Consider the following 530,000-nt stretch of genomic DNA (forward strand, 5'->3'; position numbering starts at 1 on the left):
CTTCCTGTGCATTTGCGGATCGCTACACGCATTTGTCGATTTTAAAACAAATCTAGCATCAAGATGTGCACACAAATCTACAAATAGGTGGACTCCACCCATCGTCTACTCAAGCCAATCGGATAACGGCCACATTACTCGGACCAATCGAAGCACGTTCTATCTTCAACCAATCACGCTTAATTTTACTGTCATGGTGGGACCAGAGTCACAGTGCTCTCATGATCATGGAATCAAGCACATACAGATAAGCTCCAAGGCCACAAACTCTAAGAAACAGAGGAATACTGTGTTCGTATAGTTTTCTCTCAGTTATAAACATGTGTAGTGTCTTGTTAAATGTTGACAGCTGAAAATTTACCATTTGTAGAGTGTCCTGATCATCAGTTTTATAGCTAACCTTGCTGAATGTATGAGTCTGCTATTTTAATTTTAACCAAGTTTCTGACTGAAATGTGTCATCAAAACCTTTACTCTTAATGTTACATGGCAGATCCAAACAGGCACACTACTAGACGTTACAAAAGATCAGTAGTACATATAGTGTCTTTATAAAACATGAATCATATGAGATGATCTTAGGAGCACAAACCATAAATTAATACCCTATATTACACAATGTACAAGATCTGCTATGCCAATAATTTGGTTTCACATCATGTTAATGTATTTAATAAAAGCAATTGTAAGGTAATATTTATTAGAATTTTGCATTTTAGCACTTTTATGTGAATGTTTTTGGAGTTTCTATTACAGGGTCCCTTCATAAAATACAGCTTCATGTTCTGACAGTGATAATTGACTCATTAGTTATTGCCATCTTTTTCAGATGTTTCCCCTGTGCACTGCCGATCAACTTTGAGCACTTGACTCACCTGCTCCAAAACTCAGTGGTCCCAGCTCCAATACAGGACACCTTTTAAAATGTGTAATATGTCAGTCCCTATCATAATTCCTGACATCTCCTTTTGAGTTCCTCCCACAGAAGAAAGTCAGTCATTAGGGTTTGTAAAAATAGTTGTATTAGAGTATAAATGATGACTCATCACATTTGACAAAATATTTTTTGTCATTTAGTTGACAAATCGTTTATTGAGTTCTATCAAGGCATTTTGAGGTAATTAGGTTTTAATAGTGTCTTTTTTAACACTATAAAGCAAGTCTTTTTTTTTTTGTTTGTTTGTTTTTTTTTTTTTTGGGTTACAAATTACAGGTTGTCATGCATGTACATAACTACAAAAGACAATACATTTAAGTACATGTATTTACACACACAAACACTGGAATTGAACATGACAACTGGAGTGCTGGCATTTTGCTCGATTTTTATGTTCATGAACATCCTCATTGTCACATCATGATGTTGTATCAGTTATCTGAGATGGATACTCCTAGACAGGGTAAGAGCATTCTGCACAAATGATTGGAAAAAATAACAGTTACAAGTTAAAAACAAGTCCATTACTGTATAAAAAAAGAACATGTTACACAAGATTGGGCCATGGAGCTTTGTGATGTCTTACCACCAGTAGCACAAAAGTCCCACAACTGTTTCCATCTTTTTGTGATGTGGAGCAGAGAGCACCAGTTCTCCAGTGTCCTCGCAACTCTTTTATTATTAGGTTGGCTTGGGAAAGCCAACCTTCTGATATACTATTTAAACTTATTATTAGGGCCCAAGCACTGAAAGTGCTCTGTAGCGCCACCTAGAAGATGGGCATGTTCGGGGGGCTCTGTAGCACATATCTTTTGAGCTACAGTCACCAAACTTTGTACATATATAGATCTCATAAAGCCAAACAACTTTTGCCCTGACAGTCATAAGCTCCTGCCAACAGGAAGTCGGACATTTTGGATTGTTTGAAAAATGCATTCTCTGGAATTTGAAATACTCCTCCTAGGGGATTCTTGTTACAGGTACCAAATGTGGGCGATATCATGCCAAGACATTGAAGATGCTAAATTGCAAACAGATTTTTGATATATACGAACGGTGTTACCATGGCGACGCAATAAATTAACGTAAAAAAATGGGAAACAGGAAGTGTCTTATATCTTCTTTGGCACCATGTGATTTACATAAAAATTGAGTCGTATGTTTGGCCTTGCGGGCTGATCATATTGATGTGACTATTGTGGTTTATGGTCGTAGCGCCACCAATTGGCAGAAGTGTGGCACTTTTAACAGACTTTGAAATATCCCTCTTATGTTTACCTGAATTGCTTCAATTTGTTTAGAATAATGTCAAGACCGTGCAGATTTAAAATTCTGAAGGGATTCTTGATAACTTAAACAGTGTTGTCATGGCAATGCATTAAATCTCATTATTCCTTTTTATGTATATTTAAATGTTTTTGAGGTACTTGGCATGCTTGAATTTTCATGATATTTTGCACATACATCAGAGATGTCGGCCATTAGGGTTGGCAAAAGTTCATACATGGGTGTGTAGAGGGGGCTCTGTAGCACCACCTAAAAGATGGGCATTTTCAGGGGGCTCTATAGCACATCCCTTTTGAGCTACAGTCACCAAACTTTGTACATATATAGATCTCATAAAGCCAGACAACTGTCAAGCTGATAGTCTGTAAGCTCCGCCCAACAGGAAGTCGGTCATTTTGGATTGTATGAAAAATGCATGCTCTGGAATTTGAAATACTCCTCCTAGTGGTTTCATGTTACAGGTACAAAATGTAGGCACCATTATGCCAAGACATTCACGAAGTTAATTTGCAAATGGATTTTTGATACATCAAACGGTGTTGCCATGGCAATGCAATAATATATATATATATATATATATATATATATATATATATATATATATATATATATATATATATGTCTGCCTGTCTGTCTGTCTATATATAAACTTTCAGACTAGGCTTTTTCAAGCCAACCTAAAGTTTTTCCACAAACTTTTCAATCTAGTTATTATTATTATTATTATTGTCCTCCTGTATCTCACAGCCAAAATACTTTCTGAGTAAATAATTGAAACACGCATTGTTTTACAGGATTAAGATAATTATTTCTTGTGAGTAACATTGGACTGGTCTGCCATAACATTAAGTGCTAAAAATATAAATCCTTTGAAATATTACTTAAATTAATTTTTAAATACATTAACATAATGTGAAACCAAATTATTGGCATAGCAGATCTTGTACACGGAGTAATATAGGGTATTAATATATGGTTTGTGCTCCTAAGATTATCTAATATGATTCATGTTTTATAAAGACACTATATGTACTACTGATCTTTTGTAGTGTCTAGTAGTGTCTATTTGGATTTGCCATGTAACATTAAGAGTAAAGGTTTTGACGACACATTTCAGTCAAGAAACTTGGTCAAAATTAAAATAGCAGACTCATACAGTCAGCCAGGTTAGCTATAAAGCTGATGATCAGGACACTCTACAAATGGGCGATTTTCAGCTGTTCACATTTAACAAGACACTACACATGTTTATAACTGAGAGAAAATTATACAAACATTAAGTCACAGTATTCCTCTGATGATGTCCGTTTCTTAGAGTTTCTTCTTCTTCTTTTGAGGTTTACTGGCGGTTGGCAAACAACAAATTTGTGCATTACCACCACCAACTGGTATGGAGTGTGGATCAGATGTCTAGTATTTAAATATCCATAAAAAAAAGATTCCTCTTCTTCCTTCTTTTCCCTCTTCCATCTTTACTTCCTTTTTTCCTTCCTCCTTTCCTTTCCCTTTTCCTCCTTTTCTTTTCCTCAATTATATCCTCTCAATTAAATCATTTATTCTATGATATTGAAATAGGATTCGATAACACTCATTTTCCAGGCTCGTTTGTAGAATATTTATTATATCAAAGTGTATTTTTAACTTTCTAATGTTTTGAATCAGATTCCTTCTTTCTGCTTCATATTTCTGACAATGGATCATTTCTTCTCGCCCACAGTAGTTGCATCTGCCTGTATTATGTTTACTTATTTTAAATAGTGTACTGTTTAGTCCAGGGTGTCCAAATCTAAGTCTTGATATTAATATCTCCTCTCTCCTGTTCTTTCCTGCAGATCTCATCTCTCCCACTTTCCTTTGAATCCTATAGAACAATTGTCCTTTCCTTACTTCCACCCATTGCTTTTGCCACCTGTAGAGCCGAGGAGGGCGGGGCCGGGCTGGAATGAGACACACCCGGTCCCCAATCAGCCTGATGGGGCGCGCGAGGGATAAAGGCGGCCGGGGACGACAGTTCGAGAGAGAGAGAGAATTGCAGGCAGCTGTACTGTGTGTTTTTAGTTGTGTGTTTTTGGTTGTGGTTTTTGTTTAATAAATTGTTATTTAAGTTGTCAAGCCGGTTCTCACCTCCTCCTTTCCACTGAACCCTCTTACATCACCTTTCTTTCAATCTTTGCTTAATAATGCTCTTGATTTCTGTCCTGCTGAGGCTAAATATCAAATCAGTATGCTCATTTATGTGGCTTCCTTTGCCACCTTATCTGACATTTAATTTCCTTTTATACCAATATGTGCAATATGTGTTGAATTCTGTATAACGTTTGTTGTATTTTTATCAAAATGTCTGGTCTGCTGTCTGAATGACTGTACTGTAAACTGGCTAGTGATGAGCTTGAGTCTGAACAAATGATTGCTCTCAATGGTCTTGCATCCTCTATCCACTGTACTGCTAACAATATTGCAAGCATTTCTCCTGTATAAACTGATAAGCCTTCACTGATCCTTTTCCCTACTGAGATGTGAAACTCTGGAACAGTAAGTGCTACTCCTATTTTATTATCTGTACTCTTTGATGCATCTGTGTAGATCTGGATGTAACTGTGATAATTATCAATATGTGTATGTATGGTATGTGAATTAAACTCCCTATTCTTGTTCTTCTTTTCTAATATTGTAAAATCTATTGTGGGTCAGGAAGTATCCAAGGTTGTAATGTTGGTAATGGCACTGTTAGAATAATGTTAACTAATCAACTAATCTACTAAGCAAAGTTCTGTTGCTTTCTGTGTTACTGTCCATCCAAAGCTTTTTGCTTCCCTTCTCTCCTTTTCCCAACAAGGTTTTAAAATAATCTTGTGTTGGATGATCTTGACTGTGACCCTGTAAATTAACCCAGTAATTCAGTGATAGCTGTATCCTTCTCATTTCTAGTGGCATTTCTCCCATTTCTACCTGTAATGCTGCTGTTGGGGTTGTTTTAAATGCACCTGTACATAATCTCAAAGCCTGAAATTGTATATTATCTAACTTTTTGAGAGATGTGTCTGCTGCTGATCCACTCACCATACAGACATAATCTAATACTGATCTAATTAATCCACTGTATATGGCCCTCAAAGCAGTCCTGTCTGCCCCCCATTCACTTCCGACTAAACACCTCATTACATTTAGTACTTTTTTACATTTGTACAATATTTTCTGAATATGTGCTACCTATGTAATTCTTTCATCAAACTATAACCCTAGAAACTTAAAGTACTTCACTCTTTCCAATTCTTGATTATATAATTTTAGTTTTACCTCACTACCAATTATTTTCCTTGTGAAGAACATTGTCTTTGTCTTGTCAACTGAAAATTTAAGACCCCATTTATATGACCATTCTTCTATTTTCGTGATAGCCCCCTGCAGTTTTTTTTACAATGAATTCCATGTGATCCCCTCTTCCAAAGTGCCCCATCATCCGCAAAAAGTGAAAACCCCATCCCATTCTATATTTCCATAAATACATCATTTATCATTATGGACAATAATAAAGGGCTTACTATGCCTCCTTGAGGTGTTCCATTTTCAAAAACAAATTTTTCTGAATTGCTCTTTCCTATTCTGACTTGAATTTCTCTTCCTAGTTTAAAGTCCTTGATCCATCTATATATCTGACCTTTTTCTGATTAACATTTTTTATTGATTCATATAGATACATAGAAAACCAAAACATATACATACAGAATCATCATTTAACCCCACTATTACCCCTCCCAATCCCCAAGCCCACCCTGACCCTCAACAACATCCCTGTGGTCACAAATGATTATAGTCACACACAAAAAAATAATAATAATAAAATAAAAAAAAAACACAAAAAAAAATATAATCACACAGATTTAAAACTAAACTTCTCTTTCTACTGCCTCTCCCCGAAAGCCCTCCAAAAATACCAAATAACTGCCCCATTTCCCATCAAATTAATCCCAACATCCCAGCCTTCTACATGACGCTTCCTCGAAAGCTGCCACCCTCCCCATCTCTGTGCACCATTCTTGAAATGAGGGCACTCCAGCCAACTTCTATCCCCTTAAAACAATTTGTCTGCCAATCATGACACTGGTTAGAACCCAATTTTTTATGTGTTTATCTCCTATATTGATGACCGCCCCATCTCCTAAAATACAAAGTCTGGGGCAAAATTAAATCTGAGTGCCCAATACATCACACATAAAACTCTTAACCTTCAACCAAAATTCTTGGATCTTAACACACCACCAACAAACATGGGTTGTGTCTCCATCTTCTGATTGGCATCACCAGAAGGTGGGTGGGTGTGTCTTTAAGGCCAATCCTAAATAATCTAGAGGGGGTCCAATAGAATCAATGTAAAATCTTGAATTGCATAAGGCGCACCCTTGCATCTCTAGATGCAGACTTGACATTTTTTAGAATCCTAGCTCACACTCCTTCCTCTAATACCAAGTTTAAATCTTTCTCTCATATTCTCTTGACAGAAGTTAAAGCTCCATCCCCCAGACTCTGAATTAGCAGGGAGTAATACACTGATACCTCATGACTTTTTCTAAAAGCAGTAATCGCCACTCGCAGAGTATCTGCCGCTTTAGAGGGGTGTATGCTACTCCCAAAAATAGTACAGAGCAGGTGGGCATAGCTGTAAATACCTAAATAACTGAGATCAGGGAATCCCAAAATGTTGAACCAAATTTTCAAAGGATCTCAATACTCTCATATACTAGGTCATATAGGTCGAGTGTATTAACCTCCCTCACAATCCACTCTGACCAGCAGAAAGGGGACTTATTAATATATAATTTGGGGTTCAGACATATGCTCAAGGCAACATTTAAATAAATGTCAGAATTAAACACTCTGGACACTTTTGTCCATACCGAGTGCCAATGTGAGATACCAGGGTGTAACTTAACTTTTCCGATTAGTTTGATAGAAAGGCTTTGCAATGGTGAAATAGGGGCAAGTACTTCCTCTTCAATGCAAAACCAGGGATGGGCTTTCTTAGGTGGAAGTGACCAATGAGCCAAATGTCTGAGACCGAATGCATAATAATAAAACAAAATCTTGGGTAGGCCTAGCCCACCTTTTTTAATCTGCCTATGCAATTTACTGAAATGTAATCTGGGACGTTTACCATTCCAAATGAAGGACTTCGCTATGCTATCAAATTGCTTGAAATAAGAGAGGGGGACATCTACAGAGAGAGACTGTAGCAGGTAGTTGAATTTTGGAATACAAATAATTTTAATAACATTAACCTTCTCAATCATAGATAAATGTGATGTCACCCACCTTTCCACATTGCTCAAAAACCTTTTTATTAAAGGGTCAAAATTGACTAAATAAATCACACAAATTTGCTGGGAATAAAATGCCCAAATACTTAATGCCCTGTTTGGGCCACTGAAAGGTGCCCAGCTGAAAAGCCGTTACCGGGCAGTACGCTGTCAGAGCCGAAACTTCGGATTTAGACCTACTGACTCTGTATCCTGAGAATTTAGAAATAATTCTGTGGAGGCAAAGCACAGATCTAGTAGGGTCGGAGACAAACAATAAAATATAATTTGCATAAAGCAAAAGTTTATGCGGCACACCTCCCACCACCACCCCTGGAAAATCATCCTACTTTCTTATTGCGGCTGCTAATGATTCCAGGGCAACGCGGAACAATAATGGGGAAAGAGGGCAACCCTGCCTGGTGTCCCTATCCAAAGTGAAATAATCTGAAATGAATCCAATTGTTTGTACCGCCGCTACCATGTGTCTATAAAGTAACATAATCCATCCAATAAAAGTATTCCAAAACCTGTATATTTCTAAAATCTTAAAAAGATAATCCCATTCTACCATATCAAACGCCTTTTCGGTGTCAAGTGAGATGGCAGCAACCGGGGTCTGATCATTTGCAACTGACCACATGATATTGATGAAATGCATAATGTTATCAGAAGAGCCCCGAATAAACCCCACCTGATCAATATGTATAAGAGGTGTCATAATTTTACTTAATTGGTTAGCCAAAATTTTGGACAATATTTTTACGTCTAGCTGGATCAGGGAAATTGGACGGTAACTCTTACCCTCACTTGGATCTTTGTCCTTTTTAAGAATCAGACTAATACGGGCTTGTGTCATGGTTGGCGGAAGCTTTACATTCTTTAATGATTCCGTATAAACTTCTAGCAAATATGGAACCAGTTCTGTAGCATAAGATCTAAAAAATTCAGCGGCAAAGCCATCTGGCCCTGGAGCCTTGCCTGTAGGCAAGGCCTTAATTACCTCACCAAGCTCCTCCAAGATTATCTCAGAATCAAGAGAATTGTTTTACTCAGTCGTCAGTTTAGGAAGTTCTAATGGATCCACAAAGTTTCTAATATCTTCATCAGTAGGCGAAGACGTGGAACTATAGAGATCAAGATAGAATTCTTTAAAAGCATTATTAATATCAATGGCCAAGGTTAATATTTCACCACCAACAGAATTCACTGAGGGAATGGTAGAAAAAGACTCTCTCTGTTTTATATATCTAGCCTAAAGCTTCCCTGCTTTGTCCCCCAACTCAAAGTTTGACCGTCTTGCCCTGAATAGCCAAAACTCCATCTTCCGCGACAAAATAGTATAATATCTGTATTTCAATAAGGTCAATTCTCTGAGGCCATTAGATGACATTTGGTGCTTCAGCTCTGCTTCGGCACTTTTAATATTCCCTTCCAATTCCACAAGTTCTTGTGCTTGGGCTTTTTGGTGAATGAGGCATACTGTATGATCCCTAAGAACCACCTTAAGTGCCTCCCAAGCCATGCCCACAGAGGATACTGAGGACCAGTTGGTCTCCACATAAACATTTATTTCAGCCTTTAGCATTTGTTGGAATTCAGGATTTTGCAAAAGGGATATATTAAAGCATCAACTATATGGTTTATTTTTATATATCTGACCTTTGATACCTAATTTACAAAGTCTGATTAATAATCATCCTTTCTACATCATATCGTATGCCTTCTCTATATCAAAGAAGACAGCCACTACACTTTCTCTGTTTATTTGTGCATTTCTTATTTCATGTTCTAGACATAAAGCTGGATCCATGGCATTTCTTCTTCTCCTAAAGCCACTCTGGTATTTGGATATATATCCTTTATTTTCTGTATAACATGTTAACCTTTCATTTATCATTTTCTCCGTTATTTTGCAGATGTTGGATGTTAAAGCAATTGGTCTATAATTTCCTGCGTTTATGCAACCTTTTCCTGGTTTGCGTATTGGAATTACAATAGCCTCGTTCCAGCTTTGTGGTAATTTCCCTTCCTCCCAAACTTTATTATATATAGTACTGTGCAAAATTCTTAGGCACATAAGATGTTTCACAAAAACATTTGTCTTAAGATGGTTATTTATATCTTCAGCTTTAGTGTGTCAATAAGAAATATAAATGTTAGACTCCCAAATATTACTTCTGCAAATAGAAAAGATTAGAATAGAAGAACAGGGAGCCCTGCAACAGATGGCATGGCCCCCACAAAGCCCCCCACTGAACATCGAGTCAGTCTGAGATTACATAAAGAGACAGAAGCAATTGAGACAGCCTAAATAGATAGAAGAACTGTAGTGAATTCTCCAAGAAGCTTGGAACATCCTATCTGCCAACAACCAAGAAAAACTGTGTCCAGGTGACCTAGGAGTATTGGTGCTGTTTTAAAGGCAAAGGTTGTCACACCGAATATTGATTTAGCTTTTTTTATGTTTACTGGACTTTGTATGGCATTAAGTGATAAATGAAAACTATTTATGTCATTATTGTTGAAGACATCCTCACTATGCAACATTTTTCACAAGTGCCTAAAACTTTTGCACAGTACTGTAGTTCTAGTAAAATATTTTTGGATGATTCACTGAGATGGTTTATCATTATGTGACAAATCTGATCCTTGCCTGGTGCTGATATCTTAGTTTTCTTGAGAGCAGTTCAATTCTGTCTTTGTAAATGGCACATTTAGTAAGTCATTGGTATTTCTTCATGCTGTAATAACTCTTTGTTCTCCACTGTCGTAGTTTCACTTCCTCTTTTTCCCGCTTCACTAATATTGTCTGAACTGCGAATTTTGACAAAAGTTTTTGCCAGCATCTCTGCTTTTTCCTCATCTCTCACTGCTGTTGTTTCACCGTCGTTTAGGACTGGGTACCCATACTCTCCTTTAATCCCATTCATTCTTTTTATCACTCTCCAAATTTTATCAATTCCTGTCTCCCTTCCACTGAGTCACATAATTTCCTCCAGAATTCCTTCTTTGCATTTTTTTTATGATTCTCCTTCCATTTGCTTCCATCCTTTTATATTCAATAAGATTCTGTAAACTGATATTCCTTTTCAACATTTTAAAAGCTTTATTTTGAGACTTAATTGCTTTATCACATTCCTTTGTCCACTATGGTACAATCTTCTTTTTGTGCTTACCTCCATTTATCCGGACAGACAAAAACTCTTGGCCATTTGCTAATAAACTTCTTGCATTCCATTGTAGAATATTCAGATTGTCTTATCACTTGGGTCTCCTGGCTTCCCATCTGCTTCTAATCATTTATTGATATGTTCCCAGGATACATCTTTGTTAACCAAAAAGTCCTCAGCTCCCTTCACAATTATTTAAATTTTCTCTGTTTTGTGTTTGACTTGATCAGTACAATTGATTACGTAGGCAATTAACAACATCAGCTTATCCACTGTCAATGCAGTATTAGTTTTCTCTGTTTGATCTACCTCTGATTTCGAAATGTGATTAACTTTGTCTGTTTCATCTCTTCCCCTTTGTCCTTGTACCTTCTTCACTGCCTCTGCATAGCTTATGTTGTTAACTGCTTTCACTTGCTCAATTTCTACGGCCCTCTTCCTGACATCACATCATCTCGCCAGTTTTTTCCCTTTCCTCATCCTTTTCCACTAGACACTCGTGTCCATTTATCAAAATCCATATCATCATCTTCATCCCCTACCTCAGTCACCATTCTGATCCAGTCACAAACCAGTTTATGCCAACCACCAAGTACAAAGTCAAAAAGCCTTTAAAAGTTTGCAGTCTTGGGCCTTATCTGTATGTAATTGATTCCATGCTCATGAGAGCACTGTAACTCTGGTCCCGCCCTGATAGTAAAATGAAGCGTGATTGGAAGATAGAACATGCTATGATTGGCCGAGTAATGTGGCCGTTATCTGATTGGCTTGAGTAGACGATGGGTGGAATCCAACTATTTGTAGATTTGTAGATCTTGATGCTAGATTCGTTTCAAAATCGACAAATGTTTGCAGCGATCTGCAAATGCACAGGAAGCGATCCACAAATAAATGCACACGATTCACAAATGAATGCTGGACAGAGTTGTGTTTGAGTTAAAAAATATATTTGTAAATAATTTTTTATTTGCAAATCTCATTTTATTTATTTGTGAATTTGTTTAATTTTTGTGAAACTCCTTAAATTTATTTGTGGATCTGATTCAATTTATTTGTGAACCAACTTTTTATTTGTAAATCTCTTTCCATTTGTATGTTAATATGAAACAAAAATAACCCCCATATGACTGTGCCTCCCCTGATTGTCTGTCTGTCTCGTATGAGTGTCATGTCTGTGTGTCGGTGTTTTCCCTCATGTGTTTCAGGTGCTGCCGGTGGATGACTGGCGTGGGAATGCTGATTGCCTAGCTCATCAGTGGACCGATGGCACCTGTCCCTCGTTAATTACCTCTCCATATAAGCTCTCCTCTGTTGCGTTCTGTGTCATATTGTTTGTTATTGTACTGTCTTGTAGCCAGTTGGTCTTGTCCTGCAATTACCTTGGTTGGTTTTTGCTTTTTGAATTCTTCAAGTTTATTATTTGGTTTCTGTTTTTCCCCCTCGTGGGTGTTTTGGTTTGTATTTTTGTTCTTTGTTAATGAAGTCCACATTCTTTCCTCACTGTGTTTGGGTCCTGCCTCTCTCTCTATTAGCGTGGTACTATTCTTTGAACATATATGTCTGAGGCAGAAAATGTCCTCCAATTCTGTAATGTCCCACAAATCAGATGTCTTAAGATTTTACAGCAAAGTGGTTCTCATCTTATGCAGGTCTGTTAGGATAGGGTATGCTAAATGAAAATAAAAGGCAACTTACCGTATAACCATGCAGAGTTAAAGTGAACTGTTTTCAGCTGTACAGGCTTTAATACGGTGAAGAGGAAGTGTATTTTATAAACTGTACCCCTAAACCTAACCATCAGTGGAGTAAAAATGTGAAAATGCAACCTCCGATTCACACTCGTCACTGATTATGCAAACACAACTATTTTCTGGTTTCAATGCCTGATCCAAACTCTGGTCTCCCACGCTGCTGATGCAACATGCTTCTGGTCATGCCTCAAGGGAGGTAAACACACTTGAGCTGATGCAAAAATGTCTGATTGTATATGCCGCTTGTCAGTGAGTCGGCATAGTGTGGCCGATCCTAGGATAAAAGATACAGCGGCTTTCTTATTAATGGTACAGACTTCAGGAGGTCTGGTTTTGCCATTTTTCTTTCATTTGTTAAGTTCAAATGTTATGTTAAGAAGGTTCAATGAGTTAGTTTAGCAGAATGCAGTGACATTTGCAAGACTGGAGGTGCTATACAAATACATATTCATGCAGCACCTGAAAATAGCCACAAAAAGGATTTTGATAATATTGGGATAGTTCAGATAAAGATCACAATTAAAAAGGAAATTTAGCAAATGATGCTTTCACCCCAATCCTTTCCTCTGTCTCTCTCTGTCTTTCACTTATAAGCATAACTTTTGTTTCAGCTTTTCCCCATTAACAAGTAAAATAACAGTTTTAGAGACTGTTTATGTCTATTAATATTTAATTGAGCATATTTCACTCTTACACTTGCCAATCCATAACTCTGTTTAAATATTAAGATGAGTCAGACTTCATTTAAGGAAGACTGGTTATATTTTAGGATTACGCACACAACACTTCTTCTTTCACCAGAGTCCAAAACTAATTTCCTCACCCACAGAATGAGCGTCGCTGACTCTTTCCTCCAGACTGGTGTCATGACACTGTATTGATCATGTTCCACCCACTCTGTTTTCTTATTCCCACTTTTCATTAATATTTTTTTTGAAGAAACAATCTGTTTCTTTTCTTCTCACTTCTCCCTCTCTCTTTTGCTCACTCTCTTTACCTGTTCCATTGATATTTCTTACTGATACTGTTTTCTTTTTCTTCATTTTCTCTCTTTCTCTGAGCCTGAGAGCACTGGCAGTAATTAGCTGGAATTGTGTTGTTCTGGGTAAAAGCTGTCCTCACAGGCAGACAGACTTTCTGAAGATGCTACAAAATGAAAAAAGCCAAAGTGAAAAAACACAGTCACAGAAACACACTACAGTATGTGAACCCTTTCCAGCTTTATGCATCAACATTCTTGAGGAAGGCAATGGTTCTTGTGAACAGCCAACTCTAAATTTGTGAGTGTTTTTATAGGGCTGTCCAGTACCTCCAATCTCATCTCACTGATTAGACTCCAATTAGCTTTTAAGTCATTAGCCTATGGATTCACATACTTTTCCACCCTGTACTAGGAATGTTTGCACAGTGTGTTCAATAAAGACATGAAAACATATCAGGTTGTGTGTTACTTGATTAAGCAACAATTTGCCTATTGTTGTGACAGTTGAATATCAGACCATTTATGCATTAATCCAGGTAAATTCAAGGGTTTATATACATTTCTCTGCAACTGTACATAAATGCACTGTTTATAATGTTTTGCATGTGTATATGAGGCTGCAGTCATCTTAGTGCATGACTTGGGTGTGCATGATTCAACTCTGTGAAGTACAAAAAAGATAAACTGTGAAAAATGAGATTTCCCTTTGGTGCTGTACTGGCAGGAAACCAGTGTTGAATTCCAGTATCACATTAGCAAGCACAGTGTGAACAGCGGTCAGCAATATGAACAGTAGCACTCTGTGGATCATGTGCTGCTTGTTGAAAAAAAAAAAAAAAATCTTTATAAAGATGCAAAGATCAATCATTAGGAAAAATTTAATCATGTAAGCAACTCCTCAGTCTTATTCATGTTTTAATGTTTTATGATACTCTATCTTTAATTTGTAAGAAACCTACCCAGATACCATGCATACATCTCTGAGATGTCTGTTTTAGATCTTTGCATCTGGAAAGAATCACAATCCAATACACATCTCACATTCTGCTGAACGTCTTATTGACATTCGAGACATACTTATTTACATACATCTTTTAGACGTATTGCAGATGAACAAACAATGTAAAAAAAATACATCTTCCAAATGTAAACACATATAAAATAAATGTCTGGGTGATGTACAGTATGTGTGCTCTCAGGGTAGACAATTCAGTTTGGTTAAAATGTACAGGTGTAATACAAGTTAAGTAACAATTATTCAAAAAGCACATTTAAAAACCCATAAATGCTGACCAAACTGCTGTACAACAAGATCAAGCAGATAAATCATCTTTAGTAATACTTACCCAGATAGTACACATACGTCTCCAGGATGTCTGTTTTAGATATTTTTATCTGGAAAGCATCACATTTTAATTAACATCTGCTAAACATCTTAAAAATAGCAGGTTTACAAACATTCTAAATCAGAAACATCTCAGACATCTGTTGAATGTCTTATTGACATCCGAGAGTAAACGTTTTATAGATGTATTGCAGATGAGCAAACTACCTAAAAAAATAAGTCTTCTAGATGTAAACACACACATCAAATAGACATCTAGGTGATGTATGTGTGCTATCAGAGAAAAGATATGTTTTATGATGGGTTTTAAAAGCATTAGTTGTGGGAGAGGATATAAAACTGGGTGTAAAATAAAACCTTAAACTGAATTTTATACTGAACTAGAAGCCAGGGAAGAGAAGCCATTACGGGAGCAATATTGTCTTTCTTTCCTGGTCTTCTTGGTTCAAATCAGGAGCCTAACTCCTGCATTTTGAAATAAACTGTAAGTGGGTCTAAGATGGCTGAGAATCTCCCATATACAATTAATTGCATTTACCAAGTTGGGAAGAAATTAAGGCAAACAAAACAGTCTCCAAATCCAAGATAGGTTTTAGGAAAGGAATAGCCCAGAGCTATAAAAAGACATTTGTAACTTCACAGTTGTTTTTGTTTATCACATTGTACTGTAGTCTAACTGAATGTAGATTAGAAGTCAAAGACCCAGATTTTTTATTATATCTTAAATGAAGAACAAACGGAGGGCCAAAACTTCTGTTTTACATTCATTAAGCTGGAGAATGTTGGTAGCCATCCAACACTTATTGCCCCTAAGGCAGTCAAACAAACATTTCAGTCTGCCACTGGAATTTACTGGAAGATAAAGCTGATTGTTGTCTGAGTAACAGTGATGGAATATGTGTTTTTGAAAAATGGAACTTAAAGGGAGCATATGTAGAAGGGAAATTAAGGACTCAGAACAGAGCCTTGAGGTACCACGTAAGTATTAGACACAGAGGAAGGAGAAACATTCTCACCTTAAGGTAGAAAGTGAACCAGTTACGGTCAGTGTCCTGAAATATGTTTAACTATCAACATCTGAAAAATAGGCTAACAAGTTTAGAATATGCATTAGGGATGGGCGATTCCACTTATTTTCTTTTAGATCTGATATCAAGGCCAATTTTTTTTTTTTTTTTTTCTTTTGTGATAAGCATTTATTTTCACGGTAAACTAGAAAATCACAAGTTTTAAAAAAACCTTTAGAATCGACATTGTTATGTGAGGATCAGTCTCCTCGATACAACATTAGTAATGGAAATATCAGTACTTTAGGATTGATCCCATCCCTAATATGCATTAAATTATTTCCAAAAAAAATTTCTAGATTGTCAATATTGTATTTAAAAGTCTGTCAGAAACACCAAATGTTCCTTTGTAGCAAACATATTTAAGAGTAGGCTATTTTTTGTCCAGATAATTCAGTATATAGTCTATGCAGGCTGTCAAGAGACCTGGCTGAAACACTGATTTGGCCAGAGTGAAATATTTCTGCTGGCATATCACACTGTGAAATGAGTCATCAACATGCATTTAAAGACATCAAACAGAAAAGGTTTGATCAGTTCATTCTCTGAGTGATTGCAACATCACTGTCCCTCTGGAAACATTAACAGCATGATGTTTGCTTCCATGATGATAAATTGTTCTCTCTTCTTAACACACATCACAATTTTTTAGCAATTTATTCTTTTTTCAACAATTGTGTGTTATGCATTTTATGCTTATTAGAATATTGTGTCATTAGCTTAGCAACATATTGACTTTTATTCTATTGAAATCAATAGAAATGCAGTATATTGAAATCCTGTGCAGAGCGCTATTTGTGTGGTGCTGAGTTGCTGACTTAGAAGGTAGCTGGAGGCTCCATGATGGTTAGGATGCTGCTTTAGAAGGCAGCTGCCTATTTAGGAAATAGGCAGTGAGGCAGCTCACTAGGTTTTGGATTTGGACCAAGTTTCGATTTCAGTGGTGTGTTTAGATTTTGTGGAACTGTGTGCTCATGTGGCATGAAATAACATGGCATTTCAGCTCGACTTGACTGAATTTTATTAAGAGTCTTTATATCTGGGGCCTTAAGCTGCCCTGATCAGCATAATCCCTGTCCAAACAACAGATAATGAATCTGCCTCTGAAACAGCAGGCAGTTGCAGGAAAACCCACTGCTGATCTGCGGAAGATGAGTACAAATTATTGGATTTAGACCAGCAGGAGAATTTCTAATGGGTTTGTGGTAAGACTCCCAATGTTCATCAAAAGTGTCCTCTAGTCTGGGACAGTCAGAAAGAAGCTTTACATTTCAATGACACATAAAGATTAGATGCACTAAAGCAAGTCATTTGCATGAATAGGCCAAACACAAGCAAGGACTTTATTAGCGAAATAGCTTTATGGTTTTATGAGGGGCATAGAAAAGACTCTTCCACATTTATAAAACAATTGGCTGACACAACCAAATACAAATTTTAGCATCAAATGTGTTAGGTTACATCACTGATGATGTGTCTAAATGTATCACAAGATGTGTGTCTTGTCTAAGGAATAATTTTATTTCTTTTGCATGTGGATGATAGATGTCTAATAACACTGTTCGGGATGCAGACACACTCACTCAGTTAAAGTCTAGACTAAAGACTCATCTATTTAGCTAGGCATACACCTAATTTATCCTTCAACTCAAATTAGACTGCTTTAGTTAGGTCTGCCAGAACCAGGAACATCCATCATAATCTATAACTCTGCATAAAATTGAATGGCATCTACGCTAATATTATTCTATTTCCCGAGGTTACCAGAGCCTGCCAGATCCAGCTGCGTTTCTGCTTGGTGTCGGACTCCACTGCTACGTGTCGCTGAGAGATGACGACAAACTACAGCCAGTGCTAGCCAGACATCACTTCAGTTTTTTTACTTCAGAGGATGAACTGATGCCAACTCCAACTGTAAGACATCGGATACTTCATATGTCACTGCCTGTACCTTGGATTTAGAATGGACTCCACCGAACCTCACCGAAATGACCTGCAGGTTGAACTGCTATGCACCTCATCATTTATCTCTGCCTGCATCACCTTTGTCTATTGATGGAATACACTCTTGAAATGGAATACATAGACTATAATTTAATTGCCAACAAAAGCCTTCATCAGCCAACTAACAAAGGGCAATGTATCTATGTGAACTTCTGCAGCTAATCCAGGATGGACTTCAAAGACATTAGTCATTAATCTTAAAGTTAATAAAAAATATTCATTTTTTATTTTTAAAACACTGGACCTTAATGCTTACTTAATTTACAAATGTAAAACCATGGCTCGCACTGCACACAAATAACTAATATTAGCATTATATTCATGTTGTTTAGCCAGAGGGGAACTGGCCCCGATAGTGAGCCTGGTTTCTCCCAAGGTTATTTTTCTCCATTAACCAACATCTTATGGAGTTTTGTGTTCCTTGCCACAGTCGCCTTCAGCTTGCTCACAGGGGTTCTAAATACAATTATTAATTATTTAATTTCTATACACATTTTACAATCATATTTAATCAAACTACACAATGATCACTGTAAGACATTATAAATATTACAGTTAAAAAAAAAAAGTTTTTGTTAATGCATGATTTCCTGTAAAGCTGCTTTGAAACGATGTGTGTTGTGAAAAGCGCTATACAAATAAAAATGACTTGACTTGAACACAAAAGGAGATGTAAGGCAGAATGTTAGGGGACTAACCGCCTCAGTCACCTTTCACCTTTATTATCTGTAAAATGGTGACAGAATTTAACATTCTGCCTAATATTTCATTTTGTGTTCCACAAAAGAAAGTCATATGGGTTGAAGCAACATAAGGGGGAAGTAAATGATGACTTAATTAAAATTTTTGAGTGAACTATCCCTTCAAAATATTAGGGAGACTATTCCATAGTTTAGGAGCCAAGTATGAAAAGGATCTACATCCTTTATGGATTTTGATATTCTTGGAATTATTAACAAGCCAGAATTTTGTGATCATAATGAACGTGATGGAATATAGCAAGTCAGAAGGTCACTTAAGTACTGTGGAGCTAGACCATTCAAAGCTTTGTATGTAGTTAACAGAATTTTAAAATTAATACGAAATTTAAAAGGTAGCCAATGTAACGATGATAAAATCGGGCTAATATAATAATATTTCTTAGTTCTAGTCAGCACTCTGGTGGCTGCGTTTTGAACCAACTGAAGTTTATTTTTTGAATTTGCTGGATATCTTCCCAGTAATGCATTACAATAATCTAGTCTTGAAGTCATGAATGCATGAATAAATTTTTCAGCATCAGAAACAGAGAGCATGTGTCGTAATTTTGCAATATTTCTTAGGTGGAAGAATGCTGTTCTACAAACATTGGAAATTAGATTTTCAAAGGACAGATTGGTAACAAATATAACACCTAAGTTCTTTGCTGAAGAAGACAACATAACAGTACATCCATCGAGAGTCAAATTATATTTTAGTGGTTTATTTTTAGAGGTTTTTGGTCCAATCATTAGTACCTCTGTTTTGTTGGAATTGAGTTGAAGGAAATTTCTGGAAATCCAATCTTTGATTTCATTGATACACTCTGCTAATTTGGAGAATTGTGAATTTTCATTGGGTTTAGAAGAAATATAAAGTTGGGTATCGTTGGCATAACAGTGAGAACTTATTCAGTGATTCCTGATAATATCTCCCAGGGGAAGCATGTATAAGAAGAAAAGCAGAGGTCCTAAAACTGATCCCTGTGGCACTCCATACTTAACTTTTGTTTGATTTGACAATTCCTCGTTTACACATATAAAGTGGTAGCGGTCTGATAAATAGGACCTAAAATATGCTAATGCAAGTCCACTAATGCCAACATAATTCTCCAGCCTATTCAAGAGAATGTTGTGATCTATCGGGTCGAAGGCAGCACTAAGATCTAAGAGCACTAGAAGAGAAATGCAGCCACAATCAGATGATAAGAGCATGTCATTTGTAACTCTGATAAATGCAGTCTCTGTATTGTGATGGGGCCTAAATCCTGACTGAAATTGTTCATATATACTATCAAGAGTGCTTGAGAAGTCTGTATTTATAATTTCTGTTATTTCATCAAGTTCTTCTAGACTTTTTGGCTTACTGAGTGTGTTAGACAAGATTCTGGAAGATTATTAATTAATCTTATCTTTAGTGGTTGAAAGAACCTGAATGACAGTGTGGTGTAGGTTGAGTTACATTAGCTGATCACAACAAACAAGAGATGAGGTAATGACCTGAGATGTCATTGCTCTGCGGTAGAATTTCTATAGTATCAACATCAACTCCATATGACAGAATAAATCTAGCGTATGATTATGGTGATGAGTTGGTCCTGTCACATTTTGTCTGACTCCAAGAGAGTTGAGAATATCAATAAATGCTAATCCCAATGTGTAATTTTCATTATCTATGTGAATGTTGATGTCAACAACAATTAAAGCTCTATCTACATTAACTACTAGATCAGATAGAGAATTTGCAAATTCACCAAGGAAACCAGAGTAAGGCCCAGGTGATCTGTATACTGTAGTATGGGCAAAAGACGACAGAGTTTTTATTTATATCTGACGGTGTCATATTAAGCATTATTAGTTCAAAAGACTTAAACTTATATCCTGTCCTCTGAGTAACACCAAAAACGTCAATGTAAATTGTAGCAGCACCTCCTCCTCGACCCTTCAGATGAGGCTCATGTTTATAACAATAACCTGGGGGAGTAGATTAATTTAAACTAATATACTCATCCGGTTTATGCCAGGTTTCAGTCAAACAGAGCACATCCAAAATATGATCTGTAATAATTTAATTTACAATTAGTGCTTTGGTAGGAAGAGATCTAATGTTTAGTAGCCCTACCTTTATATGATATTTATCTTCAATTGTTTTTTTGTTTTGTTTTTTCAAGTTTGACTTTAATCATTTTTTTTTTTTCTAAATGATTTAGTGAGAGTTTTGTGTTTGGTAGTTTGGGAAAACAGTCTCTATATGATATCTAGGTGATACAGTCTCTGTGTGTTGTAGTTTATGTGACCTATGTGACGTCTCAAGGCAGCTAGCAGACGTTCGGATTAACCAGTTTGTCTGCTTCCTGACCTGGGCCCCAGTTAGTCAAATACTCTCATTATTAAGACTATGAGCCAAATTACTAGAGAGGAAAGCAGCACCTTACCTGAAGGGATGGAGTCCGTCTCTCTTTAGCAGGTCAGGTCTACCTCGAAAACTCTTCCAATTGTCTATAAATCCTATGCTATTCTCCAGACACCACTCAGACATCCAGCCATTCTGTGACACTAATCTACTATAAACCTCGTCACCACAACGAGTAGGGAGGGGCCCCGAGCATATTACAGTGTCTGACATCGTTTTTGTTTTACACACCTCTTTAACATTATCTGTAGTGATCTCCGACTGGCAAAGCCGGACATTATTAGTTCCAACATGAATAACAATTTTAGAAAATCTAAGTTTAGCATTAGCCAGCACTTGTAAATTTGATCTGATGTCAGATGCCTGAGCCCCCGAAATGCATTTAACAATGTTGGATGGAGTTTCTATTTCCACGTTCCTTGCAATAGAATCACCAGTCATTAGGGCTCTTTCAACATGATTCTCAGTGGTTGCATCACTGAGTGGAGAGAATCGAATGGAAACCCTAACAGGACACAAGGGTGTCGCTTTGCTGAGCGAGTATGCCACCGAGACGTCACACAATCTATCTCCTGCGGGGGCTCTAGAGCCAGAACCAAAGTGTGTGTGTTGCTCGCTGTTCTACCCACATCCAAAAAAGTATCTACCATTTTCTCTTTCTCACTGACATCCACTAGTGTTCAGATGCATGCCTCTAGCTCATTAACCTTCTACATCAGCCTGACCAATTCCTTACATTTATCACATGTGAATCCCTCACTGCTGATGGAAGAAGCTATAGTAAACATGTGGCATGTAATGCAGGAAGCAATAACATGAGCGGATGCCATGACTTACCACAATTGTTTGTTGTTGTTGTTGTTGTTGTTATGGTTGTTCTTGAGCGGCGGGAGTTTGAGATCGATGTGGTTCCTAATCAGCAGATGTTTGAGATTGATACAATAATCCATGTAAAACACAGTGGCAAAAGCGAATGCACGCAGTCGAGAAGCATTTCTCATGCTTCTGTGTCGACCATTCTGGCTACCGAGGGAATTCACAGCGGTCATTATCACAGCTGTGTACATCCTGCCACAAGCCGACACAGACCGGGCACTCAAGGAACTGTATGGGAGTATAAGCAAGCAGGAAACCGTTCATTGTGACTGGGGACTTTAACAAAGCCAACTTCAAGTCAATAGCACTGAAATAATACCAACACATCAGTTTCAACACACGAGGGGACCGGGTTTTGGACCATTGCTACTCTCCCTTCCGGGATGGCTAAAATCCCTCCCCCGCCCACCATTTGGAAAATTGGACCACTCTTCTGTTCTGCTTCTGCCCGCTTACATGCAGAAACTGAAACAGGAAGCACCCGCACTCAGAACGATCCAGTGCTGGTCAGACCAATCAGATTCTATGCTACAAGACTGTTTTGATCACGCAGACTGGGAGATGTTCCGGTCCGCCACTGATGACGACATCGAGGTCTACGCTGATACTGTGACATGTTTTATCAGGAAATGCATAGATGATGTAGTGCCGACCAAAACTATACGGATCTACCCTAACCAGAAACCATGGATTAATAGCGACGTTCATGCGGCACTTAATGTGCAGACCTCCGCTTTTAATTCCGGGAATGCGGAGGAGCATGAACAAGCCAGTTATGCCCTCTGCAAAACTATCAGAATGGCCAAACACCAGTACATGGACAAGATTGAAGGACAGTTCAACACCACCGACTCTAGAAGCATGTGGCAGGGAATTAATATCCTCACGGACTTCAAAGGGAATAAAAACTCTGCCGTGAACACAGCTGCCTCTCTCCCAGATGAGCTAAATAATTTTTATGCTCGTTTCGAGGGAAATAACACCGCCCTCGTGGAGAGATCTCTCACGACCGAAGCTACAGAGGTTAGTTCACTCTCCGTCTCTGTAGCGGATGTAACCCGATCCTTCCAAAGGGTGAATATCCGTAAAGCCATGGGTCCAGACGGCATTCCAGGCTGCGTCATCAGAGCGTGCGTGAAACAATTGGCTGTGTTTTTACGGACATTTTCAACCTTTCCCTCTCCTTGTCTGTAGTCCCCACATGCTTTAAAACATCCACCATTGTGCCTGTACCAAAGCAATCCAAAATCACTTGCTTAAATGACTGGCATCCTGTTGCTCTGACCCCCATCATCAGCAAATGCTTTGAGAGACTAATCAGTGATTACATCTACTCTGTGCTGCCTGCCGCACTGGACTCACTGCAGTTTGCTTACCACAACAACCGCTCCACTGATGATGCCATTGCATCTACACTACACACTGCTCTCTCCCACCTGGAAAAAAGGAACACATATGTGAGAATGCTGTTTGTAGACTACAGCTCAGCATTCAACACCATAGTGCCCTCCAAACTTGATGAGAAACTCCGGGCTCTGTGCTTAAACAGCTCGCTGTCAAGCAGATGCCAGGTGGTTAGAATAGGCAGCAACATCGACGGTGTTCGGTCTGATCAGTGACAATGATGAAACAGCCTACAGAGGAGGTGTATACTCTGACACACTGGTGTCAGTAGCAAAACCTCTCCCTCAATGTCAGCAAGACCAAGGAGCTTGTGGTGGACTTCAGGAGAAAAGACAGAGAACACAGCCCCATCACCATCAATGGAGCACCGGTGGAGAGAGTCAGCAGCTTCCAGTGTCCACATCACTGAGGAACTCACATGGTCCATCCACACTGAGGCCATTGCGAAGAAGGCTCACCAGCGCCTCTTCTTGCTGAGACGGCTGAGGAAGTTTGTAATGAACCACCACATCCTCACACGGTTCTACACCAGCACTGTAGAGAGCATCCTGACTGGCTGCATCACCGCCTTGTATGGAAACAGCACCACCCTCAAGCGCAAAGCTCTGCAAAGGGTGGTGCGAACTGCCAGACACATCATCGTTGGTAAGCTTCCCTCCCTCCAGGACATCTATACCAGGCGGTGTGTGAAAAAAGCTCGGAGGATCATCAGAGACTCCAGCCACCCAAGCCATGGGCTGCTCTCATGGCTACCATCAGGCAGGCGGTATTGCAGCATCAGGACCCTCACCAGCCGACTTCATGACAGCTTCTTCCCCCAATCAAGCAATCAGACATTTGAGCTCTTGATCGATCACGATACATATATCAGCACCACACTTTATTAGCCTCAGACTGGACTCACATTTTATTCTTCTCTTAATAACACACTGGCAACTGACTATCAACCGACAGCTGAATGTCAACACAACACTTGGGGGGCACAGTGTATTTTTATTGTATACAGTCTTCTTATTTTGTGTATACTGTATATTGTATATTATTACTATTGTTATTATTATTATTGTATACAGTCTTCTTATTTTGTGTATACTGTATATTGTATATTATTAGATGTATATTGTGTTGTGTAACAGATGTGTAAACTGTGATATGTGTAAATCAGATGTTTATTATAATTGTAACACTGCTATGTTGCTTGGAACCACACACAAGACTTTCACCCATTGTTGCACTTGTGTATATGGTTGAGTGACAACAAAGGGATTTTATTTGATTTGAGTTGTATACAAGTGGAAAAAAAAGAGAGAAACAATATAATACACACAGATGAAACAGTAGAAAAGCAGAAAATCCTGAAGCACACGGTAAAATGGCAAAGGATAAAACGATGAATGTATAATAAGAATAAGCAATGCTAAGCAGGCTAGCAAGCTACAAACACTCGTGCAGCGTGCCGTCAGCAACAGGAACACAAAAGAAAGTAAGTCATATGGTTTTAGAATGACATGAGTGTGAGTAAATGACACCAGAATATTCATTTTTGGGTGAACTATACCTTTAATTTCCCTTTAATTTCTCTTATGATATCTCTATATGAAATACAGTTTGTTTTTCTACTCCAATGTACATTTATATATTTTCTTATGCACTCAGGGAACTCTAGTTTCTTTCAGGCTGACACACACAGCTCAACTCAAATTCACTGCAGTCTGGTTTGGCCTAAACTGATCCAGTCAAACATGACACGGGCCATTGCAGCAAAAGAGTAGAATGGATGAGGACAGCAGTTCATCTCTCTTTCTGCTGACATGCTCTGGTGGATCCCTTTTGAGTGGGGAAATGAAAGCTTTGTTGATGTAAAGAGAGAGAGAGAGAGAGAGATCATGTCTTTTTATGTGTATACTCTGAAGTCTCGAAAGCATCTGCATGCCCTCAGTTAAAATAATGTACCAAAAGTATTTTTATAAAATGAATAGTTCCAACTCTGATTTGACAAGCAGCGCTCAGAGGCATTGTAAAATGCATATAAAAGCAGACCTGCTGTAACTATACATTCTATATTCATATAAAGTTGCCAAAACCTAGTTTTCATTTGTGCCAAATTAAATGTTCTGTCAACTCTAACTAAAGCCAAAATTATACTATGGATGATGCCAAACTTTTTTCTCCTGGACGAACTAAAGTTCCTGATATACTTCATACAATATCAAAGAACAAATGAGTGTGATGTCATTTAGAACAAAATCTGGCCAAAAAGGTGTTTTTGCGTCTGTTTCGGTGGTTCGTAACAGCTCACCAGGGCGAACTTTTAGCAAAACTTCTTACCGGCTGCTAAACACCTTTTTACTGCCATTGGTCCACCTACTTTGAGGCTGACTCCTAATTCCTTTTCACGACATTCAGTCAGTTAAACTCAGTAAACATGAACACACCAGCATGTAGAGTTATTAGTGAGCTGATGCAAATTAACCTACATCTGTATGATCATTCGCGTAGAGACATTTTCCAAGAACATGTCATGCATTTTTTTTTTTTCAGTCTACAAAAGGAATCAAATCTACTCAAATACTCTTTAAGTGCCCATTCACTCTTTTGTTTGATATGCTGCTTCACTCATGTGCCTTCTGCAGCAAAAGCCATTCACACATCTGCCCATAGTAAGGTATGCCTATCATCATTCTTTTGTATGTATTCTGCCCATAAACACTCTTTTATACATCAATCTTTGCAGTAGTATCAGTGTCATCATAAATTACAAAAACAGAGTGTAATAGGTACATATTATGGCCGTGATAGTGTGTTAGCACATTAGTGTCATGAATTCAAAAAGTAAACAAGACAGACTGCACATTTTCTACTGCATATACATATATATTACTTTAAATCATCATCAAGTGGTTAAAAAAAGCATCTTTTACTGATCTTATGTGAATTCTACTCATAGAATGAGGCATAAAGTCATTGATAATACATTTTAATGTCACATTAGTTAAGGTTTTGAATGTATTCTTGAGCATCCTCATACAGTGCATCCGGAAAGTATTCACAGCGCTTCACTTTTTCCACATTTTATGTTATGTTACAGCCTTATTCCAAAATCGATTAAATTTATAATTTTCCTCAATTCTACAAACAATACCCCATAAGGACAACGTGACAGAAGTTTGTTTGAAATCTTTGCAATTTATTAAAAAAAAAAACATAAAAATAAAAATAAAAAAAAACACGTACATAAGTATTCACAGCCTTTGCTCAGTACTTTCTTGAAGCACCTTTGGCAGCAATTACAGCCTCAAGTCTTTTTGAGTATGATGCTACAAGCTTGGCACACCTATTTTTGGGCAGTTTCTCCCATTCTTCTTTGCAGGACCTCTCAAGCTCCATCAGGTTGGATGGGGAGCGTCGGTGCACAGCCATTTTCAGATCTCTCCAGAGATGTTCAATCAGGTTCAAGTCTGGTTTCTGGGTGGGCCACTCAAGGACATTCACAGAGTTGTCCCGGAGCCACTCCTTTGTTATCTTGGCTGTGTGCTTAGGGTCGTTGTCCTGTTGGAAGATGAACCTTCACCCCAATCTGAGGTCCAGAGCGCTCTGGAGCAGGTTTTCATCAAGGATGTCTCTGTACATTGCTGCATTCATCTTTCCCTCGATCCTGACTAGTCTCCCAGTTCCTGCTGCTGAAAAACATGCCCACAGCATGATGCTGCCACCACCATGCGTCGCTGTAGGTATGGTATTGGCCAGGTGATGAGCGGTGCCTGGTTTCCTCCAGACATTCAGGCCAAAGAGTTCAATCTTTGTTTCTCATGGTCTGAGAGTCCTTCAGGTGCCTTTTGGCAAACTCCAGGTGGGCTGTCATGTGCCTTTTACTGAGGAGTGGCTTTCGTCTGGCCACTCTACCATACAGGCCTGATTGGTGGAGTGCTGCAGAGATGGTTGTTCTTCTGGAAGGTTCTCCTCTCTCCACAGAGAAATGCTGGAGCTCTGTCAGAGTGACCATCGGGTTCTTGGTCACCTCCCTGACTAAGGCCCTTCTCCCCTGATCGCTCAGTTTGGCCAGGTGGCCAGCTCTAGGAAGAGTCCTGGTGGTTCCAAACTTCTTCCATTTACGGATGATGGAGGCCACTGTGCTCATTGGGACCTTCAATGCTGCAGAAATTTTTCTGTACCCTTCCCCAGATCAATACAATCCTGTCTCGAAGGTCTACAGACAATTCCTTGGACTTCATGGCTTGGTTTGTGCTCTGACATGCACTGTTAACTGTGGGACCTTGTGGTAACAGGTGTGTGCCTTTCCAAATCATGTCCAATCAACTGAATTTACCACAGGTGGACTCCAATCAAGTTGTAGAAACATCTCAAGGATGATCAGTGGAAACAGGATGCACCTGAGCTCAATTTTGAGTGTCATGGCAAAGGCTGTGATTTTTTTTCATTTTTTATTTTTAATAAATTTGCAAAGATTTCAAACAAACTTCTTTCACGTTGTCATTATGGGGTATTGTTTGTAAAATTTTGAGGAAAATAATGAATTTAATCCATTTTGGAATAAGGCTGTAACATAACAAAATGTGGAAAAAGTGAAGCGCTGTGAATACTTTCCAGATGCACTGTATTTAAATGTACTTCTAAACACCTCCTACAGTGGTGTGGCAGGTGTCTGAATGTTTGCAAACAGTATACCATTGCTCAGCTTTTTCAAACTTCTTTTTATCCCTGAATGAAGAACGAAGAAGAACTTTTCCGGAAGTACATCAGGGCAAATGGAGACAGCGTTTATATTACATACTACGTCGTCTTAATATTAGTTTGTTGGAAATGACATCACGCTGTTTACCGTACTGTTCCAGCCACAGAAATAATGGCAATAATTCAGGTTTTTTCTTTGCCTTATTAAACTTGTCACGGAGACCCTTCCATTTTTGGTGACAAGTTATTAGACCTGACTTCATAAAAATCTCTCTCCATGCATTTGTTGTGGCCCTGCTGTCTTTCTGGAGTTTGTGTTGTGAATCATATAAAAAAAAGTGTAGTTCTTCACAATCTCTGAGAGATGGGCTTCAAAGCCTATTTTCTCCCCAATTTGGAATGCCCAATTCCCAATGCACTCTAAGTCCTCATGGTGGCATATTGACTCGCTTCAATCCGGATGGCGGAGGATGAATCTAAGTTGCCTCTGCGTCTGAGAACATCAACCCGCACATCTTATTACATGGCTTGTTGAGCGTGCTACCACAGAGACATAGCACATGTGGAGACTTCACGCCACCCACCACAGCATCCACACACAACTCACCATGTGCCCCACCGAGAGTGAACCACATTATAGCAACCACAAGGAGGTTACCCCATGTGACTCTAACCTCCCTAGCAACCAATCCAATTGGCTGGAGTCATTCAGCACACCCTGGGATTTGAACTCGTGAACTCCAGGGGTGGTAGTCAGCGTCTTTACTCACTGAGCTACTCAGGCCACCCAGTTATAAATGTTTTACGATAGTAACCTAGGTAACTACCTCTCAGCTGGCATGAGCGATTGTAAATAAAAAAAATTTAAAAAATGCCACACCAAAAGCAGACCCACAATTAGTTTAAACCAATCATCAACACTCTTTGACCAGCCGAGTTCTCCTAGGTCAAGAATTTAAGAGATTTGTGAGAACAGGAGAAATAAGACCAAACGAACACCTTGGCAGAACAAAAATTTCACTGCATTTCGTCATCATTGTTAGGTGAATTAAAAGGAGCCTGTTCGCCCAGTAAGTATAAATTAGCCTTAAAGGAATAGTTCACCCAAACATTTAAATTTGCTGATAACCCTCAGGCCATCCAAGATGTATCTGAGTTTCTTTCTTCATCAAAACAGAATTTAAGATTTTTGGGATTTCATTTCAGGCCTCCTCCTTTAAACAATGCAAGTGAATGTATGGTCCAAAATGCACATTTAGGGTGCATCAAAATAATCCACACGACTCCAGTCTACAAAGTTCTTCTGAACCCAAACGATTGATTATTTTTAGAAACAAAACAATACTTATATACTTTTTAACAACAAATATTCGCTTCTGTACATCTCTGTGACGCGCGCTCATGAGAGGGATAACGTAAGCTCGTTGGTAAGGTCACACGTGGAGGAGGAGGCAGGAAGCACGTCATTGTTTACAAGAGAAACTTGCACAGACCACAGACCAACTTCTGTTCACAAATCAAAACAGTCCAAAACAATTTCAAAACAATATAAAATAAAAATTAAAAATAATTTCCAAATAATAATAAAAACACTACTGCAGTAAATAACCATCCTTTATTTCAGAGCAATGCCGTTGCGTTATCTGCTTGTGCTTTTTCTTTAGCAGAAATATATAGGCTATATGACTGTCATGAATTCAAGCCACACAAGTTGTAGTTAGTAAACCAAGTGCAAGAGCATTTACTGAGATTCACAGGATTTACAGGGTTTACATAGTGAGATCAGTGGTATGGGTGAAATCACACAGAAGAGAAGCTTCACAAACTGAAGAGGGATTTACAAGGTTGATGTCCACAGAACTGAAGAAGAGGTAACAAACGAAACAGCAGGGTAAGCACTAAACAGATATCGACGAAGATCAAGAGCAAATACAAATAGGTAAATAAACACTGCGTGAGAGCAGGACAGTCAAACTAGAGTCCTTTGTGTGAGACTTGACAGTGAAGTGGCGTGAAGGTGAGTTATTTATGCAGGCAGTGATGAGTGAGTGAATTGAGTGCAGGTGCGGTGAATTGGAAATCAGGTGATGAGGAGCGGAGCGCTGAAGGAGGTGTGACAATGACAAAGTTTTCACACATACCTGATTTTGCTGGAAAAACAGCATGGGCACAGCCGATGAATTCAGTTATCAACACTTTGTTTCTTTCGATGGTCTGAAATCGTCAGGGGTAAAATGTTCACTGCACACCCTCCAATATTTGAGAGAATGTAGGGGTGTACTGATAGCCAGGTTCAGCACGATAAGCCAGAGCTTGAATCGCTAATGATCATGTATAGGCAATCGATGAAAAGTTAATATTTTTCCCGGTGTGCATTTTCTTTGGGGTTTCTGAAGGCTGAAGCATCCAGGATACACATGCCAAATGAACATTTTGAACAATACTTATACAAATACAAATCTACAGCATTTCAACTTTTGTACAGCGCTCCTTCTCTTGTAAACAATGACGTGCTTTATTTGTCAACTGGAGTCGTGTGGATTATTTTGATGCACCCTAAATATGCATTTTGGACTGTACATTCACTTGCATTGTTTAAAGGAGGAGGCCTGAAATGAAATCCTAAAAATCTTAAATTCTGTTTTGATGAAGAAAGAAACTCTACATCTTGGATGGCCTGAGGGTGAGTAAATCATCAGCAAATTTTCATTTTTGGGTGAACTATTCTTTTAAGGTCCACAAGCAATAAGTCTTTAAAGGGATAGTAGATAATTTATTTACACACATCATACCAAATCTGTATAGCGTTCATTCTTACGTTGAACACAGGAGAAGGAAAAAGGTGTTTAGTGCTAAAAACAATGCAAGTTTTCATGTGAACATGCATGTCACTGTGAACGAGCTTCTCTAATAGCTTATGACTGCATGATTTTCCCTGAAAAATTACAAACACTTTGGGTAGTTTCTTCCAAAACCTATCGTATGCCTTCAGAAGACTTCGAATTTGAAGACTTAAGGGGTCCTTTTAAAGCTTTCTACTAAATGTTCCACCTAAGAAAGAAAGTTATACAGGTTTGGAATGATATGAGGGTGAGTAAATTATGACAGAATTTTCATTTTTGGGTGAACTATTCCTTTAATGCAACCACTGACATAAAAAGACTTGTCTTCTAACTTGTTCATCAAATCCAGATATTCCTCCATTATTACTGCCATGCTGTGCTCCTGTCTTAACACCTCATTTGGCTGACTGATATTAGGGAGCAGGCGAGGACTATTCCAAGCACAGTAAAATGACTATGACCATTTAATCTCTGTGTTTTGGCATTTAAGTGGAGCAGTGAATGTGGAGGACCGCAGAGTGGCAGCTGAAACAGAAAGACAAACACAGTCAGTCTGAGACCTCAGGCTAAAATGACTCAATGTACCCGCTGCTTTTATACTGTTTCATACAGAGCCATTAAAACCTGCAGGTCTACTGAAGCAGGACTCAAAGAGAGAGGAAATATGGAAAGAGACAAAGACAGAAATAAAAGAAAAGCGGGGCGGCAGAAGAATAGGGGAAGAAAAAGAGAGAGAGAGATAGAGAGAGAAAGATGGAGAGTCTGACAAGAACCGACATATACAAGCCCCTCAGTGACTCAGTCCTCAACAGGAATAACCCATACCTTCAGCACACGGGCATGATAGCTCTCTCTCTCTCTCTCTCTCTCTCTCTCTCTCTCTGTCTCTCTCTCTCTTTTTCTCACACACACTCACACAAACTGTGCCTTGGGCCGGACTGAGTCAGAGTCGGACACATCGTCTCTCCTGTAAATTCTGACTCAGTTTGTTGGAGGTAGACAGAGATTTCTCTGTGTGTTTCAAAAGGTCAAGTGGAAAGGGAAAACAAAGGCACTAGTATTCATGGATGCTGCATTGATGTTATATAATAATGCAGTCAAATTGAGTCATACAACGGCAATTCCTGAACCCAGACAAAACGATGACATCACAGACTCTTTTATAAGCCATGGTTTCCCAACCTGGGGAACTGGTGGTTTGTGAGATTGTGATAGAAATGCCAATGTCAAATTAAATTAAATAGATTCTGTAACTTTTGAGACAGTGGTAATTATTATTATTTTTTGTTATCTTAAACCTGTTCCTGTTACTATAAAGCCTATTTTTTTCATTCATCTCATGCTTTGGCAAAATTGTAAAAATATGTATACTGTATGTTTGTGTACATCACCTAGGGGGTACTTTAAGTAAATAATAGGGTTTCAGCAGGCAGGAAACGTTAGGAACCCCTGTTATAAGCATCTGATGCCACAATTCCTTCCAAAGTAGAATGTCAAATGATTTCACAATGCCCTCTAAAATCAATTTTAAATTGTGATGTCACAAAGCCTTCCTGAAATCAAATCAAGTGGGGAAAATTCCTTTATCTGTGTAATTATTTTGCAATCATCCTCAATCACTGTCTCGGTTATTTCTATCATGAGGAGGATGTGAGGCATAAACCTCATGATTAGCTGGATGGCTTTCGTGCTGTTTGCTTTCTGCAGGTCACGGCTCACCTGTGGAGGGTAGCATGTAATCTGGACCGAAGTGCTACAGTAATTCTGGCTGGGAAATAGATGTGCCTGTCACATCAAATTAATTTTTTTAACGAGCTGCTCTGACCCTTGATGAAAAGAGAGGTTTTTCACCACATGAAAACAAAAAGAGAGAGTGGGAGAGTGGCATGAAGGACAAATGCCCAGATCATCAACAGGCTAAACAACAGGCTCACAAATGTGAACTAGTCTGTCTCATAAATGCTATTAGGACTCTTTATCTGACTCGACAGCACACTAACTGCAGGGAAAATCCCTCGGGAGTAATTTGGCGATTGAGTGTCTTGCTCAAGGACACAGTGGTGATAAGGGATCTCTTTTACTTTCCAGTTCATAGGTCAATGTCATCTTGGTTTGAAACCACAAGCTCTGGGTTGTCAATGTAGTTTCAAAACCACTATTTATAAAACGGAATGTTCTTTAATGGACACGTCATGATTTTGTTTAACATATTTTCATATTTTCTTTATATATGTGCCGCCACATGAGTTCTGAGAAAAAACGTTATGCGTCCTTGAAAATCTTGTACAAGTTTTTTACTGTGGTGAAACTCATAAGAAGACGTGAGACGCACAGATGTTCTTAGTTGATGGTAAGTGTGAAAGGCCCCTAATCCCCCAAGTTGCTACGTTGCTTGAAAACCACAAATAGCCAATCGTAAAGATAAATTAACTATATTACTTGGTGGAAGAATTGTTCATTCAGTTCTGACTATTAATAATACATTTTACTGTTTATTGAACATTAATGTCTTATACTGTGTTTACACAATTTTATAAAATCAGTAAGCCATTTGAGTCTGTGCATTACAGTGATTTTACCACAGGTAAGGGAGTTTTAGGTGCTAAATATTTGATATTGTGAAATATCAGTAACAATATAAACGTTACTATTATTTATGCTTGATCAAAATCGGCAAATTACAGCAAAAGGACATGTGCATCACAATACGAAGGTGGCCATTTTGGAAATTATATTATCATTTGTAATTTGTAATGGTTTTATCATACATGTCAACATGACTTAAAAACTAGCAAATGAAAACCCAGTGGAAGCATGTTTCTCATATAATGTTTATGGTAAAAATTTAATTCAACATCTTGCCTTACCCCACACACATACCACCCGCTGTGTTCCGTTAATCAATTTTGCCTCATTCAATAACAGTTATTCAGCCTTCCAAATGTTGATGGCCACATGTAATATCATCCGAGGATTAGAACATCTATAAGACCTTGTTTGCCCTCTGGGAACACTTTCTCTCCCTCGCTCTCTCAGTATCTTTGACAACAGAGATTAATCTAAAATAGAGGAGCATAGAGTTGAATGTTTACACCCACCAAACACAGATTAATTAGAGGAATAGAAGCAGCACACAGCCAGGAACAAAATGCTCATTTATCATGTAGCGAAAAGACAGAGAGTGAAAAAGAGAGGCACAGATGTTAATGCAGTGTCCGTCTGTCTGCAGAGAGGAAGTCGACGCAGTGTTAATTGTACAGCTTTCTCGCCCTCTGAAAATGTACACAGTTCTGACAGAAATATAACATCCAGCACATCAGAGGCGGCGTATCTCGGGTGTTCATAACTCACACCCTTCAAATTCTGATATCAGCTCACCCATCAGTTTGTTTCAAACTCATAGTTTTCCATGGAACACAAAACGTGACATTTATCTGAAAGTCCAAGATGCTTTTTTCAACAAAAGTTGAGGAATAGACTGAAATTGCAAATGTTGTCATCCAGTAATGGTTTCCTATGAGACACAAAGTTTTCTTCCTCAAGGGGACGCTTGGCAGCTCAGAAAGCCAAATCCTTCATTGATCCGCATTTAAATCTCATGAAGGTTTATTTCTCATTGAAGGCAAGCAATTTGACTGTTAGCACCTAGGATTTATATCAGTGGATGGAAATCTGCCTCTTTAAAACTAATTTGAATAATCCTTATTGAGTAATCATAAATAAAAGACTATGATTGGTCCATCCTGACCAATGCTGAGATAAGAGGTACCACGTGACCAGGTCATCAACATGTTTCAGCCGAATGAGACTGACCCAGCGTTCAAAACCACGTCCTGTCACAGTATGTACTGTATTTGATGAGAAACGCACTTCTTGGCCAGTAAAACAGTACGCTCTTTAGGTATGCGAGAGGCAGTATAAATTGAATTCGGACATACTAACATCCGGGAACATACGCATGGTCCCGTGACCAGAATATATAACGTGAAAACAACAACCGTGAAAATAATCCACTCAAGTTCGGTTAAACAAGCGCCATTTAAGCACAATGAGCAATGTTCTTTGTGTATACAGCACTTACATTTGAAAACAACCTTACGCCCTGCAGTTATCCACCATTTGTTTTAAATCCAGTGTTTGAACGTGACGTCTCCTCAGCTCCCGATGCGTTGTGGGATAGGAAAGTGTTCAACCGATCCACACTGCAGATTCCCGCCGGAAGTAGCAGGTCATCCGGGCATTTCTCGCTTACTGTCTTATGAATACTATGGATTCGGACATACTACTCCACTGGCATACTGTTTTTGGCATATTAGGGAAGTATGGATATTCGGACAGAAATTTTAAAGGTGCACTCAGTGATTTTTTTAATATTCATCTTGGACTTACACTGACACCTAGTGGCTTGGATGCTGCATTATTCAAACTCAAAAGTTTTAAGTTATCAATGCCATTGTAGAAATTCACAATTCACAGCCAGCCAGGATTAATTTATTCCTGGCCTAATAACAGGGTGGTTACTGAGATTGGGTGAATAATATTCGGCTGGTCATGTGATCCTAACATGAAAGACCCTGTGAGGGGACCCTCTCCATGTAGAATAAAACAGCTTTTATAAGGTTACTGATATGATTGCAGTCTTCATCTCATGTAAGTGGTCATGATTTAATACATAAATAAACTTCTTAAATGAGGAAAATATTTGTAAACCTTTAATAAACAATGAGTTGAAAATTCACTGCACTGCTCTGTATTGTGAACTTGTCAGATTTGAACAGATTAGGGCAATAATAATAATAAAAAGAAAAGAAAAGAAACTTGCCAATCTGGCCCTGCCTCCTATGCGCAAAATTTTGGCTCAATATTTTAAATGTTTTCACACAAGCCAGTTCTTTTGTCTATCATTTAGTCCTACTCTTTACTCAGAAATTATCCTTCAAACACTATAAGTGAAAACCCTTGATCTGTTATGTTATGTACAGGATTACATAATTCAAAAGATCAGAGGTCTTTTGTTAAATCTCACAGTGACCCAGACACTTTTTTTTTTAACAGCTTAGTAGGTAATTATATGTAAGACTAGTGGTAGAGTTTTCATTTTGTATGCAGTTGAGGGGACCTGGGTTCAAATCTTACTATATACATTTGAAATAAACCCACATTGCAACTGAACTTGACCAGTGTACATAATTAATTTTCTTAGTATGTAAAAGAGCAGCTTTGACATTTTTTATAACAACTTTTTGTGTTCCATGGGATTAAAGTCATACGAGTTTTGAGCAACATGATGGTTGGTAGAAAATGGGAAAATTTCAGTTTAAAGTGAAAGATCTGTAAAAGGTGGAACTCGATTGGACAGACCAAATGTGAATGGCGTTTTAGACAAACACGTTTTACCTACAATTATCATGCAACACAATCATCCAAGATTTGTTTTTTATATTTGTTTTTTATGTATATATGGCTCAGCTACAGCTAAATGTTAAGCATTTACATTATCTCAATGTGGATCTGCTTTCCTTTTCTGTAAATAAATGATGTCATTGTGCCACTTTGCTGACAATGTACATAACTGCATGTTAAACAGTTGATTGTAGAGTAGTCCATGCATGCCTGTAATTCATGATATTCAGCCAAACTCTTTATTTCAAGACTGCAAATGCCATTTTTCTGTGCTTATGATCCAATACTTAACAGATAATTGATGTTCTACTTACATACTTTGAGTTAAACAAGGTGAATTAGTAACTGAGTAAACACCCATTAATGATCTGACATATTTTAACAAAAACTTTGGATCTGTCCTTGTGTTTACTGCAATAATGAAAATACAATTAAAAACAGTAAAAGGATTCAGAAAAAATAATAGTATGTTCTACCTCTCAATAAACAGGATTGGGAATGGTGGAAAGTTCTTTCACACCTGCTGGTCATTCAGACCAGTAACACAAGTCTCCATTCATCAACGTCCATGAGATGCCAAAAACCACATACAAGAGAACATCTGTTTCCCTCACATAGAGAAAAACTCTCTCTGTCTCACACACACCACACACAGCTGTGTCCTGATGAATGGTTCTGATTTATTCTGCAGGAACTGGGATCATTTGTTACTTGTGACACCCCCCTCTCTCTTCCTCTCTCTTTCTTGCTTTGATAGAGCTTCCAGTTGCTCCAGTTACAAACACTCTTTTGATCTCTCAACTTCTGCTGGCCAAAACTCACTTCCGCCTTCATACAAAACACTAAAACCCAAAACTCTTAGCAAGAGCAAGTGTGTGAGAGAGAAACGGGGTGGCTGATCCAAGCCATGGAGCAAAAGATTGAGACATACTATACTCTGAGTAAGAGAGATGGTTTAAAATCCATAACGAACGTGTCTTCTTGATCTATGCACCTTTTTTAAAGCATTCATGTACTAACTGTTACAGCAGGACAGATTAGTGCTGCAACATGTTAGTTAAATTCTCAAGATAGAGATATGACAGCTCTCAAGTTAAAATGGTTTGACTAACAGTGTAATGTAGACAAAAACTTGAATAGCTGGTGATTGTTTTTTAATATTTATACAGTACATTACATGGCCAAAATTATGTAGACATTCCCATCTAATTACCATGTTTGGCTATTCCAGCTAAACCCATTACTGACAAGTGTAGAAAATTAAGCCTATGGTGCCTACATTTTCTGTTCCAGCATGGCAAGCATGGAGCCAAGTGTGGAAAAACTTGACTGGCACAAAGCCCCAACCTGACCCCTATTGAAAACCTTTGGGATAAAAAGGGAATGTGACTGCGAGCCATATTCCATCACCAACATCAGTGCCTAACCTCACTGATCTTTGTGTCTGAATGGAAGCAAACTGAAACCCTGCAGCCATGTTCCAAAAACTAGTTGAAAGCTTCCCAGAAGAGTGGAAGCTGTTGTAGCAGGAATGGGAGAACCAACTCCCTATTAATGTCCATGGTTTTGAGATTTGGTGTTCAAGCACACATACGTAGGATATACTGGTGTCCATATACACTCACTGACCACTTTATTAGGTTCACCTACTTAGTCATATGATTTTCTAATCAACCAATCATGTGGCAGCAGTGCAATGCATAAACTTATGCAGATATGGGTCAGAACCTTCAGGTAATGTTCACATCAGTGATCAGAATGGGGGAAAAATGTGATCTCAGTGATTTGACCGTGGCATGATTTTTGGTGCCAGATGGGCTGGTTGGAGTATTTCTGTAACTGCTGGTTTCCTGGGATTTTCACGCACAACAGTCTCGAGAGTTTTCTCAGAATGGTGCCAAAAACAAAAAACACCCAGTGAGCAGCAGTTCTGCAAATGGAAAATGCCTTGATGAGAGAGTTCAACGGAGAATGGCCAGACTTGTTCGAGCTGACACACTGTACAATTGTAGTGAGCAGAATAGCATCTCAGAATGCACAACACATCAAACCTTGAGGCGGATGGGCTATAACAGCAGAAGACCACGTCAGTTTCCACTTCTGTCAGCCAAGAACAGAAAGCTGAGGCTATAGTGAACGAACCATCTGTGTACCCCAGCAGAAATCGAGATTAATCAGACCAGGCTATATTTTTTCCAGTCTTTAACTGTATTGGGGAGCCTGTGCCCACTGCAGCCTCAGCTTTCTGTTCTTGGCTGACAGAAGTGGAACCCGACGTGGTCTTCTGCTGTTGTAGCCCATCTGCCTCAAGGTTCGACATGTTGTGAATTCTGAGATGTTTTTCTGCTCACTACAACTGTAAAGAGCGGTTATCTGAGTTACCGTAGCCTTTCTGTCAGCTCGAACCAGTCTGGCCATTCTCTGTTGACCTCTCTCATCAACAAGGCGTTTTTGTTTGGGCACCATTCTGTGTAAACTCTAAGACGGTTGTGCGTGAAAATCCCAGGAGATCAGCAGTTACAGAAATACTCAAATCAGCCTGTCTGGCACCAACAATCATGCCATGGTTAAAAACACTGAGATCACATTTTTTTCCCCCATTCTGATGGTTGATGTGAACATTAACTGAAGCTCCTGACACATATCTGCATAATTTTATGCATTGAACTGCTGCCACACGATTGGTTGATTAGATAATCGTATGAATAAATAAGTGTACAGGGGTACCTAATAAAGTGGTCAGTACTTGTGGCCTTTGTATATTGGCCACACTTTAAATACAGTAGCATTTTCAGGGCTTCATTTGTAACAAGGCAAGCATCACCAAGTAGGGTACAATGGGGCTAACGGCCCCCTTAAAGGAATGTTCTGGGTTCAATACAAGTTAAGCTCAATCAATTATGCATTTGTGGCATAATGCTGAGTACCACAAAAATTTATTTTGACTCATCCTTCCCTTTCTTTAAAAAAAAGGAAAAATCGAGGTTCCAGTGAGGCACTTACAATGGAAGTGAATGGGAGCCCATTTTTTAACATTAAAATACATACTTTTTCAAAAGTATAGCCACAAAACATAAACAATATGCATGTAAACATGATTTTAGTGTGATAAAATCACTTACTAACCTTTTCTGAGTGAAGTTAAAACCAATTTTAAAACTTTTGTTGTTGTTGTAAAGACAATTTAAACAAATTTACAGCTCAAATAATGCTCAAGTTGTAACATAAAAATGTATGTAAGTGCTTTAATAAAATTATAGGCTTCACACTTCTCTGTTTAAACCCTCAAAAAAAGAAAAATTGGCCCCATTCACTTCCATTGTAAGTGTCTCATTGTAACCTCAATTTTTGCTTTTTTATAGAGGAACGTGTCAAAATTAATTTTTGTGGTAATCATTATGCCACAAATGCTGTCTGAGCTTAACTTGTATTGAACCCGGAATATTCCTTAAAGGATTTTTTTTTTTTCTTGCAAGTAATTTATCTTAATTGAATATTGATGGAGCTACATAATGTATGTGAAAATAAATAAATACAGAAAGTTGTTTTGATTCAACTTTTTTTTTTTTTCGTGGCTGGGTGTTAAAGTGAAAGTGTCAATATAGGGTCAATAGTTATTGTGCAAAATGTATCAAATTTTGCAAATACTTTTGAGACTGCAACATGCTTTTTTGAGTAACAAATTAATACAATATTTATTAAAAATAACCACTTTAGAAAAGGTTGCACCATTTGTTCTTAATTTAAATCATATTTGGTATTTCATAATCTCAGTTTCATAATGGTACCTCAAGTATTTTTGTAAACAAATGAATCTACATATTTTACCCCAAATACTCTTTCTTCACTTATTGGACAGTTATTGAAATACCTTTAATTTAACAACCTTAAACCTGAAAATGACATAAGTATTTTATCTAAAAATACATGTTATAATTTCATGGATTCTCATTAGCTACCTAAATTTGCAACATTTTACATGTAATAAAATGTTAGATCAAATTACCAATCGTGACAATCAAGTGTGTGGTATTTTTTGTTGCTGCGTTCTGGGAGAAAATAAACTCAAAAGTGCCTTTTACATCTGGGGACTTTAGCCCAGCTGAACCCTAATGTAGCACAGTGAACATAAAATAAATTATCAACTTCTGCCCTCCAAAGGCTTCATAAAATCAGCTACATTGTACATCAGGACTTTCAGAATCACTTTTCTGTACAAGTCAAATTTGTGACCCCATTGTGACTTACTGTAATTTTCTTACCTGAAAATAACTTACCTCAGTGCAAGACCACATTTTCAAACTGCAGAGTTTGGTCCTCAGAGAAGGATGGACTGAGTAATATATAGAATCCCATCTTACTGCAATCAGATCTCACCAAATTGAAAATATTGCCCTTTATTTCACACATTACCACACTCCTTTTTTTATCTTTTATTTTTGCTATGAACAACAGGTTGACTTTACATACATTTTTCCTTGTCTTATATACACAACAGTGTTGTATTATTCAACAAACAAAATGAGTAAATTTAAAGAAAATTGATAAACAAAAAATCCAGTATATCTCTCCTGAAGATTTTGGTAGTATTTGATCTTCAACCCAGTGAATGCTACAAATGGCCATGATAAATCACCCTACTGTGACAAAGGAGGAATGTTCTCAGAAGGAATTGGTGTCACTAATGATTGGAGACTTATGGTAAAAACATATACAGTCCCAGGAATTGCTGAAAGGTACGTTAATGCAGTCCAAAAATGTACTGCTGAAGGCACACTGCGGTTCAAGTGTTTGCAAATTGGACTTCAATAAGGTAATAGGATACCTTTGTGGGACACTGAAGCAAAAGGCTTTTGATAACTTAAAAAAAAAAAGACCTCTTGCGATGAAGACATTTTACATTTTCAGGTTTAACTGGTAGATGTTAATATTCAATTGAGAGACATAACCTTAATTGTGCTACACAGAGAAACTTGTGCCAGTAACAAAGTAAATTCCAATTATTTCAATCAGTTTGGCTCATAGCACAGATATATATATATATATATATATGTATATATATATATATATATATATATATATATATATATATATGTATGTATATATATATATATATATATATATATATATATATATATATATATATATATATAAACTCCATAAATAGTTAAAATAATTTAATTAGATGCTGATAATTCTCTGAGGGCTTTTTATTTATTTATTTATTTATTTTTTGTAGCAGAAGAAAATACATACAAACCTTTCCTTTATTAATGCAATATTAAGGCTCTGTTAATTGCTGTTCAGAATGAAGATGGTGCACCACTTCAGTCAGCAACATTAGGAACGTTTTCCATTCTGAAGTTTCAATCAGTGGGTTAAAGATCGTGTAGAAACACTTTTTTAAAATTGTGCAGTTTAATCGGTTGCAATGCATTTCGAATTAGTAACTTTCGGATGAGAAAAAAAAGAAAAAGAAAGAAAAAAGAAAAAAAACATTAGTACACTTGGCTTGGATTTACAAAGCAACAACGAAACGCAGAATGCAACTCCTAATGTAAAATATTGTATAAATAAACTTTCACTCATCCAAAACATCTCATAGAGCCAGTACACACATTTAGTCTCCATGGCAACAAGACCCAAGCAGTTCCACCAAGAGCAGACTATTTTATTAGTACTTTCGTCCATAACTAAAGCTATAGGAAGGGTTTGCTGGACTTTATTTTTTAGGGGGAAAAAAAAGCAAAGCAAAAAAAAAAAAAAAAAAAAAAGTTCTGAGCCTATTCATGAAAAACCCCAACTCCTAAACAAATATTTCTCCCAGATATTGTTTGGCTTTCCATACAGAAGTTCTTAATGCATTTAGCCTGAACTCTAGTTTTAAATCCCAGTTACTTCCAGTTCTAAAGAAAGCAGCAGTTTTGCTCACAGCAAAATGAGAAAAAAAAAATAAAAATAAAGGGAAACACCAGTTGCACCAGTAGACTGTGTGCACAGTGAGGCAGACAAGGCATGGTAGCACGCGCTTGGGAAGATCTCTACAGCAACACAGGTGAGAGTGCAGGAGCGGAGTGAAGAACGAACAGACTGCCTCGTGCACATTGTCCTGTTAGACTGTGTGGAAGATTATTCAGCGAGTGTGCATGAACTAAATGTTTATGGGGGTGTGGAACTTGATTTAAAACTGAGCTAAAACCTCCATTGGTTAATAAAGCAAATACTGGTTTTTGTTCTAAAAATGCAGTTTTCTTGTAAAGGTAGGGTGTGGGTTAGGACTAGTAACTGTAGTCATTACAATTAGCTTTATATAAAAACAAAAGTTTATGGTTTGCCCCCATTTATAAGTATGTGTGTGTGTGTGTGCGCACAAGTATTATATTACAAGTATTATAAGGGTGAGAAATTGTGAGGGTGGTCACACACCAGATTTAATTGTGTTAGTCCGTGAACCAGACCAAGGTAGTAGATTCATTAAACTGGTTAAAAAAAGAACACAACACAAAATAAAATCAGCAAAGTTAGTAAAATTCTTACTAAGAATGTTTTATTAAAATAAATGCCAAGGAGGTTAATAAGAAAAAATAACAGCATACACCATAAAAACTAAATGCAAGCATGTAAAATACCTATGACAAGAGAATCTATTACGTTGCTAATGAGTTAAACAAGCTAAGAATCAGCAAGAAAACAAAACTGTAGGAAAAGGCAATGCTCCCAATGAGACAGATCTGAGTAAAGGGTGGGCCGTGAGGGAGGGAGAGAGGACATGGAAAAAATAAAAAATAAATGTATTGGGCTTAATCACAAAAGGAGATTTAAAAAAAAAAAAAAGAAATTGTACATATAAAATGAAGTTAGAAAAATACATTAGAAACCTGTAACAATGGCTGTAATTTACATTATTACACATGTAGAAGGCAGGCGGAAGAGAATTCGACAGATTTCTCCATTCACCTAAAAGACTAACCCAACTCCAAAACATTAACAGCATGTAGTAACATGGCAGAGGGGATTTATTTAATACTGTCCATTTCTCTACTCCTTTCTAATATTGCATTTCATTATTTCAATAAGCTTAAAACAGGTTTCTAATACTGAGAAAAGAAAAAAAAAAAAAAATTGACCTTTCTTGTGTAACAAAGTGATCTACAGACTACACCAGTGACTGCCAAGATTACAGTAAAGAAAACTTGAATGCTATCTTTTTTCCATCGTTTTTAAAGTGATGAACACCCCCAGTTGTTTCAATGATTGAAAACTGTTTGGTAACGATGGCGCGCCACTTGAGAGGCCTGATCTTCAGCGTGTGATTTTGATACTGTGGCTCTGTGACCGTATAAGATTTGGCACTGCTCTGACACTAATGCGCCAACAGATGAATATCCCTGCAACCCTCCTTTCAGTAATACTTTAAAAGACATGAGATATTTTTACTCACTGCATTTTTATTTCCCCTTCCCAGATCAGTACACTGTAAGGCTGCATCTATTTGTTCTGGAAAACCAGGGAGGCCTTTTTCAAAGTGAGAAAAATACTTGATATACTTTAACTTGATGTACTTTCTCAGGAAAAAAAGGCAATGACTGAAATTTTGCAGTTTGCAAATCTTGAAACAAGGAGAGGTTTCAGATGAAGTCCAATCCTCAAATTGAATTCAGTTAAGAAATCTCCCTTCCCAAACATAACACCAGGCAGACTTCCACATCATGATTGGCAGTTGTTCTTGACAAAAATCACAGTAATTTATTACATGGACAGCATTGCTGATCTTGTCCTCATAATATATAAGAATATAATGCAATCAAATAAAGAGAAAATAAAACACTTTGTTCAAATGGGAATTAAAGGAGAAAAAAAAAAAAATGTAATTTTGGGAAGACAAATCATGGCACATAGTTAGCTGGTCAAATGACTGCTCTTCCTTTGCATAGAATAGTTTCAGTGGCACACTGCAACAGCCTGTTGGTTTAACTCTTGGGGTGCTTTCTCATCACAAACACCCCCCCCCCCCCACCCTATACTAGTTGGTGCTGGATATTATTGAACAGAATGTAACACTTGGAAAAAGAAACGACCACCAGTAAGGCACTTAATTTCCTTAAATATACTCTGATTACTTCTCACCATTCAATTTTTCAAACATTCTCAATATTTGACTATTTTGGTCCGTTTGTTTTTCCTCTGACCAATAGTATCCATAGTCACAACATTTCTTGACCACCATTTGCTTTACTATTCTACTAACTAATATATAAATATATATATATATATATATATATATATATATATGAGTATTATGTTTCATATTTTGTAACTGCAAGTATAAAAAGCTATAATTGCCAAAAATATATATTTGTTTTCCAGCACCCTGTAAAAGTATCTAATTTTGATCTTTCTGTATTTTTATATGCAAAGACATATCTACATTTATACATTTTTAATATATATCATGTATGTATAAAGCAATTTGAACAGGCAGACATGGCTTTCACATCCTATGTTTTCTTGAGAGGGTGTATAGAAATGAGAGTGGGCTCAGTAACTGGGGGTGTGCAGGACACATTGTGGATGGGCTATTTGATTTAAGTGTTTTGAGGGCTAGAAAAACAAATCAGCTTGCATTATGAATTTGACAAAAGTTGATGAAGGTCTTTAAAGAACACCTGCATTGTTGTTAAGCTCAACTGTAAGGTGGGACGGGGGAGAGAACTTGGCTTCTGAAAATCAATCTTAAAAAAAAAAAAAGAAAAGAAAAAAAGGATATAATAAGAAGAATGCAGAACAACAGAAAACCAAAAAAGTGTGTACAAACACCAGTGAGAGGTTAAGCCCTCCCCCGTCCGGTCTACTTCATTTATCTTCCTTAGTGTTCATTGCTTTCGCACATCCAAGAAAATTAGCATCTTTTGGGAAAATTCATAATTTCATCCATATTTGATTCGCTATAATAAACAGATACAGGCATAACATAAAACCATTTCAAACTCTATCCTAAAATTATAGAACCCTTGGCGGTTAGATACATGTATGTAAATTCATTAAATGAAAACCCTTTGGCTAAATGCACACACATAATACTTTTTTTTTTTTTCTCACAGCTCATTCAGAAAGATTTCTAGAAAGTTCAGGCACTGTATGTGGAGATTGAGTTTTTGGGATGGCATAGTTGAGTAAACGGATTCCGGTTCATTTCCCAGCTTTCCAACCCTGAATTATGCTAGACTTAAATTTACCCCAAAAACCCTTCACCCTAATCTCTCCTGTTAAAAACACACCCCTATTGCCCTGCCTGACTCTGCTTACTGCCCCCTACTGAGCTGGCACAAATCCAGCAATGAGCAGCATGTATAAACCTGCAAGTATTGCCAAACACTATTAATAAGATACATGAAAACATAATAATAATAATAAAAAAAAATAAAAACAACAACAATCTAGGAGAAGTTACAGAACAAAGGAAAAATCAAAACAAGCTTTTTGCAGTCTGTCATTGTAGCCATGCTCTAAATCAGCTGGACAGGCACACCCAGAATGTGTCAGCACAGTAAAAATGTATCAACTGAAAAAACAGCATTACATCAGAGAAGGACAGAAAATTCACAAGTTGGTGTGAGTGTGGATTTCTTTCCTTCTTTTTCTTTTGTTGATTCATAGTGACTATCAACATTTGGGTGGGGTAAAACACTGTTTTTTAGTGGTAGCGGACAAACATGATCTGGATCATGATGCCCTGTTTAGCGTTATGATTTATAAATTAAGGGTCACCGAATGTGTGTGTGTGTGTGTGTGTGTGTGTGTGTGTGTGTATATATATATATATATATATATATATATATATATTTTACTTTTTTTTTTATTGGATTTAATTGTGAGTATAAATGTATTTAAGGGTTAAATTAGCAGAAGACACGTCTTTATTGCTTTTAAACGTCAGTGCAGATTATCGGGTAACGCAACATCGCTGTTAACATCCACCCAATCGTTTGTAATTTAAAAAAGAAAAAGAAAGAAACAAATTTAAAAAAGGTCATAACTCATTTATAAAATAATAGAGTATCATAGTCATTATCGCTACATGTGTTGGTATGGAGGGTTGTTGTGTTTAATGTAGGTTTGTGTTAGGATCACTGCTCGGACAGGTGCCTCTCTCTCTGCGTCCACCAGGCTAGCAAAAGGCAATTACCAGTTAATCTGATCAGCAGGCAGGCTTGGGCGCTCATCATTGGGTGAAGAGTTCAGAGGTCATTTGTTAGTTGCCGGTGGCGGCTAGGTGGTTAGGAACAAAAATGAAAACAATAAAAAGGAAAAAAAACAAACAAACAAAAAAAAAAGGTAGAAAAGATATTAGTCAGCAAGAAGAGACTGGAATGACATCATTTTAACAGCAAAATGAATGCAATCTCTTTGTTTAACCCCTAATTACATGGCCAAGAGACAAAAAACAGGCTAAACCTGGTTATGATCATGACACACAAGCATCATGATCAGAGTTCTAATCAGAATGTTACAACATGTAATTAAAGCGCTAAAATGCCCCATGTTCCCACAAACATAAGCAGAGAGGTGTCACATAGGCAAACAAGAAAAACACATACAAACAAAAGCTAGTAATATTTTAGTGTCTTGAGTCGAAATGCATGTTACGAACAGTGTAATTAGTTGTGAGAGGAATCGGAGAGCTAGTGCATCATTACGCAAATAAATACTGCTAAATATCGCTTTTGATTTTCTTTATTTTTTCAGTAAACGTGTACACAGGAATAAAAATTACATATGCTATAAAAATACTCATGTATGAAATAGTACCTTCATTAAAACTAAAATATAGAGTTCTTGTTATGAGGACCATAAAAACTTTCACATTTAGAGATGAACAAATAAACTTGATAAAGATCTGATAAACTTTTGATTTTGAAAAGCTTAAGCAGTTAGCCAATGGCTTTGCTGGCAACGGAAACTTATTCCAGTCCTTTCTTTGTAATTTAATATCAAAACAAATCAGTATAAAGTAAAAAAAAAAAAAAAAAAAAAAAAAAAAAAAAACACATCTTTTGGATCTTGACGCAGTTAAGGAATGCACTGATATAAAGCTATTGAACAGACGGCATTTACTTCAATTACAGTCAAAAGTGTTGTTTTTTTTTTTCCGTAAACCTGAGTGTTTCTAGAGGCATTTCATTTGTAAACATATTTCCACAGTAAAGATGTGCAGCTAATCTACACATTTGTATCTCACTGCCATCCCCCATTCAGAGAAACAAAGCAATACAGAAAGAATAAAAAAGGTAAAAATATCTTGTCTAACTAACCTCTGTCTGCGGTCACTATCCTTTGGTAAGGATGGACCCGTGAATCATGTCTCCGCACTTTAGTAGCCATTGCACCTAGATTACAATAGGTCCATAAGGTTAGACATGGTTCAGGCCAGGGAGACAACAGAAATGTAAAGCCTGGGGAACACAGCCAGACCAAAACAATCATAACTTGCCTCAACTATTAAACCAGAGAATTTACAACTCCAGAACTAGAGAATTCTTGGGCAAAACTGAAGAACATGATTTTTACCTTTTATTGAAGAGATCTATTTAAAATGAGGCTAGATTTGTGCAGGCTCGCTGTGAAACAGGCTTTACATTAATTCTCATCTATATTAAAATGTATGCATGTAATACTTCTACATTTAATACATATTCACAATACCAACATGATGGATAGCAAATGCAAATAAAAAAAGTCAAGAGTTTAAAAAAATTATATCTTAAATTACACAGTAATTGGTTTGACTCACAAGATTCTAAGATTGTTTGAGACGGGCGGGCAAGGACTCATGATTTGTTTTTAAAAAAATAAAAAATACAACACCAAAAAGGTTTATCAAGGGATGTCTTGGGGGGGGGGGGGGGGGGAATTATACTTTGCTACAGTGGAAAAAGCATCATTTGATAGTGAATTACAATCAAATTTTGACACCCTGTGAATACTGCAAGATAGTACCTTGCTCATATTAGTTATATTTCAGAAAACACTCATCTACAACCGTCTTTACTCTGCTCACAAGAATTCATTAGGAAAAAATGAAATGCTAAGCTTGCTGATGATTACATTACTGTCTTGTTTTCCATTGTTTTCCTCAGAAATAACAACTCAGTCTCAAAAAGAAACGGTAGGAACTGGAAAAGTACTTTTTTTTGCCATAGTGAAGGCCTGTTCACACATAGCTAAATGTCTACACAACTTTTGTTGTAAAAAATAAAAACAATGCATACCTATGGACCCAATTCACACCAGTGATGAAATTCATCCAACAAAAATACTTACCGACCAATAATACGTTTTTGGCTCATGTGTACAGAAAGAAATTCCATATTAGAATGTATTTTGATTTAAAGCGAAAAATCTGATGTTGTATTTTTGCATTAAATTGAATGACCACATTGCTTTTTCACGTGGCTCTTGGTGTGAAAAGACCTTCAGATGGATTTATTTTAGTCTTAAGAAATCCAAAGGCAGTTTCCTGCTGGTCTCACTCTATCGTTCTAACTATACAAAAATAGTCAAGAATCATGGCCTATTAACTGGCATACAAAAAAAATGTTCACAGAATTTTTTAAATACCCAACATCCTTATGATCAACAGCAAAAAGTTTTTTTTTTTTTAATTTTTTTTTTTATTACAGACAGCTGACTGCCAGCCGTCAAAAAAAAAAAAAAGAAGAAACCTGAATGACTGACAACTGTACAAATGGCAAAACTATTATGACATCATCGAAGAGCTGCTAAGGCCAAATGTTCTTACTCTCCTTGAAAGAATTCTGTAGAAGCACTGACGATTCCCTCTTACGGTGTGTGTGTGTGTGTGTGTGTGTACAACCACATGGCATGCTGCAACAGCAGATGTCAAACAAATCACTTCTGATTGCACAGAAGCCTAGAGAGCAATCAGGGGAGAGAGAGAGAGAGAGAGGGAGCATGGTCTGGTCTGGGGGTGGTTGGATGTTGAATCGATACAGTAAGTAAATAAAAGGCTGCTAAGCTTGTGAGTGTTGAAGTTTAAAAGTGAAAACCCAGTACTGTCAGAATAGCAGAAGACCCAAAGGTCCCAACTGTACAGATTCAGTGAACTGAACTTGGAAAGCCATCCACCTGATCAGCTCTGAATGACCGCAACTCAAGCTATTCAAGCGCAATATTCAGCTGCTTGCACATGTAGCTTCTTTGGTGGCTATCAATCAAAACATTTTTAAACAAGGGACAGTATGGAAGTATAATCGTTACTTAAGTCAGACACCCACACACAAATAAAAAATGTACTAATAATCAAATAAAAACACATCGAATTAACAGTGCCCTAATATTTTACGGCTGCACTTTAACATGGTTGTATATTTAAGCTGTGAATATTTCAGTTGAAACACTTCCAACATCATTTCATCTTTAAAAATTCAGTATTAAAAATTCACCTTCCAAAAGTTGGATCCAAAATATTCAGTTCCATGCTACCTTTATTATTTTACAGGTAATACACAGGCTATTATCTTTTGCTTTACAAATTCACCTCCACAATTTCAGTTGGAAATTTAATCTTGCACATCTGGGATATTGCAGACAAAATAGTAAAGTGCAAGGCCCCCACCAGTAGGTGAAAGAAATTTAAGCATAGTTAATGTAATGGATTTTGTTTTTATTAGTGCAATTCAACATGCTTTTTGGTATCAAAGACTTCATTCATGTTAAACTTAGGATGGAAACTGATGGGTCCAACTGAGCATGCTATTGATCGACGCGTCGGTTTAACATGCTCACTTTAAAAATCAGAATTCTAAACATTTATTGTCCTCCGCAAGTGTGAAGTTTCTAATGTTAAATCCTGTTTCATAACTGTGGTTATTATCTTCCTTCATTGTGAGTGATTGCAGAAGCCCCTCTCCAAGCAGATGAGTTTGGGTTATTCTCCCAGAATAGGGTGGAGTGCTCAAGCTCACAAGGGTAAAAATAAGACAACTGGATACAGTGAGAATAGTGGAAGAATTTAATGAACATCCCTGACGGGACTCAGGCCTCTTTCGCTCTCTCTGCCGCTCAGCACCGGCACCAAGGCCTGCTATAGCAAGGAAGAGAGAAATGATTTCAAAAGCCAAGAGTAATCCGAGGGGATCCACCAGTAGCCTGCCTGACAAAGCCTACGGCAACAGAGAGAAACAGATAGAGAAACAAAAGCTGTGTGCAAGCTTGTCGCTACTGCCTGCGAGAGTGAGTGTGTGCGAGTCCTTGGAGAACACTTCTTATGCAGCAGAAAAATAAACACACACACAAAGTTATACACCTCGTTTTAGACAGAGGTAAGTGGTCCCTGTCCCAGCCCGTCTCAATGGCAGCTGAATGTTACCTATGTAGCTATTTATTTTCTTTAATCACCTGGGTGAGCTAGTCCACTAGCATGAGCTAGTCATCACATATTTACCTTTCAGTGAGTCCTGAATGGGGTGGGGTGACGCCCCATCAAACGCGCCCCCGTAAAACCCCCTGGCAGTGCCCTCTTGCGGGGCAAAGAAGGGTGAAGTGCCAAGCCCCCACGCCAGCTTACCTAGGACTCCGCTGTGCTCGATGGGATATTCCAGCAGAGACGTGGGCGCCAAGGCATAAGGGTAGTCATAGGGTGTAGTGTAGATAATGCCCGCATCGGGCGATGGGGGCACCAGGGTTGGGGTGCCATTGGGTAGCATGGTGGCCATCTGAGTGGGTCTGATGATGTTCATGATAGGGGTCCCTGCTGGAGTTGGGGGCCTGAGGGCAGCCGGGGGGAGGACCTGACCCGCAGGGGCCGCGATAAGCCGCTGACCTTGAGCAGCTGCTGCCGCTGCTGCAAGAGAGAACGCAAGGGTGGCTGCCGTAAACGAAAGAGTGAAAGACAGAGAGAGAGAGAATGGAGAGAGGTTAAAGGACATGAAGAGAGAGGGATGGAGAACAAGGTAGGGTGAGGTAAGAAAGAATAGGAGGAAAATGGGAGAGTCAAGGTGACAAGGAGAGAAAGAAAACAAGGAAAGAGAGGTAGGGAGAAAGTAATGGGAGAGTTGTAGAGAAAGAGCAAGAGAGGGATAGAGGTTGGGTATGTGAATGTGTATAATTTTCAGAACCAGTGAAAGACAGACATAGAACAAATAACAGATGTGAGAAAAGCACACGCAGAAACAGGAAACAGGAGTACATGAAAAGGAAAAAAGAGGGTAGGGGAAAAAATAAAAAGGAAAATTAGTCCATGCGATGGTCAATGAATCACAAAAAAGGTACTCTAAAAGCAAACTAAAACCCCACACCCAAAATCATTACAAATAAAAACAAATACAAGGAGAAACTGATGACTGATCATTCCAGGGCAAAGCGATCACCAAAACAGAAGCACTAATGCACAACACACACAGTAACTGATCAAAGAAAAACACATCTGAACTCAACGCCCTGCAGCATGTAGAGGTGGCACCACTTATTCTGCTCGAGTTTAACCAAACTGTTGCATGTCTAACAGCCTAAATATAAATAATAGGGGTTCCAAATCCTTGGACATAAAGTCCAAAATTGGCAGTGCTAGATCTAACTCACTAGAAGCTTTCCTGCATGAATCTAAACCTCTACATGCCACCAGGACCTTTCATGCAGATATGGAGAGGCAACAACTACAACATGGTTAAATTAAAATGCATTTGTTTATATTTTGCATTGAAGCATAACTGAATCACAAAATAGGAGACATTTGAAACAGATGTGCTTCTTCCAAAGAGATGTCCACTTCATACATATCCATGCACACATTCATAAATCCATACAAACATCCATTTACACATATTGTTACATTCATTCAAATATTACTATACATAGCGTTAAAGACCCACACACTTAATGTCAATGTGGAAATGCATAACAGTAACAAATATGTATGGCATGGGAGGAGTCATATGTGAATATTTTCCAGCAATATGTTTATGACCTCAAGAAAACCTAAAAAACAATCATGCAGCAAAATGATTCTGTGTGCCACACCAAGATTACACAAGCTGTGACTGCATTTAGAACAGCTTTGAAAGTAGTGATCGACCGATATGGGCTTTAAGTGCAGATGCCGATATCCAGAGAGCAGGGTGGCTGATAGGCCGATACAATGCCGGTAAATCACACAATTTAATATAGTAAATAACAAACATAAAATTGCTAAAAAATGAATAAACTCTTATTTACCACTGTATTAACTAAATTTCACACTAAACTTTGTTTAAATAAATAAATAAATAAAATTATATTGTATTTTAAAACAGTAGATAGCAGTTTCTTCTGATTTTTGTTTAGTCACCAAATTTTAGTAATTTATTTGCACATGAAGAAACTTAATATATTAGGAAGAAGGAAATAACAGTACACCCAGTAGTCCAGCAACTATGGATGTTCTCAAAAAATACAGAATCAAACCAATTGTACATACAGTGCATAGTGAATAAGATATTTACTCATAGCGCACATGAAGAGCTTTTACTTTGAAGTTGCACTCACACGCTCGTGTGGATCCAGCGCGAGCAGCAATCTCCTGACAGATTAAACGGCCTGGATCGCCTGCTTGGATTGTCACCGAGTGATCGTCATGATTTGTGAATCAGAGGAAATTCTGATCCTGAAGTTTTTGATTCTGGATGATGGAATACACACTTCAGAGGAAGCTATTAGATGAGCACTTGATGGGAAGAAAAAGCTGGATTTTCGTAAAGTTCGTGAATTTCATCTTTTTAAATGAATTATCTGCATATTTGCAGATGGTATATAATAGAAGTTTTATTTATATTTTCCTTTTATCATTAGACAAGACTGGGGGACTGTTGAGGAGAGACTGTTAGAATACATGCTTCAGAGGAAGATTTATGAGCGTTCCACAGGATGTTTAATCTGCAGAAGTTGTGTGAGGTTGGTTTATATTACATCTGTTTAAACGAGATGTGTGCACATTAGCAGACGGTATATATGATATTAGTTTTATTGATATTTGCCTTTTTATCATTAGACAAGACAGTTAAATGTTACAGCGAACTGTTGAGGAGAGAGAGGGAGAATGAAACAGGAGAGTACTTTTACATAATGAGCTCAAACGCGACTGCCGTGGCTTTGATATGCGGACCGTTTAAATGAGACTGTGTCGCACACGTCTATTATTGTAGTAACACGATGGCACGTAACAATAAAATGAACCGTGACTGGTCGTTTACATGTCTCGTCGCTTCACATGCAAGCAGGCGATTCTCAGCGCCCTCAAGAAACAAATTGGCCAAAGGGGAAAATTTTAAGAATTCCGAATATCGGACGATTTATCAGCCTCGGCGGTATATCGGTCGACCACTATTTGAAAGGTGGTGGGAGAAGGAAAAAAGGGAGAGAGAGACAGAAATACTAGATTATGTAAGCAGATGATGAGATGTTTTTATGAAGAGTCTGCAAGTGAACAGGATTAATTTTATAATGAACATGTGCATTCTGAAGTCTAATGTACTAATGTACTCAAAACTTTGTTCATTTATGGTGAGAATGAGAAAACAGCATAAAAACCTTTTCTTTATGCCACTGCATGTGTATGTGAGTGCATTTACATGTGGATTAAGGGTGAATATAACAGACGGATTATAGTTGTTTTTAATTTGAAATTTTGTGAATGTGTAAGCTCTGCCCTTAAATGCGGGTGATTCTGAGTGTGTGAGCACTTAAGCAAATCTCTGTAGTCACTGTACAACACACAAATTACAGCTAAACTGTTTAATGTCTTGTTGGTGTGTTGCTGCTCAAGTATTTAGATTCTAGAGTGTGAGAGTATGCAAGTATGCATGTATGTATAAGTTAAGTTTCTGGCTGTTGGTGTTTAAATGTGTGTCCCCTTACGCGCTTTGATGTTGGTGTCTCTGTATGTTCCGTTTAAAATGGCCAGCTCCATCAGCTGCATCTTCTTCAGATTATCTTCTCCTTCTGCCTAAGACAAACAAATCAGAGGGGCACTGATTACTCATGCAACCAATCATCAACAGAAAATCAAGAAAATTTGGGTTCAACACCCAATAAACAGCAATGTTTTTGCTGTTTATTCAGCATGTAAAAATTAAACATTTGACAAAAATCAGATTAGTGGTAATCCAAGTTTAGAGTAAACAACCAATGTATAACCACAGCAACCATCATTACTTTAAAAATTAAGGTGCAAAAATTATTCATAGGGTAATAAAAATGTGGTTGACAAAAATGCAGACACACTACTGCTATGCAGCCATTTAACATTTATTTTTACACAATTTTAGAAAATATTTACTCAATTCATTAAAATATTTGAAAACAATTTAAACTGACAAGGCCATCTGTAAATTTTAGAAATTATAAAATGAGCAGCTCAATGTGCAATGCCAAAAATTTTGGTCAATAAATAATCCTGGTCTTAATTAAAACCACACTTATCTTCTGCTTTCCCTTTATTTTCAGAGTAAAGCACATACACTATACTAGGGATGGGCATTTTGGTCATCATTTTATCTACTCGAATACTCAAGACTAATTACTTGTCGAGTACTCGAGGGACAATATATATATATATATATATATATATATACACTGTGTATATAATAACATGCCTGACAAACGTCTATGGCTGCTGCATTGTCTTGTTGTTCCAGTGTATCGTCTATTCAATATTATAGGCTGTCATAAAATAATGTTACAAAATGTACAAAAGATTGCATAATCAAAATATAATGCATCATATTTTGTCATTATGTGAAGGTTCGCTGCTCAACTCGATGAAAGAATGTGCACAACGCGGGTCTGTCTGTTCTTCTTTCAGGTTACCGTAGCAATCTTAGTAAGCACGCACCATTTTTTTAGTGACTGTCTGAACATTTTCAAATCGTGGTTGGCTTAACAGGAGATGCCATAACCTTCACGTTTTTAATATTTTGAATGTTTCGAAGACGCTGCATTGTGTTCCATTTAACTGTGCTCTGTCTAGCTGTTTGAAACACTCGCCTGCTGTATATGGCACTGCTTCTGCGCATTGAGTCCAATGCCACACGTGCCTTGTGTGTGTGTCCACAAATGTTCACTCTTGTGAGGAAAGCCGCGATGTTCCATATTGTTGTTGCTGTAATGATTAATGAAGCATTCCATTCAACTCGGAGAGTCAGAATTTCCACCTCTCAACTGGGGAAAGTGCAAAAGAATAACACTTTCGGACTTCTATGTCGGACTTTTAACTTGGAAACTCAAGCAGAAATCTTCATTTCCACAAGATGCAGGTGTGCGTTATCTCACGCAGGGCAGGGAGGTTTACAGTCAGTAACAAATATTCACTTATTAAATAATATCCATTAATGAGTCAAAGTTCTTACATTAAATGAAAAAACATGTTTAGCATATGTTTTGAAGAGACAGGTATTCAAAACACGGTTAATTACACTCTCTTTGTTTTGATTATTGTAACGATAGCATTTCAGCATCGTATATCAGTGTGGTTGCTATGAGACGTCTCTGAAAATCAATGTACCCCTAAAAATCGTAACGTAATCAATCTCAAAATTAAAAATAAGCTCCCTTTGACACGTTTGTGTTTAGTTGTCAGGTAATTTTCACTGGATTTCAAATAAAGTGAAGTCACATCATGCTTGATCACCATCGATCATCGTTTTCATGGTCGATCATCGCTGCCACATCTGAGTACCCGAGTACTCGAACCCATCCCAACACTATACAATCATCACTATGCACACACAATATGGGTTCAGGGATCATAATAGAGTTGAGTGTAGCAACACAAATCACACCTCTCAACCGGAATAAAAAAAGGCTCATACTAGACTAGGGCAATGTTTTTATAGTTGACATTGGCGATAACGTCGACTAATCGTGTCGAAGTATCGAATAGTCGTTTGATCTCATTTAACGTAACATGAGATCACATTAAACTCAAATGATGGCGCGCGAGAGGAGCACTTTAGTTCGAGTACATGATTGAGGAGAGGAAGAAAACGCAGCTCACAGTCCAGACGCACTCCAAACTTTCCAAACAGCTTCAGGTGATGTACATCGCAAAGTATAAGGAAATTATACAAAAATACAAAATAAGCAAATACAGAAGCACTCTCATTGTGAAATAAAGTGGAGCCGGCGCTCAAGCAAAACTTGCATATCACAGCGCCTTTAAAGGAAACACCGCGGCGTTATATCTTTAACGCATCCTTTATTAAAGTTCATATAAGGAAGCAGGTCATGTAAATAAGTACAAACTCCGAAACTGGCATTTCTCTGTGCGGTCAGTGCCTCTTCAATGAGTCGCGCGAAGTGACCCGATCTAAGGGGGATAGATTGAGACCGCACCCGGCTGATGTACACTCTGGCACGGGGACGCATGTCCCTTGCGCATGCTTGCTGCAGCTAGATTATAAAGTGATGGCTCGCGACGTGTTGAATCATAATATATTTGTCACGGTGTGTATCTTATCGTGAAGAAATCAGCCATACGCAGGTCTTTTAAGAAGAGATTTTTTTGTGAGTTAAAGATGGATGAGTTGATTTCTTGTTTTGGCTTGTTTTCCAATATAAATATCTAAAACTCCTTTAAAACAACATACATTTACTTTCAGAGCTCTACTGCAGAAGAAAAATGTGTTACAGGAGAATGTTGAATATAATTTTAAATATTTTAAAATGTCTAAAAATCCTTATAACAAGACACATTTACCTGTGAAGCAACATATATTTAGACTTGCTTTCAGACAATATTGTATATCTAGAATACAAGTACATTTTGTCTTTACTGCACTGACAGAAGTATGAACAAGTGTACCTATATACAAAATATACTTATATTAAAGATGCATTCACTGAAAGCAAGTCTAAATATCTTATATGTTGCTTCTCAGGCACATGTATTTGTTTTAAGGATTTTTTTTTTTTTTTAGATATTTTAAATGGAAAACAAGACCAAAAACACTTGATAACAATAGGAATTTTTGCAGTGATTTTTTTACTGAATTAAACCTAATAAAAAGTATTTTTTCCTCTTTAATTAAGTGAATGTCATTTAGGGGTATTTTTAAAAGATGATTTTATCCTCTTTGTTGTTAGTAAGCATGTTTTTTTTCTCTCCCCTTTTCTCCCCAATTTGGAACATCCAATTCCCAATGTTCTAAGTCCTCATGGTGGTGTAGTGACGAATCTCAGTTGCCTCTGCGTCTGAGACCATCAATCCACGCATCTTATCAGGTGGCTTGAGCGCATTACCGCGGAGACATGGCGCTTGTGGAGGCTCACGCTATTCTCTGCGGCATTCACGCACAACTCACCATGTGCCCCACTGAGAGCGAGAACCACATTATAGTGACCTTGAGGAGGTTACCCCATGTGACTCTACCCTGCCTAGCAACTGGGCCAATTTGGTTGCTTAGGAGACCTGGCTGGTTGCTTATAAGAGCATTTTGCATTTTAGCTGCTCTGAGATCTCATGTTTGCATTTTTCTGTGCAAACATGATGCAAACATGAGATCTCAACTCAGAGCAGCTAAAATGCAAAATGCTCTTATTTCCAACTACAGAGAGAAAGAAAAGAGAAACAGGAAGGAGGAGAGAGATTCAGATTTACACATCAAGTAAGACACATTTGAGAGCTGGTATGCCTTTAACTTTTTATGGTGTTTTGGTGTTTCCTTAGGAAAACCCACATCAAAAGGCTAAACTGCTTTGACAGACACCATATTTGAGTGGTATCGTGAGAGTTTTCCTTAAGGGACTTTGACTGCAGAAACAGCATTCCTCTTGATTAGTTCAAATCTACACCACCACATGACTCAAAGCTGAGAAGGACCCCGAGTAATTTCCTCAATCAGGAAAAAACGTAAATGAATAAAAATGTGCTAAAACTATGGATGCCCCCGCATGAGTGACTCATCCATTCCTGAGCACTTTGGTAATACAATACAGACAAAAACATTCTCTTGTAGAAAGCAAAGCTTTTATTCGAACCCTTCACATTTGAAGAGCCTGTGGAGAGCCAATGAAGATCATCTCTCAGCTTGTTACAATAACACCACTCATGTGGAGACGGAACAAAAGACAATGGCTCGGTCTAATCGAATGCAGCACAGAAAAAGAAAAAAAAAAAATTCTTATTTTGTCCATTTCACTTGAGAGGTGAAACAGAGAGAGAACAGAGAAGAGTTTAACACTCTTTGAAAGTGCTATCCATTATGGGTTTCACCTTAATCATGTGAATTTTGTGTGACCAGCTCAGACCCTTAACCACTGGCTACCACACACACAAAGTGAAACTGAATCACACAAAGAGTGTTACAATGACTGAGCAGCATTTCTGTCACACATACTTTCTCCATGTTACAGAAGATCTGGGGCCCGTTCACTCTTATTCTAGCCAGTTCAACTCAGTTGACCCTCAAAGGTTAAATTGCCTCTGAAAATCAAATTCAGAGGGCAAATATTGCCCCTTAATTTAAAAGTACATTTCTGATTCTGGTGAGTTAATTTTCATTTTTGGGTTTACTATTGCTTAAGGCTGGGCAAAAATAGTGTTTTGCAGAAAATGTTTATTCTCCCTGAAAGATGTCATTGAAATAAATGTCCTGAGATATCTCACTGGTCTCCGTGACATCACTAGACTGTGAAAACAGCAAACAAAAATGTGACCTGGGGCCGCGGACACATTCTTTGATCAGCCAATCAGAAGAATTTGATGTGCTTTCTGCCTGTATTATTTTGCACATTCTCATAGTGTAGTATGTTTATCATTCAGGTTTAATGTCATATTCAGATTCATAATAATATTCATAATACTGAGGGCGTTATTTTGTAGGGCTGGGCTATATGTAAAAAAAATTTTTTTGCAATAATTGCCTTAAAAAAAATATCACGATATTCGATTACATTGTCAACCCACCTGCCAAGGGTCGGTGAATTTTGAAACTTGAAATTAAGACAAATTGCACTTTAAACTAAATGAAAAAAGCATTAAAATATCAAAGTGACCAAAAAATCTTAATCACCTCCCCAAATCCAAACATTTACCATCTCCAACGACCCCATTTGCCATTATGCAAGCATCCGTCAACGACACCATGGAAAATTACAAATAGCCTACAGATTAAGAACTAAATGTAAATGTAAAGACAATGATAATCAAAATAAATAAGCTTAAACAAATTCTCTTGTGTTCCCAAAATAATGCTGCCAAATATGTTCTTATTGAATTTCTGTTTGTACTGCGTTTTGGTAATATAGTTAATGCTGCCAAAAGAAAAGAAAATACTCAATTTTAGGTTCAAGGTGAACGTGTTTTGTATTACTTTATGATTTATTCACTTTTGTCTTTGTTTCTTTAATACAAAGATATATATTACTGAACCTGCAGAGTTGCGTTCACAATGCATGCTAACCACATGGGAATAAAGTGGACTAATGTCACAGCTCCTCCTGAGATGATCAGAGATAATTTGCAGCATTCTCATAGACAACAGTATTCAAAGTTTGCATACCCTTGAATGTTTAGCCTTGTTACAGACACACAAGGTGACACACACAGGTTTAAATGGCAATTAAAGATTAATTTTCCACACCTGTGGCTTTTAAAATTGCAATTAGTGTCTGTGTATAAATAGTCAATGAGTTTGTTAGCTCTCACGTGTATGCACTGAGCAGGCTAGATACTGAGTCATGGGGAGCAGAAAAGAACTGTCAAAAGACCTGCGTTAGAAGGTAATGGAACTTTATAAAGATGGAAAGGATATAAAAAGATATCCAAAGCCTTGAAAATGCCAGACAGTACTGTTCAATCACTTAAGAAATGGAAAATTTGGGGATCTCTTGATACCAAGCTAAGATCAGGTGGACCAAGAAAGATTTCAGCCACAACTGCCTGAAGAATTGTTCAGGATACAAAGAAACACCCACAGGTAACCTCAGGAGAAATACAGGCTGCTCTGGAAAAAGACAGTGTGGTTGTTTCAAGGAGCACAATACGACGATACTTGAACAAAAATGAGCTGCATGGTCGAGTTGCAAGAAAGAAGCCTTTACTGCGCCAATGCCACAAAAAAGCCTGGTTACAATATGCCCAACAACACCTTGACACGCCTCACAGCTTCTGGCACACTAATTTGGAGTGACGAGACCAAAATAGAGCTTTATGGTCACAACCATAAGCGCTATGTTTGGAGAGGGGTCAACAAGGCCTATAGTGAAAAGAATACCATCCCCACTGTGAAGCATGGTGGTGGCTCACTGATGTTTTGGGGGTATGTGAGCTCTAAAGGCACGGGGAATCTTGTGAAAATTGATGGCAAGATGAATGCAGCATGTTAACAGAAAATACTGGCAGACAATTTGCATTCTTCTGCACGAAAGCTGCGCATGGGACACTCTTGGACTTCCAAGCATGACAATGACCCTAAGCACAAGGCCAAGTTGACCCTCCAGTGGTTACAGCAGAAAAAGGTGAAGGTTCTGGAGTGGCCATCACAGTTTCCTGACCTTAATATCATCGAGCCACTCTGGGGAGATCTCAAACGTGTGGTTCATGCAAGACGACCAAAGACTTTGCATGACCTGAAGGCATTTTGCCAAGACGAATGGGCAGCTATACCACCTGCAAGAATTTGGAGCCTCATAGACAACTATTACAAAAGACTGCACACTGTCATTGATGCTAAAGGGAGCAATACACAGTATTAAGAACTAAGGGTATGCAGACTTTTGAACAGGGGTCATTTCATTTTTTTCTTTGTGCCATTCTGTTATAACCTACAGTTGAATATGAATCCCATAAGAAATAAAAGAAATGTGTTTTGCCTGCTCACTCATGTTTTCTTTAAAAATGGAACATATATTACCAATTCTCCAAGGGTATGCAAACTTTTGAGCACAACTGTATGTTTCCATCCAAGTTGTGAACAAAATCATCACTTCCGGGGAAATTGTAGTGACTGTGTGACCTTTTTTTAGTAATAAAATACTCACGGTTTAGGACGCGCAGACAAAACACTTTAATAACTCATTTCATAACTGGAAATGACAGCGCGTCACAAAGTTCTGGGAGCACTATGTGTGTGTGCATTCCTCCATCATGACTTTGTGGTGTGGATCTATAAGATATTCTTTAAAGGTATCAATAAACCTGCTCTTTGGGAAAAACTGCAAGTTTGTGTTTAACTTATTTGCACTGCAAACTCTATGCAGGCTTTGGATTTTTAGGACGCAAAAAAAAAACAAAAACAAAAAAACAAAAACAAAAAAACAAACAAAAAAAAAAAAAAAATCACAATGATTTCAGAATGACCAGGGCAACAATTCAGTTGTGATGATTGGTCCACTGGTTCATCCAGTTATGAATGAATCTTGTATTCCTGTTAAATTCAATAGGAGTTTATTCGATAAATGTTTCCATCATAGTTTATGCACATTTCTTTTTATCGAATAAAACATTTATCCACCTCAAGCGAGCATATACGTTTTCCATGAGCATTTTGGAGATTTTATTCGCATCTTGGTGTTTCCATCCAGCAGATTTTATGCGATATCCTAAAATGTGCATAAAAAAGCGTTGATGGAAACATAACTACTGACGGCTTTTCTTTTGTCTGTTCTTAAAAATAATAAAGTGTGCTCCTTCAAGCACAAGTCTTAGTGACTAACGGCATTTCTTGTCATGTGTCACTCTGAGCCCACCTGTTGTGGGTAGATGAGCAAATTTTCTCGCGCATGAAATACATTTAGACGAGGAGCTGGCGAACTGGATTCAGCCTAGTCGCATTTAGAAGGTGCTAGTTTCACACCCTGGCCACTGTTTAAAATATATAAAAAATTTATATATGCAAGGAAAATGGACATAATAACTGAATTATAAAGGAAAAGTAATCTAATCAAATCATATCGTAATCAAAGCAAATCAGAGCTTGTGAATCTTAACAGAATCAAATTGGAAAATCTTTCCCCTACCTTCAAAAGAGTTCAAGATATTTTAGAGTTGCTAGATCCTTTTTTGATATGGTTAAAATAAGAGAAAGACTGAAAGACTTTATATATGGCAAAAACCTTATCATAGCCCAAAATAAAAATAAAAATGCTAATAAAAAATAAAATAAAAATAGAAACACGTCAAACTCCCTGTATTATAAAACAGGAAGGGTCTCTTCGTAACCTCTCTGGCGAGTCTGTTGATGGAGCAGCCAAGAGATTTTTTTTCCCTTTAAGAGGGGTGCGACACAGGATAAACTTTCTCTGACACGAAAAGCCCCAAAACACCATAAACCATCACACACTCATTTCTGATGACGTGGCCCTTTCTGTTGTTGGCTAAGCATTAAATCCAATTAACAAAATTTCCAACACTCATCCAACAAACGAGAACTTTGTAAACTGATTGTTCCACAGGATATTTAATGAGGCCACAGTGCTACCGGTCACTAGAAGTTACTCCCCACAGGACTCAGGTGACACAGGGGTTAGTGAAACATAGAATTCCACTGAAACCTTGTTTCTCAGATTTACTGTAAGATAAGAGTGGACATTTCTGTTTGAGGTCATGTTGGATTGTTGTCCTTTTTCTTTATTATAACACCCTGTCTCTCTCTCTCTGGAGGCATTCTTGGGATGTTTGTAAAATATGTAGAGAGATTATTCCAGGCAAGCAAGGGAATTAGTCAAAGAGAGAGAGATAGAGGAAATAAAGGAGATGCAATGTTTCCAGAGAGCTGTGTGTCATCAGACATGGGAGAGGCTCAAGGGATACGTCCCTCTGATTTAACCAACAAAAGCTGACACTAGAGCACATTTCCACACACACTTGGGTGTGTGAGACATCAGGGAAGGCCGCTCAATAATGCTGCTCTATCCACAGGAATCAGATTCAATCAATGGGGTCTATTTGTAAGGGCAGCGGAGTGGAGCGGCTCTCATTGGCCATGGGAGAGGACAAGGGATGGTAGACTGTATGTGACAGCAGGGCTTGTGAGCTCATCAGTGGAGTAACTTGAAGAACTATAGCATTTCCTCACCATAATATAAAGTATTTAAATACAGCAATATTGCATCAAAGTCCATTTCCTTCTCCAGTGAAGATATGTAACTGCTGAAGTAGACTCATGTCCAGCAGTGAAACTCAATGCATGTATTTAATCTGAAGATATGGGAGAGAGACATTACTCTTCATACAAAGAACCAAGTCAGTTTTTTACAAGAGTTTGTTTCCAAGCATTTCAAAATCCTTTGAGATCATCTTTTTACAAAAACAAAGACCACCAGATTAAAAAAAAAAAAAAAAGCTAATAAACTACAGAGAGATTCAAGAGGGGAAAAAGAGGCACGAAACCACATTTTAAAATTGCTGAAAAAAGTATTTGAATTCACGCAAATGCTTCTTAACTTCTAAAGCTTTCTAAAGCTAAAGATTTTTTTTCACTTGCTCATTAATGTACTTCTAAAGTTGCCTTTACCCAACACAAAAATATATTTCAAGCCCACCCTCATTGCCAAATCTCCCACAATCTTTATGACTCTGTCTCCTGTCCCTCTGCCTCAAATAACATCAAAGACCCCCACTAGTGCTTTTGCGCTGCTAAAATGCCTTATGTAAACTTCAACAACCGTCCAGCTAGCAAAGAGAGATTACTGTACATGACGATCTGTTATACCACCTTGGATGGTAGGTGTTTTTTTTTTTTTAATTGAGGTGATTTAAATAAACATTTTAAAACAAGCATTCACACACTGTGCACCTGATTTTACTACATAATATAGTGGCAGCCTAGCGGTTACATCTCCAGGCTGAAAATGTAAAAGTTTGCAGGTCTGATCCATGAGAAAACTGCAGTCTTCCCTTGAGCAAGACAAACAATTTGTGCCCTGTGAGTCACTTTGAATAAAACGTGTCTGCTAAAAGTAACCATATAATATGTAGGCCAGATTGGAGTGGAGATATTGAAATGCACTGGACACAGCCATCCATACGGGATTACGTCAGATTTCAACAGAGCGGGCTGCAAGAACACAGATCTGAGTGAGTGAACAAATAAAATAAAGCAAACAAAAATAAAAACAGTGATCAAAAAACAAAGTGATCCTTGATGCCATGCTCTCTAATATTCCCTCTCCTCTTGCTCTCTCTCTGCCAGACGATGTTTTGTTCTGCTTCTATGATCCTTTAATGCCACCCAATCGAGCCGAGAATATCTTGAAAGGATTTAGAAAGGCTGATCTGGAGGTTTAAATACTGCCGGATTTGCATCAGATTCCGAGATTTGAGTGTCAAAGCTGATCCGCGTACTCCCTGTGCCGCTCCGGCTGTCATCTCTGGACTGTGATCCAACCTTGCCCACTATAAAACCCCTTAACCTTGCGTTCCGCTTTGGGGGCAAAAGGGAGCAATGAATCAGCTGACAGAGAGGAAAAAAAGACCCATAACAAATAAATCTGCAAATCCCAATAAGGGTTGTACTCATATGACTGCCTCTTGAAAGCACTGAACGTGCAGCGGGGACTGATGGACCATACTGAGGCAATGCAATTTCCATAAAACTCATTTGAAAACACTGCTTCCACTGAAACGCCTAACAGAGGTTCCCCCATAGTCAAGGTTAGCAGCTGCAAAGCAAATGCACAAAATGAAGAGTGTTGGCAAGCATAGTCAAGGTCTCTCTACTGATAGCTAAACTACTCAAGCATGAGACATTGTGCACTGCCAGTGAGAGATTATAAATGGAGTAAGAGTCAAACTGTGCCAAACGGCAAATAATAAAAAAAAAAAAAAAAAAAAAAAAAAAAATCCAGGAGAAGGTCAGAATAATCTAACAATTAAAGTGGCAAAATGAAAACTCTCAGATTAGACCAACTATTTGGGTATTTCTTGACCATGGACTCTGCTAACTGTGGTAATGAACCTAACACAATCCCTTTTTGCCCACAAAAACTGTGCGGGAAGATGAAAGGAATCCATTCTTGGCTCTCTCTGCGAGGCTGGTTTGAAAGGATTCTCTAGATGCCAGGGCTGATCCTAGTGGTCCCTGTACCCATCTGACCCTGAATAGGTGGATAATTAGCCCAGACACCATGTAACGGGTGGGAGTGCGGGAAGCCAAAGAGGGGGCAAACACATTCCAAGAACCAGGCTACCACGCAAACACATGCGTTTCAGTCTGCAGCTTTTCTCCCATAAGTAAAAGGATTAGTGGTCTGTTCAAAGGAAATGCAGTTGAACTGATGTCCGCAGGGGGTCTTTTTGGGAACCAGAAAAGATTACAGCCAACTGTTTTCAGAAGAGTAAGGGGCTGGACTAACCTCTAGAGGTGGCCGGCAAACTAAGAGGTTTATGTTATTTATCCAGATAACTTGTTACAAGAAGAGCTTGGGGATGGACTCTTAATTTTTCAAAGTCATGAGTTAACTTTGTGCCTCTTTCCAGGACAAATGGTGTGTGTTACCATAACCCCTTCAGGGTCTTTATCTAAAGGCCTATTAACACAAAGACCAAATTTTTGCGGAAGTGTACATTCTGAACGAGCTTTTGAATAGGAGCAATGGATTCCCAAGGCGCTAATCACACCAGGTCCAACAAATCATCCGCTGTCATTCTGCCAACAATAATTTCCTTTGGACTGCAATGAAAACTGACTGACCAATGCGTTGCTACTGCTGCACAATCCAGCATGTTGGTGGTGCTAATCAACTGGCAAACACAGGTGCTGTGCTCTTTTACTGGTCTCTCACACACACAAACTCTGAATTTAATGCAAATGTGTAGTAAATACATATAGAAGCTGTAAACGCATTCTTTTTTAGAATATTTATGTAATGTGCTGATATCTTATATTATATACCTGAGGTTCTGCCTTAATGTTATTATTTAATATTAATATTACTGTGCTGTTTTTAGGCCTGGATAATATAACAGACAGTGAGGCTCAGCAATTCCCTTGTCTACACTTGTAGTTTGGACTAAGCTCATAGTAAATTACTGCATAAAAAGACACTTTACATGCAATACTTCACTACCAGTGTAGACAAATTGCTAAACCTCACTGCTATTTTAATTGCAAGGATAAAATAATGTATTCCTGTAACAATTTACTCACCACGCCCAAGCAACCCTGAATTTAATACAATTATGCAATACTTAAAGGACCATGAGGCTGTGTCTTTTTTATTATTTTAAATGTAATGCATCATATTTCATCCTATACCTGTTTTACTTAATGTACATTATTTCACGGTACACCACTGTACCTTGTAACATATTTCAGGCATTAAAAAAGAGAAGCATGGTTCATTTTTGCAAAATACATGCATAAATATAAAGACAGAAGACATGGGACGCATGCAATAGCACCCTTTACTCATCTCACTCGCACAAGGAATCAAAATATGGAAAGAACATAATGAAACAATTATGCCAAATTAGATAAAAAAAAAAAATGAAAAAAAAAATGCCTTAACTGCATTAAATGCAGTTGAAGTCAGAAGTTTACATACACCTCAATTCCTGATATTCAATAGTAGAAAATATTCCCTGTCTTAGGTCAGTTAGGGTCACTATTTTAAGAATGTGAAATGTCAGAATAATAGTAGAGAGAATGATTTATTTCAGCTTTTATTTCTTTCATCACATTCCCAGTGGATCAGAAGTTTACATACACTTTGTTAGTATTTGGTAGCATTGCCTTTAAATTGTTTAACTTGGGTCAAACGTTTTGGGTAGCCTTCCACAAGCTTCTCACAATAAGTTGCTGGAATTTTGGCCCATTCCTCCAGACAGAACTGGTGTAACTGAGTCAGGTTTGTAGGCCTCCTTGTTCGCATAACCTTTTTCAGTTCTGCCCACAAATTTTCTATCGGACTGAGGTCAGGTCTTTGTGATGGCCACTCTAATACATTGACTTTGTTGACCTTAAGCCAGTATGCCACAATTTTGGAGGTATGCTTGGGGTCACTGTCCGTTTGGAAGACCCATTTGCGACCGAGCTTTAACTTGCTGGCTAATGTCTTGAGATGTTGCTTCAATATATCCACATAATTTTCCTTCCTCATGATGCCATCTATTTTGTCAAGTGCACCAGTCCCTTCTGCAGCAAAGCACCCCCACAACATGATGCTGCCACCCCCATGCTTCATGGTTGGGGTGGTGTTCTTTGGCTTGCAAGCCTCACCCTTTTTGCTCCAAACATAATGGTCATTATGGCCAAACAATTTGTTTAATCAGACCAGAGGACATTTCGCCAAAAAGATCTTTGTCCCCATGTTCACTTGCAAACAGTCTGGCTTTTTTATGGCGGTTTTGGGGCAGTGGCTTCTTCCTTGCCGAGCACCCCTTTAGGTTATGTCGATATAGAACTCGTTTTACTGTGGATATAGATACTTGTCTACCTGTTTCCTCCAGCATCTTCACAAGGTCCTTTGCTGTTGTTCTGGGATTGATTTGCACTTTTCGCACAAAACTACGTTCAATCTCTAGGAGATAGAATGCGTCTCCTTCCTGAGTGGTATGATGGCTGCATGACCCTTTGGTGTTTATACTACTGTTTGTTCAGATGAATGTGGTACTTTCAGGTGTTTGGAAATTGCTCCCAAGGATGAACCAGACTTGTGGAGGTCCACAATTTTTTTTCTGAGGTCTTGGCTGATTTCTTTTGATTTTCCCATGATGTCAAGCAAAGAGGCACTGAGTTTGAAGGTAGGCCTTAAAATACATCCACAGGTACACCTCCAATTGACTCCAATTAGCCTATCAGAAGCTAATTGTCTAAAGGCTTGACATCATTTTCTGGAATTTTCCAAGCTGCTTAAAGGCACAGTTACATACACTATGTTAAACTTCTGACCCACTGGAACTGTGATATATTCAATTAAAAGTGAAAATCTGTCTGTAAACAATTGTTGGAAAAATTACTTGTGTCATGCACAAAGTAGATGTCCTAAACGACTTGCCAAAACTATAGTTTGCTAATATGAAATCTGTGGAGTGGTTAAAAATAGAGTTTCAATTACTTCAAAGTGTATGTAAAATTCTGACTTCAACTGTGTATCTCATGTAATGACAACTCAATGCTTAAAGATCTATGCACCAGAATAAATGTTTGAAGAACAGTGCTGCCTACTGTACAGGGTTGAAATTGTTTTTCATATTATTCATTTGGTCTGTGTGAATAGACCTTTCGTCAGCAGTTTGTCTCACAAATTTGACGTGAATCAGCCTTTAAGTCAGCATCTTAGTAGCCAACTTGAAACGACTCAATATGGGTAAGCGATGTCCCACCCACGTGCTGAGAAGTTTTGCCTCCATTTTTTAACAAATTATGTAAATGAAGCTTACGACTGAAAAATCAGGTAGTGAGATGCCAGCTTTACGTCTGCTTACCCCATGATTATTTGTCTGCCCTAACCCCAATTTCAGCTCACCACACAGCCCTGATACTAATGCAATGAGTCACTTCACAACATTACAGATTCACTCCCAACCGCTCTTCTTTGGTGGACTCCATCACCAGATTTGCAATAAGGGCTGGAGAAGAGGGGCACATGGAAATTAAAGCAGCTCCACCTCTTTTCTATGATGAATCATCCTTGATTTCCTGCACACTTGAGTAAATATAATTTCTGCAACAGCTTTCTGTTGGCAGTCCTGCACTGCTTCAGTTAGAAGTGGAGACTGCTGCTGCTGCAAAAAAAGTCTGCATCACCATTCACAAAGAGTGTAGATTAAACAGAAACCTGCGAAGAGATAGCATGTCTAAAGGCAGGTGGCATGTCAGAAGTAAGCTCTATCCAACATTAGGGCACCTACTCTGGGTCAAGGCCACCTGTTCTAACCCTGCAGTAGTGCTGGTAGAGTACAGCTGATTTGGGCTGGCATAAGTGAGGGCTAGAAGAGGAGGGAGCAACAAAGGTCACCCTAGCCGGCACGGTAAATTTTTTGGTTTAGCTTGTTTGCTTTGAATCTTCATCAGATGCATAAGTGCAATTGAAGTGGGCAAAAAATGAAAACCTTAGCAGAATTTCTATTGCAGCTACATTATGCTGCTGCACACTGCTATGCTACTCTGATCTGAAATTTGCAGTTAGCAGATAGCCAGGCGACACCTTAGGGTCACAGATGAAGCATCATTGTCTGTGAACAGAGCGCAAATTAAATCCCGGAGAAAACAACAACTTAAGACAGCTTGTTTGCTTGCCGTGATAAGTGGCATTAAAGCAAAACATACAAAAGAGATACCTGTCTTCGTAAATTATATATTAGTATCATAAAAAAAAGATATTCTAATAGTGCCGTCAAAAACGGAGCAGTTAAATAAAATGCTCCCTACAGTATCACTTTATTATTTCCACTTCAGAAAGGCAATTAACAGTAGAGGGAATATTTTTCAACCACAAAACAGCTAAGCAGCAGACGCAAGTAATCTAAAATGTGAAATGTTATTTTTTTTTATTTTATTTTTTTTTGAGTGAGTAAAATATACTGACAGTCTCTGGATCTACTGTCTTGCTTGTTTTGGCAGGAAAATCACTTTAAAATAGAAAATGAAATGAAAAATCCCATTGCACTGTGTGAAGTAGTGCACTTCACACACTGCCGCTTGAATTTGTGCCTTTAAATGGCAGATGCTCAGGTGAAAACAGGCACGTAGTAAATCACATTCTATTCTGGTCTGCCGTTTCCATTCTGTTCAGTCAGTTTGAGGAACTGCCAGTCCAATGGAGCATTTGAAGCTGCTGCCAGCTAACGCCGGATTAGCATACAGACCCCAAGAGAAGCCTTTTCCTGTTGTGGTTCTGGTGGTCAGTAAGCCTGAAGCGCAAACCATGACTCCAATCAAGAAGACTTCAGAAAGTAAAAGACGACAGCTGTTTCAGGAAAGATGGTACAGAAGGAGAACATACCATAAAGAAAGACTGAGGGTGAATACCAGTCAAAAATAAGAATCACTAAGCCCTACTCACTCTGAAGGACAGAGTACTCAGGGTGAGCATTTTGATGGGAGCAGGGGATAATGGTCCCATTTTTGTGCATTTAGAACACAAAACTCAAAGACGTTACTGCCACTATTTTAAATCATACTCTTACCTTGATAATGTAGCAGCAAAATTCATTTTTATAGCAGTTAATATTGTGCAAAATTAATATTTGCTTTTTGGGTCAAATATTGCCTCTTTATGTACAATTTTAACTTGTATACTATCTTTCCATGTAGTATGCAGGCCTATAAGTTTTACGGATGTCTACAATATCAGGTTGTTTGACCCTATATTCGGTTTGTATCAACACATATGCATGATCAGCACTGAGCTAGTGCAAGGGACTTTTACAAGCTCATGGTTGTTCCCATTACCCATGATTCCTCACTCTAGACCCCGTAGCTGGGACTTGAGTGTGATTGGATGCGACATGCTCTGAAAACAAGGACACAAGAGCACTCTCGAATGCGTTGCACTGAACTGCAGGGCAACTTGCACGCATTTTAGGAGGCTGTCGTCACAGATGGTTGCCTTCAGTGTTTTTTTCCTATCCTTTTGTTTTCCAAGATCTCCAATGATCTCGGCCAATGAAACTCAAGCCGTGGAGAAGGCAGTACAATAGAGTTAAATTGCAGCCAAGTCAATGAACACAGATTCCCGAGACAAGAAAAACACCATTGCCATTAAGATATGTTTAATAAAATGCAAAAGGAGAAACAATAAATATAAAATAATGTTTCTATAGAAAGAATGGTCATTAATTGGATAGGCATTCTTACAAACACATGCAGAAACATCAAGCAGCCAGATGGCATTTTGCTATGAAAGGAGGTTAGTGTGATTATGCATGTTTAAGACAAGGTGTTTATTGATCACGATGTGCTGGCCACCCAGAACAGGCCTCATTCAGGCAGCGCAACAAGACACACGGCCTGTGAACAGGCGGTGAGTATTTGGCTGACGAGGACGCTATGCCCCAAAGACCACAATGCCTGTCGAATATTATACACCATCTGTCTCCCCTCTCTCTCTCCCATTCTCACCGAGGGTAAGAGTAAGAGGTCTATAACCAGGTGTATGGTGTGAAATTAACTTCACTTCTGAACTGGGAAAGATTACAAATGCAAAGCATTTATGACAATTCAGAGAGGCTTGAAACCTCTCCAGATTGGGGACTCATTGTACTTGGCAGAGCCACCGAGTGTGATGGTTATTGAAGTACACTGGATAAAAGACATGCCAAGAGAGACAGTTTGAAAGAGAGTGGGAGTGTGCATGAGAGAAAGAAGAGAAGGGAACAGGGCTACAGTGCAAACACTGCTAACCCAGTTACCTTGTTGCAGGCAAGGACGAGCCCATTCATGGAGAGATGCTGCAAGCATTGTGTGAGCACAGTTCCCCCATTTCTCTTCCAAATCCCTCCTTTCCTTTGAGGACTTTCAAGATATTGGAAGCATCATGGAGGACACGGGGAGCAGCAAGTTGGTTATCTAGTCATTTTCTGCTTACAAGTGCAAGCAGAATTGAAACAAAATATTGTGAAGAAAAAAAAAATAGTAGTAAGGAAGGAATAAAGAGCCAGTCTGTTGGGCTTCAGCTGCTATATGGACCCATGTACAGCTCAGAAGCCATTTAACTGTGGAGGCAAAAATGCTGCTACTGATATGCCACAATCAAGCAGGAAGTTCCTCCTCAAACAACAACAAAAAAAACAAAAACTCTGATAAAAGATGTTCCATATAGACAGGAGCATCAACAAAAGATACTATTACTATTAACATGAATTTTAATAAGGGATTTAAAGGCCGTTGTCCACTGTTATAATTTAAAACCTTTGCTCACTCCTGTCAATGGCAACTCCAAGTGCACTGACAATGAAATAACCTGGAAAAATATTTTGACATGCCAGTTTAATTAGCCAAATGTAAAGGGAATGGACACATAGTGGCCTAGATTCTTAATGAGGTGTCATAGGTGTGAGCTTCTATTTCACATCATTCCCCAGTGCAATCAAACCAACTGGGAGCAGACATGCTGAAGTACGCTTTCGTGGAAATAGCTCACCAGTCACGAGTGCTTATCAGAGGAGAAATTTAGGGTGAATAATCTTAGGCTAAAATTTTCCCAGAAGGCATTTCAATGGACCTCTAAATATGTAAAGACAGCCAGACACCCAGATACATTGACCTCACATACTATATGACCATAGCTATTGACAATCATTAGTAACAACTCTGCTGCTTTCTGTTAGATGTATTCACTCTGTCTTTCATATATGGGTGTTTCTTTGGACAATTTCATGTCCCAGGGGTTGATTTTTATTAAAACAGAACTCAATTGTTTTCTTTTTTAAATGGTCACATAAAAAAAAATAAAAAAAAAGTTTAAATCAACTGTATAAGCCTCGTCCCAGACTGAGACTTTCAGTATTAAACTAAGAAAATACATAAAAATACAAATTACTCCGTGTTTAAAACTATGATAATCTAAACCAAATGTAAAATAAACCATTTAACTTTTTATTGTGTGAAAATTATACATTTTTTCAGAAATTACAACTGCCCCGCAGTTGTGGCATCACTGACAACCCACCAAACAATATTGCCCCTAATATTTATTTATTTATTTTTTCCAAAAGTTAGTTTACTTGTTAACCAAGTAAATTAACAATTAGTGAGTGTTTGTTTTTTTTTTCCAAGACTTTTAAAAGTGCCAAAATTGAAGAAACATACACCTCTAGGAAAACTAAACACTATGTTTCCATACAAGGATTTTTTGGCGAAAAAAAAAAAACAAAAACAAAAAAAGCGCATCAAAATAAAGCTAATGGAAACGCAAATGAACTTTTCACAAGTGTTGACATTATATTTTTCCATTTAACTTTAGTGCATCAATCCTGTGTCGAAAAGCTAAATTTGATGAAAAACTAGTTTGGAAAATTTTGCTGAGAAAAATGGCATTAACGCAAAAAAATGTACCGTCACAGGTAGGGTTGCAATGGTATGAGATTTTCACGTCTCAGAAAATATCATGGTTTCACGGTACCACGGTATTACACAATTACTATTATCAGTTACAATGACCCATAAAGGAGTGAAAACAGAAGGGTTTTATTTTGATTTTTTTGGTTGAGCAAACACTTTTATAATTGAAACTTTAAACCATTTTTTTTTAATTGAAGTATGTGTAAAAAAAAAAGTATCCCTTTTGAAAATAAATAGAATAAAAAAAGAAAGCTAACAGAATTACAATAAAAAACCAAATTATAAACATGAAAAAAAAAAAAAAAAAAAAGCACGTACAGTTGTGCTCAAAAGTTTACATACCCCGACAGAAATTGTGAAATTTTGGCATTGATTTTGAAAATATGTCTTTTATTTAAGGGTAGTGATCATATGAAGCCATTTATTATCACAAATTTGTTTGGCTCCTTTTTAAATCAGAATGATAACAGAAATCATCCAAATGGCCCTGATCAAAAGTTTACATAACCTTGAATGTTTGGCCTTGTTACAGACACACAAGGTGACACACACAGGTTTAAAAGGCAATTAAAGTTTAATTTCCAACACCTGTGGCTTTTTAAATTGCAATTAGTGTCTGTGTATAAATAGTCAATGAGTCTGTTAGCTCTCACGTGGATGCACTGAGCAGGCTAGATACCATGAGCCATGGGGAGCAAAAAAGAACTGTCAAAAGACCTGCGTAACAAGGTAATGGAACTTTATAAAGATAGAAAAGGATATAAAAAGATATCCAAAGCCTTGAAAATGCCAGTCAGTACTGCTCAATCAAAGTGGAACATTCAGGGATCTCTTGATACCAAGCCAAGGTCAGGTAGACCAAGAAAGATTTCAGCCACAACTGCCAGAAGAATTGTTCGGGATACAAAGAAAAACCCACGGGTAACCTCAGGAGAAATACAGGCTGCTCTGGAAAACGATGGTGTGGTTGTTTCAAGGAGCACAATATGACGATAATGAGCTGCATGGTCGAGTTGCCAGCAAGAAGCCTTTACTGTGCCGATGCCACAAAAAAGCCCGGTTACAATATGCCCGACAACACCTTGACACGCCTCACAGCTTCAGGCACACTGTAATTTGGAGTGATGAGACCAAAATAGAGCTTTATGGTCACAATCGTAAGCACTATGTTTGGAGAGGGGTCAACAAGGCTATAGTGAAAAGAATACCATCCCCACTGTGAAGCATGGTGGTGGCTCACTGATGTTTTGGGGGTGTGTGAGCTCTAAAGGCATGGGGAATCTTGTGAAAATGTATGGCAAGATGAATGCAGCATGTTACCAGAAAATACTGGCAGACAATTTGCATTCTACTGCACGAAAGCTGCGCATGGGACGCTCTTGGACTTTCCAGCACGACAATGACCCTAAGCACAAGGCCAAGTTGACCCTCCAGTGGTTACAGCAGAAAAAGGTGAAGGTTCTGGAGTGGCCATCACAGTCTCCTGACCTTAATATCATCGAGCCACTCTGGGGAGATCTCAAACATGCGGTTCATGCAAGACGACCAAAGACTTTGCATGACCTGAAGGCATTTTGTCAAGACGAATGGGCAGCTATACCAACTGCAAGAATTTGGGGCCTCATAGACAACCATTACAAAAGACTGCACGCTGTCATTGATGCTAAAGGGGGCAATACACAGTATTAAGAACTAAGGGTATGCAGACTTTTGAACAGGGGTTATTTCATTTTTTTTCTTTGTTGCCATGTTTTGTTTTATGATTGTGCCATTCTGTTATAACCTACAGTTGAATATGAATCCCATAAGAAATAAAAGAAATGTGTTTTGCCTGCTCACTCATGTTTTCTTTAAAAATGGTACATATATTACCAATTCTCCAAGGGTATGCAAACTTTTGAGCACAACTGTAACTATAATGTGTTATATAACTAAAGCATGATAGTTTACATGTTAGCATAGCATGTTAAATTAACTACTAAATGAAAAATAACATCAGCTGTGTGAGCTTTTAAAGTAATGTCCTATGATGATTAACAATTAACACATACTGTAGGTGCACGACAGCGCAGCCAGACTGCTCCTGTCTGTACCTTTAACTCAGTGGTTCTCAACTGGTTTTGCTTCAGCACCCAGATTTTACATTGGAAATCAAGTAGCAACCCACCATAGTAAAAAAGTAACCTGTATTTAATGTATCCTGGGTCGCATTTCCTTTTATGTTGCATAGTTTTGTTCATGGTTTTCAAGTACAAGGACATGCATCAAGTGACATTATTTTTGTTGTTGACGTTAACAACAAAAGCAACAGGAAGTTTCTCTCTCCCTTTTAAAAATTGAAGAGCATATTTACTTAAATGAGCCCATTATTATCCCGTTTGTTTCCTAATTTCAAACATAATTCAAACAGAACATGCATATTACACAAGAGGGAAGGCTCCTCATTACCATGTTTAGGTCAGTGTAGCTAGTCTTAAATAATAGTAATAATAATAATAATAATAATAATAATAACAAATTATAGTATTTATGAAAAAATAAATACTAGCTGAAACACATCTTGAAAAAATGCCACTGTTGATATAAAATGAGGATCGTGAAACAATTCTGTAAAGGTGATGTATAATGAAAAAAAATTACGCATAGCACAGTGTTGCTCTTTTTCTCCTCAGTGCTGTTTGGCATGTCAGGGCTACCTATTGTTTGATGGGTTTGACTTGACTTCATCTGTAATGCTTAAAACTAGAAAAGTCTCACTAGAATTGAAATTGGTCACATCAGTTTTGAGGTCTGCGCTCCGCACTATTGAGGGAAGCCCGGTTGTTGCACGCGCACCAGAGAGCAGAGCAAAGCAGATCATTAGCGCGAGCTGGTTCCGTTACACTCGTGCGAAAGTGCAGATTAGAAGCCTTTAGCTGATTGCGAGATTATCATTAAATTTGCCTTGACAGTCCTAAATAGGTTATCACTTGGGCGGCCGCCAAAATATCTTCAATGGGAGAACCATGGCATTGTTCTTTCACTGCTGTCCGCGACCCAGTCCGAATAGACCTGTGACCCACCAGTTGAGAAACACTGCTTCAACTCACACACACACTCATGTCAGACCCCCTCGCCTCGCTTCTCTCTGACATTTTCCCACTGCATGTGTGTGTGTGTGGGGCAAGTTGACAAGTCTGACAGACAGTCGAGGAGGAAAGGAGATGCACATGCAAGATTCTCCATCCGGTTGCATTTTTTTCTCAATACTGTAGATAAGCAAATGTACATGGTATTATAACTGTCAATTTTCATACCGTGGTATACCGTGAAGCCAGAATACCGCTGCAACCCTAGTCACAGGACAGAATTTACATCACATGTGTCCTCACAACAAACAGCATAGTGGAGCGGTACACTTGGAGGAGATACGATTTTTGCTCAATTTCTTTTAAAGACAACAACATTACCTTTATTCTTATTGGAAGTTTTCCCAGACTTTTAATGGAAAAATAATTATTATATTACCGTTATTAACGGTTATTTTTTTTATAGTAATGATGTTGGCCAATGAGAAGACACCAGAAAAAAAACGTGCTTCTTTTTTATTGTATTGCAATAACAGACATGAGTTTTCATAACAGAAAACCAAAACAGAAATAAAATTCAGCATCGAGGGGATTAAACAAAAGTGCCAAAATAATTAATATACAGATAAAAACAGACATAAGAGAAAAGGGATACAGAGGGAGTAATTAACAAGAAATCATAACAAGTGTACAGAGACAGATAAATAAAGTAATAAAAAACAAAGCTATATGGGGTCATATTATACCAAATGTTATTAAAAGACACCAAAATTTGTTTACACGTTCCAAGTTTTGAAGACTTTTTTTTGTTTTTTGGAAGAGGTGGACAGTTTTAATGTAATTTCCAACATCTCTTTGAAAAGAAATAAAAAAGACTGCAGATAACACTGACAGTTGTGCATGTACAAATGCAGTGTTTCTTACGCATGCTACCTGTTCTATTTTATTTTGCCAGGTATACCAATCAATTTCTTCTAATAATCCCAGATACAGACAAGCTACTTCTCCATTTCAATGTCGTCTTCTGATATTTCCTACTATTGCAATTATGTGAAATTAAAATGACAGTAAGATGGCCAATTTCAATAAATTACCTCAATCTCTCCTTTTTACACAAAATGTGGGTATATCTGGGGTGCGAATGGTACACAATTTGTGATATACCTTGAAATTCTATATGGAAACAGCTCAAGGGCAAAGGTTTTTTTGGGTTTCGTTCAAAAAAATTTTTTTGGTTCTTTTGTGCTAAACCTCCCCCCAAAAAACTTTTAATTTTTTTTTTTATAAAGAATTGTGTCATCACGCACAATACTTTATTGGCAAAAGGCCATTTGAATGGAAACAAGCAGGAGACCAGCAAATTTTGCAAACTTTTTTTTTTTTTTTTTACGTATTTCCACTGTCGAAAACAGAACGGCGTAAAAAGTGGATGGAAACTTGGTTAGTCACCTTGTAGTGCAGAAACTTTCCTGTCAAAGTCTACACATTACATTTTTTAAACATCTAAATCCACAACACCCATCACGAGTGTTAGCTGTCCTGGGTTTAGCACCCCTAACGAGAAAACCAATTTGTCAGGTTCTTAACACATATGGGAGGCTAATTACCACGTAGGAAAAACATCGTTCTGGTGTTTTATTCTCTGATCATTTTCAAATGATGTGTATAAAGCGGTAAACTGAATTAAAAGGGATCCGATACGTAGACGTGTCCCTGGCCTGCAACTTGTCACTGTTTTGCAGGAATCTGAGTTCGTCATTAAATTGTCAGGAGAGTAGGGCCCTGTTGTTGGTGCAGTTGCTATAATCTGTGACATGGTGCAGCATTTTGCTGTAGTTTACTCAGTTATCCAAAACTGGGCCTCATCTTGAAAATCTGGGAAAACAAGGAAAGCCCAAGTCTTCAAGGATTTATAGGCAAATGACTCCAGGATACATTGGCATACAGCAAGGAGTGAGCTTGCCTAATCTTGTTGGATAAAAATGCATAAAATTTACACACGGCTTGGATTTTCACAATCAGCACATATTAAAATGGAAATTAGCAAATGCAATTTCGGAGATAAGATTGCCGATTTGTTTTTAATCAATGCTGTGCTCAGTCACTGGTGGATTTAGTAAAAACAAGGCATTTCATATTTTTGGCAGTTCATAACACATTGCAAAAGCATCCTTGTAAAGTAACTAATTTGATGTCTAATGCAATAAAACTCAAACATTAAGTGTGGCTTAAGTGTCCAAATTCTTGGGACCACTATAATGTTTATTACAAGCAGCTCAAAACACAAATTAACCTCAAGGACAATCCACCACCAACCACTGTTGTACCAATCAAGCCACTGCTAAAACCTAATCACTGGTATAAAACTCCACAATTGTGTACATCTCCACCTCCTTCCTGCAGCAGGGTGCCAACAAGGTCATGGTCATTAAAAGTTAGATTCGCTTAGGCTAGAGCGAGCGATTCGTTCTCCAACCCCAACAGACACAATATGTCTTTACTAACCATCTCAAAAAGACATTCATCAGCCATCATATGCCTCCTGCACCCACTAATGGCACTTTTCCACTGCACGTTACGGTTCGACTCGACTCGCTTTTCTGAGCTTGCTTTTCCACTGCAGTTTAGTGCTGCCTCAACGTGGGTGGGATTATAGGCTGCTCGTCATAGTTGTGCCGCCTCTACTGCCGTGACATCATCTTAAACGCGACAAACATTACTGACCATAAACAATATAACGCCCGCTAGCTGTTAGCTACTAGCTCATTGTGCTGCATAAAGCAGTTGTTGCATGGTGATTTTACACAAGTGTAACAGTTAAATTGGCCTGGTTGTTTTAGAAGCAAGCTTTCCAGTAGCTGGTCAACTAAAAGTGAAGCTTTCAAGCAGAATATAGAGTTAACGTAACAAAACATACCATCCTCCATCGTAGACTCCAACAACGCCGAGTCCAGGGCACTCTCCCTCCCATTGCTTGCCGGTCTATTGCCATAGCGTCCATTTGGTCGAACCACTAACACTTTCTTCTGTTTGAACCACTCCGGCTGTTGTGGTCCTTGATGGGTTTTTTTACTTTTCCCAACACTGTTGGTAGGTCCTGAAAGACTTTTTCGTTTTGCTCGTTTCGTTTGTCGCTAACGAGAGGAACGTCTGCACCTTGTTTATTGACCACGGCGTGGTTTTGCGACAGCCATTTCTTTTTACAATTCGAAAGTCGCGTGAACAAATTATACTGTTATCGCTCTTGCTAACTTTAAAACTAGTGGGTTAATGTCCCGTGTCGCAAATCCAGTGACGCTAGTAGTGACGATTCACTCTGACCAATCAGTGATCTGCAGGGTTTTGACGTCACATTTAGTATCGGCTCAGCTCGCTTGGAACCTCGACCGGGGTGGTACTAAAAAAAGTACCAGGTACTAGGTACTATCCACAGTGGGAAACCCCCAAAAAGCGAGCAGAGTCGAGCTGTACCGTGCAGTGGAAAAGCCCCATAAGTGAACCTAGACTTAGAATTTGACTGATCATCTGGAGAAATGTCAAAATACAAACACAAATAAAACAGTTGAAAATTCATCTTGGTGACAATGGGCCATGTTGTAATGCTCTGAAACTTTGCTTGACACTACAAAAACGATTTGTAGATCTTAAGCCTGTTCACACCGCCAGTGACATCGTACAAGACAGCGACACCATCCAATTCATTTTCAATGAGAGCACAGCGACTTCCGGCGACATGAGTTGTCGCGACCGTTGGCGACAGATCATTCTGGGGAGCGACAAGACAAGAACATTTCAACTATGTAAATGAGGAGAGACATTTGCGAGTGGCTACAAATGAGAGTGAAGACAGAGACGCTTACGTCATCCGTCTCCAGCTTTTAAGAGCTCTCAGAGAGAGGCTGTCTGCTTTATAAACATCTGCGCTATTGATTTTTTACCTACCTTGAGAGGCATCTAACACATTACTGTGTGAATCTGTAATCCTGGCTCGGGTTCTGAAGAGTTGCCACAGCCGAACAATTCCTGCTTGCAGAGACCACATTGAAATTTTCAGCCTTGCTCAAGGAATCAGTTCTACACACAGCATTTGAATAATCGTTGGACTTGGAGAGAGTACGAGATTCTGGAGCAGGTTATATAAAACGTTCTCCCCTGCAGTATGTGCATTTTTAGAGGCAAAAGAACTGATTCCTTGTCAGATTAGTAAATCTTAGTTTTATCAGCAGTATCATCTGTAAACAGCATTTCAAATGCTACTATGGGCAGTTGTGCAGTCACCAATAACGTTAGGGCGGTGGCAGCAGTAGGAACGCCCACCAGTGACACAGATCTCAAAGTCTAGTGGCATGCCACCTGCAGTGTGAACAGGGCTTAAAGGCTAGGGTATACTTAGTTTTTCAGAATGGTGCTCCATTTCGGGAAAGGTCGACAACTCACCGTCAAATGCGCACTACGACTGCTTTTGCTCTAAACTCAATATGGCCAATTATTGTCTAACTTTTCTCCACTATCAAAAATGCCTCCATTCCTGCCTTAATTCTCTCCCTGTTTCTCACCTGCAACTACCTTCATTACCAGATCACCTTAAACTTGAATCTCTCTGTCGGCGTGTCTCCCTTCCTCTGTCTCTTGCTGGGAGTTGAAGAGTTCACAAGGCCTTTGAGCTGAATCTCTCAATCACCCTCATCTAACCCCAGCCTCAGAGACTGTGCACGCACTGGCGTATACACACCATTTATGCACTCTCTCCAAGTCTGACGATTATTCAAATGCTGTGTGTAGAACTGATTCCTTGAGCAAGGCTGAAAATTTCAGTTTGGTCTCTGCAAGCAGGAATTGTTCGGCTGTGGCAACTCTTCAGAACCCGAGCCAGGATTACAGATTCACACGGTAATGTGTTAGATGCCTCTCAAGGTAGGTAAAAATCAATAGCGCAGATGTTTATAAATCAGACAGCCTCTCTCTGAGAGCTCTTAAAAGCTCCAACCCTGCCATCAAATCATTTCCACAAAATGAAGAGAGCTGAGGGGGAACAGACTGTGACCACGCCTGTTTTATGATGTATTTAATGAGACAATTTCATGGCTCTAAATGAGGCAAAGATATCCTTCATTTAGAAGGATAGGCTGAGAGATGGACAGTTTGTCATTTAATCCAGTTTAGCTTGGCATGATAAAGGGCATTAGAGTCAATCTGCCACACACAGAACCAGCAGGAAAATGATGTTTGAGAAGAGCATTATCTGTATGGCAAAACTATCATTACACCGACTTAAGCCATTTCAATTAATGAAAGGATGAGATATAGATAAGTTACATCAGAGCTATTCACAAACTCTACCCTGGAAAAGTTGTTTTTTTAATAAAAGACTCCGTGTTGTGTAACACTAAATGAAACAAATGAGTAGAGCAAATAAAGGCCTCCTGAAAGCCTGAGCATTTGTGGTAAAGGAGGGATATCCACCGGAGCTGTGAGGATGACTTTGATCTCACGGGGACATAAGGTAGTAGCGAAAATTAGGAGAGCATGTAGCCATTTACTCATCTCCCAACCACACTGTTCAGAATGACTCACACACTCTCAGCCAGCCATGTGTTTGTTTTCTTTCTGACTACTGTGTTTGTGTGTGTGTGTAAGGTTTATGGCCTCCTCGCTCAAACAGAACAAGAGAGATACAAGCATAAGAGGAAAAATCCCCAAACAAGAGACAAAATGTGGGGTTTACTGAATCATTCTGGCCTAGAGAGAGACAGACAAACAAAGAAACAAGAGAAAGCCTGAGAGCAGCCAAATAATGCCAAGGACTCCATGTCCCGCTCTGAAATGAAGCGAGAGAGGCACATGGCTGGGCGGAACGGCTGGATTTGGCCAGGTTTCAGCGGGTCGAAGCCTCTCCACCAGGTCGCCTGATACGGAACAGATACTTGCAGCTGTCCAGCCATTCTGTTCACTGCAGGCAAACAGCCCAGAGCCAGAGACACTGACTTCACCACCCCAACCCCCTTCGGCAACCATCGGATGCCAGCAGGGAGCGAAGAACAGAAAGGAGGAATGGAGCGGAAATATGTGGGAAGCAGGTTGCAGAGCGCCATTTGTTCTCGGCTGGGAGCTTGAGATAAAAATATCAAATCCAACAGTAGACTGAGGCCAGAGGTCAGGGGTGGGATTAAAACCCAGCCCATATGCACAAAGGCACCCCTATGTGTCACACACAGAACAGGAAGCAGTAGAGAAGATTTCGGCAGATTCAACTGTTGCCTCAAATCAAAAGCTCAAGCCACGGGCAGGTCTGCAGAGAAGCTCTCTGAGGTCAAAACATTTGTAAAATATCCACAATTAACAGGCACATTTATTAAGTTTTAAGACGCATTTTGTAACTTACTGCGGGCACCAGTAGCTTCTTGACCTCTTCGACAGCTCTTCTCATCTTGATCTCGGCACGTGTTTGTGTGTCCTCCACTGTGATCAGCACATGCAGCTCTTCATTTAGGTGCTCCCAGTTTGGCTTGCCTCTGTTTTGCTCCTCCTGAGAAAGAGTGAATGAAAGAGGAAGATGTCAGTAATTGTGACAGGATTTTATACAGGACAAGTGTGAGAGAAAGTGACATTTTCATTCCGCAGGTGACAAGTTAAAGATGGCTGTTCTTTTAACAGCAGCTATTACCCCAGAGATCATTAACACTCTGGGAATTAAAGAATGTTTATGACAAGATTTACAATTAGACAGCTGTAGTGGTGGACAGATATGTTTTTTATAAGGCCAATGCGATACCTATAACTAGAGAGCAGTGTAGCCAATATACATTTATTATAACTTAATGATAGCAAATTTAATGACAGAAAGATTGCAGACTTTAAAAGGAATGTTCCAGTTTCAACACAAGTTAAACTCATTTGGCAGCATTTACGGCATGATGATTACCACAAGTGTTTTTCAACATATCCCTTCTTTATTAAAGCAGAAAACATGGCTACAGTGTGTACTTATAATAGCAGTGAAAGGGGCCAGTCCATCGACATTAATATATGCAGTGTTTTAAAAGTACAGACAATACATAAACATTATGCGTCAACATGATTTTTGTGTGATAAAATCAGCCATTTATTGGTGTCACAGTGTTTAGCAGATTATAGGATTTGCCAGCATTATGTTGTCATGACAACAAACTTGTTATATTCTATATACAGTGCATCCGGAAAGTATTCACCGCGCTTCACTTATTCCACATTTTGTTATGTTACAGCCTTATTCCAAAATGGATTAAATTCATTATTTTCCTCAATTCTACAAACAATACCCCATAATGACAATGTGAAAGAAGTTTTTGAAATCTTTGCAAATAAAAAAAAAAAAAAAAAAAAATAAAAAAAATCACATGTACATAAGTATTCACAGCCTTTGCTCAGTACTTTCTTGAAGCACCTTTGGCACCAATTACAGCCTCAAGTCTTTTTGAGTATGATGCTACAAGCTTGGCACACCTATTTTTGGGCAGTTTCTCCCATTCTTCTTTGCAGGACCTCTCAAGCTCCATCAGGTTGGATGGGGAGCGTCGGTGCACAGCCATTTTCAGATCTCTCCAGAGATGTTCAATCGGGTTCAAGTCTGGGCTCTGGCTGGGCCACTCAAGGACATTCACAGAATTGTCCCGGAGCCACTCCTTTGTTATCTTGGCTGTGTGCTTAGGGTCGTTGTCCTGTTGGAAGATGAACCTTCGCCCCAGCCTGAGGTCCAGAGCACTCTGGAGCAGGTTTTCATCAAGGATGTCTCTGTACATTGCTGCATTCATCTTTCCCTTGATCCTGACTAGTCTCCCAGTTCCTGCTGCTGAAAAACATGCCCACAGCATGATGCTGCCACCACCATGCTTCGCTGTAGGGATGGTATTGGCCAGGTGATGAGCGGTGCCTGGTTTCCTCCAGACATTCAGGCCAAAGAGTTCAATCTTTGTTTCTCATGGTCTGAGAGTCCTTCAGGTGCCTTTTGGCAAACTCCAGGTGGGCTGTCATGTGCCTTTTACAGAGGAGTGGCTTCCGTCTAGCCACTCTACCATACAGGCCTGATTGGTGGAGTGCTGCAGAGATGGTTGTCCTTCTGTAAGGTTCTCCTCTCTCCACAGAGAAATGCTGGAGCTCTGTCAGAGTGACCATCGGTTTCTTGGTCACCTCCCTGACTAAGGCCTTTCTCCCCCGATCGCTCAGTTTGGCCAGGTGGCCAGCTCTAGGAAGAGTCCTGGTGGTTCCAAACTTCTTCCATTTACGGATGATGGAGGCCACTGTGCTCATTGGGACCTTCAATGCTGCAGAAATATTTCTGTACCCTTCCCCAGATCAATACAATCCTGTCTCGAAGGTCTACAGACAATTTCTTGGACTTCATGGCTTGGTTTGTGCTCTGACATGCACTGTTAACTGTGGGACCTTATATAGACAGGTGTGTGCCTTTCCAAATCATGTCCAATCAACTGAATTTACCACTGGTGGACTCCAATCAAGTTGTAGAAACATCAAGGATGATCAGTGGAAACAGGATGCACCTGAGCTCAATTGTGAGTGTCATGGCAAAGGCTGTGAATACTTATGTACTGTGATTTTTTTCATTTTTTTATTTTTAATACATCTGCAAAGATTTCAAACAAACTTCTTTCACGTTGTCATTATGGTGTATTGTTTGTAGAATTTTGAGGAAAATAATGAATTTAATCCATTTTGGAATAAGGCTGAAACATAACAAAATGTGGAAAAAGTGAAGCACTGTGAATACTTTCCAGATGCACTGTAACTTTACAGATAAGGTTAGTAAGCAATTTCATCACATTTATCATAATGTTTACATCTTTTGGCTATACTTGTTGAAACTGTACATTTATCCACTGGCCACATTCACTTCCACTGTAAGTGCCTTACTGTGTAACCACACCATCTGCTTGAGGGATGAGTCAAAATAATTTTTGTGGAAAACATTATGCCACAAATGCTGTTGATTGAGCTAAAATTGTACTGAATCAGGAACATTCCTTTTAATAAACATTTTACACAATATAATAAAAATTCCCTTAAAATGTTTGAAAAAAACAAAAACAAAAAACAAAGCTTTCAGTAAATTTGGGATTTGACACTAGGCAGAATGAAGATGATTCTGGTAACTAGCCATCCTACCACTAGTTTTAGACATGATCAGATCTTTAAAACATACCACAGATTTGGTTGGGTTCTTGGTAACAAAGCCTAAATAAAGACAACCAAAAGACGTGCATGACATCCAAATCCCACCACAAAAATGGACATATAAAAGTTCAAATGTATATCATGCTAATTGTTAGGCTACTGTTTATTGTCTCAGCACAAGTCCAATGCAGTCTTAATGCATTTTTCCCAAAGTGGAGTCCAAAAATATTAAAATTTTAAACAGAGTGGGCGAGAAAATGAGGTTCTTTGAGCAGAATTCTCAAGGTGACCATGTAAAATGGTCTGCAGTTGAAGTGCATGACCGTTTCATTGGCCTGGGTCTCAAAAAGAAAGCCATTATGCTACAGTGGAGCCATCTGAACCGTCAGAGGTGCTAAAAAAAAAATAAATAAAATAAAATTAAAAAAAAAGGCTTTTTGCTCGAGGGTGGGCCATTTTCAAAGCCAACAATTACCCACCAAAGCTTTCAACACCTCTCAGCAGCCTGAGAGTCCATCCTGCTCTGCATTCATGAAGCACTATAAAACGGCTGGATGAAAGGCAAAAAATATTCACCAGCCCTCATTGTGCAAAAAAAAGTTAATCGCCAACAACTGACGAAAAATCAAATGGCTAACATTGAAGAAACACTTTTGAACCTGCTGAAAAAGATACGATCTTTAGAGGATTACTGAGGAAAATGCATACAGAAATTTGAGAGAGCAATCTCTTTTGCAAGAAATACTGGCTGATCAATTTACCTTTACAGGGTGAACTAGGGTAACTATCCCTTGAAATAATAGCCAAAAATCTCAATCTCATTCAAGTCCCAATGCCTGAAGTTATACAAAGACCACATGTTCTGCACCAGGTATTCGACAATAAAAAACACTACTCGAATAATCAGATAAATTTTCCTTTGAGCATTTGCCTGCCATAAGAAATGCTGAATACTATTCTCTCCATCTGAGTCTCTCCCCAAATATCGCTGTGGATTTGTCATCTAGGTGTTGAATGAGAGGATTTAAGATGGTCTTTAGTGTGTGTGCTTTTAAAGCCATGTGTGGCAATACTTGTAATATTTTGTTTATGACTGAATTCTACTCTGTAGGCATACAGTTCTTGTCAAGAGTCATAGATACCAGCAGACAAGGATCTGCTTTTTATGGTGAAAAGAAAATGAAGCAGTACGAGAAACTCGGAAGATTCTTAGACCAGTATGTTTGTGCTGTAAGTGCGTTAAATCTCTGAACACGGGCAGAGCGTATTTTATGAAGACCATTTTCACCACTTGTTTTTCTGAATAATAATGTGAAATTATAAAAATGTGATAGCCTTATGTAGACACAAAAATCATATATGTGCATTAACCCAATGCTGTCAGTATTGGTTCTATGTCAGCTACGGATGAGTGCAAACATTTTTTTTTTACTGTTTTTTTTATTTATTTTTTTTAATTATTATTATTATTATATTTGTTTTCCCCATGTTTATTAATGCATATTGTTAATTTAATTTTTTTCACCCAAAAGCATAGTTAAAGTTAGCTTATGTTGAAAGTAACCGTTCTTGGTAACGTTCCAGTAAAACAAAATATAAATTGTATGTACATATACTTTTTATCATCACATACATTTTAATTTATGAGTAAATGGAGTTATGGATTTTTTGTGGGTAAGATTACTTGACTACAAAATTACTACAAAATGCCCAACCCTAATTTCAGCACAAGTAGTTTAAGACCACTTGACCTGACTTTTCTTGTTCTACATGAGGCTATTACATGTTAATCATTTTACATAATTCAGAAAGTGTTGAAAGTTGGCTTTTTAGACAATGCACAACATGCCTGTGTTCAGATATTTAATGCACATACCAATCTTATAAGCTTCCAAGTTTCTCGTACCACTTCGCTTTTTCCACCATAAGCGCAAATCCTCGTCTGTTGGCATGCATGACTTTAACAAAAACCGAATACCGATATAGTACAATAAGAATCAAAATATTGCAAGTATTGCCACAATTGGCTTTGCTTGAAAGCACACAAAAGACGTCATCATGTCTCCTCTCATCCAAAACCTGTGTAACACACATCCACAGTGCCCCCAGTGGACTCAATTGCAACTGCGAAATTAGGCGAGAAATCCAGAGGGAAAGTACAGGATAATTCAGTGTTTCCCACTGCAGGCAAATGCTCAAAGGAAATACAATTTGCGATATTCGAGTAGTGTTTTAAATAGTCGACTAGCTGGTGCAGAACGAGTACTTGATTAGTAGATTACTCGTGCACATCTCTAATGGAAACACAGGACAGAATTTGATTGAAAACCAATTTGTATCTGCTCAAGGTGCCAATTTGATTTACCTTTTAAAACTGAAACCCTCTGAAATAGTGTCATTTGTCTGTTAAGCTGATAATGATTCTAACCAATTATGGCTTGCTTTGGCACAAAGGACTCTTAAAAGCAAAAAAAAAAAAAAAAAAAAAAAAGAGCTGTTTACTCTCAATGTGAAAAAAAAAAAAAAAAAAAACACATGCTGCGCCATCCATGTAAGAACTGAGACCTTCAGGCCAGAGCAAAGGCAGGGACTGTAAACACACACATGCTCCCTCCCCTGTCCATCAGGAGAAAGGTCTTTCCATGTCCTCTGAGGGTGGGTCGGGGGTGGGTAGCGGCAGGGCAGGGAGAATGTCCCGAAAGCCTCTGAAGAGGGCAAAGATTCCGTTTACTGATACACGAAACCAGAGCCCAGGCGACATGCATGTGATGAGACACGTGATGACAGTTCTATAAAGAACAAAAAGAGCATGCAAGAGTGAGAACCCAAAAAGAGCCCATCAAATGTAAGTGGGTTTGTGCACCATTGGCATGTGAAGTCTGTCCATGGTCTAAACCATCAAGTAGACCTATTATCTATTTTACATTTAGTAAACTCTTAAGATTAATTTAAACATACTGAATGTTAAGGTCGATTTTAGTCAGACTAAAATAATAAATGATTTTTTGTTTGTTTGTTTGTTTACATCATGTAAATGCTTTAGTCTGACTGAAACTGCACCAGTTCGATTTTCAGAACTAGTTGGACTAACAGACCTATAAAATGTGACTGTAAAATTGGCTTCATCCAGCATGTTTACACGTTAATAAGACCACAATGGGCCTTGGTGTTTATGCTCCAAAAGACAGAGGTGATGTGCAGCATGTATTTAACACGTCCTAAAGCCCAAAGTATACCTCAGTTTTCAGCATGCCACTATGTCTCCCACACAGTGCGAAACTGTCACAGTTTTGCCCAGTTTTTCCTAGACAGTCCACGTCTGTGCGTCGACTGCAAATACGCCTGGCATTGACTAATGAAGAGTATCACAAAGCAGTCGTAGTGTGAATGCGGCAAACGTGCCCCTATGGGCTAGCAGTCAAAAGAGTATACCTTGAAAGGTTGATTGCTGGATCACGCGTGAGACGTAAATGGCACACGGAAAGCGAAGTATAACCTAGTCTTCAGCTGACGTCGTTTCCTCAAATATTTGATTATGCATTCTCATGCATACTTAGATGAAGACTGTTACTTGACTATTCAAAAATCAGCTGTGGCTTGATTTTTGCATGTGTACTTGCATGTGTAAACATTCTGCATGTATGTGCATCAAACGTAAACAAATGAGCCTTCATGTCAAAGCTACTGTCTCTACTACCTGAAGAAAAGTCACTACTTTGATTCCACTGCAGGAGCGCTGGCAGTCAACCTGGCTGGAAATAATCCCACCAGCCTATAAATACTGTTCATATCAACCAGAGTGGACTGAACCCAGGCTGCAGTCCTTAACAGCTGCCCCGGGTGTAGTTGACAGGCACCTGTTTCTCAGGAATGGAAAACTTTACTGGAAAAATACTCCAACTACCAACCCAGGCAGGAGAGCATAACGAGGCACTCAAAAAAAAAAAAAAAAAAAAAAAAAATTCAGAGAAGCTCTACTAAACAGACACAAGGAAAGAAACTATGTATTGCAAATTCACTGACCACTTCAACAAAATTCGGACACTGGCATTAAGTTCACATTAATATTCTTGCATGGAGCTCTTGGAGAAATCTTGAACAAACTACACTGCAAGCAAAAGCCAGGACAAGCAGCTCATTATACAATACTTGCTAAGCCAAGCCATAGACTTTATAAAACGAGACAGGTCATGAATGGGTGAAATTGTCACGCTTAATATGGCAGCTTTACAAAAGGAAGTCCAGCCTTACAATTAAAAGAGCCAATGACCTTTTCAATAGAGACTGTCAGTTTTCATCATGAATAAGCATGTGCATTAGCTGGACCAACCTGAAAAACAAGAGGATTTATGAACATGGCCTCTGAATGCCCTGAACTAGACTTAAAAGTACTTTAGCTAGGCCTTAAATGGTAAGTTAATTAACATTTGAAAATTGTCATCATTTAAGGGACGCAAACTCATGAGGTGAAAAAGGAGAGAGAAAATAAATAAAAAATAAACAAATAAATAAAAATCACAGCATGTGTTCCAGATGTATATTTTCAGATGATTTGTTTGTTGTATTTACTGCCTTTGTTGTAGTTAGTTTTTTTTTGTTTTTGTTTGTTTGTTTAAGCTTAAACCACTTTTAAGTGGTTTTAATGACAAAAATAAAGAATTTAACCAAACAATTTGGGCAAATTAGCTTCAGAAAAGCTGACTTTAACTGAAAGGCGAGTTGTTTAAAACCCTGTCATTTATTAACCATAATGTAATTCCAAACACATTTTACTTTCTCTTCTGTGGAACACAGAATGAGAGATTTAACAGAATTTTCACATAGCCATTTTCCATGCAACCAAAAGCATAGTGTCTAGGTGATGTAAAGCTCTTTATGTCTTCTCTAGCCACACAATATCTATATATGAGGAACAGGACAAATATTAAAGAAATAGTTCACTGTGGTGAGCAGGGCAGAGCGGCGTCTGGGCAGAGTGAGGCTGGGAAGATAAGTGGCGAATGACTTCCACCTGCGCGCCACACCGGCCTCATGTTCCAGTGAGGGGAGGCTGGAGTATTTAAGGAGAAGAGACAGTGGCAGACGGGAGAGAGATGCACGAAGCTTGTCCGCGTTCTTATGTGTGTTTTATGATTTGACGTAGCTGTATATATATATATATATATATATATATATATATATATATATATATATATATCACACACACACACACACACACACACATACATACACTCAGCAAAAAAAAGAAACTTCCCTTTTTCAGGACACTGTATTTTAAAGATAATTTTGTAAAAATACAAATAACTTTACAGATCTTTATTGTAAAGGGTTTAAACAATGTTTTCCATGCTTGTTCAATGAACCATAAACAATTAATGAACATGCACGTGTGGAACGGTCGTTAAGACACTAACAGCTTACAGACAGTAGGCAATTAAGGTCACAGTTAGGACAAACTTAGGACACTAAAGACATATCTACACCAAAAGAAAGATGCCCAGCGTCCCTGATCATCTGCGTGAAAGTGCCTTAAGCATGCTGCATGGAGGCATGAGGACTGCGGATGTGGCCAGGGCAATAAATTACAATGCCTGTACTGTGAGATGCCTAAGAAAGCGCTACAGGGAGACAGGAAGGACAGTCAAACCTAAAAAATATTTTTTTAACTAAGCTAACACCAATGCTTTGAAAGAAACAACCAAAGCTGTAAAGACCAGTAGCTCTTAACGAAAGCTTGACCTGAACTTCTAAATGCTCTAAATGCCACACACACTTAAGTGATATTTTCCATTATATGCTGCATGTATGTGTGTGTGCATAAGAAAGGGAACTCAATTTGAGCAAGAAACAAGTAGAAAGGGACAGAATAAAAGCCTGTTGTATCACTGTCCTGGAGAGGTTCTGTGATGCTCTGGTGAGGGTGGCAGTCTGTTACATTTGATCTGTGCTGTGGTTTCTGAGAGCCCTCAATTTGAACAGTGTTTGATCAGAGGAAGAGGCTACACAGTGGGACAGGTTATTATCCAGAGTTTGTCTGTCCTGTCCTCTCCTATTACATCTGCTTGATATCAGCTTCACTACGCACACACACAAAGTACGAGGACATAGTGTCTCTTAAGGGTGTGTGAACTTGTGTGTATGCAATTCCTGAGAGGGTTACTGGGGTTAAATCACCTTTGGGGAGCTGCTAAATAAAGTGTCTGTCTGTTTTAAGGCTAATGAAGTGTTTTCTCTGGAGACGAGTCTTCTAGTGATCCATGGCTTTACCTAACAGAGCAAGCACTAAATAACACACTACTAACACAACTCCACAGGCAACCACAAGATAAACCACATAATCACTCCTGCACACTCTAAACTACCATATCCCATCTTCACAAATAACCTTACTAAACCTTGTTTTGATAAAATAGACTCCCACTCCACTCTTCCCTGAATAAAATTCCCTCCTTTCTCTTTCTTTCTATTTTTTTTGTCTCCATCACTCTCTCGGTCCCCAGAGGTAGGGGCAAACTAAATTATTGAGAGCATAAAAACGGCTCTGCTAATGGATGCTAAATAAACAACCCCCTCAGCCTGGGCCTGTCCAACTCTGCATAACTGTCTTCAGTCTCTTTAGAATGGTCAAACTATGCTCATAACTGTGTGCATGTCGCTCTCCACAACCTCAGTCTCATTTTCAGCTGAAACTTAGACCACAACAGACTGCCCACACCCATCACACACCGCAGATGACCCAACACAGTCACCCTACACTCTCAAACTTATTTGTATATATCTTAATATTTTGCAATCTGTCAAATATATTAATCTATATTTATAATTTTCAACTTAATCAATAGTTTTATATTTTTCAATTACATCATGTGCAATGCTTCATGGGATTGTAATTCATTCCCTCAAAGACATTAAAAATTTAAAAGTATAAAATCTTTTCTCTCTCTCTCTCTCATATATATATATATATATATACACACAGTTGTGCTCAAAAGTTTGCATAACCTGACAGAAATTGTTAAATTTTGGCACTGATTTTGAAAATATGACTGATCATGCAAAAAACTGTTATATTTAAGGATAGTGATCATAGGAAGCCATTTATTATCACAAATTTGTTTGGCTCCTTTTTAAATCAGAATGATAACAGAAATCACCCAAATGGCCCGGATCAAAAGTTTACATACCCTTGAATGTTTGGCCTTTTTACAGACACACAAGATGACACACACAGGTTTAAAATGGCAATTAAAGGTAAATTTCCCACACCTGTGGCTTTTTAAATTGCAATTAGTGTTTGTGTATAAATAGTCAATGAGTTTGTTAGCGCTCACGTGGATGCACTGAGCAGGCTAGATACTGAGTCATGGGGAGCAGAAAAGAACTGTTAAAAGACCTGCGTAACAAGGTAATGGAACTTTATAAAGATAGAAAAGGATATAAAAAGATATCCAAAGCCATGAAAATGCCAGTCAGTACTGTTCAATCACTTAAGAAATGGAAAATTCAGGGATCTCTTGATACCAAACCAAGGTCAGATAGACCAAGAAAGATTTCAGCCACAACTGCCAGAATAATTGTTCAGGATGCAAAACCCACAGGTAACCTCAGGAGAAATACAGGCTGCTCTGGAAAAAGACAGTGTGGTTGTTTCAAGGAGCACAATACGACGATACTTGAACAAAAATGAGCTGCATGGTCAAGTTGACAGAAAGAAGCCTTTACTGCGCCAATGCCACAAAAAAGCCCGGTTACAATATGCCCGACAACACCTTAATATGCTTCACAGCTTCTGGCACACTGTAATTTGGAGTGACGAGACCAAAATAGAGCTTTATGGTTACAACCATAAGCGCTATGTTTGGAGAGGGGTCAACAAGGCCTATAGTGAAAAGAATACCATCTCCACTGTGAAGCATGGTGGTGGCTCACTGATGTTTTGGGGGTGTGTGAGCTCTAAAGAAACGGGGAATCTTGTGAAAATTGATGGCAAGATGAATGCAGCATGTTATCAGAAATTCTGGCAGACAATTTGCATTCTTCTGCACGAAAGCTGCGCATGGGACGCTCTTGGACTTTCCAGCATGACAATGACCCTAAGCACAAGGCCAAGTTGACCCTCCAGTGGTTACAGCAGAAAAAGGTGAAGGTTCTGGAGTGGCCATCACAGTTCCTGACCTTAATATCATCGAGCCACTCTGGGGAGATCTCAAACATGCGGTTCATGCAAGACAACCAAAGACTTTGCATGACCTGGAGGCATTTTGCCAAGACAAATGGGCAGCTATACCAACTGCAAGAATTTGGGGCCTCATAGACAACTATTACAAAAGACTGCATGATGTCATTGATGCTAAAGGGGGCAATACACAGTACTAAGAACTAAGGGTATGCAGACTTTTGAACAGGGGTCATTTCATTTTTTTCATTGTTGACATGTTTTGTTTTATGATTGTACCATTCTGTTATAACCTACAGTTGAATATGAATCCCATAAGAAATAAAAGAAATGTGTTTTGCCTGCTCACTCATGTTTTCTTTAAAAATGGTACATATATTACCAATTCTCCAAGGGTATGCAAATTTTTGAGCACAACTGTATATACACACAAACACACACACACACACACACACACACACACACACACACACACACACACACACACACACAACCAGTCAAAAGTTCTGAAACACTTATTCTTTATTATTTTTTCTTTTTTTTTTCTTCACATTTTAGAATAACAGTAAAGTAATTAAAACTATGGAATAACAAATGGAACTATGGGAATTATGTTGTGACTAAACAAAATTCAAAATAAATCAAAACTTTATTATATTTTAGCATCTTCAAAGTAGTCACCTTTGCCTAAAATTTTCAGAAATGCACTCTTGACATTTTCTCAACCAACCTCTTGAGGTATCACCCTGGGATGCTTTTTAAACAGTATTGAAGGAGTTCTCATCTATAAGCTGGGCACTTACTGGCTGCCTTTATTATTTGGTCCAAGTCATCAATTTAAAAAAAAAAAATGTTTAATTAAATTTTAGATTTATAATGAAATTAATTAATATGGTGGCACAATTGTATTTTTGTCTACAAAACTAATTTCAAACATTTAAACATACACCTTCAGATCAAAAGATTTTTAAGATCATGGGAAACATTTTGGTCAAGTGTTTCAAAACTTTTGACCGGTAGTGAGTGAGTGAGAGTATATATCTCTACACACACACACACACGCATTAGTTCCAGCCCTTGAATCTGATTGGACGAGATGCTCCATGAGTACTGATGGTCTCACACCACCAGCACTTGGACACTTCACTGTGTGAATCACTCCGCTTGTGTTCGTGACATTCTAAACTAAAGTGTAAGAGCAGTGCAGATGTGTTAAGAGCTATCTGTCTCTTTACATTTAATATTGTGACATTACATATTTTAGCCAGCAGGTGGTGGCAAAAGACCATTTTTGTGTGTAATATGAGGCAGTTGGTGACGTGTGGTCAGCGTCAGTCAGTATTTACATTCAACAGCACTCCGTGATCGCTCGTATTACTACTACACTACTAAAGCTAGGAAATAGCTTTAAATTAACAACTTCAGCATTAAGGCTCATCACAGCTGAGAGACACAACATACCTATTAATTACACAAACTCAAGGCGCTTCTTACTGGAGTTTCCACATTGGAGAGGACATACTGTTCAAAATGGCAGAGATTGTGGTTTCTATAGTTAATGACGCTTGCGCACCAGCTACTGCGAAATATGTAAAAATGTGTTATAACCATACTCAGTTTTTCCTAACTTTTTTTACAATTTACTTGTTCATTGAACTGTTGTATATAAGCTAGGGATGTGCGAGACTAGTCGACTAAACGGTTCTGATGCTGCTAGTCAGCACTGGAATTACTAGTCGGTTAATATTTCCCCCCATTAAACTGATGATCATTTTTACACATTTACGTTTGGCTTTATATATTATATATATATATATCCTTTTTTTTTTTTTTTTTTTTTTTTTTTTTTACAGAGGCTGCACTTAAATTACTGTCATATTAATGTACATATTTTAAATAGAATTAATAATACAAATATTATTTAAAAAAAGAGGATATCTGGAGCAGATACAGTTTCATTCGCAGATCCCTGTCCAAGCACCAGTTCAAGCACCATTCAGTGAAAAAAGGGGTAAAACAGAGTCATTTAGGAGTTAGCCTCCTCTGACAAGTATGTGTTTTACATTCAGCAGGGCAAATAAAAGACAACCATTATAGAAATGCTATACAAAGGATGAAAGTCTGTAGAGATCAACTCTTTTAAGGATTAAATCAATTTCTAAATCATGCCCCCGAGTTCACACATGTGGCTTATCCAGAGGAAAGCACTGCTGGGGATCAGGTGCATGTGTGTAGTAATGCTAATTCACAGTGATGGGGATTTCCAGATAATACAGCTCCACTGGGATGGGTACAGATGAACAAGAGACAGAAAAAACTGGACTCAACCAGACAAATGTTGCTGATTCTTTGTAACAAAGTCTCCATGGGTCGTTCAAGACTTCAGAATTAAATCTGCTCAGTTGCTTACTACAGAATCAGCCATTTCCTCTGATTTTCAGCTTGTAGTGCTGAACAGTTACACGTACAAATGTCATTTTGCCCGACGCTGGAGAAAGCCTCTGCTGGAGCTGACGGGGCAGCACTGTAATGTTCTCTGTGCTACATAACTCCCACCTGGGGCCATAATTTCCCATCATTCAGGTTTTAGTTCTTCCTCTGCTGATCACACAGCAGGCCTCCTCTGGGAGTATAATAAAATATTTGGAGTCTTTCGGAGTCTGTCTACTGTGTCATTTCATTTCTCTCTGACACCAAAACCACCATGTCCAGGCCTGAAATAGAATTGGGCCTCAGCCGGAGCCAAGCGAGTTCAAATCTTGTGTGTGTTAGCAAGTAAGTGAGAATGAAAAAAGATACACTTGAAGCAAATGCATGGATTGGTGGTGGAGTAGTGGACTAAAGCACTGAACTGGTAAGCAAAAGGTTGTTGGTTCAATCCCCACAGCCACCACCATTGTGTCCTTGAGCAAGGCACTTAACTCCAGGTTGCTCCAGGGGGATTGTCCCTGTAATAAGGGCACTGTAAGTCGCTTTGGATAAAAGCGTCTGCCAAATGCATAAATGTAAATGATTCATTAGGTTTAAACAAAACTAGACCCAAACACCAAATGTAAGCAGAACAGTGTGTGAGAAAGAAAAATAGGGGGATAAGGAAGAAAGTCTCACCTTCTTTCTGTCTCTCATGGAGCTCCTTCCTCTTACCATGATCTTGCAGCCAGTCTCTGCCTCCAGCTGCTTCGCTGTGAGTCCACGAGGGCCAAGAATCCTCCCCACAAAATTATACTGGAAAAGAGAGGGAGAGGCTGATTAAAATGCATTCAGTAAGTCATTTGTTTTAGAAAACACAGGACGTTGTGTATACACAAACACATACTGTTGCAGTCATGATGGAGAGAGACACTCAAAAATGTCATTTTTGTCTCGATTTATTTACTATCATGTCATTTCAAAAAGGTATGCCTTTATTTTTTCCATGGAATACATAAGATGTTTTGATGCTTTTTTCCATGCAATGTAAGTACAGAGTGATCACTGACTGTCAAGCCCAAAATCGGACAAAAAAAAGCACCATTAAAAGTAATCAAAAACGTAGCCCATTTGATTTCTGTACTAGCTACACAGATCAGCCATAAGATTTAAACCACCTGCCTAATATTGGGTAGGTCCCTCGTACCGCCAAAACAGTGCCAACCCGCATCTCAGAATAGCACTCTGAGATACTATTCTTCTCACCACAATTGTACAGAGTGGTTATCTGAGTTACCGTAGACTTTGTCAGTTCAAACCAGTCTGGCCATTATCTGTTGACCTCTCTCATCAACAAGGCCTTTCAATCCACAAAACTGCTGCTCACTGGATGTTTTTTTTTCTTTTTTTTCGTGTTTGGCACCATTCGGAGTAAATTCTAGAGACTGTTGTGCGTGAAAATCCCAGGAGATAAGCAGTTACAGAAATACTCAAACCAGCCCATCTGGCACCAACAATCATGCCACGGTCAAAATCACTGAGATCACATTTTTTCCCCATTCTGATGGTTGATGTGAAAATTAACCAAAGCTCCTGACCAGTGTCTGCATGCTTTTATGCACTGCACTGCTGCCACACGACTGGCTGATTAGATAAACACATGGATGATTGTTGGTGCCATCTCCTAGGATTTTCACGCACAGTCTCTAGAATGTATTCTGAATGGTGGCAAAAACAATAAACATCCAGTGAGTTTGACAGCCAAGCCTGTTTCATATTGCATCTGCGGGGCACGAGACATGCAGCTGGGTGGCTTTAACGGTTCACATTGAGCTTTGACTGACAGCATAAAGACCTGTAGCTTTATTCAGTAAATAGAGTTCTCTGGGTTACCACATTAAATTTTACCTCTGATAATGGCCATAAAATATTTATCTGGAGTGGAGCACTGCAAACTTAATCTTTATGAAATCTAATTTACATTAGGAGGAAAATTGCATTTACATTTAAATTGTAATTAATTTAGACAGAACAGAACCCAGATCTCCATTTGCAAAAAAATAACATTTAGATCGTCTGAATTCAGTCAGATTTATTGAACAGAAAGTGTTTGTGCATCCATCAATGCATTTAAAACTTTATTCAAGTCCAACAGACATCTCTGTCATTACATTATGTTATGTTGTTTCATAAAAGCCTATATTTCCAATGATTGTGTAAATAAATAGGTTAAGAGTGCATTCCAATGTGTTTTCTGCTTAGTCCAGCGTGTCCCGTGCCGAAACGAGTGGCTCACTTTCTCGAGTATCTGGATGCGCAGCACCGCAAAACGCATGCAAATGACCAGTGTGTTCAGTCTGTGAAAACTAGATGTCTTATTTTTGAGTTCTGTTGCATTGCTGAAGTGATGTTATGGTTTTCAGACCCTACATTGTTTTTCAAATCTAAAGTGAAGTGCTCTCACACAGCTGCAACTCTTTTCGTTATGTGTTTGGACTCTCGTCCGTGGACTGCGTCATATCCGCCTTATTTTTTATTTGTCGATTTGTAAATTTTGTAAGAGGAATTTTTTTATTCTATTAATCAAATTAATTCGAGTAATCATGACAGCCCTAAATCAGATCATGACTCCCAGAATCGGAATCTAAAGGTATCTAAAGATTCCCACCCCTAGTAAAGAGCAACTAAGGCTTTCTGCTACACATCTCACATTTTCTTCCATGGAACACAAAAGTCATACAGGCTTGGAAAGTAATGAGGGTGAGTTAAATTAAATCACAGAATTCTCATTTTTGGCTGAACTAGGCCTATTGCTTTAAGTTGTCTTTGAGGAGTTAATGTTTTGGCTCTGCAGCTGTGCTGACTACACATAAACGGCATAGTAGTAAGTGCTGTGGCATCAACAACTGAGGCGCAGAGAAGCTATAAGCAACAGGAAGCTTACTGCAGAGAATCTTTATGTTGTGGAATCACACTGTGCAAAAAAAAGATGCAGGCGATAATTCAATTAATTAACTGCACTATATGAATCCTTAACGCTCCTGACACTGTGCACACTGTGTGTAATTGTGTATTTAAAGAGAGTAATAAACACAAAGCTCCATAATAGCGAAGTCGTGTGATGCCATGCGAGGGTCGGACGTGTAAACTGCGATCTCTGCACACTTTGCTAGTTTTTAATAATTTTTGTCATAAAACGGTGAGATTCGATACACTGTTTCATTACTGTTCTATGAAGAAAATATGTCGAAGAATTCAAAATCCTCGGGCTCTGTAGACATTAAAAGACACTTACGTGCTCAAGCTGAAGCCCCTGACAAGGCAGCAGACCAGGGACTCGGCGGTTTGAACGGCGCGGCAGGAGAAATTCAACGGCAACTGTTGAGCATATCTGTGATGCTGACGAAGGTTGTAGCGGACTTGGAGGATCTTGCTGTAATACGTCGATCGATTACGCCGATGGAGGCGAAATTCTCTGAGTTTGTTACAAGATTGTCGGATGTCGAGAAACGGATCAATTATCTGGAGTCATCAGAGTGGGAAATAGCTGCTAACCAGCTAGTGACCAAGACAGATTTGCAGCACATTTGGGAAAAATTGGAAGACCTTGAGAATCATAATCGACTAAACATCCGAATTGTTGGAATTCCTGAGAACGAGGAAGGCGGAGATATGGTGAAATTCCTTGACGAGGTCTTCGAGTCTGCTCAACATAACAGGCCATAAGCTGGAAATCGAGCGAGCTCACAGGGTCTCAGCTCGGAGATCCACTGAGGGAGACAGGCCCCAATCAATTCTGTCCAAATTTCTGGGATCATCCGATAAAGATCTTGTTATGTGAGGAGAGGAGCAAAGGAAAGCTTTCTTGGAAGAACCACAAAATTTTCCTGTTCCCAGGCTTTGCGAATTCGACAAGAGAGAAACGTGATCAATTCAAGTAATGCAAGAAACTCTTACATCAACGGAAGATCGCTATTGCACTGATGTTTCCGGCCAAACTGAGAATAGATATTAAGGACGGCCGTAGAGAATTTACATGCCCACAACAAGCGATGTCTTTCATAAAGTCAATGGAATAAGTTATTTTGGTGATTTTCATGCTGCTCCCGAGTGAGCTTGACTCGCTGAACATTCACATGATTGTCCGAGGAAACTGGGCGCTTTCTTTGTTTCTTTTTGTGCTGTTTGTTTTGTGGAATAACACTCCTTCGGGACAGTTGTGGATGAATCTGCTCGTTCTTTGCGCTTGTGCCTCCTATTGGATGTTTGTTTTGTGGAATATATTTTTTTGCAGGACACTGGAAGGATTAGGTCATCTGCTGCACTTATGACCAGCCGGCTCACTGAACATTCGTTTGACTGCCCGAGGAAACTGAAGGTATATATATACACTACTGGTCAAAAGTTTTGAAACACTTATTCTTTATTATAATTTTTTCACATTTTAGAATAATAGTAAAGTCATCAAAACTATGGAATAACAAATGGAACTATGGGAATAATGTTGCAACTAAAAATCCAAAATAAATCAAAACTGTTATATTTTAGCATCTTCAAAGTAGTCACCCTTTGCCTAGAATTTGCAGACATGTACTCTTGACATTTTCTCAACCAACTTCTTGAGGTATCACCATGGGATGCCATCAATGTTAGGCACTTATTGGCTGCTTTTCTTTATTATTTGGTCCAAGTCATCAATTTCAAAAAAAAAAAAATTTTTATAATGAAATGAATATGCTGGCACAATTATATTTTTTGTCTACAAAACTAATTTCAAACATTTAAGCATACGCCTTCAGATCAAAAGATATTTAAGATCATGAGAAACATTTCAGTCAAGTGTTTCAAAAGTTTTGACCAGTAGTGTGTGTGTGTGTGTGTGTGTGTGTGTGTGTCATACACACACACACACACACATATATATATGAATGAGTCAGCCGATATTATTGACCAATATTAGCCTCTCACCGATATATCGGTATCAGCGTATATTTTACCGATAGGCACCGATATGAAAACCTTTTTTCAGAACATATAATGCAGAAAACAATTCTTTAGAATTGGTGTCATAGCGTAGTTTGACCATCAGAGTGCACTCCGACTCCATTGTTTACAGAGCTGACTCTGAGCTGACGGTGGCTCTGCAGACAGGGCGGAGTTCAGCGGTGTCTCTAAGTTAACTAGTTTGTGAAATACACACTGGAAACTTAATAAGCAATGACCCCATCATTTTCCCTTTTCAATATAACTAATATAACATTAACCCTGTTCCTGACAACCATGTCACTCATGTCTGTTTGCTGTTAGCCAGTTATAGTTTGTCAGTAAGTAATGTAGCAGATTGAAAGGTAAACATCAGAGCATCTTTCTGGAGCCCAACAGACAACGGTGCAGTGGTGGATTGTGTCTGATGAGTGTTGATTTCATGCTATGTTTTTAACTAGTTGGTGAGACACAATGCTGGAAAGTAAAATAAACAACGTCCGTCTTTTACTCTCCGTAACAACGAGCTTCTAGCTAACTAGCTATGCATGTTGCTACTTTCATTGTTGTCAGCTGAGTAGAAGCTAATGAGTAAACATGTATTCACCAAACTGTTTTGTTCAGGATTCACAGTTTGGTACCCCCTTCAACCAAACAATTCCAGTCATTGCATTTATAAAATGTAATATATAGAAGTCTGGTTTTCCACCGTTGAAAGTTTCCCCTGAACTTGTGTTTATCTTGACTCGGCAGTATTAATAAAGGCAGTATTTGACTGATACTAAACAGTACTGATGTTTATTTAGCTATTTATTTTATTTTTATTTATTCTTTATTTTAATGGTCAGCATTTGGCTGATACTAAACAGTAATACTGATGTTTATTTAGCTATTTATTTTATTTTTATTTAAATGGTCAGCAATTGACATACTAAAAATACAGTACTGATGTTTATTAAGCTATTTATTGTATTTTTATTTATTCTTTATTTTCTCAGTGTTCATTTCTAGAATTTGTTGACAATGTATAATAATAATGTCAAATATTCCTTGATAAAAATGTTTAAGAAAGCAGCCTTCTGAGTACCTTTGCATAATCATATATATAAAAAAAAAAAAATCCACATAGAAAAGGTCTGTTTTCATTCCAGCTCAAATTAAATACATCGGCCACCATATCGGTAATCGGTGAATTTTCCCTCTCTAAAATCGGTATCGGTCTCAAAAAATACCATAATGGTCAGGCTCTAATATATATATATATATATATATATATATATATAAATAATTTTTTTTTGGTGTGTGTGTGCTGGTTCCGCTAGAGGCTGAAGCTTGTTTTGTGGAATAACACCTTCGGGACAGTTATGTGGATGAATCTACACCTTCTTTGTGTTTATTCTGCCTATTGGCTGGAGCTTGTTTGAAAGATTTTCTTCCGTTATGTAATTCTGTCTAACAAAACTTGTATAGAAGCACCGGACTGGAACAATCCGATGGCAAAGTTGTCGCGGGGGCTCTCGTAGGCGTACATGGACTGGTTTGAGTATAGAGGGATGGACAACTTTTGGCGATGTCGTGCGCGGGGTTAACGTGCACGTTTTTCTTTTTTCTATTTGTTTGGTTCGGGGGGAGGTTCGGGGTTGGACTGTTGCACTAATGTTGGAAAGTGGTCTTTATAATCTTGTTTTTGACACACAATCTATTTTTTCTAATATATCAAAATGTCAAATGTTAATATGAGTGGATTGTCTCTCTCCATGTGGAATGTGAATGGGTTGGGGCACCCCATAAAAAGAAGGAAGGTTATTTATTTTCTTAAACTAAAGAAATTTGATATAGTGTTTCTTCAAGAAACACATCTTTCTCCACAGGAAGCTGAAAAATGTATATCACCCCAAGATATGGGGTGGACCTTTTCTTTAGTGCTGGCTCAAGTAAGAGCAAGGGAGTCATTATGCTGATAAGTAAACATCTACAATTGAAATGTCTCAAACAGAATAAAGATAAATTAGGAAGAGTCATTATAGTTTTAGCAGAAATTCAGGTGCGAAGGTTGATTTTGGCTAACATTTACGCACCTAACACTGATGAACAGGGCTTTTTTATAGATCTTGAAGGGATGTTGCAAGCCGCTGGTTCCCCTCATGATATAATATTGGGAGGAGACTTTAATCTTTTGATGGATTCAGTCCTTGATCATAGTGAAGCATAAGCATGTAAGCCCACTAGAGCAACATTGACGCTTCACAGGATGTGTAAAAATCTTGGTCTTACAGATATTTGGAGACTTTTGAACCCATCTGGTAGGGACTATACATTTTTTTCATCAGTCCATAAGATCTATTCTAGAACAGATTTTTTTTATATCTAAGTCCCTCATTTCATCTGTTATGGTTTGCTCAATTGGAAACATTTTAGTCTCAGATCAAGCCCTGGTGAGGTGTTGCCTCTGACGGAGAAAAAGAAATCATAGTTGGCACTTTAATGTATCTCTTTTGAAAAATCCTGAATTCCAATTAATGTTAAAGGCTGAAATCACTGTCTATATGGAGACCAACTGGTCCTCAGTATCCTCTGCGTGCATGGGTTGGGAGGCACGTAAGGCGGTTCTTAGGGGTCGGATCATACCGTATGCCTCGTGGAGTTGGAAGGGAATATTAAAATGCCAAGGCAGAGCTGAAACACGGAATGTCATCGAATGGCCTCAGGGAATTGACCCGATAGAAATACAGATATAATACTCTTTCGTTGCGGAAGGTGGAGTTTTAGCTATTCAGGGCAAGACAGTCATACTTTGAGTCGGGGGACAAAGCAGGGAAGTTTTTGGCTAGATATATAAAGCAGAGAGAGTCTTTTTCTACCATTCCCTCAGTGAAATCTGCTGGTAGTGAAATTTGTACCTCGGCCATTGATATTAATAATGCTTAGAATTCTATCTTGATCTTTATAGTTCCACGTCTTCATCTACTGATGAAGATATTAGAAACTTTGTGGAACCATTAGATCTCCCTAAACTGATGACTGAGCAAAAAAATTCTCTTGATTCTGACGAGGTAATTAAGGCCCTGCCTACAGGCAAGGCTCTGGGGCCAGCTGTCTTTGCCGCTGAATTTAGATCTTATGCTACAGAATTGGTTACACTTTTGGTAGAAGTTTATACGGAATCATTAAAGAATGGAAAGCTTCCGCCAACCATGACACAAGTCTGGATCAGTCTGATTCTTAAAAAGGACAAAGATCCAAGTGAGTGTAAAAGTTACCATCCAATTTCCCTGATCCAGCTAGACGTTAAAATATTGTCAAAACTTTTGCCTAACCGACTGAGTAAAGTTATGACATCTCTTATACATATAGATCAGGTGGGGTTTATTCAGGGCCACAGTTCTTCTGATAACATCAGGCGTTTCATTAATGTAATGTGGGCAGTGGGGAATGATCAGACTCCAGGTCGCTGGCATCTCACTTGACACCGAAAAGGCGTTTGATATGGTAGAATGGGATTATCTTTTAAGATTTTGGAAATATACGGGTTCGGGAATACTTTTATTGGATGAAGTTACTTTATAGACAGCCGGTAGCAGTGGTACAAACAAATTGATTAATTTCTGATTATTTTAATCTGGATAGGGGCACCCGGCAGGGTTGCCCTCTTTTCCCATTATTGTTCTGTCTTGCCCTGGAACCATTAGCAGCCACGATAAGAAAGGAAGATGATTTTCCAGGGGTGGTGGCGGGAGGTGTGGCGCATAAGCTTCTGCTTTACGCTGATAATATTTTATTATTTGTCTCCAACCCACTAGATCTATGCAGTCACAGAATTAATACCTTTTCTAAATTCTCAGGATACAGAGTCAATTGGTGTAAATCCAAAGCTTTGGCTCTAACAGCGTACTGCCCGGTAACGGCTTTTCAGCCAGGCACCTTTCAGTGGCCCAAACAGGGCATTAAGTATTTAGGCATTTTATTCCCAGCAAATCTGTGTGATTTAGTTAGTTAATTTGGACCCTTTAATAAAAAGGTTAGAGCAATGTGGGCAGGTGGGCTTCATTACACTTATCGATGATTGGGAAGGTTAATGTTATTAAAATGAATTGTATTCCAAAATCCAACTACCTGCTACAATTTCTACCTGTAGATGTCCCCCTCTCTTATTTCAAACAATCTGATAGCATAGCGAAGTCCTTCATTTGGAATGGTAAGCATAATGTGCGCTCACGAGGGGGATGACGTAAGCTCGTTGGTAAGGTCACGCGTCACGTGGAGGAGTCAGGAAGCGTGTCATTGTTTACAAGAGAAACTTGTGCCGTTCACAAACCAAAACAATATAAAAATATAATATAAAACATTATTTCCAAATAATAATAAAAATAAAACAATGTAAACAATGACGCGCTTCCTGACCCCTACTCCACGTGACGCGTGACCTTACCAAAGAGCTTACGTCATCCCTCTCCTGAGCGCACGTCAGAGAGATGTATGGAAGCGAACATTTGTAGTTAAAGTATATAAGTTTTGTTTTGTTTCTCAAAATAATCAATCGTTTGGGTTCAGAAGAGCTTTATTTGTCGACTGGAGTCATGTGAAACGCTTGCTGTATGTAATGTAAATAAGAAATGAAACAGGAGAGAATTAAAAGGGGGTTGGGGGTGGGGGGGGGGTCTTATCATGGCTTTGCTTTGGGGCTTTGTCTGAGAGCATGCTTTATTTACCTCCATAATCCTCCCAGCTTTAAAGCGCCACTCTGACAGCACAGCTTTAATAAATTAATTAATTAATAAAAAACAAACCACTCATTCTTTATAACAATCAGTTTACTTGTCTGACCCATGGTAAAGAGAGCGTGAGTGTTTTAGGGGTTAGATTGGCTGTGTGAACATTGCAGCTAAATACAGTTGTCAGTTATTTACAGTAGTGACAACCACATTCTACAACAAAATTCATCCAAAAAATTCTGGCAGCAATCACAAATTTTAAATAAAGACAGTGTGTACAGAACCAAACGGAACAACTAGTTTTTAATATAGTGACGCCACTCACTTTTGGACATTAACAGCATGTCTGAGATGTGCTTTACTCATCTTCAGGTGCAGTGCGTGCAAAATCACAGAGATGGTGGTATGTGTTTTAGTTCATACTAGTCGGTCTCTCGGTGTAGTTGCTCATACCAGCTCTGCGATCCAGTGGCAATCCATACATTAGGGTCCAAACAGAGTTAAAGCAGCAATTTAAAAAAAAACATGCTGTTTAAAGGTAGCAGCTTAAAGAATTAACCAAATGGCCAAAATAGGAAAAAAAGACATTACTTTAAAATCCTGTAACAGAAACTCACAAGGAGGAAAAGCATTGTTTATTTTGAACATTAAAGTCCACATCCCTAGAAGTGAAGTGATCGCTCTCATGTTCATTAGAGCATTAAGAACGTGTGTCATGGTTGTTACTTTCAAGCTCTAATGACATTAAAGAAGCCTAAAAACACCAGCAAAGTAGTCCATATGATTCTTGCATTATAATTAGTCTCTTGAAGCCATACAGTAGTTTTGTGAATCACAAAGGATGTTTAATAAGTAATTATACAGTCTGCGTGCTTCAGTGAACGAGCACTGCTCTGTTGTTCACACACAAACACGGCTAGTGAAACACTTCTGCATTTACGTTTCTCGTTAAATGTGAGACACCAAAATGTTGCCATGGATATAACCAAGTAAAATAACTGGGGTGGGACTCCCGAGTAATTCCAGTATTCAGCACACTCAGAACAATAATATAGGGGATTCACTCCTGATTTTAAATCAGGAATGTGTATGTGCTCATGACATCATCAGAAAGAGCGTGCTCTGTGGGCGCTTTCACACTACCACTTTTGGTGCACACCAGAGCTTGAAAGATTTCAAAGTTTGGTTAGTTTGGATGAAGAGAACGCTGTTTTCCGAACTCTGGTGTGCACCCGGGTCCGCTTAATAAAGTGGTCTAGGGTATGGTTCATATGAACTCCAGTACATTTCGCTGCTGATATGAATGCAATCGTACCATATCGTGGAAGCGGGGGCAATGGGAGAGGGGAAGAATCTAACTCTGGTTCTGTCCATGCAGTCAAACCAAGTGTGAAAGCACTCTAAAGATCTAGTCAAATGCAAAGAACAAGGCAGTTTGACCTGCGTGACTTAATAGGAAAATAACCATACATTTCTCCATCACGTTATTGTTCCACCACAAACTAAGGTGGCACAATTACTCAAAATAAAATCGAAATCACGATATGCCCTTATGCGATTATTAAATCGCAAAGGGCTGCGATTTAATTAAATTAACAGTCTGCTCACTTCAAAGTTTATTTATTGAGTGTAAATGTATAACTTTATGCTTATTGTTATATTACCCTGGAATTAGCTTTAAAAAATGAATTACCACAGCTGCGAGGGGGTTTCGATTATGGCTGCTGAGAGAGTGACAGCACATTTGGCAACTTCTCCCATCTGACTTGCTTAATCCACCGCGCTCTATTTTTTTCCTCTTCTGGCAAGTCATTCAAACGTAATAGTGGATTTTTTCTTTTGATCTTGGAGCAAATGGGTAAGTGAAAATAATATTTGCTGTGGTCTACCATTCAGCGCTGTCGAAGTTTACCCAGCAAACATTTACTTTTGCGTTCCAAAACCCAGAGTGTGAAAAAGGTCTATTATGCATATCAGGCAACGGTGAAAACATGCACACAAACTCTGATTTTGCGGCCCGATTCTGAACACTCTACACCGGAGGATGCAGCGGTCCATTGTGATCTGAGACACTCTACCGGGACAGCGTCTCTTGATCCAGACACCTGAATCATCTCTTTAACATGCAGAGGTGCGCTTCACTACACCGAACAAATGTACTTCATTTGATTTCTTCTTGCTGATACAATCAATAGAAAAGTCAAGAAAATTAAGGGGAGCTTGTCGTTAAAACAAGTACGACATCTGTGGTGTAGGTTCACAAAACCTGGCAGAAAAAATGTATCTGCAAACTGACTATAATCACTTGTGGTAATACAAATGATCTGTATTACCAACATAAAATGAAGCACGCTAAAGTATATTATGAAAGCCAAAAGATACACTCTGCATTCCCTCATTTTTTTATCATGTTTTGAAATGTATTTTCTGCAAAATAAGTTATTTTCGTTGTGAATTTTTTTTTTTATTATGTAATATTTTCTTTTGTATTTTCTGTTACTTTGCTTTGAAATGATCTTTAAAAAAAAAAAGTTTAATAATATTAGCAACGTCAGACTTAAATGTGGCATAATGTGAAATTGAGTATTATTCTAAGGTTGATTAACACAGAGTGTTTATTTTATTTTTAACTTTGTCAAGTTGTAAATAAAGAGAAAATTAAGTAGATTTTAAGGAAGTAGATTTTACAAAAATAGGCATTACAAAATGGTTATGTTACCCGATTTTTATTGGTTTTCCAGAAAGAAAAAAAAAAAAATACTACTTCGTGATTTATATATCGTTATCTTGATATAAAATTACTTGTATCATGATATAAGATTTTGGTCATATCGCCCATCCCTACTGCACTATCTCCCTCTCCATGCAGATGAGAGAGGATTCTACTCTGTGTGTGTGTGTGTTGATGTTGATTGGACATGGCAGAGAGCAGCGCCCTGATGCAGTGGGGGAAATTGCTCACTTTGAATACTGGAACCAGACAGTAATTACAGCCTAGAGGAGATGCCACCATTTCACTTCCTGTAGAGGGAGAAATGGAGGCACGAGAGGAATATGGAAGAGAACCAGACAGCATTCCCATCATTTTAACATGACAGAGTGAGAGAATGTTTTCCCTGTATGGTGGCAGGCAGGTGGCCTCAATGTTTGTGCGAAACATTCATAGTCTGAGAGGGGCAGAGAATAACCACAAAAACACTGAAAAAATTCCAACCTAGCATCACAGAAACATCAGCCACATAAAAACTAGGGATGTGCGAGACTAGCCGACTAAACGGTTCTGATGCTGCTAGTCGACACTGGAATTACTAGTCGGTTAATATTTCCCCCCATTAAACTGGTCATAATTTTTACACATTTACGTTTGGCTTTATATTTTTACAGAGGCTGCACTTAAATTACTGTCATATTAATGTTACATATTTTAAATAGAATTAATAATACAAATATTATAAAAAAAAAATATATATATATATTATATATATATATATATATATATATATATATATATATATATATATATATATATATATATATATATATATATAAAAAAGAGGATTTCTGGAGCAGATACAAAGTTTAATTTCACCTCAGGTTGTGCGTATTTCTTCCCTCTCTCACTGTATTCAAAATGGGTGACATCAAAATGTCCTCTCGCTAGACAAGCACAAAGTAGTAAAGAAATCACTTCGGTGGTGCGGGAATCGGCTTTCCAAACGTTTGAAAGTCCCTATGGATGTTTTCACATTTGAGTCTTCTTTACATCCGTGCATGCTTGTACGAAAAAGCGGGCTTTTTCCAAGCGCAGGATAGGTGAGTCAAGTCCCGTCTTTCATCGGACCATGTCGACGAGTTAATTTTGCTCATCCAAAAAATTATGCTTTTAAGTAGCCTAGAAAATAACTGTTTTAGGCTAGGTAGGCTATTTTCAACAAGGTGCCGACTGCTGAATGGGTTAAACTATATTTTATTCTGTGTACAAGTCATTAGGTTTATTGTAGGCTACATCACAGGCCTATTTTTTTCTATCCTTTAGCTACTTTTTTTTTTTTTTTTTTTTTTTTACATCGTAAAAATTGGTTATTGTTTAACGTTCTTTACCGAACAGCTGTCATATTAGATCAATGGTTAGTGCACGACTACACGTCGTGAAATACACGCAACTTTTCAGCGCAAATTTTTGTCTCATAGATTTGGCTTAGTCTACCTGTTAGTTATTTCCAACAATGTCCTGACTGTTTTAATATGTTAAGTAACTTTTACTTGGTGATTTTCATTTAGAACAGGCTTTTAATGGTTGTTCCACTGATCCTGCACTATTTATTTAACTGTTTTCAATAAATGTGTGTGTTAAATATTCGCTAATGTTGATTCAGTGAATGTGTGTCATGTTCTATATTTAATGTACAATGATCATAATTCAAGGCGAGGACGTCGCAGATAAATGCCCCTTTTCAGTGGAATTTAGCATCAGATTTGCAATAGATTAAGTATTTTAAATGGGTCGCATAAACACACTTTCTTTTTTTTTTTTTTTTTTTTTTTTACTGTTTTCTGAAGGTTGGTTTCTCTTTAGACTAGTCGACTAGTCGGTTAAAAAACTTCCGTTTAAACGACAGTCAAATTAGTCGAAGCGCACATCCCTAATAAAAACAGGGCTGAAAGTGTGTGAGACAACAGCTCATTAAATGATCTTACCAACAAGAAAAATCCAGTGAAATCTAGACAAAACATTTTGGGCACTTTTTTTTTTTTTTTTTAAATGTTCAAATCCATGTATTTCAACACAAAATATGATGTCTTGAATTGTGCATATATACACATACACATATACATACATACACATATACATATATGTGTGTGTGTGTAATATGCTACATGTGTATTGTTTACAAGCATAATTTGAACTTTTTACAAGTATTTACATTGATTTTTAGAACAGGTGCCAAAACTGTACGGTCTCTAAGAATACCGACAATTCAGCAAGGGTCAAAGAAGTGTTTTGTTAAGTGCACATTAACAGAAGTGCTTCTTTACCGCATCTGTGCTATGTGTGATTAGAATTAAATGTAAAAAAAAATTTGTTTTTGATCAACTAACTAAAGAACAAAAAATATATTAAAAGAGACATTGACAAATGGATTGCGTGGATCTAGTCTTTGGCACCTATACTACATAAATCACTGGTAAGTGAAATCTGAGCATTTACCAGCCAGTGGCGGTCAAAGAAATTTTTAGTCGCATATCATGAAATTGTCACATATGTGAGTGATCAATCTGCACTGTAGAGGGTTGTTGTTATAGTTAAAAGTTCTTGGGTTTTAAGAATCAATTTGGAGGGAAGCTGGGGAGTCACGACACCATGTGAGGATCAGAAGTGTGAACGACGAGCTCTGCACACATTTCTAGTTTTAATACTTTTAATGACATGAACCGGTGAGATTCGATACACTGTTCCATAACTGTTCTAAAAGGACAATGTAAAAAATTTTAAATCCTCGGGCTCTGGAGACATTAAAACACTTACATGTTTAAGCTGATGCCCCCCCGAGCAAGCTGCAAGCCTGGGAGTCGAGTTAGTCGGGGAGATGCGGGAAATGTGGCGAGAGATGCGGAACATGTCGGTCATTGGAGATGGAATTATCTGCTAATCCGCTAGCGACCAAGGTGGATTTGGAACGTGTCTGGGAGAAGTTGGAGGACATGAAGCGTAGCCAGCGGAATAATGTCCGTATCGTCGGAATTCCTGAGGGAGCAGAGGGACAGGATATGTTGAAGTTCCTGGATGGGCTCTTTCCGAATCTGCTTGACATAGTAGGCCATAAGTCGGAAATCAAGCGAGCTCACAGGGATCCTGCTCAGCAACCCGCGGAGGGAGACAGGCCCCGATCAATTCTGGCCAAATTATTTAGATCATCCGATAAAGATCTTGTGTTACGCGAGGTGAGGAGTAAAGGAAGGCTTTCTTGGAAGAACCACAGCATTTTCTTGTTCCCAGACTTTGCAAATTCGACAAGAGAGAAACGTGTTCAATTCAAGGAATGCAAGAAACATTTACATCAACGGAAGGTCACTTTTGTACTGATATTCCCAGCCAAATTGAGAATAGATGCTAAGGATGGCCGTAAAACATTCACATGCCCACAGCAAGCTATGTCCTTCATAAAGACAATTGAGTAAGTCATCTTGTACTCTCGTTGCAGCCGAGCGGGCCGGCTCACTGAACATTCACTTGACTGTTTGAGGAACCTGCGCACTTTTTTTTTTTTTGTGCTGGTTCCTTCTAGCAGCTGGAGTTTATTTTGTAGAATGACACACCTTCAGGACAGTTTTATGGATGAAGCTATATACTCTGCTTTGTACGCAACCTCTGATTAAAAAGCACATTTATTTAAGACAGATGTGGAAAAATGGGTCTGGAATAGCAAACTAGTAAAAAATAAAAAGAGCAGGATGCCAGTCAATTAAGGGCATTTTACAAACTAAATTGTTGCGCCCTTGAAGGGAACTGCGGGAAGTTGACAACTCAAATAAAATATTTTTTTTCCACGAATGGTCCTGGCCATGACTGTTATCAAAGGTACATTCATACAGTAATGTCATGCTCCATTTAGGGTGCCCACATCAAAAGCTATGCGAGTAGGGCATAGGGATGCTCACTTTTGATTGGAATTAGCTCTAAATGAGTGTTTCAATGCTGCATTAGGCACTTTCAGTTTAGACAGCTTCTGCCATCTAGCTTAGATTTGCATTCGTCTACTCAGTTGTTATTTTGAAAACTTGGTGTGATAAGGACATTATCGTGCCCCCTGATGTCAGGTTTTCCTGGTTAAAGAGTTCCTATGCTGTTCCCTCTGCCAGGTTTCAAACAGTTTTCTATATTTTCTACCGTACATTAAAATATCATGATGCCCAATTTCACTTGAAGAATGATATTTCACTTAGTGTGCTATTTTTATGCTTAAAACAGTATATACAGTATATGTATAACAATGGGCCATAATTAAAAATAAGCAAAAAGCCATAAAAACACTGCTCTGAAATCAGCCCTGTGTTCTGAATGTTTTGATGACTAGAAGTTGTAGGTGAAACAGAATCAATATCAATGCTATTTCATTACGTCACACTGGACAATGCTTATGTCTATTTAACTGAAAAATCTATATGCTGTGCACACAAGTGTGTTTGTGTCAGTGTTAAGCTGTAGGGATGTATAACAGAACTGCCTAAATGTGAGAGCAAGCGGAACGTTGAGCAGTTCAGGGAAGCAGCCAAGAGATCTGACAGAGACAAATGAGCAGCAATGCTAATGCAACATTATACCTCCTGCTCCCACCCCTTCCTGTTCTCTCTCCTCCAATCACAATCACCCCACCCTTAAGGTCATGACCCTTCACTGCTAACATTTAACACATTAACACCACCACACAAAACACACATATGTCCTTCAGAAAATGGGTGAGAGAAAATTGGATTATCAGAAAAGCTGGAAGATGAATGAACGGTGGAGTGAGGGAGGGATCAAACTTTAAAATGAAAAAAAAAAAAAAGAGAAGATCAGTCATTGTTGACTTGCCCTCATGTTGTTCCAAATCGCTATGATAGTTTCTTCTAGGGCTGCCCCCAACCAAAGATTTTCCTAGTCGCCTAGTAGGCGTTAATTTAAGCCATTAGTCGACTAGTCACACGTAAATATATATTTTGGGGGGCATCAGAAAATGGTTTGAGTTCCAGGGCTGAGAAAAAATGTTATAAGTAACATTGCTAAAACTGTTCTACATGACAGAGAAATACTAAACCGTAATAATGAGCCTTTAAAATATACATTTCACAAGTGCACGCACGAAGCGAGCCGCAGCAACACTGGCAAAAGCAGTAATGATTCTGAATGTGTCGGAAAAACCAGCAAGGAGACTGTCTGAACATTTGGTTAATTTATAGAGAGAAATGCTCATTAGGGTTGTGCCGACAGACGATGATCTCGGGGATCAAAGATGGTCAGGGTGATCGCCAATAGCTGATGCCTTTGATGATGTCAAGACGATATTTGGCTCGTTTTCCCATTTAATGTATAACATTATTTTTATTATTATTATTAGGCTATTATTATTATCAAATTAATATTACAAATAATTTGCCCATAGACACACAGACACACACTTGAAGAAACACAATTTATTATACTATTAATAACAGATGACAGAAAAGTGTCTATGCGCATGTCTGACATGCTGTTACGGAGGCGTGCAGTCTCGTGGAACACGCGCATGTAAAAAAATTTGTTTTTGTTTTGCAAGAACAGTATTGTCTGAGTGCTGCAAATGACCTCAGACATCTCAGCTCAGGAGGTGTTTTGAGTTTAATGCACTTTATTTCCACAGAGCAGTTCATTGTGACCAACTCTGCAGCCTATACAGCTGTGATTAAAACATCAAATAATACAAAAACACGTTTACCTAGAACCATGATTTATATTTCAGTGATTATTATCATCATAATTGTTATTTTTAAATTCATAATTGTTTTTATGTATTCATTTGTGTAAGTAATTTTCCGCTTGCATGTTTAGACGGATACTCGCCTGACAGTAAATGCAAAGGTGGTTACACACACACACACACATATATATATATATATATATATATATATATATATAATTTTTTTGACCACTTCATTATTTTATTTGCTTTTTTGTTTCATTTGGAGTGCAATTTGAATTTAGAAATGTATTTTATTTAAGTTTTTGTTTTTTAAATAAATGAATTTAATTTTCAATGCAAAATCACTAAAGCAAGAATATTCAACCAATCCCTCAGCTCGGGGGTTGCCAATGTAATTGGATATTGCGATGAAGATGAAGTAGGTTCTTTGCCAGAGAGATGTTGACAACTGTTGTAAAGCCATCTTTCAAAAAGTTAAAATAAATAAAAAATAAAGTTCAAAGTTTGAAATCAAGGTGTCTTGCTTTATTGTGTAGGCTTAACCCTAACCCTGCTTAATGAAAATTTCCCCATAGTATCACCTAGCGTCCAATCAGCGGTAATACTGGTGTTCGTCGGTTTCCTGTGGAGCTTTTTGTTTTTCTGTAACCAACTGACCAACTCGGGGGTAGCCCTAGTTTCTTCCATGGAACACAAAAGATGTTAGGCAGAATGACAGCCTCAGTCACCAATTGTAAGTCTCACCATTCACTTTATTGTATGGAAAAAAAGATTCCATGAAAGTGAATGGTGACTAAGATTATGATACTGCCTAACATCTTTTGTGATCCAAAGAAGACCGTTAAACAACTTTGGAAGAAAATAAGGGTGCGTAAATGATTAGAGGATCTTCAATTAACCCTTTAACTTCATGATGTAGCTAGGTAAAAATGTAAAAGAGCTCTGGGACAGAATATCACAAGGTTATTCACAATAAAACAATCCACTGTTCATTTCTGCTTGTTCAGCAGACATTTGCATTGTTGTGCATTTGAGTGGTTCAGTTATCTCCATTTATATAGCACTTTTTTTAAGCACCCACAGCACTTTACATAGTAGTGGGGGAATCTTCTCAACCACCACCAGTGTAAAGCATCCACCTGGCAGCCATTGCACATCAGAACGCCTGAATGTAGGGTTGTTGCGATACCAAAATTTAAGTAGTCGGTACAAATACCAGAAAAAATGAATAATTCTCCATACCAATTTTGATTCAAAAATGTATAATATGCTATTGAACAAACTTTAGCCTATTTAAGAAGTTATATATCAATGTAAATAATAAATTAAAACCACTGCATGTTTATTTAAAGCATTTTTAAAGTACCGGTAAACACTGCTTCAAGTTTCAAATGTTTTACTCCAAATATAGCCATCTGCTACAACAATGTTAGAGTTAGTTCACACAAAAATGAAAATTCTCTCATCATTTACTCACCCTCATGCTATCCCAGGTGTGTATGATAGTTTCGCTTTAAAAGACATTAATTTAATCAGTGGAGTCATATAGATGAAATTTATGCTGACTGTGTGATATTTAGAGCTTCAAAAATGTCGGATCACCATCCACTTGCATTTTAGGTATACTGAGTTAAGATATTTTTCTATTTTTCTGAAAATGCGTTCTGCTGAAGAAAGTCATACACATCTGGGATAGCATGAGGGTGAGTAAATTAATTTTCATTTTTGGGTGAACTATCCCTTTAATAATGATTCCACTGTTACAGTTTATAGTCTTTAGCTGGTTAAGCCACATTAAAAAGTTCATACAAAATGTAATATCGTTACCAGTCTTCTTCAGTATAGATGCCGTCTCTGGCAATCTTGTTGGGCAATGTAATAAAGTTGGATTGCATTATTCTATATGTTTAAATATGTCCTCAAAACAGGAGTAAAATCTGTACACAAACACTGTGATGTGCCATGTTCATTTGTAGTCATGTAAAACTACCACGTATACGTCACCGTTCTGTTCTCAAGTCAGTGTAAAAGTGAGCCAATCTGCAATAAGCTCCAGATTCCCTTGGCCAAGAACCAGACGATCACAGGCTCTGACACAAGGGCAAGTGCCATTTCGGTGGAAATGGGCTCTTTTTAATTTCTTCACCATCAGTGGAACTAAACAGAATAGCAAAAATAAAGAACTTTGTTCCAAACCCATACAAATTCCTTTCCTTTTTGGAATACAAAAGGAGAAGTTAGGGAGAATGACAGCATCGGTCACCATAGACTTTCATTGTATAGTAAAAAAAGATGCAATGAAAGTTGTATGATGAATGATGAAGAGTAATAAACTGCCAATCCAGTGTGTTGGTAAAGGAAATCGGAGAAAATGCACCCAAATGCAGCCTCCCAGGAGTGATACGAGACACTCTTCTCACATACACCAAAACAATAATCTGCACGACACAGTTCAAGCACATCTGTCACAGGAGTTGAAGAACAGCATCAGAAATCAGTCTTCTCACCCTACATCGAGAGAGAGAGAGAGATTGAGAATGCCTATTTGGTGCCCTGGCTAATTACTAATTAACCTGTGTTAAGCAAACGTGTGGTGTGGCAGAGCTGAAAAACTCGCTGTGGTAGATATGGATCTGAGTAGGGATCTAGAACCGAGAATCTGGAAACTAGTGATTTAAATGATGTTCGTTTTTAAAATAATCACATCCAAACTAAGACTTAAGTTGGCAAATGAAACCAACAGGCCAAACCTTGGATAGCTGGTCCAAATTACACTCCTATTCGGCACTGTTCTGTCTCCCTCACTCATTCTGTGTATAATAATTTTCAGGGCAGAAAATCCAATCTGAAACATTATGACACGAGTCCTTAGAGAGCAAAGTAATTACTCTCTCTAAAGAGAATGAGAGATGGATGAACGAGAGAAAAAAGAGAGAGAGAGGCAGCCTGTCATTCCTAAGATATAAATCATTCCCTTATCTTTTTTTCATCTAATTAACTCTTTCTTTCTTGTTTAATTCATTCTAAATAACAGGAGCAAAAGCAATCGTTGTAAGCTCCCAACATTATGTCCTGACTCACAATAACAAAATATAAACAAACAAAAGCACATGAGTGCTGAGTGGTGTGGTAAGCAGGTGGTTTAACAGATGACTTGTGTTACTGCACACCAAGATTTGTTAAAGGACCCAATAGACTTCAAACAAAAGGTGTTTTTGCTTTTGTTTCGGTGGTTCGTAAAGGCTCGCCTGGGCGAACGTTTAGGAAAAATTCTTGCCAGCTGCTAAACCTATTTACTGCCATTGGTCCACGTCATCGATAGGTGTGACCTACAGCTCACCTACCTTGAGGCCGACAGCTAATTCTGTTCACGCTGTTCAGTCAGTCAAATTCAGTCAACATGAACACACCGGCGTGTAGTGTTATTAGCGAGCTGGTGCAAATTTACCTACATCTGTATGATCGTTTGCTTTGAGACATTTCCCAAGGCCAAGTCATGCAATTTTTTTGTTTGATTAATTAGTCTACACCATAGATATGCCTATGATCACTGTTTTGTCTTTATTCTGAACATTAACACTTTACACATGAACATATACACTCATCTTAGAAATAGTATCAGTGTCATCATAAATTACAATAACAGTGTAACCAGTGCATATAATGGTGTATAGCATGTTGGCGCAAAAGTATCATGAATTCAGAATGTAAACAAGATAAAATAATTTTTTTCTACTGCATATCACTTTAAATCATCATCGAGTAGTTAAAACAACTTACTGACCTCATGTGAATCCACTCATAGAATCAGACAAAGTCATTGATAAAAATGTTTAATGTCACATTAGTAAAGGTTTTACTGAGCGTCCTCATATTTAAATGCTCCTCTAAACACCTCCCACAGCGGTGTGGCGGGTGACTGAATGTTCGCAAACAGCATACCGTTGCTCGGCGGTGTAGACTTCTTTTTACACCTGAACAAAGAGGAACTTCTCCGGATGTATATCGAGGCCTTAACTCTGACCTACAAATTTGCATAGTCAAAAGACATTTGACCAATAGGATTCTAAATGTTTTCACCTTTTGGGTCAATTCTAAATACAGTCCTAAAAGTTGCATGGTTTGCAGTGTTGCAGGGTAATTTTGCATGCTCAAAGCCTAGTGTAACCATGGAACCAAATGGATTTTTTGGAAACAAGATAGCGCCGAGTATGGCTGCTGCGTTGGGAGCTCCGACACAACATGGTAGTGTTTGTTTTGTTTACAATTCTCATGTTTTTTGTCTTGGATGTTGTCTGCCTTATTGTCTACGACAGACAAACACTTTTGGACATTGGTTCAGCAATTACACACCGTAAATCGGACTTCAAATTCCTCAATGCTGACCCGCTGTTTACAAACACACAAGCGGAGCCCTTTGTCTGGGCTGCATGGCCGCAGAAATGCAGGAGGAAAAGGGGAAACATAGCCGGCGTTCTCATCAGAGTAAGACGCCGCGCAAATCGACCCCCGCTACCCAGTATTCTACTGGCAAATGTTCAGTCTCTGAATAACAAGCTCTGCGAGCTGAAAGTGCGGATCTCTTTCCAACGAGAGATGAGGGACATCTGCATTATCTGCCTTTCGGAAACTTGGATGTCTGCGGAGATTCCAGACTCAGCCACTGAACCCACGGGGTTCTCCGTGCACCGAGCGGACAGAACGAAAGACCTCTCCGGTAAAAGCAGAGGTGGTGCTGTACGTTTTATGATCAACAAATCCTGGTGTGATCAGAGGAACGTACATTCTATCAAGTCTTTCTGCTCTCCTGATCTGGAATTTCTTATGCTTCTGTGTCGACCATTCTGGCTACCGAGGGAATTCACAGCGGTCATTATCACTGCTGTGTACATCCCCCCACAAGCCGACACTCAAGGAACTCTATGGGATTATAAGCAAGCAGGAAACCGCGCACCCTGAGGCCGCGTTCATTGTGACCGGGGACTTTAATAAAGCCAGTTTAAAATCAGTCGCACCAAAATACTACCAGCACATTAGTTTCAACAAGAGGGGACCGGGTTTTGGACCATTGCTACTCTCCCTTCCGGGATGGCTACAAATCCCTCCCCCGCCCAACATTTGGCAAATCGGACCACTCTTCCATTCTGCTTCTGCCCGCTTACAGGCAGAAACTGAAACAGGAAGCACCCACCCTCAGAACGATCTGAAACTCTATGCTACAGGACTGTTTTGATCACACGGACTGGGAGATGTTCCGGTCCGCCTCTGATGATGACATCGAGCTTTACGCTGATAGCGTAATGTGTTTCATCAGAAAGTGCGTAGAGGATGTCGTTCTGACCAGAACAACACGGATCTATCCGAACCAGAAGCCATTGATTAATAGCAATGTTCGCGTGGCACTTAATGTGCGGACCTCCGCTTTTAATTCCGGGAACGCGGAGGAGCATAAACAAGCCAGTTATGCCCTCCAAAATCAGAACAGCAAAACGCCAGTACAGGGACAAGACTGAAGGACAGTTTAACACCACCAACTCTAGAAGCATGTGGCAGGGAATTAACATCATCATGGACTTTAAAGGGAATAAAAACTCCGCCATGAACACCGCTGCCTCTCTCCCAGATGAGCTAAATACTTTTTATGCCCGTTTTGAGGGAAATAACACCGCCCTCGCAGAGAGAGAGCTCTCACAGCCGAAGCTACAGAGGTTAGTTCACTCTCCGTCTCTGTAGCGGATGTAACCCGATCCTTCCGACGGGTGAATATCCGCAAAGCCGTGGGCCCAGACGGCATTCCGGGCCGCGTCAGAGTGTGCGCGAACCAGCTGGCTGGTGTTTTTATGGACATTTTCAACCTTTCCCTCTCTGTCTGTAGTCCCCACATGCTTTAAAACGTCCACCATTGTGCCTGTTCCAAAGCAATCCAAAATCACTTGCTTAAATGACTGGCGTCCTGTTGCTCTGACCCCCATCATCAGCAAATGCTTTGAGAGACTAATCAGAGATTACATCTGCTCTGTGCTGCCTCTCTCTCTAGACCCATTGCAGTTTGCTTACCGCAACAACCGCTACACTGATGATGCCATTGCATCTACAATACACACTGCTCTCTCCCACCAGGAAAAAAAGAACACTTGTGAGAATGCTGTTTGTAGACTACAGCTCAGCATTCGACACCATAGTGCCCTCCAAGCTAGATGAGAAACTCTGGGCTCTGGGCTTAAACAGCTCGTTTTACAGCTGGATCCTGGACTTCCTGTCAAGCAGACGCCAGGTGGTTAGAATAGGCAGCAACATCTCATCACTGACCCTCAACACTGGAGCCCCACAGGGCTGTGTTCTCAGCCCACTCTTGTATTCCTTGTACACACATGACTGTGTGGCAACACATAGCTCCAATGCCATCAAGTTTGCTGATGACACAACAGTGGTAGGTCTGATCACTGACAATGATGAAACAGCCTACAGAGAGGAGGTGCACACTCTGACACACTGGTGTCAGGAGCACAACCTCTCCCTCAATGTCAGTAAGACAAAAGGAGCTTGTGGTGGACTTCAGAAGAAAAGACAGAACACAGTCCCATCACCATCAATGGCGCACCAGTGGAGAGAGTAAGCAGCTTCAAGTTCCTGGGTGTCCACATCACTGAGGAACTCACATGGTCCATCCACACTGAAGTCGTTGTGAAGAAGGCTCATCAGCACCTCTTCTTCCTGAGACAGTGGAGGAAGTTTGGAATGAACCGCCATATCCTCACACGGTTCTACACCTGCACTGTAGAGAGCATCCTGACTGGCTGCATCTCTGCCTGGTACGGCAATAGCACAGCCCACAACCGCAAAGCACTTCAAAGGGTAGTGCGAACTGCCAGACACATCATCGGAGGTGAGCTTCCCTCCCTCCAGGACATATATACCAGGCGGTGTGTGAAAAAAGCTCGGAGGATCATCAGAGACTCCAGCCACCCGAGCCATGGGCTGTTCTCACTGCTACCATCAGGCAGGCGGTATCGCAGCATCAGGACCTGCACCAGCCGACTCCATGATAGCTTCTACCCCCAAGCAATCAGACTTTTGAACTCTTGATCTCTCATGATCATATACATCAGCACTGCACTTTATTACTCTTATTCTTATATCTCACACCAGACTGTCATAAATTATATTATTATTATATTATATTCTCTCTTACCAACTTACTATCAACCGACAGCCTGAATGTCAATACAGTACAATACAACCTACTGTACATTCTATATATACACTATATATACTTTTTTTTTATTGAATAATGTGTATCTATATTGTGTGTATTGTATACTGTACAGTGTATGTTATTATTTGTATATTGTGTTGTGTGCAATTATGTGTATATTAGACTTTAAATTGTGTTGTGTTAATTTGATGTTATTGTAAATCGGTATGTGTCTCACTGTCACAACTGCTATGTTGATCGGAACTGCACCCAAGAATTTCACACACCATTGCACTTGTGTATATGGCTGTGTGACAATAAGTGATTTGATTTGATTTAAAATAACATGAGTAAATGACAAAATTTCATTTTGGGGTTAACCATTCCTTTAAATGTGTTATCCAAGATAGCTAAGTTAGGCGGGTATGCAACCTTTAGTTGTCAAGTTTGACTTACTAACAAATATGACTGCTAAAGACCTGTAGCCAGTAAGAATCAGCAGTGTTTCGGGATCTGTTGGCATATACTGAACCTCAGTGTTCTATCCATTTCTAAAAAACGACTAGTCAATATTTGAAATATGTAGGCCTGGCTTTGCACATCATTACTAGGTAGGCAGCTACAGAGATCCACATGCCGCTGAAATCCAAATTGTGATGTCACCAATGTTTCTTTTCCAACAATTCCAGAGCATTCAAATCAGTAGCTGAGGAACGCTCCTCTGGAGTTCCACATGACAAACAGCATTAAAAATGTTCAGAATGAGCACCAGAGCAATATAATATTTTAAATGGCACTTCTAAGAGTGTACACACAAGTGCAAGAAAATATGAAGCATCTGCAGGCACAAATGCCAATTAAGAGCGGACGTCAGGGAAATTAAAAAGGGTGCATCCACAGAAAGCTTCTGAAAACCACAAGTCGTGACGAGGGGACCAAATGTGCAGGCGGGTAAAGAGACTCTGATGAACTCTGATGATCCTCTGATGAATCAGTGGGCTTTTCAGAAATGGATGGAAGTCATTTGTGAGGCTCAATTGGAGTTCCTTTGGCTTCAAAAACCCCAGTAATAACCTGCAAATTAAAACTGAGGGCTTTAGTGTGATCTCCAAGCTACCAAACCTCAATATTGCCTCGCATAAAAAAACACCACAGCTTTCTATCCCCCAACGGGCCCACCCCTCTCTCCCAGCAGCGGGGTAACATTATCTGACAGGGCAGAAAATCATGATGAAAAACCTTCAATAACAATCTCAGCATTAGACATGAGGCCCATCCACCCTCAGCTCAAGAATGACTTTTAATAACTTGTTGCATCAGCAAGCTGATTGTAACCTGCATTAAGTGAGTCACAATAAAATAAATATGCATCCGCCTGCATAGCTGATGGACTTAATCTCAGACTTGTCCCGTCAGAAAAGAGACCAGAAGTTTTAATTACACACATGCAGACAGAGAGAAGCCGTAATGCACACAGGAGTGAATAAAGTTGGATACGAAGCAGCAGATCACAGCACAGACAATATGTGCTGATACTGAAGTGTCTGTGTTTGTGCGCAAAAGCATGTACTCGTACAGGTGTTTGTATGGAGCAGGAGTGAAATTACAATCTGTAACAGGCTAAATTAATCTGAATAATTTACAAGGCCCTCAGGCCACAGACGCTAAACCAAAGATATGTATCTTCATAACAGTGTTTAAACAGCCCAGTAACATACACACACACGAGCAACAATACAGCTAAAAGCAGTTTGAAGTTGACAGGTAATGTAATAGGATTTTGTCCAAAAGAGAGAAAGTGTCAACAGAACAGCACTGAAATTCACTAGCAGAACAAGAGGAGAGAGAGAGAGAGAGGGGGAGGAAATCAGTCACTTCCAGACAGACCATGTCTGACAGCCATCTTTTTTTCCCCCCACACATACCAGTCACTACATTACATCTGATATCCTCAAAGGAAACTGCAATAGTTACTGTATAGACAGAGGTTTATGAACAGAGTATACTGGAGTGTTCAAAGATGTTTTGAATGTCACGGGTCAACCCAGACTTTTGATCTATGGTTAGATTCTTCTGATTGGCTGAAAAAACTCACTCATACACATACAGACAGACATAAAGCTCTCAGTAAGGCAATCTGAACAGGGTCATGCCAGCAGGACAAGTTATTTTTATGAAATTGACATCCTGTGCTGAAGAGAAAGGAACCAAGACAATCTAATTACCTTTGAGTGTGTGTGTGTGTATTTCACAAAGATGAGGGTGGGAAGAGGAGACAGACTGGAAAGAAACAGTGAGTGCATAGTGAGTTTCCAGCTGAAAATATGAAAATATACTGGAAACAATAACAGATCCTTTCTCTGAATCGTTTTTTTGCTATTCTCAAAGCAGAAAGCAAGTAGATGTTTAGTCTGAAATAGAGCTGCACGATTAATCGTTAAAAGATTGCAATCTCGATTCAGACACCCACACAACTCATTTCTAAATGACAACGATTCTGCAATGTATATTATCGTACCAGTAGCACTCAACAGCCAAAGACGTTTGTCCAGCACAGTGCTTTACAAACTGCAGGGTGCTGCCATGATTAGCTAGGAGTGTGACAATCTCTGTTCAGTTCAACATTTTAATAGCCACCGATGCTACAACAATACTGGCATTACCAAGTTCTGACTAGATTCGCTACCCGTGTGCTGTTTGATTACAGCCGGCTGCTTTCAAATGCTCACATGCGTGTCTGCCCGTGCGCTAGTGTCTTGTGATGAATGCAGCACTCCTGCATGAGACTCTGTACTGTTTTTAATCAAAATACCCATCTTTAGGCGATATTAAATGTAAACACAACTGTTAATGAATTACCAGTGTGTGGCGGCGGGGGCGTGGTCGAGCATTCATACGGAGAAAGAGAAAGCGATAAGGGTGCACACACCTGAGCCTTATAATGTCTAACACCTGTTTCTAATTGCAGTAAGCATTGGGGAGAGCGATATAAAGGGACCAAGCCAGAGACGAGAGAGAGCTACCTGTCTGAAAAAGACTTTGGGTTTACCTACGAGTGCTATGCTGAAAAGCCTTCCAAGTTTAATTAAATCATAGCTTGAGTTGAAGAAACCAGTTCCCTGTGTCCTCCTTTCCCTCCCTACGTTGAGTCTTTACACAGTGTAAACAGACGGGATTAAATCTGCGCTGTCTTGACGAGATATTAAAGCAAACACAGACATTACTGTATAAGCAGATGGGACAAATTCCTCAAAGTGTTAGATTTTTATGATGTCTAAATGTATATAAGCTGCATGCTGTCTGTTATTGGCATTCAGGCATTTTTACTGCATCAAATCAGTATTAATGTACACTGGTGGCCAAAAGTTTGGAATAATGTACAGATTTTGCTGTTTCGGAAGGAAATTGGTACTTTAATTCACCAAAGTGGCATTCAACTGATCACAAAGTATAGTCAGGACATTACTGGTGTATATTTTATTATATTTGGATTATATTTGTATTTTATGTAATAGTAAAACATTTCTAATTTCTTCTTTCACATGTTATTTTAGTGCTCTGGTTAAACCCATGAGCCCTTATTTTTCATGAAGCAAACCTTTGATATTTTGTTTCATCATTTCATCACTCCATAGAAAAAAAAAGCATGCATCATCTCCTCTGTCACTGCGTGTCATTAACACAGTATGTATGAACCAGGAACATTTGCGATTACAGATTGTTTGAAGTGAAACTAGAGCACTTTGCTTTCACTATCAAAGTTTATACTTGTTTGTTTATATTTTATGGGAGTTTGGCGCATGCCTCTGCTGACAGCGCGCGCATCAGGGTGCGGCTCAGTGGCGCATTCAACTGAATGACACACAAATGTGCCATTCATGGCATTTATACTATATATTTGCTTAAAATTCCCTTATTTGGGCATTCAAATATGATTGGGATTTGAATGCCCAATAATCACGGTTGTCTCAAATAACCACGGTTAGATCAAATAACCGCAATCAAACGGTTATTTAATAATCACGACAGGCCTAATTATTATTTTTATGAAGTTGGAGATATGAGATATGTTCTGACAGTGCACATTTCCATACAGCAGCATTTTTCTTTCTATGCCCTCGCTTCAATTTACAACCCTTGAATTTTCTAATCAAAATAACAAAATATGCATTGAATTGAGGATAAAAATATGGATGACTATCATCAGTGATAAAAGATTTAGATACAGCAAATCCCAACGTGATTGTTTTTATTTCTAGAGGCCGCTGTTACAATGTAGAACCAAGCTGGTCACAAAGAAATAAAAAAAAAAAAATATATATATATATATATATATACACACACACACACACACACACACACACGTATATATTAGCAACTATCAACATAGATTTTTGCCGATAACTGATAGTTCCAAAAAGCAACTATCAGCAACGATTAATCTGTATATATGGTATTTCGGTCTAACTCTTCAGTAAATAGCCTATATTTAAGCAAATCACCTACATGTTTTGGCCCAAGTCATTTTTTTATCATTATTAATGTATTGAACTGACATTGCTGTCACCACTGTTTTTGCTTTTACTATACTCTGCCTTGCATCATGTTAAACAATACTCCTTAATCATGGTAAAATCACTATAATGCACAGGTTAAGGGGTCATACAGTGGTGAATATATTTCTTCAGGAAGCAGTAATTATTGAGGTACATAAAAGTGCAGATTTAAATAAAATGTACCATCTTGCCCAAAATAAATAAGCAGAGCACTAGCCTTTATAATAATTCACTCAGCTTCAATCTCAGAGAAACCTGGGGTAGGTGTGTGCATGGGGAGGTCCATTGGGACAGATGGGGTGGCCTTTATCAGGGCTGTCAAAGGGGAAAATGCATTTCATGCTCTGCTGACCCCCTTTCTTTCTCCTCCCCTGCCTCTTGTCAACCCAGCAGAAGAATTGCTCCCTGTGACACAGGGTACAAGTGTGTTTGTGTCTGAATAAGAGACAAATGTCAAACATGAGCATCTAAAAGACAAGCTACATCTTCGTTCAACTGTGCATTATCTGAAATAAATCACTGAAATTCCTTGAAAACATCCAAAATATTCCTACCCATCTACTACCTGAAGACCACTCCTGCACCATTCCTGGCTCAAAGCATGGCATGCTAATGGAAAACTACTATTGCTGGACAAATATGATGAGGATGGCTTATTTATGTTTATCTCCTAATCACTATAACAACAGCCAATCACTGCGCAAGTTTTTAAAAGATTGAGGGGCATCAAATAGCATACTGTACAAAAGAGTGTGTGTGTGTGGGCAGGTTTAAGTGGTTTACGAGGACCTTTTTTTAGGTTACAAACTGGTAATTACAAGGGTATTATGCTAAAAATGTGGTTTGAGGACATTTCTAGTGTCCCCATATTTCAAATTGCTTAAAAAAAAAAAAAAAAAAAAAAACATACAATTCAATGTTTTATTAAAAATGCAAAAATGTTAAAAAAAATGTTTTTTGTGAGGGTAAGTTTTAGGGGATAGAATCTATAGTTTGTACAGTATAAAAATCATTGTCTATGGAGAGTCCTCAGTGATAGCTGCACCAACATGTGTGTGTGTGTGACTCACATCTGGGTACTCTTTGACTGGTACGAAGAGTTTCTCCAGCAGATGTACAATGGGTCCCACTGGTTCTGGTAACTCCAGTGGGTGCTTGTCCACCAGACCGTTCACTGTGTCGTTGTACATGTCTTTTCTCACTCTGGTTATCTCTGCAGATAAACAAAATAAACAGATTTGAGATGGCTGAGAGTGAAAGTGAGAGAGAGAGAGAAACACAAAAAGGCATGAAATGCAGCATCAAACCAAAAGGATGTAGAGCTGCTTAAACATCACTACACGCACACTTCACATTTAAACAAATTTGTATTTAACCAAATTTTCCAAAGCTCATGATATTTTTTATTTTATTTTTTATTTTATAGTAACAGGAACTCCACATAGGAATGTGCCCAGAGAGAGTGGCAGAGAGCTCCTGTTAAACAGAGACTCTTTCATATCTGGCAACCCCAGATGAGGTTAAACTGCTGCTGCCAAAACATGATTAAGCTCAGGATGTCCATTACTGTCTCACACACACACAAAATGACACACACACACACAATGTGATCACACATTCCCTCCCTGAAGCACACAGAGGTTGTGTTTCAAAATCTAATGAGCTGCATATCTAAACAGCATTTTTGGGCATCGTGGGTGTGTCTTTATTCTACTCTAACTTCTATACTACTCCAGAAACTATTAAAACTTGGCAGTAGGGGGCCTGGGTAGCTAAGTGGTAAAGACGCTGGCTACCACCCCTGGAGTTAGCCAGGTTTAATCCCAGGGTGTGCTGAGTGACTCCAGCCAGATCTCCTAAGCAACCAAATTGGCTCGGTTGCTAGGGAGGGTAGAGTCACACGAGGTAACCTCCTCGTGATTGCTATAATGTGGTTCACTCTCGGTGGGGCGCGTAGCGAGTTGTGCATGGATGCCGTGGTGGATGGCGTAAAGCCACCACACACACTATATCTCCGCGGTAACGTGCTCAACAAGCCACGTGATAAGATGCGCAGGTTGATGGTCTCAGACGCGAAGGCAGCTGAAATTCGTCCTCCGCCACCCGGATTGAGGCGAGTCACTACGCCACCATGAGGACTTAGAGCACATTGGTAATTGGGCATTCCAAATTGGGAGAAAAAGGGGAGAAAATTATATATATATATATATATATATATATATATATATATATATATATATATATATATATATATATATATATATATATATATATATATATATATCTCTCTCTCTCCAATTACAGCGGCAACCCCCGGGCTGAGGGATCAGTGAATATTCTTGCTTTAGTGATTTTGCATTGAAAATTAATTTATTTAAAAAACAAAACTTATCAAATACATTTCTAAATTCAAACTGCACTCCAAATGAAACTAAAAACCAATTAAAATAATGAAGTGATGAAAGAATGATATATATACACCTTTCCATTTACTGTCAGGCAAGAATCCGTCTAAACATCATGGTGTAAAATTACTTACACAAATGAAGACATAAAAACAATTATGAATGTACAAATAATAATTATAATGATGATAATAATCACTGAAATATAAATCATGGTTTGGGGTGGACGTGTTTTTGTATTATTTGATGTTTTAATCACAGATGTATAGGCTGCAGAGTTGGTCACAAACTGCTCTGTGGAAATAAAGCGAACTGAACTCAAAACACGTCCTGAGCTGAGATGTCTGAGGTCATTTGCAGCACTCATAGACGATACTGTTCTTGCAAAAAAAAACATCAGAAGACAGAAACAAAGAGTGAGAACCTTTTACGTGCTCGTGTTCCACGAGACTGCACGCCTCTGTATCAGCATGTCAGACATGCGCATAGATGCTTTTCTGACATCTATTCATTATTTGTAATATTAATTTGATAATAATAGCCTAATAATAATAATAATAATAATAATAATTTAATATATGGGAAAACGAGCCAAATTTCGTCTTGACATTAAAGGCATCAGCAATTGGCAATCACTCTGACCATCGTCGATCCCCAAGATCATCGCCTGTCGGCACATCCCTAATGTGCATTTCTTATTAGGCTTATTATTATGGTTTAGTATTTCTCTGTAATGTAGAACCATTTTGGCAATGTTACTTATAACAGTCTTTCTCAGCCCTGGAACTCAAGCCATTTTCTGATGCCCCCCCCCCCCCCAAAAAATATATTCAAGTAATTAAATTAATATCAAACATGCGACTAGTTGACTAATGGCTTAAATTAACTCCTACTAGTCGACTAGGAAAATCTTTGGTCGGGGGCAGCCCTAATGCTGACCATTAAAATAAAGAATAAATAAAAATAAAATAAATAGCTAAATAAACATCAGTACTGTTTAGTATCAGTCAAATGCTGACCATTAAAATAAAGAATAAATAATCTATAAGCTTGTTGTCACGTAGAGTAAAAGACAGACGTTGTTTATTTTACTTTCCAGCATTGTCTCGCCAACTAGGTAATAACACAGCGTGAAATCACTCAACAGACACAATCCACCACTGCACCGTTGTCTGCTGAGCTGCAAAAAGATGCTCTGATGTTTACCTTTTAATCTGCTACATTACTTACTGCACTGACAAACTACAGCTGGCTAACATAGCAAACAATAGCTTAGATAAACATGAGTGACATGGTTGTCAGGGACAGGGTTAACATTATATTAGTAATATTGAAAAGGGAAAATGATGGGGTCATTGTTTATTAACTTTCCAGTATGTATTTCAAACTAGTTAGCAACTTACCGTGAAGACACACAGCTTAACTCCACCCTGTCTACAGATCCACCGTCAGCTCAGAGTCAGCTCTGTAAACAATGGAGTCAGAGCGCGCTCTGCTGGACAAACTACGCTATGACACCAATTCTAAAGCACTGTTTTCTGTATTATACGTTCTGAAAAAGTTTTCATATCGGCGCATATCGATAAACATATACGCCAATACCGATATATCAGAGAAAGGCTAATATCGGCCGATAATATCGGCTGACCGATATATCGGTCAGGCACTAACTAAGCGTCCACGCTTGAGGAACGAGCGACACAGTGTGCCTCAGCCGGGTGCAGTTTCAATCTCTCCCCCTTAGATCAGGACATTCGCACAACTCATAGCAGAGGTGCTGACCGCACAGAGAAATGCCAGTTTTGGAGTTTGTAGTTATTTACATGATCTGCTTCCGTATAATTTGAACTTTAATAAAGCTGTTTATAATCAACACACATTAAATATAACTGCAGTTAACACCGGGGTGTTTCCTTTAAAGACACTCGACACGCAAGTTTTGCTCCAGCTCCACTTATTCCAGAACGAGAGTGCTTCTATATTTACTTCTTTTGTATTTTTGCATTATAACTCCCTCATACTTTGTGATCTACATCACCTGAAGCTGTTTGGAAGGTTTGGAGTGCATCTGGACTGTGAGCTACGTTTTGTTCCTCTCCTCAGTCAGGCGCAAGCTGCAATGCTGATCTCGCGCGTCATCATTAGTGTTTAATGTGATCTCATGTTATGTTAAATGAGATCAAACGACTATTCGACAACAAACATTTCTGTTGACAATTTATTTTGTAGACGTTGTCGATAACGTCAACTAATGGTTTCAGCCCTACATGCGTGAGTAAATGATGAGAAATTAAATTTTTGGGTGAACTATCACTTTAAAGGGCTGTTTAACGTTCATATATCCCTATGAAATGCGTCTGCTTGGGGTCACAGGGACATAATGCAGCCAATGCAAAAAAAAATATTTTCTTAATAAGTATTGTGTCTTGTTTTCCAATACAAATATCTTCAAACACTTTCTTCAAACAAGATGTTTACTTTATAAGCAAAATGGCATAAGATACCAAGTCTTGTTTTGAGACAAATATTACTAAATGTAAGGTTTATGCTTAAAAGAAGAAAAAAAAAACTACAATGGGTTAAGCAAAATAAACTTAACTCAAAGGGAAAACATTTATTTTTCTTACCGCATCAGCGGATTTCTTTAAGCATAAAGTTCACTTAATTTTGTCAGACAAGACTTAATATCTTATACCATTTTGCTTGCCAAGTAATTTTTTTTTTTTTTTTTAAAGAATGTTTAAGATATTTTTACTGGAAAACAAGACAAAATTTTAAATAAGACAGACTTTTTGCAGTATAATTTTACATGGGTTCCTTTCCTAGTCTACTAATAGCTGAAACAAGGCATCAACTAATCAACTATGAAAACTGCCAGTTTTGAAACTCCCCTCTTACCAGAAATTTCTATATTACAGTGTGAAAGTATGATTGTCATGTACAGCTGTTCTTCAAGAACATAAATCGCAATATATAATCGGCAACTCAGCATTAGGGATGCACCGATCCGATACTTGGATCGGTATCGGCTCCGATACTGAAGCTTTAGACGGATCGGGTATCGGTCCGACGAGCCCGATCCAAATCCGATACTGTGTGTTAGTCATGTTTGTTACTGTCAAGATCCAAAAATGACGTAAAAGAACCATAAACACCAATAAAGTAGTTCATATGACTCGTGCATTTAATTCAAAGCCACTCGAAGACGTGCGATAACTCTGTGAATTACAAAAGGCTGTTTAATAAGTAAACATACAGTATGCACAGCGCCAGCGTGTTAGTGAATGGTGCTGCTCTGTTGACACAAACTCACGCACAGGCTGGTGATGCACTCACGGCTATTTTTGCCTTCACAGCGGTGAGCAATATTTGAGCGCTACTCAAGAACAGCATCTCAGATGTAGATGCTCAATAGTTTGGTTCACTTATAATATGCATTTAGAACGGCACCGGAGGTGCATTTTACCTGAATTTTAATAAGCGAATTAAACTACTGTGAACTTGCCTACAAACAGTCACATACAGGACTTCCTGGAGAGTTTAGAATCTCAAAATAAAAGCATGAGGGTTTAAAAAGTGCACGATTTAAATATATTACTGTTGTATTTTAAAAGTCAATAATAATAATATTAATAACAATTTATTAGTAGTAGTATTTGTTTACAATTTATAACAATATTTAAGTTGAATGGGTTCCAAAAAATAACTGTGTGAAAAGTGGACTGATGTCTTACAACTAAATTGAACAAAAAAAAAAGAGATCTGAATCCTTTTAAGTCCAGATGCAAGTTGAAACATTAAAAAAAAAAAAAAATAAAATAAAAAAAAGCAAAAATAAACACTCGTTTCTTTTCTACTGAAGACTGGTACTACTGTTAATTTTGCTGCTTCATTATCCAGTATACTAGTTAATTAGTATAAAATGTTTAAGCTATACATTTATATTGAAATAATGTAGTTAGAGGTTTGTGTTTCTTTACATATTAAAGAGCACACCCAATTAGTTCCACACAATAATGTAAAAATATTCTAAACTGATTATGCAAAACAACAACACTGGTATCGGCCGATACTGAGATTTCTGATATCGGAAGAGAAAAAGTGGTATCGGTGCATCCCTACTAAGCATCGTTGTAAAATCGAATTAGGAGGTTTCCAGCCCTAGCGCTCTTTATAAAAATTAATGGCCAAATAAAAAGTGCATTAAATTAATAGTGATATTCACAATATTGCTTGTCATATCATCAGCAAAATCATCGCAAGTATATTGTGAACATTCAATATTATCGGCAAGCACTACCTCAATGGCCTCATGTGAGTTTCAAAACACTGAGGCAGTGAGTTATTCATTTTAGTATTCAAAACCAAATACAATACAGAAAGAATACAGTGAACAGGGAATTGCAGTCACTTTGCCTTTTTCCTCTGCCATTGTGATGCACCATCCCCACTGAAATCCATGGATTTCGGCATTGTAACAGCGTAAACTCTACTGTGTAAGCAACCCTGAGATTGAGTGCAGAGTACTGACTTTAGGAGGCCTAGTACACTGACAATGCATGTGTGTTTCATGGTGTCCCATAGCCCTGAGAGTAGGGGGTAGGGGCGAAACACCCAAATCAGAACACAGAAGCTCATGAGCCATGTAAGGCTGAAACCATTAACCCAGCGTATCTTCTCGCACACACGCAAGAGCCCCAAAGGAAGTGGCACAACTGCTGCGAGTATTTCAGTCACATTTACAGAATTCAATCCATCTTCTCTTTTGACCTGAGAGCATCCTCGTATTCCTCCACCCTTCTCTCTTTCCATCTCTCCTTCCACCTTCCTTCATACTAGAGTATAAAGAATCTCCCTCTGGTTCTCTAAAGAGAGCTGCATGTTTAAAATTTAAACTGCTAGAGAGTCATAAAAACAAGAATTAAAACATTAAAATCCTCGAATGAACAAGAAATGGGTCAACAACAAGAATGCCATTCCTTTAGACTAAATCTTCTTCCTTTAGCCCATGTAACCTTTAATTATGCATTAGAATACATCAGTGTAATCAATAATGTCTCACATACTAGTGCAATATGACTTCATTTGTAACATTTTATTTTTGCATGCTTTTGTCAAACACACACTTCTCCTTAAAGCACTCTTTTAGTGAGCACATAAAAAAAGATCCAATGAAAAATAGAAACTAAAAGTGTTTCTGTCCTTTGGTTGAACGAGAGAGGCACAGTGAAATGCCACATTACCATAAAGCAGCTGAGAGAGAGAGCAACAGAAAGAGAGAGCAAGTGTAGGGTAGGGCTTAAACGATTAGTCAAAGTTAGGACGGTCAACTGGGCAGATATACAAAGTTCAAATTTTTACCTTAAATATTTTCTAAATTCTAATCATTTTCTAATTTTAAAGTCAGCTGATTTTTTTATATTGACATTGTTTCCTTAGTCCACAAGAGGGCTCATTAAATGCATAAACCATACTGCACCGTTATATTACTGCAAAGAGCATTCCTAGCTGTCCTAGCATTCCATTTTCAAATAAATAAAGTTTTAGCCGGTCCATATTTTCAAATGTTAAGTCAAAAGAATAATGGGGGGGGGGGGGTGCTTCAATAGACAGTTCACATGGTGTTACACTTACTGATGCCACAATATGCTACCCCCAACTCAAACTTCATAATAACAGCAAAATACTAGAGCCCGACCGATATGGAATTTTTGAGACGATACCGATTTTAGAGAGGGAAAATTTACCGATTACCGATATGGTGGCTGATATATTTAATTTTTGAGCTGGAATGAAAACAGACCTTTTCTATGTGGACTGTGCACCGATTTTGCACCGATATGACTATGCAAAGGTACTCAGAAGGCTGCTTTCTTAAATATTTTTATCAAAGAATATTTGACATTATTATTATACAATGTCAACAAATTCTAGAAATGAACACTGAGAAAATAAAGAATAAATAGCTTAATAAACATCAGTACTGTATGTTTAAAGTCAATTGCTGACCATTTAAATAAAGAATAAATAAAACAAATAGCTAAATAAACATCAGTACTGTTTAGTATCAGTCAAATGCTGATCGTTTAAATAAAGAATAAATAATTAAAAAAAAAGCTAAATAAACATCAGTACTGTTTAGTATCAGTCAAATGCTGACTATTTTAATACTGGCAGTCAATTATTGGCAGGTTGTAAAACAAGCAGCATTTACACCTGCCGAGACAAGAGATAAACGGTGTTACGGTGTTACACCGTATTCTGCTATACAAGTTCAGGGGAAACTTTCAACGGTGGAAAACCAGACTTTTAAATGTTACATTTTGTAAATTCAATGACTGGAATTGTTCGGTTGAAGAGGGTACCAAACTGTGAATCCTGAACAAAACAGTTTGGTGAATACATGTTTACACATTAACATTCAGGTGACAACAATGAAAGTAGCTACGTGGTTAGCTAGTTAGCTATAAGCTTGTTGTCATGGTGAGTAAAAGATGGAACAGCTTTGCGTCTCACCAACTAGGTAACAACGTAGTGTGAAATCAACACTCAACAGACACAATCCACCACCGCACCGTTGTCTGCTGAGCTGCATAAAGATGCTCTGATTTTTACCTTTCAATCTGCTACATTACTGACTGCACTGACAAACTAGAGCTGGCTAACAGCAAACAGACATGAGTGACATGGTTGTGGGACAAGGTTAATGTTATATTAGTTATATGGAAAAGGGAAAATGATGGGGTCATTGTTTAAGTTTCCAATATGTATTTCACAAACTAGTTAACTTACCGAGACACCGCTGAACTCTGCCCTGTCTGCAGAGCCACCGTCAGCTCAGAGTCAGCTCTGTAAACAATGGAGTCGGAGTGCACTCTGCTGGACAAACTATGCTATGACACCAGTTCTAAAGCATTGTTTTCTGCATTATATGTTCTGAAAAAAAGTTTTCATATCGGTGCATATCGGTAAAATATTTGCCAATACGATATATCGGTGAAAGTCTCATATCGGCTGATATCATCGGCCAACCGCTATATCGGTCAGGCACTACAAAATACCACATTGTGTTTTATTCATTACAATGTATGTAGGGTAGCAATATTCCCAGACAGCAGTGGTATTCGGCTGAACTCGGTGGTGAAGCGACTCAGACTATGAGCACAGGCCAGGGGCTGTTCAAACAGACGGAACACAACAGAATGGAACAGAAGACGAGGATCTCGTGACACACATTTCCAAGTTGAACAAAGCATTTAAAAAACTCATTGCTTAATCTGAGAAACACTTAAGAGAGCAAGGACGTAATTCCACCAACTGTAAAGGACTGTTCACACCGAATGCTTTTACAACCATCCATTTGTTTTTATATGTAAACGTGCGCTAGACAAACGTCTTTGTTTCGCTTTGTTTTTATTTATTCAGCGTCTCGTGCAGGAGCGCTATTTTTTTAGATGCTGTGTCTAATTATAAAGAAATGTAAAAAGAATTGAGACACCTGTTTTCTGTTAAATTGTATTTGTTGCGCTGTGTTTAGCGTTTTTTAGCGCAAGAATGCGATTGATCTGAAGAATACAGTTTTAGAATTCAAATGTGCACTTTTTTCTTAAATGCCAAATATTTGAAATTCAAATTTTAATTTGAAAGCCCTAGTCGCCGTTTGACAATAAAAAAAAAATTGTCGACAAAAATTTTAGTTGTCGAATAGTTGTTTGATCTCATATGAAACTCTAATGATGGCGCGTGAGAGCAGCACTGTAACTCATGCCTGACTGAGGAGAGGAAGAAAACATAGCTCACATTCCAGATGCACTCTAAACTTTCCAAACAGCTTATCAAATCAAATCACTTTTGTCACACAGCCATATACACAAGTGCAATGGTGTGTGAAATTCTTGGGTGCAGTTCCGATCAACATAGCAGTCGTGACAGTGATGAGACATATACCAATTTACAAAAACATCAAATTAACACAACACAATTTAAACATCTGTTATACACATAATTACACTCAACAACATACAAATAATAACATACACTGTACAGTATACAATACGCACTATATAGATACACATTATTCAATAAAAATGAAAAATATATAAAGTATATATATATATATATATATATATATATATAAACATACATATATATATATATATATATATAGAATGTACAGTATTGTACTGTATTGACATTCAGGCTGTCGGTTGATAGTCAGTTGTTAAGAGAGAACATAATATAATAATAATAAAATTAATGACAGTCCGGTGTGAGATATAAGAGTAAGGGTAATAAAGTGCAGTGCTGATGTATTTTGATCGTGGGAGATCAAGCATTCAAAAGTCTGATTGCTTTGGGGAAGAAGCTATCATGGATTCGGCTGGTGCGGGTCCTGATGCTGCAATACCGCCTACCTGATGGTAGCAGTGAGAACAACCCATGGCTCGGGTGGCTGGAGTCTCTGATGATCCTCCGAGCTTTTTTCACACACCGCCTGGTATATATTTCCTGGAGGGAGGGAAGCTCACCTCCGATGATGTGTCTGGCAGTTCGCACCACCCTTTGCAGTGCTTTGCGGTTGTGGGCGGTGCTATTGCCGTACCAGGCGGAGATACAGCCAGTCAGGATGCTCTCGTGTGAGGATGTGGCAGTTCATTCCAAACTTCCTCAGCCGTCTCAGGAAGAAGAGGCGCTGATGAGCCTTCTTCACAACGACTTCAGTGTGGATGGACCATGTGAGTTCCTCAGTGATGTGGACACCCAGGAACTTGAAGCTGCTGACTCTCTCCACTGATGTGCCATTGATGGTGATGGGACTGTGTTCTCTATCTATTCTCCTGAAGTCCACCACAAGCTCCTTTGTCTTACTGACGTTGAGGGAGAGGTTGTGCTCCTGACACCAGTGTGTCAGCGTGTGCACCTCCTCTCTGTAGGCTGTTTCATCATTGTCAGTGATCAGACCTACCACTGCATTGGAGCTATGTGTTGCCACACAGTCATGTGTGTACAAGGAATACAGTAGTGGGCTGAGAACACAGCCCTGCGGGGCTCCAGTGTTGAGGGTCAGTGATGAGGAGATGTTGCTGCCTATTCTAACCACCTGGCGTCTGCTTGACAGGAAGTCCAGGATCCAGCTGCACAGCGAGCTGTTTAAGCCCAGAGCCCGGAGTTTCTCATCTAGCTTGGAGGGCACTATGGTGCTGAATCCTGAGCTGTAGTCTACAAACAGCATTCTCACATAAGTGTTCCTTTTTTTCCAGGTGGGAGAGAGCAGTGTGTATTGTAGATGCAATGGCATCATCAGTGGAGCAGTTGTTGCCGTAAGCAAACTGCAGCGGGTCAAGAGAGAGTGGCAATACAGAGCAGATGTAATCTCTGAATAGTCTCTCAAAACATTTGCTGATGATGGGGGTCAGAGCAACAGGACGCCAGTCATTTAAACAAGTTATTTTTCATTGTTTTGGAACAGGCTCAATGGTGGATGTTTTAAAGCATGTGGGGACTACAGACAAAGAGAGGGAAAGGTTGAAAATGTCCGTAAAAACACCAGCCAGCTGGTTCGCGCACACTCTGACGCGGCCCGGAATGCCGTCTGGGCCCACGGCTTTGCGGATATTCACCCGTCGGAAGGATCGGGTTACATCCGCTACAGAGACGGAGAGCGAACTAACCTCTGTAGCTTCGGCCGCGAGAGCTCTCTCCACGAGGGCGGTGTTATTTCCCTCGAAACGAGCATAAAAAGTATTTAGCTCATCCGGTAGAGAGGCAGCGGTGTTCATGGCGGAGTTTTTATTCCCTTTAAAGTCCGTGATGATGTTAATTCCCTGCCACATGCTTCTAGAGTTGGTGGTGTTAAACTGTCCTTCAATCTTACTCCTGTACTGGTGTTTTGCGGTTCTGATTTTCGGAGAGCATAACTGGCTTGTTTATGCTCCTCCACGTTCCCAGAATTAAAAAAAAAATTAAAAGGTCCGCACATTAAGTGCCGCGCGAACATCAATCCATGGTTTCTGATTTGGATAGATTCGTACAGTTCTGGTCGGAACAACGTCCTCTACGCACGTTCTGATGAAACACATTACGCTATCAGCGTAAAGCTCGATGTCGTCATCAGAGGCAGACCGGAACATCTCCCAGTCCGTGTGATCAAAACTTGTAGCGTAGAATCTAATCGATCCAGTGCTGGTCGAACCATTCTGAGGGTGGGTGCTTCCCGTTTCAATTTCTGCCTGTAAGCGGGCAGAAGCAGAATGGAAGAGTGGTCCGATTTGCCAAATGGTGGGCGGGGGAGGGATTTGTAGCCATCCCGGAAGGGAAAGTAGCAATGGTCCAAAACCCGGTCCCCTCGCGTGTTGAAACTAATGTGCTGGTGATATTTTGGTGCGACTGATTTTAAACTGGCTTTATTAAAGTCCCCGGTCACAATGAACGCTGCCTCAGGGTTCGCGGTTTCCTGCTCACTTATACTCCCATACAGTTCCTTGAGTGCCCGGTCTGTGTCGGCTTGTGGCGGGATGTACACAGCTGTGATAATGACCGCTGTGAATTCCCTCGGTAGCCAGAATGGCGACACAGAAGCATAAGAAATTCCAGATCAGGAGAGCAGAAAGACTTGATAGAATGTACGTTCCTCTGATCACACCAGGATTTGTTGATCATAAAACATACACCACCACCTCTGCTTTTACCTGAGAGGTCTTTCGCTTTGTCCGCTCGGTGCACGGAGAACCCCGTGGGTTCAATGGCTGAGTCTGGAATTTCCACAGACATCCAAGTTTCTGTTAGGCAGATAATGCAGCAGTCCCTCATCTCTCGTTGGAAAGAGATCCGCGCTTTCAGCTCGCAGAGCTTGTTATCCAGAGACTGAACATTTACCAGTAGAATACTGGGTGGCGGGGGTCGATTTGAGCGGCGTCTTACTCTGATGAGAACGCCGGCTCTGTTTCCCCTTTTCCTCCTGTGTTTCCGCGGCCGTGCTGCCCAGACAAAGGGATCCGCTTGCGTGTTTGTAAACAGCGGGTCGGCATTGAGGAATGTGAAGTCCGGTTTACGGTGTGAGATTGCTGAACCAATGTCCAAAAGTGTTTGTCTGTCGTAGACAATAAGGCAGACAACATCCAAGACAAAAAAAACATAAGAATTGTGAACAAAACAAACAAAACATTATGTTGTGTCGGAGCTCACAACGCAGCAGCCATACTCGGCGCCATCTTGAGTCCTATCCTTAAGGTGATGTAGATCATGAAGTATGAGGGAATTATACAAAAATACAAAATAAGTAAATACAGAAGGACTCTCATTGTGGAATAATGAAGCGTAGCTGGAGCAAAACTTGCATATCAAAGCGCATTTAAATGAAACACCCCAGTGTTGCATCTTAAATGCAGTTATATTTAATGCATTATAGCTTTATTAAAATTCAAGTAACAAGGATGCAGGTCATGTAAATAACTACAAACTCCGGAACTGGCATCTCTGTGCGGTTAGCGCCTCTGAGTTGCGAAGTGTCCTGATCTAAGGGGAAGTGATTAAAACTGCACCTGGCGTGGAGACGCTAGTCCCTTGATTGTGCACGCTTGCTGCAGCTAGATTATAGCGATGGCTCGCGACTTATTGAATCACAATATGTCACTGTGTATTTGTTATCGTGAAGAAAGTTGCCAATTAAGACAGCTTTATTAATAAGAGAAAGGTTTTTTTTGTGTGTGTTAAAGACGGATTAAAGTGAACAAAAAGTTGAGAGGGTAGTCTACACCCCATTATATACTGCAACAAAATGTTCTTGATTTGGTTTTGGCTTGTTTTCCAATATAAATATCTAAAACTCCTTTAAAACAATGTACTTTTACGGAAAAAATGTTATGAGAATGTTGAACATAATATTAAAAATACTAATATTATGATGACAAAAGATGCACGATTGAGATATATTACTATATATTACTATAATATATTATTATTATCATTTGTTTACAAATTATAATAATATTTAAGTTGAATGGGTTCCAAAAAATAACTGTGTGAATAAGAAGTGAGCTAAATTGAACAAAAGAGGTTTGAATCCTTTAAAGTCCAGATACAAAATTGAGAAAAAAAAAAAAAAAGAAAAAAAATCTTCTTTTCTACTGATGACTTATACTGGAATTACTGTTAATTTTACTGCTACATTATCCAGTATACTAGTTAACAAAGTTTTTCTTAATAAGCTATACATTTATATTGAAATAATGTGTAGTTAGAGGTTTGTGTTTCTTTACATATTAAAGAGCACACCCAATTAGTTCCACACAATAATGTAAAGATATTCTAAACTGATTATGCAAAAAACAACACTGGTATCGGATCGGCCGATACTGAGATTTTCGATATCGGAAGAGAAAAGGTGGTATCAGTGCATCCCTACTTTTAATTGATTAGATAAATTCCAGTGGGTCAGAAGTTCACATATACTAAGTTAACTGTGCTTTCAAGCAGCATGGAAAATTCCAGAAAATCATGTCAAGCCTTCAGACAATTAGCTTCTGATAGGAGGTGTACTGGTGTATAGGAAAAGTGCAAATCAATCCCAGAACAACAGCAAAGGACCATGTGAAGATGCTGGAGGAAACAGGTATACAAGTATCTATATTCACAGTAAAACGATTCCTATATCGACATAATCTGAAAGGCTGCTCAGCAAGGAAGAAACCACTGCTCCAAAACAGCCATAAAGCCAGACTACAGTTTGCAAGTGCACATGGGGACAAAGAGCTTACTTTTTGGAGAAATGTCCTCTGGTCTAATGAAACATAAATTGAACAGTTTGGCCATAATGACAATATTTATGTTTGGAGGAAAAAGGGTGAGGCTTGCAAGCCGAAGAACACCATCCCAACCGTTCTCAGTTACACTAGTTCTGTCTGGAGGAATGGGCCAAAATTCCAGCAACTTATTGTGAGAAGCTTGTGGAAGGCTTCCCAAAACGTTCGACCCAAGTTAAACAATTTAAAGGCATTGCTACCAAATACTAACAAAGTGTATGTAAACTTCTTACTTACTGGGAATGTGATGAAAGAAATAAAAACTGAAATAAATCATTCTCTCTACTATTATTCTGACATTTCACATTCTTAAAATAAAGTAGTGATCCTAACTGACCTAAGACGGAAATTCTTCTACGATTATGTCAGGAATTGTGAAAAACTGAATTTAAATGTATTTGGCTAAGTTGTATATAAACTTCTGACTTCAACTGTATATAGAAAATACACTTATATTTAAGATACATTCTCTTAAAGTCTAAATATCTTATGTTGCTTATAAATGTATCTTGTTTCAAGTATTTTTAGACATTTTTAAATGGAAAACAAGACAAAAACACTTGATATGATTTTTTGCAGTGAATTTCTTTACTGAATTAAACTTAAAAGTATTTTTCCATTTAATTTAGTGAATGTCATTTAGGAGGTATTTTTACAAGATTGTCCTCTTTCTTGTTAGCAAGCACGTTTAATACAACCTTTTAAGTCGAGGCAGAAGCTGAATAGTCTGTTAAGAGCTAATGATTAATCGTTGCAATAATCGCCCAAATAGTCGAATTATAATTGTAATATTCGTTAGATAAGTCGATTATCAAAATAATCATTAGTTGCAGCCCTAGTGTACGGACCATTAGCAGGCACAAACTCTAAAACAAGTCCTAATTTCTAATGAAGTCAATGCCATTGGTTGCTTAATGATTAAGGATCTTGTTTACCAGCACCATGGTCACAGTTTAAACTCAAATAAGGGGCGAGGCAGGAACGAGAAGAACAAGTGACAGATTACAGTTGCAAAATGGTTACACATCCAAAACAAGCTGAGAACTGTGTTCCTGAATGACTTTTGTTGTTTTATACATTAGTAAATCAAGACTAGTTACCTAAATGGTTAGCTTTACATTGGCCCTCTCAGAAGCAAAGCTGTTATTCAAATTTTGAATAAATCATACAAAGAAGCGAGCAATGGACATGTGTCTGAATGGTTAAAATGATCAACCACTGCAAAAACAAATGCTAAAAAAAAATCAAATGGATAATTTATGCAACATGAGTAGACCTACATGGACTGCTATAACTGGTACTTTTGACGATTAGTTAATTGTGGCAAATGTAACTGTAATCTCGATTATTTATTTGATTAATTGTGCAGCCCTAATATGCTTCTTTTTTCTCTTTGTTTCCCTGTTTTATTCATTTGTTTGTTTTTGGCTTAAGTGATAAAGGTTTAAGTTTGGTTCTTTTTATGTAGACTCAAGTGTGAACCCTAGAAGAGTAGCCCAAGTCTTTTTACTGGCAGTAGAGCATGGTTAAAACATTACCTGATGTTGGTCAAAAGGAATTACGTACTATTTTTTGTTTATCATATCGCAGTTCAAATCGTAATTGGACTATTTTTCAAAATAATCACAATATGACTTGTCCAACTCGTACAGTCCTACATCAGGTCCTGGTCTATTAAGTAAGATGCCAAGCACCTACAAATTGCTCATGGGTCCAGCTGCAGGTCTGGGGTCAGTTTTTTTTTTTTTTTTTTTTTGAGAGAGAGAGAGAGAGTGGGGCACATATGGTTCTGTGTGTTGTCTGTCTAATATGGAGTCAGTCTGATGAGCATGCTGATGATGATCATGCAGTTTCTTTTACTGACAGAAATGTGCTGCCCATTCCACAACCCATAAATAAACTACAGGCCCCAATGTAGTTAAGAAACAATGCAACATGTGGGTCATCCTAAGTAAAAAAAATTATGCATCATGAACTCCGAAAACAAAACAGGCATTGATTGACAACAAAGTTTCAGGTATCTCTGATGCAGCATTTTATTTAAACTGAACAAAAGCCACAGAGCCATCTCTGATACCAGATTATTATAAGTGCTTATTCTATTTCTATTGGTGGGTAAAAGCAGATATACATTTTAGTACACCTTTAACTGGCGAAATCGTTACACAGAATTTGAAGGCTTAATGTGCAAGCCACCTTAATGCGCAAAAGTGAACTGTATTCTTGAGATAATGCCCTTGAAGTGTATGTAAATTTCTCAGTCTTATCAAATGTCCACACCTTTTTTTTTATTTATTTTTTTATGTAAACTCATCTGCCTCAAACGAAAATTTAGTGAATTTCACTGCTGACAACTAGCAAGCAAAACTCCTTTCATACATTTTTGCACCATGCATGATTTTTGTGAACTCAGCACAGCATTTCATGTTTTGCCTGGGAAAATATTCTCTGGCAACATTACAGTTCTTCCAGAGAAATATTCTGTCAACTTTAAACGAGATGCAACAACTTGTCAAAATCAGGTGATGGGAGCTTGTTTACACAGGTGCATGTGAGGGTGTTTCTGAAATGTCCTTGAAGCAGTCTAGATTTTCCATGTCAGACATAAAAGAATGCTAAAGAATTAAGCAATACACACCTGTTACAGCAAAAAAAAATAAATAAATATATATATATATATATATTGTGTATACACACTAGACAAAGATACTTAGATATAGGCAAATAGTATATAAACTGATTGTGTAGGCTAATTAACTGTGCCTGTGTGCATAGCCCTGTCCAAACAAGACAATAACTGTAGAATAGGGAACAATGTCTATTCTGACTTAAATGAAAGAAAATCTAGAAGAATAGTCTCAGGGTAATGACATGATAATTTACAAGCTTACTGAAGTTTCTCTGCTTTACATGACTAGAGACCTAAAGCAGGGCTCAACATTAAGCAATGTTATTGATCATTCACTTGTCCAAGTAAAAACGTTTCTTGTCCAGAGAGATTTATGTATTGGTTACATAATAGTATAGAAGTAGTAACATGTCAAAGTTTCTGTTGTATGTTTTCTAAATTTATGACAGATGTCCAACCTAATAGTATTATACCTATGCAATCAATTCAAATCTGTGACAGAAATGTAAACCATGCTGGGGAGGAGGCTATTGTCAAATGGTAGTTAAATTATGTTACGTACGGCAGTCAAAAAAAGAAATGCCTCCATCGCCATCATTTACAACAGGGGTGCTCAGATTTCAATGGAATGAGATCACTTTTTCATCATGTTATTGGAGAAAGATACCATGCACAAAATATTGTCACAATACCAAAATTTCAGTTGTCGGTAGTGAAATATGTTTTTTGACATCTGCTTCAATACCATAACAAATTATAGCCTAATATGATACAACAGGCTTTTGAGGAATCTCTCAATCACCATTACATTTCATTCATGCCCGCTATAAAAAGTCAGAGCTTTGAAAATTCTGACATATACTTTTTATAAAAAATATAATTGTGAACTAATATTTGTGTATTTTCAGCCTGCTCTGTAATTATAAAGATCTAATTATTCTACATTAATTATTTTACATTACAAGCTATTATGATGTCATCTTACCAATAAGTTCCTGAGACTCAGCAAAAATAAAAAAAAAATTTTTTTTTTACAATTTCCCTTTTTTAAATGTCAATTTAGTGTTTGTTGCATAAAATACATATGTTAAAAATTGTTTCTTGGAAAAAAAAAAAAAAAAAAAAATAAAAAAATCAACTGTATTGTATTTGAAGTGATGAATTGAACCGTGATACATTTCACTCCATATTTATAGAACAAGGAGAGTTATCATGGCCAAACTCTCAAGCATTTGGTATCTCTGAAAAGCCCAGGGAGTCCTCTGATAAAACCCAAAGATCAGTGGCAGTTCTAGCTTACTTGGTGCCCTAGGCGAGATCGGACATCGCTCAAACCCTTACGCTTGCCCATTTTTCCTGCTTCCAACACATGAAATTCAAGAACCGACTGTTCACCTGCTGCCTAATATATCCCACCCCTTGACAGGTGCCATTATAAGGAGATAATCAATGTTATTCACTTCACCTGTCAGTGGTTTTAATGTTGTGCTCAGAAGTTTGCATACCCTTGGAGAACTGGTAATATATGTACCATTTTTAAAGAAAACATGAGTGAGCAGGCAAAACACATTTCTTTTATTTCTTATGGGATTCATATTCAACTGTAGGTTATAACAGAATGGCAGCAATCATAAAACATGGCAACAAAGAAAAAAATGAAATGACCCCTGTTCAAAAGTCTGCATACCCTTAGTTCTTAATACTGTGTATTACCCCCTTTAGCATCAATGACAGCGTGCAGTCTTTTGTAAGAGTTGTCTATGAGGCCCCAAATTCTTGCAGGTGGTATAGCTGCCCATTCATCTTGGCAAAATGCCTCCAGGTTATGCAAAGTCTTTGGTCGTCTTGCATGAACCGCACGTTTGAGATCTCCCCAAAGTGGCTCGATGATATTAAGGTCAGGAACTGTGATGGCCACTCCAGAACCTTCACCTTTTTCTGCTGTAACCACTGGAGGGTCAACTTGGCCTTGTGCTTAGGGTCATTGTCATGCTGGAAAGTCCAAGAGCGTCCCATGCGCAGCTTTCGTGCAGAAGCAAATTGTCTGCCAGTATTTTCTGATAACATGCTGCATTCATCTTGCCATCAATTTTCACAAGATTCCCCGTGCCTTTAGAGCTTACACACCCCCAAAACATCAGTGAGACACTACCATGCTTCACAGTGGGGATGGTATTCTTTTCACTATAGGCCTTGTTGACCCCTCTCCAAACATAGCGCTTATGGTTGTAACCATAAAGCTCTATTTTGGTCTCGTCACTCAAAAATACAGTGTGCCAGAAGCTGTGAGGCGTGTCAAGGTGTTGTCGGGCATATTGTAACCGGGTTTTTTTTGTGGCATTGGCACAGTAAAGGTTTCTTTCTGGCAACTGGACCATGCAGCTCATTTTTGTTCAAGTATCATCGTATTGTGCTCCTTGAAACAACCACACCGTCTTTTTCCAGAGCAGCCTATATTTCTCCTGAGGTTACCTGTGGGTTTTTCTTTGTATCTGAACAATTCTTCCGGCAGCTGTGGCTGAAATCTTTCTTCGTCTATCTGACCTTGGCTTGGTATCAACAGATCACCGAATTTTCCACTTCTTAAGTGATTGAAGAGTACTGACTGGCATTTTCAAGGCTTTGGATATCTTTTTATATCCTTTTCCATCTTTATAAAGTTCCTTTACCTTGTTACGCAGGTCTTTTGACAGTTCTTTTCTGCTCCCCATGGCTCAGTATCTAGCCTGCTCAGTGCATCCACGTGAGAGCTAACAAACTCATTGACTATTTATACACAGACACTAATTGCAATTTAAAAAGCCACAGGTGTGGGAAATTAACCTTTAATTGCCATTTAAACCTGTGTGTGTCACCTTGTGTGTCTGTAACAAGGCCAAACATTCAAGGGTATGTAAACTTTTGATCGGGGCCATTTGGGTGATTTCTGTTATCATTATGATTTAAAAAGGAGCCAAACAACTATGTGATAATAAATGGCTTCATATGCTCACCATCCTTAAATAAAAGACAGTTTTTTTTGCATGATCAGTCATTTTCAAAATCAATGACAAAATTTCTGCCAGGGTATGCAAACTTTTGAGCACAACTGTATTTATATATATATATATATATATATATATATATATATATATATATATATATATATATATATAAAAAAAAACACACACACGCACACACACATACAGCTGAAGTCAGAAGTTTACAAACACTTAGGTTGAAGTCATTAAAACTCATTTTTTAATCACTCCACAGATTTCATATTAGCAAACTATTGTTTTGGCAAGTCTGTTTGGCAATTCCAGACTAAGCGTTCCCATGCTGGTAAAAATTACAGCGTGTTGTACCTACTACAAAATGTCCTGTAAAAATAATCCCTGGTAATATTAATCCTGTGCGAATTGACATGTTGATAAAAAGCCCATAAATCTGTACTTTATTGCTTAAATCTGTACCAATCTTTAAATATTGCTGTTTGTTAAGTTCTCAGAGTGTCATGCCAGAAAATGTAAGACAAGTTTCACAACTTCAGATAAGGCTGGCTGTCATGTTTTTCTCAAGCTTTTCATGCTGTCAAGTGTTTATATGCCCATGTAAAAGAGAAACTAGTAGTTTTTGATTAAGATTATGAGCAGAGTGAGAGTGGGAAATGGTGTTAAGCCCCGCGTTTCGGAACATAAAATTACATGTGAACGGATTGTCCATATTTTTTTAAGTGTTTAATACAAGATTACAGGCTTGTTGGGTCTGGGTAGCTCAACGAATACTTGCGCTGACTCCCACCCCTGGAGTCGCGAGTTCAAATCCAGGGTTTGCTGAGTGACTCCAGCCAGGTCTCCCAAGCGTGTGGCAAGTTGTGCATGGATTGCGGTGAGTAGCATAAGCTTCCACATGCTGTGAGTCTCCACAGTGTCATGCACAACGAGCTACGTAATAAGATGCGCGGATTGACGTCTCAGAAGCGGAGGCAACTGAGACTTGTCCTCTGCCACCCGGACTGAGGTGAGTAACCGTGCCACCACGAGGACCTACTAAGTAGTGGGGATTGGGCACTCCAAATTTGGAGAAAAGGGGATAAAATTTAAAATAAAAGATTACAGGCTTGTTAATCTCAACAGTTCTGTTGTATTTAGCCAGATATTCCAATTAATTTCTTCTAATAAATCACAGAAACAGTATATGCTCATGTTTAGTCTGCATAATTAATCAGCACAGTACACATTTTCTAATAGGTCAGTTATACGTGACAGCAGTGTGTAAATGCAATAGACACACCAATCTCTGCGATTCGACGGAAAACATTACAGATATCCAAAGTAATAATTACTTTACGGACATATGTCCGGAAAATTAATCCCGTGCGAATAGGGCTTTAGAATAGTCATCGCATCTTTAATCAGACAGGACAAAAAAAACTAAAAAAATTCTTCCAGAGGCAGTAGAGCACAAAATAGGTCCAACAACCAACAGGTCACAAAAGATTATTCATGTAGCCATATCAGACATCCCAACTGACAAAAACAGGTGTTTGAGTTATATGATATCAGAAAGACTGAGGATTTAAAGATTAGAAAACTGGACATCAGAACTTGAATGAACCTGATCCCTGATCAAACACACACACTGATCTCTCCTTCATCCCCCTGCGCATTCCCAGATTGTCCTGCTGCAGTCCGGGTTTCCGCAGAGCCATTATGAAGAGCTAAATTTAGCAGGGAGGCTTGTCACACTTGATGATATGGCGCAGGGTTACAGAGCAGAGCTGTTGGGGAGGGGGTGGGTTTGGGTTATCATTCAGGACAAGAGCACAAAACGGTGACTGCGGTGGTTTAATGGCCAACCAGCAGGGCGCAGGCAGGGTCTGAAGATTAAGCTTGTACCCAACCCATTTGCTGCACACTGGAATTCAACAATCCAACTGTTTCAAGAAGCATTTGAGAATCTTGAACGTGGTGTTCTGGAGAGGATGGTCACAGCTGGTCGGTTGTGTTTTTAGCTTTCAGGCTCAAAGCTGTAACATTTCTTCACACACATGCTCAGACAATGAGCTAAACCAGTCTATGATGTAGCTGCACCACACTGTGGTTTACTTTCAGGACTGGACAGGTGTGGTTTAGGACACTGGGGAACAAAATAACTGACCATTCCATCCAAACACACAAGACTGCACAACATCGTTTCCTTCCCACATATTTATCTATTGCACTGGGCCAGTGCTCAATCTACAGTGCCTCAGCAAAATAAATATTTTAACTGAGTTGTGTGTTGGCAGTCTAAACTGAATGTGATAGGATAAACTGACTAGTTACTGTGAAATAACAACAAAAGACAATAACTGGATGACATATTTCTATATGGTTGTCTTCACTGGCTGTAAAGCAAACATGTAACGTGATTAGTGAAGTCCATTTCTCGAATGAATACCTCTTATGAGCCATTTTATAATGAACTTGAGTGACTCATTTGAATCGGTCTAACAGATTTGAATGATCTGATCCCCTTATTGACTGGATGTTTATGAAAACGTGTAGTTAAAGGATACAAAAAAAATTTAAAAACAAATATATATTTTTGTAATAAATGGCATTTGTATAAACTTTACAGCTAAAATACACAAGTTTTAACAGAATAATTAATGTAAGTGCTTTTATAAATTTATAAGCTTCACATTTCTGCCTTTAAACCTTCCAAAAATTGGCCCCATTCACTTTTATTGTAAGTGCATCACTATAAATAGAGCCCGACCGATATGGGATTTGAGACCGATACTGATTTTAGAGAGGGAATATTCACTGATTACCGATATGGTGGCCGATATAGTTACTTTTTGAGCTGGAATGAAAACAGACCTTTTCTATGTGGATTGTTCACAGATTTTGCACCAATATGACTATGCAAAGGTACTCAGAAGGCTGCTTTCTTAAATATTTTTATCAAAGATAAAAACATTATTATTATACATTGTTAACAAATTCTAGAAATGAACACTGGAGAAAATAAAGAATAAATACAATAGCTTAATAAACATCAGTACTGTATGTTTAGTACAAGTCAATTGCTGGCCATTTAAATAAAGAATAAAAATAAAACAAATACCTAAATAAACATCAGTATTGTTTAGTATCAGTCAAATGCTGACCATTTAAATAAAGAATAAATAAAAATAAAATAGCTAAATAAACATCAGTAGTACTGCTAAGTATCAGTCAATTGCTGACCATTTAAATAAAGAATAAATAAAAATAAAATAAATAGCCAAATAAACATCAATAATACTGTTTAGTATCAGTCAAATGCTGACTATTTTAATAATGGCAGTCAATTATTGGCAGGTTGTAAAACAAGAAGCATTTACACCTGCCGAGACAAGAGATAAACAGCGGCTGCGGTGTTACCGTATTCTGCTATACAAGTTCAGCGGAAACTTTCAACGGTGGAAACCAGACTTTTAAATGTTACATTTTGTAAATTCAATGACTGGAATTGTTCGGTTGAAGGGGGTACCAAACTGTGAATCCTGAACAAAACAGTTTGGTGAATACATGTTTACACATTAACTTACACTCAGCTGACAACAATGAAAGTAGCTACGTGGTTAGCTAGTTAGCTATAAGCTCGTTGTCACGGAGAGTAAAAGATGGACCAGCATTGTGTCTCACCAACTAGGTAACAACGTAGCGTGCAATCACTCAGACACAATCCACCACCGTACCGTTGTCTGCTGAGCTGCATGAAGATGCCCTGATGTTTACCTTTCAATCTGCTACATTACTGACTGCACTGACAAACTAGAGCTGGCTAACAGCAAACAGACATTAGTGACATGGTTGTCAGGGACAAGGTTAACGTTATATTAGTTATATGGAAAAGGGAAAATTATGGGGTAATTTTTTATTAACTTTCCAGTATGTACTTCACAAACTAGTTAGCAAATTACCGCAAAGACATGCAGCTAAACTCTGCCTTGTCTGCAGAGCCACCGTCAGCTCTGTAAACAGTGGAGTTGAAGCGTGCTCTGCTGGACAAACTATGTTATGACACCAATTCTAAAGCATTGTTTTCTGCATTATATGTTCTGGAAAAAGGTTTTCATATCGGTAAACATATACGCCGATACCGATATATCGGTGAAAGGCTAATATCGGCCGACCAATATATCGGTCGGGCACTAACTATAACCTCGGTTTTTGCCTTTTAAAAAGCGGAAAGAGTCAAAATTATTTTTTGTAGTAATCGACATTATGCCACAAAAGCGGTCAATTGAGCTCAACTTGTATTGAACCAGGAATATTACTTCAATCCACAACTCAATGCACAAGTTTTCCAAAAGTTGCAGGCAAACCCAGATGCTTCAGGGACTGAGACATATCTTTCTCTCACAAAAACAGCAGCAGATGTGTCTGGAATTAAACGGGTTATAATGGCAAAGATTAGAGAAACTGATAATATAATATAATACAGATAATTGGCTTCATTTGCCATATGACTTGTAGAATGTAATCCATCCATGCATGCAGGCACACTTAGGCAGGATGTGGAATAGAGGAATAACAGGAAGTTAACAGAGGATGTTGAACTGGTGCAGAAAGGAAAAGCCATCGATGTTTTAACAGGCCATCAACTGTGTGCTAAGACTTCCTGATTTGCTCTGAGAGAAAGACAAAGTTTGTGACTGTTAAGACTAGGGCTGCCCCCTAATAGTTGACCAAATGTTAGTTGATGAGAAGAGTCTTGGATGACCAAGTTTTGATTGGTCGGTTGGTCGCAAAAAACAAAACAACTCCACAGGAAACCAGTGTATTACCGCTGGTTGGACGCTAGGTGGTACTATGGGATAATTTTCGTTAAGCAGGGTTAGAGTTAGGCCTACAAAATAAAGCAAGACACCTTGATTTCAAACTTTGAACTATTTTAGAAACTGGAAAAAAATTAAGTGCAATTAAAATGTGTGTTCAACTTTTTGAAAGATGGTTTTACAACAGTTGTCAACATCTCTCTGGCAAAGAACCTGCTTCATTTGTGCATTCTCTACTGGTCGGGTATTTCGTTGTCCAGGAAAATACATGTGTGTGAATAAATTTGTTTTGTTCCCTCCTTCATGATATATATATATATAGCAATATCCAATTACATCGGAAACCCCGAGCTGAGGGATCAGTGAATATTCTTGCTTTAGTGATTTTGCATTGAAAATTTTATTTATTTAAAAAACGAAAAACTTAAATCAAATACATTTCTAAATTCAAACTGCACTCCAAACGAAAAAGCAATTAAAATAATGAAGTGATCAAAAAAAAAAAATAAATAAGTAACCACCTAATTATAAATGTAGAAATAATAATTATAATGATAAAAATCACTGAAATATAAATCATGGTTCTAGGTGAACATGTTTTTATATTATTTTATGCTTTAATCACAGACGTATAGGCTGCAGAGTTGGTCACAATAAACTGCTCTGTGGAAATAAAGTGCATTAAACTCAAAACACCTCCTGAGCTGAGATGTCTGAGGTCATTTACAGCACTCATAAATGATACTATTCTTGCAAAAAAAAAACAAAAAAAAAAACAGAGTGAGAACCTTTTACATGCACGTGTTCCACGAGACTGCACGCCTCCGTACAAACAGCGTGTCATATATGCGCATAGACGTTCTTAATAATATAATAAAGTGTGTTTCTTCAAGCACGTGTCTGTGTCTCTATGGGCAAATTATTTGTAATATTAATTTGATAATAATAATAGTCTAATAATAATAATAATATTAATAATTTAATGCATGGGAAAACGAGCCAAATATTGTCTTGACAAAGGCATCAGCAATTGGCAATCATGCTGACCATCGTCGATCCCTGAGATTATTGTCTGTCGGCACAACCCTAATGTGCATTTCTCTCTATAAATTAACCAAATGTTCAGACAGCCTCCTTGCTGGTTTTTCCAGACACATTAAGAATCATTACCACGTTTGCTGGTGTCGCTGCGGCTCGCTTCGTGCATGCACTTGTAAAATGTATAAAGGCTCATTATTACGGTTTAGTATTTCTCTGTAATGTAGAACAGTTTTAGCAATGTTATTTATAACATTTTTTCTCAGCCCTGGAACTCAAACCATTTTCTGATGCCCCCCCAAAAATATATATTTATGTAATTAAATTAATATCATAAACATGCGACTAGTCGACTAATGGCTTAAACTAACGCCTAATAGTCGACTAGGAAAATCTTTGGTCGGGGGCAGCCCTAGTTAAGACTAGGGATGTGCGAGACTAGTCGACTAGTCGATTAAACAGTTCTGATGCTGCTAGTAGACACTGGAATTACTAGTCGGTTAATATTTCCCCCATTAAACTGATGATAATTTTTACACATTTACAATTGGCTTTATATTTTTACAGAGGCTGCACTTAAATTACTGTCATATTATTGTTACATATTTTAAATAGAATTAATAATACAAATATTATAAAAAAAACAAAATTCTGGAGCAGATACAGAGTTTAATTTCACCTCAGGCTGCATGTGCTTCTTCCCTCTCTCACTTGCAGCGCGCGCAGGAAAATGTCCTCTCACTAGACAAGAAAACTCAGCAAAGTAGTTATGAAATCACTTTGGTGGTGCGGGAATCGGCTTTCCAAATGTTTGAAAGTGTGATGTTTTCACATTTGAGTCTTCTTTAAATCTGTGCATGCTTGTACATTATTTTTCTGCTGAGCAGGCTTTTTCAAGCGCAGGATAGCCACCTCAGGTGAGTCAAGTCCCGTCTTTCACTAGACCATGTCGACAGGTTAATTTTGCTCATCAAAACAATTATGCTTTTAAGTAGCCTAGAAAATAACTGTTTTAGGCTAGGTATGCAATTTTTTTTAATCTGCTGATTAAGGCGGCTATTTTCAACGAGGTGCCAACTGCTTAACATGTTAAACTATCTTTTATTCTGTGTGCACGTCATGTTTAGAATACATTAGGTTTATTGAAGGCTACGCACAGGCCTATTTTTTCTATCCTATAGCTATTTTTATTTTTTACATCGTAACTGTTATTGGTTAACGTTCTTTACCGAACAGCTGTCATATTAGATCAATGGTTAATGAACGACTACACGTCGTGAAATATGCGCAACTTTTCAGCGCATTTTTTTTCTCTCTCATAGATTTGGCTTAGTCTACTTGTTAATTATTTTCAACAATGTCCTGACTGTTTTAATATGTTAACTAACTTTTACTTGGTGATTTCTGTTTAGAACAGGCTTTTAATGGTTGTTCCATTGATCCTGCACTATTCATTCAATTGTTTTCAATAAATATGTCTATTAAATATTCGCTAATGTTGATTCAGTGAATACGTGTCATGTTCTATATTTAATGTACAATGATCATAATTCAAGGCGAGCACATCTCAGATAAATGCCCCTTTTCAGTGGAATTTAGCATCGGATTTGGAATAGATTAAGTATTTTAAATGGGTCCCATAAACACTTGTTTTTACGGTTTTCTGAAGATTGGTTTCTCTTTAGACTAGTCGGTTACAAAACTTCAGTTTAAACGACAGTCAAATTAGTAGTAGCACACATCCCTAGTTAAGACAAGATGATCATGTGGGATCAGCACAGAGAGAGCATGCAGAGGTCAAGCAGGTAGCACAAACCACTCATTGTGTTTTGAGTATGAAGATGATGATTGATTTGGTATTTCATTATCAATAAATTGCTAAGAAATCCTCTCATGAGACGCGCACACACACACACACACGGAGAAAATGCAGTGAACTTGCTAAACAATGACAGGAAGAACTGAATGCTCAAGCAGGAAGGAACCGGTCAGTAAATGTGCTAAGAGCAGATAACCAATCTCCTTCCTCCTCAACAGGACACTCCTCTATACCCTGATCCATGGTAACAAACTTGATTAGTATGACAATTTAAAATGACAAAAGACAACACAAATTTGTATTCTCTTCTATCTCTACTTTAAAACTGAATTTATTCAAAAGCTGTGTTTTAAGCTAATGTGTGTAAATATTTCAATGTTAAAATACTTTTTCTGCTTGCATCCCAGCTCAATGTACTACTTGCATTGAGCCTCATATCGTACTTTTGTTTTGAAATAAAGTGGCATAAAGTCTGGTCAGAGTAAGAGAACAGCTAAAGTATTTATAAATCAATCAATCTGGGACATTTAACCAAAGTAAAATAATTTGTAATTGTTGTATGGTGAAATTTATCGTTGAAGCTCAACAGGTGCGAAATATCAATGAAAGAAACACACGTTAATGAGATGGCCAGACTGCTGCAGGTTATATATTTGATTAATTATTCAGAAGCTGAGTGTAGCTACATTTGAAAAGGAAACAAATGTATTTAGAGACTAAATTTCAGCAAGTTATACATTTTAGATCAGTCACGTTAACACAAAAAAAAAATGATTTATTGTTTTAACTGACAGCACAAAAAAGTAGAAATAATCCACCTTCCCCATGAATAAACCTCTGAACGCTGTAACTGGAAACGCCTGAGCCGCACTACGTAGAACACAGAAGCAGTTGTGCATGTAGTCCATATGCAGAGACATCTGTAAGGCCCCAATTACACCTTGTATTAACATGCGTTACACATCCAGATTGTATATGGACATTCTTTAGCTGGACTGCATTTACACCTTGCAGTCAACTTGTCTCTACTGTGATTGGATAGACAAACCTGCGCAAAATGGAAAACGCTATTTACATATTCCATTAGCGCCTGAGGTAACTGAAAATTGTCTTTTAGCGAAGTTTAAAAACATTGGTGGATAATTCAAATGCTTTCTACCACTTTAACAGTCAGGGTTTTTTAGCGACCGCCAAAGCTAAATTATTATTCCAATGGAATAATTCATGGGATGTTGTTTAATGTATGTGTAACAAATCTGCAAGACAGCATGTCTGTTGTGTTCTTCACATTGCGATAGCAGAATTAACAGAAAAAGGCAAAAACACAAAACACAGCACTTTAACAATGGATAACTGTAACAACCTCATCACATAATTAAGTAGTTGTATCCGGATAACGGAAATGTATTTGCATTTACACCTTCTTTGAATGTGGTCAGAATCCATCCCTGACCACCTCCAAATGTGGATACGATCCAAATACGATCTGTTCACAATGCATCTTGGGTGCATTTACACCTGTAATTTAATATGGTCAAGTGCTATCCAATAGCGATCCGACTATTGAAAACACATGTTAATGTAGGGTGCGAATGGGGCCCAAGTAATCCATTTGTAGACTGATTTCACTTAAGTGTAACAGCGTAGCTCTGTGGCTCGATCAAAAAAAGTTTGTGTGCCCCATCCAGCATTGCAACATTGGCTCATTCAATGGTGTGATTTTGGGCAAGACGTTTGTACAACCAACTGAAATACAGCAAGTTTTTTGGAATCTGTTTGAAAACAGTGATTATTTTTGCAAATCCATTTGGTGTCGCAAGTGCCATAGAAATTACACACTTGAGCTGTGGTGTCAAAAAACAGATATTAGTACTAAACCAATAGCAGCGTGAAGGAGAACAGAACTGATCTCATTCTGTGGTTTAGTAAAGCTCCTCTCGTCTCTGATGTGGTGGTCAAAAGCTAGCGGAGGAGGAAACTACTGGCTTGTGTGTCTGCATGGTTCTACTCTTCCTTTTCATCATTCCTTCATTTTTTCCTGTCCTCTATCAGTGAGAGATGAAGTGGCAGGGCTGCATTCCTCCACTTTTAATTAGCAGGAAATGAGGACAGCCAATGACAAGGACCATTTACACAAGTGTGAGAGAGAGCAAGTGTGATCTCAAGGTGCTAGTTTCACTAAGTAACTGATCTCATAAGAGATCCCTGGAGACACTGGATGGCAGACAACACAAAGTGTCATCCTTCACCGAAGTAGTAATGAGAGCAAAGCACTCTGGGTAACAGCACCACAACAATGAAGCTCCCAGACAAGCCCAGACATGGCTATGTACGCCAGCCACTCTTGAACATATTTCAAACCTATTTTATACAGAGGCAAAAAATAAAGAGTGACAGAGTATATTACAGAACTCGTTTCTCACTTCCTAAATCAGAAGTTTCATTGTGAATCCTAATGTTTAGTTATTCTATGCTGCCCATGTCACAAGATGTAACCTATGAAACGAGTGATAAGGTCATGCAGTGTAGATTTGTAAATGTGTAAAACAAGATAATTTGCATTTTGTCGTGAAGAATTGCTTCAGCAAGCCAAAGCACCAATCAGAGAGCAGTGCTTTCAGAAGATTCAGTCATTTAAATAAGGCTGCCTAAGGAATCGTGTGTGTGTGAGTGTGAGAAAGAGAGAGAGAGAGAGAGAGGATTAAACACTCCAGTATTCCATTGTCAAAGAGGAAATATTTGAGAAAGGCAATTCTGCTCTCCAGCACACACACACACACGTAACAAGAAACTAGAAGCAAACACTATGCATGAGGAAAAAATGGATTCACAAAGTTGTGATTCAGTAGCTGTCATGATGAGTTCTGTCTGCTGTGAGCTTTCAAGTGATGGTCTTAAGGATAAGAACAAAAACAATAGGGGGAAAAAAAAAAGTGTAAAATACTAAATGCCGCGTGTGCATGTGACGCTGGACTAATGCAAACAGACAGACCCTGTTATACACTTTTAAGGTGAGTCTGTAGTTAAAAGAAAAGAGATGCAGCCCTCTGGCAAATCAAAAAAAAAAAAAAAAAAAAAAAAAAGGAAAAGAGGGAGAAAAGAAAGGGAGGAGACAGAAATGGGAGGAAGTGTCAAAAAGACATCTGCAGAGGTTACAAATTTCTGTGCCACTAGAAATACACTAACGAAAACATTCTAAGTGATTTTCAATTGGTGGCTAGCAGATCTGTTCGGATCAGGTTGCGCACATCAGGTCTGAAAAAAAAAAAAAACGCTAAATGCAAATAATAACATAAAACCAACCATATACACTCACTGAGCACTTTATTAGGAACACTATCTGCCTCAAGGTTCCACGTGTTGGGCATTGAGATGCTATTCTGCTCACTACAATTTAGAGCCCGACCGATATGGGATTTTTGAGAGCGTTACCGATTTGAGAGAGGAAAAATTCACTGATTACCGATATATTAAATTTTTGAACTGGAATGAAAATAGACCTTTTCTATGTGGACTGTTCACCGATATGACTATGTAAAGATACTCAGAAGGCCGCTCTCTTAAATATTTTTATTAAAAGAATATTTGACATTATTATTATTATACATTGTCAACATTCTAGAAATGAACACTGAGAAAATAAAGAATAAATAAAAATACAATAAAACACTTAATAAACATCAGTACTGTATGTTTAGTATCAGTAAAATGCTAACCATTTAAATAAAGAATAAATAAAAATAAAATATAGCTAAATAAATATCAGGGGTCGGTTGCACCAGCTACACATACGTTACAACTTAGCCTAGTTGTGGCGTAAATGGGCACTAGGTAAAAATGTATATACTACTAAATATTTGAGCGTTGCACCATTACATTTATGTAGGACGTAACCCTACATATAAACTAAATATTTACGGAAGCCTCCGACCAGGAGTAACTGATGGAATAAAAAAGCAGACTCATTTAATGACATCAATGAGCTCATGTTTTGCGTGACAGGCTCCAATCCTTTCGACATATGATGTTGGTATTTACACTCGTTTACATTTACGAGAGACATTTTAATTTTTTTTAAACATCAGTAGTACTGTTTAGTATCAGTAAAATGCTGACCATTTAAATAAAGAATAAATACAAATAAAATATAGCTAAATAAACATCATACTCTTCAGTATGAAACCGATCTAACGGTGCAGTTTTCAGGGTGCGTCGCCCGGTGTCAAGTTTCAACACATTCAAAATATATATAGGATATTAAAAATGAATATATTTCTATTTTTCCAGCCTGTTGTATTAGTATTTATCACCCCTCATTTATTTTAGATACAGTTCCTTTATATTATTATTTACACAGGGCAAATATACTATTTATTAAATCTACTTTTATTACGTATCCTATTTTAATGTCTGGAAAACCAGACTTTTAAATATTAAATTTTATAAATGCAACGACTGGAATTGTTCGGTTGAAGGGGGTACCAAACTGTGAATCCTGAACAAAACAGTTTGGTGAATACATGGTTACAAGCTGACAAAGTATGAAAGTAGCTACGTGGTTAGCTAGTTAGCTATAAGCTCGTTGCCACAGAGAACAAAAGATGGACTTTATTTACTTTCCAGCACTGCGTCCCACCAACTAGGTAACAGCGTAGCGTGAAATCAACACTCAGACACAATCCACCACCTCACCGTTGTCTGCTGAGCTGCAAAAAGATGCTCTGCTTACCTTTCAATCTGCAATGTTACTGCACTGACAAACTATAGCTGGCTAACATAGCAAACAATAGCAAAGATAAACATGAGTGACATGGTTGTCAGGGACAGGGTTAACATTATATTAGTTATATAAAATGATGGGGTCATTGTTTATTAACTTTCCAGTATTTATTTCACAAACTTTACTGAGAAGACACTGCTGAACTCTGCCCTGTCTGCAGAGCCACCGTCAGCTCAGAGTCAGCTCTGTAAACAATGGAGTCGGAGCGCGTTCTGCTGGACAAACTATGTAATGACATAAATTCTAAAGCATTGTTTTCTGCATTATATGTTCTGAAAAATAGTTTTCATATCTGCACAAATCGGTAAACATATACGCCGATACCAATATATCGGCGAAAGGCCAATATCAGCCGACAATTGTACAGGGTCGAACCAGTCTGGCCATTCTCCGTTGACCTCTCTCATCAATAAGGAATTTCCGTCCGCAGAACTGTCACTCACTGTAAGTTTTTTGTTTTTAGCACCATTCTTAATAAACTCGAGACTATTGTGCGTGAAAATCAAAGGTAATGATTAGCAGTTACAGAAATACTCAAACCAGCCCGTTTGGCACCAACAATCATGCCGTGGTCAAACACTGAGATCACATTTTTTCCCCATTCTGATGGTTGATGTGAACATTAACTGAAGCTCCTGACCCACATCTGCCTGATTTTATGTACTACACCATATGCATTGGTCACATTACCACTAATCACAACAATTACATTTTAACCATAACAGCACCGTATCTTCACGCATTTGCTTAATTAGTGATTTGTGTTACAGCAAAATGCCAAAGACAGTAAACAAATCACATATATTAATGATTTCTCACTGGAGCAGTTTTAGAGCTTGTAGTGGATATATTTTTCTTATTTTTGAATGTATCTCTACTGTGTGTGATGCTCTCATGGTTTTTGTCACAATGACCTTTTGATATTGACAACAGAACCTTTTTAAAACAAATATGTTAGCAATTCACAACTAATGTCATTTTGGTAACATTATATAAAGGTTCCATTTGTTAACATTAGTTAAGGCATTAGGTATCATGAACAAACGATGAACAATATATATTTTACAGCCTTTATTAATTATAAATGTTAGTTAATAAAACTACAACTGTTCATTGTTAATTCATGTTAGTTCATAGTGCATTAACTAATGTTAATTAATACAACTTTTTAGTTAAGAAATGTAATAGTATACAGTTGAAGTCAGAAGTTTACATACACTTGGGTTGTATTAATTAAATTAATAAACTCATTTTTAACCTCTCCACAGATTTCATATTAACAAACTATAGTTTTGGCAAGTCATTTAGGACATCTACTTTGTGCATGACACAAGTAATTTTTCCAACAATTGTTTACAGACAAGTTTGCATATATCAAGTTATTTTTGCCTTTAAGCAGCTTGGAAAATTCCAGAAAATGATATCAAGCCTTTAGACAGTTAGCCGATTAGCTTCTGATAGGAGGTGTACTGAATTGGAGGTATACCTGTGGATCTATTTTAAGGCCTACCTTCAAACTCAGTGCCTCTTTGCTTGATATCATGGGAAAATCAAAAGAAATCAGCCAAGACCTCAGAAAAAACATTGTGGACCTCCACAAGTCTAGTTCATCCTTGGGAGCAATTTTCAAATGCCTGAAGGTACCACGTTCATCTGTACAAACAATAGTACGCAAGTAAAAACACCATGGGACCACGCAGCCATCATACCGCTCAGGAAGGAGATGCATTCTGTCTCCTAGAGATGAATGCAGTTTGGTGCGAAAAGTGCAAATCAATCCCAGAACAACAGCAAAGGATCTTGTGAAGATGCTGGAGGAAAAAGGTAGACAAGTATCTATATCCACAGTAAAACGAGTCCTATATCGACATAACCTGAAAGGCTGCTCAGCAAGGAAGAAGCCACTGCTCCAAAACCGCCATAAAAAAGCCAGACTACAGTTTGCAAGTGCACATGGGGACAAAGATCTTACTTTTTGGAGAAATGTCCTCTGGTCTGATGAAACAATTTTTACTGTTTGGCCATAATGACCATTATGTTTGGAGGAAAAAGGGTGAGGTTTGCAAGCCGAAGAACACCATCCCAGCCGTGAAGCATGGGGGTGGCAGCATCATGTTGTGGGGGTGCTTTGCTGCAGGAGGGACTGGTGCACTTCACAAAATAGATGGCATCATGGAGGATGGAAAATTATGTGGATATATTGAAGCAACATCTCAAGACATCAGCCAGGAAGTTAAGGCGCGGTCGCAAATGTGACTTCCAAATGGACAATTACCCCAAGAACACCTCCAAAGTTGTGGCAAAATGGCTTAAGGACAATAAAGTCAAGGTATTAGAGTGGCCATCACAAAGCCCTGACCTCAATCCGATAGAACATTTGTGGGCAGAACTGAAAAAGCGTGCGCGAGCAAAGAGGCCTATAAACCCGACCCAGTTATAAGAGTTCTGTCTGAAGGAATGGGCCAAAATTCCAACAACTTATTGTGAGAAGCTTGTGGAAGGCTACCCAAAACTTTTGACCCAAGTTAACAATTAAAAGGTAATGCTACCAAATAATAGTGTATGTAAACTTCTGACCCACTGGGAATGTGATAAGAAATAAAAGCTGAAATCATTTTCTCTACTATTATTCTGACATTTCACATTCTTAAAATAGAGTGATCCTATCTGACCTAAGACAGGGAATGTTTTCTATGATTAAATATCAGGAATGTGAAAAACTGAGTTTAAATGTATTTGGCTAAGGTTTGTGTAAACTTCTGACTTCAACTGTATGTTGTAACAAACATCAAGTTAATTAGTTCTTGTTAACTCAGTAATGTCAAATAATGTTAATAAATGGAACCTATCTGTAAAGTGTTACCGTAATTTTACTGTGTGCTGCATAAACATAACTGCACAATATAACTTGCAAAAGTGTGGCAAAGGGCACTTAAAAAAAATAAAAATAAAAAAAAAGATCTGGGAGATCGGTATCGGCCTCAGATTTCCTGATCAGTGCACCACTAGAAACCACACACACACACACACCCACCTCCCTCCATATAGGCTGACCTCATTCACAACACATGCCATTTGTCTTTCCATGTCTCTTTTTTCTCTTTCCCACCATCCCATTCAGTTCGACCCTAATATTGCTCGCTCTGTGCACACAATCAATCAGTTCAGTGCTGTGTTGACCCCACTAACACACTAACCCTAACCACAAAGCACAGCTGTAACACATTCTTCCTCTCCCATGATGCTCCTTTGTTTTTGACACATTTAAGAGCTAATCGAGCACAAATGCAGCAATGTAACGAAGAGCTCGCAGACAAAGACAGACAAAGCTTTGTGCAGCAGGAGAGGACTGTGGCAGCTTCTCGGTTACACATGACAGCAGAATTGATGGAGAGCGATATAACATCCATAGTGCAACAGAAATCTCTCTCCCTCACACACACACTCACATACACTTGGCTGTAGAAGAACATTAAAATTACTACAAGTGACTATAAGTGTCAGTGCCTATTCAGTTTCTGTTTAGATCACACACAACTACACAAACTAACACACACACACACACACACACACACCAGTGTCATCTGTCTGGAGTAAACAGCTGTTTGTACTAGGGCTGCGGGCTGCAACTAAATTATTTTGATTATCGATTAATCTTTGATTATTTCTTCGATTAATCGGATAAATAACTAAATTCCCTGTATTTTATTAAAATTATATTTTTTAAACAGAAATGATAAAGGCGTAAGGATTTGGTTCGGTTTACTGTACTGAACGATTCTATACTCACAAAACTGAACAAAGCTTGAATAGTTATGTTTGATTTGTATTATTATTACTTTCAGAACATATGCAAAACAGTTCCTTTACTTGTAAAAAGTACTGTTTATTAACTAGCAAAATGATCCATCAGGGAGTGGAACAAAAAAAAATCAGCCCAGCAGAGGGCAATGGTGACACAAGAATAGAAATATTAATAGTTTTGCCCAGCTGAAAAACACATTATTATGCTTGTACATTGTCACTGATTACATGCATTTTAAACATTTTAAATGAATATTGTAAGTTTTAAAACCACATCTTCACTGATTACATGTTTCTAAAGTATTCTTTTCAAAACTACATTAAGGGTAAGGTAGTGCATGCTTATCCAGTAAAATAAGATTTGTCATTGTATGCATTTACTGGTGAAACATTACATTTGGCAAAATCACAACTCTTAGCATTATTATTCATTATATTAAGTATTTTATACAGTTTAATATAGTACAATCATCTGCAAACGCAGTGCAAATTCACTCTTGTGCTGAAAAGTCTCAATGGTGCTCATTGTATTATATGCGGTTCCATGGAGAGAAACGATCTAAAACACTTCAAAAACCGGCACACATGACCATGACATCCATGAAAGCTGCACGATTGATTACATTGAAACTGAAAGCGTGGTATGATGTTGCACAAGTTTAATCAAAAGGATTGCACTCCCTTTCTCCATTGTGATCTGTTTAATTGACGCGGATGCGTGCGCCCGTTTGCTCAGAGAAGTTTAATTGAGACTTGCATGTGGTAAAACAAACAGTTTTGCGAAATACGTGCCAGATTTTGCATTCATAACATGTACACATAAAACAGAAAACAGCAGTGAAATGTAAGTCATGTACTGAACAGAAACAACTCAAGCGCATCAAATAGCACACGCCCCGTTTCAACGCACTTGATGCAACAACTGCTCCACATTAAACTGCATGCTTGTTATGTTCTTCTTTGAAGTGTTTATAAAGTGCTCATGCGCTGGACATCTTGGGTCATGTTTTTTCCGCTTCAATTTGTCTGTCATTTTTCGAACGAGTTTCATCATGCAACATTTTCACTGGGCTGTAAAGTGACATCACTGGCGGAGCTTCTCTGTGCTCGCTGCATATATCCAACTAATCGATAATTAAATACACTGTCGATGATCTTCATTATCAATAATTATCGATTTTATCGATTAGTTGTTGCAGCAATAGTTTGTATGTGTTAAGCACTCTAGAAGCAATCTGTAATTGGTTTTAGTTCCGGAATGTTGATCTGTTGTTCGGAATATTCTAAAGTAAAGCTACATTCACGTAGTGTCAGAATTAAGGCCAAAACATACTCTATGCAAGTACATGAACGCAGATGCATCTTGCAACGCAAGCTCGATTTCACGTGTTGCATTCTAGAATGTGTCAGACCTCAATTCATAACTTAACGTGACTATGGTGCTAAGGGAGCAAGGGACGCTAGAGCAAGATTAGTGTGAACTGTCTGCCTCTATGGTGTTTTCTCTTTCAACTCAACTAATATGTTCACTACCTTTAATTGTTGAGGCTAGGAATGTGCTACGATGGTCGACTAATCAACTAGTTGTCCATCAATATTTTTAAATAGTGGTGAAAGTAGTTTCAATGGGAGACGCAATTCTTTTTTTTATCCTCTTTTCTCCCCAATTTTGGAATGGCCCATTCTCAATGCGCTCCAAGTCCTCGTGGTGGCATAGTGAATCTCAGTTGCCTCCGCGTCCGAGACCATCAATCCGCACATCTTATCACATGGCTTGTTAAGCGGTTTTGTGCCATTCCTTATTGGAGTGTTCCTTATTTCTTTTCTTACTTTAAAGTTTCCTCTGAACTTGTAAAGTTGAATACGTTATAATACCGCTGTTTATCTCGAATCGGCAGGTGTAAATGCTTCTTGTTTTACAAACTGTCCCTAATTGACTAGCAGTATTAAAATAGTCAGCATTTGACTGATACTAAACAGTACTACTGATGTTTATATAGCTATTTATTTTATTTTTATTTATTCTTTATTTAAATGGTCAGCAACTGACTGACACTGAACATACAGTACTGATGTTTATTTAGTTATTTATTCTTTATATTCTCAGTGTTCATTTCTAGAATTTGTTGTATTGCCAATTGACAATGTATAATGTCAAATATTCTTTGATGAAAATATCTGTTTAAGAAAGCAGCCTTCTGAGCACCTCTGCATAGTCATATTGGTGCAAAATCGGTGCACAATCCACATAGAAAAGGTCCGTTTTCATTCCAGCTCAAAAATTAACTATATTGGCCACCATATCGGTAATAGGTGAATTTTCCCCCTATAAAATCAGTGGCCAAATATTGCAAGTTTCAGTTGAAACAAAAAAAAATGCCTCTCCACCAGAAAAATGGTCAGAACTGCATACTATGGACAACAGTGACATTAGGCAAACTGAGTTTGATATTTTAACATGCTTGCGCTTCAATTTGAGATGGTTTGGATGTAATGTGGTAATTGTCTTTAAACCAAAGTGAATAGGCCTATGGTTATGTATGATTGAAATACCACAATCAAAAATATATTAGTGTGGACATTGCCAAAAAACTCAAGAATGTGTTCCGGAATGCTATCGTGTGTGTGTGTGCATACAGAGGAATTACAGCAAGAGACGAGAGAGAAATAGAGAGAAATATTCCATAGAAAAACAACAACTATGATGAAACGGGAACTAGACATGAGTGAAAAACCCAACCAGAATGAAATCAGTCTGACAATTTACTGTAGAACAGGCAAAGACAAACAACCAACTTATCACAATGACATCTCTGTGCTCCCATGAGGCCCAGCACACGGTACGCTCTGATTGGCCCTCTATTAGGTAATACAGTCAAAACAGTCAGGCAAAAAAAAATCAACATGTTTGGTTTGGAGAAACAGATTTCTGCAGTGAAATAAAACCTGCAGTGTTACATATCTGCTGCTGAGAGTGAATTGGAGGTGAATAGTTTAAATCACAGGATGAGACGGTCAAACATAACCACCTCTGGCCGAGATCAGTCCACAAAGATCAATTTAAGGACCATTTTAAAGCCCAGAAAAAAAACGAGAGCAATCATAATTACGACTAATTAAAGCATTTAAAGAGATAGAACAAACACTGGAAGGATTCGAGGGCTTAATGAGATCGTAGAGGAGCGCAGAAAGGAACACTGTCTGATTTAGCCAAACAATTCTTCTGTTACTCCATTAGAGAAAGAACGATGAAAACAGTAAAACACAGACAAAGACAAATACAGTCTCCAAGCTGCTGACTGGGAAAAAAAAAAATGAGAGAGAGAGAGAGAGAGAGAGAGAGAGAGAGAGAGAGAGAGAAAACAGGAAAGAAACTGCATGAAAAGGAGTGTAAAGGGGTGTGGAGATATTTCAGGCAGTTGTGGAATGTGAAAGGGCGAGGCCCTTCCCCCAACTTGAGAGAAAGCGAGATGGTAAACACTAACCGCTCCTGGACAGTTTCTCCCATCCAAATTAGAACTGCTCACAGTAAAACTACAGACACACACTATAAAAGCGTGACTCTTGGATATATTTTGCTTTTTGTTAAACTGTTTTTCACTTCATATGAAAAGGACTACTCCCCTTCCAAAAACACCGAATCAGCTTCTTACTGTGTGAGAAGGCCCATGAAAGCCTTGCTGTTCTCCTCCGGGGAGCATATGAGTGTGAGTGTGTCGTGGTAGTTAGGGAGTCGTGACTGTCTGAATCATTGCATCAGGTTCAGTCTATCACACTCCAAGCTATGGTCGCTGTAAAGGAAATTGTGATCTGGCCCAATAAACAAGAAAAATTTGTAGATTAACTGTTGAATGAACAAATGCCGGCCAAAACAAATTCTTCATTAAAAACTTTGGAGGGTGTGTGCTGGTGTTTGTGTGGCATCAGGCAGACAACAGTGCTGGCAGGGCCGAGTCAGATAAGAACCCTGTGTTTGCGAGAAAGAGAACCCCCTGATAACGGGGCACAGCCCGAGGCAAACAGACATGACTTTATCAAGTGCCACACAAGGGCCGAGCCAAGGGCCAGTGCGTGCGCACGCGCGCGCACACACACCCACCCCACAGTACCACTGGGGGAAAGGGAGAGGGAAAATGAGACTCCTCCGTTCCCTGTGCTAACCCTGTCAACCTTTTCCTGCCATCCAATTTATCACTACACAGCAGGACACAGAAAAGGAGAGAGAAACAAAGATAGAGAGAATAAAATTATCTCCACTCACTCTAGTGCAACTTGGCTCGAGCCGTACCTGAGCTAATGGATCTAGCTAATTAAACGATGCTCTAAGGCGCTGGGGGGCTCCCACAGGTCTCAGCCTAAAAGAACCACTTCCTGTTGGCACCCAGAGCTACTGCTGCTAGAATTCTAGAACTTCTTGAACTCTACACCTCCTGAGGCATACAGCAAAATGAAACGGGCTAACTGTAGACTTGTAATCATCATGTGATGTAGGGATTGCACAACCAGCTAGCGGTTGCTGTTAAACCTAACTACAGGATATGTACAGTCACCCCAACTACAGGGTTCATTTTGCAATAATGGCCATTTGACTGTACATTATCCCACTTAATAAATGGACAGTTGAGTTGAAATTGTTATCATGTGAGAAGGGACCACAGAGTGATATGAGAGACATGACACTATTACAGCTACATAGAAAATCGGTTGCCTGGGACAAAAGTTCAACAATACACTTTAGCGTTCGTTATTAAAAAAATAAAAAAAATAAAAAAAGACTGCAGAATGCAATGAATGATCAATCAGATTTTTTTTTTTTGAAAGCCTTAACATATACACTCACTGAGCGCTTTGTGACACTATGGTCCTTATAAAGTCCCCTACGTAGTCTTCTGCTGTTGTAGCCCATCCACCTCAAGGTTTGATGTGTTGTGCATTCTGAGATGCTGTTCTGCTCACTGCAGTTGTACAGAGTGGTTAACTGAGTTACCGTAGCCTTTCTGTCAGCTCGAACCAGTCTGGCCATTATCCGTTTACGTCTCTCATCAGCAAGGTGTTTCGGTCCGCAGAACTGCCTGCTCACTGGATGTTTTTGGCACCATTCTGAGTAAACTCTAGAGACTGTTTCACGTGAAAATCCCAGGAGATCAGCAGTTACAGAAACAGTCAAACCAGCCCGTCTAGCACCAACAATCATGCCTATAGCAATAACTATTGTGCTACTATTTAATATATTTGGCGAGTTTCCAGCTCCATGGTTGTTATTTGCCGATATTGTGGATCACCATCTGTCAATGACTGTTGCAATCACATCGCGATATATGCCAGATATAGTTTATATCCAATTACATTGTCTTATCACCCAGCCCTACACAGTACACTGTAGGTTGGAGCCATTGTGCAAGCCCAATGCAGATGAATGAGAAACAAGCACGTAAAAGATAATATATCCATGTTTGAATCACAATACACCAAGCATAAAGAATAAGAACTGTTACTCAAGTTGTACATCCCAAGAAACTTTTAAACAATCTTATTGGAAAACCTGTATGGAACAAACCTACAGCATGGACTGTGCTCCCTTCAAACTGACCTGTGAAGGCATGATCAGCGGCAGTTAGAATACAGCCAGACATGCAGAACAGTTGTAGGGGGAGGGTGCATTCTCGTTCTAGAAAGAATTTGATAGGACAAGGTTTCTCAACCTCTATGTGACGTCATGGATGTTCCTGAGACTTTTTAGAAGGAAAAGAGAGACTGCAGATTTTAAATGCTTATATTTTCTGAAATGTTTTTTTTTTTTTCAATGTTTAGAAGTACACTAGCATATTGATGACCATAAAGCTAATTAAAAAAAAAAAAAAAAGACTAAAAGCAGCTAAACTTTATTTTGATTTCACAGGGTCATTAAAGTCAGTAAATAATTTTTTGATGATGAATGATTTGTGAAACCACAAAGATTAAATTTCTATGAACTTGACGTGTTTTAAACTAGATTTTCATAAGATTTCTCTTTTTTTTTTCCCACAGTATTTGTCAATGACCCAAAAAATTTACCCCTGAGACATAAAAATGCCATATGTTGAAAAAACACCCATATTTTTCCCAGAAAAAGAGAGCACACATACCATTTCAAGACCCAATAAAATCCTGACAACCTATGTGACCATGTGAAACCAAGATCTTTAACCTTGAATTCTTCCCAAATGCACTTCCCTACATCGCCATGTCTGTTTTTCACCCCGCCTTTTTCACCTCGAGCACTGGACTCAGCTGCCACCAACTTATCAAAGACAGCTCTAAAAACACCCGCAGGGTCACCCCTGAAGATCACAAGCTCACTGCAAAACTGTCCTTCTCTCGTCAGCCTGACACACACTCAAAAAACACACAGTGCACAGAGAGAGAGAGGGCAGTTGTCTTGTGCAGGGATCAGAGAGGGCGACGCTAAGGGTGTTGCTTTTCTTTTACCATAACAACAGCTGCAAACACACTCTGCTGGAGTAATGAGCATTTTATGCAGCTGTCATGAGAACTCTTATGAGGAGACAACTGAGAGAGTGTTCAACATTTCACCTCCAAACCCCCTTTCAGGAGTATATACCTTTTTCTGTATTAAAATACATTCTCCTATCCCAGCATAATATGCAGAGACAGCTATTAATAAGCCAATCATAGGTTAATTTTCTCAAACTGTAAACACTGTTTCTGTGGGCTGTGAAAATTGCCACTGGCTCCTAAACTGAAACAATAAGGAGCCAAATGGCTGTTTTTAGTCGCTCACAAGATGAAATCTGACGAAACCACATTATGAACACACACACACAACCCGACTGTCGCCAGTGGCAACTAGATTTTAAATTATAGTCGCAATAAATAATTTTTGGTCGCATTTGCGACCATTTTAGTCGCAGTCTGGAGCCCTGGTATATAATCTATGTTTTTTTAAGCAAGTGAGAGGAGTAAAGAGCACTGTTGCATATTTATTTGCACATTTATTTTGCTACGAGTATATTCCAAACGAACTCCCAAACCAAACTTCTCGTTTTACAATGCCTGGATTAATGCCTGGATAATATAACACAAGGTACAGTAATATAAATACATGTGAAATAATATACATTAAGAATAGCAGTATAGTATATACTAAATAGGATGTATATATTCAAAATATAAAACACTGCTCACTAGGGATGCTCCAATTGATCGTCCACCGATCGTATCGGCTGGTATTCACGTCCTATGACTCAATCGGTTATCGGTAATTTGGCCGATCGCATAAACCGATCGCTTATGTCGCAAAAGACGCGCGGCTCACTTAAGACTTCATCAGCACTGTCATGGCATCACAGAGTGTGGGGAATACTGACAGTGCTGGAAGACAACAAACTTGATTCAGCAGTTAAGAACGATGCAGTGGGAGAGGTATGGCAAATATGAAAATGTTGTGTACTATACTGTTAATGGGCGTTTCACACGAGACAAGGCAAAGGATAAACAGCGCAAGCTGTGAAACGGTCCTTATTATCGTTCATGGCGGCAGCTTCTCAATCTCTGCCGGGCATAGACATCTCAGTTATAATGCGAGTTACAAGATGTGGTGCAATTCACACATCTTTATTAAATATCTCCTGATTAAACGGCATTAACAATAGTAGCACCTGTAGAGTTCAAAACATGCACTCTTTTTCCGTTTTCCTTTCATGTCTTGCCCGCATGAGAGAGCGTGTTCCCCTTATTAAACTTTAAGCAGCAACAAGTGAAAAATGAACTATTAATACAATCATCTAACTAAATGAAAAGGCAGGGAAGGAATTTATCAATATAATAATTAATTATACAATATTAAGATACCATAACAATGTATTCAATATAATGCAAAAATAAAATAGAAATAAAATAAGGAATAATAATAATTATGAATTAATGACAACAAATCAATAACCAAAAATGTCACATTAAGTTTAATTGCACCTATAGGTAACCATTTTGTCTTCAGTTTGACACTAAGCTTAATTTTTTTATCTTAATATAGAGAAGATTTTGTTAGCCTATACTTCATTTAAAGTAGGGATGCACGATATATTATTGACCGATAACCGGAAAAATCAAAATATTATTATTGCTCCGATAATGGAAATGCCGCCAATATTTTCACCGCTCATTTCTTACTGTTTATTTGTTTGCAGCTGAGAATCTCAGACTGCCTGCAGCGTCTTTCTTCTAGGTAGAGACTTGGCCGCCCCAAGCACACACAGCCTGTGTGAGGAAGAGCCAAGCTCATGTCGCTGTGTGGATTATTTCAACATCTCTGCACCTTATTACATTGTTTTGGGTCTGGTTTTAATTCTGGATTATCTGCTGTGAGAAATGACATGCCATTGGGATTATCTGCTGTGAGAAATGACATTCCATTTCCCATATTCTGTTTGTTTCATGAGGCAATAAAAGAAAACACGACAAAAACATGTATGTATATTACTTGGGGCGATAATTTTCACTTATTAATGAAACAAATAGAATGTGGGAAACTGCACATCATTACTTGCAGCACGGCACTGTGATTAAAACAAAGCCCAAAACAACCTAACACGGTTCATAGATCTTGAAAAGTTTCACAGAGTGGCTTGAGATGGCTAAAATCACTAGTCTGTGAATGAAACAAATGTGCTTGTTTTATATTACGAGTTGAGACTTTTAGAACATTATGACTCATGACTATTCGATCTGTATGGGGTTCCATATTCCCATTGGGATTGTTGTATTCACATTTCATAAATCAAACAGTGAAACTGTTACAGATGAGCGCTGTAACAAGCGTTTGAATGAGATGCGCATAAGAACACATACATACAGTTGAAGTCAGAAGTTTACATACACTTAGGTTGAAGTCATTAAAAATAATTTAACCACTCCACAGATTTCATATTAGCAAACTACAGTTTTGGTCGTTTAAGACATCTACTTTGTGCATGACACGAGTGATTTTTCCAACAACCTCCACAAGTCTAGTTCATCCTTGGGGGCAATTTCCAAATGCCTGAAGGTACCACGTTCATCTGTACAAACAGTAGTACGCAAGTATAAACACCATGGGACAACGCGGCCATCATACCACTCAGGAAGGAGACGCATTCTGTCTCCTAGACATGAACGTAGTTTGGTGCAAAAAGTGCAAATCAATCCCAGAACATCAGCAAAGGACCTTGTGAAGATGCTGGAGGAAACAGGTAGACAAGTATCTATATCCACAGTAAAACGAGTCCTATATCGACATAACCTGAAAGGCTGCTCAGCAAGGAAGAAGCCACTGCTCCAAAACCGCCATAAAAAAGCCAGACTACAGTTTGCAAGTGCACATGGGGACAAAGATCTTACTTTTTGGATAAATGTTCTTTGGTCTGATGAAACAAAAATTGAACCGTTTGGCCATAATGACCATCGTTATGTTTGGAGGAAAAAGGGTGAGGCTTGCAAGCCGAAGAACACCATTCCAACCATGAAGCATGGGGGTGGCAGCATCATGTTTTGGGGGTGCTTTGCTGCAGGAGGGACTAGTGCACTTCACAAACTAAATGGCATCATGAGGAAAGAAAATTGTGGATATACTGAAGCAACATTTCAAGACATCAGCCAGCAAGTTATGGCTCGGCCGCAAATGGGTCTTCCAAATGGACAATGACCCCAAGAATACCTCCAAAGTTGTGGCAAAATGGCTTAAGGGCAACAAAGTCAAGGTATTGGAGTGGCCATCACAAAACCCTGACCTCAAACCAATAGAAAATTTGTGGGCAGAACTGAAAAAGCGTGTGTGAGCAAGGAGGCCAACAAACCTGACTCAGTTACACCAGTTCTGTCTGCAGGAATGGGCCAAAATTCCAGCAACTTATTGCAAGAAGCTTGTGTTAGACTACCCAAAATGTTTGACCCAAGTTAAACCCAAGCGGCCATCACAAAGCCCTGACCTCAATCCAATAAAAAATTTGTGGGCAGAACTGAAAAAGCGTGTGCAAGCAAGGAGGCCAACAAACCTGACTCAGTTACACCAGTTCTGTCTGGAGGAATGGGCCAAAATTCCAGCAACTTATTGTGAGAAAATTGTGGAAGGCTACCCATAAAGTTTGACCCAAGTTAAACAATTTAAAGGCAATGCTACCAAATACTAACAAAGTGCATGTAAACTTCTGACCCACTGGGAATGTGATGAAAGAAATAAAAGCTGAAATAAGTCTCTCTACTATTATTCTGACATTTCACTTTCTTAAAATGAAGTAGTGATCCTAACAGACCTAAGACAGGGAACGTTTTCTATGATTAAATGTCAGGAATTGTGAAAAACTGAGTTTAAATGTATCTGGCTATGGTGTATGTAAACTTCTGACTTCAACTGTATTTTTAAGTATACAACTGTCAAGGGTGTGTATCAGCTGCATGCCCAATGCCTAAGTTTGCCAACTGATTAGTGCCACCAACGTGCTGGATTGAGCTGCTGCAGCAAATGACAAAAAACTCTTATCCCATTGGTCAGTCAGTATTCGTCCAAAAAAAAAAAAAGAAGAAAAATTCAGATTCTTGCAGGCGATTTGTCGGACCTGGGGTAAATGGCGCCATCGGAATCCATTGTTCTCGTTCAAAAGCTCGTTCAGAATAAACAGAATCACACAGAAAAAAAATGGGTTTGGTGTTAACAGGCCTTTAGACCGGCCCCAACAATGTTACTCAACCAATGGTGTGAGTTAGGGCTGGGACTATCTATTTGTTTGACCAATGGCAGATAGTATTCAGAAAGCGGTTTTGAAAACGGTTCATTTTTTTCAATTCGGTTTGGTAGCGCTAGCATCACAGAAATTACATCAACTTTAAATATTGGGTTTACTTACATAATCTCTCACAAGATGTTTAATGATGAAACAATTAAGAGCAAATCAGCTGTATAATCTCTCCTTGAAAGAGCAACACAATCGTGTGCCTTTTTCAGTTACTGTGCAACATCTAGTCCTCATTAGGGCCGAAATGATTAGTCGACGTTCACAACGACAACAATAAAAATTTGTCGACAATTTCCATTGTCGAATAGTCATTTTATCACACTTAACATGAGATCACATTAAACTCTAATGATTGCACACAAGAGCAGCACTGAAGCTCGCGCCTGACTGAGGAGAGGAAGAACTACACAGCTCACAGTTCAGATGCCCTCTAAACTTTAAGGTGATGTAGATCACAAAGTATGAGGGAATTATAATGCAAAAATACTAAAGTAAATACAGAAGCACTCTCATTGTGGAATAAGTGGAGCTGGACAAAACTTGCGTGCCGAGCGTCTATAAAGGAAACACCCCGGCGTTAACTGCAGTTATATTTAATGTGTTATAGCTTTATTAAAGTTCAAATAATACGGAAGCAGATCATGTAAATAACTACAAACTCCGAAACTGGTATTTCTCTGTGTGGTCAGTGCCTCTCGTATGAGTTGCGCGAATGTCCCGATCTAATGGGGAGAGATTGAAACTGCACCCGACTGAGGCACACTGTATCACGGGGACGCTCGTCCCTCGAGTGCACGCTTAATGCAGCTAGATTATAACGTGATGGCTCTTGTTGAATCATAAAATATATCACTGTGCATTTCTTATTGTGAAGAAAATTGGCAATAAGCAGCTTTATTAATAAAAGAGAGGTTTTTTTTTTAAGTTAAAGATGGATTAAAGTGAACAGAAAGGTAAGAGAGGGTAGTCTTTGCCCCATTATACACTGCAACAAATACGTTTTTGTTTTCCAATATAAATATCTAAAACTCCTTTAAAACAACATACATTTTCTTTAGCAGCTATACTGCAGAAGAAAAAATTGTTACCTGAGAATGTTGAATATAATATTAAAGCGACTAATATTTTAAAATATAAAAATCCTTAAAAAAAAAAAAAAAAAAAAAAAAAAAAGATGCATTCACCTGAGAAGCAGCATATAAATTATATTTAGACTTGCTTTCAGAGAATAGATCTTGAATATAAGTATATTTGGTCTATACTGCACTCGCAGAAGTATAACCAAGTGAAAAAAAACACACTTGTATACAAAATCCACTTATTTGATGCATTCTCTTAAAGCAAGTCTAAATATCTTATGTTGTTTCTCAAGTAAATGTATCTTGTTTTAAGGATATTTAGACGATTTTAAATGGAAAACACGACAAAAACACTTGATAATACGATTTTTTGCAGTGAATTTCTTTAAATATTTAGAGGTATGTTTAAAAGATGGGTTTGTCCTCTTTATTGTTAGTAAGCACGTTTAATACAAACTTTTAAGTCAGGCACAAGCTGAATAATCGGTTAAGAGCTAATGATCAATCCTTGCAATAATCGCTGTATAGTCGAATAATCGTTCTAATAATTGTTAGATTAATCAATTATCAAAATAATCATTAGTTGCAGCCCAAGTCCTTATTCACAGAATTTGAAAACGAACCCTGATCTTAGATCGGTATAACACATAGGCACGAACTCTAAAACTGCAGCAGTGAGAGCAAACATCCCCCCAGAACAGATGACACTGTGCAAATTTTCCTCCATGAGCATTAAGTCAGAGTATTTACCGTTACAAATACATGACTGGTCCACATCACCTTGAGCTGCTCATTTGCATAGCTAAATCAGAATGCAAATTTAGTTGAGCTCAGCTGAGATTTACACCTAGCTCCATCCATGTGTTCAAAGAAATGCGTGTCAGGAAAAATGAAGGATTAAGTTGTCCTCAACTCGTCCCATTTTTTTTTTAAAGGATTGAAACAAAAAACAAATTACACCAAGAGTGGAACAAAGTGCAGGTAAACAGAGTTGAATCAGTTAAGATACACAAACATGAGGCAGACAAGCTGTATTACTGCAGGAAGAACTAACATCTCACTGTTTGGTGGCGGAGCAGACAGCTTTATGAGAAATCTCTCATGAAGTCACTAAAAAGTACCAAGGAGAAGATTTTTTAACAATAGCACACTCTCTCTGTGCCATTCACACATAAAAAAGCACGACTGTAGATGTAAGGACTAGATTCAATGTGCAATGTTTGTCACCACAGCTCTCTTCAGTCTCTGATTTTGACATGTCTAGAAACAGACACTATTTTTACAAAATGTAGTCCAGCTGACCCCATAACAGTCACTAAATTTCAGTTAGTACAAGTCCAGCTTTATGTCTAGACCAAAGCTAAATAACCTCAGTTTAACCACTCAAAATCTAAACTGTGGTTTCTGGGGCTGTGTGTCCGTATGTGGAGAAGTGATCCGTCAAACCAAACTAGTTCAACCGGTGACGCACATGGTGATTTTGCAACATGTTGAGAGAAAGAGCACAAGCAAAGCTAATACTGGATAACATTGCGGCAGTCTTTGCGGCCGCTCGCGTCTCTTTGTTACAAGACAATCAGAGCCGCGTGTTTGCATGACAACAGTAGGGGCACTTTTGTGGCTTGTAAAACTGTAATACATACGGATACTCTGTGTTGAGGAATTCCAACCATCCGGATCAGAACTGTCTCTCTTTAAAATCCCTGCTAATAAACTACTCGCACTTCAGACACAAATATAGGATGTGAATAAAAGCACGGTCGAAATATGTTGGTATAGAGACACTAGCTGCAATAACGGAGAGAAATCTGCTACACATCACTGCCACCAAACCTACTACCACTCTTTCAATCTCTCCCTTAGGCGCATTCACGCTGCATGCCTCGAAAAAATCTTTAAACTGCAAACAAACAGCTAACTGTTCAGAGTAAATCCTTTGAGGTCAGTAAAGATATGAATACTGTGCTATCAAAACCCTGACCAAATACACATTTAATGACGAGCTTTTCTTGTGCGTGCAGCTACGTGACTCAAACCCCCCAAAAATTAAAATAGCCATACGCTCAAATTCCAGCTAATGTGTTGTTAAAAAGCACAATTTAGCACCCTGCCACAAATAGACTCGATTTAAACTATTGCAGCCGATATTCTGATGGTAAAGAATTAAAAGTGGGGCAAATATGACAGAGTAAAAGTTGTTGGTGATTAGCAAACTGCTAACAGCGCTAGCGACCCACTCTTTCACACTTTTCAGGGGTGGGGGGGGGGCAACTTTTCACAAACTAACGGCTCAAAAAGACTTCGGTTTTAATCAAAATAACACAAAAAACACGCCCGTTTTAAAACTGAATCTCTAACCACTTTTTTGAGTCTCTTTGTCTGCACACCAAGAGTTTGTAAAGTTGTGAAACACCACACACACACAGTTCATAAACACACTCATGGTTCCCTTTCACACACACAAGTACCTTCGTCCAGGAGTCTCTCCAGGTGTGTGAAGATGCCGCACAGGTTTGGTAAACTCGTCATGAGCTTCTTCTCGTTCAGTAACTGCATGAGATAGTCAGGACTCGGCCTCGGTCTCTCCTTCACCTCCATCTCCCCGACCATCATCTTTGCACACAAACCCTCACAATCCTTCCCCAGGGAAAAAAAAAAAAGAAAAAAGGGAAACACAAAAGAAAAAATAACGGTGCAGATCAAATCCCTTGTTCCCTCTCCACGCTGCGGCGACCCTCTCCGGATATAACGGCTGATTTTGTGCGGAGATGAATAAACACAAACCCTTTAGTCTCGCGCTCTGTTTCTTTCTCTCTGCGTTCGATAGACTCGCGCGATGTGGCCTCGTCAGGTACTACTCGGTGTACTGAGCTCTCGCTGTAACTACGGACTGCCACCGTGAGCGCTCGCTGAGGCGCCTCCGAAAGTGTCCGACCCTCCGCACGAGGATTGGCTGCATGCGCGAAATAGGGCGGAACTTCGCGCCGCGGAGACGCGTGTGATGGCCAATCAGCGCATAGTTATGGAGAGGCAGGGATAGTGTTTTCACCATATGAATCGGCGGCAGAGATGATGGACAGAGATTAGAGCCAATGGCGCGCAGCCCCAAAAAAAAACGCATGAAGTCATTGGCTGGGATGATTTGTGTGGATTGCTGGGACAACTTGTCTCTGACAACAAGTGTTTGTATTGTGTCTTTTGACAGGGTTTGTACTTGTAGTTTCGTGGTTTGTTTTTTTATATTTATATCAGAATTGCCATCTTTGGATACTAAGCTGGAGGGATATTCTGATGTTATGCAAATCGCAAAAACAGGCAAATCGTCATTCAAGCGCAGGGGTCCCCGTGCCCGCGCACCTTAATGTGTACTTACACATATAGTGCACGTACTTCATATTAGTAGGCCTTCTATCTTTAATTTCTAACACCAAAACAAGACCTCATCCTACCCTACAAGGCCAAGGACGTCACACCGTCTTTTTCCAGGTAGCCTGTATTTCTCCTGAGGTTACCTGTGGGTTTTTCTTTGCATCCTGAACAATTATTCTGGCAGTTGTGGCTGAAATCTTTCTTGGTCTACCTGACCGTGGCTTGGTATCAAGAGATCCCCGAATTTTCCACTTCTTAATAAGTGATTGAACAGTACTGACTGGTATTTTCAAGGCTTTGGATATCTTTTTATATCCTTTTCCATCTTTATAAAGTTCCATTACCTTGTTATGCAGGTCTTTTGACAGTTCTTTTCTGCTCCCCATGGCTCAGTATCTAGCCTGCTCAGTGCATCCACGTGAGAGCTAACAAACTCATTGACTATTTATACACAGACACTAATTGCAATTTAAAAAGCCACAGGTGTGGGAAATTAACCTTTAATTGCCAATTAAACCAGTGTGTGTCACCTTGTGTGTCTGTAACAAGGCCAAACATTCAAGGGTATGTAAACTTTTGATCAGGGCCATTTGGGTGATTTCTGTTATCATTATGATTTAAAAAGGAGCCAAACAATTATGTGATAATAAATGGCTTCAAATGATCACTATCCTTAAATAAAAGACATATTTTCAAAATCAATGCCAAAAGTTCAAAATTTCTGCCAGGGTATGCAAACTTTTGAGCACAACTGTAAATAGAGCTGGATTGCTGATGCAACGTTAAACTGTCAGCAGGAGGTGAAGCCACCGGAAGTGTTTGAGTGGCCATCTTAGTATGCCCAACCTCTCATAGATCGTCAGTGACTGACAGGAGAAAACACCCCCATTTCACCATCCCCGACCTGCGGATATGACAGTTGCATTTCGCTCTCTAGTGACAATCATGTTTAATGTTTGATTTGCTTGTTATGGATAATATTCCTTACGAGGGAGAAGATATATGCGGATCGCGATGTCAGAGCATTCACCTGCCCCGGTGTTCAGTCTATCAGTGCAGCACAACGATCACCAAAGGTAGCGGGAAAACTGTCCACAAGTTGAAATGTAAGGAAAAGCTGTAATATCTGCTTATTATTGTGACAATACGTCCTTACCCCAGAAAGGGACTTTAAAAAAGTCAGACCGGGATTTCTAAATTACCTTAAATGCCCGGGATTTGCTTTTTCAAAAAAAGACTTTCACATTGAAGTGCTCTCTATAGTCAGTTTAATTCATTGTCCTCCAATCGAACACATATCAGTTTAATTTTAACCAGCTTTGCTTGTCTCCCTCAATCTCAGCACCTGCTGCGCATGTGATAGCGGGAGAGAGTGCGCGCTCTTATTCAAGTGACCGGGAGAACAAGGCACTTTTTGATAAAAATATAAAGCAAGTAACTCTGAACAAACACTTCGATTATCACAATAAGTCTGAAAATGTCTGTTTGTATCTTACCTCAGTTTCAGTGAACTTGTTTACATTCAGCTGATTTGTTCACTGATGAAGTTTGTTAAAGGTAGACTGTTTGATATACATAACTCGCTCGGGCTTTCAAGAAACAGGAAAAATTTCAGACTTTAAATAAATAAATAATTACATGTGTGGGACATTTGCATTGTAGGGGTGTACATTCCGATTTCAGATATAAAATGACTAATGTTTATTTGCTGAAAATAGATGATTTTCTATTAAGTCAAGAGGGATACTGGAAGGTTTGGGCATAGCAATATGGCGGCGCAGTGGCTTCACTGATATGACGTCACAAGCTATCCAGTTCTATATATATATCAGTGGTATAGACCTTTTTCACAGACTGTGATGACGCATTTCCACCTTATTTAGCAGCGTAAATCTCGCAAACTCTTTCATATTATAAATTTTTTAAAATATTGACTCTAAAACATTATACTTTGTGTTATATTACCCTGGAATTAGTTTTAAAAAATGAATTACCACAACTGCGAGGGTGTTTCTATTATACAGCTGCTGAAAGAGTGACAGTAAATTTGGCATCTTCTCCAATCTGGCTGTCTTAATCCACCACACTAAATTTTTTTCCTCTTCTGGAAAGTCATTCAAATGTAATAGTGGATTTTTTTATTTTGCTCTTGGAGCAAATAGGTAAGTGAAAACAATATTATCTCCCATTCACCACTGTTGAAGTTTACCCTGCAATTGTTTACTTCCACGTTCCAAAACCCGGAGTGTGAAAAGGTTTATTGAAGCCTACAGACCTGATCTATGTTTAATAGTACATAAAAGAGTTTTTTTTTTTTTTTTTTTTTTTTTACATATTTCAGGCTCATAAATTGTAGTTTACTGTAGTTTTAAATGATAAACCATACTTCTGATTAAGATCTATAATTAAAATATTTTTAATTGTTAAATCTCCTGGAATTTCTTTTATTTTTTTTATTTTTTATTTTTTTATTTGTTTTTCAGATGTGCTAATTCATACAGTATAAAGACACACTAGACTACTAATATATGCTTATTCTGTGCTTTGTGTACTTCTTTCATTTTATACATCAACAGTGCATGGTCACTTTAATTGAGCGAGAGCGGTGCAGCAAAAATAGATTCAGAGCCGAAACCCCCACTGCACTGCAGCTCACGCGATGCTCATGCTACGCTCCGACACACTGCTGACACTTCCGATGTGAATGCTGTAACCTGTTAACAAGGGCGGCAAAAAAAATAAAAATTCCTGCTCAAGCGCCGATCACACTTGCCAATAAAAGAAGAGCCAATAACCTTTTAGATACAGACATCACCTGTCAGTCAACTCTAGAACGTTCATGTGCATGAGCTACACAAGCTGGGAAAATTTTATTGTTTAGTGTAATATGAGGTAAAGAATCACAATTTATGATACTAGTGTTGTCAGATTTTATTACTGATTTGAAATATGTTCTTTGATCGTAATCTTGACCAACCATTTTTGAGATTTTGGTCTTTCCCCATTCAAGTAAATAGGAGCTGCACTGGCATGACTGGAAATAAGTTTCCCGAGTGCATTCCAAAGATGGCCGACAGTGTACTGACTTGCTAGAAATACTTTGGTCATATCTTGAAATATCTAAAGGTAAACAGTGCAAGTTTGTTAGAACAGGAGGAAAACTTTGTCTATAATTTGTCCAAAATTCATTAAGGTCCAGATTTTAAACCCTTCATTCTACAATTTGTACTTGCCCTTACGAATGTTTAGCCTTTCATATTTCTTCCACTGTTTAATTGTCACTGGTAGCCTAATAATAGGGCCATAACCATAATGGGTGGCTCCTCATCATGACTTTAGTTGGGTCAGTGTAGCTCTTCTGAAAAATCTAACAGCCTAAACACAAGTACATAAAGTACTTTAAATAAAATAATATAAAAATGAAGTTAAACGGATTCCTCCTAATAGATTTAATATGAAACTATAAATTCTTTCTACAGAATAAACATGATACATTTTAGTAAAGGTGATGATGTGCATTTTAAAAAGCCTTCTTGATGTTGATGCATGGTGTTGTCTCCTCTTTACCTTTTCAGTGCTGTTATAATGTCGGGACTGGTCTTCTTCCCCAGCGATTTAAATTAGATGATTCTCTGTAGAATTCATATTAAGTTTTGTGATGTCTGCGCACCGAGATATCAAATGCGTGTTGAGGTGCGCACTCTGCGCTACCCCATAGCTCAGTTTATCCTGTCTCTGGGGCACGCTTTGGTGGCCTGAAAATTCAAGTCTCGTGCTGATGGAAAAATCCTGACTGAGAATTTGTTGTTTCTATGTTTTATTTATTTGACACTGAATTACGTTTTCTTGTTATTTGGCGTGAGATTTACTTGGGTAGAGTGAGAGCGTGAGACAGAGCCTGAAAGCATGTTGGTCTCACACCAGGTTATATGTATGTTTCCAAACTGGAGAATCAACCATGTCTCATTTGTGTTGAATATGTTTTTTCATTAAATATGGCTTGGACAATTTAAAATAAGCAGTTGTGGGGAAAGTACTACTCAGTTTAATCTTAGTAAAATGTAACATTATAAATTTATGTTTTATTCAATATACAATGACACTTATGAAAATACAGTGAAGCATTTAATCCTGTGTTACTGCAAATAAGTAGACTTAAAAATGTCTAAAAGTAAATTTGATCTTAAAGGAATATTCCGGGTTCAATACAAGTTAAGGTCAATCGACAGCATTTGTGGCATAATACTGATTACCACAAAAATTAAATTTGACTCATCCGTCCTTTTCTTAAAAAAAAAAAAAAAAAAAAGAAAGAAAAAATCTGGGTTCCAGTGAGGCACTTACAATGGAAGTTAATGGGGGCCAATCCGTAAACATTAAAATAAAAGTATAGCCACAAGACATAAACAATATGTGTGTTAACATGATTTTAGTGTGATCAAATCACTTACTAACCTTTTCTGTGTAAAGTTATATCCCATTTTAAAACTTTGTTGCCATGACGATGTAATGTCAACAAACCCAAAACCCTAAAACGGCTATAAAAACGACAATTTAAAGAACTTTTCAGCTCAAATAATACATGAGTTTTGAGAGAAGAATTAATGTAAGTGCAATTATCAAATCATAAGATTCACATTTTTGCCTTTAATCCCTCCAAAAATTGGCCCCATTCACTTCCATCGTAAGTGTCTCACTGTAACCTTGATTTTTGCTTTTTAAAGAAAAAGACAGACGAGTCAGAACTATTTTTTGTGGTAAGATTGACATTAAGTTGTATTGAACCTGGAATATTACTTTACACTGGAAATGCCAGTGTTATACAGTATATGCTCAGTGACAAAAATAATAAGCACATGAAATACACCCTAGGAATTGCAATGCAACAAATTCTTTAACTTCTTGGTTTCCTTAGTGAACATTGCATTGGTTTGCCATAGCTACAATTGTAACATTTACATTTATGCATTTGGCAGATGCTTTTATCCAAAGCAATTTTCAGTGCACTTATTACAGGGACAGTCCCCCTGGAGCAACCTGGAGTTAAGTGCCTTGCTCAAGGACACAATGGTGGTGGCTGTGGGGATTGAACCAACAACCTTTTGCTTACCAGTTTAGTGCTTTAGCTCACTACACCACCACAACTTCAGCCATGACCTTTGATCTCAGACCCGAAACATGTTGGTCAGCTTCTCCTGCAGGAAGGTCATATATGAAGTTTAACCTTCACAACAGTTGTTTAGACAGTGTCATATTCTCTTGACCAGACAAGCATCTCAGAATGAAAAAGTAATAATTGAAATGGATATAAGATCAAATTTCCAATCGTATATTCATATAATCATAAGGTGACACATATGTGAACAGACACTATATCAGCCCTATGAGTGGTTATTGTGACCACAGACCCAGCTGGCCTTTTCCAGATCAGATAACATGACACATTCCTTCAGCTGGTGACAATACACAACATCTAAAAGAGCAGCCAAAAATAGCAGGTATGGAAATACAGTATCTGCAGTGTGACCTTTCACAATACTAGAGTTCACCTGAACCAATGAGAATCAACAATACATGTAGGGAATTAAAGATCTGGGCTGGTAACCTAACATTTCATGGCTTATACCCCTGAGGATGCAATCAATGAGTTCAACACATGCCTATGTGCTAAGATACTAAAAACAAGTTTTTCCAAGGGAACCTTCCATGTGGTGAAATGTGCTGTCATATGTTGGGGTTGAGAAAATAGAAATATCATCAAAGCTTTTGAATGTTTCATCAAAATGTATGAACTGTGATTGTATATATTCATTTAAACAAGATGACTCTTTGAGATTGAGGAAACAACAGCACTATAGGGAAAAAATATAGTATAGTAAATTTAAAAATATCGTATATAATACACACTATATTATACAATAATTTCTTATTTATGAAGGCAGCAAAAAGACTGGTGACTGCATTAATGTTCCCTTTGATAAGAGTTTATAAAGGGGTTTGAGGAAAGGGTCTCTGATTTCATGATGACATATATCAATTAATATTTTATTGTGTTACTCCATGTTAATAAACCATGAAAAAGCACAAACGCAACATTTCGAGCAGAATTAAAGGTTTTTTAGTGGAGTACGTATGTTAACTGAGCTTCAGATGTGTGTGCTTCTCATCTGTCTTGCTGCATGTTGATATCAGACACAAGATGGAAGATCTGTGAAGTTATCGTGCTTGTGTATGTATCTGCTTTAAAAAAAATTCTGATGGTTATTTCCTTTTAAAGCTGCATGTAACCAAAATTTGAGAGTGAACTCAAGAAAAGTGGTGGTGTAGTGGACTAAAGCACTGAACTGGTAAGCAAAATGTTGTTGGTTCAATCCCCACAACCACCACCATTGTGTCCTTGAACAAGGCACTTAACTCCAGGTTGCTCCAGGGGGATTGTCCCTGTAATAAGGGCGCTGTAAGTTGCTTTGGATGAAAGTGTCTGCCAAATGCATAAATGTAAATGTAAGAAAACATGGCAGAAAAACTCATATATGCAGTGTATTCATTCCTGGTCCTTTATTATTTTTCTCTTTGAGGTTAAAAGATATAATTGTAGAGAGAGAGGCCGGAGAAGTGTTTAAATGTTTACTGGTAAGTTTTATTTTAGATATCCCTTTCTATACTTGATTGCCACTGGATTGCTGCTTGTTTTCAAACTGAACTGCCTCTTCCCTCTGGTACATGCCTTCCAAACTGACCTTTCTCATTCCCATGCGTCAAACGCTCAGTCTGAGCTTTCCCTCGTGTGTAAGCGCTCTCAGCATTTACACCTCAAATGCAATTCAGTCACATGCGTTTTTGACTATTCCCTTATGTGGTTTTTGTAATTCAATTACAAAACGTTTTGCACCCCTTTTACACCTATGTTTAGTGCTGACCACTTGTGATCTGATCACCTGAAATGCATTTTAATACAGGTAAAAATGGGGTCTATCATGCAATACCTGCCAAAAAGTGAGCCATTTTACCTTACATGTTATAAATGCTTAATAACACTTATTCAACATTAGTTATCTATTAAAAAAAGTATTGCCATGGATTTGAAGCATTTATAAAGGTGTTGCCAACAGAGGATGTTTTTCGGAGGACTTTATGTAACTAGGACTAGGAGTAGCAACATTTTTTTTAACAAGAAAAGTGAAAACACAAGTGAGTCAAGACATTACAATAATTAATATAAAGTAAAAGCAGACTGTAGCAAAATGACATAATTCCTCCAATAAATCACGCTATAATAATTATAACTATTTTTGCTACAATGTGATATAAACAATAAATTACAGAATTATATGATTTTGATTAAAATAAGTATAAATAAGAGTACTTATTAAGCATATATATATATATATATATATATATATATATATATATATATATATATATATTAGTTAAGCTCATTATTTGGCAAGTATTGGATGAAAGTTGTCCTTTTATGTATGTTGCTATAACTGCATATAAATGATTTATAATGCATTTGTAAATTATTTATAAGTCATTCATGAACCCATTTATAAAACCCTTCACAAAGGGAATATTAATGTAAAGCGTTACCAATAGATTCAGCATTCATTTCAACCTTTGATAAGGATCCTTAGCTCTTATCAACACAGGCACATATGTACATATCCACTTTACTAGGCACTACTTGAGACAGGTCACATGTGCTCGATGTCTGTATACAGGGGTGGGCTGGCCATAGGGAGAACTGGGACTTTTTCCGGTAGGCCAGCTGCGAAACGGGGCAGAACGGGCGGTGATAAGCTGAAGTGGGCTGCCGGTTATGCCGAACGGACCGCGACTGGATGAAGAGGGCCACAAAACAGTGCCACAATATGCCGAAGGGGGCTGCGATATGCAGAAAAGGACAACAACAAATCTTGTTCTCTTCCCAGTCCGCCCCTGTCTGTATATGATTGTGTATGTGTGCGACTAGCTGCTGTTGAGTGTGTTTATGTGTGTGTAGGTGTTTCTGTGAGATATTAATCCCCACCCAACCTCTATATTTGCCTCCTCTATTAATAGCATGGGTTTCATTAGACAATTAATTCAGTTAACGTCACTTTAGACAAAAACTGAATATGAAATCAGGCAGTTGTGAAGCAGCAGGCAGAGGACACAACAGAGAGACGGGCCATCAGAGGGGGGCATCAGTCATGAACCTGCGGTCAGCACTGTGAGCTGATTAGAAAAGCAGTAGGTGGCATGGCAGTGTCTGGAACATAATAACAGGAGCTTGCTCAAAGCTTTTTTTAGTTGTTTAGTCTAAGGAGAGCTTGAAGGCTTCAAGTATGAACATAAACAATACAAAAGTATAAAACAAAAGAGATTATGTGTAGGAACAGAAAAACTAGAGAGTGAAATCTGGGTCGATTGCAAAAGCAAGAGAGAGAGAAATCACACATTGTTGAGGTGGGGTGAAGAGTGGCACATTCTCACTCAATGCGCTAGTGCTCTGAAAATGGCAAGGGAGTGGTTGTGTGTGAGTGTGTCATTGAGTATTTATGGGAGGGAGAGTAAAAGCACATACAGACCTACACGGAGGGTGATGACAGTGTAAAACAAGAAATAGTTTTCACTGTCTCTGTTTTATGTGTTGGTCAGATGCAGGGTGTTGTGTGTTGGATTAGGGTGCTGATAGCAGTGATGGATCTGGCTCTCTCCACCCAGGCCAACGCAGTGCAGTAATCTCATAGTGGGCCGCCATGTCACTCATGGCTCAACAGCTCCCCGGGGGTCTGCAGTGAAGATTACAGCAAACACACAGTCCTTCATCACTCACTCCGCTCCTCCCTCAAGGTACACGGACTTGACACCCCGTGAGGGAGGGCAGACACAACTCAACCAAGTAAAGGAAGACGCACCAATGTGAGGTTTTACATTTAATTATTCCAGAAACAGGTCCTTTGAGACCTTATATATTAAGATGAAACAAAAGAAATATAAAATAAGTTAAAACAGCACTAGAAAAGGAGACCTGATGTTTATTTTGAGTACTGAACAGTTGTGTGAATTGAGCATGACTGGGTCTAAAGTCAAGTTAGGATGTCACAGGGTCACCTTGCATGAATGACTGTGTGGAATGGAGTGTGTGTATAAAGAGTGAATGAGCATGTTGAATGTGTGTGTGTGTGTGTGTGCATGAATTGTGTAAAACTCATGAGGATTTGAGCTTGTATGAAACAGGGTTGTGTAGCATTCAGAACTGAATTGAGAATGTCTTTTAAATTGCAGTTCGATTCCTGAACTCGAACTGAATTTGAACTGAGGCGACAATTAGGATGCCGAATTTGAATTTGAATTCAAGGAAGTAGAGTTAAAATGGTATGAAATTTAAAGAAATGCATGTAACTGCATGCTAAAGTTAGTTTTTATCAATGCATTAGAGTATTTAGCAGAGATGAAAACCACTTCTTATGTCCAGACTTACAGGTAAAAGAGCCAATCACCTTTTAAATACAGACATCACCTGTCAATGAACTCGAGAACGAGCATGCGCATTAACTATACAAGCCGGGATTTTTGTTGTGTTTTTGTGTGTGTAATCTGAGATAAAGAAGCACAATTTTTGATACCAGTGCTGTCAGATTCTACTGCTGATTTGAAATATGTTCTTTGATTGTAATCTTGACCAACCATTTTGGAGATTTCGGTCTTCCCCCATTCAAGTAGATAGGAGCTGCACTTTCATGACTGGAAATAGCTTCCCGGAAGTGTTTCAAAGATGGCCGCCAGTGGACTGACTGAATTACCCATAAGCATATCATAAACTCATACTGTATGGGGTATCATAAACATATGGAATATAAGATGATATAATAATCAATGTTTGAAATGTCACCTATAGACATTTTTATTTAATGTATATACTATAATCTAAATATTTCATTATATTTAATAAATTTAAAATCTTTTTAGGACCATGGTGGAAGAACATGACATTTCCAAGAATGTTCTAATTTATCCCCAAACAATCCATTTTTACATTTTACAGTGTTTACGTTATTGTGTATTTAAATAAGTAATTACTGAGTAATAATAATGAACTACATGTAACTACTGTGTATCTATGTTTCAGAGCTGCTTACTTACATATTGTTTTGTTATTACTATTAAAGTTAATAATAGTAACATGTAATATGTGTAACACAGACATGTATAATAAAGTGTTACCCCATACTCTTCAAAATGGAGTAAAACAGCATGAAGCAGGCTTACAAAAATGGAAACTTTAAACAAAACATGTGAAGTTGTGTTCTTGCCTATTTTGTTGTTGTGTTAGACTTAAGAAATTCCTCTGCTGCTGAATTGTCTAAATTGCAATTCAGTGAATTTCTCTTTTCCAAATCAACATCAGGTGGGGATGTGGCAAATTACATTCAAATTTCAACTCGACTTCCAACTTTGATGAATTGAAAGGAAGCCTATTCTTAGATTCAAAATTTTGCCCAACCCTGTTTTTGTATAGAGAGTATGTGGAATAGCATGAGCTTTAAATGATGGTCTGATGTGATATTATTAACACAGTGTGACTCAAGATGGCAAACCCAAAAGGGAAATGTGTGTTTGTGTAATGTCAGAGAATGGCCTGTGTGTGTTTGCGTCTGATAAGAGCATCTGGCTGAGGAAGAGGAGGAGTGAGGACCAAAAAGCAGAACCCCGCCGATCTGGAGCCCAAGAGAGAGGAAGATCTTTCCAGGCTCTTGCCGAAAAACCATCGGCCTCCTGCGAGCCTTCTTCAAAAACACTCCACGTTCTCACACTCTACAAACCAGCGAGAGTTGAGTCTAACAGCACTGCCTGAAGAGACACCCTTTACAAACAGCCCAATATTCAAACACTGCTGAATGATAAAGCTCAATTCTGCTGTCTGGAACAAGGAAATATTTGACAGAACTTTAGAATGGCAAAAGTGCATTTAAAGTCAAAGTGCCATTCGCAACCCATTTTACTTTCACAATCTAATGTATTTCCAAGTGAAACATGATTTTTGTAAAACTGTAGGGCAGGTCTTAATTTTATCCATTGTAATTGATTGGATTGTGAAATGTGGCTGTTACATATCAGAATGGAGCCTGGTGGTTGTAGGGGAAGGGTCGAAAAAAAGAGTGATTTGTGATGTAGGCCGAAACAGAAAGTCGTTTCAGAAGCAGAGAAAGTTATTAGATTTTGAGAAAAGATTACAAAGAGAACTGTTCTTATTTGGAATAACACCAATGAATTGCACACCAAAAATGTACATTAAGAAAGTAAATAGGGTGAATTGTGATTTCACATTGACTTTAAATATATGATGCAGTTTTGTCAGACTCATAGACTTGTGGGCAGTGTTCCGACATATGGTGCAATAGCATAAAAAATGACCAGGGTTCAAGTCCTGGCTTGAGGAATTTACAGATCATGTTCCCTTGTCGTTTCCTGTCTCCCTCTCCACTATAATATCTAATAAAGGAAAACAATTATTTAACTTTAAAAATGTCGTTTCAAAGCCTCAAGAAATATTCATCCTTCTTCACTGCAACTTTGAGGCCTAAAAAGTGCAAATTAATGACGTTTTTCAGTGCAGCTCAAGGGAATTTTGTAATCAACAGCAGAGTTCCTTTTCATTCTGTGTGGTGGCAGTCTGGGGTTAAGATGTGTGGGTGACACCTGAAGCATGAAGCCACTCTGAAATAAATCTCCATTTTGCTTCGCACATGCTTAGTGGATGGTGTTGGGTTTCGTGTGGCCCCTGGCAGATACGCTGAACAAGAAGAATAGGTCCCAGAGGGCTGTTTATTCCTGTTTCTCACTTCCCTTTCCTTATTTCCCTTCTGCACTGTTGCTTCTAACAATCTGGCATTCTAATGTTTCCCATTTCCTCTGCTCCAACATCAATGTCTCCATCTCTTCCTCCCTTTTTGTATATATGCCTGAATTTCATTCATTGCCACTCATTCACCTGAGAGCTAATTATTAGAACAGAGCCAAAGAGAGAAGGGTAAATCAGTGCAGACATAAAGGAATAATTCACCCAAAGTTTACTAACCATCAGGTCATTCCGAAAATGTATTATTATTGCTATGAAACGCAAAAATAATTTTGCACCAGCTGTCGAGCTCTAAAAATGAACAAAACGCACCGTAAAAGTGGAATTGTACTCTAGGCTATATTCTGAAATAAAATGTCCTGAAGCCACACTTGGCGCTATTTTTGGAGCTTGACAGCCTCCGTACTCTTTAACGTTCATTGTAAGAAAGCTGCTCAGACATTCTGCAAAATGTCTCCTTTTGTTTTCCACGAAAGAAAAAAACATATTGGTTTAGAAAGAATGAAGGCAAGTAAACGATGGCAGAATGTTCATTTTTGGGTGAACTATTCCTTTAAAAGGAAAACATCAGAGCAGTCACCTCTCCAAAAATGACTTTCCTCAGCTCACCATATCAGTTTCTAGGACTTCAAATGGGACTCCGGGTCTCTTTATTGACCTCTGTTGTTGCAGTAAAACTGATTTGAGGGCAAATCCCTGCTCTATTCCCCCATAAGTCTGTTCACAGCTTTAATTTATAGGCAGTGTGATTAAATCCAGATTGAACTGAAACGAAGTTCAAATATTCTGCAAATCTCAGCTCACTGTACACATTAGCTCATGGGAATAACCTTTACCACAATGATAAACAACACAGGTCTAAGGTTTTTGAAAATGGAAAAAAAAAACAGACCAACACAGATTGTTTTCTCTTGTCTGTACTAGTTATGAAGATAAAGGAAAATCTCCAGTAAAACACATCCTTCTCATTATGGTATGTTGATATGGCAGCATTATTTGCTAGTGTCAGAAATTCATATGTAGTGCCCCCCAAACAACACTTTTGGACACTTGGTCGTATTTAGTGTATGAATTTCATTATCATTAGATAACAAAATATCAAATAAAGTGGCATTTACAAATAAAAAATGCTAGACCTCTTCTCAAAACTAACGTCACTTTTCTGAGCAATGTTTGCAGTTACTTTTAACCAACTGGTTTCAAAGTCCTTTTTAGTCAGTTTCTTTGAAGTTCACACAGGTGCTCTTGCAGAATAACCACAGGTGTAGTTCATCACATTAACTATGGACATGTTCTACTAAGTTTGACAAGCAAAAAGTTTCCAAATGCCAAATCTATCTATGTTTTGCCTAAAAAGTGTGCTTGGGCAATCTTTGTTTAAAACAAATGTCATGTCAAACGCATGCGATGTGTAATGCTAGCTTTAGCATGTTAGCCAACCTCAGTTCAACACTTGTATCTCAAACAACATACACATTCGCACAGTGTGGTGTGATGGTAAAGCATTCAACTTGTAAGGTGCTGTCTTCACTAAATTTTCGCTAGTTGTCACATTCTCCATTTGTCAAAACAGCAAAGCTGCCAGGTAACTCCGCCCCTTCTGCTACATATGGCAAGTCGTGAGCACTGAGTGCATGAAGTATCCAAGATTCCAGTTTAGACGGTTGAAGAAGTGCATCATCTAGGTAGTGTTAGTACACTTCTTTTTGTTGCATTTTCAGTGTTAACATACTACTCGCACTACTTAAACTACAAAATGACATAGAATAGTGCAGAAGTGTGTGGTTTTAAGCACACCTACAGATCTTGCAATTTAAATAAGTAAACTAGGAGTTTTAATCTGGTTGTAAAAGCATTACGTGAGAAGGCTCTGAGGGCATTATATGCTATAAAATCAATATACTGCAAAATAAACCAATACACACTCACAGTTTCAGATTTTAGATAGAGGCTGTTAAGCATGAGGGAAGCCCCCTGACTGAATATGTACGCGTGTGTGTGTGTGTGTGTGTGTGTGTGTGTGTGTGTGTGCGCGCTCTGATAAATTATTCTTTCATTCAGACATCTTTTGGCGCCCAGCATGCAGGTTCATGGCTTTCAAAAGCACATAATGTTGCTACCGGAAGAAAGTCATGTTTTATTTCTGAATATTGTCTTGCACTCTGTACGTTCGTCCCTTCAGGTTTAGCATGCTGTGGTCTCAGTGAAGAACTCCCAGACTGAATGTAGATATATTTATGTGAGTGTCTGCTTGTGATTCCCTTTATCAGAGGTGTGAATAAAAAAGTGTACCTATAAGCATTTATATTCATCAGTATGGCATGATTGTATGACACGATTTCGAAATCCCTAGTTGTCAAAAATACTGTACTATCATACAAGATACTATTTGAAAGCTATTTTTTTTGTCATAAAGTTAAATGTAAATTGAAACTGCCATAGCAACTGGTAGACAGAGGTTTGTGGTTGGTGTTAAATTCAACTTTTGTATGGCCATTTTTGAGAATCATCAGAGGAAAAAGCTCAAAAAAGCACATAAAGGCAGCACAAAAGTAATCCATAAGACTCCAGTGGTTTAATCCATGTCTAAGTGATCCAGTTGATTTTGTGTGAGAACAGACCAAAATGTAACTAATTATTGTAGATCTAGCTGTAGATCTTACCATTACAGTCTTTAGGCACAATCATGATTTCAAACTTGATTACACTTTCGAGCACTGGACGCATGCGCAGAGTGCTAAATTGCCCTAGGAAATGTAATCGAGCTTTAAATCATGATCGCCAAGGAGACTGCAGATATTATGATTTACATATAGAAAATATTGAGTTACATTTTGATCTGTTCCCACCCAAAACCGATTGGATTAAACCACTGGAGTCTTATTGATTACTTTTATGTAGCCTAATGTGCTTTTTGGAGCTTTAAAGTTTTGGTCACCATTTACTTGCATTGTATGGACCAGCAGAGCTGAGATATTCTTCTAAAAAGAAAGTCATACACATCTGGGATGGTATGAGGGTGAGTAAATGATGAGAGAATCTAAAATTTTTGGTGAACTATACCTTTAATTATAACAAGAGACAGAGGAACATTTAATCTGTGGTCTTTTAAAAACAGTATTCTGACTGGTAACCCAGGTATGATTAAAAATATATATTTTGTGGATTTTAGTTCTATATGAGGTGGAAAATAATGTGATCAGATTATATATTAATGAAGTTACTGTTTACAAACACTCTTTTGGCACTGCAGAAAATAACTGCTTTCAATGGGCTCAAATTGAGCATAAAATACCAAAAAAGTGCTGCTTGTAGGGTTAAAACACCACATTTCCTACAGATTTTTGGAAATGTTTGCTTGTCTTCATTTCCAACAGGATTGCTGGATGAGGAAAACTTTACAATATCTGCTCCAATAAGACCCAATTGGTCTGCAGATGCTGTTAGTAAATTAACTTTTCACAGAGCAATCGCACAAATTTAGATTTTTTTCAAACTTAGGTTTTTAAAAACTTCAGTTTTTAATTTAAGGTGCAATCGCTGTGAAAGATATTAGGTCATATATGATCTAACAATGATCTTACACCACCTGGGAAGATCTAGCAGGACAAACCTGACCTCATCTCCACTACCCCAGCACATATGCGAATAAAAATAATGTGACAAACTACTTCTTACATTATGCCTTTGCATTCATTTTAAAACCAGTAAGTAACTTGTTCAACTAAAACCGACTGTTATTAAGTTTGAATATTGAATATGATAATATTGAAGTCAAATAATATTTACTGTATGTGGACCAATAACTTAAGCAGTAAAGATGCATATTGTATGTCTGACGGTCATTTTCATTTTTAAAGGCTTTAGAGTGTGTTAAATGTGTTCATCAACCTGTTACATGTGCCACATATTCATGCAGGCATAATAAACATGCTGTGTGATGTCATAGTAATTAAATCTATAATGCTGTTTAATAGAGAATGCCTGATATATAAATTTTTACAGAATGAAAATGAAATGTGTGTCAGACTGAACAGTAGAGCTTTATTGACCCCTCAGCTCCTTGTGTCTGTAGTTTATTCACAGGAATCTGTATGTGTGGGATCATCTTTTCTGATACAGACAGCAGTAGTGCACAAAAACACTCCAAGACAAACTCCATTGAAAACAAGGGGGCTGTTTTATGAGTTTAATTAAGTCAGAAATTAGGATCGTACGATAAGGGGTGTGTTTACATGTTTGCAGTAGCAGGTGGGATTTGTTGAGTGTTTGTGTGTACAAGTAAAATGTTTATTTGTGTCTGTGAGTTCTCCGCTCTGCTTTAGTTCAGGAGGCATGATTCGTAGGTGGGCACCATATATTTGATGTTGATGAAGGCGTCCTCACCCCCGTAACGTTCAAACACCTCCAATGTCTCCTGGATCAGATCTCCGATGTTCTCCCTCTTCTGCTGGCTGTAGTCAATACCATCACCTGAGTTTACTGCACAAAACACACACAGACAAACACAGATAATGAATGCATCACATAAGCACACTACTGGGACAGTATATACAGTATACTTGTAATACTAACAGCACACTGAAGAAGAGATGTATCACTGTGGTTAGATGTGTAGATCTGTTTCTTGTCAGATGGTCTGACTTTACTCTGATTACTACATCTCATTAGTACTCTACTGATTTTATTAAGTTAAGTAAAGGTTAATGATAGCTATGTTGAGCTGGATTTTGGCCCAGTGAGATTTCAATATAAGCGCAGCCGCAAAGCTGTAGAATTAGAAACCAGACGACTAACAACATTTTTACATTTTGTAAAGGTTTAAAAGCTTAAGGAAGCAGCTCTGATGACTGCTAAAGATTGTAAGTCGAGGTTTGTGTTGGTCTGATAGACTGAACATATTCAGAATAATTTATAATGAGGAGAATGAGTGTGTGTGTTTGTGTCTTTATGTCAGGTGTTCTTGGGCACATCTTTGACATGACATTAGAGGACCCCATCAATCACAGTGTAACCTACAACACACACACAAAAACAAATCAATACATATGCACTCTTCCACCATCATGCATACATAGTGTATACAAAATAATCTCCATTCTCTACCTACCAAAAAACATACACCAATGAACACAAACACACTTAACCTGACACACGCACACACACACACACACTCTCTCTCTCTCTTTCTCTCTCTCTCTCTCTCTCTCTCTCTCTGAAGTGGAAGAAAGAGGCTGCAGAACCTTCATCCTGAGGTCACAGGCCCAATTAAACCTGAAGATGAAGTCTGAACACACCCCAATCTCTCTCTCTCTCTGCTCTCTTTCTCTCTCTCTCTCTCCTGCCTCATCATTAAAGAAATAGATGACAGGCAGATGAAATGAAAGCAGTTAAAGCAGGGAGTCTCTCTCTCTCTCTTTGTCTCCTTGCATTTGTGAGTGTGTGTTGTCTCTCTTAAGCCTGTCTTACTGTATGTCTTCATCCGCTCTTCTCATCTCCTTATTGGTGGATCATTTCTATGTTCTCTGTACATTAAACACACATGCAAGGCCTCTACAACCACAGCCTATAATACGGCTATAAAATCTGGCATCAATTGTATCATAACTCTTGCATTTGAGCTAAAATAAAGATAAAAATGTTTTCAGGTTGGTCTAGCTAATGTGCATGTGCATTCTAGAGCAGAGGTACTCCATTTCAGAAACCATATGGGCTTATATCAAACCACAAGAGATGCAAAGGGCCACAAATATGCCAGAAATATTTGTTTTCAGAACTTTTCCTTTGCAAATCAGCAGGAAAACCACTCTTTCAACTTTGTGAGACAAGGGCAGTGAAAATGAACCTGACTGTCTACCTTGGAACTGATTGAGGATCTTTCCGCAACTCAGATTTATGCTTGAAGCATTGTTACAGATGCAAGGGTCCGCAGACCCAAAGGGGTAACAAACATTTGAAAACCATATCTTTGCCACCATCATAAATTAAAGGAATATTCTGGGTTCAATAATACAAGTTAGGCTCAATCAAAAGCATTTGTGGCATAATGTTGATTACCACAGAAATTACATTTGACTTGTCCATCCTTTTCTTAAAATAAATAAAATAATCAAGGTTACAGTGAGGCACTTACAGTGGAAGTGAATGGGGCCAATTTTTTGAGGTTTTAAAGGCAGAAATGTGCAGCTTATAATTTTATAAATGCATTTGAATTTATTCTTCTGTTAAAACTCATATTATTTCAGCTGTAAAGTTGTTTAAATAATAATTTTTACAGTCATTTTAGGGTTTGTTGACTACATTGTCATGACAACAAAGTTGTAAAATTGGCTATAACTTTATACAGAAACGGTTAGTAAGCAATTTTCATGTTATTATGCATATTGGGGCAGTGGTGGCTCAGCAGTTAAGGCTCTGGGTTACTGACCAGAAGGTCAGAGGTTCAAGCCCCAGCACCACCAAGATGCCACTGTTGGGCCCTTGAGCAAGGCCCTTGACCCTATCTTCTCCAGGGGTGTTGTATCATGGCTGACCCTGCACTCTGACCCCAGCTTAGCTGGGATATGTGAAAACAAATACATTTCACTGTATATATGCAAAAGTGTATAATGTGTGACCAAAATAAAGGCTTTTATTGTTTATGCCTTTTGGCTATACTTTTGAAACATTGAGTATTTTAATGTTTACAGATTGGCCCCCATTCACTTACATTGTAAGTGCCTCACTGATATAATCCTTATTGTACTGTCTTCCCAGCTAACAAATTTATGTTCGTAAAATGTTTTACGAGCATTACATTGTGGTTGTGGGAAAGTAAAAATATCAGTTTTCTTAACATGAGTAGAATAATATTTAGAGGTTACTATAACATTCCTGAAATCTTAATTTGCCAACATATATACCATTTTTTTACTCGCAGAACAAGTATAAAGAAATCTACTTCAAAGAAAGAACAATGTTATACTAATGTTTTATGCTAACATTGTGAGAACTTTTGTTAACTACTAGTGACATAATAAGGATGTTCCATTCACAATATTTCAACGATGTTTGTTCCTATCTGTTCCCTGTTAAGTGGGTTATTATACTGACATAAATCAGGAGGCTAATACTGATTTTACTATTAATTCAGCAATAGTAGGTTGAAAGTTCTTCAGCTGAAATCTGTCAGTGCTTATCAAAATTCAAACCACTTCCCCCAGTGGCCAAAGTGGGAAGTGTTGTTCAACACATGTGAGCTCCAGTTTCCGGGTAAAATGGTTACAAAGTGGTTCTAAAAGCGAGCTGTAAAGAGAGATTTTAGTTGCAAATGATCTAATACAGTCACCAGGAATTCCTATTTTATTAACTGTCAATAGAGTAAAATATAATCTTAGAGGGAAAATGCAACCTTCAAACTCAGCAGAATGGGGTCGATGTCAGGGTACCGCAACATTGAGTAGCAACATGTCAATTTCCCATGCGATCTTGTTATAATAGTTCAGAGTACTGTCCCCACTGAATATCTTCCATCCCCACTGTGTCTCCTTGGATCCAGAAAAAGACGTACTAGACCACCCTACACTGTTTGGACCCCGGACTCTCATTTTATAGGTTTGGTGGTGTAGCAGACTGTCTGCTGTGGATCTGTCCATTTCTATCCCATAGTCCACACTTATCCTGTAATAACACACTCAAGGGGTTCGAATCATAGGCCACACTAAAAAAGGTTGCCAATCACACTGCAGGCGCTGCTTCATACACATCAACAAGGCCTTCAAACACAGGGAAATAAAATCAACTCTCTCCGATAATCCTGCCTTCAGGCTTCCTGTTCTCGCACTCAGCATCTTTGTCAATCTATTTTCAACAGAGGGTCTGGATGTGAGAGTTATTTTAAAGGTGAGAGAGAATAGGAGGTTAGAATGAGAACCTGCACAGAAAAATCCTCACCAGAGGCTTTTAAGGAAAAGAGATGTATAGAGAAGGCTTTGAAGAGGTAGGAGAGCTTTATTTGCCATCTGTGCATGAACTTTACACAGATATGCTTTTGTTTGGAATCATGTGGAGACCAGGCTCCGATCTACAAGGTTCAGGGGTAGCATGAAGTTCAAGCAGGAAGGAGGATTTAGCATCTTTCAGAAGCTGAAATCATACCCACAACCCCCTGGATAGTGATTCCCTTCAAAATCTTGAGGAAAACAAACATCAAACAAATAAACAAATACAACAGACAATCAACCATTTCTGTAGCCAGTTAAGATATCACTTTTTCTGAAAGCATATTCTGTAAATGCCACAGCATCAGTCACTACATCCTGACCACCTGATGCATATTGTACACTAAAACGGCAAGAGCTTTCTCAAAATCGCTCAAATCGGATTTATACAATTTCTGGGAATCAAAGCGCACATGGACAGGTTTTTATCAGTCTGCCAAGAAAGAACGTTGTGTTTACAAAGTTTCCAGGCTACTGTAATAAGCATTTCAAAGGAAGCATTAGTTGCTGGATCTGCCAAAGTTTGCATTGAAGGCATTAAATGATATTTAAAAGTTTAGTTTGAGATTCTTAGTAGTAAGTAAATAAATTTAGATCCATATTATTTACTATATATGTTGCCTGTCATGCAGACAGAAGTAAATTCGGGATGTACTGTATGCTTGCATTTGAGTTCGCTTAAATCGTAATAAATAAATATTTTGTCATACTTGTTCCGTGTTGTTTAGAAGCTGGACTTAATGCATATAGGCAACATAAATCATATAATAAAAACTTCTGAATCCATGAATTACTCTCATGGTTTTATGTGTTTTTGTTCATGTTTTGTGTTAATGTCTTTTATTTTGGAAGTTTAGTTCCTGTTTTATGGTCATGTGTTCCATGTCATGTTATTTCCTGTTTCACTGCCATGTCATGTGGTCCCCTGGTCATGTGATTTCATGTTTCTCTCCATGTTCATGTGTCTTGCTTTCATTGGTTTATTGTCTTGTTCCCTTGGTTATCATTGTCATGTTTCTCCCTTGTCCATGTATTTACCTCATGTTTGCCATTGTCAACTGTCAGGTATTGTGTTTACGTAACGTTGTTTGGAAGTCAAGTCAAGTCAAGTCAAGTTATGTCAAGTCAAGTCTAGTTTAGTTCATGTTTATGTTTTGTAGTCACGTTTTTGGTTTTCACACTTCATGTAAATAAACTGCACCTGGGTTCTTCACTTCATCGTCATCGTCTGCCTGTCATTGCCAGCATCGTTAAAATTACATTGCCTTTTTAACAGGTGCTTTTTCATTAGCTGACAAATTAGACCACCCTGGCGGACCGGACTCTGAATAGGTTTCATCCGGCCCATGCCATAGGCCGACAAGAGGTGAGCGCGTAGGAAGGTCTTCAATACCAGGCAAATGGCTTGAGACATACCAGCAGAGAGTGCTGGAAGTGAACGGCGCTCCTGTTATAATGAGCTGAGCTACTACGACACAAGCACACAGGAGCATAGATAACTAGTGGTGGCAAACACAGTTTCATCTGAGGGGATGATAGAGGACTTTTAAAGTGTGTAGTTTCCTTCACACATTTTTTTCTGAAATCCACAGTGGTTGCAGAACAGACCAGTGAAAAACTGAAACAACTGCTTTATCAGAGTTGGACTGGCCACCTCGCTACAGTGTCAGTCATTGTGAAATCTGGTGACAGCATCACCGAGATGCTCAATGAAATTGAATCCACTCGCTTATTTAGCACAGATGTGAGACTTGAGGCTACAGGCTTATTGAAAGCAGTAGCAGAGCCAAACTTCAGGTTCATAGCTCATATGAACCATAAAATCCTGGGCCTCTTCAACCCTTGTAACAAGTTACTGCAATCTGAAGCTGCTGATCTGTACACCAGTGTCCAACTAGTCCTCAGCACTAAAGCGATTGAACATCTATGATGTGATGCTGAGTTTGAAAAGCTGTGAAGTGAATGCCATCAGGTATCATGCAGTCTTGCCACACCAACTACAAGTAAACAACAGAGACTCATGAGCAAAATGATGCAAAATAATGTTGTTAAAAGCACAGTGGGTCAACATGATTGAGATAAAAGTGAATGCAAAGATTTTTTGCACTTTGGATGTCGTGCTGGGGAAATCTCATTGCGATTTAGCGAAAGAAATGGATACTGGATGCTGACAGCCCTTTGTTTCTGGATGTGAACAAGATCAAACCACTGTTGCAATTATCCAGAACCGAACCAGTGGAATCGTAGTTCATTGTAGCTCGCAAATTTTTACTGAATGAACTTTCAAACAAAGCCAGTGGCAAGAAATGGACCCCACACACTTTTGAAAGATACTGTGGGGTTTTGCTGGCATTCACATTATATTTAATAAAGCTGTCTACACTGCAAATGTGCAATGTTTGAAATGTGGTAGCAATCAAGTCTTTTTTTTCTATGAACTTACACTACAATGCTGTACATAGAGTAGACTTTTTATCTGACCTGTTAAAGCCCCAGCACACTCACTGAGAAATTCTTCTTCATTCTTCACTCAGAGCTAAAAAGTACTTCGAAAACTCTGCGCAATGGCATACTGTTTGCGAACATTCATACACTGGCCACACTGCTGTGGTAGGCATTTAGAGAAGTTTGTAACTATGAGTTTGCACAAGACTACATGTATAACCTCAACTAATGTGACATTTAAATGTGTTATCAGTGCTTTAATGCCTCATTCTATGAATAGAATTCACACAATATCAGTAAAAGAAGCTGTTTAAACCACTCAATGATGATTTAAAGTAATATATGCAGTAGAAAATGAGTAATTGTCTTGTTTACATTCTGAATTCAAAAGTCAAGTCAAGTGGCTTTTATTGTAATTTCAACCATATGCAGCTACTACAATACACAGTGAAATGAAACAATGTTCCTCCAGGACCATGGTGCTACATAAAACAACATAAAAAACAACATAAAACAAACACAGAACTATGTGAGACTACACAGAACTAAATAAGACCTACACATTACTACGTAAAGTGCACATGTGCAAACAGTACAAGACGGTACAATAATTGCTAAAAACAGGACAACAGGCACAGTAAGAGACAGTGCAGCGCCGACCAGTACACAGATCTAGTGTGAAAGTGTCAGATAAAACAGGTAGTGCAAAAGATATAGCAATATAATAGAAAATGCTGTGAATGTAAACATAACATATTATGACATAGTATTCAGCAGATAAGCTTATACCATAAATGGACATAGCATTTATTGGGGTAGCAGCCAGGTAGAAAGTGACAAGAAATTAAATACAGCATTTTTATGAATACAGTAGCAGCAAAAAAAATCAGGTAGATAATACAGAAATGTGCAAAAATTGCAAAGGGAGTTGGATGGTGTTCAGTTGTGTGTGTGTGTGTGTGTGTGTGTGTGTGTGTGTCAGTCCAGTATCTGAGTATTGAGGAGTCTGATGGCTTGGGGGAAGAAACTGTTACACAGTCTGGCCATGAGGGCCCAAATGCTTCAGTACCTTTTGCCAGATGGCAGGAGGGTGACGAGTTTGTGTGAGGGGTGTGTGGGGTCACCACAATGCTGGTGGCTTTGCAGATGCAGCGTGTGGTGTAAATGTCCATGATGGAGGGAAAAGAGACCCTGATGATCTTCTCAGCTGTCCTCACTATCCTCTACAGGGTCTTGCGGTCCGAAACGGTGCAATTTCCAAACCAGGCAGTGATGCAGCTGCTCAGGATGCTCTTGATAGTTCCTCTGTAGAATGTGGTGAGGATGGGCAGTGGGAGATGGGCTTTTCTCAGCCTTCGCAAAAAGTCGATATGTTCAGTGGAGAGTGCTCGCTCCGTGTTCTCCTGAAGTCAATAACCATCTCTTTTGTTTTGTCCATGTTCAGAGACAGGTTTTTGGCTATGCACCAGTCCGTTAGCCGCTGCACGTCCTCCCTGTATGCTGACTCATCTTTCTTGCTGATGAGACCCAGCAGGTTCAGCTTTCCAATCAGGTGCTGAGGATTGATTGTGTTGAATACTGAACTGATGTCTATGAACAGCACTCGAAAGTATGTTTCCTTTTTGTCCAGGTGGGTGAGGGCCAGATGGAGGGTGGTGGTGATGGTGTCGTCTGTTGAGCGGTTGGGACGATATGTGAACTGCAGCTGGGTCTTGATGTGCCTCATGACGAGCCTCTTGAAGCATTTCATGATGATGGGTGTAAGTGCAACGGGATGGTAGTCATTGAGGCAAGACACTGAAGACTTCTTCGGCCCGGGGACGATGGTGGTGGCCTTGAAGCATGTTGGAACAATGGTGCTGCTCTGGGAAATGCTGAAGATGTCAGAAAGAACATCAACCAGCTGGTCTGCACATCCTCTGAGCACTCTGCCAGGAATGTTGTCTGGTCCAGCAGTCTTCCGTGGGTTGACTCTGTCTAGAGCTTTTCTCACATCAGCCGTGGTAAGACATAGCACCTTTTCGTTGGGAGGAGGGGTGGTCTTCCTTGCTGTCACGTCATTCTGTGCCTCAAACCGAGCATAGAAGTCATTTAGCACATCTAAAAGGGAGGCATCACTGTCACGGGCAGGTGATGATGTCCTGTAATTGGTGAAGACCTGGATGCCCTACCACATGCGCCGCATGTTGCCGCTGTCCTGGAAGTAGCTGTGGATTATCTGGGAGTGTATGCGCTTTGCATCTCTGATGGCCCGGGACAGTTTGGCCCTCGCTGTTTTTAGGGCCGCCTTGTCGCCTGCACTGAAGGCGGAGTCTCGGGTCCTCAGCAGCGATGGTCTTGGAGAAAGTGACGTTATCAATGCACTTGCTGATGTAGCTGGTCACTGATGTCGTGTATTCCTCCAAGCTGGTGGAGTCGCCATCGGTGGCAGCCTCCCTGTACATGTGCCAGTCAGTGTGCTCAAAACAGTCCTGAAGAGCAGATTTTCACCTGTTTCAGAACCAGTTTGGAGCATCTGACGAGTGGTCTGTATGCTGGGATTAGCATAACAGAGATGTGGGAGTGTGGCTCCGCCCGGTACGTGCCGGGAATGTTTGTGAAAACAAGATTTGCTTGTTCGCCCCTCTTATTGCAAAGTCCACATGCTGATGGAATTTAGGGAGCACTGACATAAGATTCGCATGGTTGAAATCTCTGGCGACAATAAACAGTCCGTCAGGGTGGGCGTTTAGCCCCATACAGTTCACAGAGCGCCTCCTTAGCATTAGCACTGAGGGGAATGTACACTCCGATTATGAGGACAGTTGTGAATTCCCATGGTAAATAAAATGGTCTGCATCTAGAAGTCACAAACTCCACCAGCGATGAGCAGTAACTAGAAACTAGCACTGAGTTCTTGCACCATTCCGTGTTGATGTAAACACATAAGCCACCACCACGAGCCTTACCACACAGAGCTGCATTTCTGTTGGCACGAAATGAGGCGAGCCCGTTCAGAACTCTGTCACTGAGCCACGTCTCCGTGATAAAAAAGATGCAGCAGTCTCTAAACTCACGCCGCATGGTCTGCTGGAGTCGGATGTAGTCCACTTTATTGTCCAGGGAGCAGACATTTGAGAGCAGGATAGATGGGAGAGCCGGCTGGCTAGGGTTTGTTTTTAGCCTTGCATGGACCTCCGCCCTCTTGCCATGCTTCTGCTTCCTCGCACACCGCTTCCAACATCCCCTCCTTCGGCCCACGGCATCAGGCAACGCCAAGGACTGTAGGCCTGTTCCCCGCAGCAAGCCGAGATCACATAGCTTCTCCAACAGATCATCGTGCAGCTTAGTTGTTGCATGATTTCTATACTGTAGCAGTGTCTGGCGATGGTAGACACGAACACCGGTTGCTCTGATATCCATGTGCCGTAAAAATCTGGCTAAGAAACAAAAATAGCACCACTTTTGGATCCGGAGCGGCCGCCATTCCTTTCATAACGCTAATGTGCTAACACGCTGTACCATAATACATGCTGGTTAAACTCAGTTATTGTAATTTATGATGACACTGTTACTACTGCAAAGATTGGTGTATAAAAGAGTATTAATGGGTAGAATACAGACAAAAGAATGATGATAGGCATACCTTACTATGGGCAGATGTGTGAATGGCTTTCAGCTGCAGAGGGCACATGAGTGAAGCAGCATATCAAACAAAATATTATTTAAGTAGATTGATCCCTTTTGTAGATTAATTAAACAACTAAAATAAAAAACATATAACAAGGTCTTGGAAAATGTCTCTAAGTGAACGCTCATAAAGATGTAGGTAAATTTGCACCAGCTCGCTAAAACTCTGCATGCCGGTGTGTTCATATTGACTGATCTTAACTGATGGCCTCAAAGTAGGAGGAGCTACAGGTCACACCTACTGATGACATGGACCAGTGGCAGTAAGAAGGTGTTTAGGAGCCGGTAAGAAGTTTTCCTAAAGGTTAGCCCTGGCGAAATGTTATGAACCACCGAAATGAATGCAAAAACGAAATGACATAACACACGTTTGTTCTTCGATTTCATAGGAAGTGTGCAGGTGCCTTTTCTTGTCTGAGGTAACACCACTTCAATTATCCCGGGGGCAAATTCCCAACTGCATTTTTGCACCCTTGAAGGGAACTGCAGAAAGGGTTGCACACTCCAAATGAAAGAGAGAAAATGAATCCTTTCTTAAAGGGCCTTTTCACAAGACTGTGTAAAGGGTACAATAATACAGCAATGCCATGTTCCTTTCAGAGTACCTACTTCAAAGGCTCTTCCCTTCGGAGAGAGTAGTGCATAGGGATGATCACTTTCAACTGGAATTCGAACCCATGCTGCCCCCCTTCTGTGCACACCATTGATGGAAGACTTTCTGTTCTGTACACAAAATTATAATTAGGTCTATAATGAGGTACATTTGTGTGTGTTGGTCTCATGAAGGCATTGTAATTGAAGGAGCGATGGCTTGGTCCATTTCGTGTCTTTGTGCATTACAGATTTAGATCGTAGAGGTAACCCTGCCCCCCCTGGAATTAAAAACCTGGGTTACTTTCCTAAAAATCTTAAATCCTGTTCTGATGAAAAAAGAAGGCCATATACATCTTGGATGGCCTGAGGGTGAGTAAATTATCAGCAAATTTTCATTTTTGGGGGAACTATTCCTTTAATGCTGTTCTTTCCACCAGTGTGTTAACTTTTGGGTGGAGGTTTTATTGGCTATTGCTCTTTAAAACTATATTATGTTCACAAAAGTGTAGTAAAAGTAGTAAAACAAGAGAGGAGAGGGTAATAACGAAACTACTTCCATCTGTTAGAGTACATCTGAACTTTCTCTCTTCTGTTCATTGTAAGGGTGAGATGAAGTCCACCAGCTGTCTTTCCTGTCCCCCCTCTTCGAGTCCTTGTCCACACTTCTATTTCTCACCCCTCACTCCATTCTTTCACTCTTAGTCTGTCCTTTTCCCATCAAGGCAGCCAGGTTGGCGACAGGAGGGTTGTCATGCCAAGGCACTGTCTACACAACTAATCCTTCTCTCTCTCTAGATCATTCAGAGCTGGGCTTCTGTTCTGGGACAGCAGCTGGAAAATGGACAGTTTTTGTGTTTGGGTTTAAACTAGACTGATTCACACACAGAATGTTGATATTGGATTACACTGCTGCTAACAACCAGCAGGGTGTAAAGAGAGTACAAACAGTACAACACTTTGAGGCAATACATTTCCCTAAGGACCAAATCCTGTCCTTGACAACATGTCAAAATAAACACACTTGATTTCTCATCACAAACTTGTAGAGAAAATGAGGAATGAGGAGGAAACAAAGGGAAAAGAGCTCCAAGGAGAGGTGAGTGAGTTTGATTGCACTAGATGGATGGATGGACGGACAGACAGACACATCCTGTTTCAAGTGCTTTAAAAAAATTAAAAATAAAAAACTGCAGCTCTATACAGAAAATAAAATTATTTCTGGGTTTACACATTCTAGTATTTTCTTTGATAATGGCCATAAATGTAAAAATGGTTATCGGGAGTGGGCTTTTGCAAACTCATCATCATTAAATCTGATTCACATGAGGAGAGGAATCACTCTTACATCCAAATGGTAATTAATTTACACAGAACCTAAACTGTGTAAGCTATAAACTGATTAAATCATTTGGATTCAGTCAGATTTACAGAATAGAAAGTAGTACTTGTGTGCCTTGTCACCAACCTGTACTAACACGAATCAAGCCAGACAGACATCTTTACTTGTAAACAATGTGTAGGTAGTTAACTACATTATTGTATACATTTCTTTATAAAAGCCTATACAGCAAAAGATAAATAGGCATAAAGGGTATTTACGTCATATTTTCTGCTGAGATTAGCATGTAAACATACAGTGCAGCTACTTACATGTTCAACCTGTTAATATGGGCTCCAAATTCAATACAGAAAACAAAGAAAAGCAATAGATTATTCTACAGACCACATGACTGTTGCATTAAACTAAACTAGCATCCATATTTATGGGTCTGCGAGAGTGAAAGACAAAGTGTGTGTCACACATACACACACACACACATTGGTGTCATCATAACTAACTCAGCACTGCATCACCTCTATCCTATCATTAGCAGCACCTTATTAACAGATCATGTAGTTCACACGCCCACTGAAACCCACTTTATTTGCTTAAATACATACAGATTTACACTACCTTTTCTCAATTTACAAAGTTATAAACGGCTACACCTTTCTGTACACATTCGCACACACACAAAGTGAGAAACAGAGATGTCAAATTACCAGTTGTCCTAAATAATACATTAAAATATGCTTATTTTTTATTTTTGACATTCTCAACATTGCCTCTCACAGGTTCTGACCTTGTGTGAGTGCTGCTAATGCTGCTAGCATTAACATTCATGTTCAGCAGCTTGATGAAATGTACCTTTGCACCGCAAACAGGTGTGCATGTGTGAAAAGCTCATTTACACCTCATAATGGGCGTATGGGCATTTTTTCATGTAATGACAGGACTTTGTTATTTTATTTTTAAATTATTTGTTTGTGGATTCAGAAAAGAAAACAATGGTTGGGTTCTGGAAGTAAAATCCCATTCATTTTCTCCATAAAGAAATAGATTTTTAGCCATAAATTGTAAACCTCAAAAGACAAACCTATTATAAGCTCAGAGGTTTTTAAGCAATGATATATGCTTCTGTAGAAGAAAGCAATTTTTTCATGGAAAGGTATGCAAAAAAGTTTACTACTCCCTGAAAAATATTAAAGAAATAAACATCCTGAGATATCTCACCGGTCTCTGTGACAGCTTTAGACTACGTAAACCACAAGCAAAAATGTGTCCGTGAGCTGCGGTCTATAACGCTTTCTGCCTGACAATCATTTTGCACGTTCTCATAGTATTGTAGATGCAGCGAATTATTGAGGCACAATGCCACTTTTATGCCATGTTGCTATTACAGTTGTCAGTTGAGGGTGCAATTTTGCTGCTGTTGTTTTTGACAACCGTTTCTGCTCATGTCGATCTCAATAAAGCTCATTTGGTAACTTTGGAGTGCGGGGTTTTGGAAAAAGGGTGCATGGCTAATCCAACGGCTCAGTTTGTGGAAATTCTAGAACAGCTAAAATTGCTTACAGCACCTTTAAGGGTATGTTATCAAATTTAGCCCATTTAATTAGAAGGATCAGAGAGAGAGGTGGGACAGTGGTCATGTAAAACTGAATGATGACTTTCCAACTAACATACTTGGATTTCAGAAAAAAAAAAAAAAAAGTGTAGAATATGGCCCCTTTAATAGGGTTCATGTCTTTAAGACCACTGAAGTGACAGCATTTTTCTATCAAATCTAATCATTCTGCTGCTATAATAAACACAAAAAGCATCTGTCTTTCCAGTGTTTGCCGTGACTGAGATTTCCTTATAGTGATCAGTTAGATGCATGTCAGGCTAATGAATTAATGGTCTGGAGCACTTATAAACCTCTTCTCATCTGTCTACAAGTTAAACAGCTCTCTGTCCCCTGCATTAGTGGGATGAAGAGTCTATAGACGGAGCATCTGATCCAGTTGCTCCACTCCTTTACCTCCCCCATGGGGCCTATTAGCATTCCAGTCCATTCCCTTAGAGGGCTTTTTATTGGTGGAAGTTCTTCTTTTCTTTAATATGATTGGCTTGGGAGGTACGAGAAGGGCGGGAAAGGAAACCACGGCATGTTAGAGCGATGCCCAACCATGATACCAGCTCTTTGATTAGCTTTTCAGACTCTGATCAGACTTTCTCTGTTTCTTTAACTCTCCTGTACCAAAATTCAAAGCTACACCACCTCTGTGACACAAAGCGTTCGTAGGGTTGATCAAGGCCAGCTAATACATTCTCTCTTTCTCTCTCACTGTTATGAGAAGAGGGACAGCTCTCCAGTAAATGAGAGTTTTATTGGTCTTTAGGCAGGAACTCGGTGTGTTTATGGACAACACAACAGTTGTGCAATTTACATAAAGTTCAGTTGTGTGTGTGTGTGTGGTTTGTGCATAAATGATAAATAGTGTTCTGTTAAAGACCCTGCTGAAACAAAACAGCATAATCCAGCCTAAAGTGGTTTGCTGGCCTTAACTGATTTAAGATGGTTTAACTGGTCTCCCAGCCTGGCCAAGCTGCTCTTCAGCTGGTCTAGCTTGTCTTCCAGCCTGGCTAAGCTGGTGTTGAGCTGTTTTAGCTGGTCTGGCAGCTGGTGTCCCAGCCTGACCAGCTGATAAGTGCCCAAAACACCTCTAAAACCAGCAAAACAGACCAGTCTAACCAGATTGGCCATCCTGGAAGACCAACCTTCTGCTGGTCTAAGCTTTCAGCAGGGGAGGTTTGGTATCCTGTGCATCAGCAGCTTTCCAGGTCCACATGATGGAATCACCAGAAATGAGGTAGTATCTGAGAGGAAAACAACACACTGTACTCGTCTACACCAAAACAATTTTTTTTACTGACAGCTGCCACATCATTCAACATATCAGGAATAAGAACCACTCTGTCTTTCAGGTCCCATTCAGGTGGACTAAATTCTGGAAACCATGAGTCTAAATTCCCAAAGCAAAAATGCTAAAACAAACATATTTCACCCCATGTGAGCATGTTTGAGTGTCACTGAACCATGTCAGAGTATTACACGCATATGTTGGTTTATTGCTTGCACCACACATGTAGGGTTATTGCTAGCAGATGCCCTTCATTCACCAAGAGGAGGAAAGACACTACTAAAGCAAACAGTGTCCCTTGGTTAATTAGTTGTGAACTAGACACATTATGTTTTCTGTATGCTACAGTTGTACAAAGTCTAGACAGTAACCATACAATTATTAAAGGAATGGTTCATCAAAAAATATAATTTATATCATCATTTGCTCACCCACATGTTGTTCGAAAACCCAAATTACTTTCTTCTGTGTAACGCAAAAAGAGGTGTCCAAGCTACTCTTTTCCATAAAACAAAAGCAGACAAAGATCAGTGGCTGCCAAGCTGCCAAGCTCCTAAAAGGACAAAAAAACAAAACAAAAAAAAAAACACAATGAAAGTAGTTTATATGACTCCTGCGCTATATTCTGAGTTTTCTAAAGCAATACCGCAGTAACTTTTAAATTTCAAATTCTCTTATGCAGTCTCTGTGAAGTGCCTTGACGAGCACAGTTTCCTTTGGTGTGTTGAAGCATTTCCTACTGAAGCATGAGGTTGGGGCGGGACAACTTTGGCTCATCCCTTTTAAAAAAATAAAAAATAGCATATAGGCTTTAGTTTACATTGCAGCTCAGCAAAGCCACACACATACCCCTTTTCCACAGTGCTGCTTCTCGTGCTAAAGCCGGTGTTGTTTAGCCAGGTAAATCTCAATATAGTCTGACCTAACTGACCACGTTCCTAAATAACCAGCCCACAAACAGACACAGCACATCTGTCTATGGTTACAATAAGGCAGGAGTCATTGTGCAAGTCCAATGCAGATGAATGAGAAACAAGCAAGTAAAAAATCACAATGTATCAATGTTTTGAATCGCAATACACTAGATGTAATGAATAAAGAACACTTATTCATGCTGTACATCCCAAGAAACCACAGCTCATTTTGGTGGTTCATAACAGCTCATTTGGATGAACTGTTAGGACAAATTCTTACTGGCTGCTATACACCTTCTTACTGCCATTGGTCCAAGTCATCGGTAGGTGTGACCTGGAGCTCCAACTACCTTGAGGCCAACAGCTAATTTTGGTTACATTGTTCAGTCAGCCAAAATCAGTCAACATGAACACATAAGTGTGTAGAGTTATTAGCAAGCTGGTGCAAATTTACCTACATATGTTCAATTGTTCACGTAGAGGCATTTTCCAAGAATATATCATGCATTTATTTATTTTTTTATTCTACAAAAGGAATCAAATCTACTCAAATACTCTCAAGTGCCCATTCACTCTTCTGCTATCTGCAGCGAAAGCCATTTACACATCTGCCCAAAGTAAGATATGCCTAACTGGCGCATATTAACGTTAGTGCATTAGCATCATGAATTCAGAATGTAAACAAGACAAATGAAACATTATATATTACTTTAAATCATCATCGAGTGGTTAAAACGACTTCTTATACTGACCTTATGTGAATTTTACTCATAGAATGAGGCATAAAGTCATTGATAATCCATTTTAATGTCATATTAGTTAAGGTTTTACTGAGGTTTTACATTAGTTAAGATTTTTACTTCTAAACACCTCCAACAACGGTGTGGTGGGTGTCTGAATGTATACAGTATACCGTTGCTCTGCTGTTTAGAACTTCTTTTACCCCTGAACAAAGAAGAACTTCTCTGGAAGTATATTGGGCTTTTACCCTCCACTGTGAGAGCTCTGGATGGCTGAAATGTTATAACAGTCATTCAGAACTCACTTTTTAAGCCATTCATCTGGAAATTCTGTTTGGAATTGTGCACGTATTGTGCTTTCTTTTTCATGCCAAGGGGGTTTTAAGACACACAAGAACCAATGGCTTTTGCCAACAGTGAAATGGGTTTAAAACAACTTTATGGTGAGTGAATGATGGCAACATTTTCATTTTTAGGGTGAACTATTCCTTAAATATGTCTGCATGGAAAACTTTTTAACTCTTAAAGTTTTTCAGCTGGACAAAATGAAGCTTACCTAGTTAGCTTTAAATATCTTGAAAGAAATAGCTAATCAAACTAATCTTTTGTGGAACTCAATTCTCTTGTGTCCAGAAAGAGAATTTTACTGAACATTGCCCTGAACCAAAATGAGAATGGTCAGTCATCATGGAACAGTTTGCTTTTTACTTTAAAACCAATTCACTTGCACATTTTCATGTAACAAATAAGTTACACCTTAAATTAGTTTTTGGCTCAACTATTGCAAATAACTGTTAAAACTATATATAGATAGGGACAGAGATAGCTAGCAAACAGGATAAAGCAATATAGAAAAATAAAGAAAGAGAGAAAGAAAGACAATAAGAGAGAGACCTGCACTGTGATGTGTTTTTCCTCCGTCCCACATGACTACTCTCCTCATCAGCGGTGCGGCAGTAAAGGAATAGCCTCTCACTGCTCACCTCATTACCGTCTGTACACATGACACAGACACACTTCTCTCTCTCCTCCTTCAGGGTGGATGCTAAAATGACAGCTATTAGCCAAACACAGGGCTATTTGTTTTCATATTTCCTGGGCCCCATGCTATCTGACATGATTCTATTTGTGCCTGCAGTGTTACACCATGTGTGTATGTGTGTATGATGACTGATGGGGTGGCAGGCAGAGCTGGTTTTGCTTGGTTGCTAAACTGGGGCACTCGTGGAGGTGGAGGTGTACAGGCACTGATTTAGTTTGTTCATCATATGGAGAGAGAGACAATGTATACATTCCATTATTTAGGAAATATATTAGGAATATTTTCCTTTTTACAGTAATCAAAACAGGTTGTTTTAATTGATAAAACAATAGATGTTAACAATACTGTTCAAAATGAAGACAAAAAGTATTGTGAAACTCTCTGGTTGATGTTAGTGGAACATGTCCATAGTTAATGTGATGAACTGCAACTGCGGTTTCTTTGCTAGGACACCTGTGTGAACTTGAGGGGAACTGACTTCATAAATCTGCTAAACATTTCCTTAGGAATAGTTTGTAAAAGTAATTACAAAGATGGCTAAGGAAAGTGAAGTTAGTTCTGAGAACTCTAACAAAACCTCTAGCATCATTTTGTAGATGCCACTTGATATTATTAGGACCATAGTGTTCCTAATAAAGTGCTCAGTAAGCGTATAGTAAATAAGGAATTTTGGTCTGTTTCTCAACCAAAGCGATTGTATCAATTCAGAAGACATGGATTAAATCACATCTGGATTACTTTTATGCTAAATTTATGTCCTTTTTGGCACTTGAAAGTTTTGGATGCCATTGACTTATATATGGACAAAAATACCTCATTAATCCTTCAAAATATCTCTGTTTTCCGCAGAAGAAAGGAATTCAAATGAGTTTAAGACAACATGAGAGTGCGTAAATGATGAGAAAATTATCATTTTTGAGTAGATTATCCCTTTAAGTGTCCTAAGTGTCTAAGGTCTAAATACGTTTTAGGGGCCACTGTATAAAGGGTTGGGGAGTAACGAAATACAAGTAATGGGACTTGTATTAATTATTTTTAACGTGTATTTTGTCTTACTGTACTGGCAGAGTTTTTATAGTCAAAACAAGTGAAAAAATCTACCAGTGCTGAAGAAGTAATCCAAAGTATTTAGAATACGTTACTGACCTTGAGTAATCTAACGAAATACGTTACAAATTACATTTTACAGCATGTGTTCTGTAATCTGTGGTGGAATACATTTCAAAAGTAACCCTCCCAAACCTGACTGTATATGGGGGTCTATAAAGGCACCGAGTTAAAACCACAGTGCAGGCATGTATATATGCATACACTCACTCACTCAGACATACACTCCACATGTTCTGTAAAATGATCCAGTGTACAATAAATATTACAGCTTCACTGGGTGAATGTTTGACCTCAGTGACTGGATCTCAGGAGTCACATGACTAATGTAACATGTCATTTCCTGCTGCCTATACTAAATTGTATTTCTCTTTGTGTGTGTGTATGTGCTGTTATGAGTGTAATCAGAGCTGCAACATTAAACAGGAGACTAAATAAGGTGCAGTCAAGTTTATTACAGATAAAATGAGAAGGAGAGAGAGAGAGAGACAGATGGGTCACCAGAGGCTACCACACTCTTCCTTTCTCTGTCTCTCTTTAATTACCCGGCTCTCTCTTTCACCCTCTACTTATCCCTATTTTTTCTCTTACATCATATTCTTCCCTTGCTGTGTAAGCTTGTGTAAATAGCGAATGGAAGAAGGGGTTTAGAAAAAAGAAAACAGAAATAAATAAAGTAAGAAAGAAAGAAAGAAAGAAAGAAAGAAAGAAAAGACCAAACTTCACAGCTGTTCATAAAATGATCCTCTCCATCAACTCAACCAGGCAGTGAAGAGAAGAAATGGAGCAGGATGCAAAAAGAGTGAAACAAAGAGAGAGAAACTGTGTCATGTCATGATAGAAACGAGAGGAACAGAAGTATACAGAAGAATAGAGTAAACTACACACACATAGACACAATATGCATTACAAAACACACTTCAATTTGCAGTAAGCAATCTTTTGAGGGAATAGCAAGCAGAAAATGCCGCTACCAAGAAAATCAAGCTTTAACTCGTAGCTGTGTTTTGGACCATGATGCCTGGTCAACTAGCTAATGACCAGCTCAAACCAGCTAGAAACCAGCTACCATGTTCCAAACAACTTTACAACCTTGAGCTGGATTTTGTATCCGTGACAGGCCTGTGCCCAGTTGCATAAAGCACCTTAAGTTTTTCCCTTAAGTGTAACACTTAAGGTGTTATTTCCCCTTAATTAAGGGAATGACTTGAGGGTGTTGCATATAATCCCTTAGACACTTCTCTTAGGTAAGGGAAACCGTTAAGTGTTTTACTACAGTAATTCAGGTTTTACTGTAATAAAATTCTACTGTTCATTTTAGTGATTAATAAAGTTTCTCAGTATCATTAAGTAAATTATTGTCCGACCTCTTCAGAATTAGCGCATAAACGGCATTGTCACGTGGCACCTGTTACTTTTCTCAGAGCTGTTTCTCAATGCACCAATTACAGTCATTTGTGATTACTGCATATTAATATATAAACATCTTTAAAACTCATTTTCTGGAGGTTACACGGGCAGATTTTCATTTGTTTCTCAGGTACAATCCTCAAAAATTAATAGATTTGAACACTTTTTTTGTGTAAAAAATGTTTCTGTGTGAATTAAAAAATGTCTTGAGTTTATCATATGGAGCAATTAATGGAGGAATCTGCTTTTATGGCAGGTGTTAGATGTAATATTAGATTGCCTTTCATCATGTTTGCGATTCCCCATAGTAATCCTGCACTTGTTTATTATCACTAAGATGGTCTAAAGAGCTCTCCCTATCACGAAAAATGTGCATTGGTATGCTGTACTCTTCATCTGGTTCTATAAACTTCGTAATTTCTCCTTTTTTAGAAACCCTGTAACTCTTAGCCAACACTTAAGATGAAGTTTTACTAACCTTAAGGTTTACTTAGAGAAATGGCAGTTAAGGGGCTTAATGCAACACTTAAGGGAATACTTAAGTAAAAAAAGGGAAACTGTAGGAGATTATGATGTTTTACCTATAAAGACCCTTAAGTAAAACTTAAGGGTTGTTTTCTGCAATACCAGTAAATTTAAGGGAAACTTTAGGGAACTTAATGGAAAAATTCACTTAAGGCCGAAACATACTTCACGCCAGTACGCAAACGCAGACGCGAGTGCTTGGCCAATGCATGGCCAACCCGTGGTCCCGTTGTACATACATTACGTGCGCTCTTGCATTGCTCTGGTGGTTACAAACCTCAGACCACAAGAGGGCAATAGATTTTTTACGAGTGACCTTGAAACCGGTGCTGCGTCCGAAACCAGGAAAATGCTGCCGTCGGAGGCTGTATAAGGAGGCAGGATGAAAATAAGGTGCTTTTCAAACTGTTCAGGGACCAGTATCCTTAAGAGTTCCATTCATTTAAAACAGCCGTCAGTTAAGCCATTAACTGATTAGGCAGCAAGTCAGCTGCCTATGTTTTCAGATGTAGCCCGGATGTGGTAGATGAGTCGATAGTTGAGTAGTGGGGAGAGACACAGAGAAATAACAAGTTTGTTTTTGAATGGACTGGGGACAAAAAATCGTATATATTTTTCAAAAAGATTCAACTCAAATTGCTGCCCAAGTCCACCATGACAGTTGTTGATTGAAAGAAGGAAATCCACTCTAGCGCCCCTTGCGGCAATGCTGAGAATGCAGCGAGTATCTGCACTGTGTTATGAATTGATTGCTGACACATTTTACAACGACATGTGAAATTGAGCTTGCGTAGCAAGGTGCGTCTGCGTTCACGTACTTGTGTAGAGTATGTTTGGACCTTTAAGGTGCTTTATGCAACCGGGCACTGGGCTCTATATAAAGCAAAACACAATCTGACCACGGGATGCTATTGTTCAGCCAGTCAGAAGAGTGTTAATATATGTGATGTGCCTGTTTGTGTTTGTTTGAGCATGTGAGGATGTGTGAGATAAACGGGTGTAAACCAAGAATTCTTACAATAATGCAGGAAAGTGTCTGAGTGTCTGTAGTTACACACTGCCATGACTGTGTGAGAAACAGCAATTAACTCACACAAATTCTCTAATATAACTAAAATTCTCAGTTTAATCATCCATAAAACCTGTCTGAGAAGCTCATGAAATCTGTGCTAATCTACAAGTTCACACACACAGCCACAAATTGATGGGGACTGTTGATTAAAAAGCAAAGATAAACACACACTCACTACTTATGCACCAGAGCCATTAGTATTCAGGTCTAACCCTCTATTCCCCAGTGTATGTCTCAGCAATGGCTGCAGGTAACTGTTTTATGAAAGCGAAGGACGAGAGAGAGAGAGAGAGAGAGAGATAGAGAGAGGGAGGGAGAGAGAGAGAGAGAGTGAGAACAGATTAATCCTGTGATTTCAGCTGGCTGTATCAGCTCAATAGGGGAAATTACAGCAGGCACAAGGCTCCATTTTCATTAGAGTCCAGACTACATATATTCAGGGTCTAATTGAGGCCAGGCAAAGTCTTTCTACCAAGTCAGTCCACTGTCGGCCAGCTTTGGAATGCTCTTAGAAGGCTATTTCCAGTCATGCCAGTACAGCTCCTATCTACTTGAATGGGACAAGACCGAAATCTCCTAAACAGTTGGTCAAGATTATGATCAAAGGACATATTTCAAATCAGTAGTAAAATCTGACAACACCGGTCTCATAAATTGTGCTTCTTTACCTTTAGATTACGCTAAAAAACATTTTCTCATCTTGTATAACTCATGCGCATGTATGTTGTCGAGTTGATTGACAGGCGATCAAATATGACTGGCTCTTTTACCAGATTATCTTCCTTTCTATATCCGTTCACCGTTGGCTGCCGTTGGGCATTCCAATTTCTCTCATTCATTTTAATAGAAGCGGCCCATCTCTGCTAAATAATCTCTGGGCCAGGGCCCTCCTGCTCTGTAATCGGGGCCTCCATAACTGTCTGTTTAGTGCTTTCTGCTACTTTTCCTGCGTTTTTAAGGATTTTTGAGTGTAGCAGCCCATGGATGTTTAAAGGATCACTTCCTGCTCAGCTTGCCTGTTCATTCCGAACAAAGTTTGGAGGAATGGAGACGATCCATCACTTTTGGATCCAGCTTTTAGAGATTGAAAAAAGAAAAGAAGGGAGATGGAAAGAGGGAGAATGTGGATAGCTTGCACAATTTGTTTACACCAGTTGTAATGTACACATATTTTCACATATTTTTATGCACATTTTGGGATATCACATAAAAACTCCTGGATGGAAACACCAAGATGCGAATAAAATCTCCATAAACTATGATGGAAACACATTTACCGAATAAACTTCTATTGAATTTATGAGGAATACAAGATGTGCATCAAAAAAGTCATGTGACTGAATAATTCATTCATAACTTGACAAACCAGAGGATCAATCATCGCATCTGAAATGCTGCTCTGGTCATCCTGAAATATGATATGACCAAAATCATATATCACAGTATGGGTAATTTTATATCATAGTTACATGGTATACTGTATAACAATATAGTTATTTTTGCTTTAAATTTTATTAAAAAAAAAAAAAAAAAAAAAAAAGGTTTATATTTTAATAACCAAGTGGTAATCACTATATTTGGATTATCCAGTACAAATTAAACATAATGAACATTAAAATAAATGTTATAAAACAGAATTCAAATTAAAAGCCACTGTAAATTAAAAGCCACTGTAAAATAGTGGATACACACACCTATGACCACAAATTAATTACTTTCTATATTAATTCTTGTAATGTTGTAAATAACGCAAATAACATAAAGCAGTCCTGTTCACTTTACCCTTTTAAATATATCTACTGTGATATAAACAGTACTGCAAAACTCTACCATTTTACACATTTTTACAGACATCTCACACAACATTCCTGCCAGCTCTATATGGGAACCTATATAAATATCACAGCATAATTAGAGCATAATTCAGATGTTTAGGTGATGACACCAATGGATGAGACACACATTACTGATACACATCACATCAGTCCCATCCAATCAAACACTGCACCCACTCATTTTCCAAAGCTAAGGTCAGAGGTCAACAATACTGTGACTTTGGTATATGCAAAAAATATCCTATGATGCTTTTGAGTTGCTTAAATTAATTCACTTACATATCCTCAACTCAGAGCACAATATAAAAATGGAAATTAAGTCTGGCAACTGTGTTTTAGAGCCAATTCCAAGCTATTTTTTAGTATAATATGTGTACAGTAAATGAATTTCACACTGTCAGTTAAAGCTTAGAGTTGAAAAAGTTAACTAACTGCAAGAACAGTTCCCATGGAGAAGCCTGGAGTTTAGTACTTCTCTCAAGGGCACGGTGTTGATGGGGAAACAACTCTTAGTTCACAGGTTGCAATACCTGGAATCAAATTGTCGATATTTGCAGTTCTAAACCAGAGACTTAATTACAGAGTTTACGGAAGTAGCCAATAAACAAGGAACAACTGAAAAAGCTCTTTTTTCTTTACCAGTGGATAAACGTACTATGAGTGAATACATCTGCATCACATTTACACAACCTATATGATTTGTTATGCATGGTATCTAACAAATAATTAATTAAGTTGCATTAAAGCAAACTACGAAGGTTAAGCCATTACCTTTACATTAGTTGACTATACACTCTGCAATATATTACAAATTAAAATGACTGAAATACAGCACTTAAAAATGTGAATAACTTCACAAAACCATTCACTACTATCTACTGCAGAGTTTCCAGCTGAAAAATCTGCTAAAGCCAGTCTAAACTGGTTAGCTGGTCTTAGCCAGCCAACCAGCTTAGGCCTTTCATGTGGACACTCCCCAACTTGGGTATTGTTGTGAATACCCATTTGAAGGGTGCAAAACTATTATTCACATGAGGATTGTGGGTGATGTAGTTTGTTGGCTCAGGTGGATTAAGTGTCTGAAATTGGAGGGAAGAGATAAAAACAGCAGCGTTTGTAGAGGGAAAAGGAGGAGAGGTTTGTCATAAACTGTCTGAGGCCATAACAGATCCAGTCTGGCCAAAGATGTAAACCATACACCAGCAGCCTTCATAGGCACAGTAGGGTGCAGACTCTTATGTGTGCACAGACAGGAGGCTGAGGGATTGGTTGCTACGGAGATTCTGACACATTGGACCCCACTCCCTGCTGCCCTCAGTTTAGCCTTGACAAGGCAGAGAAAATGCTCAGAGGCTGGCAGGCTAATTTACCAGTCCTCTCTCCCTTTTTCTCTGTCTGTCTTTTTTTCTCTGCCTTTCCTGTGTCTTTCTCTCTCTCTCTCCCTCTTGCTGTGAGGTCTCGTTACGGAGTTAGAGGGTACTTGAGTAATTAATGTGGAATTCAAATGAGCTTATCAGGTCAAAAGCAGCTTTGCTCCTTTAGGATACTCTCCACTCATGACAAGCTTACAGTACAATACTACATTGTGAATACTGATGACAGCCCCAGATTCATTACAAAACAAACTTACACATATTCTTTCTTCTTCTCTGGGAAAAGGGGATTAGCCAGCTTAACTTTATAATGTAACAAAAATGCATTATTAACTGACACAGGCAGAACAACAGCTGAAAATAACACTCAGCAACACTCACTTTATCGGTTTTGTTCCTTTTAAAGATTTATGGTATGACAGCAAAGTGGCCAAATTTAAGAATTGGCACCCTTTTAATTCATGAATTGCAATTTGAATTGAATTAGCATCGCCCCACAGGATGCTGAATTGGAATGGAATTGGAATCGACAAGTATAGAGGAATTCACTTAATTAGCAATTCAACACAATTCAACACAATTCAACACAATAACAAAACAACAGAGGAATTGTATAAGTCCAACAAAAGTTTTGCGACAAAACATATATAATTGTGCCATTAATTTTGTGAATTGAAATGAAAATGCCTATTCCAATATAATTCCTGAATTAACTGTTCTTCACTGAGCTATTTTGGAACCTCCTATAGCAGCACTTTTTATGTTACAGTCACCTTAGGATAATTCTTATTGCTTATGTATTCCTAATTCATTAGCAGTGTTGGATAAATTACTTAAAAATAGTAATACACAACAAATTACTCATTATTTCTCTAAAATCGTCATCAGATTACTTTACTGATTACTTAATTGAAAAAGTAATCACATCACTAATTACTTTACTTTTAAGTTACTTTTTCATACACTCAGCACCTCACATTTCTCCTTCACAATGATTTGTTACAGGGCCATAATTAATGTACTCTATATAAAAATATATATTACAATTAAGCATAACCCTACAATGTACTTAAAAGTAATTAAATTAATTGAAAGTCAGTAACTATAATCTAATTACAAGCATTTAAAATGTAATACATTACACTATTAGATAATTAGATTACAGTAACTAATTACATTGTAATTGGATTACACTTAACACTTCGTATTTCACTTTGGATAAAAGCAACCTCAGTCTGCTGCTGTAAATGAATAAATGTAAATGTAATTATAATTCATGTTGACTAATTCTGCTTATTTATTGCCTGAAATGTAGAATTTTTTTTTTTTTCTTAAATTGATTATACATGTTGATCTAAACTAAGCCATCAAAACTGATTTTAATTCAACCTGGTCTCATAGTGAAAACATGACTCTGTATATGTTTTTGCAAAACTTGTTATATGTGTCTCCAGGTACAATTCCCTGCAGTTTCCAGGTGAAATGAAAACCAGAGTTGCTACAACAACTGTGTGTTCTCTCCACTTTAACTCAAATCATGACTTCAGTGGCTCATTATGACTATATAAGCACTTATTTTTTCTATGCTATGTTATGATATCGACACACTTTTACTCTAACGCATCTTTTCAAAAGAGTGCTGGACATTTCACTTGAAAAGTTTGGCCAAACGTGTTATGAACCACATAATTTCAGTTTTGCAAAAACATTGCACTACTCACATAAATTTCACGAGACCAGGCTGTTTTAATTTCAACCATACATCTCCACAGAATATCCACCACATTCTATTTCAGATAACTTTATATTGTTTGACACTATTTTAAAGGCTTTGGAGTAAATTAGAGCATTCTGAGGAATAAATGAGTTTGTTCACTATTGTCCAAAAAATAAAGGTAATTTATTTAACATGCCCATATGTTGTGTGTATATGGGTAATTCATACTAAAATCTTAAAGCATTTATCCTATGGTGCTATAGGAGAGGCCTATCACACTAAGAAGGCAAAAAAAAAAAAAAAAAAAATAACAATGTTTGTTCATTCTGAGGAAGCTGTCCAGAAAATGCAACAGCTGCAGAAATAGGATATTTCATTACAGCATGAGAATGTGTGTAATAGTGGAAACCGAAGATGGTATGAGTGAGGGCAGAGGAAGTGAGGGAAGTAGAAAATGAGAGAAGGAGAGAGAGGGTGGGTGGGACATACTGTAGACCCCCAAAAACCCTCTGCTGCATTTCACGATTCATTGAGGCTTTCCATCTGATTGGATGTTTCATTTGAAAAGCCATCATTCAACTTGATTTAAATCCAATCAGTTAGAGAGGCCTCTGTGCGTGTGTGTGTGTATTGTGCTTTTCCAGGAAAACAAAATACATTTGAGACCACATTTACCCCAGTCTACAAATCTCGAGCAAAACTGTGAGGTAATATTTCTGTACAGCTAGACGAACAAAATCACGCACACACACACCCATAACATTCCCCAAGACCAACTCAACCACACATTCCTCAACGCAAACCCACACACACAGTTTACCTTTCATAGCATAAAAGCCCACACATTTTGCAAAACAGGAAGTTAGTAAATGAACTTCTCTTTGTGAAGTTAGTACTCTTAGGGGCCGTGCACAAAAGGGACGTTCTTGTGTTCAAAAGCAGAAAGACGCAGCGCAGCAGAAGGGTAGAGAACGCAGGTGTCTCAATACATGCTTTTAAAAGAATGGCACTAAGTTCAATCAACAGCATAACGTTTATTACCACAAAAATTATTTAGACTCGTCCCTTGTTTATTTAAAAAAAAAAAAGGCAAAAATCTTGGTTACAGTAAGGTACTTACAATGAAGGTGAATGGGGCCAGTACACAAACATTAAAATACCCACTGCTTTAAAAGTATAGCCACAAGACGAGAACATTATATGTGTTAACATGATTTTAGTGTTACAAAATTGTTTACTAACCTAATTTCTGTAAAGTTATATCCAATATTACAACTTTGTTGTAACGTCTGTAAACTATGTAATCTGGTAAATGCTGTAATGCTGGTAAATCGTGTCGCTAAAATCATGTTAACCCTTATAATTTGTACATCTTGTCACTATACAGTACATTTGAAACTTGACATGGCGTCTTAAAAACATTCATTCATGCAATTCTTAATCTATTGATGGGGTATTTTTTGAGGGCCCAACTGTGTCACTGATATCCGTTTAAAGCGTATTCTCATTAACTGCAGGTGTCGTATCAGATGAGATCTGTTTATTCTAATCTGAGCTGAGGTTCAGCCCCATTACTCACCACAGTCAAATCAATCTGTATACACACCAGTACAGTACCAGTCAGTGTGCTTAATTATGTTACTTTGTGTGTGAACATACAGATGCCGTCTCGACTTTCATACAGCCACATATGGTGTTGATTAATTAATCTCCCTCTCTCTCATTCTCTGTAATTTTCTCATTCTTCCTGTGCTTAACACCTGTCAAAAGAATCTGAACCCTCATCTGACAACCTCAATACATGATGGCACGCAGATTACCCAGCATCCTCGGCTAGCTCAGGCAAAGGTAGGCATGCACACAAATAAACATTCCATACACAGACATTCCTACTCAATCGCGTCACCCTGCCAGAAGCAGATTTTCTGGAGTTCCCCTTCGAAATCGGAGTGAAGAAATGCAGAATAAGCAAAACTACAACAGATGTCCAGTCCAAGGTACGATGGTCAAAATGGATTATCTCTCTAATTGATTAATTTATCATGAAAATGATCAGTTCAGTGAAAAGCTCAGATGAAAGTTGTCAGTGGAGCAAATGCGGCAGAGGAGAGCATGAGGGGGTGTGGCATTTGGCTGGTTATGTGTGATCCTATGTCGATGTACAGTATTACCAGTACACAGCACTCGTGTCGAGCGATGTCTGCAAACAGTGCCTGTTTTGTAAACGTTTTTTGACCATCGCTGTTGTAATTGACCTACAGATCCATTCAGGTGCATTAGCAGAGGTTGTAACTATGCGTCTATTTGACGCTTTATTTTCTTCCCAAAACCTTGTGCTCCAGATGCGTCAATAAACTTGAGGTGAACCGCGGTATCAATGCTTACAGAATCGTGGGTGGTGAACCATACGGTTCATTTTTTGTACCGAGAACCCTTACACCCCTAATTAGGACATTCAACTCATGCAGCTCAAGAGGGAAAATCCCCAACATACTGGATTGTATAAATCCATATCTAATATCGTGTTCTATATACAGATTCGCTAGATGTGTCTTCTTCTGTTTGCACTGCTAATATCTTGCAGTATAATTTTTATTTCATCATATTTTCATCAACTCTATGCTTGAATAAAATAATTTAATTATCGTCATGATGCACATTTTTTGTCTTGTCTTCGTTGATGAAATCAAAAAACCCTTCGTCAACGAATGTTTTTGTCAGTGATTTCATTGACGAGATTAACACTGATTATATGCAGTGCATAGACCTACTGTTATTATGGTTCACTTGCATTGTCCACTGAGGCTGTAGATTGTAATAAGTGTTTTCAAATGAACTTATGTCAGCCATGTCACAAGTTTATACAAATATCATTATGTCAAACATAGTGTGTGTTGGTCCAGGGAGATGATACTTGTTTTTGACATGAGTGATCCCAAGTTGAAAATCCACCTGCGTATAGAACCTTTAATAAACCAAGCAAAATTGCCACTGCAATTCATTTGATGTATACAGGGGTTAAATTTGAATTTTGGAGGTGGGAGAACCCTAAAATTAGGTGCTAATTTTAGCAAATAAAACAATTTAAAAAATATATATATATATATTTTTATAATAATTATAAAATACATTATACTGTATATACTGTATTATCAGCATAGCTAAAAGCTGAATTCACATGAATTCCAGAATTTCTTAGTATTTGGTAGGCTATATGGCATATTTACTGAAGACTATATTTACTAGAACACAAGCAAACATTTCAAAAAGCTAGATAGTTAAAGTGCCTCTCTCGAATATGCCGCCTCCACCAGGGTCTGCAACTGACTAGAGCAAGTATAGAGCTTAATGTAGCCTAATGAGCCTGAAAGGTTTTTTTAAAATAGTTTGAAGTATACTTACTAAATGGAGACGGAATGTGTTGACAAACAAGCTGCCAAATGTTTTCACCTTTTTTCAATCTAAGGTGCCTCAAGGCCATTCCGGACCATTCTGGCCCCTGGATGTATATCAGAAACAGGGGCAAATGTAGTTTATTTTATGATTTCACTGGAATAGAGGGCAAGTCGTGGAGAGAGGGGTGCAGCGCCTTGTGCTGCTCTAAAGAACAGTACTGATTTAGCCGAATATGCTGCCTGGGCGCCACTGTTTGCACTGAACCATAATTCTTAATGTAATGAACTGTAAAATCCTATAGATTTACATTGAAGGAGGACCCCAATCCATTACTAGGGACCTATATATCATAGAGACTTGGGTGGGCTCTTTTGACTTGGGTCTGAAAACACCACATAGCAATACACTAGCAACCACCCAGACACCCTAGCAACCGAAGGTGCTTGTAACTACCTTAGAAACTGCATAGCAACGCCAGGGATAAGGCTGTCAAATAGAAATCTGAAATTCAAAATACGTCTAATTTAAAATAAAAATGCATATATGAATTCTAAAATGATCATTTGAATTATGGATGTGTGCAAAGCACAGATGATAATTTACATTCTTGGGCTAAAACAGACACAGTGCAACAAATAAAACAGAATGCGGGTGTCTTGGGATGTGTTTTAATGATTTAATTTTCTTTTAAATTGACAAAAGCGTCTAAAAAAATCCATTGTTACTGCACAAGATGCTGAAAAAACAGTGAGACACGATGCAACGGTCGAAGATGTTCGTCTAGCGCATACTTACATAAAAAAATGGACGCATTTGAAGCAGCCCCCAGAGTTAAAGGTGTTTGCCGGCTGTCTCGATTATGCCTTGCTCTGTTATTAATGTCTCACTGCATAAGCATTAGGTACGTACATACAACTGTATTTAATGAAAAACACTGTGGTACCGCCGGTATTATGAAGCCTGAGTCCATGGAAGTACTATGGTACCGGTATAGGCTACTGTGCAACACTAAGTTAACTAGAACTGTCTATTGAAGTGTTTCTCTTATTGTTTTACTTTTTTATTTTTATTTTTTATTAATATTTGAGAATATGAACTGGGTAAATCTTTTGACTTTATTCATTAACCACATTTGTTAACAGACAGATATGTCCTGCGCAATAAAAAAAAAATCACTACAACACGGTGCTGATTGGTTTATATTGATATATTGCGCCAACTTGTGGAGGTAGGACAAACCGTTGATTTAAAAATCAGATGTCTTGTAGAATTTTCCCCCACCTGAAATTATTAAAATTAAAATTGAATTAGAATTTTATTAATATTTCTGTGAAAAATGCGAATTTAGTTTCTCAGTCCTGCTGACAGCCCTACCCTGCGAACCACCCACGACACCCTAGAATTGTGGTGGCGAGGTTTTGCATGGACAAGCACCACTGACATTTTCTTCAGGAAATCTAGTTTACTTTACAAATGATGCCGGGGACATTCATGAATAGTTATGAGATATTCGTCACCGTCTTTTACTTATGAGCAACATCAGTAAACAGAAGATGATCATTACCTGCTGATAAAATGAATTTATACAAAGCCATAAATATCTCACTGTGCATCATGACTTCACACCAGATGGTTCGCAACATCTTATTTCAGCATGAAAGTCTATACATTCAAAATGAATGCCCTCTCTCATTCTCTCTTTCATAGTTTGTCATACTCCAGGTACATTTAATGAGCTCACATTAGTTTCTGATTACAAACGTCTCCCGCATGTTCAAATCTCAGCCATGCAGTGCAAAGAGAGAGAGAGAGCGAGTGTGATAACTTCATTTTTAATAGAATCATGATTGAAGAAATATCAAGTGAAAAAAGAAAAAAATGTGCGAGCCGAGAGGAATCAATGGCGATATTTCCTGAGAGATGTGAGGCGGAGCGGGAAAATGTCACAGGCGATGGCTAATGAAAGGAAATAAGTTAGATAAATTATTTAAAGGTTGTCATTAAAAAAATGCCCAGAAAAAACTGAGGGTTAATACTGGAAAGGTCAAAGCGATAAAGGAGAAATTCATTAACCTTAGTCCAACTCAACCATGCATTTATCACTGTGACTGATCTACTCTCTCTCTCTCTCTCTCTCTCTAGGGTGCTAAGCAAACATCAGAAAAATGCAGCCCAGATCAAGAATGCACTTGTGCATAATTTGGGATTGGAATCATTTAAACAAAACAAAACAAAACAAGGAAATAAAAAGGTAACTAAACATGAATTAATAAAAAATGAAAGTAAAATAACAATACCATAAATTAAGTAAACAAGTTGTATTAACAAATAAAATAAAACAAAAGCGTGAAATGAAATGAAGTAAAATACACCAGAATCACGCTTGTGCGTGATTTGAGATTGGAATCATTTAAACAAAACAAAACAACATAACACAGGGATTAAAAAGGTAATAAAACAAGAGTTAATAAAAGAGATAAAGTTAAAGAATAAGACTAAATGTTAAATAATTAATGCAAATTAACTTATGTTTAGTAATAGAGACAGAGACGAGGCAGATCTCTCTCACTTTCTCTGATTGAGCTACATGTCATATGAAGCAAAAACAAGAATAATTTGTCTGCCTTTATGCCATCTAAGCTCATAACTCTTGAATCAAAACATGCAGCAATGTGTGGCAGATTAAGGATCCCTCCTAATATCAGATAAGGCTTAATGGCTTCACCAGAGGCCTAGTCATCAAAGCACACTCATGCACCTGCCTTCTAAAGACTGTCCTTATCACACACAGAGAGATTAAAAGCTCCTCATCTTGATGTATTTAGGTCAGGACTAACTCCTGTGGGAATGAACACAGGTGAGGGATTAATTGGCTGTAATCTGTGGGAATGAGGAAAGTTGCGGCGCTTTTAGAACAGAAAGGGGCAAATTCACTGAACAACTGCACCACTTATTGTGATGTGTGTTATATTTCAGCACAAAAACCTGCGTCTTATTCACCAAGCACCGCAATCCACTTTAACCAGGCACTAATTGCACTGAAATAGCCCTGCAACATGTTAAATAATTATCATTCTCTTTATCGCAGACACACCTCCTTTCACTGGCGGTCCATCAGAGGAGGAAAGGGAGGCAGAGCCTCCTAAAAAATTAATTTTACATGTACAAACTAATTTAAGATATCAGGGCGATCCTCTTTGGATGGGAGCATATTTATCAGCAAAAAAATAAATAAATAAAAATAAATAAAAACAACAACAACAAAAGTACTGCCTCCTTTCCATACAAATTATGCTTTAAGATTGCAGACAGCATGTGCAAATAAACAGTACTATCAATGGGCACAATTCATTCAGTCACTACTGTAGTGTCAAGCTCAGCTCTCAGTGAGGGTCATGCTCTCAGGCACCCCTGGCAGGAGAATGGCAGTGTATTAAACCAAACTCTACTCAACTCTATTCAACAAGGTAGAAAAAGAATCCACAACATGAAGTCAATCCAGCCGATTAACAGAGTCCCTGATGCATAGTACACCTAGATGGAAAACTCACAAATCTAATCTAGAGTCCTCAACCCTGTGCATGAGATGCTATTTGCATTGAAATAGAGCCATCTTCAGATGCCTGGTGTCGGGGATATGTGTGTATGACTGGGTCTCAGGTGGGAATGAATGAGGAAGCATTCAACTGAAAGGCTAACACTGAATTAAGGGCACACACACACACACACACACACACACACACACACACACAGGTGCTGTGGAGTGGAAATGGAGTCTGGACACAAGCTGCACAGATTTAAGAACTTCACACAAAATGCAGTGTGTGTGTGTGTTTGTGACAGAATGTGTGTACGTTAATCTGTATGTGTGGTTTGTGTGATTGAGTGTGTGTATTTGTGTGTGATAGTATAGGTACAGATGGCAATGACTTTACTAGCTTAGCACAGCAACAGGCAGTCATCCATCACAAAGTGTGTTTGTTACTGCATATAATGTGTTTCTCTCTGGTTGTGTATGACTCAGTGTTACTGTATATACACGTGAGTCTCTGTTTGTTACTCTCTGGTGTGCATATGCTGCCTCCTAAATATAACTCTTTAATAAAGGCACTACAGGAATGGCCCTATACTCTAAACACTAAACACTACAAGGTTGCACTTTATTTTACAGTACGTATACTTTCAGTATACTCACAGTGTACTTACCCAAGAAAGTACTGAGTAATATTAGGTAACTACATGTACTTAATATGGTTTAAGGTTAGGGTAAGGGTTAGGTTTAGGGTTAGTACCTAGTAATTACTATAGTTGTTGTAATTATATAGTATGTAAATGTAGAACAGTACTGTCAAATAAAGTGCTACCCACTACACATTACTGGTGCACCAGAGATAAAGGAAATACTTTAATCTGAAAATAGTGTTTTGATGCTTTTCAAGTAAATACAGCAATCAAATGGTATTTGTTTGTCTGATAACTTAAAATATTTGAAATACATTATCGAAAAAATGCCTTTGAAAGATTTTAGGAGCTTCATTTAAATGCTTTTAAAAGAACAACAAATATATATCATTAGTAAACACTGCTAAAAATTACCCAGCATTAAAAAAAAAAAAAAGAAAGAAAGAAAAAAAATTCGTGAAATTCTTAAATTAAAAATTATTAAAATATAATCTACTACATGGCAGTTAAAATAAAGAGATCAATAATTTAACTAAATATTCAAGATTGGTGAGAACCGGATGTAAAAGCTTAAGATTATGATAATGAAAAACCCATATTGATCGACCATTTTTATAAATAAATTATTATTCAGAATTAAGTATTAAGTTAGTAAGTTGGTCTAAGATAGATTTATTTTACAATTCTTGATGCATTTAATAGGCAAGTATGAGCCAGACACACACTAACACACACATCTACTATATACACACACACATTTTGAGCAGGTTCAGGTGTGGAAAATTTGCCCTCTAAAGCAGATGGTTTTACTTCTCACCACATATGGAGGCTGGTCTGGTCAGGTGTCTGCGCTCTCTCACTTTTTCTCAGAAGTGTGTGACGCTACACTGGGGACACAGGTGAAAGATTCACTGTTTTACTGTGTTGAAAATAAGTGGTTACATAAGCTGTTGCCGTTCGATCATTCCCTCCTTCATGGAATGATTTTTATACATCTCTGTGATAAATATTATTCATTATTACTACACTTATTTCTCTCTCTCTCTCTCTCTCTCTCTCTCTCTCTCTCTCTCTTCCTCCTCCTCCTCCTCCTCTCTGTTTCATTCTATCTGAGTCTGAGGCCTTTTACTTTCAGGAGACGCAATACTCAGGGGAGCTATAGTAATGCAACCATAATGGAATAGTTCACCCAAAAATGAAAATTCTGTCATTTGCTTATCCTCATGTCATACCAAACCTGTTTTGAGTTTCTTACTTCCGTGGAACACAAATGGCAAAATTTAGAAGAATTTACTGGAACTTCCACAATGAATGGAGGTTTCAAGCTTCAAACAAGACACAAAAGCACCATAAAAGTATCATAAAAGTAGTCCATTCGACTCATGCACTATATTTCAAGTCTGCTGAAGCCACAAAATAGCTTTGTGTGAGGAAAATAAGTAACAATGTTCATTTTATGAACAAAATGTTCTTTTGAGACAGTTCTTTCAATTAATGAGTTGAACCAGTTCACAAAACTGGTTTGAATAATCCGTTTACAAATCGTACTGAACTCTCAAGTTCAACTCAGGTACTGGATCAGACCTGTTAAAATTTGTACAAAATGTATCAGTATTCTGATTACGTTTTATTTAATGCCACAAAAAACTGTAGCAGAATACAGTTACTGAGAACCAAGAAAATTAAAAAAACCGTGAGACAATAACTTTCTCAAATCTTACTGCACTCTTCAGAGTGAGAAACAAAGACTTCTCAAAATTATATACTGGAAGAGAGAGAGAGGGGAAGAGATAAAGAGAAACAGAAAGACTGAGATGCATTTGTTTGTTTATGAGGGATATGACGCACTGCTGGGGGATTCAAGCTAACCTGAAGAGAACTGTTAGCACACACATTTATCGAAGTAAACGGGGCCAGGCACACAACAGCTCACACTCTCCTGTTGTGTGTGAGAGTGTCATAAACACTGATTTTCAGTTGGGTCTGCAATTACAATCTCACATTCTGAATTTCCACGTATTAAAAAACATTTACTAAAGTTGCATGCAAAAAACATACTCTCAAGGTTACAATGATCTCTAGTTGGACCTATACACATCCTTTGTTCTTCTGTGAAGATCACCCCATGCTTCAGGGTTTTATAGACAGTCTTACAAAAGAGATGGAAAACAGAGCATGAGAGAGAGAGAGAGATAATAAGAAAAATACATCATAATTAAATTCAGGAGGGCCAGAGACTAAAAATAAAGGACAGAGGAGAGAGAGAGAGATAAATAAGGGTAAAAATACAGTGTATGCGAGCGATAGACAGACATATGGAGAGACACACAGGTGGGAGAATGTTTTGGGGTATTAATGAGTCTGGACCGTTATCAGTTGACCTTTAAATTGGAGCCACTTCTCAGCAGAAAGTCTGAGGGGTTCATCTCAGATTTGACTGGCTTGGAGCTCGGAGCCGAGCAGACAATAAAGATATCTGCAGCCGTCAAGTAAATCCACGACGTATGCTTCTATGCATATATATATATATATATGCATATATATAAATTGATGTCTGTGTTAAAGCAGCATCACTAAGGGCTATGAAGCATGATGAGTTGGGGCAGAGGGGCACAGAGAGAGGCAGACATATGAGGGTGGGGTTGCCAGAGCTCCTCTCTTGTCTCAGGGGGTAGCAGTTGCTGAGATGATGAATTCATCACTGCTGTAAGAGTCCTGCAGGAGGCCAGATTGGGTCAAATCCCTCATGAGAGGAAGACATGTGACATAGACATAAGGTGGCCAGACATCCCATTTTTCCTGGGACAGTCCCATATTCAAGCACTTTTCTTGTGTCCCGACTTATTCTGAAAAAATTGTGTTTTGTCCCGTATTTCCCCTCTCCTAAAATTTCTCTATCGCCTATGTGGCTTTCTCAGTCACATTAGTATTCTAATCAAAGGTAGCCAAGGATACGGCTTGTAAAACCAATAAGATCACACCATGTTATTTGAAGTACATGATTGGATTAAACTATCCAATCACAATCCCCTATCAATACATGTCCAGTTAGTGAACTGAGATGAAGAGTCAGTTTGAAAGAGCACACAGATGAAATTGTGGCTGGAAAAATGTCAAGGAAGCGTGCATGTACATTTAATGAGGATCTTCAAAAAGAGTTTCAATTTCTAAAGAAGGAGTCACAGACAGAGCCTAGTAAAATGAGTTTGATTGACGAAACCATGCTCTTTGATGAGTGGGCTTGCATGTAAAACATTGTCACTCATCGCATCACTTAGTGGAACAAGACAGCTGTGTCTGAGAGATGGACAGACGTTTTTTGTGAGCTGGAGAGCAAGACTTCGGAGTCTTAGCCAAGGACGTGGAGTTTGTTTTATGCCTGCCTGGGACATCTGCATCTTTGGTGTGTTCTCATTAATGAACGCAGCATGAACACCAGATAAATCTCGACTCAGTGTAACAGTCATGAAGGCAATGCTTTTCGTAAGTCTTATTTTTGGATTGGACTGCTCTGCATTTTACGATAAACTCTTGAAAGACAAGCGCACACTGAGAAAAACTGCTGCCAGCAAAAAGTACAAGGTGACAATTACAGATGCGGATGCACCCTCTACTTCGCATTGATCTGCACCTATGTAAGGATACGTCAATTTCATTTTTGCTGGGAGGGGCTTTCCCATTTTCCACAAGCAGAAATCTGGTCACCCTACATAGACAGAAATATGATGTGTCCCCTGGAAATGGGGTGTGAAACTTATATTGCATTGAATTGTGTTTGTGCGTGTTCTCCTGAATATACTTTTTACAAGAGAAGAGGGTCTCATTTCAGCAGTGATAAACAGAAGTTTTCAAAATCTCTCAAGAATCTGTCTTAGTACTAGATACGGTACCAAGATGAGTAGACGCTCTCTAATATACACATATATGCACAAACATACACAGAGCCGTCGCTATTGGGGTGAAAGGTGGTAACGACTAGGGGCCCACAAAAACTCCAGTAGTTATGCTGTAGGCCCCTACACTATGACTAAATTATCATATAGAGACAGCTTGTATGCCTCAGAGTTAAATTAAAAACACAAAAACTTGCAATATTAATGAAATAAGTCTCCAAATCAATGTCACCCATCTCCCTTCCCCTCCCTTAAAAATGGTTTAGTCCTGATGGTTTGCACCTGCTTAATATAAATGACCTCAGTATGAAAAACAGCTGAGCGACCCAATAAACTGGAAAGTCCTACCCCAACCAGTGAATACCACCAATCATTGTTTTGATGAAATATTTATATAAACATTATCTTTTAAGTAAAAGTGTGACAAGACAGGTTAGGAATGAGGATCTAAATGCAGCCTTTTTTAATAAAAAGTAAACCAGGTAACTCAGAACATAATGAAACACAGGGAACAAAGCACAGCATAATACAAATGAAGACTGACAAAGAAACCAGGGGAAAACAAGGGAATGAGGAACACCTGGGGAAACAATCAGGGGAAAACCAATCATGAAAAGAAACTACAAAGGACTACAAAACTAAAAGGAAACAGGAACAGGGAATTAAACCAGAATTTCAACATAAAAGTCAAGACAAAAAACAGGGAATATGTGACAAAAAGAATGTACAACTACATAGGCTTTTACTTTTAGTATCAAAATTGTGGTAATAATGTGAAGAATTCTTAGGATTGCTGATGATCAGCTATTATATAATAAGTAAATTCAGTTCTGTCTAGTACATCTGGACATCAAAGACATTATAAGTGACTTGGTCAGCATAAAAGTCTCGCATTTGAACTTTGGTTCAGCCAAGGTGTAATGAGCTAGCCTTGTTATGGATGTAAAATCATGTGAAACATATGCATAACTAATTTGCATTATAGATTTTGCTACTTAACAATCAGAAAAATTAGCAATTTTCACTTAAATAATATCCAACAGTAAAGAGTGCTATAAAAGTGGAGTGTTAAGTTAAGGTGCTCTGTGGTCAAGTATAGCAAAATAACCATGGCACTCATATTACATTAAAAAGCCTTTATTTTTCCATGGCTGTAGACAAATTTGGGATTCTTAAATTTTTTGCTGTCATGTGATAATGAAGGCTTTTTTATTTAGTAATTTTCACTGTTCAAAAAAGGCTTTCTTTTTATATTTCTGTTTACATTGATTTTGGGCTATATTCATTTTCGGTTACATTGCATTCTTCATAGGGAATATGGGATGTGGGTGCTGGGTGCCCACATTAATATTCTTTCGGGGGCACAGAATTCACTAGCTCTGGCCCTGATCATACACACAGGTTCAAAATTGTCTAATTGGCTCTGTCTGGGCAGAGAGTAGCAGGGCTGGTTGACACACGGAATATATTTTATGGGACTGTCTTCAAAGTTAAAGACCACATTAGCATGGTTGGGGGTTCGTGCTAAGGTCCTCTGTGGTGTAGCCATGACATTTTGTTACAGGCCCCGTGAATTTAAGCAAAGACACTGTCAATTACCAATCACCAGGACCACACAGAATCTGTGCCCGAAATTTGCATATTTTTGCTCATTTGGAATGCCTTAGAGAAGCTAACATACTGTTCTACATTTTAGCTGATTAGGGTTTTTTCAAAATCCATAAATGAAGACTTTTGGACTCTAACTCCTCCTAGAGATTTCAAGCTACATGTACCAAACTTGGCACAGACCTTCAGACTGTTCTGGAATGTTGCGTTATATCTTTTTTTACTGATCGGATGTACAGTTTTCACCCAGTGGATGATTTGCCCAATGGATTAAATCTAGTAAAAATACAATAGACTTACATTGATGGAATGTTCAAATCAATCAATCAATCAATCAATCAATCAATCAATCAATGTATGGGTCGCTCGGACAGTTGAATACACTTCTATCTACCAATAAAGCTCAAAGCATACTTAAGTTTTGACCTGAACGCTTAGCATCTGCATACAGTTGAACGCAAACCTGTCAAATTATACTTCATTTGCGCATATACACAGGCAATTGGCGCATGCACGCTATGATACTGCACTATTTCTCCTCAGGAGTTTAGACACATAAAGATGTATTTATATTCCTTCAGACTCGAGTTATACAAATGCAGGTAACTCCTGACCTCCTCACACACACAATTATGAACAGTATATCTCTACTTGTGTGTGTATTTGTATAGAAATATGTTATTTAATGCAAAGTCCATCTCCCCTTGTGTTACTGTCAACCTGGCCTTTCTATCACTTTTCCAGAGCCAGTTTCACAATGGGAGGAGGTGGCTGCTAAGAGGAGGTGTGAAGCTATAAAGTACTATTGGTTGCATGTGATTAAGCCCATGCAACATTATTAGAGCCTCTGTCATTCAAGCACAAGGTTCTTTAGGTACAGCAAAACAAAGCCAGGCCACCAACCAAGACAGTCTGGCCATGGACCTCAGAACTCTCCAGGGCATGTCAGCACCGATCCTCTGTATAGATGTTTCTTAAGTATTTGTACATGTATTCCCAGCAGGAAGATTCATAGAACCAAAGGAAGTGTATCACAGCAGGTCTGTTGCAGATTAATGTGCAAAGCAGACCAACAGCACAAAGATAATGCAGGCCAATAAAGAAGACACACACGCACACACACGCAGAGCACAGGAGTGTAGCAAAGGCTAACAGCAGAACAGCTCGGGGTCGTTAAGCATCATTAGTGGGACATTTGTTCACACACATTTGTCAGAAAGCTTCCTGCTAAGCAGGGAGTGTGATTTCCTCAAGGAGTGTGGACTGTTCAAGAGCAAGCAGGCAGGAAATGAAGTTACTGCTATTTGTGTGTTTGTGTGTGTGTGTGTAATCTACTGCATGATGAAGCAGATCTTTCCCTCATAAGAGATGTCACCATATTTGATTAACAATAGGACTCATCCCAGCCGGAAAACAACAGAACTGTAAACGGCATCTGGGTTTTACAAACAGACACAAACAACCACACACACATTCACACATTTACAATTCTGGCATATTCAGTAGTTCTCTTTCAGGTACAACAACACAACAAACATATGCACTCACACATGTGCACACACACAAGCAAAAATGCAACACAACTACAAGCACGAAGAAGTTTAGCTGAAGCTCATTTGACACCAAACCGCCTTAGAAAGTGAAAAGCCATGTGGCAAAACATCAGTATTACATTTTGAAAGAGCAGTATGAGCAGTTAAAACTTCCAGACTCTTGATTATTTAAACAGACAAAAATAACATTAGGAAAAATGCACACATACTGTAAATAGTCCATGTGTAACTTTTACAGAGTCAAAGAGTTCAACATCTGCCTAGAACAAATTTACCATTAATTTTATTTTAAAGGAATACTTCACCCAAAAATAAAATGCTGTCATCATTTATTAACCATCGAAAATAAAAGGAGATATTTAGCAGAATATCCTCACTGCTGTTTTCCATACAACTAAATTGGACTGTTTTGATACTTTCAAGCTTCAAAAAGGATGATACTTTCACACTTCTGACTTAACCCTTTTAGAAGGTGGATAAAAGGTCGGCTGCGTTCCTTCTTCAGCCATGCTTCTCATGCTTCTAGCCTAAGTGATGACAAAATGTAAATTCTGAGTGAACTATCCTTTTAAAATTATGAAATAGCAGTGTCGCAACTCATTAATTAGGAACACATATAAAAATAAACAACTAAAAAATCATAACAACACTACAAAGTGTTTTCACACAAAAGTGTTGAGTGCTAGACAAATGTGACCTTGTGAGAAAATTCAAGATCTGAGAAGCACAGAAAGAAGAAGAACACACACACTCACATATATCACCACTGTGCCAACAGCTGCATCCTGGGGAACAAAAGACCACTATGTGGACACAATTTCCCTCTGGCCACACGGCCACAGGGCATGAAAACAACACATACAAAAGGGCAATGTTCTGGATCTGTTATTGTAACAAGAGGCAAATGTAACATTAAATAACTAAATTTCATCAGTCATAAATAAGTCAAAGTAATGACACTTATTTAACACATCTCTTTCTGTCTGAGAAAAAGAAGTGTGATAATTTCAAATTGTGATTTTGAGATATAAACATGATTATTAAATTATTATTTAATTTTTTTTTTAATGCCTTTGTATTAAAAGTTTAACATGAATGACTGTTGCTGACACTGCCGCTTATTGCTATACAAGCCATACAAGATTTTATCATGGTTGTAATTTTGGGGGGCAATTGAAACTAGCCATGTGACGGTATTCGGTAATTCGGTAATAATTAACATGCACAATATTGTTTTTGTGGGCACTTCAAAATACCGTTAATAATTTTAGATAACCGTTAAGTCAAATTGTTAAAATTTTTCTGAACTCACAATAGTTTTTTCCCAAATCAAGATTCACAACACTGCGTGTATGCGGCACAAATTACACATGCACACTCTGATATAAACAAAACCAATGTGGACGAGAAGCATGGATGAAGGAGGAACGTAGCCTGGGTTAAGTCAGAAGTGTGGAAGTATTTTGGGTTCCATAAAAATGCAGAGGGATTGTTGGTTGAAGATGGTTTCCCTTTGTGTAAAAACAGGGGCGCAACTACCCATTTTCAAGTATGTATGCGACTCCAACTCTCATGCCCCTTATAACTGTTGAGAGTGGGTTCCCGATTGTACCCCCTTCAGTAAGCCACTGCTGCACCCCTTTATATGGCACCCCTACACTTTGCATTCATTGCATATATGATTTGTGCGCCTCTGTGTAAAACATGTGGCAGCGAAACACGAACACCTCCAACATGTACGCTCATCTGCGGGACAATAATCCAGTGCAATTCAGCGAGATAAAAGGTCAGTTGTGACAGTTCTGCTCTTTTTTACTAATTGTTTTTGATAACTGAGACACAACACTCTAAGACAGTGGTTCTCAACCAAGGGGACGGGACCCACTAGGGGGCCTCAGCACACTTCCAAGGGGGCCTCAAGATGACTTCAAATGAATTTAAAATAAGAAATATTAAAATCATTAAAATAATCCAACTTAATTAAAATGCTAAAAATACTTTAAGATGTATGCCCACAAATTATAAACAGACTCTTTCTGAAACTTCTAGAATCAAAAATTATCCATGATTAATCATTTTAATAAGACACGTCTAGTTTCGAGCGAGGGGGCCTTCAAATATTGTCTTGGACAGTAGGGGGCCTTGGAGTCAAAAAGGTTGAGAACCACTGCTCTAAGAGACAACTAGCTAAGAGATAACTAAGACAACAAAGAAAGTCAACTGTCATTGCCATTTGCAAATAATGTGTAGCTTGATTTCAAGTGGCCGTAGAGTAGTTTGCTAAAACTCCACTATCTACACAGTAACATTTGCATCTTGTAGTAACAACTAAAATACAATTGTAATCAGCTAAAACAAGTCCTGTAATTAATAATGGCATTGTGGCACAATGGTGATATCAATATTAAGTTCAAGTTAGAACGCAATGCTATCGTACGTTGCCACAGAGTGTGCACCAAGCTATATATTAGCAACTGGCTTGCTATCCAGAAAAAAGTTGTATACTATTGTTGTAGGCTAGTAGCTGGCTCGATATAATTAGCCAAGCCTTACTTTAACATTAGCTTTAATAAGACAAGTTGTAGGTCTTTACTGATCTGTGATGATCAGTGGCCCTGTGGCATAATGACCATTTAAATATTAAGACATCAACTTAATGTTATATTTGGTTATGTATCTATAGATGAAATTACTCTGACGTCACACCACAGGAAACTGTGCTTCCGGGTTCTTTTGAGCAGCAGATTTTAATGGTGGAAATAGGTAGTGCTGCAGTTTTAATAATCTTTTAAGCTTTATAGAATGTAATAATGTCTGTTAATGTTAATAAAAGTTATTATAAAGGAATATCTATGGTTTACAGTGAAGAAATGATGTGGGTTCTTTTCTGAAATATCGGCAAAACAAGTTTAAACTTGGTTCAATGAGCCTGTACGATTATGTCGGACATGTAAAAGGTTGATGAATACACATCCTCACACGTCTAACACACTTCTAAAGTCTAAGAATTTGGGTATTCAGAAATGAAAACTACCATCAGACACACACACACACACACACACACACACACAAAAACACTAAACTGCTTAAATTAATTACCCACATCTAATAAATAATAATATTTTACTTCAATATGATCATATTCAATTTCAAAACTTGATAACAGCCATTTTTGATTGAACAACATTATTTACTGCATTCAAAATGAATGCAAAGACATAATTTTGGCAGTATGACATTATTATTATAATTTTTTTATTTGATCCCCTTTCCTCCCAATTTGGAATGCCCAATTCCCATTGCACTAGGTCCTCGTGGTGGCGCGGTTACTCACCTCAATCCAGGTGGTGGAGGACAAGTCTCAGTTGCCTCTGTTTCTGAGATAGTCAGTCTGCACATCTTATCACATGGCTCGCTGTGCATGACACCACGGAGACTCACAGCATGTGGAGGCTCATGCTATACTCCGCAATCCATGCACAATTACCATATACCCCATTGAGAGCAAGAACTACTAATCGCGACCACGAGGAGGTTACCCCATTTGACTCTACCCTCCATAGCAACCGGGCCAATTTGGTTGCATAGGAGACCTGGCCGAAGTCACTCAGCACACCCTGGATTCGAACTCGTGACTCCAGGGGTGGTAGTCAGTGTCAATAGTCGCTGAGCTACCCAGGCCCCGAGTATGACACTATTTGTATTCACTTATCCATTCACAAACAGTGGTCCATGTGCTGCGGTGGTGCAGACAGGTCCCATTCCTCTCGTTATATTTTATATGGTGGTCTTGATCATATAAGATCATCGTTAGATAATATTTGACCACATATCTGTCACAGGGACAGCACTTTGTAAATTAAAACAACATGATCACACGTGAAGTTGGCATGATATTTCTGATGTTTCTTACCCTAGGATCGGCAACTGTATGCTGACGCACTGACATGCAGCATTCTTATCAGACATGTTTGCAGTGGTTTCAATGTGTTTACCTTTCCATCTGGCATGATTGGCAGCGCGTTGCATCAGCTGAGTGGGAGACTAGGGTTCAAAGCTAGGCAGTAACCACGTTTGAATATTCAATGATGAGCAGCATAAGGTTTCACTTTTCCCTCTAACATCAATTTTTACTCCACTAATGGTTAAGGTAAGGTTTGGGTTTGGGTTGGGGGACAGAATCTATAAATATATGCTTCTGTAAAGCTGAAATCAACTTGCTTCACTACTAGCTTTTGACAACGTCTTCTGGACATAAATGGAGCTCACACAAGCCCATACTTACCGTTTTGGCCACTGGGTGCAATGTTTCGAAATTTCAGTCAATGTATACCGTTTTGACGAAAGAAAAATCGTTCTACTCTTTCCAATTTCACTGTGAGATCAGGCTGAATTGGAGTTTGTGTGATTTCTTCGTAAAAAAGTTAATATCCACCAACAGCTGCTGCGGGTCAATTGTGTCTAATAGAGCAGATGCGATAACAATGACGGTGACCCGTGAAATATTTTTATTTATATCAAATCCTGAGTATTTCCTGATGCAACAATTTTTGGGCAGTTTCAGCATATCTTGAGCGAAGCGCCCATAGACAGCAGTTCTTTTCTGGGCAACCAAAAGAGCCCGGAAGTGCAGGGCAGAGCGTTTGTTTGTAAACGATAACTTCATTTTACCGTTTAATGTTCAGGGTTTTTTTTAAAGTTCATCGTTATCTGTTCATTTAAAAGGCCGGTTTGGTATAGAAAAAGTCATTAAACTTGTTATTACGAGAACAACAATAAAGTTTGTTTATCATTCAACCCATACGATAATACCGTATACCATGATAAAAGCTTCAGTAATTATAGTGATGTGAAAATTTGATACCGTCACATGCATAATTGTAACACTAGTTGTATGACTGAATTGAACAATGTAATCTTTAAAATGTGTAATAAACATAATTTCATCAAAATATTAAACTGAAGGCCTTTATTTTACTAATCTGCAGATCTATGTATTTAAGTAAACAATATTTATCTTCGGATAACTACAATTTAGGTACCACTTAGAATTTTGCTTTAAACACAAACTGTGCAAAAATGTTACAGTCCTGGCCTGTAACATACTCCGAATGCGATCCAGTTTAGCAGGTCTAGATTATTCACGACCATCAACTCCTTCCAGAGGAATCCAGCAAAGAAAAGCAGATACTTTTTTAGCCTGAGTTCAATTAACCACACATCTCCAAACAGCTCTCTTTTATTCAAGCACCCAAACTACTTAATTACACTACAGAACCAAAAGGTTTGTTTTTAAAACTCCAGACAAAAATAGCTGCTGCTCTTTTCTCAAGTTGACAAGATGCACAATGTCTTGTAGTGTCTGACAGCCAAAGACAACAATCAGACAAAGATAGAGCTGTCTGGAGCTAACCAGTCCCGATGTGGTGCTGTAAACCAGGCATTAAACACTTAAGAGACTTTACCTACTGCTAATTCACAGAGGAGATTAGCATGGAGCCTCAGGCTAATGAGAAAAGCTTTCTCTTTTCCAAACGCTCTCCTTCCTTTTCTCAAACAAAACATTAGCAGATAATGTAACGGAATTAAGAAGACAAAAGATTCAAATTGGATATTGATCAGAGGAGTGAGGTGGCAGCGTTCCCGCTGATTAAGCCTGTGATGAGGTGATTGATCCACAATGCTTGTCCTCACGTTTGAATATGTCTGCCAGGCCAATAGTCTGCCTGACAAAGGCAGTGAATGGAACCGTGAACAGGCCCGACACTAGCATACAATGACGAACGCTCACATCAGTCCGCTGGATGATGCTTAAAGGGTAACAGACGTCAGATGACAAAGAGAAACGCAAGTATAACGGCCCAATCAATGGAAATTCAGGCATCAGATGAGTGTAGAATCTTGTATTGGCTTGTACAAAGTTGGCGCAAAGCATTTACGGATGCTGTATGTTCAGTAATACAAACTCAGAGCAGTGGCGATGACCAGCTTTAAAGATCAGAGCCGAAAGCTTGAAATCTGAAAAAGCAGCGCTGATCTTCATCAAGACAAGAGCCACAACAATAAATGTTAAATCAATGTTAATTGTCAGTGTTTTTCTCTCTGAACAGATCAGTGATACACAAAATCAGTTAAACATGTAAAAACCAAGAATAAAAATAAAAATAAAAAAACAGTTTTATTTAGTTTTGTTCAGACTCTAAAATTCATACATACTATAGGACCGAGACCTACACCAGTGATAGATTGCTTACTGTTCATATTCTTGAAGATGTTCAGGATGGGGAGGATCTGTCTGTAATACGGAACCAGTGCCTCACCTACCATCTCTGCTGATACAACCAGGTGCTGCAGAACCTTTAGTGTGATGCAGATTACCTGCCTGATCCTCGTGTTGAGAGCATCTGTAGACAGAGAGAGAGAGAGAGAGAGAGAGAGAGAGAGAGAGAGAGAGAGAGAGAGAGAGAGAGAGAGAAGAGAATATCCAGAAATTACTTTCAGGTTAAAATAGAAGATCATAAAGATTATTATGATATATTATAATTATGACAATGTGTGAAAAAATAAATAAATAAAAAATATCCAGAATGTGGTATTTCACTTCTGCAGTTTGTTACAACCCTTAATTTAGGCCATAGTTGGACTGTACAGCAAATCAAGCCAAGGCATTCGTTCGCATGTATACAAAGTAGACCTTCATATGTTCATAAATGTTCTACTCTGCTGTGTCTCTGGTTAAAGTCAGATGTGTTTGTTTTTGAGTGGCAGCTGTGTGTTGCACTTTACCAGTCATTTCCATTTACTTCCTGCTCTCCTATACCTGTATAATACACTATGAAATTCTAATCACCAAACAAACACTGCGAACTGTTTTCCAGCCGTGTGACATTTGCACCAAAGGAGTGTTCAATAATTCATGGTGTGTGACTTGTCTGGAGGAGTGAAGATCTGTTTCTAAATCTCTCTAAATAAAGGAACTATTAATTCCTCCCTCATATTAGGCTCTAAAAATTAACGACCCCCACATACCGTTTCCTTCTCTAAATACCACAGGTGCACGACATTTAGACACTTCAGTAATTGCATTAGTTTAACTCCTGATACAAATATATTTGTGCCTGTTCTTCTTTCTTTCTATCTATCCGTCCATCCATCCGACCGTCTGTCTGACTGTTTTATTTTATCATCCCACAGGTGCTAATTTATTCTGGCATCCAGGCTTTGATAGGACCATTCCGGAACATTGACCTTTTGGTTTTAACTCGCTTCAGTGTAGCCTATGCTGTATGTGTCAGATCTTCCACATACTAGTTCTCTTGCAGCATTTACCTTCAATTTTTTTTTTTTCTTTTTTTTTTTTTTTGGCAATTATCTCCATCCATTCTCTCTTCTGTCCACAATCTTCTAGGCTACCAAATATCTGCAGAAAAGTTGCCACCATCATGCTTCACTTTAGGCATGGTGTTCTTAGTGTGATGTTCTGTGTTAGGTTTGTGCAAGCAATATTGCATTGATGATCAATTTTGGTCTCACTGGACAGGATCTTCCTCCAAAAAACGTCTCTCACGTGCCTTTGGCCAAGCTTCAACTGATTTATGGATTTCAGCTAAGGTTTTTATCTAGCTACCATTCCATATATTCCATATTTATAAAGTATGACTGCTTTTAAGGTGTTAGTAGGCCTCTCTGTGGCTTAACTTACAATAGATCTTCTTATATGGACAAGGACGACTAGCTCTATGCAGACTCACAGTTTTCCCAGATTTTCTCACCTTCTGAACGATTAACTTTACTGTGTTAAAATGTATATTTCATGCCTTGGAATATTTTGGTTATACTCTTCCCCAATGCTGTATGGTTTCATGCATCATGTCACGAATGTTCTTGGAATGTTTCTTGATCATCAAAAACAGATGTAGTATGTCCTTGGACATGCACCAAGACACATTTGTATTTATTTTGAAATTATGTGAAACATGAACTGCACACAGATAGAGCCCATCAAATGATTTTGTGACTTAGAGATGAGTATTGGTTACTTCAGAGGTAATGTATGTGTATCACTTCATCATCAGCGTTGTTTTAAAATGTGATGCCAAATTAGCTCCTCACACAATACTACTTTAAATTGCTACAGATCTCCACTACACTATACAGAGGAAAAATGAAGAACAATTACATACTATACAAAGAAACACACACACACATACACACACACACACACACAAACCTGTAAGTGTTCCTTTTACCAGTTTAATTTTTTTTCATACATTACTTAATCTTTCCAGTTCAGTTTGCCAGGTTAATGGCATCAAATCTTTAAATTATATTCAAAGTGTTGTTTAAGACAAGTAAACTAAATATCCACAAGAATAACTGTGTATTCCTCTATGTTTTCAGAAATATGTTTGAAAATAATCTGGATGTATTACTTTTGGATGGACATAAATTCTGATTACATGGTCTACACACATTTCCAATTTCTTCTGTGTTTTAAGCTGTTCATGAAATGACACTTCTGTGAAATTCATTATTTATTTATTTATTTATTTTTTGTATTATTGTAGTGTCATTGATTTCATATTCACAGTAAACCCCCTTCAGGGTATGTAAAAAATAAAAAAATAAAAATGTGGTTGGTTGCTTTACATGTCTGTCATACGTCTCTTCACTTCTAATTCTCTATTTGGGCGGTTCCTGCCCAGAATAAGCTGCAAACTAGAGACATTATGCCAATGTCTAAAGTCTCACAAAAAGATGCCCCTTTCTCATTTTAATGACACTTACTCTTGATGGGTATGACGAGCTGCGGGACAACAGGAAGAACTTTACTGCTACCATGTTCCAGCATGTCATGGATGCCCTGACGAGCGAAGAACTCATACGGGTGAACTGTCTCACATAGCCCGTCAAAGAACAGAGGGAGGTAGTGATGGTAGTCCAGTTTTTCAATCTCCACCTGTTTGAAACACAAACATACACAAAAAGTGTGTTTGTTCACCACAAAATGTTATATATGAGCTGCTTTAAATGAATAGAAGGCCCGAGGGTTTGTGTGTTTTTAAATAACCTCTCTTTGCATGCGAACTTAAATTAGCCTCAACAAACACTCATAAGCTTCAGGCCTCATAACGACCAACCCCTGTTTTAGTGCCCCCAAGCATGTCAGCAGGCACACATTCTGAAGGGGAGACCAGAGGGGACAGCTGGTCAGGGGCTTTGGAATGCTCAAACATGTGACATCCTGTTGGATCACACATTCACACCTGTTCTGCTTGGGTTATGAGCTTGGAAACAGACGTGAATAGCCAAGGCCTGTTTCCTGTCCTTGAGTTTTTGACATATAGTCACACACACTACTCCCTTGTTTTTGAAAGGTTATGCGTATAGACAACTATGAGTTAGTCATTTGTAGGTTGATTCCCTGAAAATGTAAATAGAGTGACTCTGTAGTGCTGTATTATGCTCCATTAATGCTGTGAGTTTGGTTTGGGAAACCTGTTTGAAACAATCAATATTTTGTAATTCCATTTGGTGACACAAGTGGAACAGAAATTTTTCACTTCTTTAATTGTTTTCTTTGTGTCAGAGACAAGTCTCTTTCAGTATGTTTTACAATGTGGTGCTCACAGGGTAGTGGATGTTTATTTTGCTGTTCTTATTGGCTGGTTTTACTGTTAGGGATCTAGTGAAGTGTGTTTGTATGTCTCGTATGACCCTTTCAAAGCTTTTTGTAGTTGTAGCGTCACATATACCTGGAGCTGTGCATTTGAAAGTGCCCAGACCTAATCAAACCCCTCCTCTGAGATGAAAGCACAGCCACACACAGACACACACACACACACACACACACACACACACTTATGCACACACAGCATAAGCTTAGCAAGAGGGTTGATTGCTTTGAGGCAATTTGCTGGCTAACCTAGACCTTTTCTGACTTGGTCAAGATCAGCTTGGTGAGTCATATAGCAAGTGCAAAAGCAAATATGTGCAATGTCCTGATAGAGAGATGAAACACAAACACACACACACACACACGTTTTTTAGACTCACACACAGTTACAGCCAGGCATATAGGGGGTTTGGATAACTAACTACAGACAGATGTCTCACATCACTGGGGTGATATCTAGGGGACAAAACCGCTGCCTGTAGCATTAATCACTGCTACCCTTTATTTGAATGTGTGTGCATGTATGAGTGTGTGGGGTTAGGGTTTACCATCATTGGAGGTGCCAAATGTCCACACAAGGATTATAAAACCTGAAATCACCAACAGTGTGGGGACAATCCAGTGGTCCTCATGAGGAAATTGCTTCAGTTGCTGCACTAAGATCTAAAGCAACACCTGCACATTCTGGTAACCAAAATTTGAGCTAGGGCTGGATATTGCCAACCACCTCAAGATATGATACCTATTGCAATACATACACTCACTGAGCACATTATTAGGAACACCTGTACACCTACTTAATCATGCGATTACCTAATCGCTCATTTGTGTGGCAGCAGTGCAATGCATAAAGTCATGCAAATACAGGTCATGAGCTTCAGTTAATGTTCACATCAACCATCAGAATGGGGAAAAATGTGATCTCAGTGTTTCGATACTCAGAATGGTGCCAAAAACAAAAAAAATCTAGTGAGCGGCAGTTCTGCAGACGGAAACGCCTTGTTGATGAGTGAGGTCAACGGAGAATGGCCAGACTATCTGAGCTGACAGAAAGGCTACGGTAACTCATATATAACCACTCTGTACAATTGCAGTGAGTAGAATAGCATCTCAGAATGCAAAATACGGCTAACCTTGACGCAGATGGATTACAACAGCAGAAGACCACATCAGGGACTTTATAAGGAACCATAGTTTCCTAAAAAAAGTGCTTAGTGAGTGTATGTCATGATTCAATATATCGCAGTAAATCACAATATCATGACTGGATCACGATTGAAACTACAGAAAACATATGAGAGAGACCCACCGTGTATGTGAGAGAGAGTGTGAATTTTCGGTTTGTTTCAATTGCTGTCAAGCCTCATAAAAGCAGCTCTGACTTCACTGAAAAATGCAAACCTCAGAGTTTGCGCTTATTTTGACAATTTGCTTCCTCATTATTGAAATGTTGGACATGATATGAATACAATATCGTAAAAGAATTGTGATATATTGATACATAAATGTATCTGCATAGCCCTAATTTGAGCATACAGGAAATCTAGCCGTAACCAGACAGCCCTCAAATTTCATTTGCAGTGTGTAAAAAACTGCCACATTGAGATTTGTTACGAGACATGCAAGAAACAATGAAAAATGTTGTATAGGTTTGGAAGGACATGTTGAGGGTGAGTGAATAATGACAGAATTTTTATTTTTGAGTGAACTATCCCTTTAAAAACAGTTTGTCACTTCTTCAATAAAAATATTTTAAACTAGATCTGAGTCTAGAGTAATCTGAATCTAATCTTGCTACTGTAATCTGAAGTTTTAATATCATTAAAAGTCTACTCCATATATATGTGTGTGCTTGTCCTTTCAAAGGATAATTTAAATTGCAGCAAGACTGATAAATCTCACTTCTGTCAAACTATTTGTGTAACATATTGCTTTAGAACTGCTGGAGATGTTAAAGGGAAGACAAATGATTTGTCATCGGTGGAACAAAGAAATATGAGCAGCATCACACATGCTGCGTGTGGAATATACGTAAACCACAGAAAGAGAGTGAACCACAGAAAAGCTCAGAGATCAGAAGAGAGCCACACAAACAGCAGTACAGATGAGGGTGTGTTTCTAATGGGATGAAAGCTTTATCATCATTCCTTACAAAAGTGAGGTCCATTCATATTTACACATACTCAAGGTCCATTATTTTATTTGATGCCTGTTTAGGTTGTTTAAGTACAAGTTAAGAGTAGAATTTGTGACCTTTGTGAATTGTCAAGTGGGATTTGAAAAGAATGAGTCTGTTCCAAGGAGGTCTATAATACCCGGAGAAGGCTAACCATTAGCATTCACATTCATCTTAATGGCAGATGTTTGGTGGGCTTATGACTCCCTGGGAAGAACACAACCTGCTTGCTGCCATCTTTTTTCAGGGGCACTCATTATGTGATCCAGATGGGTAATTCCACGGAAATGTTAACCATTCCATGGAAAAATAATATTAACTTTTTTTGAGAAAAGGAACAAAACAGCTTTTAAATTGTTCATTTAGGTCGGTAGTTTACGGTATTAAAGTACTATAACAGACTTATTTAGAAAATGGGATTTTTTATCCACCTCTTATGAGGGGTACACCATTTCTAAAACAAAATTTTCAAACACTGGCAAAAGTGAAAGGAATTTTTATTTTTATTTTATGTTAAAAATAATCATTTTCCAGAAAGACAAGGAATTTTCTGAAAAATATACACACTTTCTTTGTCATAACAGCACTTCTTTTCACATTATAAGTGCCACATTTATGTTGCTGCCTTTCAGTGCTGTTTTAGAGGTTACAAATATATCACTTAAAAATATTGATTCACATAAGTTGATACTTTCCAAACCACGATGTTTTTTCCCCATTTATAGATCGCTACCCTTCTGCACAAGGGCGCGATAGAGCCTGTCCCTCCAGCCGAGATGACGATCGCTACGAGCCACTCACATCCCGGGCTACCTCAACACCGCAGCGGATGCGCTGTCACATCAGGTTACCCTCAGGGGAGAGTGGAGACTCCACCCTCAGGTGGTCCAGCTGATTTGGAGTCGATTCGGTCGAGTACAGGTAGACCTGTTTGCTTCCTGGGAATCCTCCCACTGCCTGCTTTGGTACGCCCTGACCGAGGCACCCCTTGGTATAGATGCGCTGGCACACAGCTGGCCCCCTGGACTACGCAAATATGCGTTTCCCCCAGTGAGCCTACTTGCACAGACCCTGTGAAAGGTCAGGGAGGACGAGGAGCAGGACATCCTAGTAGCAACCTACTGGCCCACCCAGATGTGGTTCTCGGATCTCACGCTCCTCACGACAGCCCCCCCCCCCCCCATGAATTTCCCTGAAGAAGGACCTTCTTTCTCAGGGACGGGGCACCATCTGGCACCCGTGACCAGACCTCTGGAATCTCCACGTCTGGACCCTGGACGGGACGCGGAAGGCCTAAGTGGCCTACCACCCGCGGTGGTAGACACGATCAGAACTGCAGTTGTGGCGTTTTGTATAGGGACCCCTAGTGTCACTACATCGACACAACGTCGAGTGAGTGACAGACAGGGAACGTCCTGGTTACTTTTGTAACCTACGTTCCCTGATGGAGGGAACAAGACATTGTGTCCCTCTTGCCACAACGCTGAACTACCCACTGAAATGGCTGGGACCTGGTCTTGGCTCCTCAGCACAAAACCTGAATGAATGGTTGCATACCAGCTCCTTTTATACCCGTATGTCGCCAATTCTCATTGGACTTTTTTCAAAAAAGCAGAGGTGTTTGGGGCTCCCAAGAGTGACCCCTAGTGTCACTACATCGACACAACGTCTCGTTCCCTCCATCAGGGAACGGAGGTTACGAAAGTAACCAGGACGTTAATTTCCCAATCTAAACTGGAAGAAAACTTATTTAGTCTGAACATTTTCTGATGTCTGGACTCTATCTGCAGGTGTCCATGATTATACATATAAATGGTTTTATATACTGGTAATGAATTGCTACTTTATATGTGAAGTTAAATTCATTGTTTGCACTGCTATGGTCACATCTGTAATGCTGGAATTGCTCAGATACAGTTTTTTTAGCCACTCAGCTGTGCCAGAAATGCCATGTGACTAATACTCTGGAGCCACAGGAAAATGTCGTCCCAAATATTTGCAATTTATATGTCCTTGAAAAACATTTTATTTCTTAGAATGCATGGCCACTTTTGAATGGAATGGTCAATGGAAAATAAAAGCTTTTTTCCCCCATGGTATATTTATGGCATCTACCAGCAGATGCTAACTGGACCATGCTAACCAGTCAATTTTTGACCCCTTGGTCTGTTCCTATGAGGCTGATCATAGTGGGGTCAGAAAAGCAATGGCCAAGGTCATCCCTTACGCTGTCCATAGCAATGAATTGGTCACTATGACAGCAGCACAGATTTCAGTGGTGAATAAGTGGGAAATAAAACTACAGGTGCATGAGGAAAAAGTCAAATATCGGAGTCAATAAAACAAGAAAAGTGCTGGTCTGACTGAAAGAGTTTCTGTTGAATGGGTGCAATTATGATTGTTTGAAAGCCATTAAAACAGTAACTGCCCATAAGCAGAGCAGATTAAAGCTCTTAATGCCTGACAGATTGGGAAGAGCGACAGGCACGTGCTGCTGAGGCAGGATGAGGCAGATTTGTATGGCAGCGAGTCAGATGGATGAGGCAGGGCTAAGCTTGTGTAGCAATAGGTGTAGTTCATACTGTAGCTTATTCTGACCAAGAACAGCCCAATTAAACAGGAAAAGACATCTGACTGACATGTCCAGCAATCAGTCTCAGTTTGTATTGTTTTTATGGGCCATTTAAGAGCAGGGTTGTTTGAAATAGAATATACCACAATAAAAGACCAGCTTGGAAAAAAGAGTTTAAATAATGGTAGTTTCCACAACAAATAGTACAGAAAACGCACAGAAAAACAGCGTACATGTGTAGAGAGCCTGTCATAATCAGTAGAAAGTCTTTTTCAAGCAAACATTATATTTTGCTGTGAGTATATACCAGGTGTCGGCAACCTTTTTGACATGGAGTGGCATTTTTTTTTTTTCTGGTCAATGGCTGTGCCGTGACTGGCTCTTGATGCATGAATGGCATTCACACGCTGCACGAGTCTGTTGGGCATACTGCAGTCTCGTCACATTTTAACTTTTTGTTTACCCTCCCAGTCAGCTCATGAAAACACGCTGCGTGATCATGAGGAAGGATTACATCAAGTTGTAGATTGGAATGCAGGTGCAGAATTTATATAAATATAGTCTACATCAGTTTCGCTGTTGCTGGCGTGCCAGTGATTACCCCTCCATGTGCCAATGCTGGTTGAATAGGTTGCCGACCCCTGGTATATACTGTATATACTGATGGATCAAAAGATCCTGAATCTGGGCGCACAGGCTTTGTATTTGTGGTTCCAAGCAGACAGGTTGGAGTGTATACGTTTCTGTATAGAGTTTCTCTCATGCACTCATATGACACACAAATCGCTACTTTTATGATACTTTTGGGTGATTTTTTATGCTTTAAAGTAAAGCACTATAAAGTGCCATATATTAAAAAGAAGGACCGAGATATTTACTAAAACATCTCCTTTTGTGTATCACATAAGAAAGAATGTCATATGGGTTTGGAACAACATGAGGGTGTGTAAATTATGACAGAATTTTCATTTTTGGAAATTCATTTTCAACTATTCCTTTATCTTGCTACTAAGTGCCTCAAGCAAACTTTGAATATCTTTCAAAGATATAATATCACTAACCTGGCAAACCTAGACAAATTCATTATTTCATCTTCAAAAGTGCTTGTAACAACCCAGTAAAAAAAAAAAAAAAAAAAAACATATGTGCCCTTACTCACAGACGTTGCTTAAAACCAGCCTATTAGCTATTACTAAATCGAGAAAGGATTTTCCAGTTTTCCGTTTTCATTAGTGTACGGACTGTGGGTGGTCCAGGCGTGCCATCTGAGGCTAAGAATAGAGGTAAACTAACTACCGGCAAAGCAGATACACTCTGGCATTAAGGTGAGACACCAGGAGGCATGAGGCTCGATGTGAGCGCCAGAAGCACATTTCTCTCAGCATGCCGTGGGCAAGGATACCTGAGGGGAAAATGGCCAACCTTGTGGCAACTATCATGAAGATGAACAACAAACTGGCCACTTGATTTTATACCATCACAGGAAGTAGAAGAGGGAAACACTCCTTGCAGAGAGGAGACACCCAAGGACAGGCTAATGGCAGCATTACACAGGGGACTATTGAGATTGTATTGCAATATGGAAATGCTCTTAACAAATACTGCAAAATCTCAAGTTGGGCAGTCAGTTTGACGTCCCATTATGTCAGACTGAAATTCGCCCTCCATGTGTGAGAGGAGGTAAATGCTCGACACAATGTCCTGGCTAGGGAAGTTTGACCTGTAGAAGTGAAATATGTCATTGCATTACAGGGGACTACAGAGGGAGGAAAATAACTTCCTCTCTCTCTGCCAGAGTATTGCTGTATGATGGAGGAGTGTTTTTTTCTAGCATGAGGGTGCATAAAGTGTATAAATTCTCAGGTTCATTCTCAAGGGAAATCATTTTGTTTTCCAGAGATGGTTGTGATAAAAATCACCAGCTGACATGCAGGTGCTCACGTGACACACTGAGGGCTGTAACAGTCATGACATGGCATGCACACATATGTTATACACCACGTTCAATGCACATATTTTATTCTGCAGTGTCTCAAGAAAGACAAAAGTGTACATATAATAGGGCCTTCTTCATGAAACAAAAGCAGAATGAATTTCATGCAAAAATCCATTCTTGTGTAAATTGATACGTGGCACTTTATGTATGCTTTTATGAATGAAATTCGTTCTGCTTGTACTTCATGAATGATGCCCAATAAGTGTATTAAATTGGATCTGATGTAAAACAGGGCATGACTGCTGTAACCATTTTTGTGCACGATTCAAGTTTGAATTGATAATGCCTTTTAATTTCTAATTCTATAACTGATTTTGAGGTAGTAAACAGGCTGCAGAATTTATATCCAAATTTGAATTTAAGGAAGTAGAATTAAAATAAAAAGGAATTGATATAACTGCTTCAAGTTGAGCTTTTACAAATGAGCTTTTTTTTTCATTATGAATCACATTTGGAGTATTTCCAGAAACAATGTTTGAAATGCCACATATAGAAATATTTCATTATATTTAATACATTAACTTTAGTTTCCCAGGATGCTTTATTTTACCCCAAAGTAACCGAACAACATAAAACAGACTTTCTTAAGATCAAGATTGTTTATCACAGAACCCATCTTGGACCACTGATATTGCTCTGTTGTGTGAATGTGTTGAATTTCATAAATTTCAGTAAAGTAAATTCCTTTTAATTTCATTCTAATTCCAAATCAAATTGAACAACCCATGGAACGTAGTCAATTCAATTAATTTTCCAAGTCATAAATTAAAAGGAAGCCAATTCTTAAATTATTAATCTTGCCAAACCCTGGATGTGGCCCTGAGCAGGACAGGAAGTCATTAGGGCATTAAGGAATACCAAACAGCTATCAGATGATATCATTCTTTTTATAAAAGCTTGTAAGAATACAGGACTACGGAGACAAGAACAAGAGAATCAGATAGCACAGGAGATGCACAAGTTGTCTGCTGCTCCAGTCACAAGTTAAAGGAATCCAAAGCCTGTGATATTATATGTATCATACAGTTTGCCTGGATAACAGTAATTCTGTGTGACTCAGCCCCAGCTTTCCATCACCAAACAAACGCACGTCTTCATGTACTTAAGCTAATATCAAAGGAGACCACCGGCACACATCAGCTCTAATGCCAGCGTCGTTGAAGAGCTCGAGGATGGTGACGGGCAGTAATGGAAGCGCTCCAGAGCTGAAGCCGTGGGGCTGTGAGAGACTGGAGAGATTTGACAGGTATTGTCGGGAAACACAGCGAGTGGCCAGCAGACGGAAACGAGCTTGTCTCTGACGGGTTTATTGAAAAAGCTACGGGCACAAACTGCTTGAGCCAGCACGACTTTACACACACACCCTTAAAACATATAGACATTCTTATTTCTCTTTTGGTTTCTAAGTGTCTTTTCCCCTCTTTTTTAAGAGCACTAAACACAGTCAGCAGGGGGATGGGCAGAAAGAGAGAGAGAGGGAAAAAAAGAGAAAGAAAGGGATAAAAAAAAGAAAATGTTGACAGAGCCAAGGTCTAGTGGTTATTGCATGTGCTCCAAAATATTGAGCTGGTCAGTAACGGGTCAGATTCACTTAAGCTGCGTTTCCACTATCGGGCCAAATGAGGGTGTGCTAGTACGTGTCAGGGCCAGTTGTGTTCCCACTGTCACTTCCGGGGCTTCATCGTGCCTCCTCAGGGCTTTCTCTTGGCCAATGGCCAAGCGCCTTGGGCCCGCCGATCATCCTTGAGCCAAAGAAGGCCAACTGGGGATTGAGACGGGGTCAATGTCAAAGGCAGAATTTCGCTAAGTCAGGTCTCACTTTCCACCAAGCAAAGACCAAAATAAATAAAAAGCAAACAACAGCTTCAGTCTCCACCTTGTTCATTTCGAGGGCTACAGTAGCTAGTCTCCAGAGTCTGATTCCTCAGCCTGAGCTTCCCTATTGCTTGTGAAATGGGCGGAGTATGTGACGTTGGCACCAGGGTGGCTTATTAAGGGTTGGTTTTAGGGAAACGCTGTGGGGCTATTAGCCCGATGGTTGGAAAGCAGATTAATTTTGGTCTCACAGCTCAAGGTCTGAGGCTATTGGCCCCGGCTGACCAGATGATAGCCTTGGATCGCACTGGCCCGATAGTGGAAATACGGCTATTGTGTCCTACATTAGACATGAGGCACCTCACACCAAGAAAAACAAAACAGTTACCTTTGCATAAATAAAACTAAGTGAAATGAAAAACAAAACAAAACATGTTATTTTGTGATTTGACCTGAACTGGCTTATAGCAGGTATGCATCCTATTTCTACAGTATAGTGTAGACAGACAGCAGCTACAGTGAAAGGAGGCAGAGAAGTGTTGCAGGGAAGTTTCCTGCTAGATTACAATGCTTTGTCAATAAGAGAGAGGGGCTGAATCAACCCATATAAAGATACACTGATGTCCCTATCCCGACTTTTTGCCTGCACCACCCAAACATCCTCCTTGGACTGTTGCCTGCATTACCAAAAATGTCACCTATTGTCTGTATTTTAAATGTCACTTTGATTTGAATAATTTACCCATGGCTACATTTTAAAATTAAATTATTAAAAAAATTCATCATTAACTCAAATAACTTTATTTATTTACTGCTTATTTGCATATTTTTTTTAGTGTGGGACACAAAGGGAGTTATCAGAATGTCCGAGCGGTTAAAAAAAATGAGAAAGGCATCATAAAAATTATCATACAAATAATCTATGCTATTTGTGTGCTGTATTTTACAGGTCCAAGTTTAAGCCTTCTTTGAAAATTTCACCACAACAAGCATTATCAACAGCTTTGATGTTAATGATGTCAAGTGCCATTGGCTCTCGCCTGTCTTGCATTCGATTGCGACATTCTAATGTTTGGATGTATATTTTTTAATGAGTTGTGACTGCCTTCACTTACAGGAAGATTTTAAGTGATTAAAGCCTTTCGACTTCCATTAATGCAGCATTAGTCGTTTGTAATACTTTTATAGTACTTTTTGTCATTTTTTGTAATAAATTATTGTGACTAAAGGCCTGTTCACACCAAACCCATTTTTTCAGTACGAATGTTTGTTCTGAATGAGCTCCTACCGAGTCTAACAAATTGTCCTCCGACAATCCAAAGTTTTTTGTTTTTTTTTACGGAGTGTTCAAATTTTTTTTTTATTTGGACTGCGATGAAAACTGACTGACCAATGAGATAAGAGATTTTTTTCAGTCACTGCAGCTGCTCAGTCCAGCGTGTTGGTGGCGCTAATCAACTAACAAACACTGGCATTGGACGTGCAGCTGATACACACCCGAAAAGTAAATAATTAAAAATAAAAGGTTGCAGTTCATGAACCCTTGATACTGCAAACATAAAACCATTCTGTTTATGCAAGCCTGCTTATGGTGTTTTGTCTTAATGTGCATTATTTAATATGTATATCATTGTGCCTGTTATATTCTCATGGCATTAAAAATAGCAGCGAGGTTCAGCAAATCGTTTGAACTAAGCTCATAATAAAATCCCATAAAAATATTTGTTACAATGTTTTAGACAAACGAATTGCAGAACCACACTGCTATTTTAATTGCAAGGATAATATAACAAAGTATTGCAATCATTTAAATAAAGAAAAGGCAGTGAGCCAGTATTTTGTTTTATATTCTTTTTAATATATCCATACTATTTTATACTGTCACATCCCTTCATGTCACCATCCCTTCATGTTTACGGACTCTTAGTTTGACACAAGATGGCGCCGAGTATGGCTGCTGCGTTGCGAGCTCCGACACAACATAGTAGTGTTTTGTTTGTTTTGTTCACAATTCTTATGTTTTTTTGTCTTGGATGTTGACTGCCTTATTGTCTACGACAGACAAACACTTTTGGACATTGGTTCAGCAATTACACACCGTAAACTGGACTTCACATTCCTCAATGCCGACCCGCTGTTTACAAACACGCAAGCGGAGCCCTTTGTCTGGGCAGCACGGTCGCGGAAACGTAAAAGGAAAAGGGGAAACAGAGCCGGCGTTCTCATCAGAGTAAGACGCTGTGCAAATCGACCCCCGCTACCCACTATTCTATTGGCAAATGTTCAGTCTCTGGATAAAAAGCTCTGCGAGATGAAAGCGCGGATCTCTTTCCAACGAGATACAAGGGACTGCTGCATTATCTGCCTTACGGAAACTTGGATGTCTGCGGGGATTCCAGACTCAGCCACTGAACCCGCGGGGTTCTCCGTGCACCGAGTGGACAGAGCGAAAGACCTCTCAGGTAAAAGCAGAGGAGGTGGTGTATGTTTTATGATCAACAAATCCTGGTGTGATCAGAGGAACGTACATTCTATCAAGTCTTTCTGCTCTCCTGATCTGGAATTTCTCATGCTTCTGTGTCGACCATTCTGGCTACCGAGGGAATTCACAGCGGTCATTATCACAGCTGTGTACATTCCCCCACAGGTCGACACAGACCGGGCACTCAAGGAACTGTATGGGAGTATAAGTGAGCAGGAAACCGCACACCCTGAGGCCAAGTTCATTGTGACCGGGGACTTTAATAAAGCCAGTTTCAAATCAGTCGCACCAAAATACCACCAGCACATTAGTTTCAACACACGAGGGGACCGGGTTTTGGACCATTGCTACTCTCCCTTCCAGGATGGCTACAAATCCCTCCCCCGCCCACCATTTGGCAAATCGGACCACTCTTCCATTCTGCTTCTGCCCGCTTACAGGCAGAAATTGAAACAGGAAGCACCCACCCTCAGAACGATCCAGTGCTGGTCGGACAAATCAGATTCTATGCTACAAGACTGTTTTGATCACACGGACTGGGAGATGTTCCGGTCCGCCTCTAATGACGACATCGAGCTTTACGCTGATAGCGTAATGTGTTTCATCAGAACGTGTGTAGAGGACGTGGTTCCGACCAGAACAATACGGATCTATCCGAATCAGAAACCTTGGATTAATAGCGATGTTCACGCGGCACTTAATGTGCAGACCTCCGCTATTAATTCCGGGAACGCAGAGGAGCATAAACAAGCCAGTTATGCCCTCCGAAAAACTATCAGAACCACAAAACGCCAGTACAGGAGCAAGATTGAAGGACAGTTTAACACCACCAACTCTAGAAGCATGTGGCAGGGAATTAACATCATCACGGACTTAAAAACTCCGCCATGAACACCGCTGCCTCTCTCCCGGATGAGCTAAATAATTTTTATGCTCGTTTCGAGGGAAATAACACCGCCCTCGTGGACAGAGCTCTCGCGGCCAAAGCTACAGAGGTTAGTTCACTCTCCGTCTCTGTAGCGGATGTAACCCGATCCTTCCGACGGGTGAATATCCGCAAAGCCACGGGCCCAGACGGCATTCCGGGCTGCGTCATCAGAGCGTGTGCGAACCAGCTGGCTGGTGTTTTTACGGACATTTTCAACCTTTCCCTCTCTTTGTCTGTAGTCCTCACATGCTTTAAAACATCCACCATTGTGCTTGTTCCAAAACAATCAAAAATAACCTGCTTAAATGACTGGCGTCCTGTTGCTCTGACCCCCATCATCAGCAAATGCTTTGAGAGACTAATCAGAGATTACATCTGCTCTGTGCTGCCTCTCTCTCTTGACCCACTGCAGTTTGCTTACCGCAACAAACGCTCCACTGATGATGCCATTGCATCTACAATACACAATGCTCTCTCCCACCTGGAAAAAAAGAACACTTATGTGAGAATGCTGTTTGTAGACTACAGCTCAGCATTCAACACCATAGTGCCCTCCAAGCTAGATGAGAAACTCCGGGCTCTGGGCTTAAACAGCTCGCTGTGCAGCTGGATCCTGGACTTCCTGTCAAGCAGACGCCAGGGGGTTAGAACAGGCAGCAACATCTCCTCCTCACTGACCCTCAACACTGGAGCCCCACAGGGCTGTGTTCTCAGCCCACTACTGTATTCCTTGTACACACATGACTGTGTGGCATCACATAGCTCCAATGCCATCATTAAGTTTGCTGATGACACGACGTTGGTAGGTCTGATCACTGACAATGATGAAACAGCCTACAGAGAGGAGGTGCACACTCTGACACACTTGTGTCAGGAGCACAACCTCTCCCTCAACGTCAGTAAGACAAAGGAGCTTGTGGTGGACTTCAGAAGAAAAGACAGAGAACACAGTCCCATCACCATCAATGGAGCACCAGTGGAGAGAGTCAGCAGCTTCAAGTTCCTGGGTGTCCACATCACTGAGGAACTCACATGGTCCATCCACACTGAAGTCGTTGTGAAGAAGGCTCATCAGCACCTCTTCTTCCTGAGACAGCTGAGGAAGTTTGGAATGAACCGCCACATCCTCACACGGTTCTACACCTGCACTGTAGAGAGCATCCTGACTGGCTGCATCTCCACCTGGTACGGCAATAGCACCGCCCACAACCGCAAAGCACTGCAAAGGGTGGTGCGAACTGTCAGACACATCATCGGAGGTGAGCTTCCCTCCCTCCAGGAAATATATACAAGGCGGTGTGTGAAAAAAGCTCGGAGGATCATCAGAGACTCCAACCACCCGAGCCATGGTCTGTTCTCACTGCTACCATCAAGTAGGCGGTATCGCAGCATCAGGACCCGCACCAGCCGACTCCATGATAGCTTCTTCCCCCAAGCAATCAGACTTCTGAACTCTTGATCTCCCATGATCAAATACATCAGCACTGTACTTTATTACCCTTACTCTTATATCTCACACCGGACTGTCATAAATTATATTATTATTATATTATATTCTCTCTTAACAACTGACTATCAACCGACAGCCTGAATGTCAGTACAGTACAATACTGTACATTCTATATATACTATATACACTTTTTTATATATTTTTATTTTTTTATTTTTATTGAATAATGTGTATCTATATAGTGCGTATTGTATACTGTACAGTGTATGTTATTATTTGTATATTGTTGAGTGTAATTATGTGTATATCAGATGTTTAAATTGTGCTGTGTTAATTTGATGTTATTGTAAATTGGTACTGTCTCATCACTGTCACGACTGCTATGTTGATCGGAACTGCACCCAAGAATTTCACACACCATTGCACTTGTGTATATGGCTGTGTGACAATAAAGTGATTTGATTTTATTTGATTTGTCATGGACCTTTAAGTTGTAGTTTTTCCCTACACTACATTTCCCAGCATGCACCATCATCATTACTTTCACCTGTTTCCCATCAGTGTCCCCAGCTGTACCATGTATTATGATTTCCTGTGTTTGTATATATTCCCTCACTTGTTGTCTAAGTCTTGTCTATATTAGCATGTACATTTGTCTCGTTGTATTTATCCTTGTACCTATCGTCTTCCTAGTTATATTTCAGTTTGTGTGTGTGTATATATATAACGAAGAATTGGTGATTCTTTATCAAACTGCATCCTCATGCGTGACATATACTAAACTGTTATTCTTAATATACATTATTCCACGTGTATTTATATCACTGTACCTTGTGTAATATTATCCAGGCATTCTAAAAAGAGAAGTTGGGTTCTGGAGCCGTTTGGAAGATACTAGTAAATAAATACATGTGTAAATACAAACAGGACATATTTATGCAAAAGTGCTCTTTACTCATCTCACTCGCATAAAAAAACACTCCTCAACATTATATACTCCTCAACATGCATCAACACCATGGAAAGAACATAATGAAACAGTTATGCCGAATTAGGTAAATAAATGTTTTAACAGCATTCAGTATATTAATCTCTAACAGCTGAAGGCGCGGGCAGGAGACTGGTATAACAACAGTGCCACTTACTGTGCAGGTGTGAAATACTTTTTCACCCCACCCCTTCAGACTTGAGGCTGTAATTGGTGCCAAAGGTGCTTCAACAAAGTACTGAGCAAAGGCTGAGAATACTTATGTACATGTGATTTTTTTGTTTTTTATTTTTAATAAATTTGTAAAGATTTCAAACAAACTTCTTTCACGTTGTCATTATGGGGTATTGTTTGTAGAATTTTGAGGAAAATAATGAATTTAATCCATTTTGGAATAAGGCTGTAACATAACAAAATGTGGAAAAAGTGAAGCACTGTGAATACTTTCCGGATGCACTGTACGTCAAGTGACTGCCTTGGCAGAATGAAAAGCAAGTGCAAAGCCATGAAACTTTATAGTGGTTGTGCAGGGATGGCACAAGAGCACTACCACTCAATGCAACTGCCAATATCACTTTATGAATTAGAATATGGCTATTGACATTTCCCAGTCCTGTTCATGGCATGGTTAGCAATGACTGGCCATTGTAAAATCAAAACCCAAACTTTCTCCCTTCAAACTGAGGATCATAGCTCAGAATGGTGCCAAATCCTGTCTGTAGTCAAGAGGAAGATGAAGAGAGGAGGAAGGGTTTGGAGAGAGGTGGAAGTGGAATTCACTTTTGGGCTTTGCTAATCACTTTTGGGCTTTGGGAGAGATTGGCAGAAATGGAAAAGGAGTGCGTTAATGAGAAAATATGAGGATTCTTGTGAGGCCTTTGAATGAAATATGGCAGATATACTCTGTGTGCGGTGGAGACAGGGCTGTCTGTCATTAGCACACCGAGGGCAGAGAATCTAGGCTAAGTGTTCAGGCCATTTCTGTTGCCTTTCCAACCGACTGCGTAGATATGAGGATTTCACAGCCTATTACACATGATAATTGGAGAACAGATTGAATTGGAGGCAATTTTCTCTTCTTCTTTGTATGCATAAATGTTTACAGTATTCACAGTAAAGGCCTGTCTGGAAGCATGTGACAAAGCATGCCAAATGATGGATCCAGTCACGTATCCAATATTTGTTTTCAATAAATATGCTTTGCATTCTTTCAAATAATAATAAAAAAATACAAAAAATCCCCAGCATAATAGAAAAGGCTATTGAAATTATGAATGTTTTGTTTACATGGTCTATTAGTTATTCCTGACATATTCCCGGGATATTCAATAACAGCACTTTACAAAAAGTATAGCTTTACCTAATTTTATTGCTGAAACTTCTCCAAATAAATCCGCAAAGTGAGAGTTATCCCTGTACAATGATTAGAGAGCCGTTAAACAGTTTTTAATCGGCGACATTTAATGCCTTTGTCACAACATCAGAGTTACAAATGACTTGGTTTTATCATCTGATCGTGGCTGCATTTCACTTCTAGTGCTTTTAGATCTTAGTGCTGTCTTCGACACGATAGATCAAGACATTCTCTTGAATAGGCTAGAGAATTATGTTGGCATTTGTGGACTTGCATTAGCATGGTTTAGGTCCTATTTAGCAGACTGCTACCACTTTGTCTATGTAAATGAGGAATTGTCAAACCAAAAAAAAAGTTAAGTATGGAGTGCCACAGGGATCAGTTTTAGGGTCTCTGCTTTTCGCCTTATATAAATGTGATGAGGTGGAGGGCAGGGCTGGGCCGTGAGTCCGCACGGCCGCCCCCCAATCGGGCTACTCAGCCGAGGAGAGGGATGGGGCCGAGCCGGATGCGGCAGTTCGAGAGAGTGAGAGCCACACACAGGTGCTGTGTGTGTGTGTTTGTGTTTTGTGTCTTTTTGTTTCATTAAATATTACTTTGACTGTTCAGCCAGTTCACGCCTCTTCCTTGCCCATTTGAACCTTGTTACAATATGCTTACCCTGGGAGATATTATCAGGAATCGTGGAATAAATTTCCACTGTTATGCCGACGATACCCAACTTTACATAGTGTATCAATGAAATCAAAGATTGGATGGCCAGAAATGTCCTTGTACTCAATTCTGACAAAACAGAGGTACTAATTATTGGACCAAAAACCTCTAAAAACAAGCTGCTAAAATATAATTTGACTCTTGATGGATGTACTGTTACATCGTCCTCAGCAGTGAAGAACTTTGGTGTTATATTTGATACCAATCTGTCCTTTGAAAATCAAATTACCAATGTTTGTAGAACAGCATTCTTCCACCTAAGAAGTATTGCTAAATTACAACACATGCTCTCTGTTGCTGATGCCAAAAAACTAATTAATGCGTTCATGACCTCAAGATTATTGTAATGCATTACTGGGACAATGTCCAGCAAGATCAATTGGTTCAAAATGCAGCAGTCAGAGTGCTGACTTGAACCAAGAAATATGATCATATTAGCCCCATTTTATCATTGTTACATTGGCTAACTGTTAAATTTCGCATTAATTTTAAAATTCTGTTAACTATGTACAAAGCTTTGAATGGTCTAGCTCTGCAGTATTTAAGTGACCTTCTACCATGTTATATTCCATCACGTTTATTACGATCGCAAAATTCTGGCCTGTTAATAGTTCCTAGAATATCAAAATCTACAAAAGGAGGTAGATCCTTTTCATATTTGGCCCCTAATCTATGGAATAGTCTCCTTAACACTGTTCGGGACGCAGACACACTCACTGAGTTTAAGTCTAGACTAAAGACTCTTCTTTTTAGCCAAGCATACACCTAATTTATCCTTCAACTCAAAATTAGGCTGCTTTAGTTAGGTCTGCCAGAAACCAGAAACACTGATCATGATCTATAACTCTGCAATAAATTGAATGGCATCTATTATTCTATTTGTATCCCTGTCTCAACCTCGGGACTCCAATCCTGAGGTCACCAGAACTGGCTGGATCCAGCCCCATTCCTGCTTCGTTTTGGACTCCACTGCTACGTGTCTCAGAGTGATGATGACTAAATGCAGCCGGTGCCAGCCAAACATCACTTCAGTCTATTACGATGGACTTCAGAGGATGAACTGATGCCAACTCCAACCATAAGACATGGGATACATCATATGCCATTGCCTGAACCTTGGATTTAGGATAGACCTCACCGAAATTACTGGCTGATTGAACTGCGATGCACCTCACTGATCTCTGCCTGCATCACCTTGGTCTAATGATGGACTACACACTTATAATGAAATACATAGACTATCAATTAATTGCCAACAAAAGCCTTCATCAGCAAACTAACAAAGGACAAAGTGAACTTCTGCAGTTAATCCAGGATGAACTTCAAAGACATTAGTCATTAATCTTACAGTTCTTACAAAATCTTTGTTTAAACACTAACCCTTAACACTTAGTTTAATAATTTTTAACCATAACTTGCACTATACATAATTAAGTAATATTGGCATTATATTCATGATGTTAGCCAGAGGGGAACTGGCCCCCACAGTGAGCCTGGTTTCTCCCAAGGTTATTTTTCTCCATTAACCAACATCTTATGGAGTTTTGTGTTCCTTGCCACAGTTGCCCTTCGGCTTGCTCACTTGGTTTCTAAATACAATTATTATTTAATTACTTATTTTTAAACAATTGATGACCTAAGACATTATAAATATTACAGTTTCATTTTCTGTTAATGCATAATTTTCTGTAAAGCTGCTTTGAAATGATGTGTGTTGTGAAAGGCGCTATACAAATAAAAAACATTTTTTTTACTTCTAGTCCAAGGTTTAACATTTCTCCACACTTTATTACAGTACATGCAGAGAAAACGGCTGCCATTGCTCAGTTTAATAGTTCTAAGTTAATATATCTGAGCTGAGGGGTTCCCACATTTTTTGACCAATTACTTTTCCAGTCATTGTTGGATTCTAGATAAGGATTTAAAAAATGATTTTGATTCAAACTGATTTGCTAATGAATTATTCAGACTTATTTGTGAACAGGTTTGATTGATTCCTTTGAAAAGAGAACCAACTCAAAAGAATGAATCATTTTCCACCCTGTCTCTAGCCCTCTATCTGAAACGTTCAGTTTTGGCTTCAGCGTCTCCTTTAAACTTCAATTTTAACGGCCACTGTTATGATTGGCTAACATCGTGCAGCCTCTCGAATACAACCATTATTATTAAACTGCATGCAAATATATTAAAATGTTCACTTACTGTAAGCCCAACAGTGCCATAAACTATCAAACAGTCATGACATTGGAAATATTCATGAATGAAACTGTTTACTCATGTTTTTGTGATCGGGTCCAAGTGTTGTAACTGCCCCATCCTTCAATAACAGTTCCTTTGCAAAGCTTGAATCATATGCTAAAACATGCAATTTACACTGATATGGGCCTAAAAACCGCACATACATAGTCCAAAGCACAATGAAGATGCACACACATATAGTATCATCGTGCACTGAAGCCGGGAACACATCAAAATGGTCAATGACATTCATCTAATGCATGTTTACATACACAAACAATTAAAAATAGCTCAGAAGGGCAAACTAACAGTTTGTGCTCAAAATAGCAAGAGGCAGAGCAGCTGAATGAAAAAGAATGCCTTCTCTTCAGAGTTGTAACTTGACACCGTGTATTTTGAAAGCCGTCCAAGATATGTATCAAGCGGTCAAAGACGTCTGTGTTTGTATATAAAAAATAATTCTAGGCCACACTAGGTCTGTTTAGGGTTGTTCAACCCATTAGGCGACATAAGCAAGCGCCTAGGGCGGCATCGCTTTGGGGGCGGCGATCTACCGAGCCAATAAGTATGTGTTCAATCTCTGTTGAACAAAATGCGCCCTGTGTATTCTGATGACATGTTGTGGTGCCCCCCACGGAACAAATACCTTACTACCATACTACTCTTACTGTTTCTGTTATACCTGTGTTTGGCAAAAACAGTGAGAGTAGTATGGATAGTATGCCATTGTGAACACGGCCATAGACTCACGAGCGTGGGGATCATGAATCGAAGTGATGCCCGATGCGTGAATTAATCAGTCTTTTGATTCGGTTCTTTTTAATGAATTTGTCTAACATGCGGGCTGAATCATTTGAGCTCTTTGTCACACAGTAAAACAGTAACAGGATGCTTTAGAAGACAGAGAACAAAAACAACACTGAATGAAGTGGATATTTACTTACAATTCATTGAAACAAAACCTGCAGCTGCATTCAATTGTTTGCCAATGATGAAGATCATTTGCGAGTGCAGTCTGTGAATGATTGTCTACTGCAGGTAAAGATACTTTTTAAATAGAAGTGTATCAAAACACTTACATTACATGATTACCAAAATTACCAAACCAATAGCATGTATTTTGGACATGTTCTTTGGAGTAGCCTTCCATATAAATACCATGATATAGGCCTACTGTATATAGTAAAAATACCAAGGTTTCACTATATTATACCATCATTGTACCATGATACTGCCACAGCAGGCTTTTGAGAAAGGTAACTTTGATAAACTTCAATTTGTGCTGTGTAATGTGAAAAGGTGAAAATATGTTTTTAGTCCATTCATTAATGCTACGCAATATACATAGGCTAAGGTTAGGCAACTAAAGAAAATGTTCAGATGATGCTCCCAAAATCACCAGAAATGAATGCTTTGGTGCTGTTTTTGCAAAATGAAAAAATAAAATAAATAACATCATAGTACAATAGATTGTGTTCTTGATGGGCCACAGACTCCCCAGTAATAATGATGAAAGCCTACAAATATCCCTGCTGTGAAATATACTGTACAGTGTGCATAGATCTTTAGGGCAGTGTGCCTCTTTTTTCTTTTTTTTCTTAGACCACTTGACTTGGTTTATGTGCACTTTACATAAAAGTTATTCCTATATATAGTAATACCCATTTATGATGCCTACTTAAGAAGCCGTAACATGCACTTGCATATTTCTTCAAAACATTGCTCATTAATTAATGGGACACCTAGTGGCATAGGGAAGTAGCGGATGTAGAGAACGAGGCGTTTTTGCAGCTTGGATTCAATAAATGCTTTTATTGCATTGAGGATTACTTATTGAATTCTGAAATTTACAGTATGTTTTTATAGTAGAATATATGTCAGAATATCAAGGAAAATTATATTTATTCCTCATGACATGTCCCCTTTAAAATAGAGCGTAACAAAAAACAAAATAATTTTCAATGTACAATTTTGTGCGACTTTAGCAAGATTTTATTAATTTTCATGACTTTTCCAAGCCTAGAAAACACCATTTAGAAATTCCCTGATATTTCTAGATTTTAAATTAACATGAGAACCAGGTGCAATCATAAAAAGAAGTGAAAATAAAGATATAAGGCAGACATGAAAGGGTGAATAAAATATTAAGTGCTGACTAAATGCCCCCATCACTGTCATTATAATCAGACGTAATTATGGCTGCCGTTCTGTTGACACACATATAGTTGTACAACTGACCACACTCTGGTAACTTCTGAGGTGTCTTCACATGAGATAGAGACAGGATTAACTTGGTCACCAAAATAACATACGATACGGATCTGGGATATTAATGAAACAGAAGATACATCTCCTTTTTAATTTGTCCAAAGTCCCACACTGTGCTTGACCTAAGCAATCCCTGCTCAAAAGACCGGTACATTGGTGTGATGGTCTCCACTCCAGGCTTCTTCTCTAGTTTAACCAGCAAGACATCTATCCATCTATCTATCTATCTATCTATCTATCTATCTATCTATCTATCTATCTACTTTTTTCATTGTGCATAGTCATTTTTTAGTGGTGTATTCTGCTGCAGAATGTGGTCTACTTGTAAATGTGTGGATCTTTAAAACAAACAAACAATAAAAATATTAACCTATATAATCATTATGATAATAGCATATATTTATTTGTGTTCATTACAATGGCCCACGATGTATTAAATAGCATATAGCGTTGTAACGTCTGTGTAAGATCAGTGATGGCTAATTACACTTTGTTTAAAAAAAAAACCTTTTAGCCTTTTGACATTTGCATATAAATTACTGACCTGGCCTCCGCGTTTACATTTATATGGGTGCTAAATTGCAGATGGTCTTTATCACTATCAAAAGGATGCTAAAACAGGTCGCCTCTGGAGTGTCTCCATCAAGCTTCAAACACATTCCACAGAAAGGGGGGTGACCCCCATGCCAGGCACCAGAGCAGTTGTCTGTCTCCAGTAATTCCAATACACGTCACACACACACCTAAAGACATTTTCTCTATTTAGGCCATAGTAAGCAGTTATAAATGTATCTGCTATATGCATGTGTTGTATGTATATTCCCCTATTATATTAACTTAGTTAAAACCCTTTACTTGTATTAGTTAGACGTTAAATGCCTATATTCAAGTGTATGAGTGTATCTCTGCTTTAATATCATCTGGAGGTTACCTTCTTGGTATCAAAATGATCTTCTCTTTATTTCTCACACAATAATGTACACCATGTGATCGTGAAATGCATCGAACAATTCTTACTATGTTTTGAATTAAAAGCTGCACTAGCGGTCCAGATCAGCAATAAAATGCAAATGGGCCATAAACGGAGACAAAGGATGTCTCTCCCGCTCAAAATGCATGCCTCTGATTGGCCACTCCACCCACAAAATGGGTGCGGCAATGAACTATTAAAACTCCAGAACGCAGACTAATCATCGCTCAAAACTCTTCTTCTTGAGACCAACAAACTCCAAAACTCTCCTCTTGAGTTTATTTGCTGTGGACTTCTTCAACTCACTCCTAAAGAAATCGTCGAGAACCTCGTCTACCGCATCAAGACTCTTATTCAGCAACAAACCAATGCAAGTAACCATTTACAACTGATTAGATGCGCGTTTAAGTTTGAACCCCTTTTAAGGTGAATTGTGCCTCTGATGATTCTCATTTAGGTTGTGGTTAATTGATGTGAAATATTGCCATTCTGTGCTCTCTGTCTCTCTTTTCCTTACATTCCTTCATTCTATATATGTATGTTTTGCTTAGTTTGTTTGTATGTTAGTTATAGTTTCATTTATTAAATCCCTTATATTCACAATTGATTGTCTCTGTGTTCCGCTCATAATTCAAAGTCACTGAATGTTGCTCCTTGCTACATGCTAAACTACTGCTAGCACTGTATAAGTAGGAAGGCTATCGTTCCTTGGCCAGGAAAGTAATCTTCCTAGAATTGATAAATAATTATATTGTCTGCTCGGTGGACGGACAGATCAAGTAATTGTAATATCGATTCTGCTACAGTTAATTCTAAGATCTAATCTAAATATTTATTATTGATTATAACCAGTTATAATTAATTTTAAATAATTCCCTTTTTAAGCTAATTTGCTACATATTCATATTGGACGGACAGATCAAATAATTGTAATATCGATTCTGCTACAGTTAATTCTAAGATCTAATCTAAATATTTATTATTAATTATAACCAGTTATAATTAATTATAAATAATTCCCTTTTTAAGCTAATTTGCTACAGCGTAGTCTGCTCACCTTATTAATATAAAAAAGTTGTTTTAATAAATGAATAAATAAATAAAAGAGTGTGGCCCTCGAGGCTGAGGGAATCCTGCTTTCTGGCCCCCCGGCTTTCCAAAGTTGAGTAGAACTGATACCCTCAGTGGCTGGTTTAGTGCTTAGAGGCACACAGGTACACTGAGTTCTGTTCTCTCCCTATGTGTGTTCTTAATAAGTCCTGGACCAGGAGCTCCCGGAGACTCCAGCCAAACCCATTACACATGCTGATCTGATTGCCTTCATTCATTATTAAATCAAAATGCTGTGTGTCCTTCATGTCGGGCACTTTATGAGACTTTAAAATTTAAACACTTGGAAACTGACCGGTAATTTTGACTAAACCATCCAGTAAAAAGTGGCAGTAAGCAGTACGCCCATTCCACTCCCAGATGCTCTTATTGATGATGCTAACACTTCAATACAACCTGCTCCCGTCAACAACAGCTCAGAGACTAATTAAACTGAGCATGATGCTGACCGATTATACACAAAACAACCTCGTTAGAGCACTGTAAGCCTGTCTATATAAAACATAATCATTTCAAAGCTCACTTTGATCTGTAAATAGCATCAAAGAGATGGAATTATGACACATCTCATGTCTAATATCACTTCATACTTATATTTAATCTTATATATATAATAACACATCTACAGTACAAAAGACATTGGATATGTTCTAAATTGAATACTAGTGTTTTGCTTATGCTAGTATTCTGTACTAGTATACACTGTATACTACCTATCATTCTTTTTTTTAATCAGCTTACTATTCAAAACTAAAAATTCTGTATGGAACACCCTCATGTTGTTCCATACCAATATGACTTTTGGGTCCCATTTTATAAAAAATGTCTTGTACTACTATGTACTAACATTAAAATACATACATGTATTTATTGTGTAACTATATGTTGTCACAAGATTCACATTTGCTACTACTGTGGTTGAGGTAGACATAGAAGTAGAGGTAGGGTTAGGTTTAGGGTTGGGTTAGGTTTAGGATTAGGGGTAAGGTTAACAGTGTAACTACAGATGTAAATCAATGAAGGTTCTTTAAATGTAAGGACAATGCAACAACATGCATGTACATAATAGGGACACTGTATCAAATCCTTAAACACACAGTAGTTAAAGACACCTAATATAAAGTAGGTCCGACTTTTGTTCAAACACAAAAAGCATATATTCTTTGAAAATTGTTTTGGGTGCTTTTTAACCCTTTCATGGTCTATTTTTAAATTTATTCTAAATGGGTCTGAAAGTTCCACAAGACCACAGAAGGGTTCAAATCAAAGTGAGTCAATATTGACTGCCATTGTATGGAAATCAGCAATAGCGGACATTCTTTAAAACATCTCCTTTTGTGTTCCTTAGAAAAAAAGAAAGTCTTATATGGTTGTGAACAGTGTTGGGGGGTAACGTGATAAAAGTAATGCACATTATGTCATCAGATTACTTTTTCGAGTAACGAGTAAAGTAACGCAATATTTTTTATTTTAGACCATAATATCTGAATTACTTTTTAAATAAAGTAACACATTGTTTTTGTACACCCCTACTGTCCTTGTATTGTGAGAAATCAGGAGAAAAATTGTGGATTCGGGGAGGAGATGTAGTGCATGATTGGCATTGTAGTTCTATAGAGTGTGAGGCCAGAGACTATTTAGCAGAGACAACTCACTTCTATTTAAATTAATGGGAGAAATTGGAATGCCCAACCAAGAAGTTCTAGCACCCAACAGTCAATGGAGTTAGAAAGGAAGTACCACCTTGCAGTTAAAAGAGCCAATCACCTTTTAGATACAGACATCACCTGTCAATCAACTCGCTAACACGCATGTGCATTTCGTGTTTTAGAGTAATATGTGGCCAACATTCGGTTGAGTGAAACGCGGTTGATTCATGTGTTAATACACACTGCATTAAAAAATCAGTAAACCCGTTGAGGCAGAGGGATTATAAAATGTCTTCTACTGGCTACGACATGATACACAGGGTGAAATACTCACTCAGTTCACTGACTTATGCAGCTGAACTGCTCCTTGTTACAGCTCCCTGTAACTGGGAGAATGGGATGAGAAAAGACTCTGGATCAGTGGCTCCGAGCAAAGTTCTACTTCGATTATGTACGCAGAGAAAATGTCTTGGTTTCTAAAAAGATTCTAAATGTTTGTTTTATAATAAATAATTAGTTTGATTCATGAAACAAACCGCATTTATGACATTTTGGTAGCATTAAAAACTATTACATTGAAGTTGTTTCAACATGCACCTTTGAAGTTGTGGCGTCTGTACGCACCGTGGATCAACTCGAAACAAGCGTGCACTAAGATGAATTAAGTGAAAAATATATATTTATTCATCAGACTTATTCCTTGAACATGTTAGACTGGCATTCCCCACTAAATTTTATCCTGACTTTTGAAAAACATCTTAAGTTGACTCTGACATTGTCGATAGGCACAGCCAGGGTGGGGGAGTAACGGAATACATGTAACGAGATTACGTGTTTAAAATATAAAATATAAGTAACTGTATTCCACTACAGTTACAATTTAAATCATTGGTAATTAGAATACAGTTACATTCAAAAAGTATTTTGATTACTGAAGAGATTACTTTGCATTTTATTGTCATTTGTTTCATTTAATATTTAGTCCTTTCAGATGGAAAACATTTATATACACAAATTATGTGATCCAAAGTGCATTTGAACAGCGGTGAAACTCTTTCTTATGATGTGTTACATTCATACAAGCAGACAGAGAAGTAAGTTTGAAGTAAGTTTCGAGCAGAAGAAATAGAAATAAACCTTGTGTAAACTGTCAGCTTTACACTAAGCTAAAATGCTATTTCTAGCCATTTTACATGCACATGTTACCAGGCACGATCACAGTTTTTTATCAAGAAAATTCACGTTAGATCATAATTTCTTTTTTTCTAGTAAGACCTTTGATATTAGGGCAAAAATCTTATTCTTGGTAATAATTTTTGTATTGTTTTCCTGTAAAAATATCTAAAAATCCTTAAAACAAGATACATTTTATATATCTTGTTATAGAAACAACACTGCATAAGATATTTAGGTTTTTCAGAGAATGTATTTTTAACGTGTATTTTGTCTTACTGTACTGACAGAGTTTTTATAGTCAAAACAAGTGAAAAAATCGATCAGTGCTGAAGAAGTAATCCAAAGTATTTAGAATACGTTAGAGACCTTGTGTAATCTAACGGAATACATTACAAATTACATTTTACAGCATGTATTCTGTAATCTGTAACCCTCCCAACCCTGGGCACAGCACATGATGACAGATATGGTGCAGGTTCAAGTGTTGGACTTTGCTGCTTTAGGAAAGACAGTGGTTATTCTTCATTATTCATATTGGCTGCCATGTTGATGGAAAAAAAAATCATGCATATTCCTGTTATTGATTCTTTATTATAAATATGACATGAAGACCTACTTCCTAAATATCTGTTTGTTTACTATGTTGTTTTGACATGAGTGTTGTACAGTAGCTAGCATGACCTGTAATGTCTCTTGTATGCAATGCATGGCTTATTTGTATGGAACGCATAGCATAGCAGAAGAGAATGTGGCTGTGAGAAAAAAGTAATGCAAAAGTAAAGTAAAGCTTTACTTTCCATAAAAAAATAACTTTTTAATAAAGTTACTTTTTTAAGGAGTAACACAATATTCTAACGAGTTACTTTTAAAAGTTACGTTACCCAACACTGAAATTAATTAGGCTATAACAAGCATATAGGCCTAAATAGGCATTTCATTCATCCATTTATTTATCTCCCCCCTTGGTTGGTCATAAATCACTATCTGGCATTTAACAAAAAGTTGTTGACAGTAGGAAAAAGTTGCGAAACCCCACTCTATACAATATGCCAAACAAGACAGGAAGGCCATGAAGCAAGCAATCATTGTTTAGTAGGCTTGAAGGTGGAAAAACTGTTAGTCTGTCCACTTTAAACAGGATTTAATTATTTGTAGCAGTTTTAATGAGCAGATGAGTGAGAGTGCAGCTGTAGGAAGAGCCTGCAGACAGACCTGCTCTCCACCACTCCAGATTGGCCAGACGGAAGAAGGCAGCAGCCGGGTGACCACTGCTGTGCCCAGGGCTCAATCTGCACACTCAGCTGCTCTTGATGGCCCTTTTAATACACTCTGCCTCTCTTTCTGTCTTACTTCCTAATCACTCCAGGCTCTTTTGCAGGGATTTTAATTAAATCATAATCAGAGGAGAAGTTTTCTGACAGATGTTTATTTGTGCTAATGTGTAAGACGAGCTCTCTGAGGTATTTCACTTTTTGCTGAGGTCACACCTCAGCTGCTCACAGACGGAAGTGTTTTATATAGTGACACACACACAAAGAAACAGCAAAAAACTGCACCAACAAACCCAGCATACTCAAATATTCTATATTATACATTATTATTTCTGGTACTCTAAGAAAAGGTGGAATTTTAGCCTCAGTCAACATTTTGAGGCTAACATTCTGCCTAACATCTCCTTAGAGCAAGGTGAGGGTGAGTAAATAACTACAGAATTTTCATTTTTGGGTGAACTATCCCTTTAAATGAATACATGCATCCAACAAGCACAACAGTTTCTCAGCATGACACTGGCAAAGAATGTCTGATTCTGCAGAAAATGATCATTGTGGTATTATGAGAACTGTAATTTTTTTTATTCTGTATAAAAACTTATATGTCAGCACACAAATCCACATTGGCATTATGAACTGATCTAGATTTTGTCTGTTTTTCACAGTCTCTGGATATGTAAGTGATCTACTCTCTCTTTCTCCACGCCACATAAAGCCCTTGCTGTCCCTTCATGCACCAGGTGACACACATTCAGGCTATTACTTTATTTCTCTCTCTCTCTGTCTATTGGTTATTTATTGCATTTTATGACACTGGAAAAACAAAGCAAAAAATTAAATAAAAAAAATTAGAGTTGAGAGAAGGTGAATTAGGCACACATACTGTACATTAAGTCATTAGATGTGTAGGATAAACTGGGGCAATCGCAACATGTATGTGACTAGTAAATATTTACATTGAGAATGACTAGATCATAATGTTGAATTTATTGTAATAACAAGGAGTCAGTGGTGAAAAGCATAGACAGGGTTAAGGGAAGCAGGCATGTTTGTTGCTGGGCTAATTAATTAGGACAGGAGTCTCTGGGAGAGGGAGGGTTTAGCAAGGACACTAGACATGCGCTCTCGCACACTCCTGATGTTTTAGCTGCTTGGTTCAACAAATGAAAATTGGGGCCCATAAATACAAGAGAATATTAAATATGCCTGACAATCTAAGCAACCCCCCCCACCCCCCACCCCCATACCGTCAGTTAAGTCTGCCTTATTAACATAACATACCAATATTTCAAGAGCAGGACTATCTGCCAAAATCATGTGCCTTTGCTTTTGACCTGATGTTCAGAATTGTGCCTATTCTTTAAATGTAGATACAGTAACAGCACTTAAGCATTGCGCACCATCTAGCATCCTGTTTCGTCCAGGTACTGTATGTTCTTTGCAATAAACAACATACTTGAGGACTTAGGAGACAACGTTCCCATAACTACAATAATATCTATAAAATTTAAATGTACACTCACTGAGCACTTTTTTAAGGAACACTATTGTCCTAATAAAGTGCCCAACATGGTCTTCTGATGTTGTAGCCCATCCACCTCAAGTTTTGACGTGTTGTGCATTCTGAGATGCTATTCTGCTCACTACAGTTGTACAGAGTCGTTAACTGAGTTACCGTAGCCTCTATGACAGCTCAAACCTGTCTGGCCATTCTCCGCTGACCTCTCTCTTCAACAAGGCGTTTCTGTCCACAGAACTGCCGCTCACTGGATGTTTTTTGTTTTTGACACCATTCTAAGTAAATTCTAGAGACTGTTTTGTGTGAAAATTCCAGGAGATCAGCAGTTATATAAATACTCAAACCAGCCCGTCTGGCACCAACAATCATGCCACGGTCGAAATGACTGAGATCACATTTTTCCCCATACTGATGATTGATGTGAACATTTACTGAAGCTCCTGACCTGTATCTGCATGATTCTATGCATTGTACTGCTGCCACACGATTGGATGATTAGATAATCGCATGAATACGTAAGTGTACAGGTCTTCCTAATAAAGTGTTCAGTGTGTGTAATTCAAATTTTGATAATATTTAAGTGAAAAATTCTAATTTAGTTTCTCAGCTCTGTTGACAGCTCTACAGGGGATCACGAGTGGTCATTTACAGCAGAATTCTGTTATTTTAGTGTAGTACTTGTATTAACTGATCTGAACTTTGAATGTGCTTGTATCACATTATCTGTGTCACTGCATGTTCATATAAGGTATATGAAGAAGTTCTGTTAAGTGTTATGCATGTATGGGCTTTTCAAATTTTTCTAAAGGACTAACTTACTAAGTAACACATAACCAGCAAAATTTAAAACACTTGTTTTATTGCAAAGGCTGATTGGCAGGTGAGTAGATGTTCATTCACTGCTGTCCAGGACACATCATGATGTACCATTTGCACTACAACTGCAATGTGGTCACATGCATTTTCAACTACCTTAAAATGCGGTTTGAGTGATCCCATCACAAATCGTTTTGGTCCCTGTTTACAACTGTATTTAGGGCTGTTCACTTGTAATGGGATCGCTTGAGATGGCCAAAATGCCACAGTGCTTGATTTGTGCAAAAAAAAAAAAAGAAAAAAAGAAATCGCTGTTTTTTAACAGATTCCAGAAAGCTCCTCTTGGATTCCATAAGTTGTACAAACTGATTGCGCCACCCCAGTCTCACACCACTGGTTGAACCAGTGTTGCCGTGTCAGGTGTGATGGGATGCTCAAAGATAGGAATATTTTGACAGCACCACAGAGCCACACTGTTACACTTTTAGGTAAAATCAACCTACACATAACTTACTTGTGCAGTAGTTGACTCCGCATATTAAGCTAAGAAACAAGAAAGAATTATTAACAATTGCAAAAATAGCACACATCAGTTTCAATACCAGGTGTAAACAGGGCCAGGGATGAGCCAGACTCTGTCTGTGGCCGTGATGGATCTAGTAGCTCTACAGCACAAGATGTGAAGATCATTCCCTATAAAATCACTCTCTTCCTCTCCACACATCAAACAGTTTGTGTGTGTGCTGCAGACATCCACAGATGGCTTGTGATTGTAAGAGACTACCATTCTGCATACTGCCAGTTTCCTAATTGCTGCTACAGCCTTAATTCATTCAAAGATCTGTTTCCAGAGTGCTGGCAGGGGAAAAATTATCACTTAAAACTGCAAACAAATACACAAGTGGAGACAACATCAAAGACATCTGGGAGACAATGGCTTCAACACAAATAAAACAACAGCAATATGTGAAATTACCAGTAACTTTATGTTAATCGGGAGAATGTGAAGGATAAATGCGCTGTTTGAGATACCACGTGCGGCACAGCCAAAGAACAATAACTGAGCAACATGGTCTACATCACAAGCAGTAAAATGCTGGCATGCAAAAACTCCCAACAGGGAGCAATTCCTGCATTTTCAACCATAAAATGTCGGTTTTGATAAGCTGCATGGTCAGGCAAGCTTTGATGATTTGGTCATTTGGATATGATTAGTCTACTATCAGCAATAAACAAGCTAAAACCATACAACTGATGGCAGCAGAGCAGTAAAACCAACTTGACGGGAAGACTTTACGATCTAAACGTCTCTCGTAAATCTGAGCCTGTTCAAGCCAGAGCATAGGAAACACAAACAGATTTACCAAACTAAAGAGAAAAATACTATTGACTTCTATTGTTATTAATACAGCTTTCTAGAATTACGACAAAAAAGACTAGCCCTAATATAAACCCTAACTATACCCCTAAAATAAATAAATATTTGTAAGGGGGTTTCGAGGAAAGGAGGAGGCGAGAACCGGCTTGACAACTTAAATAATAATTTATTAAACAAAAACCCAAACAAAAACACACAACTAAAAACACAGCACAGCTGTCTGTAATTCTCTCTCTCTCGAACTGTCGTCCCCGGCCGCCTTTATCCCTCGCGCGCCCCATCAGGCTGATTGGGGACCGGGTGTGTCTCATTCCAGCCCGGCCCCGCCCTCCTCAGCTCTACAATATTTTTTATCTTTGGTGGCACCTGCTGCGAACAGCCGTGCAGGCGTACGTAGCAGAGTTTTCGGTGCACGAACACCCACGAGCAAAACCGCACATGATGTGTAAAAAATAAATAACACTGTCACATTCCGTGTGAAGCGGCCCTAATAACGTTAGCAGTGGGCTTTTCAGTGTTATGAATGTAGCATTTGCAGTCAAATCATGAAATGTAACTTCTCATAGAACCAATTACTAGTATGTTGAATCATTTGTATGTATTTTTCCAAACACCTGCAGATAGAGACATAAAAGAAATCTCAGTATAGTCACGTTTTGTTTTGTTTTTTTAATCGTGATAGTTTTAGATAGGGAAATTAACTTTGAAATAAACAAAAACTAAGGTGAATTGAAAATTAAATAGAAATAAAATCTACATTTGAAACAATAATAACCCTAATTGTAATAAATCTAACGCAGCTGTTTTCTTTTCTATATACTGTATATTTACTTTAGTCTATGTATGAGTGGAAGGGAAAAAGGCAAGAAACTATTAAAATGTCAACAAAATTCAATAAGAAGTGTGTTGGAGAACATAACAACAGTATATCAAGAAGTGAGTTGTACATTTATATCGACATTATTTTTTGTAGTTGTAAAGGTAAAAAAATAAGCTTAATGAAATACTAAATATTGTAGTAATGGTTTGGTGTGGAGTTTACAGTCACAATTTGAATTCGGATTCATAAACAGATTCATTCGTAGGGTGACCAGATTCCTTCTTGTGGAAAACGGGACAGTCCCCTCCCAGCAAAAATGAAATAGACATATCCTTACCTAGGCGCAGATCAATGCGAATTAGAGGGTGCATCCGCATCTGTAACTGTTGACATCTTGTACTTTTCGCAGGCAGCAATTTTTCTCAGTGTGCGCTTGTCTTTCAAGAGTTTATCGTAAATGCAGAGCAGTCCAGTCCAAAATTAGGACATAAGACTGTTACACTGAGTTGAGATTTATTCCATGCTAAGTTAGTTAATGAGAACACGCATGCCACAGATGCAGATATCCCAGGCAGGCATAAAACAAACTCCACGACCTTGGCTAAGACTCCGAAGTTGATGGTCTTGCTCTCCAGCTCACGAAAAACGCTTGTCCATCTCTCAGACATGGCCGTCTTGTTCATGTTCCACTCAGTGATGTGATGAGTGACAATGTTTTTCGCGCAAGCCCAGTCAAACTGAGAGTGGGGATTCTTGAGTAGAAATGTTCGAGGCTGCTCTGAATGTCTTTCCACTCTGGGATGTCTCTCAGTAGGGCCCACTCAAGTTTTTCTGTGTTCTCCAATGAGCGGCTCCAATTTTGGAGGTAATCCACCGATGCTGAATAAAAGCTTCTCACTGTACAAAATAAATAATCTGCTCGCATGTCACCAGCTTTAACCAGGGCATCCAACTGCTTTTTAATGTCAGAGGATATGAATGATTTCTCCAGCCTGGCCTGCAAGACTTTTCTCAGGTCATGAATGTGCAAAGCTATGGCCGTGCACAACAGACATTTTCTTCCAGTTTAAAAACGAAAGTTGAAGCAACGTCACAAAAATTAGGTATATGCGTAAACTCTGAGTTATGATTGGTAGGAAAGTACACATATACGTCAGTAGAACCTGAGCATTTCTCCACATTATTAATGAGAAGGGACGCTTACATCCAATCACAGCGCTGCCTCATACATGAGCTGGCATGACAGCCACAGCAGTGTATTCAAACTCCTGGACGTAACAGCTGTTCAGGGCAGGCACGAGACTTCAACAGTAATCGTGGAACAGACATGAGAGTGGACTTTTACACTAAACACAGTGATGAGATTGAAATCGCTTGTCAGAATGGACCACAGTCCATAACCGGACCAGCGCGAGCGTTTCTTGGCTGCAGTTGTGCCACTTGCGCTCCAAACATGCTATTTATGAGGGGTGTCTGTTAGAGGAAGAGCTGATTTCATCACATATTCTCTGTGTGTCTGATAATGGACTGGATCCTATCTTGATTGCATGACAATATACACAAGATGGCGGTTCTAGAAAGAAGCCTTCCCTCTTTCTGAGAAATTTCTGAGAAATAAATGAAAATACATCTCTCAAGTGTAACAAAACTAAAAGAAAAAATGCCACCAAAGATGAAACAACAAGAAGAAATCAAGAAATCCTTGAACTTTATTTTGGAGATAAGTCATCAAACAACAGACCAAACTTATGGAACTAATGGATGAGGTGAAACTCCTTAAAACGCTTATCAAAAAAGGATAAGAAAATTGAAGACTTGAAGAAAAGAATTGATGACCTGGAACAATATACATGAATGGAAGACTTGATTATAACCAGACTGTAGACCAAGCACCAAACATATGCCAGGGCAGCATCAGTCACAAACAAAGGTGAGGATGTCCCCACATATGAGTTACAAACACTGGAACAACAACTCATACAGTTTTTTAAAAGGCAAAATATTACCATTGAAAGCAACAAATTTGCGGCTTGTCATACACTTCTGTGAAAGGACAGCAGAATAAAGCCAGCAATCAAGCCTAGTTTCCATCCACATTTTGCACTATTTTGTTATCGATAAAGTGAAAATGCGTAAAAGCTTTTTTGCTAAATTTGCCGTCTTCTGCCTGTTTCCATTAAAATGACCTTTTATCAATAAAAATGGTGTAAGTGATAACGTCACGCCTTAAAAAACACTTTGTTGCATAAGTTTTGGTTTATCGCAAAATAAATCTGCCCTTAAGCTGTTTCCATACAGAAATGTGTGTTTATCGCTAATTGTGTACCTTTCGCCTCCCAAATATCCCTAATTTTTTTCCTCCAAAGTTTTAGTAAAATGGGGAGAGTATTGAGACAATTCATTGAATTTAGCCAGCTTACTGTCATTTTAATTTCACAAATAAATGCAATCAGAAGAGGAGGAATTGCTGGAGATGTTGCCTTTCTGATAGGACTGTAATATCAGTCCTGATGTTGCTCCTATCGCAGGCTGCCACCGGTTCCGACCTGAAAGTGAATCGTCATGGCAATGTTCAAGCTGGCAACCTGCACCAAGTAGTGGGGGAAACTTTCAGTCTTAGTATAAGAACCATCCATCGATGTGTATATGCTGTGTGCACAGCTATTACAGAAAAATGTATGTGGTGTAATATCAGGGTTTATATATGATACATTCATGATATTCAATAGGCTATTTTCAAGGTAAAGAGGGTTAGATTTAAAATATTTAAAAGTTTTAAAATGTTCAAAAGCTAGTTTTCTGAAAGTGAACTCAGCATTGGAAAAATAGTTCTGATAGTTTATAGTCTTGAAAATAGTGTAGAACATTCTAAAAATATAATTCAGCCGACTTTTTTCATCTACAGAACAGGATAATTTATAAATTAAGGCTAATTATATTAAGGCTAATTTAAGTTTGTGTAAAGAAAAGGCAATTATGTATATAAGCCTAACAATATATTTCTTAATTTTTTCGTTTGGTAATTAATTATTTAATTTAATGCTTTACTCATTTGGTAGGCTTATTTATTTAATTTAATATAGGGAATTTTGCCGGCATTTTTTCAAAAGTAAGTTAAACAATAATTTTATAGAATTGGGCTGTATGTTAGTGTTCCAAAAAAAGCACACTGAAGCTTTTTTACTAGTATTGTGTATTTATTTTTTATTTAAAACATCTTTGTGCATAGAAATGATGTTTTTTTGTATATTGGGCTAATTCCATAACTGCCGTCTATTATTTTGAATGGTGTGGAAAAGCAATTTTAATAAATAAACGGATGGCTACCGCAATTAAATTAATCACAAACAGTGGCCATTATTTTTTCTCCGTGCACTTGTCAATGTGCATGATATGAGATTTTTGTGTTGGCACTCCTGGAAGTGTCATGTTTGCAGCATCGGATCTATATGCCGTTAAGATCAATCCATAATCACGTACAATATATTAGCTTTCAAGGATGTATACCTTGTCGTCATGATTTACACAGGCTAACGATTGGGGTCAATTCTTTCACGTGACACTATATTTTTGTGTTAATGCCAGTTTTCTACAAAAAGTGTTTCCAAACCAGTTTTTGTGACATTTAAAGTATTGACATAGATTTTATGTGCTAAAGTTAAATGGAAAAATATTATGTCGACAGTTGTGAAATTTTATCAATAATTTGCATTTCCATCAGCTTTATTTTGATGCGCAAAATTTTTTCCGCAAAAAATCCTTGGATGGAAACGTAGTAAGTGTTAATTTTGTGAATCAAAAGAGCAAGATTGAGCTGTTAAGACAGGCTAGGAAGCTGACAGGGACTGGAGTGTATCTGAATGAACACCTCACCAAAAAGAACTCTGACATTGCCAGGCAGGAACGCATTCTACCGAAGCAAAACAAAATTCAAGCCACTTGGACAAGAAATTGCAAAGTCATAATTCGGCTGAATGGATCTCCCGAAACCGCAAATGTAGACGTGGTGAGAGAGCTAAAAGACCTAGATCTGTACAGATAATAACATATAATGTTGCTCTGTCCTGTGGAACAGAAGTCATCAATAAACAGTGACGTTGATGAACATAATGCAGCAGACATGGGAACAAACTGTTAGCAAAATAAATGGCAAAAGACAAAACTGTTTTTGTGTGGGAATATCTGAATAGACAATGAGAGCTAAGACAAGATCGGACGAGGACTATTCCTTTCCTTTCAAATATATGGAAGATGATGAGTTTGGAGAAATAGGATCATCAGACTGTGTGAATAACAAATTACCTGGACATGAGAACAACAAAAAGCTGAACTTGAAAACTTTTGACTTTACAGAACACAAAATGTATGAAATTGAGAATGGCATTTATCCTGCGAATCACTTCTACAATAACAACAACTGTAACTGTGAGTATTATACAAATGAACAATTCAAAAGTAATGTAATAATGGATGGTACGTTGTCAATAATACACTTCAATAGTTGAAGTCTTTATAGCAATTCAACAAAAATTAAGGACTATTTAAGACAATTCACTATGTTTAATGTAACTGCTATATCAGAGACTTGGCTCAGTAAAGAGAAGGGAGCTGATGTGGAACTTTAGGGCTATGAGCTATTTACAATCAATAGATCAAACAAAAAGGGAGGAGGAGTTGCCCTGTTTGTGAATAATGAACTTAACTGGAAAAAAGTAGAAAGAATGTCAACAACGATAGAAAATATCATGGAATATGTTACTGCAGAAATAAATGTGGAGAAATCTAAGAATATAATAATAAGTTGTGTATTTAGGACTCCAGGATCCTGTCTTGACATATTCAATGATAAAATAGTTGATATGTATGATACGATGAATAACAAAAAGATGGTCTTCGTATGTGGGGATTTTAACGGAGATTTGTTAAACACAAATAAACACAAAATGAATTGAGACTTTATGGACATGATGTATAGTATAAGTCTATTTCCTACTTCCTTAAAACCAACCAGAATAACAAGTCACAGTGCTACATTAATAGACAAAATTTTTATCAATGAAATTGGGAGTAGAGTAGTAAGTGGACTACTTCTTAATAAGCGACCACCTTCCTGTTTTTGCAACTTTACAGAACTTTTTTATGACAAAAACTCATAGAAATTCTGATACTTATACACTGATATGACACAGAACACCAGAAGCCATGGGGCTCTTAAGGAGGACTTAAGGAAGCAAAGCTGGAATGAGGTTTATTTAAATAATGATCCAAACAAAGATGATGAATTTCTGTCTCTGTTTACTACCTTATACGACTATCACTGTCCTATACGAACACAAAGGAAACACAAATATGAAGACAAGCCATGGATCACTAGTGGATTAGAAAATGCCTGTAAAAAGAAAATCTATTATACAAGCAGTACCTAAAATAAAGAACAAACTAAGCAGAACATAAATATAACAAATATCAAAATAAATTGATAAGTATAATGAGATTCAATTAGAAGGATCATTACAACAAACTATTGGAACAGCAAAGAAGTAAAACACAAGGTACATGAAAAGTGCTTAAAAGTATAATTAATAAGGGTACATGAAAATTTGATTATCCAAATTATTTTATTAAAGACAATCAACCTAACATAACCAAATCAAAAGAGATTACTAATGAATTTAATGATTACTTTGTGAATGTTGGCTGTAATTTAGCTAATTATATTGTGGACCCAATAATGAAGGAGGATGCGATAAATAACTTTCAAAATAAAAAATCCACAGATTGTAATGATATTGACATGGCATTAGTAAAAAATATTATAGAGTATATAGTGAAACGTCATGGTTACTTTCGTAACCTCCTTTCCCTGATGAAGGGAGTGAGACGTTGTGTCCATGTAGTGACACTAGGGGTCACTCTTGGGAGCCCCAAACACCTCTGCTTTCTTGAAAAAAGGCCAATGGGAATTGGCGAGTGGAATTTGCATGCCACTCCCCCGGACATACGGGTATAAAAGGAGCTAGTATGCAACCACTCATTCAGGTTTTGTGCTGAGGAGCCGAGACCAGGTCCTGGCCATTTCAGTGGGTAGTTCAGCGTTGTGGCAAGAGGGACACAATGTCTTGTTCCCTCCATCAGGAATGGAGGTTACGAAAGTAACCATGACTTTCCCTATCTGTCACTCACTCGACATTGTGTCGATTTAGTGACACTAGGGGTCCCTATACAAAACACCACAACTATCTGAACTGTGTTACGTGAACTGGCGGTGCATGACAGGCAGACCGCTGTGTGCCTTGTAGCCAGCACACCAGGCCATCACATAACCTCCCCAAACGCTCTTATGAGCGTCGAACAAGTCGACTGCCCAACAATAGGGAGAATTTGTTAACTGACTGGGAGCCATAAGTGTCTAAGTCGGGGGGTGTCCCTCCCAAGGGGAAAACACCATGGAGACCACACCCTGCCCAAAAGGGGGGGGGGTATTTTGAGTGGAATACGTCACATGGTCTTACCGAGTCTTGTCGGAAGTATGTCATGTGGAGAAGTCCCATGGTAGGTCCTACCCAAAGGGGGAGGAGTTTCTACAAAGCATGGTGACCAGGGGCAGAGGGGCCTCTGCCCAAGGAAGACGCAGTTTACCGGCAGGGAAACGATTTTGCGGAAGACATCACATGGGGTCGCCTTCGGGGAACCAGCACATGTGGAGCACTTACCTCAGTACAGGGCCTCATTAGCGCACGTACTGGGCCGGCAGCAAATTTCTCCACAAACTCAACTACCAGAGGGCTAAGGAGGAAAGTCATTCAGGGATCACAGTCTGTGAACACGACTGGGAGTCAAGAGCGCATGTTTTCACCTCAAGGGAGGGGAAAGGTGATATGCACAAGTGGTACACCCGGCCAGCTGTCCCGGAACTTACCTGCCAATACATGGGATGAGACCGGCTCAACCCGGAGATTGTAGAACCTCACAAAAGTGTTGGGTGCTGCCCAACCCGCTGCTCTGCAGATGTCTGCCAAAGAGGCGCCACTGGCCAGGGCCCAGGAGGCAGCAACACTCCTGGTAGAGTGGGCTTGTAACCCCGCAGGGGGTGGCACATCCTGAGCCTGATATGCCATCGCAATGGCGTCAATGACCCAGTGGGCGTTCCTCTGTTTGGAGACAGCACTTCCTTTCTGCTGCCCACCAAAGCAGACAAAGAGCTGCTCGGAGCTTCTAAAGCTCTGAGTGCGATCCAAATTGATGGGTAAAGCTCGCACCGGACACAGCAACACCAAGACTGGGTCTGCCTCCTTCTGAGGCAGCGCTTGCAGGTTCAACACCTGATCCCTAAAAGGGGTCGAGGGAACCTTGGGCACATAGCCCGGTCGGGGTCTCAGGATCACGTGAGTAACCCGGACCAAACTCAAGGCACGATTTGCTGACAGATAACACCTGCAGGTCCCCTACCCTCTTGATGGAAGTGAGCGCAGTCAGGAGGGCAGTCTTCAAAGAGAGTGCCTTAAGCTCAGCTGACTCCAAGGGCTCAAAGGGAGCTCCCCGTAGACCCCAAAGAACTACAGAGAGGTCCCACGAGGGGACGAGGTGTGGTCTGGAGGGATTCAACCTCCTAGTGCCTCTCAGGAACCTGATGATCAAGTCGTGCTTCCCCAAGTACTTACCATCTACTGCATCGTGATGAGCCGAAATAGCGGCTACATACACCTTCAAGGTGGAGGGTGACAGCCAACCCTCCAGCCTCTCCTGCAGGAAGGAAAGCACCGATCCAACTGCGCATCTCTGGGGGTATTCGTGTCGGGAAGAACACCACTTAGTGAACAGACGCCACTTCAAGGTGCCTCGTAGAGGGAGCCCTAGCCTGAGTGATCGTGTCTACCACCGCAGGCCACTTAGGTCTTCCACGTCCCATCCAAGGGCCAGACATGGAGATTCCAGAGGTCTGGTCGTGGGTGCCAGATGCTGCCCCATCCCTGAGAAAGAAGGTCCTTCCTCAGGGGAATTCGCCAGGGGGGGCTGTCACGAGGAGCGTGAGATCCGAGAACCACATCTGGGTGGGCCAGTAGGGTGCTACTAGGACGATCTGCTCCTCTTCCTCCCTGACCTTGCACAGGGTCTGTGCAAGTAGGCTCACTGGGGGAAACGCATATTTGTGTAGTCCAGGGGGCCAGCTGTGTGCCAGCACATCCGACTGGACAAGCCCGCTCTCCGATGCTGCGCTCGATAACTCATCGTCTTCCCGGGCTCCGAACAAGAGGTCAAACTTGCCCTGAGATGAGCCGGCGGTCTCGTCCAAGCGCCCGAACGGGGCAAGCGAGCGTGCTGGGGAATGGGAGGTCCATGGAGGGATCCCCAGCGGAGGTGGTCCCATTGATGTCCCCAAATCGCCCCCAGTGCTAACCGACATGGTCTCAAACCCATAGGAAGAAGGACCGGTGTGGGGAGCTGCTGCGGTGGCTTGCTTTCTTACGAACATGATCCATCCACAAACGATGTCTCCGCGTGGGCAGCGCCCAGACACGTAAGACAGCGATCGTGGCCGTCAGAAGTGGAGAGATAAGGACCGCAACCAGGAATAACACACAAATGGAAAGGCATCTTTAAAAAGACGTTACGTGTGTGCCGCTCTTTTTGTGAATGAAAATACACTCTTTTAGAATATACTCTCTTTTTTCGCTCTGCCGAAGCACCCAGTGGTGTTCTCTGCAGAGGGGGAGAAGCCGCTGAAATGTGCCGTAAATCCAGCAGTTTTGAGGTGCGTCTTTGGAGGGAAATTGAATTCAGTACACTGAATATAACCACTCGGCTCCGAAGAGAAAATCTGAATGAGTGGTTGCATACCAGCTCCTTTTATACCCGTATGTCCGGGGGAGTGGCATGCAAATTCCACTCGCCAATTCCCATTGGCCTTTTTAAAAAAAAGCAGAGGTGTTTGGGACTCCCAAGAGTGACCCCTAGTGTCACTACATCGACACAACGTTGAGTGAGTGACAGATAGGGAACCACTGGCCCATATCTGTAATCAGTCACTCTGAACAGGCATATTTCCCAATAAAATGAAAATAGCAAAGGTCATTCCCATCTACAAATTATAGACCAATTTCTCTCCTTCCTCAGTTCTCAAAAAAAAAAAAAAAAAAAACTTTTTGTTCAACGGCTCGATCAATTTATAGAAAAACAGTGAGTGATCATCAATATGGTTTTAGATCTAATCGATCCACCATAATGGCAGTAATGGAACTGACAGAAGAAATATCCACAGCAATAGAAAATAAGGAATATACTGTAGGGGTATTCATAGATTTAAAAAGCCATTCAACACTATTGATCATAGATTATTAATGAGGAAACTTGAAAGATATGGTATTAGAGGGGTAGCATACTCATTGATTAGCAACTATCTTGATAATAGATATCAGTATGTGCAAATAAACAATAAGAAATCTGAATTGCTGAGGGTCACATGTGGTGTTCCACAAGGTTCAGTGTTGGGTCCAAAGTTGTTTATATTGTACATTAATGATATTTGTACTGTGTCCAAGTTGCTAAATTTTGTTTTGTTTGCAGATGATACAAATGTATTTTGTTCTGGTAAAGATTTTGAGCAGCTTCTGGATACAGTGGAAACCAAATGAAACACTTTAAAACGATGGTTTGATATCAAAAATTGTCATTAAATTTAAATAAAACAAAATGTATAATATTTGAAAATCTAAAAATCAATAATCAGGTACAAATTATGATAGACAATGTTGAACTAGAAAGAGTTTATGAAAATAAATTTTTGGGGGTTGTTATTGACCACAAACTATGCTGGAAACCACATATAAATCATGTAAAGACAAAAAATGTCAAAGTCCATTGCAATATTGCACAAAACAAAAGACATTATAAATCCAAATTCAGTACATATATTGTACCATTCCTTAATAGTCACATACATTACCTATTGTGTGGAGGTTTGGGGACACATACAAAACAATCACAAACCCAATTTTTATACTACAGAAAAGAGCAATAAGAATTAAAAACAGAGCTGACTATCATGAACCAACAAACAATTTATTTATAAACTCACATGCTTTCAAATTTAGAGATTTTATGGAGTTCAAAACTGCACAAATAATGCATAAAGTAAAAAAAATAAGATGCTTCCAGACTGTGTCCAGAGGTTGTTTCAAATTAGAGTGAGTCAGTATGAGGAATTTGCATGTTTACAAAAACAAAGATTAGAACAAATGCAAAACAAAGATGTATATCAGTTAAAGGAGTTAATTTGTGGAATAGTTTTGAAAAATAAATGAAAATGTATAAAACACTAAACAGATTTAAAAAAAATTATTTAAAAATAAGATGATTAACAAATATAAAACCGAGGTATGAAAACTAGTGTGTATATGAATTTTTGTTTTGGGACTTTTGGGTATATAAAAACACATATTTTCAGTGTATAAATCTAAAGGGATCTGCACAAAATAATAAATGTAAAAAGGGTAGGTGTAATAAGATAATAAGGCTTCAGCCTACACCTTTTCAGTCAGTTGTATAAACTTATGATTATTTCTTTATTTCTTTATTTACATGTCTATTTGAGTTGTATGACCGAAATAAACTGGAACTAGACTGGATAAGATCAAAATCACTTGTCAGAATGGACCACAGTCCATAACCGGACCGGTGCGAGCGTTTCTTGGCTGCAGACATGAAGCAGCTGTGAATGAGGGAAGGCTTATTGTTTACACGTAGCGCTGATTTATCGCATCTTCTCCGTTTGTCTGATAATGGACCAGATAACACAATGGCTTGTTCAAAAAACAGAAGACAGTAAATAAAACCAAAAACTCAAACTCATGTCAGCTCTAATTTTTTTGTATTCTTTGCATTGTGCGAAAATTTCCGGGATTTATGTCTATATGGTTTATCGGCATTATGTCATCATGACAATGGAGTTGAAATACTGGATAGCTTTACACAGACATTAGTAAAAGGTTAGTAAGCGATTTTATCACACTAGAGTCTTGTTAACACGCATTATGCTTCAGTATTGTGGCTATACTTATGAAAATCTGTGTGTATTTAATCTTTTGTGTATCGGACCCATTTACTTTCACTGTATGTGCCTTACTGATCGCATTTATTTTAATTTTTTTTAGAAAAAGGATTACAATTATTTTCTGTGGTAATTGCTTACAGGGAGTCATACACATTTAAAGTTATTACTGCTGCTGCTGATGTGTGTGTGTGTCTGTGCGTGAATGCCCACACCTCATTTCGCAGGAGAGCTTGACTCCTTTACCCCATCAGCACATACTGTATGAGGCGTGTAATGTTCTAAGAGGCTGTTTGAGGACAGAGAGTGGTTTGTATAATTGAGAGAGTACAAGGTTTCCAAACCCTTTGTTTTCAACTCTCTCTCTCAGTGATCTTACTGTACATGTATTCTTGTAAAGTAGAGGTGTGCAATTATATTTCTAAACAAATGGATTTATAGTTTTTGTTCGGAGGATGATAAAACAGACAAAAAAAGAAAAACAAAATCTATAGACTTACACTGAAGGAGAGACCCAAGTCAGATTATCATAGACACTTGGGTTAAGCTCTTTTCGCAATTGAGTGCAACAGTGCCCGCCCCGTATTTCAGCCGTCTTGGTTCCGTAAGTATTTTTTCCATTAATTTCTTCCATTTGGATTTTATAAAATCCTTCATAAAAGAGTTCTAAGCTATAAACTAAACCAACCAGCTCTGAGGTGAATCGCACCATTACAAACAAATAAGTATTTGAAAATCTGTCAAAACTACAATGGTACAAGAATATGAAATTACCGTCTTTCATGAGGGCATGAACTGCAATCCCATGAACCATTGATAATGATGCAATCAAATTAATAACAATGGAAAAATATAAAGCTATTGATTTAAAGTTGCTGATTTTAAGTATAGAACCAATATATTTTATTAATTATTAATATTCAGATATTAGCAAATATTCAAGTAGTTTGAGTGTAGGGTTACCGACTCGATTGCGTCATTCACAGTGCGTCATGCAGGGTTCCCACACTTTTCAAGGCACAATTTTCCAGGACATTTTTTGGTGTGTCTGTTTGTTTTTGATGGTAGTTTCTTACCTCCAGATAAGTAGTTTGCTCCATGGCCCAGTGTGATTATTTATCCCCGTAAAGCTGTGATTTAATTAAATAAATACATAGTCTGTATGTGCTGCACACTTCAGAGTGCTCTCTGTCTCGGTCATCTCACACACACAAGAGCATGCGTGATGATCACGATGAGGTGTTTTCAGTGTATGAGCGGACGGCTCTACACATTAATTTTGAAGCGCGCATTATTTGCAGATTATTTATTTATTCAATTGTATCAGAGACTTTTTAGTTTAATTATCACAATTATCATATTAATTTGATTAATTGTACATTCAAACATTCATTTTAGTCCAAATATGTCATTGTGGAGATGCGGGTGTGGCCGAGCGACATCTGTAGAGAGCGAGGCCGGGAGAGGAAGAGCGGTTAGGTTGACACCTGTGGGAAATTATCTCTAACAGCTGTTTTGTGTTGCAGTGAGAGCTGGAGAGGGATATAAGGGCAGTCCAGACCACCAGAGGGGAGAGAGAGACGCACAAAGCCAACTCTGTGTGTGTTCACTTTTGTTGTGTTGAGAAGCAAAACCTTTGCATGTAAAACAGAGTTTGTTAAAAGCAATAAAAGATTTACGTGCACTGTTCACCTGGCCCCCGCTTCATCCTTCATAAGTGAGCAAGGGATTTATCACAGTCATATTCCATGACAGTCTGAGTTTTATTGCTAATGCCATTTTTATGACTAGATTCTATGTTTTCTGCATACTACAAGTGGTAACCGTGGTACAAGCTGACTCTGATCATTGAATTATTGAAAATTAATTCACATACCGAGGTATTAAAGACAAATCGCCATGCTACTGACCCAGTGTGAATTATTATTTTTATTTTTTTTAAATCAGTGGTCCGACTGTCATCGCTATAAACTCACAGGGATGCAAACTCATGAGGGGTGAAAAAGGTGAGACAATCACTGATCCACGAACATGTTTTCCAGGGTTATTCTTTTAAAGAATAAGCTAAAAGCACCAACTTAAGCTATTGTAATGATTTGAGTATAGCAAATTATCTGCACAATTGTGCAGAATTAGCTGCAAAAATAAAGGCTACTTTGTTGTGGCTTGCTTCTGTTTCACAAATTTGTTCAGTTTCATTAATTGACTAGTATAGTGACCACTTCTGGAGATGCCACTAGGTGGTGAAAAATTTGCATCTTATGTACTATGAGTGAGTCATTGAATAATTTTGATGATAAAATCATCTCTCATTCTCTTCATGACCGAAATATGCCAAAATACTTTATAGTATTTAAGCATTATAACTACAAGCAGATCTATATTTTTCCTTCAGTTTGTGAACTCCCGAGCATGACTTTTCATCCAAAAAGACAACAATAATAGTCTAATAATAATAATAATAATATTGAGTATTAATAACATCCTTACCTTCTCCTTTATTAAAATGTGCATGTCAAATCTACTGACTTCAGTAGAATGTTTAAACATTATAAGAACAAAGCAGATTTACTGCATCATTTTCCTCAGCATTTAAACTGCTGAGCACTACATTTATTAGAAAAGACAATAGCCCAATAATAATAATTTTGAGTTTCAATAATGTCCTTTCGTCAATGTAAAGTGCATTTCACATGAGTTGAGTCAAGGCGTCAACACTAGCATCAAGTGACGCTTTGCCCTCCACATGACAAGCATTACAGAATGCATCACGGAGGGCCGAATTTATGAGCTTGCCATGCAAGAAAGTGGGAGGTGTGCACAATAAACATTGAAACATTTATTTGGAAGTAGGTATGTAACGGTATATATATTTTCATGGTATGATAACCAACATAAAAATGAACACGGTTATACAATATCACGGTATTAAGGTGCATTGATGATACTACTAGCAGTTTAATATTTGGTTATGAAATATGTCTGATAAACACTTTCTTTCTTGAGAAAGAAACGTTAGTAAAAAAATTCTTGAACTTTATTTTGGATTTCTTCAACATTAATCCTTTAACTTTTGATCTTGAACATCAGGACACTCTTAATCTGACACTGAAAATAAATAAATCTCAAACACGTAAAACAATAATAACAAAAATAAATTGCAACATGTACAGTAGTCAGATGATTCTAATGAAAAAAAAAACATGTTGTTATTGTTATTTTATGATTTATGAAACTGAATTGTAATAATTTGTAATGATTATTGCCCAGGTTAACACTTCAGATATGCATTCAGTAATTTGTTTCATTTGTGATTTGATTTAATTTCAAACAATACCTTCTGAAAATATATTATTCATTTGCAGCTTATTTATTGCATTTGGTCCAATAATGTCTATTTCATGCCACAGTTTCACTGTCAATTTCCTGCATGCATATAGTCAATGTTAATTTCCTGCACACCAAAAGCCATGCACTTTGAAAAGCCTATTTAGTACTATGTTTTACAAGTAAAACATATTATTGGTAAACACATTGTTGACCTACTGTTGCGCTGCACTTGTACAAACAGTTGGCACATCGTAATTTTGAACGAGTGTTTAAAACCATTTGCTGCATTTGTGAATGTGACAGAAAGCATAAACATAACTTTAGCCTACCTAATCATTACATATCATGTAAAACTACATTGAATCTGGTGTTTTTATGAAACAGTGACTATAATTTATTATATACTGTATTTCCACTTACATTCATCTACGCAAATTCCGTGGAATGGTGCTCACAGAGAAGGTGCTTAAGGTTTGAGGTGTTTCCCACTTGAGCCGATCCTTTTTTGCGACAAACTTTGCAGACTGGGTAACCATCAGCATTGATGGTGCTTCGTGGGTCATACACAAAGTAATCCCAGACAGCAGACTTCAGCCGCTTTGGAGGCAGAAATAAAGCTTTAGGCTCGGACATGTCTGTATGATGTGCTCTTGTTGTACTTCTGATGTGCTCGTGATGTGCTGCACTCATGACACCTGCATGTCACCTTTATAATTGAGTGACAGTCGAATGTAACATAAGGATGGCGCAATTTAAAGATTTATTTTATCTTGCCAAGTTTATATGATGCTGTAAATGTCGGCAATTCTGTCTTAACCGATTTGAATTTGAGAAAGTTCTGAAAAAATATATCTTTATATTCGTGTAATAACGTCAATGTGAAGATTTCAACGGTATGATAACCATCCGTTTTAAAACCGAGGAATATTCTGAAACCATTACATCCCTATTTTATTTTATTTTTTTGGTGAATGTAATTACTGTAGTTCAGAATCCCCCAGCCACTGGGTGTTGCGTAAGGAAGGGCATCCGGCGTAAAACCTGTGCCAAGTCAAATATGCGGATCACGGATGATCCGCTGTGGTGACCCCTAACGGGAGCAGCCAAAAAAAGAAGAATTACTCTAGTTAAATAACTGAAAACGATAAGGTAATAATTAATTAAAATAAATTATGAGACATTCAAAATCTCTTCTTAAATTTGGACGGTTTAAAAATATTTGTTGTAGCTTTATACTCTCAAAGACATAATTTGTGTAAGACAAAAACATGTGTGAAAAACATTTTGGTGTGAAGTTGGAGCCGAGGTTGCGCTGGCGCGTCACCTCATAGACTTCAATGTATTTGGCAGCACTGAAGCGAGATATGTGAAAGCCAATCAACGTGTATAAACATCAGTCGCTTTTAGGCATTAATAGCTCTTCCGCCCTTTTCTTACTCCGTGATGAACAAGATAGACTAACATGCTGATTGACTGATGTAAACGAATAACATGGCCCTCTCATTCAGTCGTTCGGTACATGTACCAGGTCATCCAGTTTGTTTATGAATGAGAAGTTTCACGAGTGATGCTTCTCAACGTGCACACGCTGCTGTAGCCAAGCGCACGATTGGCTGTAGCTGTAATCAATCAAGCGATCTGGCTCAGTTGGACTACGATTGCCAAGCACATGATTGGCAGCTGCTGTAATCAATCATGAGGGTGTAAGCCCGCATAACCGTTTGACATTGTTTCACAATGCGCAGCCGACGGCAGTGACAAAATGAAACAAATTTGTGTGTTTGACTCCTATTCCGAGACCCAATGGTTTCCATGTTTTTGTACATGCAACACAAGCCTTGCTAGCAACACAGTCAAACCATTTTATAATAATAAAATATTTTCCAGGACAAATAATTATTTTTCAGGACATTTAGGTATTTTTCTGTTTTTCCATAAATTTTCCATGACTGGAAAACGTCATGGTTACTTGTGTAACCTCCGTTCCCTGATGGAGGGAATGAGACATTGTGTCGATGTAATGACACTAGGGGTCACTCTTGGGAGCCCGAGACACCTCTGGTCTTTGATAAAAGGCCAATGAAAATTGGCAAGTGGTATTTGCATGCCACTCCCCTGGACATACGGGTATAAAAGGAGCTGGAATGCAACCAATCATTCAGGTTTTATGCTGAGGAGCCGATATAAGGTCCGGCGATTTCAGCGGGTACTTCAGCGTTATGGCAGGAGGGACACAACGTCTCATCCCCTCCATCAGGGAATGGAGGTTACACAAGTAACCATGACGTTCCCTATCTGTCACTCACTCGATGTTGTGTTGATGTAGTGACACTAGGGGTCCCTATACGAAACGCCACAATTGGCTGAACTGTGTTACATGAACTGGCGGTGTGTGGTGGGCAGACTACTGTGTGCCTCATAGCCAGCACACCAGGTCGACACGTAACCTCCCCCAACATAGTTATGAGTGTCGAACGGCCCTTTGGGGACAAGTCGACTACCCAAACGATAGAGACTAACCCAGTTGTGGCCTCTTTTCCCCTTCTTTTTTTCCACTCCCTAAAAAAGAAGGGGGATTATCCGCCAGGTCTAGTCAGGGGGTGTCCCTCCCAAGGGGAAGACACCGCGGAGACCACACCTCACCCAAAGAGAGGGGAGGATATTTAAGTGGAAGAATACGTCACACGGTCTTTCCAACCATGTGGAGAGTCTTCAAGGTAGATCCTACCCAGTGGGGGAGGAGTTACTACAAACATGGAGACTGGGGCAAAGGGGTTCTGCCCAAGGAAGACGCAGTTTGCCAACAGGGAAACGAATTAGTGGAAGATATTTATCGCATGGGGTTAGCCTTACAGGGAACCACCACATGCGGAGCACCTACCCCAGAACGGGACTCTTAGTTAGCACGTGTACTGGGCCGGCAGCGAGTCTCTCTGAAAACTTGACTGCCACAGAGCTCGGAGGAAGTCAATCAGGGAACAAAGTTTGTGAACACTACTGGGAATTAATGGTGCACGTCTTCAGCTCAAAAGGAGGTGGAAGGCGCTATGTGCAAGCGATACACCCGGCCGGCTATCCCGGGCTTATCCGCTTGTATTGCGTGCCACTACCTGGGAGGAAACCGGTTCCACCCGGAGGTTGTAGAACCTTGCAAAGGTGTTGGGTGTTGCCCAGCCTGCTGCTCTGCAAATGTCTGTTAGAGAGGCACCCCTGGCCAGAGCTCAGGAGGCCGCTACACCTCTGGTAGAATGGGCTCGTAGCCCTACTGGGGGTGGCATGTCCTGGGCATGATATGCCATAGTTATGGCATCAATGAGCCAGTGGGCGATCCTCTGCTTGGAGACAGCGCTTTCTTTCCACTGTGCACCAAAGCAGACAAAGAGCTGCTCAGAGATCCTAAATCCAAATAGATGCGTAAAGCATGCACTGGACACAGCAACGACAGGGCTGGGTCTGCCTCCTCCTGGGGCAGCACTTGCAGGTTCACCACCTGGTCCCTAAAAGGGGTCGTGGGAACCTTCGACACATAGCCCGGTCGGGCTATACCGGCAGGTGGGGCCTCGCGGCGGGGCGGAGGTCAAGGTGCCACACCATGTCGTGGCCGTGCTGAGCCTAAGGACATCGAAGCACTTACCTGGCTCCTTGTGTCCACCCCCGGAACAGCCTGGGATGGGGGAGGAAGAGGCCTGTCCTCGTGACCTGTGGAGACTGTCACATCGGGGGCGGATTTGTGCCACAGCTGGGCACTCAGGAGCGGAAGACCGCCGCTGGAGCGCCAAACCTGCCAAATAGAGTGGTGGACGGTGGTCGTGATGACGGCCGTGCAAACCGGATATGTGACTCAAGGAACAAGGAAACCACTCTTGCTGAACTCTTGAGTACTGCAGCCACTTGGGCATGCAGCGCAATTAAATGCAAAGGTAACAAATATATGGAGAGGTCAGCTTACCAGTTCCAGAGCAGTGGGATTCATCGTCCCTGGGTCGCCCGTCTCAAGGGCGCTTTGAAGACTTTCACGGGTTCTGGGCGGCCATGAGACGAGTGGCATCTGCTTCAGGGAAGAGCAGAGGGTTCCACTCTAGTCAATGCTCGCGGCTGCCCGGGAAAGCATGTTGTCATCTCTATGTCAGCCTGTGACTGTGCAATTGTCCCCGAATGGAGGAGCCCAGCTGAGGCTTCCGCGTCCAACTGGATGAGCCCGCTCTCCGATGCTGCGCTCGAGAGCTCATCACTTTCACGGGCTCCGAATAAGAGGTCGAACTCGCCGTGAGATGAGCCGGCGGACTCATCCAGAAGCCCGATCGGGGCAGATGAGCATGCTGGGGAATGGGAGGTCCGCGGGGGATATCCAGCAGAGGCGGTCCCATTGGGGTCCCCAAATTGCCCCCAGTGCTAGCCACGCTGTCCTAATACCCGTGGGTAAAAGGACTGAGGCGGGGAGCCTCTGGGGTGGCTTGCTTTCTTACGAAGGCGAGCCGCGACCGCATCGTTGCCATGGACATGTCCTTGCACTGAGAACATGACCATCCACGAACGCTGTCTCCGCGTGAGCAGTGCCCAGACACGAAAGACAGTGACCGTGACCGTCAGAAGGTGAGAGATAACGAGCGCAACCAGGAATAACACACAATCGGAAAGGCATCTTTAAAAAGACGCGTCTTTAAAAAGACGTTCTGTGTGTGCCGCTCTTTTAGAGAAATATACTCTTTTAGAGAAATATACTCTTTTTTCTGCCGAAGTGCCCAGGGGCATTCTCTGCATTGCACCAGTGCAGAGGGGGGAGAAGCCGCTGAAATGCACCGTCAGATCCAGCAGAGGTGAATGAACAGTCGTGGGAATTCAGCTCAGTAAGTATGACCGTTCAGCTCCGATGAGAAAATCTGAATGAGTGGTTGCATACCAGCTCCTTTTATACACGTATGTCCGGGGGAGTGGCATGCAAATACCACTTGCCAATTTTCATTGGCCTTTTATCAAAGACCAGAGTGACCCCTAGTGTCACTACATTGACATAACGTCGAGTGAGTGACAGATAGGGAACTGCATTGCAAAATTCCAGGTTTTCCAGGATGCATTGGAACCCTGGTCATGGAAGTGAACGGTTGCTTCAGAGCTTGTTTGGCGCACTTTGTTAGCCACGACTCTCTGTTTGGTGGATGTTTCTCTGCTGAATCATGGTTCTTTCCTGAATTCTGCATTAAACATGAATTTGAAGCAATGATGATTAAATAATGTGGACTGTTGGCTTTGAAACACCATCAATGAACAACCTTGGAGCTTATGGTAGACTGCTGCCCTCTATTGGGTCAGTAAGCAACCACCCAGAACTCCTTAACAACTACCTAGCAACATTATGGTGGCCAGTTTTGCACAGTTAAGCACCACTCACATTTTCTTCAGAAAATCTAGTAGGTATGATGATATATATTGTGGCGATGATATAAAGTGTCAATCGACAGTGCTTTTGCTATATCGTGTATATCACGATATGTAAATATCCACATATTAGCATGGGCTTCTCTATCAGTGGGCAGGGCTTCATGTGAGACTGAGAGAATTGAAGAAAGATGGACAGGGATTTTCCGGCATTGAACATATTTCTGTTGCTGCACATGCAAATTTAATGACCTTCATCTAGTGTTTGGTGCTTCGCTAAATATTCTTCTCATCTGACACGCGAATGTTTCACGTGACTGTGGCACACGCTGTCTCTGGAGCTCCGAAGTGCGCGCAAGTCCAGGAAGCTTTCCGATATTTGTACTCCAGAGACAGGAGAGCTCAGAGAGGGATCACTGGCGCTACTCAATCATTTTGACCCAGGAAAACCCAAAAGGAGAATTAAATCTCCAAAGAACGGGACAACTCCCAAACAGGTCAAGAAAATGAAGAGGAGCTTGTTATTAAAACAGGTGCGACATCTGTGGTGTGGATTCACAAAAGCCGGCACAGAGCAGAAATTTTTTATCTGCAAACTGTTTTACATGACGATAATCACTCGTAATACAGTACAAGCAATTTGTTTCATCACCTCGAAATGAAGCACGCAAAAGGATGTTATGAAAGCCAAAAGATGAACTTCGCATTAATTCAGTCATTTATTTATTTTCGATGGATTTTTTATTTAAATAATATTTTACGTAAGTTTAATTTTTTTTTTGTCGCATTGGAGATCTTAAGTTTCTTGAGTAAAATTTATAATAATATTTATAATAATATTAATATTGGTCAACAACAATTCAAACTGAAATGTGGCATACTGTGGAATTTAGCATTTTGGTAAGGTTGATTTTTGAAAACAAGTTTTTATTTATTCAAGATTTTTATTTATTTACTAATTTTGACATTGTTTGTCTTGTTCCAAATAAAGAGGAAGTAGTTTTCATTTATAAAGTATTTATTTCACTGACTGGAGTTCAAAAAAACATGCATTATAATAGGGTTATTTAATATATAAACCAATTTTTATTGATTTTCCAGAAAACTTTACTATATCGTGATATACTGTATATCGTTATCGTGATATAAAATTAATAATAACGTGATATAAGATTTTGGTCATATCGCCCACCACTACTATCTAGTCATTATTTACTGCTCTTATTTAAATAAAATAATGATTAGTAGGAGAATGATATATGATTAGTACCACAGAGTCTAATAATAATAAGTATTTTTTATTTTACAACAAAACACTGATAACTATCAGAAATCAACTCATTATAAAAACATGTTTTTAGGGTCTACATGCAAATCAATTACTGTCAATGAAATAATTGCTTACATGAGATTTTGAAATTATCAATTTTGTCTCTGGTCTTTTCATCAAAACTGTTTTGCATTCAGGTATGTGGACATTGAATAAGCTCACAGAATGCCTATAAAGGCATCTACATGCAAAGCGAAATCAAGGCAACAGTTTATGATCGAGTTTTGCTTTAGATTACATTTACCTGTTAAAAGAACAAAGTCTGAGGCATTTACATGAACTTACATGCTGACAACTTCTTAACCATGATAGTGTAAGATTGTACATGTAAACGCACTTAGTGATTTACAAAAGTAACATGCACACCCACCTAAAACCTGCATATTTTTATGCTACATTTGCAAAAAAAAAAAAAAAAAACATTTTGAAAGCGACAAGCAAGGAATATGATGGACAACAGGATTCAAGAAACCAGCAGATTGTTTAAGCTTTTGAATCCTGCTGAAATGACAGCAACACATATGATCAAACACCTCTCCTCCCATCTCTATCTTCAGAGGTAGAAGAGCGAGACTGAGAGAAAAAGTGAAAGGGAGAGAGAGAGAGAGAGAGAGAGAGAGAGAGAGAGAGAGAGAGAGTGAGAGACAGTCCCTGCATCCAAATATGCATGCTTTCCTGCTACTCAGTATACAAAAGTATCATGTCAAATGAGTCTAGTATGATATCTGAAAACTCATTATTCATAATAAATTAGACGAATGACACTTGGATGACGTACTGCATCTACTGAGATTAAGTGTGCAACCAGAGGACAATTTGCTTTCTCATAAGGCCACAGGAGCTGAAGAGTTGTCAAAAGACAATGCCCACATGGCAGATGTAATGTCCAGGAATGTTTTTAAACTACACACCTGTACACGTAAGGAACATACTGTATTCTCAATGGATAATTCATTAAGTGTAGTACATTCTCTTAAATTGTGGGAACTGGAGAATCGGACACAGCAAAGAGTCCAGTGGTCTAATGTTGTGCTGTGTGTCAATGTGATGTCCAGAACTGCATTCAAACACTGCAACTCTTAGACCAGAGTCCCATCAGAGATCCAGTAATGGTAGGGTGCTGAAGCCCACTGTTTCACATTAGGCCTAACTGTGGTATGAGGACTAAAAAGTGGCAGAAAAAATTAAGGCCATTTGAAGAGCCTTGATGGTGTGTGGAGAGGGGTGAAGTTTAGTTTAAAAAGCTTCTCAACAGTGCTGATAGACCAAAAGCATGAAATTAAAAATGTCCTCAGCAATAACAAAAGTGGCTCATGAGCAGACTTGCAGCTCGCTGTGGATACAGTACACTCACGTAAAAAAGAACAGTACCTATGAATATTTATGAAACTTTTTAGAAATCAAGCCTTAACTCTTCACACTCAGATGTGTGCATGAAAAATACAGACAAATACAAATGATCTTCATATCAGTCTGTGTTCACCTCAGTCAGGCATACAGACAAACAACAACATTATCAATATTAACTGAAACAGTGTGCATTAGGTAAGGGGGACTCACTGTAAAGGTTAATTAACGTGTGGAAGCAGGATCTAAAATTAACACCAAGTGTTAGTGTTAATTTTACGAACTAACACTAAGTGCATGTAAAAATTGGCCTGCAAAATTTGCGAGTTAATAAAACATTGTTACTCACCATCATTTTGAAAGTACATTTTTTCACAGCCACCTTAAAGTCTTGGCTACATCCCCATGTTTAGAGGAGGAGACCTGAAATGAAATCCTAAAAGTCTTACATTTTGTTTTGATGAAGAAAGAAACTCAGATACATCTTGGATGGCCTGACGGTGAGTAAATTATCAGCAAATTTTAATTTTTAGGTGAACTATTCCTTTAACAGTGAAAAATCAGTAACAGCTATGCAGCTATCGTTCCCACCTACAGGGAACCAAGGATACACTCATAACCGTTACGTTCCCTTTTAAGTTGCTCACTTTGACGCTGCATCAGAAGCTCATGCTATGGGAGCCATATACCATAACCTGGTGCTACTGATGCCCACTAGCCTAGAGGGTAGAGGAACAATAAACCGTGAAGGTTAGATGTTAAGACAGAGACACTAGCCATACCGGTTAGTAGTACAATGTACTTACTTAACACATCTTCTAACTTCGTGAGAAGGAGGGGAGCAGGATGGTCAGGTTGGGGAAGCCCAACCTGCAGCCAGACAGATTTCTTCTAATGACACACCCTTAACCTGTGCCAAAGAGGAGGTGGAATATTCCTGGTGGAATGAGCCTTAACACCTATGGGACATTATATGCATTGCAAATTCTAAGTGAGTGCAATGGAAACAACGACCCAGTGGGAAATTCTCTGCTTGGAGACAGCCAAACCCTTTGAATGGACTCCAAAGCAAACAAAGAATTGTACAGACAACCAGAATTGACTTGTTCTGTCAATGTACATGTGCAATGCCCTTACAGAGCAGAGCATGTGTAGTCTCTTAGCCTCATCTGATTCAAAGGGAGGAGAAAAGGCTTGCAGGGTAACAACCTGATCCCTAAAAGGGGTTGCCAGCACTTTGGGCACAAAACCCTCTCTGGGCTGGAGAATGGACTTCAACTGGCCCGGAACAAACTCTAAACATGAGTTGCAGACTGAAAAGGCTTGAAGGTCCCCAACCATGCCACAGCAAGTAGCAGCAAAGTCTTCAAAGAGAGTATGTGTAAGCTTACCGCCTCTAGTGGCTCAAATGGGGAACCCCTAAGTGCATTTAACATCAGTGCTAAATCCCAGACTGTGATGGTAGCGGGTGAAAGAGTCTAAAAATTTTGCTTCTGAGGGTGTAGAAGCCACTCTGTGCCTCGCATGATGGAACTTTCTCTATCGCACCTTTGGTGAGGAGGCACTGTACCTCTGAGCATAACATCGCCACATCCTACACTGAGCATCCAGCAATATAGCATCCCCGCTGAACTTGATCATATTATGCGCACCAATTGTGGGGAGCAGACTGTCATGTCCATACTGAACAGGTGATGCGACTTTATATAGAGAAGAGGAGGCATGCAAGGCTTGAGCCAGAAACAAACTCTCCTAAAAAATCCACTCTCTATCCTCCTAACATAGTCTCGCATCTCAATCATATGGTCCTTCGGGAGCCCCAGAGGAGTATAGCTGGTGGAGATGGAAGTGGCTTCAGCTTTCAGAATGAAAGCAAGCAAAGAGCGAAGCTTGTTGAGTTTCATGCAGTAAACGCAATCAATCTTAGCGAGCACTGTGTAATTGAGGGCTCAGTCCAGGCTATAAACAGCGCTCGTATTGAATGGACGAATCACTTGATATGGAGGATGGGAGGCATGCAAAGATTGAGCTGGCAACAAACCCTCCAAAATCTCTGCACTTTATTCCGCAGAGGAGTATTGCAGGAGGAGAGGAGAGCAGCTTTGGCTTTCAGAACGGAAGCGAGTCAAGAGCAAAGTGTCATGAGTTTCAATCACTCTCAACGAGCACTGTTTAGAAAACAGTGCTTCTCCCCGTCAGACAGTGGGATATATCACTCGTTTTCATGTGCTTGTGGAAACATTTGCAAAAACTCTATCTTTAAAAAGATGTCGCTAAACAAAAGGCTCTTTTTAAAGAAAGAAAACACAATGCACACAATGCAAACAATTCAACACAATACAATAACACAGAAGTAGTGATGTCCGGTTCGTGAACGAATCGTTCTTTTGAACCGGTTCTTTTTAGTGAACTGGATGAACCAGTTCACCAAATCGGACTGAATCATCTGAAAAAGTTCATGGCTCAAGTCAACACTGATCCACAAGTTACTCAATCAAAACTCACTTTCGGACATTCCTGACAGTCACTCCCACTCGAAATGCCAACTCTTCTTATTATCAGCGCTCCGGTTACTCCAACAGTACACTGAACTGAGAACAGTAGGCTATCTCGAGCTGCTGCCTGAAACTGAGCATGCGTGTACCAAGGGTTGGAGTGTGTGGGGACGAAATGAAAGCTTCTTATGTACAGAGCAGCATATAAGGATAATAACACATAAAACATTCTGGAAATATGTTGTCATAATTGTCATAGTTTTATCTACGATTATCTGGTCGCCAAAAATTCACATCAACATTACATTGACAGTCGCGAGTCTCTGACAGCTCGCGAGCCAGTGCACAGTACACACTGAACTGAGAACTGTCTCTTTTGGACGTATCCGCTAAGAACTAATGAGCTGCTGATTCGGAGTACAACAGTTCTCGAGTCACTAGTACACTGAACTGAGAAAACAGTTTGGACTCGGAGTCTCGGACATGTCTGCTGAGAACCGTTGAGCTGCTGATAATGAGCATGCGTAAACTGATGACTTGAATGAGGGGGCGAAATGTAAGTTTCTTTATGGTTTCTCATGATTTCTGTGAAGAAGACTTTTTACTTTATATAATTTACACATGTAGCTAAAACATCTGCGTTTGCACATCATTGCCCTTTTTGGGTGCTTTAGTTGAAAAACTTTAATGTAGGAAATTTATCCAAGATGATTATTATTATTATTATTATTATTATTTAATTGAATAAAATGTAAATCAGCTATATGCGCTTACACAAGGCTTTATTTGAATATGTTTTTACCGTGTATTTTCATCCGTCAGGATAATAGCATTACGTATTAGTGACATCATTGAGTGATGACGTAAACAAACTGGTGAATAGTTTTTTTGAACCGTTTCATTGAAACGAACTGTCTGAAAGAACCAGTTCGCGGAAAAGAATCAGACTTCCCATCTCTACACAGAAGTGTTCAAAGGATACGATATTTTGTCTGAGCACGCAGGGAGAAGGAGTTCTACTAGCTGACCAGGTGCAGATTAGAACGACAAAGCCTTGGTTTAGGGTTTCAGAGCATGAGAGATGTCTACACAACTCTGAAAGAGGAAAATTCTGATGATGTGGCGCTGGGCTCAGTGTTATATGCCCGCGATGGCACATGCATAGGACAGAGCGCCAAGCGCTACCAGCCAATTAAATTGACGTGATTGTATAGGGTTTAAGGTCACTGCTTCTAGGAGGAGCTCCCATAGCATTAGTTTCTGATGCAGCATCAAGGGAAACATATTTGTGCAATTAGACTTTTTACTCCAAACCATGTTACTGAGATAGCCCTTGTGACAAATGACCATGTAACAACAAGCCCCAGTCTTCCCTATTTATGGCCGGTAAACTAAATGGTCAGTTCATAATTCACTGGCTATTGGGAGATACGGTGATGCCTAGATGTATTCATTCACAAATAAGATGGAAACACTAAAGGTCGTCTAATCTAGCTTTGAGCTTTCTGATTTCCTTAAGTACATTCCTCTCATGCAGGCTGCTGCCTCAGAGGAAAAGGTTATCCTCGTTAGCCAGATTAAACCTTTAAATGCTCTGTCATGGGTTTAATCGATGGGCCACTTCATTGCTGTGCTGTATCGATCCATGTCGTCAGGGGGTCGGCCTCAGCACAGGGTTATAACACAGCAGGCAGGGATGCTGTCAGGACCCTCCGGAGACCATAAACCCACACATCTCCAAAAAGCATAGGATCTGTCTGAGCTTTCCAAGCCAGAGAGAGAGGGAGAAAGAGATGGACAGAGAGAGGGAGGAGAGGACCAGACTCAGCAGAAACACCTCTGGCCGATTTGTTGGTTTGCTGTGCTGAGATCTCTGCCAGAAAAGTAGGTGATAAAGCACAGGAACAAACAACCCCGCAGCAAACAGTAGCTTTGATAGGGGTTCAGACTGTGCTAAAGGTTTCTAAACAAAAGAAAAATCCAATAAGACAGTTTGTAATCTAGAACAGCATGTCAACCATGTGTCAAAGTTCTAGAGATCAGCATCTCAGTTGGTGCCTGTACAATGTTTTCTCTGCTCCAAGAGATCTGAGAGCTCCAGATGACATTATTAAGTTTTCTCACTCTTCATTCACTTTTACTGGCTTGATGTTGGACCTAGAACATTACAACAAATATGCATCCCAGACATCCAGAGCAATGATGTACCAGTCAATGAAAGGTTTATATGGTTCTTTTATGCAGATGGAATAATATTATTAAGGAGGAAGGGGGTTGTTTTGATTGTCTGCAGTGTGAAGAATTGAATGCATAAAACAAATGTAAAATGGCAGTGGAGTGAATGCACACGCCAAGTGGTAAGCAGTAATCCTTAAGGTTAACACCCACTTTCCTGCCTTTTGGCAATATAATTAGGACTAGATGATGAAATTTCCTGTACGTCATCCAAGTAATATTAATGAGCCAAGCTGATATGGTTTAGAATGAATCCCCTGATTTTTCAAATAGTTCCTACACCCCTAATGACAAACATCTGAAAGTTCAGATGCTGTGAAGAGAATTTATTAAAGACCAGAACTCTCATCACATTAATTCAGTAGTCTTCATAAGATTTTATAGAAATCCTTTTTTTGGTCCTCTTTTTGAAGAGGGTCATAATTATTTGCTACTTTAGTATGTTTTGTGCTCTGTGGTCTTTTGTGGTCTCCTCTGATAGAATGTTCACTGAGAACTGATATCTAACCACACACACACTCACATGTTGGGTTTTCATGCTTTATGAGGACTCTCCATAGACATAATGTTTTTTATACTGTACAAACTTTATATTCTATCCCCTAACCCTAAACCTACCCCTAAACCTAACACTCACAGAAAACTTTCTGCATTTTAACATTTTCAAAAACATCATTTAGTATGATTTATATGCTGTTATCCTCATGGGGACTGACTGATTGTCTCCACAATGTCAAAAATTTCAGGTTTTACTATCCTTGTGGGGACATTTGGTCCCCACAATGTAGGGAATACCTGGACACACATACAGTACACACACACACACACACACACACACACACAGAGAGAGAGAGAGAGAGAGAGAGAGAGAGAGAGAGAGAGAGCTCAGATAATTTAATATATGCATTTCCTCTGAGCTAAATCTAACACCAGTGCTGCAGCTGAGCTCTTTACACACCCAGTCTGGGACCAGAGGAGCACTGCAGTGAAGTGGATACAGGCGGTAAAGAAAAAACTCCACTGATGTGTCATTTTGTTCTTAATCTGTATATTAATGAGAATGTGTGTGAGTGTATGTGTGCTCCAGACACCTGCTCTGCTCCTCTGGAGAGGGAGGATTGTAAAGGAAGTGTAAGGGAATGTGAGCACATTAAATGCTGTGAATGGAGCACTTTTTCACTCTGAATAGACTAAAAAGCTCACTTGTGCTCTTTTCCTCCCTTTCTATATCTGATTCACATTCAAAATATCTCTCACTCTATAACAGAATGGCAATATAAAAGAACTAATGCAGGCTTTCATTTACAAAACTCTGAAATTTGACCTCATGTATGAAGTTATTTCTGGCAGTACCCAACAGGCCTGTTTAACATTTAGTATTTTCAGCAGGAGAATGGAACATTTCGTTTAATTTAATCTAAGCAATTCTTGCACCTACATTAATGTACCGTGGATCTGTTACAGAAACCTCCTATCTTAAGTCTTAAGTTAAGATATGACAAGTTCAAGTTAGGACATAAACAGATAGGGTATAATTCTAAAGTCAGGACGTTTCTGTAATATGGCCCCAGGAGAATGAACAGTGATCAGTAAACAAACAAACGGGGTATTTGAGTGAAACAATAAGGTTTGCGCTATTTTACTGTTAGTCATTCCAGACTTTAGCTACAAATATTCCTGATTTACCAATATACCAGACTTTACCAACAAATATTCCATAATTAATGTACAAATATTCTAGACTTCACTTACAAATATTCCAGACTTTACTTAAATATTCTAGTCTTTACTTAAAAATACTTCAGACTTAAATTTTCCAGGATTTACTTTCAAATATTCCAGTCTTTACATACAAATATTCCGGACTTTCCTTACAAATATTCTAGACTTCACTTGCAGATATTCCAGACTTTACTTAAATATTCCAGTCTTTACTTAAAAATATTCCAGACTTAACTTAAATATTCCAGGCTTTACTTACAAATATTTCAGTCTTTACATACAAATATTCTGGGGCTGTCCAGTTGATTAAATTTTTTAATCGTGATTAATCACATGTTATAAATTAATCGTGATTAATCGCAGATTTGGAAAATGCTGAAATTTGACACCATATATACTTATTTTCCTGTCAAAATGCATTTATTTCCATCTTAGGAAAGAAAACAATATTTAACAATACAATGCTTTATTAACATTTTCCAAACAAAGCCTTCCACAATATAAAGATAGAAATGCACTAAATATCACCAATTCAAGTAACATTAAATGTCTCCCAAAGTCTAAATGGGAGGTTAACTTATTAAAAGAATTAGTCCCCATAAGTTGAGCATTCATTCATATTTTCATTCATTTCATCTATCTTTATTCATAATTTTATATTTAAAATATTCATCTCATAACATTATTTATGCATTTACAACTGTAAAATATTTTATTCCTGCTCCGTGAAAATACACGTAATTGCCACTTCAGATGCAGCTTCTGTGCCACCTTTGCTGTGTAAAGATGGCTTTAGTCCCCATAGGCTTAGTATTCATTGCAATGGGCATTAAATCTCTCATCCTCCACAATGTTAATCTGCCGGTGGACTGTGACTATCCGCTTTTCTACAGCAATCGTGAAGTGCGTTCATGATTTGTGTCAGAGCGTGAACGTCATTGTCCAGCGCAGCTTTGAACTCCACAGGAAAAGTGGAGTGATGTTAAGACTTGCCGTGCTTCAGTGGTAATTAAAATGCACCTTACATTGGCTGAAAATACTTGATTTCTATCACAAGTCCCATCTGTGCTTGTTTTATACTTCAAATAATAATGCTAAGAGGTCCTTTCTCCATTATTTTATCACCAATAGGGAAGCGCTGTTATGGTGTGTGCGCCAGTTTAATGACTCTGGGTGGACCTTCACACCAGTGTTTATGCTGTTTTAACGGTAAATGAGTTAATCTCGATTAAGTAAAATTAACACGTTAAATTTTTACAATTAATCACATGTGATTAACATGTCACAGCTCCAAAAAATTTCTGACTTTACTTAACATTCCAAGATGGGAGGGTTACTTTAAAAATGTACAAACTACTAACTACTTACTAAAAAACACCAGTAAGCTAATTGAAGTATCACAAAATTAAAGTAGCATAATAATTTACTGATTACTGTTAACTTTTTCCTCAAGGGCACATATGCAAGTAAAGACATGAGAAAATAATTACAGACTTGATGACTTTTACTTAAATGTCTTCTGTCTGATAGTCCTTTACAGTAGTCCTTCAATTATATATAAAAAATGGAATCCTGCTTGTAATCCACATTTTTACTAAATGTTTTGTTAATTTGATTACGTATTGTAACAGTAACAGAATACAGTTATGTTTTATCTATCTGCACTAAATTAAACAAAACAACATCACTTACCAATTACATAAAATAAATGAATAATTCTCTACAAAATTAAATGTCAAGGTAGTAAGTTAGTGTCTCAATGAAGGACAACGTGCATCATGTACCTCTGAAGAATAAAACTGGGATCTTTACAAAATTTAAGAGCTTTAATTACTTCGACTGGAACTCTGACATGTTCAGTCTATTTGTGGGACACTAGTTTGGACTTTCAGCTCTTGATTTCCACCCTTTCTTTATTACTTCCATTTGCATTTGTCCTCATCTTGCCCTCTACCAGTAAATGAGCAGAGCCATGTCCTCTGCCCCAGCCCCTATAATGAAGTCACATCTGCATGAGGATGTGAGAAAGGGATGGAGGATGAGACTGTCAGGTGGATGGGCTGTCAGCATCGGGCATATGAAGGGTCAACCTGTCTTCATTTAGCACGCAACTCCAAATAATACAGCAATCTCACCTCTAACTGTCAAGGGAGGGAATGGGAGAAAAATGCTAAACATTCTGGCTGAATAGCCATGGCTCCAGACCAGAACATTTCTGTCCACTTAGCAAGTGATTTAGCATTGCTTGAGCACAGGCACTGCTGCAGATGCTGGCTTTTAGGGGGATGGGTAAAAACAAGTGTCCTCACGTGAGCTTCAAACCCTGCAATGCGTACTCCTTCCCGGGTCAAGGGTCATTTATCGTAAGAGCCATTATGGTTATTAAAGTGCTCTGACAGGAAGATAAATGGGCTGTTCATGACTTAGAGGTGGCACAAGAGATGCTGGACTACGGTACTGACATTCATTGAGACAAAGCAGTTGACTATAACATGGTGAACACACTGAACCCTCTACTGACCAATCAAACGCAGCTCTGATTGCCCCCATCACCTCCAATAAACATCCTAATTTAGCGCCACTCTCTGCAATGCTCCATTTGGCTCCATCTTAATTTAATTAAAGCTAAAATTGCTCGTAGGTTGTTTTATTGTTATTGTTTTGAAATGGAAATTGATACAATGTTTCTGATAATGGAGCCTCTAGACTGAAAGATTGCATTGAATTTTGTCATAAATAAAAGCCCTGACAAAGAGCCATTATGAAAGGATATTAAGATTGTGGAAATGGAGGACATTTCTCCAAGCAGGGAAGAGGGTGGCACAGCTCAGAGGGCTGAATGAACACTTTGCTTCTCATTTACCTCTAACAAATTTGAACTCCAGGGTTTCCTGTCATCCCATCAGAGACAAGAGAGAGTGAAAAATTATATTGTCTGGCACTCTGAAGCTATTTGTTGGACATCTGAAAGTGAATGTAATTAGGTGTGACATCAAGGAACTCCTTTTTAACCAGTCACCCCTGCACTAAACGACCTGATCAAAGACGAAGAAATCGAGGATGACCAACAGACACATTCAAGCACTTCAAAGTCTTGGAGCAAACATCAAAGAGCATAGTTCACTGAGATACACAATTTTACATGAATACTGTGTCATGCTGAAAGTTTAACTAGAAAATGCAGTGCGTTCACAGCAGGGGCTGGTAGATTCAAATAAAAAGTCGATAAACAAGGAAAGGAAAACTGTGGAGCATGTGATGGTTACTAATGTAAAGCCTAAATATGACGTGTGAAGCCTTGCAGAATGTCAGGTGCCGTGTGGCCCCCTTAAATGGGACCGTGAAAGCAAGATGGCTGAGAACATTTGCAGTGCAACAGTGCAGATGAATTGACATGTCAGAAAAAGCATCCAGAACAGAGGGGTCATGGTGCTGGTTGTCCAAAAAGACCCTTTAATACAGAATAATCTGCAATTTCCCTCCATGGATCACCAGAGCTGTGTACAATCGTAAACAGGAGAAAATATGGATTCATCATGGATTCCTGAATTAATTGGTCATAAATTTGATCTGATCTGCAACTACGTCACAACAAAAGACCAGTCATCTCACTGTGAATTCAGTAACACTGGATCGAATGTTCTGCTGCTACAATCGTTCTGTACTTACCGAAATTCAAATCACTGCACCCGGTGGCCGAAGCTGGAAGCTGAGTAAACTTTTTAGCACATTTGAGCTCCTCTTTCCAGGTGAAATGTCCACAGGGTGTCACCAAAAGCTAATTGCATTTGTAGCTGTTACTCATCTAATACAGCCAACAGGAATGCATATTTAAATAACTCTACCTCCTAACCCAAACCCCAAACCTAAAATTTTAAAGAGAAAATGCAACTTCTGAATAATGTTCATTATTGTTAATGTGAACATGATCATTTCCTGGGATCCATGGGACCAGAACCCATGTCTTGAAGGGTGCTCGCACAACATGCTATTTGTGGCGCTAGAGGAAAAGGTGATCACATTTGAATTGATGCTAAAATCTCCGGTGGGGGATGGAGCATGTCAGTTATTTTGTCGATTTCAGGGCGCATGGACATTTGAAGCAATATGTCAATTTCCTGTGTGTGATTATGTTGAATAGACAAGCACAGACTGCTTAAACAAGTAACACGCAAACAATGAAACATTTTCATGTCTTTATTGAACATACTATGTAATAGTGCAATGTGAAAAAGGTATATGAATGCTTGGATTTAATAACTGTTTTATCCACCACCAAACATTTCCTGTTATTGCAAATCAGACTTGCACAATGATCAGGAGAAATTGGCACCGTTAATCTTTACCAAACTGTTCATGCAGAAGTAATAAAAAACGGATAAAAAATGTTAACCTCGAATGCACTGTAACTCACTTTGGATAAAAGTGTCTGCCAAATGCATAAATGTAAATGTAAAATGTAAGTTAATAGCAAACCAAAGGGCCCACATACTTTTCCTGCAACTATTATAGAATTTAAGAGTTGCTTTAGAAAAAGTTCTATTTCAACAAAGGATTCTAAAAGCACTTATGTTCTAGCAGAGAAACTTCAGAGACCTGAAATCAGTAATTTATCTAACAGGCAACAAGAAAAGATGGTTCTGGTGTTCACTGCAGATACTGTATGTTCTGACAGATCATCCTGTGGATAGTTCTCTGAGCTACCCATTGCCTAACAAGTCAGCTGTGAAACACGCTCACTCGGTTTCATCTGGAGACAAACAGACTGTCTGCACATAGCCTAACTCTCTCTCATTAGTACCAAACCATGCTCTGTTCATCCTCACGCTGAAACACAGGCCTCACCTACTTCATCTGTTGTTGTTCTCTCCAGCCTAATAATGGCAGTTAAAACAGATCATCCCCAGAATAAAGAGTTGCTATATTTGCACACAATTAGAGATGCGCAGATATTAAAATTTTTGGCCGATACCAACTATAAAAAAATAAAATAAATAAATAAAACATAGGCAGATAACAATTTTTTTCAACTTACTTTATCTTGCTATCAGATCACTGTTATACTTTGGAATTTTGGTTTTAAAAATGTACGAAGCCTTTTAACTATTCTAACGATCAATAATTTTCTTTTAACATGTATTGGATCTGCTGAACACATGACAGGCCAAATATGTTAAGAGAGCCACAATGAAAGATAAAATAACAAAATATGATAACATGATAATTGATGTAAAAAACTCGCACTTTACATTTATGTGCTGTATATGATACTATATTACAAATTCATACTATCCATATGTCAACCACATCATGGAAATATAAAAAGATTAAACCAAAGGAACAAAACAAAACCAAATTTTGTATTATAGTGGTATAATGGATAATGCCGCCCAGACCGCTAGAGGGTGCCGCTTGCTCACACAGCACTGACTGAAGCACTAAATACAGAAACGCAGCCTTTTAAGGAGGTTTAGTAATCGAGCAAGACCATACTGCGATTTCAGTCTTAATTCAATCAATCATGCAGCATTAATGGATATCATACCGATGTCTCATAAGTCAAAGTCTGCTGATTTCAAAGTGTTTTGGATGGTTTCCCTCATCATATAGCCTATAGGTAAGTGCCATTTTCACAACTGTCACATCCTTTTATGTCAGTTTTTCTGCATTAAAATAATACGAGAAAGAATAAAAATGTAATATAACATGTTCCTAGCAGTGTCAACTAGGGGTGGGAAAATGCATCGATGCATCACGGTGATTGATTCTCGTGAATGAGCTTGACCAGCGGAGGCGTCTCCATGTAGCATCACATGCATCGTAATTGTTATATAGAGAATCATAAACGAATCGATTCATTGTCCGAGCGAATCGTCCCACCCCTAGTGCCAACCCTTCTACATATTTTTGCTATTATTATTTCTTGATTGTGCATTTGAATTCACAGAGTTTTTACAAAGTGCATTACTAATTAACTTAAAATCAACCATCGGTTTTCATACCAGTGTTTTTATGCTTATAACCGATATGCCGATGGTTTTAATTTGGTCAATAATTGGCCAGTAAATATTGGCAGCTGATACATCTGTGCATCCCTACACACAATACATTTAATTATCTGCTTATACTGTATATCGCTGCTTAAACAACCAGCTTAGACCAACATGAATATCCATTTTGGCCCTAGCAGGTTTATGCTGGTGACTGCTTGTTTGGTGCTAGTTAAGAAGCCTGGTAGGTACACCAGAAAACCATCAACCAACTTCTCCAGAAAAATAATTCTGGTTGACAAAATGTTTTGCTGATGAATAGCATGGCTATGCTGGACCAGCACAAAACCAGCACTATCCAGCATAAACCACACAGGACCAGCATGTAAATTCATGCTTATGTAAGCTGGTCCTTCGCCTGGTGCTAAGATAATTGGAACACACACACACTGGCTGTACAAACCTCCTGTGAACAGATCTGTGGGAGGTCTGTGTCTCACAAGCACACACTGTAAACAGTGAAAGGGGTCTGTGTCTCCGAGGATGTCGGTGACAAAAAAAAATAAAAAATATGCTGATTTGTGAAATTTAAGGGAGGAGACAATTACAACAGCTCAGCAGTTTTAGGAACCTGCCTACCTCTGTGCCTCATGCTAGTGACAACAAAACACAAACACACACACACACACACACACACACACACACACACCAGGAGTCATAAGTCATACACACACTGCACAGCCACAAACCAGGCCACACACAAACACACCACTAGACAGAAGACAAACACTTACTGTAAAGACACACATTTGGTTACAAACACACCAGCACACACTGGCCTCAGTCGGAGGTGCTCTAGGGCTGTAATAAGATTTAGTTACAGTGCTGGGTCAGTTCTCAGCCATATTGGAGTCAGAGATGTGGTTGTCACCTTGGCCCATCATCCATAATTCAGTGTTTTAATATAGCGACACCAGCAACACCTCCTCTGCTCTTGCAGGCTTACAAGCCACCATTCACATCTCTTCCTCTGTTTCTTTGCTTTCTTTTGTTTTGCTTTTTTTTTTCTGACAAAGACTGACAGTAGCTGTCCGTTTGTTCAGAGCATTTGGTGAGAAGGGAGGCATTTGATACAGCCAGCAGGATGTTGCGTCACTCTCTGGCCCACGCAATCGTTCTGCCTCTTATGCACGATGGGAAACAAAGCAAGGTGACACTTTGACAGCATCCCTCGCTCGTCTCCTCCATCACTCTCACATTATCACAAAAGAAAGAATAGAGAGACGCACGCAGTCAGCAGCCCCTCCTCTCTCTCTACTCCTTCCTCTTGCTCTATCCATCTTTATTTCTCCTCTATCCTGCATGTTTGCGTGTATTAGGTGAGGAGATAAGGACGTGGGGCAGGATCATCACTTCTGATGTAGTGACTCAAAGACACATCCATCAGAACACAAAGGCCGTCACACCCCATAATGGAGGACACCATGACAAATTCAGTAATGAGCTTTACAATGTGACCTAGACAGAAATTCAGAGTCATCTGCTCAGAATAAGACTGATTTATAGAGCTTAGCTGATAATGTAGCTAATCAGGGGTAGGGTGGTGCAACGGAAAGATCTGGTCTGGAAACCAAAAGGTTGTAGGTTTGAATCCTGCACACTTGTCCAAGGCACAATCCCAGACTGTTCCTGAGGGACTGTCCATGTTGTAAATGTACTGTTGCTTTGGAGAAAAGTGTCTGCTCAATGACTACTCATTACTCACATACTGTCTTAAGCCATAGGCTGCTGCCTTGATAACTCGTTGTTTACTCAGTGAAGGACTTTATTAATGTAATTTATGTTTAGCTAGCGTCACCAAATATATTTGTATTCAAATTGGTTTCCTGAACACTCCCCTCATCTGCCATTGGTCATAAAAACAGACAGTCCTGCCCCAAACTTACACCATTGGTTGAACTAATGTTGTGCTGCTTGGGATGCTCAAACAAAGAGGGGAATATTTAGATAAAGCTGCAGTGTTTACACTTTTGCAGGTAATCAACCTACAAATGGCTTACTTATAGTTGTCTCTGCATATTAGGCTCGTATGGGAGAAAGTATGTGAATCATTTCAGATATGCATTTAAAGCACCTTAATGTCATGTATTATCATGTACAATAAAACAAAAGACCTGAAGTAAGCTTTAGACATAACTGAAGATATATTCAATAACTGCAAATCTTATTTCTTTGTATCAATGGAATCATAAGTTGGAAATGAATTAATTTAGGAATAATGTATAAATCAATTTACTTCTTTCAATCACTCCATCAAATGATGCCATTTTTACTCTTTACACCAACTGCCAAACCACATGAACCATGAAGGATACGTCTATGTTCCTATCAAAAATAAACCAGAAGAAGTCATCTTAGTAGACATTACACAAACATGGGATCCGGACATACCTTAATTCCTTCCTACCTCTATATACTTCGTGCAAAGGCATAATTTTTTCAGACAGAGCCTGAACTTCAACACACTGAACCAACCCTAAATACCAAAGTCTTTCTAGCAATTCAGTATACTGGCGGCCATCTTTGGAATGTTCCCAGGAAGCTATTTCCAGTCATGAAAGTGCAGCTCCTATCTACTAGAATGGGGAAAGACCGAAATCTCCAAAACAGTTGGTCAAGATTACGATCAAAGAACATATTTCAAATCAGCAGTAAAATCTGACAACACTGGTATTATAAACTGTGCTTTTTTTTTTTTTTTTTTTCAGATTACACTAAAAAACAAAATTTACTAAGTTTGTATAGCTAATGTGTCTACGCATTCTTGAGTTGATTGACATGCAGTGTTTGTATCTAAAAAGTGATTGGCTCTTTTACCTATAAGGCAAGGCCTCCTTTTTCATCCATTGACCCTTGGGCGTTCCAATTTCTCCCATTCATTTTAATAGAAGTGGCCCTTTTCTACTAAATAGTCTCTATACACACACCATAACTAACTAACTGCCAGAAGATCAGTCACTGTTCGGTGAATGTCTGGGGGACCTCAGAGCTCCCCAGAGCAGCAGAAATGCAAGCGAGAAGGAAAGAGAGAGTGTGGCGGGGCTACAACATGCCTACTCACACTGCCATCAGAATTTAGTGTCAGGTGGGAGTTGGGACCTACTGAGACTGGAGAGATAAAATAATATTTCACTTCCTTATTCAGTATGGAGTGTTGCTGTTGCTATAGTTGTCTTCATGAATAATTTTATGGGATAAACAGAAATGCATTGGTGTGCTTTGAAATGTAGGTGCAGTCAGAATACTAACGTTACGTCGAAAGAACAGCACTGCTTTATACACTGCCAATGGAGTTGGATGGATGGATGGATGGATGGATGGATGGACGGATGGACAGACAGACAGACAGACAGATCGATGGATAGATGGATTAATTTGTGCATCTTTTAGCAACTGCTAAACTTCCAAACAATACAGTACAGGCTCAACTTCCTTCGGTTTCCAAAAGTGGGATCTAAACCAATAAACCTCTGATTACTGGTATAGAGTCTGACCACGTCAGTGACCACCAAAATTGCAAACACCATTATATTTTTAGTTACCATGCCATTGTGGATTGCAATCTTTTTACTTTATATTAGAGTGATGCCAATGCAGTTTGGTAGATGGTGAAAAGATGTGACAGAGTTTTCAACAGTGAAAGCAGCTGTGTCTGTTGAAATCTGCCCTGGGGTTACTTCTAATGACAGCAGAATACTGACCGCCTGCTTAGTTAAGTATGGGAGTGTAGATTGAATATTGAGTAGAAGGTGCATGAGAGAACAGAGACTGCCAAAGCAGTTACAGAGAGACAATCAGAGAGAACAGCTGTAGGGTGACTGCAGTGCGGAAGGGAGACAGGAACAGCCGAAGAGAGAGACAGGAAGAGCAGCTGTAGAGACAATCCATGAGACAGGCTCTCATCATCTAAGCAGCTGCAGGGATCGAGAAGGTCAGATCAGTTGCAGAGAGATACAGAGCAGTCATACGGGTGACAGACAGTCTGAGAAGCCACACAGACAGAATGAGATGCGATCAGAGTGGCCAGAGAGGTTGTATTGGTACACCTAGGAGACATGAACAGCCCGGTGGGAGTCTGAATTTGAATATGAATATCTTTCCTGATCACAACAAGGGCAGTGACAGGGGCACTTTTATCTGCAGTGCGTGTGTATGTGTATGTGCGCAATTTGTACAGTGCATTAATCACAGGCACACTTGAGCTCCTCCACCAATCCAAACACACCGACCTTGAGGTTACAAAAAAGACATTAGAGCCGTCTATCCTCTCCAAAGAGGGGGGAGAAAAAGCTTTCAAGGTAATGAAATTCTGCCATAAGTTAAAGAAAAGACTTGTGGGGACAGGCCTGAGCTAATATATATATATATATATATATATATATATATATATATATATATATATATAAAGAGTCAGGGAAGAGTAAATTGGATTTCTTTCTCTTCTCCAACCCCCACCCATCCTTTCTTTTAAATTAGGCTTAAGTGCGTGTGTGGCGTATTTCTTCTTTCTCAGGATAACAGCATTACAGTCCAGAATGAATAGAATCATTTCCAAACCAATTAACCTATGACAGAATGGATGAGTGGACAGAAAAGAGAGAGAGAAAGTGAGCAAGAGAGAGAGGGCAATATCTTTGAGAAAAAGAAGAAACTAAGGTAAAACTCTGTAGAGTGAGTGATAAGGGACTCGACAGTGACGAGACTGGCATGACAGTGACTGTTAGAATGAGGCGTATAGCAGACAGAAGAGGAACATCAAATGACCCCCCACCTCCCTCCCCCTACTCATTCTCTATGCAGAGGAGTGTTTGGCATCCAGCTTCTCTGGCTCCATTTAGTTAATTAAAGGCTCCATTTAGATCTGCAGCCTGCTGGCTATGTGCATGCCAATCAATAGAAGCTATGTGGCTCACGGTGGGGCAGCATTACTGATCCGCCAACACCCAAACCCCATCTCCCCGAGTAAGTGTCACTCTACAGGCCAAAGTCTGGACTCCCAAATGATGCCCATCTCTGACCCTGTTCACACCTGGTATTAAGATCAATTTCGGGTAATACAATCACAAGTGGACAGCGCTATATTTAATATAAATAGAGAATTAAGTACGTACTGTATGTCATAAAAACCTATGCATTTGAGACACGTTACTACCGGCAATGTGTCTCGTCTGACCACTTTTGATCGGATACCTGATATGGATCTTAATACTGGGTTTAAACATGGCCTTTAAGTTCAAGAACAGAACAATGGATGGATAATTAATGCAGATTAATGCAGAATGAATTGAGAAAAGGGTTTAAAAGAAAGACAGAGCTAGGTAAAGCATCAGCAGAGCTGGAAAGAGCATCATTTATCATACAAACACAAACATTTTAACTTTCCATTTCACATAATTTTGTCTTTGCATTAAACCCCAGTTGAACTGGAGTGCTGTTGCTACATAACTTCATGTCAGTCTGAACATTGTGACATCCACAACATCAAACGCCCTTCACTAAATTACCCACAATGCTTTGCTGGAGTTATTACAGCCCATTACTTTAGACAGGACTACGAGCAAATATACATTAGTTGATCGATAAAACACATTTCTGCTACCAGGCCATAAGTAAAATTAATTAAGCATTTAATCTCCATTCCCATGAGTGCAGTCTTTCATTTTCATTCCTCTCGTTTCATTTTTTGCTCTCCTGGATGATGGTTGGGCTACGTGATTTGTTGTGATGATGGATGCAGGTGTGGCAACAGCAGAAGGGTAACAGCAATGGTCTGATTTTGGGTGTTGTTTTTGTTCAGGGCCATAACATTTTGCTAAATTAATACATTTGCTTTTTCATTAAACATCAATTATTCAGATTAAAATTTATACAAATGTATAACGAAAAGTGTATATTTTAGGTGCTGTGACTTCTTAGATGCTTTTTCACCATTTTTAGTCACCTTTTTTCTTTTGCACTTTACTTAAATAGATCTGTGGTCTGACAATTAACTCACATAGTGTCTTAAATTAAAATGAGGTCATAAAAACTGCATGTGGGCAGCTAACATGAAATTCTTTGGAAAGTTGACATGTCCTCGGGTGTGACATGCTCATTTAAAACAATTTTAAAAAGCACTGTGATAATTATTTTATAATCATTATGCATGCAGCTGTAATGACCTCTTATTAAATGAGAGACTACATGAAATATTTGTACTTTTAAAAATACATCTGTCATACTGCTGCACCATTTAAATTAAATGCACTTAAACGGCTTGGATGCAGCATAATTTAAAATCAATAGTTTTCAGTTTCAGACGGCATTGTAGAAATTTAGTATTCTCAGTCAGCCATAATTACTTTAATCAGTGAGTGAAAGTGTCAAATAACAGGACGGTTAATGAGATTCAGCTGGTCATGTGATTCTAACATGGCAGCCCCCATGTGTGGACCCTCTCCATGTAGAATAACAGTCTTATAAAAAAACAGCTTTTATAAGGTCACTGATATGACTGGAGTCTTCTTTTTAATTTTACAATTTACAAAATTACAATTCATGTGTTTAGGAGTTCAACTTTTTAATGAGGAAAAAATTATTGAGAGCTCCTTTAACTAGTGAAGACAAAAGTGTGATTTAAAATTGTGAAAAACCTCAAATAAATGGGTGACCAGTGACAGGACCTACAATATACACCTTCTCTTATACATTCATATAAATGTTAACTTAAAATCTTTATGCTGATAAAAAATACTAAGGCATGTTATAATATAATACCGGTAATTATACAAGAATTAGAAAAAGGTTGTTTATACAATTCATTCATTTTTTTTTTTCAGTTTGTTATGTTACAGCCTTATGCTAAAATACTTTCAATTATAATTTTTTTCTCATCAATCTACCCAATAATGACAAAGCAAAAACTAGATTTTTGATAACTTTGCAAATTTATTAAAAAGAACAAACTGAAATATCACACTGACATAAGTATTCAGACCCTTTGCTATGACTTGAAATTTAGCTCAGGTGCATCCCATTTCTCTGGATCATCTTTGAGGTGTTTCTACACTTTAATTGGAGTCCACCTGTGGCAAATTCAATTGATTGGACATAATTTGGAAAGGCACACACCTCTCTATATAAGGTCTCACAGATGAAAATGCATATCAGAGCAAAAACCAAGCCATGAGGTCAAAGGAATTTCCTGCAGAGCTCAAAGACAGGATTGTGTTGATGCACAGGGAAGGCTAAAACAAATTTCAGCTGCATTGAAGGTTCCCAAGTGTACAGTGGCCTCAATAATTCTTAAATGGAAGAAGTTTAGAACAACCAAGACTCTTCCTAGAGCTGGCCGCCTGGCCAAACTGAGCCATCGGGGGAGAAGGGCCTTGGTAAGAGAGTTGACCAAGAACCGGATGGTCACTCTGTTTGAGCTCCAGAGATCAAGTGTGGATATGTGAGAAACTTGCAGAAGGACAACCATCACTGCAACACTCCACCAATCTGGGCTTTATGGCAGAGTGGCCAGATGGAAGCCTCTCTTCAGTGCAAGACATAAAAAAAGCACCTAAAGGACTCTCAGACTGTGAGAAACAAGATTCTCATTCTCAAGACTCATTCTTTATTATAATTTGTTTTTTTTGTTTTTTTTCACATTTTAGAATAATAGTAAAGTCATCAAAACTATGGAACAACATAAATGGAACTATGGGAGTTATGTTGTGACTAAACAAAATCCAAAATAAATCAAAACTGTGTTATATTTTAGCATCTTAAAAGTAGTCACCCTTTGCCTAGAATTTGCAGACATGTACTCTTGACATTTTCTCAACCAACTTCTTGAGGTATCACCCTGGGATGCTTTTTTAAACAGTATTGAAGGAGTTCTCATCTATATTGGGCACTTATTGGCTGCTTTTCTTTATTATTTGGTCCAAGTCACCAATTTCAAAAACTTTTTTTTTTATTACATTTTAGTTTTATAACGAAATAAATTAATATGTTGGCACAATTGTATTTTTGTCTACAAAACTAACTTCAAACATTTAAGTATTTGCCTTCAGATCAAAAAATTGTTAAGATCATGAGAAACATTTCAGTCAAGTGTTTCAAAACTTTTGACCGGTTATCACATCCTCGAGTTCTGTCCATTTGAGATCCCTTGAGAGCCTAGAAACGGCTGAGACCATCTTCCATCATGTGTTCCGGCTCTACGGTCTGCCAGACGACATCGTTTCTGACAGAGGACCTCAATTCACTTCATGGATTTGGAAGGAGTTCTGCAAATTTCTATATGTCAACATCAGCCTGACATCTGTGTACTGTCCTCAGTCTAATGGTCAGATGGAATGCCTCAACCAAGAAGTAGGTTGCTATCTCCGCACCTTTTGTCTTTCTAACCAGTATGATTGGTGCAGATTTCTCCCTTGGGCAGAAAATGCCTGAAACTCCCTACGCAGTTCATCTACTGGCCTAATACCTTTCCAATGTGTCCTGGGATACCAACCTCCACTCTTTCCCTGGTCTGGAGAACCGTCAGAGTTACCAGCAGTGAACCACTGGATGCAGCGCAGCAACCAAGTCTGGGAATCAGCCCACATTCACCTGCAGAGAGCCATCTGCCAACAAAAGATACATGCCGACTGGCATCATCGACCTTTGCCTACTCTTCATCCTGGCCAATGAGTGTGGTTGTCCACTTGAGACCTCCGTTTGCAGCTACCCTGCAAAAAACTCTCCCTCATGTATGTTGGAACTTGCAAGATCATCAGATAAATTAATCCTGTCTGTTACAAACTTCAACTACCCCCTCACTACCGCATCTCTCCTTCCTTCCATGTGTTCCTCCTCAAACCGGTGCCTGAGCCATCTACAGCCTCCGCCGACAACCTTCCCCCTCCTCCCCTCGACCTCGATGGGGATGTCACCTACAAAGTAAATACTCTTCTAGACTCTTGACGTCGGGGCAGACTCATTCAATATCTGGTGGATTGGGAGGGCTATGGACCAGAGGAGCAGTCCTAGGTATCAGCGGAAGACATTCTAGTCCCCTCTCTCATCACTGAGTTTCACTTAGCCCACCCTAACCGCCCAGACCCTAGACCTTAGGACTGACCCCCCGGACACTCTACGGTGGGGCCTAAAGGGGGGAGTACAGTCACATCCTCAGTTCTGTCCACTTGAGATTCCTTTCTCCTGAGTATTAACCCCTTCCCAGACTACATTTCCCAGAATCCCTTTCCTCCCGCCATTCACTCACACACCTGGTGTCCATTCACTCATCAGCTCCCTGTGTATACTGCTCAGGCTTCACTTCATTGCGGTCTTGCCAATTCACCCCGTTGTCTTGCATTTCTGAGCGTTTATCTACATTGTTTGCCTACCTGCTTATGACCTTAGCCTGTTCCCTGGATTTACCCCTTTGCCTCTAGTATTGGATTTATTGCTTCGTGTGGATTTGCTTACCTGGTTTGACCTCTGCCTGTTTGACTACTCTGCTAATAAACTCTGCACATGGATCTTACCTCAGTGTCTGACTCTGACACATTACACCGGTGTATGCATGTATGTGTGTGTGTGTGTGTGTGTGTGTGTGTGTGTGTGTGTGTGTGTGTGTATATATAAATAGCCGTGAGTGACTGAGCTAAACCAGGCCAAAGCACCCTAGGCTTTGAGAAAAAGATCTGGAAATAACAAATGCTTTAACCTTGATCCATACAGTATCAATCACCTCCATTTGAAGAATGAGAGGATGTTATTGGACAGCCTGTTCTCTCTCCAGCTCAGAATTTAAATAAAAATGTATAAAAGTACCTGCTGGCAGCTACCAGTGACAGGGTGTTTTTAAAAAGATATTGAAAGCATACAGAGGGAGCAGGTCTTCTCTTTTCTCCGTATTTAAACAGGATTCTATAATGAGGCTGCTCTCTGATTCCAAAGTGGACTGTTGGATTAACTCCTGAGAGTAATGCCTCTCCTTGGACGGGTCATAAAGCTGTCAGCAGAGGGTCTGTGCTCACATAAGTTACCGCCCATTAAAATGCTAATGTACAGATGGAGATAAAATAGAGGGGAAATAAAAACACCACACCTCAGCGCTGTGTCTGCAGTGCTACAGACACTTAAACACACTCGCACACAGAGGTCTACCCTTCCCCCTTCTCCTGGCATAATTCAATCAGAGGATGAATGGATGAGATGACATACTTTCACATACACTCTGCAGTGTGTCAGCAGGAATCAAGTTTACATTGATATTTTCTATGAAATGCTTCTTCGATTTTACACCCATGCCACCACTAAAACAATTACAAAATAGAAAAAGAATAGAGCAAAGGAAAAGGACATGGAATAATCGAAGGGGATGAAGGATTCAAGAATAATGGATGGACAGATGATGGATGTGAATAGCTGTAGTTTTCAGGGCTTATAAAAGTTTTTTTTTTTGCTGGTCTAATTGGGCCAGTAGTTCAAATTGTTACTTACTCTACCAAAATTTTCACCACAAATATTATAAATGACAATTTTAAGCAACATATTTAACATCTGTCAGAAAAATGTAGGCCCTATGGATTTGAAACAATACGAGGGTGAGTAAATTATTTTCATTTACCCGGAATAAATTTTTTTGGGGTGAACTGTTCCTGGGTTAAGTTTTATTTACAAAAAAGCCATAATATAACTCCATAACAGCTATTTATGGCATTCCCCCCTCCCCCCATATTTTTTAGTTTAACACACTTTACCTGTAAGACTTTACTGCTTTGTATATCATTTTCAACCAATTTTAACTGATACTTTCCAGATTATTCCAAGTCATTCTCACAAATCTTATTTAAATCTGACAACAATGTCCGATACATAAAAAATAAATAAATTAAGGGGCCATTAAGACCAAACACGTCCTTGTGCATGTTGAGAAAGTTTTTGAAAGTTGAAGTTCTTGACACAGCATCTAAAAAAAACACAGCACGCTGCACTCCTGCTTGAGATGCTGAAAAAACAGCGAGATGCGGCCTAATGCAAAAAACATGTTCTGTGTGAAAAAGTCTGTAAGGCATAAGAAAACATAAGATGAAGTGACAAAGCAGCACTGGACTGATAGGACAAGTGAAAGCTCTGTTAGCTGGCCCAAAACACTTTCACACTGTCTCCATGCAATTGGGCCATTCTTATTGATAAGCTCAGATTTTGAATATGGTAATGTTGGAGTACGAGTGTTTTGAACAGCAGATACCTCTCTCCCTCTTGATGGATACCCATGGAAAACACTTTGTAGCACCATAAAATTGATGCAATGTTGTGATAACAACAGGGTCACATGCAGGAGCCACACGGAGAGAGAAAACACAAAACAAGCTGAGAGAGAGAGACCTCCAAGATTCCCTTATCAGTCTACAGCACATGTTCCTAACACACCACATGTCAAAGCTTTAACTGTGGAGAGAGCACATGAGAGAATTGAGCTCATAGAAAGAAACTAAAAATATCAGTTCTCTACTTCACATCCCTCTGCATTCAAATGCTGCCCTTGACATTTAAACAGCAATGTCTGCAGGTATGCTGCAGAGTTTTTAAAATCAAATTTAAGACTTTTTAAGACTTTTTCAAGACCTGAACAAATAAAATTAATAACGTATCCCCATACCAAAACAAACACACACAATCTCTAAATAAATCAAGTATCACAGACCTTTATTTAAACAGGCAGGGGCACACATTCAACATGGCCTTATCATTGTTTTTCAGTAAAACAGGGTAAGATATATGCAAGTATAAAATACTCAAGTCATGTTTTCCACATATACTGTATATCACATTAAAATTGGTTTATTTACATTTATATAACTAAATACAAATTAGAGGTTTACTAATATTGGATTTTGCTGATATGATAATGAGTTGAAAGAAAGACAATTCATCTGCCAATAGTTTTTATAATTGGAAGCCTATATGAAGTGTTCTTAGTCTTTCCTTCCTATGATGGGGAGGGCCAGACAGATGCTACAAGAGTCCAAATTGAATTAAATTCCAGATGTGGTATATGGTGCAACCAATATACCAATAACCAGGGAGAAAAAAAGAAACAAATATTTGATTCATAGTGTGGAATTTTAAGTTTAAAAGCTGAAATACCCCAGGGACTCTTATTTTGTAATGTTTGCACTTCACTGCATCAAGCTGCTCACTCAAACAGATAAGGGAAATAAAATGTGCACTCCTACAATAATCTATAATGTATTACAATATAAATAATTAAAAGTTAATTGTCATATTTCATCAACATTATATCATCATCATCAACAGGTGATCATTAGTGATCGTTTGTCATAAATTTCTGATATGGCCTAATGTAGGGTGACCATACGTCCTCTTTTTCCCGGGCATGTCCTCTTTTTTGGACCTTAAAAAAGCAGCCGGCCGGGATTTCTAAATTTGCGAAAATGTCCGGGATTCGGCTTTAATTGCATTATGATGTGCATCTGGTCTAATACTTCACTGTGTGTGCAAGCATATTTGCATTGCTTTAACCCCTCTTTGTAAGTCCCGCCTTCTCGCACACCAGTTGGTTGATTATAAGAGGCTTGCAGCAACTTTTGGCCAAATTCCTCCCTGTCAATCTCTCCACGAATGCATGAAGCGCTGTTGTGTTTGGCATCAAACAGTTGCTTGACAGTAGTGAGGGGAAGATCGGATCATTTTACTGGCTTGAATCTTTGAGTCTCGTTCAGCAAAATGAACGAATCTTTTTTCAAGTCATTAAGTTAATTTCGTTCATTTGAGCAGAATTAAATTAAAATGTTAAATTTTCAATAACAAAATCCCCCCAACACGTCTACTTATGCAAACTTTGATTATAGTCCCAATAAGGAAAAATTTATAATGCAGCCAAGGACAAATTATGAGAAACAAATGATTAGTTCACCTCTGGATTGAATCTTCTTGTCTGAGTCGTTCGTTTTTTTGTTACGTGACAGCCATATGTGCATAGCATATACGGCTGTCACGTGACAAAAGAACGAACGACTTGTACCAGAAGACTCAAGAGGTGAACTAATAATTTCTGTTTCCTATGTGTGAAATGCATAGCGTATATGGCTGTCACGTGACAAAAGAATGAACGACTCGGACCAGAAGACTCGAGAGGTGAACTAATCATTTCTGTTTCCTGTGTGTGCAATGCATATTGTATACGGCTGTCATGTGACAAAAGAACGAACGACTCGGACCAAAAGAGTTGAAAGGTGAACTAATAATTTCTGTTTCCTGTACAGCGCCTATGCGGTTTTCGTGTAACAAACTAACGTAGGTTGCGCAATGCATATGCGCGGTCAACACAAAAACTACTTGTTCTTCTGAGTCACATAAAAGATTCGTTCAAAATGACACATCACTACTTGACAGTAGCAGCAAATGACAGCTGAGTGGAAACAATGCCCAAATGAAAGTGCAAATTTACAGAAGATTTGCACAAAAAATTCCCATGCTTTCGTCCAGGTCGAGATCCATGGGAAGCAGAATGTATGACATGTAATGCTGGCACTTGTGTGTCAGTTGCTAATAAAGGTGCAAGTGATTTAGAAGCACACGTTAGCTCTGCAAAGCATAAAGGTTCAGCAAAAGGTGAAAGTTCATCAGGTAAATTAACGGACTACTTTTTGCAACCAGGTAAAATTGTTATCACATTGCTTCATTTTCCATGGCCATTCAAAATAATAGTAATAGTAAATGAAGGTACACTCATGGAATCAAATATTTTATTTTAGTACATGGAAATTTTTATTTATTTATATATATTTATGTTATGCTAATAGAGTGTCTTTTTCACTGTATTAAAGTTTGCATTCATAGTAACACTGTTTTGAACCCTATTATTCCACCTTCCACCCCACGTGGAAAAAAAAAAAGTTGTCCTCTTTTTGGAAAACCAGAATATGGTCACTCTACCTAATGATTGTGAACTGCTCAGCAACAGCAAGAAACACTGACAAGCCCCTGCGTGCTTGGAGAAAATACAACAGTGCTGTGTTTTCACTTTGAAGGATGCAGCGCATGCATTTATTTAATTGAATCGTATTCTTTTTAAGTTTGGTAATCACATTTGTCAGGGAATGCAGAGGCAGGACCCAAAAACAGAGTTAAAAGGGGATTTATTTATAAAAAACAAAAACCAACATTAAGCTCCCACAAGGGGGAAAACAAACATACACAACCCCATAGGGGAAAATGAACAATCCAGGGCTGGGGCAGAGGGAAACGGGGAATCAGGACCAACCGGAACGGACAGGGATGGGATGAAGAACAAACAAAAAAGACTGACTGGATCACACTAGACACACAAGACCAACTGGGAAACAAGACGAACTGGCCACAGCAAACACGAGGAGACTAAAATAGGGAGAGAAATCAACAGGTTAACAAGACAGGGCAGGTGTGACTAATAAACTAATAATGGCCAAACAAGGAGGCGGGGTATGACGTAAGACAGAGAGGCACACAGCGATACAGAAACAAAAAAATGCCACGTGCTCTCACAAGACAACAAAACACTAGAATGGCATGAGCGCACATCGCTAAGACAATGAGGCAATATACGCCCATGCCAACCGACAAACAAGATGAGAGAATGAGTAGCAATGCCAAACAAAGTGATGCCACACATTCTCACACAAAACGAGACCTGAGTGTACATCGCGATGCAAATGCCATGCGATGCACGCAACAGGCGACAAAAACAAGACAGGACACCTGTGCTAGAGTTTGGCCACACAGACCCGAAACTTTAGACCGAAGTGACTGAATCTCAGCACAACATGGAGACAGCTCGTGACCTGGGCACGCAACGCAACGTGTTCGTGAGAGACAGACAAACTATTGACGCAAGTGCATACTGCCAAGATGACATAAGCATGATGCACCCACATCAATAACAGACAGACATGGAGCACGAGTGTGCAGATACCGACACAGACCAAAACCGAACCAGACAGGAAGTCAGGATCCAGACACCGTGCTCCCGACATTAAAAAAGACGGACCGAAGAGCGCACGGCAGGGAATACTACCGAAACCACATGCTCACACAAAGAGAGACAATGAAACACAAGACAGACTAACCTAACCTTACCAGACAAAAACCCAGACTGACAGAGTGACAGGACCATGACAACATTAGGTCATATCAGGATTCCTGTCTTTCCGCTCACAAATTTAAGACCTCTTTAAATGATAATTAAGACTTTCGTTGTATCATTTTAGATATTTAAGACTTTTTATGACCTTAAATTTTGGAAAAATTTATTTAAGACATTTTAAAACTTTTTAAGGATCCGCGGGAACCCTGGTCTGTTCTCATATATCCACACATACACATGCACACACATCCTCTCCTGAACACACACACCTCTGAACACACACACACACACACACACACACCTGCTCACATATGATCAAAAGTTTCAATGTTAGTGTTTAGAGATTTGGACGCACACAGCAACTACCAGCATGAGAACAACTTCTTCTGAAGGTATGGGACCATGTTTACCTTGAAGGAGAAAAAGAGATAGAGAGACAGGAGGAGAGGAGAGACGAAAACACATTATCACGCCTGTAGGAATGCACTGCTGCTCCCTGTTGCACAGAGAGGGGGGTAACCACACTCAGCAGAGGAGAGGAGAGGAGAGGAGAGGAGAGGAGAGGATACAGATGTTAAAATATTTTGATGTGAATGTCAGGATACATGACCATCTTTGACAATCTCTTGGTGTGAATTATATCTGCATCATGTCAGTCTGATACCACATTATCCTCTCGATTAAACCAGCATGACTAAATTCAACGGCAAAACAAAATCAGCAGTGTCTCCTAAAGAGACAGACCGATATATCGGATTCAGCAGGGGTCTTTCTCTAGACTGCTCACTTGAGGATCAGTTGCCGCTTTGTATCCCTGACAGATACACTTCTAATTCATGGTTTGTTTTTTATGTTGTGATAGAATTGTGATTAACTTTGCATTTTGGTTCCATTATTCCATTCCCCAAAAGGGAATATACACCAATCAGCCACAACATTAAAACCACCTGTCTAATATCGTGTAGGTCCCCCTCGTGCAGCCAAAACAGTACCAACCCGCGTCGCAGAATAACATTCTGAGATGCTATTCTTCTCACCACAATTGTACAGAGCAGTTATCTGAGTTACAGTATACTTTGTCAGTTCGAACCAGTCTGGCCATTCTCCTGTTAACCTCTCTCATCAACAATGTATTTCAGTCCACAGAACTGCCCCTCAATGGATGTTTTTTTGTTTTTAGCACCATTCTGAGTAAACTCTAATGACTATTGTGCGTGAAAATCCCAGGAGATCAGCAGTTACAGAAATACTCAAACCAGCCCATCTGGCACCAACAATCATGCCACGGTGCAAATCACTGAGATCATATTTTTCCCCAGTCTGATGGTTGATGTGAACATTAACTGAAGCTCCTGGCCTGTATCTGCTTGATTTTATGCACTGCACTGCTGCCAATTGGCTGATTAGATAATCACATGGATGATTGTTGGTGCCAGATGGGCTGTCACAGTCTGTCTCCCTCATGTTTCCTAGGACTCTTATTTTGAAGTGTTTCCCCTGGACTACGTTTCCCATCATGCACTGCCCTCATCACTGCCATCTGTTCCTGATTGTTCTCACCTGTTTTCCATTCCCTCATTAGCTTTTGTTTGTATATATACCATCTAGTTTTGCATTCCTTTGTCAGTTCTTGTTTGTTGTTGTTTTGAGTTCCCGTTAGTTGTTTGACAGTCATCATTTTTATTAAAGCCTGCACATAGATCCTACGTCTCCTGTCTCATCTCAGCAACCATTCGTTACAGAAGAACTGACTAAACATGGATCTAGCAGCTGTCCTTATCCTGCTTCTCAAGCAAGGGGACCGTCCAGTTGAGGATCACGCCCGTGAGTTCTTAGAACTAGCAAATTTAGTGCACTATCCAGACCGCTGTCTGGTGGTTTTCTTCCAGACCAGTCTGAAGAGTGCACTGAAGGAACTGATGCCTCCGGCTGATCCTCACTAGAAGCTCGGTGAATATGTTGAGAAGGCTCTGAAACTTTGCAGTTCCCCTTTCGCAATGGATTATGGCGGGAACCCTGGGCCAAAACCTGCATCCACGTATCCTTGCTCCAAGCCTTCCATGGCTCCTTCGTCCAAGCCTGCCACGGCCAATGAGCCAGCGCCCAAGCCTTCCATGGCCAATGAGCCAGCGCCCAAGCCTGCCACGGCCAACGAGCCAGCAACCACGCCTGCCACGGCCAACGAACCAGCGCCCACGCCTGCCATGGCCAATGAGCCAGCACTCATGCCTGTAACCTCAACCGTCTCAGAGCCAATGCCTGTGGCCTCGCCCGCTCCCGTAACTACGCTCCTAACTGTCTGGAAAAGGAGGAGAAGGAAAAGGACACCTTCTCCCCAGTCTCTGCCTGTGCTCACGACCACGGAAGTCATTCCCCAGTCTCTGCCACTGCTCACGACCACGGAGGTCGTTCCCCAGTCTCTGCCCATGCTCACAACCACAGAGGTCATTCCCCAGTCTCTGTCCGTGCTCACGACCACGGAGGTCATTCCCCAGTCTCTGCCCGTGCTCACGATCAAGGAGGTCGTTCCCCAGTCTCTGCCCATGCTCAGAACCACGGAGGTCGTTCCCCAGTCGTCCAGTCCCCGCCCTGTGGCCCCCTCCCAGGCCTCCTGACGGCCCTGTGGCCGCCCCCCAGGCCTCCTGACCCAGTCCCGGCCCTGTGGCTGCCCTCCAGGCCTGCTGACATAGTCTCGGCCCTGTGGCCACCTGTGGCCGCCTCCCAGGCCTCCTGACCCTGTCCCCACTCTGTGGCCACCTTCCAGGCCTCCTGATCCAGTCCTCCCAAGCCTCCTGACCCAGTCCTGGCCCTGAGGCCACCTCCCAGACCTCCGAACCCAATCCTTATCCTGGGGTCTCCTCCCTGGCCACCTCGTCATCTTCTGGATCCCCTTCCTCACCAGTATCTTCCTGCCCTCCTCAGCCATCTTTGGGGTGCCAGGAGTCGCCCTTTAAAGGGGGGGTTATGTCACAGTCTGTCTCCCTCATGTTTCCTAGGACTCTTATTTTGAAGTATTTACCCCAGTCTAGGTTTCCCATCATGCACTACCCTCATCACTGCCATCTGTTCCTGATTGTTCTCACCTGTTTTCCATTCCCTCATTAGCTTTTGTTTGTATATATATCTTCTAGTTTTGCATTCCTTTGTCAGTTTATGTTTGTTGTTGTTAGACTGTCATCATTTTTATTAAAGCCCGCACATAGATCCTATGTCTCCTGTCTCATCTCAGCAACCATTTGTTACACGGGCTGGTTTGAGTATTTCTGTAACTGCTGATCTCCTGGGATTTTCATGCACAACAGTCTCTAGAATTTAATCCGAATGGTGCCAAAAACAACAAAAAAACATCCAGTGAGGGGCAGTTCTGCAAATGGAAACGCCTTGTTGATGAGAGAGGTCAACAGAGGATGGCTAGACTGGTTCAAACTGACAAAGTCTACGGTAACTCAGATAACCACTCTGTACAACTGTGGTGAGAAGAATAGCATCTCAGAGTACTATTCTGAGATGCGGGTTGGCGCTGTTTTGGTGGCATGAGGGGGACCTACACAATGTTAGGCAGGTGGTTTTAATGTTGTGCTGATCGGTGTATATATATCATTTTTATTTATTTATTTTTTCAGATTATTTGATGATTTTATTGATTCTAATGCCTGTGTAAAGTAGTGCTGTGAACTGGTTAGTGTTTTTCTCTCTATTTCTCTCCTCTCTTTCAGCCAGATTGATCCTGTGACCTCATCTTGAACTTTTGCCCCAAGGGTTTCTCTGTACTAACACAGCTATGCCCACACACTTCAAGTAATCAACCAGCCTTTCATATACACACACATATACACACAACATACTGGCATGTACCAAAACCACATTCACTCACACAATCACACACTTACACAAATGCTCTCAGCCCGAGGATGACCTCTAGGTGACCTGGTACCAGGTAAGATATTGCAGAGGTTTATGTGGGCATGATTTTACACACACACATACACACACAAGCATACACATATTATATTTACAGTGCGAAAGGGTGTAAATATTGTGTGTGAAAAGAAGAATCAAATCAACAGTGGTATGCAGAGGAAAATCAATAAGCATTACAGATGCATTAGATATGACAGCTACAATTTCATACACCACTTCCTGTCTGCTCCCAGCAATTTCATAACAACACAAAGAAAAAGAGACATTCTTTTTTCAAAAGCATATGTAAATTCATTTCGAAATTTGCTTTTAATAATTCATGCTGAGGCTTTTATAGTTTTCAACCTGGAAAAAAGGTTTGAAAGGAGAGAGCGAGGGGGAGAGAGTGAGAGAGGAAGGTACAGGGGAAAAAAGAGAGGGAGAGAGTGTGTTTCTAGTAAGTTGTGTTTGTCATGGGCTGTTTGTGCGAGAAATTCTGATGCCACTGAATTAGTTCACACACAGCAAATAGTGCTGCTGCAGACCTTCATGAAATAAACACCATGTCTAACCTGCAGGCACAAATAAAGTCGTACCATTACGCTATTAAGTAAACCACAACTACAAGTTGTATCATGTGGGACAAATACATTGAGCAACTGCAGTACAGTGGGGACAGTAAGCATTGCTCTGATTGATCAAAATTGTTCAAAGCATTTTAAGGCGGCATCTTACTAGCCGATTTTCCCAATGATTTTCAGTTGTTAGCTTCATTAACATAATCACCGGCCAGGCAGAGCGGAGCATGCATTAGCGTCTCTCAGAGGGAGATGTTAATCACTTGACCGTCGGGACTCCCTGTTGAGTTAATGGCTTGAAGAACTGAAAAAAATGCATCCAGCTTGCTTGAAATTATCGCTGTTGCTATCACAAAATCAGCAACAAGAGTCACTTAAGTGTGACACCCCCCCACCCAAATCAAGTTGTTCAGAGTCTGCTAGTGTGACCCCAGCATTACTCTCTCTCTCACGCACAAACACACTCTCAATTCAGATCTATGAATGGTGTCAGATAGTTAATTTCATGGTTCATGTTTTAGAAGCACTCCTAACACGACCAAAAAACAACCAAATCTTAGACTATGTCCACATTAAACTGGATAAATTTGAAACTGGCATTTCAATTTTCTAAATGCTCTCAGTCTACACTTCCATTTTTAAACATTTTCCAGAAGTTGCTCGTCCACACTGAAACGTCTGAAAATGCTTAAATCCCCTTACTGCGTATGCAGGGAAAAAAACGTCAGAAGGATGGCCCTGAGTCATTTCCATGTACAGCATGAAATGCAATTGTACTTGTGTTCCTCCAATTCCAAGTAAACTTCCCATTGCCTTTGAAGGAATGCAATGTGAAAGTTGTACAAAGTAACATTTATCTTTAACAACGCTTTCAAAGTGGATAACAGGCACAACAACGTCACAGCAACATGGGTCACCATCTTGATTGTTTTGGGTTGAATCAACACATGACTGTGTCACATGACCACAAATACGTCACCATTTTCGAATTTATCCAATTGGAAGAACATTCTCGAAATCTCAGTTTTCGCTGGACAAAAACAGTTTCAGTGTGGATGGAAAGCTAACATGTAGCAATATTAATGCGTTTTTAAACAAAAACGTCTCGGTTACTGTCGTAACCTCCATTCCCTGATGGAGGGAACTAGACGTTGTGTCGATGGAGTGACACTAGAGGTCGATCTTGAGAGCCCGAGACACCTTCAGATCTTTGAGAAAAGGCTAATGAGAATTAGTTAGAAGAATTTGCATGCCACTCCCCCCGACATACGGGTATAAAAGGGAGGCTGGAATGCGGATTCATTCAGGTTTTTGCACTGAGGAGCCGAGACAAGGTCCCGGCCATTACAGCGGTGTAGTTCAGCCTGTGGCAAGAGGGACACAACGTCTCATTCCCTCCATCAGGGAACGGAGGTTACGACAGTAACCGAGACGTTCCCCTTCTGTCACTCACTCGACGTTGTGTCGATGTAGTGACACTAGGGGTCCCTATATGAAATACCACAATGACTGAACTGTGTTACGTGAACTGCCGATGCAGGTGTAGGCAAGCTACTGTGAGCATAGGAACAGATGCACTCGGACTGCATGTAGCCTCCCCAGATGCCCCAAAACGTCATGTAATTCCCAACAACCCTGAGGAGGGTAAGAAGACGTATCTAGTATGGGAGAAGGCCGTGCCAGCCACGGCCTTTTCTCTCTAAGTTTTTCTCTCCACAGAAAATTAAATTGGGCTGAGGCCTTTAAATGCTCATAAAACGCACCGGGGAAGGCATTCTTTTCCATTCCTATTCTTTCAGGGGGAAAAGACCCCACAGTGGCCACACCCTGCCCTGAAGAGGAGGGTAAAAAAGTGGTGAATATGTCATATGGGCCTAAGGCCGCACATGGAAGAGGCACGGCGGTAGGTCCTGCCCTTCATAGGAGAGGAGCTCTACAAACGCAGTGACCGGGGCAGAGAGGGCTCTGCCAAGGGAGACTTGGGTCTACCGAAAAAGGGAGACCATACCGCGGAAGATACATCACAGCAGGTTACCGGGGTAACCGAGACCTGTGGAGCACTTATCCCAGTACAGGGCACGTTAGCACACGTACTGGGTCTGACTATGAATTCCTCCACTGAATTCGTGAGCCAGAGGGCTAGGTGGAAGGACATCCAGGGTTCAAAGGTCGTGAACACGCATGGGAGAGAAGAGCACACGGCTTCACCACGTGGAGGGGAAAGGCGCTATACACAAGCGGTACACCCGGCCAGCTGCCCCGCATAATGAAACTTACCTGTTCGTACCTGAAAGGACATGAGATGAAACTGGCTCAACCCGGAGATTGTAAAATCTCACGAAGGTATTGGGTGTTGCCCAGCCCGCTGCTCTACAGATGTCTAATAGAGAGGTGCCTTTGGCCAGTGCCCACGAGGATGCCACACTCCTTGTGGAGTGTGCTCGAACCTGCAAGGGGGCGGGCATGGACTGGGTGTGGTAGGCCAAATCAAGGGCGTCCACGATCTAGTGGGCAAGCCTCTGTTTGGAGACAGCGCTCCGTTTCCGCTGTCCGCTAAATCAGACAAAGAGCTGCTCAGAGCGTCTAAAGCTCTGCGTGCGATCCAAGTAGATGCGCAAAGCATGCACTGGACACAGCAACAATAAGGCTGGTTCTGCCTCCTCCAGGGGCAGCGCTTGCAGGCTCACCACCTGATCCCTAAAAGGGGTCGTGGGAACCTTGGGCACATAGCCCGGTCAGGGTCTCAGGATCATGTGAGAGTCTTCCAGACCGAACTCTAGGCACTCTTCACTGACAGAGAACGCTTGCAGGTCCCCCACCCTCTTGATGGAAGTGAGCGCGGTCAGGAGGGCGGTCTTCAATGAGACGGCCTTTAACTTGACTGACTCTAGGGGCTCGAATGGGCCTAAGACCAGTTAGGTCTTCCGCGTCCCATCCAGGGCCAGACATGGAGATTCCAGAGGTCTGGACGTGGGTGCCAGAGGGTGCCCTGACCCTGAGAAAGTAGGTCCTTCCTCAGGGGAATTTTCCAGGGAGGTGTTGTCGCGAGGGGCGTGAGGTCCGAGAACCAGGTCTGGGTGGGCCAATACAGAGCCACGAGAATGACCTGCTCCTCGTCCTCCCTGACCTTGCACAGAACCTGTGCAAGTAGGCTCACTGGGGGGAACGTATATTTGCGCAGCCCCCGGGGCCAGCTGTGAGTCAGCGCGTCTGTACCAAGGGGAGCTCCCATCAGGGCATTCCAGAGTGGGCAGTGGGAGGATTCCCGGGAGGCAAACAGGTCTACCTGTGCCTTGCTGAATCGACTCCAAATCAACTGGACCACCTGGGGGTGGAGTCTCCACACTCCCCTGAGTGTCACCTGCCGTGACAGAGCATCTGCTGTGGCGTTGAGTTTGCCAGGGATATGAGTGGCCTGCAGCGAACTGAGTCACCGCTGACTTCAGAGGAGGAGGTAACGGGTGAGTTGCGACATGCGACATGCGACGAGAGCGTAAACCACCTTGGCGGTTTATATAAGCCACTGTCGTCGTGTTGTCCATCCGAACCAACACGTGCTTGCCCTGGATCAACTGCAATAGCCTCCGCAGGGTGAGCTGTACTGCCAGCAACTCGAGGCAGTTGATGTGCCAACACAGGCGATGTGTTGCCATGGGGACGGCGACCGTGATCACTGGCGATGTGACCCAAGGAGGAAACTGCTCTTTTTTTGACAATGTGGATCAACAGCAAACAGAAAAGAAAAAGGGGACAAAAGATTTTCTTCCACTGGGGGATGAAGTGGTCTGGCTACCAGCTCCGGAGTTCCCGCAGACATCTCGATCATCGGGTGTCCCGTCTCAGGGGCGTTGGGAGCCCTCCTGGGGGTCTTTGAGAAGCAGGGGGTGTCCCTCTCCTGCGGGGGGCTTTATGCCGGGGCCGAGGGCTGGGTTTGGGCGGAGCCAGTTGAGTTTGTGTCGCCGCAGGGGGACGCCCTCGGCGAACAGATGGGGTGTGCACTCTTGAGCCGCATCGGGGCAAGATGTGGTGAATGGCCTCAGTCTGAGATCTGCTGGGCGAAGTCCTCGACGGTGTCGCCAAAGAGGCCGACCTGGGAGATGGGCACGTTAAGGAACCACACCTCATCCGCATCCCTCATCTCGACCAGGTTCAGCCACAGGTGGTGCTCCTGGACCACAAGCCCGAGTGTGCACGCTGTGACCTTAGTTGCATGGAGGGCGAGATCGGTTGCCGAGCGCAGCTCTTGTAGCACACCGGGATCAGAACTACCCTCGTGTAGCTCTTTCAAAGCCGTGGCCTGATGGACCTGTAAGAGGACCATGGCGTGCAGGGCGGAGGCAGCCAGACCGGCGGCGCTGTAGGCTTTAGTCACCAGAGATGACGTTGTCCTACAGGGTCGGGAAGGGAGTGCCGGGCGACTCTGCCAGGTGGTGGCGCTGAGCGGGCACAAGTGTGCCGTGATCACCTTATCCACCTGGGGTATCGCGGCATAACCCTCGGCCGCCCCACCGTCGAGGGTAGTGAGAGCGGACGAACTGAAGGATCGGGTTCGAGCAGCAAAAGGTGCGCTCCACGATCGCGTCTGGAGGAGGGCATGGCCGCGAGAGGTGCGCCGAACCCAGAAACCAGTCGTCAAGCCGCGAGTGCTCAGAGGCGGGTGGAGGGTTCCACTCAAGCCCAACACTCGCAACGGCCTGGGCAAGCATGGTGGTCAGCTCCGCGTTGGCCTCAGACTGGGCTGTCACACCCGAAGGCGGCAGCCCAGTCGAGTCCTCGGCGTCCGACATCACCAAGGTGCTCTCCGATGCAGCGATCAACATCTCATCCGGCTCACGAGCTCCGAAAGAGACATTAGGCTGGCACTGAGGTGAGCTGCCTGTCTCATCCCGGAACTGGAAGGGCGCAAACAAGTGTACCGGGGAGTGGGGGACCCGTGGCAGTTTAACTGGCGGAACGGTACCCATTGAAGCCCCAGAACAGCCTTCAGCGTCAACCAGGGCGGCCTCGTACCCGTAGGTAGAAGGACCAGCGGGGGGGACAGCTGAAGTGGCTTTCCCTCGAAAGAAGGAGAGCCGCGATGAGAACATGAACCACCCACGAACGTTTCCTCAACGTGATTTTGGCCCAGGCACACGAGGCAGTGATCGTGACCATCAGAGGACGAGAGGTAACGACCGCATCCAGGAACTGCACAGAGACGGAAAGACATCTTTAAAAAGACGCGTCTTTAAAAAGACATTCATCGTCACTGTGCCTGCTCTAATAGAGGAAATATACTCTTTAGAGGAAATAAACTCTGGAATGCACCGTATATCCAACAGCACACGCTTCTGAAGAGGTGAATGGATCAGTAGTAGTATTCAGCTCGCTGAAATACAACCGCTCGGCTCCGAAGAAAAATCTGAATGAATCCGCATTCTAGCCTCCCTTTTATACCCGTATGTCGGGGGAAGTGGCATGCAAATTCTACTTGCCAATTCTCATTGGCCTTTTCTCAAAGATCTGAAGGTGTCTTGGGCTCTCAAGATCGACCCCTAGTGTCACTACATCGACACAACGTCGAGTGAGTGACAGAAGGGGAACTTAGTGTGGACTTGGCCTTAAGCAACTGGCTTGGTTTAAAGTGTTGGCTGCTTCTAGAAATATTTTCCTCATTTGCATTATTTCACTGATAACTGTGATAACAGAGCAACAGACCAAAACCAGACTGTCTGTTTAATGCAAAATCCTTGATCTGAGGGCAAGACTGCTCTTTATAGCCCATTAATGTCAATATAGGGATAGTATTTACAGAAACTGCAGTAGAGTTACAGTACGCACTGGGAGGACTGTAGAGGTGTGGTACTATATGCACTATCAGGACAGTAGATGTACAATGAACACTATAAGATCCGTAGAGATATAGTATGCACTAAAAGGGCAGTAAAAGTTGTCACAGTCTGTCTCCCTTGTGTTTCCTAGGACTCTCATTTTGAAGTGTTTCCCCTGGACTATGTTACCCAGTATGCACTGCCCTCATCACTTCCATCTGTTCCTTACTGTTCTCACCTGTTTTCCATTCCCTCATTAGGCCTTGTATGTATAAATACCCTCTAGTTTAGTTCCTTCTTTGTCAGTTCTTGTTTGTTGTTGTTTTGAGTTCCCGTTTATTGTTTCGCTGTCATCATTTTTATTAAAGCCTGCACATAGATCCTATGTCTCCTGTCTCATCTCAGCAACCATCCATTACAAAGGTATAGTATTTACTACAAGGACATTAGAGGTATAGCATGCACTGGAAGGACAGTATGAGTATAGCATTTACCATTAAGACAGTTGACATAGTATTCACTGTATGGACAGTAGAAGTACAATGAGCACTACAAGGACAGCAGAGGTATAATATGCACTGTACGGACAGTAGAGAGAGTATGTACTATAAGGACAGTAGATGTACAGTAAGTCCTATATGATATCCACCTTTTTGCTGAACATGGAAGATTAATACCAGAAGCCTGTTTTAATTTTCTGGTTTTCAGTTCTTAACAAATATTTTGATGTTTAGCATATTAAATGTATATATAATAAGTATATATTGTATATATATAATAAGGCATGTGGCTTCAGAGTGCCGATACTTACTGAGTCACGGTGACCTTCACCGTCTTTTGACAGTGCCTCAACCGTCAAAGTATAAGGAGTAGGTAACATGAAGCTATTGTCTGATGTTAATTAACTTGATATTTTCAACTACTTTGAGGTGTTTTGACAGCTATGAACTGCAAAAGTTGAGCCTGAACTAATTTTTTTACTCCAACTAACACTTAAAATGATTGTTCTCTGTCTGATTGCTCGTTTTGGTCATTTTTAAAAAAAAAATCATTGGAAAAACAGTCCAGCGACAAAGAGAATCATCATGGTGGCACCCAGTGGTTGGTCAAGAAAACTGTGGATAGTTTGCACTTTCAGAACAGTAGAGGTACAGTGAGCCCAATAAGGTATAGTATGTACTGTAAAGACAACAGAGGTACAATGAGCATTTTTAGGAATGTAATGGTCCTTACTGTCCCCACTGCAGTTGCTCAATGTATTTGTACCACATGATGCAGCTTGTAGTTGTGGTTTACCTAATAGCGTACTTGTACTATACAAAAAAAAAAATTATAATAATAATAATAATTTAATTTTTAGAGCCAGAACTCTGCTTATAGGCATAAAGTCTGGTCCACATCATAGCTTCCTCTGAAAGAATGTCCAGTGCCCAACTAGAGTTTGTTATTTACATGACATACATTATAGGGGCAAGTATATTAAAAATAGGTTAGAAGTATAGTATACACTATAAGAGCAGTAGAAGTCTTTCTATACCTTCCAAGCGATGCGATTGCCTTTAGAGTCATGTTCCAGGGCGATGGGAAAGTCTCCACGCTCGTAGAACTTTCGGAAGGCTGTGGGTTTAGCTGGCCTCTCTCTGAATGCTCCAGCAGCTGGAGGGCCCACCACCTACATGACAAAGAGAGACAAAAAAAAGAGAAAGGCTGTCAGATATCATCAGAATGGAATGGCCGTCCAAAAACATCACAGGAAATGAAATGGTTTTTATACACTTTCATCCCAATGTAAATCTGCTCTGTCTGATGTCAGAGGAAGCATCTATCTATTTCATTGTGACACACTATAAACCATACATTATTCACGATCTCTGCCTCATATAATCCAATATAACAGATTGCAAAAATGATGCATGAGTACCGTAAATAAATTGACACATTCACCATAACATATGACACAGAGAATGTCTCAATAGCCAATGACATGCTAAAGCAAATGAAATGAGATTTATTCCGGTATACACACAAACTCATGAAGGCCCCTGTAGTGAGAATGTGGAAGCCTGAGGCTCTGCTGCAGGCTTTTACACAACACTGAAGAAAATCATCCAGTTACTCAAACTCTGATGCTGTTTTTGTTAAATTTAATTGCTATCGTTGTTCAAATTTAAATGAATGCATAAAGCTAATGGGTAACAAAGCAACTATGCAAATTAGTTCATATATGAAACATTCTTTTGTTGGCACATTAATACTAACAGTACTGAAACACAGTGCATAGCTTTCTGAAAGACTGTCACCATGAGCACACCTCAAGTGACATTCATATTTATTTACGGGAGTGAATATAAAAAGAGTTCATTCTGTTTTTGTATACAAAATAGAAGTCACTCCTAATACCACCAACTCATGATGGTTTACATAGTGCTAATCAGGGGTTAAATTGGGATTTTGGAGGAGGGGGAACCCTAAAATCAGGTGGTGATACTGAAGACACACTGTAGTGCATATATAAAAATAATTTATTTAGTGGGCAGAGGAAAGATATCAGATATGACTAAGTTCTCACGCTGTGAGCTTTCTCTGAAAACCTCCACAGCCCCAGCTCCACAGGTCTAGGTCTGCTACAAGGGGATTATATTTATGTCTAATTGTGCAGCAGCATGTCATACATTCTTGATGCAGAATGTCTGTGTATGTGCCAAGCAGATCTAGTCCGCCAAGACCAATATCCTATCAGTATGTCATACCCACATTAATATGCTAAATCTTCCTGAGCATTGTCATGACTGAAATGATGTTCAGTCTGTGATGGACAGCCAGGAGGTAAATTAACTCCACACAGTGACGGTCAGGTGAGCACTTTGAATGTGATTAAAGGAAGATGATGACAGCACAGTCCATTCTATCTGCAGTTGACCCGAGAACACACACACACTGCAATAGCTGTGTTTCAATCACTGGAAACAGCTCTGCCTCAGAGAGAAAGAGAGAGAGAGGAGCTCATTAATCCTCAGGCTGACTTCGCATTGGAGATGGTGTAATTCCATGAAGGTGATCAATCACCCACCCAAGCTGAGGCCACATGTCTCCTCTCTCTCTCTCTCTCTCTCTCTCTCTCTCTCTCTCTCTCTCTGTCTCTCTGTCTCTCTCTCACTCTCCCTCTCTCTTTCTGTACTCCTAAACTGCTTCTGAGAGCCTCTGATGGATGCTGGGTGAGGGGCTGTGGCTCTCTGCTCAGGCAGGTGAAACCTGCATTAACATTTCCAATGCGCTTTCTCTCTGAGTGTGTGTTGCATACTGGGAGTGTTTGGGTGAGAGTGGTGTTGGGCGAGACCTGAGCTGTGAGAGTTCACCTTACTTCTATTTTATGTTTTCTACTTTTTCCTGCATATTGCATGGTTTGGAAAGTTCTGATTTGTAAAGGATTGATTTATTGTGGTATTATTGTAAAAGTTGCGTGGAAGGATGTCATCTCACATGGTCTCTATTCTTGCACAATGGCTTCAGGTGTGTGCCGGAGGATGGCATCACAGTGGAGGAAATTCTCATTGTTATTGGAGAGGAGGTTGGACATTACAATATTGTGTCTATTTCTCGCACGAATAAGGCTGTAGTGATTTTCATGAATGAGCAAAATCTTGTTAATTGTTTGAGAGTGGCTTTGTTATACTTCACAATTTTGCTCAAATTACTCATCATGACTTTAAAGCATTGAACATAAAGCTATCAAATGTTCCAATGTTTATTTCTGATGATGTTTTAGAGAACTGGCATGGTTCGGTAAGTTCCCCAGTGGATCAAAAATGATTTCTCTGGGCTGTGAACACCTGTCTCTGAAACATGTCTTTCAGAAGACAAGTATTTGTGTTTTTAGATTCCCCTGAGAATATTTTGGATTTTTTTTTCCATGTGCACCATTAAGGGAGACATTACATGGTTGGTTGTGTCTTCGGTTTCTTGTTTATACAGTCAGTGTTTGAGTTGCTACCGCAAGCTGTTGTATGAACAGGACATTTCAAGACTGACACATGTAAGTAAATGTGGTTGTCATTCCCAAACACTGACTGTGTGAACATACCCTTAAAGAACTGGAGACCTGTTGCTTTATTGATGACAGAAAATTAAATTTTATCTAACTGTCTTGCTAATAGTCTAAAAGAATCTACACTTAAATGTTTTTAGGACATGATATTTTAGATATTTGTAAAGTTTTTAATGTGGAGGTTGGTCTAATTCCTTTAGAATAAGGAATAGCTTTTGATCGTGTTGATCATAAATACCTTTTTAATTTACTTGCAGCATTTGGTTTTGGTAAAGGATTTATAAACTGGATACAGCTGTAATATATGAGCTTCTTGTACGGTTAAGGTGGGTGGTGGTCTAAGCCGACCAATTTCAGTTTCTTGGGCATTAGGAAAGACTGCCCTTTATTTAGGGAGAACTGGAAAAAGTGAATTGTCAACAGAACATAATTGTCTCGGTGGAAGTGGTTGTTACCCCAGGAAGGAGGGCAGAGCCTAGTGGATATCAAGTACAGGCTCATAGCGTTTTGTTTGTAAGACTGCTGTGCAACAATGAGATTGCCTGGTCCAGTACCACAGTTGCACTTTTAAGAATAGCAGGCAATATAGGGACTCAATAGACACATTTTTTAATGAAACTGTATGAAGCAGATTTGTAGTCTGCAGTTTTGACAGACCCATTTTTACAGATCTCTTCTGGAGACTTGGAAAGTATTTTCTGTGTCAAGATAAGCTGATATATCTGCCGGGTTTTGGCTGTTGGAGGAGCCATTTTTCCTAAATTCTTTTCTACCTTCAAGACACTTGTTCTGCTAATCTGTGTTCATGGTTGCTGGCTGTACTAAACTAAGTAAACTCCTGAGCACTAGCTTAGAAGTCTTGGGTGAGAGAGCTGGGATGAGGTCTACTCGGCTACAGAAACAGCTTGTTGATGAGGTGCGTGGAGAGCTGAATTTAAAGGATCGACTTTTTGTTGACAACCCAGAATGTGTAAATGAATTGACAGCAGGGTGTGATTACAATTATACATCCCTGGAGGTAACTGCTGGTGTGAGGGAATGGCAGGAGGAGAAGAGTCTCATACTGCTCTTCAAAACTCCACAACTGGATGATTTTGAGTTTGCTGGGAAGAAAGCTCTGTATGTAATTTGTCTTAGAGTGACCAATGCACACCTTATATCTGGAGTAACTTGATCTAGATGGATTACATTTTTTGGACTTAATCTCTCCCCCAAAAGCCTGCTGGCAGACATTGTACAACCATCTGATTGACAAATGGACAGGTGACCTCCAGTGGAGGATTGTGCACGGTGCGATACTGTAGCTACGAACAGACACGTTGCACCTCAATCCTAAATTATGGGTGGGTTGTCCTTTTTGTTCTGTAATTGAATACATTTTTATCTTTTTATGCAATGTGTATGATTGGACAATCTTTTTTTATTTGGTAACCCAATGGTTTTCATCTTTAGGTGAAGTTTTATTATCAGTTGTTTAATTTTGGGCCAAAATACTAATTGCAAAAATGTTTTGCTTTTGACTGATTTCTTGTCTGGAACTGCTAAATTGACAATTTACAAAGCATTGGTGCATTTAATCCATTGTCTATGTTTATGGGGTTGGTGGCATCAAGGCTGACACCCAGTCTACAACAGATGCGAGCACTGCGACAACAGTAAACGGCCATTTTTCACCTCACACGCTTGTGCTACTCCTGCCAACAAGACAAATAAATGCTTTAGAACGTTCGTTTCGACGTGTCCAGTGTAGACAGCCTCAAGCCGTTGTGGCGCGATGTGACTCGACATTGCTTGCGTCCGGTGTAGACACGGTGTTTGAGTAGAACAGGCATATTATAAGTTGGTGGGATGCTTACCAATGTTTGTGAATATCTGGGGCATAAATAAAGTGTTATGTACAGTTAATGAAAATGATTATTTGTTGTTGACTTTTTAAATTTTTCTATAAGAGATGTTTTGATTTCTATTAATTGTTTGTAGCTGTAAACACAGCTTGGTTTCACATTGTTGTAAATGAAGGTGACTCAATCTCTCTCTCTCTCTACCTCTCTCACAGGACACATTCCCCTGACAATATCATTCAATTACTGATTATGTATGTTTGTGTGTGCGTATGTGTTTTCCTATATGTGAGTGTGTGTGTGTGTGTGTGTGTGTGTGTGGTTGGTGATTCACCAGGTTTAGGTCAGACTCCACACAACTGCTGCAGGCAACTAAATTGCCTCCCTTTATTCACAAAGCATTCACCTCCACACACACTCATATACTCAGTCATCCACCCACTGACACACACACACACACACACACACACACATGTTGGTGCAGCTATCATTATGACGACTCTCCATAGACAATGATTTTTATACTGTACGAACTACAGATTCTATCCCCTAACCCTAACCCTAACCCTAAACCTAACCCTAACAAAAAAACATTCTGCATTTTTACATTTTCAATAAAACATTAAGTGTGTGTTTTTTTTTTTTTTAAGCGATTTGAATTATGGGGACACTAGAAATGTCTTCATAAACCACATTTATAGCATAATACCCTTGTAATTACCAGTTTGTAACCTAAAAAAAAAAGTCCTGGTAAACCACTTAAACCTGCCCACACACACACACCCTAAAGGGAAGGTCCCAAAGTAAAGTCACCCAGAGCCAAACAATCAAATTCAAGGATGTGATGGCTCAAATTAAACTCTCCAATTTTCAAACAGTACTGAATTCTGAGGCTGAGCAACAGAAGTGTGTTTAAAAGCTCTCTCTCTCTCTCTCTCTCTCTCTCTCTCTCTCTCTCTCTCTCTCTCTCTCTCTCTCTCTCTCTCTCTCTCTCTCTCTCTCTCTCTCTCTCTCTCTCTCTCTCTCTCTCTCTCTCTCTCTAGGCTAACCTATACTGTATACAAGTAAATGGGGGGAAAATATGTGCAAGCTGCTTGATATGGTGGTATTGTTCATAAAACCTAAAGGCTTTTCATTATTTTTGCCACTTTCTCTGCTGCACAATGATCCCATTTAAAAGAGACAGAAGGACATTATATAATGTCTTCGCTGCAAGTGTGAGATTTTAAATGAGAAAAACAGCCTTCTGTGATGGTGATAAAACTCTGAAATAACACTTATCTATGGTTTTGTAAAGATTTCTGATTTGACTTTTAATTTTTACTTTCCTCTGTGATGTGTTAATGTACGTACAAATATAATAATGTTCAAGATATAATCTATTTGTTCCAAATACTGTAAATACAGCAATTGCTATGGCATTTATCTATCAACTTGTAAGCAAATTCTGACTGATTTATTAGGAGCTCTTTAAAATATCTTTCTTTTCCTCTCCCTCTCTTTCCCTTTCTAGGGAGAATAGGAAATATGCAAATAAAAGAAGGGAATTTGTCGCAATCAGGGGAGCTGGATTTTAAAGTGATGTTTAGAGCTTAATGTAACACACTCCCCCGCTGGTAGCCTGATGAATACTAGTCAGTGTGTTGCCCCTGTGAGGAGACAAAGCTCAACTGATTCACTTCTGATTCTGATGAAAAATTATAACACGTGCAAAAATGCCAACGTACACCACATCAGCACTCACTGCTGAAAACAAAGAGAACAAGATATGAAACAAACAACATGTATTAAATTTTGGAAGAGACACCGAGGACATTTTTTTGAAAGTGGTCACACAGCACTGAATTTATTTTAAGTGCAGCCCTCCTCTTTTACAAAACCAAAATAATTTCATTTTGACTTTAGCTCAGTTCGACAAGGCAACATATTGTACTGTACAGCAGCTTCTAATCTGAACATACCTGAAAATATAATATCCTTATCTATGAATTTTATTATGGGTGGGGGGGGGGGTGATCAGCTTTTTTACTTTCCAGTAAAACTTTCCATAATCTTATAATCCTATAAGTACCACATTTGTTTAGTGCTTGGCACAAATAATTCCTTCCAACTTGAATGGGGTTGAGAATGAAGATCTTATTTATAGTTTAATAGTTTTAATTTGAACAAACACCCCATGATTCTACCAAACCAAGAAAAGCCCAGTTGAAAAAGAGAAATAACATCAAAAATGTCTGTCATTCCAATTTGGCCACGCCCACACAAATTAAAATGTTCACTGAAACGCCTTTCAAAGTTAATACTTTTCAAAATGCAGTTTTTTGTGATGCATGTGAACAGGTGAAACTGAGATTTTACAGTTTTCTGTATATGTGTGGACAAGGCCTTTGTCTTAGAGCATTTTCTCCACACAGACATGTGCTTACCATACTGTACACCACTGTCAGAACTTAGCCAGGGCTCGGGGGAAAAGCGGCAACAAAAATAATAGAAATACCAAAGATATTTGAAAATGTGGGTAAAAAGGTGCCCCATCAGCAATTCTTCTCATTTTTATCTGTTATCTAACATTTTAAACAGGTTATTTCATAATATTCTATTATAGGTCTTTTCTATTAGGCTGTATCTCTTTATGTTTTAAAATGGACTTAGTTATGGGAAGTCAGATTATTTTCCGCAAACAGGTTCTTTCGAATGGTTTGTTTCAATGAACCGGTAAAAAAAAAAAAAGATTCAGCAGTTCTTTTACGTCATCACGTAATGATGACGTCATGAGTGCGTAATGCTATCAACCCAGCGTCATGGAATACACGATCAAACTAGTGCTGTCGGAATTAACACGTTAATTGCATGTGATTCACGTTAATTTTTCTTAATCGCAATTAACGCATTTACTGTTAATACAGCATAAACCAGCATAAACACTGATTGGGAGGGCAGAACCTTTGTAATGTGTCCACCTGGAGTCCTTACAGTAACGGATACATAGGGTGACCAGATTCCTGCTTGTGGAAAACGGGACAGCCCCCTCCCAGCAAAAATTAAATTGATGTACAGATCAATGCGAAGTAGAGGGTGCATTCACATTTGTAACTGTTGTCACCTTGTACTTTTCACTGGCAGCAATTTTTCTCAGTGTGCGCTTGTCTTTCAAGAGTTTATCGTAAAATGCAGAGCAGTCCAGTCCAAAATTAAGACGTATGGAAAACATTGTCTTCATGACTGTTTATCGAGAGTTCACTAACTGGATATCTATTGATAGGGGATTGTGATTGGATAGTTTAATCCAATCATGTACTTCAAATAACACGGTGTGATTTTACAAGCCGTATCCTTGGCTACCTTTGATTAGAATACTCACATGACTGAGAAAGCCGCATAGGCAGGGTTGGGGAGTAACGGAATACATGTAATGGGATTACATATTTAAAACACAAAATAGAAGTAACTGTACGTAGGTCTTTTGACAGTTCTTTTCTGCTCCCCATGGCTTAGTATCTAGCCTGCTCAGTGCAGCCACGTGAGAGCTAACAAACTCATTGACTATTTATACTCAGACACTAATTGCAATTTAAAAAGCCACAGGTGTGGGAAATTAACCTTTAATTGCCATTTAAACCTATATGTGTCACCTAGTGTGTCTGTAACAAGGCCAAACATTCAAGGGTATGTAAACCTTTGAGCACAACTGTATGCTGAAGCACCTCTGTTTTCTAAATAATCTTTGACAAATTATGTAAAAATAAAAAATAAACATATTACACTGCAATAGAATACATTTTTATTCCACATTAAGTTTCCTGTATATTATCATATTTTTATGAAAAATACTGGTTACGCCAGTTGACTCAAACCACCTGATCATATTGCTTCTACGGTCAAAGGCCATTGTTGGTTGAAGAAATTGACACTGAAAATCAAGCATGACAGTCAACAAGGTGAAGTAAACTTGGTGTTTTATTTTATTTCAATGAAGGAAAAACATCTGACAACAACAAATCAGAGTAAAAACATGTTTTCAAAAATTGTGTGTGTGTGTGTGAGAGAGAGAGAGGGAGAATCATGTGTGATTGGGGCAGTGTGTGTGTGCTTTGAAATGTTTCCAGTCCTCCATCGTTAGTTTTGAATGACGTGAGTTCAAAGGTTCTGGCTCAGAGATAATGTGCAGCACATCAGACTCTTAATAGAATAGGAGGTCAGGTGAAGACATTCTTCCCACCAAGCTGTTGCACGCAGTTCTATTTGTGTGCGCAAAACTTGTTTTTTCCATGGTAAGGGTGACCTTTGCATGGAGTTGCCCTCTATTATATTGTATTAATTGTGAAATTGCAGAAATTCAATTATTATATTTTATAGATGTACATTTTTAACTTTGAGTAAAGTTTCTCCTATTACTGAATTGTTGGAGTTTGAGGTATTTTAAAGCTGCTGTTCATGTTCAACAGGAGGTGTCAAAGTAGTATTTACTTAATGTAATATTTATGTAAATGATGTGTAATATTGTGTAATATTTACTTTAACTTTAATCAGCATCATAAACTACTGATATTTGTCAGAATTGGCCTCTAACAGACAGGCTTGTAATAGGAGTCAAATGGTGTAACCGGTTACACCATTTGACATTTCAATTTAAAATCTAATTTGACAGGCATTATCATGGACACAACCACATGGCCTTGGTAATAAGTAAATAGCCTACTCATTTTTAAAATTATGATGAATGATCAATGTTTTACTGGGGTCATACCATTTGACATTTGACACAAGCATACCTGACCATACCCTAAACATATCAAATTATCTCGAATATTTTAAAGAGAGTTACTAATCTTTTTATGCAGCAGTTAGGGTCATCAGGGGTCTTTCTCTGTGAGATCATTTCCTGTCACATGGTCTTCTTGCACATAACAAAATGGCTCCTTGAATGGTGGTTACACCAACTTGACGCTTCAGGAAATTGACTTGACTGACAGGATCAGAACAATGGTGTTCCATTACTTTTATTTACTATTAAATAGTTCTAATGTAAGATTATGCCAAACTAGTTGATAGGGTGTTTTATTGAGAATTTCACCTTTTTTAAGTAAGTTCAATTATTTGGTACAATGTTTTTACGGTTACACCACATTGACATTTTTGCCATCATCCCCCAAATATTCTCTCAACATTGACTAAAACCAGAACTTTTAGACTAGGTCCTCAATAAAAGAATGTATGCAAGTAATTTGTACATTTATTTTCACATTTTAACCCTTTTAAATGTAACTAAACCATATGGACACAAAAAAACTTCTGTCATGTCATTGACCCTTATACATATAAATTATGCGATCCAAAGTGCATTTGAACAGCGGTGAAACACTTTCTTATGATGTGTTACATTCATATGAGCAGACAGAGAAGTAAGTTTGGAGCAGAAGAAATAGAAATAAACCTTGTGTAAATTGTCAGCTTTACGCTAAGCTAAAATGCTATTTCTAGCCATTTTACATGCACGTTACCAGGCACGATCATATTTTTGAATCAAGCAAATTCACGATGGATCATAATTTCTTTTTTTCTAGTAAGACCTTTGATATTAGGGCAAAATCATATTCTTGATAATAATGTTTGTATTGTTTTCTTGTAAAAAATATCTAAAAATCCTTAAAACAAGATCAACTAGATTTATCTTGTTTTGGAAACAATAAGATATTTAGGTTTTTCAGAGAATGTATTTTTAACATGTGTATTTTGTCTTACTGTACTGGCAGAGTTTTTATAGTCAAAACAAGTGAAAAAAATCTACCAGTGCTGAAGAAGTAATCCAAAGTATTTAGAATACATTACTGACATTGAGTAATCTAACGGAATACATTACAAATTACAGCATGTATTCTGTAATCTGTAGTGGAATACATTTAAAAAGTAACCCTCCCAACCCTGCGCATAGGCGATAGAGAAATTGTAGGGGAAATACAGGACAAAACATGATTTTTTTCAGAATAAGTCAGGACACTTGGAAAAAGTGCTTAAATACGGGACTGGCAAGGGAAAAACGGGACGACTGGCCACCCTACGGACACACCACAACAGCGCTTCCCTGTCAGTGATAAAATGATGGAGAAAGGACCTCTTAACGCTATTATCTGATGTACAAAACAATTTCAGATGGGACTTGTGATAGAAATTAAATGTTTTCAGCCTATGTAAGGCGCATTTTAATAACCACAGAAGCACGTCAAATCTTAACTATCACTCCGCTTTTCCCATGGAGTTCAAAACTACATTTGATGCTGGCGTTGCCGCCCTGTCGCAAATCATGAGTGCAGCTTTATGATTGCTGTAGGAAAGCGGATAGCCACAGTCTACTGGCAGATACATTTTGTGAAGGATGAAAGTTTAAGAAATTTAATGCCCATTGCAATGAATACTAAGCCTATGGGGACTAAAGCCATCTTTATACAGTAAAGGTGGCACAGAAGCTGCATCTGAAGTGGCAATAAGATGCATTCTCACAGAGCAGGAATAAATGGATTTACACAGCAGTTGCAAATGCATAAATAATATTATGAGATGAATATTTTAAATGTAAATTTATAAGACATATTTAGACAATATAGAAATATGAAAATATGAATGAATACTCAACCTACGGGGACTAATTCTTTCAATAAGTCAACCTCCCAATTAGACTTTGGGAAAAGTTTAAATTAAGATGAATTGGTGCTATTTTAATGCATTCCTGTTTTTATCCTGTGGAAGGTTTTGTTTGGAAAATATTAATAAAGCATTATGTTGTTACATAATGTTTTGTTTTCTTTCCTAAGATGGAAGTAAATGCATTTTGACATGAAAATAAGTATATATGGTGTCAAATTTCAGCATTTTCAAAATCTGCGATTAATCGCTATTCAATTTTTAATTGACTGACAGCACTATATCAAACACATTCAAATAAAGCCATATGTGAATGCATAGTGCTGATTATTACCTTTTAATCAATTAAGGTATAATTATAAAGGTGTTTAGTGTTTCATTCAGTGATCCTGCACCTCAGATACGACTGACAACTAGTGATTACATCTTGGATAAGTTTCCTACATTAAAGTGTTGCACCTAAAGCACCAATTATTGATGAACAAATGTTAATGTTATGTGTCTAAAGCATATAAAGTCTCTTGACTGAAAGGTTTTTGCATGTTTTAATACAAATGTTGTTTAATAAACCTAGTTGAATGCATATTTACATTACTTTTTATTTTTGTTTTCTCCCCAATTTGGAATGCCCAATTTCCAATGCACTCTAAGTCCTTGTGGTAGCGTAGTGACTCGCCTCAATCTGGGTGGCAGAGGATGAATCTCTGTTGCCTCCGCGTCTGACACAGTCAATCCAAGCATTTTAACACGTGGCTTGTTGAGTGCGTTACTGTGGAGACATAGCGTGTGTGGAGGCTTCACGCTATTCTCCGTGGCATCCATGCACATCTCACCACACGCCCCACTGAGAGCGAGAACCACATTATAGTGACCTCAAGGAGGTTACCCCATGTGACTCTACCCTCCCTAGCAATGGCCAATTTGGTTGCTTAGGAGACCTGGCTGGAGTCACTCAGCACACCCTGGATTCGAACTCGTGACTCCAGGTGTGGTAGTCAGTGTCTATACTCACTGAGCTACCCAGGCCCCCCATGTTTTATTTATTATTAAAAAAACGTATACATTCCGTCCCCTCATTCAAGTCCTCGGTTCATGCATGCTCATCAGCAGCTCACTCATCAGTTCTCAGTATTTCGGACATGTCCGAAAAAGCTGATACTCAGTTCAGTCTACTGGTGACTCAAGAACTTCTGTGATTGACTTAATGTACTGTTGACTTGAGAGCTGCTGTCCCCAGTTCAGTGTGCTGTTGACTCGTGAACTGCTGTCATCAAATCACTGGTGACTAGAGAACGGTTGCGACTGGATCACGTTGATAAAATGGTAATACAATCAAGTCCTAAACATATTTCCTGTATGTTTTATTTGTTATACTTTCTCCTGTTCAGCAAAACACATCAGAGACATACATTTCGTTCACTGAAAAGAACCGGTACAAAAGAACGATTCGTTCATGAACCGGACATCACTAGTGCCTCTTCAGACACGTACTTGTAGTGACCAGTTGCTGTCAAGATATCTGCATTCACTGTTTTGTTTTTTTTTTTTTGGGGGGGGGGGGGGGGGTGGTTATTGTGTTAAGATACTGTATCTTGTGCATTATACAGATACTTTTGTATTTCATGTTGATTTCAAGTCTCTCTTTGTGTCACACAGACACACACTCACATCTGGTGCTGACTTTTTGGCCACATCTTGCCACACTTTTCATTTCCTGCCATGATCAGTAATCAGACTTGCATTTTATTCAGGACTGTGCAGATTATCAGCTTAACAAGAAGTGTGCATGTAAAGAATAACACCCATAATTTTAAACTTAATCTCTCAAAACAAAACCAGAGACATCTTGAATTTGAGCAGAATTTCACACTAAAAAAATAAAAACAAAAAAACTTATCCTAAAAAAGATTTCAACCTTTTTAAACTCTAACAGTTTAAACCATCAGACTGGCAATCACCTCAAACCAGCCATCATGAATAAACCATCCATGCCCACACATAACCAGACACATCAGTGCTCTCTCTCTCTACTGAGAATGATCAGCCATCATCAGCTCACACACACACAAAACAGGGGGCTGGCATGACATTTACTGCAATCTACTGAGGGACTTTAAAATGTCTGTTAGAATCAGAATCAGAATCAGCTTTATTGCCAAGTATGCTTACACATACAAGGAATTTGTCTTGGTGACAGGAGCTTCCAGTGTACAACAATACAAAAACAGCAGCAAGACATAGATAATAAAAGAAATAAAAAATAATTATACACATACGTACATACACACACATACATACATACACACATACACATATGTAGTGCAAATCTAATACAAATCTGTTATCTGTTATGTACAGTGCAAAATACAAATCTGTTATGTACAGTGCAAATGTTTTTTTTTTTTAAAAGAGGAATGAAATGGCAGAAGAGGTTGGATGTGTTGGATAAATATAAAAAAGACTAAACTGTGTATTGCACATAGTTATTGCTCAATGGGGCAATTTAACTGTTCATGAGATGGATAGCCTGAGGGAAAAAACTGTTCCTGTGCCTGACAGTTCTGGTGCTCAGAGCTCTGAAGTGTCGGCCAGAAGGCAACAGTTCAAAAAGGTAATGGGCAGGGTGAGTGGGGTCCAGAGTGATTTTTCCAGCCTTTTTCCTCACTCTGGAAGTGTATAGTTCTTGAAGGGAGGGTATTGGCAACAACCAATAATCCTCTCAGCAGTCCGAACCGTCCTTTGTAGTCTTCTGATGTCTGATTTCATAGCTGAACCAAACCAGACAGATATTGAAGTGCAGAGGACAGACTCAATGACTGCTGAGTAGAACTGTATCAGCAGTGCCTGTGGCAGGTTGAATTTCCTCAGCTGATGAAGGGCTCTGGGTTACTGATCAGAAGGTCAGGGGTTCAAGCCCCAGCACTGCCAAGATGCCACTGTTGGGCCCTTGAGCAAGGCCCTTGACCCTATCTGCTCCAGGGGTGCTGTATCATGGCTGACCCTGCACTCTGACCCCAGCTTAGCTGGGATACGTGGAAAAAAAAGAATTTCACTGTATATGTGCAAATGTATAATGTGTGATAAATAAATATAATTATAATTAAATTATTATTAATTATTAATTATTAATTATTAATCATTATTAATTATTAAATTATAATTATAAAGTACAACCTCTGCTGGGCCTTTTTCACAATGGAGTCAATGTGGGTCTCCCACTTCAGGTCCTGTGAGATGGTAGTGCCCAGGAACCTGAATGACTCCACTGCTGCCACATTGCTGTTTAGAATGGTGAGGGGGTCAGTGTTGGGGTGTTCCTAAAGTCCACAATCATCTCCACCATTTTGAGCATGTTCAGCTCAAGGTTGTTTTGACTGCACCAGACAGCCAGCTGTTCAACCTCCCTTCTGTATGCAGACTCATCGTCATCTCGGATGAGGCCAATGACAGTGGTGTCATCTAAAAACTTCAGGAGCTTGACAGAGGGGTCCTTGGCGATGCAGTCATTGGTGTAGAGGGAGAAGAGTAGTGGGGAGAGCACACATCCCTGGGGGGCACCAGTGCTGATTGTACAGGTGCTGGAAGTGGGTTTCCCCTGTCTCACAAGCTGCTGCCTGTCCATCAGAAAGTTGGTAATCCACTGACAGATAGACATGGGAACAGAGAGTTGGTGTAATTTAGTCCGGAGAATAGCCGGGATGATGGTGTTGCAAGCCGAACTGAAGTCCACAAAAAGGATCCTTGCATATGTCCCTGGTCTGTCCAGATGTTGCATGATATGATGCAATCCCATGTTGACTGCATCATCCACAGACCTGTTTGCTCGATAAGCAAATTGAAGGGGATCTAGAAAGGGTCCAGTGATGTTCTTCAAGTGGGCTAACACTAGTCTCTCAAATGATTTCATGACCACAGACGTCAGGGCGACAGGTCTGTAGTCATTAAGTCCTGTGATTTTTTTTGTTTTTTGTTTCTTTGGGACAGGAATAATGATTGAGCATTTGAAGCAGCATGGGACTTCACACTGCTCCAGTGATCTGTGTGAAGATGGGGGACAGCTTGTTAGCACAGGATCAAAGACACGCTGGTGAGACGCTATCTGGGCCTGAAGCTTTCCTTGTCTTTTGTTTCCGAAAACCCGGCTCACATCATCATCACAGATCTTAAGTGCAGGTTGAGTAGCAGGAGGAGGGAGGAGGGGAGTAGCAGGAGGGGGCAGGAGGGGGGTTGCAGCAGGTGTTGGTGTTTGTGTGAAGTGAAGGTCAGAGTGGGTGTGGAGTGTGAGATCGGGCCTTTCAAATCTGCAGTAGAACACATTCAGGTCGTCAGCTAGTTGTTGGTCCACCACAGGGTTGGGGGTAGGAGTCCTGTAATTTGTGAGTTGTTTCATGCCACTCCACACTGATGCAGGGTCATTAGCTGAAAACTTGTTTTTCAGCTTCTCAGAGTATCTTATTTTAGCCACTCTGATTTCCTTGTTCAGTATGTTGCTGGCCTGATTGTACAAGACTTTATCTCCACCCCTGTAAGCATCCTCTTTGGCCTGACGAAGTTGCTTGAGCTCTGCTGTAAACCACGGTTTGTCATTGTTGAACTTTAAATAAGTCCTAGTAGGAATGCATATATCCTCACAGAAACTGATATATGATGTAACAGTATCCATGAGCTCGTCCAGGTCTGTGGCTGCAGCCTCAAAAACACTCCAATCCGTGCAATCGAAGCAGGCTTGTAGTTCCCGCTCTGCTTCATTGGTCCATCGCTTTACAGTCCTTACTACTGGCTTGGTTGATTTTAATTTCTGCCTGTAGGTTGGAAGAAGATGAACCAGACAGTGATCAGAGAGTCCCAAAGCTGCTCTAGGGACAGAGCGATAAGCATTCTTTATTGTTGTGTAACAGATATCCAGTATGTTCCTGTCTCTGGTGGGGCATGTAATGTGCTGTTTGTATTTGGGCAGGTCACGTGTGAGATTTGCTTTGTTAAAATCCCCAAGAATAATAATAACTGAGTCCGGGTATTGTTGTTCTGTGTCTGTGATTTGATTAGCCAGCTGTTGCAGCGCTGTGTTCACACGCGTTTGGCGCAATATACACACTCACCAGAATAAACGAGGAAAACTCCCGTGGCGAGTAGAACGGCTTACAGTTAATAAAGAGCACTTCCAAATTAGGACAGCACATCCTCTTTAACGTTGTTACATCTGTACACCAACTTTCACTGATGTAAAAGCATGTTCCACCACCTCTCGTTTTCCCCGTTAACTCCGTGATGCGATCCGCTCTAAACAGCTGGCTTTACTCAGCCAGGTTTCTGTGAAGCACAAGGCAGCAGAGTTTGAAAAGTCCTTGTTTGTATGGGTGAGGAGATGTAGTACATCCGTTTTGTTAGGAAGAGAGCGGAGATTCACTAGATGAATGCTCGGCAGCGTTGTTTGAAAGCCGCGCCGACGGAGCCTGACCAGCGTGCCTGCTCAACTCCCTCGCCTGCATCTCATAGCGTGTTTAAACAACACAGCTGCGCCTCAGACAAAAATGTCCAGCAAAACGTCTGAATATTCAAAAACCGGGAAAAGGTTGTCTGGTATATGCTGCCGATTGTCCAGCAGTTCGTCCCTGGTAAAACTGACTGGAAAAATATTACTAAACACAGGACAAAAAAACAAAAACAACAAAAGAACTGAAGAGCTACACACCGAGGCGGCCATCCGCGGCGCCATCTTGATGATTTTCTTCAGATGTAAGCTGAGTTTTCTGGGGATTTGGTGACTGATGGTCAGCAGTAAGATTCAGATTGTTTCTGCATTATAATGTGCTGGTCAAGTTGCAGCAGATATCCATGCCAAGCTGCCAGTATCTGGACAAAGAACTGCATTCAGTGCACTGAGAACAAATGCAAAATTATAGTTGTAAGTATAACCATAATCCCTATTTTATACAGGGATCTACTTCTATTGGAGGGAAATGACTGTTCACCATTACAATAAGCTCTTATAATTTTTTCTTCTCATATCTTCAGCAGAGTCTGCAAGATACTGTATCTTTTGGCTGACAAAACACTGTGGTAATATCCCACTGCTAGTTTTAAGCTTGATAGCTGCCACAATGTTATCTATCAGCACACAAGTTCCATTAGATGAGATAAATCCCAATGCAGCAATGAGTCAAATATAAGTCAAATCTTTTTCTCTTCATATGGACAGACAAGGATGTATTTTCTCTACATACGTCAGACTATGCATGTGCATTCTGTGTGTGTCTGTGTGTATTTTTAATCATGTGTATTTGAATTTTGGTGTGTGTGTGTCCACATGAAGAAGGATTAATAGATCCCTCCTCCAAATTCCCACAGAAAAACTCTGCCTCGTCCGCCACAATGACACAGTGACAAAAGAGCTGACACATTCCACATACATACTGGAGCATCTCCTGAAAACTCTGCTGAGAATCAGAGCACATCAAATGTAGGTGAGTGGGACTTTAAAAAAAATTCTGAACTTAAAAAACTTATTTTTTAAGGCAAAGGGATAGTTCACCCAAAAAAGAAAATGGTCTCATCATTTATTCATCCTCATACAATACCATATGTGTGTCTTTCTTTCTTCTACAGAACACAAATGAAGATTTTTAGAAAAATATCTCAGCTCTGTAGGTCTTCACAATGCAATTGAATGGGTACCACAATTTTAAAGCTCCATAAAGGAGATAAAGGCATCATAAAAGTAATCTAGTGTTTAAATCCATGTCTTCTGAAGTGAAATAATAGGTCTGGGTGAGAAACAGATCAATATTTAAGTCCTTTTTTACAATCAATCTCCATTTTCACTTCCACACTCTTCTTCTTTTGTTTTTGGCAATTTGCATTCTTGGTATATATCGCCACCTACTGGGCAGGGAGAAGAATTTATGGCAAAATCTGGCCTGTAAAAACTGCATTTTGGAGTTTCAAAATTTTGGTACCCATTCACTTGCATTGTATGGACCTACAGAGCTGAGATATTCAAAAAATCTTCATTTGTGTTCAGCAGAAGAAAGAAAGTCTGGGATGGCATGAAGGTGAGAAAATGATGAGAGAATTTAAATTTTTGGGTGAACAATCTAGATCTTTGTCAGGTCTAAATACACGTTTGTCATCACATTTTGGTCAACGATCATTACCGGAAAATATTATTTTTTCTTTGGGCAATTGTTTCACATTATTAAAACAAAAAGAGCTAATATGCATGTTAATTCATTCATTCAGCCATCTAAATACTCTTTTGTTAATTTCACTGAACTGCTTATCTGGGGTTTTTGCTTGAGTAATCACAACAAATCAACTGTATCTGCTAGTGTCGTAGCAAAGCCTTTGTGATCAATATATAACCCAGCCTGACACTGCTGTTTTTTGTAATAAAGGCCTTGAGTAGAGCCTGAATCTAGAAGTAGGTGATTAGTAAGGTCACTCTATATGCACTCTGAGCTCAGGCTCTATTGAGTAACTGACCCCAGACCCTCCAAAGGATAAAAGAAAATCATAAAGATGATGTGACCAAACCTGCTTATAGCCTGATCTCTCTCTCTCTCTCTCTCTCTCTCTCTCTCTCTCTCTCTCTCTCTCTGTACGAACTTCAAATGTCTTTGGATTACCCTCAGGCTTTGAAAGGCATCCACCCACCTCTTCAGTGGAAGAGGAACAAAACAATTAAGTAAGTGTGCAACAGAACCCTGCCGAACTTTGACAAAACATACTCAACTAATCAAAGCAGACAATTTTAAAAGAGAGGAGAGGGATGTTGGCTTAGAAGTACATACAAAGACTCCACTTCAGAAGAAAAATCCTGCACAGTTAATGTGTTCCAAAAGGAGCCCACACTAAAAGATTCAAAGAAACTGAAACATTAGGGAAAGGTTATAAATAAAAATATTCCATCACAGAAAAGATATTAAGTGACAGAAGTTCACAAAATAATTAGTTTGCGTTGTTCTTTTTTGTTGTTGCCTGGTAGTTTTCACTGATTTATGTTAAAAACTGGGTGGGTCGGTGTGGTGAAGTTGTAACAGATCTGGGCTGGAAACTAAAAGATTGTAGGTTCGAACCTCACGCTGGGGCAAACCATGAGCCCCTATCATTGTGCTCTTAAGTGACGCACTTAACCTCAGGTTGCTCCACAAGGGCTTTTCCTGTAATAAGTGTCTAAAACAATGTGTCCTAACCAAATGTGATGCAATAAATTACAAAGTAAGCAGTTTTTTTAATGTAAAAGTTTTGGACCAAAAGCATTAAACGGCAAGTATGCCAATGGCAAGCAACACTGAAAGCAACATTTGTTGATCACTTGGTTTCTATTTCTGCTGTTATGATGGGTAGCCAGTGAAATCTCATTGGTCCAAAATCGTGATTCTCATAACTGTGCATTAAACATAAAATATCTTCTGATTGGCAGTGATTGTTTCGCATCGCACAGTAGTTCCGCAATCAGTGTGGACAGACAAATTGTTTATCACTGGAAACTTCTCACATTGCACCTGGTTAGGATAGTGAAAAAGCTATGGTAAGTATGCCAAGCAAGCTTGATTTCATGTGTTACTGCGTTCCAAAATGTGTCAGACAAAAAGCAAGAGCATGTTGCATTCTCAACGCTGCTGCAATGTCACTATAGCAGACATTAGTGTATACTGACGGCTTGTATGGTGAGTTTTCTCTTTCAAGCCAACGATTGTTATGGCGGAGCAACAGTTTGAAGAGAATATTGTTGAGCAAGTAAGGTAAAGTCAGTATATTTACAATAACTTACCTGAATAAAAACACATCCAGTGTAATAGCACAGGCTTTTGAAGGTAACTCTATCGCCCCTTTGAGAACTGTGGTTTGTTACCACCACAGTAACACAAGTACGCACATTAAGCATGTTCAACTGGACCACGCGTTGGTAATATGTTGGCCATGCACTTATGTACATGTACTTGTGTAAAGTATGTTTCTGAATAAAAGCATATGCCATGTGGCTACTTGCTTACAATAAAAAAGGCAGGGGAACTGGATTAGTTGGAAGAATTACAATGCCACAAAGTACATCCTGAGAATGATAACAGCTCTCAGCTCTCATTACTTACATGTCTACACTACCATTGAAAAGTCTGGGGTCACTTGCCTGAAATGTTTCCCATGATCTTAATAGCCTTTTGATCTGAAGTCGTATGCTTACATGTTTGAAATTAGTTTTGTAGACAAAAATATAATTGTGCCAACATATTAATTTATTTAATTACAAAACAAAAATTGTATTTAAAAATATATTTTTTTTTGGAAATGGATGACTTGGACCGAATCATTAAGAAAGCAGCCACTAAGTGCCCAGCATATTGATGGGAAATCCTTCAATACTGTTTAAAAAGCATCCCAGGGTGATACCTCAAGAAGTTGGTTGAGAAAATGCCAAGAGTACATTTCTGCAAAATCTAGGCAAAGTGTGGCCACTTTGAAGATGCTAAAATATAACATAGTTTTGATTTACTTTGGATTATTTTAGTCACAACATAATTCCCATATTTCCATTTCGATTATTTCATAGTTGTGATGACTTTACTATTATTCTAAAATGTGAACAAATAAATAAATAGTAAGTGACCCTAAACTTTTGAACGGTAGTGTATGTTTATACACTTTCAGGAAACAAAACTGCCTGAGATAACCTAAGGGGCATCTTTACCTGATACAAATCATTCCAGGCCCCAGATAGGCCACCCATTTCAAAAGGCCAGGTCAACATAATAGTTTGTTATGGATTTAAAGAAGAATGTCAGAGAAAGGACACCATGCTGCATATTGGCATTAGGTGATATAGACATTTCCAGGGTGTATTGATTTCCTTCCTACCTTGTCTCCTAAGAGCATATTGGCAGTCACAAGGCCTTGAGCTGAATAAGAGTCCATGACACCTGGTTCACCCTATGGCTATGACCCTGAGACAGAGCCAAGGGCACTATCTGTCATCTCAAAATGATTTCACTGGCTGATAAATCCTCACGTATCCATCTAAGGCGACAGGCTCTCTAAAACTCTTTTACTCTGCATTCCCATTTGCTCATTATAGTTTTATTAGTGCTCAGTCATACTGTAGTTCTATTTCGAAAAAGCTATTTTTTCCTCAAGAATCTTATTTGCCATTAAACCTAGCAAATGGAGACTTTAGTGTTTTATTTTTCCTTCTTGCCAAACGGTTGTAAGTCATCTTATCTGCAGAGTGGCTAGCATATGTTAGGTATTAATTGTCTTTTGTCTGCCTTGCGTTAACCGCTATTGACAAACACATCCAATCATCCTTTCCTAAGCCTGCTGTCCATAAAGACACCGAATTTATCCCAATCATGGGTCACAGATGCTATCTAACAGCTTTATCTGAGTTGTGCTCTAACTCTCACCATTTCCTTTCTGTAGCTGTCACTCATGTTGGTCTCATCCTGGGCATCACCATCGCACTCACTAAGACATTAAATCTGTCAAATCTCAAATTCACTGTAATTTTACGCAAATAAAGGCCAGTTTATTGCAAATCTTTGGCCAAGTTAGAATGACAATACTGCATATGTTTGGAAGCACTAGCTCTTTCTTTTATAGAAAATGATCAGCCTGAATTTAAGTTATATTTGTTTTTAACTTTTTGCATTTATAATATAGGACAGTGGAAGACCGGACATGACAGGGGAAAAGAGGAGGAGGGGGACCAAGAGCGGTAGAAAAAGGACCTCGAGCTGTTGCCCGTGATGCATTTACACTATATGTTGGACAACCCACAAGACTACAGCTCCAGCAGATGAGTCTGAATTTTTTACTATTGTCTTAGGGCTTTTGACCTGGGACAGGTAAAAATATGTTATAAATACAGAATAAGTTTTGGTGGAACCAAACATTATGTCTTTGTCAAGACCATCAAAACAAACAAAATAAAAAATAAAATTTATTTTGTTTAAGAGAAATAAACATTTAAAACAAATGGTTCCTTCCATAGTCTTTAAAGGTCCATTTTGACCCGTATGGGAAGAACAAGTACCTTTGGATTTTCTGGATGTTATACTGCTTGAAATTGTTTTTTTGTAAAAAAAAATGAATCAAATTGACCAAAAATTAGGACTGTCCATCGATTAAAATTTGTAATTGAATGAATTACATGGTACACGGATTAATTAATCACAATTAATCTCATAAATAAATATTTGCTTAGAAAGCCCTTCAAATAACAATGTCAATTTATAATGATTAAATAATTATAAATAGTTCATCATATATCAATCCATTTTGCTACTAAATTCGTCAATCAGTCCGAGATTTATTGGGCTTGTTTAAGGACATGTCAAAGTACACCTGCGTCAGACAGATGCTTTTGGACCGTCTCGGATGCGTTGCAACATAAACATACCATTTATAGGTCGCTGTGTCAAGTAAAATGAATTTTGAAACATAGAAAAACATCGAAAATGAGATATTTGCATTCGGACTTGCACTCCATCAAGCCCGGTTTTGAACGCAAGAACGTGTTCTCATCTTGTGTTGTCTGCCCTCGGTAAGTGTGGTTTGTTCTCTGTCTGAATAAGCTGCACATTGCCTATACTGCGAGTTTCGCTTGCTGCCCTCTGGAGAAAACAGGTGGTATTCCAAGCTTGAATTGCTCAGATATAAGGAATATTCCATATTACAGTCCGGGGACATGATTAATTGCGTTAATGTTTTTAATGCAGTATTTTTTGTATAATTAATTGCACCAAATTACATGCTAAATCGTCAGCCCTAGTAAATACATTTACTAACATGATTTTATATGATAGGGTACAATGGGGCTAAAGACCCCCAATGGTAAAAGACCTATTAAATTTGCTCCTAAAATCTTAGATGGCAAAAAAAAAACACTGCAACAAATTGTTTGATATTAGTGGGAAGGAATGGATTTGTTGCATTTGCAAATTTTGACGGCTGGAAGAGGCAACAGAGATTCATTTGGGAAATAGGCACAAACATTTTGTTTATAAAGGATATAAAATGTGTATTAATAATGCATATTAACTCAACGCATTTATTGCTAAAACTGTGGAGGATGTCGTTATGGGCCATGATTTTTCCATGTTTGCATGCTCCTGCAATTAATATAGTGTAATGTATTTCTACAATGCATAATATTTTAATCCTCCTATTGTCTCAAGAAACTGCACCCTCCTTTTGTCCTCTGGGTCATTTTTGACCCGTACTGGATAGGTGCCCAAACTAGCTCTTCTGATTGGCCAAAATTCTCTGATCTCTGAACAGTGCCCGCCGCTGCCTTTACAGATGCACAAATCACTTTTGCTCCATATTTTACATAGATATGTGGTGGAAAAGGGAGAGCGCGCAAAACTTGTCATTTGCAAGCGAAAAACAGTGTTTGAGACTCGTAGCAGCAGATTCAAGCAGTTGTAGTTATGTATTTGTGTTTGTGCTAGAAAAATTTCCAAGAAAAAAATTATTTGTGAGAAAATATTCTACAAGTGTGCAACTCTCATTTGATGAATTCACATACTGATTTGCGGATTAGCAAAATTTGTCCATGGCTTCACATTTTTTGATGTGGGTGTGTGAATGTGTTTTGCACCATATTCACTGCAGCACCTGTAGCAAAAATGTGAGCGTATGAGTTTCTTAATTTGTGATTCGTAGAATAGGATTTGTGCACCTGCAATGAAGAATTTGAGAAGGTGTAACTGTTGTGTTGTATTTGTGGGAGAGAGAAAAAAATATACAAGTTTGCAACTCTTAAAACATTTTTCTCTGTGACTTAAAATGTACTGATACACATGTGTGGCTAATCTCTACAACTACAAATTCCACTGTCACAGGCGATCAGTTGTTTTGTTCCAAAAATACCCTCATAGGTGGCAACCCTAATTACTGTAGGAAAACAGATAGCCACAAGCTGCGTTTCCATCAAACAATTTTTATGGACATTTTGAAAATGTGCATTAGAAATCGGTTGATGTTCAAATAAACTCTCAAAATTAGCATAACATTTTAATTTAATGCGCTAGTAGGAGGTGGATTTTCTAGAGTTTTGCTTTAGTTAAAATGTGCAATAAAGTGATTGAAACAGCTTATTCGCATGAACGATGACGTGTCATGACCATTTGTAAAGCGCAATGGCAATGCGCTCATCGGATGGTATAGGTGTGTGAGAGTGCGAGAGCTTGACATGACTGGCTCAACGAAAGGCCCGACCATGGCACACAATTCTTCAAATGTAGCTCTAGTTAGTCATTAAAGTGGGTCCTCACAATCCAATAGAACTGTTTTGAGTGCGGGCGCTCTCCAGTATATGAAGGCTGTCAGCAAATGGGAACAGCCATTTGAGCCCTCATTATGTGAGCTACTACACTTATAATTTCTGCGATGTCACCTGGCAGCATTTAATTACATAATGTACAATTGCTTTATTACAGCAAATACAACTCTCACCGAAGCAAAGAGGTCATTCAGCTGCTCCATGACAAAAAGTCTGGCTCCCTCAAGATAATGCACTTTTACAGTTCATGGAAACGTGCAATGTTTTTCATTTTATTTACTCACATTTTCAGAAATGCGTATTAAAAATGTGAAACATTTTGATGGAAATGCAGCTACAGTCTACCGGCTGATTAATATTGTGGAGGATGAGAGTTTAAGAGATTTAATGCCCATTTCAATTAGTCAAACTCCCAGTTTGGGGAGCGTTTAACGTTAATTGAATTGCTATTTTAGTGCATCGCTATCTTTATACTGTGAAAGGCTTTGTTTGGAAAATGTTAATAAAGCATTATATTGTTACATTTTGTTTTGTTTTGTTTTTCTTTCCCTAAGATGGAAATAAATACATTTTGACAGGAAAGTAGTATATATAGTGTCAAATTTCAGCATTTAAAAAAACAAAAACAAAACAAACAGCTGTAATCATTATATGTTTTAATATCACCTACGCCTAGATGGCATTTTAATAGAGATGGCATGACAGGCATGATGTAATTTTACAGATGTAATTGTGTCTTCAGGATTTCCACTTTTTCTCAAAGGCACAGAAAAGGTCACAGAGAGCCCAAGAGTCACACACACAAACATTCTTCTGAGTTCTGCCCATTATCCATTCATCTTTAAAGCAGCTTTTTCATAACGGAGAGCTTTTGGAGATAAACTATAATGCAGAGAGCAGGGAAGAATCCACAGCTATCTAATTTTAAAGCAAAAAAGCATTTAGATGTTTGCGTGAATATGAAGCCTTTAAAGGCCTAATCCACAGTTTCATGACACTGTTTGAAATGTGAAATCCACAAGAAAAGTGCCCAGAGAAAGGGCAGAATGGTTTAAAATTATGCAGGCAATAACATTTCCACTTGCTATGTTTTCATTTAAGGATCTTCAGAACAGACTGTGTGACCATGACGTGTCTCGAGACAGTTTCTTAAAAATGCTGTGCTCTTGCATGAGACGCTGTAAAAAACTGAGATGAAGATGGTGAAGAAATCCATTTAGCACATGTTTACATAGAAAAACAATTAAAAAACAGCCCAGATGAACTCAAAAACATGTTTGGTTTGAATGGCCCCTAAAGCTGTCTGTTAGCTTCAGATTATTGTGGAACATAACTGTCATTGCAATACTGCAATACTGCCCAACCAAACACCAAGTGGCTAAACTCACTGATCCAACAAAACCCAACAACCATGTTTGAATTCGCCTTTAGACAAGGTGGCCAGACCAGAGGCTCCACTACCTGAAATGCTCTCTTGCATCTCACTTCAAACTTTATGGGATTTACACACTTTGCATCAATATTTAATTGTTGATGAGTGAGCTTGGGTGTCTGACTTCTCCAGCTCTGGATAAATCACAAACAAAAGGATTTTTCCTGAATGGATCATACTAACATATTTCCCTCCCCTGTGCAGATTTATTTAACCCTGTTTCTTTCTCTTTTGTCCTCCTGAAATCCCCTCCATCCCCAACATCTTCACGATGCTTGTCCCCTGGCATAGAAAGGCTGATGTGTTTCTCCACTCTAAAGGGAGGGGAGGACCTCCACACAGAATATAAAACAGTCTTCCACTCCATGGCAGGATAAATGGGAGAGAAGAGAGCAATGCAATACGTGGCAGCATAATAAACCTACGTGTTTCAAGACTCCCGGCTAAGGCGTCAAATGGCCTTGCTATTATCAGCAAATCATGCTGCTCACAACACCATTCGACTATACTGTACATCATCAACCACAGAGAAAGGACCGAAGAGAGAGATATATTAATAGTTTGAGAGGCAGATCTCTGGTCAGTGATGTGTGTTGGAACGATGCTAAATGTCCAGGAGTGTAAGTAGCTAGGTTATGGAGCGCTCTTGATGGGGATGGCTTTTATGGCCCAAAGAAAGTGATTGAGTCAGTGACTAGTTTTGGAGTGTACCACTAGAACAAAGTGGAAGGGGGTCTTAGAACAGACAGAGGTGATGTTAAATACTTTCTCCTATCCTAGCTTAAAGGTGCTCTAAGCATTTTTTTTTTTTCATGGAAAGGTATGCAAAAAAAATTCCTACTCCCTGAAAGATATTAATGAAATAAGTGGTTAGGGTTCTGTCTCTGTGACAGCTACAGACTCTGTAAACAGCAAACAAAAATGTGTCCACGGGTCTCTGATGCTTTCTGCCTGTCAGTAATTTTTTCGCAATCTCATGGTTTTAGGAGTTGAAGCGAAAAAGGTTTAATGCGATTTGTTTATGCCATGTTGCTCATAACAGTTGTCAGTTGAGTTTTTTTGCTGCTGTTTTTTACAACTACTTCTGCTCAGTCCTAGTGAAATTTGGAAAAGGTTTATTTTTCCCAAATCCTGTGTTTTCCTTTTTCTTTTCTTTTTCAGAATTTCATGTTTTAAATTTAATTTCATCATCAAAATGGTGTCTAATCAAATTAATTACTAAAACTTTTAACAAATGAAAATAGATATACTTTTCAACATACCATTGCATTATTTATTCAGTACAACAGCACTCTGGCTTGTGATATATTGCTTAATTGTATTATTATTATTTATTGATAAGAATTATTTATTTATTATTATTATTAATAATAATAATAATAATAATAATACAGTGAATATTAAATTAATTAAACTATACAGTTCTTAAATTGTACACGTCTATCTTTTATTTCGGTGTGTGTTTTTGTTTTAAGCTTCACACCTCCGGATAAGCAGTTTACTACATAGCCCCATGTAATCATTAAGGCCACGTCCACACTAATACGTTTTCGTTTGAAAATGCAACTTTTTCTCTACGTTTTGGCCTTCTGTCAAACACTCAGATGGCGTTTTTGACAGCAAAAACAGAGCTTTTTGAAAATCTCTTCCAAGAGGATAAATTTGGAAGCGTTGTCTTTGAATTGTAGTGTGGACTGGGGAAAATGGAGATATCAGAAAATACTGATGTATCAGTTGTCATGTGACTCAGTCATGTGATCCATTCAACCCAAAACAAACAAGATGACGGCTATGTTGTAGCAGTGCTGTTGTGTCTACTATGGACTCTTTTCACAGACCTGTTATGATGCGTTTCTGACTTTTTTAACAACGTAAATGTAGAAAACTTTTTTATATTTCCAATTTTAAAACTATTTAGTGTAAATTTATAAATTTATAACATATTATATTACCCTGCACAGCAAAACCCCCAGAGTTAAAATCCTGGTGTTACAGTGTTTTAGAGTAAAGAGTTGATGTTATGGAGTTGAATTCCAAGGAATGAACACTATTGGTGTAAACAATGCCCTCAGGCTGGTGAAAATGCACAGAGTTGAATCTCATTAACACTGGGAGTGTAATTTGGAACATCCGGGACATGTTCGTGGTGTGTGTGCTGAAACTCGCTGAAACCTTTCTCAGACGTCATTTTCTTTTGGGCAGCAAGCGGAGCAGGACAGGCGGGAGTATGGAAGCAAATCTGTCTCACCAGATTTTGAAATTGAAAAGCCATTGAATTTCTAGCACTGAATTTTTCAGCATTGAAACTATGTATGTGAATTTTTTGCCTCTGAATTCAACTCTTCAAAACTTCAATAACTCATTTTCACTTTTATTTTTCAATGTTCATAAATTCAGAATAAAAAATTCAAGTTTAAAAATTCAAATCATTTATATTCGAGTTGCTCAAATTCGATAGGCCAAATTCAGACGCCAAAATCTGCGGTCAGCTATGACAACAAACCCAAACGACGGTGCTTCGGTAAGTGTATTAACTGTTTTATTTGCCTTTTGTGTCGTTTGTTTTTGTAAGATTCAGTAACAGGTAATACCTGACACTTTGCACATTAACAGAATTTATTGGACAATATCTACACGGAACTTTTAATGAGGTGCCGTTCGTTAAAATTTTGTTAGCATAAACATACAGGGACGTCCAATAATGTAACTGTAACCAAACCCTTAATATTATGCTTATTAAAGTTTAGTAACGTTTAGCCGTTTAAAACTTCATCTTTGTGCTGCTGATTTGTAATATCCTTAATACACTCACCGAAGCACCATCGTTTGTTGTCATAGCTGACCGCATTCCTGTAATTTCAAGCATCGGCGTCACATGACCAATGGAGCGTAACTTGGCTGGATGTCCGTTCGATTTCATACAGAATCGATTGCTTATCCTCGGTGTCCCAGTGAATTTTGGCATCTTAATTTGGCCTATCGAATTTGAGCAACTTGAATATAAATTATTTGAATTTTTAAACTTGAATTTTTGATTCTGAATTTGCAAACATTGAAAAATAAGTTGAATTCAGAGGCAAAAAATTCACATACATAGTTTCAATGCTGAAAAAAATCAGTGCTAGAAATTCAATAGCTTTTAAATTTCAAAAGCTGTTGAGACAGATTTGCTTCCATATGGGAGCTTTTATTAACAGAAGAAACACTCAAAATAAGTATATTTTTTTCTAATTCAAAATATGTATTTTATGAAATCAGAAGGTTTTATCATGGGTTCAACAAGAATTTCCATCACAGTTTATCCAAATCCGTTAATACTTTAAGGATACTGACTTGAATGTGTGGGCTAGTTATTTGAAACAACCAACATAGGTAGATGTTGGGATTTAATTGCTATTTTATCAGAAAATTGGGTTGAATACCAAGTTCATGTGGCATGTTTTACTTATTGTACAAATCTGTAGTTGTAGTGTTTGTGTTAAACTGTAGTTAGGTGATCATCACTGTTGTGCAATCTTGCCGCCAGCGTCTCATGTGCAAACCCTCAAAATTGCTGCTTTAAAACTGCATTCATCGATGTACTGGCAGATTTATAAATCATAAATACATAGGCTGTTAAATTTAAATTATTCGTAGACTTTAAGATTAAAAATGAAATTTTGGATGCATGCCAAGCACTGACGACAACTTACATTCTTGTGCTAAAATAGACGCAGTGCAACAAATAAAACGCAGGTGTCTCGAGACACATTTTAAAGGTTGAGTTTACTTTTTAAGATAACATGGCGTCTAAAAAATGCAGGGCTCCTGCATGAGATGTCTAAAATAAAAGCGAGACATGGCGCAATGATCAATGACATTTACGCAATGGTCAAACGGATGCGTTCGGAGTGAATGACCCCCAGAAGTGGAAGGCTTTTGCTGGTTGTGTCTTGACTGTGCCTTGCTCTCTTATCAGCATCTCGCTGCATAAGCATTAGGTTCAAACTGCATTTAATAAAAAAACACTGCGGTACCACCAGAGTTTGTGTTAGTACTATGCCACTGGCTACTGTGCAAAACTTAAAGGTGCAATTTGTAAAAAAAAATTCATGTAATACCTTTTTTTTTTTTTTTTGCCAATGTGTGAACAGCTTGTAACGCAACTTAAAAAAATGAGCCCTTCCCGGACTTCATAGGTTGCCTATTAAAGCCTATAGACTGATTTTCATGCAAAGGGAGTGGGTCGCTTTTGCCGGGAAAATCCAAAGGATGTGACGTTTATGCGCGCTTCAGAGAGCCTTGCCTCAGACAGTAGCTTCTCTTCCACTATTCAACAGTGTCAACAGACAGTCTGCAACGTAACATTATCTTAGAGATGGAATCCTGCAAACGTCCGGCTCCCAGCACAACACCGACTCCTACACAAACTCAGAGTAAGCCAAAAAAAACAAAACATTTATCTACTGAATCCTGTCTGGCTAAGCGGGAACGTGATCATGGTCGAGCAAAAACTAGAGTGAACATCGGCAGGGCATTTGATTCCTGGAGGGACCTTCATTTGGTTTTGGGGATCAAAACCGACCCTGAATTGGCGTTCTTCTTATTGGACAGGTAAGCTTACATAACCCCAAAGCATGTGAAATATAGTGCCATAAGGATTAATCTGTGTAATTTTAGCTAACTTGATCTTCCTTGCTTCCTTGCTTCGTAACTTTCAAATAATTTCAACGATCTTCTCTTTATACTAAAAGTCAGGTTAATGTCAGTGTTAAGCTGTAATTATTCAGCAAGGTAAACTACAATAATACATTAAATTAATAGACAATGTTCAAGATAATGCAAAAAGCTCTATTCATTAGTGTAACATAACTTGGTTATACAGAAAATATATACATTCTATTATTATAAAACAATAGCGCATCGATATATCAAAATGACAGTTGTGATGGAATCACATCAATACTGAATTGTGTCAACATATTTATAATGTACAGTCAATTTTATAAACAGCTACTGTCATCATCCACCAAATTTAGCTAACAGCTATTGATAAAGCTGGCTAGCTAGCTAATGCCGACATAGGCTATCGTATAAATGCAGTCAATTTATCATGCAAAGAAAAGTGATTACTTCAAACTACAGTTTCGTATAGTCAGACCTATATCCACACTTTGTTTTAGCCCTGTTCCAGCACTGGAGAGTCAAATATAATATGAAGTCTCAAAGTTTGTAGTAAAACAATCATAACTGTGTAATTTTAATTATGCTACCTCATCTGTCAACATGATGTCGGTGAATCACGTTCAGCCTCTTTGAACGTTACGTCATTGTTTTGGTCGATGCTTGCTCGCGTCCCTATGGAGTGTGTGCACGAGCAACAGGTAGCTGGCTGCAGTTCACTTAATGGCCACAGGTGTCATTAATAACAAGGGTTTCTGAATCTTACATACTGCACCTTTAGGTTAACATTGAACCATCTATTGAAGCGTTTCTTTTCACTTTTTACTTAAAAGTTGAGAATATCAACTACTGTATTTATACCTAATACATGGTTCCCTGAAATAACATGGTAAAAATACGTAGTTCATACTGAATGTGTCATAAAGTTTAATAAAGGTACATTTAACCATTTTTATGTTTATATCATTTTAAAGGTTAATACAGCATCGTGTTGGTGAAAGTTCCATTCCAGAAAATTCATCACGTTGCTGAATGGATTCACTTTCACAGATTTCATCACTGAAGGCAAGTGCTCTTGTTCTTGGCTTTTCATCTGAATGTATATTATTTGGTGTTATTGTTGTCATAGCTTTTTGGTCTGCAGTGCAAAGCTAATTTGATTTACGCACTGGAGCAGATTTGACCTAAACATTTTGGCTAATTTTATGTTGCTTTCAGCTATCAGAAAGAGTGCAGTTTTACAATGTTTAAATCCCTTCCGTAGAATTCCACAAATTTTTCCCTCAAAAACAGCACAGAAAATGTGGAAAAAAGTCAGCAGATTCTGTCTGGCCCTGCAAAAGACCCAAAACAGCAGAGCAAGAGAATGAATTTTGGGCAACATCAGCAAAAGAGGTGACACAAACTGCTCATTTACTTCTCATGTGTTTTGTTGGTCCATTAGTAATTACATTTACATTTATGCATTTGGCAGATGCTTTTATCCAAAGTGACTTACAGTGCCCTTATTACAGGGACAATCCCCCTGGAGTTAAGTGCCTTGCTCAAAGACACAATGGTGGTGGCTGTGGGGATTGAACCAACAACCTTTTGCTTATTAGTTCAGTGCTTTAGTCCACTACGCCACCACCACTCCAGTTAATGACTGTTCCAAATGTGATGTGTTGCTCCATTATCAAATAAATTAAATCTAAATTAGTACAATTTTCTTTCTTTTGCTGCAAACAATACAAGATAACTGATGCCTGACACTGTAATTTCACCAGATATGGATTTTGATCTATGATAGTGAAATGGTCCTGTTTTGGCAAAATATTTCAGGAGCACTTCTATGATGCAGAAAGTCTTGCTTAGCTTCTGAAAACCTGCAGAGAAACACATCTTGTCATGCTGAAAAAAGAATGATCCTAACTCTCCTCAAGGAGGTCCAAACGTCAAGAGAGTCACTAGCTCGGAGAAGCAGCTTGATGGAGATTCTGCCAGAGAGGGCATCTCACTTCTTGCCCATACAGTAATTGAAGCAACTGTGTTTGAAGAAGTGAGGGAGACATTTCCCATCATCAGGAACTAGTTCACAATGCATATACAACAACAGATATTCTAAAAACCATTTAGGTTTTTAGACACCAAAGGACTGGTGAATAATATTTAAACATACAGATGACTGTTGCTTCCGATGCATAGGACATGTCTATTTCTGATAAATGTAATTCAAGGTCAATCAAGACTTCATTCTTCTCTTCGATGTTGAAACATCCTCCAAGCTCTTGGAGAGGTGGGACAGTCAGTACTTTTAAGCCAAATATTATCCAAGAAGTGAGGTCTGCTGAGAAAACCCCAGAGAATGCCATTGATTCTAGTAAGTTGAAATGTTCAAAGTAAATATTAAGTCAGATCAGACTCATTATTGTTAAAGTCTTCTCATTCAAAGTAGAGATTGTGTCAGATGTTGTTTTTTGCTCTTGTTTTACTACAGCCTGGAACAATGATTTGTTCACACCGCTGTTGCAGATTAACCTTCTTCTACAAACTGCTGGACGAAAGATGGCTACAAAAACAGGTGCCTCTGATGCAGCTGATAGACTTGTGGTGTTTCATAAGATAATACGATTGTGCACCAAAGCTGATTTGTATTTTGTTACCCTCAATGTCCAAGCATAAAATCTGCAACATCTCTTTAAGTCTTTTTCATGGATATTCATCCTTGCAATCAACAGTTTAAGCCTTGAAATGTAATTACTAATCTTTTATCTTAAGGAGAGAGTACATGTTTAACAATCTTATCAGGTCTTTTTTCTAATTACCTGGAAAATATGTATTTTAAGAGACGAAAAACTGGAAAGGTTAAAACTTAAGTTTTTTTTTTTTTTTTTTGTGTTTGTGTGTTTTTTAGTCATGCTGCAGCATTGATGAGCATCTAGATACAAACACGAAGTCATCTTCTGGCTATGAGGAGAAGTAGAGACAATACTGATAACTACTACATCACCCTGGATAGGAAGCTTATCCCTTGTCAAGCGGTTGGTTCTCTGGGTGCTTTTGATGAACTTTCCAATGTTCACTTTGTTTTTAACCTATCCTATGATGATGCTGTGGTCAACTTCTACTTTTTTCTCCATACAACTGTCTACAAGATAGATGTTGGCAAAACAACAGTCTCCAAGAGTGAAAGAACTGAGAGTAATGCTATGCAGTGAGCATATCTATGCATTCAGAGTGGTTAATGGTAATTTACAGGATGCTGTTTTTCAAGCTGAAAACCTTAAGCATTATAAACTTTTTGACATTCAGAATGCCTATTGACCAAGTGAGAACATGCATTTTTTTCTTTCTTTTTTTCTAGACAGTGTAATGTGTGAACTGTTTTAAGAACACTGCAATTGTTTTTCATGTTTACATGTATTGAAAACATTGAACGTGAACAAATCATAAAAAAAAAGTAAAGTAAAAAATGAAATGTTCAAATGCATTGTCTTTGTGGGTTCATTTTCATGATTAATTAGGTCTAAACCTACAAGTACCAAAAAACTTGTTAAAATTTTATTATTGAGTATGACTGGTAATAACATAATGGCATAAATAATTATTAGTACACATTATCACTTATTATCAATTATTTGTAGCCTTTTACACTGTAATTTGTTTCATCTACTCACTCAAGTGTTAGAGTTATCAAGCTAAATCTGTGAGAGTTAGGTGTTTAAAACTGAGGACGTTTTTTTACTCGCTGAAGAGTTAGATTAACACTGGTAGGAGTTATTAAATTAACACCATGAGAATTAAATGTTCAACTCTGAGGTAGTGTTAATTTATTAACACTTTTAACAGTGTTAATTTAATTCTGGCCAGTGAGAAATATATAAAAACCAGGAAAGTGTTCAAATTAACTCTCACAGAGTTAAATTAACACTGGCTATTTTGAAGGGCCTGGGTAGCTCAGCAAGTATTGACGCTGACTACCACCCCTGGAGTCGTGAGTTCAAATTGGCCCAGTTGCCTGGAGAGTAGCATGAGCCTCCACATGTGGAGTCTCCGCGGTGTCATGCACAATGAGCCATGTGATAAGATGTGTGGAATGGCGGAGGCAACTGAGACTTGTCCTCCGCCTCCCGGATTGAGGGGAGTAACCGCACCACCACGAGGACCTACTAAATAGTGGGAATTGGGCATTCCAAAATAAAATAAATAAATAAATAAATAAAAAACACTGGCTAGTTTGCTGTGTGGAATAGGTTTAAAAAAAAAAATCTGTTACCACAGCTGCGATGAGGGTTCTACCACAGCTGCTGAGGGAGAGACAGACAATTTGGCCTGTTTCTCTCTTCTTACTGCTGTTATCCAGCTCTGCATATTTTTATCTTCTTTCACAGCTATATTTTTAGCTGTGAAAGCATAATCGTTGATTTGTTTTCTTTTGCTGTTGGAGCAAACATGTAAGCAAAAATGTAATATGCTGTAGTCCCCCTTCACCGCCATTTAAGTTTAACCAACTATGATGACTTCCGCTTCACGAACGCGGACGTGTGAAAAGGGTCCATTCACTGTGATAGCGTGTTTAAAGATAAATGTAACTTTGTACAATCTTCACAATGCATTCCTTCAAAAGCGATGGGACGTTTACTCGGAACTGCTGTCCGGCGATGGAACACAAGGACAACTGCTTTTCTGACCATATGTGGAATGGCAATTTTTTTACATGCGCAGTAAGGGAATTTAATAGTTTTCATACGTTTCAGTGTGGACAAGCAACTTTTGGAAAACACTGGAAAACGGCAGTGTGGACAGAGATCATTTTGAAAACTGCATTTTCAGATGTATCTGGATTAATGTGGATGTATCCTAAAGCTCAAATGTTGTGATTTAATTATATAAATATACAGTCTACATGTGCTGATACAAATTATGCATTTTCAGTCTTAATTTTTCTGGATTCCATGTTAAATGTTTTAATTCAATGTTATGATCAAATTGCGTTTAATCAAATACATACTGTACAGCTTTAATCAAATGAAAATATAATATTTTTCAACAACATATATATATATATATATATATATATATATATATATATACAGGTGCATCTCAATAAATTAGAATGTCGTGGAAAAGTTCATTTATTTCAGTATTTCAACTCAAATTGTGAAACTCGTGTATTAAATAAATTCAATGCACACAGACTGAAGTAGTTTAAGTCTTTGGTTCTTTTAATTGTGATGATTTTGGCTCACATTTAACAAAAACCCACCAATTCACTATCTCAAAAAATTAGAATACATCATAAGACCAATAAAAAAAACATTTTTAGTGAATTGTTGGCCTTCTGGAAAGTATGTTCATTTACTGTATATGTACTCAATACTTGGTAGGGGCTCCTTTTGCTTTAATTACTGCCTCAATTCGGTGTGGCATGGAGGTGATCAGTTTGTGGCACTGCTGTGGTGGTATGGAAGCCCAGGTTTCTTTGACAGTGGCCTTCAGCTCATCTGCATTTTGTGGTCTCTTGTTTCTCATTTTCCTCTTGACAATACCCCATAGAGTCTCTATGGGGTTCAGGTCTGGTGAGTTTGCTGGCCAGTCAAGCACACCAACACCATGGTCATTTAACCAACTTTTGGTGCTTTTGGCAGTGTGGGCAGGTGCCAAATCCTGCTGGAAAATGAAATCAGCATCTTTAAAAAGCTGGTCAGCAGAAGGAAGCATGAAGTGCTCCAAAATTTCTTGGTAAACGGGTGCAGTGACTTTGGTTTTCAAAAAACACAATGGACCAACACCAGCAGATGTCCACCCTTCCTCCAGACTCTAGGACTTTGGTTTCCAAATGAAATACAAAAGTTGCTCTCATCTGAAAAGAGGACTTTGGACCACTGGCAACAGTCCAGTTCTTTTCCTTAGCCAAGGTAAGACGCCTCTGACATTGTCTGTGGTTCAGGAGTGGCTTAACAAGAGGAATACGACAACTGTAGCCAAATTCCTTGACACGTCTGTGTGTGGTGGCTCTTGATGCCTTGACCCCAGCCTCAGTCCATTCCTTGTGAAGTTCACCCAAATTCTTGAATCGATTTTGCTTGACAATCCTCGTAAGGCTGCGGTTCTCTCGGTTGGTTGTGCATCTTTTTCTTCCACACTTTTTCCTTCCACTCAACTTTCTGTTAACACGCTTGGATACAGCACTCTGTGAACAGCCAGCTTCTTTGGCAATGAATGTTTGTGGCTTACCCTCCTTGTGAAGGGTGTCAATGATTGTCTTCTGGACAACTGTCAGATCAGCAGTCTTCCCCATGATTGTGTAGCCTAGTGAACCAAACTGAGAGACCATTTTGAAGGCTCAGGAAACCTTTGCAGGTGTTTTGAGTTGATTAGCTGATTGGCATGTCACCATATTCTAATTTTTTGAGATAGTGAATTGGTGGGTTTTTGTTAAACGTGAGCCAAAATCATCACAATTAAAAGAACCAATGACTTAAACTACTTCAGTCTGTGTGCATTGAATTTATTTAATACACGAGTTTCACAATTTGAGTTGAAATACTGAAATAAATGAACTTTTCCACGACATTCTAATTTATTGAGATGCACCTGTATATATATATATATATATATACATATATATATATATATATGTATATATATATAATTTTTGGTAAAAAAAAAAAAAAAGATGCACAACAGAGTTTTTCAGTATTAATTAAATGAAAAAAATCTGATTACCTGAGGCAAAAGGCTACCATGGCTGAATCATAACATGCTGATAGTCAGTACACTTGCTTATGTGATATTGCTTACAGATAATAATACTAATAATATAACCATTTAATATTACATTATTGTTACTATGAGTATTATTGCGACTTCTTTATTACACTTTTATACAGTAGTAATATTTTTCTATCGTAATGTTTTCAATTTCACGCATCCAGTTAAATAAAGCTCTCATTTCAGCGGGACATTTATTCTGAAGTTCTTGTTTGTGAAGTGTTCGTTATATCAAGCTTCCCGTGACTCATGAGCTGAAATCTCCAAGCTACAATGGAGAAAGAGTTAATTTGAGAGTTCACAGCCCTTTATACACTCAACACACTGATCTGTGGCTCTGCAGATGGATACTATTGGACACACTGCATGAAAATTAAGCATTAGTAATGTGTGTTGCGTTTGTGTTCGTGCCTGTGTGTGTGTGTGTGTGTGTGTGTGTGTGAAGGAGACGACAGGGCAGAGAGATGCCTCTTATTCATACTGTGGTGCGCAGTGCATGTAACTTTATATTATTTCATTAAATGACATCCTTCTGCTGTTTAATGATCACACTTGGCCATACAGAGGCTTTTTTATTATTATTTTCAAATGGTCCTTGATGACTTTGAAACATTGTCAAATGTGTGGATAGTTCACCCAAAAATGAAAATTAAATTATGTCACCATTTACGCACACTAATGTTGTTAAAAATGTTGTATGAATTTCTTTCTTCTCTGGAACACAAGATGAGATGTTTTCTATACAATGAAAGTTAATAGTGACTGAGGCCATGTGGGATTATACTGTACATTTATATTCTCCTTTAGAAATCTAAAACCTTTCTGTATATACCTTTCGAGTAACCCTCATGCCTACCAACATGCACAAACACACACACACACACACACACACACACAAAAAAAAAATACACTCCTTTTCCAAACCCTCTCTTTCACGACAAGCAAAGTAATCCCTTTCTTGCTGTCAGTCACTAATTTACACAGTGAATAGACATAAAAATGAGGGATACAAAACGGAGAATACAAAATGACATGTGAACATATTCCAGTCAGAAAATCACTGTCTCTTTCTTTCTCTGGTGCAATCACTAACAGTAATGAAAGGCATAGTGTAATCAGAAAGATGAACTGCTCGTGAGTTTGACAGGAGACATCTCTGTATGTAGAACTTTCTCATTTTTGAAAATATCTGTGCAAAGAAGCACAAATGCTGCCGACTGGGTGACATTGTGCCTGTGCCTTGCATTTCAATGCAGATGGAGTGGTGTGGGAGATATTAAATGTTTCCCAGTGATGAACTTGCCATCAGAGAGATAATTTGACTGTTGTGGATGAATCAGCCTACCTCTAACCTCCCTTTCAATGCACACACACATAATGAGCAACATAACTCTAAATGTTTAATGCAACCAGTAGGATATGTGGGTTGCTGTGTCAATATGCTGTAAATTAGCAGCTTTGAAAGCAGGACTAAATAGTAAAGTGATGATGCACAACAAAGTTCTCCAAGCTACTATAGACAGTGAGTTATTTCTGCAGAACTCCTGCCTTCAGTGTTCTAATGGTACTCCATGTCACACATTCAGCAAGCAGAGCTGGGAAAGTATCGTGCTCCAATCGGACAAGTGTTTCATGAAGAATTATCAATGTAAAGGCTTAAAGGAATAGTTCACAAGAATGAAATTTCCTCCAAACCTGTATGACTTCCTTTCTTATGTGGAACACAAAAAAAGATGTTTTAACCTCCTGAGACCCGAGCGTGACTGCTGTGTGCATTTTCCATTTTCCTTTTTGATTTGTAACTAGTAGCATCTAATAAACATTAATGTATATATATATATATATATATATATATATATATATATATATATATAAAAGAGAGAACAGCATTTGTGAACAGCGGGACTAAGTTGTGAAATTTTAAATAATACCAAGCTATAGAAAGTCAGATTTTGTATGTTTCCAGGTGTGTTGGTTATTCATGTTCTTGAGATGTTACAGACATTGCAGCTGATTTTCAGTAAAGCTGCTTCGGAATAATATGTATTGGGAAAAGATATAAACTATAGAAATACAAATTATTTGACTTGATTTAACTTTTTTTTTTTTTTTTTTCACTTTGGCAACAAAATCTAAATTTTCTCTCTTTGCACTATCAAACAAACAAGTGAGAGTCAGTGCTGAAGCATTTTACCAATCATAAATTAGCATAATTAATTCTGATACAAGTAATGGCCAGCATTGTCCAATCACTGCCAACAATGTTAAAATAAAATTATACATTATAAATTCTGAATCTAAATAATGATTACCATTGTTCCATGTCTGTCAAACATGTTGAGTGGTTCAAACATCATCTGCATCCTGAAACTGAACTTTTGATAGGAAGTTTGGATTGAATGCACTTGGCTTCATACAAAAGCAATAGGGTTCTCTCTTGCTCCCTTTGTAGTGTGCTGTCTGTCTACACTGGTCTCAAAACAGTTCAAAATGCACCTTATTTTCATCCTAACTCCATATAAAGCCTCTGAAAGCAGTTTTTTGAAGGGATGTTGCAAGCCACTGGCACCCCTCATGATATAATTTTGGGAGGAGACTTTAATCTTTTGATGGACTCAGTCCTTGATCATAGTGAAGCAAAAGTGTGTAAGCCCCCTAGAGCAACATTGACGCTTCACAGGATGTGTAAAAATCTTGGTCTTGCAGATATTTGGAGACTTTTGAACCCATCTGGTAGAGACTATACATTTTTTTCATCAGTCCATAAGATTTTTTCTAGAATAGATTATTTTTTTTTTTTTTTTTGTATCCAAATCCCTCATTTCATCTGTTGTTGATTGTTCAATTGGAAACATTTTAGTCTTGGATCACACCCTGGTGAGTTTAGAGGTGTTGCCACATATAGAAAATAAGAAATCATATAGTTGGCGCCTTAATGTATCCCTTTTGCAAAATCCTGATTTTCAATAAATGTTGTAATCAGTGTTTATATGAAGACCAACTGGTCCTCAGTATCCTCTGTGGGCGTGGCTTGGGAGGCACTTAAGGCGGTTCTTAGGGGTCGGATCATACAGTATGCCTCATTCATCAAAAAATCCAAAGCACGAGAACTCGTGGAGTTGGAAGGAAATATTAAAAGTGCAGAGGCAAAGCTGAAGCGCCGTATGTCATCTGATGGCCTCTGAGAATTGAACCGACTGAAATATAGATATAATACTATTTTGTCGCATGAAGTGGAGTTTTGGTTATTCAGGGCAAGACAGTTATACTTTGAGTCGTGGGAAAAGCAGGGAAGCTTTTGACTAGATATATAAAGCAGAGAGAGTCTTTTTCTCAGTGAAATCTGCTGGTGGTGAAATCTTTACCTCAGCCATTGATATTAATAATGCCTTTAAAGAATTCTATCTTGATCTTTATAGTTCCACATCTACTGATGAAGATATTAGAAACTTCGTGGAACCATTAGACCTTCCTAAACTGAAGACTGAGCAAAAAAACGCTCTTGATTCTGAGATAACCTTGGAGGAGCTTGACGAGGTAATTAAGTCCCTACCTACTCGCAAGGCTCCGGGACCAAATGGTTTTGCCGCAGAATTTTTTAGATCCAATGCTACAGAACTGGCTCCACTTTTGTTAGAAGTTTATACTAAATCATTAAAGAATGGAAAGCTTCCTCCAACCATGACAAAAGCCCGGATCAGTCTGATTCTTAAAAAGGACAAAGATCCAAGTGAGTGTAAAAGTTACCTTCCAATCTCCCTGATCCAACTAGATGTAAAAATTTTGTCAAAAATTTTGGCTAACCGATTAAGTAAAGTTATGACATCTCTTATACATATAGATCAGGTAGGGTTTATTCAGGACCGCAGCTCTTTTGATAACATCAGGCATCTCATCAATATCATGTGGTCAGTAGTGAATGATCAGTCTCCGGTCGCTGCCATCTCACTTGACGCCGAAAAGGCATTTGATATGGTAGAATGGGATTATCTTTTTAAGATTCTGGAATGTATGGGTTTGGGAGTACATTTATTGGTTGGATTAAGTTACTTTATAAACACCCTGTAGCAGCGTTACAAACAAATGGATTAATTTCAGATTATTTTACTCTGAATAGGGGCACTCGGCGGGGTTGCCCTCTTTTCCCATTATTGTTTTGTCTTGCCCTGGAACCATTAGCAGCCGCGATAAGAAAGAAGGATGATTTTCCAGGGGTGATTGCGGGAGGTGTGGCGCATAAGCTTCTGCTTTATGCAGATTATATTTTATTATTCGTCTCTGACCCCACTAGATCTATGCCTTGCCTCCACAGAATTATTAATTCCTTTTCCAAGTCCTCAGGATATAAAGTCAATTGGTCTAAATCTGAAGCTTTGGCTTTGACAGCGTACTGTCCAGTAACGGCCTTCCAGCCGGGCGCCTTCCAGTGGCCCAAACAGGGCATTAAGTATTTGGGAATTTTATTCCCAGCAAATTTCTCTGATTTAGTCAGAGTTAATTTTGATCCCTTAATAAAAAGGGTTTTCGAATGATGTGGACAGGTGGGCTTCATTACACTTATCGATGATTGGGAAGGTTAATGTAATTAAAATGAATTGTATTCCAGAATTCAACTACCTGTTAAAATCTCTCCCTATAGATGTCCCCCTCTCTTATTTCAAGCAATTTGATAGCATAGCAAAGTCCTTCATTTGTAATGGTAAGCGTGCCAGGTTAAATTTCAATAAGTTACATAAGCCGATTGACAAAGGTGGGTTAGGCCTACCCAAGATTTTGTTTTATTATTATGCATTCAGTCTCAGATATTTGGCTCATTGGTCGCTTCCACCTGAGAGAGCCCCTACCTGGTTTCTTATTGAACAGAGCCCCTATTTCGCCATTGCAAAGCCTTTCGATCAAACTAACCGGAGAAGTTAAGTCACACTCCGTTATTTCGCATTTGCACGTGGTTTGGACTAAAGTGTCCACAGTGTTTAATTCGGACATTCATTTAAATGTTGCCTCAAGCATATGGCTGAACCCTAATTTACATATTAATAAGTCCCTTTTCTGTTGGTCAGAGTGGATTGGGAGGGGGGTTACTACACTCGGTGACCTATATGAGAGTGGAGTACTGAGATCTTTTGATAATTTGGTTCAACATTTTAAGATTCCTAGATCCCAGCTCTTTAGGTATTTACAGCTGCGCCACCTGCTCTGTACTGTTTTTGGGAGTGGTGTACATCCCCCTAAAGCGGCAGATACTTTGGAAATGCTGATTACTGCTTATGGGAAAGGTCATGAAGCTTCTGTGTATTACTCCCTGTTAATTCAGAGTCTGGGGGATGGAGCTTCGTCTTCTCTCAAGAGTGTATGGGGGAAAGATTTAAACTTGGTATTGGAGGAGGGAGAGTGGGCTAGGATCCTAAAAAGCATCAGGTCTGCATCTAGAGATGCAAGGATCCCTCTGATGCAATTTAAGATTTTGCATCAGTTCTACTGGACCCCCTCTAGATTGTATAGGCTTTGTCTTAAAGACTCACCCACTTAATACAACCCATACTGTAAATTATTTATTATTAATTAATTAATTAAGTTTTTTGGGGTTGTATTAAGATTCAGGAATTTTGGTTGAGGATCCAGCGTTTTGTGTGTGACGTACTGAACACTCATTTTCATTTTGCCCCAGACTTTGTATTTTGGGTGATGGAGGGGTCCTGAATATAGGAGATAAATATATGAAAAGCTGGGTCCTAACCAGTGTGATGATTGGCAGACAGCTAATCCTTAGGGGTTGGAAGTCAACTGATGCACCTTCATTTCATGAGTGGTGCACCAAGTTGGGTAAAGTGGCAGCTTTCAAGGAGAAGACTTCCACACAGCTGGAGAACCTGTCGAGTTATGGCAGAAAATGGGGCAGTTATTTGTCTCATTTGGAGAGGTCCTAGTGTGGGGCAGTGGAGGGAGACAATTTTTTTTCTTAATTTAATTTTTTTCCCCCTATATGTTGAACTTTGTCTTTTTTATGTACTTATGTATTTCTATTTGTGTGTCTGTTTATATGTGGGTATTTAGTTATTTTATATTAGCTGATTCCTAATGCATAATTTTGTGGTTACATTTATTTTTGTCTGTTTTGGAATCAATAAAAAATGTTAATAATAAAAAAATAAAAAAAGAATCAATGACATATAGCACACATAACAGGACAGATCAAACACATTGCATTTGAATGGTTTTCATAGTCAATAAAATAACGCTTATTGTTTTAAAAAAAAATACAGTTTGTCGAAAACTGCATATAGTCCAAATTCTATTCACATCCTCCTAGCAGGTCAGTGAGCAAACAAAACAGCTGTTTGGCTTTAGGGAAGACTTAAAATTTAAAACTAAGAGTGAACCAGTTGTCACGCTGATGTGAATTGATGGCTATAATGAGGAACAGTCATAAATTAACAGACATGCCCACAACAACACTCAACATCTCCTGTGAGGGACCACAGGAGAAAATTGAGGTCAGTTTAAGCACAGGAGTGAGGGTTTAGCCATGAGTTAAGGAGGGTTATTAATTAGCCACATGCAGATGCTAAACAGCCTCATTAGTGAAGCACTGTGGGGTAAAGGCCTTGTGTTTTGGGCACGCACATGAATGCCAATCCCTTTATGTGTGTTTATCCCCTGAACACTGTTAAAAGTTAATAGTTGTGAACATAAAGCAAAATAAATGCAGACAATCCATATTGTAAAATATCTCATCTAGTGGCAGTGTGGCTGTAACAGAATCAGCTGTTATTAAAGGATAGTTCACCTAACACTGACAATCCTGTCATCATTTACTCACACTCGTGATTAATCAATGACTTTTTTCTTTTGTGGAACACAAAAAGATATGTAAGGCAGAATGTTAGGGACTGACAGCCTCAGTCACTATTCACTTTCACTGTATGGATAAAGAGCTGTGTCAAAGTTCTTCAAGAATTCTCCTCTTGTGTTCCATGAAAGTAAGAAAATCATCCGTGTTTGGAATGACGTGAGCGTGAGTACATCATGAAAGAATTTTGATTTTGGGTGAACTATCCCTTTAAAGGAATATTTCGGGTTCAATACAAGTTAAGCTCAATCAACAGCATTTGTGGCATAATGATGATTACCACAAAAATCAATTTAGAAATTTTTGGAGGGTTTAATGGCAGAAATGTGAAGCTTATAATTTTATGAAAGCTCTTACATTAATTCTTCTATTAAAACTCATGTATTATTTGAGCTGTAACATTGAACATAAATTGTCATTTTAGGGTTTGACATTACATTGCATCATGGCGACAAAGTTGTAAAATTGGCAATAACTTTACACAGAAAAGGTTAGTATGCAATTTTCTCACAATAAAGTCATGTTAACATGCATATTATTTATGTCTTGTGGCTATACTTTTGAAACAGAGAGTATTTTAACATTACAGATTGGCACCATTCACTTCCATTGTAAATGCCTCACTATAACCCAGATTTTTGTTTTTTTTAAGAAAAGGAGGGATGAGTCAAAAATTTTTTGTGGTAATCAATATTATGCCACAGATGCTATCAAGTGAGTTTAACTTCTATTAAACCTGAAATATTCTTTTAAGCAGGTAGAGTTAGCTGCAGTCTAATCTGTCAGATTATTTCTCTAAATCCATCAGTCTTTATTAATTTACATACTCTAAATATTAATAACCTAATGTTTACAAATGCTGCTTTTAAACTATGGCACAGATTAAACTGTATCTTAAATTAGAAAATATCATTTTCAATAGACCGATAAGAGCTGCCAGTTTAAACTGATGGGCTTTTATACTTTTTATGGGCATCTACTACATCATCATTTCTGGCCAACTCGCAGACACTATGAAGAGACAAGCCCATTTTAGGCAATTATATCCCAGTCTGCACTGATGAGGGTGATGTCGTGGGCCATGAAAATGATGGGAAACTGTCAGCTGTGTTGTGAAAAACGGGATCCACACTGGGTTGAAATAAATGTGTAAAGAATGCAGGAACTGCAGTGACAAATGTTTGTTGTGTGGACGCTGTTATGGGTGAAAAGAAACGAATGTAGCACATGAGATTGAAACCTGATCATCCTAAAACAACATGGTTAAGTTAGATCAGATATGAAGAGTTAAAAACATGCTTTTACACACACAACATTTTTTGACATTTAGACTTGCCCTCATTGTGTTCTCCACTAAGACTATATTGAGTCCAATAAGATACAGAAAGCTATTCTTTCCTTTCTCAGTATGGCTCTAGGTTGGTGCATGCAGCCTATAGAGTGCAACTATCTGGTTCCAGAAGTAAAAATCCCATTAATTTATCCCATAGATAAATTGATTTTCAACATTAACTTATAAACATTTAAAGACAGACCTACCATGAGCTACAAGGTTGTTCCATTGAAGCCATTTGTCTGCGTTATTTCAATTTAATTGAATCGTGTTTGATAGCAGAATTCAACTAAACGAAACCCATGCACTCCCATGATGCACTGTGAATGATATAATCAAGTCGGTCTCCCTTCACCCTTAAACTACTTATATATTTGTACATAACGAGATATTTTGCAATAAACGTAAAAAATATTTTATCTATACTTATAATCAACAACCTAAAAACAACAGTTATATACAGGTGCATCTCAATAAATTAGAATGTCGTGGAAAAGTTCATTTATTTCAGTAATTCAACTCAAATTGTGAAACTCGTGTATTAAATAAATTCAGTGCACACAGACTGAAGTAGTTTAAGTCTTTGGTTCTTTTAATTGTGATGATTTTGGCTCACATTTAACAAAAACCCACCAATTCACCATCTCAAAAAATTAGAATACATCATAAGACCAATAAAAAAAACATTTTTAGTGAATTGTTGGCCTTCTGGAAAGTATGTTCATTTACTGTATATGTACTCAATACTTGGTAGGGGCTCCTTTTTGCTTTAATTACTGCCTCAATTCGGCGTGGCATGGAGGTGATCAGTTTGTGGCACTGCTGAGGTGGTATGGAAGCCCAGGTTTCTTTGACAGTGGCCTTCAGCTCATCTGCATTTTTTGGTCTCTTGTTTCTCATTTTCCTCTTGACAATACCCCATAGATTCTCTATGGGGTTCAGGTCTGGTGAGTTTGCTGGCCAGTCAAGCACACCAACACCATGGTCATTTAACCAACTTTTGGTGCTTTTGGCAGTGTGGGCAGGTGCCAAATCCTGCTGGAAAATGAAATCAGCATCTTTAAAAAGCTGGTCAGCAGAAGGAAGCATGAAGTGCTCCAAAATTTCTTGGTAAATGGGTGCAGTGACTTTGGTTTTCAAAAAACACAATGGACCAACACCAGCAGATGACATTGTACCTCAAATCATCACAGACTGTGGAAACTTAACACTGGACTTCAAGCAGCTTGGGCTATGAGCTTCTCCACCCTTCCTCCAGACTCTAGGACCTTGGTTTCCAAATGAAATACAAAACTTGCTCTCATCTGAAAAGAGGACTTTGGAACACTGGGCAACAGTCCAGTTCTTCTTCTCCTTAGCCCAGGTAAGACGCCTCTGACGTTGTCTGTGGTTCAGGAGTGGCTTAACAAGAGGAATACGACAACTGTAGTGTCTGTATGTGGTGGCTCTTGATGCCTTGACCCCAGCCTCAGTCCATTCCTTGTGAAGTTCACCCAAATTCTTGAATCGATTTTGCTTGACAATCGTAAGGCTGCGGTTCTCTCGGTTGGTTGTGCATCTTTTTCTTCCACACTTTTTCCTTCCACTCAACACGCTTGGATACAGCACTCTGTGAACAGCCAGCTTCTTTGGCAATGAATGTTTGTGGCTTACCCTCCTTGTGAAGGGTGTCAATGATTGTCTTCTGGACAACTGTCAGATCAGCAGTCTTCCCCATGATTGTGTAGCCTAGTGAACCAAACTGAGAGACCATTTTGAAGGCTCAGGAAACCTTTGCAGGTGTTTTGAGTTGATTAGCTGATTGGCATGTCACCATATTCTAATTTTTTGAGATAGTGAATTGGTGGGTTTTTGTTAAATGTGAGCCAAAATCATCACAATTAAAAGAACCAAAGACTTAAACTACTTCAGTCTGTGTGCATTGAATTTATTTAATACACGAGTTTCACAATTTGAGTTGAATTACTGAAATAAATGAACTTTTCCACGACATTCTAATTTATTGAGATGCACCTGTATATACAGAATCAGAATCAGAATCAGCTTTATTGCCAAGTATGCTTACACATACAAGGAATTTGTCTTGGTGACAGGAGCTTCCAGTGTACAACAATACAAAAACAATACAAAAACCGCAGCAAGACACAGATAATAATAATTATATACATACGTACATACACACATAGACACTTTTTTTTTTTTTTTTTCAGAGGAATTAAATGGCAGAAGAGTTTGGATGTGCTAGATAAATATAAAAAAGACTAAACTGTGTATTGCACAAAGTTATTGCGCAATGGGGCAATTTAACTGTTCATGAGATGGATAGCCTGAGGGAAAAAACTGTTCCTGTGCCTGATGGTTCTGGTGCTCAGAGCTCTGAAGTGTCGGCCAGAAGGCAACAGTTCAAAAAGGTAATGGGCAGGGTGAGTGGGGTCCAGAGTGATTTTTCCAGCCTTTTTCCTCACTCTTGAAGTGTATAGTTCTTGAAAGGGGGGCAGGGGGCAACCAATAATCCTCTCAGCAGTCCGAACTGTCCTTTGTAGTCTTCTGATGTCTGATTTCGTAGCTGAACCAAACCAGACAGTTATTGAAATGCAGAGGACTGACTCAATGACTGCTGAGTAGAACTATATCAGCAGCGCCTGTGGCAGGTTGAACTTCCTCAGCTGGCGAAGGAAGTACAACCTCTGCTGGGCCTTTGTCAATGTGTGTCTCTCACTTCAGGTCCTGTGAGATGGTAGTGCCCAGGAACCTGAATGACTCCACTGCTGCCACAGTGCTGTTTAGAATGGTGAGGGGGGTCAGTGTTGGGGTGTTCCTCCTAAAGTCCACAATCATCTCCACCGTTTTGAGCATGTTCAGCTCAAGGTTGTTTTGACTGCACCAGACAGCCAGCTGTTCAACTTCCCTTCTGTATGCAGACTCATCATCATATCGGATGAGGCCGATGACAGTGGTGTCGTCTGCAAACTTCAGGAGCTTGACAGAGGGGACCTTGGCGATGCAGTCATTGGTGTAGAGGGAGAAGAGTAGTGGGGAGAACACACATCCCTGGGGAGCACCAGTGCTGATTGTACAGGTGCTGGAAGTGAGTTTCCCTGTCTCACAAGCTGCTGCCTGTCTGTCAGAAATCTGGTAATCCACTGACAGATAGACATGGGAACAGAGAGTTGGTGTAATTTATTCTGGAGTATAGCTGGGATGATGGTGTTGAAAGCCGAACTAAAGTCCACAAAAAGGATCCTTGCATACTGTATGTCCCTGGTCTGTCCAGATGTTGCAGGATATGATGCAATCCCATGTTGACTGCATCATCCATAGACCTGTTTGCTCGATAAGCAATTTGAAGGGGATCTAGAAAGGGTCCAGTGATGTACTTCAGGTGGGCCAGCACCAGTCTCTCAAATGATTTCATGACCACAGACATCAGAGCGACAGGTCTGTAGTCATTAAGTCCTGTGATTTTTGGTTTTCCCAAAAATCATGTTTCCACAACATGATGCTGCCATCCCAAAATTTCCATCGTTTTTTATTCAATGACATAATTCGCAATACTTCAGGGGATTGTAGTTTGTGACCTCATGAAAGAAGTACACAGACTTGTACCTTTGTCTTTATGTCAGATTTTCAAAGACTTTTTTTTGCCTCAAAACAAAGTTTGTGATGTTGTGATTCACCTCGGAGTTGGTTGGTTTGGTTCATGGCTTACAACTCTTCTATGAAGGACTTTATTAAAAGTCTATGGAAGAAATGAATGGGGAAAATACTGTGCTCTATTGTGCCCTGGCAGGTGAGCACATTATCAGACACTAGGATTGTGTCCGAAAGCTAAGACAGTTGCCATGCTGCCTCAATGTCAAGTCAGTCAATGAATTAACAGAAAATGTATGAAGTAGGGCTGGGCAATATGACGATATACAGTTGAAGTCAGAAGTTTACATACACCTTAACCAAATACATTTAAACTCAGTTTTTCACAATTCCTGACATTTAATCATAGAAAACATTCCCTGTCTTAGGTCAGTTAGGATCACTACCTTATTTTAAGAATGTGAAATGTCAGAATAACAGTAGGGATAATTATTTATTTCAGCTTTTATTTCTTTCATCACATTCCCAGTGGGTCAGAAGTTACATACACTATGTTAGTATTTGGTTGCATTGCATTTAAATTGTTTAACTTGTGTCAAACATTTTAGGTAGCCTTCCACAAGCTTCTCACAATAAGTTGCTGAAATTTTGGCCCATTCCTCCAGACAGAACTGGTGTAACTGTGTCCGGTTTGTAGGCCTACTTGCTCGCACACGCTTTCCAGTTCTGCCCACATATTTTCTATCAGATTGAGGGCAGGGCTTTGTGATGGCCACTCCAATGCCTTGACTTTGTTGTCCTTAAGCCATTTTGCCACAACTTTGGAGGTATGCTTGGGGTCATTGTCCATTTTGAAGACCCATTTGTGACCGAGCTTTAACTTCATGGCTGATGTCTTGAGATGTTTCTTCAATACATCCACATAATTTTCCTTCCTCATGATGCCATCTATTTTGTGAAGTGCACCAGTCCCTCCTGCAGCAAAGCACCCCCAAAACATGATGCTGCCACCCCCATGCTTCACGGTTGGGATGGTGTTCCTCGGCTTGCAAGCCTCACCCTTTTTCCTCCAAACATAATGATGGTCATTATGACCAAAGAGTTCCATTTTTGTTTCATCAGACCAGAGGACATTTCTCCAAAAAGTAAGATCTTTGTCCCCATGTGCACTTGCAAACTGTAGTCTTGCTTTTTTATGCCGGTTTGGAGCAGTGGCTTCTTCCTTGTTAAGCAGCCTTTCAGGTTATGTCGATATAGGACTCGTTTTACTGTGGATATAGATACTTGTCTACCTGTTTCCTCCAGCATCTTCACAAGGTCCTTTGCTGTTGTTCTGGGATTGATTTGCACTTTTCGCTCCAAACTGCATTCATCTCTAGGAGACAGAATGCATCTCCTTCCTGAGCGGTATGATGGCTGCGTGGTCCCATGGTGTTTTTACTTGCATACTATTGTTTTTACAGATGAACTTGGTATCTTCAGGAGTTCGGAAATTGCTCCCAAGGATGAACCAGACTTGTGGAGGTCCTCAATTTTTTTCTGAGGTCTTGACTGATTTATTTTGATTTTCCCATAAAGTCAAGCAAAGAGACACTGAGTTTGAAAGTAGGCTTTAAAATACATCCACAGGTATACCTCCAGTTGACTCCAATTAGCCAATTAGCCTATTAGAAGCTAATTGGCTAATTGCCTAAAGGCTTGACATCATTTTCTGGAATTTTCCAAGCTGCTTAAAGGCACAGCTAACTTAGTGTATGTAAACTTCTGACCCACTGGAATTGTGATATAGTCAATTAAAAGTGAAACAATCTGTCTGTAAATAATTGTTGGAACAATTACTCATGTCATGCACAAAGTAGATGTCCTAAACGACTTGCCAAACTATAGTTTGATAATATGAAATAACAAGAGGAGCTTGTTATTAAGACAGGTGCGACATCTGTGGTGTAGGTTCACAAAAGCCGACACAGAGCAGAAAAAATGTATCTGCAAACTGTGTCACACGACGATAATCACTCGTAACACAAGCAATCTGTTCTACCACCTCAAAATGAAGCACACAAAAGAATATTATGAGAGCCAAAAGATCTGCTTTGCAGGCTGCTGTGAATGTTTCCTCATTTTGTAAGTCTTTGGATAAAAGCATATGCTAAATGAATAAATGTAATGTAAATTTAAATGCATTCATTCATCATTTTCTGCAAGTGTTTATTTTCGTTGTATTTATTTATTTATTTATTTTATTTATTTTTTTACTTATGAATTAATTTCTTTGTTCCATTGCTTTGGGAAGATAGAGTTTCTTGAGGAAACTTTATAATAATAATATTGGTCAACAACATAGACTGAAATGTGGCACCATAATGGCATGCATATACATAACCAAGCAAATATTTCATAACTGCAATACTAATTTCTCGGTAAGAATCATTAATTGAAAGAAGAAGAAAAAAAACATCCCATCTATTAGTAGATGGGATGTTACACAAAGATTGGATTCAACGTTTCTTGATACCTTGCACTCTCTGTATAATGCCTGCGAAGGCAACTCGGTGCTCAAGGCAACCTTTCAGGCCTTTAACACAGCACTACACAGACAGTAGCCTATTATTTAGTGCAAGCACAGGCACAATAAAACAATCAGTAGAATATTAACACACACTAGTCAATTAACATACTAGCACATTAACGCAGAAAAAACATCATATATTTACACAAACTCTATGATTTCAGCACATTAGGAAACTGCACGTTAACATACACAGTCACTAACACATTCACACATACACTGAGCAGCACCGCAGCAGAAAACAACTCATATAATCTACATTAAATAACAAAGAGTAAAGAGTGACAGTGATATTTTATGTTTGTTGGAAATACTTCTGGCATGTATTCATCTGTGTTTATTGTCTGAGCCTCACGTCTCATTCTAGTGTTAGTTTATCCAAAAAATCACTTAACAGTTAAAACACTTCAAAACATGAGAAATAAATTAACCATGCACTCACCACTGAATTCTTCATGGTGGATTTCACTGTAAACCCCTCCGTTTTCAGCTCTCCTTTAGGCAATGGTTCAAAGGTTCTCATTTTCGTACACATCGCAGACTTAACTCAATTTCAGTTAAAAGAAGAAAAAGAAAAGTTTGAAGAACTAAAACAGTTGATATCTTAGCAGTGTCGCATTGGTCCGCTCTGTTTGGGTTGTTAAGGACTCACTTGAGGACGCTTCGGTTGCTATGGAGCGTCCAAAACCCCGGATGTTCATGTTGCTGTGGAAACAGCACGCGCTCCGTAGTCGTTTATCAAACGGCATTAAAAATGAAAGGGAGATGGGGAATTAAAGTGTAGCAAAACTATAATCAGTACTGGAAAGCATTATTATGTTCCAGTGATATATGTGTGTGCATAAGGCATAGATTTTCTCAGTACAGCTATCTTTCATTCTGCTTGTTTTTAGATGTTTGTTTTTTTCCAAACTATTGACAAATTTAAGGAATTTTGGTTTAGCTCACTTTTGTCATTTTAAAGATGCACTCAGTAAATTTTGTCTTTGTGTCATCTTGGACTTACACTGACACCTAGTGGCTTGGATGCAGCATCATTTAAAATCAATAGTTTTCAGTTTCAGATGCCATTGTACAAATTTAGTATTCAAAGTCAGCCATGATTACTTTAATCAATGGCTATGTTACATGCACTCTCATAATGCGATTATAATGCGATTAAGGCAATACTGCGATTAAACTGTAGCTCATGTAAACAAAATATATCGAGATTATGATATTGTGATTATGTCTATAATCAGAGTAATGATAAAATATTTTAATCACTTTATACTGGCATGTAAACACTTTAATTGCAAACTCTGAACAAAGTGTGCCTTGTAAAAGGTAGAATTTGGTACTGCCTCTTTAGGAGTAGTGTGTTCTTTACTGTTTCCTTTTCCGTTGAGCGCTCAGGAGTTTTTCATATTTCTGTTACTTTTTTAAAAAGTTATTTTGTTTATTCAGTAACGCTGTTGACAGTTGTCAGTGTTGTGAGTCTCTGTCTAACTCTGCTGCAACTAATTGGGAGAGCTATCCCCATTAAAAAGCGCATTACAGTCTGCACCAGTGCTGCAGATGGATCTTGTTCCACTCAAGCACAGGTTCGAAAACATCACAAAAAAGAATAAGCTTCACTTATGTTTCGGCCAGAGGCATACGGGATCCAGTTTTGCGAGAGTTACTGGATAGAAAAGCCACATCAATTATTTAAGCCCAACAATTCAGAATGAATTGATTGCATTGTTATCGAAGAAGGTGCACAACCGAACTGTGTCTGAGATAAAGGAGGCAGGATTTTGTTCTATCTTAATGGACACTACCAGGATATAAGTAAAGTTGATCAACTGAGTCAAGTTTTCAGATACATTACCATTCACAAAGACAAAAATGATAATCCAGTCGGCACTGATGTTAATGAGAGTTTTCTGGGATTCCAGAATATCACCAATCAAACTGCAGAGGGTCTCAAAATAAATCCTTGATCTGATCCATAGTAAGAGACTGTCATTAAAAAAAATGCAGAGGCCAAGGATATGATGGGGCTAGTGCCATGAGTGCCATTTATTCTGGGGTGCAGAGACAGATCCTTGACATAGAGCCCAATGCTGTATAGGTACATTGTGCAGCGCATAATTTGAATTTGTTGTTGAATGAAGCTTGTCAACATATCACAGTGATCAAAGAGTACTATGACATGGTCCAGAGACTTTATGTTTTCTTCAGTCAAAGCATCAAAAGGTGGCAAATGTTGGAAAATCAGCTTTCAAAGCCAACACTGAAAAGATTTTGTCCCACGTGATGGGCATCCAGGTGCGATGCTCTCCACACACTTCGTTTTCATTACGTTAACATTCTGAAGGCACTGACCAAAATCGCTCTACAGTCCAAAAAAGCAGAAGAACGTACAGAGGCAACTAAACTTGTCAAATCAATGAAAACGTTCGAGTTCACAATTATGACGGTGATTCAGGAGAAGGGTTTAGAGTCTGTCAGTGTAGTTTTGCAAACACTATAGAAAAAAGATGTGGACCTTCTTAAAGCAGCTACCTTACTGGACAATTCTTGCAACACCTTATCACATCTAAGAGATCAGTCTGAGAACATCAAAAGCACTGCTCAAGACCTTGCTGCATCCTGGGGCATCAGCTGTAATTTATCTCAAAAACACGCATGACTCATAAAGTGGCACTTTGATGAACTCAGTGAGGATCAGGGTCTGTGAGACGCTGAGGAAAATTTGTGTTGGTGTTTTTTTATGCTTGCATTGATACGGCTGTTTCCCAGCTCAAACATCGTATTAAAGGGTTGGATACAATAGCGAGACGATTCAGTTTTTTACATCTGAGAGAACTCCTGCATGCAGCTGGTGATCTGTTGCATGCATTGCCAAAACACTTTCAATTACTTACAACAATGATATTTCCTCTGATTTTCCATCACAGTTGCTTTCGTTTCGAAGTGCCCCTTTGCCAGAAATAAAAACAACTGAAATGGGGTAAATTAAAGATCTGACCGAGCTGCTGCTTCTGAGGCATACATCTATTTCACCAAGTGTTGCAAATGTGGCTACTGCTTTTAAGCTTTTTTTAACAATCCCTGTCACCGTGGCAAGTGCTGAGAAGTCTTTTTAATTAAAACTTATAAAAAACTACCTGAGAAGCACAATGAGCCAGGACAGACTCTCTGGACAATTCTCAGCATTGAAAGCCAGTGTGCACATCAGATGGACATAACAGGCATCGTGAAGTTTGCACAGAAAAATGCTAGGAGAAAAGGACGCTTTGAACATTGTTAATGGTAAGATGCTTTACTGCATTGCTTTATCAAAAGCTTTATTGAATCAAACTTACTTGTTAAATGTAAAACATTGTCATTGACTCGTTTTATCCCTGTTTGTTGATATAAGACAAATCTGTCAAATTAAAAACTAGCATATTCAACCATCTGTACAGATTGCCGAATATAGTTTTGATGGAAGATAGACTAGCAAATGGCAAGGGTATTAGCACTGGTACACGATATTGAAGGAAAATGTGAATCCCCCCTGATTTGGAAATGTGATGAGGGGCCCCGTCTCCTCTCTTGCATGTGGACCACCACCGCTTGCGCTATGCTACTGTTTTTGGCTTCATGTAAAATGGCAGTTTCATGCACCGTTTTTCAGCAGTGGTTTTCCCATCTACAGCCCCACGGCAAAAGAAAACATATTTTCCTGAGTTGTGAATGTCCATTTGCAGTCTGAATTGAATATTGGGGAGATAAAAAAAAGACCATATGCTGCAAAATAATGGGAAGGAAACATGTCTTTAAAATGAGTTTGTGCTCACGAGCGAAACACAACAACATTGCATGTATTCCGATTCACACACAAATAACTCTTATGAACCAAATCTTTTAGTGAATCAAAACAGACAGAACAACCAGTGTAGTGTGACAAACAAATGACTCTTATGAACCAATTATTTTTAGTGAATCAAAACAGACACAGCAACTGACAATTCATGTCTCCAGGAGCTAAACTTTTTTAATGAGGAAAAAGTTACAGAGTGCACCTTTAAAGTTACACAAGTAAGAGGCCTTTCACACTGAACGTGTCCTTGCGCTAAAAAAGCGAGATGCAGCACCACGGATCCACCTTTACCTGAACACAGAAGTGTTAATGGAAGCCTGTTTTCACTCACATTGGTGTATGTTTTTAGCAGATAATGTGATGTTTTGCGTATAAAATTTGTACAAAATATTTATGATGACCTTTTTTGACAGTGCCTCACCCCTGAAAGTTTAAGGAGTGGGTATATGACATGAAGCATTAGCCCAAGGCTAATTATATCAACAACTAATTAATTTGAGTTATGACTGTGAAAAACTGCACAAGTTGAACCTGAACTAATTTTTACTCTGACTAACACTTAAAATGGTTCTCAGTCTGGATTGCTAGTTTCGGTAGTTTATATTTTGCTTTTTAACAACTCCATTTACACCTTGTATTAAGATGCGTTTGGGGTGATCTGATCACAAGTTATCAGCGCTAAACATTCACTGTACTCAGGTGTAAATGGGGTTTAAAACATTTTGTGATCTGATCACAAAAAACATGTGATGTAGTCAAAAACGCATGTGTCCACATCGCATATGAGGTGTAAACACTAATACGTCCTGATGCATCTCTGACAGCAGCGAAGCCCCACCTTTCACCAGTCAGTCAACTGTTGCACTAAAACAAGACTTAATTTTGCCAGTTATGTGCGGTTTTAAAAGGTAACAACCTTTTCCATTCAAATTCTGAGAATTTGAAAAGACGAATACATAAGCATGTGAACGTCAAGGACCTTCTTCTCTGTGTCTGATATAAATATGCAGTAACACAGATGACAAGCACACACATCTGAAGCTCAGCTAACACAGGTACTCCACTAAAACAACAGATAATTCTGCTCAAAATGTTGCGTCTGTGCTTAGATTAAATTTCAGCTGCATCTGGGAAAAATAGCATGCCGGTTTTGTTTGCGCTTTTCTTGTCTTTTCTGACTTTTTCGCATTTTATTTTTATGCAGTAACACAGTGGCATAGTTATTGATATATGCTGTCATAAAATCAGAGACCCTCCTTCAAAATCCCAAAACAAGTGGTCACAGGAGACACATTTGAGATGCATGGTAATACCAGGTGTAAACAGCGATGTGTCTTTCTCCCACATGTGATCAAATCACCCGAGACGTATCTTAGTACCAGGTGTAAACATGTTCATCAAGACCGGAACAAGAAAACAGTCCAGCAGCAATTAGAATCATCATGGCGCCGCCCAGTGGCTGGTTGGGGAAAAGTGGATAGAGCCGAACACAGGTGTCTCGAGACTTGATATGGCATCTATATGTGGCCCTCCTGCATGAGACGCAAAAAAAAAAAAAAGGCGTCCGTCTAGTGCATATTTATATATGAAAAACAACTATAAAATAGCGTGACTATCCTCAATAATGCTTTTAGTGTGAATGTCCCTTCAGACTAGTAAAGCAGCAAGTAGCAATAGCCTATAGTCTGTATGTCCTGTATCATGTGCTTAAGCAGTGATGCTTTATCCTACAGGTTTACTTGCACATTGTCTGCAAAATCTAGAGAGAATTCGATGGCACTAAATCATTCCACTATAAGAGTTTGGCGCTTTTAATCTCTGGTGTGTATTTGCCTCAGGACTCTTCACAGCAGTAGGCTACAGTAATTAATCTTCAGTGTGGTGTGCAAGCAGTTTCTCTGAAAACTTCTATTTGGTTTTTATGGCTCCACTGAGGAAGCCGATGGTGTGGGTGTATGCTTATGTGAGGGGGAATATGGTGTTGTACTACTAGAGCCATTTGTGTCTTGCGCACATAGCCTTCTTTAATGCAACAACAAATCTTTCACAAGACAGTCACATGTTAACAGTCTCTAGTAGTCACCAAATCAATTATCTGTGGTGGTTATACTTGTCTGTTTCTGTCTCTGCCTGCCCGTCTTGAGACTCTTGTCTAAAGGACACATACTGGACAATGTGGTTCAGTAGGCTTTTTCCCCCCATTACATTTACTTAGTTATTGTGATGATTTTCCACGTGACATTGCTAAAACAATTGCCCCTAGACACAAACCATTATGCTGAGTATTATGCTATTCTCATGGAATACCTGTTTTGATGTGAGACGGTCTTCATTCCACTCCCTCCACCACCACACACACATGATACAGTATGTGTGTGTAATGAGTAAACATCAGACCTTCATTTTCCTCATCATGGCCTCCACTCTGCGTTTGTTGTGTGTCTCATTTGGCCATTTTCCTCTGGGCAGTGGCAGCATCCACTGACACAGTCTGCAATAAGACAGCTATCACTGGAAGAATGGCTGCTGCTGGACCATTAACAGAGGAAAATACACGACTCAGACTAAAAGAAGCAGGAGCCAGGTTAGACACACACAAATGGTAGGGCTCATCAGATATGCCAATCAGCATCTCCCAAATGCCCCATTAGGGCTACGGGTTCATATTTTTTTGCAGGACAGCCTCAGATCTGATGCATCAGCAACTCTGTCAGGAAGTGAAACTGTGTCACTGTAATGAAGAGAAAATGGAATGGTAAACAATGAATATAAGAGTGAACCAAGTAAATTTGGCCCCAAGTAAATTGTAATAGTTGGGTTAACTTCTGTTTAGTGCAATCTACTCTATTTTGTGTTAAATTATGGCGTTTTATTTGAAGTCACCATCTTTAGCGTTCGTGTTCTATCATTGAAACTAAAACAAACATTGTTCAAACTTAATTTATGCAAGCATATAGCATATTTTTAAACTGTACATGTGTTCCATACATAAGAACTGTACGTACACTTTCTTTTCAGGAATTTGATTGGCAGAAACTTAATTTACTATGGTTTTACAGTCATGTTGTTTGAATTGCATCCTATTGTAAAAAAAATAAATAAAAGAAAATGTAGCTACATGAATGCATTCCGTTTAATAAGAATGAACATGATTAGATATGGTTGAATTTATAAGGAAAACAATTGTGTGTGGGTGTGTGAGATGCACGTTTCTTTACAGAATCATGAAAATTCATCAGAGTAAACAAGATAAGAGTTTACTTCAAATTCACAGTGCACATAGCATTCTTCCTCTCATGTATAATTTCATTGTTTGTGGGCTTGTCTTCTCCCTTTCCGTCTGACTAACTGAGACCCAGGTCAGGAAGCAGACAAACTGGTTAATCCGAATGTCTGCTAGCTGCCTTGAGATGTCACACAGGTCACAACTACAACACATACAGGTGCATCTCAATAAATTAGAATGTCGTGGAAAAGTTCATTTATTTCAGCAATTCAACTCAAATTGTGAAACTCGTGTATTAAATAAATTCAATGCACACAGACTGAAGTAGTTTAAGTCTTTGGTTCTTTTAATTGTGATGATTTTGGCTCACATTTAACAAAAACCCACCAATTCACTATCTCAAAAAATTAGAATACATCATAAGACCAATAAAAAAAACATTTTTAGTGAATTGTTGGCCTTCTGGAAAGTATGTTCTTTTACTGTATATGTACTCAATACTTGGTAGGGGCTCCTTTTGCTTTAATTACTGCCTCAATTCGGCGTGGCATGGAGGTGATCAGTTTGTGGCACTGCTGAGGTGGTATGGAAGCCCAGGTTTCTTTGACAGTGGCCTTCAGCTCATCTGCATTTTTTGGTCAATGTTTCTCATTTTCCTCTTGACAATACCTCATAGATTCTCTATGGGGTTCAGGTCTGGTGAGTTTGCTGGCCAGTCAAGCACACCAACACCATGGTCATTTAACCAACTTTTGGTGCTTTTGGCAGTGTGGGCAGGTGCCAAATCCTGCTGGAAAATGAAATCAGTATCTTTAAAAAGCTGGTCAGCAGAAGGAAGCATGAAGTGCTCCAAAATTTCTTGGTAAACGGGTGCAGTGACTTAGGTTTTCAAAAAACACAATGGACCAACACCAGCAGATGACATTGCACCCCAGATCATCACAGACTGTGGAAACTTAACACTGGACTTCAAGCAGCTTGGGCTATGAGCTTCTCCACCCTTCCTCCAGACTCTAGGACCTTGGTTTCCAAATGAAATACAAAACTTGCTCTCATCTGAAAAGAGGACTTTGGAACACTGGGCAACAGTCCAGTTCTTCTTCTCCTTAGTCCAGGTAAGACACCTCTGACGTTGTCTGTGGTTCAGGAGTGGCTTAACAAGAGGAACATGACAACTGTAGCCAAATTCCTTGACATGTCTGTGTGTGGTGGCTCTTGATGCCTTGACCCCAGCCTTAGTCCATTCCTTGTGAAGTTCACCCAAATTCTTGAATCGATTTTGCTTGACAATCGTAAGGCTGCGGTTCTCTCGGTTGGTTGTGCATCTTTTTCTTCCACACTTTTTCCTTCCACTCAACTTTCTGTTAACATGCTTGGATACAGCACTCTGTGAACAGCCAGCTTCTTTGGCAATGAATGTTTGTGGCTTACCCTCCTTGTGAAGGGTGTCAATGACTGTCTTCTGGACAACTGTCAGATCAGCAGTCTTCCCCATGATTGTGTAGCCTAGTGAACCAAACTGAGAGACCATTTTGAAGGCTCAGGAAACCTTTGCAGGTGTTTTGAGTTGATTAGCTGATTGGCATGTCACCATATTCTAATTTTTTGAGATAGTGAATTGGTGGGTTTTTGTTAAATGTGAGCCAAAATCATCACAATTAAAAGAACCAAAGACTTAAACTACTTCAGTCTGTGTGCACTGAATTTATTTAATACACGAGTTTCACAATTTGAGTTGAATTACTGAAATAAATGAACTTTTCCACGACATTCTAATTTATTGAGATGCACCTGTAGAAACTGTATCACCTAGATATCATATACAGACTGTGTCTGTTCCCACACTACCAAACACAAAACTCTCATTAAATCATTTAGAGAAAATGTGATTAAGGTCAAACTTTAAAAAAATAAATAAATAAATAAAAAATATACATTTAAGATAAACATCATATAAAGTTAGGGTTACTAAACATTAGATCTCTTTCTACCAAAACACTAATTGTAAATGGGATTATTACAGGTCATAGTCTGCTTGACTGAAACCTGGCTTAAACCAGATGAATATATTAGTTTAAATGAATCTACTCCCCCAGGTTATTGTTATAAACATGAGAAGGAGGTGTTGCTACAATTTACAGTGAAGTTTTTGGTGTTACTCAGAGGACAGGATATAAGTTTAAGTCTTTTGAACTAATAATGCTTAATGTGTACACTGTCAGATGCCAATAATAAATCTCTGTCGTCTTTTGCCCTAGCTACAGTGTATAGATCACCCGGGCTGTACTCTGGTTTCCTTGGTGAATTTGCAAATCTTCTATCAGATCTGTTACGTCATCTTCTACAGTGAAGAACTTAGGTGTTATATTTGATACCAATCTGTCCTTTGTTTCCAGTGTTTGTAGAACAGCATTTTCCCACCTCAGAAATAATACTAAGTTACGACACATGCTCTCTGTTGCTGATGCCGAAAAACTAATGAATGCGTTCATGACTTCAAGATTAGATTATTGTAATGCATTACTGGGAGGATGTCCAGCAAGTTCAATAAATAAACTTCAATTGGTTCAAAATGCAGCTGCCAGAGTGCTGAGTAGAACCAAGGAATATGATCATATTAGCCACATTTTATCGTCGTTACATTGGCTACCTGTTAAATTTCGTATTAATTTTAAAATTCTGTTAACTACATACAAAGCTTTGAATGGTCTAGCTCCACAGTACTTAAGTGACCTTCTGACATGCTATATTCCATCACGTTTATTACGATCACAAAATTCTAGCTTGTTAATAATTCCAAGAATGTCAAAATCCACAAAAGGAGGTAGATCCTTTTCATACTTGGCTCCTAAACTATGGAATAGTTTCCCTAACACTGTTTGGGATGCAGACACACTCACTCAGTTTAAGTCTAGACTAAAGACTTTACTTAGGTCTGCCAGAACCAGAAACATCCATCATGATCTATAAAACTCTGCATATAATTGAATGGCATCTACGCTAATATTATTCTATTTGTTTCCATGTCTCAACCTCGGGATTCATATCCTGAGGTTACCAGAGCTGGCCAGATCCAGCTCCATTCCTGCTTGATGTCAGAGTCCACTGCTACAACAAACTACAGCCGGTGCTAGCAGACATCACTTCAGTTTTTTGACTTCAGAGGATGAACTGATACCAACTCAAACTGTGAGACATCAGATAATTCCTATGCCACTGCCTGAACCTTGGATTTAGGATGGACCCCACTGAACATCACCGAAATGACCTGCCAGTTGAACTGCGACGCACCTCATTGATCTCTGCCTGCATCACCTTTGTCTATTGATGGAATACACTCTTGAAATGAAATACATGGACTATCATTTAATTGCCAACAAAAGCCTTCATCAGCCAACTTACAAAGGGCAATGTATCTATGTTAATGCATGATTTCCTCTAAAGCTGCTTTGAAACTGTGTGTTGTGAAAAGTGCTATACAAATAAAAAATTATTTGAATTGACTTGACTTGCAGTGCTGTGTTTTGTAAGAGTATGCTAATGATCCAGGGGCTTAAAAGCAGAAGTTGCAGCCAACTTACATGTCAGGTTCTGGTGAATACCTGCATTGGAACAACATCAAAGGCCACAGTGTTGAGGTCGTCTTCCCTCAAGAGACAAATTCAAAGGAATTAGAGTCACTGAGTAAAAATAATCCTTTTTGGATGGATGTATCTGAATTTACTTTTCACTCCTGCCCTAAAACTATTGCATAAAAAGGTTCCTGCCTGCAGTTCAGTTCTTGTACACATCCAGTGTGTCTGCTGATGAAATGTACCCAGGATTTGCATAAGGACCTTGGCAGCAATTCAGTTCAGTTCAGTTTTTCTTACATTTTTATTTCTTATTTGTAAGTTGTTTAGTTTGGTTAGTTTTAACCCCCGCCCCCCCCCCCCCCCCCCAAACACACCACCCTAATTTAATCATGCTAAATTGCTAATCTGGTACTAGAAAATCACTTTATATCAAACACTGCTGAAAGCTATTTGATTTGTTAAATGAAGCTTAACATTGTCTTTGTGTTTGTTTTTGAATTGCCACAGTATGCAATAGACTGGCATGTCTTAAGGTCAATATTAGGTCAAAAATGGCAAAAAAAGAAACAGCTTTCTCTAGAAACTCGTCAGTCAATCATTGTTTTGAGGAATGAAGGCTATACAATGCTTGAAATTGCCAAAAGACAAAGTCTTCAAAGACAAAGGACAACTGGCTCTAACAAGGACAGAAAGAGATGTGGAAGGCCAGATGTACAACTAAACAAGAGGATAAGTACATCAGAGTCTCTAGTTTGAGAAATAGACACCTCACATGTCCTCAGCTGACAGCTTCATTGAATTCTACCCACTCAACACCAGTTTCATGTACAAAAGTAAAAAGAAGACTCAGGGGTGCAGGCCTTATGGGAAGAATTGCAAAAAAAAAATAAAAAGCTACCTTTGAAACAGAAAAACAAAAAGAAAAGGTTAGAGTGGGCAAAGAAACACAGACATTGGACAGCAGATAATTGGAAAAGAGTGTTATGGATTTTAACCCCATTGAGCTTTTGTGGGATCAGCTAGACTGTAAGGTGTGTGAGAAGTGCCCGACAAGACAGCCACATCTATGGCAAGTGCTACAGGAAGTGGGGGGTGAAATGTCACCTGAGTATCTGGACAAACTGACAGCTAGAATGCCAAGGATCTGCAAAGCTGTCATTGCTGCACGTGGAGGATTTTTTGATGAGAACTCTTTGAAGTAGTTTAAGAAGTTCTGAATTTGTTTTTTTCAAATTGTAATAGTAATTTTTCACATTATTAATGTCTTGATTATACATTGTGATCAGTTGAATGCCACTTTGGTGAATAAAAGTACCAATTCTTTCCATAAGAGCAAAATCTGTACATTATTCCAAACTTTTGGCCACCAGATATATTAGTGCTGTCACTCGGTAATTTTTTTTAATCACGATTAATCGCATATTAATCGCAGATTTAGAAAGTGCTATAATTTGACACTATATATATTTCTTTTCTTGTCAAAATGCATTTATTTCCATCTTAGGAAAGAAAACAAAATAATATGTAACAATATTATGCTTTATAAAAATTTTCCAAACAAAAACAAAAACAATAGAAATGCACTAAAATAGCACCAATTCAAGTAACATTAAACATTTCACAAAGACGAGGTTGACTAAAGTGGGAGTTTGAATAATTGGAAGAACTAGTTTCCACATTGGTTGCATATTTACTGCAATGGGCATTAAATCTCTTAAACTCTCATCCTCCACAATGTTTATCTGCCTGTGGACTGTGGCTATCCGCATTCCAACAGCAATCGTGAAGCTGCGTTCATGCCAGCATCGAGCGCCGCTTTGAACTCACCATGAAAAGCACTTGCAGACCAAAACGTTTCATTCTGCATTTTGGTGATAGTTAAGATTTGGTTTGCTTCTGTGATAATTAAAATGCGCCTTTCATATGCTGAAAAATACTTGATTTCTATTACAAGTCCCACCTGGGCTTGTTTTGTACATCAAATAGCACTAAGAGCTCCTTTCTCCATCATTTTATCACTGACAGGGAAGTGCTGTCAGAGATTATTTTATTTACTTGAGATAACAACCTCTGCATCTCTAGCATAGGAGAAAAATTTACTTGTTAAACTTTTTTTAATCAATCACATGCGTTGTTAATTCTGACAGCTCAATTATAAATATATATATATATATATATATATATATATATATATATATATATATATATATATATATAGTATAGATAGATAGATAGATAGATAGATAGATAGATAGATAGAACTGGATTGCTTATGCAACTATAAACTGTTAGCATAAGGTGAAGCCACTGGAAGTGTTCGAACAGCCATATTGGTATGCCCCAAATGCCATAGGCCCTCAATGACTGACAGCCAATACTGCTGCCGTTTCAGTTGCATTTCGCCCCCTAGTGATAATCATGATAGCTTTTAATTTGCTCGTTATGAATAATATTAGCTGCAAGGGAGAAGACATATGCAGATCTCAATGTCATCCACCTGCCCCTAGAGCTACTGTATGATATAGATATACATAACTCGCTCAGGCTTTTATGAAGCAGGAAATATTCCTGACTTTAAATAAATAAACAATTACATATGTAGAATGTTTACATTGTAAGGCTGAACAGGCAGATTTCAGATATAAAATCTGTGACTGAATGGATAATGTTTACTCTTTGAAATGAGATGTTTTCCTATTAAGCCAGTAGGCACATTGGAATGTTTGTGCATAAAAATATGGCACCACAGTGGCTTCAGTTTTATGATGACAACCCAGTTCTATATTATATAGAACTGCAAAGCAAACCAGTTCTATATTATAGATCAGTGGTTTAAAAAACAAAGGCGAGGAAATTAATTTGGGTGAACTATCCCTTTAATAGAATCTAGAATCTTTAGAGCATAGAATTAATCTTTATAAATTATAAAAGCCACTTTAAGTCTGACTGCATTGAAAAACAACACACTCTTAGATAATATTCCAGAGATTAGACCCATACAGTAACCAATACCCTCCAGGGGCGTAGTGAGGCCTTGTAATTTGTTTTGTTTTCTGTTGTTGTCATCCACGGTTGGCCTGTTTTAATCTTTCCTGGTGATTATTTAATCATTCTCTCCAATTCTAGTCTCTGATCTGAATGACTGCTCCGAATTACTTTTCTCATTTACTCAAGAATTATTAACTAAGCTTCATCTAAATGGCATAGAATAAAGCTTTAATTAAGACAGGATTTTCCCCCCAGATGGGGCTACTTTCTTTAATCATTGAATCAACACCTGAGATCTATTTCTTTCTATTCTTACTCTCAAATGAAACTGTATTTAGTCGTCTTTGTCTATCTAAACCGATCTATTAGCTTATAACACTCAGGTCATTACCTTATGTTAGATGTCCTGAGCTCAGATCAGTGGTTAAGGGGGAAATTTCTCAGTCAACAACAGTTTGAGGGCACCTACCATGGGGCCCACCACAAAATTTCAGTGACAATTTTTTGTTCCATGGCAACAGGCACATGTGTGCTCCAAGTGAACCTGCAGAAAATAAAATGAGACTCCACACATATTATGATCAGGAAGTGACACCCCAAAAGGTCAAAAGAAGCAGACATTGAGGTTTAGTATGCACATCCTGATATTTTTCTCTCCTGGACCAATGAGGGAATATTTTTGAAACAGGAAGCTTTAAATTAAGACAACATGCAATGCAAAACGTTTAGCCACTTATATGGAAGCAGCACTTTGCTCCATCCTCTACATCAGCAAATGTGTCAGTTTTGTCAATAGAATAGCATTTGGCCTGACTGGTTTCTTTCTCTTAGAATAGAATAGCATAGAATCTGCCCAATGTCCCACTCTCGTTGCTATATGTCGGTGAGTGATGACCACTAACTACAGTCTGTGCCAGCCAGACATCATTTCAGTCTACTACAATGGACATCATAGAAGATAAACTACTGCCAAGCCCAACTGTATGACGGGATACTTCACTGGCCACTGCCTGAACCGCAGACCTAGAATGGACTTCACCGAAATGGACTGCCACGAGCTTCCAGCCGAACTGCGATGTACCTCATTGACCTCTGCCTGCATCATCTTGGTCATAGGATGGACTACACTCTCTTTAAATGGAATACATAGAATAAAATAAATGCCAACTAAAGCCTTCATCAGCCAAATAACAAAGGACACTGCATTTGTGTGCACTTCCACAGTTCATTCAGGATGGACTTAAAAGATACTTGGTCATTAATCTTACAGTTCATACAAAATCCTTTAGTTAAAATCATTGGCCACCAACATCTACTCAGTTTACTAATTAAAACCATGACTTGTACTACACATTGATAAATAATATTAGCATCATATTCATGCTGTTTAGCCAGAGGGGAACTGAGCCTGGTTTCCCTCAAGGTTATTTTTCTCCATTAACCAAAATCTTATGGAGTTTTATGTTCATTACCACAGTCGCCTTTGGCTTGCTCACTGGGGGTCTATAGACAAATAATTTATTAAGGTATTATCTACAATCACATTATTCAATTAAACCATACAATGAGGACTTTAAGACATTACAGCTTAATTTTCTGTTACAGCATGATTTCGCGTAAAGCTGCTTTGAAACGATGTGTGTTGTGAAAAGTGCTATAAAAATAAAAATTACATGACTTCACTATAATAGAATAGACTTTTAGTAAGATATTAAAAGACATTCAGATTATTCTATTGTACAGACAGTGAATGAACTAGTGACAGATGTGGCTGTGACAAATGAAAATGCCCTGTCATGCCTGCATCTCTGTCATACATTTTAGGAATATATGATATGATTATTTTCAAAGTAATTCTCTCTTCTATCTTTAGTACAGTGAACAAGAAAGTGTTTCTGTCTCGACTTCACCAGTCTCACAGTGAGCACAAACTTATTTGTGTCTTTTTCTGTCTTCTCTCTCTCTCTCTCTCTGCCTTAGCAGTCTGAGCAGATGGCGTTTAAGTAAAATATTATTAGCACCTCCCTGCAATCACACACAGCAGCACGCTCTCCAAGCCTAGCGCACAGGTGAGAATGATTAACATAATAGAATCAAATACTTCACACAAACTGGGGATGCTCATACAAGCTTTCCAGCAATATTAAACTGCAGTTGCAGTACAACTGTTTATAAGCCAACCGTTTTAGGTTTTCTGTTTGTAATTTGCCGATGTACACATATGCACAATCACACACACACACACACACACACACACACACACACACACACACACACAGCTGTCTCAAGCTGAATTTTCATTGGAGATTTCTATATGGATATACTGGCATTAGATCCATGCTGTCTCCGCTTAAAGCCTGAAAGGTGAAAGGTTTTGTAAACGCCACTTCAACAACAGCGAAAGCGCAACTGACTTCGTACAAAGTTGTGTATAATGTTACACAATGCAAGAAACCACACACGATTGCAGAAGAGTTGATTCACTTCCAAATGATATACACTTCCAAATGTTGAATGGTGAGAAATAAAGCAAGGGCTTCCTTCTAGATTGAGTAATTCAACTGATGACAATTAAACTTACAAGAGAAGAAGCAGATAGGGTGGTCAATACCATCACTGTCTTCTTGGAGTAAGACCGCACCTGCACCAACCCCACTTACGTCTGCCTCATTTAAATGGATAGGAAAAATCTGGTGCAGAAAGAACAGGGGCAGTACACAGAAAAGTCTTCACATTTTCAAAGGTTGCGTGACACTCATCAGACCACACAAATTTATTCTTGGGACTAAGAAGAGTAGTGAGTGGATAAATAACAGGAGAAATTGCAGCAGAAACATCTGTACTATCCCACTAACCCCAAGAAGCGGCACAATTCTCGTCTGGTGGTTGGAACAGGAAAATCGGAGATGGCGGACACTTTCACCACCACAGGACATACTTAACCATGACCAATTTTCTTACGATAATAGGTCATGATAGCTCTTCCAAACTCACATTTAGCCAAGTTTAAGGTTAACGAGGCTTCAGCAAGATGCTGGAACACACATTTCAATGTTTCAATGTGATCTGACCATGAAGTAGAATACACAGTTAAATAATCTAAATAAGCTTTACAGTTTGAAATTCCAACCAAAACTTTATCCACTAAACGCTGGAATGTGGCTGGAGCATTACGTAACCCAAATGCCATGACTTTATATTGCATAAAATGGTCCGGAGTCACAAAAGCAGATATCTCTGAAGCTCGAGCAGTGAGATGAATCTGCCAATAACCTTTTAAAAGATCCAACTTAGTCACATAAGAGGCAGTTCCTAAATTGTCAATACATCTTCCATCCGAGGTAACGGATAGGAATCAGGGACAGTCACAGCATTTGTTTTGCGGTAGTCCGTGCAAAAATCGTGGACTTTTATCTGATTTTACTTCAAGAACACAAGATGAGCTCCACGCACTAAAACTGGGGATGGCTAGATTGTTCTTGACCAAATAGTCAACCTCTTTCTTCATGAGTGCCCATTTAGTTGGAATGACCTGATATGAATGTTGCTTTATGGGTCTGGCATCTGTAACATCTATATCATGTTCTATTACATGAGTCTGAGTGGGAACATTGTTAAAAAGGCATGTGAAGTCATTTACCAAAGATACAATATCTTGACCCTGGTATGCATCTAAATGATCCTGACAGTTTGACAACTCAACCAACATTTAGTAAATGCACATTTTGGAGAGTGTGAACATGGAGAACCAAGCCATCTGGATCATCATCAGCAGTAGCAGCAGGGGGTATGCTTTATGGGTTTAATGGTTCTCGTTAAAAAACCGAACCGTACGGTTCGCCACCCATGGTTCGGGAAGCATTGGCACCGCGGTCGGTTCACCTCAAGTTTAGTGATGCATCTGGAGCACAAGTTTTGGTCAAGAAAATATTTCTCCTTTCTGGGAACATTTTCTTTTTGCAGTCAATTATAACCAAAACAGGCACTGTTTGCAGACATCGCTCGACATGAGTGCTGTACACTGGTAATACATGTCAATAATGCGTGAGAGTTTATTTAAAATGCGCACGCAAGTTCTTCCTGTTTCCTCACACGGCTGTAATCTATCGCGAATGTCAATAATGCTTAATTATGTTGATGCATGTAGCATATTAGTGCAGGTATTAAGTTAAAATGTTGATTTAGTAATTTGAGAATTTTTTTTTTTTTTAGTTAAGGACCCTGACGAAAATTAACCATGGTTTTACTATAGTAATATTGTAGTAACCATGACTGCTGTCACCATGGTTTTCTGAGCAGAAATCATTGTTTTGATACAATTAACCATGGTTTTATAACAGTAATGTGTAGTTTCTATATAGTAACCATGACAGTAACCATGTTTAACTTTATATAGTGGTTACTATGATTTTACTACATATAACATGGTTAAACTATGATTACTGTTGTAAAACCATGATTGTTATTTAAGGGCAAACCTGTTGAAGTTTTTACCAAATAGATTATTCTTTGGATTTGGATTTTTTCTGAACAAAGCAAATACCAAACCGTACCGAAACTGTGACCCTAAAACCATGATACAAACCGAACCGTGAGAAATTTGTTACACCCCTAGTATGCTTACAACTATGGCTACAGACCTAGGAGATGCATCAAACATTTCATAATTTCGGCTGTGAAACATATTTTCTTTTCCTTCACTTTATATGGGAAATTAAATCGAGCAGACATTGAGGAACCAGACACAGGCAACAGAGCCAAAACTTCATCACTAGGCTGGAAAGAGCATAACACTGCCTTTTTATCACAATGGTGCTTCATGGACTCTTGAGAAGAAAACAGCATCTGCTTGTTCAATAAGAAACCGATGGATTCTTGCACAGTTTCACATGCTGCAAATAAGGCAAAAGGAACACCATCATTCTAACTTTTTCTTGTTTCCAAACAGTATTTTCATAACATTGCTTTGAGGGACTGATGCTATCTCTCAAGTGCTTAGAGTGGTGGTGGTGTAGTGGGCTATAGCACAGAACTGGTAAGCAGAAGGTTGCTGGTTCGACCCCCACAGCCACCAACATTGTGTCCTTGAGCAAGGCACTTAACTCCAGATTGCTCTGGGGGTATTGTCCCAGTAATAAGGGCACTGTAAGTCACTTTGGATAAAAGCGTCTGCCAAATGCATAAATGTAAATGCTTAAATAATCTCAATTGAAAATTTTATCCTTGGTCTGTCTGTTTTGTCTTGGGGAAACCAAATGTGGAAAAAGGTTTGGTCAGGGCTTTTATTACTGTTCTAGTCGTAATTTTTCTCAATGGAATAGCCTCTGGAAATCTAGTGGCCACACACATAATAGTAAGCAAAACCGAGATTTAGGTAAAGGACCAACACAATGAATCATCACATCTTAAAACAGTTCTCCAGTCTCAGGAATAGGATGCAGGGGAGCAGGGGAATCACTTGATTTGGTTTCCCAACAACCTGGCAAATGATACAAGTATGGCAATAGCAGGCAACAACAGCTTTAAGACTGGCCCAAAAGAAATGGTGCAGTATACGTTGATAAGTTTTTGTGATGACCAAGTGTGCTGTCCATGGGTTATCATGAGCTAAAGACTACTTTTTATGGTACCCTTGGGGAATCACTACCTGACATACAGAACTCCATTCAGCACCATCCACAACTGGGGGAGACCATTTACACATAAACACTCCATCTATCAGAATGTAATTAGCAAAACTACAAACCTTCTGGACAGGACTCATGGCAGCGGACAAGGATTTCTTTAATGTAGAGTCTGCGTTCTAAGCAGCAATCAAGCTAGGGCTGCCCCCTATCAAAAATATTCCTAGTCGACTAATAGGCGTTAGTTTAAGCCATTAGTTGACTAGTTGTCGCTTGTTTATGATATTCATTTAATTAATTATGTATATGTTGGGGGCATCAGAAAATGGTTTGAATTCCAGTGTTGAGAAAGAATGTTATAAGTAACATTGCCAAAACTGTTCTACATTACAGAGAAATACTAAACTGTAATAATAAGCCTTTAAATTTTACAAGCACACACATGAAGTGAGCCACAGCAACACTGGCAAAAAATTCTGAATGTGTCAGAAAAACCAGCAAGGAGACTGTCTGAACATTTTGTTAATTTATAGAGAGAAATGCACATTAGGGATGTGCCGACAGGCGATGATCTTGGGGATCGATGGTCAGAGTGATCGCCAATAGCTGATGCCTTTGACAATGTCAGGACGACGTTTGGCTCATTTTCCTATGTATTATATTATTATTATTATTATTATTATTAGGCTATTATTATCAAATTAATATTACAAATAATTTGCCCCACGGCACACAGACACGTGCTTAAAGAAACACACTTTATTATATTATTAAGAAAAGATGACAGAAAAGCCATCTATGCGAATTTATGACACGCTGTTTGTACGGAGGCTTGCAGTCACGTGGAACGCACGCACGTAAAAGGTTCTCACTCTTTCTTTGTTTCTGTCTTCTGATTGTTTTTTTTTTTTTTTTGCAAGAACAGTATCGTCTATGAGTGCGGCAAATGACCTCAGACATCTCAGCTCAGGAGGTGCTTTGAGTTCAGATTGCTTTATTTCCACAGAGCAGTTCATTGTGACCACAACTCTGCAGCCTATACATCTGTGATTAAAGCATAAAATAATACAAAAACACATTCACCTTGAACCATGATTTATATTTCAGTGATTATTATTATCATAATAAGTATTATTTTTACATTTATATTTGTTTTTATGTTTTCATTTGTGTAAGTAATTTTCCACCTGCATGTTTAGACGGATACTTGCCTCACGGTAAATGGAAAGCTGGTTACTTATATTTATAATTATATATATATATATATATATATATATATATATATATATATATATATATATATATATATATATGTTTTTATCACTTCATTATTTTAATTGCTTTTTCGATTCGTTTGGAGTGCAATTTGAATGTAGAAATTTATTTGATTTAAGTTTTAATTTTTTAAATAAATTAATTAAATTTTCAATGCAATATCACTAAAGCAAGAATATTCACCAATCCTTCAGCCCAGGGGTTGCCGATGTAATTGGATACTGCGATATATATATATATATATATATATATATATATATATATTGTGAAAGAGGGGACAAAATTAATTTATTCACACACATGATGTATTTTCCCAGATATACGAAATACCCGACCGGTAGAGAATGCACAGATGAAGTAGATTCTTTGCCAGAGAGATGTTGACAACTGTTGTAAAACCATCTTTCAAAAAGTTGAACAACACACTTTTTAATTGCACTTAACTTTTTTCCAGTTTCATTTGAATTTTTTGTTAAAATAAATAAAAAATAAAGTTCAAAGTTTGAAATCAAGATGTCTTGCTTTATTGTGTAGGCTTAACCCTAACCCAGCTTAACGAAAAAAAAAAAGAAAAAAAATTCTGTGACCAACTGACCAATCAAAACATGGTCAATCAAGACTCTTCTCATTGTCTAACATTTGGTCGACTATTAGGGGGCAGCCCTAAATCAAGCAATCATGGGAAACAGGTAAGATCATAGACTTAGTCAACTGTATACAAGGCTCTGGGTCATCAGCATCAAAATCTGTTGGTTGTGACAGGAATGAATCAGACAAATCCACATCCAACTGTTTGGACTGAGCTCTAGCTATTGTGCAGAAATGAAAAGCATCAGGATACTACTTAGATAACTCAACATTTTCTTTAGTTTCATTGGGGAAATCAGAAACTTTAACACAGGACAAACTTTTCCTCCTGCAATGTCATTGGCCAATAGCAGCATTACTCCTTGCACCAGGAGTTTGGAGCAGATCGCTACTTTAAAGTAACCTTTTGCAAGACAAAATTTTACGTAAACATAATGGAGTGGAGCCGATACAACTTCAGTTCCAACTCCATGCAATAGCACACTGTAACCACAAGCACTTTTCTCAGTCAGGGGCACAGTTCCACTTAGCATTACAGATTACGAACAACCGGTATCTCATAAGATACAAATGGGTTGCAAATCTGAGGTTTTGTCATTTTCAGACACAAATCCATCAAAAATAAATGGCTCAAAACTATGATTACTGCAAACAGTTGTTACATTGCAGGATGATGCTGGCACAGTTTTTACAAAACCCACATCTTTTGGAATTTTGTCATTACAATTTTGTCTACATTTAAAGTTATCAATCAGCAACAACATTACCAGATTTCAGGCAGCAGAAGCAAATGCGCTCAGGTTGGGAATTTAAACGAGTCCCTGTTGCACGCTTCCCCTCTGAACTGAAGTTGGATTCTTTAACAATGTTACATGGCACACTGCGACATATACAATCAGAGTATTGGGCAGTGCTTTTCTAATGTTGGGGTGAACACACTTCAGTGAGTAAGTACATATTCATCAGCTAATATAGCAGCTTCACACAATGAAGTAACCTTCTGTTCATTTAGAAACACAGTTATACGCTCAGGCAGACAGTGTTTGAAATCTTCTAAATGCATAGGAGTACGATGTGACTTAAAATTTTCAGTCTTAGTTGCAGACAGCCAGGGTTGGGAGGGTTACTTTTGAAATGTATTCCACTACAGAAATAGTAACGTATTCTGTTAGATTACTCAAGGTCAGTAACATATTCTGAATACTTTGGTTTACTTCTTCAGCACTGGTAGATTTTTTCACTTGTTTTGACTATAAAAACTCTGCCAGTACAGTAAGACAAAATACACATGTTAAAAATACATTCTCTGAAAAACCTAAATATCTTATGCAGTGTTGTTTCTAAAACAAGATAAATCTAGTTGATCTTGTTTGAAGGATTTTTAGATATTTTTACAGGAAAACAATACAAAAATTATTATCAAGAATAAGATTTTTACCCTAATATCAAAGGTCTTACTAGAAAAAAGAAATTGTGATCCAACATGAATTTTCTTGATAAAAAAATATTATCGTGCCTGGTAACATGTGCATGTAAAATGGCAAGAAATAGCATTTTAGCTTAGCATAAAGCTGACAATTTACACAAGGTTTATTTCTATTTCTTCTGCTCCAAACTTAGTTCAAACTTACTTCTCTGTCTGCTCGTATGAATGTAACACATCATAAGAAAGTGTTTCACCGCTGTTCAAATGCACTTTGGATTATATCATTTATATGTATAAATGTTTTCCATCTGAAAGGACTAAATATTAAATGAAACAAATGACAATAAAATGCAAAGTAATCTCTTCAGTAATCAAAATACTTTTGGAATGTAACTTTATTCTAAATACCAATGATTTAAATTGTAACTGTAGTGGAATACAGTTACTTATATTTTGTATTTTAAATACGTAATCACGTTACATGTATTCCGTTACTCCCCAACACTGCAGACAGCCACTTGTCAAACAAAAACTCCTCTCTAGCAAACTCAACAAACGTCTGGTTTGATACTTTGAGTTACAAAAGCGTTGTCTATATGCCTCAGGGACTAATTCATAGGTACGCAAAATAGCTGCCTTCACCAATTCATACTGAGAGCTATCCTCCACGCAGCAACAACCTCTTGTGCTTTGCCAAGCAACTTACACTGGAGCAAAATGGGCCAAATTTCTTTAGGCCATTGTAGAGCCACAGCTATTCTCTCAAAAGCATTAAAATATGAGTCACTTTCACTTTCTCTAAAAAGAGGTACAAAAACAACTTGTATACTCACATCTAGTCATGATGAACCAGTGGAGTCAGACACGCTGCCCGCGGAATATCTGGAACCTGGATCTGAAGGTGAAAGAGGATGAGAAGGAGAGTCAGTGGCCCTCTGCTGTGCCTCTAGCTCCAACTGCCTGATTTTCACAGCCTTCTCAGCTTCAATTTCCAGCTTACTAATTTCTAGCCTGAAATTCAGTTCCACCTTTTTTTCCTCAGCCTCTTTCTGGAGGCAAGCTAAGCGCACCTTGAGGCGAGAAGCTTCTCTACTTGAAGATTCAAGGGATGAGAGTGAACTGAGCAGCGAGCACTTTACCTCAGCCTCTGCACCCATTACAGCAGTTGCTCCAGCATCATCCAACCTCTTTTTAACCCCTACAGGACTCCCTTCATGCAATGCCAACAGACCCAACTTCGCTAATTCATCAGCAATTGTGGCTTATTTATCTTTAAGCTAATTGTTTCCAACTGCAACATTAAAATGTTTGCCGATTTTCATTATATCATCTTTTCGACAAATATCAAGACTAGTCCAACTAGGTTCTTTCACAAACTCCGCAGTGTCAAAAGTAGCCATGACACATGTAGTTCCACACCAAAAGCTACCATATGTGTGCCAGAGGAGCCCCCATTAATGTTACAAACCCCTTCAGCTATAAAAATAAGGAGGTAACGAGATGTTTGCAAATCCCACACATGGTGGTATTATTTTTTTATTTACAGTGAGGCCAACATTTAAATACCACACAACATAAATAGTGAAAATGGAAAATGGCTTCAGGGTGAGTCAAGGCCAAAATAATAAAAGAAAAGATCTAACTGGAAACAAAACCAGCTTACCTAACCAAACCAAACACAACTCTAACACTCCTTAACTAACAAAACAGGAGAAAAGGGGGACAACAAAAATGGCAACTCACCTCTACAAAACAACTTCAACAAACAAAAGAGCAGAACAAATACAAAATAATTAACAACCCCAAATCACACAAACCATATAAATTCAAGATATAAGATGATATAAGAAATGTTTGTGCCCCCACTATTCTGACCTTTGATCTCTTATTTTTGCAGGGGAAAAAAATAGGCACTTAACCTTTCTTCACCACTTCAAATTAACACAGACACACGCTCACACCAGCAAAAAGACATATAGTATATGACCTCTACTGTCTTCACAACCTCTGTATTATTTTATCTCAGAAGACGCAAACACGCTGGAATTTGGACCAGGGAAAATCAAGGCATGATTTTGGCAGTCATGCTGAATGTACACAAAACACACACCACACAGATACACATACAGTAGGGCATTAAGAGGCTGAATATGTGAGCTGACTGAAACAGATCAATGAGTCATGAAGTAAAAGAGTGCAGCCCCCTGCAGAAGGCCCCCAGAGAATTGGTCCCTACTGAAAGGCAAACTGATTGGAGCCGTTTTCGTGACAAAACCTCATAGAGCCAAGAGTTTGCATTATATCACACTGGGATTCTGATTTCAATCCCGGGCAAGAGAAAGAGAGAGGAAGACAGTCTGAGAGTTCAGGCGCAACATTAGCTTTCCCAGTGTACAGTGCTAAGAGGGGAAACAGCGTTGCCCTGAAAACCACAGGGGAAAATATTTTTCTTTGGATTTTTATTCCGTCTGCCAAAGCGAAAGAGAAAGGTCTACTTCTTTAGATACTAAACCTGTGTTCATTTCCTGTTTAGCCTGGTTTGAAGAGAGGTCACAGGGTCAAGTTCGTAATGTACTTGCATTTTTCCACTCAATTGTGGTACTAGTTCCTGAACTAAAATCAGTTCATTGTGAAACTTTACTTGTTCCTATTAAATTCCAAGTGTAACAGCCACCCTCAGCACTAAAATATTTCAGCTTCAGGTAAGATTAAGGTAAGTAGAACTGAGGGTGTTTGGGACCAGTACTCCAGGTTCCTGGGAACAGTAGTATAAACACTCAAATAAAACAGAAAAAGAACTGTAAGTTGAATTTGCTGTTATTATTTCTGTTGCATTTTATTTCTGTGTTTGAAAATTAACAACTTTCCTCCCACAGGCAGGAGAAAAACAAATGAATACAATACACTTGCAAATGTATACAATTATACTGAACAATAAAGAAATAAAGAATGAAGAAAACCAAGTTTCTTTGTCTCTTTTGTCTTTTTGGCTTAAAGATTTACAACCCTTTTTAAGAGTATTTCTTTTGACTCGCTCTAATTGAGTTTAAGTTTAGCTCATCTATTTTACTGCTCTAATGTATTATTGGTTTAGTGTTGTATTTTTAGTTCCCTATTTATTCTTTAAAGTAGGTTAACACGGTTGGGTTTTTTTCTTCTTCAAGCAGCTCAAAAATCACAATTGTAAATCACAATTTACATTCAATAAATCAACTTTTCAACCTTTTCAATCAGAATATCTCTTCAACACTCAACAATAGTTTCAACAAAACAAAAATATTGTACACAATTAACATATCAATGGCTTTTTGTTTCTTGTTTTGTTTCTTCCTTTTTATTTATTTATTTATTTTTTATTAAATAGTCAGAGTCCAGATGCAAAATGAATCCCTTTTAGATGCAACAGTGCAGTCCAACCATTGGCTGTATGTAAAAATGAACCGTGGCTGTGTGAACTCGTGGATTGCCTCTTATGTAGGGAAAACGCTGGGGAAAGTTGAGGGCAATTAATGTCTGTCTGATCCACTTTTTGTTGAACACAGTTGTTCATCTTTCCAGGCAAAGAAACAGTTCAAAGAATCCTCATCAAATATCATCCTGTGGGTGGCTCGCCATCTTTTATCAAGAGCAATGGTAGTAGATTAGGTTACAACACCACAACTTTCACAGTGAAACTTAACAACACACAATAACTCACACAAAACAAATTAACCATCAACTCACCTTCAAGATCAAATAACACAACCTTTTCTTCAGACTTGTCTGTTTTTATCTTAGATCTCACTTTTTGCTTGATATTTTATCAGTCGTTTTCTCTGCATCTCTTCTTTTCCCAATTACGGACTATGCACGCTGTCTCTTGATTAGTCAATCCTAGAACTCTCTCTGGCAATTCTTAAAGGGGCGGCAATTAATTTTTCCATTAACTAAATTACATGCGTTTAATGTTGTTTTCTTCTCTATATAACATCAAGTATATGTTATTTTAGGGTGCTTAATATTATTTATTTGTGTTTCATTCTTAATAATGCTTTTAAAATAAATTTCTTTACTGTGTTTCCTGTGCTTTCTCCTTTATTAGGATTCTGTTTCTTTATCTACACTGGGTTACACCAGTGTCATTTTTCCACCAGGGACATGAAAGCAGGAACTTTATTTAAATAAGCTTTGACATAAGCATGTGAATCCGTTTTGAACCTGATGCAACAACAGCCCAGCCGACTCACTTCAAAACATAAACAATGGATGACTCCGTGAAAGATTTCGAGTTGATTTTAATCGTCTTGTTTTGTTGTAGAAAACTTTACGTGGACAAGATGCGCTCAGATTTGTAAGAGATGAAAGCAACAGGAGAGCAAGAGCAGAGAAGAGACGGCTTTAACTCTACCTTCATCTGTAGTCAACTGCATTTTGTTTGTTGCTTTTTCATATATCTGCATGATCATATGTGTGCTTTTAATAAGCAATGCCACTTGAAACTATTGTGGTTGGAGTTTTCGAACTCTGATTTCAACTAGCTCAATTAATCAACGCTGTGATTCGTAGGATAGTACTATGTACACACGACGAATGTAAAAAAGTTCACTTATAGCCTTGAGGTAAAATAAAATAATTATTATATGTATAAATCTTTATTAGTACGTACTACTAACAGTGAAGCCTTTAAAAGGTGCAAATGAGGCAAGCCGTGCAAAAAGGTAAGCAAAATATTAAAAGCACTGAACAGCAGAATGTGAAAACTATATACATAATCATTGTTGGGTAAGTTACTCCAAAAAAGTAATTCATTACTTATTACTAATTACATTGTCAGTGTTGTATTTTAATTACTCTAATTATTTACTCTGTCTGAAAAGTTATTGCATTACTCATTAATAATTACTTATTAAAATCCACATCAACCTTGACCAAATGGACAATAAAAATGAAACTCTTTTTTTTTATTCTATTATTTGTGTCAAACACGGAATAGGTTAGCCTATAAAGCATAGCTTTATTAAACAATTTTTTTAATTAAAAAAAATTTAAACATTATATAAAATGGCTTAACAATAAGAGCTACTAAAAACAAAAGCAACTCCTGACTCAATAACCCATAATAAAACTGCAGTAACAGTATTATGCATATTACTGCATATTACAGTATGGTACATCAACAACACAACTGCTTGAAAGCATATGTAATCATCTGACAAAAGTATAAGAGAGAGATTCTAAAAAAAATATAGGTAATTATCACGTTATGCTAAAATGACAAATTTATTAAATGTAAACAAGCTGTAAACATTGACAGACTTTTTAAAGCAAAGAGTACATTATTCAATACATATATTTTCATATGCATTTCAACAAAATGAACTCATTTCTAATTTCTTGAGCTACTGCGCAGCTGACTGTGCTGCCTCATTTCTGAAAAAGTTGTTGTATCTCATTAATGTAAGTCTCTCAAAATGTTTGCTTGACAGTCTGTTCCTTCTGGGGGTCAGCATAAGATTGCCCAGGCTGAAAAGCCTTTCAACTGGTGCACTTGGTGTGGCAGTGTTGTATTTCAGTGAGAACACCCAGCTCAGACCCTGCAGATTTCAGATATTCCATGACCTCTATTTCAGCAGAGTAGGAAATTTCCTCCTGTTCCAATACAAAAAAGTAATCACTGGAGCAAGCAGGTTTGTGGTGCTGTTGAACTTTCTCCTGTTGCTCTTCAATAGGCAACCTACAGCACTCTGTGGTAAGCATTGCCCTGACAGTGTCTTTCTTCTCTTCTTCTCTGAGCCAGCGTAACAAAAATTTGGCCAAAGTGACTGCAGCCAGGAGAGCATCTTTATGAGAAAAGAAATAGTCACTTCACATTAGACAAGAGTATGACAGATAATGTAAAAATGTCTAAACCATGGGTGAACCAAGAAATTAGCTATTTGCATAAGCTTCATAAGATTACCTGAACAATGACATCAGGGAGAGATGCTGTCATCCTAAGCCCGTCCAGCAGCGCCAGTGTCTTGGATATTAGAATCTCCAGGGTTGGGAGAAGTGTTCCAAAGTAACAGTTATCTTCTCCTTGCAATGTGTCTAGTGCTACAGTGAGTGGCTTCAACACAATACAATATTCCTTTAGGAACAGATACTCCCGAACAATTATGCATTTTATTCCAAATTGAGTGCTCAGTATAGTATTTAGCTCAGCAACTGGAATGTCAGTGATCCTGGACAAGGCATCATGAAATGAATTCCATCATGTTGAATTAGGCACTATGAGTTTTTTCTTGAGAAAATTCTCTAGTAACTCTGAAGCCACAGTAGAACGGTTAGCCTTTGTCCACAGTGCAGAGCACGTCAACATAGCACTGCTGTAGATGACTTTGTACTCATTTGCTGCAAGCCATTTCTCAGCATCATGAAAAATTAAGTTCAGTGTGTGTGATGCACACATCAAGTCTGGAGGGAGAGAAAACTGCCCATCAAAATCATTGGAGAGAGTCTGATCAACATCAATGAATGTCATGTCTTCATCTTCCTCTGCTTCTTCATCAGAATCTGATTGTTCAAACATTCTAAAAGCTTTGATAAAATTGGACCCGTTGTCTGTCACAGTTGCTAACACTTTAGAGTTAAGTCCATAAGCTGAATGGAGTTGTTCAATTTGAAAGGCGATTACATCATAAGTGTGTCTCCCTCTGACTCTTTTGCAGGCTAGAGCTGCATGTCCACGTACAAAAGTAGAGAGATTAATCCAGTGAGCCATCATTCTGAGAAAATTTTGTAATGACTTGTCCAAATGTCGGCAGTCGTGGAAATGTTTTCCAAACCCTCAAATGTCTTTTTAAGTTCAATTTCCATGTCAGTATCCAAGTAAGACGAAAAGGTTTTCCGATCAGGCAGCACTGCTTTTTTGCCACATACGGGTATTTTGTTTAATATGCACTTAAAGACAGCGATTCTACAGTGTGCAGTGGTAGCATCTCTTCCACTATATACCCTGCAATCAGTTTTTAAGCTCACCTTCTGACACTTTCTGTACTGCCGATGTAAAATCAAGCTTTGTCTGCTTAGCAGGGGGTGCCACAGTATCTTCTGTCGCTAGACAGGGATCACTCAAAAGTGTGTGTCTATGTTGCTGTGCCAGGTGCTTCAGTAGGTTGCTTGTGCTTCGGAGAGAGGCCAATAGGGTTTTTTCCCCAGGACATAACTTACATTTGACCTTGATGTTCTCATCTACGTGTGACAAAAATGTGAAGTAATGGGAATATTTCCATTTAGCAAAACGCCATTTACTGGCACGAATATTTCCATTTAGGAAAACGCCATTTACTGGCTCAAACGCATGCGTGCTGGCCAACGGCCAACAAATTTAAAGGAGCCGAGTTAAATTAGAAAACAAATGTTATCATTAGATGTTACATTTAATATTGCTTTATATAGAATTGTTGAAAGTCTATACAGTATATAATGCAAATACATCATCAGTAACTGTAATTAAATTACTTAAAAATGAAGAGTAATCCCATACTTTACTTTTATCAGGATAAAAGTAATTTAATTACAGTAACACATCACTTTGTAACACGTTACACCCAACACTGTACATAATACAATGTACGAAGTATAAACACGATAATCATGGAACGTAAATTATTTCACAAACCTTTATTCTCTTATAGTCTTCTTTAAGTTTCTTTATTTTCAATCTACATAGTTTAATGTCAATGCCTATTGCACTGCCAAGTTCTCAGAATAGTTGGAGTAGTATAGAAGCTAGCACAGAAGAAAGAGACAGACAAGAAAAGTTGTCTTTTTACTTAATGTTTAAATTATTATTATTATTATATAGTAAGTGCTATTAGTGTGGATTGGTTAAATGCTCATGGAATAGATGTGTTTTCAGCTAGTTCTTGAATGTTGAGATGGTTTCAGCAGATCCTGTGGAGGTGGGAAGCTTATTCCACCACAGAGGAACAGAGAAAGTGAATGATCGTGAAATGGACTTTATGCCTCTTTACGATGGGACCACCAGGAGCCGCTCGTTCATTGGCCACAGAGAGCGAGTGGGAACATAGACCTGGTTGAGTGAATTGAAGTAAGAGGGTGCTGTTCCTTTGGCTGTCCTGAAGGCCAGAGTCAAAGCCTTTAATTTGAAACAGACAGCTACACGTAGCTAGTGGGGTGAAATCAAGAGAGGGGTGAAATGTGTCCTCTTTGGTTGATTGAAGGCCAGATACTCTGCTGCGTTCTGGACCATCTGCAGCAGCTCAGTTGTGCTTTCTGGGAAGCTGGACAACAGAGCATTACAATAGTGCAGTCTTTAGATGACCAAAGCTTGGACCAGGAGCTGCGCAACATATTCAGACACGGTCAGTCTGACAGGAAAGGTCTGATTTTCCTGATGTTGTAAAGTGTGAACCTGCAAGGTCTATGTATATAGGTCAGGATTTGCATAACTGAGTATTAGCCCACTGTGTCTACACTGTGACCAAATGTCCCCGAAAGGATAGAAAACCTGAAATCAGCTAAATTGTGTAAACATATTATATAATGTTTCAATGAAAATCTAAAACTGCAGAAATACTTGTGTGAGGGTTAGGTTTAGGGGTATGGTTAGGGAATAGAAAATACAATCAATTCAGTACAAAAATTTGGAAAGCAGCCACAATGATAGAAAAACAAGTACAATGTTGAGCCAAAACAATATGACAACCTGCCTAATATGCTGTTGTCCTCTGCGTGCCACCAAAACAGTGCAGACTCACTGAGGCATGGACTACAAGACCCCTGAATGTGTCCTGTGATATCTGGCACCAAGACATTGGCAGCAGATCCTCCAAGTCCTGTAAGTTGCGAGGGGGAGCTGCCGTGAACCGGACTCGTTGGTCTAGCACATACCACAGATGGCAGGGTCCATTATCCTGCTGAAAGAGGCCACTGCCATCAGGGAATACCTTTGCCATGAAGGGGTGTACCTAGTCTGCAAGGTTGTTTAGGTAGGTTGCACGTGTCAAATTGACGTCCACATAAATGGCCGGACCCAGGTTTTCCCAGCAGAACATTGCCTAGAGCATCACACTCCTTTTACCGGCTTGTTGTCTTCCCACAGTGCATCCTGGAGCCATCACTTCCCCAGGTAATCGGCGCACACGTACAGAGCCGTCCACGTGATGTAAAAGAAAACAGGACTCATTGGACCAGGTGACCTTCTTCCACTGCTCCAAGGTCCAGTTCTGACACTTGCATGCCCATTGTAGCTTTTGACGATGAACAGGGGTCATCATGGACACTCTGACCGGTCTGTGGTTACACAGCCCATACGCAGCAGGGCGTGATATACTGTGTGTTGTGATACATTCCTCCCGTAACCATCATTGAAATTTTCTGTGCCACAGTAGACCTTCTGTCGGTTTGGACCAGATGAGCCTTGGGCGCCCAACACCCTGTCGGCGGTTTGTGGTTTGTCCCTCCTCGGTCCACTGTCGGTAGGTACTCACCAAAAGCCTTGCCATTTCAGAGATGCTCTGACCCACTTGTCTGGCCATAACAATTTGGCCCTTGTCAAAGTCACTCAGGTCTTTACTCCTGCCCATTTCTCCTGCATTCAACACGTTGACTACAAGAACTGATTGTTCGCTTACCATCTAATCTACCCAAACCTTCACATGTGGCCTTGTTAGGAGATGATCAACGTTATTTGCTTCCCCTGTGAGTGGTCATAATGTTTTGGCTCATCAGTGTATTTGTGTGTGTGTGTGTGTGTGTGTGTGTGTGTGTGTGTGTGTGTGTGTGTGTGTGTGTGAGTGGATCAGACAACAGCCTTTAAGTAAACTGGTCAGGGAGACAACATCAGAAGACAAATTAAAAAAAACAAAAAAAACAGGTTCCAATCTGATTGGCTGGTTTTATGCAACTTCCAAGAGTAAGGGCACACAGGTTTTCTTATCAGTCTGCCCAGAAACAAAAATAAATTTTTCACCATTGGGCCAAATAGTTCTGAGCATGGAGAGTAACACCATTTCTACCTGAGTGTGGTTCAGTACAGTACTGATTTCAAACCTACAGGTGCATCTCAATAAATTAGAATGTCGTGGAAAAGTTCATTTATTTCAGTAATTCAACTCAAATTGTGAAACTCGTGTATTAAATAAATTCAGTGCACACAGACTGAAGTAGTTTAAGTCTTTGGTTCTTTTAATTGTGATGATTTTGGCTCACATTTAACAAAAACCCACCAATTCACTATCTCAAAAAATTAGAATATGGTGACATGCCAATCAGCTAATCAACTCAAAACACCTGCAAAGGTTTCCTGAGCCTTCAAAATGGTCTCTCAGTTTGGTTCACTAGGCTACACAATCATGGGGAAGACTGCTGATCTGACAGTTGTCCAGAAGACAATCAGTGACACCCTTCACAAGGAGGGTAAGCCACAAACATTCATTGCCAAAGAAACTGGCTGTTCACAGAGTGCTGTATCCAAGCATGTTAACAGAAAGTTGAGTGGAAGGAAAAAGTGTGGAAGAAAAAGATGCACAACCAACCGAGAGAACCGCAGCCTTACGATTGTCAAGCAAAATCGATTCAAGAATTTGGGTGAACTTCACAAGGAATGGACTAAGGCTGGGGTCAAGGCATCAAGAGCCACCACACACAGACATGTCAAGGAATTTGGCTACAGTTGTCGTGTTCCCCTTGTTAAGCCACTCCTGAACCACAGACAACGTCAGAGGTGTCTTACCTGGGCTAAGGAGAAGAAGAACTGGACTGTTGCCCAGTGGTCCAAAGTCCTCTTTTCAGATGAGAGCAACTTTTGTATTTCATTTGGAAACCAAAGTCCTAGAGTCTGGAGGAAGGGTAGACATCTGCTGGTGTTGGTCCATTGTGTTTTTTGAAAACCAAAGTCACTGCACCCGTTTACCAAGAAATTTTGGAGCACTTCATGCTTCCTTCTGCTGACCAGCTTTTTAAAGATGCTGATTTCATTTTCCAGCAGGATTTGGCACCTGCCCACACTGCCAAAAGCACCAAAAGTTGGTTAAATGACCATGGTGTTGGTGTGCTTGACTGGCCAGCAAACTCACCAGACCTGAACCCCATAGAGACTCTATGGGGTATCGTCAAGAGGAAAATGAGAAACAAGAGACCAAAAAATGCAGATGAGCTGAAGGCCACTGTCAAAGAAACCTGGGCTTCCATACCACCACAGCAGTGCCACAAACTGATCACCTCCATGCCATGCCGAATTGAGGCAGTAATTAAAGCAAAAGGAGCCCCTACCAAGTATTGAGTACATATACAGTAAATGAACATACTTCCCAGAAGGCCAACAATTCACTAAAAATGTTTTTTTTATTGGTCTTATGATGTATTCTAATTTTTTGAGATAGTGAATTGGTGGGTTTTTGTTAAATGTGAGCCAAAATCATCACAATTAAAAGAACCAAAGACTTAAACTACTTCAGTCTGTGTGCATTGAATTTATTTAATACACGAGTTTCACAATTTGAGTTGAATTGCTGAAATAAATGAACTTTTCCACGACATTCTAATTTATTGAGATGCACCTGTATAGTCTATACACATTTTCCAAAATGTCCGTGTTTCTATAACACCATTTACAGAGACTGCTATTAATTTAATAATTTTTTGCCATGTTGGTCTATTATGGAGGTACAAGCTATTTGTGATAACCCAGCCCCTCAATGGCACATCAAAACAAAAACTGTGTGGTTAGTCGATTTACATGTTGGTCAAACAGTCTTTTCCCATCTAAGTGGGCAGTTCTTGGCCAGAATCAACTGCACTGAGGGCCAGATTAGGATAGTTGTAGCCTAGGATAGCTACGCAGATGACCGGATAATTTGTGTGTTTTTGTCACCATGGCTCAGACTGTGTGTTGAATTATGTGAGCACTGGTCTAACATACTGTATGTTTTGTGCTGAAGAGAGCATACACACTGCTCTCATGGTGTCAATAACGGAACATTCAAGCGATGCAAACCATTCAACAACACCATTGTAGACTTGGCTGCAACATGACAGTGGGCAGACTGATCACCTGATGGTCAGAAACACTCTTTGTGCACCATGATGGAGATCTGTATCTACAGGGAGCTATAGTGAATGTCCTTAACTGTGGTAGAGTTTTAAATCATCTAAATTGGACAGCAGGTTTCTGCAACAGTTAAAAGTCAACATGAATTGCCATTCACAACCCATTTTACTTCTGTAATGTGATACACACTATCGGTCAAAAGTTTAGGGTCACTTACTCATTCTTTATTTTTATTTTTTTCACATTTAGAATAATAGTAAAGGCATCACAACTATGGAATAATAGAAATGGAAATATGAGAATTATGTTGTGACTAAAAAAATCAAAAATAAATCAAAACTGTGTCATATTTTAGCATCTTCAGAGTGGTCACCCTTTGCCTAGATTTTGCAGAAATGTACTCTTGGCATTTTCTCAACAAACTTCTTGAGGTATCACCCTGGGATGCTTTTTAAACAGTATTGAAGGAGTTCCCATCTATATGCTGGGCACTTAGTGCCTGCTTTTCTTAATTATTTGGTCCAAGTCATCCATTTCAAAAACTTTTTTTTTTTTCATTTTAGTTTTGTAATTAAATAAATTAATATGTTGGCACAATTATATTTTTGTCTACAAAACTAATTTCAAACATTTAAGCATACACCTTCAGATCAAAAGGTTTTTAAGATCATGAGAAACTTTTCAGGCAAGTGACCCTAAACTTTTGAACGGTAGTGTATTTCCAAGTTAAATAGGATATTCAATGAGAAAAATGGGGCAGGACATAATGAATCGGGACCTGATAAGATCGTAAAAGTGGAGCCAAACCAGGAGCGCTGCTAGGGCTGAAAGAAATAAGGGCTTAGTCCCGAGAATACAATTAAAATCAATATTTTATGTTTAGCAGGGCTACGCAACACTTAAAAGAAAGGCTCTTACCTCCACAACTTAAAGGATTCCAGATGAGGCATGTCTGTTGAAATTAAAAAATGGTGCACAAACTTGTTGTTATGTCAGGTAGTCAGCTCTGTGATTGGTTCAACAATTTTACTCTGACCCAGGAACTGGTCTTACTCATGTAGCATGGCAACCCAAAAAAATAAACTTATTTTTACATATGGTGAATATGTGGAATATGTAGATTTAATGATTTCTGTTCAGCTCATCCCAGTTTAGTAGTTTGCTCAGCACATCTACAGCTATGCAAACTCATACATCTGCTCTGACTCATAACCTCTATGTGTTTACATATTAAAAACTAATGTGCTTATAACTTCACATTATCCTCTCTGTTACAGAGGCCAAATATCGAACCTTTGTGACACCCAATGGACAAGTGCTTTTATTGTGTTTTCCTTATGAAACAAAAATGCTGACAGGCATTTAAAAAAATGAATCTTATTGTTCTTGCTCAAGAAGCACTGGAGAGCCACACAGAGATGCAAAGGTCTAATGTCCTCCAGCAGTTTTTAGAGGCAGCAGAGTGAACTAAATAATATTTCTTTGCTTTAAATAAGAAGAACACCAACATGCAACTAATAGTAAAGTTATGGCAAGGTCAGTATGACTTCTCTAAACATAATGAAACTTCTCTGTTCATTCCTCAATTAGACAAGGAAATGAGGATTGTTTCTATTTCGGGCCATGTTTCATAGTTTCAGCATGAGTTCAAATGCTACCGCTAAAAAAGGAAGTCTTGATGATATGGTACTTCAGACTTCAGTGAATTTTCTCACAGCAGAACAGACATGGTCTTAGTGCTCCTTAGGCAGAATATCAGGATATCTGGGGATGTTGATAGTTTATGGTGCAGGCCTAACAAGCCTGGGTTTGCTGACCATAACTTCACCTGTGGGAGCCAAAACCAATCTAAGAAACTTCTTGGCTAAGGAACAGCATTGTTCACAGAGACAGAGAAAATGATTCTTTGATTCTTGTCTTTCCGCTGTGTACACAATATATCCCTTCAGCCAGAACCATTATAATGTACACTCAATTTGATTTAAGCTCTACTGAACCCACATCAGATCAGTTTAATGTTTTCATTTTGCAATTTCCTGGTAAATAGCATTTTAATAAATCTTGCAGAGATCAGCTGTTATGAAAAATCAGTTACAGTAGGTTTTCCTTGGGGGATAAATTGTCTGCGAACATCACAGAGCTCTTATTCAGTCAAAGTCAAAGCAGGAGAACTCACATTGAGTGTTTTGGTTTTTAGCACTGCCTGTGGAGTCATTGTCTCTGTCAAAGATGATTTCTCTTTAATCATAGAACACACAATGTTTTTTCAACATTTTCTCCACCTACAGACCTTGAAAATTGCTTAAGGTTTGATTTATATGAGACGAAACAATCTACCAGTCCACAGTTTAAAATCATCTTATTAAATGGACAGTTAATAATTTACTCACCTTCATGTTAATCCAAACCCATATAATTTTCTTTCTTAAATGGAACACAAAAGGAGATGTTAGGCAGAAAGCTTGCTTCAACTATCCCTTTAAGTGCAGTTTAAACAGAATTTTATGTGCAGATTATACCATGGGGCTGTTAAATGCTTGATTCTGATTGATTGACAGACATCCTAAGGTGTGCAAAAAATGTTCATTAAACGCATGGTTATGAAGTAGTTCCTGGTCTTGCCTGCATAACGGTTCTATATCACTCTGCCGAATTTTTTCTGTTTTTTCAAAGAACCGTACAGGCTACCACAGCTAAATAATTAAATATTAAAAAATTCAAGAATAACAAACAATCTCACACATGCACACACACACACACACACACACACACACACACACACACACACACACATACACACACACACAAACGCAAACACACTACCTTGTTACTCCAATAAGTGTTTAAAGCAACCCAAGCCTCCGTTACTAGTTCTAAATTTAGAATTTCAAACTAGCAATGAAGGCTTGGGCTGTATCAAAGCAAGACTCTGAATCCGTAGGGTAAGAAAGTAGTTCTAATCACAAGAGCGATGTAGGGACGAAAACCTGAAAATGTATTGAGATAAAGCCCTGAAAAATGTTTTGAGGTGTGGTAACCATGGTATAAGCGGAATAATAGACTCCGGACTGTTGAATTACTAATAAAATAATGCACACCCAAGGTGTAAAGACAGAGATTATTTAGCCGACTGATCATTGGTATTAAAATCAATCTGAGAAATTTGAACGGCCAATGCCCAACAGTTGTAGAAACGGAAGTCCCACCTTATAGGTGAAAGAGCCAATCACCTTTTAGATACACACACCACCAGTCAGTCAACTCGAGAGCGTGCATGCACATAAGTTTCAAAAGCCTGAAAAATAGCTTTTTTTGTGTGTGTGTGATCTGAGCTAAAGAAGCACAATTTATAATACCCTTGTTGTCAGAATTTACTGCTGATTTTAAATACGGCGTGTCTATTTACACTAAGTGTAAATAGCCCATCTTGTTGGCAAAAGTTATTTACACTAACTCCGCCCACCATTGCTGAGACCAAGCTCAAGACAGCCACGACAAATTTCTTTGGTGTCAACTGCTGGTCAAATGAAGGTGAGCGGATTTGCACTTCAATCGTCTGGTGGAAACACAATAGTTTACGACAAACTGCCACTGTAGAAGCTCAGGGTACCGCTGTAGTAGCTCAGGATGTTACAACGGAGTGAAAATGCTTTTGTCATGCTGACTATCAATTTGGTGTCTGTGGGACTCTAAATAAACACAGTAAAAATGCTGCAGCAATGCCCCTATACTGTATATTCGTATTTAAACGGGGATGTAAATAGCATCTAACACTTTTTGCACTAAAGTGCAAATAGCATCTAACGCTATTTGAAATGAGTGAAAAGAAGATACTTTTTGTTGCTTTTTACACTTAGTGTAAATAGCATCTATCGCTATTTGCACTTAGTGTAAATAGCATCTATCACTATTTGTACTTAGTGGAAATATCCTCTGCCTTTTAAATATGTTCCTTGATCATAATCTTGACAAACTGTTTTGGAGATTTCGGCCTGCCCGGGAGCAATCCAAAGATGGCCACCGAGTGGGCTGACTTACTTTAAAAGGGACTTTGGTAACCCTGCTTCGCATCATTACCACCTCAGGTGTGCATTATTTTTCAATAATTCTATGGTCCGGAGTCAGTTATTTCTAACTTCCAGAAACAACACTGTGGTTCTAAAAGTAGACTTTGAATTAGCATGAATACAGGTAGGCTGGTAGTTTTAACCTCTCTCCACCTTTTTCTCTCTCTGCCTTTGGCGAGGATGTGGAAAATTGAATATTTGTGGGGAAAAATATATACTATGCTTATGAGAAAACATTACTTTGAGGCACCTCTTGGATGTCAAAGAAGTTCTCTATGGGCGCTCACTAGAAAAGGGGCCAGAGACCTCAATAAATAAATTATTCTTGTTGAAGGTGCTCTTGTAGCATATAAAGTGTTTATTTTATTCACAATCACACACGTTAAGCTTCTGGCAATGTTTTCATTGTGGCTGTTCACCAGGGAGTTTGTCTGTCAACCCTTTTGGCAAAAAGGATTTTAATATCTGCAATGTTTTCATGTTTGAGACAGTGCATAACCTCATATCAGTGATTTAATTTATATTCAGTTTTAATGTACTGTAAATACCAGCCTGATCTCATTAATATACATAGCTATTTGTACGTTAATATTTGTAACATTAAACACGTTTTTACATTTGAATAGACACTAAAACGTACAATATGGATGTTTGAAAGCATCTAAAATGTAAACATTTTTACGTATTTACAGCTTTAGAAATGTCAAATATTGACAAATCCATTACAACTATATTTGAATACGCAAATCAATTATAAATATATTTGCTCATTTTTTACTGTTTTATAGATATTTTAGATCCTTTAACCCTACCCCAACCTCTAAACATAACCACATTTCAACAATATAAACACATGTAACAAGTAGATTAATGTACTGTAGCAATAATTTCTGTTACAATATATTAATTTATATATATTTTACAGTCGCGAATCCCATGCCTACTCCTAAACCTAACCATAACCATTTATTAAGCATATAAAACACATAACAGGCAGATCAATTTAACATAATAAATTTACAGATAAATTCAATAATTTATTCAGAAAAATTGCAAAATTCAGTACAAAAGTAGTCCAAAGGGTGATGCGCTGCATCCGATGTGCTCCCTGATGGCATATAACAGTTTCGTGTGAGGTGGAGAGTAGAATTTATATTATTAATTGCTGTAAATCTTCTCCTGATGTCAGGGTCGGTCAACCCATTAGGCGACATAGGCGAGCACCTAGGGCGGCATCGTTTCGGGGGTGCTGATCTAACGAGCCAATAAGTATGTGTTCAATCTGTGTCGAACAAAATGCGAACAAACTGGAGGGTCTCGCCTAGGGTGCCAAAAGGGGTAGGACCAGCACTGCCTGATGCACTCCAGAACGGCACTGTCATTCAAAAATATACATCACAGAATACGGCAGTCGCAAACGGTCACGTGACACTTGAGAGCCAATGATCATTCGACATCACTGCCGTAAAACCATTGGTCGTAATGCTTGAGGCAGCAATTTTTGCATGTTCAAAATGAAACCAACTCAGGTTGAGGTTACAGCAGGTGCGACAGTGCTGCGGCGGATGGAGACAGAGATCGTTGAATAAAAGGCTTGATTTTGGGTCTGTTCTTCACAGAAAGCAGTCTGAAGTTTTGGATTATAGCTAACAAATGAATGGATTAATTTTATTGTTGTTTTATGGTGGTTTTGGGGTTTATTTTGTTTTTTTTGTCATATTCTGAAAACTCCTTTTGTGTCCCATGGCAAACAAAAATAAAATTAAATGCTTAATAAATGATTAAATGATTACAGAGTTATTAACCATTTTAACATTTTAAAGTTTAGTCTTGGTTAAAGTGATATATTCCATTAAAACGTTGTATAGGTCAGAAGAACTGAATGAAACCATTAAAATGTAATATAATGTCAACTGCATTAAATAAATGTGATGGCATTTAACTAATCTCATTGATTATAAATTAAATGTATTTAACTGATTATTCAATATTAATCAATTCAAATGGTACACGTAAACATTTGTACCTTTCTATAGGTGTTAATACGTAAAATGATGACGTTTACATGCTGTCAATACATCAGTATTGTACGTTTCGGTGTCTATGCAAACGTAAGAGAATGTACGTTTGCTATAACCAAACTTTACGTAAGAGTACATACGAGTTTTCATGAGATCACTTTGCAAATACTGCACAAATTTGTCCTAATTTGTCCTAATAGGTTTATATGTAGATAAATGTATATAACTGAATATGGAATAAATAAATATAATGTTTGAGAAGATATTAAAGGTATTTCTCAGAGAAAGTGTAATATTAAAAGATGCATGCTTATCCTTAGGTGTGCGTGCTTTGAGCCACCCAAGGCACATATCCACTGAATCAAAGCCACGGCTCTGAGTGTGTGCAATTAATAATGAAAATGATTATTAAAAACTTTAAACAGTTACCCTCGGGTGACTGTATTTCACAATTTAACAGCAAAACCCTGCAGCTGTTCTTTAAAATCAGAAGGTTAATTGTTCCCTTTGGAGCTCTCTTCTAAAGAGATTTGTTAAATTTGTACATTTGTTGGAGCTTTGAACAAATCCTGTATGCGTCGTCACTGCTTTACTCAGTAAACACCCTTCACAAGCGATTAAACAGATAAAAGGGCTCAAATGGCTTCCTTTTCTTTGCCTTGTCATGAACTCAACTCTGCATTTCCTGTGTACTTGCTTTCTCTTTCAATTCCTGCCAAACCCATTCCCAGAATGCTCCTGCTTTGGCTTCCTTTGTATTTATTTATTTATTTCTCTGCATTGAGAAGTTTTTTAAATATTAATTATCATTTTCACAAAAGACTCCTGGGAGGCTGGGAGTGATTCTGTTATAATAACTTATTTGTTTAGATATAACCTAAAGTGTCTAGACACATAAAATAGAGAAATTCTTTGCACTTTATGTAGAATAATAATCATTATGGTTTGTTTTTATTTGTATGTGTTATAGTGTGTTATAATGACATTACTGTATGATTAGTGAAAGTATGACATGTATGGCATGTTGCTGTGCTAGCATCTCACGGACAAACTCTCCATTGTACAATTATTATCCATACCTATATTTCCAGTATGGAAATTCATGCTGGTCTAAGCTGGCTTCTATAACAGGGGAATCACACAATACCTTTCTTTTAATTTAAAAGTTCATGGCACATTGCACTGGAGATGGATGTTTTTGCTGGTGGGTACCTTATAATACACAAAAAGAGCTGGAACTGGCCATATTCTTCCCTATAAACCATGGTAATTCTTAGCCCCAGTGAAAGGTTGTAGCTGCACCTGTTTAATTCAGAACATCTGTTCAATAATACTTATTCAGACCTCAGGCTTACTCAGTTCTATCAGTTCTATAGATACTGGTAATGAGTCACACCCATTTTTAGACTTGGATTACTATTTCAATCACATAAGCTTTTATCCAGTAACTTTGTTTTGTTTTTCTTTATTACTGATTTCACTTGCTGGATCTATCAGTGAGACACCATTTAAAAAGATAATTCTGCTGTTGGCTAACATTTCATTGCAGCAACAGTTTTAATTGTTCACTTTAATGGATGCTTTTGATTGCACAGATTAACATTGTACATTTGTAGTAATGTGTATCAAAGCAGTTTTATTTACTTTTGTTGCTTCTGGTAAATTGCTTAATCTAAACTTGTACTTTTCCATTAGAAACTGCAATAGCTTTTCAACATCAACAAAATATCAGAGGAACCCAAAAGCCATTTTAAGATCTTTTGATAGGATTTTCATTGCAGATTTTGCCAAAAGCCAAAGCTTTGGTTTCGCAAAGTTGTTTGGTTTCTGATGATCTCTCAGCCTTTTTATGTACAAATACAGTAGCCCCAAACAGTATTTAGGCACTTAAGCCATACTTAAAAAAATTCATGAATGTCTTTGCATTATAAAACTAAAAATCTACCCAAGTAGAATTCATTTTGAAAAAAGATACATGCATACTTTTCAAGCAAAACATTTCAAAACATTGAACTTGAGGGGACCTGACATACAGTATACAGTACATCCACTAAAAATGACACTGCAAAGAGTTGTCTTTCCAACCCCATTTGACTTTGAGTTTCTTTGACATCATGACATTTGGTCACAAGACGCACAAAAACATTGAGGTTTGATGTTATTGGCGAGTATATATGCTCTGTTTATATGAGTTGATCAATAATTTGATTTGAGAGTGAATAATTTCGATCTCTTCATCATACTAAGTGACTGTAAGCCTTCAGAAGACTTGTAATATTATGCACAAACTGCATGGAGTACTTTTAAGATACTTTTGGGAGTTTGTTTAAGCTTTAATCTTAAATGCATGTATTTCGCCAAACATTAAGTAAAAACTCGGGTTTTTAGAGATCTATCATCACAAATGGATCTAAATGCCCAAATAGTGACAAATTTTAAAACATTTTCAAGACAATTAGAAAATACAATAGAATATATTCTGATATATTTTTATGTTTTACTCGTCATATATCAAAGAGTTGATGCAACAAATGTAGAACAGGATTCGTTACTTCCACACTAACATTTCATGAGACACAACTGGCTGTCAAACACATATTAAGCTACACATAACACATTATCTACACATAAGATACACATACAGTTGTGGCCAGAAATATTGGCACCCTTGGTAAATATGAGCTGGATCTCATAATTAAATATTTATTTTTCCAAAACACGTTTGCCACAATTATTGACACCCCTAGATATTCTTATGAGAAAAAAAAAAAAAGTTTTGTACACCTGGGTGACTAGGAACATGAAATTGTTCAGCCATGACTTCCTGTTTCACAGGGGTATGATGTAACACACAAGCCAAATTCCCTTAGTCATCCATCATAATGGGTAAGACCACAGAATAAAGTTATGGTGAGCGGCAAAAGGTTGTTGAGCTTCAAAAAATGGGAGATGGCTATAAGAAAATAGCTAAAGCATTGAAAATACCCATTTCCACTATCAGGACATTAATAAAGAAGAACCAATCAACTGGAAATGTCAGAAAGCAAGAGACCCAAGAGCAGAGGAGAGGAACAGTTCCCAGGATTTATTGACATTAAATTAGAACACAGTAGGGCTGGCGAAGCGTGGGGAACCCGGCACCGACAGCAGCAATGTGAGCGTCGTGGTCGTGTAGAGAGCAGATCCGTGAGGAATCCTCCATGAAGCGCGTGTTCGTAGGCGTGCATGCATCGTGGTAGTAGGGAGCAGATCCGTGAGGAATCCTCCATGAAGAGCGTGTTCGTAGGCGTGCATGCATCGTGGTAGTAGGGAGCAGATCCGTGAGGAATCCTCCATGAAGAGTGTGTTCATGGGCGTGTATGCATCGTGGTAGTAGGGAGCAGATCCGTGAGGAATCCTCCGTTGAAGAATGTGTGGGCAGAAGGACAAGCGCAGCAGCAAACTGGAAGGTAACCGTACTCCAGACACATGGGCAGAGACGGGCAGCCAATACAGATACACAAGACAGGACCAACTGAGGCAGAGAGAGTGAGGTGAGTTACTTGAACACACAATAACAATCTAGCAAAGATCATGACACAAAGAAAGGTTTAAGTAGGCAGAGAATCAACAGAGAACAGGTGCTGTCAGCGCGATAATTAGTGGCATTATCAGCGTTCCCATGGAAACAATCAGTGTTCCCACGGAAACGCCCATCTCGCATGCTGGCAGCACCTGAGACACATGAGGGAGAGAAAAACTAAACAAACAGAACAAACTGGCGAATTCACCGGGACCGTGACAGTACAGTTTCTAATTTTAGAAACATGGAAAATGGGATGGATGTGTTTGAGGTAGGGAGGTAACTTGCCACCGTACTTATGACCTTAACTATGGGAAATAGCTTGGGACCCGGCTTACGTGAGGGGAGTCAGAGTGGAATGTCCTTGGAGGACAACCAGACCTTCTGATCACACATGTAAGCTGGGGGCTTAGACTGGTGCTGGTCCACCAACCAGGGCTTCTCCTGCACCTTTGAATAAAGGCGTGAGTGGACAGGACCTGAACGTCAGGCTTTTGGGCAGGGAACAAAGGGGGCTGGTAACCGAGGCTACACTGGAAGGGTGATAATCCCATAGTGGACGACTGCAACGAGTTGTGGGTATACTCGACCCAGACTAAATGAGAGCTCCAAGAAGATGGATTACGGGAGGCCATACAGCACAGGGACTTCTCAAGTTCCTGGTTAGCCCACTCTGCCTGTCCATTTGTCTGGGGATGAAACCCAGAGGACAAACTCACAGTAGCCCCCACCTGTCGGCAGAATTCTACCCAAAAACGTGACACAAATTGGGGGCCTCTGTCAGAATCCACATCGACCGGGAGGCCATGAATGTGGAAGACGTGGTTAATGACTGCCACCACTGTCTCCCTCGCTGTGGGTAATTTGGGGAGGGGAATGAAGTGAGCCGCCTTCGAGAACCTGTCCACAACAGTCAAAACGATTGTTGCCATGGGAGAGGGGAGACCGGTAACAAAATCCATGACTAGGTGAGACCAGGGTCTCGAAGGGACTGACAGCAGTTGGAGGAGCCCAGCCGGGGGTTGACTGGAGGATTTATTTGAAGTGCAAATGGAACAAGCGGCTACGAAATGGTGTACATTCTGCGCTAGCGATGGTCACCAGAATCTCTGTCTAATGAGCCGCCCCTGGATGACAAGCGACATTGGATGAGTGGCCCACTGTAGGACGTGTGTCCGAACTGATCACGGAACAAATAACAGACTCGCTGGGTATGTAGCTAGAGGAGCGGTGTTATGTAGCGCAGCACGGACTTTGGCCTCCACATCCTAGAATACCATGCCCACCACCCGTGTGGTGGGTAGAATGGTATCCAGTGGGATGGTAGAGGTCTCGACTTCGAAACATCGAGATAATGAATTGGGTTTATTATTCTTAGAGCCTAGACGATAGGAGAGAACAAAGTCGAACCTGGTGAAAAACAGTGCCCAGCAAGCCTGTCTAAAATTAAGGCACTTAGTGCTCAAGCATCTTCATGTACTCTAGGTTCTTATGATCAGTCCAGACCACGAAAGGTACCCCCAAACCCTCTAACCAGTGACACCACATGCCCAAAGCCAGCCAGACTGCCAGCAATTCTCTGTTACCGACGTTGTAATTCCATTCAGCTGGAGTTAAGCGGTGCGAGAAAAAAAAGAGCACAGATGCACCTTTCTGTCTGAGGAAGAGTGCTGCGACAGAACCACTCTGACCCCAAATGCCGACGCATCCACCTCCACCAAAAACTGACATGAAGGGTCGGGAGTACTAAGAATAGGGGCAGTGGTAAAGCATAAATTTAATTTAGAAAACGTGTCTTCGGCCTACAGAGACCAACAAAATTCAGTGCGGGTGGAGGTGAGATCCGTAAGAGGCGCGGCGAGTTAGCTGTAGTTACGAATAAACCTACGATAAAAATTAGCGAACCCCAGGAGCCTCTACAAGGCCTTGTGGGAATCTAGGGTTGGCCAATTGGAGGTTCTGACCTTGGCAGGGTCCGTGCGCACTCTCTTGGACGAAACGATGAGCATGAAAACGCACTTCTCCACTTTAAAGAACAGCCGATTCTCTAGCAGTCACTAAAGCACCTTCCTGATGTGCTGGGAGAAGATCAGAATATCATCTAGATAGACAAACAAAAAACGGTCAACCATGTCTCTGAGCACATCATTCACGAGCCCCTGGAAAACGGCTGGGGTGTTGACCAATCCAAAAGGCATAACCAAATATTCGATGTGCCACCTATGGGTGTTAAAAGCCATCTTCCTCTCATCCCCCTCCCTGATCCGGACAAGGTGATAAGCATTGCATAAGTCCAACTTTGTAAAGATGGACGCTCCATGCAAGAGTTTGAAAGCTGAAGACATCAAAGGCAAAGGATAATGATTCTTCATCGTGATGTCATTCAGCCCCCGATAATCTATGCAAGGTCTAAGTGAGCCGTCCTTCTCCACGAAGAAAAACCTTGCCCCTGCCGGAGAAGAGGAAGGGCAGATGAGACCGGCTGCCAGAGAATCATTGATGTACCCATTCATGGCCTCCCTCTCAGGAGCAGAGAGCGAAAACAGCCGTCCTCGTGGAGGAAACTTCCCAACATCTGGAGTCTAGAAGTTCTCGGACCAGATAAGCCTCCTCACCATCCACGATTATGGGTCGGGGGTTCGAATCATCATTCTCCCCCTCCTCCCTCGAGCCACCAGCAGGTTTGAGCAGTGAAACATTAAAGGTGGGAGAAATATGATAGTTAGAGTGTAGTTGAAGGTGATAAGAATCTTAAAGGTGTCTTAGAATCTTAAAAGGTCCCACATACCTGGGGCTGAGTTTCTTGCATGGCAGATGGAGGCGTAGGTTATGTGTGGAGAGCTAAACCCATTGACCTGGTGTGTAGTTGGGACTGGGGCGTCAATGACGATCGGCCTGTTCCTTCTGTCTCCTAACTGCCCTTTGGAGATGGACATGAGCTTGGTCCCACACTTCTTCACTCTGCCATAGCCAGTCATTGATGGCCGGAAGCTCTGTGGGTTCTCCTGACCAGGGGAATAGAGGGGATTGAAATCCGAGCACACATTGAAAGGGGGTCATGCCTATGGACGACTTCAGAAGGGAATTTTGAGCATACTCTGCCCACAGCAGGTACCAGCTCGAGTCAGCTTGGTTCTGGTGACAATACATTCTAAGAAAACGTGTGATCTGGTTTAAGCGTTCTGTCTGGCCATTCGGTTGTGGATGGTATCCTGAAATGAGGCTGATGTTAACATTGAGTTGTTGAAAGAACACCTTCCAGACCCAAGATGTAAACTGTGGAACCTGTCGGAGACAATGTCATCAGGTAGTCCATAGAGGTGAAATAGCTGATGCACCAGATGTTCAGCAGTCTTGAAGGCTGTGGGCAACTTGGGCAGAGGGATTAGTTGACATGCTTTTGAGAACCAATCAATAACAGTTAGAATGATGGTATTACCTTGGGAGACAGAGAGATCTGTGAAGTCGATGGCGATATGAGACCAAGATCGATGGGGAATAGGCAGAGGTTGGAGGAGTCCTGCGGGAAGTTGCTTGGAGGACTTGTTTGCTGCACAGGTGGGACAGTTGTTGACATAAGAGATGGTTTCAGCTTGCATAGTGTTCCACCAGAAACGGTTCCGAAGCAGTTGAAGTGTGGCTGCGATACCTGGGTGTCCGGAACTGGTAGTGGCATGGACCCATTGTAAGGTCTTTTCCCGAAGGAGCCATGGTATGAAGGTCTTATCAGGAGGGCAGTCAGGGGGAGTCGGGTCCTGAATCTGAGCTTGGGCGATTTCGGTCATGATGTCCCATTGGACTGGAGCCAAGATGGGTTCCGATGTCTGGTTTTGGGTGTCAGACTCAAACTGACGAGCGAGTGCATCGGCTTTGAAATTCTTTGTACCAGGATGATACGTAATGGTGAAATTGAAATGGGTAAAGAACAAAGCCCACCTTGCCTGCCTCGGATTCAGTCTTTTAGCCGAATGTTAATATTCGAGGTTTCGATGGTCTGTTAGCATGAGGAAAGGATGTTGAGAGAAATTCGAGGTGTACCATGTCATTGTGAAAGTATGGCTCTGATTCCCATGTTGGAGGCGTCTACTTCAATTGTGAATGGGGTATTGGGGTCATGATGGTGCAGAATGGGGGCGGAGGTGACACGGGACTTCAAGTTCTTGAAGGCCTGGAGGGTTGTTGTAGACCAACACAGTTTGGTGCCCCCTCCCCTTAACATAGATGTCAGTGGAGCAGCGACTGAACTGAAACTAAACTGAAACCGCCTGTAGAAATTTGCAACTCCTTTACAGTTTAGTACTGCATGTACCTTGCTGTCATCCATGACAACCCCTTCTGAGCTGATGACATAGCCTAGGAATGACACAGAAGTCTGATGGAATTCACATTTCTCGGCTTTAGCACAGAGTTGGTGGTGGATTAGACGCTGAAGAACTGCTCTGACATGGGTGATGTGTTCTTCCAGGGAGTTCGAGTAAATGAGGATATCGTCGATACAATTACCCACCGGTTCAGCATATCTCTGAATACATAATTTAAGAATGACTGGAACACTGAAGGATTATTAGCCAATCCGAAGGGCATGACCAGATATTCGTAATGGCCACTGCTGGTAGAGAATGCTGTCTTCCATTCGTCCCCCTCCCGGATGCGTATGAGATTGTATGCACTGCAAAGTTCAAGCTTGGTGAAGTATCATGCGGTACATAACTGTTCAAGTGCTGCTGGAACCAGAGGTAATGGATAACGGAACAAAGAATGAAGAAGAGCCCGGCTGCCGTGGGTGAGGTGGATGGTCGAATGAAAACCTTTGACAGTTCCTCCTCAGTATAACTTCTCATAGCTTCAGCCTCGGGTTCAGACAAAGGAAAAATCCTCCCTCGTGGTAGTGTAGTGCTGGGCAACAGTTCAATGGCACAGTCAACGGAACGGTGAGGAGGGAGTTGAGATGCTTTGGCCTTACTAAAGGCCAACGAGGTCGTCATACTCAGAGGGTAGGTTGAGCACTGATGTGAAGTCCTCCGTGACAATAGTGGTTCCGATGGAAACAAGTGAAACTGGCTTTAGGCAGCTGGAGAAACAAGTTGAGTCCCACCGGGAAATTTGTCCTTCACGCCAAGAAATTTGAGGGTTGTGTTGTTGAAGCCACGGTAATCCAAGTATTACAGGGTTGTGTGGTGAATGAATGACATAGAGGCATGTCCTTTCTGTGTGAATCGTGCCAACTTGGAGAGTGATGTCTGTAGTGGTGTAATGAACATGGCCGGTCCCCAGAGGGCGTCCATCTAACGCTGCCACTGCCAAAGGAGATTCACAGGGGATTAGTGGTATCTCAAACCTTTTGGCTAAAACTTCATCAATAAAATTGCCTGCGGCACCTGAATCGATCATGGGTTGATTGGTGATTATGTTCTGAAAACCAGTTATAGTGACAGGCACCTTAATACAGGAAGAAGTGAACAGTGGAATCATGATGTTACTCACCACTGGTTTAGATGATTGGGACTAAGGGACAGGTTGCTCATAGATGTCCGGCCTGACCACAATATAAACACAGATGTTGTTTCATGTGGTGTTCTCTCACCCCTGTCGTCAGAGGAGCGCGCCCAATCTGCATGGGTTCTGATTCACCTGTGCTGAATGTGGTTTGCGATGTGACCGTAGGGAAGTAGACTGGTCTTTGTGAGCGGATGAGATTATCTAGGTGAATGGCTAGGTCAATAAACTGGCCCAGGGTTCTCCCTTTATCGCGGCATGCCAGCTCAGATTGTAGCTCCAGATTGAATCCCCTTCAGAAAAGTATTTTGATTGTGTTCTCTACCCACACTGTCTGAGAGGCGAGAGTGCGGAATGAAAGCGCATATCCGGCAGCTGTGTCTTTCCCCTGACAGAGTGAGAGTAACAGTTCACCAGCGGTCTTTCCTCCCTCTGGATGCTCGCACACTTCTCGGAAACACTGGAGAAAATTATAGAAAGTGGTGAATCTCAACCCCTCATTAGACCATATAGCGGTTGCCCAGTCCAGAGCCCTTAGAGTTAATAAGGAGCAAACAAATGAGATGCGACTGTCATCAGAGGGATATAGCGTGGGTTGTTGCATCACAAACATTGAACACTGCATCAAAAATCCCTTGCACTTAGATGATGTTCCATCAAAATTCACCGGGAAAGCAAGTCGTGGGTTGGCAGTGAAGGTGCTCGGAGAGGGAGGGTTATTTACCAGAATGGGTTGAGATGCCTCTGGTTGTTGGCCCGATGCAGGAATGCAGAGGTTGTGTAAGGTCTTTACTAATTCCTCCATTAAAGCAGTCAGCCAAGTGAGTTGTTGTTGATGAACAACCAACACATTAGCTTGAGTGGAAACCTCTGTAGACATTTGAAGGAGCGCCGCTGGATCTGTAGTTGGCGAAGTCTTCTGTGACACAGACTCTGAAGAACTGGGGTTTAGATCCATGTGCGGTTCATAAGGAAAGGCGCAAATCGTAAACAGACAGGCAGGGTAAATCTCCAGCAATAGAACAGCGTAGACAGATGAGAGACGTGGTCATAAACAGGCAAGGTTCAGGGCAGGCAGCAAACAATCAAAGTATAAATCCAGGTGAACAAGATGTAATCAAAAGGTAGGCAGCAGAGAATCAAACAGTGGGTAAACAGGCAGAAGTCAAACACAAGCAGGCAATATCAACAGTATAAATGCTCAGAAATGTTAGCAATGGCAAAACAACTTCGCATAGACTCTAGTTAGAGCAGCGCTTAAATAGTCCTTGAAATTGGGAACAGGTGTGAGTGTAATCAGTCCAGGTAGTCATGCTGGGAATTGTAGTTCACAAGCTCTTAGGATTCGGGCGAGGGAGACCTCTGGTGGTGAGCAGAAGAAGTTCTTGAGTTTGTGACACCGAGACGGGAGGAGTCCTAAACTTACAATATGGCAGAGGAGAGGACAGTTTCTGTAGTGAATTACAGGTTTTGTTCATTTTTCTAAATACTGCTAATTGTTAGTGCTTGCCATTTTGGTCAAATTAATTTTATGTATATCAGCAAACATTCTATGCATGCTGTACATTTTTACACTGTGAAAATAGCTTGTATTTGACAAAAATTCCATTATCGTCAGCAAGCTATCTGAGTGATATGTATTATGATGTCAAAATAAAAGTTCCTCAAGAAATATTTATGAATGAATCTGGCGTCTTTCCGACAACAAAGCAAGTGAACATGACAAACTTGTAATTACCACTTCAGAAGTGGGAAGTAGGATAATTATGATAGCACATGAAGGCAGCATAAGTCACATCTTCTTAAGTGGAAAACTTAGCATCACAAGTTTATCTAGGATGCTTAAAGGATTTTCTCAGAACTCATGTGGCGGCACATACAGTACATAGAAAATTCGAGAATATGTGAAACAAAATCACAACATGTCCATTATAAAGATTTCAACATGATATCGTGTTGATTTTTCTTCATGTGTTTGTGACAAATGCAGTTTCAAATAGAGACAGAGAATGGCTCATGTTATGTGAGTTTATCACAAATAGAGGCTAAAACACAGTTAAGTAATCCCATTGCCATAAGGATAAACATGTATTTTAATAACAAATATAATGCAAAACACGATTTCATATTAATAATAGAAATATTTATAGCCGTTAATCACGCACCAGTGGATATGACGCATTGCCGAAAGATTGTGTCGCACTGAATTTAAGGTTATTGATCATCATTGGTGATTTGCTCCAATGCCTGAAATATGAAGAATTTTGATCATATAACACTAACGGACAATACCTGATAAAACTTCAAATAAGTGGCCAGAGTGTTTTGCTGTTTTTAGTGGAAGAAAGATATTTTTTGACATTTAGGTAAAAAAAATGCCATTTGGGAATCTTACTTGTCTGTTGTATAGGCCTGTATACAACAATATTGTATGTATATCAATCCCCCAAAATGGGAGGGACAGTTTTGCAAATTTTGTCAGAGGTGAGGCTTACTGTTTAAGACTTTGGAAACCCCTGCTTTAAAACATCTCCTTTTGTGTTCCACAGAAGTAGAACATAATACGGGTTTGGAACAACTTAAGGGTGAGTAAATGATGACATAATTTTCATTTTTGGGTGAACAGTCCCTTTAATGTGTTTCCTCATTCCTTCAGGACAGAAATCGAACTACCCTTATGCGTAATCCTACAATTTTCCAGTAGCTGTTGTGGTTTAACCTCTGATCTACACCTCACATGGGATCAGGGCCATGGGCCTGATAAGACAGCTCCCCCAATGCTGCTGCAGCTTTTCTGTCCAGCCCAATGCCACTTCCAGCGATTAATCTCCTTTCTCTGCTTTGTTTACAGCAGCCCGTAAGTCAGACCACCACCTGACAGGGTCATCCCTCTCTTTCTATGAGATAAAACTTTTACAGCACTGCAAAGATAACAAACTGCAGCTACATGCCTTGGGAGGACAGAGTGAATGAGAGAGGCAGAAAAGAAGGAAAGAAAAGGATAAATAGCTGCCTGTAAATTTGTCCTGCAGCCTGTCTTCTCCTGGAGCTCCAGCTAGCTTCAAGCTAACTGTGATGAATATGTTTTGCAGTTTTATTAAAGGAATATTCTGGGTTCAATACAAGTTAAGCTCAATCGACAGCATTTGTGGCATAAAGTCGATTCCCACAAAAATTAATTTTGACTCGTTCCACCTTTTCTTTAAAAAGAAAAAAAAAAAGAAAAAATTAAGGGTACAGTGAGGCAATTAAAATTTTTGGAGTGTTTAAACACAGAAATGTGAAGCTTATAATTTTATAAAAGCATTTGCATTAATTCTTCTGTTAAAACTTGTGTATTATTTGAGCTGTAAAGTTGTTTAAATAGTCATTTTTACAGTCATTTTAGGGTTTTAGGATTTGTTGATATTATATTGTCATGTTATAACAAAGTTATAAAATTTGCTATAACTTTACACAGAAAAGGTTTGTAAGTTATTTTATAACACTAAAATCATGTTTACTCACATATTCTTTATGTCTTGTGCACATATTTTGAAAAAAGTGAGTATTTTAAAGTAAAAAAAATTGGCCTCCATTCACTTCCATTATAAGTACCTCACTGAAACCTCAATTTTTTCTTTTTCTTTATTTTTTTTTTTTTTAAGAAAAGGAGGAACGAGTCGAAATAAATTTTTGTGGTGATCAACATTATACCAAAAATGCTGTCAACTGAGCTCAACTTGTATTGAACCCAGAACATTCCTTTAAGTGCTGCATATGCTCAATAGTGTTTGTCTTATCAGCATTATGAAAAAGGTTTAAATGTATATAAACAGATGGAAATAATAGTCAAAAATTCTGTAATAATTTTCTCACCCACATGTTGTTCCAAACTAAAAGATGACAGTGATTGGTAACAATTTGCCAAGCATCTCCTTTTGTTTTCCACAGAAGAAGAAAAAAAAAAATTAAGATGTTTGAAAAGACATGAGGCTGAGTACATGTCATTTTCATTTAAATCTCATTTTCATATTTGGGTACCCTATCCCTTTAAACCAGATTGTCTTACCTAGTTTAAGCTGGTCTCCCAGCCTGGTCAAACTGAAAAGTGTCTAAAACCCCTCTAAAACCAGCTTGGCCAGGCTAAGAGATCATCTTTTCTTTTTTTTCAAACACACCCAATTTCTTTGGTGCATTGCAGAGATTTGAGTGGTTTGGGTTCTTCTGAAATCAGACATTTGGGGGTGATTATCTTTTCATGGCCCAATAAAAGCATCGGCATCCCTGTTCTTCCTGTTTCCATCTGCTGAAATGGCAGCTCAAATCTTCAGCACTGCACTAAACTAAAATAAAGCTCAATAAATACCAATAAAACTAGTTTTGTACCACGACAGTTTGTACACACACAAACACTCGCATAAGCACTACATGTGTACCCTAAAGACAAAGTACAAAAACAACAGCCGGGCTTGTGTTGTAATTACATCTCATTATCATAACTGTTTGTTTGAGGGGATTTTGTTCTGGTGTTTGTTTGAGAGTATTTTGGGAGTTTGTTCAGAATCTCTCCCCACTTTCTGTGTTTGGCTCAGTTTTTTAAATTTTACGCTTTCTAAAACACTGCTTATACACCTGGCCCATGCAAACACCCCTACTTAGGTGCAACATAAGTAACAAACATATCCACTGGAGCCCTTTTTTTTAATATTTCCTGTTAGATAATGCCCAAGAAACACTCTGTCTATATCTTGCTCTCTCTCTTTCTCACTTTTCTTCCCTACCTTGCTTTCTCCTCCATCTTTTATCCATCATTATTTTATTTTTTTTATTTCATTATTTATTTATTTTTTTACACTAATAAATGTATCACTAATGAGTGTGTACTGTACATAGCATCAATTTCTTTGCATGATTTCAAATGTTGACTTTAAATGTGAAGTTTCTAATATCTGGACTATTAGAGTCACCAAACAGAATTACAAAAATTGTTGTATATATTTTATTTTATTTTATTTTTGGCGTACTTGTTCTTCTCTCTTGTAAAGGGGTAAGTATTCCAGGGCGGCCAATTGATCGGTCCAGGGAAATCATATCTCCCCCCTCTCCACTTTCTGTTAGCAAATTAAATTTGCTCCTAACTGTCCCACTGCAGTTAATTAGCTGCCTGTGGTAACAAATTGCGAATTTACATTTTTATAGTTTTCCAAGTTAATTAGCTTGCTCGCTCAGCCAAACATTTCCTGTTTATGTGTCTTCTGTTTTGGACCGTCTGTTTCTTGTCCTCCCTAAACTATTCTGACAAAACAATGTCTCTTGGTGACAAATCTGTGACAAACCCTCAAAATTTCCTAATTTCCTCAAAGTGATATCATGAATGAAATACTAACATATAAAATGAAGCTTTACTAGAACAATGTTTAATATGAATCCACTTGTCAAGCCCATTTATTTATCCACTCTCTTCTCTCATCTGCACATTTTCTGCAGACCCTGATTGATTGGCAATTTGACCTGGCTCACTCAACTAAATGCCTGTTGCAGTTCAGTCGAAGCACTCTCATTGGTCGGTAGGTCCTGCCAATTTTTTTGTCTTATGATATATGAGGAAACCTTGAATCCACTCAGCTGTCATCATAAGAGAGAAGCTGGACAGTTAAATGTGTTGAATTTATGCCCATGTGTCAAAATATTATGTTTATTGCCTGCTATAGCATATAGAGTCAATACAGATTAAAAAGGCAAAGTGTGACATTTAATTAACTTATAATAATAATTTTATTTATCACACATATACAGTGAAATTCTTTTTTTCACATATCCCAGCTAAGCAGGGAGCAGAGTGCAGGGTCAGCCATGATACAGCACCCCTGGAGCAGAAAGGGTCAAAGGCCTTGCTCAAGGGCCCAACAGTGGCATCTTTGCAGTGCTGGGGCTTGAACCCCCAACCTTCTGATCAGTAACCCAGAGCCTTAACTGCTGAGCCACCACTGCCCCACATTTCTACACCATTAGCTACAAATACAGAATAACAAAAATAACAACTGCAATTAAAATATTAATTACAATCAATTACAAAAATAATTACAAAAAATAACAAAAGAAAAAAAATTGTCAAATCACATCTGGGTTTCTCACCTGACCTCTGCTTTGCAAAAGAAACAGTCAAGAAATTAAATGAAAAAATTCACAAAGCCCTTTGCTGGGTCACATAACCTGTCAAGCACACTTAGCAAAGTTCCTTAGCAAGATGCCCCTGGATGAATAACATTTCACACTCACTTTACACTCACATCATCTATGTTTTGCAGGGCTGTCATCATTAATTAAACTTGCAGATTGAGACACACAGTGTCAAGGGAGTCAGTTAGTTCCGGTCCTCGAATCTGATTGGACGAGAGAAGTTCCATGTGTATCACTCCGCTTGTGTTTGTGCCGTTCTAAATTAAAGTGTAAGAGCAGTGCTGATGTGTTAAGAGCCATCTGTCTCTTTACCCTTAATTTTGTGACATTACATATTTTAGCCAGCAGGTGGAGGCAAAAGACCATTTTTGTGTGTAATATGAGCCAGTTGGTGATGTGAAGTCAGCATCTGTCAGTGTTTACATTCAACAGCACTCCGTGATCGCTCGTATTTCTACTACAGTACTAAAGCTAGGAAATACCTTTAAATGGCTTTAAACTAACAACTTCAGCATTAAGGATCATTACAGCTGAGAGACACAACATGTTGATTAATTAAATGGTGGAGGAGGTTGTAGTTTCTATAGTGAAAGACTCTTGCGTAATAAGGAGGAATACCCCTGCTTGGACAGCTATTTTTCCACTGAGAAAATAGGATGAATTTGACCAAAATGACATTATCTCCAGAAAGCTGACTAACAGACTACAGCATCATCAACAGGTGATCGCACTCTCTTTCTCTCTCTCTCTCTATCTCTCTCTCTCTCTCTCTCTCTCTCTCTCTCTCACACACACACACACACACACACACACACAAACACATCCTTGTTTCTCCAATAACATGTTAGAAACATCCCAAGCTGTAATACTAGTAGTTCTGAAGTGATGTTTTTGAGATTACCTACGGCACTCGGCCTGCGGCCAAAATCACAGCAGTGCTGACATAGGGCCATATTGCACTCTTGCTCGTGTGATATTGCTTAAATATATATATATATATTGTGGATACCGATAGATATACATAGTCGATATGGATGGATGGATGGATGGATACACTCAAAAGAGGATTTTTGCAGTTTTTTCAATTTAATTAATTAAAATGGGAAAGAAAATCAACACAATTCTCAAACATTTTGTCATAACTTGATTTCATTGCATTCTATCCAATTAAATTAGTAAACTAATGGACTACATGAATACATTTTGTAGCCTTGATGAAACTGGGCAGGGCATTTCCATTTCCCAGCATGCTTTGCAAGGGACTGGATGTGGCAAATAAATGTTGAAATTAAGTGTTATTATAAGCATTTTTGAGCAAGAAGAGAATAGGAGGAGGTTTGTTAATCTTTCATGTTATATTATATTGGTATTTAAAAAGAGTGTCTGTTAGACTGGAGTTTTGGGGATTACCATTGTGGTGAAGATTGGTGCTTGTGCTTAGTTTGAGGATGGACTGTTTGATTTGAGTGTTGCTTAGCTCTATAAACAGTTGTTGTCAAATTGACAGTGCAACAGTTTTGCTGTCTTTACACTTGCTCACCTAGCATATACTAATGATCAATAAAATAAATAAAGTTGGACCAACCTTAGACAGTTAATTAAATTAGACATTAGTACATGTAGTTTGATGAACCTAATACTAGTATGAGTACAGTAAAACTGCTATAGTACATTAATTTGACCTAATTTAACTAAATTATGTTGGCTGAATGAAACTAACTTAATTTGAATGAAAGAAATAAAATTGCTTGTACAAACTTTCTCAAATTCAATTAAGTAAGGGTAATGGCTTTTTTGAGTGTAGATAGATGGATAGAAGGACAGATGGATGAACAGATAGATAGACAGATAGATAGACAGAGAAGACAGACAGACAGCCAGATAGATAGATTTTTTCTACTTTTTTTAACAAATTAAAATGAATCTTCCTCAATGCACTGGGTCATGTACAGTCAGCTCAATGCATCCGACCGTCAAAAGCATCTCCTTGCTTTGGGGGAGGAGAGGGGGTTTGTGGGTCTGTCTCAGACCTGCTGTTCCTTTCATCTCCCCTCTCCCTTCTCTTAATTAGCCCCATTCATAAGCCAGCTGTTTATAATTAAATTTACACACAGTGGTGAATAGCCAGATAAAGGAAACAGATCTGCATGTTTTAACTAAAACACAGGAAAAAGACAAACATTATTTTGTTCAGTAACACTAATTAAAGTGAAGGGCATATGTTTTGGGGAGGAAAGAGAACACCTTAGGTGTGCTTGCTGTGTTAGGTCAATACTCTTCTTTCTTCTTATTTTGCTGCATCCTTGCTTTGTTATATTATATTAGTTTCTCTCTCTCTCTTTCTTAGTGCTTGTGTATCAGTATTGTCAGAATCCTCTGGAGAGGAACTGGGCAGATTGAACAGGCTATTTTTTTTTTTTTTTTTTTGTCATAACTTGGCTTTTTGCCTCAAAAGTAGCAAGAGATAGAGAGAGTAAATATTCCCAGTGTAGTGTTGCTGTGAGGTCCCTTTCCTCTTGTGTTGGGGAAATGATTCCTCAGAGGCTAAACAATTGGAAAATTTCCTTCTTAAATGCGGAGCTGGGAATTTAGTTACTATACTGAGAAAATACGTCTAATTAAAATAATTAAGCAAATTGTTAACTAAAAGCAATGGAGTCCACAGGAATAAACATGTCTCAAAATCAAAGACACTATACACTGTAGATCCTGTATGTTTGATTACTTACAGCCACAGTATTTTCTCTTCACTCACAAAACCATTAACAGTTAGATTGTGTGCCTGCATTACAGAACTGCTTTAATGCTGTATCACTGAGGACAGAGATCAACTAACTAACCATCAAAGAATTTCCATGGTGACCCCAGGGATGTTGCTCCATATGGTTTAATAACACTACAGTCGATTCAAACATAAATAATCAGACTTCATAACATAACAGCAATTAACTCGCATCCGACAGATCAGGACCCAGACATTTAAATTTAACACATTAGTTATTTTGAGTAAAAGTCAAAAGATGATTCGAAGTTGTGGTGGTCAAACTGTTCAGCAGACTGAAGTTACCCCAAAGGGGCATTTATTTTTAAAATCAGAGTGAACTTCTGGTTCTGGTACAGGTCGGTGAAGGAATGCCCCCTGGACGAGGCATTGTTTGGTCATAACATATGGTGATGCAGAGGTTAAGTCACTGGTGTTCCAGTCACTGGTGTTCCAGAGAAACTAGCATGTGAAGTGTCCTCTACTTGTTACTCATCAGACACGGATGCCGGCAGTCCTTTTGTCCTTGTCTTTGATGAGAGTCGAGAGGCTGTTGCTGTGATTGGTTGACACTCAGCCAGGCATGTTGCTTTAATGGGGTGCTGTCCATGGTACTGCAGCACAAGTGACAGGAACAAAGGCCTCACAATCACAATGAGGGGTTTTTCACTTCAACTAAACTGATCATATTGGTATTGTTTGTATCAAATTTAAGGGGATTAATAGTCCTGCTATCTAATAATTTGATCATGATGGAAAACAAATGGAGATTTTAGACAGAATGACAAGCTCAGGCACCATTCACTTTCATTGTATGGAGAAAAAAAAATGCAATGAAAGTGAATGGTAACTGAGGCTGTCATTCTGCCAAAAATCTCAATGTTTTTTCCACAGAGGAAAGTCACACTGGTTGGAATAACACAAAGGTGTGTATATAATCACAGCACTTTCTTTTTTTGCATGAACAACATACATATTATGTATTAAAACCAAGTCACACTGAAATCTCATCAAATTTACATTGCTTCAATATAATAATGATGTAACAAGCATATTTCATGTACTGTATTTTTATTTGTTACTGCTAGCTTTTATGTGGTGGTTCTTATTATTAATAATTACTTTTCGCAGGGGGCCTGGGTAGCTCAGCCAGTAAAGACATGAGTTCGAATCCAGGGCGTGCTGAGTGACTCCAGCCAGGTCTCCTAAGCAACCAAATTGGCCCGGTTGCTAGGGAAGGTAGAGTCACATGGGGTAACCTCCTTGTGGTCGCTATAATGTGGTTCTCACTCTCTGTGGGGCGTGTGGTGAGTTGTGCGTGAATACCGTCTCCGCGGTAACATGCTCAACAAGACACGTGAGAAGATGCATGGACTGACGGTCTCAGACGCGGAGGCAGCTGAGATTCGTCCTCCACCAACCGGATTGAGGCGAGTCACTATGCCACCATGAGGACTTAGAGAGTGCATTGGGAATTGGACATTCCAAATTGGGGAGAAAAGGGGAGAAAATAATAATAATAATAATAATTACTTTTCGCATCATTAGTCAACAAATGCTCAGTAAACACTGCAGGTGTCATGAGGGTCGCATATATGGAGGTGTGCCTTTAATATAACCGAGTTGAGTGGTCACTAGAAACCAGATAAATGACAGCTGATTTTGTGTCACACAAGTCATTTTAAGTTCAGATGTGGCTGAAAGTGGATGTTCTAGTCAGTGAGTTATTTACTTTTCATCAGTAAGCGGACCGGTTCCAAAAAAGGTTGGGCATTGTCGTATTGTCGGATTAATTAGCCAATCACAGCAACGTGGAAGCATTGCCTCCTCTCCTGTGAATTTCCGGCTGTATGTCTATGAAGGCAAATCAGTAGCAAAACTCGAGAGCTTGCATATTTGGATGTGAGAACTTGTACGATAAATATGTGTACTTGTAAGTTGAAATTTACACGCACAGCCCCAATGTGAATGTTGCAATCTGCGCTCACAGACAATAATTCAAAGTTTCTGTTTTGAATTCACAATTGCAGATAAGTTGTCACAAATGTGTAAAATGACATTCACATAAATACAACTACAGACACAAACTTGTATTACACATTAACTTTTGTACTTTAATTCATTTTCGCAGTACAACCACAAATTGGCACTTACAACCTCTCAAATCTGGCACTGCAACTTTAAATCTTCACACCTTGACTATTGCAACTACTTTTGCGAAAAACCTGTAGCAAAACTCACTTGTGCACTTGTAAAATCCTGATGCGAGAGAGCAAGACCAGTGTTCGGTGGGGGAGGGGTCAATGATGTCATTTTATTGGTTGGTGCCTAGCCAATGAATGCCACCGATATGGATCGTGTTAACTGGGGATGTTAACCGATGGTGCGAGGACCCTATTGTTCTTCTAGGTGTTTATAATTTTTTTTCCCAAACGAATTGCATTTTTGAGGGCCTAAACATACTCGAAAACTCATGAAACTTTGCACACGCATCAGAAGTGGCAGAATTTTACATCTGATATGGGTTTCAGAATTAGGTGTGGCAAAATGGCTCGATAGCGCCACCTACAAACTTTCAACGATGTGCGCTTTACGCTACATTTCACCTACACATGCGAAAATCGGTACAAATGCGTAACATGCCAATACCTACAAAAAAGGTCACTTTGACCCATGCCCTAAACTCGACAGGAAGTCAGCCATTTTGATTTTTCTCTTCAATTTTTGCTCAGTTTTTGCCATTCCAGGCCTCGTACTTTAAATCCTCCTCCTCCTAGAGATTTCATCAGATCTACTTCATATTCGGTCAGTCAGTTTGATTTTTAATTTAGTTTTATTTAAAATTATCTCTATACTGAGATTTCTTTCTGAATCTTTTTTCTCGATCTGCCGACTGATTTGGGAAAATACAGTACATACAAATGAGTCAATACAGTAGTAATTAGCACTCGCTGAGAAGTTACATCTAACGATTTGACTGCAAATGCTACATCCAAAAACACTGGAAAAGCCCACTGATAATATTAGGGCCATGTCGTCACGGACATGATTTTCTAGTTAATTTGCGGGAAACCGCACAATGCAGGGCAGTTCTGCATGCTGCTCATGTACCTAAATCCCTGATGCGTCCGTGTGCGTCTGCTGCAGAAGATAAAAAATATATTAATAATAATTTATATTTGCTCGAGCGGCAGCCACGTTGGTCTGCAATCAGTCTGAAATCTTTAAAAACCAACCAAAGAAAATTTCATTGAGCTCTTTAACTGCAAAAACATAGAGAATAATAATTTTGAGTCATAAATTTAACAGAATTGTCCTTCAAATGTGTCAGAGATGTAGGCTAAAAAAAGACGTGCATAAGTTACCCTGTGGTTTGCAATAAAAATAAAATAAAATAAACATTTAAAATAAAAACATCATAACCAACTAAATTAATCTCGTAACATGAAGTTTTGCTTCATACACAAACTCTGTCATTGTATAATACATTTATTTATAGTCTATAATTAAATTATAAACAAAACATTTCACTGCCCAAAATATCCTAATATTTTATTGTGCATGGTTGAATGTTGTGAATGGTGGACAAATGCTGTAAAAGAATGTATTTTAAGCAGCTCATCAATGCTTTGTAATAGTCAGTCAATAATAAATAGGTGCTGTTTATCTGTTTAGAGTTGCTGTCTGCTTTAGCAATAACGTTTTTTTCCCCCGACTATTTAAAAGGTTACACAGTTAATTCATCAAGCTATTATGGACCAGTTCAAGCTGACAACACTGTGTGGACCACAAGAGACTACAGAAGCCTACATGTGTAGATACATTATGGCTAAAAAGACTTAAAGGAATAGTTCACCCAAAAATCAAAATGTACTCACCCTCAGGCCATCCAAGATGTATATGACCTTTTTTCTTCATAAGAACAGGATTTAAGATTTTTAGGAAAGTATCCCAGGTTTTTTGATTCATCCATTGCAAGTGAAAGTGAAAATATGCTTTTTGGACCATCAAAAATTGGTGTCCATTCACTTGCATTGGATGAAGCTAAAAACCTGAGATGATGTTCTGTTCTGATGAAGAATGAAGGTCATATACACCTTGGATGGCCTGAGGGTGAGTAAATTATCAGCAAATGTTCATTTTTTGGGTGAACTATTCCTTTAATATCCAATATTAATACTATTTTTATTTCAATATGCTGTTTCTAATAAACTGTGAGAGACATGATGTGGGTGACTTGACTCAGTGAAGATCTTGATTTTAAGTTTTTAACCACGATAAAACCGCAATGCGAGCACCGTCTTGGCTGAACAAACGCCACACGCAGTTTTACCAGTTGACAGGTCCAGTGTTGCGTGAAACTGCCTTGTTTAGTTTCTATTACATTGGATACATACCTGTCTTTATGTTTTTGTCGTGCCAGCCACCTCGGTAGTCGATGCTATACAGTAATCTCTGTAGTAACATTCAAGCGTATTGGTTGACTGATGAGTGTGCCTGTGCGTATATGTGTGTGCGTGTGTTTGCTTAAACACAGTGAAACAACTCTGGCTATGTATACGACTCTGGCTATGTATACGGCTTTGTTGTGGAGAGCAAGGACAAATATCAAATTGACCAATGGGTGAGAACAAGTTAGAATAAACTCTGTGAAAGCATGAGACATTTCTTCAGAAACTTAATAATTCTGTTTGTTTGGCAAAATCTTAGTATTTTCAATCTTAAATTGGTTTGACAATTTTAAAAATCCTCTTAACTATGTATGGAAAACGTAGATCTTTTTTTTTTTTTTTTTTTTTTTTTTTAGTAATTCAAGCATTCTCAGAAAATCCGATAGATTATACTGTAATTGCTGGCTGTTAGATTCAGTTACAATTTATATTGATTTATTTAAAACAGTTTTATAAATTGTTTGTCTGTGTGTTTTATAAAATTGTTTTCATTATATCTGTTAAAAAAATAGAGCATTCTGTCTTACTTGGATTTGAACCCGGGACACTAAATGTAATGCTAGTAAGCCTAACCATTGGACCAGTGTCCCAGCTCTATTTGAACTGTCACAGCTCTATTTGAACTGTCACTTTGTTGATTTTCAGTTTAATCAAGTCATTATTCATTATAAAGAAATAAAGGTAATTGAAATATATTATTGACACATATTAACCTATAATGCTTTAATGTTGCAAATTCAATAATTCCACTTGCAATTTACTGCTATTGACAAGTGTAATCGCCAGTTCCCATTCACACCAATGTCCCACGTTAATGTAGGGAACCAGATGTTACCCTGTGAAACCGTTAAAATCACTCTTAAACTGTGTCAGATTCATTAGAATAGACATCAATGAAACAAAGTGAGTTAATAATGATACCAGCATTTTTATAATGTGCAAAATGTCTTTTCTTTGCTCCTTGGCAGTTCACATTGAAGGAATCTGCTGAAAAGGCAAGATATCGACATGCAAGCGCACATCTCCAGTTAACACAATCCATATCTGTGGCATTCATTGGCTTGGCATCAACCAATAAAACGACTTCACTCTGAAACTTTATCCATTGGTTACAGTTGGACAGTGTTACTTCAGAAAAATGAGTGCTTTACGCACTATTAAATCTCTATTTGTTAAATAAGTAATATTTCCGTACTCTTGATCATTTTCTGGTTGTGATGTAATAAATAGAACAAATATAACAGAACAAAAGCCAGCCTGCAAATTAGTTCCGCTATTAAAAATCTGAATTTGCATGTACTGTATTGTGCATATTGATCAACATAAACTGAACCGCTGACCAACAGAGTGGCTACATAATTGGAGCGGCCCCCAGGCTGCCATAAGAGCCATTTATAAATTCACTGGACTTCAGCTCCTCTGATAGCGAAAACAGTGCCAGACCTATGAGCCAAGTTTATGGGCCCATTAACTCCCTCTCCAGGTTAATGTTTATCGTAATACCGTCTGTGCAGGATAGTCCCTATGGACACAATACAGCAGCATAAATACACTCTCAAAAACCCCTGAAATATTTTACTGCTCATTCTCATACACTTAACGGCTCACAAATGGGCGTGCAGGAATTAGAGCGACTGAGCGATATTTATTGACACATCTGATAAAACTGTTCTGAAAATGCTGGTGGGCCAGTGTCAAATCAAACACACTCACACACACACTGTGAGTATGTGTTTAAGAGTGTGAGAATATACCTATGAGCATTTGACAGTGTGTGCGTCTCTACCTATCTCAGATGTGTTTTAATCTCTAAAGGAACATGGCCTCAATCTCATTCTCCCATATCAGACATTCACGCTGTCATTCTCCCATATCAGACATTGACATGCATTTAAATTACACACAATGAAAGCTCAGAATCCTAATTTCCTGCCACTTATCACGGCGCAAAAACACACATATTTCACTGCAGTGACACAGGTTGAACTCAGCTGTTGGGTTGAAGTGCTAATGGGGGTGAGTTATTTGAGCCTGATTGTGTTTGCCTGTGTGTGTCCAGGGGATTTATATATCCTCATGCCTGGATTTTCATTTGGGAGAGAATAAAAACAGATCAGATATGGGAGTTAATCACAGCTTTTCTTCTTTATATCATCCCTGAGAATTATACACTGTTCCACCTTTCTCTCTCTCTCTCTTTCTCTCTCTCTGTGCGCATGTGCGAGCGTTTGCTGAGCGAGTGAGTGGGGCGTGTGGTGAGTCTGCGTGTGATTCTTTCTAACTTTCTGTGTGTTATTGTATTGTTTTTTTTGTTTTTTTATGTTTTTTGTGTGTGTGTGTGTGTGTTATTTTAAAAAAGTATTTTTTTTTCTTCTTTGGAGAAAGTTGTGGGTGTCCGTTTCCGGCATCTTTTTTTGCCGGGAAGCATGATTGCTCCAGGTGTTACGAGTTGTGATAGTATAACTCGGCATCATGGGATTAAAATTTTGTGTAAAACCAGTGTTGAGGAGTGTGTTTTAGCAGTTGGTAATGTAGTGGGTTATAACTCCACTGTTTCCACATCTAGGATGAACAACGCAATTGTTTTATTTTTAAATTCGATCGAAAAGCGAATGAGGTTGTTCAAACGGGAGTCGTAATTAATGATATGCTTACACCTGTACTCCCTCTTAGTAGCCCTTCCAGAAAGGTTATTCTGTCGAATGTCCCTCCGTTTGTTTATGATGCAAGTATTGCTAAAGAATTGTCTTGCTTTGGTAAGATAGTCTCTCCCATTCGGAAAATTGCTCTCGGCTGCAAATCATCCTTGCTGAAACATGTAGTGTCTTTTCGGAGACAGGTCTGTATGATTCTGAAAAACAATGCTGACGAGCTTAATCTGTCCTTTAATGTTAAAGTCGAGGGCTTTAACTATACAGTTTATGCTATGTCTGAAATTATAATGAAATGCTTTGGTTGTGGCAAAATTGGCCATCTGATACGTGCTTGTCCTGAAAAAACAGATGAAAACGCTACTGTTCAGACAAACTCTCAGAATAATCACACTGAGGCTGTGTCTATCACAGACGATGCTGCTGCCTCTGCTACTGATGAGTCAGTTACTGGTGTGCCGGTTGAGAATAAATCAATTAACCCACTGTGGCTGAGATTACTGCAGGTATTTTCACTGTAGCTGATCCCATGGTGTTTGAGTCATCTAACTTAAGCAGTGACATTACTGTAACTACAGATAACATGCCAACTACTGATAAACAGGACAATGATGGTGATGTTGAATTGGAGATGGAAACAGAATCAATCTTCAAAGTCCCCACTAAAAGGAAAATAAATCTGTCAGAACAAGGTGATTAAGCAAAATGAGGCTGAAAGTTTAGTCTCAGACAATGATGGTGATTCTATGGATTCTAATACTTCTGACTATTCTTATCTTTCATCACAAAATTAAACTGTGTAATGTTTAAAGAAGGTAACGAGAGCGGGATATAGGAGCAGCTTAATTTTAATGAAAAAATAAAACAAAATGCAAAACAGGATAAATGCTGGAACAGGGCAAGACTGGGAACCAGGAAGCAAAAACAAACATAAACAAACAGGATAGAAACTGGAGCATGAACTGGAGAGAAACACAACAACTGACAAAGGTAAAACAGACATCAGGGCAATATATACACAGAGATAAACGAGGTAAATGAAACACAGGTGAGAACAATAGGGAACATCTGGTAGTGATCAGGGCTCCTGACGCCCAAGGAAGGCAGGTAAGGGAGGCAGGACCAAGATGGAGCCGGAGACCAAAGAGACCAGAGCAGATCAGGCAGAATGTCAGGAGACCAAGGAGACCAGAGCAGATCGGGTGGACGGCCGAGAGACCAAGGAGACCAGAGCAAATCAGGCAGACAACCAGGGGACCCAGGAGACCAGAGCAGATCAGGCGGACGGCCAGGAGACCAAGGAGACCAGGTGGATGGCCATGAGACCAGGGAGACCAGAGTAGATCAGGTGGACGTCCAGGAGACCCAGAAGACCAGAGCAGATCAGGCAGATGGCCATGAGACCAAGGAGACCAGAGCAGATCAGGTGGATGGCCAGGAGACCAGAGTAGATCAGGCGGATGGCCAGGAGACCCAGAAGACCAGAGCAGATCAGGCGGATGGCCAGGAGACCCAGGAGACCACCTCAGGGTAGGGACTGGATCAGGAGGTCTGGTTGGCGGCCACAGGGCTGAAACAGGGTCAGGAGACCTAGGATGCGGCCACAGACTAGAGACTGGAGCCGTGGAAGACTCTGAGGGAGGAGCCATGGAAGGCGGAGCTGTAGGAGCTCGAGGGGCGAAGCCATAGCATGCGGAGCCGTTGGAGGCTCGAGGGGCGAAACCGTGGAAGGTGGAGCCGTGGGAGGCTCGAGAGGCAAAGCAATGGAAGGCTCAAGACTAAGAGTCATGGATGACTGGGAAATGATCTCCGTGGTTGTGAACATGAGCAGAAACCCAGGAATGACCTCTGTGGTCGTGGGCATGGGCAGAGACTCGGGAACGACCTCTGTGGTAGTGAACCTGGACAAAGACTTGGGAATGACTTCTGTGGTCGTGAACACTGGCAGAGACTCGGGAAAAACCTCTGTGGTCATGGGCATGGACAGAGACTCGGGAACGACCTCTATGGTCGTGAACAATGCCAGAGACTCGGGAATGACCTCTGTGGTCGAAGGCACGGGCAAAGACTCGGGAACGACCTCTGTGGTCATGGACAGAGACCTGGGAACAACCTCTGTGGTCGTGAACACTGGCAGAGACTCGGGAATGACCTCTGTGGTCGAAGGCACGGGCAAAGACTCGGGAACGACCTCTGTGGTCATGGACAGAGACCTGGGAACAACCTCTGTGGTCGTGAACACTGGCAGAGACTCAGGAATGACCTCTGTGGTCGTAGGCATGAACAGAGACTCTGGAAAGACCTCTGTGGTTGTGAACACTGGCAGAGACTCGGGAAAGACCTCTGTGGTTGTGAACACTGGCAGAGACTCGGGAATGACCTCTGTGGTCGTGAATACTGGCAGAGACTCGGGAATGACCTCTGTGGTCGTGAATACTGGCAGAGACTCGGGAATGACCTCTGTGGTCGTGAGCATGGGCAGAGACTTGGGAATGACCTCCATGGTTGAGAGTACAGGCAGAGACTGAGGAACGACCTCCATGGTTGAGAGTACAGGCAGAGACTGGGGAACGACCTCTGTGGTCGTGAACACTGGCAGAGACTGGGGAATGACCTCTGTGGTCATGACACTGGCAGAGACTCGGGAACAACCTCTGTAGTCATGAATGCTGGCAGAGACTCGGGAATGACCTCTGTGGTCGTGAGCATGGGCAGAGACTTGGGAATGACCTCCGTGGTCGTGAGTACAGGCAGAGACTGGGGAACGACCTCTGTGGTCGTGAATACTGGCAGAGACTCGGGAACGACCTCTGTGGTCGTGAATACTGGCAGAGACTCGGGAATGACCTCTATGGTCGTGAACATGGGCAGAGACTTGGGAGCAGAAACCCCCTACTCTGCTTCTGGGCGGACGTGTATGCTGGCTCTGGGACGGACGAGGCTGGCAACGTTGGCTCTGGGACGGACGAGGCTTCAGACATGGCATGGAGCAGACTCGGACGTGGCTGTGACATGGCGTGGAGCAGACTCGGGCGTGGCTGTGACATGGCGTGGAGCAGACTAGGGCTTGGCTGTGACATGGCGTGGAGCAGACTCGGGCGTGGCTGTGACATGGCGTGGAGCAGACTCGGGCGTGGCTGTGACATGGCGTGGAGCAGACTCGGGCGTGGCTGTGACATGGCGTGGAGCAGACTCGGGCATGGCTGTGACATGGTGTGGAGCAGACTCAGACTTGGCTGTGACATGGCATGGAGCCGATTCAGACTTGGGTGTGACATAGCGTGGAGCAGACTCAGGCGTGGGAGGTTTGGAAGCCGGGTTCAGGGTAGGGAGAGGAGGATCCTCTGAACCGAGAGTTTCTAGTGTTAAACTCACGTATTCCTCCCAAGTGTAGTCTCCTGTCTCCGGCAAATCCCTCCAACTGTAAGCTAAGAGTCCGATCCAATACAGGGATTTCAGGTGGGAATCAGCAAATCCCGTGTATCTGGCAACGGTGCTAAAAAGATGTGAGTATTCCTTAATGGATAATCCGCCCGGCTCAACTGGACAAAGTAAGCTGCTAGATCCATTTCAGTTCGGTCAGTTGTTCTGTAATGTTTAAAGAAGGTCATGAGAGCGGGATCTAGAAGCAGCTTAACTTTAATGAAAAAATAAAACAAAATACAAAACAGGAATACAAAACAGGATAAACGCTGGAACAGGGCAAGACTGGGAACCAGGAAGCAAAAACAAATGTAAACAAACAGGATAGAAACCGGAGCATGAACTGGAGAGAAACACAACTGACAAAGGTAAAACAGACATCAGGGCAATATACACACAGGGATAAACGAGGTAAATGAAACACAGGTGAGAACAATAGGGAACAGCTGGTAGTGATCAGGGCAGTGAATTATGGGAAATGTAGTGCAAGGGAGACTAAAGACAGATGAAAAACACAGAGCAAAACAACAGTGAATCATGACAAATGAAAACCAGATGGCAGTATACAAAGTTGAGGAAATTAGCAAATTTTTTAAAGAGACTAATGGGCTACCTGGAGTTCAGGTTTATGATTACTTCCCTGACCATTCAAATTTCATTAATGATGCAAGGTTTTTAATAAAAGAAGGTGCCTTTGCCGATAAAGAACTTTACTGTCTTAGGAAAATTGTGAGTAAACCTAAAAAGCAAATCCTTAAAGATGAAAAACAAGATATGGTGGTAATTTTATTTTTCTGGTAGAAGTCTTTGCTTTTCTGACTGTTTCATTTATTTTTGTTTCTTGAAAACATAATTTAATATTAGAGATTTTAAAATTGGAACTCTTAATTTGAATGGTGCCAGAGACAGTCAGAAGAGAATGTGTTTGTTTGAATTTATAAAACAAATGCATATTGATGTTACCTTCATTCATGAATCACATAGTGACTTAAAAAATGAAGTGGACTGGAAAATTTTTATGAGTCATGTGTCTTCTAATATCGGAGGTGTAGCTGTTTTATTTTCTAGGAACTCACTACCAATTTCTTGTGAAATAGAAGAAATAGTTAAAGTGTGTTTTTTTAAAAGTCATAACCAAGTTTGAAAGTGTTATAATGACTTTTTTTTATATATTTATGCCCCTACAAAGGGGACTGAAAGAATTGTTTTTCTAGATACAATTAGTACTGTTTTGAAAGACTTAAGTTCAGAAGAAATTTGTTCCTAGGTGGAGATTTTAACTGTACAGAAAATGATAAATTAGATAGGAATCACTTAGAGCCACACAATGCCTCACAAAAAGCTCTCACATAATTAATAAGAACTTTTGATTTATGTGATGTTTGGAGGAATGTGCATCATAAGAGCAGACAATATACCTGGGCACATAATAGAGATAATCTTATTTCTATGGCAAGACTTGATAGGTTTTATGCATTTAATTTTCAAGCAAATCTCGCTAGAGACTGCAAAATAATTCCAGTCGGTTTTTCTGATCACTGTTCAGTTATTTGTAATATTTTTGTTAATTCTGTAAAGTCAAAAATTGCTTATTGGAATTTTAATATGTCACTATTAAATGATAAGAAGTTTATTTACATTTTAAATTTGTTCTGGGAAAATTTTAAAGAACAAAAACAGTTTTATACTTCCTTCAACAATGGTGGGATTGTGGCAAAGTGCATATTAAACAATTGTGTCAAGAGTACACTCTTAATGTTACTAAGGAAATGGCCCAGTCAATGAAGGAGTTAGAAAATGAAATAGTGGAACTTTTGGGTACAACAGCTTCTACAGGTGATAGTGAATGTTTTGAAAGCAGCAAATCCAAAAAAGAGTTAGTTGCAGACTTATTGAGTGTGCAAGCACAAGGGGCGCTAATTCGTTCGCGCTTTCAAAGTATCACACAAATGGATGCACCATCTACATTTTTTTTCAATTTAGATTAAAAAATGGCCAAAGTCATATCATTCACTCATTACACTCTGACACAGGAAAAGAGCTTACTGAGCCTAGTGAAATACGCAAACGTGCTGTTGAATTTTACTCAGATTTATATAAATGTGAAATGTCTCAAAGAGAAAAATGAGGACTCTACTTTTTTTAATGATCTTCCAAAGGTAGACGAGGAGCCTAATACTAAGCTTAAACAGTCTCTGTCACTAAACAAATTATACGCAGCTCTGATGGGTATGGATAATGGGAAGACTCCTGGCACTGATGGGCTACCTGTTGATTTGTATAACATTTTCTGGCCAATGATTGGTGAAGATTTCCTTATGGTTCTTAATGATAGTTTGAACAAAGGCTTGCTACCGCTAAGTTGTAGAAGAGCCATCATCACTCTCTTACCCAAGAAGGGGATCTCCAAAACATAAGTAAATGGAGACTGATATTTCTTTTGTGTGCAGTTTATAAAATATTATCAAAGGCTCTAGCTACAAGGTTAAGCAAAGTACTGGGTCAAGTAATACATTCTGATCAGAATTATTGTATACCCAATTGGTCAATCTTCAATAACATATCATTGTTTAGAGATGTTCTAGATTTGGCAAGGTTATCAGGTGTTAACTGTGGTCTGATATCGTTAGATCAGGAAAAAGCTTTTGACCGTGTAGAACACGCATACTTGCGAAATGTTTTAGAAGCTTTTGGTTTCAGTCAGAGCTTTATAAGCAAGATTGAGGCCATGTATCGTAACATTGAGAGTGTACTCAAAGTCAATGGTGGTTTGAATGCTCCTTTTGAAGTTCAGAGGGGAGTTAGACAGGGATGTGCTATGTCAGGAATGTTATACTCCCTGGCCATTGAACCTCTACTTCATAAATTAAGAACTGAGTTTATTGGGTTTACTATGCCACACTGTAATGTTTCTTTACACCTTTCTGCTTATGCCGATGATGTAATTGTTTTTATGTCTGGATCTGATGATGTTAAAAAATTGGAGCTTATTGTTAACGAGTTTAAAATAATTTCTTCTGCAAAAGTCAACTGGGAAAAAAGTGAGGCCCTTTTAATGGGTGATTGGAATAGAGGACCTCCCAATTAGCTGGAGGTTTAATCTGGTAGAAAGGTGGATTAAAATACCTTGGAATTTTTTTTAGGTAATAATAATTATGTTCAAATAATTGGGATTGTATGTTTGAGAAAATCAAAGAATGTTAACAAAAATGGAAATGGCTACTTCCCCAACTGTCTTATAGAGGTCGCACACTTATAATCAACCACCTGGTGGGATCCTCTCTGTGGCATAAACTCGCTTGTGTAGATCCGCCTGTTGGACTTTTAACAAAGCTTCAAGGAGAGATGGTAAATTTTTTCTGGGACAATTTTCACTGGATCCATCAAAGTGTTCTTTTCCTGCCAGGAGATAAGGGGGGTCAAGGTCTGGTTAATCTTGTCAGCAGAGGAGCAACTTATCATTTACAGTTCATTCAGAGATTACTGATGGGACCTCAAAGTCTAGTGTGGAAGCCACTTGCACAAAGCATTTTATGTGGGGTGAGCGGATTGGGACTTCATGCTGCACTGTTCTTAATGGATCATACTTTTCTAGATTTTACTGGATTACCTTCTTTTTATCAAAGTCTTTTTAAAGTGTGGAGACTTTTTAAGCATTAGTGGACAGAGTCAGCTTCATCACTTTTTTGGTTGCTTGAGGAACTTGTGGTTTTTGGAGGTCGCCTCGATGTGTCAGGAGATGACATTCCAGGGCTTAAAGACTTACTTTTGTCAAAGAAATTACTACAATTGAAAGATATTGTTGACAAAGCAGGACCTGGACTAAAAGATGCAGAAACTGTAGCTTTACATCTGGGTATAAGATCAGTGAGATTAGCTAGAAAGATTCTAGACAAACTGGATGGGGATGTAAACTCAAAAGAGAAAGCTCTACTCTGGAGATACAGTATAGGCGATATTTCCCAGACATCAGAATTGTACCTGATCTTGAAAAACCCAATTACACTACTCCACTGTTGTGTCTGAGTAAAAATGAATATGTTGATTTTTGTACAGTTAAAGGAAAGGTGCTATACAGATGTATTGTGAAGGTAATCAATAAACATACGTTAAAAGACAGAGCTGACACAGTGTGGAGAGACAAATTGGAAGTGTTGGAGGAAATTAAACCAGAGTGGAGAGTACTATACAAACTACCATTGACTAAAAGAGCAGGTGATCTTCAGTGGAGAATCTTGCAAGCTGTTAACGCTTTTGTGACAAAAATGAATCCCACTATAAGTGATAATTGTCCTTTCTGTTCAGAGAGAGAAACAATATTTCATTGTTTTATGAATTGTGACAGACTTTCTCCACTCTTTGATCTCTTAGACTTTTTATTTTCTTTATTAGGGATTTTTTTTACAAAGCAATTTTTCACACTGGGCTTCAAGTAGATTACAGAAATATAAGTGTCAACTAATGAACTTTATTGTTGGTCAAGCCAAACTTGCGATTTACATTTCCAGAAGAAATAAAATAGAACAGTTCCCTATCTGTCACTCACTCGAAGTTGTGTCGATGTAGTGACACTAGGGGTCACTCTTGGGAGCCCCAAACACCACTGATTTTTTGATAAAAGGTCAATGAGAATTGGCGAGTAGAATTTGAATGCCACTCCCCCGGACATACGGGTATAAAAGGAGCTGGTATGCAACCACTCATTCAGATTTTCTCTTCGGAGCCGAGCGGTTCTATTCATTGAAGCTGAGTTCATCCACGAAGTTCATTCACCTCATCTGCTGGATTCTACGGCACATTTCAGCGGCTTCTCCCCCTCTGCACCCGTGGAGTGTAGAGAACGCCCCTGGGCGCTTCGGCAGAAACAACTAAAAGAGTATATTCTAATTAGAGTATTTTTTATTTCTAAAAGAGTGGCACACACAGAAATTCTTTTTAAAGATGCCTTTCCATTTGTGTGTTATTCCTGGTTGCGGTCATTATCTCGCCGCTTCTGATGGCCACGATCGCTGTCTTACATGTCTGGGCGCTGCCCACGCGATGACATCATTCATGGATGGGTCTTGTCCTCATTGCGAGAACATGACCATGGCAACGTTGCGGTTGTGGCTTGCATTTGTAAGAAAGCAAGCCACCCCAGCGGCTCCCCGCCTCAGTCCTTCTACCTACGGGTATGAGGCCGTGCCGGTTAGCACTGGGGGTGATTTGGGGACCTCAATGAGACCACCTCCACCAGGTATCCCCCCACGGACCTCCAATTCCCCAGCACGCTCGCTTGCCCTGGTCGGGCGCTCAGACGAGATCGCCGGCTCATCTCAGGGCAAGTTCGACTTCTCGTTCGGAGCCCGGGAAGAAGACGAGTTATCGAGCTCAGCATCGGAGAGCGGGCTCATCCAGTCAGACGCAGAGGCTTCGACTGGGCTTTGGGAATGGTCGCCCAGTCCCAGGCCAACACGTAAATGATGGACATGCTTTCCTGGGCGGCCACGAGCGTCAGGCTAGAGTGGAACCCTCCGCTCTCCCCTGAACCCTCGTGGCTCGATGATTGGTTCCTGGGCTCGGGGTGCCACCCATGGCCACGCCCTGCCCCCGTTCCTTTCTTCCCGGAAGTGCATGAGGAGCTGACAAGATCATGGGAGGCACTTTTTACTGCCCGGTCCCAGTCTTTCAGCTCCCCTGCTCTTGCTACCCTCGATGGCGGAGCGGCCAGGAGGTATTCAGTGATCCCCCAGGTGGATAAGGCGCAGAGTCCGCAGAACGCTGCCACCTGGCGCGGGCGCCTGAAACTCCCGTCCAGGGCCTGTAGGTTTATGTCGTCCCTGATGGCTAAAGCCTACGGTGCCACTGGACAAGCTGCCTCCGCCCTGCACGCCATGGCTCTCCTGCAAATACACCAAGCCAAGGTGCTAAAAGAACTGCACAAGGGTAGTTCTGACCCAGGATTGATGCAGGAACTGTGCTCGGCGACCGACCTTGCTCTCCGGGAGACGATGGTCACAGCGCGGTCTCTCGGGCAGGCGATGTCCACACTGGTGGTCCAGGAGCGCCACCTTTGGCTCAACTTGGTTGAGATGTGCGAGGCTGACAAGGCACGGTTCCTTGATGCCCCCATCTCCCCTCCCCTATGTGCCCAGCTGTGGCACAAACACGCCCACACGGGATTGGGTCCAGTGGACTATGGGGACGAGACTCCTCCTCCCCCTCCTCGGCTAATCTTATGGTGGGCAGCAGCAGGAGCCAGGTAAGTGCTTTGATGTCCCTGGACTCAGCACGGCCACGGGGCTCGAATCTTCTTGATGTGGCACCTCGAGCTCTGCCCCGCCACGAGGCCCCACCCGCCGGTATGTCCGACGTGATCATTCCCTTGGTCCCACTTGCCCGGAGTTTGGGCGCGTGGCTTGTGCTTTCCAACCCATCGCGGTGGCTGACCCAAACCATCCGACTCGGCTATGTGATTCAGTTCACCAGGCGCCCGCCCAGGTTCAGCGGCGTCCACTTCAACTCGGTGAAGGGCGAGACGCCGCTACCTTGCATGCAGAGATCACTACCCTTCTGCGCAAGGGCGCGATAGAGCCTGTCCCTCCAGCTGAGATGAAGAAAGGGTTCTACAGCCCTTAATTCATTGTACCAAAGAAAGGCGGTGGGTTGCGACCGATCCTGGACCTGCGAGTACTGAACCGGGCTTTGCACAGACTCCCGTTCAAGATGCTGATGCAAAAACACATTCTAGTGAGCGTCCGGCATCAAGATTGGTTCGCGGCGGTAGACCTGAAGGATGCATACTTTCACGTCTTGGTCTTACCTCGACACAGACCCTTCCTGCGGTTTGCCTTCAAAGGCCAGGCGTACCAGTACAACGTCCTCCCCTTCGGCCTGTCCCTGTCCCCACTCATCTTCATGAAGGTCGCAGAGGCTGCTCTTGCCCCGCTAAGGGAAGTGGGCATCCACATCCTCAACTACCTCGACGACTGGCTTATCCTAGCTCACTCTCGAGAGTTGCTGTGTGCACACAAGGACCTCGTGCTCTGGCACCTCAGCTGACTGGGGTTTCAGGTCAACTGGGAAAAGAGCAACCTCTCCCCGGTTTAGAGCATCTCTTTTCTTGGTTTGGAGTTGGACTCAGTCTCGATGACAGCGAGCCTCACGAACGAGCGTGCACAGTCGGTGCTGAATTGTCTGAATGCATTCAGATGGAGAACAGCGGTTCCACTGAAACTTTTTCAGAGGCTCCTAGGGCATATGGCATCCTCAGCGGAGGCCACACTGCTCGGGAGACCGCTTCAGCACTGGCTTCAGACTCGAGTCCCGAGATGGGCATGGCGCCGCAGGACACATCGCGTGGCCATCACGCCAATCTGTCGCCACCTCTTCAGCCCTTTGACCGACCTTGCATTTCTACGGGCAGGGGTTCCCCTAGAGCAGGTCTCCAGGCACGTCGTGGTTACAAAAGATGCCTCCAAGATGGGCTGGGGTGCCGTATGCAACGGGCACACAGCCACTGGCTCCTGGACTGGCCCACGGCTGCGTTGGCACATCAACTGCCTAGAGTTGTTGGCAGTACTGCTCGCCCTGCAGAGGTTTACGCTCCCATTGCATGTCACAACTTGCCCGCCATATCCTCCTCTGGAGTCAGCAGCACCTCAAGTCGCTACAAGCCACTCACATCCCGGGCGACCTCAACACCGCAGCGGACACGCTGTCACATCAGGTTACCCTCAGGGGGGAGTGGAGACTCCACCCTCAGGTGGTCTAGCTGATTTGGAGTCAATTCGGTCGAGCAGAGGTAGACCTGTTTGCTTCCCGGGAATCCTCCCACTGCCCGCTTTGGTATGCCCTGACTGAGGCACCCCTCGGTATAGATGCACTGTCACACAGCTGGCCCCCTGGACTATTCAAATATGCGTTTCCCCCAGTGAGCCTACTTGCACAGACCCTGTGTAAGGTCAGGGAGGACGAGGAGCAGATCATCCTAGTAGCACCCTACTGGCCCACCTAGACATTGTTCTCGGATCTCACGCTCCTCACGACAGCCCCCCCCTGGCAAAATCCCCTGAGGAAGGACCTTCTTTCTCAGGGACGGGGCACCATCTGGCACCCCCGAACAGACCTCTGGAATCTCCACGTCTGGCCCCTGGACGGGACACGGAAGACCTAAGTGGCCTGCCACCCGCGGTGGTAGACACGATCACTCAGGCTAGGGCTTTCTCTATGAGGTGCCTGTATGCCTTGAAGTGGCATCTGTTCGCTAAGTGGTGTTCTTCCCAACGTGCAGACCCCCAGAGATGCGCAGTCAGATCCATGCTTTCCTTCCTGCAGGAGAGGCTGGAGGGGTGGCTGTCCCCCTCCACCCTGAAGGTGTATGTAGCCGCTATTTCGGTTCATCACAATGCAGTAGATGGTAAGTATTTGGGAAAGCACGACTTGATCATCAGGTTCCTGAGAGGCACTAGGAGGTTGAATCCCTCCAGACTGCACCTCATCCCCTCATGGAACCTCTCCGTAGTCCTTCGGGGTCTACAGGGAACTCCTTTTGAGCCCTTGGAGTCAGCTGAGCTTAAGGCACTCTCTTTGAAGACTGTCCGCCTGACTACGCTCATTTCTATCAAGAGAGTAGGGGACCTGCAGGCGTTCTCTGTCAGCGAGTCGTGCCTGGACATCAGTTCGGGTTACTCTCATGTAATCCTGAGACCTTCAGGATTCCCACGACTCCTTTTAGGGATCAGGTGGTGAACCTGCAAGCGCTGCCCCAGGAGAAGCCAGACACAGCCTTGGCATTGCTGTGTCCGGTGCGAGCTTTACACATCTATTTGTATCGCACGCAGAGCCTTAGAAGCTCCGAGCAGCTCTTTGTTTGCTTTGGTGGACAGCGGAAAAGAAGCACTGCCTCCAAACAGAGGATCGCCCACTGGGTCATTGACACCATCACAATGGCATATCAGGCTCAGGACATGCCACCCCCTACAGGGTTATGAGCCCACTCCACCAGGAGTATGGCGGCCTCCTGGGCCCTGGCCAGTGGTGCCTCTTTGGCAGACATCTGCAGAGCAGCGGGCTGGGCAACACCCAACACCTTTGCGAGGTTCTACAATCTCCGGGTTGAGCCTGTCTCGTCCTGTGTATTGGCAGGCATGAGCAGGTAAGTTCTGGGACAACTGGCCGGGTGTACCGCTTGCGCATAGCGCCTTTCCCCTCCCTTGAGGTGAAGACGTGCGCTCTTGACTCCTAGTCGTGTTCACAGACTGTGATTCCTGGATGAATTTCCTCCTCAGCCCTCTGGCAGTTGAGTTTGCGGAGAAACTTGCTGACCAGCCCAGTACGGGCACTAATGAACCCCTGTACTGAGGTATGTGCTCTACATGTGCTGGCGACCCCACGTGATATCTTCCGCAAAATCGTTTCCCTGTCGGTAAACTGCGTCTTCCTTGGGCAGAGGCCCCTCTGCCCCCGATCGCCATGCTCTGTAGAAACTCCTCCCCCTTTTGGTAGGACCTACCATGGGACCTCTCCACATGACATACTTCCGACAAGACTCGGTAAGACCATGTGACGTATTCCACTCAAAATATCCCCCCCCCCCCCTTTTTGGGCGGGGTGTGGTCTCCGCGGTGTCTTGCCCTTGGCAGGGACACCCCCCGATGCAGACACTTATGGCTCCCAGTCAGTTAACAAATTCCACTCTTTTTGGGGGAAAAGAGAGGGAAAAGAGGCCTCGGCTGGGCTAGCCTGTCCCTGTAGTTGGGCAGTCGACTTGTTCCTGATGGACCGTTCGACACTCATAAGAGCATTGGGGGTGGTTATGTGTGCCCGTCACACACCACCAGTTCACGTAACACAGTTCAACTAGTTGTGCCATTTTGTATAGGGACCCCTAGTGTCACTACATCGACACAACGTCAAGTGAGTGACAGATAGGGAACATCCTGGTTACTTTCGTAACCTCCATTCCCTGATGGAGGGAACGAGACATTGTGTCCCTCTTGCCACAATGCTGAAATGGCCGGGACCTGGTCTCGACTCCTCAGCACAAAACCTGAATGAGTGGTTGCATACCAGCTCCTTTTATACCCGTATGTCTGGGGGAGTGGTATGCAAATTCCACTTGCCAATTCTCATTGGCCTTTTTTCAAAAAAGCAGAGGTGTTTGGGGCTCCCAAGAGTGACCCCTAGTGTCACTACATCGACACAACGTCTCGTTCCCTCCATCAGGGAATGGAGGTTACGAAAGTAACCAGGATGTTTTTAATATAAATAATATGTTCAAATCAAAAATTCTTGTTGATTTTAATTATTATAAACTGATGAATGCAATTCATATTTTTAAGATTGAATGGTGTTGTGATGTCGGTATGTGTTCTGTACTTAATGATGATTTGTTTTTTATACGCAAATTAAGGTAGTTATAATTAAATTAACTGTTTTAATAAAGTGTTTGTAAAACTCAAAAAATCTCTCTCTCTCTCTCTCTTTCTTTCTCTCTGTTTTTCTCACTTTGTCTCTTTCTCCTTCATCCCCAGCATTTTCCATTGTCATCTCTTGCTTTCTTTCTTTTTTCCCCTGTGTAAATGCCTCATAAATCAGGTTCATATAAAGCAAGCATCACATTGGGGCAGCTGTTGTCCCCCAGAAACTCATTAAAGAAAGAAGAGAAGCACTCTTGCCTAATGAAAGTAAAGTGGTGTCTAGGTCATAACACGCATTATTCTACAAGGACTTATTGGGACAGAGGGAAGAAGGGTAAATAATATGATAAAGAGGTAGAAGTGAAGAGAAGAGAAGAGAAGAGAAGAGAAGAGAAGAGAAGAGAAGAGAAGAGATTCACGGTCTTTGCACTGCCTTCCTGTACTCACACTGGCTATACATTTTAAAACAATTAAAAGGATAAAATCATAAAGATGGCAACTTGTAAAAAGTGGTAACCTGCAACTGTTATCTTAAAGGTGCACTCAGTAATTTTTTTCTTCTTTAAAATAAGTTTTACTCCTAAAGAAATTAATAGTAATTTTTTAAAAATATGTATAAAATAACGAGCACTCATTTAAATGATGCTGGATCCACGCCTCTAGGTGTCAGTGTAAAGCCCAAAGTATACTTCGGTTACCACCACTGAACACACGCAGCCCGAGCACTGAACACACGCAGCCCGATTTTTCTAACCACACGTCTTTGAACATGTAGAATGCGCATGCGCCTGGAATTATTTGCACAAGTTATTAGGTCTACAAGGTGGCAGCACTCATATTTGAGCCATTGCTGTCATGAAGTAGCACTAGAAGAATATGCAATAGCCAGTAAACATCAGGAGACTAAGGTAAAAAAACCACACAGTGGATGTGCACATTGAGAGCATGTGTTTGAGGAGGTCAGGAGATACCTGCATTTGTATAACTCGAGTCTGAAGGAATACAAAGACATCATTATGGGTCTAAACTCCTAAAGTGAAATAGTCCGGTGTCTTATAGCAGTCGTAGTGTGCATGCAGCAACTGCCTGTGTATGCGCACACAGTAATACTGAGTATAATTTGACAGGCTCGCGTTCGACTGTATGCAGACGCCGAGTCTTCATGTCAAAATCGAAGTATTCTTTGGGCTTTAGTCCAAGAAGAAATTAAAAAAAAAAAAACTTTTAAAGTCAGCATGAATCGGATGTTGCGACCAACTTTTCTTCTGTATTTTTAAGTATTTCCGATTGAAACAGCTTATCAAACACAAAAAAAAAATGTAGGGCGGGGACTTCATTTTATCCATTGGTTGTTGATTGGATCATCAAATGTGGGCATTGTGTAATGGAATGGTGGCATACCTGAGTCTGCTGTCGATTTGAGAACCAAACGATGATCTAACTGTCAATATTAATCCATAACCAGTCCACAAACGGTCTTTGCTTACAACAAGGCTGGAGCCAAATGCAGATGAATGAGAAACATGCCAGTAAAAGATCATAATATTTCAACGTTTTAAGTCACAATACACTAAATATAAAGAATAAAGGACACTTACTCGTGCTGTACATCCCAAAATACCTGCATTAGAAAATATAATAAAATAAGTAGTGAGGCGTGAAATTTCTCGAACACAACCACGAATTTGCCTCTATCCCTACTCCTTTGAAATGTATATTCAAGCCAAGGTAGTTTGGGGTAGGCAACAGGGTTTTGAGAGGGGAAACCACCCAAAATACACCTCTTCATCTTTGCAATTTCTATTTTGATGGCAGGTTTGTTTACATGGCTCTTGAAGGGGCAGGGTTTAAGCTGACTAAAAACTTGGCTTAATTGCAGCGTGGCCTTGCAGACATCAGCAGAGAAGAGTCAGTCATATCACTGGAAGAGCAAGTTATGACAATTTGATGAGAGATTATGGGATCTATTTAAAAATATATATGTAATTAATATGTATTGATGAATCGTTACATGATGATCAGTAACATACAATAATAAATAGGGCAAATTTTGATTTCATGCCGACTTTAAGGACCTGTTTATACTTGATCTAACCCTTAAAAATAGCTTTGTTGGTGAAACTTGCAATCCAGACATGCTAATTAATAATTTTGACTTGAATTAAACCAGTTAATTTAGATATTACCACATTAAGCACTTTACCACATTAAGTTAGCCGACCATTTTTTTCCCTCATGTATGTGTGTTAGGGGTTATTGAGGATATTTTTACATGGATATATTTTGCTTTGTATGGCTAGTCAGATGTTTTAGGTCTTTTATAGGAGTGGCTTTTATTTACAGCTGTTTATAACTGTTCCTGTGGGAAGGATTGGACTTTATAAAGGCCACAAAGCTGCATCAGCAGTTACAGGATTACTGCTTTAAACTTTATGCCTTTTTCTGCTGTATTTATTCTGCTTTAAAACATTTACATATATATATATATATATATATATATATATATATATATATATATATATATATATATATATATACAGGTGCATCTCAATAAATTAGAATGTCGTGGAAAAGTTCATTTATTTCAGTAATTCAACTCAAATTGTGAAACTCGTGTATTAAATAAATTCAATGCACACAGAATGAAGTAGTTTAAGTCTTTGGTTCTTTTAATTGTGATGATTTTGGCTCACATTTAACAAAAACCCACCAATTCACTATCTCAAAAAATTAGAATACATCATAAGACCAATAAAAAAAAACATTTTTAGTGAATTGTTGGCCTTCTGGAAAGTATATTCATTTACTGTATATGTACTCAATACTTGGTAGGGGCTCCTTTTGCTTTAATTACTGCCTCAATTCGGCGTGGCATGGAGGTGATCAGTTTGTGGCACTGCTGAGGTGGTATGGAAGCCCAGGTTTCTTTGACAGTGGCCTTCAGCTCATCTGCATTTTTTGGTCTCTTGTTTCTCATTTTCCTCTTGACAATACCCCATAGATTCTCTATGGGGTTCAGGTCTGGTGAGTTTGCTGGCCAGTCAAGCACACCAACACCATGGTCATTTAACCAACTTTTGGTGCTTTTGGCAGTGTGGGCAAGTGCCAAATCCTGCTGGAAAATGAAATCAGCATCTTTAAAAAGCTGGTCAGCAGAAGGAAGCATGAAGTGCTCCAAAATTTCTTGGTAAACGGGTGCAGTGACTTTAGTTTTCAAAAAACACAATGGACCAACACCAGCAGATGACATTGCACCCTAAATCATCACAGACTATGGAAACTTAACACTGGACTTCAAGCAACTTGGGCTATGAGCTTCTCCACCCTTCCTCCAGACTCTAGGACCTTGGTTTCCAAATGAAATACAAAACTTGCTCTCATCTGAAAAGAGGACTTTGGACCACTGGGCAACAGTCCAGTTCTTCTTCTCCTTAGCCCAGGTAAGATGCCTCTGACGTTGTCTGTGGTTCAGGAGTGGCTTAACAAGAGGAATACGACAACTGTAGCCAAATTCCTTGACACGTCTGTGTGTGGTGGCTCTTGATGCCTTGACCCCAGCCTCAGTCCATTCCTTGTGAAGTTCACCCAAATTCTTGAATCGATTTTGCTTGACAATCCTCATAAGGGTGCGGTTCTCTTGGTTGGTTGTGCATCTTTTTCTTCCACACTTTTTTCTTCCACTCAACTTTCTGTTAACATGCTTGGATACAGCACTCTGTGAACAGCCAGCTTCTTTGGCAATGAATGTTTGTGGCTTACCCTCCTTGTGAAGGGTGTCAATGATTGTCTTCTGGACAACTGTCAGATCAGCAGTCTTCCCCATGATTGTGTAGCCTAGTGAACCAAATTGAGAGACCATTTTGAAGGCTCAGGAAACCTTTGCAGGTGTTTTGAGTTGATTAGCTGATTGGCATGTCACCATATTCTAATTTTTTGAGATAGTGAATTGGTGGGTTTTTGTTAAATGTGAGCCAAAATCATCACAATTAAAAGAACCAAAGACTTAAACTACTTCAGTCTGTGTGCATTGAATTTATTTAATACACGCGTTTCACAATTTGAGTTGAATTACTGAAATAAATGAACTTTTCCATGACATTCTAATTTATTGAGATGCACCTGTGTATATATATATATATATATATATATATATATATATATATATATATATATATATATATAACAAGCAAGAGATGGGTAGGTTTTGTTGCACTTTTGTGCATTACATTTCTTAAAATGTCCCCTTTAAGAATAGCAAAACCCAGCCTGATCTCATGAAAAATACATGACTGTGGCAAATTTTTTTCAAAATGATATTATGTGGTTCATGACATGGGGAAATGTCCACTGTGTGGCACTAAAAGCAGGTTAACTGTTCTCCCAAATAGATGCTCTATCGATTTTTAACTAAACAAAACCTCCCTACCCAGAATCTCCAACATAAATCTTACCGATAGTGTCATATAAGCAAATGTGGGATTGAAAACGCAATTGCTCTAGCAACCACATAATTCTGTTGTACTTTTTGCACTTTCGCCTCACGTGTTAAATCACGTGCTCTTCTGGATTTGTACCCCTGTCCTTTGCATCGCATCCGCAATGCTCTATCAGTTTTATCTTGTGTTTATTTCACCAGGAATCTGCTGCGTTACTTACAAAGAGACATGCAAAAATTATTTAGCAAAAATGTACAGCAGGCAGAGTAAGGTGATTCTGTGATATCCGGTTGGCAAAAACCTGACAAAACCACCTTGCATCCTCACAAGGAATATGTTCAAAAAGGGTCTAAATAATGTCTTTCATGTGTATCATGTTTGTGAATTTGCCTCACTGGTCAGTTCAAAATGGTGCTGTAGCTTTTTGTCCTGGTTCATTCTGTGCAGTTGATATACATGAGGGTTACTGCTATGAAAGGCTGGTCAGGCTGAAAACCCATAATGCCTGTAATTAAGAGGGGAAGAGAGAAAAACAGCATTCAAACTCATATGTTGCAATATTGTATTTACTGTCAATTTGCAAATCTGTAATGGCTAAGTGTCACTAAGTGTATACCGAGTATCAGAGTGAGAGAGAAAACAAGAGAGGTCTTCTTGTGGCATAAATGTGTTAGACTATTGAGTGATGCCCTGTCAGCCTGCTGTTTTGACACTTGTCAGCTCCACTCCTCTGTGGACTACACTCTCTCTCTCTCTCTGTGTGTGTGTGTGTGTGTGTGTGTGTGTGTGTGTGTGTGTGTGTGTGTGTGTGTGTGTGTGTGTGTGTGTGTGTGTGTGTGTGTGTTTGTAATTGGGCGTGAATGGACTGTTCTGACAGCAAAAGCCAAACCTTTACCAACCCAGCTAGAAATAAAGTGACAGGCTGGTCAGTGTGTGAGTGAGCGGAAACATTTAACCAAACTGACAGGTTAATCAAACTCAGAAGAGCAGGAGGACGGAGCATTCACCTCTCTCTCTTTCCCTATATCTCACTTCATTAACCTGGAACAATCACACTAAATTACAGTAACTCTCACATGTTCACACTAAAGGACGTATCTAGCTACAAAGCAAAAACCGCACCTTGTTCTAAAGCTCTAACTAACATGAACTAACAAAGAACAATTGCATTTTTATTAACTAACATTAATAAAGATAAATAAATGATCTAAAATATATTTCTAATTGTTTGTTCATGACACATAATGCATTAACTAATGTGAACAATTGGAACCTTATTGCCAAATTATTATTATTGGCATTGTCCTGAGTAGGTTGATATTTGAATCACATACATGTAGTGCTAATGTTTTCTAATGTCAGGCTTCAAAAGTGCTAAACAGTTATCAATTTTTTCCACTGTACATTATAATGTGCTGGGCCCATTTGCAAAAAAAAAAAAAAAAAAAACCTTCAGTTAAGAAAATCATTAGTGACAATAGACAAGTACAAAGTAAAGGGTTTTCTTTACCTAAGGGGTCCTTAAGAGGTTAATTGGGCCCTGATGCCCAATTTCACTTTAAAATTCTATACTGGAGAGTAAACTCTCGAGACTGTTGTGCGTGAAAATCCCAGGAGATCAGCAGTTACAGAAATACTCAAACCAGCCCGTCTGGCACCAGCAATCATGCCACGGTCAAAATCACTGAGATCACATTTTTCCCCATTCTGATGGTTGATTTGAACATAAGCTGAAGCTCCTGACCTTGTGTGATTTTATGCATTGCACTGCTGCCACACAATTATCTGATTAGATAATTGCATGAATAAGCACAGTGTACAGGTGTTCCTAATAAAGTGCTATGTGAGTATATATATATATATATATATATATATATATATATATATATATATATATATATATATATATATATATATATATATATATTGTTTCATATAGTCAGGACATTACTGATGTGAAAAACAGCACCATCACTATTTGAAAAAAGTAATTTTTGATAAAATCTAGACAGGCCCCATTTCCAGCAGCCATCACTCAAATCAAATCACTTTTATTGTCACACAACCATATACACAAGTGCAACAGTGTGTGAAATTCTTGGGTGCAGTTTCGAGCAACATAGCAGTCATGACAGTGATGAGACATATACCAATTTACAATGAACATCAGATTTACACAACACAATTTAAAATCTAATAAACACATAATTACATACCACAACACAATATACAAATAATAACATACAATGTACAGTATACAATACACACAATATAGAATACACATTATACAATAAGAAATAGTATATATAGTATATATAAAATGTACAGTAGGTTGTATTGTACTGTATTGACATTCAGGCTGTCGGTTGATAGTAAGTTGTTAAGAGAGAATATAATATAATAATAATATAATTTATGACAGTCTGGTGTGAGATATAAGAATAAGAGTAATAAAGTGAAGTGCTGATATATTTTGATCGTGGGAGATCAAGAGTTCAAAAGTCTGATTGCTTGGGGGAAAAAGCTGTCATGAAGTCTGCTGGTGTGGGTCCTGATGCTGCGATACTGCCTGCCTGATTGTAGCAGTGAAAGCAGCACATGGCTCAGGTGGCTGGAGTCTCTGATGATCCTTCGAGCTTTTTTCACACACCGCCTGGTATATATGTCCTGGAGGGAGAGAAGCTCACCTTCAATGATGTGTCTGGCAGTTCACACCACCCTTTGCAGTGCTTTGCGGTTGTGGGCGGTGCTATTGCCGTACCAAGCGGAGATGCAGCCAGTCAGGATGTTCTCTACAGTGCTGGTGTAGAACCGTGTGAGGATGTGGCGGTTCATTCCAAACTTCCTCAGCCGTCTCAGGAAGAAGAGGCGCTGATGAGCCTTCTTCACAACGGCCTCAGTGTGGACAGACCATGTGAGTTCCTCAGTGATGTGGACACCGAGGAACTTGAAGCTGCTGACTCTTTCCACTGGTGCTCCATTGATGGTGATGGGGCTGTGTTATCTTTCTTTTCTCCTGAAGTCCACCACAAGCTCCTTTGTCTTGCCGACGTTGAGGGAGAGTTTGTGCTCCTGACACCAGTGTGTCAGAGTGTGCACCTCCTCTCTGTAGGCTGTTTCATCATTGTCAGTGATCAGACCTACCACCCTCATATCATCAGCAAACTTAATGATGGAGCTATGTGTTGCCACTCAGTCATGTGTGTACAGGGAATACAGGAGTGGGCTGAGAACACAGCCCTGTGGGGCTCCAGTGTTGAGGGTCAGTGATGAGGAGATGTTATTGCCCATTCTAACCACCTGATATATACTTGACAGAAAGTCCAGGATTCAGCTGCACAGTGAGCTGTTTAAGCCCAGAGCCCGGAGTTTCTCATCAAGCTTGGAGGGCACTATGGTGTTGAATCCTGAGCTGTAGTCTACAAACAGCATTCTCACATAAGTGTTCCTTTTTTCAGGTGGGAGAGAGCAGTGTGTTGTGTAGATGCAATGGCATCATCAGTGGAGCGGTTGTTGCGGTAAGCAAACTGCAATGGGTCCAGTGAGGGAGGCAGCACAGAGCAGATGTAATCTCTGATTAGTCTCTCAAAGCATTTGTTGATGATGGGGGTCAGAGCAACAGGACGCCAGTCATTTAAGCAAGTGATTTTGGATTGCTTTAGTACAGGCACAATGGTGGATGTTTAGAAGCATGTGGGGACCACAGACAAGGAGAGGGAAAGGTTGAAAATGTCCGTAAATACACCAGCCTGTCGGTTCGCGCACGCTCTGATGACGCAGCCCGGAATGCCGTCTGGACCCGCGGCTTTACGGATATTCACCCGTTGGAAGGATTGGGTTACATCCGCTACAGAGACGGAGAGTGAACTAACCTCTGTAGCCTCGTCCACGAGAGCTCTCTTCGCGAGGGCGGTGTTATTTCCCTCGAAACGAGCATAAAAAGTATTTAGCTTATGCGGGAGAGAGGCTGCGGTGTTCACGGCTGAGTTTTTATTCCCTTTAAAGTTCGTGATGATATTATTTCCCTGCCACATGCTTCTAGAATTGGTGGTGTTAAACCGTCCTTCAATCTTGTTCCTGTACTGGCGTTTTGCTGCTCTGATAGTTTTGTGGGGGGCATAACTGGCTTGTTTATGCTCCTCCGTGTTCCCGGAATTAAAAGCGGAGGTCCGGGCATCAAGTGCCACGCGAACATCGCTATTAATCCAAGGTTTCTGGTTGGGGCAGATCCGTATTGTTTTGGTTGGAACAACATCCTCTATGCACTTTCTGATGAAACACGTTACGCTATCAGCGTAAAGCTCGATGTCGTCATCAGAGGCGGACCGGAACATCTCCTAGTCCGTGTGATCAAAACAGTCTTGTAGGGTAGATTCTGATTGGTCCGACCAGCACTGGATCGTTCTGAGGGTGGGTGCTTCCTGTTTCAGTTTCTGCCTGTAAGCAGGCAGAAGCAGAACGGAAGAGTGGTCCGTTTTGCCAAATGGTGGGCGGGTGAGGGATTTGTAGCCATCCCGGAAGGGAGAGTAGCAATGGTCCAAAACCCGGTCCCCTCGTGTGCTGAAACTGATATGTTGGTGGTATTTTGGTGCGATTGATTTGAGATTGGCTTTGTTAAAGTCCCCGGTCACAATGAACGCGGCCTCAGGGTACATGGTTTCCTGCTTGCTTATACTCCCATACAGTTCCTTGAGTGCCCGGTCTGTGTCAGCTTGTGGCAGGATGTACACAGCAGTGATAATGACCGCTGTGTATTCCCTCGGTAGCCAGAATGGTCGACACAGAAGCATGAGAAATTCAAGATCAGGAGAGCAGAAAGTCTTGATAGAATGTACGTTCCTCTGATCACACCAGGATTTGTTGATCATAAAACATACACCACCACCTCTGCTTTTACTTGAGAGGTCTTTCGCACTGTCCGCTTTCGCTCTTTCCGCTCGGTGCACGGAGAACCCCGCGGGTTCGATGGCTGAGTCTGGAATCTCCGCAGACATCCAAGTTTCTGTTAGGCAGATAATGCAGCAGTCCCTCATCTCTCGTTGGAAAGAGATCCGCGCTTTCAGCTCGCAGAGCTTGTTGTCCAGAGACTGAACATTTGCCAGTAGAATACTGGGTAGCGGGGGTCAATTTGCACGACATCTTACTCTGATGAGAACACCGGCTCTATTTCCCCTTTTCCTTCTGCGTTTCTGTGGCCGGGCTGCCCAGACAAAGGGCTCCGCTGCCGTGTTTGTAAACAGCAGGTCGGCATTGAGGAATTTAAAGTCCGGTTTATGGTGTGTAATTGCAGAACCAATGTCCAAAAGTGTTTGTCTGTCGTAGACAATAAGGCAGACAACATCCAAGACAAAAAACATGAGAATTGTAAACAAAACAAAAAAAAAACTACAATGTTGTGTCAGAGCTCGCAACACAGCAGCCATACTCGGCACCATCTTGGAGTCACTCCAACACCTTGTCCTTGAGTTATCATGCTAAATTGCTAATTTGGTACTAGAAAATCACTTGCCATTGTATCAAATATTGCTGAGAGATATTTGGTTCGTTAAATGAAGCTTAACATTGTCTTTGTGTTTGTTTTTGAGTTGCTACAGTATGCAATAGACTGGCATGTCTTACGGTCAATATTAGGTCACAAATGGCAAAAAAGAAACAGCTTTCTCTAGAAACTCATAAGTTAATCATTGTTTTGAGGAATGAAGGCTATACAATGCTTGAAATTGCCAAAAAAACTGAAGATTTCATACAAAGGTGTACACTACAGTCTTCAAAGACAAAGGACAACTGCTCTAACAAGGACAGAAAGAGATGTGGAAGGCCAGATGTTCAACTAAACAAGAGGATAAGTACACCAGAGTCTCTAGTTTGAGAAATAGACGCCTCACATGTCCTCAGCTGACAGCTTCATTGAATTCTACCCGCTCAACACCAGTTTCATGTATGACAGTAAAGAGAAGACTCAGGGGTGCAGGCCTTATGGGAAGAATTGCAAAGAAAAAGCCACTTTTGAAAAAAGAAAAGTTTAGAGTGGGCAAAGAAACACAGATATTGGACAACATATAATTGGAAAAGAGTGTTATGGATCTTACTTCATTGAGCTTTTGTGGGATCAGCTAGACTGTAATGTGCATGAGAAGACAAGACATCGATGACAAGTGCTACAGGAAGCGCGGGGTAAAATGTCACCTGAGTATCTGGACAAACTGACAGCTAGAATGCCAAGGATCTGCAAAGCTGTCATTGCTGCATGTGGAGGATTTTTTGATGAGAACTCTGAAGTAGTTTAAGAAGTTCTGAAAAACAATTTCAAATTGTAATAGTAATTTCACGTTATTAATTTCCTGACTATACATTGTGATCAGTTGAATGCCACTTTGTTGAATAAAAGTAACAGTTTCTTTCCATAAGAGCAAAATCTGTACATTATTATTCCAAACTTTTGGCCACCAGTGTGTAAATGATATATATATATATGTATATATATATGTAGAATTATATGTGTTTAAAGTATATCTATATCTAGGGTGAACACTATTTTTAGTTTTTATTTGAGTTATTTATTGATTTATTAAAAAGGCTGACATAGAAGTAAAGACTTCTAATACTGATCATCTTATCAGTTTTTAGCTATTAAAATGTATTATTGGTTGTCTGTATCTGTCAAATTTTCAGTCTATATGTTATATTGTGCTTATGAACCGGAATATGACTTGAATGTGATTTCAATCTGATCTGACTCTGCTTTGCTGTTTTGGTTGTGCAGTGTAAGTGTTATTAATGACATGAATAAACTTGTGTTTTGAAAGAGTATAGCAGAAATGCATAGGGAGCTAAGGCAAAAGAGAGAACAGAGAGAGAAATAATGAAATAATGAGGATACGGGTGGAGGGAAGGAGGAGAAAGAAGTAGAGGCTGGGAAATGAGCATGTGCTTGATGCTCGGCTCTCTAGAGGACTGAAATGTTTGAACACGCCGCTAGCATGCTAATATAGATAAAACAGGTTTCCCTCATTTACATACTGAATTAATTTTGCATTTGTGCTTTATTAGTTATGCAACACACTGTTTGTATAACATGAAAAAATTAGCTCTTACAAAATAAAACAACTTTGCTTTTGTAAAACACACATGCACAAAAACACATGGCCACAAACTGATTTAAGTAAATTATTTATACTTAAAATAATAATTTATTATTATTTAATAAATACAATTTTGTTAAAGCTGTTAACTGTCGATTTCTGTGTTGGAATTAAAAGAAATATGGACTGTTCTCAAACAGGTTTCCCAAACACTCGCCTGTCTTTCACTTATCAGCCAAATAGGTTGTCCCACCCCAAACTCAATCAATGTCATTGACTGAGACAGTGTTGCTGTCTGTCTATCTATCTATCTATCTGATTCACTGCATGTCTAACCCAGAAAAAACTTCCAAAACAATACAAACAAATCACGTAAACGATTAGCCTGTTACTGCAGCAAATCATCGACATTTATCAGCTGTCAAGATAAAAGTGTTGTAACACATACACCCCTCGACACTCCTGTCTGTTGACACATCAGTTTATGATCTCATTACACAGTCCATTAATTAGCAGTGAATTATTCAGAGAGAGCAGCCAGCAGTGAACACCTGTCCGCACACACACCCAAGAGCCCTCTCCTATCTTTAGCCTGGTGTGTTTGCTCAAAACATGTCTTACCTGTAGCCATGCTCCTCACATTAAAGTGTCTGCCTGTTGCCATGCATGCTAAAGGCCGTGTGCTATCCATACCTTCATATGAGGCCCTGCAGAGAAGCTTTTTGCTCAGGCACCCAAGGGGCCACCTAATCACATCAGCAACACAACACAGCTTCTCACTTAACCACTAAGTCATTCATCACCATAGTGGTTAATTGACAGGTTGTGCTGTAACTGGAAGAGCTGTGTCAGCACAGATAAATGCAGGGCAGGCAGACAGATGAAATCTGTTGTATTGGTTTAGATGTTCAGCAATATGAAGCACACCAGAGGCCTATTTGATGGTAAATCGCTTTAGAGAGAACATTGTAAATGTAAATGCATTACTATGGAGCGTGGGAAGGCCATGAGTCAGATGCAAGACACACTGTGGAGATTCCATAACCAACTACAGGATAACAGACACTAGTTTTGTTTATTAGTTGCTTGTTGCTTTCTCTGTACGCTAAAGTCATTGTTTAAAGCAGAATTGATTTTGTGTGTTTTACAAAAGGGTCACCTCTAACCTCATCAAAAAAACATGAAGAACAACTACATTACTACAGCCGTTGAATTTGGTAGTGTGCTCAGGTTTTAAATTATTGCATTCCAAAGGTCATTGAATCCAAGATGTGACTCTGATAGATTAATCCCAATGTCAGATCGATAAGTGGTCAATAGTCGTCCCTGCTGGAGCAAACCTGGCAGGGTTGTCTGAGAGTGAGACAGGTAGAGGTGATGCTGAGACATCAGACAGCCATGCTGGGGTGAGACCCTTCATTAGCAGCTAAAGGCCACCAGGTCAGGTCCTGCCTGAGGGAGCTCTGTGACACAGGCCTGAAAGAATGAGGCAAGGATTTGTTGAATCTCTGTCTGTTTGAAGCACAAAGGTCTGAATAAGAACAGGCGCCAGGGGAAAAGATAGAAGAAAGAAAAAGAGAAGGGTCAGAGCGGGTTCATGGAAGAGATAGAATAGTGTACAAGAATTGTCTGGGTGAATTAGAGGCAGTAAATATCTGCCTGCTTCTCTCAAAGGGTCAGACACATGGAGAATACCAATTGCTTGATTTCAAAACACAAACAATTATGACTTATGACAACAGCAAACAGACAATGCCACATTTACATCACTCTCCTTAAACACACTCACACAAACACACACATTCGGCTATTTCTGTAATGTTTTGAAGCTGAAGAAACGATGAGAGTTTATTCTCTCCTTGTCCAATATTATGACATCTGGGGCACAAATCAATTGCATAAACCAATAAGCCAAAATATAGTCAAAGTATATAGGCCTTATACCTAAAACCCCCTTGACCGTGGTAAAATCACTGTAATGCACAAACTTGAGTGGATGAATGCTTTTAGAGAATGGTGGCGAGAGCAATATGATAAAAGGAAACCAATGTTCAATAAACAGGTAAATATATTAGGCAGATGCTATTTGCACCCTGGTTCAAATAAATGTAGATGCTATTTACACCCCAGTACAAATAGTGGCAAATATTATTTGCATCCCAACCCCGGTGCAAATAGTGGCAGATACAATTTGCACCCCTAATTAAATACAGTAAATGGGCATCACTGCATCGTGTTTATTGAGTTCATTTAGAGTCCCACAGACACCCAACACCAATCCCTACCCCTAAACCTAACCCTAATGTAGCGTGTGGCATGCACGTAGTATGGGTAGCACGTGTGATGGCACCCGGGGTGGCAAAGAGTTGGGCCAATCAGAAGATAACCAGGGTACGTGAAGGAGGCAAAAGGTACACATACATACTCAACAACTGACTTTAGTGAAATAACAGATTTGTATTAAATAATTTGAATAAAATAAACGTTACAGATAAAAACAATAGACAATACAACAAATGGATCTTAAATAAAATAATACAATAAACAGTTCGATATTTAAATTCACCAATAGACTTAGTTCTGTTTCCTTTTCACAAATTTATCTTCCTTTTAGTTATTTCAATTCAATGTTCTTTCTCTTCAAATTCTCTTAATCTAATCAGTTTAACCTATTTAGTTTAGTGGAAGCTAATAAAATGGTTTATCAATTTTGGTTCCTATCTATTATCAAATTTAACTCTTTCGTAATGCTTTTTCCAAATAAACTCAATAAAATGTAATTAAAACCAACAAATAAAATTACAGTTACCTATTAATTACCTATACAATTCAAATAAACAATTATACTATTAAACAAACAATAATCAATTAACTGAATTACCAAATGTACTAAATAACATTCAATAACTGTCCAGAGTCACAGATACCTCAACCTTTTCGTTGTCAAATGAATTCAAAGTAGAGATGAATTGAAGATTATTCGGAAATCCACGAACAGAAGATATTCACCGTTCAGATAAGACTCTTGGGTTTTTGGCTCGCCATCAAACTTTCCAGAAAGTTCATGCAGAAACATCCACGATGAAATGTTCACTATCCTCGTTGAAAACGTGATCCAACTCTAACAAAACACATATATGTATATATACAAAAACCTGCCTGCACAAAGCAGGAAAACATTCTCAGAAACATTTTCCTAACATTTCAGACAATTATTTCAACTTTCTTAACTTACAATACATGAATTAGCTTTAGCTCTAAATGCTATGCCTTGTGGTAGCATCTACAGTTTACTCAAACAAGTTTACGTTTCTGATTCTCATTTATATTTAGAATAAAAGATTAAAGTTACCCATTTCCTCAATAATTAACTAAACTTGTTCTTTTCTTCCAGGTTTTATCTGGATGAACAGTGAAATAAATGACTTAATCACTCAGCTTTATCTCAATTGGACATCAAGATTCACTCTCAGGTAAGTATTATTTCTCTTTTTCTAGAGCTTTAGTTTAAGATTAAACTAATCTTTTCTATTTTTCAGACTTTTGCTGCTATAAATTCTTAACAGCACGGTTGATCGGCATCTCATTGCTCTTCGCTTCTTCGTCTGTTCTGTGTCTGTCTGCGTTAACTCTAGGGTGGAGTCAGCGGCTACAGGAAGATTGGCTGATTGGATAAATCACATTTGCAGCACTGATCCAGACTCTTATTGGTCAAGTTTATCTGCAATATGTTTTACATATATTTGCAAGTATTAATAATAAATATACAATTTTGCATATTTTTCGGACTCTTTGGTTTTCATTCTGTTTCTAGTTACTTGTCTTTAGTTTCTTCACATATTTTAGTTAAATATGCACTTTAGTTAGTTTTAAGCTTATAACTTAGAATACAATTTACTCTGATTTTACATCTAGGTTACGCTAACCTTCCCTTATAAAAATTAACCATGGTTTTACAACTGTAACCATAGCACCACCATGGTATTTTGTAGTTAAATCATAGTTGCTACAAAATTAAAAATGGTTCCTTTATAAACACCATATTACTGTAGTAACACCATTATTAACTGCATAACATCTGTGGTTTACAATATAATTATAGTAAACTACCGTTACATTAATTTTAATGTATTGTTATATGCAGGGTGGGGGAGTAACGGAATACATGTAACGGGATTACGTATTTAAAATACAAAATATAAGTAACTGTATTCCACTACAGTTACAATTTATATCATTGATAATTAGAATACAGTTACATTCAAAAAGTATTTTGATTAATGAAGAGATTACTTTGCATTTTATTGTCATTTGTTTCATTTAATATTTAGTCCTTTCAGATGGAAAACATTTATACATATAAATGATGCGATCCAAAGTGCATTTGAACAGCGGTGAAACTCTTTCTTATGATGTGTTACATTCATACGAGCAGACAGAGAAGTACGTTTGAAGTAAGTTTGGAGCAGAAGAAATAGAAATAAACCTTGTGTAAACTGTCAGCTTTACACTAAGCTAAAATGCTATTTCTAGCCATTTTACATGCACATGTTACCAGGCACGATCATATTTTTTTTTAATCAAGAAATTTTATGTTAGATCATAATTTTTTTTTCTAGTAAGACCTTTGATATTAGTGCAACAATCTTATTCTTGATAATAATTTTTGTATTGTTTTCCTGTAAAAATATCTAAAAATCTTTAAAACAAGATACATTTTATTTATCTTGTTTTAGAAACAACACTGCATATGATATTTAGGTTTTTCAGAGAATGTATTTTTAACATGTGTATTTTGTCTTACTGTACTGGCAGAGTTTTTATAGTCAAAACAAGTGAAAATACCTACCGGTGCTGAAGAAATAATCCAAAGTATTTAGAATATGTTACTGACCTTGAGTAATCTAACGGAATACATTACAAATTAAATTTTACAGCATGTATTCTGTAATCTATAGTGGAATACATTTCAAAAGTAACCCTCCCAACCCTGATTATATGTAGTATTAAAGAAAATATTAAGAGAGGAGACAGGAAACAGAGTGGGAAAAACAAGCACAGAGCTGAGCACAGAGCCGAATCTGGGTCAAAAAGGCACAGTCTCACATTCAAGTCAAAAATATTATTTAATAAGACTGTATTCATCTTTAACGTTTATAGTTATTTTACAACAGCTTCAAACACATCTTATCCAAACTGGAGCTAGAAATTGGAGCTAGAACTATCAGTTTTTTATTCACACTTTTCCTGACTAGCCGGGCAGTGCCATGAATGATGATTCAAATTACTGCTGGACTGTTTTCTGGTTCTGATCTCCATAAGAAGCAATGTAAAAACAACCAAAACAAACGATCCAGATAGAGAATAACAACCATTTTAAAGGGTTGTTCACCCAAAATGGAAATTTCTCCTTTATCATTTACTCACCCTCATGCCATCCCAGATGTGTATGACATTCTTTCTTCTGCTGAACACAAACTAAGATTTCTAGAAGAATATTTCAGCTCTGTAGGTCCATACAATTGAATAAGTGAATGGTGGCCAGAACTTTTAAGGTCCAAAAAGCACATAAAGTCAGCATAAAAGTAATCCATAAGACTCCAGTGGTTAAATCCATATCTTCAGAAGCAAAATGGTAGGTGCGAGTGAGAAAAAGATAAATATTTAAGTCTTTTTTTTTTCTTTTTTTTTTACTATAAATTCTCCTTCCTGCCCAGTATGTGGCAATATGCACTAAGAATGTGAATCTTCAAAAATAAAAGAAGAAGAATGTGAAAGTGAAAGTGGAGATTTATATTAAAAAAGTTACTTAAATATTTATCTGTTTCTCACCCACACCTATCATATCTCTTCTGAAGATATAGATTTAACCACTGAAGTTGTATGGATTACTTCTGTGCTGCCTTTGAGTGCTTTTTGGACCTTCGAAATTCTTGCCACCATTCACTTGCATTGTATGCAACTACAGAGCTGAGATATTTTTCTAAAAATCTTTGTTTGTGTTCAACAGAAGAAAAAAAGTCATACACATCTGGGATAGCATGAGGGTGAGTAAATGATGAGAGAATTTAGTTTTTGGTTTAATTATCCCCTTAAAGTGATAGTAAGAGTAACAATAAGTTCAGGCTCAGCTTAAAGGGATCATGAAATGCTCTTTTTTAATAGTTTTATTATCTTCCCTGAGGTCCACTGATAATGTTATTAAAGTTTTTTGCACCAAAACAGTCATAGTAATGTATGATCATTTTGCACCCTGTCTCTGGATCTGTCTGAAATGCTCAGTTTTGGCATAAGTGCCTCCTTAAAATTTCAATGTAAACACTCACTGTTATGATTGGCTAACATTGTGCAACCCCTCCAATACAGACATTTTTGAAACCCAATCGGAAGGGAATGAACCAGCTCAACAACATTATAAAGCGGCGGCCTGGGTAGCTCAGCGAGTATTGATGCTGACTACCACCCCTGGAGTTGTGAGTTTGAATCCAGGGCGTGCTGCGTGACTCCAGCCAGGTCTCCTAAGCAACCAAATTGGCCCGGTTGCTAGGGAGGGTAGAGTCACATGGGGTAACCTCCTCGTGGTCACAATTAGGGGTTCTCGCTCTCAGTGGGGCACGTGGTAAATTGTGCATGGATCGCAGAGAGTAGCATGAGCCTCCCATGCTGTGAGTCTCTGTGGTGTCATGCACAGCAAGCCACATGATAAGATGCACGGATTGACTGTCTCAGAAGCAGAGGCAACTGAGAATTGTCCTCCACCACCCAGATTGAGGTGAGTAACTGTGCCACCACAAGGACCTATTAAGTAGTGGGAATTGGGCATTCCAAATTGGGAGAAAAGGGGATAAACAAAATAAAAAAAATAAAAAAACATTATAAAACTAAACGTCAGGGTTTACACATAACGCATATCCAACACATTGCATCCAAATATATTAAACTGTTAATCTCAAACACAACTGTTAACAATCACACCCTGCCTACACCGGACGCAAGAGTTGCGTAAAAAGCAATAGAACCCATTATAATCAATGATGCTGTCAACGTCGCGTCAACAGAAAACATATGTCCCGTTCTATTTTGTGCTGCATGTGATGGTGCTACTACTGCCAACAACACAAAAACATGATTTATAAAGTTTGTGTCGAAGCGCCTGTTGTAGACAGCCTTAAGCCGTTACATTACGTCGCGTCAGTGGATGCATCTGGTGTAAACAGGGTGTCAGCACTGTCAACTATCACACAGTCATGACATATTAAATATTTATGAATGAAACGGTTCACTCACAGTTTTTGCAATCACGTCCAAGTTTTTTTAACTGCCCCATCCTTCAATAACAGTTCATTTGCAAAGCTTGAATCGTATTATGGGTGGTATGATATGAGCCAAACATACAATCCACTCTAAAATACGCTGAAGATGCATCCACATCCAGTTAGGGTTAGTATCATTCTATCATGTTTTCATACACCAACAACAAAAAATATCACAGATGGGCAAAAGAACGCATCCATGATGCATTCTCCTCTTCAGAGTTGTAACTTGACACCACGTCTTTTAAAATCAGCCTGAGATATGTATCGAGTCTGTGCTGTTTATTTAGAAAAACACTTAAATCCAGACAGGCACATGAAGGTGTCCTGTGTAAGTCCACTTTGGATGAATCTCCCATGACAGGCCCCACCTCTGTGTGACAGAGCACCAGTGGGCGGGGCCAAGGGTGCAATGACGAAAAACAGGCATTGCATATGCAGATGTATTTGGTCCTCGTGACAAATGACAAACGAGTCGTTTTTGCAGCTTGGTTTAAATAAATGCTCTTTTTCTATTAAGGAGGAAGTTTTCAGTTCTGAAACTTACAGTATGTTTTTATAGTACAATGACATCTTATGTCAAAAGATCAAGCAAAATTTGATTCCTCATGTCATGACCCCTTTCAGCAGTTTTTAAGAGTCATAACATCTCAAAGTAGCTAATGATATCAATGTTCAAAGGCCATCGCTTCATATGTCATCAACTCACTCCTTAAACTTTGACAGATGAGGCACTGACAAATTACATTGCAACTCTGTAACGTATCGGCACTATGTAGCTGTTAGCATGTTTTTTTATTTGCCATGTTTTACAAATTTAATAAGCTAAGCATCTCATTATCCGTTAAAAACATATGCTGTGTGTGAACGCAACAGTATTAAGCACTCAGAACAGGTCTGACAACCGTATTCTGCTGCTGTGTGAATGTGGCCATAACATGTTGATGATGTAGAGGCTATAAAAAATCATGGATCAAACAGAGTTAAAGGTGCAATTTTTTGTTTTTTCTTCGGCTGGTCGATATGCCAGTCATCTGGAAATTTTGGTCTCCACTCTTTATCTCATGTGAGTGTGTGTATATCATTTTAAACTATGTATTTCTTTATTATGTGTCAAACTTTTTTGATGAGGGAAAAATAGCCTATTGAGTGCACCTTTGATTGTTTTGTTTTTTTATTCCAGTCAATGTTTTATATATACTGTATATACAGTATATATAAACTCTCAAAGGCACTCCCAACAGAGGCCTGACCAGCAACAATATTGAGCACCATTGAATCTTATTAAAACATTTCAAATCTTGCCAAACCACTGGCTTGGAGCACCCCCTAGATGCAGATGGTAATGTTCAGATGAAAACTCATTGACTTCATGTCTGGTAATCTGGATTAAATTCTTTATACACCGCATTGAACAACACTGACTAAGAATCATTATGTGTGTGTGTGTGTATTAGTTTTGACTGGATTAAGTCTGTGGATTTGTGTATTTAAACTGAGATTACTAATGCAATCCAACCTTTGTGAGCTTTCTACACACTGATACGGGGAGAGAAAGGTTGATATCTCTGACCCTTTTAGCAGTAACCTCTCTGAAGCACTGAAGGAATCAGGATAATCTGCCCTGTGTTTTATATATGTGAGCTCAGACATCAGACTGTGGCTGAGATACAGAAGGTAGTCTCACATTTCTACACTCTGACAGCAGGAGAGAGAGTGTGTGTGTGTGTGTGTGTGTGTGTGTGTGTGTGTGTGTGTGTGTGTGTGTGTGTGTGTGTGTGTACGTTTATACTACCTTGTGGGGCCCAGCCAGCAGTCCCCTAGGGGGAAATAGCTTATTAAACATACTAAACAATGTTTTTTTGAAAATGTAAAAATGCAAAAAGTTTTCTGTGAGTTATAGAAATTATCATTAGATCTGTATAAAATTCATAAAATGCATGGAAATCTATGGAGAGTCCCCACAATGATATCAAAACAAGTGTGTGTGTGTGTGTGTGCGCGCGCGCGCGTGTGTGTGTGTGTGTGTGTGTGTGTGTGAGAGAGAGAGAGAGAGAGAGAGAGAGAGAGCGGCTGTATGGGTTTAATGCTTGAGTGACAAAGTTGTGTTCTAAGAGTGCCCTCTGCTGTCTATTTATTACATGCCAACACAAACTCTCTCTCTCTCTCTCTCTCTCTCTCTCTCTCTCTCTCTCTCTCTCTCTCTCTCTCTCTCTCTCTCATTCACTCGCTCTAATGCTGCTTTAACAATCTTAAATAAATAAATTTAGATAAAGATTAGATAAAACAACTAAAGACATGAATAAGACTTTGACAGACCTTATGGTGTAGTCCTGTAACTGAGCTCAGTATGCAGGTGTGTGTGTGTGTGTGTGTGTGTGTGTGTGGTTATACACATTGAGTAGATGTCAGTCTAATCTCTACTGAAGGCCCATTACTGCAGGCAAAGCTTGACAGACACACACACGCACGCACGCATACACTGAATTACATTGCTTTTTATTCATATTCTGCTTACAGTGTGTGTACTGGGCTGAAAAATGAAGAAATTACTAATTTTACCAAAAGTATTGGCACTATCACAGGGGTTTTACAATGCACATACATACAATATGTACATTAAGGAAAACACACACATACACAGATACATACATACATCCACACACACAGGCTAACACTCTATCCAATGCAGAGATCTGTCCTGCCATGGGGTCATCTACTGCTTTATAGGTAAAAATAGGAACAGGACGACAGTCAACAAGAGAAAAAGAGAAATAAGGATGAGCATGATGACAAAATGCACATGACATTTAGCCTGCAGAATTAAAAAAGCTTTGGTAGAAAAATGACAGCAGAAGTATCAATGTCAGATTAAGGATGAGACAGCAAAAGAGGAAGTGTTGTCTTGGTTCTTGTTTTAATTCTGTTTGTTTAATTCTTTTATAATAGACCGTCGTTAGTAATCATGTCATAATCTGCTGAATTCAGCTGTAAAAAAAAAAAAGAAAAACAAAAAAGTGTAATTTGCCCGGAAGACATTCCAGCACAGCTAAGGCTTTTTTCTTAATAAATATATATTTAAGAATTGCTGCATGTAAAGGCTGAAGATTTTTGTAATTTTTGTTGTAATTGATGGTGTTGTACTCAAAAATCCTTTAATAAGCAGGACTTCTGATTTTAGCATGCAACCCAACACAATGTCTGGAGTTAGAGTAGAGTATTGGTAGAATAAAGTAGAGTATCTGGATTTAGAGTAGAATGATAAAAGGAGAAAATTTCTGTATTTGATCATACACATGCGTGGACATTGTTTTTTGGCTTTGCTATACACAATGCATAATTTAAATTCATTTAAATTGACTGATCTGATTAAATTGACAGACTCAAGATGGCGCTGAGTATGGCTGCTGCATTGCGAGCTCCGACACAACATGGTAGTGTTATGTTTGTTTTGTTTACAGTTCTTATGTTTTTTGTCTGGGATGTTGTCTGCCTTATTGTCTACAACAGACAAACATTTTTGGACATTGGTTCAGCAATTACACACCGTAAACCGGACTTCAAATTCCTCAATGCCGACCTGCTGTTTACAAACACACAAGCGGAGCCCTTTGTCTGTACTGCCCGGCCGCGGAAACGCAGGAGGAAAAGGGGAAACAGAGCCGGCATTCTCATCAGAGTAAGACGCCGCGCAAATCGACCCCCACTACCCAGTATTCTACTGGCAAATGTTCAGTCTCTGGATAACAAGCTCTGTGAGCTGAAAGCGTGGATCTCTTTCCAACGAGAGACAAGGGACTGCTGCATTATCTGCCTTACGGAAACTTGGATGCTGAGATTCCAGATTCAGCAATTGAACCCGCGGGGTTCTCCGTGCACCGAGCGGAAAGAGCGAAAGACCGCTCAGGTAAAAGCAGAGGTGGTGGTGTATGTTTTATGATCAACAAATCCTGGTGTGATCAGAGGAATGTACATTCTATCAAGTCTTTCTGCTCTCCTGATCTGGAATTTCTCATGCTTTTGTGTCGACCATTCTGGCTACCGAGGGAATTCACAGTGGTCATTATCACTGCTGTGTACATCCCGCCACAAGCCGCCACAGACCGGGCACTCAAGGATCTGTATGGGATTATAAGCAAACAGGAAACCGCGCACCCTGAGGCCGCGTTCATTGTGACTGGGGACTTTAATAAAGCCAGTTTCAAATCAGTCGCACCAAAATTCCACCAACACATTAGTTTCAACACACGAGGGGACCGGGTTTTGGACCATTGCTACTCTCCCTTCCGGGATGGCTACAAATCCCTCCCCCGCCCACCATTTGGCAAATCGGACCACTCTTCCGTTCTGCTTCTGCCCACTTACAGGCAGAAACTGAAACAGGAAGCACCCACCCTCAGAACGATCCAGTGCTGGTCGGACCAATCAGACTCTATGCTACAAGACTGTTTTGATCACACGGACTGGGAGATGTTCCAGTCCGCCTCTGATGATGACATCGAGCTTTACGCTGATAGCGTAACGTGTTTCATCAGAAAGTGCGTAGAGGACGTCGTTCCAACCAGAAAAATACAGATCTATCCGAACCAGGAGCCATGGATTAATAGTGATGTTCTCGCGGCACTTAATGTGCGGACCTCCGCTTTTAATTCCGGGAACGTGGAGGAGCATAAACAAGCCAGTTATGCCCTCCGAAAAACTATCAGAACAGCAAAACGCCAGTACAGGGACAAGTTTGAAGGACAGTTTAACACCACCAACTCTAGAAGCATGTGGCAGGGAATTAACATCATCACGGACTTTAAAGGGAATAAAAACTCTGCCATGAACACCGCTGCCTCTCTTCCGGATGAGCTAAATACTTTTTATGCTCATTTTGAGGGAAATAACACTGCCCTCGCGGAGAGAGCTCTCGCGGCCGAAGCTACAGAGGTTAGTTCACTCTCTGTCTCTGTAGCGGATGTAACCCGATCCTTCCGACGGGTGAATATCCGCAAAGCCGTGGGTCCAGATGGCATTCCGGGCCGCGTCATCAGAGCGTGTGCGAACCAGCTGGCTGGTGTTTTTACAGACATTTTCAACCTTTCCCTCTCTTTGTCTGTAGTCCCCACATGCTTTAAAACGTCCACCATTGTGCCTGTTCCAAAACAATCAAAAATCACTTGCTTAAATGACTGGCGTCCTGTTGCTCTGACCCCCATCATCAGCAAATGCTTTGAGAGACTAATCAGAGATTACATCTGCTCTGTGCTGCCTCTCTCTCTAGACCCATTGCAGTTTGCTTACCGCAACAAACGCTCCACTGGTGATGCCATTGCATCTATAATACACACTGCTCTCTCCCACCTGGAAAAAAGAACACTTATGTGAGAATTGTGTTTGTAGACTACAGCTCAGCATTCAACACCATAGTGCCCTACAAGCTTGATGAGAAACTCCGGGCTCTGGGCTTAAACAGCTCACTGTGCAGCTGGATCCTGGATTTCCTGTCAAGCAGACGCCAGGTGGTTAGAATGGGCAGTAACATCTCCTCATCACTGACCCTCAACACTGGAGCCCCACAGGGCTGTGTTCTCAGCCCACTCCTGTATCCCCTGTACACACATGACTGTGTGGCAACACATAGCTCCAATGCCATCATTAAGTTTGCTGATGACACGACGGTGGTAGGTCTGATCACTGACAATGATGAAACAGCCTACAGAGAGGAGGTGCACACTCTGACACACTGGTGTCAGGAGCACAACCTCTCCCTCAACGTCAGTAAGACAAAGGAGCTTGTGGTGAACTTCAGAAGAAAAGACAGAGAACACAGCCCCATCACCATCAATGGAGCACCAGTGGAGAGAGTCAGCAGCTTCAAGTTTCTGGATGTCCACATCACTGAGGAACTCACATGGTCCATCCACACTGAAGTTGTTGTGAAGAAGGCTCATCAGCGCCTTTTCTTCCTGAGATGGCTGAGGAAGTTTGGAATGAACCACCACATCCTCACACGGTTCTACACCTGCACTGTAGAGAGCATCCTGACTGGCTGCATCTCCGCCTGGTTCGGCAATAGCACAGCCCACAACCGCAAAGCACTGCAAAGGGTGGTGCGAACTGCCAGACACATCATCGGAGGTGAGCTTCCCTCCCTCCAGGACATATATACCAGGCGGTGCATGAAAAAAGCTCAGAGGATCATCAGAGACTCCAGCCACCCGAGCCACCCGAGCCATGGGCTGTTCTCACTGCTACCATCAGGCAGGCAGTATCGCAGCACCAGGACCCGCACCAGCCAACTTCATGATAGCTTCTTCCGCCAAGCAATCAGACTTTTGAACTCTTGATCTCCCACGATCAAAATACATCAGCACTTCACTTTATTACTCTTACTCTTATATCTCACACCAGACTGTCATAAATTATATTATTATTATATTATATTCTCTCTTAACAACTTACTATCAACCGACAGCCAGAATGTCAATACAGTACAATACAACCAACTGTACATTCTATATATACTATATAAACTTTTTTTTGTAATAATGTGTATCTATATTGTGTGTATTGTATACTGTACAGTGTATGTTATTATTTGTATATTGTGTTGTAATTATGTGTATATTAGACTTTAAACTGTGTTGTGTTAAACTGATGTTATTGTAAATTGGTATATGTCTCATCACTGTCACAACTGCTATGTTGATCGGAACTGCACCCAAGAATTTCGCACACCATTGCACTTGTGTATATGGCTGTGTGACAATAAAAGTGATTTGATTTGGATTTGATCTCAGTTAAAAAGACTGTGCTGTCAGTAAAGGGTTAAACTTTCGACGCACTGAGTCATGTGATAAAACAACAAGGTGCCGACCACAGCGGAGTTTGTCTTTGGGAGAAACGCCAACAAAACTACATCTTGTAAGAAACCTAATTAAGTTTTTACATTACAACCTATTTGAGTTAAAATATTAGATTCTCCGATATGCCATTTTTAAAATTTGAGTGATTTATCGTGAAATGCCACGCTGTTAAACATAATGTATACTAATGTGTACATTAGCCTTTTTTTTCCTTAGAAATCATATGATAATAATAAGAATTATAATAATAATTCATTACATTTATATAGCACTTTCTAGGCACTCAAAGCACTTTATATAGTATAGGGTGAATCTCCTCAACCATCACCAGTGTGCAGCATCCACCTGCGATGGTGCGACGGCAGCCATAGTGCACCAGAACGCCCGCCACACACTAGCTATTGGTGGAGAGGAGAGAACACTGATGTAGCCAATTCAGGGATGGGCATTATTAGGAGGCCATAATAGATAAGGGCCAATGGGGGAATTTTGGCCAGGACACCAGGGTTATACCCCTACTCTGTACAAGACCTGCCCTGGGATTTTTAATGACCACAGAGAGTCAGGACCTCATTTTAACATCTCATCTAAAAGACAATGCTTTTTTTTTTTTTTTTTTTTTTTTACAGTTCAGTGACCCCATCATTATACTGGGGCATTTCCAGCAGCAACCTTAGTTTTCCCCAAGAGGTCTTCCATCCAGGTACTGGCCAGGCTCAACCCTGCTTAGCTTTAGTGGGCAACCAGGCAAGAGATGCAGGATGATATGGCTGCTGATATGACATATACACTCACTAAGCACTTTATTAGGATCACTATGGGCCTAATAAACTACAATTGTACAGAGTGGTTATCTGAGTTACCATATTGTTTCTGTCAGCTCAAACCAGTCTGGCTATTTTCCGTTGACCTCTCTTATCACCAAGGCGTTTCCGTCCGCAGAACTGCAGCTTCCCATCAGTGTGTAATGCAACTTACATTAGAACATTTATGTGTCACCTGTTAACTTAACTGATGCTGTGCATTCATCTGTGTTCTGACATCTGGTGTGACTGGTGCTCATTTTTTCACTCAGTGTTTTTGATTAAAGAAAAATGCTGTGATGGTCATAGGCTCAACTGATCTGCATACACTTATTCAACTGTACTTTAGAGCAATGCAAAGCCTCTGCTAACACAAATATAACTCAGTCTTTAAGGCATGTGAGCCGAGCCTCACATATGTGCCCAGTAATTAACCTTGTCAGTCGTCAGGTAACTATGGCAGTCTGTGAGCACAGCAGGCACTGGTCCTCTTAAGACTAACAGCTGGAGGAAGGTGAATGTGTGCGTGTGTTTGCCTGTTTGGAGGAAGGTATAATTAGGATTACTGGCTGTAATAAGGAGTCATGCTGACTGCCCCAGTGTTTCCCTGTTTATCCAGTATGATTCACTTACCGGGTGAAAGAACAAGAACCAGGCAGAAGAGAGAAACATCTAAATCTGATTCCTCTCTTCTTTTTCCATTTGTCCTTCTTTTTTATTTGACTTTGACTGTTCATGCTTACATTTAATCATTTAGCAGATGCTTTTATCCAAAGAATTTTGAATATTATATGAAATGAGCAAACAAGTTTATTTATAGGAAGTGCCTTTGTGGTTGTGGTTTAGTTAAGTGCTCACAGAAGAGTTGTGTCTTCAGCCGTTTTTTGAAGGTTGTGATTGTCTCAGCAGTGGGGGTGGAGATTGGAAGCTTATTCCACCTCAGAGGAGCAAAATGAGAGAGAAGGTACTGAAAAGCCTAGAGTTTGATATGGTTTGCTACAGGTAGCAAGAGGGGTGTGATGGGTCCTCTTTGGTTGGTTGAAGAGCTGATATGCTACCAGGTTTTGGATCATCTACAGAGGCTTGATCATGTAGCTCAACTGGTAGATCATGGTGCTCGGAACATGAACGTTGGGGATTCGATTTCCATATTTGATTTTCATGGGTCATTCTTACCTTTATGAGCATATGCTGTTTAATCATGTAAAACACTGTATATTATACTTTTATGTTAAAAACTCAATTTGATAATGTAAATTCTCAATCTGAATAATTATGTCTTATATTTTGTGCAAATGTCTTATATTTTGTGTTTATGTATTGTGACTTTGATGAAGATGAGATCCCATTTTATGACCAATTTATGCAGAAAACCAGCTAATTCTAAATGGTTCAAATACTTTTTCTTGCCACTTGTAAATAATTCTAGAAATCGTTTTCATCACAACAACCACTGCAAATGAGAGATGAGAGTCTCATTAACCAACAGCTGGGTGATGATGAATGCAGAGATGAGATAAAATAGAGGCAAAGAGAAAGGAAAAATTGAGAAATTGATGAAGGATTATGGAGTGAATTAAAGCTGTGTAAATTGTGCTATATTTGTATTTGTTCATGCCATAGATTCCTTGGGTCTTTCATCATTCAGAGATTTATCTAGCATTAGGAGGGCCTGCAACATTCATCATTATCATGCAGCAATTTTAATATGTTTGTTATTAAAGACCAACTGATTTATGTAAATTCTGATATTTAAATTTAAATGAATCAAGTGAATAGTTTATACTGTATGTACTGTAATTATCACAACTACAGCAATGCACATGATCCTTTTGGAAACTAAGCTGAAGATGTGATACAAAATGTGATACAAATAAACCATGAAATAACTCTCTTCCTCTCCAAAGTAAATATCACCCCTGCTTGCTTGTTGTTTACCTCATTAATTTTTAGCAGTGGTTTTGTAATTAGCACACAAAATGTCTGGTCATGGTCACTAATGTTAGTAAGTCCCTGCCATGATAGAAAAACAACATGTGTGTGTGTGTGTGTGTGTGTGTGTGTGTGTGTGTGTGTGTGTGTGTGTGTGTGTGTGTGTGTGTGGTGGGTGGGTGGGTGGGTGGGTTTGGGTGGTTTACAAGGACATGTTTTTAGATTACAAACTGGTAATTACAAGGGTATTATGCTATAAATGTGGTTTATGAAGACATTTCTAGTGTCCCCATAATTCAAATCACTTAAAAAACATACTTAAAGATGTTTTTTTTTTAAATGTAAAAATGCAGAATGTTTTTGTGAGGGCTAGGCTTAGGGGTAAGGTTAGAGTTAGGGGATAGAATCTATCGTTTGTACAGTATAAAAATCATAATGTCTATGGAGAGTCCTCATAAGGATAGCTGCACCAATGTGTGTGTGTGCGTTTGTGTGCGTGTGCGTGTGCGCGCGTGCGCGCGCGCGCGCGTGTGTGTGTGTGTGTGTGTGTGTGTTAATCCTATAGTAATCACAGCTAGGATGTGGCAGCTTTTCATTCCAGCACAGCTATTAAAAAAATTATATTTAAACAAAATATCAATACATTATGCATAATGATATTTAGTGAGGTAAATTTTAATTTAAGTTCAATATTTATTAAATATTCCCTTGTAAGAGATCGTCTGAAAATTCCACACACTGTGCTAAAACGCCACTGGTGTCCAAGTGTTCAATGCAACTGCCTTGCATTTTCTGTCTTAAACACTTGTTGTGTAATTGTCTTAAACAATTACACATTCTAAATATTGTAAATTGTATGCATAACTTACACTTTAATTTAATTAATTAATTAATTAATACTTGGACACCTCCAACGTTTTAGTGCTGTGGGTGGAATTTTCATATGGTCCCTTGCACAGGTTAGTTAATGAAAGCCCAGCAGAGCATTTTTAGGCATAATTCTCCAGCTACAACAAGCATTGACCATTTGAGTTCAATGTTTTATACCTGTATGATATAGTCATATATTCTTTAACCTATTTGTTCTAATGATATTGTTGTAAAATTATCGACTCCAGAGAGAGCAGGTAGGAGAAACTGAATGTCAAATGAATAACGAACCAACAACTTCTGGAGATAAGGTAGAAGTTCAGCATTAGTTTAGCATCTTTGTACCAGCCAGCTCCAGTTTCAGTTCAACTTAATGTGAATTAGACGTGCTGGTGTAAATGTAAGTGTAAATTTAGTTACTATTATAGCACAATTTCCCATGTTATTATCACAAAACCAATCTGTATCTGATTTGAATGCACCTGAGCCCAACTCGTTAGAGATCGCTCTTATTTGGTAAGCATTCATTATACAATATTTTTTTGCATGTGTATCTGTCGGGTTTTCATTTCTGGAACAAAATACAGTACATATTTGTTATATATAATGAGGTATTTTTTTCCCACTGTCTTTAATTTAATGTTTTGCACTACAGTGCAGAAACAAGACAAATGTAGTGCAACAAGTTTAGCAAAACAAACATTGAAGCAACTCTGATGAAACAGCACGAAGGAACAGATGTAAAGAAACAGGTATGAAGAAATAGAAGCTAGCATTATACAGGGCCACACTGCACCTGTAATGACAAATTTATTATGAATACACTTAAAAACATAAAATTGGAACCCTTATAAACCACCCCATTAAAGCCCAAATAAATGACTTGCCCTCAGTGAGAAAAGCTCTTATACACTAAGCTCACCACATCAACGCACTTCAACCTAATAAAATGTACAGATTAATATTGGTACTGTTGGGTAAAGGCGCAAGAATAAAAAGCAAATGTTCAACTAACCAGAGGCCTGTACCATGAAGGCAGTTTCGGTGGCTAGCTAGGTAAGTTTTAGTTTAGTTTGCCTCAACCCCAGGTTTTAGGTACCATGAAAGTTGGTTGGCTTTTAGCTGTGTTCATCGCCATAGCAATTTACGCTACACAGCTAACCTGCTCCATAGCAGGTTTCATTCTGGATTACAAATGGGTAACAGATGCTGAACCAATCAGCTGTGACTAAAATTACATCTCTGATGCAATCAAGTCACTCCCCTGTGTCTCTTAAATCTCACTTTACAAATGAAATCTTAGAAATCCACAAAATTGACTCTTCATGATAAATTATTTATTTGAGAATCTAAATGTAGATTTTTAGCAGATAGAGTGCTGTATTTTATTTAAAATGTAATTGCTTTTCATTTACCCTCTTTAGCCATATCAAAAAAATATCTTTGAATATATAAACATTATTTATTAGGCTATCTATAAAACAGCCAGGAAGATGGATTAATATGATACCTGCAAAAAAATAATCATTTTTAAAATATTAAAATCTCAAGATTGCTATGGAAAGGGGTGAACACCACCAAAACCCCTTCTTTCTTTCATGGACTTGAGACAAACATACAGTATTTTACTTTAAGTTATAATAATATAAGCAATAAGCAATATAAGCTGTACACAAAATACATCTTTTATAAAAATAAATAAAAAAATACCTCTTATTTTTGCATACAGTATTCCAAGTGCTAAATTTTTAATTAATCAATAGCAGTCTTTTTTTATGCTTTTTATTTTTGCATTTTGTTTTACTAAAGACAATATACAAATTGTAAATCAAGAAAGAGGAAAAAAATTAATAAATAAAATATGTTATTCTGAATAACCATATCAAATAACCATTCACAACATATTCTATAAATAACATGTGTAATTCGTTCATTCAGTTATATTTTATTTAAGATAAAGTGGAAAGTTAGTTAAGGCATCACCTCCTTTTTAAAAAATATTAAATGAGATGGGACATCACACCCCATATTTGAACAGTGTTCAAAAATCAAGAATCTGAAGGAAACAATCTATCTAAATTAATTTATAATATTTTAAAGCAAATCCCATTTATGTTCACATTCCAGATTTGTATTATTTATTTTAAATGTTACTTTCTCCATTTGGTATATTTCCGAAATCGTGTCTCTCCATCTTTGAAATTGTGGGGGTTCTGGTTTAAGACAAGTTTTTGTAACCTGTTTCAAAGCTGCTATTCTGATTATCCTAAATATATTTAGTTCAATTTTATTTCTTAAGGACAATGACATTTTATCCATAATAAGGTTTTCTGGATGTATTTCTATTGTGCAGTTAAATATTAAATTAACATGTCTATCACTTCATTCCAATAAGTTGTCAATTTAGAGCACTCATACAGAATTTGACTGTAATGAGCCTTTTTTTCCTCACAATTTCTCCAACAATCCCCTTTTACCATGCTATTGTATTTACTTTGAATAACAGGGGTTATAAAAAAAATGTGTATCTTCCAAGCATATTCCCTCCAAACACTGGATTGAGTAGTATGAAATGTATTATATAATATTTCTTCCCAGACTTGCTGACTAATTTTTATAATTAATTCATCATCCCACCTACATATAATTGTATTCAGAGTGTCCTGTATATCTCTTTCAAGTGCATTCTTTAAAATTCCTAACATTTTTATTGGATTATTTGTTTTGTATGTATCAATTATATAATTTATTAATGAATTGGAAGCTCATACTTTTTGCTAGGTTTGAAAAGGTATCCATTCCTTTATCAGTGAACAGTTGGTGATATCTTTTCAGACCTCTATCTGCCCAAAACTTAAATGTATTATCTAATCTATTTGGCATGAAATCAGGAACTTTAGCAATTTCTTGTAAATTAACTACATCTTTCTTAATTTTACTATTTGTATTTATTTTTTAAACCAAGTAAAAGTACTATTAACACAAATATCTAATGATTTAAATGTGTTGCTTTGTTTGGGTAGCAACAGAGATATACTAATAGGTCCATTTGATACAGTACATTTCCATCTTCCTCCATTTCACTTTAGATTCTTTGTTCATCCAATTCAGTAGTAGGCTGAAGTTGGGCAGCTGTATAATAATTTATTAAATTGGGGAATTCTAGTCCTCCAAGCCTTTTTGACAACTTAAGAATTTTAAGACTAATTCTAGGTTTCTTACTATCACATATATATTTACTAATTAGTTTATTCCATTGTCTAAAAACACTTTTTGATATACTAACTGGTAGATTTGGAAAATGAACTTAGGGAGAATATTCATCTTTATAGTCTCTATTCGTTTTGTAATCAGTAGTAGCATATATTTATTTGTAATAGTTTTGAATGATACAGAATGTTTTCAATTCAAATAAATATAAATGCTTTTATATTTTAAATAAATGTAAGCTTTTAAAATTAATAAGCCTGTGTGTACTTGTTGTGGGCCTATGAAATCACTTACGCATTGATATAACAGCTGTTTTATTTATTTATTTATTTATTTGCAGCAGTCCTCTTGAGCTTTCATAGCCGCTGTTTCTTTTTGTTGTGTAAATGTCTGTAATTGCTTCATAATTTTACAGTTATCCCTTGTACTGTGTAAATCATGTGTTTTAAGTCTTCATGACTTCATGCTGAACTCTTGAGCAGTGTAAATGCATTTTAATTTTTTGTATATTTTTAAAACAATGTCTTGTGCACAGTTTAATTTAATTTACATTTTTATATTCATAATCATCAGCTATCAGCAGAGAGGTAAATCCCGCTGAGTCTCTCGCGAGAAGTGAATCGTGTTCTCTCACACTATTAGTTGTGCGCTGCAAACGTCCACCTGCAAAAAAACAGCGCATAATCTAATCTTAAAGTCAGGATCAAAGCCTAAATTCACAGAAAAAGTTGATGAGCTGCCTGGTTGGAATGGTTTGAATTTGTCAACCTGAAAGCAACCCTGAAACCTTGAGTTCGTTCAGTGACCTTCATGGTACAGGCCTTGGGAGAGCGAGAACAAAGCTGCAGAGTTGATCCTGCTGCTTCTCTTGCAAACAAAATGCAAGAGAAGCACTAAACAGTTTACAGGGAAGATAACAACTACAATGTCCTCTTTATGAGCACCATTTATCAATCAAATACTTGACGCGTTGTGCACCAATCACAAGGGAGAGGCTCAATAACAGAGAATTGAGCTTAATATTAGCAACCGCATTCTCTTATATTCGTGCTCAATAAGGAATGTGCATAGACACTGACAGACATAATAATGATTAAAAAAACATATTAAAGCCAGCTCGTTGGTCACTTATAATTACGATGCATGCAACCTTTTTTAAACTCATAGTAATTGAGATCTTCGGTTGTCTTTAAAAAATTGCATGTCCGCAAATATTAAAACAGCAAATTATGTTGTATATGTGTACAGGGGACATTTAAGGTATATTACAGTTGCCCCCCCCCCCCCCCCCCCCACCCCTTCAAGCACACCTGGCCCCAGCCTGGCCCCCCCATTCAAAATGGTCTAGAACCGCCCCTGATCTCAGGGCTGTGATTGATACATTTTCTTTGGAAGAGGAAAGGAAGAGGTTTATGGCTTCTCTACTGTATCTCTACATCTCTGCTGTTGGCTTTCAGAAGGGATGCAAATGATTTAGTCTCTTTTTCCTTATGTTCGCTCGACTGCAGCCTCCTGTGGTGTTATCAACATGAGCAAAGGATCATTATTATTGCATGTGATGTCTAACGAGGAGCCATAATCAATCTTGCAACTACTTCTTATTCATAGCACATAACATTAAAATGATGTTGCATGTCAGATATTGGACTAAACCATATAACCAAGGCAAAAGTCTATGCAAAACAGATGATTTAACCAGGATGGACATCCATCATTACATTCATTTGATGATAAGTAAGAAGTATGTTAGGAAAAGGACTCATTTTTAAATCCAAAAATGAAAACATGGTATTTTTAGGGTCCACAAAAAAAAAAAAAAAATATCTCCATAATAGCATACAGGAATGCATTTGTCAAACAGCATTTTACAAAGGCATGTAATGCGTGCGACATCATTCTGATTCTAAGGAGTCTCTCGCCATCCAGTGGTCAAAAGATGAACAGCATTTTATTAGCTTTTTTTTTTTAGAGCACCTTTGCATCTGTTGCCCCCCCCGCCAACCCCTTTATTAAAAGAAAATAAAGTCCTGTCTTTCCTTCACTTTCAACTGGGAGAAACTCTGTCTGCCTTGTAACTGGGACTAACCACAGACTGAAGCTTGACTGATTAATGCTCAAAAACAGTAAACTGGAATGGCAGAGAAGTAATCAGGAAACATTGAGGGGGTAAAAACTAACAAAGGGCTGCTGTTGAATTCCACATTACTAATTCTCAATGATAAAAACGTCATAATTTCAACAATAAATATCTCTAATTATTTTAAAATAATTCGTCCATTGTTTAATGGCTTTGTTTAAAACTCAAACCAGTCATCAATCTGCCTGTTTCAAATTTCAAGGTATAACTATAACTAGCCAAGAAGTGCTACCACATGAAGCAGCGAAACTACCAGATGCTATAGATGTCACTCACCGACTGGTAACCAAATGTGCTAATGAGAGGAGGCCCCGCGCAACAATCATTCGGTTCACTGCCAGGAGATTCAGAGATGCAGTATGGAAGGTGGCTAAAAGCAGCAAGTTTCTCCGGAATCAAGGCATGCAGTTTAAGGAGGATCTGACGAAGGAGGACAGAGATTACAGACAGAAGTTGTGGCCTCTGATCAAGCGTGAGATGATGGCAAATCTGCTTACTTTGTTGGAGGCCACGGATTTATTGAAGGAACTGAAGTTACGGGGTGAGAGGAGTAGACAAAGGTCTATTTTTTAATACTTTCTCAAGATTCTCAGAATTCTGAGTTCCTATGTTACACCGAATCCCAATATGCTGCTGCAAACTCTAATAACTATGGACAATATGTAGTTAACACTCAAGTCCGGGTCACAACCTGTGTTCAGAAAGGTGTGACCAGTTTGTTTTACAGCATGTTTTATATACTATTCATTCTGTTCTTTTATAATGTTAATGTTAATCCAGAAATTTATGAGAGATGTTACGCTTAGACAGCCACCATGGGTAATTAAAGATAGGCTATTTTCCTGAATTTTAATTACTTCAGTTATACAGTAGGTGCTGATCTCAATACCACTTTGATTTCAACGTTTACCAGATTGACCAGACATTTTAGTTGTGCACTATTCTTTAACTAATCTGTCACATTTATCACTTATTTCGTTTAATGCTAGGGAGTTAAGAAATAACGTTAAAATGAAAGCTCTATTTCTTTTTGCCAAACAGTTTAGGGCGGATTTTTGTTTTGTACAAGAAGCTCATTCTACTAAAGAAGATACCAGTTTTTGGACTTCACTATGGGGTAATTCAGTATGGTTTGCTCATGGGTCTGAACACTCAGCTGGAGTAATTACTTTAAAGAATAGATTTAATGGAGATGTTCTACGTACAGAATGTGATCCTGCAGGACATTTTATTTGCAAGGTAATTAAATATGTTGATAATATATTCATCTTGGGAAATGTATATGGGTATAATAACAGTTTGTAAAATATATTGTTTTTTCGAATCCATAGAAAGTATATTTATTGGGTGGTTAAATAAATATCCAAATGCCATTTTATTAGTTGGAGGGGATTTTTATATTATACTAAATGGAACAATGGATAAATGGCCATCAGGTCGACCTAACGTAAATAACAACAATCTTAAAAACTTCATGGATAAACTCAATCTTACGGATATTTGGAGAGCCAAATTTCCATATTATAAGTCATTTACCTGGAGTAATAAAACAGGGTCTAGTCAATCCAGAATTGACTTCTGGTTATTGTCTGAGAGCTTTAACAAAGATGGTGTGGAAGTTGATATTATTTCTACTCCACTAACAGATCATAAAGCTATCAGCATTAATATTAAATTCTCTAACACAAGTTGATTTATTAATGGATCGTATTGAAACTTAACAGTTCACTGCTACTATATGATGAAGTAAAAAAAAAAATTATCACTGGGTTGATATGTAGCTTTTGGGATAAAGTCAATATGGAGAATGCATTTTATTCAAATTGGGAACTTCTGAAATTTGAGGTCACTAAATATTTATGGAAATTTGGCAGTTGAATAGTCAAACACAAAAGAGCTGAAGAAACCGACATTATTGTTGAAATAACAGTTTATTGGATGAAGAAAAATTACTATTACCAGATCTGCAAATCAAACTAGATGAACTATATAGAAAGAAAGCCTTGTCCGATCAAGGAGACGTTGGCTCGAAAAAGGTGAACAAAATTCACAATACTTCTTTAATTTAGAGAGACACCATCTTAATAACAACATTAGTCAATTAAATGTGAATGGGGTTGTAACAAAGGACCATAAACTAATTTACAATTGCTGTTGTGAATTTTATAATAAAATATATACATCCAATTATTCTCAAATGGTATCTGATGCTTTTCTGAGTTCTATAGAGGTGAAAACTATTGACAAAAATGAAAATGTGTTGTGCCAATTTCTGTTGAGGAAGTGACAAAGGCAGTTAATCATTTGAAAAATAATAAATCACCAGGTACAGATGGTTTGACCACAGAATTTTATAAGCAATTTACTAAAGATTTGTCCCCTTTTTTGCTCAAGATGTTTAATGAAAGTATCAGTAATCAATGCCTTCCACCCACCTTGACTCAAGGGTTAATCACATTAATACCCAAACCAAAAAAGGATTTACTCTTTCTTGATAACTGGCATCCAATTAGTTTACTGAACAATGATTATAAAATATTTGCCCTGATATTCACTAAAATACTCAAAGCTGATGATTCAGTTATCGAAGAAACACAATCTGGCTTCATGAGGAATAGGCATATTACAAACAACATAAGATTAGTTTTAGATATTTTGGGTTATCCTGAATTTAATGTAGATAATGGGTTTATTCTTTTTCTTGATTTCTGTAAGGCCTTTGACTCTGTAGAGCATCAGTTTATTTTTGAATCACTTGTAAAATTTGGTTTTGGAAATTTCTTCACTATGGCAATTAAAACTCTTTATAATAACAGCAACAGTTCAATTAAATTGTTGTTTGGCACATCTAGTAGGTTTAATTTGTCTAGAGGGATTAGGCAGGGTTGCCCTGTCTCTCCATATTTGTTTTGATAATAAGTCAACTCCTTGCTAATCATATTAAAGCCAGTATGATTAAAGGTATGAATATTATTGATAGAGAACTAGTTATAACACAATTAGCAGATGACACCACCCTCTTTCTCCAAAATGATAACCAAATACCCATCGCAATTAAAGTAATAGAAGAGTTTTCTAAAGCATCTGGTGTTTATTTGAATGTAAAGAAAAGTGAACTTTTGCTGGTCAAAGAATTTTCAGTGGCACCTTATTGTAACATTCCAGTCAAAACAGAAGTCAAATACCTAGGAATTACAATAAATAAGAATCAACAGAATAGAAGTTAATTACATTTTAATCCTATTATCCAAAAAACTCTGCACTGTTTAATCAATGGCTTTTAAGAGACTTGTCATTAAGAAGGAGAGTTTTGATTTCCAAACAGAAGGTATATCCCAGTTAACTTATACAGCTATGGCTCTTCAGGTTGATGATAAAATATCAAATGAGATTGATAAGATGCTCTTTGATTTTGTTTGGAAAAATAGGATACATTATATAAGAAAAACAATCTTAATGAACTCATATGAAAATGGTGGTCTCAATTTCCTGAACTTCGCTACATTAAACAATACATTTAAAATCAACTGGATTAGACAACTTGTTAAGTATCCAGTATCTATTTGGAAAATTATTCCCCTCCATATTTTATCTAGTCTGGGTGGCATAAATTTCTTCCTTGTTTGCAATTTTGATATTAGCAAAATACCTGTGAAACTTTCTGCATTTCATCGTCAAGCTTTTCTAGCATGGAGTTTAATTTACAAACACAATTTTCACCTCACCAATACTTTATCTGGAATAATAAGGACATTCTATTTAAACAAAAGACTATTTTCTTTGAAAATTGGTTTCAAAATAATGTTGTTTTGGTGGATCAATTATTTAACTCAGATGGCCTTCTTTTTACTTATAAGGAATTCATGGCAAAATATAATATTCCCATACCACCCAGGGAATTCGCAACTGTCCTTGGCACAATTTCTTCTAGAATATGTATGTTGTTTAAACAGCAGAAAAGATTAGATTACCAGCAACTCCCACCCCTCTCACCAAATCACTCCCTTGTAGGTAAAATATGTTTCTCCTGTCGTTGTAATAATTATAACAGATCAATAAAAGCCCTTTTCCAGAAGGATGTTGTTTCGAGACCAAATGAAATTGCATATTGGAGTCAGTTTGTGAGTGATGTTGACTAGAAAAAAGTCTGGTTTCTGCCCGATCGCTATCTCTTAACAAACAAGGTTAAAGAAGTATCTGTTAAACTCCTTCACAGAATATACCCTACTAAACATTATTTAACCAAGTTTAAAAAAGATATAGATGAAAGCTGTAGCTTTTGCAAGCAGAAGCCAGAGACAGCTGTTCATTTATTTTGGCACTGCCCTTATGTGATGAAAATTTTACATTACAGTGGAAAGATGCTCTTTTAGGTATTATTGTAAACTCCAAAGATAAACAAACCCGCACTTATTTTTTTTATTATTATTATTATTTATTTTTTTTAATGGCTACATTTCACATTCATAAATGTAAATTTTCAGGGGGAAAAAAATCATGTTTTATAGTATTTAAAAATGAAATGAAGCATTATACTGAGTCAATATTGCCCCCGAAGAAACAAAAAGCTATTCAAATTTTACAAGCATGTACACTCTTTAAAGTATTCTTATTATATTGTTTATACCTCCCCCTAGCATTTGAAATGTTGTATTGTATTTGTATTGTTTGTTTTGATATTTTCTTCAATAATATATATATATATATATATTAAATAAAATAAAAAATCAACAACGGTCATTGCAGACTCAGGCAGCAATTTGAGTTGAATCTTTTTGGGAAAAAAATATGTATGACTTTTTGTCCCCAATCCATTCAAAAGAGCTTGTTTTTTCTCCGTGTTTCTCCCCACTCCTCAACTATCGACTCATCTACCACATTCGGGCTGCATCCGAAAACGTAGGCAGCTGACTTGCTGCCTAATCAGTCAACTGACAGCTGTTTTGAATGAATGGAACGCTTAAGGAAACTGGTCTCCGAAAAAGTTTGAAAAGTACCTTCTTTTCATCCTGCCTCTGTATACAGCCTCCGAAGGCAGCACCGGTTTCGTGGTCACGCCTAAAAATCTATTGCCCTCTTGTGGTCTGAGGTTTGCAACCGCCAGAGCAACGCAAGAGCGCACGTAATGTATGTACATTGGGACCACGCGTTGGCCAAGCGTACTTGCGTGAAGTATGTTTCGGCCTTAAAGCTTGCCTGCAGACTCATGGCACAGGAGACCAGCGGTCAGTGAACATTTAAACTAAATAAAACATTACATTTCTGTTTGTTTCACACCAAACAGGTCCAGTTCCAGATCAAAATCACAGAGGGTGCTTCTGAAAATAGTGGGGGTGCTCTGTATATAGTGGAGACAATTTTTTTAAAGATGAAATTGTTTAAATGCTTGCTACTAAATCGACGTAAAGAAAAGATTTTTAAATGTACAAACATTTATTGCTTCGTTTTTTCTGTGCATGATCTGTCATTGAAAATGACAGCAAAATGCTGCGCCTGCAAATTAGTACATATTGATTTGCAAAATCATACATGTTTATAAGTTTTGATGAAGGGATTTTGAGTGTTAACTGGGATTCAAGGAAATCTGCTTTGCCAGTATACAGGCTTACATAGCCTATTCAACTGAGCAGGGGTGTGCATTTATTTTTGGTACAGGGATCATATCAGCCTTTAAGTAGAACATGGAAGACAGAAGATAAAAAGTTCTGCACAGTTCTTGCATCTTTTAAGCCCATAGCAGTGCACTCATTCTAATGTATGATGCACAATTTGTGTATACAGTGTATAAAGTGTTTATAGTACGTGACTTATGGGACTATTCTGCAATTGCCTGAAGTTTTTCCCTACAAATAATACTTTTCTATCTGGTGTTAAAAAAACGGAATAAAGGCGGGGTACAATTAATAATTGTTTATTTTACTGCCAGAGTAACATTCGTATATAGGTGTGAGGGACTTCAAAAGTTTACTAATTTTACACAGAAAATATATTCCTCTCTTGCTTGCTTTTGCTCACGTGTCATTGATTACCCCTCCACGTGCGAATGATGCGAAGATCTATTTGGATTTTAATCAATTTCGTCACTGAAAAGGTTTGTTCGCAGACTTAGTAGCACTAAACTGCACTCGGAGCCTCATGAATGGATACGGAGTGGCTGTATCACACATTTCGTTGAGCAGAATGCCGCATTACCAATAGTTACCGAAGTTAAGGAGGAGAAACACATTTTTTTTCACAATGAGCACGTTTACATGCACGTTCTTACGCCGATTATGTTCAATAAGCCGACAACGCGTGCGGTCATGTAAACTCAATAAACTGCATTCCTTTATCGTTCCTTTATGGCCATAAACCGCTTATGAATAACACGATCTACATGGGTAGATTTTTGCCCATTACGTTTATTTTGCATGTCATGAAAACACCTTACCCGGTGTACTTACTGGCTTATCCAATGTGCGCACGTTTTGAGCACATCTCTTCATGGTTTGACATCAAAAGCAGAGAATAACGCGATTATTTCAAATTTCATGTAAACACGGTTTTCTTGCCTTGACAGGTTTTTTAAAAAAGCTGATTTTAGAGAGTAATCAGCGTATTGGTGTGCATGTAAACAGGCTCACTGTGTTAAGAAAAAGAAAGAAAGTCATATCGGGTTATAACAACACAGGGGTGAGTAAACAATGACTGAATTTTCATTTTTAGGTTAACTATCCCTTTAATTTCTTTCATAAGATGGGCAAGACTGAGACCAGTAAAAAAGAGAGAAAGAGCACAGTCAGAGCTCATAGGTCTATATACATTTTTGTGCTGATCATTTATTTCAGTTTTATTCAAAACATGTTTTGATATTTTTTTTCAGAATTGAAATCACTCCTTATGACTAGCAGCTCCATTGTGTTTTTGACAGTGTATCGTTCACTCATTTTATAGACACTGAAAGCTCAAAGAAATCACCACAGAAATGTATTACTTTTCAGAAACATTTATTCACTATTTTACATGAATGTATTGTTCTCCTAGTCAAGGAGTTTTTTATTAGAACATTTTCCTATTTTAATACAAATAAATTAATAGTATGATTATGAGGTATTTTTGAAGAATCATTCAAACGGTTTAAATCTCCTCTGATCCCATGTTGCCCTTTCCTGACCTGCAGAACATAAAAAATTTACATATATGCATCAGTTATTTCATTCTTATTAGAGCTGTTCAGCCATGACATCAATCTGTAGGCGAACACAGAAGGCTAATTTGCCATGGGTTTCCTCAGGAATTTCCTATGGGTTTTTTATGGGGGTTTTCAAATTAGGAGTAAAATAAGGTCTGTGGTAAGCATTACTTAAAGATACATGGACGTTTTGTTCTATAACATAAATTACACACAGTCATGCCTCAAACGGGAATTTTGCAGCCACTGTGTTTAAAAAAAAAATGATGTTGCTAACAAGTCGCTAAATAAGGACTAAAACTTTCACAAGCACGTGGTGCCTGACGAAACAGAAAACTGTTGTAGAAACATAAAGTATATAATTAGCCTAAATATATAATAATAATAGTAATGGTAACACTTTACAATAAAGTTCCATTTATTAACATTAGTTAATTCATAAGGTATCATGAACAAACAATTAACAATACACTGTTTATAGCATTATTAATCTCTGTTAATGTAAGTTAATAAAAAATAAAATTGCTCATTACTAGTTCATGTTAGTTCATAGTGCATTAACCATAAAATCATGTAAGTGATGCGCTCACCTTTATACCAGAGGATAACTGGCTGCAGTAGCAATACCACATTGGTTGCTCTTGTTCCTAGACATCTTGATGTAGCCCTTGTCACCCCAGTCCAGACCCCAGCTAAAATCATAGCATTATTAGTGTTTAGTTGCTGCCGGTGTATTGTGCAATTCTCAGTTGTGCAATTGTGTACAGCAACTCAACTGCTAGTTACAGGATCTTAATGCAAAATAGTTGGCAATAAACTGCAGCTCTTGCTAAGTCAATTATGCTAATATTCCAACTCTGATAACTATTCTGTATAGTCTTGTCAGTTTGATGGCTGACTAATTGTCCAACTGATTCTTTGATTTCTTATATATATATATATATATATATATATATATATATATATATATATATATATATATATATTGTTTGTTTGTTTGTTTCATTATATTCTATCTAGTTTTTGTTTACCTGTTCTTGACCAGCCAGTAGTCGTCTCCACCCTCAGTTCCATAACCAACGGCCAGGACACCATGATCCAAATCAGTGCTGCTGCAGTCTGGCTCATTATAGATACCTAGAAACGTTCATCATATATATAGAAAGTTCATATATCAGTTTGTCTATTAATTAGGCAGTTCATCTTGACACTCAGAACAACTTTAGCAAATTGCAACAGTAAAAGCTATTTAGTTACAGCTGGATACAGTATTCTTTGGTTTAAAGAAATAGTTTACCCACATAGCTCAACCTCATGTCTTTCAAAACCTGTATGCCTTTCTTGCATGAAAAGGAAAAAGAGCTATTTAAAGCAAATCATGCAAAGCAAGATTTTCAGGGAAAGAGTTTCGGTGAATAATTACTTCAATCTACTTAAGTCTTTTCTTCACACAAAGCTATAGTATGTCTTCAGAACACTTGGAATATGTATCCTGGGTAAATATACAACTATTATAATGATTTTACATTGCTTTTTTGGCCTTTTTGGAGCTTGACAGCCCCTGGTTCACATTAACTTTCATGCTATGGAAAAGAGCAGCTGGTACATTATGTTAAACTTCTTTGGTCTTCCACGAAAGAAAGTCAGACAAGTTTGGACTTAAATGAGTATATTATGACTTTTAGTAAGTTATACCTATGCTTATAAAAAGTTTGGAAATGACAGGCAGCTAACAGTCAGATGATAGTTACCTGATTCATAGAGCTGAAAGCTGCTGTGTCCAGCATCGATGCCAATAGATATAGGGCCAACTGTGGCAACAGCCTTCTGTAGTGCACTTTCATCCCCAGTATTGATATCTACATATCCAGTGCATGTGGCACCCACAGTGCTTGGGTTAAAACGGCACTGACCATCCTGTGTGGAGAATATTGATGAACAAAATGTTTAATAAAAAAAAAAGAGAAAGAGAGAGAGGTGCAGTTCATTGACTGGATATTTTAGCATGAAATCAGTTATCTCCAAACTCGGAAGGAATTAATCTGGAGGAATCTGCAACATAATAAAGTTGTTTGTCCAGCGGGATTATTAATTCTATTTTTTTCCTCACAAACATGCAAAAGGACTCACCTGGGCCTCATAAGGGTAGGAGTCCTCAGTATCCAGACCTTTATTGGCTTCAATGTATTGGAAGGCCTGATCCATTAGTCCCCCTCCACAGCCCATGTTCCCATAATCACCAGAGCAGTCCACAAGCTGCTGCTCACTCAAAGACACCAGTTTGCCTGTCTTCTTGAATGTCTGACCCTCCAGAGAACCAGTCTGAAAGACATAAGAGGCAGAAAAAGAGGCAAAGAGAAAAACAATTGTGTGAGAAGCTGTATCTATGTGAAACTATGCCAGTGATTGGTTGTATGTTGAAGTATGAGATGTACCAATATAGTTACTGGAATAAGGGTCAAATTTCACTTAAATAAAGAGATAGTTCATGCAAAAATGAAAATTCTTTCTTCTGTGGAACACTAAAAATTTTAATATTAGACAGAATGTTAGCCTCAGTCACCATTTGTTTCAATTGTAGGGTAAAAAGATGCAAAGACAGTGAATAGTGACTGAGGCTAACATTCTGCCTAACATCTCCTTTTGTGTTCCCCGTAAAAGAAAGTTAAATGAAGACAGAAATTATGACAGAATTTTAATTTTTGGTGAACTGTCCCTTTAACGTCCTATGGTTGGAATGATTGTGCACTGTATCTTTAAAACCCCTTTTTCATATAAGATCTGTCTTTAAATACAGTAGCATTGATGTTTCTTGCAGATGTGTTGTGACTTACTGCACTGAAAGCCCAGCATGATCCGCAATCCTTCTGGTCCTTAACGTCAGTCACGTAGCCCTTGTCCCTCCAGTCCACAGAATCGGGCAGTGCAATGCCATCTGCCTGCTGGACAAATGTAGCACCACCATGGGCCTTAGACGTATTGAAGGAGCCTAGGCATCCATGAAACACCACCTGTCTGTACTCCTCATTGTCCTGTGAGAGAATAGAGGGAGAGAGAAGGGTCATTTTGGTCATGAGTTTTACTACTCGAATTATGATGATTTCTGAAGTTATTGTTTTATTTCTTACCATATCAGCGAAGTATGTCATGCCGAGTCTGTAGGATTTGAGTCCCTGGTCTGCCAGAATGTTGTGAACCAAAACCAATTTGCGATTAGATAACCAGGTCAATTTACGCTGTGCCTCCTCCTTCCCAGAACTATAGCTCTTACCTGATGCACACAAACACAGCTGATGATGCATTGTGTTTAAAAAAAATTGCTGTTTTTTTGTTTGTTTGTTTGTTTGTTTGTTTGCATTGTTTATAATGCTGTTTTACTAGTTTTAGTAGTTTTAATAAACTAACAATGTTATCAATTCATTCTAATAAATGCTGCTTAATTCATGTACTTTTTTAATGAATATGTAAAGAAATCATATAATATGTAAAATAATTAATTTAATATGTAAATGTTTAACGTTTTGCAAAAACTTTGTAAGTACATTTAATAGACACTAATTTAAGTTTTCTCTTCTTAACAAGAATGCAGTTTGTCTTCGGACTCAAACAATGGCACATTTTCACATTTCTTCAAGAACCTGCTTGACAAGTCCTGGGCAAATAACTTCGTAACTGTGTCAGATGTTTTGCTGAGTCAAATTATGCCATATCTTGTACAACTTGACAGGACACAATGAATAATTGTGAAATTCCACAAAATTCTACTGCTTTTCCTCATTGTCTGAATTGCTTAAGTGTTTGATCTCTTTTTCACAAGCTAGTTTGGTAAGGCTATTCCGTGAATGAGTTGAAGCAGGAGAATATTTTCCCCTGTGCTGTTTAATTCAACTTAAGAAGGACATTTTTCCATTGCTTTCTTACCAAATTTCAGTTTCCATGCCCGAAACTCCATGTCCTCCAGAGACAGACTGGCAGCACTGGCCACAGCCAGAACAGCAGCAGCAACAACCAAAACCCTCATCCTGCACAGAGAAAGAGATGTGCAAATGTGAGATCAGATAGAGAAACAGAACCAACTGTCTTATTTCATTGTTTCATTTCTTCTCTAATACTCCCACACATATCTCCACATGCAGTATTTTGGTTTCAATGATTGAAGTCTAAAATTAAACCTCCACATCTGTTCTGCATTTCAGAATTTGAACACTTACTTGTGTTGGTATGTACAGTAAGTTCTCTTCAAGTCTTAAAGGCACCTGTGGTGTGCGGGTATGTGAGAATAAAGGAGTTTATATAGGAGCATTTAGTGTCTCTGATCAGGTGCCTGTCACAAAGCTATAAACTTTGTGTGTGTGTGTGTTGGGGGGGGGGGCGGGGGGGGTGACGGTGGTTCTGAGTGCATAGCTCAAAGAAAGGGGAAATTACGTAAGAACATTCGGTGTGACTGATTAGGGCGTAATGTTGGAGAAATCGCTGTGTTGGCAGGAAGTTTCCTGTAAACATCAAGCTAAGATTCTTTTGTTTTTCTTTTTTCACCGCAAATTTGTTTACTATTTGCTAATTTAATGATGGCAAGTATGTTTACCTCTGAACTAACTATTTTTATAGTAGGATAAAATAATGATTTTGCATGTTGATGTAAAAAATACAATGAGTTTCTCTGAGGTATAAAAGTTATAAAAGTTGTATTTTTAATTAATTCGCTCACTGCATTAAGAAAAAACAGTTATTACAAAGCCAACACCATTCAGCATAGGACATATTTTCCCAGTCTTCCAGTAACAAAAAAAAATGCATGTGACATACTGTAGTTTCATTCAAACTGCATGTATATGTTTGTGTGTGTGTGTGTAAACTGGTATGTTGGTATGTGTGCGGATGTGCTTTTTCATGTCACTTCCTCAATGCCTGTTCAAGTCCTATATGTTCATATATAGTTTATGTATGTTCAAATAAAATATGATACACACTGAAAATGTTGCACAGGTGTCAATACAACAGAGTAGAAGAGTTAGATGTGAAATCGAAATGTACATACAGCCCACACAGATAGAAATGTTACAGTAATGTTGATCCAAGAACGAAAGACAAAAGTCATTAATTGAAAAACAGATCTTTGTCCTGGCAATGATCATGAAGACTTTCCCAGTTCCTCTCTGCACATTCTCATGTATGTGTCATGTGCTGACTTAAATTCACATGGATCTTACTCAGATTGATTCTCTCATTATCTACCTGTGAACATTATGATTAATTTAACATTTGATTTCCTGTGAGTTTAAAATGGCATTTGAGTGGGAAGATGCTGACTATTTTCAAACACGTAGCTTGTCTCGATTTCTTTGAAAAGTTTTACCAAACCCTAGACATCCTGTTTGCCCCATCAGCGTTCTAAAGTTTTCGCCCAAAGAAATTATCCTCTTTGCGTGTTTATTACCTCTACCTTTTTTTTATGAGTCGTTTTCTCTCTTTCATTTTCTCATAATTTGTAATCTGATCCCATAATCCCATAATTTAGCTTTCTCATTCCATCATGAATTCTGTGGACTATACACTCAAGGCCACACGAACTCGAGGCCAATCATTAATGTGTCTTTCTCAGCTGTTTCTGCACTGTTACAATAGATGAGACATCTAAATCGCTAGCATTTGAAGCAGGGCAGAAGTGGGTTAGCAGCTGTTTAGGTCAGGGTTACGTGCAGCAGTTCCCATTACAATAAAAGGACAATAAGCTATTTTGTATTGAGGCAGTCTTGCTTTTTGTGTGCTCATGTGTGATATCTTGTCTTCTTTTTTATATGTTTTCTAAGCATTTGTGAGAGTGTGTGTATCTGTGTGTGTTTGTGTATCTGGATGTCTGGGTATATTGTGTAGCCTTTTATAAATGTCTATGCTTCCAGTATTTTTGTAATGTATTGTCTAAATGAGTGGTTTTCAACTGGAGGGTCACAACACAAAAATGTGTTTCAAGTCTGTTCGGATAGGGTTGTGGACATCAGGGGAAAGCAATGCTGAATGCAAATAATTAAATGCAACTAAACATATACTGTAAATAGGCTTATAAATGTTTTAAAAGGAAGGGGAGAAGACTTTCCATATCTTTTGTTGCTAAAGTCAAAAGCATCCAGTCAAACTCTATGTGTTTTTGGAAATAACATCATAATAACATGAACCTGAATAACTCACCTGTTCTGGCATATTCATTTAGTTTTAAGTTCATTTACATTTAAGTAATTGTGTAGCATGATTTTTTATTGCACATACATTAATTGTCAGCTTAAGTGTTTTAGGTTAAAACTTAAAAATAAACAGGCCATGTCAATAGGGCAATTTGGCACAAAATCACAAAGTTTCACCAAGTGACTTGGTAGAAGCTAGCCAACTTAGGCAGATGCCAACATGGACAGGTTGTGTGACATGCCATCATCCTTGAAAACCATTAACTAAACTGTATTACATTAAATACAGCTATGCTATGTAGGGTCACCACTCGATATCCAATGTAAGATCTGGGTCCTAATGCAGAACCAAGTGAAAACCATTTGTCTTAACCACATTTGGTAGATTAGAAAAAAATGGAAAAAACTATCAGACTCCAAAAAACACCTTACTGCTTGTCTGTCTAGATAGAACATCACATGTCTGAAGTACAACATTTATGACTTATGTCAAGTGACTGAGCATGGACAAAAAGACGTATCAAAAACAGCAAAAAAGAAAATTACCAAGCACTTACATAAGCCAAATACAAAAGCCCAAATGCACTTAAGAATGCTTTTATTGTCTAACACATGATTGCCATATAACGGTCCTGCCCTGTCCAGCCTTGTGACTATAGTAGCTGTCAAATTAGATTGTTTCAGTCTCCACCACAACTAAGAGAAATAATTCTTTGCCACCGACTTCCAATCAAAATGGCTCTTAGAGGGATAGTTCACCTAAACAGTACATTTCTGTCATCATTTACTCACTCTCATGTTGTTCCTAACCCGTATAACTATAGAATAAAGATACAATGAAAGTGAATGGTGGCTGATATTCTGTTTGTGTTCTACAGAAGAAAGAAAGTCATACAGGTTTGGAAAATCATGAGAGTGAGTAAATGATGACAGAATTTTCATTTTTGGGACACCTTAAATACGTTTAAGGTGTCCCAAAAATGACAATTCTGTCATTATACCTTTAAGGTGTCCCCTAGGTTGTGAATAATGTCTTAGACTAGTGAGTAACAACAAAGTGAAATTGCAGAGGCAGATACTTTATGCATTTTGTTTGAAAAACATTGCAATAAGTTACCAGCAGAGGTCGTTTTTTTTTTCTCTCTCTGTACATAACAGTGACCTAGTGAAACAGGTCTAAAAAGCAGGTCCCAATTATGAACTGTGTTTTCTGAATAATAATCCATCATTTGAAGAGCTCCGTGAAAACCTAATCTGGTTCAACGTATTGGACCAATGAATTTGCACAATATCCTGCTCTCTCTCTCTCTCTCTCTCTCTCTCTCTCTCTCTCTCTCTCTCTCTCTCTCTCTCAATTTCAATTTAAAGTACTTTATTAGCATGATTGTGTTTACATAAATTATTGCCAAAGCATTAATGCACAAAACAGACAAATAATAATAATAATAAAACAGTAACAAATAACATTAAATATAAAAATAGAATTAAAATAAGGTGCCAGGTAATTAATAAAATAAAACAAAAACTATAATAACAATATACAATATACAACATGAAATAAGCATTTAACAAGATATTGTGAACATTAAAAAAATACTGTGACTGAAGTACATAAGGCAGTAATTGGTTTCTGAGGGTGTGCATTTCAAAAATGAATTTTGCTGCAACTGATGCATGATTGTCCTCCCCCAGTAACACCTGCATTTGATCTGTTTCTGCTGAACTGGAAAACTGTGGCATGAGGTTTGAGAGTTTGTCAAAGTATTTCTCTCTCACCTCGCAATGAAGGAGAAAGTGGGTCACTGTCTCGACCTCACCAGTGTCACAGTGAGCACAGACTCATTCTTCCTTTGGAAGCCATGTTTTTTCTGTGGCTCCCTTTTTCTATGGCCAGACTGTGATCACTGAGCCTGTATTTGGTGAGGATCCGTCTCTGTTTTGGATCTTTTACAGTGTGGAGATATTCTGCCAGATTATCTTTCTGTTTAGGGCCCGATAACATTCCAATTTGCTTTGGTTTTTACTTTCATTTTCCCAGTGGTCCAAATATGCATTTTTGCTTTCTTTTATGATTTGGTTTATTCTGATTTGGTTTTGTTCAGCAGTGCTGGTCTGAAACTGGTGTTTGTTATTTGTTAGTGGGTTTGTGAGTTTCAGAGCCAGCTGACAAAGGGGACTGGTTTTAGACTTCAACTCTTGGGTTTTAAGGGCTTCATGTTGCAGTGTGTTAGGGGAACTTGAATTTAGGTGTGTGCAAAATTTGAGGGATCGTTTTTCAATATGTATAATTAAGGGGTATCTGCCTAGTTCGGCCCGGCATGCATTAGTAGGTGTTCTTCTCTGAACTCTTAGAATGTTTCTACAGAATTCTGCATGCAGGGATTCTATGGGGTGTTTGTCCCATCTAGAGTAATCTCCCAGACAGAGTGGACCCCAAACCTCACATCCGTACAGAGCAATAGGCATAATAATAATATCAAAGATTTTACACCAAATTGCTACAGGAATGTCCATTTGGGTAAATATGCCCTTAATAGCATATAATGCTCTTCTAGCTTTCTCTTTTAGTGCATTAATTGCCAGACCAAAAATGATTTTTAGACCGAGGTAGTCGTAGTGTGGGGTGTGTTCTATTGCAGTGTTTCCCAGAATGAATGTGTATCTGGTTTCCTGTAAACTGGTTTTTTTCTGGAAGATCATAATTTTAGTTTTTTTCAAATTGACTTTCAGGGCCCAGTTCTGACAGTAGTTCTCCAGCAGGTCCAGGAGCTGCTGTAGCCCTTGTGTAGTAGCTGACAGCAGCACCAGATCATCTGCATAGAGAAGAAATTTAACTTCAGAATTATTTAGAGTAAGACCGGGTGTTGCAGATTGTTCCAGTAGCACTGCTAACTCATTAATGTAAAAGTTGAACAGAGTTGGACTCAAACTGCAGCCCTGTCTCACTCCACACGCTTGAGTGAAGAATTCTGTTCTTTTATTGTCAATTTTAACTCTGCACCTGTTGTCCGAATACATAGATTTGATAGTGTCATACATTGTACCCCCAATGCCGGATTGTAGAATTTTAGACCATCATGCCAAATGGAATCAAATGCTTTTTTTAAATCAACAAAACATGCATACATTTTCCCTTTGCTTTTTTGATGAACGTGCTGGTTGACTATCGTGTGTAGTGTGTGAATGTGGTCGGTGGTGCAGTGGTTTGGTAGGAATTCAGTCTGACTCTTACTCAAGACATTGTGCTTGGTAAGGAAGGCCTGTATCCGGGTGTTCAGGTTACAACAGAAAGTCTTCCCCAGATTACTGTTCACACAAATGCCTCGGTAGTTATTGGGGTTGAATTTGTCTCCACTCTTATATAATGAGTGTATTAAGCCCATACTCCAGGTATCAGGAAAATAGCCAGTTTGCAGAACCAGACTGAACAGTTTTAACAAGGCCTCCTGCATTACTGCAGGGCTATGCTTCAGCATTTCTGTTCTAATATTGTCTAAATCACATGCCTTTCTGGGTTTTAGTTTCTTAAGTGCATCTGTCAGTTCTTCTCTGATAATCTGATAGTCTAAAGGGTTTTGGTTATTTTTTATTGTAGATTCCAATTGACATCTTATTTTGCACGTTTTTCTGGTCAGGTGTGAGATTTTCTGGAGAAATTTCTTTGAATACGTTTTTAAAATAGCCTTTCCATAATTCTCCGTTTTGTATGGCTATGTCCTGGCTGTGTTGTTTATTCAGACTTTTCCATTTTTTCCAGAACTGATTATTATTAATTTAGTCTTCAATTTCATTATGAGTGTGGTTTAGGTGTTGTTGCTTTTTGTGGCATATTGTATTTTTATAATCCCTGAGTGCTTCACAATAATTTTGTCTGGTTTCAGCTTTGTGTGGCTCTCTGTGTTTTTGGCTAGAGATCTGTCTGAGTAGTTTTCTTTTAATTTTACATTCTTTATCAAACCAAATTTCATCCCCAGTTTTTAGTTTAGTTTTCTTGTTTGTATGGAGTAGGTTTGCTTTGATTGAGCACCTTTGATAAATATTATTTATTTGTTGTACTGCGGAATTTACGTCAATCTTGTTAGCCATAAACTGTGTTATCTGAAATTTATTGATTAGGTTGGACATTTCTTTGGAGCTAACTGCACTAAGGAATTCAGACTCATTTTGGGGACCATTTGTATGTTGGGTTTAGTTTGAACAGGTTGCTGGGCCCTTGGTTTGTTCTATGGTGTTGGATTTTCTTTAGGAACACATTCATTTGACAGTGGTCTGATAAGAAAGACTGTGGTCTGACAGTGAAGGCACGTATGTAGGAGGGGTCCATTGTCTGTAATGGCATAGTCGACTACACTAGCCCCAACAGCTGAGCAGTATGTGAATCGACCTAAAGAGTCCCCTCTCTCTCACTCTCTCTCTCTCTCACACACACACACACACAATAATCCCAAAGCTATAAATCACATTTGATTTCAAAATCACTCTGTTTCTCCCTCATTTTATCCCCTAGCTTTGATTCACTGAGAAGTGCAATAACATCATAATGACATAAATCTGAATAACTTAGTACATGTTCTGTTCTGGCCTATTCATTTAGTTTTAAGTTCATTTACATTTAAGTTATTGTGAAGCATGCTTTTAAATTGCACATATATTAATTATCAACTTCAGTGGTTTAGGTTAAAATGTGAACATAAATAGGCTGTGTCAACAAACAGACATTTTTGTACCAGCTGGCTGCCATATGTTAAAGGTTTGGCAGGGTAGTCTTAGAGCACCCTTGTATAATTTCATGACCAGACATGAGTCAGTTTGTTCCCGTACAACTTCAGTGATAAGCCTGGAACATCTTCCCTTCCAGAAGAACATAAAAACAGTCTGAACGTCCAGCACTGTCATGTTTATGCTACTTTAGTCCATCATTCCCCAACAAACACAAATTAATTCAGACTTTCTTTCGGTGATCTTCCTGTCTTTGACTGATGGGTCATGACATGGCTTTTTTATATGTATATATATGATCCTTAAGGTTCACTTATAATATAATTTTTTATTTATTTTTTTTGCACAAAAAAACAGCCATATATTTGTAAAACATGATCATTTTCCACCCTCATTCTGACCCTCTGTCAGAAACACCCTGTTTTGGTGCTGCTTCTCCTTTCAGTTACAGTAAACAGTAAACGCCCACTGTTCTGATTGGCTCTCTGCTCTTGACTGACCTGCTCTCTTCTTGCAATCTCAATGTTCACCATTACTGGGCGAGCTATGGAAGTTATTAAAGGTAATGTAGGTGTTAATGTGTTGTTGTGCAGGCAGTCAGATGTAAATGTCTACCACAGTGTGACATCACAATGTGAAGGAAGGTAAGTGTGAGTCGTATTGGCAGCTTGGTTTCAACAAATGCTCTTTTTGCTGTGAGGAGGAAGTTTTGAGTTCTGAAACATAAAGTATGTTTTTATAGTACAATGACCTTTATATGTAAAACATTAAAAAAAAAAAATAAAAAAAAAAAAATAAAAATCAATGAAAATGTGATTCCTCATGTCATGACCCCTTTAAGCTGTAATGTATAATGCTTCTCTACAGTCATTAAACATGAAAGCTGCAATTTGGTCATCAGTAACCATGCAAAGTTAAAAAAAAAAATGTTAACCTGAAAATGTATTTCAGTGTATTTCATATCTATTGAAAGGAGTAACAGGCAAGAATATGACATCATTTTTAAGTACATGTTTAATATGGAAATACAAACACTTTTAAGCTTAACAAAGAAAGTGTCTTCATTATCTGTAGTTCAACAAAGTAGACCTAAACATAGAAAAAAAAAATATATTATTTCCCCTATACAACATCATATCATACATTCCATACATTTACGGAACCTTGTCAGTTCCATACAGTGACTCGTTAACTTGGGAAATTATATCTTTTAACTGGACAGGATTCATTAATACATTGAGTTCTCTCATCTTTAAGCTGTTTTCACGGTATATTCCTTCTGACCAAAAAAAAAAAAACAAAAACCAACAACAACAAAAAAACTAAAAAAATAAATTAAAAAAACTACCGGTAACAGCACTGGTCATAAGTGTATTGTAATTGAAACACATAAATACTATATATAAATACAAATACTGTACATAAATGAAAAAATGTAAAACCAAAGAAACAATACAAACATGTTGTTGCCATCCTTAATAGTCCAATTACCCCCAAAAAAGAGCAATAATATTTACAGCTTGCCAGTCAACACCAGATATTTAAAAAAAAAGATATATTAAAACAAAAAAAATCTATCCATCTGTCATCTGCCCATCATGTATCATTCTGTACATGGCACCATTTCATGTTTTCCACATCTTAATGTCCAAAAAGGGCAAGCTGAATTTTTACACCACAATAAATTAATTTTAAGAGAGAGAGAGAGAGAAAAACAAAAAGATCAAAAGAGAGAGACCATGCAGTCAAGAACCCCTGCCTACCCCCAGGCCTTTTCTCATCACCCTATGTTCATATCTCCATGGTGCACACAAATAGTCTTGGAGCATGTTCAGAGCGTGTGCAGAGCTGGTGCCGAGCCGTTGTGTGAGGGGGCTAAAGGGGAACAACAGTTCGGCTACAATGGGCCATACTCAGGCTTTAATTGGATGGTCGATAAAGGGCTTCTCATTAAAACCAGTAGAGCTCCTTCCCTTTCTTGTGATGCTGGAGACCTGCAGTGCAAAGCAGACACAAACACAATGGCTGAAAACAAGGAAGGCCCATACTCACACACACACACAATCTCCATGGTGGCTGCAAGCTCTCTATATAATAAGCACCAACAACCATGAATAAACAATTAATTTTCTGCCATTAAGCTAGAGGGTTTGTGTTGTGTGGCTCCAGGGGCATAGCAGTCATTTTAAAAGTGTGTCGCACAGCCCCAACACTTACAGTGCAGTATTATATATTACAGTATATGTTAATATACAAGTATGATATAAGTATAATATTTATATATGTATTATTTACTTTTAATATTTTTAGTATTTTAAATATTCTAGAATTGCCAAATAATTGCAAAATCTTGTGGAGCACTTGCTTCTGTTTCACACATGAAAATTAAAGACTGAGCACAAGCTGGTCCTGAATAAATTATTATGACAATTGTGCATGTGCACAATTTTATTTTTTACTCTTGCTTGTGCATTGTGGGATTTAAATGGCTCGAGTTTTTTGACTACGTTCACCAAAATTCGTTCAGATCCATTTAATGATTCATTCAGTGATCATTTCTGGTGATGCCACTGAATTAACAAATCAAAAGAAAATTTTAATCCTTTAAAATTTGTATGTCTACAGACCTACAAAGAGACTTCAGTAGAGGTTTTTTGCTTTATAAGAACAAAGCAAATCTATCCTTTCCCTACAGTTTGTGAGCTGCTGAGCATGACTTTTATCAAAAGACAATTTATAATATTTATGAGTTTCAATAACATCCATACGTTTTCATTTATAAAAAAACATGTCTACATATCTGTTCACTTCAGTAAAAGTGTTCTAAGAACACAGCAAATCTATCTTTTTTCATACAGTTTGTCGACTGCACACCAACACAGGAGCTGATATTAAAAATAACTTCAACACAGATCTAGTAATCTGCTTAAATTGGTAAAAACATCCGATTAAACTATTATCTCAACTTAATGAAGACTCATGCGCTGATATAAACTCCAGTTGTGTGCTTAAAAGAAGGATTGTCCTTTGTTTTGTTTTTTCTGCAGTACATTTCACGTAATGCTGCCAATCAAGAACGATATGCCGATAAATAATTCTCATTTGTGTGTTCCTCATCTCTAGATTATTAATTTAGATCAACAGCATTGCCAATAAAAAACATGGATAAATGAGCATTGTTGAAAGCAACTTTGTAGAAATGAACGGAGCCGCGTTGATTAGACTGTCTGACTGATGACCTATTACGTAAGGGTTGTTTTCGGCTCATGAATCTCACCTGTGATTGGCTGGATGGTCGCTCAATCAGCCCAAAGAAACAAAACACAAAAAATACTGTATATAAATCCACCGTTTGTACTCGGTATGGGTTTAGCTTGGAAAAGTGTGGGGGGAAAAAATCACCTTTTTAAAGAGTGCGGGGGACGTGTCCCCCATGTCCCCCATGGCTGCTATGCCCTTGTGTAGCTCTGCTGCTTTTAACACAATTCATACACTTTCATAAACTGGGTGAAAATTCAGAGAACTTGATCAAGTTATTTCTTGCTGGATGTTTTGTACAAGGAAGTTGTCACTATATTTCATATTCACCTGTAGATCAAGTACATTTTTAGCATTGTTTAAGTTTCTTTCTTGTGTTCTTCCTTGTATGCAAAAGCATTGTAACCATTATACCTTGGCGGGTATAACTGTGTAGAGGGTGTAAGTGTAACACCCCCCAACTACTTACATTTGTAAAGGTTGTCCTCATTACATTTTTTTAAAGGTAATCATTATATTTTAGCGTTTCATTTACTTGGCTGCAGTGCAGAGTAAAAAAAAAAAAAATGTAGCCGACAATGTAAAACAACAACTTTACTATTTCCCTTTTTGTTTTGTAACCAGTAGCACCTAATAAACATGCAAAAAAAAAAAAAAAAAAAAAATCATAATAATAATAATTCTAGTGCAAACAGCTTTCCTAAAAATTGATTTCCTCATATTTGGACAGTGGGAATAAGTTGTGAAATTGTAAATAATACCAAGCTATAGAAAGTCAGATTTGTTTTTTTGTTTTTTTTATCAAATTGTTTATTATGTTTCCAGGAGTGTTAGTTATATATTTGGTTTTAAGATTTTACAGACATTACAGCTGATTTTCTGTAAAGCTGCTTTGGAACAATGTGTATTAGGAAAAGCACAAATATAAAACAATATAAATTTTTTTTTTTTTTTTTACTTTTTGTTACAAAGTTTTTTTCTACTTTGGTAACAAAATTTCAATGTTCTCTCTTTGCACTGTCAAACAAACAAGCTAAAGCATTTTACCAAACTGAAATGTGCATAATTAATTCTGATACAAGTAATGGCCAGCATCGTCCAATCACTGCCAACCATGTTAAAATAAAATGATAAATTCTGAATCTAAGTACTGATTACCATTGTCCCATGTCTGCCAACTATGTTGAGTGGTTCAAACATCATCTGCAGTCTGAAACTGAACTTTTGATAGGAAGTTTGGATTGAATGCACTTGGCTTCATAGCAAAGCTATAGGATGCTCCCTTACTCTCTACTTAGTGAATGTCTTAACCTCCAGTGTGGTGTCTGTCTGCACTGGTCTCAGAACAGTTCGAAATGCTCCGTATTTTCATCCAAACTCGATATAAAGCCTCTGAAAGCGTCATATTTTTTTCTTCTCAGTGTGAAAATGCACAGTCAGTATAAGATTTCTCATGAAAACCTTGTGCTATTGGACACATTAGTGTACATTGTGTTTAGCAGCATGGCTTTATGGATAAATCGCTGAACTTTTATAAACTGGCATATCGGATGAAACTAGAGACTCTAATCTTTTGACTCAAACAGTTTTCAGTGTAAAACCTATATTAGGTTTCTTACCCGATGTAGTTTTGTTGGTGTTTCTCCCAAAGACAAATTCCACTTTAATCGTCGCTATGTTGTTTTGCATGAACGCATTCTTTATGAATGGACCCTTACTGTGTAGTCAATCTAAAGGCCTTTACGCGAATCTTCGCTGTGAATTTTCCCAGCGGTTTTTCACCGCAATTAACATTTTGAACAGAAATAGTTTCTATTGAAATGATTCCTATGAAGCCGATTTACACCCGGAGTGAACATTCGCGTGCCACCAAAGCGAGATTTTTTTTTTTTTTTTTACAGTAAGTGTGTCGATATTTTTTTTTTTTAACCAACCTATAAAATGCCCTGACCAATAAAATATGAGTTTTGGATCACACGTCAGGAGCCACTGCAGTTACCAGCACCAGGCACCCTATACAGTATATAATGTGTATAAATGATAATACTTTCAGTCAACTTGTCCAGCAGGTGAACAGAAATAGTTTGTGAAATTGTCTTGAATGTTTTCTTTCTCATTGAGCAAATCAACAACACACTCGTCATCACTGTTGCAGAATAATTAACAACATCATTAGCCAAGCTTAAAAGTATACTGTGTCCCATCTACTTTTCAGATCGTTTCTATGTCCCTGCTTGTGTGATAAATGTATTATAAAGCCCAGCCTTTAAGTCATATCATCTTACCCGGTTCCATGTTGAGGGCCAGTCTCTGTGCCACTTCCCCAGGCGGAAGTAGTCCTGGCCAAGCGGGAGTGGGTTCAAGCTTTCCCACATCATAATGCCCGGGCAACGTCGGGAGATGTGGTGGCCGGACAGTGGACATCAGCAGGGGGCCGTAGTGAGGATCCAGCCTGGGAGGGGAGTAGAGTTCTTGGATGGGCCGTGGGGGAGGATAGGGCTGGCTTTGAGAGTAGCTCCAGGACTCTGATGGGTGTGGGTGAGTGTGTGAATGAGGCAGACCTGGGTGCAGGGCCTGGGAGTATGGGTCCATTCCATAAGTGGGAGCACCTGTGGGATCACAGTGGGGTCGGCTGGGTGTAGATGGGTAATTACTGTCCCAGAATGATGGAGGGAAACTGCGGCGACTGCTCGAGGATGAAGCATCTGACAGGGAGGGAGAAAAAAGAGAAACTGACAAGAGACCAAAGGGCAAAAGTTTACATTAATAAAGGGACAGTTCACTCTAAAAGGAAAATTCTGTCATCATCTACTCACCCTCATGTTGTTTCAATCTGACAGCCTCATTTATTATTCAATTTCATTAGATCTGTTATGTATACAATGAGAGTGAATGATGACTGAGGCTGTCAGTTCCTAACTTTCTGCCTAACATTTCCTTTTGTGTTCCACGGAAGAAAGTCATACAGATTTGGAACGACATGAGGGTGAGTAAATGGTTACAAAATTTTCATTTTTGGATGAAAAAAACCCATTATGCCTCTTTTACGGAAAACTTCTGATGCATTTTTCTCAATTGTAAATATCGTTAATAATGATCAGTTACTTAATTATTATTAATTTGCAGTCTATGTTTGCATATGAAAAACATCAAATATTGTATTAGAGTTTCAGCTGAGATGGAATTTCTTGCGTCACATTTGTCCACATAGAAGGCTGTTGCACCTTGGACTCTCGGATCAGGCTTGTCACATGATTCTTAGCCCACGCCCTCAAATGTCTTTCTGATTAAATCATGTGGTGTTGCATTTGCTTCTAAAGAGCTTACCACACATCACAGAAATACACACAGCAATATGAGAAAGATTAAAGATGGAAAGAGAGAGCAAGAGAGAAAGACAGTGAGTTAGAAAGCAGAAAGGAAGGAAATTCCAAGGTTCCCACAATGCTTTTCCATGACTATTCGATGACTTTTTCAGTGGCTTGTAATCAAGGGCATAGCCAGGAATTTTTCACAGGGGTGGCCAGGCAGGGTCCAATGTCTGTGGTGGCACATCGTCGGGGGTGTTTGTATTGTCCAGCGGGGGGCGGGGGGTTGTTCGTATCTTCGGATGGGGGGGGGGGGGGGGGGGGGATGGTGGTCATATCATGGGGGGGTTGCTGGTGTAGGAAGACTAAATTGTGCCCAAGACAAAAAATGACCAAAACAGCAATTGCAAGTGGGGTGGCCAGGCTTCGGACCATGGTGGCCATGGCCACACCTGGCCACCCCCTAGCTCCGCCCTTGCTTGTAATTATGGTATAAGGATTTAAAAAGCATGTAAAATTAATTGTGCACACAAAAAAACAATTTTTTGCCAATTACATAAATATTTTGCAGCTGAGCATTATTTGATGGGTGAGCAGCGCTGCTGCGTGATTCCATCAAGAGACACTTTGAATTTTTATAGCATCTGTACTGTTTGTACTCTGTAACTATACAGAAAATAAAGTGATTTCTGGATTACTACATACAATTTTTCCTGGGATGACGGATATAAATAATCAGATGTTTATCAAGTGTGGGTAATTGAACTCTATTATACACTAAACCTTCATGAAATCTAGTTTACATGAGGGAAATATTGCGTGCCTGTCAGTGCATAGTTAACTTGCGTCTTTTTTAACTAAATGAGTATTCAGTACAGTAATTTATGTTGAGTCATAAAAGCCTTTATTGTAAAACATTGTGTTGATAAATAGGTTTATAGTGCATTTACAACATGTTGTCTGCTGTAGTTCAGCGTTTGCTGCGTAAAGTGCGCCTCGTCTCATCTCTTACTCAGCACATGCGCCTCACATGGCCAGTTTAAACTGTAACTTGAAGACACTAGCTGTGTCAGAAAACTGGAAAATGCTGCCCTCAGAGGCTGTATAAGGATGGATGAAGTTAGGATGAAATAAGGTGTTTTTT

At 38.9% G+C, this 530,000-nt stretch overlaps 4 protein-coding genes across 9 annotated transcripts in view; all 4 read right to left on the reverse strand.

Annotated features, from left to right (window-relative positions):
* Positions 1-42,729: 42,729 nt before the first annotated feature.
* LOC127455105 (protein quaking-A-like) lies at positions 42,730-177,707 on the reverse strand. Of its 5 annotated transcripts, none has more exons than XM_051722703.1 (8): positions 177,298-177,707; positions 126,985-127,127; positions 96,727-96,843; positions 82,657-82,800; positions 54,119-54,206; positions 50,796-51,071; positions 47,521-47,595; positions 42,730-46,477 (listed from the first exon to the last, which is right to left on the reverse strand). In XM_051722703.1, the coding sequence occupies exons 1-8, from the start codon at positions 177,440-177,442 to the stop codon at positions 46,461-46,463; spliced, it is 1,005 nt and encodes a 334-aa protein (XP_051578663.1). In that variant the 5' UTR covers positions 177,443-177,707; the 3' UTR covers positions 42,730-46,460. The 5 variants fall into 5 exon arrangements, with proteins under 5 accessions (XP_051578663.1, XP_051578659.1, XP_051578660.1 ...); XM_051722699.1 differs by having other exon boundaries at positions 50,673-51,071; XM_051722700.1 differs by having other exon boundaries at positions 50,796-51,095.
* A 16,444-nt stretch (positions 177,708-194,151) lies between these two features.
* Positions 194,152-390,643, reverse strand: LOC127455111 (parkin coregulated gene protein). The gene is made up of 5 exons (XM_051722711.1): positions 390,465-390,643; positions 338,563-338,697; positions 244,115-244,286; positions 241,582-241,731; positions 194,152-194,528 (listed from the first exon to the last, which is right to left on the reverse strand). Exons 1-5 carry the CDS (start codon positions 390,555-390,557, stop codon positions 194,368-194,370), a joined length of 711 nt encoding a protein of 236 aa, XP_051578671.1. The 5' UTR covers positions 390,558-390,643; the 3' UTR covers positions 194,152-194,367.
* A 120,597-nt stretch (positions 390,644-511,240) lies between these two features.
* On the reverse strand, positions 511,241-515,736 carry LOC127455109 (procathepsin L-like). The gene is made up of 9 exons (XM_051722707.1): positions 515,604-515,736; positions 515,314-515,414; positions 514,521-514,663; positions 514,227-514,424; positions 513,523-513,714; positions 513,144-513,309; positions 512,424-512,529; positions 511,983-512,084; positions 511,241-511,374 (listed from the first exon to the last, which is right to left on the reverse strand). Exons 2-8 carry the CDS (start codon positions 515,411-515,413, stop codon positions 511,985-511,987), a joined length of 1,005 nt encoding a protein of 334 aa, XP_051578667.1. The 5' UTR covers position 515,414; positions 515,604-515,736; the 3' UTR covers positions 511,241-511,374; positions 511,983-511,984.
* Positions 515,737-523,296: 7,560 nt separating this feature from the next.
* The window catches only part of LOC127455110 (transcription cofactor vestigial-like protein 2), a 10,046-nt gene continuing 3,342 nt past the window's right edge, over positions 523,297-530,000 (reverse strand). For both annotated transcript variants that reach the window (XM_051722709.1, XM_051722708.1), the window contains exons 3-4: positions 527,834-528,253; positions 523,297-524,284 (exon numbers count right to left, since the gene is read on the reverse strand). In XM_051722709.1, coding sequence (XP_051578669.1) covers positions 524,241-524,284; positions 527,834-528,253 — 464 coding nt within the window. In that variant the 3' untranslated portion in view covers positions 523,297-524,240. The remainder of the gene's footprint in view (positions 524,285-527,833; positions 528,254-530,000) is intronic.

Source organism: Myxocyprinus asiaticus, chromosome 17 (assembly GCF_019703515.2).
Source record: "Myxocyprinus asiaticus isolate MX2 ecotype Aquarium Trade chromosome 17, UBuf_Myxa_2, whole genome shotgun sequence".
Lineage (NCBI taxonomy): Eukaryota > Metazoa > Chordata > Actinopteri > Cypriniformes > Catostomidae > Myxocyprinus > Myxocyprinus asiaticus.

What these genes read in the sequence shown, in the direction of transcription:
- LOC127455105 (XM_051722698.1), bottom strand. Translation starts at nt 177,442, where the DNA reads ATGATGGTCGGGGAGATGGAGGTGAAGGAGAGACCGAGGCCGAGTCCT. An exon ending in CCATGAGAGACAGAAAGAAG is followed by an intron (nt 82,801 to 96,726) that starts GTGAGACTTTCT and finishes ACTCTTTCTCAG; the next exon opens with GAGGAGCAAAACAGAGGCAA. An exon ending in CATTCAGGACTCACTGAAAG is followed by an intron (nt 47,596 to 50,672) that starts GTAAATATGTGA and finishes ATTGTAATCTAG; the next exon opens with GTGCAATGGCTACTAAAGTG.
- LOC127455111 (XM_051722711.1), bottom strand. Translation starts at nt 390,557, where the DNA reads ATGTGTACGAAAATGAGAACCTTTGAACCATTGCCTAAAGGAGAGCTG. An exon ending in GCAATCGCATCGCTTGGAAG is followed by an intron (nt 244,287 to 338,562) that starts GTATAGAAAGAC and finishes TGTTTCAAACAG; the next exon opens with GTGGAGATTGAAAAACTGGA. An exon ending in GCTCGTCATACCCATCAAGA is followed by an intron (nt 241,732 to 244,114) that starts GTAAGTGTCATT and finishes CTCTGTCTACAG; the next exon opens with ATGCTCTCAACACGAGGATC.
- LOC127455109 (XM_051722707.1), bottom strand. Translation starts at nt 515,413, where the DNA reads ATGAGGGTTTTGGTTGTTGCTGCTGCTGTTCTGGCTGTGGCCAGTGCT. An exon ending in CATGCTGGGCTTTCAGTGCA is followed by an intron (nt 513,715 to 514,226) that starts GTAAGTCACAAC and finishes TATGTCTTTCAG; the next exon opens with ACTGGTTCTCTGGAGGGTCA. An exon ending in CCTACCCTTATGAGGCCCAG is followed by an intron (nt 513,310 to 513,522) that starts GTGAGTCCTTTT and finishes TTCTCCACACAG; the next exon opens with GATGGTCAGTGCCGTTTTAA.